This window comes from Crocodylus siamensis, chromosome 14 (assembly GCF_052110815.1).
Source record: "Crocodylus siamensis isolate JL-2025a chromosome 14, ASM5211081v1, whole genome shotgun sequence".
Taxonomy (NCBI): domain Eukaryota; kingdom Metazoa; phylum Chordata; order Crocodylia; family Crocodylidae; genus Crocodylus; species Crocodylus siamensis.
Window position 1 is genome coordinate 2,542,381 of NC_143408.1, and position 548,416 is coordinate 3,090,796.

Consider the following 548,416-nt stretch of genomic DNA (forward strand, 5'->3'; position numbering starts at 1 on the left):
GTGAAAGGCACCTGGCCCAGCCCACGGTCTGGATGTCACCAGAAGACATACCCAGCCTGGCACCGCACGGAGGGCCCCAGAGCAGGCATCCCCCTGTCCGATGACGGAAGAACACGTGTAGGGGAAGCCGGTGGGGCAGGGCTCGGTTCAGCTCTCATCCTGAGCTAAGCCCTAGTGTGAGCAAGGATGAACGCCGGCCATGAAACTGCTGGGAGCTCAGAGCCCCGCTCCTGCTCCCCATCCTGTAGCGAACCTGATGCAACCCCCACCCACAAAGGGCACACGCCTCAACAGCAGAGCAATACTTGCCCCTACAGCCCCAAGGCAGGAAGGGACAAAGGGGGGTGGGGGGGATGACACCCAAAGTCAGCAGAGGGGTGAAATCTCCCCCTTGGTGTCACATAAGGATATTGGCTGCTACAGACCTGAGCCACCCCCTCCACCCAGGAGTAGGACCCAGCCCCTCTTGCCATAACCCCTCTGCCAGAGGCCTCCACACTCTCTCCTCCCCTTGCCAGGGCAGCAGGCAGGGCAGGAGGAAGGATAGGGACGCGGCCTCACTGGTGCTTTTTTATTTTCTTAAAAAAAAGAGAAAAAAGAGAAAAAAAAAAACCCCAAATCCCCAAACCATTATCATCGCCATCAGCTGCTGGCCGTGCTCTGCTCCTGGCCCAGCCCGGCACGCAGCTGGGACAGAGCGCCAGCGTGTCTGGATACCTGTTTCTTTGTCCTCATTGGGTTTATTTTAAACACATCACGATGTGTAGGAATCTCTAAATATACCGCAAATATAAACAAAAAAAAAAAAAAAAAAAGGAAAAAATATATATATAACAGTAGTCTAAAACATAAAGTGCACGGCCATGGCTTTGCACCAACGTCTACACAGCTGGGGCAGGGGGCCCTGGGGGATGACCTCCCCTCTCTCCCCCATGCCGGGTGGGGTGAGGACACGACACCCCCACCCTCCCCGAGCCCCTCCTTCGCTCCTCCCACCCTCTGCATTGCAACAAATTAAAAACAGAGTCGCTGTCTTGATTGGCAAAAAGACTGATGGGGGCTGGGGCATCCTCGTGGCAGCGGAGGGAGACTGGGAGGCAGGGGCTGCCCACAGTGGTGAGGTCGTGGGCTGTCCATACAGGGCGGGAAGGGAAGGAGGGTTTCTCATGTGATTTTTGGATCGCAAGCATAGTCCGCTCCAGGGAGGTGCCGAGATGGGGCGAGGATGGGGGCACAGGCTGGCCTGGGGAGAGAAAGAAAAAAAGAGGGGCATTAGGAAGAGAGAAGCAGGGCACTTGGGTACCATGCAGGGCACCCTACCCTTCCCCCTCCCTTGTTTATTCAGATTGTGGACCAAGCCCTTCTGTCCAGCACCTAAAGACCCCAATCCCGCTCTGTCGGGGTAACTGGGAACCTTTGAATTGTACTGGGAACACCGGGCAAGGCTGCCAGGTAAAGTGCCCTAGTCGGTAGCAGGGAACAGCTGAGAGGTTTGGGGCATTAGCAGGAGGAAAGTAAGGTTACAGGCAGGTGATTTCCAACCGGACAGAGTCCCTGCCCGCAAAGCATGCTGAGGTTGGACCCTGAGGAGTTAACCAGGCTGAAGAAACCTGCTCCCTCCACCCCAAACCCCAGCATCAGGGTCCCTCCGGCACTGGGACAACTAGGTAGGAGCAGAAGTCCCTGCCTGAGGCCACAACCAAGCCAGTGGCTCCCTGCTGCACTAGATCCCTGGGCAGGTGACTCACTGGCGGCCATGAATTAAACATGAAAGTAAAAAAGCCGGCCACATGGGCCTTACGTAGGCCTGACAGCTGCAAGGGGAGGAACAGGCTTTTATTCCTGGCTTTTTTCAAGCTACAAAGCTGGTCAGGATCCAAAGAGATAACAGAGCCTCAGTGCCATGGAGGAGCGCGTGATGGGAGCGAGCAGGGCCGGGGGTGGGGACGGGGGCTGGCCATGAGTCATCAGTGTACGAATCTGGGTGACGACAAAAGACCCGCAAGGGGTAGGCAAGGAGGAGGGCTCCGTGCCTCTCTGCATGCTGGAGATGGAGCCAGCCATGACAGCTGGCTAAGACCGGGGAGCGGACTGGGATGGCCCTAGCCTGCGGGCCCACCACTGAGCACTGGGACTGACCCAGCACGTAGGCAGAGGCAGCACAGCCCGGGCTGGGGGCCCTTTCCACCTGCTCCCACTGTGCTGCACATTCTCCCCAGCCCTTTAAAAGCCACCCCTGAGGAGGCGGGGAAGCAGGGCCAGGGGTACAGAGCTAGAGCCCCAGAGACACCCGAGTTGGGGAATCTGGAGGAAGAAAGTCCCTCCCTCCCTCCCACCAGCTTTCTGGAGCAGAGAGCCAGGGGCACCTCACAGAAGGACCAGCAAGGAGCTGAAGCCTTTGCTGGCATGACTCAGGCAGGCCCCTTCATGGGAGGCAGGGAGGGAGGGAGGCAGGCAGGCGGCAGTGCTGGAACAAGAGGAGGAAGCACTCAGCTCTGATGAGCTGGTTTGTGCCTCTACATCCACCACCCTGGCAGAGATGGGGCTCTGACTTAACCCCTTCCTGGAAAACAAGCGTGCGCCTTCTCCCTGGTGCCCGCTGCCCCGCAGCACCACCCTGCCCCAGGAAGCTGGCTCTCTGGACGGATGCTGTCCTCTGACCGGCTCCTGCCTGGGCATCCCAACCCGCCTGTCTGTAGCTGCCTTTGTAACTCCTTAACCTCTGATGCCGACTGCCAGGCATCGGACTGACTTGTCCTCCCTCTATTGCCCGTCAGTGGCTGCCTGGTGGGAGTGGGAAGAGGATGTGGTTTAAAGCTCCTGGGAGCCTGGTACGCATTCAGATGGGAGTCAGTGCTACAGCTCTGGCCCGAGGAACTAGCACCAGGTGACAGGGCAGTGGGGCAGGAACCAGTGGAGGCAGGTCCAGGCCTAGGCCCAGCCCTGTGGTATGCAAGCGAAGAAAGCATCCCATTCCCCCTCCCCACAGCTCAGACACCCTCAGGCAGAGAACAGTGCCCCACCTTTGGGTTTCCCAGGGCTCAGACTGATCCCAGGAAAGGTGAGGGGTCCTGGTCAGGGCAGTCAGGTTGTGTTCACTGGGGTGGGATCTCCAAGACAGGTGCACCAGCCTTAGGGCCATCCCTCCCTGCATCCACCATCACTGGGGGGTCCAGGTCCATCCTACTACCCAGAGCGCCTTGGGGTTACACAGCCAGGGTCCGCACAAAGATCCTCCCCACAGCACCCCCCACAGGGCCATGTAGCCCACGAGCCTAGGAGGTCCAGCCGCACCTGCAAGGAGAGCAGCGCTCCAGGCTCACTGCTGCTTGCAAGTGGAGAGCTTGCGGATCTTGCTGCTGGCGGAGCAGGCCTTGCGGGAAGGGTTGGAGGAGGCGCTGGCCCTCCGCTCTGCCTTCGATTTGGTGCTCAGCTGCCCTGGCTCCGTCCCATTCATACACACTGGCTTGGGCAGCCCCTTGCTGCGACTCTGCCCGTTCTGCCCGGCCTCCTCGTCAGGCACCTGTCCTGGAAGAGAAGCAGGAGGGGTGGGGGTCAGTGCAAGGTGAGAGGGTCTGGCTGCTGGTGGGGAGAAGACTGGCTCTACTTTCATTAAGGACAAGACTTGGCAGGTGTGGATCACTCTAAATTCCATGTTTGAATTTAAATTTTCTTGAAATCTGCTTTGCTGCCTGCAGGGCCAAAAGAGGGGTCATGGGTCAAGATGGGACCCATCTGAACAAGGGGTTCCCAAAATACAGCTCCCCCTTCCATTAGCCACCTACAAACGCCACGTGCTGCTTCTAGTGCCTCCTTCCCTGCCATGCACATAGGGCTGGAACACCACGTATAACGCCTACACCACAGGCTCCAGATACTCAGGACTGATCTCAGCCATCACCCTCTTGCTGTGAAAGCAAAGGCCCGGGTTTGTCGTCCCCTTGGCACACCCCAGAGGTTTTACAGAGCCCTGAAGTGCCTGGCAGAAGACACGGGATCTTTGCCCTCCACCAGTGCCAGGTAGCCCCAGGCAGCTCAGAGTGACTTGGCACGACAGGGACAAAGCCCATCGGACACGGGGTTGGAGGGGGGTAGTGACAAGAGGGCATCAGCTTGCTGGGCTCTCCTCCCTCCCCCCGCCGCCTGATCCAGCCAAGGTAATTTCCTTCTGGAAGGAACGTCACGCTCCAGGGCTCTTCAGTTCTGACTCAGAGGCTCAAACAGTAGCGGGGGCTGCACGGCGATTATGTATCCTTTTCTTGAAAGGATGCTCAGCTCCTTCCCCAAGGCCGAGCGTCACGTCATCCCAGCCGTCACCCCATCCCGGGGGGAGGGGACAACAAGGGGGACCGTGATGGTTTCTACTTGGTGGGGAGGGGAAGAGGCTGTTGAGCGCCTCCATGCTCTTGCTTCTTGGCCTGCAGAGCAGATGCCACTGCTCTTGTCGACTCCCCCACGCCTCCAGCCAAAGGCCCTGCTGCGCGTTCCCAAGCTCCCCTGTTATGGGATGCATTTAATGGGCATCCCAGAGCCAGGCACTCCCCATGCTCCTTGGTGCTGGGGGGAGCTGACACGAACAACATCTGCTAAACTTCATCAGAAACAGCATTTCGGATGCCTGGCGTGTGTGGAAACTTCCCAGTGGCAAACCGGCCGGCAGCCCCGAGGAGCGGGGAACTGGAGCCAAGGTACAGTAGTATGAAAGCTGAGAACACGAGATCGGCTGTGGCAGGCTCAAAAAGGGCACATGTTTTTTAACAGGGAGGTGAAGTAACCCCTGGAACAGCTGATGTGCCCAAGGTGGGTTCCCCACTGCTTACAAGCCTTAAGCCAAGAGGGATCTTTCCTAAGAGGTTACGCTTGGTTCAGCTGCAAACATCGCTAGCCCCCAGAAGCTGGCTTTTCTTTCAGCTTTCAGACAGACACAGAATCCTTGTGCTGCCACTGGAGGACGCAAAACACAGGGCGAAATTCTCAGGGGTACCTGTCAATTTAGGGAGCCCCCCCAAGCCACCAGGGTGAGATGCTGAGCAGCAAGAGCTTCCACCCACTTCAGCCATCAGTCCCGCATCCTCTGAAAAAACCAGGTCCTGAGCACATGATGGCAAGTGCCCAAACCAGCAAGAGCACCACAAACATCCAGGGCCATGTTCTGAGCAGGTTAGTTAAGTGACATGCTGAAGGGCCCAGAGTGAGACACTGGCAGAGCAGGGAATGAAACCCAGCAATCCCGGGCCAGTAAGTCAGGGGTCCCAACATCTGATGCCTTAAAACAGGACACATCTCCAAGAAAGTTCAGGTGTCTTCCCCCCTCCTTGCCGTGCCTGGGGAAACCCCCCCCCCGGAAGACTCCATTAAGACAGATGTCATGCTGCCATCCTCTGCCATCCCCCACCCCCAAAAAAATCACTGGCCCCTTGTTAAACTCTTGGCTCCCCCAGCCCAAAGCTGCAACTGGCAGGCAGCACATCCCAGCCACGTTTCCTCTCCAAGAATCTGGTATTTTGGTTCGCTTTGTCCCCCCAGTCTCAATGACGTGCCTCTGCAGCACCTCAAATAACCCTCCTCAAAGCAGAGCTGGGCTCCTTCCTCAGCTGAATTCCAGCCAAATCGATTAACATTGTGGATTGAAAAAGAAAATTCAAACCTGTTCATTTTTTGTTTGTGGGGTAGGCTCCCCCTCCTGCGCTCCCCCAACCCTCCCCAGCTGAATCCCAGAGACGTCAGGTGGGGCAGTGAGGGGTGGGAAGAAGACCCTGCCAAGCTAATTTCGTCTCTCCTCCTAATGACAATTGCTGACGTTCGATTAATGAAAATAAGAATTTTAAATGCTTGCTGAAGGCTGGCAGCTCTCCGCCCACGCGGAAGCTGTGACCCATCGTGCTGCGTCTATTGTTCTCCAGTCATTATGCTGCCTTACCATTATCAGCCAAGAGGCGTTAAAAATAAGAAGAAAGGGACGCCAGCCATCAAGAGCATGTGCATTTGTCCTTGCCACCCCTTGTGCCTCCCAAGTGCTCAGTCCAGTTCTTTCAGATGAGAGCGGTTTAAAATAAAGATGCAAAGAGCTGGAACAGGGGAAGTGTGTGTGTGTGTGGGGGGGGGGGGGGGGGGAGAGAAAGAGGATGGAAACATCTTTGCAAATGCTCACACTTATTTTTAGATTCAAGTCTCGGATGCTGATTCTAGCTCTGGCCTGAATGTGGAGGGTGGGATAGGGTGGGGGTGAAGGGACTGCCCCAGCTTGGTCTCTCTGTAGAAGCCCAAACTGGGGTCCAGATCAACAAGGTAGTTAATGATCGGGGGAGCAAGTTTGCAACATTTTTAAATGGAGGTTTCAGGATGAAGCCCACAAGCAAAAGTGCTTCAGCTCAGTTATATCACACAGACACGCACACCCAACCGCCACCACCACCATGGGAGCAGAAGACGACGGCCCCCTCCGGAAAAGATGGCTTTCTATGTGGCCTGACATCCTAATGTCCTCTCTTCAGCATGTGCCTCTGAAGAGCCATTTAGCACAGATCCAACCAAGGGGACGGGATGTTTCAGGCTCTCCGCAGAGTGGCACAGATCTTTCAATAACCATTTAGAAATAGAAGCGCCCTCTGAAAAGCCCCTTCCTCCTCTGAAGGATGTTTGATTTAATGAGGTCCCCTCCCCCTCCTCAATGGAACGCCCACCCTGCCAGTGATTCACAAGCCCTCCTGCTGCCCGGCAGGACTGCATCTAAACTGATCAGAGTCGTCTGCAAGGGTTTTTATTTGAACGGAATCTCAGAGTGAGCCTGGAGGGTCCCACCAGAAAGCTGCGAAGGGAAGAGGCATGTATGCTCTTTGCAAGCTGCCCCTTAATTCTGCAAACTCCGTGCAACCCCAGCAGAACTCAGATCGTACCAGACCCTGATCCCTCTTCCTGTTCCCTCAACAAATTCGCTTTCAGATTTTACTCCCTGCAATGGCATTCTAACAGGCTACAAATATCCACCCCTTTCTAGCAGCTTGCCTATCCAGACAGCTTCACTCTAGACAAATTCAATGCTTCCATTATGCTGCCTGGGTAAATGGGCTTCCCCGTTTTAAAAGGATCTCAGTTTTCATCAGCATCAAACCAAAAGCCACTGGATAATAAACTGGACAGAAGTGACCCAAGGCGAACAGATCGGCTCTCGTTAGTCAATACCCAAACTGATCAAACCAGCTTCTGGCAGCGTGGATGTACTGTGCACTCTCTCCTTAGCAGGTCACATGCACAGGATGAGTCGAGCCACAGCTCAATCTGCCTGACTTCAGGGTTCATGCTACGCTAATAATAAGAAAGAACCTAACTCTGTCCTCAATTCCAGCCAGCATAATGGAGGGCAGCAGGTGGCTTGGAGCATCCAGCTCACAACGACAGCTGAGCAGTTGGGGGAAGACACAGCAGTGGGACCTTTGCAGTGGTCTGGACAAAGCTTTTTTGTGCTAGCGAGCTGAGTGAGGCTGTGCAATTACTCTTCAGAACCTTTCAGTTACTTAATATCACCGCTCAAGTCTTAAAACACAAGACAACACGTGGAATGGCGTGCACACCCACTCACCCACCCACCCACTGCTGCTCTGGGGGGCTGCTATTAAGCAGAGTTTCATGTCTCTTTGAAGCTGCACAAAGCAGGCGGGAGAACACTGAACATCTTTCAGTAATTTGCACGCCAGCTCGCTGACTGACAGGTCCCGTTTGGGTGGAAATGCTGCTGTTTGCAGGAGTATGGAAGAACGGAGACTACTGCTCCAGCTACAGCCTCCCTTTGTCACGTGGCACCTGCCCACACTGGAGGCAAGAGCTGCCCCATGAGCAGGTAAATAATGGTGTTGCTGAGGGCTCAATCCTGCCTGGTGCAGCTGACTCTGTAAGCACAGGGGAAAGGGCAGAGTGTGAGGCACAGACCCTGCATTAATAGGTTGCTGCAGCATGGGCCCCAAGTTCCTTCTATTAATAGCAAGTAAGAAACCCAGGAAGGGAGCTCAAAAATCACATTGAACAGGAGCATCTCTCCTCAGACACCCTGCACATGGGTGTTTGGGGCTGAGCTCTGCTGGCTGCACAGAACAGTGCTTACGCTCACCTGAACTCCGGTTCTGCACATGGATGCTGAGCTGCAGTCATCCACCTGACCCTACCATGAACCACCAGGCCCAGAGCATCCCAGAGCACATGTTAATGAATGATTGGCTCAGGAGCTGCATTCCTGCACAGCTCTTCACCTTCATAACCCAGAGATGCACATAGACAAGGAACGCTAAGAAAACCAAAGCCAGAAAAAGAAAAACAAACAAACCCCAAATCAAACAATATGGGGTGGGGGGCAAGGCAAGTAGAACAGGCTGGCCTGAGTGACAGGTAACCATCTCAGTGCTCAACTCCACAGATACTTCTTTAAGACGGAGTTTCTATAGTAAAATCACCTTTAAAATTAACAATGGAAGTTTCATTGCTGCTATCTATTGAGAGAACTAACTGAAAAAGGACAAGGCTGGTTGGTTACCACATGCGACAGTCCCACCCACTTAGTGCTGGCTTTCTTCCCCTCAGATCAGCTCCACGCTGGCTTTGCCATGGCTAATTTTTGCTAAAGCAATACAACAGACCCTCTTGCAGAACACATCTATCTATTTTTCAAGTAGTACTGCCATCTTGGCAATGGGAAAGTTCCCACCAAAGTCTGGAGAAGATTCTCCATTCCCAGCCCAATGCCACTTGTTCAAGCAGCAGGAAGGGCGTCTAGGATCCCTCTGCAGTATCTCTGGAATCTAGACTACCCTTCACATTCCTCTTCTAGGATCCTGGCTGCTGGTACTCGGCTTCCTCTCCAAACAGCTCGGCAAGATCGCTCAGCTGCTCTGCTTTGTCCTCTCTAAGCCCTGCCTCAGCTTCTTCCTCTGCACCTAGGAATGCACAGGAAAGTGACAGAGCATGATTAGAGAGACAGACACAGACGCTGTCCCATGCATCCTCGGAGTCGGCTGCAGGAGGGGAAAAAATCAGGAGCACTACATCTAACAGCTCTATTGTGGATAAAATTCTGCCTGTAGCACCTCCTCAATACATGGCACCATCAACAGGGATCTGAGTGGAAGTGTTTGACCTCCATTTCCGCATCCCAAGGGTGGCTGCGGGTGAGCATGGCTATCACACATTGCTTCTTGATGTTGATCTCAAAGAGAGGATACAGGATGAGTTAAATGGTAAGGAATTTCAAACCTGGCTGCCCATAGTCTGCATTCATAAACTGTGGGCTTCAACCGGGTCTCTGCTCCCAGCAGACGCAGAAAATAACTTTGGCAAGTTCTCTTCTCTCCCAACTGCTGCTGCTGTCTTTAGAAACTCTCTAGAGAGTTGGCATTTCTTTTCAGAATTGAATGAGTTTAAAAATACAACCCAAGGAACCTCCTCTGGGGAATGTGAGCAGCTTCTGGCCAAACAAACAGTCATCCAGACTACAGGCATTGGTCAGACAGTTAGAGAGTATGAGAGCAGAGAGAAAGAACACGCCTGGTTCGGGCTTCCCAAGGGCCATCTCTCTGCAGGATGCCCAGCTGCCGCAGCGACACCAATTCTTGATGGAAACAACAGTTATTATGAATCGACACCATTGAATTGACAACAGAATTGTTCCTTTCGCTAGTTAAACGCCCTTTATCTGGGCCTGCCAGTCCTGCCTCAGTCAGTGACCCACCTACCCGTAAACCCGAATGGATGCCTACTTGGGGACTTTACAGAGATGTCACACAACATGGGGCAAAGACTTTGCTGGCTTAGTGCATTTTGCTTGCATGTCGAGACATCAGCAGAACAAGGGAATGGCTCCATTATGCTGGGACTCCACCCCAAGGTTTTCATACATAGGATACTCAAGGCCAAAAGCTGTCTGTGTTTGCTTCGTGGCCTCCAGGCTCCCCTACTGTTTCCTGACCATGTGTAATCATGTATAAATCAGGGAGTCAAGAGCCAGACAAAAGCAGAGGTGGTCTAGAGACAGCTCGTTGCACAGAAGGAGCCAGAAGGCGTGAGTTTTTACTCACACCCACTAAAGCAACTGTCCGGCTGCCTGTCAGGACAGAATGTGGTCCAGTCTGGATAATCCAACACCCACGGAGCTGGAGCTCTCCCTGGTAGCGGAGATGACTCATGCCCAGACACTTAGGGTTGCCTTGTGGTAAGGAATAAAAATCAGTTCCTCTACAAACAGTAGCAAATTCCCCCCCACCTTTAAAAATGATTGTCAAGCCATCTGTACAGGAGTGGGGGAAACTGAAAACATGGGAGTAACTGTCAAAGCAGCTTATGGAACAGGAGCTTGCAATCTAAAGCATATGAAATAACCCGAGTAGGGACAGGGAGAAAGAGCAGTGCTGCCACCTGCCACTGACATTATCCTGATAGTGACAAAGCTTTGCACGGGTGCCCACCCTCCACTTACCCTCCTACGTTTCAGGATTTAAATGTGCAGAGAGACCGAGATTTCCAGAGCTGACTAAAGGTATCAGCCACATGCAATCCCTTTTGATTAACAGGGGTTGCATGGTTACATCCACTCCCTACCTCTGAAAAATGTCAAGCTGTTTTGTTTCTTTGTGGTTAACATTTAGGATTCCCCCTCTGTCCATTTGAAAGGCAATTCTGTAGCTAGACAGTCAAAGATCAGGGCAGGAGAATGAGCCTAACAACACTGAAAATGAAGTGCAGGTCCCTGAATGCTCCCTCCTATCCCCCAGTGTGCCGTCTGCTATGAGCACAGTCACGTAAGGCTGTACTTCCACATAACCCAGATATTGTCTAGAAAAATTGGCTGTGGAATTAAGCATGCTGAGCAAAAGAATCCAGTAGGAAGAAGCTATTGGCAGATGCATCAACGGAAAATGGTGTGTAGGTAATGCACAGGAAGGGGTGCCCTATTTGAGAAAGAGAAAAACAAGCCATCTACAGCTCCAAGACTCACTCACACCCACTTCATAATCAACAGGCTTCTCTCATCTTCCGAGAGATTTAGTCTGTCAAACCTCAGGCCCTCTCTACATAACAAATAGCTCCTCTGGCCTTCAGTTCCACCACCCCTGTCTCTTACCTGGTACAGTGAAGTCCTGAGTGTAGATGATATCATCTTCAATGTCGTACAAGTCATCATCTTCTTCCTCATTGTAGCCATGCAGATCTTCCAGATAAGGCACCACCGTCATACTCCTCCACCTGTCCTTTGTCTCTGGGCTGGGAGGGATGGGGACCAGAGCCTCTGCCTGAGCGTGTTTCTTACGAAACCAACTGTAAAGAGTCCAAGGTGCAGAACGTCAGTCTGGTTTCTCTTGTTACAGCACCACAGGAAGCCCCTGGCAGTTTGAGATTTTCCACCCGCATCATATCAAAGCTATGTGAGGGTTTTTTTTGTTTATGGACGGCCTCTTGGTCTGGTTTCTGCCCTTATAGGTTTTTGAACAAGCAACACTGTGGAGATGCCAGCATCTTGGCTTCTTGTCTCCACTGTTCAGCTGTAGGAGATGGTGGAAAGCTATGAGAGCCAATGTGAATAAAAAAGGGCATCCACACTACTGGTTGCCTTTCAAGTAAGGGGAAGTTCTGATGACCTACCCTCCTTGCTCCAGAAAGCTATGTTTGGCAAAGCAAGAGACGCTTGCTGCGAGATAAACCTGACTGTGGGACAAATATCCATAACAGCATGGCTGGAAATAGGGGCTGGAGCCTTCCATCTCTAGATCACCCCTCGAGTCTGGTCAGAAGCAACACAGAAAGTGAACCACGGCCCCACCACTTATGTGCAGGGCTGATGCACCTTGGCAGAGAGCCGTGCAAGAGAAGCTTGCCCTGCAGCTGTCTGAGCTATACCCCTTCTGCAGGGAGAGGAGGGAATCCTACAACTAGGGCTGACAATCAGACACCTCCACTCAGCATTTGAGCTTCAAAACAGCACAGGAGGAAAAAAGAATTCACGGCAGAAGAGTTTAAGAACGACAGGTCTTTATCCCCAAATTGCCCTCCAGCAGGCAATTCCCTGAAGCATTGCAGCAAAGCCTCTTCATGCTTTACCTTTCCACCCCACCCTTGTCTCGGTGGAATTGAGTACCATTTAATCCCTCGCCCATGGAGCTGCTATGTTTGGCATCTGCCCAGGGAAGAAACTTGGCACTGGAGGCCATTCCTAATCAGATTAAGAGGCCAATTGTCTTGCAACGTATCTATATCACAGGAGTCAGACAGGTGGCCTTTTACATCTTGTGACAGAGGCACTCCAGAACAGCTGTTGGCGTTGGGCACTGGCATTAAGAACGGAGTTTCCTAGAAGTCCCCCAGGCCCCTGCACGCCCAAGGCGGCAGTAGAGGAATCCAGTGCTGTTCTGCTTCCACCTACTCTCAAAATTCCACACGCCTGTAACAGCTTCTGCACGCTTGCACCCAGGTGCCTCAGACGCACTCTGCCATCCCTGGCAAGCACCCAGTCCCCCAGTTATGGGTCCCAGGGCCCCGCTAATGGAATGATGTGGGTGCCGGGGGGTTAACGCTGGTCACCCAGTTGCTTCCTCCCACCTCACATAAACTGTGCTGTTGTGTGGCTTCATATCTGGTGTGCAGAGTGGCAGGCTGTCCCCAGCGCCTTTGAGTCTGTTGCATCGAAGCATTTTGTTGGCTTGCTCTAGGAGGGTTGCTCACCCCCCACCTCCATGCAGAAAATGACAGAGAGGTTTGAAGAAGATGCTGGTGAAGTGCAGCTGGGTTCCCAATTCAAACCCTGCTTTTGTACCATGGGCTGGGTGCTAATGAAACCATCAAGCCACTGCCTGAGATTGTAAGATTTCTTCACCAATTAATTGATTTTAATTTCAGGGTTCAAAGAGGTGCTGCTGTACAGGTCAGAGATGGATATCCTTTGAATCTACTCAATGGAGGGCACTAGCAACACAAGCTTCACTGCATGCTGCACCCTGCCTCAAAATCTGGCAGGGAAGGCCTGCCTGGGAGTTTGTCTTCATTCCCTATTTGGTTCTTGGCCTATTTGCGCTGCCTGCTCCAGACAGTGCTAGGTGCAATGCAAATGTTTAGTTAGTTGGCGGCGTGTGCAGGCATCAGAAACAGCTTCCAGTTTAAATCCATCACAACAGCCAGTTGACTGGGGTCAGGAGGGATGAGCTGAAGGGTCTGAACAAAGCTGTTGCAAACCTGAACCATCTGCATGCTATCACCTCCATAACAATGTGATGTTCTGGTGGAAGTATCCACTAGAATGTCTCATTCTAATTGGGATAGACCAATTAGTATTCAAAGCAGCAGTGAACCCTTGTTTAAAATCCCGCTTTGCAATTAGCAAACATGATCTGGAAATAAAAGTTATGAAGCAGTGTGAAAGGGATTAGATTCAAATTTTAATCTGAACTCCCTGGAAAGATTCTCAACTCCCTTACCCCGCGTGAGGTTTGCTCTAAAAAGACAGCAAAAGATCCATAGTAAGCAAGACCTGTGAAGCCATTTTCAAACTGAGAAGGCATGAAATTTTGCCTTTACACATTCCCTTTCATTCCCCAGTGAATTATTTCCTAGTCTCCTATTTTTCCCGGGTTCACGATGGACAGTTGGATTACAAGCACCAGAAACAGTCATCTACAACAGCTCAGCATTTTAAGTGCTCAGTCCTGGCAGTTCTTCCTGCCTGTAAGTACTCTGAAGATGGTCCTTGGAGAAACAACAGCAGATGTGGGGTTTCATGGATGGGCAGTGAAGCCAACAACACTGTGCAGCAAGAAGTACCGGCTCTGTGACCAGCTGGCAGTGCTGTGCATTCAGACTGTGCATTTCTGAACACCTGCCCCTCAGGGGGATCTAGGATGAGTTCTGGCTTTTCAGGAAAGTTTGCTAAAGAGGGTGGCCCCAAGTTGCTAGTGCATTCTGGGAAAGAATGGCTCTGCAGAGGCTGATGGAGGATTTGGGATTTTTGTGGCTGGGGAAAACCAAGTATCTGTGAGCCTGGCATTTCAGATTGTGACTAATCTAGAGAGGGACGTGGGGAAGATACCGGTTCTGAGATCTCAGAAGGGCCCAGGAAACCCACACGTCCTGTGAACATTCAGATCTCTTGTACAGTAGGAAGTCTGCTCCAAGCCTATTGTACTGGAGTCCAGGATGCAAAGACATTCTGCAATATATGCTGGCTTCTATTGGCTTGGAGCTCCTAGGCTTGAAATCAGCCTCTTGCTCTGCAATAAGAATAAGAATATGGCCACCAAGAGCTGGCCAGAGCCTTTGAAATGAAGTAGCTCCTGAGACCTAGAAGATTTATTTCAAAACACTGACAGTACCACACAGGGAATACAACTCTCTGTGCCTCAGATCTTGCAATCTGAATGGACAGACCATGCCCTACAAACCACCCAGAATGCCTGAAAAGCTACTATTCCAGCTAGAGGTTGATGTTCATCACCTGGCTTTTCTGTGTGAGGTGTAGCAGTGCCAGAAGCCTAGGGAGAAGAAGTGGGCTTTGATGAGTGGGATCAGTGTAGGCCAGGTTTGTCAGTCAGACCCATTCGAACCATTGAGCTTAGTCATCATCACTATAATGAAATGCAAGAGCATTCTGGCTATTAGGCCATCAAGGCAGGAAAGCCAGCAGGTCCAACCCACCTGGATGCTGGTCAATAATTATGCCTGCCTTTGAGATGGCCCTTTCAATGTTGTGCATGGCACACAAAGCCCTGTGATAGCTGGCTCATTTGATTTTCTTTCCTTGAGGGACTGCTTTTATCAAGGAAGTAACTGTCAGGACAATGACTTCACCCTGAGCTGATGTGTTCTGGCAAGACTGTTTAGTAGAGCTACTTTGAGACCCAACAGAGCCACCAGCTATTTTTCCTGTGGGCAATAGCACTGAAGGGAACCAAAATCTAAATGACAGGGAGAATGAAGCAAAGGGTACAGAAAAAGAGATCAAAGTGAAAACATGCTCACAGTTGTCGATAGAGGGGATTGTGAAGGGAGAAGGCCTAGAAGTCTCTAGCAGCTAGTGTTTTTGTTTTGCTGTATTTCAGCTCTGCCTCTTTCCTTCCTCCTGTCCTACTTATCAGGAGAGTAAAAATAGGTTTTATTAACAGCTGAAACCTGAATCACTGTACTGTAGTCATACTGATTTCTTCCTCTGGGAGGTGAATTCAAACATTTACATATGTATGTATGCTAATAAGATGTAGAGCAAGCAGAGAGCTGAGTTTCAATGAAGTACAAAGGAAACCAAAGACCTGTTGGAAGGAGCCTCTCCAATAGCAGAGTGCTGCCTATCAAGCCTCAGAGATGGGGGCAAAACAATTCTCTGAGCTTTGAGGAAACTATAGTCTTAGCATTGGGCAAAAGGTTAGTAGTGCTAAAGTTACTGGCTGCATCAACTCTCAGTCTGGCTAAAGTGACTAGTGGTTGCTTTGTCGGACGGTGCCTGTTGTCCTAGAATGAATGAAGTCCACAGTGCAGGAACGTATGCAAGGTCAAGTCCCTTTCAGACCCCACACTGAATACTGACACCCTGAAGTATGCGACTGAATTGGGAAGCCCTTGAGAAGAGAGGTACCTGATGTCATTGCTTAGTCCCCAGTGTCATTTCATTGCTGCTTACTGGGAGAAACTCACTGGGAACAAATGCATCTGTTCACTGTGTTAAACAGACTGGTGCTGGGATGGGAGAAGGAAGGTCTCTCGCAAGTGCCGCTTGCCCAAAGCATGACTCCGGGAAGAGGCAGATTCATTTGGAGCTTCTAAAATGCTTCCTTCTCCACTCTCAGCCATTTGCACCAAAAATGTAGAGCAGCAGTGGGGAGGTGAAGGGTGGGGGTGTGGAGAAAGAGACCCTTTATTGACGTTTTTGCTTGTGGGGCGAAAGAATGAGACATGGAAACTCTGGGGTGGCTGCAGCAGTATTAGCGACAAAGCCACCAGTTCAAAGCGATGTCTGGCGGGGTTAGCTGTAAATCGACAGGGAGCGACAGAGGGCGGGGGTCAGAGACTAAGACTCGCGGCCTGAATGAAAAGAAATGCGAACGGAAAGGCAAATGAGTGCGTCATGCTCAGAGTCACAATTCCATGCTCCTTTCAAGTCATACTTCAGCTTCGCCTCCTCCATGACTCACTAGGCAGGGCTACAGCTTTGCAAGTGTTCCCAGCTAATTCGCTTCCCATTCTGGGTCACTGATTTTAAACTGGCTTATTTCAGATAAGGACGGACCTCTCCAGTACCAGGCAGGAAGCTCTTCAAAGCCATATACTGCCCACCAGTCACAGGCCATGTGCAGGCACTGTCTTAGGCAGTCCTGCTACTGCACAGGACTACCAGCAACATCCTGATTTATTCAACAGATCTCATGCAGGAAATTAATGGAAAAAGCAGCTGCACAGCCACAAAGTCAGTGCCTGTTAGTAGCAACAGGTGGGTGCCCTGGTGCTATACTGCTCTTCAGCGGCTGTTGCTGCTATAGGAAGTATTATTTGAATACCTGGCAAGGAAAGCTGTTTCCAGGTGTAATGCTACTGTTGCTGTTACCAGGTGCTGCTGCAAATGGACACAGACTTGTACCCACTGGGAAAAGCGAGGTGGGTGTTCTGATGCAGTGCACCAGCCACACTGACTCATGACATCCAGAGGTTGAAAGGGTCAAAATTCCCATTTCTCCAGTCTCAAGAAGTGGTTCAGCAAGACCCGGAGATAATTAGTGTGAGCCATCTCTGCAGCTGTTACTAACCACAAAGATTGTAGTTCGGGCTTATACAAGAGAAGAGCAGGAGCAAGAATGGCGCTCAGAGCACAGATGGAGGTGTTCGTTCCTTTAACATGTCATATATACTCACATTAAGAAACTCATCCGTACAGGGTGGGTAGCAGAATTAAAAATTCCAACCTTGTGCCTGGGGAATAAGCAAGACTGAGCAGGGAAAGGGCTTGTGCTTTCTGTGATAGACCCTCACATCTACAGCAGAATTTGCAATCTGTCACCAAGAAGCAAGACAGATGGAAAAGGCCTATTAGGTCACAAGGTGCCACCCAAAATACCTGGAATATGGGCATGAGCGTGCACAAAACCTTCAAAGGGAAGTATCATAGCACTGTAAAAACAGGTTACTTGCGTTTTAGTGCCTGAATCTCAGTGCCAAGAAAAGGCATCTGCTGAAGAGGACTTTCAGGAAAGCAAGAAGAGAGGGTGGCACAATAGCCTCCAGGACATCAGGATTCATAGACTGTAAGGCTGGAAGGGACCTCAGAAGATCATCGGGCCCAGCCCCCTGCACCAAGCAGGAAAGATAACTGGGGGTCAGATGACCCCAGCAAGGTGACTGTCCAGTCTGCTCTTGAGGCTTTCCAGGGTAGGTCATTGCACCACCTCTAGAGGGAGCTTATTCCACAATCTGGACACCCTGACTGGGAAGAAGTTTTTCCTAATGTTGAGCCTGAAACGGGCTTCCAGGGGTTCATAGCTTACTCCTGGTTTTCCTCCGAAGGGAGCCCTGGTGAACAGCTGTTCACTGAGCCCTTGATGTACTCCCCTGATATAGCAGTAAGCTGTTACCAAGTCCCCTCTCAGCATTCTCTTTTCCAAGCTGAAGAGTCCCAGGTCCCTCAGCCTTTCCCCATACGGCTTGCCATGCAAGTCCCTGATTATAGAGGTAGGCCCTTCTCTGGACTCTCTCAAGATATGCCATGTCCTTGTTGAAGTGCAGTGCCCAGAACTGGACGCAGCCCTCCAGCTGTGGCCTCACCAATGCTGAGTAGAGCGGAAGAATCACTTCCTTGGTTTTGCTGGAGATGCATCAGTTGATGCATGCCAGGGTATTGTTACCCCTGCTGGCTGCAACATTGCACTGCCAGCTCATGTTTATACTGTGGTTTATTAATACCCCCAGGTCCCTTTTGTTCGTGGTGCTGGTCAGTTTGGCAGTAAGCCTGTAGGTGTGTAGGGGGTTGTTCATCCCCAGGTGGAGCGCTTTACATTTCTCAATGTTGAACTTCATCTGGTTCCAACCTGCCCACCTTGCCAGCCTGTCTAGATCCGCCTGTATCAGTAGCCTATTTTTAAGCATGACCATACTTCCCGATAACTTGGCGTTGTTGGTGAACTTGGCCAGTAAGCTCTTTACCCCCATATCCAAATCACTGATAAAGATATTGAAAAGTACTAGACCAAGCACTGACCCCTGTGGAATGCCTCCGGCCACTTCTTGCCAGGACAACACAGATCCAGCCATTAGGACTCTCGGGTCCTACCCCACAGCCAGCTTCCTACCCACCTGACTGTCTCGCAGCTACGCCCACAATCCTCCAATTTTCTCAGAAGAACATTGTGGGATACCAAATCAAAGGCTTTCTGGAAATCAGGATCGGGCGCTGGTCTTGCCAGTGACCTTGTACTTCTGTTGATAAAAGCCGAGGTGCTCCCTTTCATTATTAACTGCTGCAATCGTATCTATGACCGAACAAATTGAGTGCGACACTTCTGGGGAAGAAGGCAAGATGGTTGCCCTGGTAACAAGAGACAGAGGTAGGATTCTGCATCCACTTCATCACTTTCGATTTTCTTTTTAAGTGCTGCAGCAGGGTCATTGAATTAAAGTTACAACACGCCGTTTACGAGCATTAAGCCCTTCCATAACAGTGCAAAGCACAGAGGAGATGATGAGCGATCCACTGGGAACTGAGAGGAGGTCTCTGGCTCTCGGCAGCATCTCTGTGCTGTCATCTCTGAGGTGCTTACAAGGCAGTGGAAAAAAAAATCATGAATTGAACTATCAAGGCTGGTTGCTCCAAGCAGCTGGTTGGAGGGAGCAGGCTCCAAGACCTTTCATTATCACTCATGGGTCAGGCTGTAATCAGCTTGTAAATGAATAATTTGCTCTTGCATGGTGGGCTGGGAGAGGTTTAATTCATTCCATTTCAGCTGATCCTTAGTGCGACTGTGCAGCTGGCTCTGAAGGAGCTGCATGGACATGGAAGAGGCGGGGTAAGGCTAGCACATCTCTTGACCTAGAACTAAAATAATACCAAAAAATCTCCTTAATCACATATGTAATACTAGAGGATTTAGTTTTATGGATGAGGAGCTGCAGAGGAAGGCACCTGACAGAAGCCAAAGCACTGCAGGCAGGCTTTTTTTCCTCCATCATCCAGAATCCATAGGGCTTGTCACCTCTCCTATTTCATGCTGGGGAGTGGAGCTGATGCGCTATGAAGAAAGCAGCTCAAAACAGAACAGAAAAGAAAAACAACTAAAAAAATCAAAGACTTGGGAAAACCATGGGAAGCAACAGGCAATCCACAAGTAATAATGAAAGGACGTTGGACCCTGCCCCTTCCAACCAGAACTAGTTGGGTGCTGCTTGGAAAAAATGAGCCATGGTAGCTCAATTTGCAGTGTTCAACTAGGGCACAATGAGCATGCATTCACTTGGTCAGGCCTTTCTGACCTTCATCCGCTCTGGCGTTCACTAGGCACTTTTATAGCATCACTGTCCAAGCACTGGGGAGCAAGTAATGCCCCCATTTTATAGATAAGGGCAACAGAGTGCAAAGAGGGACCTGCTGTCTGTGTGGCCAGTGTAGAGGTGTCTGTACTACTGCAGGCAGAGCACATTTCCTTGAAGGCCTCAGCGTTTTAGAAAGAATAACCATAGGCTTGGGTCAGTGGCCAAGACTCAGCCAGGTTATTAGCTACAAAGCTACACTCGTGGCCAGCGGGCTGCAATGCGTCAGCCCTTAGGTTGTGGTAGGGTTCTGGCACAACTTGCATGTAGGGTTCCCCAGGCCAGCAGTTTTCTAACTTCTACAGGTCCCAGGATGCAGAGTCTGCCCTGTGTCCCTGGATCAAAACTGTTCATCTTCATAGTGTCTCTGAGAATGACTTTTCACCATCTGCTGGAGGACAACCCCCTGCTCGACTCTGCTTGCTCCATTCAATTTTTACCTGAATGGGGCTCGTCTAAAATTGAGGCCCAGCTCTGCCCATGTCATTTTTTAAGGAGTGCCAAGAGGACAGAAACTGTTGGGTCCTTTGCTGCAAGGCAAGCTTCCCTCTGAGACAGCAATGGACAGACCTGTCTATAGCCCAAGGATAGGCAGCAGCACTGCAGTGCTTGATGTAATTATTGGGATGCCACAGCAGGAGAATTGAGGCAATTACTAATAGGGGAGAAAAGCCTGTTAAGAGACACTAGCTAAGCTCACAGAGAACTAATGAGAGATTAATCCCTGGAAATGCTAACCTACCCTATTTGCAGAAAGGAAGTCTCCACACCTCTCTCAGTACTGGGAGGACAGGAGCTGGCCCCTAGAAGAAGGGAAACTTTGTCCTTGATGCATGAAAATTTGCAACTGCCCTTTGGGTCAGGAGACTGCTCTATTTTTTCCTGCTCTCCGACTACGTTCAGGGTCTCTGGAGAGACCTCTTTGTTTCCAGCCGGGAGACGCTGATGCAAAAATCTCAGTGCTACAGAGAAGAAAGCATACAAAGCGCTGGATAACCACCTCAGGCACCTGGCAACTAGAAATACACTGCAGCCCTGACTTCCCCATCTTTGAGGGCCCCCTTGCAGCAGTTCCTGCAGAGTGGAGGTAGAGATGGTGGGGGCAGAATTTTGTGCTTTCAACATCTATTAGCCCATTTCACAGACTTAATTCCTGACATGTTTAGATGCAGCACTAACCTAGTTGGGCAGTAAGCGAAGCACCACCTTACTGAGGCTGTGGTGAACAGGAGGGTTATTAGCTAGCAAGAAGGTACAATGGAAGGTTCCCAAGGTGGGCCAAGCAAAAACATTTGGCAGTAGTACTCGGGGGGGGGGGGGGGGGGGGGGGTCCAGAATCAGCCTTCACATGGGCCTATAAAGGCCAGGTAGCCAGAAGCTTAAATGCTGCATAAGCAGGAACCCCCTCCTCCACTGAGGTTCCACCATTGCAAGCACATACTCCATCTCTCTGCCCAGCCAGCACATGGAGGCCTTGAAAAGATGAGACAGTATGTCACTACTAAAAGGGTTAGGATGGCAGTTTAACTAACCCAGCAGCTATATTTTAAAAGGAGTCATCTTCAAAAGAGGGCAGAGCAAAGGTCTTGATCTTTGCTGGTACTGAAGCTTTACCTCCATAGGGTACCAGTGCAGTTAAACCTCCCTGGTTATGATCCAGTGGTTATTCAGACACCTCCCATGCCATGATATTCACCAGGGATCCCAGAGCATGTGGGCTACAATTCTCTCTTCTGTGAAAATGCTACAAGGGGAAGCAGTGCTGTTCCTGCCTGCAGGCACTGGAAGCCAAGCGTGTCCATTACCTTCCCGGACCTGAGCCTCATTTTGACTCGATTCCCAAAAAAGCTTTCTGGGCAAGCTTGTGGACAGGAGCTCTGCTGAGCAGCTGCAGTCCAGCAGGCAGCTCTGCATGTCCTCAGAAGCACTTCCTATTCAAACACGAGATAAGCTAATGCAGCCTCCGTGCAGAAGCATCCTCATGATGCTTTTTGTTCTTGTACTTTTATCCGCCCAGGAAATCTCTGCTCAGAGGCAGCATGTTCAAACAGAGCCTTAAAAAACCTCCGAGATAACGGGGACTTTTTTTCTTCCCTTTTGACAATGGCAGAGATGAAGGGTGAGGGTGCGGGGGAGGGAGGAGAATGACATGTTAGAAAGGAGGAGAGAGAAATACTCTCATTGCACTGGAACCTCATGGAGAGCAGATACTGGAGGGTCACCTCTGCCATTAGACTGAGCATCCAGAAGGAGAAAGAACACACTAGTGACAATCCATCCTTTCATAGCCTCGGCTTCAAGATACCCCCACCCCACTCCCATATATTACTGGACCATCAATCTCATTATCCATAACCAGTCACGCTCAGAACACATTCCCAAGCCCATTCATTATTTACCCGTTGGCAATTCAAATGCTCCAGCCGGATGCTTAAAAGAAAAGAAAAATAAATAAATAAAAGAGCCACCTAGATTTGCATTCAGGCTGCCCGAGTTCCAGCAGAGCTGGAGGAAGAAGAGCTAGCGTTTTCCATGTGTCTGCTGTCAAAAGGAAAAACAAGTTCAGAGCAATAGTACAGGTACATTAGCATAAGGGGCAGAAAAAGAATGACTAATAGGAAGAAGCTGAACACTCACTTGTGCTGCCTTATCTGCTGTATTGAAAATCTCTTGGCTGGGTCATATTCAAGCATCCCTGAAAAAGGAGGAAAAAAAATCCAGGTGTGATTCACAGGCACTCAACCAAGGTGGAGACAGGAAGCGCCAAGCCCTTCCCAGCCCCAGCCCCTCCATTACAGGAGACCCTCTGGCAGTAAGGCCTCCCTGAGTTCCTCATCTCAAAATAAGCAGCTTGGATCAACCAAGTCAGAAAATTTAGGGTCAAACACCCCAGCTCTGACACTAACTGGTAGAAAGACTCACACAAGCCTGTTCCTCAAGTCTCCCCAACTGCTGAGTTGGGGAGATAAGTCTTTCCTTCTTTCACACCATAAACCAGCACTGGCTCATAAACCCAAACACTCACCCCCATATCCCCAGCCAAAACACCAGGAGACATCTCATTTCACAGAGAATAGTATTCAGCCCATACCCCAGGGAGGCACAGCTTTTTCTGTGGTGTATACACATTGGCACAGCACACCAGGAGCTGCAATCTAGGCACAGGCTTCCTTCCCTGAAGTACATCTAGGGCATAGTTATATATAGTGGCAGGCTGTTAAACACAGCCCTGTTCTCTTAGCTGGAACACCTGTATTCACCTGTCAGCTACTGAAATATTGAGGCGTGAGGGGGTGTGTGTGCACGTGTGTGGGGGGGTGCTTACACCACTACTTTTTGCTTAGACTATCTAGCAAGGAAGGGAATGGATCTCTCAAAGACAGACCCCCACACCCTTATCCTCTGAAGACTAAACTACAAATTCCATCTCTCATTCTTAGGAAAGTACCATTGCTCAACAGAAGGAGAAACAGTGAGTTGATGCAAAGCTGGCTGAAGAGGAACTAATGAATTCACTGTTTCAGCACCTATTTCAGCAGCCTGCAAGATAAAGGCACTCCTCAAAAAACCTTGCAGAAATGACAGACCTGCTAAACACCAGTGTGCTTGGTGCTGTACAGAGATTGGGACGTAAGAAGATTACACTCAACCCCAGGATGCTCAAATCAGCATTTCAGGCACCCAATAGAGATGCAGCTGGTGCTACCCCAGGGCTTTTAGTGGGTGAAGGATTCTAAGCAGGTTTGTAAAAGTCCAAACAGCAGAGGCCAGAACTGACAAGCCTTGCAGTAGTGCATAGAGGAGGTAGGACTGGAGAGGACACTGAATTCAAGCACTAAGAGGATGAGAGGGAGAAGGGAGTGGGGTAGGAGAACAGAGCAGAAGGGGTAAGGAGGGAATTTGCAGTAATATCAGATCACAACATCCAAGAATCAAGACTAGGAGGAACTGGATGCAGAAGTCAAACAGGAATCAGCAGAGGGATAAAATAAGGGGAGAGGAAACAGTTGTGGCAAGTGCCTTTTGGAAGGAAAAGAAAAGGCAAGAAAAAGGTTGCCATGGCTGAGAAAATGGGTTTCCTTAGTATGACTGGAAGCACTGATTGTCTTCTCTCAAAAGTCCAAGGGAAAGAAATGTGAGCAGAGAATGAGAAGATCCAGAATGATGTATTATTATAGGCCTGGTTATCAGGAGGATATCAGCAGTCACGGGTATGGGACCTGTAATGGTCTTCCCTTTGCTCATTATTAAGGCTTTGCAGGTAAAACTGCAGAAATGGTCCTTTACAATTATAGGGGTATAGGTTATATTTGTGTTGGTCTAAGCATGTAGGCAGACAAGGTTCTTTGGGTAAATCTGATATCTTTTATTAAACCAACTCATAGTTGGAAAAATTGGAGTTGGTTTAATAAAAGATATTAGATTTACCCAAAGAACCTTGTCTGCCTTTACAATTATAGCCTTTCAGAGCCACAAGAAGGGAGCCAGCAAGAGTCTTGGCAATTGCAACACAGCCTCTGAAGAGGTCCAAGCTCTCAGCTCAACAGCACTGTGGATAGCTCTCAGCAGAAAGCCAGAAGCTGTCAAGCAGCACCAGGACAGTGATGGGTAAGGGTTGAGAGCAGAGAGAATTGAGGGAGCAGAGTAGCAGTGGGCTGAGGGCACCACTGAATGCAGGGGGGCCAGCCTGGAGCCCCCAGTCAGTGCTATGGTGGGGGAGAGGTAAAGGACTTTTCAAGTACAACACAGAGCACGTGACACTGTTGCGGCACTGTGGATAGGACATGAGTGTGGCCAACTGCTACAGTCCAGGTGAAGAACAGGAGACCAGCCTACAGGACTGCTGGGGGGACACAGAGGGACACAATAGCCTTCAGCTGTCACATCCCAGAGCAAGTTCCTTCACACACATGAAGCAACCCAGCACACATCTGCTGCAAAAAATCCCTTGCAAAAGAGATTTTCCAGCTACTTTAAGCCACAGAAAGCCTGACCAGGGAAGAGACGTTAAGGGATAAAGAATTCTGGCTCAGAACACAGTCTGAAAGGCATCGACACCTTAGCAGCTCCTGCCAGCCCTACAAATGCTAGCCTCTCAGTTCTCCAGAGGTGGGCAAGATGTATTGTGAAAACCTACTCTACTGCCTCCTAGTCAGCTAACAGGATTTTAAACAATGTTCTGATGGGTGGCCAATCCCATTACAATTTTTGCTATGCCCAGGAAGGGCTCTCTGATCAAAAAGAGCACTGTATACAGAGAACAGGCAAAGGGTGGGTGGGCGGATGGGGGAACCTGGAATTACTTTCCCTTTGGAAATTGCAAGGTAGCTTGCTTACCAAGGTGATTTAAAAAGGCCCAGTGAGGCTGACGACAGCGCTCTGCTAATGGTAAAGGCAACGTAGGATGTCAGAGCCACTCTGCATCGTTAACAAGAGCTTGCTCCAAGACGTTGAGAGAACCCCTGCAGCTAAAAGGTGCCTCAGTACCTGCTGCCAATATCTGCATGCACAAATCAAAGCAGCCAACGCCATGAAGGCTCAAGGGTTAAGACAAAGCAAACCAGGATTTTACGTTGGTTCTCCTGAGACTAGAAAGCCACAATTAACCTGTGGCTCCCCTACAGTCACTAGGACTAACTACAGCTGGGAATGCCTTTGTCACCATTAAAGAGAGACCTCAAAGGTCAGTTCCTGCTGGACAGGGGCACGTGCAAGAGGCTGGATGGAGTTGCTGGGAATATATTTCTGTCACCACAGGCTGACTCCATGCGTGCACATGCCCTAAAATCCACCTCCAAAGCACCGCCTCATGGCAAAGGACTCTTGCCCCCTTCATTGAGGCATGAAGTTCCCAGTGACACAGTCATTCCTGCCCCAGAAGAGAACAGCGATAGGTCTCTCCCCTGCTCAGAAACAATTAACACAGCTGTCATGCTGCTCCAAGAACCCACAGGCTTGTTCCAGTCTTGATGTGCACCCCTCCTGCCCCGACCAGAGGCTTAATAGTCAGGTTTTGCTTTCCCCATAACCAATTAAAAGCTCCTTTGGGGTCTGAGCCAGTGGCACATGCTTGTTTCCTGTGGGTGAAGGAAGGGCTTTTAACCAAGCCATCAGAGTCTACATGTGCAAAAGGAGGTGGACAGGGTTTAGGGGCCCGGCGCGATGAATCCTGAGTGAAGACAGGTGCCCAAGCCCCAAAGAAGAGCAAGATTTAAGATGCGGCCTTGGCTTCAGCTCTGCCTCCTGGGCTCTGTGCTGGCTGTTGAGATGCACGACTCTTCCCATACGTTATATGTGAAGCCAGAACACCTACTGCAGGGCTGTGGGCTCCACTGTGGGCCAGGCTCCTAAAATATAAACACTGCAATACTGAACATCACAATGCTCAAGGCCCTTTGAGGATCTAGCCCACAGCCGGTTACTGCATCTTAGTCATTGCTATTCCAGGAAGCAATGAAGCTGGCAAACTGCTTTCCCCAATGGATGCCATAACACAGGGAAGGCTCAGCTACAACCAAATATTTTATCAGACTGATACTGAACGCAGCCTTTAGGGGATTTTCTTCACCCCTGGGTTGCTTCCAGTGGGTATTTTCTCTTCTGTATTCCAACATGTGTACGTCAGAGCCCAGCAGCCTCCTCCCTCCCTATTTATCTTGCAGGAGAAATAATTGGAAGATGGGATGAGAAAGAGGTTCAAAGGAAAAAAAAAATCCCACACCTAATTAAATATCCTATTAGTAAGATTATTAGACAGTCACTTCACAGCTGAGCTGCTCAAGCTGTTTTATTTTTAAAGAGACAGTACCAGAGCGGTGGGAGATGATTTTACACGAGGTCAATAGACATGGAAAGCTGATGCTGGTTGGGTTATTTTTAATGTTGTCAGAAATGAATAAATCAGGCAAGTCTCCCTCTAAAAATCAGAGGCTTTAAAAAAAATCCCACTTCAGGAGGATGTCTCTGAAGCGTAGCCTGTCATCAATTCTAGCTGAATTTTCTGCCAACTGAAGCACACAAAACTGCACAGGCCAGTTCATCTTGGCTTTCCTAAACATGGCAGGTTTGTCTCAAAGCTGCTGCACTTTTTCAGAGCATGTCTCCATCTAGAATATTTTGTTGGGGTGTTACATAGGAGTTAAGGTACATTCCTCACTTGGTTGCTCTGACCCTCTCAGTTGAGGCTTACGCATCAAAATGCAGCTTAAGAAATGGCAGTGCTTGCAAAGAAATTTACAGCAATTACTAGATAGAGCAGGTAGAGGCAGAGAATTGAGGTAACAAAGAAGGAAGTGTCTAAGGGAGGTTATAAAAATGGGAATAATAGCACTGATTAGTAGTGACTATGGCACAATGGAGACATGCATTGTTCTCAGACAAGGTACAGCAATTAAAGAAGCAATGAAGATAGCTAAAACCAAAAAAAGTCTTCAGTTTAAAGGCAAAGAACTGTTTTTGGGCAATTCTTGAAAGAAACAAGAAAATGTAATCAGTGTAAACGTAAGTCCATGGATTCAATGGGATGAGTCACTTATAGCAGTTCTGTGGCTAGAGCCCTGTATTGAAAGAGAGACTTCATAAAGACAAAAACATCATGTACTATTCACCCATCAAATCATCTAAGAGTGTCTGCCCACAATAACCACACATTCTCTACCATTTACGGTAAAGATTTCTATGCAGCTTATTTGGGAGTAGAAATGAGACGCACTGGAACCGAGATTCTTCAGCAGGATGCCTCGCTCTCAGACCTCTGCTCCCATAGGTTCAGTGTAGCCACACATGGGTCATCTTAGATCCTACACCCAACGCAAAATGCTGACAGCATGAATCTCCTTTCTAACATCAGGAACAATCACAGAACTCAAGCCCTTAAATCTCTCCTGCTTCCTCCTCACGAACAACAAATGCAGTCTTGGCCAAGCAGAAAGGCACAGCAAGTACAGGCTTAAGTATCTAACTTCTGGCAGCCAGTAACCTGGTCAGATAGACACTAATGCTACTAGGAATGCAGTTGGAAGGGAATTCAGGACTCCTGGGTTCCTGCCCAGAGTGCCACTGACTTGATGCAGCACCTTGGACAAATCATTTCTCTGTGCCTCAATTGCTCTCTTTCTGAGCAATGGGAATAACACCTCCTGCAAACACGCTGATAAGGAGCATAGGCAAGGCCCTCCACTTGTGCTGGCTGGAAGGATTCTCTGACACCATGGCAACAAGCAATTAAATATTTAAAAGCATTTTTTTGTGGAGAGTGTGGAAGAGAGTTCAGATTTTCCCCCCCTTCACATGCCATGGGATTGACAGACAGGCTTCTGAATGACAGACACAGGTATCTGAAACAACAGTCAGTCAACTACATACTAGTACAGCCCCCCTTACCTGAATACCTGAACTCCTCATACCCTCTACTGTATTTATCCTCCCAACAGACCCTATGAGATAGGGAAGTGCAAAGTTCACTTTACAAGAGCATGATAGATAGAGCTTGATTCCCCATTTAAGGGGACAAGCACATTAGCAGCATCCCAAGTAGTCTGTGCTAAAATACTGTAATAACGAGTCTTCTTGTGGGCTTGGAGAGGACTAGAAGGCCTGGGAATGATAATGTAGAATGATGGACAAGACTGGTATTGAGCTCAGGGAGAAAAAAAAAAGAAACAGCTTGAGCAGCTGCAGAAAGAGTAGTCAACAGAAAAACAGAAAGCTTTAAAAAGCCTCCTCTGGTATCTGCTTCCCAACCAAGCTGGCACCCTGCTCAACACCACTTGCAGCCAGAGGAAACAAACACTTCGCAACATACTGTAGCCTTATTTACAATGAAAGCAGGAGTGCTCATGGCTCAGGGACGTGCCATGAGAGTCCTCTCAAGGCAATGAGGAGGAGTGAGTCTCCTGGGACAGGAAGCTGAGCTGTGTCTGCACTGTCCGTCTCAAAGCCATTTGATATCCACTGACAAGTCCACAATCTGCAGGCACTTGAGTCAGCTTCACCTCCTGCAGAAGAAAGGTGAATGGCAAGAAATGCAAATGCACTGGATAGAAAAGGGAGGCAACACAGCAAAGCTGTCTGCCTTTTGTCACCACTGCTGCTCCCCAGGGAGCTCGGGAAGTGCTGAATGCTGGGAACCTTACAAGATGGCTTTCATTTCACATCTTATTAACACAGCTTGTGGTGGCCAAGGTAGCTCCATGGCAAAATGACTCTCCCCAATGGGGGGAGACACCACAGAATGAAATCAGCCTGCATCTGTTTAGTACTTTGATCCCTATGAAAAGAGAGAAGCCTAAAACCAAATGAAGAGCAATAGCACAAAGATTCCCTCTTATGGGCCCATATCTGGGATGGGGGAAAGAGGGCACACATGGGCATGTGTGTTGGAAGAGGAAGATAACTGAAGAGTTCACAGGACTCCATCCAAAGGGGCCCAGGGTCCTAGGAGAAGAAAAAAGCCATGTGTGTGTGCACCAGACAATCTGCCTTACTGGCTGGATGCCAGGCAGTGTACAACTGCCAGTAACAAACAGAAGACAGGACCACACATGGCAGAGAGGATGAAGGGAGGCTAGAATGAAGGCTGCACAGTAAAACAAGTCTTCTGCGGCCAGGGACGCAGGCTCCTTTGTTTAAAAATAGCATAAAAGCAGGCAGGAGATCCCACCTCCAGGGCCCCAGATCGTTTATTTAAGGAAAAGAGTTAACGAGGAAAAGCATTTAAGAGGACCTGCGATTGACAGGAGTTATTCAAACCACATGCATCCCAGCTATCATCACCTAGAGGGCAGAGAGGAAATGCCACACATTTTGCTGTGATCTGGTACCCAGTGCACTGGAGAGGCTTATCACCAGCCTCTAAAGCATTCAGCAGAAACCATTCCCGAGACCAGATTCCAGGCTGGAGGGGCCAGTGGGCTTGTTCCAGCTGGGCAACTCCCAAGTTCTTGAGAGAGAAGCTGCTTTTCTGAGCTGGTATCTACAAACCAGCCACCACATGCAGATCAGGACATTGCTAACTGGGACATAGGAATACAACACAGGGCACACGTCAATCACGAGCCCTGGGCCTTAAGCAGCAGCTACATTAGTCTCACCAGAATAGCTGAGATGACAGCTGTGCTGAGTGCAATTTCTAGCTATGCCTTACGTAACCGTTTGAAAGCTATTAAGTCTGATTAATGCGTTGCAAAATACATGGAAATAACTTCTTTCCTAATCGGTATGGGGCCAGATAAGTTAAAATAATCTCAGATGACTTGGATAGTGGGGGGTCAGCTGCATCCTATGAGAAAAGATAACAGGGGCTGTTTGAAAGCAGCAAAAAATCCTTTCTTCAAAAAAAATGCAGAGCTATAACCTGTGCAGATAGCACCCTCTACTGCACTGCCAGGAAAACACAGTCAAGAGGGAGGGGGGAAAAAAAAAGAAGCCAAACATGGTTAGTATCTAGGAAACTGCAATAGGATTTTGCTGCATTTCATAGTAAAACCCTCAGTCCCTACCAGTGGTTAAGAGGTAACTTCGACAATACAAGAGATCCAACTTTGGTTTGTAGCTCCAGCTTTTGCAGCAATAGGTCCCATCCACAGGACAGATAACAGCCAAATCCAGGAACTGAATTACAACATAAATGTGCTCCACAGTGCTGTGACATGACTGCAGTTTGTAGTATAAGAAAGAGTCACGAGACACTTCAGAATGCAGTCAAAGTTTCATCTGACCATGAACTGTGACAGTACTGCAACCACGTTTGAGGGGAATGGTGCTGTAACCCAGCCCCCTGGCTCTGCCCTCTAGTTACAGTGGGCAAATGCAATGGCCTGTTAACAAGGAAGTATTTCCTCATGGTGCTCAACAGCTACTGATGCCTCCCTGATAGCACTTTCTGGGTGCCTGCACCAGAGAAGAGCAATTGTCCAAACTCAAACTAGGGCTATGATCACACTTGATTTCTAAGTTGTTGTAACTGTCTTTACTATTTGAAGATAGGAAACTATAAGTCTACCCTATGGATCAAGTAGCACTCAGGACCTATCTTGTGCTAGATAAACTATCAAGACTGCTTCTTGATTTGGCAGCTAAATAAATACATGAAACTGCTTCCCAAACTATTATGACTTTGAGCAGGGGTGAAACTATCATTCATCCCAATGCCTCAAAACATTAATTGCAGAAAATGATCAGCGAAGTGGGAGAAGAACGAGAGTTCTGCCCCTGGCTGTGCCCTTCACAATCAGGCTGAGCTAGTTGGTTTCTCTCATTATATTTTTGATGGGGAAACTAAGGCAAAGTGGCTTGCAAACTTTTACTGAACCTCAGGGACCCAAGTGGAAACAGATCTCAGAAGTCCTATAGGCAGCACTGAAAGGATAAAATTATGATAAGAAGATTCCCACTATTGATACGTGTTTTACAGCAGGGCCACAAGAGACCAAGTCTCTGTCCTGAAGAGCTTACAGTCCAATGGAGAAGACAAGGGACAAGGGGGTGAAGGTGACAGTAAGCAACTTGCTCAGAGTTACAAAGCAGGTTAGGGGCAAGGTTGAAATGCAAGCATGGTTTTCCCAATTCCCAGAAAATAGGCTGGGCTCCCCTCTACATTCCCAGTCTTTGGGACAGAAAGCTCAGCTGAGCTCTTCTCCAAGGCTGAGCTAGGGCAACAAGCAGATTTGCTCTCCAGACAGGCACCCAGTAGGTGCTAGAGGGGTCCAACCCAAAAGGAGCACAGCAGGCTGCAGCTCTGCAGAATGGGTGCACTTAATGCCAACTGAAGCAAGCATTTCATGCGTTAACCACAGCAATCTATTATTAACGCTCTGTCTCAAGCCACCCAAGCAAGGAGATTCAGAGCACAGGCTGAAAAGGAACCAGAACAGCTGCCCAGTCCTCAACACGCATCATTCCACTTACAGCTCGCTTTCCATAAGGCTTGGGCAAGAGGCTTCACTCTGAATGACCTTGCTTGGGATGCTCCCCTCTGAGCTCTGGGTCTGCCCTGAAAGCCAGACCACCTGTGGTGGGTTAACTCCCAAAGTTTATGAAATTGGAGATGTAGGAGTAGATTGGACTAGCAAAGGAGATTATGGCCTACTTCACTGGGTTGCTATATAGCACTGATTCTCATTCTTTTTAGACTCAAGGCACCCCTCCCAAACTTTTTAGAAGGTAGTGGCACCCCTTTTGAAAAAAACCCTAATATAATTATATTATGAATATAATAACCATTATTACTTTACTATACTAAAATATGTTATTAACACTGAGCCCTGGAATTGTACAGGACAGCACTCGGGTATGACTAGCTCCAGGGACAAGGTGCTGGGCTGCACACAAAGAAGCAATGAAGGGGTGGGACAGGCTGGAGGAGGCCTGGGTAGGGGTAGGCTAAGGTGCTTCTGTGGCCAGGAGGAATTGCACACAGCTTGGAGACGGATGAGGCTGCCTCAGGTAGAACTGCCCTGGGTGCCTCTTTTCACAGGCTTGTTGAAAACCAACTGAAAAGGTACAGATGAAGTGGTGCACCTGCCTGCATGATGCCTCCTGAAAAATGGAAGGACATGGGGTAGATGGAAGTAGCAGCAGTGCCAGCATCACAGCACCCTGACAGGCTCTCACAGCACCCCAGCTGAGAACTACTGCTATACAGCATAGAGGCATCACCACCCATGAAAGACTTCAAGTGGGGATGCTCCCTTAGTAGGCATGCATTGCATATCTGTTGCATCCACAGGCTTTGCCCATGTGTATTCAGGTTACTTGAAAGAGGGACTCACCTCTAAGTAGGTCTGAGAGCGGAGGACCACAATCTTCTGGAATTGTATAGTCCCCTTTCCCGATGTTTTCAAATAACTTATAGATATTATCCCCCTCAAAGGGGTATAGACCCGTTGTAATGTTGTATCTGTGGATACAGATGGAACACAGTATAAGACAATATACAGCACTTGAGGTCTAGCTCTTAACACAGGCTGACAAGCCAGAAGAGTGCTCAGGAGAAGCAGCAGCAAAGGCTCATCTGATTCCATTTGGGCAAAGCGATGCTGATAAGTGGCTGGTGTGGAGAACCTGAGTTCTAATTTTTCTAGAACTTCAAACTTCTGCTCTACCGTTCAGTTCTAATAGTGGAATGGACCCAAATATGAATGAACGCAGTGCCCTCTCCTGCAACACCTAGAAACAGCACTGACTAAATCTGATCAGCCTGGGGAGCAGTGCACTATAAACAGATCTCTTTTTTCGATAGTCTGTAAGAGGTGCATATCTACCCTGCCTTTGGGCAGTGCACAACCATCTCACAGAAGCTGGAGATTATCACAGGTGGATGATGGGAGGGGACATGAGGTACATTAACACCCACCAATCACAATGGCACCCCTGCTTGACTACTGTGCAGGTACTTACAGCGTGACCCCTGCTGACCAGATATCCACTTTAAAGCCTGAAAAGGTATCCAGGCCATTGGCAATTTCTGGCGGCTGGAATGCTGGCGACCCTTGGCTCGTTCTGCATGTATCATCCTCTGCGAACGCATGCAGTGCCTGCAGCAGAAGACAAGGAATTTTTTGTTACTCTTGTATTACTCGGACTATCTAGAAATGATCAAGGATAAAAGCTTTATCCCCATGTACTCTCCAAGGGGATTTGTCACTGTAGATCTAGGTACATGGATATACACAACCATTGGTATCAACTGTATCACAGCAAGAGTTGGTGGTACTACCTGCGGTTAAGGTGCCCTGATGCTGCCTATTTTAAGGCTTTTCCATTAATTAAACTTGGGCAAGCTGCCTGGGCTGAAATTTTCCATGCCAGTGTCTTCCGGTCTGATTTTTCTGGGAAAGCTTTGGGTAAACAGTCCACTAGCTTCCAAGGGTAAGCTATGCCAGCTTGCTCATGTTCAAACAACACTTCCAATTGTTTAATTGAAAAGTTTTAGAACACTGTGCTTAGGAGCCTGGTCTTGGATTTGTCAGTGATGAAAAAGATGCATCTTTGCTACCCTGTCAAAATCTACCTGAATTCAGCCTAGTTATAAGCTGCTGAAAAACTTGTTTGTGCATGCTGTGCTATATGAAAGTGTAATTAGACAGTCTTAAAACTATTGGAGCTCACCCCTTTACACATATACATTAAGGCTGCAGAGGCAGCCTTAATTCTGGCATTTCCTTATGTCTGAATGCTTGACTTAGCAATATTAATATTCTTTCAACATAGTTAATGCTTCACACTTGTCTCCCCAAGTCCTTAGCATATGTCTACCACTGGTACATTAGAGAAGATGGGTTCCACATGTAATTTCTACATACCTCTGCTACTCCTAAATCAGATATTTTTAGTGTCCCATTGGTTGTTAGAAGGAGGTTTCCTGGTTTTATATCCTTGTGAACAATCCCTTGGCTGTGCAAGTATTCTAAGCCATCTATGAGCTGGCAAAAGTACCTGCAAGAGAGTCAAGACAGAAAAAATTGGTGTTTCAAGGGACTGGGGTGTCATATGAGCTACTGCAGATAAGTACAGAGAGGGAGGAGAGCAGTGTTCCAGGAGCATATGGGCTGGGATTACAGCAGCTTTCACTGCTGGGGCAATAGAGATTTAAGTCTGGTGTATGTTTTAACACAACAGCACCCAAGGCAGTCGGAAGCGGTTGCTTGCTCGTGTTTTGCATCAGGGCACAAACCACTTGGGACATTAAGCTACTCCACATCAAAGACAGGCTCCCACTCTGTATATTTAGTAAGTTCAAGCACTCGGCTGGCTTGGATTGATAGCACAGTGCTGGCACCAAGGAATTATTTGCTTTGAAGTAATGCCGCAGGGATTTAAACATATAGTTTCACGTAGTGCAAGATGTGCTAGCTTCCTACCTCTCTTGCACACTCTTCACAAATAGAGCACTGCAGGCCTTATACCAGTGGGCCTTGTTACAACCCAATACAGCAGTGCTCACTGCACTATGAGGCACTGGGTTATCATTGGCAGGTTACCCAAGCAGTTGCCCCTTATCTGACATCCAGTGATGTTTGCTTACAATACTTAAAAAATGATAGAATGAAGTCTCCATAGCTCAGAGGGATGAAGTGCCAGGATTCCCAGTGCCTAGTGGTAGGCAGAGTCATGCTGGATAGTAGTATGGCTCCTTTTGCTGGGGAGGGGTTTGGGAGGTACAATTTTGCTGTACCAGGACAAAGGGCTACGTGTATCCATGGGAGAAGCTCTTTGCCGGCACAGTATTTTTGCAAAACCCTCCTAATGAAGGTTCAAGTATTGAGGTTCCTGCAGTCCGAGTCTCCAAGTGGCATGGAGGTCTTTTGCCCAGGGTGCCTTTCCAATGGGCAGCAGGTAAGGCTGGATATTTCTGACCCATCAGCACTTGTAACCTCTCCTCTGGTGATTAATGCCACAGTACTCTCAATTCAGAAGGGGACAGGTGCATTCATAAAATGTCCCCTGCTCCCTATCTCAGCTGGATGGCTTGAAGGTTCCTTTCCTCTTTGCTCCCTTCCATTTCCACACCCAGCCTGAGAGGAGAGTACTGTACATGCTTTCCAAATGTCCCACTCCAGCTGTGGAAGTCAAACAGCTGCTCTCTGGTTACTGTCACACTCTTAATCCCTCCAACCCCTTTTCCAGGCACCACGCAGACAGTGGGACATGTTAGCTGCTCCCAAACCTGGATCCTGTTCTAATCCACTGGCAAAATCCACATTTAGTTCTGTACCACTCGCTCAGCAATGAGATGATGATATCCTTCTCTCAGCCAGAATCTCATTTCAGAAGATGACACGAGGAAGCATTCCACATGGGTCACGCTCTCCCAGACCACAGAGGTGTGACAGGAAATTCCAACAGATGCAGTTGGGCGCTTAAGACTCTCTCAACTTCCTTTTTGTTGCTGCCAAGGCACATACATGGCTGAGCTGTGGGACAGGGGTTAACAAGGCTTTCTAGGCCTCAGACATCAAAGCAAAAGCAATAGAAAATAATTCAATAGGAATAATAAGCTTTGCTTCCCAGAATCCCTCACCAGCTTTTAATTTTCTCCATGGATGTATGCCCTCTTTATTCATAACAAGTTTTGCTTTAAAGAGCAGTCAGCAGCCTTAGTGTCAGTGTGGAAGAACGAACACACGAATTCAAGAGATGTAGCATGGGTGGAGAAGGCTGATACTCTCAATGTGGTTTAAGAACAGAAGCTGCACTTACCCGTGAGCCTGAAAGACTGGAAACCTTTTTTCTGGGACACTGTCCAGCATCTCCTGCATCCCACACACGCAATACTCCATCACCATATACGTGAAGACAGAGTTAAGGAAGCACCAAGGTTATTCAACTGGCCAGGCAAGTGCTGTGTGGCGACTGCAGTCCTGTTCCTGTGCTATTGGCTAGCAGTAGCAGAGACCATATTTATGCATTGTACACACACAGTTTACAGTACCACAGAGCCTGGATTTGGTTGGCCCTGCCTGTTCCATCTTTGTCAGGCCAGCATTAAGGAGAGGATCTCAAAGGTCTAGTTTTGAAGTGGGAAGTATGTGGCAGGGTGCCTCTCCAGGGGTGGCCATCAAGCCCCTGGTGTACCTGCACCCTTCGCTTCATGGGTAATCACCCCTTCAGTTGGCCACCATGCTTTGATATCTTATTACTTTTGAGGGAGACTGCCCCAGGGCTTCCCAAATTCCTCTCTCAGATGACCACCAGGTGCCCATCATCACTGCCTTATGGGCGATAGCTCCATTCATTCCCTACACCATGCCCCATGCCTCGTAGAGGGCATCCTTGCTGCTGTTCACTTCCACTTCACCTCTCCTCTTGGGTTCCCTGGACCCTTTCTGGTTCTATACTCTCAGCCTCTCAATAGGCTCCCGGACCCTCACTGGTCCCATACTCTCAGCCCCTTAATCTGGGCTTCGGACCTCTCCTAGGGACCCAGGGAACCTTGCCCCTTTCAAATCTCCACACTGCTTTAGGTGTTACCCTTCCATGTTGACCTCCTGGAACTGTAACCATCCTGCTGAGGTGGGGTGCTCTCAGAAGGTTCCAACATGTTACTAATGGCTTATCTCAGGGCCTGGGCTTTTATCTTCCTCCTAAGTCAGATGACTGCAATCAGCCCAGCAGGCAGCTTCAGCCTCAACCTGCTTACCCCTAAAGTGTCAGGAGCACCAAGCCTCCTCCCACAAAGTAGTCCTTTGTGCTGAAGAGAAGGCTCACATCAGACGCTAACTCCACAGAGCAGTAACTTTCCTTAGTACAGTCTTGAAGCAATTCCAGAAAAACTGCCTCACCTTTGTTCCCCTTTTTCTACCCATCCACTTCTGGGCTGGAGCAAAGGGGAAGGAGGATGTAGAGGTGGGGTAACAGCCTACCTCTAACACTGTTTATTCCTGATTCTAGCTCCTCTCTCCTCGGAGCACTGCTTTGGATAGGGACCTATTTTTAAAGAACCTCCAAGATCTCCGAGAACAGTTTTGAAAAGGATGGTGCCAATTCAGGTCAAACAAGTCAATAAGCATCTCTGCTTTTGGTGCAATTAACCAATCCCCATTAAATTTCCAAGGCCAGATGGACTGGACTGTCTCACTGGGAAGTCCAGAAGAGCCCTTGTAGGCTCTTGGGTGCCCAGGAAGTTAGCCTTGAGGGCCCCTTACCACTGCCTCCACCATCCATTAGAACTTTGTCTGGCTCTCTGTACACCTTCAGCAACCTGGCACTAGGAAGAAAGCGGGGGGGGACGGACACTGCTGGTAATTGCATCAACAGCAGAGGGCAATGAAACAGGATTGGATGGCTCAAGTGAACACCCTGGAGGATTGGCCTCTCTTCCCAACAGAGGGAAGAGAGATTATATTTGGTATTTCCCTGAAAGGATACCCTGTCTCTTGAGCCAACGTTGCTTTCTAATGGCTTCAGCTGTATAATTCCTGGGCTGGGAAGTGATATATGGGGCAGACAGAGGACTTCTAGCTTTAAAACAAGTTGATCTTGTTATCCAGAATGAGCAGAGAAAAGCAGCTTTTTCCATACTGGCTTCTCTCGTTGTCCATCTGCCACATGACAGCCACAGAGGGACACATGCTGCTATACTGCTTCAGGAAGAAAGAGAAGCCAAGAATCAAAAAGTTCAGTTCCAGAAGCCAGCCATCAAGTGTGGTCAGGATCCAGGCAAACTGAAAACCAAGGTGCATGTCCCAAACCACTGACAGAGGGGCCGAGATCTACTCCTAAGAACTAAGTTCAAGCATCCCTGTAGGCACTGTGGACCTTTGCGATGTTGAAGATATCAGACTCCATTGCAATTTTAATAAGGCTAGGGGTATTAATTCCAGTGTCCTGCACATATGCCCACTTAGACTAGCAGCAAGTCAAGATCACTGATCTCACTTCCTGTCTTAAAACTTCCCTGGCGGTGTTATGTATCACTTAATAGTTGCAGTTTCTTACCCCAGCAGTTTAGTGGTGGGAGAAAGGAATCCTACATAGTTATAAAACTGTGTTGGGATCCTCTTGGATAAAAGGTGCTAGAAAAAGGAATGCCAGGAATTATAAGCTGGTTTTCAGCAAATGGGGAAGCACTTTTGGCAACGGTATTCCTCTAGCACAAAAAAACCCTAACAACAACAAAACAAATTTTTCATTTGTGAGTTATCTAGGGAACTAGCACCGAAGAGATTTGACTGCCTCAAGCAAGCTTTGCCTTTGCTTTTCTGCTCTCACTGCATTCACAAGGAGCAGACTGCAAAACCTGCAGGAGCTTGCCTTATATAAGCCCACAAGCAGCCCAAGACATCTGGTGGTTATGCCAAGGCATTTCATCTTCAAGATACAGAAAAGGGAGCAATGCGACTCAAGAAGAGCCCATGGTCTTTGGGAGAAGAAAGCTTTAGTTCAGTCCCTTTTAATCATTCCTGGCAGATATCCATCTTCTCAGGCTCAGCCCAAAATAGCTTCAGGTCTAAGGAGATGAGCAACTTAACTCTTGAGGGCCTATAGCGATTGGGGGGCAGGCGGGGGCACAAAGAAGAGAGACTGCTATCATTTTAAAATGGAATACGTGTTTCACTCCTAAAGCACTCTCCATCTCTGGCTCTCAAGGCACTCTGCAAACCCATTAGATTAGCAATAATACATATGGCTCAGACCTTCTTTTCAGAGATGGATACAGTGACATGTTGAAGACAGGTCATGGGGCCAAGGCCACCAGGCAAATCAGGGGCAAAGGTGAGAAGCCAAGACTAACTTTCTAGCTCTGGGAGAGACAAGAGGGCCATATGTAGGACAGTGCAACACTTCTCCCCTTTAAAAGAGCAGCATTAAAAGTGGCCAACCAGGTGAGCTCCCAGTTTACGGGAATCTTGGAGTGAAATTCAGCTTCTATAAAGGACAATCTGATTCTGGTTTAATTAGCTGCTGGACTCTGCATTTTTACCCCTTTTGGCAGCCTATGCCTCTCTGGCTGACTGACTAGAGTACAGGCATCATCACTTTTAGGCTAAAAGGTTTTTACTGAATAGATCCATTAGCAGACACCCTGAGAAGGCAGAGGCTCTCATTTCTTGCAGTCAATAGGGCTCTCCTCCCACACACAGTTACATTTAATGGTATCAGAAACTGTCAAGAGAAGGTGTCAGCCAGAATGCTGCTCATTAAACTGGGTTTATTTTCTGCCTGGATTGGTTCTCCAGGCATTTCCAGAGCTCCATTCCCAGCCACGGCAAGTCTGCTCAATGGCCCGCTAAATGCCAAAGGGCTTCTTACTTTTTAATCCATTCATCATAGGTTTCCCTTTACCAAAATCAACGAAGCCTGTGACCAGACAAGCAACTTGTTAACACTATGCTCAAGCATGGTTGAAGCGTGCAATTCACTTAGGTGACTCCAAATGTGGGCAACGCTGGCTAAATATCTTCAGTGTAGATAAAACACTGATTGCATTTGCTGCAGGTGCACTACCTCCACCCAAGGCTGGCCTGGCAGTAAAACTGAAGTGTCTGACTACCTACTGCTTTTTTTCTTGTTTTGCAGTTGGAGACAAATCTCAGCTAGGAGGCCATGGTTTAAAACATACTGAAAGCTATGTCTTCACTGACAGAAGTTTTGTTCTCCAGTGAAACAGATCTCGCAACAGCAACATGAGCTTGCCCAACAGCTACCTTCCCTCTCAATCAGTTATCTGTACCCGTTTAATCTGCAAGAACAGAACAACTGCTAAAGATAAAGAGCAAGTCAAGTAGACTCAACAGTTACTGACGAGAATAGCGGCAGTTGGGTAATATTAGAGATAGATGACCATGCCAGGAAGTGATGAGATACCAGGAAGAATGCAAAATGGAGACCACTCCTAGGCTTTGCTCATGTCAAAAAACATTTTTGAATGACCACTTCAAGTTGTCATCACCTTTTACTAACACATGAGGTCTCTCTTGGGCTCTTTTTTTCCTCACTTCTCATTTAAAACCTTAGTTTATTAAATCAATGGCAGCTTTTTATGGGTAGTAATTGAATTATCTAGTAGTAACTGACCAACAGGATCAAAGTAAAGGCAAAAGTTCTGTGATACAGTTTTTAATACTAACAATTTGGTTGCAGAGGCCTTGATCTAATTAAGTGCAGAATTAAATTAGCTGGTCTCTGAAGTACGGCAAGTAGAACACTTTGTATTTAGAAGTCACTGTTAAAAATAAAAGCAACCATTTAACATGGAACATAACAATAGGCCAACTCTATCAGATCACAAACTGGTTTAGGTCAAAAGGCACTTTGCTGGAGTGTGGCAGCCTTATTAGGAGCAGTCCATCTGGCTCGGCACTTTTGTGATCTTCCTTTCAAAGCAAAGCAGAAAAGTGAATTTAATTAATGTCTGTGCCATGCTTGGAGCATACAGCACACTGTGGAAGTGCTGAGTATCATTTATTTTGAGCTGGGGTACATCTTTTGGATCTTCCCACCGAGATCTCCATTTCAAAATAAGAATTTAGTTTCGAGAAGGTGGCTTGCACATTCCACGGCAGTGACAAGCTTCTGATCTCATGTCTATTATAAGCCTCGGGCGGTTTAAAGCAGTGTTGCAGGGCGCATTCAAGGTTCCAATCCCCTTCTCCCCTCTTGCCCTTGCCTCTCCTCCACACACACACACACACACCAGGAGTCTTTGGTTAGCTCAGAAGCTGTTTCAGACTTGTTACAGGTAATGAGGAGCAGTGTGCTAACTGCCTATAGATGAAATCACAGCAGGGCCCAGCCCCTCCGAGCAGAAGGAAGAAAAGTTGGCCGACATCCACAGTTCAGAGAACAAGTGGACTTAAGGGAAAGAACATCACACCTAGAGTGCTGCCAAGGTCTTAGAGAAAACTATTACAAAAAGAAGTCACTGGATTTTACATAGCACTCAATCATGGACCTGTTTACCAAGAGGAAAGCATCAATATTTAGCAGTCGGGACAGGAGATGGGGGTGGGGGGACACCAATTTATTCCTAGGTTCTATTTCCAGATCTGAGTTACTGTGTGACCTTCACCAAGTTACAATATGTTTATCTCAATTCACTCCCCTCACCCCCAACTAAGCATTTATGAACTAGGATCAATACTTCCCTTCTTAATATTCCTTGGGGAGAAAATATTCCAAGCATGCAGCACAGTGTCAATGCTGGTGAAAATGTCAAGCCCTGACTACAAGGGAGAAACAGATCCTTTTGGCTTTTGTATCCTAGAACTTGAAAGGATTCAGAAACAATGCAACAGAAGTAACAAGAATCCAAACCTTCATAGCAACACCTAAGTGAAAAAGGATATATTTTCTGCTTCTCTTCATTATATAACACATCTACCAACTGGATGACATTTTTGTGTCGTAATTGTCGCAGGAGCTGAATTTCCCTGGAGGAAGAGAGAAAAAAAAAAAGAGTATTTCTTTACTACTGATTTTTCTTTTAAGAGCCATTTGACTTGTAAAGACATTTTAGACTGTGCTAATCCCAGCTGCTTCAGCCAAGATTAGCTATAAATTCTGTTCAAGTGACACAGCTTTAAGCTTATTTCTGAGTCTATTAGACCAAGGTCAGACCCTAAAAAACTTACCTGTTAGTTAACTAGGACTGAAAGCAGGTGTGCTCTGCAGGGTTGCATTAGCTAAAATAGGTGCTCATGAAAAGGAAAATACACTGACAATGGGAGAACTGTACAACCTAGGTTAAAATAAATGTATGTTATCCCTACCAGAGATCATTAAAATTGTGTAAAAAAAAAATAATTCTTTACTTCTGGTTTTAAACACGAGGGATTCTGGGCTTGGTTTGAAGTGTTTTGCTGCATTTAAAATTATGGTTATTTTTGCACTCTGCTCAGCTGAGGCACAGTCAAGCACAACGATGGCAGTTGTGAGAGCTAGGTCTTGTTTCCAACTCAGAGATCCTGGGCAAAATCTCTCTTTCCCTCTCTCTCAAAGATGCAGCTGCCCACAGTCTTAAAAGACTAATATTATAGTGACATTTATGTAAGCATTCAGAACATTTCCATTATTATCTGTAGGCAGCATCTCACATTTCACGTACACCAAGTCAAAACTTGAATTTAGGTTCCAGGATGTTGTAGAGCACACAAACACGTTTAGACCTCCTGTGCTGATATTGCAGTCTAACTTAATGCCATGTGTCTATCAACTCCACAGCTTTGTTTTCCATTGTGTTTTTCTTCCTAGGTTCTGTATCAAGGCTAGCAAGTGCCCACCTCTAAGCTTGCTTCACTCCTTGAATAGCAGTAAACCACTCCTACTTGTCAAGCAGGACAGAGCTGGACAACGGCAAGTTCAAAAACAAGAGCAGCAATCTACAGCTGTGTTGCCCTAAAGAGGGAACAGCTGATTTAGGATTTCTTCCATGGCCACCCTTAGAGAACACACTGCTTGCTTTCAAATGAAGTAAGCACACACAGGGACATGCCACACACTACAGTCTGCCTACCTATGCAGGGTATGCCTTTCTCCAATAAGAGACTATAGCTGGAATCTGGCTCTAGCCCAGACAACAGCTCCAAGGAAAAGCTGCCAAGAACTACCCCAAATGCTATCACAGACAGAAGCACAGCTTCAGCAGCTGCCCCCAAATCAAGCTATTTTGCCAGAAAAGCTGTAGGTGTACGAGACTGGAGCTCACAAGTGACTTCAGCAGCTGAACCCTAGCCTGAAAGACACACCTTGAGTTTTCTATAATATTTGCCAGCTCCAAGGCAAACCTTTTATCTCTGCACTTTGGGATTCTGCCTGCATGCACCTCATCTACAGTTACAGAAACTAGGATAAATTCAATCAGGATATCAGCCCCACCTCATGCTCCAGGACATGTGCTTATCAGCAGCAGGAGAAACAAAAACTATCCTCCTGTCCATCACAGTATACCATACCATTGCACAAGTAGGTACATTACTTCTCTTTATATATGCGGCATCAGGCGCCATCTCAGACTACATCCTGTTAAAGGATACTAGTTCCTATTTAACAGGAATAACAATATGAAGGTTAGTCGGTTTCCAGAGGGAGTTTAAAAATAATTCCAAGTACTTAAAATTTACTCCACACCTCTTCCTGCCAGCATTGTTGTTTTATAGTCACTTATTAAAATGACTTTCTGGTTTAGCATAAATCATGAGCAGATGACTAATTAACTCCAGAGAAAAAAAAATAGCGGAACTGTCCACGTATGGAGAGACAAATCTGGGCGCATCTACAAGTTCGTTAATGTGCTTAAAATACTGCGCATTTCGTTGAATACTTGCTTAATAAAGTACTAAATTAAATGCACAGTAACTTGCACTGGCACATGGTTATTTTGTAATGCTTACCATACATTAGCCTAATAACACCATGCAGTAAGCTATTAGCACATTTTTAACTGCCATGCTCCTGTGTGGTGTTACTAGGCTAATGCACAGTAAGCATCTCACGTAGACGCGCCCCCCGTTAAAGAAATTTAAAGACCCTTAGAGCCAGAAAAGACCATAAAATCAAATTTGACTTCAACATCAAGCTAGAGTAAGGTACTTCCTCCGGTAATCTTACTTCTAAGTAACATCTGAAACTGCATCTAAAATTGCTATGTAGTAAAACACAACACCTTTGAGAACTGGAGGAGGATGAAGCGTTTCAACTAAAACACTAAAAAAAGGGAATACTTTAGTGGAAAAAAAATAGCAGAAAGGTTAACAGCTGAATCAGTTTAGTATTAAATATCATGTATTTCAGAAAAAATTTGGGGCATTCTCCAATGTTCCCTCTAAGGAGTAGGTGCCACACCTCCCTTAGCACCCTTCTTGGTGAATAAGGATGGCATAGTTGCACTGACAACGTAAAGGGCAGGGAAGAGACTAGACTTCAACTACTTCAAATCAAGTTTTCCTCAGTTACTACTCTAGGCAGGAATTAAATGAAGGAATAACAGACTCGCTGAGAGAAAGTTTACATGTGTGACAGCTGGGTTTCAAAGAGAGATGCAAAGCATTGCTATGGGTGAGAAAGTCTACGGTTTTAATGCATGACTAACCCACTCCCCTTCCCCTCAACCCCTTTTGAAGCTGCATAGTTAATCATCATCACTGCTGTCCAAAAGTGTTACATCTTACACGACGCATTACATCCATCACCATAAGAGGGAAACGGATAATATCTAGGAGAGACTGCCAAAAGCATGGTGAATCACTGCATCAGTACAGAAGCACAGCCAGAGACATTCAGTACTTGGCCATTTGCAGAGGTCTCTGTTGGCCTGGAACCCTATCCATTAACTCTTACTACAGAGGGACTAAAAACGCAGATGCCAAAATTAGGTACAGGTGAATCATGCTCAACAACAATTCAAATTCCTCTTATGCAACAACCAATGATCTAGGCAGGTCTGTAGTGCCCTCTACTGATGCTCTTTTTTTCTTTTTTTTTTTTTTTTTGCAAATTATTCTCAGACATTCAAAAAGTTTTAAGAAGGATCTGCAAAAAGATGCCTTTCAACAAGATAGTGGCATTTGGGTCCCAAACTGCAAAGACAACAGTCTAGAAAATCTTATCTGACTGGCTTTGAATTTTTAGTTTTTAAATAAACCCTGTTTAAAAGTCAAATATTGTCCCACCGCATTTTAAGCCTGACAACCATGGATCAAACACGAAGGTATGAAATGATGAGTGACTGTGAATATAACTTGTCTCTTTTCAGTAGAAAGCAACAGTCTCTGATCTTTTTGGGCTGCATCTACACTTTAAGGCACACACAACCCAGCTCTGGGTTGGCTGATGACTGCATACATGCTGGTTCAAGCAGTGAATGCCTGTTGGGCTCACAACTCCCCTCTGATGAGCCACAACACTGACTATGGGAACAGCCAAATCGAAGAATGTCAAAAAAGCAGAAATGTATGATTTCTTGATGTAGATAGTGGGAGGGATACAGAGCAGAGAGTTGGATTGTGACAGAATTTAAGTGCTTGTTTCTATGGGGCTAGGGAAGAAGTAAAACACTTTAGCATCCTTTAAAATAAGTTTTCAAACAAAATGGTTTTCACCGAGTTAAAATATAGTTCGTTGGACTTGACTCTCGTAAGCGTGTACTGGCCGTACATCATCTACATCACATTAAGGCAAATCCAGATGCAAGTCACTGGTTCCCTCATTTATGCTGGGAGGTTATAAGACAGGCAATGTTCTTATTAGAGGTGGCATGCCAGCAGTGTTCAAGGACATCAGCTGCTTACTGGCCAGAGGTTCAATGCTTCTGAATGCTGCTAACTGCAGAGGAGAGCATGAGTTTTCTTAGGAGCGGGAGACATACCGTCAGCAGCCAGTCTGGGCAGCAGGACCACCTCCCTTGCCCCATCAAATAGGGACCACTCACACATGGAGCCACCCGGGCTGCCCCAAGGGATCTAGAGCAGAATGATTAACTATAAGGCATGGAAACCAAGGGAAAAAACAAGGCCTTTAAAGCCTAGAAGTTGGCCTGTGTTCTAGCTGCAAACAGCATTCATTCTTAATCCATGGTGACTAGAAAGTCACTCCAGTTTACATTCTCAAGTCTCACACAGCATGTCCCTCTCTAGTAAGGAGAGCTCTTCACTCATGCTCCTAGTACTCCACTGTGTAACTGTAGTTTACAAAATGGATCTGTGCTGAAAAACTGCACATAGAAAAGACTTAAGAAAACGCACAATTTAGGGAAGCCTGTTTTAACAAGATCTCAATCCTGTGGGAAGCGGAAGCAGTCACAATCATGCCTTTCCTGTACTTTCAGTGGACTCCAGAGACTCTCGGAAGGATACTCCAAAGTAGCTTAGGGTCCCAGTGGCAATTTGCTAAGAGACAATATCCAACCTGCAGTCAGAACAGCTTGCAGCCATGCCACTTTCAGATGGACTGCTCAAGAGGACTGAAATGCCACTTTAGTTCAATACGGCACTGTACACAGGGACTTCTCTTTGTAGGGCACATCCACAGTCCAGATTTCCCTGGTCCGTTTTTAAAATAGGCAGATTTCACTCCAATCATGCACAATCCAGGGGAGCTATCAATTGAACATGAGTTGTCCTACAGAGATGGTAAAAATTTATTGTCAAAAATTGTGGAGAGAGTCAGCGAAGCCACCAGTGACCTAAACAAGCTCCATCTCCAACAAAAGAATTGACAGCCTGGGCAGCTAGTTTATGATGTGTATTCAGGAAGACTTACCCAAAGCAAATAAAAAAGCCTAAACATATTAAGTTTCTTTCCTAAATGAAAATGAGCTTTTTCAGTTTTGGAAACCCTGCTCCAATGTGCTGCCAAACATTTCTGACGGACATACATAAAGGCCCGAGATGCACCACAAAAGCTAACAGGGAAATTGAATCTGCAACAAAATTGGAACCGACGCAAAGATGACACTTCCCTTTCCCTCTGCTGACTGCATTAAGCTACTTGAAAAGCTTTGGCTAAATCACAGAGACAATGCCCTCAAGTGGGGGGTAGAAGCTCACAAAACAGGGTTTTTTAAATTTAATTTAATTTATTTTTTCAAGATAGTCTACACCATCTTTCCAAGCCTGCAGTCAATAATAAGAATCTAAAGCAAGACATCCCAAGGCTGAAAATTGGCAGGACAAGACAGTTTGGGCACCTAGTTTCACTTGCTGCAAGGGAAGTTGGGTGGAATCATTAAACATGTGACAGTTCACCAAACAACTAAAACCATTTTAACCAAGATTTCCCACCCTCAATGGAATGGGCATCTTTTTCACCCCACCCCACTAGTGTTGTGCCCATCAACCTCATTAAAGTGGCCTAGAGCTAAGTCACTTGGTTTCGATTCTGTCAGATGAAAGATGCCAATAAAAACTGGATTGACATATGGATGGGAGGGATCAAGAATCAGAATAAGGCAGCAGTTCCCAAACTCTGACAGATTGCACATTGCCAATTTAAAATGATACAACCTTAAGTACCACCAGCAAACTTTTGTCATAAACTAATTATAATAAATCTGTTAACACGTACCACTAACATGTTGTCTGTCTACCGCTGGCCTGGTGGTACCCATACCACAGATTGAGAACCACTGGAATAAGGGCTTGCAGAAGGTGTCTAACAGCTTTCAACTCTCTCCTGCTGAAGCCATACCCCCAGGTAGTGCTCAGGAAGCAGCAAGTGGGGAAGGGGCATCATGCCAGTTAGGAATCCAGACAAACTGGCACACTCCAGGGTGCAAAGGTCAGCTGCTAAACTCATATTTGGGAGTCTGAGTAAACAGGTTTCATAGTCTGAAGATCTTCACAGCCACAACCCCACCATCTTTTAGATGAGACAAAAAATTGCTTGTCACCCAACCTACAACTGGCACAGGGTCTGCCTAGGTGGAGGTGTTTGCAGGAACCAAGTCTATATGTCCTTAAGAAAACCATTTGGAAGAGGTTATCGTCATTTGTACTACTTGTTTGTCATACATTGCTTTTCTTGAGATGGGAACAAGTGTTAGCCACTGCGTATTAGCCAAGACTACCTTGATCAGTGCATCCTACTCATAATCCCCATGGTATTACAAACATTGTTACCTCCTGTCCTAAATGGTTGCTCTTTGCTACTGTGCTCTGTTAAACCATTGATGTGCTCAGCCTCCATGGAAGCTGCACACTATTAGAGAAGGTGCAATTTCTTATGTTTCCTCATTTTTATAGTGCTTTGAAATCCTTTCAGAAAAGCCATGGTTCTGAACAAGGTTCTGAACAAAAGTGTCTCTTTTTATTAAAGCTCTACCTAGGCTCTTCATTTAAATCTGAATCCAGAATTAGACATCCATCCCTTAGCTATCATTCAGAAGCTTATCCACAGCCTTGAAGCAAAAAGCTACTGCCAAGGTACATTTAAAACCAGGTAGCAATAAGACTTTGTCTTGGATCCACATAGTTTCTCTCCCTGGCAGAATGTATTATTGTAGGGTTTTTTCCATCTTGCTCCCCACTTCCCGGTCTCAGTATCTGACAAAACAGACCTTTCCAAGAACTAGCAGCAAACAGCTTTCCATACCCACATGCTACTTTTTCCCACAGCAAGTTTCCAGTGTGACCCGACTGGTTAAACTGCAAAACAATGCTACAGTCTTACTGTGAGAGCTTATTGCCATCCTACATTTTGTACAGCACACATTAATTTACCAGGTTTATTGCTTCAATTCTTTATACTTGGCCAAAATGCAACTGGCATTTATAGAAAATCAGGGTCCCATAACCATCTTTAAACAGTCTTACCAGACCCAAAATAGCCAATTTATCAAGACTGATGTCAAATTAAGATTAGAAGTTGAAGTCAAACTAAGAAAAGAACAGCACTAGATTGCAACTGAGCTGCCTTAAAAATAAAAACTCAAAGCTTCCTCAATACCTATCCAGATATGCAATTCAATGTTAATGACCAAAGCAATCCTAAAAATCCCTCAAGAACTTGACTCAACACATGTAGAGTATTTGCAGCTCTTGCGCTGCAGATGTTAAGAAAAGGGAGAAGCGGTTTCCTATGAGGGGTTAAATCAGTGCTTAGCAGACCTCCCATTGCTGCAGTTAAATTCTCTTTCGTGAAAATACGTAAGCATTGTGAAGAATGAGATGCTTCAATGGCATGAGTGTGCACAGAGGCAATACACAATGTCAGAGCCTGTCACATTCTTTACATTCCAGCTACCTGGAGACTGCTCAAGAGTCATTGTGGAAAAAAAAAAAAATCTCATTATTCTTTGACATGATAACACTGGTAATTGCACAGCCTTAAACTCTGCTTCCAGTGGCTGCTGCCGATCCAGGGGACTAGTGTAGCACAGAGTTAAGAGAATCTTTGCCTAAATGGTTCTACAGGTTGTGGGCAAGTTTCTCTGCTCAGCTTTGACAAGCCAATTGTACAATACCCTGAAGGAGCACAGGAGTGGCTTGTCACCCCACCCAAAAAGCACAGCAAAGAACCAGGTCTTTGGGGCTGTGCTGCTGCCTTGAGAACTAAGTGTGCAACAATGAAGGAGGTTTGTCCTGAATGCCCTTCAGGGTGAAAAAGTAATTGGAGTACAAACCCAGCAAGCCACAGTTCATTTGCTTTCATTGCTAATGATGCATTAGTGAGAATGTAGGACAACAAACGAGAACCCCAGCAGCCAACAGTTATTTTATACCCTACATGAACTCCCTCCGTTAGAGGTTAATGATGAGTAACAAGCAATGCTGGTTACCCATGACTATTTATGTGCAGTACCCAGCGTAATGGGGGCTTAATCTTGGTTGGAGCTTTTAGATAACACTGCAATAGAAACAATTCTATTGAAATTACATCTTGTTTTCTTCCAACAGGAAATTATAGACCCTGCTTTTATAAACACCTAATTGTGTTTTTAAAATTTAAAAATGTCAGCACAGAAAACAAACCAGTGAAAGGATCCTGGCCTTGGCAGGACAGAATGAGACTGCCCGGGTGCAGGTGCAAATATTTGATTGCCTGCATTGTGTTTTTACCCCAGAGGTCTTTGCTTTGATTGCCAAGTGCAGGAATTAGAACCTTCCTTAAAGCTGCTTAGCAAGGTCTGTTGCCTGAAGACACCTGTTACCACCATCAGGACATGAGACATGGGCATAATCCCTTGGGCAGAGAGGCAGGCCGGCCACACCATGCCGGAAGTGCCAGGAACAGCCATGCTGGAGAAAAAACTTTGGGTGAGACTTCTGTTATTTGATTTACCAAAGTCAAACTCCAGTCTCCCAAACATCCCACACAAGTATGTGTAGACTTCAGAGCAGGGCAGGAACTAACTGTTCACAGACTCTCTGCTTCCTTCACATTGTTAGCATTAGGGGCTATAGGCTTTACAGGCAGGATAGAGAAGGAAGGAAAGAAAGGCAGGGGTGTAGCGCTCTATGTCAAAGAGGAACACACATCCTCCAGCAGCAAAATGGGGTCAGAGGGGCAAGCAGGAGTGCTCTGGGTCAAGATACAAAGGGGGCCTTGGGGAGAGGGATCTAATGGTGGGGGTCTACTACAGACCCCCCCCAACCAAGGGGAGCTGGATTGGGAATTTTTGGGCCAGCTTTCAGAGACACTTAAGGCAAGGGATGTAGTTGTCATGGGTGATTTAAATTACCCAGACATCTGCTGGGAGGAATAGCCAGCCAGGTCGGACCATTCCAGGAGGTTCCTGGCCGAGATATGGGACCTCCACTTAATTCAGGAGGTGCACAGTCCCACCAGAGGAAGTGCCCTGTTGGACCTGGTCCTGGCCACAGGCAACAACCTGGTAAGGGGCCTCCAGGTCCTTGACCACCTGGGCGATAGCGATCACTTGCTGAAATTCGCCATCCAGCGCAGGGTGTCAAAGGCCTGCAGCAAGGTGGTAGCCCTAGACTTCAAGAGGGCCAACTTCAATGAGTTGAGATTAGTGGGAGAGGCGCTGGGGTTCTCAGTGCCCAAGATGAGTGGTTGTTCCTTAAGGAGACGATACTCAGGGCCAAGGGGTGATGATCCCAACAAGAAGCAAGGGGGGCAGGAGTGCCCAAAAGCCCCCCTGGCTCACCAGAGGTGTACAGGAACGCCCGATTGCCAAAAAAGCGGCATACAACCAGTGGAAGGGGGGTGCTAGCTCCAAAGAGGCGTATACCTGCTCTGCTCGGGCCTGTAGGGTGGCTGTCAGGAAAGCTAAGGTGGACATAGAGCTAGGACTTGTGTCCAAAATCAAAGATAATAAAAAGTCCTTTTTCAAATATATAGGGAGGATGAAGAAAGCACCGGGAAATGTGGGGCCCTTGCAAGATCCTCTGGGCAATCTGGTGGTTGCGTCAGAGGAGAAAGCAGACCTCTTTAACCAATTCTTCACCTCTGTTTTCTTGGGCAGGGACTGGGACTTCCCCACCGTGATGCAAGACAGACTTGAGGGGAACGCCTCTAGACCTCAGGTTGGAGAGGACGGGGTTAGAGAGCTTCTGGAGAGGCTGAACATGTTCATATCAGTGGGTCCAGATGCTCTCCACCCCAGGGTGTTGAGGGAGCTAGCAGGGGTTATTGCAGGGCCCTTGGCACGGCTTTACAAGCGCTCGGGCCAGGTGCCATCTTTAAAAAAGGGAGGACCTGGGCAACTATAGGCCCATCAGCCTTACCTAAATCCTAAGGAAACTCTTTGAGAAGATCATCATGGAGCACATCTGCGATGGGCCGACCTCAGAGATGATGCTCAAGGGCAACCAGCACGGTTTCATTACAGGCAGGTCATGTCAGACCAACCTCACTGCCTTTTACGATCAGGTCACAAAAGCACTGGATGCGGGTGTTGCCGTGGATGTAGTCTTTCTGGACTTCAGCAAGGTCTTTGACACCGTCTCCCACCCCATCCTCATTAAAAAATTGGGTGACTGTGGCATTGATGCCTACACAGTCAGATGGATTGCAGATTGGCTCAAGGGTCGTACTCAGAGGGTAGTGGTGGACGGGTCATATTTGACCTGGGGGAAAGTGGGCAGCGGAGTCCCTCAGGGCTCGGTCCTTGGGCCCGTGCTGTTCAATTTCTTCATCAGCTATTTGGACAACAGGGTGAAACGCAACCTGTTTAAATTCGCTGATGATACCAAAATTTGGGGTGAGGTGAGCACGCTAGTATGGAGGGAAAGACTGCAGGCAAGACCTGGATAGGTTACAGGGGTGGGTTAGCAAAAACACGATGCGCTTCGATACTGACAAGTGCAGGGTGCTGCACTTGGGCAGTAGTAACCAGCAGCACACTTATAAGATGGGAAACTCCCTTCTTGAGAGCACGGAGGCAGAAAGGGATCTAGGAGTCATTACTGACTCCAAGATGAACATGGGCCGACAATGCGAGATCACGGTTGGCAGGGCTAACCGCACCTTGTCGTGCATCCACAGGTGCATCTCAAGCAGGGCCAAGGAGGTGATCCTCCCCCTCTATGCAACACTGGTCAGTCCAAAGCTGTAGTACTGTGTCCAGCTCTGTGCGCCCCATTTCAGGAGGGATGTGGACAACATGGAGAGGGTCCAGAGGAGGGCCACCAACATGATCCAGGGACAACAGGACAGACCCTACAATGAGAGACTGCAGGACCTGAACCTGTTCAGACTTCACAAGAGAAGGCTGAGGGGGGGATCTGGTGACCATCTATAAACTCACTAGGGGGGGGACCAGAAGGGTTTGGGAGAGACCTTGTTTCCCCTAGTGCCCCCTGGCATAACAAGGAATAATGGCCACAAGTTGTTGGAGAGGAGGTTTAGATTAGACATCCATAAGAACTACTTCACAGTTAGGGCGGCTAGGATCTGGAACCAACTTCCAAAGGAAGTGGTGCTGGCTCCTACCCTAGAGGTCTTTAACAGGAGGCTTGATGCCTACCCAGCTGGGATCATTTAAGCCCAGTTTTTTCTCCTGCCCAGGCAGGGGGTCAGACTTGAAGATCTACAAGGTCCCTTCTGACCCTACTTCTATGAGTCTATGATAAAAGCAAGTACATGGTAGTTACAAGAGAGATACTGAGGTACAGTTTGACTGGGCTAGTGCATGGGAGATTTCTATCTGTGTTTTTGTTGCAAGAACTATAACAGAGTTTAGTTGCCCTCTCAACTATTACTGCTTCCTCCTCTACTCACGGACAGGAGTTGATTACTAATAAGGAAAAAACAGATTAAAAAGAAGTTTAGTCTCCTTTAGTTTCTGTATAAGGATGGGAGACCAGTTGAGTGTTTAGAACAAAGGGGAAGGGAGCGAACACCCAGGCACTTTTATTTAAAAAGACAGCTGGCTGGAAACATGAAAGGAAGCTAGCTAAATTAGAAAGGCACTTAGATACCCAACTGGTGCACCTCTGTCCCTTGTAACAGCATTTCAGAGCACAAAAGTATCCTTCTGCTTCCATCAGGTTAATAAATATTTTAAACTTCCAGAGTGCTTTATGTCCTGAAGCACTCTGCAAACTGCAAATATACAATCCCACTGAAACGCAGCCACCTCTGGGGCAAAAGTCAAATCAGCCCATGTCCCAGAGGAAGGATTATTTTAAAATTTTGAAACAAAAATATTGCTATGAGAAGTAAGGAAAAGGTCATGGCCAGACTGGTCACCTCCAATACCGCCTCTTATTTTCAAACGTCACAGCAGAAAGGGCCATAAATTCAGGCACCTGCCAACAGGACAGGAAACAGCTTCACTTCAAAGTAATAATAATGTGGATCAGACATCCTAGTCTGCTCTATCACTGCTTGTGTAGTTTACAGAGACAATGGTGGAGAGAACTGCAAGATTTCTGCAGCTAGAACTCCTAAGCCTGTCTCTCCATTTTATTTCCCTAATGCTTTTAGTCCCTTTCCTTTGTTCTGCCTCCATCTCCTTTACTTGCCACCATTAAAAAGATATTAACATACAACTTAAATGGGCCACATATTTTAAGCAGAGGCTGGAATCCTCACTGTCTGAAGGGGGCAGATTTCCCAACTACAAGATAGCGAGTTAATCCTGACCTAGGCTAATAAAAGCCGGAGAAATTTTTACTTCTGCATGCCACAAGTGCCATCTGGTTTTCAAAGTACTACACCCCTGTTTTCTACTTGCATGCATCACTGGAGTTAGACCACCTCCAGAACACAGAGATCTCCCTGTACCTATTTTATTTATTCCCATTCTCTGGGCACCATGGTTTGCATCACATTGTTTTTTCCTTAATAACTGCTTTGCTGATCTAGTTTATCTGAACCAGGTTCCTAAAGTTGTGAACTGTTTTCAGTGTTCAAAGATATCATGTGTGTAAATGTCTATACTACCTCTGCTTACTGTCACCATGACAAGGTAGGCTGCAAGAAGTTGGGCTTATGCCAAAAACCACTAGTTAGCAGAAACACAGAAGAAGGGAAAGACACTGCTCTAAAGGGAAGGTTTTTGTTGTCTCCCATCAGACCCATTGCTATAGCCCAGATGGATAGGAACACCAACCCCACTGGTTGGGAATCTTGCTTCCAGCTATGACAAATAACTGAACAGTAGGAAACCTTCTAACATAGTTAGCAAGACTCTGCTAGCAAACAGGATGGACCTTTAAGCCTAGGATCCTCAGAGACCCTCATTAACAAATTACAACCAACCACTCATGTTTTTTTCTTTAAAATCATGCATCTTTGCTCATGCTAATAACAAAGCCATGCTTGACATGCTCTAAAAATCAGGATACCTTTTCCCAGTATAAACAAGACTTTCTGAAGAATTAGATCTGGGTTGAATGCTTCCTACGCTGAGGATACGAGCTCTTAAAGAGTTTCACAGTGCAGCTCTGAAATAACAGTTTGTCAAATAACTACGCCCTAAACAATCCATGGTTTTAAAGATAATGGGGCAAGACCTTATAACAGACCTGTTGCTGGATAGGGAAAAAGTGTGGTGTACCCAAAGCCTGTGGTATCTCAGCATAATGGCCTACCCCACCTAGCAGGTCAGCCACACACTATGTAAATCCACCAGTTTCCAGATGACCAGGGTTAGCCCAAAGAGGAAGCTGCAACAGTACATCACCCAACTATACTGCAGACACTGCCCTCAAGAACAGCTTTCAGCCCTCTCTCCCTTCCCTTGAAGAGGTGGGAGGCTGCTCAACTTTAGCTTATCAAGCTGAAACTTAAAACTTCCTGGAAAGCCTAGCTTTCAAGCTACAGTAGAAAGCAGTAGTGCAGCAAACATTTCCAGTATCTGGTCTACAGGTCCTTCCGTTAGTTGGACAGGTTTAAGCCTGCCAGGATTTTGTTCTATGGGGTTACTCTACTGATAGGAAAGTATGCTTCATTCACTCATTTCCCTCAATATTGCACTACAACGCTTGGGATTTATCTGCATGGATAGTATGACCCCGTATAACCAAGCAGTATTTGCTTAAGTTCAAACCGACTGTTCATTTCCCCCAACAAAATGAACAGTAGGAGTTTATTCACAACTACTATGAGGTTTTAACCACAAGACCAAAAAGAGTCTTGCTGCCTGCACAAACACAAGAAGTTTTTGTTCATTTCCTTAAGGAGCCAGCCTAAACACCTGCATCTCTCTCTTCAAAACATGCTACAAGTTCAGGTAGTGTAAAAATGATGTTGTAGCCATGATGGTCCAGAAATTATGCAAGAGGCAAGGATTTCTTAGGGTGATATCTTTTACTGGACCATCTATGCAGTTGGGATACAGTTGAGGATCTGAGAAAGAATGTCTTGCATTTGAAGGCTTGTCTAACTTTATCCCAAAGTATTTATTTTTCCTCCCAAATGTATTTAATATTAATAAAGGTATCTGAGTACAGGATGAGATGCTGGTGTTAAACTGATAATCATTTTTGGCCAAGACCTTTTCTCCCTCTCTCCTCTTTGAAGTTTTATTTCTCTATTCTCTTTGAAATTAAGACCTCTGCTAACACACAAATTCATTCATAGTTAGTGAGTGTGCAATACACATACTTACAATGAATCCGTATACATATCTATATATTGAACAGGCCTGCAACCATACTTAAACTTTAAGAGCCTGGTTAAAAAAAGAAAAAAAAGCTACTGAAATAATTAAAAGATGACACATTTTGGATCAGCCTTCATAAAAATAACTTGGCCTAGTCCTAACGGAATAAAGATTGAATCACTCTAGGAATACACTTGCAAAACTATTCTCTAAGAAGAGAGAAAGGAAAATGCACCAGCTACCTAGACATGCTAAAGCAGAAGGGTCTGGATACAAACATACTAAAAGTATTTCTTAGAAAATTCAAAGAAAAATATAAAATTTTGGCAAACATATTGAATGAGGTTAGGAAGAGAGAAAGCAACTGCAAGTAGCATGTCCATATTTATCAGTATTACATGAAGAACAATTAAAGAAGCCAAAGTTAGAAATTTCTAAGCTATTCCCAATTTCTCTCACTGTTTTCTTTATATTTTTTCCTTGCTACTTCTGGTCTTGGGCATGACTGTAAACTGCATGTGACCGCAGGACTTGGTGGTAATGTGGTGGGGCTACTCATGGCAGGGCAGCTCCTATAAGATATCACAATGTTGCAACCTCCAGAGAAAGGCAAATTTAGGGTGCCTCAAAACCCCAATGCCTGTGGGTATGCCCACTACTATTTCCACGTCCCCCCCCCATTGGTAGAGAAAGAAATTACTTCAAAGATGTGGACTGCCACAGATGCATAAAATGATCATTTCTGAGGTTAAAAGATTGACAGAGTCTACCAATCTTTTAAAGCCTTGCACAGATGTCAGGGAGTCAAACTGCAGTTGTACCTGGACCCACAACAGTCTCAGTTGTCAGATACTTGCCACATCTAGTAGTAAGCAAAACTGGAAACAGTACCCTTAAAACAATGCTAGCTTTCACTACCTTTTTACTAGTTGTTTGTGAAGATCACACACCTGCTACTTTACTGCTGAGGATCCCAGAGCCCTGCTACTGAACAGCCTACCCAATGCAGTACTGAAAATAAGCATATTGACTTCTTAAGGCAAGCAGCCTGTGTGTGTGGCATCTGGCTGATCAGGGAGGGAGCAGGGAAAACAGAGCAATAGGTAGGTCTGAAAGCAAAGCAGCAGAACAAGCAGGGAGCACAAAGAGCAGCAGACTGGGCAGGAGAAAGGGATCAGAGTGGCAGAGGAGAGTGCAGGGCTAATTTTGGCACACTTACCAAAGAGGTTGAACTCCAGTGCCTTAAGGTATACAAGCACCTCTTTCTTTTGATCATATATTGGGGTCAGACAGAGAGGACTTCCCCAATCTTGAGAAGGGTACACCCTTCTCCTAACATATATCGCAATTCTACCAAGCTGTTCCAACTAATCCTTCCGTCATGCAGTAGGGCTACACTTAGTATTGTAAGTAGCTGCATCTGCACTACTAAATTCCTATTGGCTACTGCCAGCTCCAGAAGGGGCAGAGTTAAGTTTGTGTGGGAAAATACTTCAGCTCCTCATCTCCAAAGATCTGAGGTTTAATGGAATCAGTCTGGCAAGGCACAAGATAACACAGAGCTACAGCTGTCTCATGGTAAAGATTTCCACCACTGAATTAAATATAAGGACACACTTCCTCCCATTGCAGGAGATTTAAGAAAAAGAACAGTGCAATCTGCCAGGCTGCAGACCACCAGCAAGGCAGGATCAGTCACTTCATGACATTTTATTTAAAAAGTGAAAGCTAAGTTTTGTAAACTGTTTTTAGCTGGGCAACCAGACACAATCAGCTATATCATGCAATGAATTTCCCCTCCAAACAGAAGCAAGTACTTCTGCTGAAAACCACTTTTACTTATCACTGAAAACATCACCACTAAGGAAAGATAGCGTGCAAAAGCCTTGTAGATCTGGGCATTCACAATCTTTTCCTATAGCTGTCTGCAGACCCTGTTATCAATGCAAGACAGACAGTGAGCCTTGAGAAGTCTCCTCCTAGCCTCAAGCCCCCTCAGACTTTTTTCACTACAGCTCACCTGTCCCCTTGCTGCCCTTCCCCCCTGTGTATGTTGCAAAGGACAGAACTGAAGGCACGATAGTTTGGTATCTGCACAGCTCAGGCTGGGGACAACAGCAAAGAATACCACTGCTTGCAACAGCTGAGGCTCAGAGCTCTGCAGAAACAGGCACCCTTAACCTTCAGGAAGCTCAGAGGAGCATCTACTCCAGGGTGGGCAAAATGCAGCCCGCCAAGTCATTCTATTTGGCCCGTGGGGCGCCAAAAAATTTTAGAAAATTAATATTAATCTGCCCTAGGCTACCTGTCATGCAGCCCTCAAAGGCTTGTCAAAACTCAGTAAGTGGCCCTCCGCCCAATATAATTACCCGCCTCTGATCTACTCCATGACTAGTGAGGAGCATAGACCTCAAGAGCAGAGCCATCGCCTTTTAAGCCCCTGGAATAGTCTGCAGTACAACTGCTGATTCATGAAGGGGAGGGGAGACGGCAAGAGGGACAAAGGCAGATCAGAAGCACATCTGTGACCCAAGAACACTGCACTGGCTGAAGAGGTTTTCATCATATGCTCCACTTTGGAACTGGAAATCTCTTAACATGCAGGTTTAAGAGAGTCCTGACCCTACTAAAGTGAACATAAATTGAGAGAGGTGGATGCTGTGTTAAGCGGTAGGTAGATGCTGATTTACTATCTTCCCATATGTCAGCACTTAGCATGCTTCCTCTCTGCCCATCCTCCATGGTCACCTTGCTAGCACTGAACCCTCTTTCATCCTGCCCGTCCCCAAAGTGTCACACCAAATACAATGAACAGCTATTACACACACCTTCCCTCGTGTACATTCAGTTGCCCCGAGGGGTTAATACTGGAAATGCAGGCACACAGTGTTCTCACTCCCACTACTGAATGCAACAATCAGATCCCTGATAGCTCTTACCTCCCTAGGAGTTTAAAGCACCCAGAACTCATTAGCAGGGTCAGCTACTCCTTAAGCGCTCCCATTTTTGTCTGCATGTGCCTAAAAAGCTGGGACAGAGGGATTCGTTTTCAACTTGCTAGTTCCGGGGACTGATATGCACTGTACCTCCCTCCTCCATTCAATGCCAGATACTACAAGTGCTACGCTTGCTGAACTATTATACTGACCTGAGCTCTTCTGTAGCTATGTTGAAGTCCCTACAACTTTGCTCCAAGACCAAACACCTGACTTCAAACAGCTTGGCACAGAAAGTAACACGCAAGCAGGTCCCAACCTGAAGTCCTTCCAGATTCACAGACTCACTGCTGGATGGGCAATTAAAACCCAACTTTAGATGGACACCTGTTCAACGCATGACCTTCAGCAGGGTTGTCAAGTGCCTCTTCTGCTAGGTTGCCCATGATACGGTTCCAATGACTCTTGATTTGCAAGAGCAAACAGTAAATGGTCAAATCACTTGTCTGTCCATTCCAATCCTTCACAAAGGTATTCAAGTCAGGGAGTGAGTGCTGAGCATGGTAAGTACAGCACAGGACACCTGGGACAGGCCGAGTCCCACAGACTTAATTAAATGAGAGACTATTAGCATTTAGTTTCATTAAACTTGTGCTATCAGAGAGAGACACAAGTAGGTTCCTAGTATTCTTTCACCTGTTTTGACATCTGTGCTAAACTCTTTTTCTATTAACTAGGGCAGTAGCTAACCACAAAGTGTCTGACTGAAAAAGCCACCCCCACACTTTTCCAACATTAGATGAGTGGTTCTCAACCTTTTCTGGACTCAAGGCTGCTCCGTAAAACACATTTTTGATTTGAGCGACACCCAGTTTCAAAACCTAATATATAACAGTGCTTGCCTCCTTGTGGAAAGGCTAGGCAGGGAGAGTAGGGGAATCACTGAGGCAGGGACAAGCCCCAGCCAGCATCTTTCTACTTAATCTGCTTACCTCCTCAGCCCTGCCTCACCTTTCAAAGGATTTGGTGGCACCCTGATTGAGAATCACTGCCTTGGATGAAGACAAGAGATTTCCTACAATTATTTCAAAGAAACAGTTATTGTATGTAGGAGTTCAAACGCCCAAATCAACACCAAGATCCAGTCTTCTTAGAGATTATTTACTGTGAGCAGACCAGTCAGCCAGAACAGGCAGATAAGAACTTAACCTCATGGGCCAAAAGGCTGAAACATTCTAGTCACAGTTTCTTGGTCCTATTAAACTACTTTGCAGGGAGAGGCAGGATTGAAACAAAATCATTTTGTAGTGTAAATCGGCTGAGAAACATATTAACCATGCCACCATCAGCAAGCGAGCAACAGCTGACAATTGGGTTTCCTTAGAAGGCTAGTGGAGTAAAAGCTCAGCCAGATCTCACCTGGCACAGCAGGCTGACTGCCTTACAGACAGAGCCAAACCAGGAGCCTCACCAGGTAAATGCTCAAAAATCATCTAGACATTTGAAATTTTTCACCCCCAACCCAAGATGAAAAAGCAGCTATGTGAGATGAAGTGAGAAAGAAAACCCTGAGCTCAATGAGGCCCACATGTCTCTCATTATGAGAAGTGCAAGAGAAATCACAAGCAAGTTAATTTTAGACTTTGGGATTAGCAGGTCACCAGCTTCTTGAGCTTATGGGGTCAAATGCTCCAGCTGCCGTTGACATCAGCCTTTTAAGGATTATTTCTGATGCTCTTTGACATCCTAGAAAACCTGTCTTGGACACAGGGAGAATCAGTGCCCTCCCACAGCTCTTTGTTGGGAACACTTAATTGGATTACATGAGAAATAATAAAGAATTTAAAGTGTGAACTTTCATGAACAAAATCCTGGCCCAACAGCCAAGGAGATCAACACTTATTCCTGCAGCAGGTAAAGGAGCCATGTACTTCTACACTATTGCATATACACAGGCAATTACATGTCTGGACCCTGCCTGGAATGGACTATACTGCTACGGATGAGAAGGGAGCTCAGTCTGCGGCCCATTCTATCCTTGGCCTCTCTGGTGAGGCCGACAGGAAGACTGCTAAATGCCAGCATTGGGAGCAACTTTTGCCATGCAGACACTTGTCAAATGAGAACAAGACCAAGTTTACAACACATCCAGGCCACTGAAAAGTGTTCAGACCATACCATATTTCAGGTAGCAAAGTAAACTCCATGCAGACCTAACTTGTAGTGGTTCTGTGCCCTAAATTCATCCCTAAACTAGTCATCATTCTTTTCAAGGTAGGACAATCAAATAGTAAGAGAGGCATACATCTAAAGGGGGACACACTTTTCAACTCACAACAGCAATGGGATCCCCCCACATTCACTATGGGTAGGGACTTACCAAATTTATGGCGGAAGTGGAGTGTCCGGCAGCTCCTTTAATCTTTCATGTTCTCCCCTGCCGTTAATTGGCCAAGAGGCCCCACCACTCCCTCCTGGCAAGGAAGTAAAAACCAGGGTTTTAAACACGGCATGGTTTTTGCCTCCCTGTCAGTCAGAAGCAAGCAGTGGTGCAGCCAAGGCTCCTCAGCCAATCAGCAGAGGGAGGCAAAAAACGGTGCCATATTTAAAACCACAGTTTTTGCCTCCCTGCTGATCAGGAGCAAGCCGCAAGCGGGGTCCCTTCACCAATCAGCGGTGGGGGGATGGGTGGGGAAGCATAAAAGATTAAAGGAGCTGCCGTGCACCCCACTTGTCATGAAGTTTCTGCAAACTATTCCAACCACATCAACACAAGATCTAAGCATCACATGCTAATTTAGAGGCAGAATTAGGAATAAACCTCAGTGTACCAAAGGTTACAATTCAAATTGCAGTATATTTACGTATTACTTCACTTGCTAAATCACTCTAGGGCAAGGAAGTAGAATCTTGTCAGGCTGGGGCAGAAAGCCTAATTTCAATCCAGAATGGGATATTCCACTATTCTATGGCACGTGAACAGCTCACTGTGCACATGCCACATTTAAGCAAGGCCATGCAAAGTTGACTGCAGCCAAGTGATGTTTTACTGGAGTCTGGCCAGGCTGCAAAACTGGAACTGAACTATGTTAAAACACTGTTCAAAAACAATGCTACCTAGAAATAGGTCCTTACAGGGTGAGAGTTATATATTTTTACTATTCAGTCCCTATCCACACTGCCCAGTCAAACAGGAAGACCTATAGGCTCTGTCAGATCAGATGCAAGCACTGTGTTTAAATTGGTAGCAACTTATCCATTTCATATTGCATTAGTACCTAATTACTTCAGCTAAGTTCAGACTCCACTACACCAGGCACTGTACAAACCTAAGACACCACGCTCTAAAGTGACAATCTAAAAAAAGTGGTGTTACATGTGGATGGAGGAAGGGAAGAGAAAGGTGACAAGGATAACAGGTATTAATTCTGTACCTGTGCTAAAATAGACCACTGCTAGAAGGCTGAAGCAAAAGCCTGTTTCAAATACTGCAGCCACAGATCCAAAGAACTCTAATAATCAGGTACACCTGAATAAGCAACCCAGCTTGATCACAGAAATTAAATATCTTCTGGTTCAACTGCTGTGGTAATTAAATGAGGTGAGACACATCTACAGGATAGCTAAGGACAGTAAAATTAAGAGGATACAGATGATATTTCTACACAGTTTATTTCAGGACACAGGACCACTTCATGCTTTCTGCATCACAAAGCTGACAGGTTAATTCCACGAATTCTGTTTCACTGGGAAGGGGGGAGCTTTTAGGGGAACAATTCAGGGGAAAGCAGCTTTCCCTTTACTTGGGGAAGCCCTGGGTGTCACTGGAGACCAGAGAAGGGAACAAAGTGACACACAAACCAGCAGTCTGCTTTTATAAAAATCAGGGCCAGCACTAGAGAGACAAGATTCCCTGTCATGATTTTGTTGCAACACTGGAGCAAAGCCTGTCCATCCTGCACTCTCAAGGTTAGAAGGTAAACTTGAAAAGCTAACCAACGGAAGGCCCCAGCACAGGATACAAAGCACTGGACAGCTGACCTCAACAACCCAAACCAAAACAGAAAAACAGAAACAAGAGCCCACAAGAGGTCAGGGCTCTGCACTCAGCATGTTGCAGGCAAAGAGGCAACTCCAGAAACATCTCCTAAGTTTTCCTCCTGCCATGAGATAAGCTGCTGAAAACTATTTGTTTTGGCAGCAAAAGTGTCCCCTTCACATCAGATAAACAACCCAATCTCACATGGCTTGCTGTGGCAAATGCAGTTGCCTGTAGAGCCCCTGCACATGTAACATCAAGGAAAGGGAATGTCAAAAACGAACCATACTTCTGACCGAAGCACAGAACCAGTGTATCCCAATATGGCATTTGAATCAGGAGTTATCTGGATGCGAAACTTGTTTACCAATACATGACTTAGCACTCAGAGCACTCTTCAACCACAAATTCACTTCCCCAAGAGAAAAGCATCATTACCTCCACTTCACAACTGAGAAAAAATTGACCAAGGCAGATTAAGGGACTTCCCAAGGTCACACTGGTCAATAGCACGACTAGAAATAGAGCCCAAGTCTCCCAACGCACTGGCTCACGCTCCAATCCATGTAATAAATGCCTGGAATGCAAGAGTTTCCAGCAGAGGCCCGTGAAGTATCACATGCACAGCGGCAATGCAAAGTTTATACTTCTTCTGCAGCAGGCAACCTTTCACCCTGCCTTGTTAGGGCAACTAAGCACAACACTGTTTACTGTGTGCCTCTTGGATGAAATTGCAGAAAGAGGGGTTCTCCCGACTTTGCAGCAATGCCCGACAGCGCCCAGAACATTGTGCTGCTTGTAGAAGTGGATATATTTGCACCCTATGCCCTTGGGAATAAAACGTTTCCTTTTCCTGCCCCCTCCACTGTTCAGCAGTATTTAAAGAGAGTTACCCTCTAACTCAGAATTGGCTGCATTTCAGAGGTGAAGCAATTCCTGCATGTATGTGGCTTGTAAAGTCTTTTCAAAACATATGGCTACATGCAGTGTTGAATAAAACAATACGGACTCTCAGCCAGAAAACACTGACCGGATTTAACCCTGTTGCAAATAGCCGCAGGAACCCATACTCACTTTTTAACATTTGCCTCCCCATTAGGGATCCTGCGTAGCTTCTTCTTCTTCAGGATTTTGACAGCCCTTCTACAGAGGGTTTCAGAGTCCAACATCTCCTTGACTTTGCCGTAAGACCCTTCTCCGAGTAAGTCCCCCATCAGGTACTTGCCAATAAGCTTAGCCCTTTTGCGCCGTGGCTGGTAAATGACCTCGGTGGAATCAATGCGATGGATAAAAGCATCCATCCCCACAGACATCAGCTCACTGTCTGCAAACATACTCAGCTGTTGGGGCTCTTGCATATCCATCCTGGATTCAGTTCTGTAACCCACTTGCCTCAGCCCTTAAGATTTTAATCCAGTTCTTTTTAGCTCCCGACACTCCCTTTGACTCCTCGAAAAAAATTATCCATAAGATTGTACGAACATTAATTTAAAAAAAAAACAAACAAAACAACCCAACTACAAAAACAAAAAACAACCAACAAACAAAACAAAAAAAGAACCACCAGCTGCTCGTAGCTTGATAGGGTCCGATAAGATCCAGAGTCTGGCCCCAACAACGCGATCTCTTTCTTCCTGTTTTGTTTATTTTTTTCAATGTCTGAATTTTTCAGTTCGGGATTTATTGATTTTACCTTTTGACCCGGTCCCACTACTGGGGCTCAATCAGGTCAACTCCTGGCCTTCAATTTGGCCCAGTTTTAATGCTTAAGTGCTAGGTCATCCTCTGGGATCCCAGACGTCAAACCCACCAGAAGACAGACGAGTCTCTTTCATGACTTTCCATTACTGGCTGGTCATGGCCCCCGTGGGGCTTGTGTCTGCTCCCCTGCTGGCACCCCTCAGCCGTTGGGCAGCTGGAACCAGGTTTCCTCAAAGGCGTTTTCGAGACCGATCCTCGCCGCGTTGCGGTCCTTCCTGGCGAACGCTGGAGGCCTCCCGGGCCTACCGAGAGCTCCCGGGGGCATCCTTCAGCCACTCCGATGCCGCCTGACACATGATGCGTCGCCGCCGCGGCTCCAGGGCTCGGTGACCTGGGAGACACGGAACCAGCTCACACCGCGGCCGGACCCCAAAACGGGGGCCAGGGGTGGGGGGGTCATGACCCCTCATGAGGCAGCCCCTCACCCAAGCCGCTGAGGGGCCGCCCTTCACACGAAGCTGACCCCTTGCCCCCCTCAGCAATGCCAGCACAGAGGACCCCCACCCCATTGCCCTGCCCCCACACCCTGCCGGGGGGGGGGTTCGCGCTCCCCGGCCCCTCCTCACTTCTGAGCTCCCCGCGCCGCCTCGCCCCCGCCGCCGCTAGCACGCCGCCGCCATTTTGTTTACCTCCCTCCCCCCAGCGCCCGCCGCCCTCCCCTCTCCAGGGCCTCACGCCTCCCTAGCGACCGACGTGCGCTCCCATTGGCCGCCGCGGCGTCCCCGCCCTCGAGGATTGGCCCGCCGGCAGATGGTAAAGGGCGGGCAAGTAGGATTGCCGGCTGCCCATTGGCGGGTTGTATTTAGAGCCCACCCCTCTCCGGCGGCAGCGGGGGGAAGTCTGGTGCGGGGGTGGGGCTTGCGCTGGGGGGGGGGGGGGGTGAAAGGGTAGAGGTTAAAGGGCAGAAGGCAAAGGGGAGGGGGTTGTGGGGCTTAGCTGAGCGAGGTGTAAATAGGGGGTCCTCAGCCGCGTGTGTCCTTCAGGGGAAGTGGCTTTTTGTCCAGGAAGACACACACACACTCTCTCTCTCTCTAGCCCCAGACCTCTGGCCTAGGTTGGAGGTGGAATATTATTTTACATATTAGTTAGTAAATATGCATAGCTAATGAACTGCTCATTGTTTAGGATGTGTAATTCATTAATAGCAAGCTTTTAGTGGGTCTAGATTAGTTTTGGAAAAGGAACTAGGAATAAGCAACCAAGTTCAGCCTCTTAGGCTGGGGTTGCTCCTTGTCTGTCTGCCCCCAGCCTTGGGGTGGAGGTGGGGGTGTCTTCCTGGGCAAGAAGCCCCCACCCCTCCATCTTGATTGTAGCAGGGCTCCTCTACCAGGCAGGGGGAAGCGCTTCCAGAGGTGGGTTTGATCCAGCACAGCTGCTGGTAGTGGAAAGCAGCTGCCTGCTGTGGGGCCACTTAGCTTGTGGGCTTGGAGAGCTCTTGGTGTGGGTGAGACTTTCTCTTCAAGTCCTGCTTTCTGATGACTGGGTCTGGGTTAGGCAGACGTTGGTCACCTGCATGCTCCCATCTGGACGACAGCTGTGCACTTGACCTTGGCAGGAAGACATCTGCCTTCAGGAAATGCCAGCTAGTCCAGCGTACCATGGAGCATCTGCTGAGGAGTGTGGACTATGGGGAGCTCCTCTTGCTCGTGCTCCCTTCTGCTTTCTGCAGTGGCTTCCTTTACAAGTATTGAGCCGCCTTCAGGGTTTTCAGCAGCCTAAGTGCAGCAAGTCTTAATGTTTCCTGGAAACTTCAGGATGGAGACTAGTTAATGGTCCTCTTTCTCCAGCATAATGGATCTTTCTGCTGCAAGGATAAAACATCTCTGGAGACTCGAGCTTTCTTAGGGGCTGCTTAGGGACTGTGGATCCAATTCCTTGAGGAAAAAACAAGGACCATCCCAATCCACTTGGATGTAAAAGGTGCAATTTTTGATCTGCCTTCTTTTAATAGGAATGCTGAGCAATTACAAACATCTAATAAACCCACACAAGCTCCTGCATGTTTCATGCCACAGATGAGTCCTGTTCCTTCCTGTACAACAAGTTGCTCGGATGCTGTGTGATGAGGGTGCTGGTATAAGACTCTATACTTCCAAGGATAAGGGTAAAGACATTTATGTAGACTGCAAAAAGCACTTGCTTAGGGATAAGAAAGTTACTTGGCAGAAGCCTCATGACACTACCTTAATCCCTGTTCAAATACTGCATGTGCTGGTTGTCAGCCATTTGGTACGTGGGGAACAGGTCCCATCAGGCAGTGTTGCTTCTGTGCAGGATACAGGCTATTATTGCTACTTTGAGGTTTTTACCTCAAGTGTTGTGCTGAATTTGGTTCTTTTCTCAGAGCTTTGCCTCTTAGAGTCTTGCTGAGTGTGGTTCCACACATGTGGGGCACTATCTTATTTTTAAATGCAGTCCTAGAAGGAACCTAAAATATCTTTGGGACCAGCATGACATCAGTTTATGATGTTTAAATGGGATTGCCAGCTGGCTGGTATTTCACTGGCACAGTCAGTGTTTGTACCCTCAGGCCTGTGTTGAAATCCTCATGGCCTTATGCTGTTTCTGCGCAAGAAGAGCCTTACTTGAGTCAGGTGTAAAGGCATGATTCTCCTGTTGCCTTGTTGCTGAAAGTCAGGACGATCTCAGCTGAAATCGTATAATTCCTTCGGTATTAGCTTGTTCATAGTGGAACCAGGTCTGCAGGGCTTCAGAGTTCATAAGGTAATCTGAATAGCTGCCATTTCCTTGCCCCGTACCCTGCTTTTTCCCCCTTACATATGCAGATGTCACTAATAGATGAGCTTGGACCTGTAGGTGGGAAACCAGCCCAAGGGCAGTGCAGTGAACCAGGCTGTTCAGAGTGTTTACTCTGTCCTGGCTCAGCAGCCAGCAGATTGTACGGTGCACTGCCAAGAGAGAGCACTGGTGTTCGGCCTTCCTGTGGAGGGCAGGGGCAGTAGTGCTCAGCCCCTTGGATCACATTGTGTTATTTCAACAGTATCCCTAGCCAGTTGTCCAGGAGCAAGGTGAGATCACCGTGGAGCTCCTGAATGAGGAGACAGGCATTCTGCAGCGAGATGCTTTTGGAGGTTGTGGGGAGCAAGCGGGTGCAGAGAAGGGTGGAGCTGGGAATTGGCTGGTGCCATGGGTAGACTCCACCCAGATCTCAGTTCACCCCATGTCTCATTGTGGAAGTCTATACCTTTTTTGGCTGCCAAGTCACTCTGGCAAGAGTGTCTGACCAGGTATAGAATTTTGTGGGGAAAAGACAAGTCGCATCCCCTGTCCCCCTGTGACGAGCATTATAACCCTTTCCTTTTACCAAACCCTAACCTCCTCTCTCCTGGCGAAGAGGGCTCTGATCTTCCCCTCCAGCACCCCAGTTGGCTACTTTGGTCCCCACCCTATGTCACACCCAACCCTGCTTTGGACTCGAGCTGTGACACTTGACTGCGTGACCCTCAGAGAAAGTCCCTGTCCTTGCAGATGTGTTATGTTTGGGCTCGGCAGCAGTTGACATCAGCCCCCATCAGGCCCAGTGACACAGACCATACAACGTGTCTGGCATGGCAGTTCCCCTGATCAGCACCAGTCAGACCACATGGGTGTCACCTGGCCCATTTCTCTTCCTCCTAGTAGATCTTTTGATCATCTGCCAGTGGGGAAGCTGCTGTCTCGCTCTTGGGGGCCAGGTCCAGTCTGGGAGAGAAGAGCCAGTAAGAAGACTGCTCCCCTGCCGCGCCCCCGGTCGGCATGGCTAGCCACTTGGCTCTGCCTGTTTTAAGCATGATGCAACCTCCCTTGAGTCCAACTGCATCTCCTCTGGGAACCTGTTCTGCTGATCAGGGTGTTTGGTACTAAATTTAACGTGTGTAAAACCTCAGCGATGTGCCCCAGGGTCTGGTTACAGACACTTGCCTGAGCAGGACGTGCTTTCTCTCCTCTCCTTTCCAGCTCTTGACCTATTGCCTCCTTTCTGCTTTTCACCAGTTCCTGCCCTCCTTTCCTTCTCTCCCTCCTTTGCTCCACACATACACCTTTCCCCCAGCTCCCTTCTGTGCTAAACACTTCTTCTGGGCTCAGGACTCCATGGTACCTGGCTCTGTACAAGCAATACTATTTTGAAGGAGGTAACCATTTAAAACAATGAAGTATCTTACACTGTGAGCTCTTTGGGGCTCTTTTTCCAGCTATGTTTTTACTTTGATTATGGACTGGTTCCCAGGCTAATTAGCAGAGGGCAGATAATAATAGGGAATTATAATACAAAAACTTAATATATGGAGGAAACAGAGCATTTTCTTAAATCTTATCTCTACTTCATTTCCTCTGCAATAGTTAACTCTGGCTTGGAGACTGTTACTGAGAGCTGGAAGTTCTTAAGAATCAGAAGACCCATGGAGGGACACAGCACAGCTGAAAGAGGCTGGTACTAGGATAGAGAGACTTGCACCTCCAGCTTCCAGCTCAGCCTGTCCCCTTTCAGCATTGGCCTAAAGTTACTGCCATCTGCTTGAGGAAATTCCAGGCCGTTATCTGCATCTTATTTATATTGATCAGCTTCTGTTACAATAGGAACATCAGCTTAGATGTCATTGGAGCCTCTTTAGCTGCTTCATGTGGGTCAATGGAGGCCAGTTTGGATGGTGACTCAAATGACATTTCAAAACTTTCCTAGGTTGACAAAATGTAGGCAGAATCCAGGATGCTGTTCAGACTCGACCCACAGACAGATTGACTTTACATCATCTTGGAAGACGGATGGATTTTGTTTCAAACTGATTTACAGTGACAGCTATACTCATGTGTCAAGAGTCCCTCCAGGTACTACTTTGCTTTGAAAATGTCTTATTCAGCAGGATCATAACATGCGGATTTGCTTCTTGCCACTGTAATAGATAACATGGCATTCATGTAGGTTAAAGGTACGTAGCTGAGAGGGAAAAATGCTTGTTGGCAGTGTTCTTAATAACACCGGAGATTATTAATGCAAATGTTAAAAAAAATCGCATCCCATTTCCTTTCTTGATACCATTTGTTTGTTACTGATATAATGTTTCCAGCTTCCTCATCCATTTTTTTCAGCATGTCGCACAAATACCAGGTTGCCTTATATATTAGGCTTAATAGTGCTGTTACCATGTTCCCAGGCCAGTCTCTCTTTCCTAGATGAAACAAATTCAGTTTCTTTAGTGTTTCCACTAAGCTGCATACTCTAAACACCGCAGCATTCTTTCTGCTCTGGTCTCTTTAAATGTCTGTGTCATAAAGTGTAGTGGCAATGTGGTGATGGCAAATGCCATGCTTGTATAACCCAGCTCACTACACATGGTGTATATATAGCCTTTTCCACCTCTCTCAATAGGCCTCACCAGTTTATATTTAAGTCTGCCTAAAGGCCTGCTTCAGCCAGGTGTATTTGCTTGTCTATAACTTGCCTGTTCTTTTTCCTCTTCCCCTCTAACGGTGGTCTGTTTGTCCTTAGACAGTGAGGTCCTTCAAGCAGGGCTGAAGGATTTGAAGATCTCCTGGCCATCACAGATGCTGAGTAATAGTAATTAATATCTTGCTCTTATCTGGTGCTTTTCATGCATAAATCTCAAAGCACTATTGCAAGGTAGGGCAGTAACATTAGCCTCAGTGTACAGAGGATGAGAAGCCACTCAGCCTGGATAGCAGTAACAGAAATAAGCCCATTTAATTTTGAGCCTAGTCATGTTCTCTCCTCCTTTCCTCATAGTAGCCTGCTGGTGGGCTGTTTATATTGACAGCAAAGCAGGGAAGTTTTCAATAACAACAGGGATTTCCTTTGTATTTAAGCAAGTGTTTGGAAAACATTCCTGTTGGGTCTTTGTAAACTGATTCCTTCCTCTTCCCCATAACAGCAGGGACAATACCCTGTGATTTCAGGTGTGGGGTCAGGCCCAGATTCAGCAACAAATGTTCACATTTAATCATGGAAGTTGGCAGGACTTGGGCATAGATTAAATGCCTTGCAGGATCAGGGCCTGTGGGGACTGCATCTTGGGTTCTGGTAAAGTCAGATCCTGGGAGGGGACAGTTTGTTTGGAAGACTGTTCTGTACATCCTAGTGTTAATAGTTCTCCAAATGAGAATGGGGTAAAGTTTTTATGAGTATATAGGAGAGACAGTGCTGATCTGGTGCAGGTATTTAGACTTCTGGAGATGCAGAAAGACACCAGGGGGGTCCAGCCTGGTCTCTGCTGACTGTTTTTGGAAGGGTCAATCCTGCCTGGATTGGTGGGAGTGTCAATCCTGCTTACCCAGCCTTGTAAACCCCACTAAGCATCTTCATGCCTCTTCAATACCTAAGTGCCTTTAAAAACCTGATCTTATGCATGGATCTGAACTGACCATGTAGACAACTAAACAGGATCTAGGTGGAATTTAGGCACCTGAGTCACAAAGAGCAATCCAGATCACCCCTGTTCAGTGGCTGCAAAACCCCAGAGGCCTAGGTTCAGTAGCTGCTTCCATTTGGGCCTGACAAGGTCCTATATACCTGGAGCTGGGCTCCTGCACATGCTTAGAGGATATCCAGATTAGACCAGAAGGGAGGGATTAGGCTGGGCTGCCCTCAATCCCTTCAGTTGAAGCTGGCCCACTGAGCAGCCAAGGATGCCAGTTTCCTGGACCCAGATGGAGAGCAAGGAAGATGGAGTTGAGACTCTGTCTAACTTAATGGTTCTGACCCTGCCCATACGGGGGCAGGCCTGGGTTCTGTTGTCTGCTGTCTGAACTGCTTAGGCATTTTATATTGGACAGTCACTTATCAAGACACAATTAGCACAGGCAAGTGTGTCCCTGCAGAGGCGGGGAGGTACAAAGGCAGATGTGCAGTCTCTAGGCCTCCAAAGGCTTTCTAAACATTTTGCCCCTTTGGTTTCTATTGTCATAAATGGATTTGCACCCAGGCAAACTGTTGTTTGAGAGGGAAAGGAAGTAGGCTGGTGGGACAGAGTCTTCAGGGCATAATTCCATTCACTTCAGCAGAGCTGCCCCAGGAGTGAATGGATCTGATGTGTTACTGTGTAAGGATCTGTTCCTCCTTCCACATTCTTTCCAGCTGTTGTCATGTGTTTCTGGTCAGTGGTTTACAAAATGAGAGAAAAAAGAATGGTAAATTCTGCCCTTGGTTGACACGCACAGTGGTTTTAGTTGAACGAATAAAAAGCTATTTTAGGTTTTGATGAGCCTGTTCTCTTTAAATCACAAGTAGGGTTCACACCAGGGTTTCTTCTGATCACATAGGCAATACTGGTGGCTCTGGCCTATCTGCGTTATAAAAAAAAATGGATGGTCTGGGGCAATCCATACCTTCCGTACCTGGAAGTTCACGCACCTTCTAGCTAACCTCCTGGATGAGGTCTTTCATGAAAGTGGGGTGGGGGAAGAGGGGCTCTGTTCATTTAAATCCTGGAGTCCACAGCTATTCTGCTTTGCCAGTCACCACGCAGTCTGCCCAACTGAACTTTCCACAGCAGGTGTTGCATCAAGGGTTTCCTGCTGGAGCCTGAGGGACGGCAGGGCCTCAGCCATCCTAAGGCCTTATGCTCCTTCCATTCTTCTGGTAGCAGCTGGCATGTGATCCTGGTTCCTGGCAGCATTGGTGTTCCTCCGCTAGGCGGCAGTGCAGGCATATGAACAGGCCCCTCAGCTGGTGGGCCTGCATGGTCAACATGTTCAGAAGTGGCTACTGATTTCAGAGTGGCTCATATTTTGGGTGCCCTGGGGTTGGATCTTGAAGGAGCCAAGCAACCACAGCTCCTGTGGACTCTACCTGGCACCCTGGAGACTCGGTGCTTCTGAAGGCCAGGCCCTGACCACATGCCTCAGATTGCCCAGGCACAAATCTGGCTTTGTAGTTATCAGGGATATAGGTTGTAGCTGTCTTGGTCTAAAGGCAAAAGCAGTCAGAACTTTTGTGGTAGGGGCGATACATTTTATTAGATCAACTAGGTAGTTGCAAAAAAATAAATCTTTATGCAAATTATAGTTACCAAAAAAATTCTTTATTTGCATAAAGATTTATTTTTTTGCAACTACCTAGTTGGTCTAATAAAATATATTGCCTCTACCACAAGAGTTCTGACTGCTTTGTAGCCATCACATTTCTGGATCCAGAGTCAATGCAGGAGGCAGAAATCAGCTGTGCTGCTGTCCATTGGGTGCAGTGAAAGACTTTGGGAATTGGAAGCTACATACATGGCATTACAAACCACCTGGTTGAATTTCAGTCCAGGTCACTGTAATGGGCACTCCCACCAAACCTTTGCCAGATTTGGTGGAGAAATCTGCTTGTTGGCCAAGAGACTGGTCAGTCCAAGGCACCAGTGAAATATGCAGCCAGGCCAGCTTTTTGAAATCATGCAGCAGCTAAGGGAGCTCTGGCTAGTTGCGATCAGTGAGTCGGAGAAGGGTCTTGCTGCAGGCAAGTATCAGAGGTGAGCAGAAGCCTATGTGGGAACGAGGCTTAGCTAAGAGGTCTTGGCTCCAAAGAATTCATTGCCATTGCTGTTCCAGGGAGCAGCCCAAGTCAGATCTGTCAATGTATGGAGTTGTTGATGCAGTTTATCCTCAGCAGTACTGCTGTGACAAGACTTCTGGGTTTCACTCCCAGGCTTGTGGTGCTGTTGCTAAGTCCAAGACAGTTCTTCTCTCTGCACCTTGCTGTCCTGATGTACTGATATGGTTAATGCAGCCTGCAAAGGGGAGAATGCAGGGACTTGCAGAGGTCTGGAAAGAGCATGGAGTTCCTGGATGGGCATGGAATGCAGAGGGACAAAGCCCCCTGCCGAAGTGTGGGGCAATGCCTGCTTGCCTTGCGTCCCCTGCTGCTGTCTGCAGGACACTCTCCTGACAGTGCAGAGCTGCCTCTGATTTACTCCTGCTCTGGCATTGACTCCAGCATACTGGAAAGTGATCACCCAAATTCTGGTAAGTGCTGTGATTCCCCTTCCTGAGGGACTGCCTGGTTCCCAGAAGCAGGAGGGCAGGATTGATTGGATGCCGTCCATGGTAAAGAAACCCGAGCAGGGGGATGGGGAGGGTCTCCAATGCCTCTGGCCACTGGTTGATAGTGGTTCCATATCTGGGTTACATCAGCTGCACTCTGCTCCTTGGCAGGCTCTCAGGCTCTCTCTTCCTCTTTCCAGAAGATGGCAGGGAAACGACCTCCACCTTTGTGCACACTGAGCAGGCCCTCCCTGTTGTCCTTCCAGGAAAGAGAAGAGCATCAGGTGCTGCGTATCAGCTTGTGGTACAAATGTGCTGCAGGTCAGGTCTGGTGCTGGGTCTGCATGCCAGGCAGTCATAGAAAAATGTCAAGTCAGCACTAACCTCCATGGGGCTGGTGTGGCTGGCTGGCTGCATCAAAGGGCTAGCTCATAGCCTGGTCTGCCTGGCTAATGGCCACATGAGGGATCCACTGCGCATGAAGGAACTGGGGGTTGGCATTAAAGGCTTCACCTGACACCAGGAGTCAGGCTGGGCAATGTCTTTGCTCCCAATGCTTGGCTGTTTCCGAGGTTCCTGCTCTTGGGCTGGCCTCTGGCTTGCTCCTGTCCAGACCTGGGTCCTAATCACATTGCCCAGTCCTGGCCATCGCACTGTGAGAGTGAAGGAATCCGTTTATCCACAGGTCAGCATAGGAGTCTCTGCAAATCATCCCTCTTAAGTGCCTTTGTGCCAGATACATGGAGTTTGGCTCTTACCCTTCTAGCTGAGGAGATGTCAGCCTGCTTAGCCCACTCAGATTACCAGGAAGGAACCCGTGGCCCTGTGAAATGGAACCTGGGGAAAGGACAGAGAACCCACTTTGCCTGTTTAGGCTGGCCATGGAACAGCCATCCAGTGGGACCAGTGTTACCTTGCTGCTGGCTAGGGCAGGGATTGCAGCTGGTCCCACTGCCCACAGCACATATCCACTTTGGTGGTGCACGGATTAGTTGCCACACCAGAGTCCCCAAACCAGCTGGGGTGGTTGTTGGAGTGCAGCATGCAGCCAGCCCTACTAACCTAAGCAATGGTCTGTCTCCCCCATATTTCAGATAAATTCTCCTTGCATGTTTGAAAGTGCCTAGCAGAGGGAAGTCTGAGGCAGTGTTCTCCCCTCCTGTGAACGCTACAGCTAGCTCTTATGTCCATGGTTGGAGGGAAGAGGGATCTAGGGAGCTGGTTTGATGTGACCCTCACCTTTCCCTGCCCCCGTCAACAACCTAAGTTATCCCAGATCACTTCTCCTCCCTCCCTCCAAGCTCCATGCATCTGGCAGGAAAGGCTGAGAAAACAGCCTATCTGCTGTGAGGACTCTTCCCACCCACCTGCATTGCCACAGGCCCTGGGTCAGAGCTATCCCTGCAGATGCCTCCTTTCCACCCAGAGGGAGAAGGGCAGGAGAGGATTACAGTCAGCTAGGCCCAAAGCTTCTCACTTTGACGGAAAGTCAGGGAATTTCCAGGCTGTGGAAAAACAGGAACTGGCTATGTATGACAGACAAGGCCAAGCTCTGACGTGGCAGCCCTGTGCTAAGGCCCTGTTCCTGCCTGCAGAGGGGAGGGCTCTCCAGAGTAAGAACCATGGGGTCAGCAGTAGTCAGGGCAAGCAGTTTAACCTCCTTGCTGAAAGTCACTGGGCTATGCCCATTTGCTGCAGCTTGCCATGTTAGGAGGGTCTTTCCACATGCCTGTGTTTGGGGTATGAAGGAGGTGGGTGGAGAGAACCTTGCATGATGGAGCCCAAATGTGTCCTTCAGCATTTAACCCCATCTCAGATGTCTCCAGCAATGGGGTCCCTTTGAGCTTCCTCCTGAGGAAAATCCCACCCCCATCTCTGAGATCACAGGACTCCTCTGCCATTACCTCCATTTCAACCCTCTGCTCCTAATTGTACCATCCTGCTGCTGGGCTCCTCTCACCCTTTCTGGTACCAATCAGAAGCCAAGCTGGTCCCTCAAGACCAAACTTTATTGGATTACTGGTTTGCACTGAGCTGTTTCATGGCTCGAAAGTCTTGAGGGTTTTGAAGATTTTATTCCACGCCCATCTGCTGTCACAGTGCACAGCCATGGCAGGCTCTGGTGATAGTTGGTTCTGCCCTGTGTAACAAGGTCCCACTCTAGCACTGAGGAGAAGAAATGCAGCTTCTTCCTGCTCCCCATTCCAGTGGCTCCAAAACAAGACCAGGCTCACAACCCCCTGGGACATGGGGACTGCCTCCTTGGATCAAACCCATGGTGCATCTCACTCAGCATCCTGCTCTTGCCAGTGGCTGGGATCAGATGCTGCTGTGAACAGAGTGCAGGAACTCACAGAGGGCAGATGTGGCAAATACACTCCTCATGCAAATCTCAGCAGGTTGCTGTGCTCTCTCCTCTGGTTCATTCCCTCCTAAGCCACTCTGATGTAGATCCCTGGCCCTCAAGGAACCCAGGGCCTGCTGCCAGCCCTGCTCATTAGCATTCCTGCCAAAGTACCTGCTAATCCAGCCCTTCTTATTAGCAGGTGAGAATTAAGGGAGAGGTTTGAATTTCATCCTTGCCTAAGGATCCCCTCCTACAGGAGAGCAGATAAACCCTGGCCTCCCAGAGCTAAGCAGGGAGTAAAGGGCTGGGGTTGAAAGAAGACCCTTGCTGGAGGTGCAGTGTTGAGATGTTTCAGCTTGTGGAAGGGGTGAGGTTTGGAAAGGCTTTGTATACACATGTGCTGTCAAATCCAACTCTAGCTTGCAGCATGTGCACAGTGGAAAGAGGAGGAAAGGGAATGACCTCTCCTACTCTGAACCAGGGGTGGGATGAATGAGGAAGGAGCCAGCATGGGGGGAGAATGAAGTGAATCCAGAGCCTGTTTCTGGCCCTCCCAGTCCCTTGCCGAGAGGAGGCAGGGGTGAAGGCCTGGGTTTGCAGTTTCTCCCTGTGCTGGATACCACGAATGTGTTATTGGCATGTGGGGTTTGCGGTGAGCTTCACAGGCAATGTGAAGGCATGGCTGCAGGGTCATGTGTGAACCATATCCTGGTCATGCTCTCGAGCATCAGGGAGACCAAACAGGTTTCCTCTTTCAAGTCCTCCCTCTGCTTACTTCTCTTCGTAAGGTGGGAGAAAGTGCTACCCATCTTGGCTGTACCCATCTGACTCTGCTACCAGGTGTCCTGGTGGCAGTCGGCAACTGCAACTGCCAAGCTACCAGACCACAGGCACATGCACACACCTCTGGCACCTCTGTGTGTCTTTGCTCAGTGGTTGTGTTGGCAAGGCATGGAGTACACTCTGGGAAACCACAGCTACTCAAGGAGCTGCAGCAGCCAGCAGAAGGTGAAGGGGAATCTGCATGTTCTCCTACCAGCTAGCTACAGACTGGTGGCAGAAACTTTTTGCATTTAATTAGTGGGGCTAACTGCAGAGGTGGACTAACTCTGCTGCATTGAAATTTGGGGTGTGGATGAGGCCTGGGACAAGAGAGGAGAGAGGGTTCACTCTGAGGAGGAGACAAATTAATTGCAGAACAAAGACTTGTACTTCCAGTGCAAGTGTTCAGCTACATTGTACAAAACAAAAGAGCTCTGAGCATCTTGAAACCCTTAGAAATATACCTGCTTAAAGAGACTCTAGCAATTGCTTCCAGATAACACTGCTGGCATGCTTAAAAGCAGAGACAGGGTGGCTTTCACTGCCTGTGCTAGGTACTTAAGAAGAAAAATGTATAAGCAAGCAGGGAAAACCATACAGTTTTGAATGCTGAATTACCACAGCATTGGCTTCAGAATAGAACAATATATTCAAGCAATATGACTGAGCCAGTCCCCTGCTTGTTTGGTTCCGGAAGGAAAAGTGTTGATAATACAGATAAAGTAGATATATTTTATCTGATTCTTATGAAATTGCACCCAGAAATTAAACAGGTCAGGAGAAATAAGAATCCACCTGCAGTGTTAACAGTGGCAATCTCTGGGCCAGGGTCTGAATAGCAGAAAGTGAAACTGTCTGGAGAGTGACAAAATGTTGAGACATAGAAACAGAAAGTGAAAGCCACCAGGTTGGATTGTTTATTGCACTTGGGAGGACTGGAGTTGGAGGTGAAAGAAGTGAATCATCTGAAGTGGCGTTCCAGAGAGGTAAGGAAATGGGGTCTTTTCTCCATTGTAATCTCAAAGGGGGTTTGTCTTGTCGTCAGACTTGCCAGATTTCTAAACTCCCACTGGAGGGTGGGGACAGAACCAGGGAAGGGGGGTGTTGGTACTGTTTTGCATCATCATGCTTAGTGCTTGAGCTGTTTCACTACTTGTTTTCTTTTCTTTCCCAGGCCCAGTTTGAAGGCTAAGGGTTAGTGTCACAACCTTTTTTCCTCTGGGGATTGAGTTGCATGTGTCTGGTCAAAAGGGGAGGGTAGGAAGAATCATAGAAGCTGTCTCCTCCTCAGTGTGAAGGGCTACAGTGGGATAGGGTGGAGGAAGCTGTTGGTGACAGTGTGAAACTAGCTGGGTACTGCATGCTGTGGGGAGAAGACTGGTTTCTGGACTTGGCTGGCAACTGCATTGGGCATTAAAAAATGCCTTGCAGTTCTTTTGCTCATATGACCCCAGCACTTTTTCCTGCCATGGGCAGGGGGTCAGACTCGATGATTCATTGAGGTCCCTTCTGACCCTAGCATTTATGAATCTATGAACCAGTGAGTAGGGGAAATGCCCCATTTCTCACTTCCTAGATTGGCAGAGGGAAGGATCCAGGCAGGGCTTATGCTGTCTTTGCAACAGGAGAGGACTGTGCATGTGGTTGAACAGAACATGCAGCCAGTGAGGAAGCAGAGCTGATGGGATCCCACTTGGGCTCCTAGGTCAGCAGGACAGCGATTTGTAACAAGGTCCCAAGAGGGTGGTCTTTGGGTTCATACAGAGACTGCATGGTAGAGGCAACAGCCAACTGGGGCTGGGAGAAGCCAGGAAGCAGAGAAGGTTCAATTATCTTTTGTTGTTGCTCACTTTGAACAAAATCCAGCCTCACAGAATTAGGGTGCAGAGCCCTCAAAGATGCTGAATGGCAACAGCTGATGAGGAAGTTGCCCACACAGATACTGTGTGCGCCTAATTAAACACATGCCTGGGACCATGGCTGGGTGCTGAGTGGGAGGCAGACTGGCTTCCTCAAGGCCTGCTATAATAAATCCTTTTGTTCTCTTTATCTCCTTTGAAGTTAATTTCTTTGATGGGGCTGAAGTAGGTGTTGGCTGGCGCTTCTTGGCTGTTCTCTGTGACGAGAAAAGGGAACAGCCAAGAGAACATTCCTGCTGGGATCCTCTCTTATCCTGAGTGGGTTTAGGTTCTCTCCAGCTTTATTTTGGCATTTCCTGTGTGCAAAGATTGAGAATGCAAGACTCCCTGATAGTCCCAGTGACAGCATCCTTGAACCTGGTTGTGGGCCTCCACGGTGACCCAGCTGGCTAATGTATGGGCTGAAGCCTCTCACTAATCCCTAGCATCTCATCAAATGCGATGAGTCTTAGGGATCCCAAATTCAGTGACCCTAGGTTTGAGGTGGGCCCCATTACAGCTCCCTGCATTGGGGTTTTATTGTAATCAGAACATTTAGTGGCATTTCCTCCAAGTGAACAGCTTCCTTTGTTAATTGGTGTTGGCCACCATCTCAGCTAGCATGCCAGGGATCTCCGGAGCTGAGAGCATGAGCTGTTACAACTTGAGCTAAAGAACCAGGTGTCTGTAGCTGAGTCCGGAAGAGACTCGTATCTGCTGTGTATTGGGCAGAGTGGGAATATGGCAAACAGGCTCAACGTTTTACAGAAGCAGGACATTAGCTGCCATGGTTTATCTGTGGCAGGTTAGGGTGTTAGGTCTGGTTTGTCAGGCTTGACGGTAGTCTTATATAGAGTTTAGATTATGGTTTGTATGGGATTGTTTGGATAGGATGATCCTGCTTCAGACAGGAGACTGGACTAGATGACTCTTCAAGGTCCCTTCAAGCTCTGCTTGTCTTATGACAGGCTCCCAATCCAGTCTCAGTGTGCCTATACCAGCTGTGCACTGCTCTGACCTGCTGCCAAAAAATAAGCCCTAGCCACCCATTCTACACGCTTCAAGCTGAATAGAGGTGGCAGGATTTTTTTGTGGGGGATGCCTGCTGCTGTCAATCTTGCCACAGCAGCTACCTAGCTGTTGCTAGAACTGCCTCAATGTTGTTTAATTTGGAGCAAAAGTGGGTGGGTGGGACTTGCATCCTGGCAGAAGCCTTGAGTGACATGGAGTCAGTACAGATGTACCCCGGACTTGCTCTGCATCCCTGTGACCTCCCACCCCATCACTGGTGGTATGTAGTATCCCCAGCCAGCAAACATTGAGAAAAGATAGGCTGTGAGCCAAAGAGAAAGGGGTTTCTGTGTTAATACAGAGCATGAACATGGCAACTAGCACACGTTGGCTCTGCTGGGCAAGAAAGCCTTTTCATTCTACCATAATGGCAAGTAAAAGTAATACCCAACTGAGCCTACAACACTTACTCACAGTGCTTCTTATTTTACACTACCAGAGAGCCCTCCTGTTTTATTCATGATCCCAGCCTTTCTTCTATTCAGCTGGACACTGATATTTTAGAGACCAAGTAGTACAGGGTGGTTCTGGACTACTGGCTGTTTCCAGCTCTGGAAACAAAGCAAAATGGGGCTGTCTGCATTGTTGATATTGGACTGGAGCGGCCAGCAGAAAGTGAGATCCATCTGGAACGCAACTTTTATATCATCTCATCTGGGCTTTTGTTTTTCAATGCCCAGAGAGTTCAAATGGCAAAGATCCAGCACAAAGGACAGGAAAGACATTTTAAAGAGGAGAAAAAAAGAAAAGCAGCTGCATTAATTTTTCAGCAGAATGTTGTATTACATTAGTTCTGCGATTCAGCTTTTCTGCTAATTTACAGTAAAACAGAACAAAAGCATTGCACCTGCCTGGAAGGGCAGCAAACTGAGTTCTGATCCAGGGACTCCCGTTGGAGTCAGGGCCAAGCTTTAACAGTTAGTGCAAGCTCACCAAGTAGTTTCCTGTTGCAAGAGGAGGCACAGAACTATTGTTACCATTTGGCAGGTGGGAAAACTGAGGCACAGACAAGGCTTCATCCCTAGTCACACGTGAACCAGTGGCAGGGAGAGCAGCAGAACCCAGGAGCAGTGACCCAGGCTCACTGCATAGCCCTGGAGGGAGGCAGGCTTTCCCTCGTCAGGCCTGTTTCCTTGGGGAAACCCCACCAGCTTTCTGGCCCCAGATGCCACAGCTGAGTCTGTGTGGAAGGGAAGGCTACTAATGTGGGGAGTGGGTGGACTTTGCAGCATTGCTGCCCTCTCCCCCTCTTCCTCGCAGCCCCATCCACGTGCCCTCCCCCGCCATCCTCCTCTCCACCTCCTCCTTCACCTAACAGCCACCTCACTTCAAGCCCTTTCCAGCTTTTTGCCTAGGCCTCCCCATGGCCTCTACCCCCCACCCTAACCTCAGTGCAATCTGCCCCCCTTACCCAATTACCGCAGTGCAATCTGTGCCCTCTTACCCCATTCTCCCCAGCCCCAGTGTATTCTTCCCCACTCTCCCCAACCCCGGCGCAATGTCCCCCAGCCCCCCCCGTGTTCCTCCCCTCCCCCCAGTTCCGGCATCCGGGGCCGGTCGCCGGAAGTTCGTGTACCACAACCAAGATGGCGGCGCTGAACCCGGAAGTGAGGCGGAGCGGCCGCCAGGAGGGCTGTTGAGTGCGGGGCCCCCCGGGAGCCAGGTAAGGGCCGCCCCGCGCGCTCCGCCGCCGCCTCCCCTCCACTCCCCGGCGCTCCCGCCCCGGCGGGGCACCTACCCGCGGCCCGGAGCCTGCAGGCGCCCGATACCCCCCTCCCCCCACTCTGGGGCAGGGTCTCTGGGCAGCCGCGGGGGTCAGTCGTGGGGGGGGTGACCTTTCACCTTTCACCGCGGCCGGGGGCGCTCGGGAGTGTCCGGGGAGCCCCGTGGAGCCGGTCGCGCTCCCTATCGTGGCTGGGCCGGGGCAGGCCCCTCGCACGTGTCAGTGTGTCCCCCCCCGAGGTCCCCCTCCCCCCGTCCCCGTCCCCCCCCGAGTTGAGGTGATTCCTTCTGCAGGTATTTTCTGAGTCACCGCCAGTGCCATCGCGGCTTGAGTCACTTCCTGAGGCGGGGGCCAGCCCTGCCCGCCCGCCCGCAGCCCCCCATGCCCTCGCCCGGACTTCATTTCCTTCCCCCCCTCCCCGCGCCCGGACCTGTGTCCGGAGAGCGGAGCCCCGCCGGCGACGGGTTGGGGCATGCGGCGAGGGGTCCTGCCCGCTGACGCCGCCTTCTCCAAGCCCTAAACGCAGCCCCTTGAATCCTGGTCTGAGCTCCGGGGGGGCAGGGGAGCATGTCCAGATGACCCCGGGGCTTTGCTCGTACAGCCGAGCAGTGCTAGTTGTGGGGCGGGGGCGGCTCTCTGGCTGCTTCAGCCCCAGGTTAAATAAGAAGAGTTTCCTTTTTAAAAAGTCAGTCTTCGTTTGTGGCGGGGGAAGGGAGGACCTACGCTTTGCGGCTTTTTTTTGCTTAGAAGTTAGGGCTGGAAAAGACCTATTGGGTTATCACTGAATTGCGATGGACAGCGGACCGCGCAGGCTTGATCTTGAGAGGGTGTTCTTCGGGGGGCTTTTTTCAATTAACCGTTTAAATGGCTTGCGTGGTGTGGCATCCGCCAAATCCTTTGGGAGACTGTTCCTCATACTGATATGTCTGGTTGTTTAATTCACCCTGGTTTATTTTTTGATACTATTGAAGCGGAAGAAGGAAATGCCTCATGGATGTAGAGTAGCTGTAATGTATATTAGTAATGAATGTACTTCTCCCCCCCCCCCCCCAAAAAAAAAAAAAAATATTATGCAGCTAGACTTGCTGGCTCTTTTCTTTACAAGCAGACTCCTAAACCAGCACGAGGTTATCTGGGGAATACAGGTGCTGTTTGGTGCAAGTCAGGAACAGATCCCGAGACTCTTTCTGATGTGCAATGAAGTAATGGCATTGCTCTACGCATGTCACTTGTTTTAGCCTGAAGAAAGTTATTTTAAAAACTCGGTAAAGGTTATTTTGCATTTGAGCAGCTTTTTCCAGTATTTTCTCCTAATCTGAAGCAAAGACTTAAGCTTTTTTTGGTTGCATTAATCCCCGAAAGGAAACTGTGTACTAAGGAAATGGCCTGCAGTTGCAGACACCAGTCAGCCTCTGGCTTTTCTGCAGGCTTGATTTAAAAGCACCTGAATGGAGTGCCATAAAATATAGGTAGAAATCCACCCTGGGCAGAGACCTTGAATGCCAAGTTCCTACCCACAGTGGTGCTGATTTTAATGGCCCAATTAAGAGCCTCTGAATAATTGAGCTTATGTTAACAGATTCTTAATTCTGGGGCTGTTAGTGGTCACCTATATACTTGGTTTTAACATAATTAAATACTAATGCAGTGTTTAAAGCAGGGTTACACTTGGAAAAGTGATTGTAAAAGTGGTATCAAGATGATCTACTGTTATTGTGACTTCATAGCAAATGGGGTTGGTTCAACAGTTAAAATGACCCTGCCCTATTTTATTTTTATTTTTTTGGCTCTTGTATTGTTACCAATTTTAAGGCCTCCAGGCGAAGACTTACCTGTTTACTGCATCCCTGCTGGCCTGTTGTCTCCTGCATGGTTTTGCAGGCTTTAAGTGAGGCAGAATTTAGGTCTGAAGTTGGCACTTTGTTAACGATTCCGTGGGAGATGAAAAGGTAGATTTCTTCTCTGCTTCCTATAGCTGTGTTAGTTTTGCAGGGTGGATTTATTTAATGGAAGAGTGGATAGTAATGTTGGCACTATGCGCAGCGTGCAGCGTTTACCCCATTTAAAAAAAACAGGTTTTCCAGTAGGGTACAAGTCTGACAATTGGTGCTTTTGGGTTTTCATCTGATCTCTGCTACTTGTTCTTCAGATGCTCAGAGGCAATTCTCTTAGCTTCTGTGCCTGAATTTTGCTGTTGAACTCTCAGTACTTGCTACCTATTCAGGCAGACCAAATCCCAGCAAAAGCTGCATTGCTGAAATTGTGCTCTCCTCCTGTATTTACTTACCACTGAGAGGAAAATGCTGTTACCTGGTCTAATGTCTGTGCCAGAGAAGCAGTCTAAAATCCTCTGGAGTCTTGACATTGGCTTTATTGTGGAGTGCCCATGCCCTCATTTGCCTCAGCATTAGGCATGGCTATTTGAAGGGTACAGGGTTGGGGGGCTAGAATCACATTAAAAAGAATTAATCGAGTGTAAAAAGTGAGTACTGTGCCTGGATTTGTCCTTTACCTCATGTTTCTACACAGTAACATTTGAGGTGAATGGCTAAAGGTTAGAGAGGAAGAAATATTTTCCTTGGTTTATTTACATTGACGGTACTTTGCCTCGTCAGTATTTGGGGCTTTTGGGGAAGGATTTGTGTGTGTGAGAGTTTTTATTTATTTATTTATTGGACTAACTGCATGGCTGGGATGGTCAGACAAGCTCTTGAATGCAAGGTGTTCTTTGGGGCTTTCATGCAGCAGAGGGAGGAAGGAAAAACTTTGTTGTAAACTCACAAAAGCTGGCAAGACAGCCCCAGTGGCATGGTACCTGAAAGTCCTCTTAGCTGTTTGCTCATGTCTCTTTCAGACTGCTTTGGAAGGGCTTGCTGTGCTGCCATGGCTGGGATTTTTTTTTCTTTTACCTCTTGACTTGCCCTTCATTCCCCCAGGTGTCCTTAAGGTCCTGTCAGATCTCTTGATTCTTCCTCTCTTCCACCTTTTCTCTCATGTTGGGCCTGTCAGCTCTGAAGTATAAGACTGTGATTCTAAGACTCCCTTTGAAATGAGCCAGCATCACCCCTGTGATTGTCCACACGAGTTGCTGCTGTATTCTGGACACTGCTTTTTGCACACACTAAGCATGTCACTCAGTGGAGCTGCCTGCCAGTTCCTGCTGATTTGGAAGAGGTGACTCTCAGGCCCAGTGCCTAGCATGATGCCACCACCATGATAATGTTGGCACCAGACAGGATGCTTGCTCTAAAACACTGGAGCTACTTTCAGTTTGCTTCAGTGATACATTTCTTTAAGCAAATCTATAGGGGACAGAAAACATTTAAAAAAAATGATGTAAGATGGTGCCCACGCACCATGCGGGGATCATGTAAACCAAACTTTAATCTGGTGTGTCCTTTTCTAATATCCAAGTTAGACCCCTGCAGTCATGGGCTTATAATGGAAATGCTGACACAACTTCATAGCTTTCAGAACAGTGACACAGTAATAAAGAGCTAACTGTGTAGCTGCTGAATACTGAGCTGTGATTTTCATTTATTTTTTAATCACTGGAGTCAGAATCTCTCAGGAAAGCCTTGGAGTCTTAATTAAGAGTGGTTTTATATTCTCCTTGAAGCATTTTTCAAATGTAAAAGTCTCCCTTCCTTTTGGTAACTCGATGCAGAACTGTAAACACGTGACTGAAAAAGACTGACATGGCAAAATATGTGTTGAGCCAGCCTGCTGGTTCAAAGTGATGTGTTTATGGCTAGCAAAGAGTCAAGCTTGGATGTCCTCGAACAGCTTTTTCCACTGTGAGCAAAGATGTGGTTAAAACAGTGTGTTCATCTGCTCTCTGGGAGGGCTGCGCATGGGATCAGGAATTTCAGGACTACTGAGAAGCCTTTTGCTCCTTCTAAGCCCACCCTCTTCTTCCTAACTCATGGTTGGATCCTGAAGGTGGGGAAAGGGGCTTGTGGCTAGAGCAGCGCATAGCATCTGGAGACCTGAATGGTTCTTCTGCCTCTGCCATTGGCCTGCTATGTGACCACAGTCAAGTCACTTCTCTTTTTCTGGTCTGTTCCCTCATGAAATGGACCAGAGTGATGGAAGGTGGTGCCTACCTCACTGTTGTGGTTTGAGGCTTGACTTATTAATGCTTGCCTTGCACTTGGAGCTCTTTTGATGGAAGCAGTCATGTTACAGGACTGCCCAGGGGCCCCAGTAGAAGTGAGCTGTCATCCTGCTGGGGGCTGAGCAGTTGTATCAGTGCTAGCTATTATTTCATTACCTTATTTTCCTTTCCAGGACTAAGGTCATGGTTAGCAGAGGGAGCTGCAGCTCCCTGGAGGTGATGGGGGCAGTATTTCTTCTTTCAGTTTTACTTGATTCGATGCCTCTTTTTGGCCAGCGCGACTCTGACTCAGATGTGCAGCTGAACACGCTTGGCTTTTATGAAACCTGTTTAACACACCAGTTACCTGAATCGTCAGGTTGCTTGAGCTTGTCTTTGTGCCTTCTCACGCAACCTTTCTGTCTTTGACCTTTCAGAGTGCAGCTGTCTGTGCTGCTCTGTAGATTTCCATGAAAATGTGCTGTATTCTTGGTATTGGAGGAGAGTGGTATTTTTCTGATTGCTGTACTTTGAAATGGATGAATTTGTCTTTTTTCCCCAGGTAAAAATGTGCTGATTTGAATTCTGCCTCTTCTGTCCCCGTATGTTGCTTCACCTGCAATATTCCACCCTGAGACTGTGCTTCAGGCCTAGTTTGTCATGTTTCCTTACTGAAAAAGCAGTGTTTTATTTTTGAGACCAGACCATTGAAGTCAAAGCAGCCTACCAGCGGAGGGAGGGGCTCTGCCTGACAGCGACTTCATTGTGGGAAAGAAATACGAAACTCAGAGCTGTGAATTGGTGCTCTGACAGTTGTGCTGATGGAGAGCTGGAGTCCAGGGGAGCATGAAAGATAATGTCTCAGTGTTATTCTGGGAGCTGAATGAATGAAAAATGAGGTCAGAATTGCAGGTAACTTGCCAGCTGTAAAGTTTTATCATGCTGTCTTGAAACAAAAGTAGCTATGGGAGATTTAATGGAAAATATGTCAAGCGTGTAGGTTAATGAACATTCCTCTGTGATGTGTTGTCACTGACACTGCCATGCCTTTTATCTGCATTATCTTTTTAGAGATTCAGTTTGTTTAAGCTTATAGAGCTGAAGTGGAAGGGTTCTTGCCTTTCATTGGAAATGCAGGAAATATTTTTTTTTTTTTTGGGAATGATATAAGAACAAGACTCAATGCAGGTTTTTCAGATACTCTAGAAAGACTAGGATAAATACTGGTATCTTTTACCTGGGGATCTCGCCATTACGAATATTGCTGAGGGGTCACAGGAGCATTCGTGACATACAGTCCATATTATGGTGGGGAACAGAGGGACTCAGGCCTTGCCTGCTTTGGGAAGCTGGACTGCTTTAGCTAGTGCTAGTTCAGCTACAGTGGTGCAGCTGCTCCCAGCAAGGGTGCGATGATGCAGATTTAGCCCTTCGCATACAGGATGGAGCACCAGTGTAGTGGGATAAGGCAGTTTTTTTTTTTATACTGCTGTGACCACATCCACATTAGCCACTTATGGTGTGAATGTCCCAGTTAAAAAAAAACAAACAACAAAAAACTCCTTCCTGCTCTGATTATATGTGTGTGACTTGCACATGTACACAGGAGTTAGTGACAAATCAAGACAAAAGAATTTAGGAGCTCTGGCTTCTCACACCCTGTTCTAACCACTAGATTTAAAATGGATTTTTGCTAACTTTGCAAAGGTTTCTCATTGATACCCCTTCTCTGGGACATTTCACCAGCGACGGAAGAAGTAAACATAGCTGGAGTCTATTGTGCTGGTTGGTTTCATAGTTGGTAGGGTCAGAAGGGACCTGAGCAGATCATCAAGTCCGACCCCTGCCATGGCAGGAAAGAGTGCTGGGGTCAAACGACCCCGACAAGGTGTCTATCTAGCCTCCTTTTGAAGATGCCCAGGGTAGGAGCGAGCACCACTTCCTTTGGAAGTAAGTGGTCTTACTGCCTGCTTTTGAGGACTCTTCAAATAATTGCTCCATGGCTTTGTACTGACTGGTCTTTGGGGAATGGGGGGTGTTTACTGAACTATATGGTCCCTTATTTCACCATTTAAAAAAAAAAAATTAAATAGAAGGAAAGCAGTTAATCCTGGGTCAGAGAATGTGCGAAGGAGGGCATTTAGATATCCCAGGGCAACTGTAATTTGTCTGATTTGCCCAGGGTGGACAAAGACATTTTTATGGCATGTGCAGTAATAGATAGTGCCAGCCATGTGGAAAGGAGCTTGTGAGAACCATATGCTTGGATTTCCTGACTCTTGTGCATGTAAATTCCCACCCACGGGGCTGCATTCACGCTGCTTTTTGTATTGAAGTAGAACAACAGGGCGTGATTTCTTCATTGTCCTCCAGCAGGTTCAGCTTTGCTGTGACTTAGTCAAACAGAGCTCATTGTTTGTACTTCTTTCTCCTCCTTTTCTCTGTAATTTAAGCAACCTGTTCTGGGCATGTTTTTTCCCCCGACTTTGAGCCTTTTTCTGGCACTTGTAATTAAGGCTCTTATGCTGCTAATTTAAACCCACCTGACTTTATCTTTGGCCATGGCTGACTTGCAGGATATGCTCATATAAAGAAGACGTTTCCTGCCCAACAACCAGCCTTTGATTGTGCCTTATGGTCTGAGCCTCAAATAGGTGGGGTGGGTGCTGCTTCAAAGCTCTTCCTCTTCATGCCTTAGACACCTATGTCTTGAAAGGACAAGTTTGATCTTTTTCCCTCACCACCTGAGACTACTTCTGTAGATCTGGCAGGAAACTTGGAAGTGATCTCAACTTTTTCTCCCCTCTGTTTACAGAGTATATGGTTCCAGCAGTTAATCTGCCAAAGAGATTGTTTGCAGTCCTGCTGCAACTCTGTAAAAACTTGCATAGCGAAGGAAAGAATGAGGAGGATTCTCCCCAATTTTTTTCTCTGTCCTGGGCACAGTGAATGCAAAAGTATAATCTGGATGCTCATACATAAATGTATTTTGCATGCATTGTAATTTGCCCGTGAGTTTTTCAGAGATCAAGATAGTTTAAACAACTCAGTACAGAATGCCCTAAAGTGACTCCATTTTAGTCACAGATACTTAATATCTTTCCCATTGAGACTTCTGTTGCCTGTCATAACTCGACTAGCCTGTACTCCCTGCTGGTTTGGGGTTTAACTTCTCTTTCTTTTTTTTTCCCCCTCTGGTAATCTCTCTCTTAATGTTAATTTCAGACTGGCTGAGTTGATTACAGATGTTCCCTGCTTTGCTTTGCTTAGGTTCAAAAACTGATTCTTTGCTTCTAATATTTAAGCACCGTATTGGCAGGAGAGCAGGTTTTAGATTCAAAACGCTTGACCTTCAGATAAAAATCCAGCAGTCTCTTTCTTAGGAATGGCAAAAAGCTGCTATAACTGACCCTATAGTTACTTTGCTCTGCTTCTGCATAATCGGATCCCCTTTTAGCAGAGATTGCATAAATCAGCTGGGAAGCCCTATTCTAAGGGTAGCTGCTTCAGGTACACCAAGGAAGGCTATAAACCAGTGGTGCTCAACCCATGGGCCAGGTGAGGGTCGTGGGGCCAGTCCGCAGGCTGGATTGGGCCCCCGTGCACCAGGATCGGATCCTGGGGCCCCATGCCACCTCTGCCCAGACCCACGTGCCAGGATCAGGCCTGGTGCCATCCTGCACATTTGAGCTAATGCTCAGGTCCACAGCCCCACATGGCTCCCCATGGGCCAGATGCCAGGCCCCCAGGGATTGAGCAGCCCTGGTGTAAACAGGGCAGCATCATACTGAGTTCAGACCTGCAAGAAATCTAACAAAAAGGAACTTGCAAATGCTGGAGAGAATCAGAAAAAAATGGTACTTTCCATTCAGTTTTTGACTTGCTTCCAAAGCGGGTGAGCACTTACCCATATTGAACCCATTCAACTTTTGTACTCCAACAATACCCTTTCTCTGACGTACTTAGTGGCTTTCCAAGAATAGCGAAGCCTTGCAGAACCCCCTATGGGTTATAAGATGTGTTTTACCCCTGGGTAAACTGAGGAACAGAGAAGGTGCTGGCTTCCCCATGCTCAGAAAGCAAGTCATCCACAGAGCAGATGAATTGCAGTTCAGGTTCTCAGCTGCCTCCTTTCCTCACTCAGATTGCTGCTGATGCACGTTCTGTTCAAAACAAGGCCCAGTGAAAATGCTGAAGGGGAACTTGATGCTGACTTGGCCCCTGAGATGTAGAAATCTTTGTCAGTTTTCAAAGTTCCTTAGTCTTCAGTTCCTATTTCTGAGTGATTATATTTTTCTTCTTTAAGTTCATTTAAATGTGGCCCTTGTGGTTTATCCAACACTTATGATGGCCTCTCAAGTTGCATGCTCCGGAGACTGCTGCTGTTGGGTTTTGCAAGAAGTTCACAAGAGTGGTGGGTATAGCAATCCCCTGGATTTCATTTGTGTCCAGTTGTCTTGTGTGGAGGTGGCAAATGGGAGAAGAATACTTGCCATGTGGTATCTGTAGGCAGAAGAAGGAGTTAGCTCAAGTTCCAGAAGGCTTCTTCATCATCGGGCCCATGGAAATTCCACAACAGCAAATTTGGCCTGGACGTTGTGTGTCTGTGACTTACTTGCTAACTTCCTGTTATCACAGTAATTCTCAACTGATATGGACTTGGGTCAACCTCGGTAACTTTTGTGAATGGAGTGGTACTCAGTTTCAAAAAACTATTTATATATATTCCAGTGCTTATCTCCTTGCAGAGGAGCTGGACAGTGAGGGTAGGGAGATGGCAAGACTGAGCCTGTGCTTATCTGCTTAATTTATCTGCTTGTATCCTTGCATGTCTCTGCAGGGGCACCCTTCAAAGGATCTGGCGGCACCCCAGGGTTTCCTGGCACCCTGCTTAAGAATTATTGTATTAATGGAAGTAATTTTAAAATGACCTTATTGAGCCTGATTATAACCAAGTAGTTTACTGAGCATCCAAAACAGCGGTCAAGGTAAGTGCAGGCCAGACTGTCCTATAGGTTGTGGCCACCCTCCAGAAAAAGCTGAAGCCATTTTTGAGTCACCTCCAAGTGTCGTGTTCCGTAGCATCAAATGAAAGCTGCCCCATTCAGAGCCCAGCACAGAGAGGGAAGGTCTGTCATAATGAACTGTTTAAGTGAAAGTCTATTGATATTGAAACTATTCATATATCTCAATCAGAATGACTCCTGATATAATTAGATTACTTATAAAGCTTTATCGTGCTGCTTAGGAAAACAGTTTCATTATTAAGCATAGACTGCCCAGCCATTAAAGAGCAAGTCTTATGGTTTTTTCATGAGTGTGTGTAATCCATCACTTGAGTGCCTTCGCTCTAAATCATGTTGAAAGATTGCTTCATTATTTCCTCGTGGTCCTTACAGAGGGAAATTACTGTTCTAGGGATTATATATATTTGCTCTATGCCATCAGAGTCCCTCTTTAGCACCTGTTGGCAACAGTCCTCCTTACCTTCTAGCTTGCAGCTCTTGGTTGTGTCCAGGCCTGGGTCCACAGGAGGCACCTCTTCCTAGCTAGTGTCTAGTTTATGCCCTGAAACATGAGAGTTTGTATTCCTTAAATACATGTCCTGTTTACTGGGACGGTGCTTATTATATGTGTTTAATCCTTCTTGATCCTAATAAACCCTTCTGCTAAATGTTATTTTGTAGCAGTGAGCACCACAAGTTATATTTGCAGGTTAAAAAAACCAAGTTAATCGAGTATTTATCTTTTTTTTGGGATGGGGTGACCAGAAATGAATGGATTGTTTGAGGCCAGGATTATATCTGTGACTTCTTTTAATAACCTGTTTTCAAAATCTTTTCTTGCATTCCTTTGTGCATCCCAACAACATGTAACCCCCCACCTTTCAGCAGCAATGCCCAGGACTGTCTGTCTAATGTGGTTAGAGTTGAACACTTCTTTAGGCTGGGTTTACCCATCTCTAAAATTAGCTTGCTTACTTCACAGTTGTGTTCTGAGGCATAATCAGGTTGGAAAATGTTTGAGATCTCTCAGTGCGTGCCGACACTTTCTTCAGTATTATGACAATAAGTTCCTTTCTTTTATGGCTTATGAAAAAAAGTATTGCCTGAGAGCGGCAGGTTTCAGCATCCAGTTTCTGAAACTTTACAGGTGAAAGGTTGGTTTGATATGCACTTACAAGGTTTGCTGAATGGGCTGCGTAAGGGAGGAGTGGGAGAAAATTACACCTTAAACTGACACAGCTATGCCAGTAAAAATCAAGAGTTATAACAGCAGAAAAAGTCTTTCTGTTGCTAGGTTATCGTGTTGGAGGAAGCTAGTCTAAGGTACACTGGTAACACCTAGCATTACTGGCAACTGCTTTTAAACACAAGCAAGCCCTAAAACTAGAATAGAATTTAGATCATTGCTTTTCTTTTGATAATTCTCTCTCTCTAGGGTGGCTGGTCTCTGAAGGATAGATGACTAGCAGCTGAGAGTAAATGTCAAGGCTGGGAACTGGCATATGTCAGCTGCATGTGCTCGCTGCTTCCTGATGATGTGCTCAAATAGTTTCATGGTTTCTAGGGTTGGAAGGGACCTGAATAGATCATCTAGTCCGACCCCCTGCCATGGCAGGAAAGAGTACTGGGGTCAAACGACCCCAGCAAGGTATTTGTTAGATCAGCAGTGTTCAAACTTTTAGCCCAGTGGGCCAGATGAGTGGCACAGGGCTGGTCTATGGGCTGGATCAGGCCTTGGCTTGCCCCCATGATGGGATTGGGCCCTACAGTGCCTCCACACTGGATCAGACCCCATACTCCCCTTTGCACCGAATCCAGCATGAAAGGGCCCTTCTCTCCAGCCCATGGGGCTCCCCATGGATCTGGAAATTTGGCAGCAGGGTAGCAGTGCCACACTCCTCATTACCCTGCAAGCCGGATGACATGGCGCCGTAGTCTGGATCTGGCCCATGGAGTTAGATGACTCCTGCTGTCAAAAGCATGTTTCTTTTCATGGAGCTGCATTTCAGATTTTCCAGCACTCTCTGAAAAAGGCAAGTAGGTCTCCAACTCTTGGACTCCAAGGGACTGTCACGGGCATAGTTCGTTCAAGCCTCTCAAATTCTGTTTTGGAAAAAAACAATCACAAGATGTGAGGAGGTTGGGTGTGTATCCTTTAAAAGGTTCTCCTGCTATGACTCTTCTTCGGAGCTTAGTTCTACTGACTGGTTCTTTGGAGGTGGCTTCTAACAATGTCTGACTTGGGGAAACCAGCTCATTTTAGTCTACTTTGTGAAAGTGTGATAACGCCCAATACTGAGGTCAGAAGTTTACATCTCTAACCAAATTGTCTTTGTTCATCACTGCCTTAGAGTTGCCTGATAGTCCCAAGCAGACCTGCCATCTACTAGGTTTTTTGGGTGGGCAAAAAGAAGAATCTGTTTTTTGCAGTGGGTGGTTCTTGTTATAAGTGATCTTGAGTTTGGAAGCTCTTTACTTGCCCCCTCAAATAGAGACAAGGATTTTTGTGGGTGATATATTTTTTTTATTGGACCAGCTGCCTAGCTGGGATAGACTTAGACCAGCTTTCAAAGGTAGTGCATCACTCCAGCACCCCCATATAGAAGTTTTTTTTACTGTTAGTTTAGGATATGTGCAGCAAAGGAGTGTGAGGAAAGGATTTTGAGTGTACATTTGCTATAGAATTTGGTTTAGGGGTTTGGGCTTCCACTGGGTCTGTCTTTAGTTACTTGAAGGCTAGAGAAGTAGCCCAGTGCATAGAGTGAGACACCTTGCAGGAGGTTTGTTCTCACTCTCTGGTTTGTTGGGATAAGCAAGATGCCAAAACAAGCTGGTGCTTGGGGGAGAAGTTTGTCTTCCCGTCTGCCTCTAGGATGGATATTGCTAGGCATTCGCACAGTATTGCTACGGATGGTTTTCAGATCTTGGAGTATAAATGTCAGCGAACCAGCACATGCATCTTATGAGACTAGTTTACAGCAAAAGCTATTAAAAATTTGCCATTGGTCCTGTTGAAAACCAGATGGACCTCCTGTGTCCTCTTGCATTTAGAATGAGAAATACTTTGTAGCCCTGAAGTTTTGGCAGAACAAAACTGAGAGTTGTTAGCACTTCCGGTTGTGCATTCTGCTGTCAGGGTCACTGGGACAGTCATGGTCAGAAAATAAGTGGCCTTCAATGAGAGAGGCTGATGGGTGCTGAGGCAGTAAATCTAAAAAGCATATGATGTGTCAGGGCAAAAAAAATGAGTCATCTTCACATCTAAACTTTTGGGGGGTTTTGATCTCCTGCCATCATAATACTTGAACTAGAGGCCCCCAAAAAACCACAACGTTGTGTTAGTCGAGCTTGCACTTAACTGCACACCTACAAAGACTACATTCTGCTTACTACCAAACAACTTTGAGGTAAACAGACTATTCCAACTTTTCTCTGAGCCTAAACAGCATATAAAATGAACTGTTTCAAACAGGCGATTTTACCACACCTTCATCTCTCCTATGAAATGTGCACTTTCATTTCTACCCAGGAGAACTTTTACAATCTTTTCTCCTATGCGTGACGAAGCATGCTTGTGCCTAAAAGCTTGCAATGTAAAGATTTTTTTTTTTTTTTTGCAAAAAACCTAGTTGGTCTAATAAGATATCACCTCTACCATGAGTTCTGATTCCTTTTGCCTCTGGACCAATATGGCTACAACCTGGATGCATGACACCTACAAAGAAGTTTTCCATCAAATCAAAATGACAGAAAATTGCACTTGCACCTGTGCCTTCATCCAAGCCAGCATGGCATGCACACGTGCAGACAAGTGTTCGCCATTGTCTCTCTCGTTCATTATGGTAGTGTTTCTTTAGCAACGTACATTATCGCTGATGTGTTTTGGGTAATTGGGTAGTGTCAGGGGGATGAATTTTGATTTCATTGTGGAAGCATTTATAGGGAAGTGCGGTGTAATGATTACAGCGCAGGCCAGGCAGTGCAGGACATCTGGAGTCTATTCTCAACCCTGTTGTTTTGATGAGCGTCTGAACAAATCCTCCCCATGTATCTGTTTCCCCATTTACGAAACGGGGCTGGCCATGCATCTCGAGTTCCTTTGAAAAAACGCACCGAATGCTGAGTGATGTTTACAGTCAGAACAGATTTCGGCACCCCTTGAGCTCTGAAGTTTTACAGATTTGAAGCTGTTTCTCTTCATTTTGCGAATTGACTTCTAAGCTATTTTGTAAGTTTTTTTTGTTATTTTTTAGGGTTGTTTTTTTTTTTCTGGGGACCAAAGTCCATTTTTCGAGAGATGCACTGTACTCGGTAGAGAACCCATCAAGTGAAATCTAATGTTGCCAAGAACCAAGATGCAAGATAATGTAGAACGGGCAGGGAGAGTTTCTGATATTGATTTTTTTTTAGCCTTCATAAGTTACTTTGGATGTATAAGTGAAGCTGTATATTTGCTACAGCTGTTACGGGAATCGCTGCTTCTGATTTCCTATCAAAAGCTGTTACCAACTTTCTTTTTTTTTTTAAATCACTACGGAAAAGAACAGACACTATTTTAAAGGCTCCAGAGTATATTGATATCTCTAAAACAGTCTGACTTTAACCCCAGGGCAGCACACCTCTACCATTGCTGGCCAGTAACTGCTCAGTTTTATTTAAAGGTGATCTCTAAAGCAAAACCTATTTATGCCATTTGCTACTCCCTCGTGGTTTATAAAGATGGCCCTGTAAGGCTTTATGTAAGGCATTTTTTTCCTGCTTTGGCCATACAAGCTTGTGGCTAATCTCTCTGGGTAGAGGGCTTGAGGGTTTGGGGGGCACCTCTGTGGAGATACTAGAGTAGGAGAAAATGTGAGGTTTGGCTCTTAGCTCCCCCGTGCTTCATTCAAGGGCTTTGCAGCTCAGGCTGCTTTATCCTCTGATAGTGTGACATATGTCACCCTGGTCATATCCCCAAATTTAAAGGAGAAAAGCCAAGAAATTATACGAGCGACCTGGAAGGGGGGAGAAGCAAGGGAAGAAATCACCTCAGGTGTTACAAAGCCACCCTTATGTGACATAAAGGTAAGTCAGGAGTGGGGGCAAAGCTTTCTTCTGCTTTGCGTTTCAGCTGTAAACCTTCATTCCTTTATTCTCTTTAGATGTGACTTGTACTTTTATGTGGTGCCACTGCTGGGCTGCCAAGTCATGTCAGGAGGAGAAGATAGGGTTAAAAAGGAACAAGACGACAACCCTAGAAACACCCCCCCCCAATAAAAATAAAATAAAAAAGTAAGCAGCTGATGATCATGTCAAGTTTGGTGTCTGGAGCTGTGGCTGCTTCCTTTTGGAGCTGAAGTGGTTCTCAGATGCTTCAAACTGTTATCTCGGGCTCCCACTTTCTGGATGTGGATTTGCACAGCCTGTTCTTTGTCCGTCTTGCAAATTCCATTGCAGTGAAAACATGCGTGTGGCGTATTTTGAGGAGGGTGAAGCCTTTCAATACGTCCTAGAGCTGCGAGGGAGCTTGGCTAATAAATCAGGGGGACTGAGGTCTATGTAATGACATGCATTAGCATGCTGGGTATTAGCTAAACATTTTTAGCTGTTTGCACTCCTGGACTTACTGACTGTGAAACCCGAGTGCAGATTTTACAGCGCAATAAAAAGAAACATTTCTGCACGTGGAATAAGAAGGCTGGTGTACAGCTCTGTCTGAAAGCAGGCAAGTGCAGAGCTCTCCAAGTGATGCTGAGCCCCAGCAAAAAGGTGTTACTTTTGTTGGCTGTGATGATTGGAGTTAACTAAGTGAGGTTTGATCACCGTTTCAGATAACTTGAGGTTATTGTGCCACTCTGCAAACACTGTGCTTTTAAGGCCAGGTTCCATGAGCCTCTTCCAAGGAGATGATCTGTTTTTGTTTTTTTTAAAGTATGTTGATCACTTTGAAGTTGTTTTTGGGTTTTTTTTAATGATTTTTCTTAGAGAAAATGGGAAATAACTAATGTTTGTCATTTGTTAGGCAGGTTTGATGGACAAAGCTGGACCCGACTGTCAGGTTGAGGGAGTTCTGATTTCTGGAATTGGTTTAAGGGGCCGCCCCGAAAAGTTCTTTTGGAATTAGCTGCCGTGTGCTAGGAGCATAATGGATCAGTCTTACTCAACAGAAATTGCAATGTGCTGCACAGCCACACCCTGCCGAGTCTGCTGCTTCTGCCCATCCTGTGTCCCCAACAGCTTCTTTAACCATGCAAGAAAAGGCTTTTTAAAGCACCATGGAACAAGCCTCCGGCAAAGGATTTTATTTCCGGGTGGAGACCCCAGTCATGCTGAGGGCCTTTAATCACACACTCTCAATTTTTACAGGAATATAGGTTGTGTACCTATGTTGGTCTAAGGACATAGGCAGACAAAATTATTTGGGTAAATCCTGGTATCTTTTATTAGACCAACTCAAGTAGTTGGAAAAATTCTTCTTTGCAAGCTTTTGGGCATAAATACACTTTGTCAGGCTGAGGGAGCATCTCCATTTGGTGTGTGCTCTTCCTGGATGGAATGAATAGTAAAGAAGACTCAATTTTTGGCATTTAAAAAACTGATATTTCTGTCCCTCTAATGTTTAATATGGTCTTGTTTTCAAAAGGTTTATAGATCTCTTGCAAGCTAGCACTGCAGTGACAACCATCCTGAAATCCCTTTGAACAGGGTAGAGCTCATGCTGCCATGAAAGAGCAGGGGAAGAGTCTCTGACCAGGTTTGGGTGCTCAAGTCCTGGGGCAGAACTTACCTCTCACCGAAGTTCTGCTTACCTTTTTTATTGTGTGCGTTTGTGCACAGATATCTTATTTAAATAGTCTTAAAGACCCAATCTTACAATCAATGAGATGGTTTGCTTAAGTAGCAACTTCAGGATCCAACACTAGAATGCTGTCTCCTGAATTTACCTCTCTAGTGAACCCTCTCATTGATTGCAGGATAGGGTCTTCAGTGCATTTAAATTAAACATGCACTGTCTGAAAGAACTCCTTGCAGGGTTTGATCAGGTTGCAGCAAAAATGTAATGTTGTCCTCAGCAGGATGCTTCACTGTTTTTTAATATTTGCATTCTCTAGTGCCTCCAGCCTCCAACCTGGTTTTGTGTTCCCTTTGTGCTGGAAGTGAGGACACGCTCTGCTTCAAAGAGCTTGCAATCTAAGCAGTGCTATAAAAACATACCTTAATTAAATTTTTTCCCCCTTTCCAGCCAATCAAATCTCAGCTGTTTCACCAAGCGTTATAAATTTCTCTGACATCTTGGCCCAAAAGTATATGTTAAAACAACATTAGCTGTTTCTCCAGAAAACAGATTGCATATTTAGCAATGGAATTTCTATGTGGAAATTGAAGATTCAGCAGGTTTGTTTCGGGAGATGAAATGCAACCTGATAAATGAGCTGTTACAATTCCGAATCCCACAAGTTTGCCTGGGTGGTGATATTCAGAGCGAGACTTTTCACAAAACACAAACTCAAAGTAATTTCATGTTGTTCAGCTCCCTTTGCTAATCTTTGCAGGCTTACAGTCATATTTTTCCTATCATTTTGAAGTCTTTTTTTTTTCCCTCTGCCATTGTGCAAAACACCCACACAAACACAGTAAATGAAGTGGGCATGGCGTATTTCCTGAGACTTTCAAATGGACAGATTTGCAATGGTAAAGGTGGGGGGAGGCAGCCCTCCTCTTGTAGTTCAGCCCTGTTGTCCTTTATCTGTAAGGTCCAGTGGGGCTACGATTAATGTTTAAGACGGATGAGTGTTCATAGATTCATAGACTTTAGGACTGGAAGGGACCTCGCAAGATCATCAGGTCCAGCCCCCTGCCCACAGGGCAGGAAGTCATTTTTAAAACCATATTGTGTGACTTCTAATGCTTGCGGAAGGTAGTCGAATTGATGTCTCTCAGTATTGATGCTCTCTGAGCTGTTTTCCCACAAACCGGTTGCTGACACTGCCAGCTGCCCACCCATATACTTTTTTGGAGAAACCTGTGGGATAGTGCACTTTCTGTAACCTTTGGTCTCTGGGTGCAAGGAGGCAGACTGTTCTGGCTAATTGTGGTGGGTGGTCATAGTGAGATGGGGCAAAGTGGAAGACACCTGTTTTATTTCATAATGAGCACAGCAGTTTCTTATCGCAACCAATCTTGGCTGGATTTAGACTAATGGCCTGGAAATATGTGTGTGTGTCCCTCCTCTTCCCCTTAGTCATCCAGCACTCTGATCTAGGCTTTTAACAAACGTGTTGGAGAAAAGGCATCGAACCCAGTTGGGGTATAGATTTTAGTCCTGAAATTGTAATGGTCCCCAGAGTCATTTGTGTCCACAGTAGATGTGTGATTGACTTGTAACTTTGAACTAAGGTTAAGCAAGTGTCAGCCCCTTCACCCCTGGGCTCCGGAGAACCAGTTTTCTCTCTGTGATGACTTTGTAGCCGTTGACTAATTAGCCCTGCTTCAAGAGCTGTCCTGACAGGGTGTACATACGCAAACGAAGGAGAAAAATACGGTCATTTTTATTTTCATTTTCCATTACAAACACTGGAATGATTTTGTCAGCTGAGAGGTCATGATTTTTTTTAAGAGGCTCTGAGTCAGAAATGGATTCGTTTAAAAAAAATAAAATCTTACATTAGAAACGGCATCTTTTAAAATGATCGAACCCCAACATTTGAAAGATAATGATATCTATATCTGTATCTCATTTACTCCCTGTGCTGTTTTAGTTTATCTACTGTACCAGCTTGAACAGTGAAGATGCACTGCTTAGTTTCACTTCGGTTCTCTGTGCTAACCCACTGGAGGGATCGGGGTCATGTTTTGGGGGTGGGGAAAGAAAGAGGGGAGGTTAGATTGGATTTGAAAAGAAATCATAGAAACATTCTTGTCCCTAAGGTGTGTGTTTAGAGTTTTTTTTGTTTGTTTTACTATTAATATATAAATGTTTGCTTTAACTATAACAGTAGCTATAACTATAACCATCCCTCTGAGCTTTAAAGAGCATTACGGAGAGTCTAGCAAAGAATAAGTGCAGTTGATAGTGTCCTTTCCGCTCATTTACAAGTGCTGAAAGCCATTTAGATTCTGCCTAGCTGTTTGGGATTAATTCTTATAATTGAGCTGGAGGTCAAAGCATAGGCACATTTGTAGCTCTGAGTCGGTGACAGCAAGAGACAGTGCATCTTTAGTATTTCAGTGCATTTAAGAAGAAATGGAGTCTTGGGGGTTCAATATTTTCTGTCCCAAACATTGATCAGGACAAACTTAAGAGGAAGGAAACTTCAAGTATATACTTCTGGCTTTAGCTCTGGGTGCCCAGAGGAAAGGGACCTGTGGGCTCTTGAAGCTGCTTTGCTGAACTGTTTCTCACCAACTGAGTAGTTGGAAAGGAAATCTCCGCTTGTTATTTCTGAAGTTAGCTAATGTGTGACAGTAAAACAACTGCTTTTAGCATCCAGTGAGTCGATTTATTTATGAAAGAGGAGCTGAATTGGGTTGAGGTACTGGAAGTGCGGGTAACAGGTTAAAGTGAGTCTTACTGTGACTCAGGTTGGCCAGTCAGTTTACAGTAAATTGGCTGTAGTGGTTAATGGTACAGGGGATGGTGCATCCTGTGGTATTCTGCTTAGCTGGGGTCCCGGATGTCAGTGTAGATTAGTGAGAGGTGGTGGACAGTTAGAAACGGCTGGGGATCTAGAGTAGCAGAGGCTACCTGGCTATCAAAGGGCCCCCAGCAGTAGAATTTTTTTTTTTGTGGGGGGGGAGCTAAAAGAAAGGCAGAAGTGGGGTTATTAATGGGTACATTCGGTAATAGAGAGCTGGGAGAGATGAAGCCACACTTAGGGGTGGGGTGTGAAGTTATCCTAGATAGTACATTTACAGTCTTTTTTACCCTTTTCTGCTTGCTCCATCTTGCTCTGATTCCAGTGGGGCAATACAAGTGAAACCAGAGGAGGCCGGTGTGGGTGGGAAACTAAGACCATATACCAGATGTAGACATGGCCCTTAATTGGTACCAAACCTGTGCTAACCAGGAATTCTGTTTAGTTCAGTGTCCAAGAGGCCTTTACAAGCCCTTAGAGAGCCAGGCAAGCTGTTTCCCTCTCCAATCAAACTGGAGAATAAGTTCAGTTCAGATGTTCAGGCTTTGTAACATCTTTTATAAAGTTCCTTTTCATTCCCTGCCTTCAAGTCTTTTCTCTCACCACCCCCCCAACCCTGCCTGAAATATTCAGTGAGGTGAGTCATGGGAGATTGTCCTGCCTTAAAGCATCACTCAGGTTCCTCGATGCTCTCATACCAAATTGAGTATTGTTTGAATGTCGAGGTAGGCGACGAATGTTAGGTTCAGTCCACTAGGCCTAGCACAGAGATGTCTGGGGAAGAGTTGGGCTCGTGCCTATGTGTAGCGGTATCACACTTGCATCTTTTTCTCTGACTTGCCATCACCATCATTTTCTTTCCTTCATAAGATGAAGGCCTTGTCAGCTCTGTCCCTTTGTACTGCTCCTGGCTGCTGGCTTCCATATAAAGGTATGAGCCAAGTTAGGATTTAGCAGTTAGAGCAAAGAGCTGAATGTTCAGACTCCTCCAGAGTTCAATTTCTCTCTCTACTCAAGACTCATGGTGTGACTTTGTTTCCTACCTCTAAAGTGGAGTGCAATATCCAGCACATGCGGATTGTGCGTCTTAATGGTGCAAATCAAAAATGCTTTGAAATCCCTGGCTGAGAGATTGTGCAAAAGGGTATAGTCTGTCATAATCATGAGGGTAAAATCCAGTAAGACCAATAATATTGCTTTAGGCTCTGGGAAGACTGAAACTGGCTCAAATCCAGAAGCCAGACTTCTGAGAATCCAGCATGTGCGCTCATAGTGAAAATGAAAGCCAAGTTGATTGAGGTAGCAGGCACTTCGGCCTTACCTCCATGTACTGGTGAAGTTGCAGCAAGGGAGGTTTAAGTTGGATATTAGGAAAAATTTTCTCACTGGGGGATGGTGAAGCGCTGGAGCAGGTTACCCAGAGGTAGTGGCATCTCCATTCTTGGAGGCTTTTAAAGACCTGACTAGACAAAGCCTTGGCTGGGATGATGTAGTTGGGGCTGGTCCTGCTTTGAGCAGGGGATTGGAGTAGATGTGACCTCCTGAGGTCCCTTCCAGCCCTCGTTTTCTGTGATTCTACTGGTCTCCCAGAAAGACTGGAGTTGGAAGTCTTTTTTTCTCCCTCTCTCCATAAATTGAAGACATGTAATTTCTTTTTTGTCCCAGGACATGGTGCAGAGTGAAGAGCACAGATAAAGAACCTTCCATCAGTCTACAAGACTACCCCACCTGGCCTGACAACTTCATGCAGCTGGACAAAGCCTGATGCCCTCAGCGCATCCTGCCATGGACGGGGGGAACAGCTATCCACAGCATGAGCACCAGCAGTCAGGCAATACCTTATACAGTGTGCCTAATCTCCAGGCCCAGCTCGGTGTACCTGCCATGGAGGTGAGAGAGTTGTTATGGAAGCTAGGGATAGATGGGTTGTCAATAGAGGGCTGATGGCATTATAACACGATGGTAAAACTTTGGGAAACAGTGTTGGTGTTTACAAGAGTTTCATAGATTCATAGCTGTTAGGGACTGGAAGGGACCTTACAAGATAAATTGACTTTCTGGGGTTCCTGTCAAAGGGTGGGGTGAAATATTGGTTCCTGGTCCTAGAGCTTGGTGGCAAGTGGCCAGTTTGAATCAGGGGAGAAAAAGCAAGGTTGCAATTGGAGTGATTGTAAATTTTAAAGACTGTTGCATTGCAGCCTGCTAAGGCAGGAGAGGAGGAATTTACACTGATTGCCAGCTTTCTGTTTGCTTCTATCCCTGCTGGCCCATAAAGCTGGCGCTCATTCTAACTTTGCCTTTTTGGGCCCTGCTGGAGGACTTAGTTGTATTGTATTTGTAGTTTTGAGCCCTATGCAGGATTGTGTCCCTGTTGTGACATGGTGCAAACACACAACAAAATAATTTATTGTTAATAGCTTGGATTCGAGAGAGCACCTGTCTTGGACTATTGTTTGCTGGTTTTTGATTGTAAGGAATCTCTGCCATTTTCCTTAAGGTTGTGTCCCCCCGCTAACCTGGTTGCTGGGAGATGGGTCAGCCCCTCTTGTTGCAGCCCAAAAAGTTGGGTGGAAACAATTGCAAGGGTTTCAACTTGGGTTGTTATGGAGCCCCTGAAAATCAGGTCCCTGCCATGGGGCTTCCCAAAGCTGAAGCAGCCAACTTGCTCCTCATTTCTGAAAAAATGTGGCTTTTGTTTTCAGTGGCCTTCAAACATTTTTTTAATTTCCCACCCCCCCACCTCCCAGTTCTACATGCCTCAGCTGAAATGAGGTGCTTTTCTTACCACTCCAGTCACCTTTATCTCAGACCCAGGCTTCAGTCCCTCCCTTCACTTCCTGCCTCCTTCCCCCTCGTGTTTACCAATCTGTAGCCAGGCAATTACAGGTTGAGATCTGCATTTTGCCTTAATTAAAAGAAGAAAAAGCCCAGCTCTCCCCATTTCATCATGTAAGTCCGCATCCCTTTGGACAGCAAAATGACTGACAAAAGAGCCTTCTGTTGGGAGCTGAGAGAGGATGTTGCATCTTGTTCAGTAAGCACGGCCAGTGGAAACTAGCACTTGCAGCCTGGAATAGCAATATGCACAGGTCCTTGGCATTTCCCTGTACAGGCTAACTCCAGGTTAGAAGATGTAGTATCCAGTTTCCATAAAGTTTTGAGATTAGGAATAATCTCTAAGGATAATGACCCCAAGACACTTTGTGGAGTGAATGAAAACCCATCAGGGCCTTCAAGTCAGAAGTGGTGTGTGATCCATGACTACTACTTCTCTGCAAGATGACGAAAAGCCACTTTTTTATGTGGTAAGGGTAGGGAGGTCATAAGATAAGGCTCGAATTCCCAGCTACCAAAGTGCATTATCAAAGTTGTGGTTCTGTGCCAGTGTCATTCTTTTAATGGTGTTGTGTTTTCAGAACTCGATGCTGGGTTCCGACTGGTGGAGTAACGTCTGTTTTCCTGCCCCTTACTCGACTCCATCTTTCTCAAGTGAAACCCAGTGAGTATTGCTCTGCTTTCTGTTATTCTCCATAGACACGACCCCAGTGATTCAACTGTTTCTTCAGTGCTTTGCTCGTTTCATGCAGTAATGGGGAAATAATTGCATCATGCTGTTCCTGTGGCATTTCGCAAACTGCTGCATCTTGGAAAAGCAGCAAACAGCTTCTGTGAAAATATGGGAAACTTTGATTTCATGTGAACTTTGATTTAGGGGGAGAAAAGGCCTTGGGCTAGTCTAGATTTGTTACACTAATGGAGTTCATAAAATGTACCATTAGTACAATCTAGCTGTACTAATACATCATGCAGCATGTAGTTTTATATGGACGGTGCAGGGAAAAAGGGAAGGTATTACTGCTCTGGGGAAGGTAAGTGGCACGTTTATGGGTGAAGTGGTATTAAAAGCTATGGCCATGTAGATGATCGGAAGCTAATCATACTTAATAGAATCACCCCTGCTAAATCGAACTCTCATTTTGAATTGTGAGCACATTTATTTCCAATATGTGCATGCCCTTAGCTGTGCAAGCTGTAATGTGTTAGGATCAGTATATTTTTCTCTGGTTGTAATTAAACTTGTTGCTAGTCCTGCCAGGTCTGAGGTGGTGAGAGGTACAGGCTGGTGTGAGAAATTGTCACTTCCTTCTAAGTAAACGCTTGCATCCTGTATAGTTAAATCTTGTAAATGGTACACCTCTAACGGGTTTCAGTGAACTCTGCCTAAGAGCACTTGATAAGAATTGTGGCTTACGTTTTTCCCTTGTAGAGTCAGTGTAAAAGCTTCTGCATGATGTCTTTGTCCAGTGACATTTGGGTGGTTCTTTGTGTACAGTACATTCTGCCTAAGCCTTTGTGAATGCCAGTCCCATGTCCCCTCACTTCCCCCAGCCCCATGGCCCTGGTTGGGTCAGAAAGACACAGCTTCTTTGGCTTTTCTCCATTTGGGGGAAACTGGTAGCTAGGTGACATGGTTAATAGCTGTTCAGTGTGCTGCCGAAGAATGGAGGCTGATATCGGGGGTACCAAAGGCTAAATGCTGGGGAGACGCACAAATGGATGTCTTGTCACTTTGTCAGGGAAGTAACATCCATTCTAGGCTTCTGGGCAAAGGGGGAGCTGGTGGAAGAATAACAAAAAGTGTCCAAATAGTTAGGCAAAACTGAGCCAAAGGTGTTTGCTTCTGGTTGAGTCCCTTTTGGTGCCATCCAGGGGTGCAAGGCTTTTAGCTCAACCTCTCGCCTAAAGGAATTTGGTGTCTAAAGAAAGCAGAGAGTTTCATTCTGATGGCCTCTCTTGGTTTTAGGCTGCGATTCCCAATCCAATAGTCAGTTTTGAAAATCTAGCTTGCTTCGTTTGGCTAAAACCAGTGCTTTCTCTCTGTTTTCTTCTCCCCTCCTCGTTCCACCTCAGGGTGGGGGGCAGGTTAGCTAGCAATTAAAGGCTGGACAGAATCACAAAGCAGACTTTGCCAGGAGATTACCAGAACCCTGTTGCATGTGTGGCAGACGGCGTCAGGCCTCCTTAGTTACGCTGCACCTTGCCAACATGAACAGGAGTTATTGAATAAGTTGAGTCCCCCTGCCCGGAGCTGGTATGTCAGTGCTTGGAAGAGGGTGTGCTTTTGAAGCTGATTCTTGTAAATTAGACTTTCTGACTCCTCCAGGGAGCTGTAACTGAATTTCTGTGCTGCTGTATTGAACCACAAGGTTAGCTGGGATTTATCTGTCGGGTTTTTTTTTTCCTCTGCTGTTTGACCACTTGCTTTATTTCTATCCTTCACTTTCTCTCTGTCTTAGTGCTAGTCTTAGCATCCATTGTGCTGGCGATGTTATTTATTACACCACTGGCCCTGCCAAGACTCAAGCACTTACATCACTTGATGTGCATGGATTAGACCCATTGACTTCACTGGCACTGCACATATATGCAAAGTTATACATACATGCATCTTTTCAGGATTGAAGCCTATCATAGCACTTACTTGCTAGGGGAGACTCTGGTTATGGTTGCAGTTTTAGCTTCCTCTTTTCAGATGTTCAGAAGACACAAAAAAATCACATTACAGACAATTTTGTGTGTTTACCTTATAACTGGTGCTTTTTGGATAGCTTAAACAACAGCATCTTGATGCCCATCTTGCTGGGGTCATGTGACCCCACCAGTCTTTCCTGCTCAAGTGCACTGGGGCTGGACCCGATGATCTGTAAGGTCCCTTCCAGCCCCTAACAACTATAAAACTAAGTTGAAGTGTGGAGGGCATGCTTATTTAGGGACATTGCAATGGAAGAGTGACATTGACTCCAAGATAATTTCTCTTCTGAACCTTTCCCCTCAATTATTATGGCACTAGTTTAAAAAAAAACCCAACCTATTTCTGCTCTCCCATTTATTTGGGAAAGGTGTTGGATGGAGCTGAGAGCAGATATGCTTTTCTTTTTTTCTCCTGCCTGTCTGTCTTCTCAGTACACTTCTGTTCGCTGCATGCTTATCTTGAGTTTCAGCTCAATAGCTGGTATCACTGCTAAAAAGCATGGAAGGTTTGGAGAGAAAGCTTGGCAGCCTCAGCAAAGCTGCACAAAAAGTACTGTTCAGTGCTTAAAGAAAGCTAGCTGGAAGAGGGGAAGAAAATAGAAAGTTTCCTCTGATCCATCGGTTACAGAATCCTTTGAGAGATTACTTGTAACCCTCGTAGGTACACCAAAGCCTGCTATCTCATAGTAACGCTGACCTAATTTTAGTGCTCCAGGTGGAAGACACCTTGTGAAACAAGTAAAAATACAGCAAGGCCAGCCTTGGGGAGGGACTGAATCTGAACCAGCTCTGCCCTTGTGCGGGGTCCTCTAGAAGCAGTCTTGTTTGCAAGTGGCTATATTTGGACATGGCTTATTCTCCCAGCAACAGCTTTGTCCTGAAGCAGGTTTTTCCTGTTTACTTACCAGCTTTCAGGCTGCAGAGAATGTGGTTCAACAAAGATACCAAAGTTTGCACCTTCTCAGAAGCCCTTGCAAAATGTTCCAGTGCAATAAAAGTTGCTCCAGCTAAGTCTCAGATGGGGAAGTGGAGCAGGAGGGATTTTATGTAGAAAAATGTAGTATATATTTAGTATTTTTTAAGGCAGCCATCTGTCTTGTCTCTGGGCTCTTGCTAGAATCCTAGACACGATACTTTATTCACAGCAATGCAATCTTGAGTATCTCCATTGGTGCCAGTGGTATTATGTTGGTATAGCTCCCTTGTTGTTATCCGAGTTAAACGTGCCAGACCACCAGTGTATAGTCTTTCTCAAAACTGGAAGCAATGCTTTCCTTTCTCAGTTCCCCACTCTCTTGGGATAAAAGTGGTTGTACTAATTAACTATGGAGCAGACATTGGAAGAGCATTTGGTGCTGTCTGACAGGGATGAAGGGAAGGGCTGAGTTGGGTGTCAGTTCTGGAGTGAGTTCTGTATCCAACAGCCTGTGGCTGCTGAGCCCTATTACTGCTGATCTATGGAGGGGGAATATCAAAGCATGAATGCCAGACAAAGTGCAAAGAAGCGGTCTTGGCTACAAGGAGGGCAGACACCAGTAAGGGCTTCAGATGCCAACAGGACATGCACAAGCAGCTGGGACAAGGAACATAGCGGAAGCAGAATATCAGAGTTGTTCAAACAAAGGTTGCTGCAGCCGGCTGCTAAATGACAGAGAAACCACCTGCTGGAGGGATCAGCCGTGCAGCACATGTCACCACTAATGATGCTGCTGCAACTTGGAGACTCGCTTATTGAGGACTTTGGCAGAACTGAGGACATGATCAAGAGTTTAAACTCACTTTCTTGTTGAAGAAATAAGCCTCTCCTGAGGGCAGCTGGCTGAATAGATATCAGATGATGTAGGCAAGTTGAGCTTAGATTGGTGTGTATTGCTCAGAGGCCTTGGCGTGGGTAAATAGCTTTATTCCTCGCTCTTCTCGATCAATTGGCTGCAAGACTATCTCCTTCCAGACCGTCTCTGTATCTAGCTCTTCATTCGAGTCTGTAGCCTCAATCTTCCTGGCTTGTCCAAGAGCTTGTCCATATCTTCAGTGTCCATCAAATGCAGAGAGTTTCTTATTCATCGTTTGGCAAGTCTCTGTTCAAAAAGCATCTCTTAGACCCACTTACGCTGCTCTTACAAAATGAGCTCAACACCGTTAGTACAGCCGGTGCTGCCTGGAGAGTTAGGGTGCAACAGGTCTTTGCCCTGTGCCCTGAAAGCCAACAGCGGGGGGCTCTGCCCACTAAAGAGAGAAGAGAGAAGTTCCTGAATTGACAGTGCCCTTCCTCCCTCGAACAAGCATGTTATCAGCTGGCCTGAACTCCATATAAGCAAAAGCTGCATTGAGCTTCATTCCCAGCTTCTCATATTATAGCTGTCAGAGATGAAAGGAATATTTCAGGGCCTCCGGCTTATCCTTTCAGCAAGGGCAGGATAATTCTTCACAGAAAAATAGCTAGTAGTTGGTTGTTGATTTAACACCAGCAACGTGCTTGGCTGTATCTGCTGTGTAACAATACCGTCCTTTCTCAGCTGTGGTAAAAATTGTCAGCTCCGCAGAAGATGGGCTGAAACCCCTGGAGAAGTCTAGAGCTGGGGCCTACATGGTGGGTGGAAGTCTTAGTTTGAAGGTCTCAAGTTGACCTGCTTCATCTCCACTCCCAAGATTAAATCCATCCTAGGTTTATAAATGTCCTATTTTTTTTAAGGGCCAAATTTGGAGCATGGTCTGAGTGGCTCAGTTTAGGTGAGGAATGAGGTATTTTCCTAATAGAGACCTCTTTGGAAGAACACACAGTCAGTGAGAATGAGAGTCTTTCCATTTCTCTGCTCGTTCATTTTAGATAGGATTAGCTATTTGCCAAAAAAAAAAAAGTCACATGCTTTGAAAGTGACTCCAAGTTACCTCCTTTGGTTGGAGATGAAAACTGCTTGTTTTGAAGGTGTGGATGAGTGAAGCTTGCTATCAAAAGCAGAAATGCAACCTCTTTGGTAGAGGTGCACAGCTGATCTGCTCCAGCCTGACAGTCCTTGCTCCTGTCATTCAGAATGATTCACAAGTGCACGTAGTTTAAGTGGAAAAGGCCCCTTTTTCATTAATCTGAACAGAGGCGGTATCTCTCACTTCCTGCACCCCAAAGAAGTTGTAAAGGCCGAGCAGGCTGGTCCAACTGCTCAGATGGTTAACACTTGTTGCAGCCTCACCTGAGAGCTACCTCTAACCAAATTGGCTTGTAATTAGACTGAACAATAAGCACTTGTGTCTAATTTGCAGGCTCCTAATGATTAATTGGGTCTGGGCCAGTAGCTCAAATGATTTTAAGTGGTTTCCCTGAATCTGATTTGCATACTGCAGTCCTGTTGGTTGATGCGAGTCAGATTCGGGATGTTAACGTAAAGTTCCCATTAATCCATTGCTCAAACCCAACCGCCTCCCAGTTGGCTCCAACCGTCGCTGCCTCGAAGGGTCTGAGCCGGTGGCAGGCCCCAGTGCTCCTGCTTTGATGGCATGGGGTCAGCTTCGTTGCAGGGCAAGGTGGATGCCTCCCTAGTGTTCAAGGGGCCCCCGTGGCAGGGCATGGATTTCTGGCTGCTTCATGATTCGTTCTCTTCCCTTCCTAATCAAGGTGTGATTAACACTCATGCTGGAAGATTTTAATTTGCCTTTTTGGGCATGTGGGTACGAAGCTGCTTCAGTGCCTTACCGCACTATGTGACAGTGTTGGGAGGCAGGTGGTAGCAATTCATAAGGTGGTGAGAGGAGCTTTCTGCTGCTCCTTTTGGCACTGTCTTGTCTTCACTGATGTGGCAGAAGGGGACGACGTGAAGGAGAGAATTGTGTGCTCATTTGCACATCACCATGCTGGGTGGGAAGCCAACCCTGTGTGCATGTCTTCTCGCATGGGCAAGCTATGCTAATGAACAGTTAGGTATGTGAGACTCTTTAGTAGCTTAATAGTACTTTGGCTGTTCGGTACTTCCCATTTCTTCTCTCAGATTTTTTTTAGTGGCTTGGAGCCCATTTCTATGGGTGCTGCAGGCCGGAGGTCACAAAGAACACAAACTTTCCGTAGGAGTGAGTCAGTCAGAGCATGCAAAACCTTTAAATAACTGTAACATGAAAATGTATTTAGGTGAGGATTGCCCAAGCCTTTTGAGTGAACATCTTTTACGGGAAAGATGACCGGGCACATTCCTTTGCCTTCCAGAAGCCAAAGAAAGAGTTAACATGTGCACTGTCTGTGATAACAAGTACTATAGAGGGCAGAGGCTACCCCCTGGGGAGAATGAAGGGAGTAATTCTGCTTCTCTCATTTCCTAACTCCTACCTGCCTCACATTCAAAGGAAGTGAACTCTGGGAGAGTTGGGTGCATTTTCTTCTCCAAGAGCCTGGTATCAGGAGACCTTTGCTTTGTATACGAGCTGGTGTGACCCAGAGATTGTGGGATGTCAATCAGATAATGATGATGAGGTCAGAAGTGATTCATCCCCATACAACTTCCCAGGTTAATAATTCTGTGCACAGTTGTAGGTCTCCATGTCTCTTTCTAACATCCACGTTTCCAAGCTATAGCACTCCTACCTCTGATCATAATGCGTCCGTGCTAGCTGAGAGTTGTTGTCTGTCTTTGCATTTGTTCCAAGTGCAAGGGAGGAATTTGTCTGGCTTTGTCCTGCTTTGCAAAATGGTCAGTGGTGGAGCTGCTGTGGGGGACCTGTGGGTTCTGTTGAGTGAAGGATGGTTCAGGTTTGAGATGCCCTTTGTGAGACTTACAAAAGTAGCATGTAAGGCTGGGGCTCCATTGTGCCTTGCAAGCATCACTTTGATGCCTCTCACTGTGTGGCATTGAGTTCTGAATTATGAGCCTGTGACACCTGATCTCATCATCAAAACCACAATTTATACAAGTATCTGACAGCTGAGTTCTTGGTCTCTTGATTATGGTGCAACTTGGTGGAATACTGCACTGGCTTTTGATCCGCTGGAGACGAATATCACTGGTTGGCTCTGTCTTTTTTTTTTCTGTAAATATCCATGGTGCATATGTTAAAATCAGTCTATTGCCTGAATCAGCCCTGAAGAACTAGTCTACCACACAAGGTGGATGGTGAAATGAGTTGGGGAAACTCAGGACTGTCGGGAACTAACTGCTTTTCTTATCTCTTTGCAGGCAATATTTTAATACCACTTCTGATTATTACATGAATTCCATCAGCAGACAACCTTTCCCAGAGATGAACTATGCATCTGTGGACACTGCTGACTTCTTACCAAAAAATGGTGATTTTTCTCAGGTAGGCATCTAACTTTCTGGAACTGCCTGTCTTCAGACGAATTTCCTATTATGTGATACGGGATCATCCTTCGTTATTCTTTATGCTAAAAAGGGTGGAGGAGAGACTGTGGTTCTTGCTTGCACCTTGGATTTGGGTACACGTGGAACACTGTAGGAGTGGTGCTTTAGTAGCATTTCATTGACTTGGAAGCAGCTCAGAGCAATTCAGGTCAGTGTGACAAATGCTACCTGTTGGTAAATTAATTCATCATACACACCAAAGATGGGGAAGGGAAGTGGAGGAAAAGCACAATTGCTAGGAAGGGTGTAGGAAGGTGTGGTGAAAGAAGGCCCCAATTAGTTAAGCTGTCCCTTAATTGCTTCTATTTGGGTCCTAGAATTTTCTTCACTTGTATGTGTTGCATGTTCTGTTATCTTGCAATGTAGAAGGGTCGAGTTCACAAACAGTGATGCTTTATAGGGACGTAAATCCCATAGTGTTGCACCTTTTGGGGACATTATGAAGTCCAGCCACTCTTCCCTCTGGAGCATGCTTCTGTGGGCAGGGTGCGAGAGGATCTGCAGTGCAGCTGCTGTCCTAGTTTGTTTGGTATCTGAGGACTGGTAGACTTGCTCGTCTCCCTGGGGATCTTGTTGGTATGAACTGAGCTCAATGGGAAGGGTTTGAAATGTCAGACTTGGCTCTGGCCATGTTTGCCAGGAAGGTTGGTCAGCAAAGACTGGGAAATGACTTAGTTTAGTCAGCTCTGTCACATGCTAAGGAAAAAGTGGTTAAATCCCTCCCAGGGGTTCACAGAGGCATTAGCAGTGTCTGGCTGCGGGAACTCTTTGCATGAGCTTGTCCCAGTGGACCCCACCGGGATACATGTAAGCAAAGCTAGAGTGAATTGCTGTGCTGACCCCTCAAGACAACAGCTCAACTGAGGTTAATTCCAGATGCCCAACCCCTTGGCTTGGTGTGTGCATTAAACCACCCGTTATTCAGTGGGAAGCCTGCAGCGTGCTATATTTGGTACAGCTTCCCTACCTGAATGGACATGTGCCACTGCACTCTTTCTGTGTGATCTCAAAATGCTGTATCGAGAGAATTGCAGCTCAAGGAAGATGGTGCAGACAAATCCCAGTTGGGCCCAGTTAGTGCTTCAGCTGTTCCCAGTCTGCTTGCATCCCCAGCCAGCTGGGTCTGACTCTCCTTAGTCGCCTGCTCCATTCACCGTAGCAGAATCCCAACAGTACTAGTGGAAGCAGCAATCCCTCGACTGCACAGCCTTTAGAAGTGAACATCAAGGAAAGGGTGGGATTTTGAAGTCATGGCAAAATCATGTGACCATTTGGCTGCTGCTACTGCAGGAAACTGAGTTAGGGAGCATGTCCAGATTTGGAAAAAACCACCCCTGCTGAAGACTTTTAAGAGAATTAATAATGTTTGTAGCTGTTCAGGAAAAGATGAAGGGAATCAAATCTCATGCTTCAAGATGCAAACTGTTTGAGAGGTAGGATTTCACCTGCGTTTAGCAGTATACAGTTGATTACATAATGTGCTGGGGAATTGTATGTCCAAAGGCAGGATACTTGAGCTGCCTGTATGCTCTGGTGTAGAAATGACCCATGGTACCTAAAAAATTAGCTTTTGCTACATGGGTGTTGCTTCTGTTTGTCCCAGACATTCAGAACTACCTTTTAAGCAATTTTTTGGGGGTGTTTCCCTTGAGATGCATTGAAGACACCTGGTCTCAAGCAGGGAGTGCTGAGCAGTTTCTGAAAATCGTGTTCCCTTCCAAGGTGTCCCAATGACACCAGTGCTCCAAACCCTGGTCACTCCCGAAACGTGGGTCTAATTTTTACATTTTGTTACATGTGCTACCAACCAGACCTCTGGTCTTAAAAACGCCAGCTGGCTTGCAAAGCCCCCACAGCCTCTCATGGAAATTGAGAATTGGCTTATTCTTATGTGGCTCTTGTCTTGTTCATTCTTTTGATTTTAGTTGAGAGAGAATCAGAGGGACCCAGTTCAGAACTAAGTAAATGGGTATGTTTTCTGTTTCTTCATCTGTGTGAAAACTCACATATTCATCTGGTCTCAGTAGGCCAGTGAATTCACTGTGTGCCCTCCGATACACCCATAAAACCTCCCTGGCATCAGTGTGCAGAGGAAAATGATCTCAGAATGTGGCTGAGTGCATGTGTATCATGCCATAGCCATGCTCTGCCAGTTTGAAAAACAATATTTCAGCAGACCCATTAAACTGCTATGCACTTCATCCAAGCAGCATTTTTCCCCAGTAGCTCCCAAAGACCAAGATATGTGTATAAATGGAAGCTTTCTGCTTTGTAATCAGCCTCTTTGTCTCGTGTGATTCATTCAGGGATATCTCAGCTGCTTGCTTTGTTGCAAACAGCAGTCTCACAAATGTGGGATTATGACAGTAAATAAATAGAGCAGGAAATGTTTGACCATACAAGAGGAGCCATCTATTCACCAATATCAAAGCATCAAATAAAAAACAGTGCAGTAATAAAGAGGAGAGTAAACTTGGCACTTCCTTAATCTCTCCAAAGAAGGGGACCATATCCATCCTGCAAACACAGATTCAGATGTGTTGGATTCCACCTAGCTCCGTGCTTCATTGTTGAGTTTTTTTCAGTGCATCTCTGAAGACACTAGAAGCCTGCAGAGGATTCAACTTACTGGGAGCCAGCTGCTGGTATGGCAGTGCTCAAGCGACTGCCCAAGGCAGAGCTGCTGTAGGACCCAGTTTGTACCAGTATAGTTTAGCCCTTAAACAGTAGTGGACTGCACCAAGGGGAATTGCTGTTAATAGAGGCTTGATCTATGCCGTGGTGCAGCTAACTAAGGTGGAAGCTCACCAGTGGTGGTTACTGGAACAAAACCCTGCTGTTGACTAGTACTCCATCTGATAAAATCAGCAGCTAAGTTGATTCAAAATCTGTAGAGCTTGACTTTGCACAATGTGGGAGACTTGAGACAGGACCGGAAAAAAGCTGCAGCTTGGAGGCCTTTTCAGTAAAATGCATATGGCTCTGGTGGGAATCATCTGCTGGGTTTCATGGGCAATAGCCTTTATTGTCTCTCTTATTGCTGTGTATGCAGTGTCTTCAGCCAAAGGAACTTGCCTTGGGTTGAGAAATTGGGCAGGAAGCTCAAGCAATTGGAACAGTAGATAAAAAATAAAATAAAATAAAATAAAAATACTGGCCTGTGTGTTCGTTATTTGATGTCCAGTGTATCCATAATGGGTTCCTACTTTTAATGTTGTTGTGTACAGTACAGTAACAGTTAGGACCAGGACCCTGTTTGAATAGGTGCTCTACGGGCATATCTGAAGACACCATCTCTGCCCTGCAGAGCTCACAATCGGAGAATGTAGCCTGCAGGAGAATGGAAAGCAGTGTCAGATATGTGAGCATGTGCCTGTTGCTTCTTGGGTTAGTTTTCTTGCTCACTTGTTTCCAGTTCTCCACTGTGATAGACACTGGCCTTCAAATGAAAGGGAAAAGTCTTTCTTGTTCTGACACCAGTTGAGTGTTTAGTAGATCCTTTACCTTCTAGAGATTCATACCTTCCTTGATGCTCTTTAGAAATAGTTTTCTGTGACTCTCTGGCTTTGACCTAGCTTGGCCAACAGTCCCGCTCAGCTTCATTCTCTCCTTGGGACAAGGATCTCCTGATCCTTAATTGTTTTTTATTTCACGACCTGTTTCTTTATCCAAGTATTTCTTTGCTTGACATGAGCAATCTCGATTGAGGTCTCCAACACTCATTCCATAAACTTTCGCTGTATCCTCCTCATGCCTTTCATTCAGCTGGCAAGAGAGGTCCCTATTTTAAACCTCACACTGTTTGTGCTTTATCTTACATCCCCTATGATACCTTTTTATTGCACATTTTCAGCATACTCTATACTTTACAGGCAAAGCTCACCATCCCTGTCCCAAAGTTTTCACTCTCTAAATAAAACTAATCACAGATGTGAGTAATCAAATGATAGTCCTCTCTTAAAGTTACCCAGGCACTACTTTTGCCATATTCTTCTCTCCCTCCTGTGATGTCACCTTGCTGATAGTTTTGGCAGGACTGGGTGCTAGGGATATATTGGTCAAAACACCTTCATTTATTAAACTTGCTAGCAAATCTGTTGATTCAGGAGATCTCTGGCTGTCAGGAGTAGATGGATTAGAATGTAAACCGCTTTGCTGCTTTCTAGGTAAAAGCTCAGAGGCCAATTTGGAGTAGTTGTGCTCCTGTTTCAAATGCAATATGGCGAGTCAGACGGGTTGTCCCACTTACAGAAGACCTGTCCACGCACTAAGGAAGGGTTGACTGGGGTCCTGAGCTATCCTGATGATGCTCAGTTTTATTAAGTCTCAGCCAGTTGTGCTGGCCTGGGGTAAGAGCCAAACCAAAGTTTTTTGTGGGCGACTCTGGGCTAGCAGGCAAGGTAGCCACAATGCGGCGAAGTCAGAAAAAGCACCATTGGAGATCGTCCCTTGGGCTTGAGTACGGTGTGGAGCTGATACTCGTGATGTCCAGTCTCAGTCCTGCTGTCTTCCTTGTGCTGCACAAGTCCAGATTTGTGCTTGTGGAGTTCAGCTTCTTTTCCGTGGGTGTTTCTAAACAGATGAGATGGTCTTGGCTTGGGATTCAGGCTCAAGTGTGAAGCTTGCAGATGAGGTAGGCGAGCTGTTTGCAGGGCTGTTCTTGCAGTGGACTTTGATATTCTGCATTTCCTTTATTGGCAAGAGGGCACCTTTCATGTTAGCTTCCAGATCAAAAGCACTGGTTTCTGTTAGTCTGCACCGTGTTCCTTGCTGTGGCTCTTGGAGCTCTCCCCTTGTTCATTTTTATTCTGCTTTTCTCCTTGATCCTGCCTTTGTCAAGAACGAACAGCTGATTGAAGTTCCCCTCAAATTTGTGCTGGGAGTTTGATCCCTTTCATTTTGCAGTGGTGATTTTTTTTGAAAGTTTTTCTTGCCACATCTTAGTCAATGGTTGGGGTTACTTGCCTTGTCACAAAGCTGATCTCAGTTATTTTGAATGTTTATAAATTATTAGTTATGTCCCTGGACACATGCACCTATCTGCCTCTGCCTATAACAGCTAGAGCGAGCGGATATTTTTTCCTCTAGCAATATGCAATATAACAGCAGGAATTGAAGGAATGCTTCTGCATAAGATGCCACAGAAGCTAATAAATGAGCCTTTTTATCAGTCCTCTTATTTCATGTGCTGCTTTAGCTGTGTGTGCATGATGGCCTGGGACTTTTGGGAGATTCCAGCAGATAGTGTGACTCAGTGAGGTTGCTCTGTGCAGTAAAGCAGCTCAAATGACTTTGAGCAAGACTTTTTACTACCAAATTTTGCTCTGATGTAAAAAGTTTGGCAGATCACTTGTGCCCAGGATAGTAGTCTTATCAGTCTCAAATTGGATACAGTGTGGTCTGACAACATGCAGGCTTCCCCAGTCACTCGCCTCGATGCTGACTGATGTTACAGGTGCGTATTCCTGGATATCTCTACCAATGCTTTGTCAGTCTTCAGTGTTCTCCAGAGCCGTACTGCCTATTACCCTGATTTGGGTTCGAGCTGAAGGGATTTCAAGAGTGTTTGACTGAACCAGTCAGTCTTCAGGAACCTGTCGACTGTTGGTTTCATCGATCTGTCTACACTTTCTTTGCTCTGAGGCTTTGTTAATATCTAACAGTCTCAATAATCATTGGAGATTGTGTCATAAACTTTTGCGGACAGATCCCATCTGCTCCCACAGGGTCAGTGGGTTTAATTTACTCCCTGTTTTAACAATCCTGGGGTTAAGAGCAGGGACTGGAAGTGCTGAGTAAACTGCTGCTGCTTTGAAGATGCTGAAGGAAAGGATTTGAGCCTTTCTGCTTTGCTTTTTTTCTCCCACCGTTTGCTGGTCAACTGTGGAAATGGGAGGGTGCTGGGGACATTTTACATTTGGCCAGATCCTCCCATCTAAGTGTGAACGTGAAACGTGATTACAAACACAGGCTTGGCCAAATGAGCATGGCACCCTCTGACCACTCCCTTGGAGCCAGACCTGGAGTGTGGGGTCTTTGGGAGAAACATGCTAGGCCAGGGGTGCTCAACCTCTGGCCAGTGGGCCAGATGCAGCCTGCAGAGCCTTGGCATCTGATCCGCAGGGCTCCCTACGGCTTGGGAAATTTGTGGGCAGGGAACCAGTGGCACTAATACTGCTGTCCCTCCATGCTGCCAAATTCCCAAGCCCCCGCATGGTGGATTGGAGCCAGGTCACATCCCCTTCTTGCACAGCTGGATCAGGGTTGGGCCATGCCTCTTTCCCTCCACACAGCTGCGTTGGTTCTGGGCCACCCTTCCTCCCTTCCCCCACCTTATTGACTGGGCCAAGCCCCCTTCCCCCATGCACTAGGATTGGGAACAGGCCATACCCCCCTCCCCCTGTGAGTTTGGGCCATGTCCCCTCCCACCACCTGCAGGACCAGGTGGGGGCTAAGACCAGTCCCATTGCAGGACACGGCTGGATCGGGGCCAGGCTGTCCCCCCCACCCGTCTCTGCATGGCCCCACTGCATCCACCCCAGGCACTGGATTGGGGCCACCAGCTGGATCCAGCCTGCAGACCAGACCGGGCACTGGCAGTCCAGCCCACAAGAGATAAAGGTTGCTCACCACTAGTGTCAGGCACTCCTTCAGAACCTTTTCCCCACTTTACTGATCTCACACTGTCCCAGATGCCAAGCTGTTAAACATTAACAGCCTCAGCTCTCTTCCCAGAATGTGCACTGAGAAGAGAGGATGGGAAATTCCACTCATGTCTGGATGAGTTCAGGTGGCTGATGCCTCTTTCTAGGTGACTACTTAGGAAAGTACCTGTCTTTACCACACTTGGACAGTGACCGGGGTGGTATGAAGACCTAGCTAGTCATGTTGCTATAGAACAATGCCAGGCAGATCTGTGATGCTGAAAGGAGAGCATGAGGAGCTCACTCCAGCCTTCTGTAAGCAACTCGTTCTTTTAAAATGTACGTGGATTTGGGTGGAAGGGAGGGCAGTGTGAGTGCGTGTAAGAGATCTTGTGTTACCATCACACACGTGCATGTATGGTTCACTCTTCTGTGCACAAGCACTTAGACAGGAATGCTAAATCCACCTGCATCACTGCTGGCCTCCCTGGATTCTTCTTGGACACCAGCTTTTCCATGTCATCTCCTGTGGGGACTTGCAAGAGAGATGGAAAAGCCTCTTCCCTTCGGCTGATTTGGAGCGAAGCTTAGTGGGTGTATGCAGGCATTGTCTTGATCTCATTCGATAGTGATCTGTCTGCCTCCATCCTCAGGAATCTGCAGGGCGCTGGTCTGCTGCAGAGGGATTCCAGCCTGGCCTCGGGCTGCATTAAACCTCCGGGCTGGCTGTCTCTGTAAAGGGTTTTCCAGGAACACACGTGATGGTGGAAATGGATTGACAAGGTCTAAAGAGCAAGCCCCTAATGAACCCGTTGAGGTATTTGCCCTGTAATGCTTGTTTTACTGGCGACAGAAAGCAGCTGAGGGCCTCAAGCTTGCGGCGCTTGAATTTGTCCATCTGTGGGGGAAGAGGGTGGTTCCTTCAGCCCCTTGCTTTGGATAGGTCCCTCATCTTGGCCCTCTGGCTAGATTTGCCAACGCGCCTTTGTCAGAGGAAGGGGCAGGAACGGACATGGCTATGTTCTGGGCAGTTCTGGGAATTGTTTAGATTGCATCACTAATGCAGTCAATTCAGCAAGGCCAAAAATAAGTTTTCCTGTGCATCCTAAGTGGCTTGCATGGATGGATAGAGGAGGTTGTCCCTGCATGCTCAGAACTGGTCCCATGTGAACTTGAGACTTCAGTTTGCTTCCTCACCGGTTTTGTCACTGCCTTCTGGCTGGCTGATTCATCTTTGCTGGTCTGCTGGCACCCTTTATGTAAACACGCAGATTTAAATAAGGCTCAGAAAGTAGCTGAGGCCAGTTAAGGGTTGCTGAAGCTTGGGAAATTGGAGCTAGGGGGCATTTTGGGGCCTGTGGTTCAGCTCCATGGGATAAGGATGGGACAAGGCAGGAATAGCATAGCATGTCTCTGGTGGTGGCAATGGGAATGTAGGGCTCCACAGAGACCTATCTATTTCTCTCTGTCTGAGGGCTCCTGCTGTCAGGCAGGCCTCTGCTATAGGATGGGAAGGGCATAAAAACTAAATAGAAGGTTCAGTCCTTGAGGCTGGGGGGAATGGAGAGCTGTGCAGGGTTCACTAGCAAGGAACATAAGAGAAATAAGTCTCTGTTTTGGATATACCCATCCTGTGGTCCCATTTTAGACTTGGGGGAAGCTAACATGATAAACTGCCCTTCTCTGCACCAGCTAACGCGATAGACTGCTCCAGCTGAAAGACCAAGTGCTCTACAAGCAGGGATGAATTTAGCTGTAGTCGGTGTTCTGATTGCCCTTACACAGGTTGGGAAACAGGCCCATTGCTGAGAGCCAGCAGAGGTGATGAGAGTGGAACGCAGGAGCTCCTGGTACCTGCCTGTTCTCAGTAGTTGTAAATGGAGAATCATCAAGGTGGGTGCAATTTCAGTAGGATCCTCTGGGGATCAGTCCTTGACCCTGTCCCAATTGATGTTTTTATTGATAACTTGGAAGGAAATGTAAAGTAATTACTGATAACGTTTGCAAAGGATCCAAAGATTTGAAGCATGGTAAATAATGAAGAGGACCAGTCACAGACACAGTGCCTTGGGTAGCTCAGTGAGCTGAACTCAACTGGCATACATTTCTGCAGTACAGCTGTGTATAATGTCATACATCTAAGAAAAACCTGCGTGGATTCTGCTTCCAGGATGGAGTCCTTCATCCTGTGAAACCAGGACCCTGAAAAAGGCTTGGAGGTCTTGAGGGATGTATTTGGTAGCCAGGTTGGCCTGAGACGAAAAGAAATGCAAAACTCTAGAACTCTTGGTTCAGAGATAATAGCTTTTATTAGGCCAACTAGATAATTTTTTTTGTTACTATCTTTTAGTTGATCTAATAAAAGGTATCATCTCTGAACCAAGAGTTCTGGAGTTTTGCATTTCTATTTGGAGGTCTTGATGAGCATCAGCTACATGTGAGCTCTGTGTTACTCACAGACCAAAAGATGTAGCACCCTCAATGCGATCCTTGAGTGTAGAAATGGAAGACTGTCAAGCAGGAGGGTAGGGGGGCTCTTAGCTTTGTTTGACCTGGCAGTTAAACTACAAGATGGGGATACCGTGTCCAGTCCTGGTGTCTACAATTCAGGAAGGAGGCTGCAAAACTCGAGAGGGTTCAGAGACAAGGCACAAGACTGATCAAAGGATTGCAAACAGGCCCTGCACTGAGAGGCTCCAGGGGCACAGTCTGTTCCTCTTCTCCCAGACAAGGTTCAGCGGGGGAGTGGGACACCATTTATCCAAGGATGTTGCAGATTCCCCATCATGGAAAGCTTCTGTTTAACATAGGATCTTCTTTTGAAAGAGATGCTGTAGTTTCAACAGGGCAGTCCTATGGCTTGTGGGACAAAGGAGGTCAGGCTGGAGGATCGCAATGATTCTGTCTTTGTAATATGCGAGCCGCAAGGTCCTGTTTCCTCTCTCCTTATTGCCATGCACCTTTTCATCACAATTAAAGCCACCCCCAATTGCAGCAGAAATAGGGAATAAACCCTGCATTTTTCCCTCCCTAAACGTGTGGATATTCACACATTCTCGCAAACCTTTCAGCAGCATCACTTGCAACCTCCAGTCATTGCGAACCACAGATATTGCTTTTGAAGCTGCTGTTCCCTGATGCCGTGAACTTGCATTTACCCTTGAGATCAATGACATGCTGATGGATAGTGAGCCCCAGGTTGCCTTGCACAGGATGGGGCATCTGGCTGGCCTCTGGTTGACTTGCCAGTATTTTCCTCCTTACTGCAGTGGAATAATTTAAATCTTAATTTTTGCATATGGTGGAAACTTCATTTTCTTTTTTAAGAAGCAAGCTCATGAGAGGTTTCTGGTTGGTTAATAAAACCTTCTCTTGGTTTTCAAAGGGTTGCTAAGGGAATGCATTCCACTGTGCCGAAAAGCTGAACATGATATAGGTAAGGGCAGGCAGGGGGAACCCTAGGTTATAATCATCTCTGTGTTAGAATTTGCAGGACTTGGATTTGTTTATTGTGCCTTGAAATTAAAGCAAGTCAGAGAGCAAATTAGATCAAGCAAACTCTCAATGGTCTGCTTCATGTAGAAGACCAGCAGCATTACATTTGTCCAGGGTGTGCTCCATTGGACACCAAGACTAACTCAGATTCTTCCGCCACCCGGCAGTGTGTATGGCTTGTGTGACCTCTTAAACCAGCACTTCTCTGAGGGCTTTCTTCCATATGCCACTTTGCCTGTGAGAAGACTTTTATTGCACCCTGTGTATACAGCTGACTCTCCTGGGCTTTCTGGAAAGGATCCATGGACAGTCGTTCAAGAACCAGAATGCAGCCCTGGATCTCTAACGTGAATGTCATGTGAAAGGATCCTCGTGACTGCACAAGCATCCTTTGATACCAGTGTGGCTCTGGGTGGACTGGTGGTTTTACTTGCACAGAGCTCGATACAGGGTCATCGGGTTGGGTTGCCTGGTGTTCTCTCCCTCTGCAGTTCAACACAGTTCCTTGAGACTTTAGTACAGACACCAAATTACACAGGCGGGACTTGTTCCATTGGTCAGTCTGACCTGGCCCCCAGTATTTGAGAAGTCTTGCATAATGTTTTTTATTACAACAGCACCATTGCTGTAATAGCTAGCCATTACTATTAACAGGGGCTTATTTTAAGAGATTGGCATTTATGCAATGCTATAAATCCATGCACAAAAACACAGTCCAGCAAAGCTTTGTGCACAAGGTCTTGTCACAATCTTCTGCATTTCCAGCACCGGGTGCTGGGGGTGGGGAAGTGACCCATTTGCCTGGTGCATGGTGATTGTAGCTCTTGATAACAGCACAGGTTAAGGTCTCTGTGTTTGTAAGTGGGGGTTGAGGTGTGGCCCCTTCTTCCCCCCACTTAGTTGTGGGTTTTAGATTCCCCAGGCAGCGCATCCCTCCCCAAAGCGCGCAGTCACCCACGGTTTCTTGGAGGGAGGGGGCTGACTGCACACACCATCCATCTCCCGTGTGCTTGTGCTGTGGTGAAGTGTCCACAGCTGGGGCCTCGGTTGTTCTCGATCAGAGAAATGTAAAGATCAAAGGTCTCTAGCTCTGACGTCCTGAGTGTCAGGGCTATCATCTGAGTGGCTGTCCTTGCACCTTTTGCTGGAGCAGGCTCACAGGAAATCCGGGGTGGTTGATGGTCTCTAAGGAGGTAACACTGAGGATGAAGCTGTTCTAGCTGTTTGTGGGTTAAACCTGTTGTTGTTCACCGAAAGCTGTTTGAGCCTCGCAGCAAGAAGCCGGAAGAGCAGAATCGGCTCGTTCTTGCTACTTGTGTCCGTAGTGATTAAAGGGCAAACTCCATCCTGGTCCCAGCAGTAACCTCGGCTCCCTCCAGCTGGCAGCACTGCACAGCTTGTGTCTGCTGTGAAACAGCTTCCTAAAGAGCTGGTGCATCTAAGGCTGTCTTTTTTTTAAGCATATCATGGGGCAGGAGTGGCTGATCCCTTTGAAGCAGGTTTGCACTGCAGTGACCTCCCATCTGCAAAATCATTCCTGATTTCTTGCGCACTTGGGGACTTTAACCATGGGGCTTTCCTTTTACTCTTTGAGTTCTGCGCCTGGCAAAGCCTCATCTCCAAGGGGTGTCTTTGCCTTCATTTCACTTGCTTTCACTTGCCTTCTGTAATTCCAAGGACCTGTAGCATTAAACAAAGGGATCTGCACAGAGGTGGACTCCTGTGAAGTTATTGCATGTGACTGTGTGAATGGGGGAAGTAAGGGTGTGTGTGTAAATATATTTTTAGTGTGGTGCTTTTTGTTCCAGGCCTTCCCACATCTCCTTCCTGCCCTGTCCCATACCTGGGTGTGACTGTTCTTTCATGCTTTGTCCTCCAGAAATGGGTATGGGGAGAGTGGTGAGGAACAGGTGGTAGGGATGGTAAACTGTGCATCCCACATTCAGTTTAGCTTCAAGGTGCTTCAGGGATCTGGGTTTCTAACAAGTTAGAAAGTTTGAACTCAGTTCTGCAGCTCTTTATGCGTGGTGCATCACAGGTAAGTCTGTAGGAAAATGTCAGCTAGAGGAGAGATTGCTGCTGGCTATGGGGGGCTGGCATCTGGTTCATAGCAACACCACTGCTGTGAGGAGCACAAGGTGATTCAGAAGACTTAAAATATCAGTAAATAGGTATAAAAGTGTTACCTTTTGTGAGACAGAAGTGCAGGGGGGCTGTGAATTTACTCTTCAGGAAAATGTTGATGCTTATATTGATGTCTGTCAACACTGTGCTGCATATTAATATCTGTTAGGCATCTTGATCATGAAAAGGGCTGCTCGACTGCTAATGTGTTCTGTCTTTGGATAACGTGGGCCGTGTGAATAGCGACTGACTGTCTCATAATCTTACCACAGAACCGGAGCAGGTCGGGCTGGAAAAGACTGGTCATGGAGTTTTAAAAGGCCATGCCTGCGGCCTACGCCAGGATTTTCCCCTTACAGTCCATTTTTCAGGGCTCTGTCCTGTTTTCAGTGACATGAGAAACAGGAGTGGGCCTGTGTCCTTTGTTGCTTTCGTGTTGTAGATCTTGCCTGGAAGAATGCTTTTTCTTGATAATCGGCCAAAATTTTCCCTTTCTGTAATTCCTCCCACTATGCCATGCTCGCCCCAGGCCTTTGTTCCTCCTAGGCAGGGATGGTTCCTCTTCTGATTTTTATTGTCAATTCTGCTGTGTAAAGCAAAGGGCCTGGCTTTCAGGGGTGCAAGATGCTTCTGGTGACTCTCTCTGGAGTGGCAGATACCTAGCAGCTCTCCGCCCCTGCCTGCTCATTCCTCTGTCCTTCAACAGTGAAATAGCTTGATCCATAACTTGGTCTCCCTGCTTGATCGGTCACCTTGCTAAAATGCTTGGCGGTGAAGAAAGGAGGTCAGATATGGAGTTCCTTGTCTGGGTGGCAGGTGAGGGAATTGAGAGAAGGAATGAGCTAGTTTGCAGAGTCATTTACAATAATGCCATAAAGATGCAATGACAGCCTTTTGTCTAATCTGATTTTTTTTCATACCGCTTGGAGGGGGTGTGGGGGGAGACTCTCAAACACATGCATTAATCATAACCATCCCCTCCTGCCCTTCCCCTCCCTTGCAGTTTCCTGTTGAAATCCATTTTATGTTTAGAAAAAAAGGGGGGTGGAATTTAACCACACTTTTTCAAAAAATATTAATTAAAAATTGTATCTTTGTGCATGCCAGGGCGGTAGTGATTTAAAAGAAATCAATGTACAAGTTATTAAATTATATGAAAGACTTGCCTCGGACTGAAATAAAGAGCTTCCTGGAATAAGAAACCACCTGGAATTTCCTAGCGCTGTCCTGGAGTTATAGGTCTGCAGGGGATACAGATATTAAAATCAATTTGAAGACAATTAACTGGCTCTGCTGCCTTTGAAGCATTTTGCTAACAAGAGGCTTTACCTGCGAGGGAATGGTCAGTTGCATTCAAACCCGGTTTCCAAGTGGCTTAATCGCAATGTAAAAGCACTTCCATTGGAGAGAATTCAAGATTACTTAGGCCCTGGCTTTGTGATAACCACCTTGATGTTGTTACCAGGTTGCAATGTGAGGTCTCTTACCTGGTCGCAGTGAATATGATTGAATTGTGTCCACGCAGCAGCCTTTTTTCCCACAACACAGAAAAATGTTAGCTGTTTGGACGTCCGCAGCTGTTCGCATTGCTCTCTAACCACGTTCCCATTGGCACATTCTGGGAAAAACGAAGCATTAGTCCCTTAGTGCCTCGGCAGGGGGTAGAGGTGACATATGGGACAGTGCCCATTGTGCTGGACATGAGCCCAGAAAAAGGGCCTTACCATTGCTTGGGGAACGTGACTCATGGGTCAGAATTTAGCTGGTTATAAAGCTGAGCTTGTCTGAGTCTCCACCACCACAGACTGTTCCTGCTGTTTTATTTTCACCTGCATTATTTAATTTAAACTGTGGTTCAAGCCCAGCATTTCACAAAAGAGGGAATCTACAAATGGAGGGCATCAGGAAATCAGGACATTTTCTGTTCAAACCCGTTTGATCTTCTCGGTAGCCCTGTCGTCTTTTTCTCTCCTTCCCACTCCCACCCCCTTTGCTACAGCCCACAAAAGCAGGGTAGGCTTGATCTGAAGCACACAGTGCTCTTAAAAAGTGCTGGTAATATAATTTAATAGTGGGCCATTGGGAAAGGCGTTTAAATAGCTGCTTTAATTCAAAGCAGAATGAGCCTGAGTCAGTGTGTTTTGAATGAAGTCTCCCTGCCTCTGATTACACTTCCTTCCTGTTGCACGTGGCATGACCAGGTATTCGGTGCTGCCTGGAAAAGCCACGTATGCATCTCTCCCATGCCCTCAATTCTTGTACATTGACACCAAAGCAGTGGTCCCATCTTGCTGGGTTAGCACATCAGTGAGCAGTTGTTGGTGGCTTTTTACAGTTATTCCTGGGCTTTAGACCCTTTGACGTGTGGTCACTAGGCTGTGAGCCTCCTTCCAGACCCATTCAGGTACTCCCCTGCTTCCACCCCCAAGCTGGAAGCTCTCCTTTCTTTTTACTTCCCCTCGGCCATTCACGTATGGGTCACTAGGACCCATTCCCGGCTAAGAACGGAGCTCTCTTTCTCCCCAAACCTGTTCTTAAAGTGGCCCTGCCTCCGTAGAGGATTACTGATTACCCTTGCCCTCAAAAGGCTAGACTCCAAGATTAACCTTAATTTTTAAATTATCAGGTATCTCCTAATTCTTCAGGGTTTTTAAAAATATTTTTAATAGTCTAAAATGTTTGCCACGTGTGCAGGGGGTAGGGGTAGGTCTCTACCTGAAAACAGGGCTGCCGAACAGATTGCTGGTAGGCACTTTTGTCATCTTCCCTTCCATTTGCTTTTAAAAACCAGATCAGAGCATTGTCCGCACATTTTTTTTTTCTGTGCTCATCAGCAGTGACTGACCCACAAGGCTGCCAAAAACTAAAGTAAATCCTTGCCCCAGTAAAGTCAATGATGTTATGGAAACAGGAAAAGCTGAGGCTGGTATGTACAATACGGACTACCCTACCATTCAGACCTCTGGAAAAAACAGCCTTGTGAAGAAAAGCTACCAGCTGCTCTAATTTTCAGCCTGCTTTGCTTCCCCTTAGCCAGTATTTGATCTTTTTTCCCCCAAGGCAATAAGGACCTGTTGTCCCTCTCTCACCAGCCAAGTATCTATTGAATGTGTGATGCTGCTTCTCTGATGGGGACTTGGAGCCAAATTTCCAAAGACGTGCAAGTCTAAAGATACAGAAGGGTGCCTACTTGTATGTTTAAAAGCATCTCTGCAGATGCAGCCCCTAGTGAGTTAGGCAACTAACTTTCTTAGGAGCTTTTAATAATCCTGCTAAGCACTTTCCCTGCATCCTTAGGCCCCCAGATTCCTTTGAAAGCTTGGCCTAGATCTTGTCGTTTCAGGAGATTGGCTAGTTACCAAGCCTCCCCATATTCAGTTGCTATAATCTAACGTTATTTGATGTCCTTTTTAAACGTTGGCTAAATGTCCAGCAGATAACAGCAAATGGCAGCAAATTCTATTGTGTGTTCTATAGTCTCTCAATTAAAAGGCTGATGGGAATAGTATAAAGGCTATCAAACTGAACATGCAGGCAGATGCTTGGTTTGACATCCTGTTTTTTGTTGGAACATGGTGGGTGAAACAAGTATTGAAAACAACGTGATCTTGCATTGCTTTTGAATAGTTCATCGGCAGGCGCCTTCATGAAGCAGCGGTGGGCTAGAGAATGGACTATTGCATCTTTTCTCCTGCAGGGAAACGGGCCGTTATTCCACAGTGGGTTGTCTTGCCACCCATGATTTCCTCACAAGAAAAAATTAGCCATCTGGAATGTTTTCCAAGTCCCGCATTGTCTTGTGTTGAACTTCTATGTCTCCCATTCCCCAGAGGAGGAAAAAAGAAAAGGCCACCTCATTTTTCAAGAGTTGTTTAAGTCACGCAGCCTTAAACATGCCAAGCGAGAGGTCCTGGATTCACAAAGGATGTGTAGGAATTCAGTCACCAGCAGCGAGTCGGTAATTAAGATGTTTTCCATATTTGATCTCTTTCCATTCCAGCATGTAGTCATTAAAGCTTCCTCTCCCAAGCTCAGGGGCCTTGCCACGTAGTTCATCGGAAGACGAAAACAGCTGAGGCAAAATGTCTGTCTTTCTGCACCCAAAACCAGCAGCCACAGAAACTTAACTCAGCTCCCCAGAACACATTATTTCCCCCTGCTAATACGTGCCCGGTGTCCCTCCCCAGAGCCTGGCTCCTCAGGTTTCTGCAATCATGAAATCTCCAGGTACAACATCCTTTCCTGTGCTGAGGAGCCTTCAGAAGGGTTGGCAGCTTGCTTTCTTGCTGGAACATCCCTCTTCTAGTCTTTTATCTTTCCAGCCTTCCAGTTTGAGACTCCAGCCACAGATCTTTGTACCACAGAGCATCAGTAGGAAAGCATGTGCCTTTCCTGCCTAGTCCCAGGACAGGCCTTGTTCACAACGGAGACTGAATTCCTGTCCTGGATGCAGTTCCAATGCACAGGTCACAGTTGCACACCTGAGCGCCAGTCGTAGCTTCCCTTCTGATGTTTGAGGCCTTCTGAAAAGGAAGATCCAGAGGCTGCTCTCCAGGCTCGGATCTCGACCATCTTGGTGGGGAAGGACCTGGAGTTCTGCTTGCATGAGCTTGTGACCCTCCAACAGCAGGATGTTCTGGAGCAGAAAAGACCCTGGTTAAAGCTTAAGGTACACTCTCAAAGAGGAACCTCGCCTGTGTTTTGTTTTGTTTTTTCTCTGGTTGCATTTCCTGCCCCCACCTTATGGATCCCCCTGAGACTTGACCCACTTGGACCTCTTGGCCTAGGGGAGCCCCTCATTCCAGACAAAGAAGCTCTTTGCTGTGTTGGGCTTTTGTAGCCTCCAGGCTCCTCTGCTTCTGATCTTTAGTGGAGAGGCAGGACATGTCTGGCAGGTGTTAGCCCTTCCACCTGAGATGCATGCTTAACAGTGTGGAGAGCCAGGTAACCAGGGGAAAAACCTTCCTGCCCTCCTTTGCTGGCACAACTGCTTCAGAGCACATGGGGAAGGCTGCATAGGCAGGGGTGTTGTCACTGCTGGATCTGCACACCCAGCTTTTGCCCCACCTAAGATTCAGTTTCCACATCAGGAACCAACACAACAAGGTGGCTGGGGGTGGGGCCGAGGTAATTGGGAGCGGATCTCCCAGCTGGCACACATGCAGGGGCAGGAAATGACTCCTCTTGACTTATGAGAGTACTGCAGTGAGCTGGGATGTCACAGTACACTCTGGGACATGATAGGAGCACGGCAGGATGATTAACCTCCCTGGGGAGAGCTGCAGAATTGCTTCATTGAGCTCCAAAGTGGAGCAGATAATGTTCATGCTGCAGGTTCCTCCCGAACACTGGGATATGGAGGTTCTGCTGCCTCTTTCACAGATTCACAGGTGTTTAGGGCTGGAAGGGACCTTGTGAGCTCATATGGAGCAGCTGCCTTCAATAATGGGGTAGCATCTCTAGTCCTTTTTGCCTCTTCTTCCTTCCCCCTGCTCCCACCAAGCAGTCCTGCTCATCCCACTATTCCTAGCAATGACAACGCTCCAAATGCCATGTCTGGAAAGGGAAGGAAGTCTTGGTGTACAGGCACATACATGAGTCTCCCTTCAAAGCCCACAATGAAGTAAGGAAACCCTCTTTTTCCAGAATGGATTTGGCCACAGAAACTGCAGAGGCAATGGCAGGGCTGGGGTGGGGAGGTGTCTCACAGTTGAGCTGCTTTTTTTTTCCTTTTAAAGAACTGTTTAAAACGGGTCTGAAAATCCTAGTTTTATTTCAGTCCTGCTCCTTGATTCACTGACCCCCTAAAATCACCCAAGCCAAGGAGAAAACAGACCAAAGAGGAAAGAAAAACAGAAGCATTTGTTTTGCCCATGGTAGCATTTTTCCTGAGACTTGGGGGAGAAAGGAAAGACAATCTCTGCCCTGGCTTATTGCATAGCTCAGTCCCCACACAGACTTTTTTTTTTTTTCCGTATCCCAAGAAAAACGGAGCCATCGAGGAGCTCAGCTTTGTTTACAGTGTATCTGTGGTTGGATTACACCACATACAGTAATTCTCATTGCATTGCCAGTAATTTCACTGACTTACCAAGCAGGCATCATTTCCTGAAAATCAGCTCCCGTACTTAGAGGAAGTAAGAGCACTCTCCTTCATGACTAAACACTATATGCAAATTTCTACAGGCTTAGCACAGAAGCGTTGTATGGACTGGCTTTTTTCTTCTCCATTTTTGTTCCTTGCTTTGGCATGTGAGTTTTTTTTTTTCCCCAATACCTTGATGAGATCTTTCTCTAGCCATTGCTGCTGCTGTCATGAATAAGGATTTTTCTCCATTGTGTACTGGAAAAGATTGCCTTCCTACCTGGCCTGAGTCCTACTCTTCCTGCAACGGCTTGAATGCAGTTTTAAAATGTCCCAAATGCAATTTTGGCTTAAGTTCCCTGCTCTCTACAAGGTAACATTTTTTTTTTCTCTTTTCTTCTGATAGCTTGTTTTCTGTTTGCCACAATAGGCAGCTTTAAGCTAGTGGTGTGGACACATGTACCTGTTGGTTTTAGTAGGATTTTAAAGCCACAACTTTTGATGTAGGAGAAGAAGAAAAGACTTCAGATTTTTTGTAGGGGCACTGGGTGTTGAAAGCGTCAGATTCACACAGATTGTTCTTGTCAGTCAGCAAGTCAATTATTAACTGAGAAATTTTGGGGAAGGGAAGCAGCATGGAAGGTCAGCCTCTGTTTTTGTAAGCATGAATACTGAATTATATTCCAAGTTGAGAGAATTTGAACAAAAGGGCAGAGAATCTCACTCGCTGATTGTAGCACTCGCTCCTTCGGGTTAGGAATTTATAGCCCTGTGTGTTAAAGAGCTTTGATTGTTAAGGGCTAGAAAACTTCCTTTTGCTGAGTTGTAACTTCACATACTGCTGTTAATTTTTTAACTCCTAATTCCATCTTATCTAAAATACACTTTGCTTAGTATGTGGCTCTTTTAGAAACACAATCTTTGCTGTTATTTTTTTAAAGCCCTTGTGTTCTTCTGCCTATGAGTATGTAGTGTGTGTATTTTAGTTTTTTAAGACAAGTCAACATGCTGTGCTAAATAGGAATTGATGATCACTGTAACAAAAGAAGACTGTATTTCCTCTCCCCATGGGTTGCGATTGCCAGTAAATAAACCATATGTATGTTAATGAGTTCATAGCCAAAACTATTTTTGTGCACTCTCCTTTATTTAGACTTCACCTGTTCTTCCATTTATTTTAACAAACTTTTTGCATTGACCAAAGCAGCACAGCTCTCTAAGGGGTGGGAGAAAGAGAAATAGCTGTGTTCCTTTCCCCCTTGTTCGGTCTGATCTCCTCTTCATTGAGAACAAATCAGTTCTTGCTTTTGCTAGTATTTCCATTTCGGGACAGTGTCAGAAACGAGCCTGAATATGGTGCGCTATTCCTGTTTTGCACAGCTGAACCAAGAATGAGAAAATCATCAAAACTTAGTTGACTGTCTGGTACTGATAAATCACTTTTTACAGCACCTTTTGATCTCAAAATCTCAAAGCTCCTTTCGAGCATTAGTAGAAGAGTGGGCTGAACCGACCATCCTCTGAGCTTTGATGTGAATATAGAGCAGGTTGGAGAGATCCCAGAGCCAGCAGCCATATAATTGCTCCCCATTGACTTGATGTTCACCCTGTATAAAACTCTCTATTAAGTGGTCATCCCGCTATAAAGGAACTGCCCTTAGGCTGCCTGTTCTGTAATGTACTCCTATAAATGTCCATGTCCTGCTGTGACATGGAGATTTGTTAGTTTTCAGCTCTTATTTTCACTCGAGAAGAATAAAAGCCTTGTGTGTGTGTTTGTTTCTTCCAGCCAAGGTAATGGGAGAAATCCCTGCCCTGGGAGGGGGGTGGTTATTGAGAATTTAGACTTGGCCAGATGTTCCCTATCCTTGCCCCGCATGAGCTGATGAGCTTAAAGCTGCGGTGTGGGTCAGGAAGCAGCAGCCCCACTTGCTTCCTCTTTCAGGCTTCTGGTGCACACCTCGCATCAGTGGTGCAAACCAGATTCTGGAAGTGGGCTCAGCAAAACTGGAAAAAAGCAGTCCATTCCAGAGACGTGCCCACGAGAGGAGTTATTCTGGAGTAGCCGTAGCACTTGGGCTTGACAGCCTGACTTGTTTCAGAGAAACTCCCCTGTTAGAAGTCCTCAGAGCTTTGGCCTCTCCCTCTGAAGCACAGAGAGTAACCACCATCGCTGGAAACACTTCTGTGGCACTGACCATTAACCAGTCTTTACAGGACATTGCGGACATCCTCGAGTCCTGGGGACTTAAGTAACTGTTCTCTCTTGTAGCACCTTGTCACTAGTGATGCTATAACGGGGGTGGGCAAAATACAGCCCACAGGCTAGATCCTGCCTGCCAAATGATTCTGTCTGGTCTCTCACTGCTGTCCGGCCCAGGCAGCGGGGACAACCTGGGCCATGGTGTGTATAGTCAGTCCTGCAGCCTGTGGGTGAAGAAGTGCTGTCTGGCGTGCAGTGCAGCGTGCCCTATCCCTGCGCACAGCTCTCAGACATGCCGGGAGCTGTAGTCTGCAGGGTGGGGGTGGCACAGAGGCTAGACTTGGCTTCCTGGCAGCCCCTGTGATGGCAGTTCACCCTGCCCTGATGCTTCTGGCTGCTGCTGCCAGTGTCTCCCCTGCTGCTGGACTTGGCCCTGCTGCCTGGGCACCCCAGCCCATCTGCCCCGTACCCATCATGGGGGGCGATGGACAGAGTGGGTGGGCAGGGTCTTCCTGGAGACTGGCCCAGGACTCCTGTGGGCAGGGTGTGCTTGGCTGGGCAGATGGCAGCGGGATGAGCAGCCGGGGCTGGGATCACAGGGTGATGACAGCATGGAGCCAGGGCGAGGGGCAGAAGCCTCAGCCTGCTCCCCATCCATCTAACTGAGTGCACCCTGCCTGCGGGGAAAGCTAAGGCCAGATCAGCACCCTCATCCCTCCCCACTCTCGACAGCTCACGAAAACTCAAGTGGCCAAATAATGTGCTATAAAGAGCTGGATAATTTCAAAAGCAAAAAGGTTTACCATGCAGCACCTTTGGGCACAGAGCAGAAGGCTGCAGAGCCCACGGCAGTTCCTTCCCAAAGCAAGCTCTTGTGTCAGAGGCCAGGAATCGGCTCCCCTTTCCAGTCCTGCGTGTGCTGTTAGCCCTTTGACTTCCCTGCCTTCCCCGGTTTCCTACGCCAGCCGCTTCTTTCCTTCTCTGCTCTCATTTTTCTTTTTTTTTTCCCTGACTCCCTTCACCTTATCCCGGACTTAGCACCTCTTCACCTGGCCAGCACCAGTTTCACCCGCTGTCATCAGTGTGGGGTAACATGGACTGTTCCCCAGGTATAATTACTCTGCTGCAGAAGTGGGGGATGCTTTGCAGTCTTCACTCCCTGACTTCTCTTCTCTGCATTTCACAAGCTGTTCTTTTCTTTCCCTTTTTGTCTCTGGAAACTCAGAGAGCTTCCACCTGCTCTGCATGAGACCATGAAGCACTGAGCTAAGGCCAGTTGTGGAATGACCATGACTGTAGATGTGCAAAGCAAGCATACATGTCCCTGAGCATTTAAACAGATTAGTATAGTCTACCAGCCCGTATTGTATTGTAAGCTGCTTGGTGTAGAGATCTAGTGTCAGCATCCTGAGTAATGTAATCAGGCAGAGGAGGACTTGAGCTGCTGGGAAAATCTTGACTGCCAGGTAGACGGACAAGGGGACAGGCCAGGGGAGCTGAGAGGCAATCCTCAATGCTTGGATTTTTCCCCCTCACTCTGGGGTTAATTAACTTCCTATTTGCTGTCACAGCCCGGCATGTCCAGCAAAGAGGCAAGGCCATGATCAGTAGAGCGGGGCCTCCCTTAGCTGAACAGAGGGGGTTGCTGGCAGGAAGACCAAGTAAGCTCACTCTTCTGGGAGTGCACAGCCAGGAGGCAGTGCCTTCAGCAGATCCCGGGGGACTGCGCTTTGTCACTGCATCCCTCTGAAAGGGCCCTTCTCGCATTCTTCCCAGCCCCAGCTGTCCTCGGCCCTCACAGGCACTTCCTTCTGCCTCATGCCTGTTTGCGAAATTTTGCTGTTGAGCTTATCTCCTTTGAAGGTGAAAGCACACATGATGGTTCCTCAGTTCTGGCTAATGCTCTCATCTGATCATGGCATTTGCTGCCACGTCCCACGAGACTTACGTAGATGATGACTGCTTCTCACAGTGCTCCCTGGATATGAGTAGGTGGGTGAGTTGGTCGTGTCCCTGCATTTCACAGGTGAGGAGGAGGAGGAATTGGACACCGCAGTGACTGGCCCCAGGCCAAACCGAGTCTAACATAAGAATCCAAGACTTCCCCATTCCCAGTCTTAGACTCGTTTCTCAAGACCAGAGTGTGGTTGTCCCCAGACTGGGGGAACCAGCAATGAGATCTTAGTTTGCAGTGAGCACTGTGATGGGCTCAGCTCTGAATGAAAGTATCCAAGAACCACTGTGTTAACCCAGGCTGTTCTCGTAGCCACCTCCTAGCAGCCCCTGCCACTTTGGCTTAGCTTTGTTCCACGTGAAGCGAGGCATCACCCGTGCACACTCCTCTCCTGAGAACAAAGGCACTTATCTGCCTCTGCAGCTTTCAGTCAATCCCTTTCATCTCCTAGATTCAGCACACAGCAGGGCGGGGGGGATTATAATGTTGATCTTTGCCTCCCATTCTGAATTGTGACTATGAGCTCCTCTTTTTCATCCCTTTGCCTCAGCTGAGCTTTGGGAGATGAAAAGGAGCAGGCATTTGCTTTTCTGGCAGTCAGACTCTGCGATTTGCATGACTCAAGTGACCCAACCTGAACTAGACTTTTTTGGCTGGACATTCAGGATCGTTTTAAGAACCTGAATTGTTGCTGAGAGCAGCAACCTGCTGCCTCATCAGCAAGTGACTTGAGGGAAGGGCATGTTTGTCATTTCCCCAACCATATAGTTGGCCCACCAAAAGATACAGTACCAAAAAAATTCTGTGCTCATATGTTCCCTGGACCATCTGGCTACTACACAGTCCCACTCTGCAGACAGAGTGAAGCCAATGCAGCCACCGTGAATTGTGAGCAGGATGGTTCTAGGAGGAAAAAAATCTGTCCCTTGACTTGCGCTGCCAGTCTACTTCTGTAGCTGACCAGGTAGAGGAGCAGTTTCTCCCACTGAACAGCTGCACTGGGTGTTTGTCCTCTCTGCAGACTGAATTCCAGGTGTTTCCAAGGATGCAGCTTTCATGCAGGAGACTGGCTTGTGTCAGCCACTCAAAGGAGTAGGAGTAGCCAGCCATTAGACTGCAGTGGCATTTGTTCTTGCAAGCGAGAGTTGAGAAAAGAGGCAGGGAGCGAGATGGTGAGATGACCTCCGGGGCCTGTTTCAGCAACACGGTAGGTTGTGATGATCAGTAGGTATCATTGAACCTTCCACAGAATTCAGTCAATGCAAAGATGACAGCTCTTAGGGGTTAATTAAAAAAACCTCTGAAACCCTCTTATTGGATGAATAGCTCTGGCTTCAATAGAACATCTGTTTTTGCAGGTCTCAGGTCCAGCTGTATTGCGGAGAGACCCAGGCTTTCTCCTACTGCACATCCTTGACCCTGGCATTTTGCTCTTTCGCTGGCCTGGGGCTGGCAGTGGCAATGTCTTTCACTGCTCAGTTAATTCCCTTCATTTTGGTGGCAGAGCTGAGTTGTGCTGAATGGCCCTGCTCTCAGTCCACAGATAAAGGTCCGTTCTGTGTAGTGATGGGGCAGCTCTTTGTTTAGTCTGCAGAAGAGAAGACTGAGAGGGATTTGATAACGGTCTGCAAATACCTGAAGGGTGGTTACAGGGAGGATGGAGAAGGGCCTTTCTCTGTGGGGACAGAACTAGGACTAGGAGCAATGGCCTCAAGTCACAACGGAGGAAGCATAGGTTGGAGATTAGGAAGAACTTTTTGACACCAAGGGTGGTCGAGCGTTGGAGCAGGCTGCCCGGAGCAGTGGATTCTCCATCGCTGGAAGTTTTCAAGAGAAGGTTGGACAGATACTTGACTGGGGTGGTTTAGTGAGAGATGATCTTGCCCTGAGCAGGGGACTGGGTGGATATGAACTTGTGAGGTCCCTTCCGGCCCTGCTTTCCTGTGATCCAGTCTAGGAGGAGCTTGCATCTAGGGGTTCACTCAAATGTCTTCCTCCTAGTCTTGAGTTTGAGGCGGGAGCCCTGTTTACTTAGGTTGCTTAATCCCCATGTGATAAACCTTGCGATGATTTTAGATCAAGAGCTAAAACAGCAGGCAGGCTTCTGAGCCTCTGACACGGCCAGCAAGGTGGAGAATGGAGCTGTGCACTAACCCAAGCCCTGCATGCTAATGTGAGGGCTGTGGTCCATCCAGCCTGGGAGCTCCAGTGGAGTGGCCACCCCCAGTTGCTCAGGTCAGGAGGGTCCCCAGTCAGTGCTTTGCTAATCGGCAGCTCACTCACCGTTCCCACTGCCTCTCTTCTGGCGCCGAGCTCCGTGTGTCAGTCCTCTCTCAGAGCTGCTGGCTACTGCATGTAGGGCTTCAGTGAAGCTACTGTTGTTCGAGGTGCCAAATCAGACCTCATCTGGGCGCAGGCTGCTTGGGGTCTGTCCTGATGGTTTTATACACTGCAAACGTCTTGTTTTGTACAGCAGGTGGGAGGGGGCCCAGCCTCAGTTGTTGGCCAGAAGCCCTCAGAAATAACCCATAGAAACCCAGCTGTTCCTGATGGTGTGTTGGGGCTAAATGCCTTTTCAGCTCCTTTGGCCGCCTTCCTGATCTGTAGCAGAAACTTGGCCTCTGCCTGGAAATGAGCAGTAAAGCCACCTCCTATCAGAGGCTGTGACTGGCCGGTAGTTGCAATGGAGCACTCTTGCAAACATGTGGTTATCGGGGCTGCCATTTACAGCACAGCTCCCAAATGTAGCTCCTCTCTCCAGAACCAGCAAGTTGTTCACATTGGCAGAATCCCAGTGAGGATCTGGGTTCATGCTGGGATCTGCTGGTTCATGCCCTGATCCCTGCAGATCATGCGTCCTCTTCCACCCAAGCACCTAAAATCAGTTGTGCAATAGTAAATGAAAGGCCAGCTGTCCTCTCTATGTAAAAATAAGGCGTATTAGTAAAAGCAGCAGACTGAAATCTCTGGGCTGGTAGACCCAGGGCAGGGTGGGCTCTGGGTGAACTTTTCAGAGAGCTCTCTGATGCTTGCATTTTGCGCTGTGGGTTTTCATTCTTATTTAAAGATGGGGCTGGAGGGGAGCATAAAAGAAGCAAAGGATCATGAGTGGCATTCTGGTTCTTAGGAAATGGGTACCCAGACGTCCAAAACCACTATTGACACTGGACTGGCACAAAACTGAAGGGCGGGCTGCAGGCTTCTTCCTCAGACACTCGGGGAAGGATTATTGGAAGGCTCTCTCTTGTCTAGGATGAGGCATGTTGGTAGAGGAAAGAGCAACTTTCCAGCTAAGACACCTGGACTCAGGAGACCCATATTAAAGTCTCCTAGCTCTAGCCCTGACTCCCATCCTCAGTCTATACAGACAGTTGTTTGGGGCAGGCACGGTCCTTTGCATTGTGTTTGTACAGCACCTGGCAAGAGTCTTTATCTTGGCTGTGTCCATTGTTATATAAATACAAATGGCTGGGAGGCGTCATGGGGATTATTAGTACCGTCTGTGCATTGTGGTCAGATAGAGCATTGGAGTCTTTCGGCTGCTGTTGCAGCACTCACTGATTGTTGACTGAAACGTGGCATATGGGGAACACGTCACCCTGTTGTCTGAGCCTGCCTCTGGCCTGCACCCGCAGGGCTGGAAACTAAAACTGCGTTTAAAGAGTGTTAATTTGGCCCTTGCCTATTGCACTGGCCTAGGCATGTCTGCCTAGTTGGTGCTTACTCCCCTTGGGTCACGAAGCTGTGTTAGAAGCTTTAGGGTAAGTCGCTGAGTAACAGTTGACTTGCTTAACTGTAAATGTCTGAGCATCCTGGAGCCGGGTGCAGAAGAGCTGTGCATTGAATAGGAGGAAATAAAAGGTTTCCCTTTGTGAAAAGGCCTGGAGGCTGCTTCCTACCCTGTCCTGTAACTAAGGTGTCTCCTTCATTTCAGGACACTTACATCGATGACTCCATCTTCTCCTCCCCCGCGGACTCCCTCTCCAGCATCGCTGATTCTAAGGATTTCCTGCCTGCTGACAGCCTGAACCAAGTGCCAACGCTATGGGATGTTAACACAACGCCACAGAACCAAATAGAGGTAAGTGGCAATGCCCCATGGCTTCCTCCTCACTCAGCCATGACAAAATCTTTCAGTCCTTAGCAAAGACCTGCCAAGGGGATGAGGAAGTCAGCCCTGGTACCTGTCAATGGTGATGCCACCCTTTCATCAGACCCAGAGGGAGTGCTGCTTCCAGTAAGGTTGACTCAGCTTGGGTGGGGCAAGGTTTTACATATCTCAGCTTATGACCCACTGTATTGTATTTTCAAAGAGCTTTTCCTCAAAATAGCATTGCTGCAGGCCATTGAAGGAGCAGAGCATCAAGATGTGCTAGTAATGCAACCTTGCAAAGTGTTGCATGAGTGATAGCTAATCCTCCCTGGGGCACCGTGAGGTGGTTTCATAGTTTCATGGTGCTTGGGGTCAGAAGGGACCTAAACAGATCATCAGGTCTGACCCCCTTCCCTTGGCAGGAACGAGTGCTGGGGTCATAACACCCCAGCCAAAGGTGTCCAAGGTAGGGACACTCATCATCACAGTGAAGGTGCACACCCAAAACAGGCAGCATTTAGGTGTCCATGCAGTGGCTGACTGCAGCACACTGTTGGGCTGTGTTCCCTAGAAGCCTGCTAGCTCCATGGTTGAGCCATGCTGCTAGCTGCATCCATCGCGTGTTTGTTTTCCATTGCAAATATTTCTTTTTTATAACAGCAGCCAAATCCAAACCCTTGGCAGGTTTGGAGCAGCTCCCATGTGCTCCCTGTGTTTGTCATGTAGATACACGCTAACATACTTGTGTTCAGCCCTGCACCTCCTCTCCCCCCACATTTGCTTAATGCTACTCCTTTATCATAGGACTATGGTAAGAGCAGCCATGGCCAGCGAGTTTTCCAGAGTATAGAGTTGTGCCAAAACCCTAGGGTTGTTTTCAGCGGGGTGCCCTCTCCCACCATACGCTCATCCTTTGTTTCCTGGCTGGCTGTTGTCCTTGGATCACTGACAGGGATTACTGTGGAAAGCTTTAATCAGTCCTGTCTGGAAAGCAACATATAGAGCCTCTGGATGGCAATCTCACATAAAGGTTGGGTGGGGTTGTTGGTTGTAGCTGTGTTGGTCTAAGGACGTAGTTAGGCAAGCTTCTTTGGGTAGATGTGATATCTTGTATTAGACCAACTAAATAGTGGGGAAAAAAGTTCTTTGAAAGCTTTTGGGCCCAAACGCCCTTCTTCAGGCATTGGAGGACTGCTTCTCCCTGGAGAACACATAGCAACAGCAGAGTCTCCCTATGCCTGAAGAAAAGGTTTGTGCCTGAAAGCTTGCAAAGAATGTTTTTTCCAACTATTTAGTTAGTCTAATAAAAAATACCACATCTAACCAAAGAACCTTACATGCCTATGAAGGTTGGGTGGCATTTTCAGATGCTGTGCTTTGTTTTGGCTCCCTTAGGAGGTTCTTTGTGAGAGCGGTTCTCCGTTAGTCACCGATAGCTTCACATCTGTAAATAGTCTTGGTGGAAAGATGGGTGTTTGTTGTAGCTCAGCAGTAAGAGGATCTAGTAGTGATCTCTGACTGTTGCTTTGTAACTTCACATTGAGCCAGCGTGGGACTTGAATTGGGCTCTTTGCTCTGCCACACGCTTTTTGGAACACCTCAGGCACATCACTCAGACCCAGTCCCTCAAAGGTATTCAGGCACCTGGGTGTTGCTCCAGATCAGTGAGTCTCAGGTGTATAACACCTGAGTCTCTTTTGCTCTCTGTATCCTACCTGTGGAATGAGGAAAAACTGCATTGTCCTGCCTCTCAGCATGGTTGTAAGCCACTAGGATACTGTGGTTATGAGGCCATTTAAGTACAGCGGTTGATAACTTGGAGTTTGAATTTGGAACTCAAGATATCTGAGGGGAAGGAAAAGGCACAAAGTGTTTGGACTGCAGAAATACAAGGGTCACAGCCTCTAGTCTGGGTGCCTTGGAAAACCGGGGCACAACTTCATGCCATGAAAGCAGTGGAGCTGCTAACGCCTTATTACATCCGTTCTTTCTTTACAGTGATTTAGGTTTCTGTGTAAAAATGAATCTTGCCTCCAAGTTAAATCCTCTTCTAAATCCAGCAGCCAAAAAGGGAGAGAGAACTGTGTAACGCAGCACGGGATACCAGTTCACGTTAGCAGTATAATAAAACAAGAGCTTCTGCTAGCCTTAGCATTGCATGGTGTTGTTTGTCACCTCGCCCACTGCCCTTCCCTTCTTGCAAACTGATTGGGTTCAAACCAGGCCAGCTCCATCCATGAAATTCCATTTATAAATGACTTCCTTCTGGGAACAAGAAATGTTTATTTTGAACATAGTCTCTGCATTGCACTCTGTGAATTCAAGTTTTTGTTATCAGCATTTCCTGATGAGGCAGATGAATTTAACGCCTGCAACCTTGAAATTTCAGTTTCATTTTTTCCATGGGCAGCTGTGATATTGCACTGGCTCACCTTAGAGTGTACTGAGTGATACAGTTTTATTACCTACTTTTTCACGCCATGGTTTTCTCTATATTCACAAAAGCAAAGATCACCAAAGCAGTCTGTTGGGAGGCTTTGAGACCGGGTAGGAGCAAAAGATTGTCTTAACGTGCAGGGCGTCTTAACACAGGGTGGGGACTCTGCTTATATGTTGCTGCAAGGTATCAGCAGTGTGAGTGAGATCTGTCTAGATCATCTTCTCCCAGCAGTGCTAATATTCCATTACTTTTGGACAGTCACAACATTGCTTTGGTGCTGCGGTGGTAAAATGAGCTATTAGGTGGGTGATATCAGGAATAACTCAGCCTGACGTCATCCTAATCCGTTTTGTTACAGGAATGTCACTGTTTTTTGTATGGTTAGACAGCTGTTTCCATGGAAATTAACATGTGCCAAGAAACATTATTATACAAGAACACTTGAAGATGTCGTAGTCTGTAACCTCAGAGCCGTCAGCACCGTTTATCCAATAGCTCTTCAGCAGTGACGCGTAAACTTGGGAAATCTTTCTGTAATAACTAATGCATCCTGTGATGAGCACCCCTGCTGAGAGCAATTGTCTCACAGCTCCTTCTGGTCCCCTCTCTTATCTCTGACAGCAGCTGGTACTAGGTGCTGCAGAGGAAGAGGCAGGAAAAGCTGTGACAGACAGTTCTGAAATTCTCATCTCATGCAGAAACTTTTTAAATGATCAATGTGCATTTAGCTTAGGGCATAAGATTTTGACCTTTCTTGCACTAGTCACACAAGGCGAGGTCTCCTTAAGTTTATTCCTCTTTAAAATCATACTGAGCTCTCTGCCATAATTCATAGTTTTCATAGACATAAGAGCTGTAAGGGACCTCGTGAGATCATCGGGTCCAGCACCCTGCCCACGAGGCAGGAAGTTAGCTGTGGTCAGATCACCCCAGCAAGATAAGCATCCAAGCATTTGGTTTTGGTAGCAGGGGCCAGCAAGTTCCACTATAGATTATATGAAAAAAGATTTCCTTATTTCAATTTTATACTTGCTATCCTTCCATCGTTACTGCTGTTAGGGGCATGGCTTTGCTTTGTGTAGGTAGGAGAAAACTTAGGAAAAATTTCACAATTCATTTCCATGCTTTTAGGCATTTCAGCTTCACAAACATGCTCCTATTCCCTAAACCAGACTTACATCCTCTGGAGAAAAGTGCGTGACAAAACCCTTGGAGAGGGAATAGCCAGAACCCTGATGTGCTTATTTGCCCCTCCTATCTGTGTAAAAACTCGAAGAGGGGGAAGATGTTTATAGCATGCAAGTTCCTTGTTGTCATTTCAGGAACAGGGACAACAGGAAAGAAAACCATCCAGCAATCATTTAGGTATTCAGCTGACAAAACAGGGCTTGCATAATTTGAAATACCATTGCGAAATATCCATTAAAAATACTTATTGCAGCTTAGTCTGTTTTCTTGTGGCCATCTCCAAAGAACCCCAGCGCGTCTGAAATGAAAGAAGTCGGGAGCAAACACTTTCCAAGCCTGCAGCCGGACATTTCTGGACCTATCAATGAATTCTATTAACATAAATCATTTCAGACACTTACCTTTTTTTTTTTTTTTTTTTTTTTAAGTTGAACCCCCGCTTCCCAGAAGGCTTTGAATGATTTTTATATAGGAAGTGCCAGCTTGTCATCTTAGTTGGACATTTTCCTGTTTCCATGCGGTGTTAGTGGGGTGGGCACAAAAAAAAAGAAAAGAAACGAAGGCAAAGAGGGGCAAAATGCAAGTAAAATAAAGGTTTGATCTTGCAGTATATTGCCTGCGCTTGGTTCTCCTTTCCTTCCTGTGAAGTTCCCATGTTTGGAGTGTGTCCGAGGCAATAAGGTAATATGTCACGTGTAATGCAAGCTAAGGAGAGGAGTGAATTAGCCATCAGACAGGAATAGAGAAGGGAAGGAAGTGTTTGAATTCGAGTTGGAGTTTATCATCCAGTCTAGCTCCTGGCCACAGCAGGGTTATTCGCAAGGATCTGTTTTCTCATGCGTTGCCCAGATACTTTTTCTTGAGTCCCTGCAAGACACAGAGTTGAAGGGCCAGGGGTGTGAGAGGTGCATGCAAGAGCCTCCTCAACAGCCATGCTAGTACATCACAGCTGTGAATCAAAGAACAACCTGGATTCTCTTTTCAGTGAAGGATACTCTTCCCTCAAGCTCAGTCTCATGTGCCCTTCAAGAGCTGGGCCTGAATAAAAACGCTTGTATTGAATACAAATGCTTGTATTGAGTTCAGATTTGAGGTGGAGACATTTCACCTGCTCTCCAGATCTGCTGGCACTGAAAATAAGTCTTCTGTCCAGCTTCCTTCTCGTAATTCTGACTCAGGCTTCCAGTAATTGGGGATGGCTGAAAAAAAAAAAAAGGAAATAATAGCCATGTGGTTGTGTCTGTCGCCTTCCCATCTTTCACTTCTGTCTTTGGAGCAGGCCTCTCTCTGTAGGCCTGGCAGCCTTCTCAAATGTTCAATTGAAGTAACGCCGCTCGTGCAATCGTTGATTACTTTTGGGCTCGGGGCTTTGCTAGCTTGACCTTAGTCTCTCTGTAGGAAATTCCAGTGTACTGTTGATTGCATGGAGCCAGACCAAGGATCTCATCAACTGCGTCTCCCAGCAGGAGCATCTCAGGAACCCTCTTAACTGGTTGTGGTGTCGTGGCTGGATACATGCTGTAATGATAATTAGCTCTGACACGGCACTTCTCATCCAGAGATATCCAGCCCACCCCTACAATCCTGTTGGACCAGGCTCCCAGTAGCAGTGGCTGACAGGAGTCTGTGTGCCTCTTACTGCCTAGTTAGGGCCCCTGTAGTAGTTTGCCTGAACCTGAATATTGCTTACCTGCATTCAGTCCCAGGCAGTCACTGCCTGTTGTGCTAAGCGATGGACTCCTGCGCCCAGCGCAGCCCAGAGGGCTTCTCTTTCAGCGTCACTGCATGGTCCATCCTTTTATTGCCATTGTGAAAAGGGTGCTTTTCAAAATGGCGTGTTGAGTTTCGTTAGGTTGAACCAGTTGCCTTCAAGGCAGTCTTTTGCAGGGCTGTGAAATATGTGTTCTTTCATTAACATTCAGTCCCTTCCTGTGATGATTTTGCTGGGGTCTCCTCCTGTGGCCTCAAACCTGTGCTCTTTCTTTTCCGCTGAATGACTTGCTGCAGAATTCCTGGTCGAGTCCCCCAGCACAGTGTGAAACTGCTGATCCCACTGTACCAGTAACACTAGGGAAGCCTCCAGCATCCCATTGAAGTCCTAAACTTGTCTGTGGGGCTGGGCACCAGTTTTCTGCAGAGCTGCTTTGGGGAGAGATGAGGAAACAGCACTCAGATCATGAAGGCCAGCTAGTCTTAATTGTTCCCAGTGCAGTGAAAACCTATTGTGCCCCCGATCGCTTTGGTCAGGTGTTGAAAGGGACTATTGACTTAACAGAGTTAGAAGCGCCCTGAGAGTGGCAGGATGTATGCAAGCAATTCATTGCCATTACTGAAAATCAGGCAGATAAATGCTGTGCGTCTAGGGGGAGGCAATGAGTGCAGTGTTCTTGGCTTGCAAGCCAAAGCGCAGAGGTTTGGTTTTAACTCGAGTGCTGTTATCATGCCTCTGCTGGAGAGTGAAGTCCCAGTGAGCAGGCATGTCCACACCCAGGAAGGAAGTGCACCCGCAGGTGTACACTGTAGTAGTACAAACAGTCCCATGTCCCGTTGGTAGGTAGGTGTTCATCTGAGCTCACTTTCCAATGGGTTCTTGTCAAACAGCTCCACAATTGCCTGCAGGGCATTTGAAGGATCTTAGGCCCCGGGCCTTGTCACTCTAGCACCTTTGCAAACACTGAAGTCCCCCTGTCAGGCAGGTGTATCAGCCCTAAGCACAGGGCAGAAGTGAATCCTCAGAGATGTCACAGTTTTGTGCTTGTCTCCGATCTGTCCTGCTGGGGTTTGGATGGCAGAGAAGCCAGGCTGCATTCTCACCTGTGTGTGTTCTGTTCCAGCTGTACTCTCCCGGCAGACCGTTTGTGGGCTTAGACAGCTTGAATGACCAAGTTCCTGCTGTCCCGAACACCCCGCTCCTTGTAAGCTATCAGGTGAGAATGAGCATCTGCTGCTGCAGGTTTGGGTACAAGGCTTTTACTGTAACGTTAGAACCTGAAACAGGAAATCTGGGATCTGGGGATTGGTGAATGAGTAGCACTGAGAGGCCGTTTTGGCTAAAACAAATCGGATCTCGCTCCCTAGCGTGGATGGTGCTGTGCTGTGTTTGAGCCTGTGTAGCAGAGGTCAGCATACAGGTGGGCCCTGCTCACATTGGCCAGCTGAAGACTTGTTCAGAACAATATAGTCTGGCCTGGCCTGTGAAGGTGGCTTCCAGCAAACCGTTGGACTCTGACGGGCTCCACTGCTTATTGCTCTGCTGCATTCTGTAAGGAGAGGAGGGGAAGGTTGAGGGGTATGCCCCAGTGCTGGATGATTTAAATGCGAGGGTCTTTGACTTGTACTCAGTGCTGCTCGTGTATTTGATTCACGTTATGTTTACCTTCAGTCGCAGACTCAAGCAGAGGAGGATGATGAAGGGGAAGAGGAAGAAGCAGAGGAGCTGGGGCACACGGAAACCTACGCAGATTACATCCCTTCAAAGTGTGAGTCCCAGCACTGCCTTGTCCTGTGCCGTGCTCTCTCTAGGTGTGGGGATCTGGGGTTGGTGCTGCCACTTCTGTGTCCAGCAGGCAGGGTAGCAGGGTTTGCATTGCTACCTCTCCTATGCACGTCTTTGGATGTGGGCTTCGCAGGCCTGTTCAGATGCTGCTCTGCTTTCTGTTCCCTGTTTTAGCGGCAGGCAGGGCTTGGCTGATCCAGGGGGTGACTCAGCAGCCCAGGCCCTCTCCAGAGGGAAAGGCAGCATCATGTTGGGTTTTCCCAAAAACTCCTAAAGTAGAAGCAGTGATTAGAAGCATAGTCCTGCCCTTTCAGTTCCCAATTCTTCTGCTGCTCGCTCTCTCACTGTGGCCTTGGGCCAGTCACTCAGCCACCCTCAGCCTTCCCAGTAAAAACACAAGGATGATAGCAAGCCTGCTATGGTTCCGGGAGGCTTCAAGCTTTCAGTGAAGTGCCTTGAGGTCTGCAGGTGAAATGTTGTGGCCAAGCACAGCAGGTTTGTTTGGTGACAGTTTTTCGTGTCCTTCCTCCTAGCCAAGCTCGGGAAACACCATCCCGACCGGGTGGTGGAGACAAGCACGCTGTCCAGCGTCCCCCCGCCTGATATCACCTATGCCCTTTCCCTTCCGAGCTCAGTTGCCGAAGATGGGTCCCTCTCTGCACTACAGCTGGAGGCGATTGTGTATGCTTGCCAGGTAGGCCGGCTTCCCCTTACACATGCAGGAATTAAATGTAACCAGAGCTTTCATGAGCATGATGGTCATAAGCAGAAAATACAGCAGCCTGGGAGCATTGGAGCCCAGTGCAGGTATTAGATGCTGTTAAGTGAGTGTTGTATAACACTGGGTGCCAGGAAAAGCAGAACTGATGGAGCTTGAGTTCAAAGAGACTGAATTCTCAGCTCATGGGACCTGGTGAGGCTGAGGCTTTCTGACTTGGCCCCTGTATCCTATCTGACTCATGCCCAGTCGCTCAGCTCTGTGCGCATCCCTTTACCTGTGTGGAGCCCCCTGCTACCAGCAAGCTGGGGTTGGTCACTGGTGGCAGACTGGGGTGCTCTGACACACATGTGAGAGTTGGCAGCAAAGGGCAGGTCTGTGGTAACTCCCAACTCTGGTTTGGACTTTGCAGCAACATGAAGTTTTATTACCCAATGGGCAGCGAGCTGGATTTCTCATCGGGGATGGGGCTGGAGTTGGAAAGGGCAGAACAGTTGCCGGGATCATCTTCGAAAATTATCTGAAGGGGAGGAAGAAGTCCCTGTGGTAAGCATCCTCTGAGAGCTAGCATGTCAGGAATTCCCAAAGGCAGATGTGGGCTCTGGAGCCAACTCATTCCATGGCCTTGGGTGAATCATTTCTATCTCTTGGGACCCATTTGCCTGTCACCTGCAGGGGTGATGGGAGGATGAATTACTGTTAATACAGCACTTTGCAGTGGCAGATCATATATGTGCAGAGGGGAGTCTCAGCTGCTTCCATCAAAGCCAGCGGGAGCTACCCATAGAATTCACAGGCTGAGTGGATGGGTGTTTATTGCAGAAACATTGCACAACGCTCCAGGCAAGTTCTGCTTAGGGCTTGAGGCCACTGTCAGATCTTGCACAGGGGTGTAGGGAGCCTGAGAAGTGTCTGGTTTTGTTCCACCTGCAGCATCTAGTCGCTGCACTTCATTGAATCTGCCCCAACGTGCTGTCTCCTTCAATAGATAACCAGATCCGTGCTTTCCTGTAGGTTCAGTGTCTCCAACGATCTCAAGTATGATGCGGAGAGAGACCTGAAGGACATTAATGCCCCCAACATTCCGGTGCATGCTTTAAACAAGGTAAGGAGGGGAATCCAAGGCTGCCGTCCAGGTGCAGTTGATAGGCAGCATCTTTCCCAGCAGGTTATGCAGTGCCTTTTGGCATGTTCAGGGGAGAGAGGAGCAGTTGGGAGCCTGGGGGTGGTTATCCTCATTGCAGAATGTTCTTTCTGGTCTGGGCTCTGTTACTGGAGTTGCACAGACTTGTTTCCCAGTTGCAGTACACATCTGTAGCAACTGCAGGTCCTTTGATTTCTGCAAAAGTAAAAGATGTCTCGGAGCAGGGTCACACAGCATGCTAGTTTTTCCTAGAGCGTGTGTGCAAGTGTTGTACATACTACAGCAGCAAGACCTCTGCTCATTCAGAGACACGGTGTGAAGTGGCCTGAATGTGCATGTTCCTCAGGGTCCCTTTTTCTGTTCCTGTTAGTAACAGGACCTGAGGGGTGAGATATATCTATGAACTCCTGATGCTGGGCCTGGCAAAAACCCAACACAGTGGGTTCTGAACATGTATCCCCTTTAAGGTCACTTGAGTGAGTCTGTGCCTGCCTGACTTCCTCACTTGCAGTGCTAAGTAGATGTTAGCACTGCATTGCAGTTCCTTCCAGAGGAATCTTCCTGTACTCAGTAGCAGTTGTTTAAAGTTTTTCTTGCCTTGTGCGTGTCTAGCTCCTGCCTAGCTCACCAAAACGCCTACCATTTCACTTTGCGTGCTGTTGAGCATCCACAATTTCCACCAAAGTCTGTGGGAACTGCATGTGTTCAGCATCTCTGAAATCAGGCCTTCGGTGGACTGAAACAGCTGTTTGCCCTTAAAACCAAGAGGGCTTTGAATGGCATCTTCTGCAACTCATTGTATGCTTTGTTTTTCCTTTGTACAATGAAGTCAGGTACAGTTGAACCATAACGGTATTGTACAATAAACAGGAAGCCATCTTCTGCAAGGAGGTAAACAACCAGTGGGGAGAGGCTTTTAATTATACATGCAAAGCTGTTGCTTAAAAAAAGAAATAAGTGACTCCAGCCAGCCAAGAACTTGCCTCCAAGTCAGGATTCTGTGTTCATTAAATAGATCCAGATGTGCCAGCATGCTGACAGTGAGAGACATTCATCTAAGTGCTAAAGGTCTCTGTCATCATGAAACCTCTGTGCCAAATACAAGCTTTAAAGAAGTTAGTGAGCCTTCATGTCTCTTCTCCCCATACTGGTTGCACGATATGAGTATAACAGATCCTTAAATGCAACGCAGCGTGTTGCATACGCCCTGTATCTGCTGTCTTCCAAGCTGTTTTGGTTTCAGGCAGGCGATGAAGTGAAATGTGCTATACATAAGCATTTTGAGTGCCTGGTCTTTTCTTACTCTTTCCCTATAGATTAAATACGGTGACACAGCTACCTCAGAGGGAGTCCTATTTGCCACTTACCCTGCTTTGATTGGTGAAAGCCAAGCGGGCGGACAGCACAGAACACGATTAAAGCAGATTATGGACTGGTGCGGGGAGAACTTCGACGGAGTTGTATCCTAGAAAGATAACCGATATCTGTCTCCAGGGAGCTGAGCTCAGTAAAGCCACTAGTATCAGCTGTCCCAGATGAGAGTGAGCTCATTCTGGTCATGAAATGGGATTTTGAAAATGCCCCATGTGACTTTTTTGGGCAAATGGCTGGAATTTGTGCTACCGGGTCCCTTCAATCCCATTTGAAAATCTTCCCATTAGAGCATCTGTGGGAATAGAGGCTGGGTGGATATGTGACTAATATTTTCAGCATTCTTCCCCTCTGCGTGACAGTGGGACGTAATTCAATAGGGAACAACAGAGGAAGGGTGAAGAATTGCTGCAGCCTTTGAGGAGCAGGGGGCCCAGGGAGCCTGGAGTGAGAGATTCTGGGTGGGTGGGATTCAGTTTGAAGGGGATTCAGCTATGCTGGAGGGAGTTGGCTTGGGATTTCCTTCACTTCCCTCAATGAAGACCATGCATCTCGTTCTCCTTAACTAACATTCCCCCGTAGATCGTATTTGATGAATGCCACAAAGCCAAAAATGCTAGTTCCACTAAAATTGGCAAAGCGGTGTTGGACCTTCAAAACAAACTGCCTCTGTCCAGGGTCGTCTATGCCAGTGCCACAGGTAAGAGTCTGTGCTGGGGGATTCCGTAGTCCCAGTCAGCTAATAAGGTGTCGGCTGAAAAAATACAGTTGCATGTGACCATCCTTTTATACAGGGGACTTGCAAGTCAGGATTTGTGGCTTTCTTCCTAGCTGGGCAACTTGTCTTGTGACCTTTGGGCAAGTCTTCTTAACCCCTTGCCTGCTGGCTGGTCAGTCTGTATAGCGCTGCTTCCCTGACCAGCGTACAGTGGAGGCAGGGTTTTGCAAAGTTCTCTGAAAGGCCCCACAGAAGCAAGAAAAGTAACTCCTTGTTGGAAAATGCAGTCAGAATTTATTGTGAGCTTTCAAAAGGGCTGCCTCACGCGAGGCCTGCCTAGGGCAAAGCTATTTGCAGCTGCTGTGGTTTTGTTAACAGTGCGTTCCTTGCAAACAGGTGCCTCCGAGCCAAAAAACATGATATACATGAGCCGCCTGGGGATCTGGGGAGAGGGCACCCCCTTCCGTTCGTTTGATGAGTTCCTGCATGCAATTGAAAAGAGGTAGGTCCTGGGAGTCCTGTCTGGCTTCTCTTTTACCAGTCCTGGCTTTAGTTTGGGTCAGGGAGAAACCCATTGCTTGGCGGCACTGCTCTTTGCCACTGGTTCCCTGGCTGTGCCCTTTTCCTTCCTTCCCGACTCCCCATCTGTTTGGCTATTAAGTACTGAGCCGTCCTGTCAGTGATGGAGCAGAACACTGTGTCCTCCTTAGCAATGAGTGTTAAATGAAGGCAGCTGCCAGTGTCTGTTCAGAATAAGAGCAGACATGGCTTGTACTGGAGCTCTTCTGGAGGAGCAGGGGAGAAGATGAGGCTGTTGCACAGTTCCAGCTGGTCAGACAGCCTCACCTCTCATTTTGGTTTCACCATCGGCTCCATTGGGATTAGAGAGAAAGAGGAGTAGAGATTCGCTCACCCAGGAAATGTGGAATGGGACCTGCAGTGTAGGGACAGAGGGCAGGGTTTGTTACTGCCCAAAGAGAACTTGACAAAAATGCCAAACCCTAGCCTCAGGCCTTAGTTCTCCAGCTGGGCCTGCTCCTCATTTCTACTGTTCAGAGCAAAGGGATTTCCCTAATGGCCTGTATCCATCTTTCCTCCTCAGGGGCGTTGGTGCAATGGAAATCGTGGCAATGGACATGAAAGTGAGTGGAATGTACATTGCCAGGCAGCTCAGTTTCTCTGGAGTCACTTTCAGGATAGAGGAAATCCCGCTGGATCAGCAGTACAAGCTTGTCTACAACAAAGCAGCACAGCTGGTGAGCCGGGTCCCCACCATCCCTCAGCTCTCTCCAGAGAGCCGTGACAACAGTTCTGACATCCCAACAATGTGAATATCAATGACACAAATGGGTTACTGACCTGCTTCTCTTGTTGATGCTTTCAGTGGGCAGAGGCATTGATGGTGTTCCAGCAGGCTGCTGACTGGATTGGCCTGGAGTCTCGGAAGTCCTTGTGGGGTCAGTTCTGGTCTGCTCACCAGCGTTTCTTCAAGTATCTCTGTATTGCTGCTAAAGTCCGGCGCCTTGTCGAGCTCGCCAAGGAGGAGCTGGCAAAGGACAAGGTATGGCACCTGAGCGCGGCTGTGGATGTTCAGTAAGCACATCTCCTGGCAGGACGTGGGCATTCAAGGGAGGTCTCACAAATGCTGTTCTGTAGCAGTGAAGCTGATTGTTCTTGCAGCATGGCTGGAAGACGATGGTGAAGCCTTTTGACATCACTGAGATGTTTACAAGGATCACTGGAGCCAAACAGGGTTGCCTGGTTCCAGATAACACACACAGTCTAAGTCCCACAGCCCTGCTGGCCCCTCTATGTTGCTTGAGACCTGTGTCATAACTGAGGTGAATGAGCATTGACTCATCTTTCATGTCACTGGTCTCCCCTCAGCATAAACCTGTTGCATACTGAAGCCCAGCCATGCATTGCTTAGTACATACTTCTCTGTCACCTGGGTGGGATGGGGGGAGGAAGAAAGTTTTTTTCACAGAAGTTAATCCATGATTGTTCCCAATGAAGAGGCCACATGTTGCTTAGGGTATCAGTGACTTGAAGGTATCTAGCGCCTGTTGGTGAAATCAGGTCTTCAGGGGTTTCATTTCCAGTTGTTCAGGATGAATTCAGGATCATCCTTAGCACCGTTTTACAGAAAACCTGATGCCATGCTTTTGGGAGAATGCTTTGAGTTGACTTAGAGCTGACAGATATACCCAATTTTTCAGCTCTGGCGTGTCTTGGATTTGCAGTCCCTTGGAACTGGGAAATTTGAGTCAGGAACAATGTAGAGCAATTGGCAAGTTTGTTATCAGGAAGGAAAAATAGTGCTGCCTGCTAATACTGGCAGGCTGCGAGGGCTGTCTTACAGTGTAGCATGACACCAGTTCGCTAACACGGGGCTGTGCTGCCCTTTGCCTCTCTCCCCAGTGCATCGTCATTGGGCTGCAGTCCACCGGCGAAGCACGCACCAGGGAAGTCTTGGACGAGAACGATGGGCACCTAAACTGCTTTGTGTCTGCTGCAGAGTGAGTTCAGATCCTTGTGCTCTTGGGGCTGAGGAGGGAAAGTGGGAAGGCTTTAGCATGGTGGGCCGACTGCCAGGGTAGCTTATGTACTGCAGTTCTGCACAGGCAATGCCTTCCACCTCGAGCCCTGAAAAGGCGTCGCTGGGACGTTCAAGATGCCGCATTTCCCAGGCCCAAGCTTCTCATGCACCCAGAGGAGCCACATGTACAGCTACCTGGGTTGGGTACCCAGAAGTGGGGCGGGGGGTGTGAGACAGAGAAAGAGAGAGAGAAAGGAAGAGACACGCCTTTGATTTTTGCTGGGTATTTCATTGAACTTATCTGGGTAACATGGCCCTCAACACTGAGATACCGCAGAGTATTTTTAAGCGTACAGTATTAAAAACCAACAAACAACACAGCCCTACTTGGTGAGGGGTATTAAGACCCTACAGGTATCTTGACACGGGATGGTACAATCAGATTTACTGTCCTGCTGCAAAGTTGGGATTCCAAACGATCACCTTTCGACATCAGTACAAAGCAGCAGATGGTTCTCCCTGCTTTATCCCAGAAAAGCGCTAGCATGGGATGGACTGATGCATGGGCTCCTTTCTTCATGACTGGGATAGCTCACTGTATTCAGCACAGGGTCAGCCATGTTCTCACAACTGCCTAAGTGAACTCAATCCATATTCAAAAGCAACTCAGACCCAGTGGAGCCTCAGGCCCTGTGTTCTGTCCCCTCAAAGGAATAGTATGATATCTGTCTCCCTGCAGCACCTCCAGGCAGTCTAAGTAGATTGGTCTGGCTTTATCCCCTGCCCTAGTTCCCTCTGTCTCACAGTGGGCAAGTATCACATCCATGCCTCGCCACTGTTGCTTTCAGCATTTGTTTCAGCCAGAGCTCATTAAAGGCTCATCCACCGTCCCAGGGGCTTGACTCCCTCCCTGTGCAGTCAGCATCAAAGCATAATCTCTTATTTGCAGAACAGCCCACAGATGCATCCTTTTGATTTCAACTCTTCTGATTGTTTTTTTTTCCCTCCTCCCCATTCACTGAGACCCGCTACGTAGCCCATGTTTGCGTATCAGTGTCCTTTACCTGGAGGCCCAGCAATTCCCAGTTAGGCTCAGAAGAGTGTGCTTGCCAGAGACAAGTGAGCTGAACTCCTCTGCCATTTCTGGCAAACCCAGTACCTGGCAGGGCAGTGGACACATTAGGCTGTGCAAAGCACTGAGATCTTTGGGAACGTCGGGACTTACCAGATTTTTCGCTCCTGATGTAACGGCTTCTAAATCTAGAGTGTCCCACTTCAGACCTGCTATATAAAGATCTGATAGCTTTGGTGTGTCACGTGGCAGCACCACGCCCGTGATTGTCTGTGCTTATGTTGCTGTAGCTTCCCAGAACAGTTTTGCTCCCGGGTCTGGTAGAAGCAGGTGGAAATCTAAAAGAGAGAGCGTTGTCCCTTGTATTGCATGCGTGGCATTCACCCAAAGTCCCTGTTCCAAGGCTGCAGCTTTGCAGCCGCAACCCAAGCTATCTCACGTCGCTTCCCATCAGGGCCTTCCGGTGAAACAGCCACAACCTCTCCACACGAGTCCCTGTTAGTCCGTAGATCTGAAGCGTACTGGCTCAGACTTGCTTGCAGGGAGGTAATGCTGGATTTACTCCCTTTCTCTCTAGCACAGAGCGCCCTCACAGGTACATGCTGATACAGTATAACCAGCAGCTGTTCCTATTCTGGGTAGCTAGAATAAATTTTGCATCTTACTTTCAGAGGCGTCTTTCTATCACTAATTCAGAAGCACTTTCCTTCAACCAAAAGAAAGAGAGAAAAAGGAACTGGCATTAAAAGAAAACGTAAGACCACCCTCCTCCGCCCAGCATCTGACCTCCCGCCTTGCCGCTGCACCCCAGCCACTCGGCTTTCTGTGTCTCCTCCTTCCTTCCCCCACTTCATGCTTTTGCTATTTTGCCCTGGTTTTGGTTTGCCCCCTCTCAGTTGCCTGCAACAGTCTCATCCTAGGCATGTAGCTAGTTGCCCTCCAGGTCATTTCCCCACCTTCAAAACCTCTCTCGTTTCCCCCAAAGTGGTTACTAGCCCCTGTGACTTGCCTGGTAGCCATGCCCCCTTCCCTCTCCTCCTGCCACACAGGTTACTCCTGCTCTCTCTAGACTGATGGGCAGAGTCCCAGCTGCACGTGCAAGCCCTCTTGCTGCCAAAGAGTTTTTCTGTCCCGCACCCCTAACCCTATAGCATGGCAGGTGCCCTGGAAAACATCCAGTCACCTAGCAAATCCCCAGCCACCACTGCAGGTAAGAACAGTCTCCTGTGTGACCTGGGGTTCTCTGCAAGTGGGATGGGCAAAAGTGGGAAAAGGACAGAGTGGTGCTGATGGCTCGATGGAAGCAACCCTAGCAGGCTGCCACGCAGGTCCAGTCATAAGCAGGGGCCCGTCTTGCTGCACTTGGGAGTCAGTGATTGCTCTCCTGCCAACGCTAACACACCAGCCTTTCCTCTAGTGACAGTTAAGTCTGCACCCTCTCCACAGAGGTGGAGGGGCGGGACACACTGCCTTGCTAACACAGCACCCAGCTAGAACCAGGCTCAGCCATGCTCAGGAGATCGTGACCAGCCTCAGCCCTGATGAAAGTGGCTTGTTCTTCCTTCCTTTCTCTCTCTCTCTTTCTTTCTCTTTCTCTCTCTGCCTCTCTCTTTCCCTTCCGAGTTGTCCCTGTCTCAGATCTGCCTTTTGCTGGGGCAGCCTGTGCTCCCTTGTGCCTCCTCTCTGCGAGCCAGTGCTTGCTGCTGCGCGCTGCCCCACGAGGACGGGGCCCCCACTCTCACACCGCTCGCTGTCCCTCGCAGGGAAGCAGAGAGGCCGCTGTGCTAAGGCCCTGCGGGGCAGCTACGATCCCTCCAGTGTGATCAAGATCAGCGATGACAGCAGCACTGACTCAGATGTGGGGCTGGACAGTGACTTCAACTCCTCCCCGGAGTCCGTGGTTGACAATGACGATGTCATCTTTGTCGAGCATACCTACAATGGCTTTGCCTCCGAGGACAGAGGTGAGCCATGCTGGGGTCAATGCCTCTCCAATGCAGGGACAGACTACAGGGGAGATACCAGCCCCCAAACTAGTGCTCTTATGTATATTGAGGTATACATCACTTGGCTTCCCAGTAGGGTTGGAGAGCTGATGCAGAGCTGGTGTTCTTGGTGTCCTGGGGCCCTCCATGGAAGCAGCTCTGCCATCACAGCTGGGTTTGATCCATTGAGTCGGTCTGTGCATCTGCTAGGGACTGGGCAAGAAGAGTTATGGATAACCCAGGCTTCTTGGGCCTGTTAGACCACCCATGTTATCAGAGGCCTGAGTCACATGCCAAAAGCAAACAAATGGCTTGCAGGCCTTGTTCTAATTGGAATTGGCAGTGGGGTGTGGGTGTGCACATGTACACGAAATGTTAGCCCTCAGGAGAAAGCTCTCCCACACATGGTGTGTGAGAGTGACAGCAGCTGGCTCCTCTGCTAGGTCCATAGGGGTCACCCAGCAATTGTGCCTCTTGCTGCTCCCACTTCCTGGCTGGCCTCTGAGCCCGTGCTTTTCACCCCTACAGGCAGTTTGTACTTGCCAACTTCCCAAAAGGACCTGCACAGCCTGGGAGTGATCGAGCACGTGGAGAAGATGAAGCAGGACCTCCTAGCAAAAGTAAAAGCACTGGGCAAAGAGCTACCTCTCAATACCTTGGACGAATTGATCAATCACTTTGGAGGCCCAGACCACGTGGCTGAGGTATGGCAGCCCAGGCAGGGGAACTGTCTCTGTGGGGCAGGGGCAGCCAGACTGGCTGTCCCTCATGTCACCTTGAGTGGGCAGTGCCATGCCAGCTCTGGAAGGGGTGTACCCATGCCCCCAGCGTCATGTGCCCCCTCTTGATTGGCTGCACAGGCTGAGTTTGTAGCTGCTGGTGATTGCTGTGACCTGAACTGTTAGAGCTTCCCTGAAATACACTTTCTGGGGATGGTGGGGAGGGTGTGTACGGGTGTGTTTCATTAACATCCTGTCTCTCCCATGCTGGGCCATGCAGATGACGGGCAGGAAGGGCCGGGTGGTGTGTAGGTCGGACGGCTCAGTCGTGTTCGAGTCTCGGGCAGAGCAGGGCCTCTCCATAGACCACGTCAATCTGAAGGAGAAGGAGCGTTTTATGAATGGGGACAAGGTGAGCAGGGCCCAGCGTCTGCCTGGGAGCAGGTGTGGTGAGATGGAGCAAGAGGGGACCTGCCAATTGTTCCCTCTCCCTTCCTCTATGCCTCCCCTTTGCACCCTTCTACCAGCTAGAGTTTCCTTGCTCCTGAAGGCTGTCACTTGTTCCCTCTCCTGCTGGCAGAGGGAGCTGAGCTGGAGCCTCGAGCCTAGAAGCTGTGCTCCTATTAGCCAGAAGTGGGTGCTGCACAGTGTTGTGGGGGGGGCATTTCAGACTCTACACACACCCAGCAGCTCACTGCCAGCCCTTGGGCCTGGAAAACCAATATGAACCAGACCCTACTTGGAATCAGCAAGGGATCCCATGGATGGGACTGACCCTGCAGCCTGGGATTGCTCAGCTGTTTCCCCTGCAGCCACATCCCAGGTCTCTGGGGACTCTAGTGCAACTCCTCACTCTGGTTGTGTCTCTTGCAGCTTGTAGCAATAATCTCTGAGGCCTCCAGCTCAGGTATCTCCCTCCAAGCAGACAGGCGGGTGAAGAACCAGAAGCGTCGGGTCCACATGACGCTGGAATTGCCCTGGAGTGCAGATCGGGCCATCCAGCAATTCGGTAAGAATCTGGTGCTCTCCATCACTTCCCTTCCACTCATTAGCTGTAGAACATGGGTCAGGCCTTTGGTTCATGCACAGCCTTTGCCTGACATCCCAGACTGTTTTGGGAGCCCAGTAGCACAGTGGGGCAGTCCTGGAACGTGTCCAGCCTGGAGACAAGTCCAGATGTGAAGCAGCTGGCATTGAGCTGGGGGAAAGTCCACATGGGCTTGGGGCTGGAGGATTTCTGAGATGAGAAGGGGAAGCACTTGTGTGGACAGGGTGGACTGCCTGTAACTCATGCAGAGGAGTAAGGGGCTGGACTGCAATAGCAGGTTGTGGTACAGCAGACTGAGCTGGTGGTGCTGTGTGTGCAAAGCCAGCACTGCACCCGATCACTAGCCAGTTCCCAGGGTTAAGCAAGCCCCTTGTTCCTGGAGCATAAAAGGAGTGCATGTACAGCCCAGTTTTACACAGGGACTCTATGGATGGCATATTCACATGCCCTGGTCCATGGTAAGCCAGGGCAGCAGGCTCAGAGAAAGGTAGAGGGGATGGGGTGGAGCTTAGCAGCACCAAGGTGGGGAAAGACCCCAAGAAGCTGTGGATGGATTCAGTTTCCAAACCACTGCTCTTGGTCACTGGCAGAGTAGCTCCTTCCCCACTAGGCAGGCCAGGCTAGGCTCATCCCCCTTATTCACCCCTTTGCACTGGCAGGTCGAACACACCGATCGAACCAGGTCTCTTCCCCGGAGTATGTTTTCCTGATCTCCGAGCTGGCAGGGGAAAGGAGGTTTGCGTCCATCGTTGCCAAGCGCTTGGAGAGCCTAGTAAGTGCCGGGATGGGCGGCAGCGGAAGACTCAGAACCTCCCAAAGCAGCTCATTTGCCAAGCGCCCGGGTCCCACAAACATCCCTCGTGCAAGGGATTATGTTACCTCTCCCTGAAACGCATCTCTGTGGTGCAAGGAGGAAGCTTTCCAGCAGGCTGGTAGCTGAGAACAGGAAGACAAGCCAAATGCAGTCTATAATGGAGATGGCAGGAAGGATTTGGGGAAGCAGGCTGTAAACCAGCTGCTGGAATTTCCCCATCATGTCACACCCATTCTCTTCTGAAAGGCAGATGGGCTCTTTAGTGACTTACACGCCAGGCAGCACCTTGGACTCAGGTATTACCGTTTCTGGCAAATGCAGAATACGTTTGTATCCCATCAGATTGGTGCCTGCCTGTAGCATTGCTGAGCCGTGCTTGCTTTGATCATCCTTCCCCTGTTGGTTCACAGCAGCTCAGGGAATTAAAAACACCCGTGGACATAGGCAACCTACCTGCCATATGGAGGCTGCACAGCCACGTAGTATGTGATGCATTAGGAGGCTGTAGGAGAATGTCCTGGATGTGTCCAGGGAGGATGGAAGAACTAATCCCTAACAGTCCCATTCAGTCCCGGGAATAGTGGTGAGGTTGATCTGATACAACCTGTTGATGTGGCCAGAAAAATGTGACCTAAGGAATCAGTTCATTACATGAGGCTTAACTGATCTTCGTTAACGACGGAGCTCTTCCTCCTCCCCAGCCTTTCTGAAAAGTTTCCTGCTTGCTGTCTCTTTCTAGGGTGCCTTAACTCATGGAGACCGAAGAGCCACTGAATCCAGGGACCTCAGCAAGTACAACTTTGAGAACAAGGTGCCTTATAGCAGCTCCGCGTGGTATCATAGCTAGTCCATTTGAGAGCAGTTGGCGCACCCCTCTGGTAGGATGAAATCAGTGCTGGCTCCACCAGGACTTAGTCCCGCCTTGTGAGAGCTGGGACCAGAGTTTCCCGCATGGGTGCAGAATGCCAGCACCGGGAGTATGTAATAGCTCTTGAGAGCACCTCGTTCTTCCCGTCAGGGAGGGGAGACTGTTCCTCTTTGTCCTACTGGAAAGCAGGGGAGAGATTGCCTATCTAGAGAGGGCATTGGTGTCTGAGCCAGGGTGAGAACATGCAGGCTGCTTTGCTCAGGCATCACTTCTGCAGCCTGCATTGTTTTAGAGGAGCCCCCTTGACCCCTGATTGTGTCAGGTTCCAAAGCTTCCCCTCAGGCCCCCAAGGCCCATGCTCTGGGGGCTGCATTTACTACAGTAGCATCTGGTGGGAGGTTCTTCCTGCTCCCCTCCTGCTGCTGGGCAGGACCTTGTCCCTAGGGCCTCTCCACCCTGCGAAGGAGGGAGTTCAGTTAGATCCACCTGTGTGACCATGCTCTCCTTGCTGCAGTACGGGGCAAGAGCACTGGACAGAGTCCTCACCACCATCCTCACCCATGGCGAGAGCAAGGTGCCCGTGCCCAAGTACTATCCCGGTGGAGAGGCTGCATTTTTCCATGGTGAGGATGGCTTTGCCTGAAGGGTTTCTATCTGGAGACGCTGCCTGCTGCCTTAGCTGTTTGGGGCCAGAGTATGGGTCATGGGAATGGCTCTGGGAGCAATTCATTGTTGTCTGGTGGGTGGGGAAGACCAAAGGAAGGGGCCAGGCAGCAGGACTGAAGCTGAGAATGCAGCAGTATCAGGACACGAGTCAGATGGTGCCGGCTCAGGGAGGTGGGTTTGCCTGCTGGCGGAGTGGCGGACTCATCAGGGCTGCTCCGTGCTGGGAAGAAAGTCCATGATACAGCTCACGAGCGCCCCCCACTGTCATTGCAGAAATGAAGCAAGGTCTCGTCTCTGTTGGGATCTGCTGCAGGGAGATGAAGTATGGCTCCATTTCCGTGGAGAAGGGTGAGTGTCATCCCGTGCACAAGGGCCACAGATACTCGGCCTGCAGGGCAGAGCCAGGTACCAGCTATGACCTAGGGAGCACTGAGGATGGAGGGGGTGTGAGACCACACTGAGAGGTGGGGGGCACGAAGGGGCCATTGCTTACTGGCCTGTTGCCCTCCCCCCCACCTCACCACACTCTTCCCCACCACTGCAGACTGCTCCATCACCAAGTTCCTGAACCGCATCCTGGGCCTGGAGGTGCACAAGCAGAACATGCTCTTCCAGTACTTCTCCGATACCTTCGACTACTTGATCGAGAAGGACAAGAAGGAAGGCAGATACGACATGGGCATCCTCGGTAGGGAGGGGAGAGGGGCCCAGACCCCTCCAACCGGGTGTAGGTCCAACCCCCACCCTTCCTGCCCGCTTCCTCTGTGGCCAGTAGCTCTCCACAATGTCTGTCTGCCACCTCCAGCCACTGTTAGCTGCGACTGGCCCGTCAGTGTTCAGCACAGTTACACTCATGTCCAGCTTATGCTGCTTCTGGCAGCTCTGTTGACCCTGTGACAATGGATGTCCTGTCCTGGAAGCATTAATGTCCTTTCTGCCTTAGTCTCCCCCTGTCAAACCCAGCTTCTTTTGCCCTCCCCGGGCTCTCCAGTGCTGGGAATGTAGTGGGGTAGGGGGCAGGGCTCTGTGTGCAGAATCTGGGCATGAGGTGGGGCAGGGAGGGCACTTGACTCTGGGTTTGGACCCAAGTGAAGGGGCTGGCATAGGGAACAACACCACGAGGACCATGGTGATTCCTCCAGAACAGGACGGGTCCCTGGTACAGCTACTTAGAGCTCTGGGGGCTCCTCTGGGACAACGGGGTTTGTTCAGCACCCACCCATAGCTCTGCCCAGCCCCTGACCACGGGATCCCTGCTAGTGAATGCAAAGAACCCTCTTGCTTGGGAATCACCTGCCAAGGGATCAGTTACCCTGGCTGGGTGCCTTGGCAGTTGCCAGACAGAGCTGACCTGCAGGGCGCTGGCATGGGGAATCCCTGGGGAGGGGTTGAACCATGGCCAGAAGCCACTTCCCTCCACCCACGCTCTGCCTTCCAGATCTGAGAGGGATGTGCATATTCTTTTCCTGCCTCCTCCACAGACTTGGCCCCGGGAGTGGATGAGATCTACGAGGAGAGTAAGGAGATGTTCCTGACCCCCGGGCACCCCCAGGACGGCCAAGTCGTGTTGTACAAGGTAAACAGGAGTGCAGGGAAGAGCCTGCCCAGCAGCCCTGGCTGTGACTGCTTGGCCCCACAGCTGTCCAGCAGGCCACCCTAGCTTGAGCTGCTGGTGTAGGGCTGTACAGCAGCTGGAAGGAGCCATTCCCCTGTGCCCTGTAGAGCTAAAGCCCTGTCACAAATCAGGGTGCCTGGTAATAGGTGCTGTATGGAGGGGCCAGGTTGGTGTCCCTGCCACAGGGAGCTAAGACAGAATGATAAAGGGGAGGGGATGAGATCCCAGGAAAGACCCCTGCCCCAGGCATTCGGCTCACCCTGGTTTTCCCCCCACCCTTTCCAAGGATTAGTGTATTCAGCAGTAGAAGTGTGCTGTGCTGCCTCTGAGCATCAGGAAGGCATTATGCTCAGCTCTGCTTTCCTGAGCCAGGTGAGGGTCTGGGTACCATGGCTGGGCAGAGATTCCTGCAGCAGTGAGAGCCTGGATTTCCTTGGGCCAGTCCCATGGGCGTTTTTAGTGTAGTTCAGTGGCTGGCTCTGGCTTGGGCTTCCATCCCTTGGAAGCCCGCTGTCTCGGGGCTCAGGGGCCTTGCAGCATGTTGAGGACGGCTGGGCTGAGGGGAGACCCTGATGCCCCCCACCCCGAATAATGCCACGTATTTGTCCTGATCAGATCAGCGTCGACAGGGGCATGAAGTGGGAGGACGCATATGAGAAATCTCTCAAACTGACAGGAACCGACGATGGCTTCTACCTCTCCTATAAGGTGAGCTTGCTGCCAGGGCCATGGGCCATGGGCCATAGGTTTGGGGTGATGCCAGCTCAGGAAGGGTTGGTTTGGCAGGCACCAGCCAGGGGCTGGTGGAAGCAGTTGGCTGATCTCTGCCTGGTCATGGGGGCCCCAGGAGAGCCTCTGGGCCATACCCATGTGGGTAATAGAAGCCGCCTTGGATCCAGGTGTGCCGGCAGGTCAGTGGAGGAGGGAGCTGGCTGGAAATTCCTTGCCCCCTGTACACAGGCACTCCCTGTCCTGCCTGCTGTGGCAGCAACCCCTGCACTGCTTACCTGCCTCAAAGCAGGCCAGGCCAGAGGTCCCAAGGAGGCTGCAGGGCCAGGGAAGGCTGTGCTAGGGCTTGGTCTGTTGTGTGCATCCTGCCACTCACAGCAAGGCCCCAAGAGAAAGGCCTGGCAAAAGCGGATGCTTAGTGGTGCCAGTACCTGGGGAACCTGGACCCCTCCGTGCCAGTGACACATGTGAGCATAGCTGTGCACCTTGCACCCGCAGGCCCGGGTCTCCAAGTACACCTGTCTGCTGGCGGAGCAGAACCGTGGCAAGAACTTCCTCCTCTACAAGCCCAACATCGGGAAGCAGAGCCAGGCCGAAAGCCTCGACAGCCTCCTCAAGAAGTACCGGCGGGTAGGTGGGGGGCTGGCACCCAGCTGCTGCCCTCGCTCATTCAGTCACTGCAGGGCTGAGCCCTGTTCTCGCACGGGCACCTCTGCTCCAGCCCTGGCATGAGACTGAGCCACTTATGTTCCTCTGGGGTTCCCAGCAGGTCCCTGCTCTGTTACAGCCCTGCAACTCAGGCCCCTGGCAGGCGCCAGGGGAGATGGGCAGGGGGCATCTGGGAAGATGCTGGCCATCTGCACCCTGCACTGCAGAAGGCGTCCTGGCCGAAAGCCTGGACTGTGGCCCCTGCCTGTGCCACTTGCTCCCATTTGCTCAGGCTCTAGCACTGCAGTTGGTGCTTGGGAGATGTGCGGGTGACAGCAGCCCTGCCACGTGCTCCTCCCTTCCCAGGCTGGCATTGCTCCAAACACTGTCCTCCCTGGTTAACGGGGAAGCTGAGGCCTGCGTTGACATGACAGGCTCGGGGTCACTCCCAGCCGTGACAAAATGGGGGTAGAACCCAGGTGTCCTGATGTGCAGCCCCGGGCTGCCGACTTCCTGCGCCAGGAGAGCAGGAGAGTCTGAGCTGCTCCGGCTGCTTCTTTTGCAGGTGTCACCCGAGGAGGCCAAGGAGTACTGGGAGAGCAACTACCTGTTCTCCCTCACCAAGTGCAACCACGCTGTCTGGTGAGTGAGGCCTGGCCGGGGCCTGGGCCTGGCTGTGGGGGAGCAGTGCTTTCCCTCCCCAGACAGAGCCCCCTCTCTGGGGTTGCAGCTGCCTGCCCAGGTTGGCTTGATGCCTGTGTTAGCTCCTCACGCTGGGCCATGGGCTGCGAGGGAAGCCCCAGCCCCAGCCTGGCCCTGCTCAGGTGGGCTCTGAGGAGCTGTCAGAGGAACTCCTCCCAACATCACGGGCTTTGCTCTGACACCACAAGGCCTTGCAGTGTTGGGGGTGGGCAGGGGGCAGTTCCTGCCAGCCAGGTCTTACTTCCGAGGGGCCCACAAGCTTTGGGAAATGGGGCAGGGGCAGGAGCTAGCAATAATCCCCCTGCTCTTCTACCTGTGTGATGGTAAAGGAATCGCAGCTGCAAACTGATCCAGGAGGGCAAGGAGTGCTTCCAGGGCATGCGTCTTCGCCACTATTACATGCTGTGCGGTGCCCTGCTGCGGGTCTGGAGCAAGATCGCCAGCATCATGGCAGACATCACCAACACCAGCTACCTGCAAATCGTCCGCCTTAAGACCAAGGAGAAGAAGAAGCAAGTGGGTGAGTGATGGGGTTGGTACTGCAAGCCTGGGTATGGGCAAAAGGGCCATGTAGGGTGGCAGTGTGGAAGGACATGCCCTATTCTCTTGTCCTGAGGACAGATAAAACTCAGCACAAGGGTGTGTGATCCAGGCAGGGGCCCCCGAGGTTTCAGGATGTGAGGGCACCCCAGTCGCTGCCTGATGAACCGCAGTGACTTCCAGTCCAGTGCCAGCACTCAGCAGGGCGGTGTTGCAGGCTGGGACCTGGCTCAGTGCAGGGACCCTAGGCTTGTGCCCCTCCTGGATGTCTGGGCCTGAGCAAGCAGCAGGGGCGTGTTTGCAGGGAGGCAGGGAGCTGCCCCCTCAGATTGGCACGGATGTGCAGGGGATGGAGCTCCCTTAGCTTAGACGTGGGGACTTGGGCACTGAGGAGACTGACTGGTGCCTCCTGTCATGTCTGCCCCACAGGGATAAAGATCCCCGAGAGCTGCGTATACAAGGTGCGGGAGGAACTGAAGCAGATGCACAAGAACGTGAAGCAGAAGCAGGACCAGCGGCTGCTGCTGGCGCAGGACAGGAGGCTGCCCTATGGCCTGCCCCAGCACTTCCTATCCCCGCTGCTGGACCTCACCCAGGTCCCGCCCCCCCTGCCCAGACACTCCGTCAGCCAGAGCGAGATCCTGGACTTGACCTACAGCCCCCCCAGCGACAGCCTTCCTGACGTGGCGCCGAGCCTGGAGCCAGGCACCCTGCACTTCTCTGCTGGGCCGGGCCTGACACCACCCCAGCAGCACAGGGTGCCCTTAGGCTACGGCCTGGCCCCAGCCTACGAGAGCCCTGTCATGCCCATGCTGCCAGGGGGCCCTGGGCCCCTCCACCCCGCCCTGCACGAACACTTGCCCCTGGCTGCCCCAGACCACCTGCAGGCCCCACCACTGCCACAGGACGACTTCACCCAGCAGGAAGCCAACATCAACTTCAAGGAGATCCTGGAGGAGATGCTGCGGACGCTGTCGGTGGCTCCCCAGGATGGCTCACTCCCCCAGGAGCGCCAGAGTGTTATCCAGTTCAGCGGGCCCTATGGTGACCCTTGAGCCACCGGTGCCTGGCGCCTGCACATCCAGTATCCTTTGCTGGGAGTGGGGGGAGCCCCGGCCTCAGCCTGGAATGCCCCACAGGCAGGAGTGGGGCGGGAGGCTCTGGCTCTACAGAGCAGTTTGTTTATGCATGAGGCAGCCACCTGTATGGGGACGGACAGAGGGAGCGAGCAGAGGAGCCCGGCCTCACGGTCATTCTGCTCCAGCAGTCCTGCTCAGGCACGACCCAGGAGGGCCACTGACAGACCCCCCCCACCTTCCCACAGACTACTGACCTGCTGTCACCCCACTCACCAGGCAGGGAAGCAAGCCAGTGACCAGCCCCTGTTGCCAGCCATGCCAGGCAGGTTCTGTCGGTCAGCTGGAGTCAGCCTTTATTTCAGGCATTTGCTGCAGAGCTCAGGTCCAAGCACTCAGCTCTGGAGGGGACAGGGCAGGCACTGGGCCCAGCCCAGAGGCAGGGACGGGGAAGGTCGAGACCCCCGAGTGTGCCTGTCTGCAGAGGGCTGCAGGGGGGACATGTTAAACTGATGACTCCTAGTGCGCGCTCCCCCCAGCCCAGTCTGACAGCCCCTCACCGGCAGGGACCTGACACCCGCTAGGGCTGCAGCCAGTGTCCCAGCCCAGTGGGGCGCCCCCATTCTTTACTGCTGGGACCCTGTTATCAGTCTTCTGCCGGCCAGCAGCAGAGGGGCTGCAGGTCCCATCCCTGTCCCTACCCATGGGCACACTGAGGGCTCGGCAAGGTCACATTCCCCTGGACCCTTGTTATTTGTACAGCCTGTCACCCACCAGCTCAAGCATCCCATCCTGCCAGACAAGCAGGGAGAGCAGCCCCAACTCCAGGAGCACAAGGAGAGGCCCAGGCTCCATGTCTGGATTTCCCTTTTCCAGCATGGCCTATCCTGGATGTGCCTGGGAGAAGTCAGGGGCCAGCAAGGCAGGGCCAGGCAGCAGCACCGTCCATGCTGAGTGGCTACAGCAGGTGCCATCTTCAGTACCAAAGAGCAAACTCCTGCTTAGCAGAGAGTATCCGTCCCCATTCCCATCCGCCCCCTTCCTCCCAGACCTGCGGGTGCCTCAGTTTCCCATCTTGTCCCATGGGGATAACACTCCCCACCTGCACCAAACGTTTTGGAACGCGTCTCACTGCAGTGTTGCTGCTTCCTGCCTAGGGCAGGGGAGCTGCCTTCTCCCTTTCCTTCCCCCAGCACATGCAGCCCTTCCAGAGAGATCCCTGGGGCAGCTCCATGCCCACCTTGGCCTGTACCGTCCCTCCCCCAGGCCCCAGTGCTGGCCAGGAAGGGGGAAGGGCTGTTTCTCCTGATCCGCTCAAGGCAGCCTCTGGGCTTTGCTGTGCTGGGCAGGCTGGTCGGCCTTGCTGACACCCCTTTCCCTGGGGCTGGGGGCTTTGATCAGAACTGCAGGCAGCCTCCTTACCTTGCATGAGCACCAAAGATGGGAAACACTGTCCCCCTCCTCCCCCGCCCCCCAAGCAGAAGCCCAAAGCGTGACATACGATGGGCGAGGGGGACTTCTGCCCAACCCTCCCACCGTCTCCTGCCTGGCGTTTGAATGCTTCTCTGTTCCCAAGGACATGGTGACTCCTGACCCCTTTCCCAGGAGGAGAAGAGCCTTTCCCAGGCCTCCCTGGAGCCAGGACCTGCCGGTTCACTGGGGCTGTGTTTACAACCCTGCCTCCACCCGCGCCCATTTAGGAGGTGCCCTAGATTTGCAACACTCAGCCACAGCTTTGAAAAGCCCTTTTTCCCTCCAAGCTTCTGGGCCCTTATTTAATGTTTCGTCTCATCCATTTGGGCACTTGTCAAACCCTCAGCAAAAGGATAACACCCCCCTACCCCCAAAAGACCCATTTCAAAGAGGCTTATCTCAGGAATAACCACCAGGTGCTCTGGTTCTGGTCACGCCTTCCCGGGGGATCCCCTGAAACCCATTCCCTGGAGTTGTATGTGGTGGTTTTGTTGCTGTTTTTAATTTTAAGATATATGCAATTCTCCCCACCCCATCTCTGGAAACGACAGAGCACCTTCAGGCAAATTCAACCCCTCGCCCCCAATCCTGTGTTTGCGTCAGGGTTTAATAATATGTAACGATATCTTTTAACTAAATTATTATGCTGTCGTCCTACTGATTGTATGTATTTTTTTAAATAAGTCCCTTTACCTCTCCCCCCTTCCTTTTTTGTTAGCACTTTTTAATCTGCTTGTTGTTTGCCTTTGTTTTTTTTTCTATGTGTATTTATAATTAATTGAGATGTATATATGTACAAAGATTTTTTTAGAATATGTGCCTTTGACTAATAATTCCTAAATTTTCTACTTGCCTCAGAAGGATAATTTTTTCATTCTGCTCAGTAAAGATGGAAAGGAAGCCACGTGTGAGAGTTCTGTAAGTCCCAGCTCCGTGTCTGTCCATCTGTCTAGGCTTAGTGTCTGCCTGTCTGTCGGTCGAGGCTTATAGGTTCCCATAAATCACCTCTGGGCATTGAAACGGGATCAGACACATAAATACTGCAGTGATGGGGCCAGCAGCCCTGGAAAAGCCCAGCGGAGATGTTTAAAATGTCCCAGGTCTCCTGCAAGTCGCTTGCCTTGGTAAACCCCGGGGCAGATCGGCGCTAGGTTATTGCCACTGGCCATCCTTGGGCTGTTCAGGTCTATCATGGACAGGTCTCCACCCTGCCCAAGCCTTTGTGGTCAGACATCACCTTGCCAGAGCTGATGCAGCTCAGAAGTGAACCCCTGCTTGGGGCAGGCAGCAGATGGGAAGGGGGATAGGCAAGTCCTTCACTTCTCAAATTGTCCCTGCCCCTGCTGATAGGCACTACATTCCTCTCCCTTTGCCACAGCAGGACTGCCCTGGGCATTAGGGACACATTTTTCTGAGTCAGGCTCCATCCAAGCTGCTTAGGGCAGTCCTTAACTTTATCAGACTCAAAGGTCCCCCTGGGAAAAGGGCAGCTCCTAATTTTCACCATTTTTTGAGTGCAGAAGTATTAGAGAGCAATTGTGTTGTTGCAAAGAACACAGCAGGCCCACGGCACGTCAGTATTTGTGACACTCTGGGGTCCTACCTGGCATCTCTGGGTTTTACCTGCAAATCCTGTTTGCACACCTGGCAGGACCTCATGACACTCTGGTTGAGAATCACTGTCTTAGGGAACCTAACACAACTCTGACCCTGGGCAGGGACACCAGGTACTGGGGGATGGCAGCTGCTTGCTTGGCTTTGCAAGGGACAGGGTAGGAACCTTGCTTCAGTGCCCTACCCAGGCCTCTAAATGCTGCTCCCAGAGTCTGCAAAGCTTGAAGAACCATCTTATCTGCCCATCCCAGAGAGGTGGATGCAGCCCTGGAAAGAAGGTAGCAAAGTCCTCTTGGGCTGCAGTGCTGTTTAGTTGTGGTGGCTCAGCCTGGTGCCTGCCCCACAGCTCCTCCCCCTGGACTTCGCCAGGGACAACACAGGACGGTACAGGAGTCAAAGGTGCACTGGCCCTGTGGCACAAACAGCTCCCACTCAGAGCAGAACAGCTTGTCCTGTGTGCTGGTCTGGAGGCCCCTGTGGTTCAGTGGTAGAATCCTTGTCTGCCTCGCAGGAGACCTGGGCTCAATTTCCAGACGCTTATACAACTCTAGCCATGAAGGCGCCAGATGTCTGGACCTTGGGTTTTGTCTCACTGAAAAAGAGTGGGGTGAGGGGTGGAAGGTCTGGGCAGACTCTACTCCTCCAAACTCCTGCCTAGGCACATGTGTGGGTGACCTCTCGGGCATATACCCTGATCCAAAAGGATCAACAGCTGACAACAAGTAAGGTGTATTTGTCTCTATCCTTGTGGGGAAATAACCTGACAGCTGTAAGGGCTCCACCTGAAAGCACTTCTCACAGGGAGGAAAGAGGATTCTACCTTCACATTTCTAGAAGGAGCCTGGACTAACGGAGGCTGCAAAAATCAGCATATGGGCAACAGGGCACCTGTTGGCTGGATCATGGCACAACAACATATAGCCTGCACATACCCCAGCCTCAGCCCCTGCTTTGGGCCAGTGCCAAGGTGTCTGATGCAAGACCCAGTGAGGATTATTGCTCCAGGGAAGGCCCAAGAGCTGCTGCCTGCAGGGGATTATGCACATGATTCCTAGGGCTGCTAAATCAGATTAGCCCTGCACTAAGCTGCTGTCTGCCAGGGTACAAATGAGAGGAATGCAGTCATAGCAGCTTTCCTCTGCATGACTGCGGCCTGGAGCTAGCCTAGTTTTGGCTCCTTCATGCACATGGAGCAGGGTACACTTCCTCCTGCACAACTCCCAGCAAGACTATACAGGCATTACTTTTAACACTTTTATTGCAATAAGGCAACAGATCCCAGGTTGTGAACACACAACAGCAGCTCTTATCCCGCACCGGCCACCAGCCCAGTGAAGATTCCTCCCGCAAGTGTACGCCAGGCTTTCAGGTCTGCCTCACCAGCAGGCTGGCTTGAAGACAGGCCGTCATGGGGGCTGGGTAGGAAGGCTCCACAGGGAGCAGGTGAGCCAGTGCAGAGCAGAGGGGGTAGTGCAGCTAAGTAAGCAGCTTTACAGGTAGTGGGGCAGGTCCTTCTCGATCACCTGTGCAGAGAGGAGGGGTAGAGTCAAGCTGGGCTGGCCCCTGCTAGAGGCATTAACACTGATTAGGATCAGACACTGCCCCAAACTACTGCCAGCTGCTTCAATCCCACCCTGCAGCCAGAAACATGCACTCTGCTGAGGACCCTGAAAGCTCCCAGCCATGAGGGGCATGGGGAGCATGGATTCCTTCAGCACAATGGTAGGAAGGAGATACAGCCACGTCCCAGAGGAAGACTCACAGCAGGCTGAAGGTGGCCCAGTGTGCAACTAGTCTGGATAATGCGAGCAGCCCAAGCTGGGACTAGTGAACTGCCGAACTGCCAAACTCCCTCCCTCTCCCCATGGAAGCTGTGCCTGGGCATCAGCATCTCATCCTCCTCCCCCACCCCCCTACAAGGCAGACTTACACTGGGATCGTCCATCGGGCTGTACCTCTTCACCACCTGGCCCTGCTGGTCAATAAGGAACTGTGGGGTCAGAGAAGACACATGAGCCAGTGTGCAGGGCCAGAAGCGCCTGTAGCCCTAGTGCACAGGTCCCCAAGCTGGAGCCCATGGCTGTGGCCAGACCAGGGCAACAACTTCTCTCCCTTTGCCCAAGAGCAAGGCTCACTACATCCCACACCTTTTGCAGCTCTCTGCTGCTCTCCCCCAGCTCATCTCCTGGGATCCCGCAGGATCACACTGATTGAGACTTTCCCAAGCCGAACCCCCATGAGAAGAGAGCCAAGTCCTACCTTTGTGAAGTTCCACTTTATTGCACTAGGAGAAAGAGAGAACGTCAGTGAGATGGCAGCTGGCACAGCCATTCCCATTGCTACAGACATTGCTCAGCCCCACCGCCAGCCCTGGCACTGCCTGGGAACTTCCTGCAACCCAGCTGGGGCAAGCACACCCCCTCCCCTCGCAGCCCTGGTGCTGGATCAGCTGCACTGCTGGCAGCGAGAGGCAGGTGCCCCCATTTTATCCAGGGGTCTGTCTGCTCCCTCTCTAACCCCACCAGGGCTGGGCTGCTCTGCTCCACACTCACTTCCCCAGGGTGCCCCTGCCTTTGGGCTGGTCCTTCAGCCACTTCCACAGAGGCAGGGCGTCATCTCCGTTGACGTCGATCTTGCTGAACATGTCAAACTTCACTCCATACCTTTCAGCAAAGGCTTTGATCTGGGCGTTGTCTCCCGGTTCCTGCAGGAGGGAACGGCAGTGAGAGGCGAGTGGTTTAGGAGCAGGAGTCGTGCATCCAGCCAAGACAGGAAAGTGTTTTCCTTTCAGAGGGCAGCAGCTGTTCCTCAGTCCCACTTACCGCTGGGATAGGATGGCTGGGAGCAAGGGCAGGCAGGTAAGGCTGGGCTCAGAGCTTTACAGGAGGCCATGGATGTACTGAAAGGCTTGGCAGATCTATGTTTTGCATTCTTATGCTCAGAGCCACCCCCAGCTCTCCTGTGCCTGGCTGCAGCCTGCAGAGAGCCCAGACCAGCTTGGCAAGCTGGGACTTTACTGCATGGTAGGGATGGCGGTCCAGCTCCCTGCAGGTGTGTATGTGGACTTGCCATGAGCGGTGTCACAAGAGGCACCAAGGCCAGAACAAGCCAGAGCCTGACCTCCTCTAAGCCTGAGCAGCAGCCCCCCTAGCACCTGTCCGCTGGGGCCATACTGTAGCAGTGCCATTTCCCCAGGGGTTTAGTGTTCCAAGACAGACTTGTGAGGGATGGGGGCTCACCATAGTCCTCAGAGCCTGCCCCCCACAGCGCACTGCAGTAGGCAGGCACCACCTACCTGTTTCCCGAACTGGTTGCAGGGGAAGGCCAGGATGCGTAAACCTCTCTCAGCGTATCTGGCGTACATATCGACAAACTGAGTGTAGTTTACGTCTGTTTTGCCTCATTTCGAAGCCACGTTGGTGATGATGCAGACATGGCCCCTGGGGAGAGACAGGGAGCAGTGGCAGTTAGTGCAGCAGAGGCAGGGTAGGGTGAGACGCTGGTGGCGGCACAGGGGGCCCCTACGAGGTCGGTTGCACAGAGGGGAAGTGCCCTGCAAACTAGCTCTTTGCTCACCCCTGTTCCTAGGGCTCCTGCACGCAAGGTCATGCCCCCACCCCCCAGCCTGGCAGGGAAGGTCCCTCTGTGGCAATGCCACCACTTCGTTGCTAAGAGCTGTCCCTCCTCCCCAGAGCCTAAAGGTGCTGCTCCCTCCCCAACCCCGTTCCCCAGGCTGCAGGCACCAAGTCTCCCAGCGTCATTACTGTGTGAGCTTGGAGAGAGCAAGGCAACGCCCACCGGACCAGGCTCAGCTGCATAAGCCCCTTGCTGCTTACCGGTACTTTTCCAGGGAAACTTCGTTGCCATCAATGTCCTTGGCATGGAAGTAGTAGATGGATTTGGCAGAGCGCCAATCTTCATCCACCTGGGCACACTGCAAAACAGCCAAGACCCAAGGTCAGGCTCCCAGCACAGGCATCACCCCAGCCTGGGTGCAAACCCACCAGACAGCAGCAGCACGGCGAGGCTGCTGTATTTCCAGCGCCAGTCAAGTCCCTCCCTCCTCTGGCTCAGAGGATCTGGATCCACACAGCACTCCCTTGCCCCGGGACCTGCTTGTCTCCCTCCCAGGAACAACCCTCTACTAACCACCACCAAGCATTTTGCAACCCAGTCCTTGAATAACACCAGCCACCCAGTCCGGTGTCTATGCCAGACTCGGGTGTTCATTTGCTGGGGCAGGGAGATTGACACAGATGTTGGCTGCTTCTCCCCATTTCATGGCTTGATGTTCCTGGCACAGGAACTCCAACCCTGGTTGCGCAAGCTAGGACAACCTGAGGCCTGCACAGGGCGGCTCCTTTAGTCTTTGGGGTTTCACTAGTGCTGGAAGGGCAGAGAAGAGGCATTTCATGGGAACTCCGTGTGCCCAGGTGCCAGGATTAACAATTGAGCACCGGTTGGAAAAGTATCAGAACAGCTGGGCCAGAGAAAGCGCTTGATGAGGAGTCATGCCAAAAACCTGGCTGGGAGCTCAAGGAGGGAGATGGCTGGGCCATGTGTGCAGGTACAGCTCGGAGGTGGACGCCAACAGGGAAAGGGGAAGCCAAAGAAACATTGACAATATAAGTTACAGCTGGAGCTGCATCAGGACCCTGCTTTGGACCCTCCTGCCCAGGCCTGGCAGGCTGCTAGCACCAGGGCTGACAGTGTCATCATCTCTAGTCACCAGATCCTGCCTCAAGCATCCAGCTGCCTGTGCGGGAAACTCAGCTGCAGGACCTGGCTCCACTGGGCCCAATAGAGCTTGCCATGAGCGGACTCATCAGGCACCCCAGCGTGACAAGCCAGCCCTGTGTGTCCTGCCAACAGTAAGGCGTCTCCCATCCTTCCAGCAGGCGGGCCGGGCCCGCTTTCCATCCGCCTGCTTGCTATCACAGGGTGTGACACGCAGGAGCGCTGGGTGTGGGGCCACCGGAGCACAGGAGGTGGGCTGCTGGCATGCACCAGTGGGCGTGGGGCCTACGAGCGATGCTATTTCTAGGAAGATGTAGCACAGCTCTGTGCCACGGCCAGCTCCCTGAGGCTCGCCCAGTCCCCGCACGGTTCCGGGTTAATCTAGGCAAATTACAGGTTTCCCTCCAGAAAATGGTGAAATGGCAGCATCAGTTGTGGGAAGGGGCCTGTGCTGACTCGGCAGCTGCTCTTCGGAGCTTCCCATGAGGTGGCTCCTGGAAACATGTTCCTGCTCCTGGGACCGCCCCAACAATCCCAGAGGGCGAGGGCCCCACCAGGCCCCATTCCAGCCTCTCCTCTTGGTGCAGCCAAGCTGAGCTGGCATCCTGCATGGCACAGCCTGCCCCCCACCCTTTCCCACCGGGGTGCAGGGACTTTGCAGAGACAGACCAAATGTTCCAGAGCGGCTTCGTTCCTCCATCTCCGAGCAGGAAGTCGCTGCAGCAGGGGAGGGCAGTTGCACTTTGTTCACCAGCTGGGAAGGCAGAGCCCTGGCCCCAGGAAAGCTGCTGTACGCTGCCCCGACTTTCCACCCTGTGTTGAGTGACCCTCAAGGACCCCCCAACAGCTCTCAGAGGAAAGGGGATGTGAGCTGCAGAACACCCACCACAGCAGTGACCTTTCCAGGCCTTGGCTTTCCTGCCTAGGCAGGGGGTCGGACTTGATGATATGTTGAGGTCCCTTCCGACCCTAGCATCTACGAATCTGTCCGGCTTAATAGTGCTAAACCCAACCCACCGGCTACAGGCCTGCTGTGAAGGGCAGCATTCAGGAAAAAAAAAACCCATTTCTTGAAGCCACAGACTTGCGCACATTCATCTCCGAGGTCAAACCAATGCTGGTTGCTTTAAAGCAGCACCATAAGCCTTGTCCTAAAATCCACCAGATTTTCATACCAATCGAACTGAGAGTTGTTGTGGTTTTTTTCTCTTTAAAAAAAGGCGGAAAGTTGTGAGCAGACAACTGCTCCCAAAGCCACCACCAGTCCCATGGGTGGCCAGGAACGCAACCAGCCGCTCTTTGGTGATGCAATTCAGCTAAGCCGGGGCATGTTGCAGGCCTGGCCCCCAGGGCAAGAACAGCTCGACTTGACATTCAAAAAACAAGAAAGAGAAAAGGGGATGGCTGCGGTTGGAGCTTTCACAACACCTGTGCTGGGATTAGCGGTGAAAGGCCGGGCAGACTTGAAGAAGAGATTTGAGAGAAGGTTAAGCCGCAATATTCAGTGAAGGGAAACAACTGCACCACCGGCGCAATAAGGAGATGACAAAGGGCCGAGGCAAAGGGTGCGGGGGGAGGGGGGGGGGGCTGACGCAGCAATCCAGAGCTGCAGGACCGTGAGCAAGGGCACAGCCTGCACTAATCCACCCTTTGTGGGCAGAGTCCGGCGTCCTCAGGCCAGGAAGGCCTGACTCAGGATTTCGAGGCAGCTGGGAGAGGAGCCCTGGGGCGCCCAGCCACTTCAGCTGCGGGGACACGGGGCTTTGGTCGGGTTTCTTCCAGCAGACGCTGCGCCGGGCCGGGCAGGGCAAGGCTGCGTCACGCGCGCAGCTCGTGTTTGGGGGCGATCAGCCCCGCGCCCGCCCCCGCCTCCTGCTCCGGCGCTGGGCCGGGGACGCATCCCCACCTGGCTGCACAGTTCCATGGTCCTTCAAGGCCGCTCTAGCCCCCGGAGACGACGAGAGCCGGAAGCCGCTCCAGCCCCCGGGGCCCACCGAGGGCCCCTCTAGCCCCCGAGGCCCACCGACTCTATGATGGCACCGCCGAGACTGGCAGTAAGGAGGCACCCCCCCAGTAGCTGGCCCAGCTCGGGCTGGGCTGGGCTGACTTGACCCGACCCGGCCGCACTCACCATGCTCCTGCTGAGACCCCGCGCCGCGACAGCTCCGCACAGCAATGCCCGCTTCCCCAGGCGTCCCCAGTTCATCCTGCCGCCGCCTCGGCCCCGCCTCGGCTGGATCCCCCCGACCAATCAGCGCCGCCCGTTCCGCCCCCCCGGCGGGCCGAGCAACGCGCGCCTAAGGCGGCGCTAACCGCCCCTCTCAACCGACTCCTCAGGAGCGTTGCTGTTCGACCCCGCCTCCACCGCGCTCTCCCCTATTGGCGGCTTCTGACTAGGACTGACAGCACGCGAGCCAATCATAGTTTCATAGTTTGTAGGGTCGGGAGGGGATCAGCCCTGGCAGCCTGGAGGGGGTGGGGGGGCAGACCATAGTGTGGGAAGTAGAGGTGGGGGGAAGAGGGCGTTCAGCGCACAGTCTGGGGGGGGCCAGTCCATAGTGGGGGGGGGTCAGTCCACAGTCTGAGGGGGAAGAGGGGGAGACAGGCCATAGTGGGGGGTCAGCCTACAGCCTGGGGGGTCAGTCCACAGTCTGGGGGTAGGGGGGCAGCCCATAGTGTGTGGGGGGGGTCAGTCCACAGTCTGAGGGGGAAGAGGGGGGGCAGCCCATAGTGGGGGGGTCAGCCTACAGCCTGGGGGGTCAGTCCACAGTCTGGGGGTAGGGGGGCAGCCCATAGTGTGTGGGGGGGGTCAGTCCACAGTCTGAGGGGGAAGAGGGGGGGCAGCCCATAGTGGGGGGGTCAGCCTACAGCCTGGGGGGTCAGTCCACAGTCTGGGGGTAGGGGGGCAGCCCATAGTGTGTGGGGGGGGTCAGTCCACAGTCTGAGGGGGAAGAGGGGGGGCAGCCCATAGTGGGGGGGTCAGCCTACAGCCTGGGGGGTCAGTCCACAGTCTGGGGGTAGGGGGGCAGCCCATAGTGTGTGGGGGGGGTCAGTCCACAGTCTGAGGGGGAAGAGGGGGGGCAGCCCATAGTGGGGGGGTCAGCCTACAGCCTGGGGGGTCAGTCCACAGTCTGGGGGTAGGGGGGCAGCCCATAGTGTGTGTGTGGGGGTCAGTCCACAGTCTGGGGGGTAGAAGGGGGGCAGCCCACAGTCTGGGGGGGTCACTCTCCCAGCAGGCTTTGCGGTAAAGGCACCAGCCTGGGCCTGGCAAGACCCGGGGGGGTCCTGTGCGACGGGTCCAGGTGCCTTGTGGTGCGGCCCCAGCCCCGGGGCCCGGCTGCACGGTGGTCAGCACCAGCCTGCGTGCGGTCGTGGCAGCCAGGCGCCCGGGACGGAGCGGGGCCACGTGGCCCCTGAGGGCGTCTCTGCTCTTCCGCCGTGTTAGACACGCTCATGTGCAGCCCGTGTCTCTGCCGCATGCCACCAACTGCGCCAGGTGCCGTGGACCTTGCCGTCGGCTGATTCGCGAGCTGGTTTCATGGCGTTCTCATCTGTATTCCCAGGTGTGCTCCGGGTTTTCATCAGACTGGCCAATCTGGCAGCGGTCCTGATCCCGGGGTCCCAGCGTTCTTGACCAGGTGCCAGGCGGCACAGGTGCTGGCCACAGGGCTTGGGACTTGCAGGTGCTCTTACTGCCCTTGACCTGGCCTCCGACCTACACATAGGGCTCCCAGGCTGCAGCCACTTCTTTGGGACTGGGTGAGGCATGTGAGGACTCGGACCATGTGTGCCCTTCGCCTCTCTGGGCCTCTCTTCCCCAGTTGGGGAGGAAAGTCTTTTCCCACTTCTTGTCTGTGTTAAATCAGGTCCCTACAAGGAAATCTCTTCGGGGCAAAGATGACCCATGTAGGGTCCCTGTCTGTGTACAGGTTTCCCTTGATTTATGTGGTGTGTGCGTTCCTGGAGAATGCTGCCTAAATCAAATTCACATAAAGCAAACCCACTTTATAGGGAAAGAAATAGGGATCGGTTCCTGTGTCGGCTGCTCCAGCATGGGCTGGGGTGAGTGGGCGGTGCAGGGCACAGCACTCACCCCAGCCCAGGCTGCAGCTGCCCCGGGAATGGCCAATGCCAGCTGCCGTGCCCCTGAACCCCCTGGGGCTCCGCTTGTCCCCACTCTCCCCAGCTCCTGCTGCAGCTGTCCTGGGAGTGGCTGATGCCAGCTCCCTGTAGCCGCTGGGCAGGCAGCTGATACCAGCAGCTCCTGGGGCGGCTGCAGCTGGGGCTGGGATGGGTACTGTGCCCTGCACAGCCCAGCCCTCCGCTTGTCCGCACGCACCCCAGCCCCGGCTGCAGCGGCCCCAGGAGCTGCCAGCACCAGCTGCCTGCACCAGGGCACGGTACAGCCCAGCGGCTACAGGGAGCTGGCAACGGCCACTTCCGGGACAGCTGCAGCAGGAGCTGGGGTGAGTGAGGGCAGGCAGAACCCCGCGGGGTTATGGGCATGGTGCAGCCCTTGCCGGGGGTGGAGGTGAGGTGCTCTATGCTGATCAGAGAAGAGCAAATTTGCCTTGCATATAACGTATTATGGGTCTAAATATTCTCATCACATAAGAGCGAATTCGCATATAAAGAACCCATATAAATTGAGGGAAACCTGTACTTTTACAGCACACGGAGCCCTGACCTCAGCTGGAGGCACAACTGCACAAAGCAACAACAGTGGGGGCTGTTTGCTAGGATGCAAGTATACTGACTGTAGCACTACTTGGTTGGGTGTTGCTGGGGACCAGGGAGGCTTCAAAACCATTGAATCCATGCTGCAACTTGTGTCCATCTCCAGCAAAAGGAAACTGGGTGGCAAAGGAGCTGTTATCCTTCCTTACTGACCCCAGCCCACTAGAGCACCCATTTGGGGTGCTAATGAGAGTATCTTGTCCCCTTGATACTTGAGGGAAACCAGTGCATTAGGAATAGTTGTGGGCAGGGTGAACACAACGTTATTTTGGTGCATTGTGCGTCTTTCTGAGATCAGCTGTAGCGGTGGAGGGGGGGTGAGAAAGAAAAGAAAATACACTACAGCTGGGCGAAGAAAGGAAAAGGCAAGATAAAAGGGGGGAGAGCGTTCATAACTGCTGGTTTGTATCTTTTCTTGGTATGTAGTTAGGGAGGGAGAATTAATGGTAGCTTCAGGTTACAGAATGAAAGGAAAATGGAAAGGAGCCTCCACAGCCTGGGCTGTTTGTTGAGGGTCTTATTTCTGTCTCTGTCCGTTGATCTCTTATCTCCAAATCTCCCATCAGAGGGGCTTTTTATTAGAGCCCTGTGAGAAATTGCAGACTTGGTGCTTGCCAGGGCATGGTCCTTTGATCAAATCCCCGGAGCTGGGATGCTCCAAACTGTAATGAAAACAAACCAGTCCACACTTAAAACACTGGCCTCATCCTCCCCCGCCATGAAGGAGAAGTGCTAGCCGGTTCAAATTGCCACATGGACTAGAGGTGCTTTTACGTTTAGATCATGCAAAGCTTTTCCTTTGATCACAAAATCGTCAGAGCTGGGCTTAAGTGGAGTCATTCCTGTGCAGTGACATATGTCAAGGAGCAGGAATTTAGATCATCGTGTGCAATGGGATGGTGCAATGGGCTAATCATGTCTGATCCGTTCAGGATAGCTTCCTGGCACAGTAGTTTGCATGCGTCTTCCTTCCCGCAGTACCTGAAGTAACCTGACTGATGATGACATGAGCTTGGGCTCGCGCAAGAGTATGCATCTCTGATTCAGCTAGTCTGTAAAGTGCATCTCTACCCTTCCTTCTAGCTAGGTTCAGACTAACATGGTTAACTACCTGTCTCTTGACTAGTATCTGCCATGTACGGGCCACGTGCTCCAGGGAGTGTGTGGAGTCCTTTGGTAGGCGTTTGTACCTCTTTGCAAAGGCAGGTTGGAGACGGGTACCTTTTTGTTTGGTGTGATGTTCGTGACGGCTCTTGGTTATCCCAGAGCTTCAGATCAGTCTCCAGGAGAGCTGTTTCCTATGCAGGCAATCTCTAGCCATAGGCTGATAAAATCTTACATAATAAATCAGATTTTCTGTGGTTAAAAAATATCTCCATGCTGCAGCACAGTGAGTCTAACTTTGTGGTAAAATGTTAACACAATGTCTAAGATTATGATCAAGTGTTGTTGTGACACAGGGGCTTTGTGAAACATCACATTGCTAAAATCCTACATGATGGCACCTGTGTTACAACAGGCTGTTGCAACACCAGCGCAGCTTGTGGAGGCACTATTTCATACAGGCAGCGTTGCTGCATGCTGTCACTGCTCTTATTTGCCTAACCACAGGTTTTATTTAGCTTGAAGCTTCTGGGCAGGTTTTTCAGGCCCTAAGCCAGGGGTGGGCAATTATTTTGGGCGGAGGGCCACTCACTGAGTTTTAGTAAGCCATTGAGGGCCGTGTGGCAGGCAGCCAGGAACAGATAAATATTAATTTTCTAAATTTTTAGGGACCCCACAGGCCAGATAGAATAGCCTGGTGAGCCACATTTTGCCCACCCCTGCCCTAGGAATGTCCCTTGAGATATCACATCTTTTGCTGGCTCCATGTGCCACAGGCTTAATTAAGCCTGTGGGTGTCCTGCCAGTGAATGAGACAATGGGACAGAATGGAAGGAACAACGGTGTAGATAAGACAGGTGTTATGTCCTAGCGTTGCACTTGAACCATGGGGAATAGCCCTGATTTTCCAGCAAGAGTGTGTGCACTGGGGTTGATGTGGGGGCAGGGGTGAATCCAGGGGGATGTAACTTGCACCCCACTTTGATTCCTGCAGTTTAAAACCAGCTGCCTGGCTGTAGCAGCGGCATTTCTTTTCAGGCAGTGGTGAGGGCGTCACTTTGTGGCGCGTTATAATCTACCTGTTCCCTTCTCAGCTCTTCATTCCCAAGTGTTAACGACCCTCTCTTCTTTGTCTTGCCATTCACAGAATCATGGAAAATGAGGGCTGGAAGGGACCTTGGGCGGTCGCATGTAACCCAACCCCCTGCTCCAAGCAGGGTCATCCCCAGCTCCATCCTTCGGTGCAGTCGTATTCAGTACGTACCGAGAAAAGGCTGTTCTACCAGTCAAGCTCACTTTTGTTCTGCCGTTCGGCTCTGTTCCCTGCTCCTGGTAAGGAAGCTCATTTCACAGCTCAGTGGGCTATTTGTAACTCCTTCCAACGAAGTTATGTGTTTAAGCTCCCAACTTAAACTGAACAACACAGCCCAAGGCCCCTGGCATATCTGTAGATCTAGGGGATTTTTAACTGGAGAAAAAGATGAGGTGTGGTCTCTGGCAGCATGTCTCAACCCATGGTCATGACCCAAAAGCGGGTTGCAAGAATACATGAAAGGGTTGCAAACAAACTTTCAAAATGGATTCTCCTTTGAAGGAGGAAAACGTGGGTTTTCCCTTGCAGGCTGACAGAGCTCCAGCCTGCGAGGGGCTGCTTGGGACCCCCCCAGACCTCCCACACGCCCCCCTGCCCTGCATACCCACCCTCTTTCCCACATGCTGGGAGCTGGGGTTGGGGGGTAGTGGGTTGGGAGTGAGGGGCACTGGGTTGGGACTAGCCATCAATATGTAGAAACGAGTGGTATGAAGAAGGTGGAGAACCGCTGGTCTATGGGACAATGCATCTCCCCATGTGCAACCCCCTTTCCAGAATCTCAGATCCATCCATGCCGGGGTGTTTATCCAGCTGACACGAGGACGCAGGAGTTGGGACGGGGTGGGGGCCGTGTGCTTAGGGAACCCCCCTGGCTCTACAACTGCTGGAGCCCAGAGGACCTTGGCAACACTTTATGTACATGATGCAATTCTCCAGTGATTTGTGCAATACTTTTTGACCAGCCCTGCATGCAAAGTAATGACTGCAGGATAAAAATGACTCCCCCCGGCAAAAGGAGGCAGCCAGCTCCCAAGGCAGTGCTGGAAGAGGTGAAACCACCGGTCTCCTTCTGTATCCACCCCTCACTGGGCCGTCCAGGCAGCCCCAGGGCTTGCTCCAAAGGCCGCCGGCAGAGGACGGCAGAGACCTCTGCTACGGGAGAACTACATCTCCCAGGAGCCTGTGTTCCTCAGGACCCGCACAGCCGCGGGCTGATGTAGGCGTCCGTCGCGCCGCCTGTCATCCACGCGCCATAAATGGAGCGGCCTGGGACGTCTCCCCGCGGGCGTCGCGGCCGTTGTAGGCGATTAGCGCGGACACCGACCGCGGGAGTCCGGGCGTGCGCCTGCGTAGTGGGGCCGGAGCGCGGCACGGACGATCCGGAGCGGCCGTGGCGGGACTCGGCCCTGGGTTCGCTTGAGCCCTTTCTCCTCGCCCTGCCTCAGTTTCCCCGTCTTCCTCTTCCTCGCCCTGCTTCAGTTCCCCCCCCCCCCCTTTGCTTGGCTGGGCGATGTTCTCACTCTACAGGTCAAGGTTCAGCGTTGCTTTTTTTCCCTTCTTAAGGCGTGAAATGTTCTAAAATCCACCTGCTCGCCGTGCTTTGTGAGCCCAGGGTGCGATGTCAGAGGCTGGCGGTCGCAGTTGTTTGAGGAAGGGGCTCCCTCCAATCTGCTTCCAGAAAGAAAGAGCAGCGCCTTGTGTGGCTGTGGAGGGGCCGTGCAGCCCGTGATGTCCTGGCCCTAGGGCAGTTCAGGGGAGCGTGCAGTGGGGATGGGACCCTGTCCGGCTGGTCCCTACCCTGGCGCTGGAGTGGGAGTGGGCCAGTTTGCCCTATGCTGATGTCCAGGCCTGTTTTCAGGCCCTGGTAGACGGGGCTCCCAACTACACCCTGGAGGAGGTGTTTTTGGTTTTTTTTTTTTTGAGGAAGACCTGCTGAATAACATCGCTGAGCACTTGGCGAGTCCAGTGCCTGGGTACATTGGAGTGAGCTGGGCATGGTCAGCTGTGTCCTGGAGCTGTCTGGGGCTCCAGCCCCTTGGCACAGTGTGCTCTTGGTGCCAGCGCTGCATTTACAGCTGCTCCAGTCTTGTGCCCGTGTGGCAGGAAGCAGTAGTTTTGCACTCACTTGCATGTGCACTCTCTGTCTCTGTTTCTCTCTCTGATCCTGGATCATTGAGATCTCACTGCTTCTCTATTTCCAGCTGGTTCCAGAGCATGAGATCCATTGATGGAGACAGAAATAAGATCCTCAAGAAACAGTCTGGGCTGTGGAGGTTTCTTTCCATCCTCCTCTCATCTTGGAACCTGAAGCTACCACCGGTTCTCCCTCCCTGACTGCAAGCCAATAGTCAAGAATGCTCTCCCCTTTAATCTCGCCTTTCGTCTCCCAGCTGTAGCGCATGTTCTTTCCCCCCGCTCCACCACTACGGCAGCGCTCATGATGATGCTTGTGGAAACCCTGCGTTTTTATGTACCAAAATGATGTTCTTTCCACGCTCTCAATGGCCTTTGCTAATGCACTGGCTTCCCTCAAGGATCAAGGTGACAAGATACTCTCGTTAGCACCGGGATTAGGTGCTCTAGTAGTCTGAGGTCAGTAAAGAAGGGTAACAGCCCCCTTTCCACCCACTTTCTTTCTTCTTTTAGGAGATGGGCATCCTTTCAATAAAGTGATATTTCTTTTTATCTTCATCTTAAACCAAATGAACATAGCCCACGGTCTCTGGAGTTTTCCTGAATCTTCTGGTGTATATTTTTAAAGGAGAGAGAAGATTGGTGCGCCTCCCCAGAGGCAGCCCCCTTCCCAAAACCCTCAAGCTGCGCTGGTGGGGTTGCTTATCCAGCTGAAGGGAGGATGGAGGAGCTGGGCTGGAGAATCCCCCAGGTCTGACAGCTGCCGCGAGGGACCCCAGGCCCTGGCGACATGTTACAGATATGATGCACTTAGCGGGTGACTCGCGCATTCAGATTCGAGCAGCCCCGGATGCAAGGGATAAAACTGACCCGGCTGTAGAAAGGGGCGCTCCGCAGGGATTATTTCAAGGGGCTTCTGCAAGGCGCGGTGGAGAGCTCTGTTATGGGAGAACTACATCTCCCAGGAGCCTTTGTTCCTAAGGACCCCTCAGACGCTGGCGTAGGTGTCCATCCGGCGCGCCATCAATGCCGCCTGGCGTGAGCCGAGAGGCCTAGGGTTCCCCGCGGTCTCGGGCAGGCGACAACGCGGGGGCCTGAGCGGCGGCGCCTGCGCAGTGCGGCCCGCGGGGCAGCATGGACGACGAGGAGGAGACGTACCGCTTGTGGAAGATCCGCAAGACCATCATGCAGGTGGGCCGGGCCTGCCGCCGCCGTCGCCTCCTCGTGCCTCGGTTTCCCCTACCATCCCTGTGCCTGTTTCCCGACCTGCTCCTTGTGCCTCAGTTTCCCTTACGCCTGCCATCCCTGTGCCTCAGTTTCCCTGTCGTTCCCTCCCCCCCTTTTCGAGCTCATGGTGCCCACTCCCCGCAGCTCTGCCACGACCGTGGCTACCTGGTGACCCAGGACGAGTTGGACCAGACGCTGGACGAGTTCAAAGGGCAGTATGGCGACAAGCCCAGCGAGGGGAGGCCGAGGCGCGCTGACCTGACGGTGCTGGTGGCGCACAACGACGATCCCACGGATCAGATGTTCGTCTTCTTCCCCGGTGAGTTGGGTCGGGTCCAGGCCTGTCGCTTCTTTGGAGAAAGCTTTTAGAAACCTAACAGAGGGATGTGCGCTCTCGTAAAGGACACGGGCCTTTCTCTTAAATGCTTCCTTGCCCGATTTTTTTTCCTCAGAGGAGCCCAAGGTCGGGATAAAAACCATCAAGTTGTACTGCCAGAGGATGCAGGAAGAGAACATCACCAGAGCCCTGATCGTGGTGCAGCAGGGCATGACGCCGTCCGCAAAGCAGGTGCACGACTGCCCCGTGGGCCGGCAGTATTCGGGCTCTTGGTGGCTAGTGCACCGGGGTCAGGGCTCCTTTGCGTTGACCTCTCGGAGCTCGTCAGCTGCCGTAAAAGCGGCGACTGTTACTTGAGAGGCCTAGATCGGAGTCTGATACGCAGGCTGTAGCAGGGCGCGGTTGCAAGAGGGTAGTGCTGGAAGGCATTTTGCTTGGCCTCTGGGTGGACGGTGGGCAAGGGGCTGGGGCTACATGGCAACAGCAAGGATTGGGCCCCTTGTAGCTCCCCTGCCATCCGCCCCGGCACACCAGCATCTTACAAGTTGGAAGTCGGGGGTGTTTTCAGCACTGCCCAAAAATGTTGCCAATCTCTGCCCTACGGGGTAGGGTTGAGCTTTGCTTTTTTTGTTTTTAAAGCCTGCGTGTTCTGAAAGGCACTTGCTGCACCACGGCCTCACCACACATAACAAGCATCAGAGGCTGGGGTTTGCAGTTGTCTGAGGAAGTGGCTCCTGTGAATTTCCTTTTAAGAAGCAAACAAACAAAGAAGCACCTTCTTCTGGGTGTGGAGGAGTCCATGCAAACATATATGATATCCTGGCCCCAGAGGAGTTTAGGGGAGTGTGCAGTAGAGATGGACTCCTGTCACACGGCTGTGCTCTGGTCTGGTCCTTGGAAGAGCCCTGCTGGGCACAAATACCCTTTGGATTCAGTGTAGGCTGCTCGACTGTATCGGCAGTTACTGCAGTGCTCTCCATGGGTCTTGCTTAGTGTGCTGCAGAGATGATCTTGGTGTTACAGATCAGCTGTGTGAGGAGTTCTTGATTCAGCTCGCTAGAAATACTTAGGGAACATGCCAAGGTTGTACTCCTGCAACTCAGTCTCTTTCCTACCCCTCGGGAGTTTGACTTGAACAAACTTTGTATTCTGGAAGGTACAAGATACTGCTCTTAACTTCGTGTCAGTGAAGCTGTAGGCAATGAAGTGCGTTATTGCCCAGATACCGCAGTAGTGGGCCCAGGAAGATTTGAGAGAGAATGAGACTCATTCCCTTATCCCGGCATTGCAGCCCAAGAGGGACGGAAGAAGTGAGGAGGGTAGGAGTGATTCAAGGAGTGAATAGAGTAGTAGGGAGGAGAAGGCTATAGCAAGGGAAGAAGTGGGCAAATGTCAGGCTGTGATGGGGGAAGTGGTGCTTACCTGTGTGCTGCTGGTGGGGTGGTCTGTTATCCATACCTGTGCATGCCCTTGAAGTAGCGAAGGCAATATGGTGGGAATGGCATACTCTTGCCCCAGTCTGAATAAAGCCAGGACCAGCTCAGTCTGGTGTGCTGGACTTGCTGGCCCATGCTGATGTTCGGTCTCTCTCTTCTTCTCTTTTTTAGTCCCTGGTAGACATGGCCCCCAAGTACATCTTGGAGCAGTTCCTCCAGCAAGAGCTGCTGATTAACATCACTGAACATGAGGTGAGTCCAGTGCCTGGGTACATCAGTGTGAGCTGGGCATGGTGAGTCACATCCTGGAGCTGTCTGGGTCGTCAGTCCCTTGGAGCAGCGTGCTTTTGTGCTGTTGGGTGCTGGCATTGCATTTAATAGCTATTCTAGTCTGTTCCTAACACTGGTCACTACACGAAACAATGGTTCTTGCACTCGCTTGCATGTGTTCGTTCTCTCTTTCCCCCCCTTGGGTTATTGAGATTGCCCTGCTTCTGTACTTGCAGCTGGTTCCAGAGCATGTGGTCATGACAAAGGAAGAAGTCACTGAGCTGCTAGCCAGATAGTATCCTTTTGTTTCTGAGCCTCCCTGAACCCCTGCCAGCACAGATGTGCTTTGTGCTGGAAACAGTCAGACTCATGGTATATACAGTAGTGCTTTTATTTGCTCTGGGCCTGCAGAGCAGGCAGCAGGCCCAGCTGGTTTACCCAACTGGTGATCTTTCCTTCACTGTGTTGCTCAGTAAGCTGAGAGAGAACCAGCTCCCAAGGATACAGGCTGGAGATCCTGTGGCCAGATACTTTGGGATAAAGCGAGGGCAGGTAAGGATTTTGAGGTAGGGTGGTACCAGGGGATGGTAGGTAGGCAAAGCCCCTGAAGTCCTACCTAGTGAAATTTGGTGCTGGCCTTCTCTGCCCATTGGTTGCTTTCATTTCCTTCATAGGTGGTCAAGATCATACGGCCTAGTGAGACAGCAGGTCGATACATCACCTACCGACTGGTGCAGTAGCGTGCAGGGTGTCAGGTAAGATGAAACTGCATCTCTGCTTACAGAGGGGCTGGCTACATGCCCATCTCAGACCATGTTGTACATCCATGCTGTAACTCCTCTGAGGTACCCCTGTGCTAACCTCCCTAGGAAGTGATGTGGGAAGCCTGGACAAAACCCTGAACAATACACTGCATCAGGGAGGTCAGACATATGGCTGTGGGCTGGATCTGACCTGCAGAGCTGTTCCTTCAGGCTCACTGGGCTCCCTGGCAGGAGTGGGGCCTGAGCCCCACTAGGTACTATCCTTGGCAGCAGGAGGGTGAGCAAAGGCTGTTGACACTGTCCTTGCTTGTCCAATGGGGACTTGGCTCTGCTGCCACTGAACCCCTGCCACTACCCAATTTGAGCCCTGTGGTCTGGATCCAGCCTGGGGCAAAGATGGCGACCCTGCACTATATGGAACAATTCTGCAGTGACAAGGATGGACCAGATGGGACCTGATTGGTCTTGTCCTCCATCTTACAATGGGAAGTTTAACAGGTTGTGGATATTGAGGGACAAGTGTGAGGTGCCTTGGGCTGGGTATAGAGCACCAAGTGTCTGCCGAAGCTGAACGGAGGCAGGAGTGAGATGTTCCAAATGCTGCTGTTTCTCTTGAGAGAAATGCCAGATTCTCTTTCTTCCAGGCTTGGAAGAAGAATGCAGTGGCATCCAGCAAACACCTTCTCCAGCGCCGCTTTACAGATGTATGTAAAAGGGACAGACAAGCCCAAGCAAGTCCTTGAACTTGTCAAAATACACACATAAGAGTTCTCTGGTGGAAATCTGGGCTTTTTTTAGCTCTTCCCTTGCTCTCATCTGACTGTCCTGGAAGTTGCCTGGTTGGATCAAAGGTCAGATAACCATGACTATTTAATTTAGTAGGATTTTAATAAAGGCTTTCACTGTGGGCATGTCTCTCTGGTACTGTTTCTTTCCAATCAGCCCTACAGAAGAGTTGCTTGGGGTCACTCTCCGTGTTTCTCCCTTTCTATCTCGGAAACAACTACTGAGGACTGCAGTGAAATCTTGTCCCGCAGCGCTGAGCTGTAGAGCCTCCCTGTTGTCATCACCCACATGGTGGTCTCTTTATTTGTGGCAACACCCCTCAGACCTACTGTTGGAGTGGGATGCCTCTCTGCAGCAGAGATTGGGAGCAGGTTAATATCCAAGCTGTGCTAAGCACACTGCTTGATATGTGCTGCTGGGGAGCTGATGGCCTGCCTTGCTGGATGGGATCTCCATCTTTTTCCAGCCTCTGATGTAGAAATGGTCTGTCCCTCTTCCCTCTCGGGGTGGTGAACTTGCTTTGTGTTGCAGTTAGATTTGGCAGTGGGATGAGGATTGGACACATGGGGCATTTGTACACATGCTTGTGCTGCAGCACTGGGTGCTTTTAAAAGTGCCTGGCACTGTGCCGCAGCTAGTTGTATAAGTGGCGAAATGCACGTCAGCGCTGAGAAAATGGCAGCATGCTTTTGAACTAAAGCAAATCGAAGGTATTTTAGTTCAGAAGAGCACCATCACCACTTTCTGTGCACTGAAGCGTATTCTGCTGCTTGTACAACTGTACATGCTGCAGCACAGTGCACATCAGCTTGTGTGTGGAGCAGGCTCAATTAATCAAGTCTGCTCCAGTGCGCCGGATATCTGGTGCATTGGAGAACGAAAATGGATGCATATAAATGCCTGTGAATGCTGTTAAGAATCTAAAACTATTCCAAATTACTTTGAACCCCCTCTCTAAAAGTTTCTATCCCTGTAAATCTAAGGCGGGGCAGGTAGTTACTTTTGGTGGAGGGCCGCTTACTGAGTTTTGGCAAGCCAGCAAGGGCCATGTGACAGGCAGCCAGGGGCAGGTGAATACAAATTTTCTAAATTTTTTTAGGGGCCCTGTGGCCCAGGTAGAATGGCCTGGCAGGCCACATCTGGCCCACGGGCTGCATTTTTGCCCACCCCTGATCTAAGCCACCTCTCCCACTGATTGATGTGCTGCTGCCCTTCCTTTTGTGTCCTTTATAGCCAGGTGGGGACTGATGTGTGATGGAGAAACCTGGTTAAGGTCCCGCAGGAGGCTGGTGTAGTTTTGGGCCATGCGGTTCAGGAGCTGTGGCTCCTAGTTCTTTTGTAACCAGTGGACCCTGACTACTCCCGACTGAAAGGGGCCATCCCACTGCCTTGCTACAAGGTGGGTGCTGGGATTCTGCTGCCTAACAGGACTGCCTTGGAGGAGGGCAGCGCTTGTCTCTCCTTGGCCCTGCAGCAGCATGAGGTTAAAAAAGGGAGGCTGAGACTTTTGGTGCATACACTCATTCAAACACTTTATTTCACTGAAGCAGGTGACTTGGTAGAAAGCACAAGCCACACGATGCTGCTCTGTGCTGGGCTAAACCTATATACAAACAAGGGTGATGGTTTTTAATACCAAGCACAAGCAGAGCCCTCAGAACAGAAGACCTGGGCATCGCGGCCCATCCACTCCCTCTCGCATTCACCCATTCATCCTTGCAGACACGCACGGTACCGCCACTGTTACTGGTAGCACAGCGAGCTGGTGAATAGTCCTGACTTCTGCTATGGAAACAACCTGTTTTAAATTCAGCTCTCCTGTTGATGAAATATGCGGCAAGGATTCTTGCTCATCTTTCCAGCTCCATCTCTTCTATGTGCTGTATTCTGTGTACCTCTTTACCTGCACCTCCTGTCATTAAAGAGCTGCATTATCCTGCTGGGCTTTGCTCAAACAAGTCAGAGAGCTCTGGCTGTCACATCCATGAGCTCTTTCTACTTGTCTGGATCTCTTCTCTGCCCTCCACAACATAGAAGTATTTATCCCACCCCAAACCCCTGAGGTAGCTGTTCCTTCAGTACATCTTCAGCCTGCTGCTGCTGTAGCGTAGCCGGCCCAAGGATGACTTGGACTGGCCATTTCTTTCCAGTGAAGGGACAGAGTTCACATGCTGAGCTTGACTGGCTTCAGAATGGGTCAAACTCCTTTCTCTTTCCAGCTGTGCTCTCTACCTAATGCATTTAGCAGCGTGTAGTGACCTCTAATGGCAAAGCCTGTTCTGCATGAAGGGGCAGGAGTTATCTTTGCTAACCCCGTTGGCTGCTGAAGGGGTGTGTCTGGTTGAGTTTCAAAACGGCTTTGCATGGGTATGTCTCCTAACTAGCCTTGGGCTGTGGCCTGTTATCAACAGGGGCAGACAGACAAGCTGATGAAGACCCGGTCAGCCTGTTGGCTTCAAACTGACAGGAGGCAAAATTGCAGCAGGGGGCTCTGCTTGAAGCTAGCGTGCAGCAGACGGAAAGGCTGCAGGGGCGACCTCCGTTCTCTGGTTTCCCACATCATACACTGGCCTATTGCTTTGAGAGGGCTCTGAGGCTGGGTAGCAGACTCCCTGCTCCCTTGCCTGTGCTGTGCTACTCCCCGTGCTTGCCAGAAGAAAGCAGAAGCCATTGGTGCAGCAACTCAAAGGAAACTGCTTTCAGCTCTGTTGTTTAGAGCTCATCCCATTCTGGTTTCTGCTGCTCCTTCCCTGCAGAGCCGTCTTTGGGCTGTGTTTTAACATGAGCAGCGGTGTTGGACGCTCCAGTGTCTTCTCTGCTGGAAGGTGCCAGTGCTCCCTGCCAGCTGTGGCAGCCCTAGGCTTAGGACAAGAGAGCAAGTTGCCCAACTTCAGTGCAGGGTCCTGCAGGAGTGGCAGTGCCCACGTCTGGGATTTTCGCAGAGCTGTAGCCACCCTTTCTTCCATAGCGAAGCCACACTTCAAGTCTCTTTTGGACCATTTGAGATTAGAAGAAACTATGCAAAGGACTAAACAGTGCCTGGGCGCTCTCAGAAACTGCCCCACGGACCGTGTGACTGGCAGTGACCCCCTCGGGTAACTCCCAGCTCTGAGTTATGAACAGCTTACAGCTCCTGTGCTCTGGACAGGCAGAGAATGCCCATAAATAGAAGCAATGGGCAAACTTTTCAGTGGAGAGCAAAAAGGCACGTTGGTGTTTATCTCCTGTGTTGCAAGGAAGTGCCAGGATTCCTGCAGTTCACTTGTAGCTGAGATGTGGATGTCTGCTCCAGTTGGTCCCACAGTCCATGTCCTGCCAAAGCCAGGCAAGAGGGGACGTGGCACTTCTACCAAGCCAGCCTGAGGCCGGATAGTTTCTGGGACCTCGATTGCTTTTGAGTGGACCAACTTCGGAGGCTTGGAAGTCCTCTCCAAGAAGCTGGAGTAGAAGTTTGTCCAGAGCTGTCTCTGCTCCTCATGGTGCTGTGTGGCCTGGTGTCTGTCCTCTGCCACCTTGCCTGGTGCACAGGGCTGCTGTACTGAATGATGAAGGATCCTAGATGCTGCATACATACAAAATGCTAACTCTTGTTGTCTTGGTGAGTGGGAAGGAGGCAGTGGTCCCTCCCAGCAGGTTGTCCCTTCAGCTTCTTCCTTTGCAGTCTGGTCGGCTGTGTTATTGGCAGTCTCTCCCAGCGCCTCCTGTGGCAACTGCAGTGATGTAGGTGGGTCAGGTACTTGAATAGCTCTTTCCTCACAGAGCAGTTTAAATAAAGGCATGGGGTTGGGGAACGGGAAGACAAGAAACCCCCTCTGGCAGTCCAGATGGGTACAGCCAAGTCACGATCTCTTTGCGGTCCAGTGTAGCAAGATAATATAAACCTCCGCGGGGCTCCTTGCAAGAGGATATCCTGCTTGGATGCAGTTGTCCACCTGCAGCTCTGGCAAAGTCCTGCAGAAAGTCAAGTGCCTCGGGGGTTTTGTATGGACGTTTCAGTCATTTGGTCTGCAGCCAGCATACAAAACCCTTGTGAGCTGCCTGAGGCACAGCTCTGCCGTAGCCCCTTCTCTTCCCTGACTGTACGCAGCCATGCCTGTGGCTTAGCTGCCGGTGGGGAGCTCCTGCTCATCTGCCCTCCCCCGGTGTCTATCGCATGGCTTTAGCTTGGCGGCCTAGACAAATCTGGGCTGCCGCTCGCTGGCCGACCTCACAACCAGCTTGCCGTCCCGTAGCCGAATGGTGGGCAGGAGCCCGTGCCCCAGGCTGCAACGGGCCGGCGGCTTGTTGTTGGACTGGTTTGTGTTATAGTCAGAGAGCGGTCTCGCGCCACCCTCCCTCTCCGGCCCGGAGTCCTCTTCCGGGTCGCTCTGCTCTTCCCCCGGTGAGCCGCGCTGGCGAGAGGCAGCACAATCTGCGTCCCACTGGCCCGTGCTACAGGTCCTGCTCCGCTGCCCCTCGCTCAGGTCGTCGCAGGAGTGAGCCTCGTCCGCGCTCGTCTCGCTACCTTGCGTCGCCAGCAGGTGCTGGGGGGCGTCCTCACCCGGGGCCAGCGGCTCCCCGCCCTCTTCCAGCTCGGAGTCGGAGTCTAGGGAGCGATCGGCGGTTTCTAGGGGACACACACAATTGATCATGCCCCTGCCCAAGGCTGTGGGAGTAGCAAGACCTTGGTGCAATGGAGCCTCTCCCTGCCTGTGGATTTCTGTTTTTCCGCCCATAAAGGTGAGCCTTTGGCCCTGGGCCCCGTTGGCTACAGTGGGTCCTAGTGAGGTTTTTCCCCGTAACATCAAAAGCATGCAGCTCAAACGAGTGATAGAAGTGAGAGCCCAGCTGAGCCTGTGCCTGGGAGAACTGGGGTGAGGGGTCAAGCCAAGACCAGTGATGGCACGTCTGTGCTGGGCAATGTAACAAGCCCACCTCCACCAATGAAAGATGCAGATCGGTGGGATTGGGGACTTACGGCAGGACAGATATAGCACAGGCTGAAGCAGCATGAGCTGCTTCTGTATGCGGGGGTTGCAGGACCGGGGCTGCCTATGGCTTGCACTCACCTCCGTACAAGTCCGCGTTGTAATCAGAATCCCCCTTCTCCGAGGGCAGTTCGAGGTAGGGGCTGCTGCCTTGCGGAGCTGCAGCCAGTGAAACTGCATCGTCCTGGGAGGCAAGGAAAGGGTAAATGGTGGGAGGTAAGAAGGGGCAGTTTAAGTAGGGCAGGTCATGTGTGTAGGGGGGAAGTCTCCTGCCTCTGTGCGAAATGGCTCCCAAACTCCCATTCAGAGGAAGAAAAGATATTTGTCTCTCTGCGCCTCGCCGTCCTTATGGGCTTATTGATTTGGACTGCATGGCCGCTGCAACAAGGAACCCATCTAAGCTGAGCATGGCTGCCACGAGGCTGCTCAGGGAAAGGGGCAGGTTTCAGTAGCCCTGTGAAGGCGGCACATTTGGGAGGTGCCTGGCCTGCGTTCCCCAATACTGGCTGGGGCCTGTGCATGCTGCTGCGATGGAAATAACCCTCCCAGTGGTACTTTTCAATGCTGAAGGGAGCAGCTTGCATCGACACCGGGGCCGCGAGAGACCAAATGAGGCAGCTGGTTGGATCCTGGATCCAAGTCTGATATTCAAGGTACGGCTGGTCCCAAGCCGGACGCCAGATGCACGTTCAAGGCCCAGTTATTCTGGCCTCCTTCCCTTAAGCCCTGGTATATCTCCCTCTAGGGACTCTTACCTTGGCCCCGTCCTCTTTGGCAGCCTCGGCCCTTTCGCTGGAATCAGGCAGCAGCTTGGCGTCTGTGGTCTCAAAGATGGTTGTGTAGAAGATGATGAGGGCCTCGATGATGCGGGCTTGGTGGGGGTAATCGACCAGCGAGGACAGGGAAATGGTGGCCTCGGTGGGCCTTGGGCGCATAAGCGTGGGCCCAAAGACAATGCCCAGGTTGCCTGAGGTCATCTTGTTGTCCTGCTCCACTTCCACAATCCTGAAGCAGACAGAGAAGACAAAAAGGGGCTTGTTCATGATGTAATGGTGTGGGGAGTGGGGCTGGAGGACACAGATGGGCACACTGAGCTTGCACATCCAGAGGACTCGGGGAGGAGATGCTCTGCTGATACTACAGGAATCCACATCCTTGGGGGACAGAAGTCGCCAGAATCATGCCTCCCCCCACAAATCATCCTGTCCTACTAAGAGAGGCTGAGGGAACTGGACTGATTTGGCCAGTGGAGAGAAGACCGAGGGGGATTGAAGAGCAGCCTTCACCTCTCTGCAGCAGGTTTGCAAAGAGGATGGAGCTGGGCTGGTCTCAGTGGGGGCAGATGACAGAAGGAGCAATGGGCTCAAGCTGCAACAAGGGAGGCTGAGGTCGGATATTAGGAAAAACTCTCCCAAGGATGGTGGGGAAGCATGGGACCAGGCTCCCCAGCGAGGTGGTGCAGTCTCCATCCTTGGAGGTTTTTAAGACCCGGCTAGACCAAGCCCTGGCTGGGAAGATGTAGTCAGGGCTGGTCCTGCTTGGAGCAGGGGGTGGACTATGTGTGACCCCGTTTGGTCCCTCTGACACTAATTTTCTGTGATTCTATGTAACGCCCACCTTCTGCCCTGGGGAGAGGCTGGCCTGAACCCTCCCACGATAGGGACGGGGAACCGGGGCCTGGCACGTTGTGCCCCGTCCCCGCTGCCCTCCCGGCGGCCCCCCACCCCCGCACCTGCACAGGTGTTTCATGATGTACTGCAGCGTGACCATGTTCTCCCAGGGAAGCTCCTTCAGCAACTCCTTCAGTTTTAGCACCAGGGTGATGACCACCTTGTCGGTGTCGGCGCCTTTGTCCACCAGCTCGGGCCCCCCCTTCCCGCTTTTGCCCTTGGCCTCACCCCCGCCTTGCAGGCTTTCCTTGGCCAGCCCCATGAGCGCATTGTACAGGCGGAAGGGCATGACGGGCTCCGGCAGCTGCAAAAAGAGCAGAAGGGAGATGGCTTCGTCAAAGCGTATGGGCTGCGCAGCCAGCTGAAGCTGTCGTGTAGGGTTGGTATCGCAAGAGGCGCCTGATCTCAGAAACCCCAGCTTGGGCCTGAGCATCCAAACCCTTCCACCTTCCTCACCCAAGGCGTATTCACTTCTATGGCTAGCAAGCATCCCAGATCCCACCGGAGAGGCGAAGGAAAGAAAAAGGCCTCCCTGCCTGCATCCCGCTATGCTGAGCCCTCTCTTATTCCAGAGCCCAACTTTCAGTGGCGTGCTGCAAAGCTCAGCTTCATCTTGCCGTTTGGTCTTACGCCAGGATCTTTCCATTCAACCCGCACCTTCCTCCCGCCAGCCATAGCCATCTCTGAGGCTGGGTGGGCAACGTGCTGCACAGCGGGGATGCCAAGGCCCTCTTGTCCCCGTGAAGCAGACAGGTTCTCAGTTTGCAAATTGCTCCCCCGCCCCCGTTATTTGTGGATGACCTCCAGCTCAGAAGCACGTTGGACAACAGAATTCAAAATGATCTCGATAAGTGGGAGAAACAGTCTAAAATCAACAAGAGGACATTTAAAAAACACAAGTGCAGCATACACCACAAAAGGGGAAATCAGCTGCTCTCATACAAAAAATGGGAAGCAACTGGCTGCACAGCTGTACCACAGGAAAGATCCGCGAGTTTTCCAGGGGACCACAGGCTGAACAAGTCCCTAATGTGATGCCGTTGCCAAAAGGACGGATCTCGTTCTGGGTTGTGTTCGGAGGAGGGTCGCTGGCAGGAGGTGGGACTTGGGGCTGCCGAAGGACCTGGCTGAGCAGGAGCACCGCGCTCCGTGACACGGGAAGAAGAAACTGGGGCAAGTCCAGACAAAAGCACCGAGAACACAAAGGACTTGGAAAACATGACGTGTGTGGCAAGTCTGAAGGAACTGAATGGGCTTTCTCTAGAAAAAAGGCCAAGGGGAATCACCATAGGTCTGCAAATCTGTAAGAGGGTGGTACAAAGAGGAAGCGAGCTGTTGTTCTCCATCTTGGCCGCGGGTAGGACCAGAAATCCTCAGCTTCATTTGAAGCAAAGATCATTTCAGTTAGTAGGACAAGGTTGCTAACTCTGAGGCTCATGAAGCATTACAAAGGGCTAGGTATGGTGGACCCCGTCAATGGGGGGGTCCAAGAGCAGGCCAAGCAAAGATCGAGGTAGCCTTGGTTCTGGCTCAGGGCAGGGGACAGACTGCGTCCTTTGCAGGCTGACATTTCCATAACTAGTTTGGGGGCATCAGTAGCCAGGTGCTCGGGGCCTGGCTCTGCTCTGCTCCTTTCTTGCTGCTGTGCGTGGCTGCCCTGCCTTGCCGTGGAGATCACAGGCCAGATTCTCAGCCCACGCGAATCCGTCACTTTCCTGCCGCGCAAGGACCCCAGCCGAGTCGGCACCGTGGCCCTTTTTGTGACGGTCCTTGAAGAGACGAGTCGTGAAAGAGTTAAGGTGCAGGGCAGCAAAGCCCAGCTTAAAAAACAAACGAGAAGCTGCTTCCTCTTTTCCTGCCCTGCGGTGTGTGTTCGGGCACGTGGGCCGCAGTTTGCAGTGCTGGTTTCACTCGCTAGCACCTGGGCTGTAGGGTGCTGCATGGTGCAGACCTCTGCTAGCGCCAAGATACCAGCAGCAGCCGTTTCCGCCAGGGCTGCCGTGAAGCGGTGCCCCTGGCCAGGAGAATTGGGTTCGACTCCCTGGCTCTGCAGCCGCCGCTGCACCCAACCGCTGCAGAACGGGGGTCCTACTTCCCCGCCTCACCGGGGGGATGGGAGGAGAAATGCCTCGGAAGAACAAAGGAACTACAGCACCGGGCGCAGGAGCGAGATGCAAAGCACTTCCCTAGCCAGACTGCCCGGGTGCCGTCCGCACTGGGTTCACAGGCCCGGACGAGAACAAAACCTGCGATTCCCGCAGGGGAAGAACACCCCCCCCCCCCCCCCATGCGTCTAACTGCACCCCACGCCCGATCCGGAGGGACGCCGTCGAGGCCTGAGGATTTTGCAGCCGCAGGTGAAGCTTTGCTCGGGTGCCCATTTCTTCAGGAAGAGCAACACCCGCAAAGCTGCCCGCAACCCACTGGCCAGACAAGCTGGGGCCCCTCTTCTGGGCTCTTCTCAGCAGCCGACAAGGCTCGATTCTTGCCTTTCCTAACAAGGCTGAGATTCCAGGGTCGTCTCCTTTTTCAGGAGCTGAAAAACCACGATAACAGCCTAAGAGTTGTCCACGCTGCTTTAAGTCACCAATCTCGAGCAGGCCAGTGGAGACCTAAGGTCAATGCCACTGCCCTGAGCCGTCCAGCTCGTGGATTTGAACGCCAGCATTCGTCCGAGCTCCTCCTGCCACAGGTCGCCCGGTGGGGCTTGGTGCGAGAGAGCTTCTTGGGAGGTCTCCCCCATCTCCTCCTCTGCGGAGGGGATCCCCAGCAGCCGCTGGCTGCTTACCTGTCGCAGGTAGAGCTTCAGGACATTGCTGATGTCATGCGGGGAGGCTTGGGACAGCTCCACCAGCTCCTTCCCATTCTCAAATGCCTGGCAAAGCTTCTCCACGCGTGTCTTCACGCCATTGACCCGGTAGATGCCCTGCAAGGAGGAGATAACAGGGGTAAAAGACTGGGAGGGATGTTGCTTCACTGGGTGATATAAAGCAGCAGTTTTGTGGCCTCATATTTAGGTACAGTGGTGCCAAATGATTGCAGTCGCCTGCCGCCGCCATTACTCCTTCAGAGAGGGGAAACTGAGGCAGGGAGGGGAAGTGACTTGTGTGGGACTACAGGTAGGCATTGTCGGAGCCAAGGTGACTCGTCAATCAAGTATTCCTGGCTCCCGGGCCACCAGGAAGAGACTGCTAGCTCTGCTGTGACATGCAGACTTCCCCCCCCCCGTTACGGAGAGAGAGAGGAGCTCCGTGTAATGACCCCAAGGCACTGGCCACCCACGCGTGGAGTTACCCAGCTCAGCCCAGGAGACGGGAATCGAGCACGGTTCAGACGACGGGCAGAGAAGAGGCGCCCACCTTGGTCTTCAGAGCCCGCTTCTCAATCTCGGCGATGCACTTCTTGATGATGAAGGGGATGCCATCCGAGCTGCTGCGCAGAGCCTGCGTGAAGTCCTGGCCGAAGAGCTGCAGCTTCCCCTGGAGTTTCTTGTGTCCACACTGGATGGCCAAGGTCTCCAGGCACTTCTTGTGGCAAGCCAGATAGCACTGGAGTGGGCAGGAAGGTGGTTGGAGAAAGACAGGAAGACATCCCCCCCCACACACACACGCCCTGAGAGAAAAAGCTTCAGGCAATGGGGCTGGCTTTGGCGTTGAAGAAGTGCTGCGCTTGGGAGCTGTGCACGTGGCCAGACAGAAGTCTCCACCTTGGGGACATCAGAACGACCTTCCCAAAGAGACGCGTGCCAGCTGTCGTGAGAGGAGCCGTCATGCAAGAGCAAGAGCAAGAGCGTGTGGACCTGAAGCACTCCCCCAGGTTTTCCATAAGAACCCAGCAAACCTCTACGGGGCATTGCCCCCAAACCCGCCCCTGCACCAGGGAACCGGCCACGCGACAGCTCTCCAGCAGGGCTTCCTCGGACACCCGTTTTTTGCAGGCTCAACCTGCATTTGTGCTTTTCCCTTGCATGGCCGTGCGCCTCGGGCGCATAAAAGCGACATCAACTGCAGAGGCGCAGCGGCTCCTCCTAGTCTGCAGAGCTGCAAAGCCAGAGGCTGATGACGGAGTGGGATGGAGGGCTGGTGCCACCTCTGCCATGCACGGATTTGGCTGCAGCCCCCCTCTCTTCGCCCTCCTTACCTCCTCACACTCTGCCCCCTGGAAGTACACGTAGCTGTTGCATTCCCGGCATTTGGACGGGGTGCGGAGCTTTCTCAGCCGATGAGTCTGGGCAGCCTTGGATAAGCCCATGTTTCGGAAGGGGCCCGTGGGAGCCGTCATTTCCGGGGTGATCCCGTTGATGCCTGGAAGCAGAACAGAAACAGGTCCCTCCAAATCTGGCCTCACCCCAAGAAGCGAAGGCAGCGAGAGCGGGCAACCCCCAGCCATGACCAGGTCCCTCAGTGATGCTACAAGCCAGCCGTGCCTTTCATTTGGGTGCAGGGACTTTCACATCTCTGTGGCGTGATGCTAGGAGATTCCTGAAAGCAAACAGCTGGGGCTGCTCAGGGGAGTTCCCATCAGTTCCACGTTACTGGGGCCCTCGTTCACGTTCATTATCGTCCTAGCTGGGGAGACGGCGTGCACGGCAAAGCCCAGCGTCCTTCTAGGTCTGCTCGGCACTGGATTTTTCTGGAGATAGCCTTAAAGCTATCTGTCTGAGCATTAAACAGTCCCGAGAGACTGACGGGCTTGGGCTCAGCACGCTCAGCCAACCCTCCTCCCCTGCTCTCCAGTGCGACGGACCAGCTGCCACAGCCGGTCACTCACGGGGCACTGCATTTTAGCCAAGCTTGTTTTCCATAGCTTGGGAGCATTTTGAGACGGGAGACGTTGCATTAAGATAAAATAATATTGTGTTTGCTTTTTAACTTCACCCCTCGGTCTCAGCTTCTCAGAGCTCAATAGCGCGTGCCCTAGTTAATTGAAGGTTGCCAGTTTTCCCTCGCCTGAGTTGAGCGATTACATTTTACATTAAAAACGGAGTGCTTTGGCTTCCTCGTGCTGAGGGCTCTGGCAATGGAGTGTGTTTGCGCTTCTGCTGGGTCAGACAACCTGCTGCTTCCTCCACTGGAAATTCATGATCCCCTGAGTGGTTTCCCATGCGTAAGGACACATGGAGACTCCTAGCTGCAAAGAAGCCCTTGCTCAAGTTCTCTGTGCTCCCCTCCAACTTCAGGAGGGGGAGGAAAAAGGTGCCCCCAGGTTGTCTCATAGCCAACTCTCTACTGACTTAATGGCCAACAGCACCGCGTGCAGGCTTATCTGTAGGGCAGGCCGGCCAGGGTTTCCGCAAGGTAATCAGGAAAGAGGAAGCAGCTCTGGAAGAGCTCCCACCAGCCGACTTCAGCGCCACGCTGCGTGCCAGCTCCTGGGTTTGGAAGCGGGGGGGGATTTGTTTGCCTCTCCCGCCCCATCACCCACTCTGTTCAAACGAGGCTGCGTTCTCGTCCTTCTCTTCCAGCTCTTCGCTGGAGGACATGGTGCCGTTGGAAGACAACCGCTGCAACTTCCGGCTGAATTCACCTGCAGAACATGACCCGCAAGACGGAGAGGGATGATTAGGCAAGCCGGCTCTCTTCAAGGGAGATGGGTGCATTTCCCACACCCAAACGCCGTGCCCCATTCACCGCTCCCTAGCTGCCAGGATACTCTACCTGAGCTTGAATCCAGGCCGCTTTCGGTTTCAATGGCGGACGTTGGCCAAGATTTATGGACCTGGTGCCCCCGTCCACCTGCAAAGCAAACCACTTCATACATTAGATGCCGTTTGCTGGATTCATGGAAACAACCCATAGGAGCCCAGGACCAGGCTGAGTATTGCCATGCACGAGAGCGCATTCTCGAGTCCTAGGTGCAGAAGGGGCAAACCGGCTGTCGGCCAACCCCTTTCCGAGCAACTGGATCAAGAAATGGCCCCGATAGCAAAGTCCGCGTGGTTCTGCATTGACACTCGTTCACAAGATGCACAAGAGCTCCTAGTCCTTCAGGGCAGCAGTTTGCCAGGGTAAGGAAGACCTATTCCTATCTGACAGCACCAATACCATAGGGTAGATGGAGGGATGGTGATGCCGCCTCCAACCCACGCATTGTGTGCTACACGTGGAGACCCAAGATTGGGCTAGGAGGACCACAGGTCTGCTGGACATGAACAAACAGAGGGATGACAGACCAAAACGCCTGTACCCTTTAGGAAATGAGGTTGGCAACATCTCCTCCCCAGCTCCTCCACAATATGTATCACACTTGGCCTTGGACCCATTCCTGCGTGGCGATCGCTTGGGATCTTGCTTTCCATTCCTCTGCCTTAGTCGGGGGGCTGCAATAGAGTGACCGTGCTCAGCTCCAGCCCGCTGGAGACCCCTGCCAGCAGCTCACCTCTCCGCTCGACGTGCACCGCCCCGCTGTGCTGCTCCTTGGCCGCTGCACCTCCCTCGGGGATGCCCGCCTCTTTGGAGGGAGAAGCCCCATCCACGCTGCTGCTTGCAAAGTCGTTGGCACTGAAGCTGCCTTTCCGCGCCCGAGCAAAGGGCGACCTAAGGGGCAGGAAGAAGACAAAAGGAATCATTCCAGTAAAGGGGAGAGGAAAGAGGCACTTGGGAAGGACTCACTAGTCTGCCCTCTATCCTGGATACCCAATAGCCTGCCTCAGCAGTTGGCTTCACCATCCCCAAGCCACGGTGAACCTGGGATGAGCAGGTATATCGGAGCGGGGGAACTGAAGGGGTCGGGGCAACACTGGGAGCTTCCAGATAGTCCTGTCCTGGGCTTCCCCAGCAGGAGTTTCTGCAAGGGGCAGGTGTGGATGCCGGCTTGGAGAGGGGGAATCCTGTTACCCAGCTTGTGTTTCCCAGTAGGACACATCGTAAGCTCTCTCCAGGTTGAGCTGCTTAGTACCCCTGCCCAGGAGAGAGGGTCCCGGGCGGTGGCGGAGGCTCTCTGACGCAGACCCTGTGCTAAGGCTCTGGCTGTCCTACCAGGCGATCTGTGACACGTAGGGCTCGAAGTCATACTGGGTCTCAGGCTCGTCTCCCCGCTGCAGCTGCTTGACGTGGGAGGCGTACTGCTGCCCGGGGTCATACAGCTTGCTGCTCTCGCACAGTGTCTGGAAGTAGACGGGTAGGGCAGCCGTCTGCATGTGCATGATCTGGTAGAAGGAGATGGTGGCCTGAAAGGGACACAGATGGAGGGAGGGTCAGAGAGGGGCTCAGGAGCAATTCTGGGCAGAGCAGCCCCGAGACCCTGCCTGCTAGAGCTGGGGAGACCTGAAACAAGAAACCTGGGGCACCGCTTGCCGCGTTGCATCTCGAGTTGAGGCCTGGCTTGTAAGAGCCAGAGGGACCGGAAGCAGCTCTTCCTCCATGCTAACCTCAGAAGCAGCCGCCGCCGGCCCAGCTGTGGACAGCTGGGAAGATCTTGACCTCCCAGAGCCCCGTGCGCGGCAGGGGCTTGCCCCGAGCCCCAGGTGCCCCGCCGAGCCAGCAAGCCCTGCTCACCGATTTGATGACCTGGTCGCTCTGCTTAATGACTTCGTGGATCTGCCGCAGCACGTTCACCTTGGTGTCCTCCAGTTCCTGCTTCTGCGTGTTGGCGTCAGCGATGCAGGTCCGGTACGTGGCCTGCGCCTCCTCGGCCTGAAAGCCCCAGGGACAGCGGGAGGTGAGACCTGCTCCGTGGGACGGCCCGGCAGAGGACAGGGCCTCTAGATACGACCTGCCTTCCTCTGCCCCTCGAGCGAGACGAGAGGGGCCCTCCATCCCAGGACAGCGAGAGACATCTTCCGAGCGCCCCTCACCTTGTTCTTGGCCTCCTCCTCCAGCCGCCTCTTCTTGTCCAGGGTCTTGGTGGCCGTGCTGCTGCTGGTGCTCTGCTGCTCCTCCTCAGCCTTCACTGTCACGTGCTTGGCCTTGTCGTGCTCCTCGCAGCGCTGATTGTACATCTGCTTGGCCTTGCGCAGGTTGGCTTCTGCCTCTTGCTGCCCGGCGAAAAACGGAAGCCGTGAAGCCCTCCCGCTTCCTCACCCTCATGTGGTCCAGCTGGGCAGAGAGACCCCCCCACCCCCCGAGAACCACCGCAGAGCTGAGTACTCCCACGCTCCTCGCAGGCACGGCTAGGAGCCAGCAAGCAGAGGAGGAGACTCAGACCACCAGCTCGTCGGGGCAGAGCCTGTCTCTCTGTGCACACGGGTCCGGGGCCAGCAGCGTGTGCTTGCTGAGTGCTAAGGACTCAGGAGTCTGACAGCACGGTTAGAGGGCGGCTGCCACCGCGACACAGCCCCTGGCGCAGCCCGGCTCTGTAGCACCTACCAGCTTTCTCTGAGCCCGATGCCACTGCTCCTTAATGTCCTTCCGTCGTTTCTCATGTTCAAGGCGCCTCATGCTTAGCGGCTGGAGGAAGAAGGAGGAACCCCGAAGTGGTTTGCAGTTAACGTTATTAGGGGTCAGAGCAAGGGGATGCTTCTCTCTTTTGTAGAAGGGCTTGGACATGGACCGCTGAGCAGTGCTGTCAAGTCACTAATGCCAGTCATGCCCAGCTACGGGGTGGGGCTGCGCTCTGGACAAAGAGTCGCAAGTTCAGTGGATGCCAAATGCGGTTTCACTTAGGACGGCTCTAAGCGAGTGCATCAGTTCACTGGAGCTGGTGCACAGCCTCGGCTGGGCAGCTTTCTGCGGGTGATCAATGTGTGAAACTGTGTCTAAATGAAAGGGAAAATATTCAGGCTCTGAGTGGGGCTGGAGGATGGTGATTGGTTTTCCTGAACCTTGGATGGTATCATCCAAGAGCCAGACCCTTTATCCAAACACCCCAGAACCCAGGACGTTGGATGAGTTGCTCTGGCTCCAGCTCACGTCCAATTCAGTGCAGTAAGCCAAATGTATCCTGAGGCCTCTGAAACATGCTACATTTGAGACACTATTTTTGTCCCTTAACTAGTAACCCAGCCACATGGGTAGTCAAACTTAGGGCATGATAATATAGTAAACAAGCCACATAGTAGTTCCACATATAACGTGTAATAACTTTGTGGCTAGTTTATATCAGCCCAGCTGGGCAGCACACATGGTTTTACAAGTCCTGGGGAGGGGGCTGCTGCAGGTTCCCCATGCTGGGGATAAGTGAAAACCCTGTGTCAGCACCTGGGGTTTGGATGGGTCCCTGCGCATGGGGACCCCCGCACCAGGGACAAAGCTGCATTTCTACTGCAACAGACTTGGGGCGGGGAGGGCCTGTACTCAAATAGCGCTTCCTCTTTCTAAGTCAGGAACACGAATGTACCATGTGTCCTGTGCAGACCTAAGAGCAAAACCAAGGGCTTTCTCTGCCTCTTTGCACCAAGGTGGGGGTACATGCGCATTCCTCTCACCTGCAAGAAGGTATGGTTTTGCAAGGTGGCCGCAGCTTGCACTGTTGAGATGCCATACTCCATGTCCTGCTCCAGAGCCAGCGAGTAGATGGACAGGAACGGCATATACGACTAGAAAAGGAATGCAGGGTCAGCACAACAGCAGCTGGGCAGAGCCCTCGGTCAGGCAAGCGCTTGCAGCTGTGTGTGGGTGAAGGAGAGTGGGAGGCACACACCACTTGGGTGCTGTGGGCTGAAGCCTGGAGCTAGATTTAAGTATCGATGCATCATCCCCTGTGAGCTGAAACAGCTGGGAAAGTCAGAAGATCTAAGCTTGACGTGCCAGACCTCGCAAGCTGAAGCATCGGTGGGGACAGCATTGTGGGTTTGCTGCATTACATAACCATGGGCAGTAACCTCTTCCCCTGCACATTGACACTGCTGCATGTCTGTCCGGGGGTGCTGGAGTGGGGCATTGGAGTTTGCCAGTGGGGGAGGATGCTCAGACATTAAGAGGGGTGCGGGACTTTTCTGGGAGGGCTCAGTGTTGATCTCTGGGTTCAGCTCAGTTGGTGGCTTGGCCTAACTCCACGCCTGCTTCTGAAAAACCCACCCCAGCTGGTAATCGAGCCCTCCGGAGGCTGCAGACCCGTGCAGGAGGGGAAGGGAGATGTTTCTGGCTGCTGATGTGGCCTTGGTGGGCATGGGTGGCATGGGAACACCTACCTCCTGAGCGATGGTTTGCTTACAGCTGTTGACTATCTTCTGCAGCCCTTTGGCAAACTCCAGTTCTGGAAGAGAAAGGAAGGAAGCAACAATGGCTGTGAAACCAAGGCACGCACCCTGCCGCAGCACTGCTTTGGGGAAGACGGTACATCAGTTCTTGAAGCACTACCCAGAAATGGCAGCATGCACAGAGCCCTGCACCTGCCTTCTGTGGGCAGCTCTTTTCTAGGACCCAGCCCCAAGCCCCTAGGAGCATGCAGAAGGACTGGCATTACAGCCCATGACAATGTCTGGGGCCTCGGCATGTCGGCTACCCACTCACCCAGCGTGGTCCGCTTCTCTAGGTAGTACATGAGGTCCTTCATATACTTGGAGATGTTTTTGGCATACTGGAGGGCAGCTTCAACTCCGCCCTCGCACCTCTGGAGTATGACGTCCACCTCCTCTGCAGACAGACGGCCTGTGACCCAGGGAGAAAGAGGATGATGGGACTGGAGGAGGAACTCACTAGGGATGGCGACTGGGCTGTGCCAATGCTGGGACTTAAAGCCAGAGGTTCCTGGCTCCTCTGCTCAGGGTCAGAGCGATTGCCACATTCGGGGTCAGGAAGGAATTTTACCCCCTGGTCAGATTGGGAAGGACTGGGGGTTGCCTTCCTCTGGAGCAGGGGCACTGCCTCTACTGGGGGTCTCATGCATGTATATTAGCCATCTTTTAGAGAAGCAGGCTCTTGGCTGCCGTGGTCCCGTGGCTTTAGCAGTGGCAGGTTCGGGTGTGATGTCTTGTGTTGTGTCAGGGTTGGTGGTAGTTTTAACAAGAGGCTGGATGATGGATTTGTCTGGGATGGTTTGCACAGAGCTGATCGGGTTGGACTAGGTATGACCGCTGCAGGTCCCTTCCAGCCCCACTGCTCGGTGATTGCGTGAGCATGTTGGTGCCATTTGAAACAAGCACGTTGTCCAGCGGGCACGGAGGATGCTCGCAGGGTGCCTGGGCTTCACTGCATATTGCACGCTTGACCTCTGCAGCCAGCTGTGGCAGATGAGGGGGCATCTGCTTACCTGAGTCATAGTTTCCAGTGCCAGGGAGCGTGTCCTCTCCCCTGTGCCCAGGGATCCCGTAGAGGTTCTCTATAGACTGTCAGAAAATGAGCCCATTGGAGAAGGAGAAGAGGGGACAACCAGGAACAGGCTTGGAGGAGGGCCCCATGGGGAGTTCAGAGGGAAGCAGATGTCTGCCCAGCTACAGCTCGAGGCCCACATGAGAGCATCACTCACCTGGTTCTGGTCCCAAGGAGGTATGGAGAGGAGGGTGCTGCTGTCCACCTCCCCCATGAGAAACTCCGACACCCTGGAGGGACAGGGAAGAGACCGTGAGTCAGTACCGCTGGCTACAGAGCAGAAGGCAATCCCATAGCGGTCCACGGTGCCGGCAGGGACCCGGACCCGGAGCCTGCGTCTGCCTATCGGCTGGAGCTTCAGTGAGGAGGGGATCAGCCCTGGGGGATTTAGCCCCAACGGTGAGGATGAGGATGAACGACGGATGAACGACTCAGCCAGCTGGACAGGGCTGTGGGGGATAACAGCAGACAGCGATACCTTATAGGTCCTGCCCGATGGGGCTGGCCCAGCTCATTTCAGTGGCATCTCGACTGCCCCAAGGGAAGGAAAAAATCGAAATCCCTGCTGGGCGATACCTAGGAGCTTGTAACTGTGTGTGTGTGTGTATGTGTGTGTGTGCACGTGTGCACGTCTCTCTCGGGTCCTAGTACATGCCAGTTGGGAGCTGCCGTTTGTGCATGGGAGGCGAGTGGAAGGACGCGAGGTCTGTCTCAAAACGGGGAAGGTAAGATTTGGGGAAAGCGGGGACGGAGATCTCCTCCCGCCCGCAGGGGCCTGGGGTTCACCTACGTGCTGCTGAAGGAGACGGCGATGGTCTCCACGGCTTTCTCGAACTCCCGCTTGTCCGTCTCGTTGTTGGTTTCAAAGTGGAAGCCTGGAGATGGAAGCAAGAAAACCCCCGTGGAGCCAGAGCCTCTGGGTCTAGCGGAGGCTAGCGAGGGTCTCGGACTGACGCTGGCTTTGCCGAGACTCACCGCCTGGTTTGGATGCTCTGGCTCCCAGGCCCACTTCCACCTTGTTCCCCTGGGCAAGCAGGTGCTGCCCACAGCAGTCTTAGGTCTGGGCACTGCTTCGGCTTGGCTGAGCTGGGGCATGATCTGGGGACCCTTTGAAATGCTCCTAGATGCCCTTGTCCCAGAGCCCAGGGAGCCGCGTAGTGGGGAAGGGAAGGGCCTGGTGGGGGATGTGCATGGGGCCAGGGGAAGAGGGGATCCAGGATTGTCCTCAGTGTAGTGATCCCCCAGGGTTTATCCGGTCTAGCTGCAAATGTCTCCACTGATGGGGCTTTTACTGCTCCCCAGAGGGGCTGATTCCCCATTCAGCACCAGCCAGGACCCCCTCGTACACAGCCCCTGTTTCTCCCAAGGTGAGCTGCACTATTACTCTCCCATGGGCCTCACCACAGGTAATAACCCTGTTGACTTGTAGCCCTGTTTTAATGCCACGTGTTTCCTGTCTTGGGCTGCCTTGAGCACCTGTAGCTTTGCAATGGAAAGGGCCACGCCAAGGCCACCACCAACCTAGGCCAGGGAGGCTGCTTTGGGCAAGGCCAGGCAGGTGGAGCGAGCCCTTCTCTCCCGCCCCAGACTTTGAAGTTTAACTCCAAACGTTGAATGCGGGCCTGATCCCCCCCAATTATTCATCATCCTGCCTCTTGCGTCACGTGGCAGCGAAACACAACCCCGCCGCTCCAGTGGCACAAGTGCAGGCAGCCGCGCGGGGTGCAAAGGATGGAGACTCAAGTCTCCCGGTCCAAGACTGGGAATCTGCCTCCGCGCCCCTGGACTCGGCCAGTTTAGCTGCCGCGTGACCTCTGGGCTCTCGACATCGCCCACGTCAGCGCTTGCCGCGGTCGTGCTTGCGCAGACCCTGGCCCGCGCCGGGGCCCCCGAAACAAGCTGATCATCAGATCTGGTTCCACCCTGCTACGGAGGTGCTTCCTGTGCCCTGCGGTTACGGTGTCCAGGAAGCGAGGGCAGTGACGCAGGGTGTTGTGCTTGCTTCTGTGGTTAAGGCAGCCTTCCCTTCCCCCTCTGCGACGGCTCTCCAAAGGCTCGGGCCCTGCCGAGGATTGCAGCCTGACACAACCGCCTCTCATAAACACGAGGACCTGCCAGCGCTCGGGGGGAGGACTGATTTCTTGGCAGTGGCACCCAGGAGCTCCCTCCATGCTCTTCGCTGGGCTTGGGATGAGGCCTGACGTGGCCCCGGTGACAGCCGAACAGGTGAACCCCTGTTGAACGTGCCCCACAAGGGCCCCTCCATCCTGACGGGCCCACAGCAGCCGGGAGCTGCTCCAGCTCCCAGCCAGGAAGCTTCGAGTCTGGAGCTCCTGCTGCAGGAACCGCTGCTTTTATCTTGAGCCCCCCAGGGCAGTCCCAGCTGCGTCTGAGATGGCAGCTCTTCGAAATCATGCGTTTTTCTCCCCTGCTTTCTGCACTGAACCAGCCCGAGCAGACCCAGCCATGCATTTCAATGGCCCCAGCTTGACTGTGAGCTCTCGCACCTGTTGCACCCTCTGTGAGCAGTGCGTGCAGCCCTGTGGCATTTAGCAAGCTTCCCAAGCCCCAGCCCCTACCCATAAAACAGACGTTAGAATAACAATAGCACATCCTTCGCGCTCCCCGCGCAGACTTCAGGGCCTGTAACCTCTGGGTCCTGCAGGGATCTGGCTCCCTGGGTCCCATCCTCTGCTGCCTCACAGGCTGAGCCCTCCCCTGCTCACATCTACCAGGGAACGAGCACAGGAGATCGCCACCGCCCTGAACCTTTCAGCTACCGAGGGACCAATTCATCCCTGGGGGACAAACTAGGACCACTTCGGGGCTGCTCTACGCGGGGGCCTTCACAGCCGGTCCCCGGAGAGCTCTGCCGGGTGGGCGCCGGTGGTGGATCCCATGCGCCTGGGTAATCAGCTGCTCACTGCGGATCCGTCCTGTTTTCATGTTAATCAGCATCTCGTTTCCCTAATTGTGTGGACTTGCCAGCGTGGCTACTCTTCATCATAGCCAGTGGGACATCTCTTAAGCCACGCTGGCGTTTCCCCTTGAAAGCACTAAGACAGCAGCAAGGGCAGAGGGTCTGAGGGTCCTGATTTTCAGACCTGGTTTAGGTACCTCCATCACACCAGAGAGGCAGGCCAGGCAGGTGGAGTGAGCCCTTCTCCCGCACCCCGGGCTTTGAAGTTTAACCCTAAATGTTGAACACGGGCCTGATCCCCCCACTCCTTGAGGGTGGGGCCTCGAGGACCGGAGCTGAAGCCAGCTAAAGCAAACTGAACGGTTTCCGTCCTTGCAGAAAGTCATGCTGAAACGCCTGCACTGGGACCTCTGCATCGCGGCCTAGTCCGGCGTCGCGGGTAATGACTCCAGGGCCCCCGGAGCTGGGCAAGGCTGACAAGCTGGGGGAGCTGGCCTTTGAGAGCAGCCTGCAGGCTCGTAGCCTGCCACGCCGGGCTGCGGCGTGTGGAAGATGAATTGTGCTGGGAAGGGAATCCCAGGCATGTATTTGTGCCCTAGCCCCTCAAGCGCTTTCCTAGATGCCTCCCTAGAAGGAGTTGGCTCTGGCCGTATCTCTTGGCTCAGCACAACAGGCAAGCTGAGGGCGTCGTGTCCCGAGGCTTTCCTAGCTCTAGTGATCGCAACCATGCAGGCGAGAGTCTCCAAGCCCCGCGGACTGTCCCTGAGAGCAGGGCCTCTGCCCACGTCCTGAGCATTTCCCACTCCACGCTGAGCTAAATCTCATCTCACTTCTTTATATTGCAGGGATGCCCCCTCCTCGCAGGCCACGACCCCCCGCCCCGGTGCCAGGCGCTGTACAACACAGCAAAGAGATGGGCCCTGCCTGAAGGAGCTTGCATTGCCCCCAGCCACGTGTGAGCAGCTCCGTGCCATTCGCTGCTCGGGATTCACGCCAACGTGAGTGAGGGGCTACCCGGGCCTCTATAAGGGCTGCTGATCAGAGATGGGGCTGTGCCGTCTCCCCGGGCGAGTCGCTTGACCAGGCATCTCCAGGTCATTTGGAGGGGAGCTGATTATCTGCTGCTGTGGCAAGTCATCTGCTTTGGGTCAAAGCAGGTGCCGCGGCAGGAGCGAGCGCGGCATCCTCCCGGGTTTGGCAGTGCCTCCTGCGTGCGTGAGCGCTCCCACCAAGCGGGGGGCAACGGGGAGCTGTGTTCGGAGGGGCCAGGGGTTGTAATCCGAAGGGACCTGGAGTTGCAGCAGAGATGCAGGGGCAGTGAGGAGGCTCCAGGCCTGTGTCTTGCTCTTGCAGGGGCCGGAGAGAGGAGCTAGCTGTCGCTTTGGTCTCTAAGCATGGTGGTCCCCTTGGATCGGTGAGGAGGGCGTGCAGCATTTTTGCTACCCTTTGCTGGACAACCGGTCCCCCAGGGGAGAGGAGTGGGAGCTGGGGAAGCCCTGTCACACCGAGGAGGGGCTGGGACTCTAGGAGCCTAGACCTCCAGGCTCCTGTCAGCCCAGAGCTGGGGCTGAGCTCTCCAGAGAAAGCCTCATGGCAGACGCTGGCCTGACCCCAGCCAAGCGGGGGAAATTCAATCACGGGGAAGGTTACCAGCCCTTTCCCCGATGAAGTGGCAATTGCAGCAGGGTGAGGCCTGCCCAGCTGACAAGGTCAGGGCTGGTTTTGCAGCCCAGAGGGTCACCTCCCCTGCCCAGACCTTGACGCCCGGCTGGAGCTCCTTTGTCAGGGATGGCCCCCCCAGCCCTGACCCAGCCTCTCCCAGCAGCTGCCCTGGGGCTGGATCTTGACAACTGTGGCTAATCAATGCTGCATCCTCCAGAAAGCCCAGCCGGCTCTGGCCCCCCCAGGAGAGATGCAAAGGATGGACCTGTCCCTGCTCTAACTCCACCGACTGCAATGGGGTCCCTAACTAAATTCAGTGCAGTGGCTAATGAGTGCGCTAACGAGCAGCAAAGGGGGCATGTGACCTTGAGGAGCGGGTGACACAGCATGTGAGAACAAGCAGGTTGTGGGGGCCAAGGACAGCAGAGGGATCCCAATAACGGGATGAACTAGGCGCTGGGCTGCAGGGACCCTGCAGAATAGATTGTGGGGAGGAAGCTGGGCAGAAAAGCGGTCTTGGGGGCTGGAGGGATGGTCGTCCCCCCCCAGCACTGCCACTGCACCAGGCAGCCAGGCCAGCGTGAAGGGCACCACTCTGCCACGGCCCCTCTGGAGCTGGGAGTTGAGCCCCGGACCTCTTTGCCTACTGCTCCTTCCTCCCGGAGGCAAACGAGCTGTTGCCATTATGGTTTGGATCAAGGAAATCTTTGCAAAGCAAGGGCCAGACTGGGCTCTGCTGCTGGCCCCGGTGCCAGCCTCCCTCCCTTGCTGCCCCGAGCGGGATTTGAATACCCAGCATGCCCAGGAGTCCAGGCAGCCACACCAGCAGGGGCCAGCTGAGCCGGTCAGGTACTGGCCACCCCTGGCCTGGGACCCGCCATGAGCAAGTCCTGGCGGCCATCTCACCTTTGATCCTGGAGATGAGGGTCCCGGCAGCCGTGAGGGTCTCCAGCGTGTTGAGCAGCGGGTACTTGTTGATCACCTGGCGCAGGATGCGCAGGGCTTCCCCGAGGCACTCGTGCGCGATGGGCCGCTGCGGCTCCACATGGTCTGCGGCAGAGAGGTCAGAGCGGTCACCGCGGCCCACCGTGCCCCTCCGGCAGCAGCCGCAGCAGGGCCTGGCCCCCCACCCGCCCAGCCCCAGGAGCGGCACCGACTCACCGCGGGAGCCCAGCAGCAGGCAGAAAGCCGGGGGCTGCCCGCCCTCCAGGAGGGCACGCAGGTTCCCACACAGACACATGCTGAGCCCCGCCACGCACCAGCTCCCTGGGCTCAGGGGCCGGGAGAGCCAGCTGATTAGAAAGCCAAGCTGCCTTCACCCCAGCCCGGGAGCAGAGCCCTGGCCTTCCTGATCCCATCAGTCCCCCGCAGCCACTGACTGGGGTGGGCGTTTGCATACCAGCCCCTGCAAGGCCTCCCCCTCCTCTCCCTGTCTCCGTGCGCATCAGGGCAGCCTCCTGACCCTGGCTCACACCTCCCCAAACCTGTCCAGCGCCCGCTGCCCTTTGCTCTCTCCCCTCCTCCCTGGGAAAGGGCTCGCCGCATTCCAGCCTGGCTGGGTCCGAGCCCCCGAGGCGGGAGCAGCCTCCCAAGGGTAGTGGCAGGGTGGCCCGGGGCGATGGGCCTCAGGCAGGGAGCGGGAGCGTGGGCTGGGGTAGCACTAGGAGACCTGGCAGGAGGGCCCGGAGACCTCGCTGAGCGCCCTCGGCAAACCGCTGAGCTTCCTGCACCGGGCGGCAGCGTGGCCTAGTGGCTGGAGCACAGCACAGGGCATGGGGGGCAGTGAGGCAGGGCTTCGCTAGCACGGCGGCGACAAGAACGAGGTAGCAGAGATCGCTTTCCCCGGGCAGCACAGGATGCACCGGCACGGGGGACTTGGGCCCTGAATGCCGGGACTGACTCTGGGTGGCTGCGAGCCCATCAGGGCTCTGCGCCTCAGTTTCCCCATCCCGGAAAACCCAGGGACTGTGCCTCCTTGTGGGCAGTGCCTCAAGGGGAGCCCAGAGGGAAGCTGTCTGGGTACTACCCCCTGCTCTGGGGTGTTGCTCGTCTTCCCAGCAGCTCAGCAGCATCGCCAGCGGGGTCTGGGGGCTCCTCGCTGGGCTCTCGCGTGATACCCACAGAGGTAAGGCGGCCGTGCCTTCCTGAGACAGGGCTTGGAGGGGGAGGCAAAGTCCTGGGCTGAGCTCGGTCTTTCCCCGGTAGCTGAGCTCCCCTTGAAAGCAAGTCTGGAATTTCCTCCCTGCTTCCTTCCCCTGCCCTCCCTGCCCGGAGGCGACCCCCCCGGCTGCCACCGCCCCGGCGCGCAGGAGGCCTGGCTGCTCCTCTCACCCCCCAGCCCCTGCCGTGAGCGCAAGGGGCTCCGGGGCCTGGGAAGTCTGTTTACTGGCAGGAAGGGAAGCTGGATGTTGGGAGCTTCCCCAGGAAGCCAGTCCCTTCTGCAGCTCTCCAGATAAAGCTGCCCCGATCCTCCCCCCCGAGCCGCCCTGAGCGGCCGCGCTGGGATTTGGGCCCCAGGGAGGCCGGTAGAAACGGCTCCCCGAAGGGAACCAGAGGTGCTCCTCGTCCGACCGAGCGCACGGCAGCGTGCGCTGGCGGGCAGAGCCAGCACCTGTGAGCCGGGGCTCCTGGGTGCTTTCCCCAGCCCCCATGGGAAGGCTGTGATGTCACGATTAAAGAAGGGACTCAGGCCCCCGGGACTCCCTGGTCACAGCCTGGGCTTGATTTGGGGTGAGAAGAGCAGGGGTGGGCGTTAGGACTCCGGGGTGCTTTCCCCAGCTCTGCCACTGATACACAGCCCGGCCTTGGGCAAATCTGTGTCCTGCTCCGTGCCTCAGTTTCCCCTCCTGCCCCGTGGGGCTCAGACAGCGCCCCTGCCCCAGCCTCGTGAACGGTGCTGCGGGGTGCTGAGCGAGCAGTGTTGTCACCGTTACCCGTGCGACGGCAGCACGGCGGGGGGGGCTCCACGATCTCTGGGGCGTCTGATTGACCCAGGGACACCCGAGAGCGCAGTCCGGCCCCTGGAGGGCCACGTGGGACAGACGCCACGCCGCCGTGGGGTCAGGGTGGCTGCGTTTCACGCCGACAGCTCTGCAAGGGGCAGGGGCAGGGAGAGGGGCTCTGGAGCTGCCCCGTGGACAGCCCTGGAAGAGGGGGTGCTGCCGCCTTCTTGGGGGCCGCGGCAAAGTGCCTGGGCCTGTCAAACACAGGGCAGGGGAGGGATTTCCTCTGCGTTCTCCCTCTCCGTGGGCGCTTTCGGAGGGGCAGGCAGAGATCGGAGGGGCTGGGAGCAGGGAGCGGTGTCTCTGCCAGGCCAGGATGCAGCCCCCACGGCTCTGAGGAGCCCCCCCAGGCCCAAACTCCTGCCGGCCCCGCTCATGCGGGCTCACAGCTGCTCACCCGGTCCCTACTGGCGGCTGCATCCACACCTGCTCTCCAGGCCCAGCAGCCCTAGTGTTGAGGAGAAACCCGGGGCGTCGCAGCCTGCTGAGATGCAGCTTCCTGCCGCTTTGCACTACCTCTGCCCAGCCCCGCTCAACCTGGCGCTCCACGGGCTTTAGCCTTGGGGTTTTCTGCTGACCGAAGGCAGCCCCAGCCTCCCCCCCAGCTCCCACGTGCCCAGCACGGCCATCTAGCAAGGGACACGCCGCCACGTGGAAGCTGGACGCCCAGATCTGGTCTTGCTGGGAGGCTGCCAGGAGAGCCCTGTGCCACTGTGCCCCCTCCCTTGGGGGCCGCCTCTGCCCTCCGGGGTCCAGCCCTGCCGTTTCCACTGCCAAGGGGAGCATCAATGCGTCTGTAGGACCGGGAGTGAAAAACAGGGCATCATGTGACCCCCGCTGCCAGCCCCACCCTGGCTACGGAAAAAGAAAGATATGCCGTTTCCTTTGTCTTCCAGCGAAGAAGCCACTTAAAGGGGGCAGGGCAGAAACTGGGGGACCCCCCCCCCCCCAGCTTCCACAGGCCCTGCAGCGAGAGCTCGGCCCCATCGCCTCCTGCGCTCTGCCCTGCCAGGCGAGGCCTCAAGCCAGGGCGGCGCTGGGGGCAGAGAACGGGGCCGGGGGCTCGCGCCGGGTGCCACCCGCCAGCGGCCGCGTAAACAGGAAAGGCAGGCAGATGAAAATAGCTCGTGGGTAGGAAGTCGCACTGTCCTGGCCCAGCTCCCCCTCCCCACCGTGGTTCCCGGCCCATCTCCCTGCCTGCACCCTGCCCTGCGGGAGGGCAGGAGGAACCACCCCCCTCCCACCAGCCCCAAGTGTCTTTGCAGCATCCACCGTTTGCGGCCTGCAGCTTGCGTGGTCGCCCGCTGCATCCCAAGACCCCCGCGTCGGAGCCACCCCCGGCGCCGGGCGTGCCGGGCTCCCATCACGGGCTCCCCTGTGCGGCTGTCCCGGGCAGACGGGGTGGTAGGGGGTGGCCCACGTCTGTGAGCCCACAGGAAAGCTGCCTGGGCCCACGTGTGGCCGCCTTGCAGGGCTCATCCCCATGGCCTCCTCCTCTGGGAACAAGAGCTGGGTTCAGCTCAAAGGCGCCGCAAGGCGCCTGTCTCCTTCCACCTCCGGAGCCCTCTTTCTCCCTCGTCCCAGGGTTTAGGCGCGAGAGCGGAGCTGCCAGGTCTGGGCCCAGCCGGGTTTTTCCACTGCCCCAGCCACAGGCAGCAGCGCCCCGTGATTCACAGTGGTGTGACCAGCGCTGGGAGGAGCGGACCACAAGTCCCATGCTGACATCAAGCCCTGGAGGCTAACGCCTGGCACAGATCACACCGCACGCCAAGCCCTGAACCACGTGCCTCTCGGCAGGGAATAGGGAAGTGCAGACCCCGGGATCAGCTGTCCTGGGCACAGCTGCCCACATCTGCACCCCCGCTCCACCCCCAGGGCCAAGCTCTTGGGAGATGTAGGGAAGGGGAGCGATTTTGGGGCTCCCACTGGCCTGAGCACAGCGTGAGTGGGAGTGCAGGGTGCCAGGACCCCGTGCACGGCTGGGGAGCCCACCTGGACCCCTTCCTTCACGTCCCCCTCTTCCCCCGGCATCTCCAACACGAAGCAGCCCCTTGACCTTTTCAGCTCAGCGTGTCCCCATGAGACCATCCCCAGCCCTCGCACCCGGGACTCACCGTCTCTGAGAACCACATCCCTCAGCTTCTCCAAGGCCTCAGCGAAGAGGGCCACGTAGGTCAGGAGCTGCGGGATGTCCTCTACCTCGATGAACGGCGCTTCGGCACTGTCAACGGGGCTGTAGCTGGTGGGGGTCTTGTGGCCCTTGGCGATGCCCCGGGTGCCCGCCGAGGCCAGGGGGAAGCCGGCGGCGCTGGCATGCCGGCTCAGGCTGGTGGGCCGCTTGAGCGTGCCCATGGCACTGGGGCTGCTGCTGAGCTTGGGGCTGGACAGACCCTGGTCGGCCAGGCTGGAGGGAGGTGCTTCAAGGCAGTCCTTCCGCGGCAGGTCCTGGAAGGGAAGGAACAGCCATGAGAGGATGAAGGGGCTGGGGAAGCGGGGGCTGCCGGCGCACGCGGAGGAACCCGATGGGACGGAGATTGTCTGCACGCTCATCAGCCTTCATCCGAGCGAGGGGAAGGAGCATCACGGTGAGAGCAGGGGACCGCACGTCCGGACTCCATCTCCGGCTCCGAAGAAGAGCGGGGGCTAACTGGGCAAAGCGAGGCACCTGGAAGAGGAGCGTGGCTGCTTGTCGCAGCCAGTGACCTGGGCCCAGGGGTGCCTGGCTCAGCTAACAGGGTTGTGCAAGGCGACACTAAGTTTGCATGCCTCGGTTTCCCTATTTGCCGCCTTTTCCAGGGAGGTGCTGAGGTCTAATGGATCCCTGTGCTGCTGGGACCAGAATCTGGCCCAGTGTCCTTCCTGCAGTTAAGTCAGTGAGGGTGCCCTGCGTTTCCCCCGGGATCACGGGGATCTTTTAGTGGTGAAAGGCCAATGCCTCCTGATCAGCAAGGCTGCCTGCACCGTTTGCATGCAGCAACCAGCAAAAGCATTTTGGAGGAGGAGTGAGACTGTCTTTTGGTAATCAAGAGACTCTCCAAGGGCAAGGATGGTGAGGGAGCCTCCCAGTGCAAGGGGAGCAACTGAGCAGCTCGTAAACGCCGGCCAGCTATAAATGATTCATCGCCCAGGGCTGTAAAGTGGCGTTCTTTGCCCTGCATGTGGAGCCCCTGCTGACATCAAGGGAGAGGCCCCGAGTGATTCAGAAGTGACTGTGCCAAGATGGACCATGATGTTGATACCAGAAAATGATGCCCTGCCGCTTCATGCAATGGGACACGGCTGGAGCGGAGCTGGCGGCTGCTCCTCGTCCACCGCTGCCCGCAGGAGACGCCGCAAGGACCAGAGCGGCCCCCGCCTGCCTGTCCCACCCAAGGCCTGGCGGGGCTGTTGGACAGTTCCTGTCTCTTCTCCTCCTGCGGCTTTGGCGACTCCTCTATTGGGAGCCAGAGGCAAACTTCAGGCCTGGGATTTTCCAGCGGGAGACTGGAAGCACAAGCCCCCGGCTCTGAGTCCCATCTTCTCCTTTCTGGAGGCGCTGTCTGGAGAGGGACAAGGCGCCAAAGCCTTTTGCAGAGCCCAGAACCGAGCAAAGCAGAGCGCGGAGCTGGGCGGCCCCAGCCCCGGCACAGGGAGCGAAGTGAGAGCTTCACGCGGCCTCAGCGATCGGGATTGCTCAAGGCTTCCCACCAGCCTTGCACAAGTAAACAGCCCCCAGCCCTGGGCCTTGCACAAGCGGCAGAAACCGCCGGCTCCTCTCTCTGGACACGGCTGGCTTCTTCCCTCTTCTCTTCCAGGCCCTGTGGTATCAAGCGCTGGTCATCCCTGAAGGAGGCGTGACCAGTCCTCTTGCCACACAGGACGGTAGCGGCGCCGCCATGTCCTGTTCCCCCGGATAGGCCTGTACCCAGGCAGCTTGGCAATTTTGGGAGGTGCATTAGGGCGGACTGGCGCGGGTGCCTTTTCTTAGGAAACATGCAGGATCTCACCGTGTTCGAGAAGAGCACTGTGGCGAGACGAGGCACGGTCACACCCTGAGGTCGCCCGAGGATGGCCCACCATCTAGCCCATTCCCAAGCCAAAGGAGCCGTGACTTCCTGCAGAGGATTTCCTGGCAGATTCAGCTCTGAGTTACTCCCCAGCCTCGGGGACAGCAGCGTGGTCCCCTCCCTCTGATCCCGCAACTTGGGGCCCGCAAAATGGCCTGCCCCACCTCTGAATGGGGAAGGCGGCGGGTCTCTTAAAACCTGTCCTAAACAAAGAAGCCCTGGGAAGGTCTCCTCCTCGCCTGGACACTCATGAGTCACTCCCTCCCCACCGTGCCTCGCCTGGGGGTTGAGTTGCATCAGAAACTAGGTCTGATAACAGCAACCGTTTCCGTTAGAAAAGAGAAAGCCGGGCTGGCTTTTCTGAGGGCTCAGCAAGCAGAGATGCCCACCTGCGGCGCATCGGTTTGCACGGCGCGGAAGGCAGGAGCAAACCCGGAGATCCTCTACCTGCTTGCAAGTGGTGCCCTGCAGTCTTCCACCCTGGAGCCAGTGTTCAACCTGCTGTTATTGCCCCTGTCAGACAGCTCTTTGGTGGCTCACGTCAGAAGGGCATTTGCCAGGTCGCAGTCCAGTTTTCAGGCCCCGTCACAAAAGTGCAACATGGCTGGCAGGGACGGGCCCCGTATCTACTGCCTTTGGAGAGCCTGCAGAGTGCCACCCCCCCGATTTCTTCCTGGGCGAGACCCTGCCTGCATCACCCCTGCTTCCTTGCGACACCTGGCCCCTGCCTGCAGCTCTCTTAATGAAAGACGGCAACCTCACCCCAGGAGGCTGCTAGTGACCGCTGTCCAGGAAGGAAAAGTGAGGCCATCCGAAAGGCCTGGCTGCAGGCGACCCCCAAGCCAGGAGACCCAAGAAGACCCTTTCTGAGCCCTAGATCCAGCCCTGAAACCACTTCAGGGGTCCCGGGGGCCTTGACTGCTGTTGCAGCCCTGCAGGCTGGGAGGCAGCGAGTTCCTCTCTGCAGCGGTGGGTTGAACTCGGCAGCGAGATGCTGCCCCTGCAGCCCCAGGCACCCCCGAAGGAGCAGCAGGGAGAGGAACAAGCAGAGCCCAGCCCGTGGGTCGCACCCTCGGCTCCCACCTACCTTCACCCACGCGTTGGGTCTGTAGGAGACTGGAACCAGCGTGCTCCTGTGGGAGCCGGAGTTTGTGGCCATCTGCCTGAGCCCCACCGAGTAGGGGCTGTAGCTGTTCTTCCTCACCGAATGTCTGTTCAGCATCCCTCTGAGCGCTCGGACTGCGGCCAGGCCCACCCATCCACCCCACGTGCCAGCCGAGGAGCGGGGCGCCCGGGGCCGCCGGACGGCTCTGCGCAGCCTCGGGGCCCGCGCCCTTCCCGGGACAAGAGTCTGGGTTCAGGATGGGCTCCGGCTGCACGTGGGCATGGGTGTGGAAAGTGCAGCTTTTTCCAAGCCGGGAGGAGGACGAAGCTGGGAACGTCCCTTTTTCTTTGCCTGTTGAACTGTCCCCCCCGGGGCTGTTCTGGAGGGGCCGTGCCCGTCCCTTTGTCTGCTAGAGCCCGGGGGCCTCACCCAGCTCCACTGGGATGTGACCACATCCGTCTGCCCCTACAGCCCTGTCCCCCAGTGCACCCCTTGGTCCTCACACCCTTGGCTTCGCCCTCTGCTTCGACGCCCGCCGCCAGCCACTTCCCCTTCCCTCCATTGCGGCGTCTCTCCCCCTTGGCTGGTCACGGACGGAGCTTTCCTGGGATCTTTTCCCCCTGGCGACTCCGCGCTGCCCTCCAGCCCCACGCAGCCGCCCTGCGCATTTGCATCGAGCGCCTCGAGAGGATGCAGCGCTACTCACCGCCAGCACTTGCGGTATGGGGCTTCCTGCCCTGCTCTTCTTTGAGATGGACGGCGTCTTCATCAGCTCCCGCTTCTTCCTTGAAAACATCTTCCCCGCAAGCCGAGATGGCCTCGCCCCAGAGCAGCCCTCCGCAGCGTCTCAGGCCTGGGGTCCTGTCCGGCGTGGCTTCCCTATTTCCATCCGCCAGGCTTGGCTCCAGCCACGTCGAGGGCCGGCGGAGGTGTCCCGCGCAGCTGCAGCCCTCACAGCTCGGGAGCGACTCCCTTAGCAGTTCAACCACATTCACTGACTTGACTGTCAGGGCTGGAGCATGTGATGCAGCGTTTTTTCCTGATTGGTCTGTCACGCTAACCTGAAAACAGTGCACAGGAAAAGGCAAACGCGCAGGGAGAGAGAGCAGGCGGAGTCGCGTCTTGGGGTCGGGAGTCTGGGCTGTTTTGTTTCTCCAGCCGAGCCAGGAGAGTTTCGAGGGCACGGTGGCTCTTCCCTGCCCTTTCGTGTGTCCCACCAGCCCATTTCACAGAGGGAACGTGGGGCCCAGGGAGGGTGGAGGCTTTCAGAGGCCCCCACCCTGGTCAGGAGAGGTGCCCTCTGCCCCCCATACACAGCAGCTCCCGTCCCTACCAAAGCAGGGCACCTCCCAGGCTGGGTAGGTAGGAAGCGGGCTCTACCTGTGTTACAGAGGGAGACTGAGACAGGGAGGGAACAGCGACCCAGGCAGTCTGCAGCAGAGGGGACTGGACCCTGGTATCCTGAGAGCTGGCCCAGCCTCTCATACCCCATTAAGTGACTTGCCCAGGGTCCCCCAGACAGCCAGTGGTGGAGCTGGGAACCGAGTCCAGATCCTTCAAACCCCATTCCAGTGCCTGCCCGTGACCCTGCGGCCCCTCCGCTGCCCTGTGAGACGTATCCCTCCCATTAGAGGCTCAGTAGCACTCGGCAAAGTCTTCCTCTGCCTGTGCTTGGAGCGGTGCTGAGCCCCTGAGCCCTGGCCCTCGCTGGCGGGCCGCTGGCTTCCATCCAGCTGCCACGCTCGGTGCCACGACATGCTGCAAGAGCCAGGAGCTTAGCAGGCTTCAGTCGTGGCGGCGGGGAGCCCCTCGTATGATAATGAGACTATTCGGGACAGGAATAGACGATTACAGGACCCATGGGGGGGGTCTAAACCCTTAGGCTTCAGGGCCTCTGATATGGGGGACGAGAAGGGGCCCTCCTGCATGCAGGCCCCCCCCTCAGCTCCAGACCCATCCTGTTGTGCCCCTCCTGTATAGTAGGGCAGCCTTAGGGCGACCAGACCCGACGCTTTACTTCCAGGGGATTTGGGGGAACACAGAAGAGGCGGTGCCCCCCAGGGTGGGCACAGCCCGTCCTTCCCCTGAGCTCCACCACCACCTCCTGGCGAAGCGCGATAGCGATGCCCTGGCTGAGCACCGTGTCACTGGAGTTCCCCACCGGGCTGGGCAGGGACGCGCTCTCGCCATTGACGTCTTTGGGCCGAAACCGTCCACCACTTCCCAGCTTCAGTTCCTGAATGAACAGCAGCCCCCTCCCTCGGGGTGCTGGTAGCCGGGCAGCCTCCAGGCCCAGCTGAGGTGGGACCTCACTGTGCTAGGCGCTGTATGAACAAGCATCGAGAAAGTCCCTGCCTGAAAGCGCTTCCAGGCAAACCAGAGCAAGGGCGACGGGGGAAAGGAGGAGACGGACCCTGCGGTTAGTGAAGACCGCGGAGGGGAGGGAGCCGTGCGGTGAGCTTGAACAGCAGCATTAGGGAGCACGCAGCACAGCCTGCTCTGCCCTCCTGCAGTAACCTCTGGCTCCAGCTCCCTGCCCTGCAGTAGCCTTCCTGTAGGACTTTGATCACGTCACTCGTTGCTGTCATCCACCTGCTTCCTTAGCTGCAGCCACAAATGCTTGCATGTCTGGCCCTGTCACGTGCATGTGGCTTGCTCAGGAAGCACGCTCGCAACTTCTCGACGGCCTTTGCTTAACTGGCGCTTGCTCTACACTGCAGTAGAAAAGGCAGCTACACGCCCAGCCTCCTCTCCTGCGTCGGCGTGGGGCCGGTGCAGAGCAGAGACCTGCCCAGCAAGCAACACGCACACGCAAAGCACGTCCCCAAAAGCAGAGCGGCGGCAGATGGGAGCAGCCCCCAGGGCTTTCAGATCAGCGCTGAGTGGTGGGTTTGAGTTCCTGGCCTCTATGCCCACAGCCCGCCCCCATGGCAGCAGGCTGCCCATGCCTGTTCAAACAACCAGGTCTGTAGCATGGAGCTTGGCCAACGTCTGTGAGGAAGTCACATCCCCAGTGGCTTGCTCTGCTTCGCTTTTGTACAGCACCTTGCACCTGGAGATGCCGGCACAGTCCCGGCTATAGGTGCAGAGGGCTGCCTGCTGCACGGCTGTTTGTAGGGGAGCTGGTGGGGCAGAGGGGGGCCTCCCTGCTAAGGAGGTGCCAGCAGGGGCAGAGATTTCCAGCACAGCCGTGCAACGTGGGATGCGGGCAGCCCGTGCCAACCCTGACAGCGAACTCCTCATCCGCACTGCCCCAGTGGGCTGCGGGAGCCATGTGCTCCCCGAGAGAGGGGCTGCGGAGCGGGGACTGCTCGGGAAGGAGCAGATGGGAGCTGCCCTGCAGGCATCGGCCAAGCCACCGGGACTGGCTTAAAGGGAGCGGTCTCACAGGGACCGCTTTCTCAAGTGCCCCAGACAGGCCCACTGAGCACTCAGAAGCGCCCTGCTTGAAACAGCAAGGACTTCTCCACCTTGCCAGGTGCTCTGCTGGGAGCCGACCCCTCTGGGAAGTGCCAAGGAAAGAGGCCGAGGTCCCTTGGCAAGGCTGCCGTCGCCTCCCACTTGCCCTGGGTCCCTTCCCAGGCAGGAGCGGGGCCTTCGGAGGCGCAGCCGCTAGAGGTCACCCTTGGAGCAGAGTTTGGCCCATCCCAGGCCAATGCCCGCGAAGGCTTCCCTGGCTCCTGCAATGTTCAAGCTGCCTCCGCCTTTTTGCCTGGGTGGTGCATGACGCAGGGTGTCTTCCCCGGTGCACGCTTGTCTGACTCTGCACCTTCCTCTCTCATCCCCTCACCCCAGGGATCGCCCCTCTTCTATGGATGGACTTACAGGGCCCCCATCACAGCCTGGCTGCAGCCCCGTGCACTAGGGCTTTATCTTTCCCATTTTACAGGGAAAGTGGTGTGAGTGGCTTAGGGGCACATGGCAAATCTGTGGCAGTGCCAGGGCCTGGGACCCCCCGCCCCCCCCCCAAGCCCTGGACTGTAACCATGCAGTGAACCCCTCCTGACTGCGCTTGCCAGCTGAAGGGTGCGGCGAGCAGAAGGAGCAGAGTTGGAGAGCTGGAGCCGTCCCTTCGTTCTGTATTTGTACAGTACCTTGCGCAGTGGGGTCTTGCTCCGCGCCTGGAGCTCCCCGGTGCTTTCTCAATAGGTCAAAATGGAAAGAGGAGGAGTGAATATAATGGTGTTACTGGTTTAGCTTCTGACCTGTGAGCCTGTTCAGCCTGCATCGCCTGGCCCATGGTGTGAGCAGTGGGGACAGAACCGTGGTACTGAAAGGGGGAAAGGAGTCAGGAAATCCTGAAGAAACTGTGCTGGGAACAGGACCACAGCCACAGCGCATGGCACGGGTGCATCTTTTGTATGACAGCAGAAACACAGCCATGCTGACCCCAAACCTCCCGTGATCACACGTGTCTGGCTCCACGCCCCTTCACAGACCCGTGGAGATTAAAATGGAATGGGTATTAACTCAGCAAAGGGACGCGAAGTGGCAGGTCCCCAACATCACAGGACTCCAGCACCTGGTGCACGAAAATAAACCCTCACCAGAGTCGGCAACCCTGGCAGCTTCATAGCAGCCGCTTGCGTGTGGTCTAAAACCCACCCGAATTGGAGCGCGGGGCCCGAGCCAGAGCTGCAAATAGCATCTAAGCCTTTGCGACGGACCCGTTTTCCCAGTGGGGGCCCCGATCGCAGGGCCGGGCCCCCGGAATGGGTCCCGAGGGGCTGGAGCGGCACGGGGTCAGTGGGTCTGGGGTGCACGCGGGGCCGTGTGCGTGCTCTGCCTGGAGGTCGTGCTGCCTGGAAACGAGGATGCAGCGCAGGCGGGAGGAGGATTCTTGGCCTCCGCTTTCCACAGACATTCCTTAGCGCCGGGGCTTTTCCAGCAGCGTGGGCAACATTGCTCAGCTCGCGCTGCGGGTAACCAGGGGATGCCCTCTCTGCCTTCAGAAACCTTTTATATGCCGCTGAACTTCCCAGGCTGAGCTTCTGCCCCTTTACAGACACCCAGTCGCTGCAGCGAACGAGCTGCGATAGCTGACTCCATTCTCCGGTGGAAATGCATCCTGGGCCACGCTTTGGTTTTGCTTTTCAGGGAGATGCTGTGTGCAAGGGATCTGCCGACTGGTGCTGGCTCCGGCACCGGATTGTGTTATGTGCTGGCCTGTACGTCAGGGGGACGAACATTGAGGAAGGAAGAGAGCTATGGAAGCTGATGGGCAATTTGGCACAGGGACCGAGAGAGATAAGTGGGCCAGGAATTCATGCTGAAGGTTATTCTCTTCCATAATTGGTCTGTGTGTTTTTGGGCTGTCAAGGCTTGATCAAAAACCCAGCAAAACTAGTGGAAAGGTTTCTACTTGGCAGAGCAGCAGGGTGTGGAAGGGCTTCCTGACATGGAGCCGGTCCAGATGGACCGGAGTCGGCTTCCGAGAGAGGCCGCACCACAGGGTTGTCCGCACTAGCTCCGATCCGGAGTCAGGGGCCCAGCGGCCCTTCCCGCCCTCTTCCTCCCTCTCCTCCCCCTCTTCGATGGAGACCTCTGGTCCCCCCCGCCTAGCAGCAGATCCTGCTCCCAGCCGACCCTCGGAGGGCTCGGGTTCCTGAACCCGCTGTTCCCCCGGGCAGCGCTGCGTACTGCTTCTTCCAAGCCTCACGTCTGCCTGGGCCTGGGGCTCTGCTGGGAGGGGGCCTGCAGGCTCAGATCTGCATGGAGAAACTCCACAGGGCATCGTAGGGATGGACGGATGAATTGATCTATCAGTGGATGGATGCATGGATAGGAGTGTATAGATGCACAGGGATGGATCTATCAAGGGATGCACGAGATGGATGGATGGGGATGGGTAGATGAAGGGATGCATGGATAGCGATGGATAGATGGACAGGGATGGATCTATCAAGGGATGCACGAGATGGATGGATGGGGATGGGTAGATGGAGGGATGCATGGATAGCGATGGATAGATGGACAGGGATGGATCTATCAGAGATGGATGGATGGGGAAGGGTAGATGGAGGGATGCATGGATAGCGATGGATAGATGGACAGGGATGGATCTATCAAGGGATGCACGAGATGGATGGATGGGGATGGGTAGATGGAGGGATGCATGGATAGCGATGGATAGATGGACAGGGATGGATCTATCAGAGATGGATGGATGGGGAAGGGTAGATGGAGGGATGCATGGATAGCGATGGATAGATGGACAGGGATGGATCTATCAAGGGATGCACGAGATGGATGGATGGGGATGGGTAGATGGAGGGATGCATGGATAGCGATGGATAGATGGACAGGGATGGATCTATCAGAGATGGATGGATGGGGAAGGGTAGATGGAGGGATGCATGGATAGCGATGGATAGATGGACAGGGATGGATCTATCAAGGGATGCACGAGATGGATGGATAGACTGATGGATGGATCTGTGAAGAGATGGCTGGGTGGGATGGCTAGATGGAGGGATGCATGCATGGGGTGGATCTCTCAGTGGAGGGATGCATGGATAGGGACGGGTGAAGATGGCCGGGTGGATGGATCCGGGGCGGAGATGGACTGACCGGTGGACGGACGGGCGGGCGGGCGGGCGGGGCGGGGCGGGGGCGGGGCAGAGGCGCCTTCGCATCAGCCGGGCGGTGACACGGCCCCGGGCAGCGCGCGCGCGCGTGGGGCGGGGGGGGGGGGGCTCCGCACGGGGGCCGCAGGGATGATGTCAGTGCCTGGGGGCGGGGCGGGCGCGCGTGGCGGGTCGGCGCGATCTGCCCTTATAAGGTCATTTCCACTCGCAGCCAATCGGCGGCGGCAGGCGGCGCCCGCCCGGCCAAAACTCGCGCGGAGCCGCCGCGCCCGCCCCGCCCCGCCCCGTCCCGCTCCGCTCCGCTCCGCTCGCTCGCTCGCGGCCGGCCGGCATGAGCTGCTCGCAGTTCAACAAGGGCCCGTCCTACGGCCTGTCCGCCGAGGTCAAGAACAGGGTGAGCGCCCGGGCGGCCCGCGCGTGCGCAGCTGCGCCCCCAGCCCGCGGCGCGCCCCTCGGGCCGGGCTGGGGGCTCCGCCTCGGGGGCAGCCCCGGCCCGCGGCATGCGCCCCCCCGTGCTGCGGGCGATGCCCCGCGCGGCGCCTGGCTGGGGGCAGCCCGGTCCCGTCGCCGGCGGCAGAGCGGGCGCCCCGGGCTCCCCGTCCGTCTCCTCCCGGGGCTGCGGCCCGGCCCGGCCCGGCCCGCCCTCCTGGGAGCGGGGGCCCGCGGCCGCCCGGCTTCCCCGCCCCGTGCCCCCGGCTGGGTCGGGGGGCGCGGGGTCAGAGCGGCCGGGGCCTGGGGAGGGGGGCTGCGGCCGGGGGCAGAGCTGTCCTCTTCCTCCGATGGCCCCCGGGCAGGGCAGGGCGCGGGCCGAGAAGCCGTCGGTGCGGTAGATGCGGTTTCTTCTCCGGAGCTATTCGTGTTATCCGCCCCTGTAATCCTCAGCTCGCAGCCTGTAATTTAAGGGCTGGCCGGCCTGTGTTCCCAGGGCGGGTTCAAAGCGGCGAGGTGTGGCGCCAGGAGAGCGGTCTTGCCCCTCGGTTGTTCCCCCGCAGCTCTCCTTGCGCTGGCGCAGCCCGCGTCACGGCGCGAACCCCGCGGCTGGCCCTCTGCGCCGGCGCTGCCGCAACCCCTGAGAAATCGGCCGAGGCTTTGGCGGCCCGGCTCGCTGCCCCCGGGCAGGCGCCTCTCCCGGGTTGCGTCGAAACGGCCGCGCTAGAGCAGCGCTCGCCCCTCCTGACGCCTGGCCCGGGAAGGGCCGTGGGTCGGGGGCTGCAGCCCGGGGCGATGCTGGAACCGCGGCGGAGGCTCTGCCGCCTCTCGTCGGTGGCTCTCGCCAGACGCCGTCGTGGCTGGGCTCTGCTTGCCTTGCCCTGGGTCATCTGCGGGCCTGAGGCCACGAGCCGGCCCTGGTCTCGCCTAAGTCCGGGTGCGTTTCCTGTTGCTCTTTCGTCTTCCCAGGAGCAGGGAGCGGGGTCCTGTTCCCAGCTGTGACATTGACTCTCGCTCTGGCCTCGGTCTTGATGGCTGCAAACTGGGACCGTTCCAGCCCAACTCGCCCATGCCCATTTGCACAGCATGAGAGGATCTGGCTGGCACTGCTCAGGGACCTGGGAGCCGTGCCAGCTGGGGCCACTGCCAGGCAGGACAAAGGAGGATGGCGGGTTTGGGACCCTCCTTCTTTGTCACGCCCGCCTGTTGTATCCTGACCCACTGGGGCATCGTCACCTGCCTGGTACCCAGCGTGCCGGGGCGCTGAGTCCTGCCCAGGCTCTGGAGTACTGCTGACACGACAAGTTGTGTGTGCAAGTCGGAAAGCTTTCTGTAGCGGGAGAGAGCCATTGGCAAAGCTGCAGTCGGCCCTCGCGGGAAGAGCCTCGGCCCAGCAGCAGGCCCAGAGCCCGGGCTCTTGCAGAGGTGCCAGCTTGCTCTGCCCCACGCCAGCGCGCCAGGCTCAAGCTCCAGCGAAGCCCCTGAGATCCTGGGCCGGCTCCTGTGGAGCCAGCGCTGCCTGGAGCAGGCGTGGAGCGTTTGCCTTCTCCTGCCCCGTGGCCGTCGCCTGGCGCCGCGCCGAGCCCTGTGCCTTGCAGTTGGGGTGCGGGAGTCTCACGTGTGGCACATGTTGAAAGCCCAGGTCAGGCAGCGAGGGCTCATCCTGCCAGCCAGAGGACTGCGCTTGCCCAGTTCCAGGGGGTTAATAGCTCCCATAGGAGCCGTGCAAACACCAGCAGCTCGTCCTCGCCTCCAGAGGAAGGAGATTCTGTTGGCAGAGGCCCTCCTGGGTTTCCTAAACCCGACTGGGATTCAGCCGGCCAAGATGAAGTGAAATGGAGGAGCCCCCGCCTGGCCGTGGTCCCTCACGGCCGTGATGCCCCGGTGCAGGCCTGGGGAAGCTGCAGAGCGGTTCTGGGCCCGTTGAAGGGGGGCAACGAGCCTAAGAGAGGGGGCAGGCACAGAGCTCGACTGAAACATTAAGCACTTCTCCCTTTGGTACAGCCGAGTCCTCCGCGTTTTGCCTGGCAAGACGGACCCCCGTCAGCAGTGCCAGTCCCTAGGCAGATGCCCATGACCCTGCACCCGCCCTGGCTCCGCTGGGTAAGGTTGGGGAGGGGGGAGTTGGAGAACGGGGCCGAGCCTGGAGCAGCCTCGTCGGTGAAGGATGGGGGTCCCTGCACCCCAGTGCTGATGCTGAGCCCCTGCAGTCTCTAGGGGTGATGCTGAAAGGAGCGCTGGGGGGTTCGTGCCCCCCTAGGCCGGCAAGGGGGTGCCGCGACCAGCACGGTTCCCCCCACGCTCTGATGTGCGCTAGCCCCTTGTGCCCTTGCTCCGAGCTCCCCCCGAGACGCTCCCGCGTGTCGGCTCTGCCTGGGCGTAAAGCCCTCGGTGCCTGCGTCTGCCTGGGCCGGGCTGTGGCGGGACACGTCCGGGATCCTCCTGGGAGCGGAGTCCTTGTGGATTCCTCCCTGGTGAGCCAGCCACCCTCCACCCCCTTGCTGCCGTCAGCAGGAGGATCTGGCTCCTCTTTCCCCACCTCTCCTGCTCCGTCACCTTCTTGCCTGTTGCAGGGATGGGCCGGGAGGAAGCTGTTGCAACACCGGAGCTGAACCAGGCCCAGCTCTGAGCCTGCTGGAGCCTCGCCCTGGGCTGGGACAGCAGCCTCCCCCGGCAGCCCGGCTCTGTCCTGGCTGGATGCAGCCCCTTGGTTCCCTGTGCACCCTGCCTCCTTCCAGCCCCGCCTGGGGGTGGGGGGTCTCCTGACTTCTTGCAGACACTGAGGCGGAGCAGCTCCAAAGGCGGGGAGGGATCAGGGGAGGGTCCCTGCTCCCAGCTCAGGCTTGGCTGAGCAGAGGGGCCAGCGCTGGCCCCCCGGGACCGGTGCAGGTCTGCATTCCTGAGGGGCTAAGCGCAGCAGGGAGGGAGGGCAAAGGAGCCGTGGCCAACATCTTAACCCTGTGACCTCCCCTGCCCGTGAGCTGCATGAGGGTGGGTTGCTCGGCCTGCTCCAAGCAGGCTGGGACCATGCACACAGCTCTGCATCACTGGAAAGCAGCCACCTCTGGGGTGGAGCAGCCATGCTGGGGTGGGGAGGGGCTTCCTCTGTGTACGGGGAAGGGTGGCGCTTGCCTTGTGGGATTTGCTCCTGGGGACTAATGCACCGGGTTCAGTGTGTCTGGGGGTGGGTCCCTTCTGCGGGAGGACGGGGGGCAGCAGGGTGGGAGGCTTGGGGCAGGTGACTGCAGCTGGTCAGGTCTGGATTTGGGCTGGATCAGGGGAGGTTCAACTTGTGCCAGGGCCCTGTAGTGAGAGAAGAGCCTACTACTGCTGCTGCTCTCTGGGCAGCAGGGTGAGGCTGGGCTGCTGGCCTGGTGCCCTGGAGCTAAGGGGTGGGGGTGGCACTTAGGCGGCCTAACCAGCCGCCAGCCCCTTCCCTCGGCCGTGCGGGCGGGCGCTGGAGTGGTCCCTGCCCGCAGGGGCCCTGGCATCTCCCCGGTGCCAGGGACGGGCTCTGGCATACCCGCTCGCCCTGCTCTGGCGGAGCAGGGGCTGTGGAGCCAGCATGGGCAGCTGCTCTTGATTTAGAGGTGGGCCTCGCATTCCTGGCATAGCCGCGGCCACGAGGAATCTGCCTGGATGCCTGCCCCGCGGGGAGGGGACGCCCGCGCTGACCCGGGCGGGGCCGCTGGGGGTGCAGCAGGGAGGCCGGGCAGGGGCTGCGCGGGGATCGCCTGCCCCGCGCCCCAGTATGCCCAGAGGCTCCCCGCCCTCGGGGCAGGCATGGGTCCCCCCGCGACTGTCCCGGGTCTTCCCTGTAAGCCTAGTCTGAGCCAGGCCCTGGGGACAGAGGCGCTAGCAGCCTCCCCCTCGTGTGACTCGTCCCTTTGTGACACTTCCTGTGGCTCAACCCTGGGCTGGGGGGCAGGGCAGAGCTGTGCCGATAGCACAAGAGCCTGGCTCGCCCATAGCCCGGGTCCGAGCAAGCGTCGGCTGGGGGGCAGCTGGGGGAGGAGACCACTGGAGCCTCTTGCTTTTGTGGCTTCTCCCTTGGGAGCCAGGCCACGGCCCCTTGCGAACACCGCTGCTCCAAGCGCTGGGCCGGAGCCTCCTTTCTGCTGGGGTCTTCCTGGAGGAGCCTGTCCCCGACAGAGGGGCTGCTCTTGGCCTTTAGCGCCAAGGGGCAGAGCATTTAACAAAGAGCTCTTTTCTCCCCCTTGCATGCAGTCATTTGAGCCGTCCGCCCTCCTCCAGTCCCTGTGGGCTCCGGAGTCTGGTGTTAAAAGCCAGCCGGGGAGAGAGGGGAGCTTCTTTTGCTGCACCAAAAAGAGAGTGCCTTGGTGCAAATGCCCCCAGCGAAGTTCGGTAGCATCCAGGCTGGGGGGAGGAGGTGTTATTCTGCACCTGGCAGGATGCACTGGTGTCCTGGTCTCTGAACCACTTCTCACACCCACCTCCCCACATCCTGCCCCAGGGGTTTTATCTTGCACTGGGGGTGCCTGGGCTGCAGGGCAGTGGCAGGATGGAGGGGTGGGATCCAGCAAGGTGGGCTGGGCAGGGGAATCTCCGTCTCCCTGGGCATCACCTGGTTGTGCCCTTGCCCTGTTCGCTTGGCACAGCATCATCCCGGCTGCCCCCCCCCCCCCCGCCTGGCACCAGCTCAGGGGTTTTCTGTCGTCCAGCGACACTGAGACTGCAGCCCGCTGCGGCTTCCCCTTCCAGCAGCCCAACTTCTCCCCCCTTGCCCGCCTGGCTCCGTCTTGTCCTGCGTCTCAGGAAATTGTAGCTGCTCCAGCAACCCCAAACCGCCCCTTCCTGGTTCCCGATGACTTCGCTCCTGGGTCGGGCGCCGTGCTGGGAGCCCAGCAGAGATGCCTCATTCTCATGCTACAGGAAGCTCTGGGCTGGGCTTTTGGCAACAGATCCCCTCATCTCCATTGCTTCCCTAGGGGAGAGGAGGGAGTGCCCGCTTGGAGCGAGCAAAGGGAAGTGCCCACGGCAAGCAGTGACTTTTTTTTAAGGCATCACAGCCCCCAGGGATAGGAGGCTCTGCAGAATACCCCCCTGGAGCCCAGGGGCAGCAAAGGGGTTAATGGCCGTCACAAGCCACTTCCAGGCTGTGGAGGCCGGAGAGCGTCGGCCTCAGCAAGTGCAGGCAGGCCTGGCCCTGCTAGGGGAAGCTCCTGTGGGGCTGGGCTGCCCCGGGCATGAGCTCACTGCTGCAATCTGCTGCTGCTCTTGGCAGAGGGCGAAGAAGTGATGGAGGGGGAGGGCAGAGGCCAAGGGGCTCACGGTGTGCTGGGTCAGAGAGGGACCTGCCAAGGCCCCTGATCCTGGCACTGACCCTGCCTTGTCGACATCCTCCTGGCCAGGGCCCCACAAAACCTCCCAGCCCAGCTAGGAAGCCCGGTGTCGGGCGCGGGGAGCCACGTTGGGTCAGCGTGAGTAGAGCAGAGTAGCACTAACCTTCCCACCCTGCTTTCCGCCAGCTCGCCCAGAAGTATGACCCGCAGAAGGAGGCCGAGCTGAGGACATGGATCGAGAACATCACCGGGCAGCAAATCGGCCCCGACTTCCAGAAGGGGCTGAAGGACGGCGTCCTCCTCTGCGAGTGAGTCTGCTGGGGCCGGCGATGCTGCGGGGGGCGATTCCAGGGGATCGTGTCCGTCTGGGGGAGCTGCAGGCTCCTTGGGCTGGCCTCCTGCTGCCCCCTTCTCCAGCCCCTGCAGCATCTGAGAGCCGCAGTGTGAGCTACAGATGAGCTCGGAGGCCGGAAGCCCTTCTCAGACCTAGCTCGGCCTGGCTTGGAGTTCATCGGCAAGAGGCCTGTGCTTGGAGCCTGCGAACGGGGCAGAGGCACTGCCTGCTCACAGCTTGGCACGGCCCTTGTGCTCCGTGATGTGATGCCAAGCTCCAGCTCGTGGTCAGACACGGAGCGCTCTCCTGCCTTGCCCCAGCCATCTAAAGGAATGGGCTCCAGATGCATCGGTCTGGGGGCAAGGACCCTGCTACCACCCAGGCCTGTGCATGTCTCGTGCTGCTGTAGTGGCTGGCAGGCACCCTGGCCTGGCTAGTGATGCCTCTGCCCTCCCCGAGGGGCTGGGAGAGCAGGCCGTCTAAGGGACCCCAAGCCCCCTGGGGAGGCTGCACCTGGTAGAGAGGGCGTGCGATCCCAGGAAGGCGCCCTGCAACCCGGGGGCCATCCAGCCCTTCGATCTGCCTGCACAAAGGAGCACAGCGGGTCCAGGCTGTTCCCAGGCCTGGGGCAATTCCTGGCATGGGCTTGGCTCGACAGGATGTTGCTTGAGGTTCCTCCACACTCTCTGCCTTGGCTCTGAAAACAAACACAATCTCCTTCCCACAAGCGGCTGCAGCTCAGATTCATAGGGAGCAAAAACCTGAGCCTGTCCTGGCTGGAGCCGATCTCCACCCAGGGGAAGCCGCTCTGTCCTGCTCCGTCGAAGAGGCCCTTCCCAATGCCATGGGGCATGGCCACCTCACTCAGGGGAGTTGCCTCTTGCAGTGAGGGGCTTCTTCAGGGCTGCATAGCACCGACATGGCGATGCCAATGCTTTCCTGGAAATAGAGAGGAGGGATTCGTTAGCTCCTGTCTGCTGACTGCACCAGTGGTCAAGGTGGCACGGTGGGGTGGATAAGCCCATGGGCACCAAACTCCTGCTGTGCTACCTTCGCACTGCAAGGGACAGCAGGACACGGAGCTGGTGCAGGTGGACGCAGCCTCCTTGCTCTGGTGCTAATGGCACCATCTCTCTGCAGGCTCATGAACAAGCTGAAGCCCGGCTCGGTGAGGAAGATCAACCGCTCGGCTCAAAACTGGCACCAGGTGGGTGCCTGGGCCTTGTGTCCCTGGAGCAGGCAGCCTGGCAGGTTGCTGGCCCCAGCATCGCCGCTCTGGGAGCCGCGTCTCCAACAGGCTCCTGGCTCCTCACCCTTCTCTCATGTGTCCTTGTCCATGTTCCTCCCCAGCTGGAGAACCTCTCCAACTTCATCAAGGCCATGACCAGCTACGGCATGAACCCTGTCGACCTCTTTGAAGCCAACGACCTCTTCGAGAGTGGGAACATGACCCAGGTGCAGGTCTCCCTGCTGGCTCTGGCAGGCATGGTGAGTGCTAGGGAGGAGCCCGGCAGCTTTGTGGCTGCAGGAGACGTGGCTGTTCCTCTCCATCATTTGTAGGCCATCACACACCTTGCACCCACCCCGGACACCCCCAAGGGACCCTAGGGGTAGAATCTCCCTCTGCCTGGTTCCCTCTGGTCTGCTTTGTGGGAGACTACAGCCAAGGACTGACCCAGCCAGGCCCTGTCTGTGCCTCCATGGATGCTCTCAAAGGATGGCATTGGCCCCAGCCAGGTCCCCACTGGAGCAAGGACATTGCCTTGAGCTCATACAGACCGTCTGCAGTGCCTTGAGCCCCCCTACAGCACTCCCTGTCCCAGGCTGAGGCTCTCCCCCCTACTGTCCCTTTGAGGCAGGTGTTTAATAGCACTGAGCCACCCCAGAGACAGCTGCATCCTTGAAGTGGAGAACGGATGGAGGCTTGAGGTGCCCTGAGGCTTGTCACAGATGACCTGAGGGCAGGGCTGATGAGCTGACCCACATGAGTTTCCAGTCTCTGTACAAACCCCAGCACCGGAGGTTTTGTGCTTTGGGCCAGTCCCTGTCGGGCAGGAGATAATGGATGTGGCTGCCCCTGCACCTTGCTCCTGGGTGGGTTGGGAGCCAGGGGGTGCTGGGGACAATTTCTGAGGCTCTCACCCTTTCTGGCAGGCCAAGACCAAGGGGATCCAGAGCGGGGTGGACATCGGGGTGAAGTACTCGGAGAGGCAGCAAAGGAACTTCGACGAGGCCAAGATGAAAGCCGGGCAGTGCGTGATCGGGCTCCAGGTGAGTGGATGCCCATGTCTCCTACTGCAGGGTCCTGTGGGGCACCAGGGAGAGAGAGCTTCTTAACCCTTTAGCACCTGAGTTCCCTGCCCCCAGGCACAAGGGGGTCGAACCCTGCGGGAGTCCTCTAGTTACTAGCGGGGCCGTAACCCTCTGGCACCCTTCATCCTCCCCAGCTGCCCAGGCTGTGCTGGCATTGCCTGTTCTGCTCCCCAGGGGCCAGGGACTGTCACAGCTGCTCTGCTCTGTTCCTCGGACAAGCCTGGAGCTGGGGGCTGGCTTCTCAGGGAGGCGTGTTGGGGGAGGAGACGGGCTGGGACAGTCTGGACTCGGGGACCAACTTACTGCCACCTTGCAGTGCACAGCCAAGGGGCTTGAAAGCCCATCTTTGGGCTGGGGCTAGGACTCCCCATCTGGGGGACCTCCTACCCAGCTCTGAATGGGGAAGGTGTGGGACATGGTGGGGAGAGAAGGAGGGTCTGGCATGGTGGTAGCCCTTGCTCTGTGCCCTGTGGAGCGGGGGGCTCCCATTACTTCCAGGTTCTCACAGGCTCTCCTTGACTTCTTCAGATGGGCACAAACAAGTGCGCCAGCCAGTCGGGCATGACGGCCTATGGCACCAGGAGGCACCTCTATGACCCGAAAAACCAGATCCTGGCCCCCATGGACCATTCCACTATCAGTCTTCAGATGGGTACCAACAAGTGCGCCAGCCAGGTAGGCAGGTGGGAGCAGACTGGTGGGGGGACCGGAGCCTCCACCATACGTCTGGGGGTGCGTGGGGCAGGAAAGGCTGGATTCATCTGGGATCAATCCAGTCCACAAACTAGATCCAGTTCTGGGGGAGGTCTTGTGCCCTGTTTCCTGCCTGTAAAACAGGATCTGTGCTTTGTACCTCCCCCCTGTAGCCCTTGGGCCCACATAAATGGTAAAATCATGGGGGTTTCTTTGCTCGAGCGTGCCCAGCACCCGGTGCAGAGGGCGCCTACCTGCCCTCCAGCCAGTTTGTGGGCGCAGTGGTGTGACGCGTGGTCTGGTTTCCCAGGTGGGCATGACGGCCCCCGGCACGAGGAGGCACATCTACGACACCAAGATGGGCACGGAGAAGTGCGACAACTCTTCCATGTCCCTCCAGATGGGCTACAACCAAGGAGCCAACCAGAGCGGCCAGGTCTTCGGCTTGGGCCGCCAGATCTACGACCCCAAGTACTGCCCCCAGGGCAACCCGGGCGACGCGGCCAACGCCGCCTGCGACGAGAGCATGGACCCACCCGAGTACCACTACTACCGAGAGGAGGAAGAGAGTTACTGAGGGGGGGCCCTACCTAACCCCATCCCGTCCCACCCTAGCTCACTCACAGATCCTAGTTGCCGGCAACATCCCAGCATCTCCCCTCTCTCTCTCTCTCTTTAAAACTCTTTTTATACTGAATCTTTTTCTAAGCAAGGAAACACTCCTCTATGTAGAGAGAAGAGTTGGCTGTTTAGCCCCTTGGGAGCTGTCCCAAAGGGCAGTGCCCCCAAATTCAGCCCGGTAGTCTTCTATTAGGCAGGATTTTAGATGCCCATAAGTGCCCCGTCTCTAGCTCTCCAGGACTGTGTGCGCCAGGGAAGCGTTAGCAGAGCAGGTCATGCAATGGATTGCAGCCTCCCAGCATTGCAGGCCTGTGTTGCAAACGTGCGGCTGCTCCTTCACGCTCTGAAGGTGTCTTTGGAGGCTGCCTAGCCAGGGCTGGGTGGCAGCTGGGGATTGAGGGCATCTGATAAACAGGATGCAATTGGGAAGAGCAGGCCAGGCCAGGGAACTTCAAAGGATGGGAGGCAAATCCTGCTGTGTCGGCTCTGTTAACTTCTGCGTCTCTTCCAAGCTCTCATGGGGACCAATGAAAATATATATCTTTCTATACATATATATATATTTTTATCGAGGCCAAAAGCAGAGCCCAAAGGCTGTGCTCTCCTGTGTATGTGTTTTTTGGTTGGTTTGTTTTTTGGTTTTTTTTTTTTTTTGTTTGTTTTTTTTGAAGGGAAGCAGACTAGCAAGGCATTGTGAAGATAAGGACCAAGTTTATCTGCTCTTCATCTCTATTCCAAAAAGTCCAGTGCTCCCTGAAGAAGAGAGAAGGAGAAATTTTAACTGCCCCCTGACACTGGAGTGGGGGTCTGAGTCTGCTGTATTATTCACGGCAGGGTCGGGCCTCAGGAGACCAGATCTGTTCACCCATATAGGATGGATATGGGTGAATGGATATGGATGACCCAACGGATGGATATGTTGCAATGGCAATGGTTTTTTACAGATGTTTTTTAATACAGCTGCTCTTCCGGCTGAGACTCGCTCTATTTAAACCTCCAGGAAATGTCTTGCGCGCGTCTGGCCTTGCTGGCACTCTCATAAATTCATAGAAGTAGGGTCGGAAGGGACCTTGCAGATCTTCTAGTCTGACCCCTGCCCTGGGCAGGAGAGAAAACTGGGCTCAAATGACCCCAGCTAGGTAATCGTCAAGCCTCCTCTCTTGGGGCACCAGCTCCCCATGCTGCCTTCTAGGTTAGGCTTGTCCAAACCAGCCCCCCGGTGCTGGGAGGCTGGGAGCCCCTAAGAACTGGATGGGACATCTGCTTCAGTGGCAGCCAGGAGCCTGGTGATGGAGACTCCCTGGGCTCCTGGAAGGTCAAGTGCCATGCGTTTCTCCAGAGGCAGTGGTGCCTTTGGATGTGGTGCCTTGGAATTTTTTTTTTATTTTTTAATGAAATGTGAAATGTAATATTTGAACATGGGCAATAAACGCTGTAGAAAGGATGGGCCGGGCTGCCAGTTGTGTGTACAGGATGACTGGGGAAGGGGCCTGGCTCAGCTGCTTCACTATAGTAGCGGGTGGGGGTGCCCCGTGGGTTGTTGGAAGAATGGCGTTCCTCTTGCTGGCTGTTGCCACTTGATAGGTGACTGGCAGGAAAGCTGTTAAGTGTCTATTTTGGCTCCCAACTTGATCCTGACATTAAATGCTCTGCTGATTCCAGACCGGATGATGGCTTGAAAGGGAATAGCTGTATTGCAAGGAAAGCCCTATTCCTACTGGGAGGTCGGGAACGCCAGACCTAGAAACCCATGCTGCTGGGGGTAAGGCCCCTTTAAGACTCAGCATGCCTTCTTCTGGCCCCGCCCCTTTGAAGTATATAAGGCGAGAGCCAGGGATCAGCTCAGATGGTGTCTGGGCAGCCAAGCTGGTTTTGGGGGCCGTGGAGGGTCACTGCTTAGGTCTCGGGCAGTAATTCTCAACCGGGGTGCTGCCAGATCCTTTCAAGGGTGCTGCACAATGTTATCCCCATTCGGTTTGCAAACCTGACAAGCAGGGATCCTGGTTTTCTCTGATTTAAAAAAAAAAAAAATCAATCCCAACTTTTCAGTTAAAAAAAAGAGTAACCCCAAATTCACATTTTTCTGTAATTAAAATGAAACGCCGCTAATCCATAGCCGAAACACCGCCATAGCTATATCTGTGTATTAGCGGTGTTTCAGCAAACACATCGGTGTATCTATAGCGGTGTTTCACTTTAATCACGGAAAAATGTGGATTTGGGGCTTTAAACCCAAAATTGGGGATCCCGGCCAGGTCGTGACACCCATGCGGCGGGCGATGGTGCAAAGACGGCCCTGGGATGGGGCCGGGACCCCTCGCAGGGGGTTGCCCTTGGCGCCCATGCCCTGCCAGTCTGCAGGGGGTGATCCATGCTTTGCCCACGCAGGGGGCCTGGCTCCAGCTCCCCTTTTCCTGCGGGCCCTTTAAGAAGCACCCTGTGACGTCTGCTGGCCGGCTGTAGCCCCGCCCCCGGCAGCACGAGGCTACTTTGTAACAACGCGCCTGTGACGTAAGCTTGGGGCGGGGCTTGCGGAATGATCAGATCACCCGGCCGGCAGGGTTGCGGGGGCTGCTCTTAAAGGGGCCGCGTCGGAGCAGGTAAAGGGGTGGGGAGCAGGGGAGATGCGGGGGCACAGACAAGCGGTGCCCTCCGAGGTGCCCGGGCAGGGAGGTGGCGGCGGCTGCAGCGGCCGGAGGGCAGAGCATCCTGCCAGCTCGCGGGGGGTGGGGGGCAGCTGGGCAGGGCTCTTGCCTCTGCACCTTGGCTGCCCACCAGCCCTGCCCGGGGGGGCAGAGCTGGGCATCCCCCCACGGCAGAGATGCGGCCTTGGCATCCCTGGGCTGGAGCCAGGCCAAGCCATCCCTGGGGCCTGGGTTCTGCAGTTCAGCTCCTGGGATGCCCCTGGGGGCATTGGGAGAAGGGGGCATCAGCACCCTTGGCGCCCATCAGCCTCAAGCCAGAGGAGGAGGGTGATCGTGCTGGTCCGGGTGGCAAAGAGGGCTCCAAGGGGAGTGGGAGGAAGGCCTTGGGGGGTCCTTGCTGCACAGGGGGCTGAGCCCCACCATTCCCAGCCACCTGCTCCCTTGCGTGGGCATGGGCACAAGCCCCCTTCCGCGACCTCTACCCGAAGCCCCTCGCTGCCCTGGGCTTCACGGGGCGCGAGCGAGTGTAGAGCAGGCGGCTGGTCCGGTGGTGTAAGCAGCCCTTGCGGAGAGCTGCGGGTTGATTGCAAGCCGGCAGGAGGGGGGGCTGCGGAAGGAAGGCAGCCTAGCTGAACACAGCAGCTCTTGTGTTTTGCTGCGTCCTGCGTTGGGTTCCAGTGCTCGCACGATTTGGGGCTGCTCGTTATTTCTTGCTAAGCCTCCCTGGCGGCTGCGAGCGGGCCACAGCCGGCTTTCCAGCGGAGCGGCCTGGGTGCAGGGGATGCCCTGGGGTGGAGTCACAAAAGACATTGATAAACTGAGAGTCCAGCAGAGAATGACACTAATGAACCAAGGTTTAGGCAACGGGCCTGGGGGGACGGGGCTGGAGGAGCAGGGCGGTTTAGTCCAGGGAAGAGAAGACTGCGGGGGTGGGAGCTGATACCCCTTCCCACACCTGAAGGGTTGTTACAAAGCGGACGGCGACAGGCTGTTAAGGGACGGGGCAAGGAGCCATGCTTTAAATTGCAGCAAGGGATAAGTTTGAAAGCCCATTGCTTGCAAACACAAACCTCACGTGCCAAAATAAACACGTTGACAAATTTGAATGCTCATTAAGTTAATGAGGATGAAATGATGTGGCATGTCCAAGCAACCCTGGGGGCGGTTCAGCACTGGAACAGGGACACGTGGGGTCTCCATCCTAGGAGGCTTCTCACAGCAGGTTGGGCAGGGTTGCCCTGCTTTGAGCAGGGTGTCCGAGACTGCAACCTCCCATCAGCCCAACTTGGCTATGACCGCACATGCTCCTCGCCCTGGATCTTCCCGCCTGCTTTTGGCAGGCTGCTTAGGAGCGAGGAGAGCACTGACATCCGTGCTCGGGGCCAACGACATAGATCAAACATCTAAGGGCCGCTTGGCTGGGAAATAACCCTTATTATAGCTGGGCCTCTTTTCAAGCCCAGCTGCTGGGATCTGGGCTTCTGGTGACTCCCAGTTTGCATCTTTTCCTGTAAATAATTGATGGCTCAGTGGTCAGCGAGTAGCTCAAAACCGCGACCCAGGCAAACCCCAGAAGCGAAGAGCAGGGAGAGGTAATGAAAAGAAGCTTCTGGGGTATTCCTGGAACAGAGAGGATGAAGCCACGGGTCCGGTTGCGAACGGCACGGGATATTTGGCTTCTATCTTACTCCGTGCTGCAGAGGCCAAAAGAGTCCACGAGCTCCCTGGTACCTAGCACAGGGGAGGTGTGCGTGGGGGGGGTGCACCCATGTGTGTGCATGCATGCGTGTGAGCCCCTTGAACTGTGGCTAACTTGTGTCCTGTGCTGCTGCTTGCTTCCCATCTGTGCTCTGACCCCCGGGTTCGGGGACAGGTGCCCGGTCTCCCGGGTCCTTTGCTCTGCTCTGTCACCGCCTCCCTGGGCCCAGGTCCCGGGCCCTTCTGGGGCCTCTGAAACGGGATCTCAAAGCTCGCTTTGTGCTGGGCTGTGCCATGTGATTAGAGAGATTTCCTAGCGCCATAATCCTGCCCTGCCGAGGTACCTGCTTATCCCCTTGGCAGCGAGCCACCGACTAAGCCTGGGAAGCAGGGCAGTGCCGTTGTTGAGCACGGGGTACCGTACCTGGCCGGCAGCCTCCCAGTCTGGGAACTGGGGGCTGCTGAGCCGCGAAGGGCCGGGCACCGAGCTCACCTGGGAAGCCAGCGGCTACTTGACGGGCGAGGGTGCCCACACGCCAGCTTTGCATGTGACGCCGAGGGCAAAGGTGTCGACATCTTTCCACAAAGGGAGGCGAGGGGGAGAGGTGAGTTTGCTGCTTGGGGTGACACAATGGTGGTGGTGAAACCGGGCAGAGCCGGCGTGAACGCAACCAGCTGTTTGGCGGGGACCCAGGAGTCCTCGTAGCTCTTCAGAGAGGAGCTGGGCTCGCGCTGCGTGCTTATGCGCCTCTGGTTTCTGCCAGGGGCTTTAGGCTCCGGTCCTCTTCAAACCCCACCTGCAAACCCACAGGAAACACTCCTCCCCGCCCCGTGCAACTGTAACAAGCTGCTGTCTTTGGGTTCCCAACTCCAATTATTTCATAAAACCATCAAAAAAAGAGGGTTGGAAGGGAGGTCGCATCAATCCAACCCCCTGCTCCAAGCGGGACCAGCCGCAGCTACATCATCCCAGCTAAGGCTTTGTCTAGCCGGGTCTTAAACACCCCCAAGGATGGGGACCCCACCACCTCTCTGGGTGTACCAGTGCTTCACCACCCTCCGAGTAAGAGAGTTTTTCCTAATATCCAACCTCAACTTCCTTTGCTGCAACTTGAGCCCATTTGTTGCGATGTGCTGGCTTCCACCCCAGAGGTGGCTGCATTTCAGTGGCGGGTCAAACAGTCAGCACTGGCAAAAGGACCCTGGCTTGCTTTGCGAGCTTATCGGCGCAACTAGGCCCTGCAGAAGGCAGATCTTTTAGGAAGCTGGATGTTATCTAGGGAGAATAAGGTATCACTGTGGGCTTGATTCACAGCCCGTCGAGGTCTGCGAGAGCCTTTCTATTGATTTCCCTCAGCCGGGGCTGTGCAATAGATTTTTTTTGCCCCCCTCCCTATAATAAGCTCTTTTCTGTAATGTCTCCAGCGCCGTCTTGTCCTTCCCTGAGCCTTTGCCTGTAGAGCGGGGAGGGGAGGATCAGCCGGACTTGCTCCGAGAATGAACTTTTCCGCCGACTCGGCCGTCCGCGATGATGCTGCGCCGCAAGCAGCTCCGCCAGCCGCCCGCGTTCGGGTGCCTGGAAGCTCTGAGCCCGATCTGTGCTCGCCTCTCACCAGGCCGCGGTTCTTATCCCAGCCAGGGGCTCCTAGGGGCTGAGCAGTGGTGAGGGCCCGTCGCTAAGATGCAGCCACCTCTGGGGTGGAAGCCAGCGCATCACAACAAACGGTGCTTGGCGCCAGGGTCTCGGTGTCTGCCTCGGGGGCTGGCAGGGGAGGCGCTGGGGCTTCCCCACGGTCACCCCTGGCGGGGTTAGGGAGCCGGTCTGGGCAGCCCAGCCAGCCCAGGCGGGGTAGGGAGCGGTCTCTAAAAGCAGAGCTCTCGGGTGAGCTGAGCTGAGCTGGCAAGGTCTCGGCGGGCCAGTCTCGGCCGGTACCTGGCTGAGGCCTTCGGTGCAGGGGGCGAGGAAAGGCGGCTTTGCGGCTAGCACCCGCTTGTGCCCCAGACTCCCCGAGCAACTTCAGCCCAGTTGGTTCATTGCCTCCAGCCTCAGTTTCCCCACCCGCCAGGCTCCCCCTCACTCCACAAGTGGACCTCCCCTCCCCCAGGTCAGGCCAGGGTAGAGACCCCCTTGCCCTTGGCTGGCAGAGATGTCCCTGGCTCGGGGTCCCGCTCTGTGCCGCCCTCCTGGCCTGTTCCCAGCGGGCTGCAGAGAGCTCAGCCGGCTGGGGCTCCCGGCGCTGAACCGAGGCGCTGTCCCGTCGGAGCGGAAGAGCCAGCTCTGTTCTCCCTTGGCCGGGGGCTCCCCGGGGTCAGGGTGAGACGCGGGCTGGGGGCTGCTTGCCAGCTGGATGCTCATGCCCGGGGCATCTGGCGCGGCCCCGGGGTGGCAGGGCAGGGACAAAGCCGCTCTGTGCGCTGGGTGCTGGCAGGGCTCCCGTGCTGGGGGTCACGTTACCAGCCCGGGAGCAGGTCGGCTCCCCCGGGCCCTTTTGCTCCCCTCCGCGTTCCTCGGCATCACCCTGCCGTTTCCACGGCAGCCCCCACCCTCTCATTAAAGATGCCCGGCTCCGTGTCCTCGTTTAGCCCGCGTGGGAGTGGCAGGCAGGGGCCACGTGAGGCCAGCTCGTGGCATGGGAGGGTGGGGGGATCGCAATGCGGCCAGGGGGTCTCCCCACCCACCGTCAGCTGCTAGCGACCCCCAGACTGGGGCAGTGTCCCCCAGTGCTCCTGCTCTTGCCCCGCTCCCCTGTTGAGTCAGGCGGGGACCGGCGCGGTTGCCTGGCACCTTCATGCCCGCCTTTTCCTGACCGGCTCCTTGCCCCCAGCGCTGCCCGGCGGCCCCGGCCATGGGCCTCGGGACGCAGCTGGGCCTGCTGCTCTGGAAGAACTTCACCTACCGGCGCAGGCAGACGGTGAGTCCCCTGGGCAGGCGGCTGCAGCCCTTGGTACCCGGGCCGGGGGAATGGCCCTTCACCCACCCCCAGCTGCCAAGCAGCATCACCCGCCAGGCTCCTGGACCTCCCACCCTGAGCAGCCCAGTGACCCTGGGAGAGCAGGGAGGCCACACCGGTGCCCTTGGGAAAGCCTGGGCAGAGAGGAGCCCTGTGCCACCTACTAGGCATCTACACTGCCTTGGAGACCACCAAAGCAATGGTGTCCGTGCCCCCCCCCAGTGGGCACAGCGGTGGCGCGCAGCAGTGCCCTGGGCTGGGGCGGAGTTGCACTGAGATGCCCAGGGCCGGGGGCATGGGCTAGCAGGGCCCCAGCTGGTACCACGCGGCCAGGGCATCTCTCCCCAGGTCCAGCTGGCCATCGAGCTCCTGTGGCCGCTCTTCCTGTTCTTCATCCTCATCTCCGTGCGCCGGTCGCACCCGCCTTTCGAGCAGCATGAATGTGAGTGCCCCCGGCCCCGGTTCGGCCGCCGAGCTCGGCTGGAGTCCAGGGCGGAGGGTCCCAGCGGGTCCCTCGGGGGTGAGATCCGCCCCGTGCCGCGGGGCCAGCTGCGCTGTTGTGGGTGCTAATGTCTGGGCTGGAGCTGGGAAGGGGGGGGGAGAGAGACACGGCTCCCACCCGCCCTCCTGCCCCTGCGCTGCATCCCCCCTCTCCGGCAGGTCACTTCCCCAGCAAGGCGCTGCCCTCGGCTGGGACCCTGCCCTGGATTCAGGGCATCATCTGCAATGCCAACAACCCCTGCTTCCAGTACCCGACAGCTGGCGAGATGCCGGGCACGGTGGGGAACTTTAACGAGTCCATGTGAGTGCCCACACCCTGCCTGGCCTGGGAGGGGGGCGGGTACCAGCTGGTGAGCAGGGGCTGCCCCTGTCTCCTTGGGGGTGCCTTGCTATGCCGTGCCCTGGTGGGAGGGGGTGGCAGGATGGGGGCACCCCCTGGGGCTCAGCAGACCCCTCCTCCTTGACGCTTACGGGGGGGCGGGTATTTGCAAGGCCGCACCCCTGGATGCCGTGGCTCCCAGGCTCCTGCTTGCTCTGAGCCTGTGCCACCCATGCAATGCTCCTGGAGGAGTCGGCTGGGGTGCAGGGGCTCCCTGGGCTGCGTTGGGCATGGGGGAGTCCAGTGCGAGTGGGGGGTCTCCACCCCAAGCCAGCCAGGGCGTCCCAGCCTCTCTGCGGTGGTGCAGGGTTCATGGGGAGAGTTGGAGCCTAGGTGTGGAGCCCCTGGATCCGGGGGTCTGCAGAGGGACCCAGCCCGTTTCCTCCCCGTCTCTCCACCCAGCATCTTCCGCCTCTTCGCCGATGCCCGGCGGGTGCTGCTCCACGCCGGCAGCCGGCAGGCCCTCAGCGCCCTGGCCCGGCTCCTGCCCGCCCTGCGCCGGCTCCGAGGGGACGGGGCGCGCTGGACAGGTGAGGCTGTGGCCGCCCCGGGCATCCGTGCCCGCGGTGCTGAACCGGGCTGGGGGCAGAGCCCAATGCAGCAGGCGCCCGGCTCGTCCCTGGCCAGGGCCAAAGCTTGCCTACAGCTTTGCGCCGGCCAGCCAGATCCCAGGAGGGGCTCGGGCCTAGCTGAGGACAGCCCAGGAGAGACCTTGGCTGCCGCTCCCTTCCCAGCCCCCGCCTGACCCTGCCCCTGCACCCCCAGCCCTGCCGGTCCGGGACTACCTGAAAGCAAACGAGACCTTCTCCGAGTTCCTCCGTGTCAACGCCTCTGCGCCCCCCGGCCTGGCCGCCCAGCTGCTGGGGGCCCGGCTCAGCCCGCGTATTGTGAGTGCGGCCCTTGAGCGGCGCGCCCGGGCCCTGACCCTCCATGAGGATGCTGTTGCTGGGGGGTTCAGCCCTGCACCGCCGCCCGCAGGCCGAGGCTGGCCGGGGGCTGCATCGGCCGCAGCTAACGGTGTCCTCCCCTCCCCAGCTGTCCCTGGCCGCCTCCGGCTTGTCGCTGCGGGATGTCGTCTGCAACGCCTCGGTGCTGGCACGGGCGCTGGCGGGGCCGGGGGCCGGTGCCCGGGACACCCTGCAGCCCTGGCTCTGCTCCCTGCCGGCCCCCAGGCTCCAGGCCCTGGAGCGCAGCTTCCTCTCGCAGGTGGACGTGGGCCGAGGCCTCGCGGTAGGTGGGCGCGGGGCGGGGGCGTCTGCAGGCTGCCGGGAAGGGGCTGCCTCGGTGCCCGGGGGAGCGGGACCGAGCCCCTGGCCCTGCACGGCCAGCCTCGGCGGAGAGCAGAGCACCCGCCGCCGCCGCCGCCCCCGGGGACCCTCGCCAGCTGGGGCAGAGGAGGAGGCTGCGACAGGGGCCGAGGTCCCCGTCGCCCACGGGCGCTTCTCCCCCGCAGGAGCGGCTGGGCGCCGGGGCGGGCGACGCGGCCGGCGCCGTGGAAGCCCTGGCGGCTGTCCTGCGTGGGGCCGAGGCCCTGGCCGAGGAGGTAACGCGGCGCCAGCTCCGGAGGGCGGAGGGGAGCAGGGGGTGGGGGTGGGGAGCTCTGGGAGGGGTCCCCCTGCCCTTGGGGGTCTCAGGGTGCCGCAAGAAGAGGGCCCCTGTCCTGCCCCCCCCCTTCTCCCCTCCCGGGCAGCGCAGACCCAGCTGCTGCCCTCTGAGCCGGCCAGGGTCCCCCACCGGTCAGTGCCCCCCCCCCCAGGTCTCGGCCATGCGCAGCTTTGCGGACCTCCGGCGGGAGCTGGGGGCGCTGGGCGGCAGCACGACCCCGCGGGCCGCCTTCGCGGCCCTGTCCCGCCTCGCCTGCGGCCACGCCAACAGCACCGGGCTCCGCGTCCCCTCCCTCAACTGGTACGAGGACAGCGACGTGCGCGCCTTCCTCGGCCGCAACAGCTCCGAGCCCCGGGCCGTCGCCTTGGACAGCGGCACCAGTGAGTTGGGGGGGGAGGGCTCCCCTCCCCTCCAGGCCTGGGTGGGGGGATGCAGCGGTCGGAGCCCAGGCGGGGTCACGGACCCCGCTCCAGCAGCTGCAGGAGACAGTGCCCCCCCCCCCGCGGGTAACCTGGCTTAGGCTCAGGTTGGGGGCTGGGGGAGCAGGTTGTGTCCAGTGGTGGAAGAGGCCTTGAATTTGGGGGGATTAGGGGGCTGGGGTGCAGAGGAGGAAAGAGCTGGAGCTGGGGGGTTAGCATGGCTTGGGCAGGGGAGCGCTGGTCGGGGGGGCCGCTGCGTGCAGCTCCGTGACGGGGACGAGGGGTGCCAGCCACCCGGGCACGCCAGGCCAGCATCCCCCCCGCTCCGCAGACCCCTACTGCGAGGAGCTGATCCGCAGCCTGGAGTCGAGCCCGCTGTCGCGCATCCTTTGGCGCAGCATCAAGCCCCTCTTCGTCGGCAAGATCCTCTACACGCCGCCCGGCCCCGGCGCCCGCAGGATCATGGCCGAGGTGGGGGGGCCCGGGGGCAGCAGAGCCCAGCTCTAAGCACCGCCAGCCTCCGGGATCGGGGCCTCCGGGGACCTCCCGCTCTGCCCTGCGGGGCCCGGGGGGAAGCCTCCGAGCGGCGGGTGGGGGGCTTGGGCGGGCACGGCCCCACCGAGCCCTTCGTCCCTCCTGGCCCAGGTGAACCGGACCTTCGAGGAGCTGGCCGTGCTGCGGGAGGTGGGAGCCGCCTGGCAGGAGCTGGGGCCCCGGCTTTACGCCTTCCTCAACAGCAGCCTGGAGATCCAAGCCCTGCAGGTCCGTCCTCGCCCCGCAGCCCCGCTTCGGCGCGGTGCCCCCCGCACCGGGTACCCGGGATGGGGCTCGCGAACTGCGGGAGGTGGGAGCGCCGGGGGTGCAGGGGCATCCATGGGGAGGGTCTGGAGGTGGAGACCCAGGGAAGGCGTGCGCGGGCAGGGCCGGGGCCCCCCCCTGAACCGCGGTGTGTCTGCAGGAGCTGCTGGGGGCACCTGCCACCGCCCCCCTCCTGGCCCGGCGCCTGGCGGGCACCTCCTGGAGCCTGTCGAGCGTGCGGGACTACCTGGCGGGGCCGCGGGGCTGGCGGGACACCTACGCGGAGCTCGACCAGGTCCTGGGCGCCCTCGGCCGGTTCATCGAGGTGCGCCCCCCCGCCCCTGCCCCCGCGGGGTCCTCCTCGCGCCCCCGGCTGAGGCGCTGCCCCTCTTGCCCGCAGTGCGTCTCCCTGGACAAGATCGAGGCGGCGGGCTCCGAGGAGGAGCTGGTGTCGCGGGCGCTGGAGCTGCTGGAGGCGCGCCGGTTCTGGGCCGGCGTGGTCTTCCTGCCGCCCGCTGGCGATGCCGCGGGGGACCCGGGCCCCCACGTCCGCTACAAGATCCGCATGGACATCGACGGCGTCACGCGCACCAACAAGATCAAGGACCGGTGCGTGCTGCCCCCTGCGCGGGGAGGGGGGGCGGTCGGGCAGCCCCCCATTCGTGCTCCCCGCTCCCCAGGTTCTGGGACCCCGGCCCGGCCGCCGACCCCTTCAGCGACCTGCGCTACGTGTGGGGGGGCTTCGTGTACGTGCAGGACCTGGTGGAGCGAGCCGTCACGCGGGTGCTGACCGGCCCGGCCCGGCGCACGGGGCTGTACGTGCAGCAGATGCCCTACCCCTGCTACGTGGACGATGTGTGAGTAGCCGCAGGCTTCCCCGCGGGAGCCAGTGGATGCCCCCGTGTTTAATCCCGCTGCAGGGGGGGCAGAGTTGGGGCCCGAGCATCGGCTGCAGGGTGGGCCCGCGTCTCACCCCAGGTTCCTGCGGGTGCTGAACCGGTCGCTGCCCCTGTTCATGGTGCTGGCCTGGATCTACTCGGTGGCCATGATGGTCAAGGGCGTCGTGCACGAGAAGGAGGCGCGCCTGAAGGAGACCATGCGGATCATGGGGCTCAGCCGCGGCACCCTCTGGCTCAGCTGGTTCCTCAGCAGCTTGCTCCCCTTCCTGCTCAGCTCCGGCCTCCTCGTCCTCATCCTCAAGGTGCCCCGCAGGGTGGGGGGTCCAGGCGTTGCTTGTGGGGAGCTCTGCACGGGGCTGGGAGGGGCTCAGGCCGGGGTGAGCTGGGGGCTGGCACTGCCGGGCGTGGGCGCAGGAGGGCTGGCGCAGGCTCTGACCTGCCCCGCCGCCTGCCGCCCGCAGCTGGGGGACATCCTGCCCTACAGCGACCCCGCCGTGGTCTTCCTCTTCCTGGCGGCCTTCGCGGTGGCCACCATCGCCCAGTGCTTCCTCCTCAGCACCTTCTTCTCCCGCGCCAACCTGGCCTCGGCGTGCGGCGGCATCATCTACTTCTCGTGCTACCTGCCCTACGTGCTGTGCGTGGCCTGGCGCGACCGCGTCACCTTCCCGCTCCGCGTCCTCGTGGTAAGGGGGCTCTGGCGTGACCTCCCTCCATCCTCCCGAGCCCCAGCGTTAATGGGACCCCCGCCGAGGACCCCCCGCTGCCTGCACACGGCCCTGCTGGCCCCAGCGCTAGCAACCCTGAGGCCCGGGGGGGTGGTTCTGTGCCAGCGCTGAGCCCAGAGCCCCGAGTGCCCTGAACTGGGGTCCTGGCACTGGGCGATGGATGCCAGGGAGATGCTGGGATGGCACAGCTGTCTCAGGTGTCCCAGGCGGGTGGTCTGCGGTAGAGGGGTGGAGTGGGGGGCACCTCTGCCTGGTGCTGGGCTGTGTCTTGTAGCTGCATCCTTAGGGTCTCTGAGATGGGCAGGTGCCGGCGGCTGAGTCTGGGGTGTGCCCGGCTGCTGTTCCACCTCCCGTTCCCCCCGTCAGAGCCTCCTGTCCCCGGTGGCCTTCGGGTTCGGCTGCGAGTACTTCTCCCTCTACGAGGAGCAGGGCGTGGGCATCCAGTGGTACAACCTCAATGCCAGCCCCGTGCAGGGTGACCCGTACAACTTTGCCACCTCCGTGGTGCTGCTGCTCGCGGACGCGTGTCTGTATGGCCTGGCCACCTGGTACATCGAGGCCGTCTTCCCAGGTCCGTGTGTCAGGGCTGGGAAGGGATCTGCAGGCTCGGGGGCTCCCAAGCTCTGTAATAAATCCCTTTCCTTGGTTTCCGGCATACGTGGCTCGTGGATGAAAGGGTGGTGGTTGTCAGTAGGGTTCAGAGTTAACAGGGCACCGTGGAACGAGTGGGAGCAGCTCCCGTCTTCCAGAGCACACCACTCCTTGCCCTCGGCGCCCTTGAGCACGGTGCCCAATGCACAAAGGGAGCAGGGGGGCGAGAGCCGGCGCCCAGCCCCCTCCCCTTATTCCCTCACCTGCCCATTTTACTGACCCCATCTCCGCTCTCCCCCAGGCCAGTACGGGATTCCCAAGCCCTGGAACTTCCCCTTCCTGCGGAGCTACTGGTTTGGCGAGTCTTCCCTGGAGGGGCAGGTGCCCTACCCCACCGGTGCCCCCAGCTCTGCCAAAGGTACCGTTCCCCACCCCCCTCTGCCCCAAGAGGCTCTGTCCTGGCCCCTGCACTGGCAGCATCCCTTAGTGGCTGGAGCGCTGGGGCTGCGGGCGGGAGAGCTGTGCTCCAGCCCCCCCGGGGAGGGCAGTGGGGTCTTGGGGTCAGGGGCAGCTGCAGTGTCACGATGCCGAGCAGGCCAGCAAGGAGGGGTCTAGGGTAGCCCCCCTGTACAGCCTCCAGAGACGAGCCCCAGCCTGAGCCCAAGGTGGCAACCCCAGCACCAGTCAAGGGGGCACTGCGCTGCGGGCTGAAGGGCTGGAGCCACCTGGGTGCCTGGGACCCCCTCGATCAAGGAGGGTCTGGGGGGGGTTGGCGTCCTGCCCTGCCCTGCCCCGTGCCCGCTGATCCTGCCCCTCCTTGCAGTGCTGGTGGAGGAGCCGCCCGCGGGGCTGGCGCCCGGGGTCTCCATCTGCAACCTGGTGAAGATTTACCGCGGCAGCAGCCGAGCGGCCGTCAACGGGCTGAGCCTCGACTTCTTCGAAGGCCAGATCACCTCCTTCCTGGGCCACAACGGAGCGGGCAAGACCACCACCATGTGAGCTGGGCAGGGGCCTGGGGAGGGGGCGGGACTGGGCCCGGCCCCTGCCACTGCATATGTGCAGCCAGCTCTGCAACTGAGCCGCCCTGCGCCCATGGGCACTGTGGTTTGTTCATGCCAAAACCTACTGGCAAGTGCCTGGTTTCGTGCCTCAGTTTGCCCACCTGTGATATGGGCACAAGAAGCTGAAGCTGGCTCTGGGGAGTGCTCTGAGCTCTGCATGGAGTGGCTGGGGTTTGGGAGGGTCTCATGAAGTGCTAGGAGCTGCACAGCCAGAATCAGATGAGGAAGGTCCCCTAATGGGGCTGGCCCTATCTTGCCATGATCTGGTCCCTGTTGGCCTGGCACTTTGTGGATTTGGGTGCGGGGAGCTGACTCTTCCCTTGCTTATCCCCCTGCACCCTCCTCTCCCCTCCCAGGTCCATCCTGACCGGCCTCCTGCCCCCCAGCGCGGGCACGGCCTACATCCTGGGCCAGGACGTGCGCTCGGAGATGGACGCCATCCGGAGTACCATGGGCGTGTGCCCGCAGCACAACGTCCTGTTTGACATGTAGGTGTGCGGAGACGGGAAGGCAGGGCAGTGCAAGGGTCACAGTCCCTAAATTGGGGGGCTTTTGGGGCTCGTGGGGCCCCTTCCCAGCCCTGGGAGGAGCGTGGACGTCAGTGCCCGCTGTCCCCCGTCTCCGCAGCCTGACGGTGGAGGAGCACGTCTGGTTCTACGGGCGCCTGAAGGGGCTGTCGGGGCGGCAGGTGGCGGCCGAGACGGAGCAGCTCCTCCGGGACGTGGGGCTGCCCCACAAGCGGCGCGAGCCGACCCGCTGCCTCTCGGGCGGCATGCAGCGGAAGCTCTCCGTGGCCATCGCCTTCGTGGGCGGCTCCAGGGTGGTCGTGCTGGACGAGCCCACGGCCGGCGTCGACCCCTACTCCCGGCGCGGCATCTGGGACCTGCTGCTCAAGTACCGCCAAGGTCTGAGCTGGCCGCGCGCGTGGTGGGGCGGGGGCTTTCCCCCTCCGTGCCCAGGGAAACTGGGGCAGGGCCCGGAGAAAGGCCAGAGGGAAGCGGAGCAGGTGTGAGACGCCGTAATGGGGGTGGTCCCGATCCTGATCCGTGCCCCGGGGGTTCATGCTCGCTAAAGGCAAGGGGCTTGGCGCTGGGCCCCGGGGGCAGGATGGCGCGGCTCCCAGATTGCTGTTTGCTTGCTGGGGGGGCACAAGATGTCACGGCCGCAATGGCAGGAGGGGCTTGCAGCCACGCGGGGCGTCTCGTGCCTCCGATCTGTCCTGCGGGCTGCAGTCAGCCTGCGCTTGCTTCTGGGCCCCCGTGGGAGTCGGGGCCCCCGTGGGAGTCACCTCTGCCCTGCCCCAGCCCTGCAGGTGGCACGGACGGAGCCATGGGGGTCCCTGCGTGCCCGGGTCCAGCAGCCCCCAGCTGCTGAGTGGGGCCAGAGGCTGCCCACCCCCGCAAATGCTCATGCCCCCGCTGCCCCCCCCAGGACGCACCATCGTCCTCTCCACCCACTACATGGACGAGGCAGAGCTGCTGGGCGACCGCATCGCCATCATCGCGCAGGGCCAGCTCTGCTGCTGCGGCTCCCCGCTCTTCCTCAAGACCCACCTGGGCACTGGCTACCACCTCACCCTGGTCAAGCGGGAGCCCGGGGCCCGGGAGCAGCCGGCCCCCCAGGCCAGCTCCGGCGGCATCGCCGTCGCTGGCAAGAAGGTAATGCTGGAGCCGAGCCAGGCTGACCTCAGGCCTGGCCGGCGACCCCCTCCCCAGGCCCTGACCCCCCACCGTGCCTCCTGTGTGGGCACAGCCCTAGCACCCCTGGCATGCATGGGGGGATCCCTGCAGCTCAGTGCGGGGGGGCGCCTCCGAAGCAGGCACCCCGGGTGGCCAGCACAGGCGACCAGTTCCTCCCCCCGCTTGCCGTTCAGTCCGAGGGTCAGGTCGGGGCTGCGTCCCTTACCCCTTCCCCCCCCCCCAGGGCGACAGCGATTCAGAGCACAGCTGTGACACCGGCCTGTGCAGCGAGCAGTGCAGCGAGTCCAGCACCGTGGGTGAGTGGCATCTTGCGGGGCAGAGACAACGCGGGGGCACTGGGAGAGAAAGAGTTAAATGCCCCCCCCACCCCAGAGCTGGGTCTGGGGGCAGGGGTGTGCTGCTCTGTCGGAGGGCGCCCCCTGGTGGTTGCTCCATGGGGTGCCTCCTCCCTGGCCCAGGGCTTGGGTGGGGGCTTGGTCTGGGGGGTGGGATGCCGGCTCCTGGCCAGCTGCTTATGGGGCCTTTCCCTGGGGTCCTCCCAGGTGCCAGGCCCCCTGGGGAAGGTTGCCCCCACCCCTTCGTCTATCTCAAGTCTTCTGCCCCTGCTGGGATTCCCCCCACAGCCCCACTCGGGCCACCCCTAGACCCCCCTGCCAGCCAGGGCTCACCCCCCCACCTCCTCGTGCATCTCCAGATGTGCCGCAGCTGTCGGCCCTGGTGCAGAAGCTGGTGCCCGGCTCCCGGCTGGTGGAGGACATTGGGCACGAGCTGCTCTACGTCCTGCCGTCCAGCGGCGCCAAAGACGGGTCCTTCGGGGAGCTCTTCCGGGAGCTGGACGCCCGCCTGGGCGAGCTGGGCGTCTCCGGCTACGGGGTCTCGGACACCACCTTGGAGGAGGTACCGTACTGCAGCGCTGGCCCCTGCTCTGCCGCTAAACCTGCAGCTCGGGCCTTGTCTCCGGCTGGGCCGGATGCTCCAGAAGAGCCGGGGCGCTGGGACTGGGGGGCTCCGGCGTGTCGGGGGAACCGCCCGGGGGTGTCTGTGCAGCAGAAGCCGGCGGGGTCCCCGTGCAGGGTCCGAGCTGGGGGGCGAGGGCAGCGGGGCACGAGCTGGGGGAGCAGCTCCGGGCCGGCCCCGTGGGGGAAGGAGGCACCAGCCAGCGGAGCATCAGCTTTGCTGCTGCCTGCACAACGCACCCGGCTCCACGGGGGAGACCCTCACGGAAAGCCCTGGGGCTGGCCTGGCACATCCATGTCAGCGTGACGGACTGCTGTTCTGGGAACGGGCTCGTTTGGGGCACAGGGGGCTGTAGGAGCCCCCCAGCCATGAGGCACTGAGTCTCAGGGTGTGCATGCATGTGCACGTGCATGCACGTGCGTGGTATTTGCACACACATCGCTCTCCATCCCTTCCCCCCCGCAGATCTTTCTGAAGGTGGCCGAGGACACTGGCCCTGACACCAGCAGGTCAGGTAATGCCCTGCTCTCCCTTCCCCCTCCGCGGGAAAGGCTTTGGGCCTGGACTGCAGAGGGGATAAGGGACCTACTTCTGCTGCCTGCTCAGGGAGCTCCTGCTCCAGGCAAGGGGCTTCAGGGGGAGCGTTCCAGCCCTGGCTCCAAGGCACGTGTCCCACGTAGGGGTTGGTTTGCTCCAGGCTGGATCACGAGGCTTCACATCCATCTCCCCGCCCCTCCAGGGCCTCTGGGGTGGCGGGCGGGGGGAGGATGGACAAGGAGGCTGCTCCACCCCTGCCCTGCTGCGTCTCCTGCCCACAGCCTCAGCCTTGTCCTTCTGCGCGCAGGCCCCCCAGGAGCCCCCCGGCGTGTGAGAGCCACCCCTGCCTCGGCCGACACCCTCCGGGCGCTGAGTGAAGACGGGGACCTGGAGGCAGCAGAGGCTGATCTGGGTGAGAGCCTGCGGGGCTGACCTGGCGCCCACCTCCCGGGCTGGGCTGGGGCGCGGGGGGAGCGCCTGAGCCCCTCCCCAGCCCCATGCCCAGCGTGGGGCTTACGGGTACCTGCGGTGCCCTGTGGGCTGGGATTGGGCCAGTGCCCCGTGGATGATCCAGGCAGCCTGGAGCCACGAGGCTTGGCGCCCACTGGGCTCAACTGGTGCCAGCTCCGGGTGGCACTGGTTTTGCAGTGCAGACGCAGCGGGCTCTGCCTCCCAGCCCCCCGGGGCTCAGCCAGCTCTAATCACTTCTCTCCTCTTCCCCTCTCTCTTTGCATTGAGCCAAAGGACCCAGGAAAGGTAGGCGGCCAGGGCACGGGAGGGCCCCAGAGCTGCCTTTGCTCCCCCCTGCTTGGAGCCCAGCCCCACGCGGGCTCCGTCTGGCTCCTGGGGTCTCTTCGGAGCCAGCCTGAGGGCACATGTCTGTCAGGGACCTGCCGGCACCCCTGCTCCCACCCCTGCCCGTGTGCTGAGAGCGTGGCCCCTCTCCCACGCAGCCCCCCGTGCATGGGGCAGCCCTCCCCGAGGGGCTGCCTGGCCCTCGGCTGTGCCAGGTGCCTGAGGTCGGGCGGAAAGGACTGGTCTCTCCCCCCCCTGCAGCGGAGGAGCCCCAGGAGACGGATGCCCTGCGGGGCCCAGAGGATGGAGGCTCCCGCCGGCTCACGGGCTGGGCCCTCACCCGCCAGCAGCTCCGCGCCCTCTTCCTCAAGAGGCTGCTCTATGCCCGCCGCAGCACCCGTGGCCTCTTGGCGCAGGTACCGCCGGCCCCCACCACTTCCCTTGCCCGGAGAGTGGCTGGCGGGAGCACGTGAATGGGGGGCATGCCCGCTTAGGCAGACCCAGCCTTTGGCAGTGCGGGGGGTGGAGAGGATTTTCGGGGTCCTGGAGAAGCGGCTGCCCCCCGGACCCGTGGTGCAGATGTCTCTCCCACTCCCTCTGGATGCAGGGTCTGACCCAGCTCCAGGCCCCCGCCATGCCCACTGTAACCCCCGCCCCGCTCGCAGATCATCCTGCCGGCCGTCTTTGTGTGCATGGCCCTCCTCTTCAGCCTGCTGGTGCCGCCTTTCGGGGAGTACCCCCCGCTGCGCCTCGAGCCCTGGATGTACGAGCAGCAGTTCACCTTCTTCAGGTAGGCTGATCAGGGCAGAGCGGGGCGGCCGGCCCAAGCCAGCCCCTCGGGCGGGCATCATTCCCCACCCCTCTCTCCGTCCGCCCAGCAACGATGCCCCGGGGGACCCTGACTCCGTGCGTCTCCTGGGAGCCCTCCTGGCCGAGCCGGGCTTTGGGACCAAGTGCATGAAGGACGCGTCGGAGCCGTGAGTGCCCCCCTGCAACCTTGGGCGGTGCGTCCGAGCCCCGTGGGGGGAGGCAGCCTCACGTGGGGTCCTGGCACCTAGAGGCATTTGCCCTTGACCCTGCCAGTGCCAGTGGGTGGTTGTGCTGGGCTCCCAGCCGGGGATCTCCCGGGGACAGAGCCGTCCGCCAGAAGGAGCCTTACCCCGCATTACCCGTCCCCCTTCTCATCAAGCCTCAGCCCGAGAGCCGTCCTCCCCGCAGCCCTGGCTGCCTGGGTGATGCTCTCCCATCTCTGCCCCTCCCCATCTCATCATCCCTGGACTGGGGGTACCAGGTCGTTGCCCCTCTTGCAACCCGGTCACCCCCCCACCCCGTAGCAGGGATCTACCAGCCCCTCCCGGCGCTGTGGCTGGGGTCTCCTCCAGCACCCGGCAATCACAGGGACCTGATGGCCGGGGGCTTTCTCTTCTCTTCTCCCCCCGCTTGGCTCGGCCCGCGGGGGCAGGAGGGAGCTGTGCCCGCCAGCACTGCAAGGAGACGGTTTCCGCACCCCCGCGGTGCCCCCAGCCCTGGCGGAGGTTTTCCGAAGCGGGAACTGGACGCCGGATGATCCCTCCCCGCCCTGCAAGTGCAGCTCCCCGCAGTCCCGCAAGATGCTGCCTGAGTGTCCCGAAGCAGCTGGGGGGCTGCCCCCTCCACAGGTAACCCCCTGCCCGGGGGCAGGGATCGGGGCCGGAAGGGGCAGCTGGAGCATGAATGAGAGCGGCTGTGGGCCGCCTGGATCTGGACGCTGGCTTGGGATGGCATGGGACAGACTGGGCAGCACCCCCCCAGCTCAGTACCAGCTGGGGGCTGTGCTCGGCTCTGCCTGGGATGATGCCGTAGCCCCCCCTGCTCCCCATCAGGTGCAGCGAGGCACCGGCGACATCCTCCAGAACCTCACGGGCAGGAACGTCTCCGACTACCTGGTGAAAACCTACCCCAAGATCATCCGCCAGGGGTGAGCGCCGAGGGGCCGCAGCAGAGCCGGGCTGGAAGGGACCCTGCCTCTGCCCCGGGAGCATCTGGTCCAGCCACCCTCCCAGCCAAGCCGCTTGGCAGTTGCCAGGATGGCGATTCCCCGGGCGCTCTGGGCAGCCCGTCCCAACGCTTGGCTGCCCTCCTAGCCGGGCATTTCCAACCTCAGTTTCTTCTGCTGCAGCTTGAGGCCATTGCTCCGGGGGCATCCTGGCCCTGCAGCCCTGCCTGCCCCCTGGGAGAGGGGGGGGTGGTCTGGGACCCCTGGGCCAGCAGACGGACGCACAGACACGCTCGCTCTTTTAACGCCTCCGTAGTGATTCTCCTCTTGTTCCTTCCAGGCTGCGAAACAAGAAGTGGGTCAATGAGCAGAGGTAAGAAGCTGGGAGGGACCTGGTGCCTTGAGACTGGGGACCAGGGCGCCCGGGCTCTTGTCCCCGGCTGCGGGGATGGCGGCTCGGTTTGAAGTTCAAGGGGAATCTGCAGGGGAAGGTAGCAGCACGGCCCATCTCTGGGTTTAGACCCATGCTTCATTAGCACGCCCATCACCTTGGCATCCGGGTGCTCCAGTGGTCCTGTCGTAGTTTCATAGTTTCATAGTTTCTAGGGTCGGAAGGGACCCGAGCAGATCATCTAGTCCGACCCCCTGCCATGGCAGGAAAGAGTACTGGGGTCAAACGACCCCAACAAGATGTTCCTCCAACCTCCTCTTAAAAACCCACTGTCGTGCTGCAGTGCCAAGGGGGATGGGGTACGGGTGCCCGTGGGGCCTGGCTCCACATCCGCGACCCTTCCTGTGCCCCCCCAGGTATGGTGGCATCTCGCTGGGGGCCCGTAGCCCGCAGGGCCTGCCGTCAGCGGAGGAGGTGACCGACGCCGTGCGGGAGATCCGGGCGGCGCTGAATGTCACCGAGGTACCGCCGGGCGGGCAGGGGGCTGGAGCAGGGCAGGTCTCTTGTGACACTAGGTCTGATCAGGACATGCTGGACACCCACAGTGGGGCGTCAGTGGAAGGACTCAGGCCCTGGACAAACAGTGCAACCTCCACTGGTTTTACACCTCCACGCCCGTTGCACTGGAGCAGGACCGGACATGCACACGCTTGTCCCAGGGTAGCTGCAGGCAGCTGGACCCACATCTCTCCTCCAGGACTTGGAGAGAAGCAGGCATAGCCCGTTTGCCTTTAGCAAGCCGCTATCCTGGGGTGGGGGCAGACAGACAACACCTCCCCTGGGGAAGCTGTAGTCCTCTGGGGGCAAGTCTGGTGGGCAGGGAGCTGTTCTGTCTGTCTGCTCCTCTTTACACCTGCGTAAGGATGTCTGACTGGCCCACTCCCAATTGCTCTTTGCCCCCCACAGGGCAGCCCCCTGGACAGGCTGCTGGGAAACCTGAGCAGCTTCATTGCCGGGCTGGACACGCACGATAATGTCAAGGTCAGTGCTGGCGCCGCGCCGGCGCTCCCAGGCTGGTTCCCAGGTCTGTGAGGGCAGCGGGATCTCGCGTGCAGCCGCCGGGGCTGCGGGCAGCCCGGGCTCCCGGGTCGCATTCCCGCTGTGCCGCGGCGGCTGCTGGGCTGGCGTCGCAGGGGGCCGGCGGGAGCGTGCCCAGCCCCGAGCACTGTGCTTGCAGGTGTGGTTCAACAACAAGGGCTGGCACGCCATGGTGTCCTTCCTCAACGTGGTGAGCAATGGGCTGCTGCGCGCCAGCCTGCCCCCGGGCGCCGACCCCACGCGCTACGGCATCACGGCCATCAACCACCCCCTCAACTTCACCAAGGAGCAGCTCTCGGAGGCTGCCCTGTGAGTAGGGGGAGCCAGAAAAGATGGGGTCCCGGGGTCTCTGCCTAGCTGGGGATGGGTGGGCAGGGTCCTGGGGGTCTCTGCCGGCCTGGCCCGCTCATGGTTCTCTCCCCCGCGCCCGGCAGGATGGCAACGTCGGTGGATGTGCTGGTCTCCATCTGCGTGATGTTTGCCATGTCCTTCGTCCCCGCCAGCTTCGTCCTCTTCCTCATCGAGGAGCGAGTCAGCCAGGCCAAGCACCTGCAGTTCGTCAGCGGCATGACGCCCGGCGTCTACTGGCTGGGCAACTTCGCCTGGGACATGGTGCGGGGCTGGGCGGCTGACAAGGAGGCCGAGGAGGGTGGGGGTCCCCAGGGGCCAAGGCATGGGGGGTCTGGGGCAGGAGCAGCATGGAGCACAGCATCCCGGGGGGGTTCTCGGTGGCAGCCCCCGGGGGTCGTGCCGATCGCTGTGGGGGCAGGTGCTGGGGTGTGCGAGCCCCGCGTACCCCGCAGCCCGGGTCCCAGCCCCTGCCTCCTCCGCAGTGCAACTACCTGGTGCCCGCCGCGCTGGTCGTCCTCATCTTCCTCGGCTTCCAGCAGAAGTCCTACGTGTCCGCGGCCAACCTGCCCTCCCTGGTGCTGCTGCTGCTGCTCTACGGGTGAGGGGCCCGGGGGGCGGATGCGGGGCAGCCGGGGCATCAGCACGCCTCTTGCCCTGGGTCTGGTGGGGGCAGGGCCGGGGGTGAAGAAGACGGCCGTGCCCCGGGGGCCCTCGGGCTGGCTTCATCTCCACGTTCTCTGCCTCGCCCAGCTGGTCCATCACGCCGCTGATGTACCCGGCCTCCTTCCTCTTCAGCGTCCCCAGCACGGCCTACGTGGCCCTGACCTGCATCAACCTCTTCATTGGCATCAACGGCAGCATGGCCACCTTCGTGCTGGAGCTCTTCACCGACCAAGTGGGCTCCGGGGCAGGGACGGGGAGGGGGCTTCAGCCCGGCCGGCGGGGCTGACCGAGGGGGAACCCCAGACACCTGTGTGGGAGAAGGGGGGGACGGCGGGGCCGAGCCCTGCTGCCGGCCCCGGGGCTTCCCCTCACCCGCCGCCTCTCGTGTCCCGTGGGCAGAAGCTGAACGACATCAACCGCGTCCTGAAGAAGGTCTTCCTCGTCTTCCCCCACTTCTGCCTGGGCCGCGGCCTCGTCGACATGGTGAAGAACCAGGCTATGGCGGACGCCTTCGAGCGCTTTGGTGAGTTGCCGGAGGGACCGGGCGCCGCCTGGAAGTCCCGGACCCCCTCGCCGGGGCTGCGCTCCGCGCCTGCCCCCTCGGTCAAGCCCCGGCCCCTGTCCTCGTCAGGAGACCAGCGGTTCGTGTCCCCGCTGTGCTGGGACCTGGCCGGGAAGAACATGTTCGCCATGGCCCTGCAGGGCATCGTCTTCTTCCTCTTCACCCTCCTGTTGCAGCACAGCTTCTTCCTCACGCTCAGGTGGGAGCTCGCCCCGCGCGTGGGGCCGGGGGCCTTTGGCTGCGGAGCCCGGCTGCGCGTCTCCGTCCGCCCGCCCGCCCGCCCGGTGTGGCACGGCTGCCTGGCTGATGCTGCTTGGACAGCCGCAGGGGGTCGTAGGAAGCTGCCCCCCTGCCCCGGGAGCCGCCCCCGCCGCGGGGCTCTGGCTGGCACGTCGTTGCCCAGCGTGAGGCTCCGGGGGCAGCCTCCGTCGCAGGCAGCGACCGTCCCAGGGTAGCTGCTCTCTCGGGGTGTCTTTTCCTTGGCCGAATAGTTTGATCGTCTCCCTTTCCCCCTCGTGCCGGGCAGGCCCTTTGCCGTCAAGCTACCCGCTCTGGGCGAGGAGGATGAGGATGTGGCCAGGGAGCGGGAGAAGGTGCTGAGCGGCGCGCGGCAGGGCGACGTCCTGGTGCTGGAGAACCTGACCAAGGTGAGGGTCTCTGCCCCAGCCCCTCTCCCCCGGCTGCAAGCCGCTGTCCCTTGTGCTGTGCATGTGACTCAGGACCCATGCCAGTCTCCTCCTGCTCCAGCTCCGGGGGAAATTTGGGGGTTTCTGTACCCCGGTAAGTCAAGCATTGACATGGAAACCTGGCTTTGGGGCCATGCCCCCGCTCTGTTTCTTATGGGCTGAGCTCCGGGTCCCCGGGGTCTCAGGCTCTCCCTTCCCCCCACCTCCCAGGTGTACGGGAGGAGGAAGATGCCAGCCGTGGACCGCCTGTGCTTGGGGATCCCCCCGGGGGAGGTAAGGCAGCAGCGTGGGGCTCAGGGCTGGGCCCACGGCGCACCTGTAGCACCGTGGGTGATGGAGCGAGCGGTGGAGAGATCAGTCGCACGGGGGCTGGGGTTGGGGTTGGCCAGGATGGGATCCAGGCTGGCTCGACCCATGGAGCCGTGTCCGGCAGGTGTCTGGAGTGGGGCATGGGGCAGTGCCCCTACTGAGGGCCTGGCTCAGGGAACGGCCTGCTTGCAACCCCATGCTTGATTCCCCGCTAGTGCTTCGGTCTCCTGGGGGTCAACGGTGCTGGGAAGACGTCCACCTTCAAAATGCTGACGGGGGACACCGAAGTGACGCTGGGGGACGCCCGGCTGAAGGGGCAGAGGTGGGCGTGGGGGCCTCAAGGGGAGGGCTGTTGGTGGGGGGGGATGAAGGGGGCAGGCTGGCACGGGGGATCCAGGCGTTGGAGCGAGGGGAGGGCCCCGCGCTGCTCTGACGGCCCCGTCGCTGTTGCCCCGCAGCGTGCTGTGTGACTTGCAGGCCGTGCACCGCAGCATGGGCTACTGCCCCCAGTTCGACGCCATCAACGACCTGCTGACGGGCCGGGAGCACCTGGAGTTTTACAGCCGCCTGCGGGGGGTCCCGGAGGACGAGGCCCCCAGGGTAACGGCTCGCCCCACCCCGTCGTGGCCTGCGGGGGCTGGCGGAGCTCCCGCCCTAGCCCCGGTGCCTCTCGCCCCACAGGTGGCCCAGTGGGGCATCTCCAAGCTGGGGCTGGCGCCCTACGCGGACAGACCAGCCGGCGGGTACAGCGGGGGCAACAAGCGCAAGCTGTCCACGGCCATCGCCCTCATCGGCTCCCCGCCCATCATCTTCCTGGTCCGTGGTGCTGGGGTCGAGGGGCTGCTCCAAATCACCCCAGGCATCTTGGGGGAAGTGAGGGGCGATGCGTGTGCAAATAAGCAGATTAATCGTTTGCACTGGCGTTTGCACGTGGTTGCTTGCATAGGGGAACTCCCCCCCGCTTCAACCAGAGCCCGAGGGAGGTTGCAGGGCAGGGTCCGTGATACGTGCCCCGGGCTCCCTCGGCCACGGATGACGCCCGGCTGCTCTGTGGCCCAACTGCAGGATGAGCCGACCACCGGGATGGACCCCGGAGCCCGGAGGTTCCTGTGGAACTGTGTCCTCAGCATGATCAAGGAGGGCAGGTCCGTGGTGCTCACCTCCCACAGGTGAGGAGGACGGCGGGTGTGCGACAGTGCCCAGATGGCAGCCGGGTAGTGTGCGGTGGGGCACGGCCAAGATGACGCACACCCTTGAGCTTTAAAACCTCTTGGGGTCATGCATAAACCAGCTCATCCCCTGAGTGAGCTGCCCTGTTCCCAGCTGGCTTCGTGCCGTGCCGGATGCCGGGCAGTGCCCCCCAGGCCACCGCAAACCACCCCAGCTCTGTGGGAACTGCTGGGGCTCCATCCGAGGGCCCGGTCCAGGTTCTCTGCCAGTGCCTTCTGCCCCTGAAAGGAGCTGGGGGGCTGGAAGTGGGGGCAGGGGGTCCAGCTGAGGGGGGCTCACTTTGTCTCTCCCTGGCGGGCAGCATGGAGGAGTGTGAAGCCCTGTGCACCCGCATGGCCATCATGGTGAACGGCCGGTTCCGGTGCCTGGGGAGCGGGCAGCACCTGAAGAACAGGTGAGTGGGGGATAGGGGTGGGGGGCAGCCCTCCAGAGACCCCCCACAAACCCACCCGCGCCACAGAGGCAACCTGTTGGGAAGGGGCCATCAAGCACAGCCACGAGCTGCTTGGGCAGCACTGTCTGGCGTGCGTGGGATCCAGCTCGGGGCAGTAGGGTTTAGTAGCTACTGCCCCTGGAAGCCAGTTGGCCCCTGGGTTGTGCTCTAGTCCTCCAGTGGCAAAATGCCTCATTCCCGAGGCCCCAGGGGTCCCTCCACCCCCAGGGGCTCCCCCCAGAGCCCTCCTTCCCCATGCACAGAGCAGAGCACCTGGTGCCTGCGAACCCCTACTGTTGGCGGCAGGTTTGGAGATGGCTACACCATCGTGCTGCGGGTGGGGGGCTCCAGCCCGGACCTGCAGCCGCTGGAGCAGTTCATGCAGGAGGCCTTCCCCACCATCGCCCTCCGGGAGCGGCACCGCGGCACGCTGCAGTACCAGCTGCCCACCTGCCGCAACTCGCTGGCCCATGTCTTCAGCACCCTGGCAGCTCAGCGCGGCCGCTACTGCCTCGAGGACTACTCCGTGTCCCAGACCACACTTGACCAGGTGGGACCCCTTCCAGCCCGGGGAGGGTCTCCCAGCCTATGGGGGTTTCATGGGAGGCTCTCGCGGGATAGGGGTCAAACAGGTGCTGACTGAAAGCTCAGGGGTAGCATCCTCTGCTTGCCCCTTGTATGCCACCAAGGATGGCTACTTGCCGTGGAGCCCCACGAATGCCTGCGGGGAGCTCTCCACCCAGCTCTGCCTCCTCCATGCCCTCCCGGGGGGTCCCTGACCCTGTGGACGCCTCGGCCGCATTTGGCCCCATTGCTCTGGGCACTGTACAGCCCCGGGGTGGGTCCGCGCTGCAGTTGGTGTGACCCAGTGGACGTGCTGGGCCAGCGGGCACCGTGGAGAGGCAGCCGCAGGGGCTCATCTCCCAAGGGTGTCCCTAGGAGGCCTGGCAACCTGGCACCATCTGAGGCTCCCGTCTCATTAGGGGTGCCAGCCTGTACTGTGGGCACCCCCATGTTGGGCTGTAGAGCAAGGGACAGCCGCTCCCTGCCCCAGAGGGCTGGAGGGGGTCCCTGGGCTGCCCGTCTGTGCTGACCCCCGTGTCCTCCCCCACCAGGTGTTCCTGCATTTTGCCAAGGACCAAAGTGACGAGGACGCTGCCCCGCAGGGCTCCCCCGTGCCCGGCTCCGTGAGCCCCGGCCCCTGGTCCCGGATCACCCGCTTCCTGCAGGACGAGCGCTACCAGGAGAGCAGGGTCTGAGCAAAGGGGATGGAGCCAGGACAGCCGTGCCCGCCCTTGAGCCCATCGATTAAACCCCCAGAGAGGGGCACAGGGCGGGTGGCTCCTTCCTGAGTCCTCCTAGGGCCAGGGGCAATACTGAACCCCCCCCAACCCCCTAGAGCAGGGGTCCTGCCTGACCCACTGGGCCCTCCAGTGCCCCCCACACTGGGTGCCCAGTGCTTGGCCCAGGGAGCAGGCCCTGCCCTGGGAGGGTGGGGACCTGGTGGGCTTTTTTCTGCCTTAATCAGTAAAGGTCCAGTGGGGCTGGCGCCTGTGTCTGAAACCCCGCTGGCCCGCCCGCAGCCCCGGACCAGGCTGGGGACGTCTCTTGGCCTCAGAGACGTCCTGCAGGCGTCTTTTGCTGCTGTAGGTGCAGGTGGGGGGGATCTCACCCCAATTCGAGCGCTGGGCAGAGCCCGGAGCCCTATCTGCCTTTGAGCCAGCCGCTCACACGCACAAGGACGGGGGGAGAGGGCTAGCCTGGGTCTTTCAGGGTCCTACCCCGCCCCCCATCCCACCCCCACGATGCCCTGGTGTGACCTGGGGTTGGAGCCGGTTATGAACAGGCCACTGCCTGCCCCCTCCCGATCTCAGGGACCCTTTGTCCTGCAGCGGGTGCCCATCTCCATCGCATTTCCAGCCAAAGGACCTCCCCCCCGCGCTCCTCCTTCGGGCTGGGATGGGCCCCGCAGGAGCCGGCAGAGCTGCCCCTGCCCATCGACTGTCTCAGCCTGGCCTGGTACGAGGGCGGTGGTTTAGGTACCAGACTCTCGGAGTAGGCTGAGCAGGGCTGAGCCCTCCCAAGGGCTTTGCCGAGCCCTTGACTTTCCCGTGCCCCGAGCCCCCCAGGCCCAGCCACCCCAGCCCCTCCTAAGGGCTGACCGCACGCTGGAGCCTGGCCATGCTCGCCTGGGGGCACCAGGGCCGGTTCTGCTTGCAGCTCCCTGGTCTCTGGCACTGGTAAAGCAGAGACCGCTTGGACGTGCTAATTTAATTAAAGATGCACATGATAACTCAGAGCCTGTCTGGGAAGGTTTATTAGGGGCGTTGGGGTCACTCCAACGGACTCCGTCCCTTTCCCCAGTCCATGGACCTGGGGTCCCTCACCCCAGCCCCTCGGGGGGACCAGGAGATGCTGCTGTTCCCTGTTTTATAGCTGGGAAGGACGTGGGCTGGGGAGCCAGAGCTGCCTCGGTGCCGGTCAGCGATGGGTCCTGGGGCTGCAGAAGAGGGGGGGAGTGAAAGGGACCCCCAAACAGGCGGCCCCCAAGGGTGCGATGGGGCTCCAGATGCTGCCGGGAAGACTCACCGGACCACGGCCCAGGTGCGGGCGACCAGGCTCCTGTGCCGGGCAGCTGGGAGCAGTCCCCGGGGCCTCCTGGTGTCTCCCTGCCGGCTCCTGGCCAGGGCGTGGGGCAGGCGCCATCCCTCCGGCCTGAAACCAGACAGGTTGGGGGGTCTCCAGCATCCCATCAGGCCCAGGGCAGGTGACGACACCAGCTCCTGAGCACCTCCAACCCCCCCTTGCTCCTGCTCGGCTCCCAGATCTGGTCCTCTGGGCATGCACATGGCAGGGGGCAGCGTGGTCCAGTGGTTAGGGCTAGGCCTCCTGCCTCCTATTCCTGGACTTGCTGAATGAGCTCGGGGGTCATGGGCCCTCTGGGTGCTAGAGGCTCCCAGGGGCCTGCAGCCAGGGAGGGGCTAAGGGCTCCTGCCTCAGTTTCCCCTCCTAGTGCCCTTTAGCGAGTCTCCGCCTTGCCTGAGCCCTGTGCCCTGCTGCTCCACTGCCCTGCCCCGCCAAGGCGGGTCGTGCCAGCCTGGGGAGAGCCTCGGCTCATCCCTGCCTGTGCTCTGCTCCCCCGGGGGCACTCACTCGCTGCCCAGGCCGGCGTCGGCGTCCTGCAGCTCTGTGCGCAGAGCCCTCAAGGTCTGGGCGATGAGCCGGTGGTGCCCACTGGACGTGGTCTCCTGCAGCCGCCACAGAAGCAGGCGCGTGGGGAGCTGGACGTCCGGGGAGCGTGGGGGCCACAGGGCGTCCAGCACATTGGCCTGGGGCAGAGGAACAGCATCGCCCCCCCCGCAGCCGCCAGCGGGGCCCCGGGCCGGCCCGTCCCAGGCAGGGACTGTGGGGGCGTAGGAGTGGGGGACTCCTGCCGGACCCAAGTTTTCCCTGCCCTCCTGCAGTGGAGCGGGGCCCATGTCGCACCAGGCCCCTCGGGATCTGCCGGGCTGGGACCCGAGGGGAGCACCCACTGTCTCCGCGGCGCTGCGCTGCTTGGAGGCTGATGCCTTAGCCGCCACGACCAGCAGCGGTAAAGAAACGGGGGGCCCCGGCTCCCGCCCCAGCACCAGTGGGGTGCCTGCCAGCCCCCATGCCCGGCTCTCGGGCTGCCCGGAGGTTACTGCTTCTTGCTGGCGCTCCTGGGGCCATGGTGCTATGGGGGGCAGCGGGGTGCCCCTGCCAGCCTGATCCACTCTGGGGGCTGGGCTGGAGGTCTGCCCATCGCTGCCTCCGTGCCCATCGGCTCCCTGTGCCCCGCGGCTGGGCACACGCCTCGGCTCGGGGCTCTCCACGACGCTGTCCAGGATGGGGCGAAGGTCAACCAGGATCTTCTTGGTCCGGGGGGCAGCGGCAGGCGGCTGCGAGGGGCAGCAGCTGAGCGGAGAAGAGGCCATCTCCTCTTTCGGTGCGGAGGCCTTGGCAATGGCAGTCTTCTTCCTCCTTTCCCTCCGCCGGCCGGCCCTGGGCCCCCACCGGGACCCAGCCAGATCCTGCCCCGGGCTCCCCGCCAGGCACCGCGTCATTGCCGTGGGGGCATCTGGAATGAGAGAGGCCCCTGAGCACAGCCCGGCTCCGGCCAGGCCCCTGCAACACCCAGGCCAGGCTGGACTGAGCGCTGAGCGCTGAAGGTAGGGCCTGCCCCTCTGCTCCGAATCCAAGCCCTGTCCGTGTCCCTCCGCTCTGCCCAGGCAGCGCCTCGTGCCACCCACCCCCACCCCACTCCTTCACGTGCGTGCACTGCTCTTTACTCCTCCATACTGAGCGGCCGCCACATCCCACCCCAGAGGTGGCCGCATTTCAGCCTCCAGGGAAGGGCTCCGTGCCTGGAAAGCCCCTGGGAAGCCATCAGGCTGTGCCGGGCTGGGCGCAGGGTTACGGCTGAGCCCTACCTTCCCCGGGGTGCTGCGGCAGTGGGAGGCGGAAGATCAGGTCTGCCCAGACGATGGGGGGCAGGCGCCGCGGCCAGCTCCTCGGCTTCGGGGGCTGCAAGCCCATGCCTGTCGGCTGTGGCTGGCTCCCGGGATCTGCCTGGAAGGTGCTGGTGGGGCAGCCGCGTGGGCAGGGGTGCTAGGCTACAGCGAGCCTGGAGGGACTGGACCCAGGCGGGCCACAGGTCCCCACCGTGCCCCCGTGCAAGGCCCTGTCCCATGCGCAGCCTGCTCCGCCCGGACCTGGAGGTAACCACAGCACAGCCAAGAAAACCAGAGGAGCAAGGCGGCTTCACCAGCTCCAACAATGGCCCTGCGTGCCTGCCATGGGGTGGGGCCCGCCTGCCCGCTCTTAAGGTGGACTCAGGGCCTGGCTCCCTGCCCCCCTGGGGTGCTGGCCCCTCCATATACCCCCCAGCCCCTGCTCCCCCATCAGTGATGCTACCGCTCTGCCCCCTGCTCCCTTGTGGTGTGCGCCAGGGAGGCTATGGCCATGCCCAGGTACTGGGGCCCTTTGCGCCTGGTGCTGTATGTGCCCCGAAGTGCATCAGATCTGGTGGGTAGAGGTGGGAACAAGGTGGGGCGCAGCCTGCCAGCGGCTTGGCTAAGGGGGCAGATTGCAAGCTGGGAGGGACTGGGTGGGACCCCAGAATATCCTGGGGGCATCTCAGCTGCCTGGGCCCCGTGTGTTGGCAGCAAGTGGGCAGGAATTCAGTGCCCCTTGTTGCAGCCCCCGTGTCCGCATGGCTGGGTGGGAGGCATGTTCACATGCGTGTTGATGCGTGGGGCTCCCTTCCTACTTCTTTTTTGCAGGTGCCAGGAAGCCCCGTGCCAACCCCGCTGCTGTCTCCTGCCCTGCTCCACCTTAGTGGCACTGCCAGAGGCTTCCCGGGCGCTTGGTAGCAACGCAAACAGTGCTGTCAACAGACCGGACCCATGCTTCAGCCGCTCCCGGGCCAGGGATGCCAGCAACCCATCCTGGCATGACCTGGGCACCCGCAGGGCCAGGCAGCCATGGGTCTGCCACCCCTGGACAGGGCACAGCCACCCAAGCTGATGAGGCCGAGCAAATACAGGGGCCAGGCCAAACTAAATCAAGGCCCAGCCCAGGCACCGTCTCCCTGGCTGGCTCAGAGCAAACACAGCGCTGTCTGCCCTTGGTGTGGGCAGAGCTTGGCTGGGTCAGGGCAACAAAACAAAGAAGCTGGCAGGGGCTGGAGCTCCGTCTGCACTAGGGCTGTGGGGGCAAGGCCTGGCGGGGAGCCCCTGGCAGCCCCAAGGTGGCAGGGAAGGAGGAAGAGCCGGGGTGGGGATTTGGGAGCCGGGCCTGGGCACCAAAATGGGCGAGGTTCATCAAAGGAGGGCAAAATATGACCCCGAGGGAGCAAAATATGGAACGCTTCACGAATTTGCGTGTCATCCTTGCGCAGGGGCCATGCTAATCTTCTCTGTATCGTTCCAATTTTAGTATATGTGCTGCCGAAGCGAGCACGAACAGTGCACCCAGTATGACCTTATTTAAAGCTCAAGATGCTGGGAAATATACAGGTTACGGAGAATTTTGGTGTTTTTAAATCCTATCTCATTGAAATGCAGATATAGTGCTTAATAAGGATGTGCAGCTCTGCATGCGGGTAGCGTCCTTTTTCATTCGTGATTCTAATGTTTTTCGGACTCGGAGGCATTTTTCGCTCGCGCAGGGTGTGACGGGATTGGCGTGGCTCTCCCGCCCCCCGCGGGCTATGTAAAATAGGGGCGGGGCGTCGCGCTGCTCAGCCGCCGGCGTCCCAGGGTGCTTTGCGGGCGGCGTCGCTCTTGCGCCGACGTCGTTGTCGTCCGCGTCCGGGCCGCAGCTGGAAGATGGCGGCGGCGGGGCTGTGAGGGGCGGCAGCGGCGGCGCAGCGCGGGAAGCGGCCGGGCCGGGCCGCCAAGGAGGAGTAGGCGGCGGACGCGGTCCCCATGGCCCCGAAGCCGCGTCTGCCCCGGGCCCGCGCCGCCCTCAGCCCCCCCTAGAGCCCGGGACACCCCCAGGGGCTGCGGCCCCTCCCGGGAGAGACCCCCCGACTGCCACAGCCCCCCCCCACCCGGGGAGAGACCCCCCTTAAAGAGCCAGGATCCCCCACAAGGGAAAGACTCCCCCCCCGAAGGGCCAGACTTCCCCGCCTGGGGAGAGACCCCCCCGCAAGGAGAGAGGCGACTCCCCCGACGCTGAGGAGTCAGGTTCCTGACCTGGGGAGAGACCCTCAGCCCCGAAAGAGCTAGGAACCCCCCCCACACACACACGCACCTGGGGAGAGACCCCTCCTGGGGTGTTCAGGACCCCCCACTGCCCAGAGGAGAGACCCACCCCCCGAAGGGACAGGCTCCTGACCAGGGGGGAGACCCCTCCAGGAGCTAGACGCACCCCCTGCCTGGGGAGAGATCCCTCCCACTCCCAGGGGGCCAGGATCCCCCCCTTCCCAGGGGAGAGACCCCCACCAGGAACCAGGCTCCCTTGCCCCCACCCAGGTCTGTTCTGCAGAGCCCAAGGGGCCCCCCAATCCACAGGAGACAGAGGAGTCTCTCTCAGAGCCCCCTCCCCCCTGCATTGCCATTCAAGACCCCTGGGGCTGCCCCTTGCACCCTACCAGGGACACTTGCCCTCCCTGCCAGATGCCCCCGGGGCAGGTCCCAGGCTCCCTCCCCTGGCCACCCCTCAGCCACGGGGGTTGATCTGTGACCCCTCGAGAGGTCCCAGGGGGGCCCAGCAGCCCACTTCTCCTCCCCTGCCCCAGCCACGGTGGACGTTCCTGGGCTGCGGATCCTCCCCCAGTTTCTCTTCCCTGTTTTTCCTTCCTGAGTTTCTGCTTTCTCGGCGTGGGGGTGTGCAGCCAGGCCCCCTCCTCCGTGGTCCTCCCACCCCTCCCCTCCCTTCCCCCCCGGTTCCCAGCACCCACATTGCCACCAGCCAGGATGTCGGAGAACCAGGCACATGCCCACACGAACCACCTCCCGGGGGCTAACAACGCTGGGGGCGGCGCGGCAGCCGGCGGAAACAACCGGGGTGTGCGCAACCCCAACCTCAACCAGAACCCGTTGATCAACGTGCGCGACCGCCTTTTCCACGCCCTCTTCTTCAAGATGGCAGTCACCTACGCCCGCCTCTTCCCGCCCTCTTTCCGCCGCATCTTTGAGTTCTTCGTCCTGCTCAAGGTGAGGGGCAGCCCTGCGGCGTGGGCAGCTGTCCCCGGGTGGGCACCCCGCTCCAGGCAAGGGGGAAGCTGCTTGTTGCCACTGCATCACTCTCAAACCCTGGAGAGCTTTGCCATTCGTCTGGTGTTTTGCCACACGTGAATTTCTCTCCGGCCGTGGTGCTTTATATCTGTTCCTGTGAATCGTCACTCAGGCATTTGGTATCAAACTGGAAGGTGTGTTAGGGCACATCTAAATTCAGAGGCTGCAGTTGCCTGGATCTGCAGTGTCCTGTGCATCCTACGCCCCTCTCCTGATGAGGTGATTCCAGTCCTTTACCTCTGGAGCCGGCTTAGCGGATGTTCTTTTTACCTCCCAGTGTGAAAATGGAGGAGGAAGAGCAGGTGCCTCAGTAGCACTGAACAAAATGTTCCCCAAAATAACCCCGTATTGGCCTCATAGTTTCTAGGGTCAGAAGGGACCTGAGCAGATCATCAAGTCTGACCCCCTGCCATGGGCAGGAAAGAATGCTGGGGCCTCTTCGGGCCATAGCTCAAGTGGGTATTACAGACATTTCATAGATTTCATAGACATTAGGGCTGGAAGAGATCTTGCGAGATCATCGGGTCCAGCCCCCAAATGTTCCTGCAAGATCTTTGTTGTTTCGGATGCTGCTCTTACAGTGATGAGTCTGTTGCATGTCCTCAGATGTGAATGTCAGGCCAGCGCTCTAACGCAGCGGCTTCTTGTAGCTGAGTGGGTGGGAAGTTGTGAATGTGGCTGAATCTCGGTGCTTGGCGTCGGTGCTCTGGATGGTTTCTGTGCCTGGCAGCGAGGCGATAAAGCTTTCGTATCCTGGTGACTGATTCTAGCCGGTTCTGGATGGATTGCCCGTCCGCTTAGGTTGATAGCCTGTCAGTCTGGATTGAATTGGAACCAGTGACCTGGGTGGAAAGGTTTATGATTCCGTTACCCAGCAATTGCTACTATCTGATGGATGTAGGGTTTACTTGAGTTGGTTTGGCAGCTTCAGTCTATTTTCAGGAAAGATGCTTGACACTTTCCTTGAGCCTTGCCTTTATGGAGGAGGGGGGGAAGAAAGTTTTGCTGTGTGTTTGCCAGTACTGACTATCCTGACTATGATGGTCTTGTGCCTGCTGGGATCTTTCCGTGCTAGTGAGCGTGGGAGAACCTGCCCTTCTACCTTGCTTTGCGAGTGCAATCTTGTTCTTGTTGGCGGTCCTGACTGAGGGTAGGAGTCTCAGCTCTAGAAGCTAGTCACCGAGGAAGTGCGGTGATGGGCCTTGGCAGAGGAGTGTGCCAACACAGTCCACGCTGTAACTGTGTGGGTGAAACCCACTGGCTTCTGTGCTCAGGCTGGTATTTAAATATGGAAATTAAAAATAATAAGATGGTGATTACAGTGTGCTGATCATAATTATTGACAAAGTCAGGAGAGGAGTAGCTCAGCCTATTTCCTGCTGCCTACGTAGCAAATGCGGTGTTATTAAAGACCAAGCAGTGGCTTTGTCATCACAGCGTCATGACCTTGCTATGACAATAGTGCCTTGTCACTCAGCCGATTTGGGAGTCCTTGGACTTGCCCCTTTTTTGCCCCCCCTGCCTCTTGTGTTGCTGAGAAGGGACATGCTGATCTTGAAGCAGAGTGGGGACTCATGACTGTGGAGCTCTGCCCCATTCCTGGCAAGCCTGGAGCTAAGGCTGTTCACGAGATGGTCCTGCTTTGAACAGGGGGTTGGACTAGAGATCCCTTACAGCCCTCATTTTCTATGATTCTGTTGCAACTATACAATCCTAGCTTTCTGCATACAGTAGCTGAGCACCCTGTAACCCATTGTGTGCGTGAATCCCTGTGCTTGTCACCCCTGTGCTTAGCTTTTCGCACAGTGAAGTTGCAGTGCAGCTGTGAAGTTTGGCCAGTCTGGTAACTTGTAGCAAAGAAATCTAGGATGAAGAATCATTGTGACCCACTAGATTACCCAATGATCAGGCACTTTAAGGCAGGTGGAGAGCAACCAACTCCACACCTTGGCTGCGGGGAGGATTGCTGCGTTCTAGGTGTTCTGTACTCAGGGGAGAGGACTACGGCACAAGCGGTTGCAGGTATCGGGTAACATCACCCTACAGTCATCCAGGACATTGGTGTTGAAATCCTGTCCCTGGTCCACTTTGTTCTGCTGTGACTCTTCCTCTGATTCAAAAGCATCTTTCCATTACTTTCTGAAACCAGAGACCTGGGGGTGAAGTGTCCTTTATGTGGGTGGTGACTTACTAAACTGACTGACTCATTAGAGAGCTGGTTTGTTTGAGGTGGAGTTAAAAACCCTAATTACCCTCTGTAGTGGAGCAAATTATTTTTTAATAGCCACAACAATGAGCCCTCTGATAGGTCTGTGTAAAATGTTGAGCTGTGGCTTTGAGTCCTAGGCTCCAGTCACCAGGATTGACTTGAAATCCTGCCAGCGGACCAAGGCACTTAAGGGGGCACTTAAGGGAGCTCACCCCTGCCCCAGCCCTGGCACAATCTGTGGGCAAGGCAAGAGCCCCCAAGGGCACACTTGCCTGCCTGTACACTAATGCCAGGAGCCTGGGCAACAAGCAGGACGAGCTCGTCCTCCTGCTCAGTGCAAAGAAATATGATGTCATTGGGATAACGGAGACCTGGTGGGACTCCACCCATGACTGGACCACGGGTATAGAGGGCTGTACCCTGTACAGGAGGGATCGTGTTGACAAAAGGGGCGGGGGTGTAGCTCTCTATGTGAAGGAAAGCTACATGTCCCTGCAAGCTGATGTTGGCGACCGGCATGGACAGCTAGAGACCCTCTGGGTAAAAATTCGTGGGGAATTCGGCACAGGGGACACAACGGTGGGAGTCTACTACAGACCTCCCACTCAAAGTCCCGAGCTTGACCAGGAGTTCGCCCGGGAACTGACTGAGGCCGCTTGCTCCAGGACCTTGGTTGTCATGGGTGACTTCAATTACCTGGACATCTCGTGGGAAGATCACTCAGCTAAATCTGAGCGGGCGCAAAGCTCTCTCTCATGCGTGGATGACCTCTACCTGACCCAAGAGGTCCATGGGCCAACGAGAGGCAAAGCGCTGCTTGACCTGGTACTGGCTACGGGGGATGACCTAATCGGCGACCTAGTGATCGATGGGAAGCTGGGTGACAGCGACCACGAGCTGATCACCTTCACCATCCGCCGTAAAGCTGGCAAGTCAGTCAGCAACACAGAAGTCCTTGACTTCAGAAAAGCCGACTTTGACAAGCTCAAGAGGCTTGTCGGTCAGGCCCTCAGGGACCGTGACCCCAGGGAGATGGGAGTTCAAGAAGAGTGGTTGCTTCTCAAGGAAGCGATCCTCAGTGCACAAGCTAAATCTATTCCAACACGGAGGAAAGGCAGCAAGAAGGCACAGCAGCCCCCCTGGCTCTCCAGAGACCTAGCGGACCTACTGTGGCTAAAAAGGAAAGCCTACAAAGGATGGAGGACGGGATTCACCTCCAAGGAGGATTACTCCGCGCTGGTCCGGTCCTGCAGGGAGCAAACCAGGAAAGCCAAGGCTGCAACTGAACTCCAACTAGCTTCAGGCATCAAGGACAACAAAAAGTCCTTTTTCAGGTATGTGGGGAGCCGGAGGAAAAGCAAGGGCAATGTTGGACCCCTGCTAAACCAGATGGGGCAACTGACAACTGACGCCCAGGAAAAAGCCAACCTATTAAATAGGTACTTTGCGTCAGTCTTTCATCAGTCACATGGGATGCCCATGCCTGCTATGGGACAGGGAAATCTGGGTGAGGGGGATCCCCTACCCTCCATCAATGCTGACCTCGTGAAGGAACACCTTGAGAAGCTGGATACCTTCAAGTCAGCTGGCCCTGACAACCTGCACCCCAGGGTACTCAAGGAGCTGGTGAGCGTCATAGCCCAGCCCCTGGCACGGGTCTTTGAAAACTCCTGGCGCTCTGGTGTAGTGCCCGAAGACCGGAAGAAGGCCAACATGGTGCCGATCTTCAAGAAAGGGAGGAGAGTGGATCCGGCTAACTACAGGCCCATTAGCCTGACTTCTATCCTGGGGAAGATCTTAGAAAAGTTTATTAAGGAGGCCATCCTTGAGGGACTGGCCCAGGCTAACATCCTAAGGGAGAGCCAGCACGGGTTGGTTGCGGGTAGGTCTTGTTTGACCAATCTCATTTCCTTCTATGACCAGGTGACCTATCACCTGGACAAGGGAGAAGAGATTGATGTCATATATCTTGACTTCAAAAAAGCTTTTGATTTGGTATCCCATGATCACCTCTTGGCCAAACTGCCCAGTTGTGGCCTTGGCTCCACCACGATTCGCTGGCTGGGAAATTGGCTTCGTGGTCGGACCCAGAAGGTTGTGATTGATGGCAGTCACTCATCGTGGTGCCCTGTAACCAGTGGGGTCCCTCAAGGCTCTGTCCTGGGACCCATACTGTTCAACATCTTCATTAATGATGTGGACATTGGAGTTAGGAGTGGACTGGCCAAGTTTGCCGATGACACCAAACTTTGGGGCAAAGCATCCACGCCAGAAGATAGGCGGGTGATCCAGGCTGACCTGGACAAGCTCAGCAAATGGGCAGATGAGAACCTCATGGTGTTTAACACCGAAAAATGCAAGGTTCTCCACCTTGGGAGGAAAAACCTGCAGCACCCTTATAGGCTCAGCAGTGCTACGTTGGACAGCACTACAGAAGAAAAAGACTTGGGGGTCATCATTGACCACAAGATGAACATGAGCCTGCAATGCGATGCTGCGGCTAGTAAAGCGACCAAAATGCTGGCGTGCATCCATAGATGCTTCTCGAGCAAATCCCGGGACGTCATTCTCCCCTTGTACTCGGCCTTGGTGAGGCCGCAGCTGGAGTACTGCGTCCAGTTTCGGGCTCCACAATTCAAAAAGGATGTGGAGAAGCTTGAGAGAGTCCAGAGGAGAGCCACGCGCATGATCAGAGGTCAGGAAAACAGATCTTACGATGACAGGCTGAGAGCCACGGGACTCTAGCCTGGAAAAGCGCAGGCTCAGGGGTGATCTGATGGCCACCTATAAGTTTGTCAGGGGTGACCACCAGGATCTGGGGGAACATCTGTTCACCAGAGCGCCCCAAGGGATGACGAGGTTGAACGGTCACAAACTCCTGCAAGACCATTTCAGGCTGGACATAAGGAAGAATTTCTTTACTGTCCGAGCCCCCAAGGTCTGGAACAGTCTGCCATTGGAGGTGGTTCAAGCACCTACATTGAACACCTTCAAGAGTAAATTGGATGCTTATCTTGCTGGGATCCTATGACCCCAGCTGACTTCCTGCCCTTTGGGCAGGGGGCTGGACTCGATGATCTCCCGAGGTCCCTTCCAGCCCTAATGTCTATGAAATCTATGAAATGACTGAACTCTTTGACACAGAGAGCCAGGACAGGAAATAATGGCAAATTGGTAACTAGAATCGAGGCTTGTCCTCTGGTTTGAGAAATGAAGCCTGGTGCAGTTTTTCAGTCCTCTGCGTACCTCATTGAGAATGGTACTCCAGTATTAATTCACAGTGAACACGCACGTTGTAACAGGATTTTGGGAATGAGGGAGTTCTTGTGCATCTGCTGCACACTGGAACATAAAATGATCCAACCAGAAGTGTCCTTGGCAATTAGGGGCTGGAGTCCGTCACCATGCTTGCTCTTGGATGTTTGGGGGATTAAAGTTTGTGTCTTCTGAGAGGCGTATTGGCAGCTAAGTTGTAAAGCCAATTGCTGAAGGTTTTAAGAGGTCATGGGGGGGGCGGTGTGTGAAAGGGATTTGTGCTCTGTCCCGTGTTGGAACTAGGAAGGCCAGTAGCTTGACTGGCACAATGCAATATCAAAGATTATATTGAGTACTGAGGACTTGACCATAGTGTAGGAGGGTTTGTACCATTTCCTGCAAGGCTGTTTGTGCTTCTCAGTCCTAGAGTTATACAATCTCTCTTCCCCTAGCTTCCGGAAGAGAAGTGGTCGCACCCTTTTGGAGTATAAGGAAGTATCTTGTTCTGTGAAAAGTTGTTTCTCAATTTCTGCTGTAGCAGAATGATGGCAGGCAAGGTCCTGCTTCAGTTTTCTGGTGTGCTGTTGGTCTTATTAGCGATCCAACCAGAAGGTATTTGAGAAGGCGGGGGTGCCTGCAATTGAGTGTTAGCTGTAGTGTGCAGGATGCATTCCAGGATCTCTACCGCACGCTTCACACCAGTGTTGATGTCTGGACCCACACTCCATGGTGTGAGTTGCACCTTTGATGCGGGAGGGGGGAAGCTGTCCTATGAGCATTAGGGGTTCCCCCCCTATTACTATTGTAGTTCCTTAATCTCTGGTCTGCAATCCCAGCCCATTGTGAGCAGATCCCTGCCCCATTCAGTTTAATCCTGGTTCAGGAATGCCGCCTCCATTCTGCTGCTAACTTCTGCCCAAGCGAGCGCAGACTGTATGTATGTTGGCCCCTGTGACATTTTGTAACCCTTCCTACCTGAGCTCAAGTTGTGTTTCCAGTTTGTTGACTTGGCTCGGCTGCTAATCAAAGGCAGGGTCCTGCAGAGCAAACTTTGGCAGCTTTCCTCTGCTCCTACCAAAGGCAGCCTGCTGGCTTGCAAAACTAAGAGGAAGGTGATCTGGAAACGCTTTGTATAGCAGACCTTGACATGTTGACCTTCTAACATGACGGGTCCTGATAATGAACTAGGTTCACTCACCTAAATGCTGGGGCCTTGAGAACAAACCTGATGGCTGTTAGAGAAATATTAGAGGCTTCCAGCTGCAGGTGAGCTGCTAGTGAGGGACCTACTCCTTCCTCAGTACTGCTGGTTTAATGTATGTGGCTTTCCTGTCAGGTCATTGATGCTCTTCTCAGTGCTCATCTGTCCCTCTCAAACCCTGCACCCTCTCAAGTACCGCCAGGTGGCAAGAACGCAGTGACAGGGCATGAAACATTTGGGGCTGGAGGGCTGCACCGTAAGATAGCAGTTTTCATTAGCAAGTCCAGTCCTTATATGCACCCCATGCTGTCCATCTGGGCTCCCTGTATGAGCCAGTACCTTTCATGGCCCCATGGGAGCGTGGGTTTTTAATGTAGTAGCTTGTTTATGCATTAATTTGCATTTAATTTGTCACCAGGTCTTGCTGGCTCTATTACACTGCCCAAAAGGGTAGGGAGCATTTGCTTATAACTTGATTCAGCTGACAGAGGAGGTGCCTAGGAAGTGCTCAGCATTGTTTTCCCCTTCCTGTCCCCAAGAGAACCATCCTGAGGATGAATTGCAATTCTCTGGCATGAGAGAACAAGGAGGATAACAATTGCCTCTGGGAATTGGGCTGAGGATGGGTTCATGGAGACCATGAGAAAAAATGGACCATTAGTTTCTAGCCTTCTGTGTTGCAGCAAAGCTGCGAAGTGTGACCTGAGCATGCCCAACAGGCTCAGAAACCAGGAGGCTAAGGGAGAACCTGTTATGTTTGGGGGCCTGGACTCCTAACTCTTAAATGTGTATTGCTAACCAGCCCTGACACAGCTAGCTAAGTTGTTTCCTCTACAAAATCTTGCTCTCCATTCTAATAAAGGAGACAGCTGGGCAGTGAGCTGACACTGGGGTTAAACAGCACCCAGCAGAGCCTGTTCCAGGAAACCTGGGGATGGAGTTCAATGTTCTGCCTGTAAGACACCGTGGAAGCAGTTCCACTTGGCAGGAGAGCCACCAGTAGTCGAAGGTGTATTTAGTCCGATAGTTGTGCTTGGTTCCCATTGCATTCCTAGACTGCTCGCTCCAGAGATACCAGCCCTGTTCATTTCATTACCTTGTGTCTAATAATAAAAGTGTGAACATTTAGCACTGACTAAGAAGGATGGCGTCCTAGTGGAACTGGACCCATCAGCTCACTGTATTCATCAGGACAAATCATGGAACTTTCCAGTTAATGGGAGTATTTTTAGATTTAAAAAAAAAAATTATAGTTTAAAGAATAGAATAGCATATCCTTCTCTGCACATGGTAAAACCTTAGGGTATTAAAGATGAAAGTAATTTAATAACTTCTGCTACATTTTTTATTTTATGTTTCATTTTGAGTTCCAGGAAACGTCAACCATGAAGTAGAGGAGTCAGTTCCACTCTAAGGTTACATGCAACACAATTAATTGCATGTTCTGAGCGTGGAATGGGAACTTCCCAGTTCAGTCTGTGCTTCCAGACACAGAAGGAGCATAAGATCTCTCTCGGGTCAGGTGAAGGGCTCTGAAATAAGAACTAAAACTGCCTGGCTCTCCCTTTAAAAGTTTTTCATTGACAGGCTCTCAACTTGTACTCTGCTGAGCAAAGGTCATATGTTGGCACCATATCCTGTCAATATTAAACTGAATGCTGAAGGGTTAGCAAATAAATACAACGAGGCCCATTTCCTTGGGGGTGTTCCAAGGATTGCATTGGTGCACATGCAGTATAATCCTTTCCCTGGGCAGGAGTTTCTGGGTCAAAAGGAGAAGCCTGATAAGATGAAGTGGTTTGGTTTGCTAACCACTGAGCTCTTGAAAATAGCCCAAGCCAGCAAAAATCAACTAGGTGGGGCCACTTTTTGTAAGCCAGCACAACTCTGTGGCGAACCAGGAAACCCAGCTGATAGACAAATCAGTAAATTGATAGGATAAGAGCTGCTGCCCTAGGTCAGTACTGCATTCACTTCCCAGAGGCCTGTGGCGCTATGTTATCTGGAGCTGAGGTCTGCCACTGTGTTGGAGCTATTGAAGTCCAATAACTGCCATATGCTGCTGCCAGACTAGCAGAACTGGTATCTTGCTTCTAGACTGGAAAGCATTTCACACCCACCTTGTACAGGTGTGGATGGACACTTTAGAAATCAGCTCTGGGGTTTTAACCCAGGTGGCTGGGGAGAGGGGCAATCATCCATCATCGTGCAGTGTGTGTATGAACAGGGGAGGTTGGGGCAAGGATGCCAGAGCTGGCCTCTGCTCCCATGCAAGTACAAAGAGATCTCTTTAATGTCCAGCCAGGGCATTGCTTGGTTACTGGAGGCTTATCAGGAAGGCTAGCTAAGATAAATGGCATGACCCTTCTTGTACAGCTGAAGAGCAGAGCAGATTCTGAGACATCTGTGTGCTAATGTCTTGATGCTCAGACTAGGGAGTGTGAAAGGTCTGGATTATTCTTGGGGCCTTGGGCCCAGCCTGCTTTAGATGTCCATCTGCTTATCAGAAAACGGTATATAAAATGTGAGCTTTGTAAACAAAGCAGGTTTGGATAGTGCTGGCCTGGGCTGATGGTCTCTCTCTCTCTCATTTCCTGCTGTATCCAGGCCCTCTTTGTGCTCTTCATCTTGGCTTACATTCACATTGCCTTCTCCCGCTCACCCATCAACTGCTTGGAACATGTGCGGGACAAGTGGCCACGCGATGGCATCCTGCGAGTGGAGATCCAGCGCAACTCCAGCCGGGCCCCCATCTTCCTGCAGTTCTGTGAGGCGGAGAAGTTCCCTGGGATGGTGATCGAGTCAGTGGGGGACGATGAGGATGAGGACGAGGAGGAAATGACTGTGGAGATGTTCGAGAATAGCTCTGTAAAGGTAAAAAGCTGCCACGTGCTTGGAAGGGATGGGGGGAGGGTGTCTTGCAGTGAACAGTGAGCAGTGACTTTGATGGGTGCCTTTTGTGCCAGTAAAATATTCCTGCCTCCACTTTTTCTAGTTCACATTATAATGAATCTTGGTCTGCTCCCCATATCTGCTCATTGGCATAGATGGGCTCCCAGGAGACCAGAAAACTAGCTGTTGACCTAGGTGGACATCTTATTTCTACAACCAAGGGTCCCTCCCTGAAAATGCAACCCCTTCTGCAGTTGTACATCTGTTGGATTGCCCAAGTTGCAGCACTGCTTTTTTTAGCAGTAGCATGGGGTGGGGAGGATAGGACGTGTTCTGTACACAGGGCCTGTTTCAGCATTCTGGGCTTCCCCCGGGGCTGTGCTCCTGCCCTTGTCTGTTGCTTGACATCCAACCCTGCTTGGAGAGTAGATGCTTTCTTCTCCTTGCATCCTAGCAGTGCCCTTTGCATGCACTTCCCCTTGGAGTGATGTGCGCTTCTGTTCACCATCTGTGTGGTCCTCAAGGATGTCGTTGGCACTAAGCTAGTGTGTCTGCACGTGTGAGTAATGTGATTGTTCCAAGCCCAAGCCGGTCGAACCTTTGTGGCAGGCCATCATGCGTTCCCCTATGTCCTACATTACAGAACAACTATTATAAGGGCTTTAGGGAGTTGTGAAAAATTAAACCACTATGCCGGGGTATTTCTTCTATCCCTTCCCTGTAAAGCCAGGTGACTCAGTGCCCTTGAGGTTAGCTGTGTGAGGCCTAATGGGGCAGAGCATTTATGTTAATATATCCCCCCAAAATCTCACTGTTGGAGGCCACAAATTGTGTTCCTTTTCCAAGGTAAAAATGTGTTTGGTCCTGCGAGAGAGCTTTGGGCCCTCAAATGTTGCTGCCAGTTGCACACCTGTTCCTCTTCATGTCTTGCATGCAGTTGCATACCAGGGTTTCTGCCTTTTAGGTAGGGGAGCAGATGAGATGCTTGGGGGCTCTGTGCTCCTGGCAGGCAGAAGAAGTTCGAGTGGAACACACCTGCTGGAAATAGAAACCAAATGAGCAACAGCTTTGGTCCATCAGTCCTGTGAAGGAGTTAGGAGGGCACAGGCAGGACCAAAATATCTAAGAATAAGGGAGAGAGTTGTGAGCAAATTTTGCTGTTCAGAGAACTGGAACTGTGCCATAGTTGAGAGCATGGCTTTGCTCTCCCTGCCTGCTGGATCAGCACACCAGCTTCCTGGAGACAGGGAAGCTTTGTGGGGCTACAGCACATCCAGCCAGAAATCAGGGCCCTTTACAGGCATAGAAAAGCCATTGTTAGCTGGGGCCTGAATCTTGCCATCCTGGACCTTGAGCAGAGGTACTTTTGGAAGGGGAGACATCCAGTTCTGAGGAGACTAAAGAATTAGTGAACACCTTTCTGGCAATTTGTGCTGCTGTACCAACCACTTGTCTGTTTGTTTCTCTGTGATCCAGCAGGTTGTTAACATAATGCAGCTTTTCTGTCCTTGCAGTCCACTGGGACACCATCAGTCTTCAGAGGGTAATTACCCTGAACACCCTTGGCTGGCTCAGTCCCTCTAGAAACCTTCAGCCAGTTTCAAACAAAGCAAATCTCTCTCCAGCTGCTTCCTTGCAATTCAAAGCCCCCCTGGATTAATGACGTGAATAAAATGTTTGTAGGTTTTTGTCTGTCCTTCCTCAGCGCTACTTGTGTCTCGGGTTCATTAACCGCTCAGAAACCAGATTGTGGTTGGTTTCATTTTATTGCTCTTTCAACAGTTTGAGCTGGACATCGAGCCCAAGGTGTTCCTCAAGCCGTCACGGGTGAGCAGCACGGAGGCGCTGACCCAGGCCTCCCACAACGAAAGCCAGGAGTTCTCCTTTAGCGAGGCGCCCACTAAAGGTATGCAGCCGCTGAGTGAGACCGTGTCCGAGTTTGAGATGCTAGCAAGAGCAGGTAAAGACCACTTCTGCTGTTCTCCACGCTCCCTCCTTGCCTGGTGCCTGTGCCTCCTCTGTCTACCTCTACCTTTCCTACCTACCCCTCGCCTGCTCCAGCTCCTTGCATAGCCTCTTGACTCATTTTCCAGGTGTTCCTGTGGCTTTCAAATGGGGTTTCAAGCACTTACTTTGGGACCTGCAGAACTTTCTCTTTGCTGGAGGGATGGGGGGAAGGGGCTGATAAAGGGAAGCAGTGTGGGGGCCTCTACTTATGTCTGTTGTTACCATAATGAACAGGTCTCGATTCTGGTATGTGAACTGTGGCAGGCATCACTGATAAAACTTGATAGCTTAACAGGCCATTTGGTTATCCTGTCTCTGCTAGCAGCTGGGGTAGAAATCATAGAAAATGAGGGTGGAAAGGGACTTCAGGAGGTCACAGCTAGTCCAACCTTCTGCTCCAAGCAGGACCAGCCCCGACTAGATCATCCCAGCCTTAAAAACCTCTAAGGATGGAGATTCTACCCTTCCTAGTGCTTTACCACCCTCCAAGTGAGAGTTTTTCCTAATACCCAATCTAAACTTCCCCTGCTGCAACTTGAGGTGAATCAGTGATTCCTTTTCCACAAGCTGCATGGCCCCATTTTTGATTCTTCTCTAGAAGAGCTGCTAGAAAGTCCAGTGGTTCCGATATTCTCAGTAGCATTTGCAGGGGTTTTCTGACCCGTCATCCAGAAACAGCTCTTAAGATAACAAATTGGTCCTGCAGACATCTTTAGTGCCGTATCCGTGATGGACTGGAGGCACTGATATTACTCAAGATGTACAACCTGATTTGAGATGCTAATATATAACAGACCTCAAGGAAAAGAATAATGGTTGCTTGTCTCTTACATTGTGACCTGGGCTTATAGAGAGCATAACATTGGTGTCTGCTGTGTTGGATTTCAAGGTTTAATATCGTCTGTGGGTTAAAACAGGAGCATATGAATTGTCCTGTAGTTTTATTTTAAGTTTTCACTTTTTAGCTAAAGCAAGTGCATTGTTAGAGAACTCAGGACTTGTGCTAGAGGTGGTATCTTTTATTAAACCAACTAGATTTTTGCAAAAAAAAAAAAAAAATTCTTTCGTTGCAAGCTTTTGGGCAGAAACACCGTTCATTGCCTCACAAAGGGTGTTTGTGCCAGAAAGCTTGCGATTAGAGACCATTTTTTTTGCAAAAATCTAGTTGATCTAATAAAAGGTATCACCTCTAACATGAGTCTTGATTGCTTTTGCCACTAGACCAATATGGCTACAACCTGGACACCTGACACCTATTAAAGAACTGGAATTTTTTTTTTCATCCAGCAGTATGAAAGGTTATTTCTAGCTGTAGGGTGAGCTCTAACATCAATATGTTCATTGTTCCCTAGATCTTGTAGTGTTTTTTTGTGAATTCAGGACTAATTACTCCCAGACCAAGTGGCAAACTAATGAATAGTTCCATCGGTGATCGGGATCATGACCTTACTTGAAACTCTGGAATACATGTAAACATGTTCTGGCATTGGTAGAAAGGACTGCACAGAAGTCCTTTGAAAGATCTTTTGTACATTGAATGCGTCTTGCTGAGTCATAAGTGGAAATGATCCAGCGAGACGGGGCGGGGGGGGAGAGCATTTAGTGGGTTGTCCTATTCATCTCTTTGCAATGTCATAATAAAGTGCATCATTTCAAGCAGGCTTATAGGGATGTAGCTAGAAGCAGTCTTCCTTGCCTGTTTACCTTCTTTGGTGGAGGGCCACAGCTTAGACTGCACATTTGGTCTTTGGATAAAATGCATTTTAAAAATGTGTTCACGGTCAAGCAACTCTTGGGTTGGGATTGAAGTGCTCTGTCAGCCTTTATGAACTGAAAGCTGTCGTGCTAGTGAATGGGAACGAATGTGAAAACTCTGGCCGGTCTGCTTTTCTTACCCCGTACAACAGAGAGAGGGAGCTGTACATTTTCTATTGAAAAGTCTTTTATTCATGCATCGCTTATAAGAAAGCTGCATTTCTTATACATGATTTATGGCTTGTGTCATTTTAAAATATTTTCGTTGTGGGAAGCATAACTCTCTCTTTTCCTGTACCCTCTGGGAAGAAACGGTGTGACAGTTTGAAAGATCTCAGATTAAATTGATTGGCTACTACTTAGCAGGGGATTTTTCTTGTCTTGGGGCCATCACAGCAGACGGTGTCGACTTCAAACCTTCATTTAAAAAAAAAACCCAACAACACTTGAGGCAGGCAGAGCAGTGATGTCGAAGCTTTTTTTAAATGCCCTAATTGCTCCAGTCTTTGGCTTTGGCATATGTGGAAGCAGCAGCAGCTCCTGTCTCCCGAGAACTAACTCCAGAGATGTGAGCTGATTGTGGCAAAAACCAGCAGGCCTGACTGAAGCAGTGAGACCTGGGGAAGCTTCAAAACTGAAAAATCAACTTTGAAGAAGGCAGCTTTGAACCAAGTATTTAAGCTTTTTGGGGGCTCCAAAATATACATTTATAATGAGGTTAATGCAGTGTTTGAACTTAAAACAACACTTTAGCATAAACTGTGGAGTCAGATGTAGTTTGCATGGGTCGATGCCTTCTGATGTGCTAAACTCTGCCCTGGGAGAAGAAGCTGGCAGCTCTGTGTATACCTGTCAGTCTGAGAGAAGAGTTGCTCCTCCCGTGTGGGAAGCCTGCTGCAGTCGGAGGCAAAAGGATACTTTGACAGTGTTCCTAAGACATGCAGTTTCATCCACAGTTGCCTTGGAGTATGTACAAGCACACGGGGACGTCTGAGCAGGATCCTTTGTACGTGTTCAGGGCTTTGAAGCATCAGACCCTGAAACAGAATCCCCACTGCACTGTCTGCAGAGACCTCAAGGACCAAATGGGCAAGAGGAACCATTTGAATGTGATGCGTATCGCAATGAGAGAGGCTCGCCTGTTCCCTGCCGCATGGAAGCAAGTTTTCAGAGTTTGGCGCTTGTGTGAAATGCACAGCTTAATGGCTCTATCTGTGACTTAAAGCTAGCCAACATCACTTCCTTACCTCTCCAGAAAGGCCCTTGCTGCTGTGCTGCTTCAGACCATTGCAGAGCTATGCATTTCCTTTTGATCATTGATTTTTAAGCTGGTTTTACCAGGAAAGTTCTTTTTGTGGTGATATAGTACTTAATTGTAGCCAAAGACCATATGAAGAGGCAAGAAACTTGTTGCTGTTGTAACAAGGGGGGAAAATAGCTTTTAAAGTAAAAGGCATACAGACCAAAAACCTTTCACTTGGGCAGTGTTTGAAGGGACCAGTGCCCTCGTCGCTCTGCTGTGAAGTCTCATTAAGGACTTTGTTGTCATGGGCTTTGGGTGGTCTGCCAGGAAAACTTGAACGGCTTGAGAGGGGCTGCAGCAAGAGGTCACTTGAGGACTGAGCAGTGAGCGGCTCAGCGACTGAGCGGCTTCCAGCCTCGTGGGCACAGGGCCAGGAGAGCAATGAAACTTTCCAGAGCCAGTGTGTAAAGCGTAGCAAATTCCTACCATTGTAAATGGCTAGCTTGTCAGAATAGACACCGATTGTCCTGTACCAGCAATCAGCAGTCTTCCCCGGCCCAGGCATCCCCTGGGTCCAGCTGTGCTCCTGATAGGAAACCTTTTAAGCTCTTGCCATTCAGTCTTTTAAAAACCTCGCTGTCTAATCTGCAGAAGGCAATCCTGTAAGCAGCCTCACTTCTAAATAGAATCTCTTTGGAGCTTTTCCTGCAGGCGCCAATGGTCTGTTAAATGGCTAATGCTGATCTGTCACTTCCTATTACTAGAGAATTTGAATGGAAACAGGGTCTTGGCGGGGGTTGAGTTTCTGTTCCTTGCTTTCTGGCTGAAGCCGTAAGCTGGCTGCTTCTGAAGCTGATGTCTCTATAGGCTCATAGATTTTGCCCTTCTGCTGCTTCTTCCTTCATGGTTTTTAAGGCTCTTTGGAAAGAGGAATGGATTCAACCTTGCAGCCCTCCTGGGACCCAGGGTTAGTTACTCCCAGTTTTCAGTAGAGGCATGGAGGTGAAGTGAAGGTGGCAGAGTGAGTAACGGACCTTGAGTTATGCATCCTGGTCAGCTCTAAAGAACTGCAGACAGATTCCTTGCCAATGGAAACCAAACAAAGGACAGTGTGTGGTTCAGCACTCATCCAGTCTTCATGCACTTACCCCACATCCAGCAGTTGCAGCGGGAGAAAAAAAGAGACCAGGAATGTTGCTTTCCTGTGAGGGTCAGAATAGCATCTTGGAGCCATTATTTAAATGTTGTGGTTAGCTTCCTGTCAGGTGAGAACAGCTCCATACTTGTATCTGCTGCAGGCTGCTTGGTTGCCAGATGAAGCGAGTGAATGGGCAGCTGGTGGGTTCATAAGCAGCATATCCACCCAGCTGGGGGGGTGGGGGGGATCTTTGTGCAGAGATGCCAGTAAACCTGACATTGCTCCCTCCAGCAAGGAGATGAGGCAGACTGGTCCAGTCATGTTGGGGGTACCACTCTGGCCTCTGTACGGCTGTCTTGGCTGGGATCTTCAGTGGGGAGCCTATGGATATTAGGTACATACTTCCCTCAGGCATCTTAGAAAATTTCAGGCCTTGTAGAAAGGACTGTAGGTACCAGGACTGTAAATACGGCATCTTTCAATGCCTTCAATTCAAAGCAAGCATGCAGGTCTGTGGCTGTTGTACCATTCTGAAGCAGGCAAGTGGATTTCCCCAAAACCTGTGATTGCTACAAACTGAAGCATGTATACCATGCTGAACGGTGCTGGGAAAGGTAGTAAAGAGTTTGCATCGTTGTGGTTAGAGAAATATTTGGGAAAACGAGAACAACCAAAGCTTTACGTTGATAAAAAGCAGGTTGGGGCGAGGTCTGTTTTTTTTGGTGAGGGTGTCAAAGGAAGGACTTTGTATGTGGGGGCTGGGGCATATTGTGGGTTTTTGTGGTAATAGTTGCCAAGCCCTGCTGCTGAGCTTTCGCATCCTCTCTTGCAGTGTGGCCACAGGAAGAGTACATTGTGGAGTATTCGTTGGAGTACGGGTTCTTACGCCTGTCTCAGAGCACCCGTCAGCGCCTGAGCATCCCGGTCATGGTGGTGACGCTAGGTAAGTACAGGAGGAGCCTGGGTGATTGCAGAAAGGCTTTACAGTGATGGAAGGTGCACTTCTTCAGAGTAGAAAACAGTCTCTAGAAGAAGTGCCTGTCCAGTGCGATGCTGGGGCAGTGCATCAGCATGAGGCTAAGCAGTCCTAATGTTATTTCCCAGCATAGTTTTCCCCCCTATTCCCTTTACAGGAAGAAAATCTCAAGGTATCAACTGCTAAGTCAATCTGAACATCTCTTCTGCAGGTTTACCTACGTTACTCTGAATTTCAGAGGCTGGGGCCAAGATGGCCTGCAGCCCCGAGACACGTATGATACAGTATACATCTGCACCATCACAGCTGCAGTGCCTCTTGTTGAGAGTGGTTACATCCGTGTTGGAGACCATGCTGAGCACATTTGCTCAGTATCAGTATTCGTCTCTGAGCAGTTTTGCACGCCACTTAGTAGCAGTCTTTTTTTTCCTTTCTCTTGTGGCCTCATTTTCTTCTGACTTACTGTCAAGTAAAAAGTTCCCACGTAAGAAACATTGTGCCAAAAATCATAACTAATCAGATGCCAGATGATAGGAAGTAATGAAACTAGCCTGATCAGAATCATGTCATGAAAGCAGTAGGATGGTTCTGCTGTATAATTTTAAGTGACCACTGGGTGGTTTATACATGGCTTCTGTGTTAAAAGCTGGGGGTGGTTGTTTTTTTTTTCTCAACCTTCAGGTTCAGCTCAGATTCCTACCTAAGCATTCTAGCTGCCTTACAAAATATGGCCTGTATTTGTATTGTGCTTTTTTGTATAGCTGGAATCTGGGTGCCTGGTAACCTGGTTCCATATATTTATCTAGTTTCTTTGCATTTTTATGCGGCAGTGTCCTGTCATTTGTGTCGATCTCATCATTAGCTGCTTGTGCGGTGGAATTGTGAAACTTTTAATAGTGCCTGGAGGAACAAAGGGGCACAAAGGGATAGTCGCTGTCATTCATAGTGTAAGCCTGGGTGCATTAATTCCAAATCTCATTGCTGCTAATAGGATAGGCATCCAATTTTGTGATTTCTTCTGCCTCATCGAAGAGCTGCTAAAATCACCTGTTCCCCTCTCCCCAAGCTATTGTTTCCTCAGTACTGTCCCAGCCACATGGCCAAACCTGTCCCAGGCTTAATAAGAGCAAATCCATCTCTCTCTTGGCTGAAGGAGGCAGAGACAAAGCTTGAGAACAGAATCCTTTGTCTATATTGCAGCATGGAGCAACTGACAGGGCTCGGTGTAAATGTTGAAGCCTGATCTATGCTGAAGTGTTGCCCATATAACTGTCACTTGAGAAGGTTGTCACTCTGTCCCCTTTCCATTTCGCCACACCCCAACAGATGCAGGTAATCTGGCAAAAAGATCCTTTTGCTGGTACCACTCATTTTGCTTGAGAAACTGGTGTGAGCTGCATCTCCACAAGGGACTTGACCACATAGCTGCACTAGCAAACCTTTTAAATCACCCAGGAATGAATGGTGGCATTTCCCACTCGGTGCTTTGACCTCTGAACAGAACAAATGTTCTTTGTCTTCTGTCCAGATCCCACCAGGGACCAGTGCTTCGGAGACAGATTCAGTCGCCTGTTGCTGGATGAGTTCCTGGGCTATGACGACATTCTGATGTCCAGTGTGAAAGCGTTGGCTGAAAACGAAGAGAATAAAGGTAAAAGCACTGGGGACTCGAACGTTTGTACCCGTTCAAGGGAACTGCTTGTTCTGTGGGGGCACGAATGGCATTCTCTGGCTGTTTACTGGAACAGCTCCTCTGCCCCTGGGTGCACTAGCATGAGGTAGGTAAAAAGAAACAAGGGGAAGGCAGAGAGGACAACCACACATCTATTTCCCAATGTTTTATTGTCCAGGATGGAGTGAAAGCAGTGGCAGGGAGCAGGCATTGTGGTTTCTTTCTTTGAGTCTTCCTTGGACCTTGGAAGCTCAGCTGATCCCGTAGTGTTCATCACACTGACTTCCACATCCTTTCAGGTTTCCTTCGCAACGTGGTGTCTGGGGAGCATTACCGCTTTGTCAGCATGTGGATGGCCAGGACATCGTACCTGGCAGCCTTCGTCATCATGGTCATTTTCGTAAGTAGGGAGAAATATAAGCATTGCCTCAGTATCTGGGCTGAAACTTCTCAGCACTGATGTAAGGGCTGAAATGTGCTGGACTGTAGTATGCCTCCTAAACGTGTGTGAGCACAAGATGCCGCAGCTGCTTTTGAAGCCCAACTAACTGAAGACATGACCGCACTTGGAATCTTTTTGCAAATGCAAGAATTTGTTGAGGTGAAACCAGTGTACAAACGAGGCTGAAACACAGAAAAAAGAGCCAAGTGTATAGTAAATGAGCTGAGACCTGCACACCAACAATACCACGCATTCTTCTTAACAGATGTGTGTGTTTTAAGGTCTGTTATAATTGTCTAGTCATCTCCTGCACAGCTTATGCCAAAACATCGTGAGGCCATTTTAAGCCAGTAAAGTCCATCCTCCTTAACTCATTGCCCTGTCACAACTCTGTGGGAAGGCCAAACATCTTGGAACAATCTAGAGCTAATGCTGACTTCTGTTCTGTCGTTTCAGACTCTGTCCGTCTCCATGCTGTTGCGCTACTCTCACCATCAGATCTTTGTCTTCATTGGTAAGTGTTTCCATATCTCTGTTTCCATGATGGGTTTTGTGCTTCAGAGAAAGTCCATTGCTTTTGGAGAGCAAGGGAATACCTTGATGTCTTTACTGGAGTGATGCTACTTGAGATGGCAGATAGGAGAAGGGAATCTGCTCTCCAGAGCTGGGACAATACATGGCATGGCCTGGCATGGCAAAACTACCATCTGGAGTGAGATGCTTCTTAACCAGGGCCAGGATCAGGCTTAATGTAAACACAGGGCCATTGATTTCTAGCATTCTTTCCATTTACACTCAAGAGCTTGGCCCTAAATCTTCTGACAGATAGACTGTCTTCAAGGGCCCTGTTCTGACTCTGAATAATGTCTGAATAATGGACTGGACCAGAGCCAGTCACCATTCCCCTCTTGTCTCTCTGACTCTGGGGTTGGTAAGGCACATCCACAAGCTGAATGCATCAGATACAGAGCTGCCATGTGCTCAGCACTGCTCCCTGGTGCTTTATGAAGGAATCTCATGTCCTGTGAAGCAATGGGTATTGGCCAGGATCAGGGCAGGGCTTGCTAGACCTGTCGGCAGCTCCAATTCGGCCACAGTGTACTGTAAACTGCGAGCTGGAAGTACCTTGTGCCTGTATAATCCCTCATATGAATTTCTGCATACAGCCCCACTGGAAAAATACTGTAATCCTCCCTCGTGGGACATGCCCAGCCCCTCTCTGGAAAATCTGGTGTGCTGAACTAAAGACAGCAGAGTTTATGGCATGTTACTACTATGCTCTGAGCTTCTGGGAGAGACGGAGAGCCCATCAGTCACCTGGTATCATATTTGCCTTTCTTCCTGCAGTGGACCTGTTGCAGATGCTGGAAATGAACATGACCATTGCATTCCCCGCTGCTCCCTTACTCACTGTCATTTTGGCTCTAGTAGGTAAGAACTGGGCTTTATTCCTTGTGTTATTAAAAGGGAACCGCCAGTAGGTCTGGAAAGTACCCTTAAGTGTTACTCAGACTCGCAGCATAGTGTCTTAGCTTGTTTGCTGTGGGGTGATGTTCTGTCTGCTCACTGCAGAGTGTAGAGTCAGTGGAACGTGGTAACTGCTCCCCCCCACAAAACTATACCTGGGTGGTTTGGTCTTGTCTGCCAGTAACACATGCTCCCTCAGTTAAGATTACTCTAGCAAGGGGGTTTGGAGGTCAAGATTAACATGCACTGCCTGAGCTGTGCACACTAGGGATGGCGCCGTCTTAGAGTCAGTATGCAGTACAAACAGATCCAATCCACTTCAATATCTCACTTCTCTGAGCTTTGTCCTGAACCTGCAAAACTGTATTTAATATCCTGTGCCATGCTCAAAGCCAGCAAATCCTCCACTCTAAGGAAAGAGTGCAGTCAGCAGTCAGGCCTGGACAGCTGTGCCCTGGGGCCTTGGCTTTGCCATCCAGCAAGCATAGCCCCAGCCCTTGTTAGGTAGCCTGCTCCGGGTACCCCCTTAATGCTGGAGAAAGGCCAGCAGGGCTTATTTTGTGTCTGCTTGCTGATGTTGGGGTTCTTTGCCTCTCGCAGGCATGGAGGCCATCATGTCGGAGTTCTTCAACGACACCACCACTGCATTTTACATCATCCTCATTGTGTGGCTGGCTGATCAGTACGACGCCATCTGTTGCCACACTAACACTAGCAAGAGGCACTGGCTCAGGTAAGAGATACTCATTCTCCCCCTTGTAACATGCCTGTTGCCATCGCCTTGCTGTGCACATTGTACTGGTGCAACATGCTGCTCTCTTCTGTAGTAGGGGGACGTTGTTAGGATCCTCACTCAAGCGCTAGTCTATAACCCAGTTGCTTTACCGTATTGCTGTTTTGTCACTCGCAGAAAATCTGCTTCAAAAACCGCATCCTTCAACTGCTTGCCCAGTCCTCACCTGTTCTGTTTGCACTGAGCACCAGTTCAGACTGGGAGAGCCTGGCTGCTCTTTTAAAGGAGGTGTCACACTTGTTCCCTAGGCAGTACCCCTCCCCAGGGTGGAGACACGTATGGGATCTCTTGGTGGAGTCCACTCTTCCTCACTGTCTCCTTTCTTCCCAGGTTCTTCTACTTGTACCATTTTGCCTTCTATGCCTATCATTACCGCTTCAACGGACAGTACAGCAGCCTGGCTCTGGTCACCTCCTGGCTTTTCATCCAGGTAAGCAGCAGCCTTGCTCTGCTGATCATGAGAGCATGTTCGATGGTGTACGGCTAATTCCACCTCTAGTCGTGTCACATGTGTAAGAGGGGCTGGTTGGCACTTAAACCATCTAGTCAGCAGCTGGTCAATTGGCTCATACAGTACATAGATAAAATGAACTGCTTGTAAGTGACTGTTGATTACAATTTAGGCTTTCTAAACTGACACAACCCAGTTTGAACAAAACCTTTGTTTAAACAACTGCTGCACATGTTCCCCTTAGTAGGGGAGGTAAAGGGTAGGCAACGTTCTCCAACCCACCAAGATGCAGTGAGATTTCCAGGTCACTGATTTCCATCCACCTGTGACTTAGTCTTGGTATAAAACCTGCTTTGACAGCTGCCAAGTAGAGGGAGTGAGACATAGGGCTCACAGAAGATCCCGTGGGCGGATCTAGGATTTTGAAAAGGGGGTTGTATGTGGTGAGGCGCATCATCCCATATAACAAAGCGCACATTTTCTTCAAGTAAAAAGAAACTAGAAGCTTTACTCATGTTAGGGGCCCAGTGCTGTATTATTTAGTTTGATGGAAGCAAAAACAAATGCAGTGTTGTTGGAATGAGTGTGCATGGCTGTGACATAGGAGCTACATTACCAGAAGCAGTTAGCAGAATTGCAGGAGAAAGGTTAGCTTGGTTGGTGGAACAGCAAGACAGTGAAAAAGGAGAAGGTCGTGAACACCTGGAGCAAAGAAATCGGGTAGATTTTAATGAGCCATGAATTCAGTTGATGCTCTCACTGCTGCCTGAACAGAGATGCTGCTGCCCCGGCTAGGTCATTGATTTTAAACTTTGGGTGGAGCAGGAGTGAAAGTGGGTGCAATAGCACCGGTGCACGCCATCCCCCTCGGATCCACCCCTGGTCTGTAAGCAGAACCTAAACCAACTTCTCCAGGGACATCCTGGGGAGGAAGATATGATGTGGAGGTCAGGGATGGGAGGGGCAAATGCAGGTGCATCCATCCCCCCACTCCTCCCCCAGTGAGACCTGCGGGTCATGGCGGGGGAAGCTTGTGTTGCTGCTGTCTCTGTGGTTCCTCTTGGGGGTTGGTAAAGTCTTTCCCTCTGGGTCCCCAGCATTCCATGATCTACTTCTTCCACCACTATGAGCTGCCGGCGATCCTCCAGCAAATCCGCATCCAGGAGATGTTGCTGCAGAACCAGCAGGTGGGTCAGGGCACCCAGACCACGCTGCAGGACAACCTCAACAACAACACCACAGCCGCACCCGTTGACGTGGGCACCAGGCGGCCCCACCTGCCCACCAGTCCCTCTGCTGAAAGCAGCAGCCCCATCTCTCTGGCCCCTGGTGAGGGCCCGGGGGCTGGCGCCGCTGCGACCGCCTCTGCCATAGCGAGTGATCTGAACTGGGTAGCCGAGACGGCCGCCATCATTACGGAAGCCTCATTCCTGTCCGACCTGAGCCTCTTGGAGCCGAACATGGTGCACGAAGTCATGGCCAATGGGAGCCCGCAGGATGCAGCTGCTGCTGCTTCGAGCTTGCTAGCCCGAATTCGAGTCAGCAGCGACCGTCCAGAGGCTGCTGGTGGCTCTATCACGATTGAGGTCACTTCGACTCCTCCAGTGGTGACTGCGCCAGCCGTGCCTGCTGCTGCAGAAGACACACCGGCTCCCCCTCTTGCCGCTGCTCCCCCTACCCCAGTGCAAGAGGATGGAGCCCCTGTCCCCAGTCCTGCCCTCCCCAAGCAAACTGAGGCTGCAGAGGGGTCTCTCAGCCAAGCAGAGCAGAGTGGCAAGGACTGCATTGCAAGCAGCACCTGGGCAGAGACATTGGGGGCCTCTGTGCCAGGTACTGAAATGCTCCAGCATTTGGATGTGAGTAGTGGGGACCCTGGGGAAACCAGCACGTGCCCTGCAGCAGCTGGTGGGACAGCCTGCTCTGACCCAGACCGTGGGAGCCTGTCTTGAGTCCTCTCCTTCAGGGACTCCTGGCAGGCTGGAAGGGATTTCTTTTGTTGTTTCTCATCTCACCATCCCAACCCGTAATTCCTCTCAGTGGAAGCACAGCCTCTGGGGCAGAGCAATGGTGCAGGAAATTTCCCCCCAGAAAGTAAATGTGTGAGAACAGAAGGGACTGATAAGCCTGGGGTCTTTTGTTCTCCAGCATCCCCTGCAGCAAGGGAGAAGCCAGCCATCCAGAGAAGCCATTCTTCAGAGCAAGCCCTGCTTCTCTTGCACTGTGGGCAGACAGCTCCAGCGCTGGTCATTTTGCCTCTCTGGTGTCACACTACAGGTCTCCCTGCTCAAACCCCAGGAGGGTGGGCAGCTCTCAGGAGGGAGGGCTCCCTATGGTACTCTCCAGCCCTGTTTGCCTTTGCCAGTGTCCTCCAGTTTGCGATAGAATTACTCTTTTTTTTTTTTTTTTTTTTTTCCTTCTGGGTTTCAACCAAAAACAAGCAGGCGTCACATCAGACGCAGCCCTTTTGGAGATGGGCGTAGAGGCTTACTGGCAGGAGTGGAAAACCAGACCTCGGCGGTCTTCTGAAGCCACTCACTGAAACCAAGAGCAGTTTCCTTCCATTGCAAGAGCTTCTAAGAAGCTGGGTGGATGCTACATCTGTACTCTGGCAGTGTTTGACAGGGCCTGGGTGACTTTGTCATGTGGATGTGGGGTGTGTGTGGGAGGTTGACACCTTTAGCGGTGGTGTACGTTGGCTGCCACAAAGGCAGAGTCTTCCCCAATTTTTAGAAAGCTGTGGCAGTTGTAAGGGCTGATTCTGCTGCCCATTCAGTTGAGCCACAGTCATCTGACAACAGGCTGTGGGTAAGGTTTCCTCTAGAGATCCACTCAAGGCGGAGGGGACCGTGTCAGCAAGATTTTCCCTTCCCCTGTACCAGATTTAATTATGCTAGTGAGAAGCTGGGCTCAACCTGATCTGTTTCTGAGGATCATTTTGTGGCCTCTTCCCTCTGCAGTTGCCTGGCTTATTTTTGGAGGGGTGAGAGCAGAGGTAAAGGGAAAAAAAAAAACACCCAACAAACCAAATAATGAGGTTACTTTCCTGGCACTGTCTGGTTTTTGAGTGCAAGAGAGTGGTGTCTCAGCTAGAGCTTCCTCCCTGTATTAGATACACGTGCCTGGGGGCATGTTTGGAAGAGTCTGCCCAAACCCAGCTCTTTTCTCACAGCAAGGGCTCTAGGAACCCAGCCTCAACAATGTGCAGAGCTGCTAGTGCCAGGCGGGTGATAGCTAGAAACCAGTGTGCAGCTTCACAAGCGCAAGACAGCCATCCAGCAAGCTGGTGCACCGCAGTCTTGCTGCCCGGTACCCCTTGACACTCAGCTGCTGCTTCAGTGGCTTCGCTTGTTTTTCAGTGCCTTGTCCTGTAAGCGGGACGCCATCGCATCCTTAGATCGGTCCCTTCCCTGAGCCTAGGAACCCTCTTGCTGCGAGGCCGGCAGGAGGGAGGGAGTAATTGCAGGTCAAGAACCCTTGTTCTGCATGGGTCAGTGGGAGCGGGACGAGCCATAACACTAAAGCTTAGAACAAATTTCAGGCAAACCTCCCCCAGTCCTGCCTTGGTGGTGGGGAGCTGGGACAGGAGCAGGCAGAGGTGGCTCCAAAGGCTGGCTGGCACCCTGGTGCTGATGGGTTGGAGGAGGTGACATGGTACATGAGGCCTGACTCGAGCCATGTGCATGTGATCAAGTGGGTTCTGCTTCACAGGAACATCTCCCCCAGCAAGGCACCAAGAGCGCAAGAGAGTGCATGGAAAGGCCCCGGCGGCAGGACTATGGTGGGGCTCTAGCCCCACTCTTAGGAGGGGCAGAGGCAGCTCAGACATGGGGACGATGCTGTGGGAATGCCCGGTAGCTGTAGCCTCATCCACAGGAACACAGCTACATTCGTGCAGGTGAGGGCAGACCTCTTCTCCCCTCCTGATGCTTATGCACCAAGACAGAGGTGGGCTATAGCACCGGGGGCTGCAGGAAACCTAGCCCACTGCTAGGGATTTTGACCAGAGACCTTCATTTTCGTGGTGTTTCCCACCCAGGAAGCCTGTCTTTAGGTGTCCATCAGTGCCAAGGAGCTGGGGAAAAGGGTGCATTAGTGACCTGCGCGTCCCCAGGGGCAAACCCATATACCTTCCCCCTCCGCCGATGCAGCTAAACTCTGCCTAAGAGCTTCAGAAGTGTCAGCACAAGGCGGCAGAAAGAGCTGTAGGGTTTTTCACAGAGGGCACGCGTCGGGGAGAGTGGGGAAAGGAACCGAATCATTTGCTGAATGAAGAGTAGAGTTCATTCTATTTAATTAATGTACAAAAGGTGTTTGTATATATAATAAATACTATATCTAACAGCTGCAGCAGTGCTGCTGGGCCTGGTTGCCTTGCTATCAGTCATGCTGGGGTCCGGCCGGCAGTCGGCAATCACCTCGTGGGTCTAGTGCGGGTTTGAACGTATTTAGCTGGCAGCGTCTTTATCTGAGTGAGCCACTGCTGCGTCTCTACCGCATGAGGGTCTCACAGCACTCCCACGAGGTAGGGGAAGGGTCTGTCCCCCTGCTGCGGAGGGGGAAGCTGAGGTGCAGAGACAAGGGGTCCTGCCCAGGGCAGAGCTGAGGCTCAACTCCAGTGGGGGAGTATTGCCCCTCCACTTCTGCAAAGAGGGACCCCTCTGTGGAAGACTCAGCCCCTGGCTTGAGGCTGTTTGTATGTATGTCCTCAGTTGCACTTTCTCCTGATCCACTAATTTTAAGTCTCGAGCGACTGCTAAGTGTGCTAGCAGCTGATTGCCCCATTACTTGCATGGCCTGACAAGTGCTAGTACCTACCTGAGCCCTCCATTGAGGCAGAGCCAGGGCTTTTCTGGCGCCTGCAATGAAGGGATGGAGGTAAGAACCATCTCTCACAGCGGCTTGTTACTGTGTGCAGGGAGCCTCCGCTGCAGGGAGGGGACAGGGATGCTCCTGCTTTCCAGGCTGGAGCTGGAAGGAAAGAGACCTATTGGTTTCTCTGATGCTTTTCCAAGCAGGGCCTAAAAATGGAAGACCTGTGGTTTGGACCTGGGGGAAATGGGTCCTCATTGAAAATTGACAGCTGCTATCCCAAGTACCTGGCTTGGGGGAAAGAAGGGGAGGAGGAGTGCATTTGCAGAAGGCCCAGGACCTCTCCCCAAACCGGGATGGGACAAGGGGCTCGTTGTGAATGGAGGCCTGCTTTGCTCTGCGTGCTTACTCTTGAGGGGGGGGGGGTTAACAGCCAAAAGCGGCTGCTTGCCCGTAACACAGCGGGGCAGGATGTGGGTCCCACGTGCTTTGCAAAGAGTAAAGCAAGGCGAGTGAGCAAGCTGCAGGTGGGTCTGTGCTACCTGCCTCCTCCCGGCCAGGGTAGGAGGCAAGAAGGTTGCTTGTGCCTGGTGGGAGTCGGTGCCAAGGACGCCGCAGGCCCACACCATTACCTGTCCGTGCTCTTCTTGGTGATGGCCCTGATGGGCAGCATGTGGTGGCTTGGAGCAGGCCCCAGCGCCACGACCAGCTCGCTCTTCCTCACCAGTGCTGCCCGCAGCTGGTCCCTCATGTCCTTGATCCTCTCCTCCAGCTCCCTGAGCTCGGCCGCCTCGGCCTCCCTGTCCCCCGCCTCCTGCTGCGGGGCCCGGCCGTTCATGCAGTGCCACACGGGCGCCTCCTGCTCCGGGCCTGGCTCTGCCTCCGCGGGCTCCTTCGCCAGGTTGAAGTGCACCCGCTTCTCTTCCTTCCCCGCTGCCTTCCGGAGGTTGTTCCAGCTGGGCTGGCTGGGGGGGCACACCGGGGGCTCCTGGCTCTTCTGGACGTTGCAGCTGCAGGGGAAGATGGAAAGAGGTCGGGTCCTGTGCCCTTGACCACTGCCCTGCAAGAAAGAAGCTGCCTCGTCCCCTGGGCCCAGACTCTGGGTTCCCTTTCAGAAAGCAATGCCCCCAGCTACAGGCACGCGGACAGCCTTCCACCCCTGAAGGACGGCTTTAAGGAAGGCGGCGATGAGCTATCGCCAAGACCAGGAGTGATGGGCTCAAAATGCAGCAAAGGAAACGGACTGGAGAGGAGTCAGGCTGGAACAGGTTGCCTGGAGCAGCGGGGAAGTGCCAGCCTTGGCTGTCCTTTGATGCTTGCCTGGGCTGAAGCCCTGAGCAGAGGGCTGGATGAGATGGGACCCTGACTCTAAGCCACGGGTTTTTTTTGTTTTTGTTTTTGTTTTGTTTTGTTTTGTTTTGTTTTGTTTTTCCCTGTTTTTTTGCACCGGTCCTGGAAGCACTGGACTACCAGGTCAATGCATGGAGTGGATGGAGCACGCTCCGGTTCCACCACCCAATACCAAAAAGAATCTGCTCAATATAGACCTCCTATGGAGGACATAGAGACAATTACCCTGGGGAGCTCGCCTACGTGGTCACGCTGCTGCCAGCCACTCACACTCTAAGCCACGGTCCTCAAGGGAAGACAAGGAGGCTGGGCATTGGGCTCCCACTCCTCGTGGTGTCTACTGAGACCCTACTAGAAGGATCCAGCCCCCCAGTACAGTGAGCAAGGCAGAAGTCACCCCTGTGCTGCCCTGCAGTGCCCCAAAGCTGTGGCAGGGCCAGCCGGCTGCATCCATGACCAGTACCTTTTCTCCAGGCTCAGCTTTTGGTTCTTCTGCTCCTCCAAGCCCATGTTCAGCGCCCGGTGGATTTTCTGTGCCGCACAAGTGGGGAGAGAAGCCAAACCTCGGTCACTGGACAAGCAGGAGCCATAGGGATGGGGGCAATGATGGGCTTCGGGGCAGGTCTTCCCTCTTTGGTGGCCGTGCCTTCAGCCTTGGGGGTTTGCTGGAAGGAGCCACCCCAGCCACGACAGCCCATGGGGTGGGATGGGAGGGTGAAGGAGTCCTCCAGAGAAGGTTTCCCCAACTTTAGACCTTGCGTTGGCCAACGACCATCCCCAAGGGGCTGGTAGGAAGGGTACCGCAGAGCAACGGGCACTGCAGCAGGGCAGGTGGAGGGGGAAGCTGGGGCCGGCTGCACTCACCTGGCTGGTATGCAGCCAGTAGTTGAACTTCTTCTTCCTCTTGATGCGGGGCAGGATGAGACGGTAGAAGATGTGCTCGCCCAGGGAGGTGAGCAGGGACCCGCAGAGCCCAATGCACAGCAGCACGAAGAGCCCCGAGAAGTGGTAGATGCCCATCTGCAGGGTCTGGGCAGGAGACAGGACAGTAGGGTCATGGGGGTGCATGGGGGGGGCAGGTGAGCATCACCCCCAAGGATCTACCCTGGCCCCCCAGGACCGCCCACACCCCTACCTCGGTGACGGCAAAGACGCGTTTGCCGCAGGGCACCATCTTGTACCACTTGTCGTGCAGCAGGTCCATGAAGCCGGCTGACTTGTAGCGGCTGATGAACTCGGAGATGTTGGAGGTCAGCGGCGAGTTCTGGGGCAGCCCGATGCCGTAGCCTGGCAGGGATGGGGGAGAGGGGTCACGGTCGCAGTGGCAGGGACCAAGCATCCCCCCTTCCCATTTGAAATCGCCCGTCTCCTGGGGAAGCCGAGGGGGTGGCCTGGAGCCCCACTGCCTGGGGCTGGTGCTGCCCTTGCCAGTGGGCATGCGGTCCAGCCAGGCGCATGCAAAGCTGGGAGCCCTCCCCGTGAGACCACAGGGCATCTCCGGCTGGCTGGTAGACTTGGGAGCTTGCTCCGAGGGTGTGGGCACAGCTCCACCGGCTTCTCAGCCCCCTGCCAGCCCAGGATGAGCGCGAGGGGGGAGCGTGCCGCTCTCCAAGCCTGGGGGAGGACGGCAGAAGGAGAGCTGCTGCTGCAGGCAGTGGGGCCTGGCAGTGCAGGGAGGGGACAGGGTCCATCAGACCGTACCCTGCTCCAAAGGAGGCCCTGCCCCAAAGTCCTCACGGCTGCACCGGCGTATCGTTTGCTGCTAAGGTTAAAATCCAGCCATGCCCTGACGTTGGGTCCAGCGAAGAGCTGAACTCCTGGGTGACATGAGCTGGGCAGTTCTCGGCCATCACTGGCTGCTTTGCTGGGCGGAGATGTCCAGGCTGGCGTGGCTTTCCCGCCAGGCCCGTGCAGCCTGCTGTGGGCACCTACATGCAGCAGCCCAGTTGCCCCCCTCGGACTCCCCCAAATCTCTCACCTTCGATGGCAAAGGGCTTCCCCACTGTCAGGAGCTTGCAGTCGGAGTCGATGGAGACCTCGTACTCCAGCAGGGACTTGTCCATGATGAAGGCGTTGAGCTTGGCAGGCTCTGTCCTGGTGACCAGAGCACAGGAGGGGTGTAAGGGGGGGTCTAGCTGCAGGGGCTGCCCTCCTCACTGTCCCCCACCCTCACCAAGGCCTTGGGCAGTGGGCAGCCTCCCCCACAGCCACTGCAGCCCCAGGGATGGAGGCATTAGCACCGACTCTGGGGGGTGGTCCAGGGGGAGCTGGGCATGGGGTGCCAGCTGGGTCCTATTACCCCACCCCAGCCCTAGCCTCCGTAGGCCTAATGTAACCCATGGAGTGGGGTGAACATGAGCAAACGGGGGCGTCTGTGCAGCGCGGGCGCATGCACAGCCCCTCCCCGGGCCCCTTACTTGAGCATGGTGACGCCGTCGGTCGTGGCGGGCACGTTGTAGCGCCGCATGTACCCGTGCATCTCGGGGAAGCTCTTCTTGATGTACTCCTCTGCGCTGCTCTCCCACACGGTGCCGAAGCGGAAGCCCTGCGAGGGGTGGTGCAGCTGCAACGAGGGCGACCGCACCTGGTGAGCACCACGGGCCAGGCCGGCTGGGCCCCCCCCGGCCCCTTGCAAACCCCCACGGCCCATACACACCCCTACGCTGGGGGTGCCCTGCCGTCTCCTCCCGGGGTCCTTGCTAAGTGCAGCGCCCCCACTAACTGTGCTGCAGGGGGCAAAGGGGTAGCCCCCCCATTCCCCGCCCCAATACCCCGTGGGGCATTGCTGCTTGAAACACGCTACAGGGGCAGCCCCCCACCCCCTACCTTGGGGTCGTGGATGCCCGAGAGCTCCTCGAAGGTCTTCTCGCCCACCATGACGGCGGCCAGGTTGGCCGTGTAGCTGGAGAGCACGAGGAGGCAGAAGATGGCCCAGAGGTTCATGAGGAAGCGGCCGGTCCAGCACTTGGGCGTCTTGCTGGAGACGGTGCGGCCGAAGAGGATGGCGTAGCAGAGGTTGAGGGCGGAGGAGTAGGAGAAGACCTTCCTGCGGTTGCGGCCGTGGGGCGTCATGCCGTAGGGGCTCTTCCACTCGTAGAGCGTGAGGAAGAGCGCCGTCACGTGCAGCGCCACGAAGATGCCCACCCACATGGTCCAGTGCAGGGGCCACATGAAGGCGCCGATGGGCGAGGCCGTGTCCTTGGTCCGCACGAGGATGCCCAGGCTGGTGGAGAAGAAGGGGCTGGTGAAGTCGATGACCGTGCTCCGGGCCGAGTTGATGGAGAAGGAGGTGACAGCCATGTGGGCCGTGCCGCTCAGCAGGTCGCCCACCAGCCCGGTCCAGCGCCCGTTCTTCCAGGCGCCGTACTTGCCGTCGCCCACGATGTACAGCTCGAAGTCGAAGGGCAGGTCCTCGGCCAGCTTCTCCAGCAAGTCGATGCAGTAGCCGTAGCAGCACTTCGTGAGGCCCCGGGGCAGCGAGCCGTTCTTGGAGCCCAGTGCCTCAAAGAGGACGTCCAGCACGGCCGACTCGTTGGTGTGGGGGTCCAGGCAGAGCTGCCCAGCCGGGCAGCTCCCGTCCTCGTCCACCCCCCGCGTGAAGACGAAGGGGTGCTCCACCAGCGTCACCACCCGCAGCTTGGGGCGGGAGAAGCCGTCCCCGTTGCCCGGGCTGCTGCGCTGCAGGTGGCTCTGCCAGGTGCCCTCCTCCAGCGCCAGCTTGCCCTCATGCCAGCTGCCCACGGTCACCCAGGTGGGCCGGCCCAGCGAGTCCTGCAGCAGGCTCCAGAGGCGGTAGCGCCGGGCTGTGTGCACCGCCGACGTGTCGTGCACCGACACGGGGCCCGTCTGCCCCTGGAACGACGTGTTGGCCAAGAACCTGGCGGGGGAGAGGAAGAACCCGTGAGCATCTGGCACGCACGTGTGCCCAGGCATGCAGCACTACGGCTCAGATCGGACACGTGTGCCCATGGCAGGGTGCTGGTGCACGACCACGCGCGGCTGCATGGGCAGCGGGGTGAGGGCATGCGATATAAAGGGACGGGCAAAGCGTCCCAGGCAAGGCCACACAGCCAGGCAGTGGTGAGGCTGAAAGCAAGCCAGGGAAACCGAGGCACCGAATGGGTGCCCTCGCTCCTGGTCCCCCGAGCTATGGGAGGCCAGGACTCGGGTGCCCAGGGCCAAGGCGACGCGTGCCCCCTTACCGGGAGAGGTACTCCCCCGAGGACGGGCCAGTGTCCGTGTGCCGGTCGTTGCAGTTGACCATGGTGTGCAGCAGCGCCAGGTCAGGCCGCACGCGCACGGCGCTGCCAATGGCCCTCGCCACCAGCTGCACGGCGTCCTGCACGAAGAGCTCCAGCGCCGGCCGGTCCACCTCCCCGTAGGCCAGCAGCCCCAGGGGCAGCCCCTCGGTCTGCAGCTCCGCGGCGCTGAGCGGCTGGCCCAGCACCCAGTGCAGCTCCTGCGGCCCCACGCCCGCCTCCCGGGCCGCCTGGAAGAGCTGGCGGGAGCGCCGGGCGTCACAGCCGAACAGCAGCACCGGGCCCGGCAGGTCCCGCAGCTCCTCCAGCGCCCGGGCCGCACCCGCCTCGTCCAGGGCGCTCAGGTCCAGCAGGGCCTGCGGGCGCAGGTGGGTGCGGCTGATCCAGACGTCGAGGAAGCCGGGCACGTCCCAGGCCGGGCAGAGCACCAGGGCGACGTCGTGCCAGTCGTTGGCTTGCAGGACGGCGGCCAGCACGTCCACCAGCGTTTCCAGGGGGCTGTGGAGGTCCATGCGCAGGTGGAAGGGGTTCTGCGGGCAGAGAGAGGGCGTGAGGGCCCCACCGCGCTCGGAGCTGCACGGCGCCGGCTTGCGGGCAGGCTGCCCAAGCCCCCCAGCCCCGTCTTCCCTGCCCTAGGGACCTCCCCCACCCAGGAGAGGATGCTCCCAGCCGCAGCACCCTGCCAGGGCTGGTGCCGTCCTTGCAGCCAGGGCTGGCTTTTGGGACAGGCAGTGGCAGGCCAGGGATGCGGGAGACTCAAGGGAGGAAGCCAAGCTGGTGCGCAGCCAGGGGCTTGCTAAGCAGGAGCAGCCGCATGGCGCTAGGGTGGAGCAGGGGGCCCTGCTGAGTCACCCTGGCTGGCCCCCACCCCTAGTGCCACCGGGGGGGCACTGCCAGCCCCGCGCCTGCAGGCTCCTGATCCGCAGGGCTGAGGCAGGGGGAGAAGCAAGGGGCAGTGCGGCAGCGACCCCCCAAGCGTCGGAGAACCTGGAGGGCGCAGATAAGTCCGTCTCCCGCTGCCGGGGGGAGGGCACCGAGGCGGGGGGGGCTGTGCCTGGGCTCCCCCGCGGCCAGCAGAGCGGTGCTTGAAGCCACGGGGGTGAAAAGGCCCCGTTGCTGCCATCTGCAGCCGTGCCCTCCCAGGGCGCTGGGGGGGCCCCATGGGCTGCCCCTGCCTGCAGGGTGCCAGCGTGGGGCCCCCGGGGATGCCCCCGCCCCTGCCGCTGCGCCCGTCAGATCTGGGACTAGAGCTCAGCTCAGAGCGGGGGACTCTGCGGGGCAGAAGTGGGGGGTGTTTTGCCCTGTGGCTGGCCCCAGGCCCCAGGCGGGCACCGCACCGTGCCCCCGAGCCGCGCCAGCCTGCACAAAGCCGCCGACACGGCTCCGCGGGACAAGGGGCATCCAGCACCCGCTCCGGAGAGCCTGTCTGTCCGGGGCGGCCGTGGAGTCCCCGAGCCCCGCACTGCCCACCCCGGCGGGGTGCCAGCGGCCCGCACAGGGCACCGCGGGCCCGGGGTGCGGGGAAGCAAGAAGCCAGACAGGAGGGGATCGCGGGGGGCTGAATGTCCGGAGGTGCGGCCCCCCGCGCTTGCTCTCTGGCCGGGCTCCGCGGCCGGCCGGCGGGGCAGCCCCGCCACCGACTCTCCCCGCGCCTGTTTCACCTCCTGCCTCGCACCCCTTCACCTGCCGGCCCGCAGGCCGCTCTCCCCGGGCGCGCCAGCGCCTGCCCCGCAGCAGCGCCCACGCAGCGTCACGACAGCGGGAGGCGGGAAGCGGGGCGGCGTGGGAGCTGGCGCAGGCCCCGATCCCTTCACCTGCCCTGCCGGCCTGGGGGCCGCAGAGCCCCACTCGGACTCGCCCAGCCGGGGCTGCAGCAGCCCCTTGCCCCGCCCGCGCCGGGCGGCCCTGGGGGGGCCCGGGCCGGAGTTCCCCGCCGTTCTGGCGGAGGGACAGGGCCTGCGCGCCCCGGGGTGGGGGGGGGGCTCGGGGAAGATGACGCCTTCTGAAAGCATCTCAGCCTGACCCCCCCCGCCTTGAATCACGGCTTTGACTTCAGAGGGCTGGGGGCCAGGGGCGCCCGTGGGGGCCGCAGGGGGCACGGCCACCTCCGCTGCGCCACCGCCAGCCCCCCGCCCCGGCCGCCGGGTGCGGGGCAACAGCCCCGGGGGCGATCAGGCGCGCTGCCCGGCCCCTCGCCCCAAGCCCGGCGAGACCCCGGCACTGCCTGCCCCAGCTGCCAGGGCACGGGAGCGGTGCCGCGCACCCGAGGGCTCCACCGGCTCAGGAGGTGCAGCCACCTCTGGGGTGGGAAGGAGCGAGAGGCGCCCGGCCCGGGGGAGACGGCCTGGGCCTGCGCAGCCGCAGGGGGGGGTCTCTCCTGGGAAAGCCAGAGGCCGCGATCCCGTCAGCACTGGGGGGGTTAGACCCCCCTGCATTTCTGACTGCTCGTTGTGCCCGGCTCCGCCACGCCGCCTCGGCCAGGATCGGGCCCTGCGTGTCGCCTTCCAGCAGCTCCCGCGGGGGGGCGCGGGCACCCAGCGCCGGCCCCCCCTCGCCCCCATCCAGCCCTCCGGGGGCAGGGCAGGGGGACACCGACCCCCCCAGGGACACCCGTGGGTCAGGGCTGAGCCCTGCTGGGACTGGCCAACTCCTCCCCACTCCTGCTGAGCCACCCCAGCCCCGGGGGGTGCCGCGGGGGTCCCCCCTCTCCCCCCCGGGGCGGCGGGGCGCGCACTCCCGCAGGCCGGCCCTTACCCGAGGCGGCGCGGGCGCGGGGCGCGCCAGGTCCGGCAGGCTGAGCACGGGGATGCCGAGGAAGGCGGCGAGGAAGTCGAGCTGCAGCAGCTCGCGGCGGCTCTGCGGGAAGGCGAGCACGGCCGCCACGCCGCGCCCCGCCAGCGCCCCGCACAGCCAGGCGGGCAGCGAGGCGGGGTCGCGGGCCGGGGGCGCGCCGGCCACCAGCTCCACGCTCAGGTTGAAGGGCAGCCCCGCCGCCCGGCCCGCCGCCGCCAGCGCGCCCCGCACCCGGCCCCGCGCCGCGCCCCGCGGCAGCACCGCGCCCAGCCGCACCGCGCCGCCCGCCCGCGCCAGCACCCGGCACGGCTGCGGGTGCGCCCCGCTCAGCGCCAGCCACAGCCCCAGCGCCAGCCACGGCCCCGGCCACGGCCACGGCGCCATGCGGCCGCGCCCGCGCTCCGCGCCGCCATGGGCCGGCACCGCCGCTCGCCCGCCCGCACCCGCGTGCACCCCGCACCCCTGCGCACGCGCGCCGCGCCCCGCCGCGCCGACACGCGTCCGCACCACAACACAGCGATGCACACACGCACGTGCGCACCACAACACAGACACGGGCGCGCACGTGCGCACCACAACACAGGGATGCGCGCGCACGTGCGCACGACAACACAGGGATGCGCGCACACGCACACGACAAGAGATGCGCGCGCACAACACAGATGCGCGCACACATGCACACGACAACACAGATGCGCGCGCACGTGCCCCGGCCCCCGCAGTTACAGGGCAGCTGCCGCCTCCTCTGCGGAGCAGCCCCCTCCTCACCCTGCACTGCGGGACCTCGAAGCCCGCGGGGGCGGGCAGAAGGGAAGGGGCGGCGGGGCCCAGTGGCCAGAGCCAAGCAGGGCACCAGCTGGACCCCAGTGACCTGCCGCAGTGTTTGCCTCCTCCTCTGCCTCAGTTTCCCCTTCTGCCAAACGAGGCCCGCGGTATGACCCGGGGTCCGCCCCGCGCTGCTCTAGGTGGGTGGCCTAGCTGCGTCTCCGAGTGTCTGCTAGCGTGCGTGCGTGTGTGCGGACACGCACCCCGGGTACCTAAAGCCCTTTGCAGCAGCCGCCACGGCACGCAGGCCCAAGCACAACCCGGGGTGCCCCCCCGCCCCATCAAACCGCACAACCCCGCCCCGTGCAGACGCGGCGCACAGCTCACAGCTTGCTCCGGGCCCCGGCGGCGTGCGCACACACGCACACAACACCCCGGCGTCTGGGCTGGTGCGCAGCACACGCGGGACATCGCCGCGGACACACGTCTCAGCACCGCCGGTCCCCCCCGCACACGCGGACACAAGTCTTGCACGGCTCCCAACACGCGTTGCCCCCGCCCCGCCCCGCCCCCACCCACTGAACACTCCCCGCAGCCCACCCCGCACCACCCCGTGTGGGCCTGCCCGCGCCCCCGCCCGCGGCCGCGACCCCCGCGCCTGCCCCGCAAATGCCGACGGGCCGCAGTGCAATGCGGGCGCGGGCCCTGCCAGCTCCGCAGCGTCACTCCAGGGGAGTCCTGCCCCCCGCCCCCCCGCGTGTGCGCGGGAGGAGAAGCGGGGCCGGGGCGGCACGGGCTTATCTTCACCCCCGGACGCGGCCCGCTCAGCTGGCGCCCGCCGCGCTGGGCCTCTTCCTCGGACCCGCAAAGAAGCGGCGCGGGCGCACCGGGGAGCGGGGGCAGCCGGGAGCCGCCCCAGCAACGCCGCGGCCTCGCCCGCCCCGCGCCCGCGCCCGCGGCCGGCGTCGCTGGCTCAGTCGCGGGAGCCCGCCCCGCGTGGGGCCGCCGCAGCCCGGCCCGCACGAAACGCCTCCACGCGCTCCCTCCGCCTCGGGACGCGAGCGGCGGCTCCACGCGTCCCGCGCCCGCCTCCAGCTGCCAGGAGGGATCCGGTTTAAAATCAAGGCACCTTTATATATATATACGTATACATTTATACATACGCATACACATACTTACATACATATATCTCCACATACACGCACACATATATAAAAACATATATACACATATATAAAAATACATATATATATCAAGACATAGATATAAACATATATAAAAACATATACATATATACACAGATACATAAACATGTATATAAATATATATACGCATTTGGGGGGTTTTGGCTTATGTGTTTTTAAGCCTGGCACCGGCGCGGCGCCTGAGCAGCCAGGACAGCCGGGCTCGGGCAGAGCAGCGCACTTCGGCGTCTCGGGGCGCGGTGGGAGAGAGCGGGGAGAGCGCCGGCCGGAGCGGCGGGCGAGGGGCCTGGGCAGCAGCGAGGCTCCCCTCGGGGCTCCGGCGAGCCCGGGCTGATTTCGCTGCCCGGGAGCGGAGCGGCTGCGGGAGGAGGGGGCGCATCTCGTCGCCCCGTGGGGTTTTCTTGCCTCTGCTGGGTAGCGCCGGCAGCACTCCGCTGTGTGTCATAAGCCCTGTAATGTCCCTGGGGAGTCTCAAGTGGCCTCTGCCTTTTCCTGCGGGGCGGGCAGGGGCTCGGGGGTCCAGCTTCAGCGCTGCCGGGACTTGCTGATCACCCCCCCCCGGGGCTCTGGGTTTGCAGGGTGGCGTGCCACGGGCCCGTCGGCGGGACCCAGGGGGCCCGGCGGAGGCCCTGAACAAGACCATTTCCAGCTCCCCCCCAGGCTCTGCTCTTCGCGCCCCCAGCACCGCACCCCACGGACACAGGGAAGCCGTGCCTGTCCCGCGCCGGCCCGGGCCGTGGCAGCCCCCGGCGTCCTGCTCCCTGGATTCGCCCCTCGGCCAGGACACGACGGAGGCGGAGGCGGAGGCGGAGGTGCATCAAGCCTGGGCTGGGCCCCCGGCTCCGCGGCCCCGGCCCCGCGCGGGGCTGCGGGCGGGACACCGCGCTGCGGGGGCACCCAGCGCGGGAAGCATCGGGGAACCGGCACAACAGCCTCCACCCACCGGGCCTGGGGGTCAGGATGCCTCCCCCTGGGCCTTAGCAAAGCAATTATTAACCTTTGGGGTGCGGGGAAATGGCTCTATTAACCCTTTAGGTGCCAGGGGTGCAGGAGACCAGCCTCTCTAACCCAACCCCGGATGACTAGAGTGGGGTGTGGGGGGTCTCACTCCCCTCCTACCAGATGCTTTTGAAAGCCAGGGCCAACTCCTGGAAAGAAAAACCAGAGTGGGGGGAAGAAGAGGGATCCCATACCCAGCCCTGTGTGCTGGGAGGGGAGGGGGGCAGAGAAGCCACCTGTAGCAGGACGGGGTCTTGCGGGTTCCCCAGCCCCCCGACCCCCCTGCTGCCAGGGGAAGAATGGGAGAGAGGGAAACCTATTACATTAATAACCAGCAAGAAAAATAGAGTCATGCACCAGTTGGCAAAACTATCGATCAGCCGCCAGATTTAATGAGGAAACGCTATCGGATGCCCAGGGCGGAGATGGCCCTGCCAAGGAGAAAGGACTTTGCGGCACCGTGTTGCTTTGCTTTGCCAAGCTGGACTAGCCCCCGCCCCCCATGCTCCTAATGGGCTCAGTAGCGGGCGGGGGGCGCTGGCTGGGACGGGGCAGGTGGAGCAGGGCGGAGGGCTGTGATTTGGGGTAAGTGCCCCCCCACCTCCACAGGGGCTGTGGCTTGGGGAGGGGAGATGGCACTGGCTGCTGGGCCCGGATCCCATCCGGCCCCCAGGATGTAGCAGAGCCAGACGCCCATGCTTTCATTACCCGATCCAGGAGCTGTGGGCGCCCTTGGCACTGGGGGTCCCGGGCCCGGCCCGGCCTTTCCGGCGTACCGCGGTGCTGCAGCCCAGAAGCAGCTGCATTTGGAGCGTGCTGCACGCAGCCAGCAAGGGGAGGCCCGTGGGCATGGGGAGAGGCACCAGCAACGCGGCGAAGCTCCTCGGGGGACGGAGCCGGCCCCGAGGGCCTAGTGGGGCTTCCCAGGACACCCAGGAGGAGGGGAAGGGAGCAGGGGGATGGCTCCGACCCGGGCCTGAGGGAACGTGGCTTGGCTCCTGGGGTCTCTGCTGCTCACCCGGATCCTTCCCGCACTTGCTGTCTCGGGGAGGCTTCACAGCTGGACGAGCCGCGACCCCAGGGAGCGCCGAGCTGCAAGGAGGCAGACAGCCATCGAGATCCACTGTCCGGCCGCATCCCGCGGCCCCGCTTTGCCCCAGGGAGGAGACCAGAGGCTGCACGGCCACCCCTAGCACGTCCCTCTGCCTCAGGCTGCTGGGATGGGCCGGGGGGCGAGACCCCTCAGTGGGGCCTGGAGCCCTCTGCACCCCCGGCCTGCAAGCACCGCTGCGGGGAGCAGCACGGGGCTCATGACACACGCCAGAGCAGTCCTGATTCCCTGCGGGCCAGAAGAGGGGAGCGTGCACTCGCACTCGCACCCCCTTCTTGGTCTTTAGTGATTTCCAGGATCTCCCCTCGCATTAACCAGAGCCTTGTCTTCCTGGCACCGGGTCGCTCCTCCTGGCGGCCCCTCTCCCTTTACCCCGCGTACCCTGCGGGTGGGTGGATTTTGGCTGCTTTGCTTGCTGGAGCACCTGGCAGCTGAGTGGCTCTCTGCTCCACCCAGCCTCGCAGGGCAGCGGCTGTAAACCCGGGGGCAGATGGGGGAGCGGGCACGGTGCCCGCAAGGGCGATGCGGACACCTGCCATCGATGCACGCCTGCAATAGGAGCCCAGCAGGCCAGAGAGGCCCCAAACCCACGCACCGGGGAGGAGAACAAGGTGAGGTCCTTTAGCAAAGCCCTGAACAAAGCTTCAGGGAGGTTTTCGGTTGCAAAAAATAGCTGGAAACCTCCCCCCCCAGCCCCTCCAGAGCCCCATCTGGCCTTGCTGCTGGAGAAAAATTAGCAGTGGGGCCCAAGGGGCGATTAAGCCTATCCTTCATGCTGCAAGCTTATTACCCGCGAGCTGGCAGCTAACTACAGAGATGAATTGCAAGCAGGTAGCTTGGGGACCACCCACCCCGCCCTGGTCCCCCCCACGTCCGTGGGGTGCCCTGTAAGGAGGGGGGCAGGTCGGAGCTGTGGGGGCTGTGGAGTTTGGGGAGGCGTGGGGGTTCGTGTGAACTGGGGGGTTGCCCCCCCTCTGGTGTAGACTGCTGGGGGACGGCTCCCCGACCTTGGGGGCAAGGACTCTGCCGCCTGGCACGCTCCCCCCCAAGCAGGGCACACCGTGAGGCTGAGTGCAAGGGCTTCCTGGAGGAAGCAGGGCCCTGTCGAACGTATCGGCCTGCATGGCAGCCAGGAGGCAGGACAGGACCCCCCCCCAGAGGGGAAACTGAGGCACCTGCTAGTACCAAGAGAACGGGGGGACTGGGCCCGTCTCCCAAGAGCCAGGCCGGCCCCAGCCCACCACCCAACCCTTCTTTCCCCCGCACGCAGCTTACCGCAGGGCTGTCGCACGACTCCAGGGGCTGCGGGGCACGTCTGCCTGCCCTCCCGGGCCCGCGCTGCCCCAGCCCCTTTGCTCTCATCTCGACTGCTCAGGGCACCGCTCCTGGGCAGCTCACAGCAGGATCCTCCTTGGCCTGCGGGCACCTCTATTCCAGTCAGGATCAGGGCCGGGCCGAAAGGACAAGAAGGGGCAAGATGGAGGCAGGAGCTCCAGCACCTGCTCTGGGAACTGGCCTCGGGGAACCGGCCACCGGATGCTGCTGGGGTCCTGGGGGCCATTTGCAAAGGTTCCCCGTGGCCTCTACCCACCCCTCCAAGGGAGGTGGGTTTTGCTGCAGATGGAAGAGCCCAGTCCTGGGCTGCGGGATCTTGCTGCTTTTGGCTTGAAAGCTGAAGCTCCAAGGAGGGGGAGTGGGGTGGCAGGGAAGGGCTACAGGTATCCCTCGTCCTTGCAGACCTGATCCTTGCTTGCAGAAAAGGCCCAGCTCACGCGGTCCCTCCCCGGGCAGCCCAGGGCACAGGCAGCCTGGAGAGTCCCGACACCTCCCCAGTCACCGTGGCATCTGGGTGCTGGGGACAGCCGGAGCCGTGCAGGGCTCGCTGGCACTTCGGCGCAGCCTCTAGCGCCAATCCAGCACATCAGGGACGTGAAGCAGAAGGAAGAGGAGAGGGAAAGGCCCCCCGGGGCTGAAAGCCTGATCTCGGCCCACTGCCGTCAGCTGGATGCACTCGTGATCGTCTGTGGGTTCTTCTGCTTCGTTACAAGCGGAGTCTGCCGAGGGGGCACGGGTGGCTCCGGGGGCAGGGTCCCCAGGGGTCTGGCCCCTCCCTGCCCCCAAACGTCCCCCTCGATCAATGCCACTGTGGCCCCCTGTACGGCCCTCTAGCTCACAGACTGCACCGATGGCGTCTCCCCCAACGCTGTGCCCACCCGCGCCCACTGCTCAGCATGGGAACACCAAGCTGTGAGCTCCGGAAAGCAAGGACACCTTGGCTTGCAGAACCTGCCTGGCTCATCTGATGCCCCTGTTGGGCTCCATGCAGGGAACCAGGCTTTCCCCCAGCTGCAGAGCCTCCAAACACCCCTGCCCCAGCTCCCGGCTCACCCCAGGAAGGGAGAGGAGCTAGAGCCGGTGCTGAAGGAGGGGCTCCAGGGGCAGAAGGGGGTGCAAGCGCCTTGCTGTTGGGTGGGCCATGGGCTGCTTGGCTTCTACCCAGACCTGGAGCTGACAGGTGCCTGCTTCAAGCTGGGGAGAGGAAGCCAGAGAGCAGGGCCTCAACCCAGAGCTCCTGAGGGAGCGACTGCCTGCTCCCTCGTGCACCCAGGCAGGGAGGGCAGTCTGCGCGGCAGGGTAATGGAGGTGACGGACACCAACAGCATTCCCCCCGCAGGGACCAGACAAGCCCTGCCAGCCCTCCCTGCCACCTCCAGCTGCTGCAGTCACCTGGCAGCACAGGTGCTGCAGAAAGCTGATGCCCTCGGTGCCTCCCCAGGGGATCACGGGGAGGCCTTGGAGGATGCAGCAGCACTTGTGCCCTTCCTTACAAAGGAGGTAGTGGGTGGAGTGAGTGATCTCCGAGTGCCAGCCCAGAGCCCGACCCGGGGCAGCTGATTTGTTGGAGGCAGCACCCACTCAGGTGAGACACGGACACGCGGGTGTGGACAAAGGCAGGGAAGCAGGGGGGATAAGGAAGTCCCCAGCAGGCACTTGGACGAAGCCTGTCCCTGTTAGTCAAACATTTCAGCCCAGCACAGCACAGCTCCAGAGTCACTGGGGAAGGGAGCTGGGGACGAGCTGCTGATCGATCCCTGGCAGAGGAGATGGACAAAGAGACAAGCCACCAAGGGCAGTCCAGGGAGGACAGATCCAAGGACTACAGGGTGGGGTGACAATGACTGGGGGTCCTACACCACGTGACAGAAGAGACCCAGGTGGCCAGCCAGGGACGGGCAGAGGGATCAGAGCCAGCTCATGCTCCGCAAGGTCCCCTGAGATGCTCCCCTCCCCTATCCCCGAAGCGGGGACAGCGCTGCAGTGCCCCTACCTGCAGCAGCACGAGGGAGGCGCCGAGGTGGCTGTGCCAAGGCAGAGAGCAGGACAGCAAGGAAACCCCCAGCACATCGCGCTACAAAACCCGTCATTTATGAAACCCACCAGGCTACAGCATACAAAAGGGAACAGCGGCAGATCTGCCACCAACACGGAAACCAAATTACTGGACCTGGGGCAGGGGAAAGAAGGAGATGGAGAGAGCAGGCTGGGGTTTGCCTGCCTCTGCCAGTCAGATAGCCCCTCACTGCCCTCCCCCATGAAGTTACCTGCGCACCCTGGAATAACCTGCTCCCGGACCCTCAAAGCACCTTGGGGAGGGCGCGGGGCGCAGCCACGTCCCTCCATCCTGCCCGAGCTGTGGGGGGCTTGCACCTCAGCAGCTTTGTCCGGCTGTTGCTGACAGGAGTCCAACCCTACTTCCTGGCAGCGCTGGATTCAGTGTCACAAGGCAGCATCAACTGGATGGCAGTGGGGGTGTCCTCTCCTGCCGCCCCATTGCCAGGACCCCGTGGGGCATCTGCAGAGGGTGGGGTGAGCCCACAGGCCTGTGCACACAGCATGTTCGAGGAGGAGTCCAGGGGAGCCCAGGTCCTGTGCCTCTGGTCCTGGCTGCTCAAGCCTCGTGCCCTGCGGCATGGTTCCACGTGGTCCCTGCGCTCCCCCGACACACCCAGATGGAGCCACGTGCAAGCAGGTACATGCGACGGCCTGGGCAGCGCGTGTCCAAGGACCTGCGTGCTCCGGAGCATGCCGTCTTTGGCAGAGGGCTGCTCGGACACAGGCACCACGTGTGCTCACATGCCTGTGGGCGGGCAGGAAGGCGAGCAGGGCTGGGCGTGGGGTGGGCTCTTACTTGGCCGATTTGGTGAGGAAACGGGCAGAGAATTCAAACAGGTTCTTGTTGATTTTCCTCAGGGTCCGCACTTCCTCCTCCAGGTCCGTCACCTGGATCTTCAGCTGCTCCTGGTCTCCCATCAGGTTCTGTTGCAGGGGGGGAGGTGACACCAGGGGTTGGGGGCCAAACTCCTGGCCCTCAGCAGACCCAGGCAGGAGCTTCTGGGGTTCAGACAGCACGACCCTCCCAAAGCCAGGCTGTACCACACCAACCCCCTGCCCCACTTGGTCCCGGTCAGATGTCTGGTTTCAGGGAGCATGTTGTTAGTTCACCCCTCTGGGCCCTACCCTTTGGGGACGTGTTCAGGAGGCTCGTGGGGGGGGAGGGACCCCCACTACCGCCCAGCCTTCCCTGCCCAGCCCCTCTCCCCAGTGTGGCCTCACCTTTTCCCGTGTGGAGCACATCTGCGAGTACAGCCGCTCGGCCCTCTCCAGGTAGCTCTCCCCAGAGCCCTGCAAGGAAGAGGAGCAGAGAGTCACCCAAAGAGCCAGGCTCTCCCCACCGGGGGCACGTGGAGGCCTGAAGGGAGGGTGCCCAGCCCAGCACTGTCCCCCTGCCCCAAGATCTCCCTGGGCCGGTCCTAAGATGCCCTATCCCTGCTTTACCAGACTGTGGCCCTCCCTGCCCAGAGAACACCTGCTAGACAGAAAAAGGCAGTCACTTCCACCCCAGCCGCATCCAGCCAAGGCAAGATGAACTGCTATTTGGCCCCTCAGCACAAAGCCAGGAAGTCAAAGCGCTTTGCTCCAAAGCCACCGGTCAGGCCTCAAGCACTGCTCCCTTGTCCAGCCAAAGAATCGCTCCTCCCACGCCACCGAGGGCCGGAGGGAGCTTGCAACTTGCAGGAGGTGAAGAGCCTGGCTGCGGACGGGGGGTTTCCATGAAGCAGGATGAGCCCCCAGCAATGACCAACACGAGTCTCTCTCCATGCGTGCCAGTCCCCGGCCCTACGGACAGCCCCCAATGGCAGGGGTCATGTCTGGGGTGGAAGGCAGCAGCTGTTCAGTGGCACAGAGCAGCAGGCAGGGAGGAAAAATGATTGCACCAAATTGGGCTGCCCGGAGCCAGGGGGAGGATTTTGCTGCAGAGATTTGGCCGGGGGAAGCAGGCGCTGGCAGGGAGCGCCGGGGCCTCAGCTCACAGGGAACGCACGCCTGGCACCTCCTGACCTCAGGCTGGAGCCACCAGAAAGCCCTCGTGCCCCAGGGGAGGGTGCTCCTGGCATACCAGCCCCCCCCCGGGTAAATGCCAAGGAATTAGAAGGCAGCACTGATGCCAAGGGGGTGCTATATTACTCAGAGCAGACAGCCCCCCGCCCCATAACTTGCCAGGGCAGGGGCCAGCATGGACAGAGGAACCCACCCCCAACCTACTGGCCCCCTCCTGATCTCCAACCCGCACCCACACTGGCTTCTGACACCAGATCCCCCACCAGCAAGGCTCCAGCAGGGTCCTGGAACCAGCCCAAGAGCTCTGGTGGTCCCAGAGCTGTGACTGCCCACTGCGGAGGGGTGGCAGGATGTCCAGGCACCTTCCTTTGCCCTGGAAGCCCAGGAGGGCAGCTCAGGCTGCTTCTCTATTGTGCAGAGAGGCTGCAGGTGAGAGCTGTGAGAACCCTTTAGCAGGTGATGGATGGGAGGGCAAAGAGGACACAGAGGATTCCCGGCCTCCTAGGGTCAGGGCAGCCCCCTGCTCCAGCCCTCACTCGCTCCCACTGGCATGTCGAGCACCTCTCCAGCCTCAGGATCACTCAGAGGCAATATGGAAGCCAGTCGCTGGCGCAGAGCTGAGAGAGAAGGGTTTCCAGCTCCCCCTCCCCCTCAGAGCCGGAGCTCAGCTCGCCGCCACAATCAGCTCATCAGAATCCGCCTTAAAAACCAGCCATTAGGTAAACCTTACACGTGGCCTCCAGGTACCTGGGGAGGGCCTTCAGCCAAGGTCAGTGGTGGGGAGAGGCGGGTGGGCGAGCTGCTGGGCTCTGCCTGCGGGAGGCGGGGTGGATGCTGCACAGAGTAGGGGCTGCAGCAGGAAACCCACCTCCTCTCCCTTGAGCTACTGGATCCATGGGCAGGTCCCTCCCCTCCCCAGGCCCCACTTTCTCCTCCACCTCCCACTTGAGGAGCTCACTGTAAGTACCCAAGTGGCTGAGGGCAGCACTTGCCTCCCTGGGGGTTTATTCATGGGGAAACTGAGGCACATAGGAACAGAATGCGGCTCTGCTACAACACATTCCCAGCCAAAGGCGGCTCTCCTGCTCTAAAAAATGAGACCATGCTGCTCCCTCTGGAGCCAAGAGAACCACCCAGGAATCATGCTCCCCATCCCACCCCACCCTTGCTCTACCCTGCTATGTCCAGCCCCTCCAGGACAATGCACAGCAGCCGGTTATTCCATAACCTCCGTGTCCTTCCACCCCCTCCTCTCCTCTCCCCTGCCCCCAAGGGGCTCCTGTGCTAGGACAGACTGTGAAGCTGCTGCCTGTCAGCATCACATCAGGAGGAACCAGCCATCTGCTTCTGCTCAGGCAGGCAGGAGGGATCACTCACTCATACGCGCGTGGGACAAGCAAGTACCTGCTGATGCAGCCCAAGCAGCAGAGTCACCCCCTCACCACCCTGCGCATCGCTGCTCTCGGTGCCATGCAGGTGCTTGCTGAACTTGGGCAGAGGCACGTTGGGCTTGCTGTCTGGGTGCAACATGTTGGCTGGGGCCAGCACGATGAAGGCGTTGGTCACCGGGCCTGGGGACAGACAGATGCGGTGTGGATGTTTGAGGGCTAGCGTTGGCTTTGGGCAGCCCTGGAAACAGCAAGTGGGGGCTCTTGTGAGGACGACTGGGTTTTCCTCCTGCATCTAGGAGCCTGTCTGCAGAGCAGGGGGGAGCAAGAGTCACAACTCCTGAGGGCTGGGAGCAGGGCACCTGGGTTCCTAACCCAGGGCACTGCAGTGTGGAATAATCCTGCCGACCCAAGGGCTTGAGCCACAGGTCTCAGCAGACTGAGTCAAGATGCCCAAGCAAGTTCGGATGAAGAGAGTCTGAATATGGGAAGTGGGGCAGGTAGGTATGGTGGTGGTAAGAGCTGATGATGTCCCAGACACCCTGTGATGCCGGGGGCGTGTGAGGGAGGTCTGGATCTTGCCAGGAGGATCTGTCCATGTGTGGAGCTGGGGTGGCAGCAGCTGGAAGGAGCAGGGCTGCAGTGGGCACAGCAGAGGCTCTGCTGAGCAGCAGTGAGTAAGGGCCAGGGGGAAGCCCTGGTTTTCTGCAGGGAGCTTGGTCATGCTAGCTTCACCCTGAGGAAGTTGGGGTCCCCAGCCCAGAGGTAACAAGCACCCAGGAGCCTCCCCGCAGGTCAAGTCCACCCCTCCCCAGAGGCTGAGTCGGGACTCCTTCCTTCCACCCCACAAGTCTGCTTGGAAGAGGAAGACCCCTCTGCAAGCAGGACTAGGGACCATCTCTCTGCTCTTAAAGCCTCACGCACATGGGCCCCACATCAATGCAGGCAGGAGACAGCTCACTCCATGCCCGCACGGCAGCCTGGCTGTCCTCTGCAGAGCAAGCCATCCATCATGGGGCTGTGCCTCAGCCAGCTGTCACTGGGAACCACCTAGCACCCACGTGGCACAGTTAATGAGCACTCTTAACTATTGCATTTGCCCACGCAGGCAGCTGCTGCCCATCACTGCTCCTGGCCTATCTCCCCCACCCCGCAATGCTAGAGAGCCACCGCAGCACCCTCTGGGCCCCACAAGCCCCGTTCTCAGGGGCAGGGGACTCAACTGCGTTTATCCTGGAGCGACTGGGGGGTGGGTACATGTGTGCCTGCGGAAAAGAGCGCTGCTGAAGCTCAGACCAGAGGATGTCGATCTCCCTGCACTGTCCTCTCTCCCTCCCCCTCCAGCTTCATACAGGGGTAGAAAAGTAGTGAGGATAGAGACATTTCCAGGGGAACTGGGGGAGCAGGGGAAGGGACGAAGGACAGCTTTGAAGTGGGTTTGGGAGGGAAGGAGCACCTGCTGCTGGGACTTGGGGGCTTGCTGGCCCCACCCCACAGCTGATGGGAGCCTGCCCAGACCCTGCTCCTGCCAGCAGGGCGGGATAGCTTGGATCCTCTCTCCGTACTTCCCATGGCAGCCAGGATGGTGAAATCAAGGCAGCAGGAGACCGGCTGGATGCAAGGGGTGGGGAGGGGGTACCAGCCCCATGCTCAAACCCTGCTGTCTTTCCTCTGTCTCAAGGACTGCTCTTCTCTGAGCAGAGGATGCTCCATCACTGATGTAAGAGCCTGGCACCTCAGAGGCATTGGCAGCTGCACCCTGCAAACATTAGCAGCTGGCGCTCAGGGCCTTGCTCACCTCCGTCCTCCAGCAGGTCACTGGTACAATGAGTGTGGCCATTAGCACAGCAATGGCTCCTAGGGGGAGACAGGATGGGGAACTCTATGTGGCAGATGCACGAGGGCTGGAGGCATTACCGAGGAGCAGCCAGTGCCAGCTCCTCTTATCGGGGCCGCACAGAGCTCTGCAGATAATGGCTGCAATATCTCCCTCAGGCAATGACAAGGGGAAAGGATTGCAGCTAGGACAGGCACAAGGAAGGGATTAGACACTTGGAGGAGGAAGAGAAAGGACACTGGAGCAGCTCAGGGGGTCTTGGGGGACATACGGCAGCCCTGACTGCATACTAGGGGCAGTGATAAACCCTGCTGCAAGGAGCTTTGCTGGCTCTGCAGGGGCTCAGCCAGGGGCCAAGGGCCAGCCCTACCTTTGTGGGTGACTGTTCTCAGGCACTGCTTGCTCTGGATCTCCCACAGCCGGACCGTCTCATCGTGCGAGCCAGAGAGCAGGAGGCTACCATCCGTAGAGACAGACAGACAGGTCACCTGGTTCCTGTGGATGGAGGGACGGGATGGTGAGAGGAGCGATGCCATGTGCTCCTGGAGACAGGCAGAGGGGAAGAGGGGGAACCAGGCATGGGGACCAGTCTGGAGGCTCAGCAATGGCCCTAGCTCCTCTCTCCCTCCCTGGGAAGCAGATGGGTGAATCTATTGCTGCCTCTGCCACTGCCCTTTGGCCCCCTAGTTCCCTACACCAGGCACTGCCCAAGGGCCAAGGCCAAGCCCTCCATGAGGGTCAGTTCTGCAGCCTCTGCCTGCCCCTCTGCACCACAAACAAGCAGCAGCCAAAAGCACAGAGCTAACCAGGCACAGCAGAAGCCAAATGGAGGCCCTGTTTCCTGTTCCCCCCATGCTAACCACTGGCCCAAACTCCCCTCCCAGATCCCAGAGGCTTGGATTCCAATTCTCTCACTACACCCTTTACACCACACTCCCAGATCTGGGAGCTGAACCCAGGCTTTGTGCTCTCTGGTCTAGCCTCTGAATCACCCTCCCCTGCAGGGAGCAGAAACCCAATGTCCTGCCCCTCGGGGCTCTCCCTCTGCCTGGCCAAAGTTTGCTTCTAGCCTACAATTTGCCTCCACACTCAAGTCTCCCACTCCCAGAAAGGCTGGGGCTACTGCCATGAGCCACCCGGGGCAGGAAAGGAAGGAGTCTGCCCTTGCCAGAGTGCAGCCTAGCACGCAGAAGGAGACTGAGGTCTCTGTGTGCACGTGTGAGCACAGCAGGGCAGACAGGGCTCAGGGCAGCTGAGGGACACCTCACCTGTGTCCCTTGAAGGTCTTCCCATTCTCCCGCTCCGTCTGGAAGTTCCGGTCCCTCTGAACAGGCTGCACAAGACAGAGAGAGAAAAGGGCTGAATTAGGGTGCTGCTCTCTGGGCGGCTCTGCCCAACCGCCCTCATACCCTGCACTGCAGCGAAAGCAGCGAGCAGGCCAGGCCGAGACGGGCTGCCACGGGGGCCCCGATCCAGCGCCACCAAGGCCCCACATGCATCCAGCCTTCTTCCCGGTGGCAAATCTCCCCCAGGCGACATGGTACTACAAAGCTCAGACCCCAGCACAAAGGGGCAGGAGAGGGGACGGAGCAGACTGAGCCCTCAGCCCACGATCCAGGAGGGGTCAGATGGGAAGATGAGGAGCAGAGATGGACGCACAGCAGGACACAGCCCCCTGAGGCAGGGAGCCAGCGCACAGAGGGCATTCGCAGGAGCATTCCCAGGACCCTTAAAGGGTCCCCATGTGCGCAACATTTATATGGCCCCAGGTGCTACAGGCCTCAGCTCCTGTGCACGACGATCAGATGTGAACCAGGCTCAAAGACCCACTCTGTGCCTGCCTCCAGTCCTCCGGCTGCCAAGGAGTTAGGGTTCACACCACCCCCTCACCACTGCCTCCTGCCCTGAGGCTTGAGCTGATTCCTCTGGGGGTGCAACATGCAGCTCCCTGGGCTCTGAACAATCCAGCAGCTTGGCAGCTCCCCCAGGTGAGGGGCTGAGCAAGGCTCTGATCATGGGGAGAAGAGCTTGGTGCCCAAGCAGTCGCCTATCAGCCCTGCGGAGGGTAGAGGTATAGGTGGCAGCACAGCCAAGGGCACCTCCAGCCCAGCACAGGGTGGCTGGTTGCCCTGTGAGCACCACCACCCACCAGGAGACTCACCCAGGCACACAGTTCAACCTGGAAGACAGAGCCGTCCATACCACCGCAGAACAGGTGGTACTCAGCAGGGTCCAGGGTCACCGCCGTTATGCCCACGTCGAAGAGGACGGAGAGCAAGAGCTCACCGGAGGAGATCTCCCAGAGCTGGGGGTGGGACATTGGGGACACAAAGGGCACAACGGTTAACCACCATATTAGAACAGGGTTAGCACCTTTCAGGAAAGACTCTCAAACCACAGAGATCATCTCCAGAGCATGACTGAGAGCTGGGACTCCTGACTGCATCACACTGAGCCTGGGTCGGTCCCTGGGGCAACTCCTGGTCTGAGATTCCCACTGAAATAGCTTGTGCATGTGAGCCAGCCTTACAGGTGATATCCTGGATGACTGTCTCCTGTCTTGGGGAGGGGAGGCCAGCTGGGCTCTAGTCAGTGCCCAGGAGGCTGCAGTACACCCGGAGACCCTGGTCTGATAGCTGATGCTTGGAGGGCAGGAACCTCATCAGAGCTGGCAGGGCTGAGTCACTGCAGAGGCAGCTGCAGCTCGCCCGAGGGAGGCTGCACTTTATCCCTTTGGAGCCCTCACATGTCCTGTGGGGACTCGCTGCTCCGGCCAGCAGCAGGGACCCCTGAGTGGCTGACCCCAACCCTTACCTTCACCGTCTGGTCGAGGGATGCGGTGGCAGCTCGTGCCAGGGGCCCCCCAAAGCCACAGCATAGGTCTGTGATGGGGAGGGTGTGCCGGGACCACACATGGCGGGGGTCGGGGATCTGGGTGCTCTCCACCTGCAGCACACTGCAAAGGGGGGAGGACAGAACAAGGTGGTGGTGGGGGTCAGACACCTGCAGGTTGCCACAGCAAGGTTCAGCCATGACAGCTGACTTGCCATCCCCCATGTCACTGCCTGAAAGACGGAGCCATCCACGCCAGTGCAGGGCAGCAAAGAGGATGCAGTAGTAGGGAGATCAGAGGCTGAGCTCTGGGAGACTGGGTCAGAGAGCGATGCAGGAAGTCCTGGAGAGGGTGGACTGGGCAGCGCCACTCACACTGGAGCTCCCTGCTGTTCCCCTTCTCTCTGTGCCATGCCATGGGATGGGCCACTGGGCTCTGGGATGGACTCAAGAGCCCCCCTGAGCTCAGGGCATGCCTCCCAGTGTGGATCCCTTCTGGGCTGGCTGGAGCTCCTAGGTGCCCTTGGATGGGATCAGGTTTGGATACTGATGGTGGCAGCTGTGACTCCCCCTGCCCAGTCCTACCGCACCCCACTCAATCCACACACAGAGGTCAAGGCACTCAAGGAACAGCTGTTATCTAACCAGCTACTGCCCAGAAGCAAGAATCTGCATATTAATTACCTGCACACCTGCCCAAAGAGGCTCGCGGCTGCCAAGTGCCAAGCGCCTCCAGAGCATGAGACCTTGGCATGGAGATGCAGCTGACTCAGCCAGCTACCTGTCTCCTGGCAGGCTGGAAACAGGGTGCAAGTGACAGCTCCCACAGCTGCAGTGATGGGGAGAGGGGTGGGATCCTGCCAACAGTCAGAACAGGGCCAGGCCACTCCCCAGCCCAGCCAGAATCGCCAAGACATCAGACAGAGATCAGTGCGTTCTGCCCCTCTTCCAGCCTGGGTACCTTGTTCTCTGCTGGGAAGAGTCCTCTCCTGCCCAGTTTCCCAGTACCTCTCCCCCACTTTAACCACGAGAACAAGCTCCTTTCCCAGAGCTCCGCATAGAACCCGGGAGTCCCTGATGCCTCCGAAAGCTGGACACAGAAGCCAGGAGTCCTGGCTCCCACACCCCAGCTCAACCTACTTATACCGTAGTAGGTGAAGGATGCAAAAGCCCCGATGTGAGCAATACAATGACACCAGCCTGCGAGGGAAAGCAAGCGTATGGCTGCCCACAGAGCGCTCCCTCCTGAAGCAACCCAGGGGCGGGGGGGAGATGGCAGGTTGCTCTGAATGCTGCCAGGAAGGGGCCATCCATCACCTGTTTATGGGGCTGGCTCATCTCTTCTTCTCCTTGGTCTCTGTCCATTTGCGGCAAAGGACAGAGCATCCCTGGTGGTGCAGTGGGTGGAACCTTCCACTGGGGAGGAGCCAGGCAGCTACTGCTCCCCCACTCCTCGGCAGTCAACAAATCCCCAAGCCAATTCCTCCATTATGGCACCACGCTTCATAGAGCTCGGGAATGGAGACCCCCAGATGCATACAGAGACCCCCCAGCCTTGTGATGCAAAGTTACCTGTACAGGTTCCACACCAGGGCCAGGCAGTCCTTGGCTCCCGAGAGGAAGTGGCTGCTGTCATCGGTAAAGCAGAGGCACGTGAGGTCTTGGTAGTGGCGGTTCAGGATGGCGAGGAGGTTCCCGCTGGAGACCTGGCATGAAGGGACAGCAAGAGGAAATGCAGGAGTGAAGGCACAGAGATGCCCAGGCCCTGCTTCTGATTCATTACGGGTGGTGGACCCCCTTGTCCTAGGTGCTGTACCCAGAGCAAAGAGCTTGGGGATGGAACGCAGCAGGTGAACAAAATAACCTGAGTGAGGTAGGAAAGCTGCCTCTGATCTGCCTCAGGATGCTCAGGGCATATAACTGGACCCGGCCCCTGACAGCAAAGGCAGGTATTTATTCCCCCTGACACCTCTGGGGTATTTATTTCCAGAGGCTTCTTCACAATCAGTTTCAAAGACACGTGTCGGCTCTCACAGTGGTGGAGATGGCCTTCAAAGTATAAACAGGGTGCAAACAGTGTAGCTTGAGTCTGCAGAGAGCCTGAAACAACGCCTCCTGTGAGGTAGCAAGTCTCAAGTCGTCATCGCTAGGTGCCAGGGTTAACGCCGACTAATACAGCGACACAATTAAGCGTGGCACTACACAAACATGACGAAGACTGGTTCAATCCACTGTCAACCGAATCATGTCAATGTGACAAGGGGACCAAGCGCACTTGTTGCCACCCTCTGAAGTTCCTCCAGCATTTGCTTTTCCCCCCACACTGTCCACCTGAAGTCCAATTAAGCTGGAATTTTAGGGCTGGAAGAGTCGCAACCAAAAAACAGCTGGTGCTCTACCAATAGGTGGGTTCTCTGCTCTCCCATGTAAACCCCAGTGCAGCTGGGCACCACAGTGTTTTCTGAGCAAGAACGTGCTACTTTCACTGCCTGGAAACCAGCAGGCGGATGGAGGCAGGGTCTCCCTCTGACCCTCAGAGCTGGGTTCCCCATGGAACAAGCTGACCTGGCTCTTCCCACAATTGAAGCAAGCAGGGTGGGGAGTTGCAGAGAAGAAACCCCTTTTGTTCTGGTCCTCTCTGCACTTACCCAGGCACAGCTTATTCCCCTGAAGGTTGGGGAAGCTGCTGTCCGGCAAGAGGACACTGCACCAATGCCGCTGCGGGGACATAAACATGACAGCGGCTGGGCTGAAATATTCCACTCCCTCCTGCGCGCTCATTAAGCCCGGGTGAAAGGTTGCTGAGAGAGGAGCCCTGGCTGGCACTTGCAGTACACAGGCCTGCAAGGAGCCCGGGAGTCAGCAGTTTGGGGATGAATGATTTAGGTCTCTGCAGAGAGGGAAGGAGGGGACGGCCAGCCTGAGCCACAGGTCCGAGTGGGGAGGAGAAGCAGAACAGCCAGGCAGGGCTGGGGAGGATTTTGATTACCACCTCTGGGGTATCTGATTGCCTGCCTGGAATGCAGGTATCCGCAGCACAGCCCCACGGCCCAGATGGGAACCGAGTGATTTAACAGGGAGCCAGACCCTGGTTACCCAGGACCCAGGCTGGACTGGGATGGCTCTGACTGCCTCGCACTGCTCAGTGGAAGCAGAGGTGCCACACCTAGCTCAATCAACACAGCCTTCCCAGGTGGGTTAGGCAAGCCCCCCAGCCCACTGTGCTCTTGTTCTTCCAACGAGCCCTGACTCATGAGGGTCTGATGAGTGCATCTACCCAGCCATCCTCCAAGTGCCTGGGGAACTCGAAGCTCAGCCCCTGCCCCCTTGCGGCCACTTTGGGACCGCACAGAAATGACTTGGAAAACCCATGGTCACAAGAAATTATGAAGAAACTGCCCTAGAGCTGTGGTTTTCAGCCTGCGGTCCATGGACCCCTGGGGCCACAGACTCTAAAGGGTCCATGAAAAATGACTATGATCAATCAAAAGCTCATGAATATCCACGCTTACAATTCAGAGAGGTCTGCACCTCCATTCAGAACTTCCAGAGGGGTCTGAAATGAAAAAAAGTTTAAAAACCACTGGCCTAGACAGTCTTCAGCCAGTCGCAGAGGAGTGATGACTGATGCCTGATGGGACGGGAGCTCTCACCAATGGCACAGGATGCAGATCTCTGCATACACCGTGGCAGCTGCCCAAGACTCACATCCACCTGATGCAGAAGCATGTCTCAGTTTCCCTCTCCAGGGACTGCCAAGGCTCAGGTTTTCATGGGACTCAAATGTATTTGAACCTAGCCAGGTCTTCAAAACCATTTGTGGGAACTTTCAAACCACCTCTCCTATGCCCAGGATAAAGGGCTCCCCAGGTTCTGCCCTTGTGGTGAAGGTCCAGGGAAAAGAGGTGGATGAGTCTGAAGGGGTGAGGCTGCTGCCAAGGAAGCAGGGGCCTGGCAAACTCCCAGGATGCTGCACACTGCCATTCATCATTTCCTGTGCTAACACAGTCCCCGACTTTTCGAGTCAGGAGACAGAAGTGCTGAGTTTTCTTCCAGATCCTACCATGGCTTTACCCCAAGCAAGTCACCAACTCTCAGCTTACAAGCAGGTGTAATACAACAAGGTCTCAGGAGAGGTGGGGAGCTTCGTTAATGGAGGGCTTGATGGTTTCAGAATGGGAGGCATAAAAATCCTCCAGTTCTGCTCATTTTGCCTACGGTGCGGTTTTACTTCCCTCAAGCTGCCATCTAAACACCCAGCGCAACGGTGAGAATTCATCACTGTTATTAAGTGCCAAAGCACTCGGTGCTGGGTCAACCCCGGGCACAGAGGCTGGAAAAGACACATTTGTGTGAGTCACAGCAAAGCCATTTCATTACCCCAACCTCTGCTGTTTTGCAGCTGCGCTGGGAGTGCATCAGCTATATACAGAGGGGTCTTTGCTGACGTGAGGTCTCATTTCTAACTCACCTAACTTTGAACATCACCTCCAATGCTGCTCTTACCTCCCACAGATAGATGCTCTCAGCGATGCCTGCCAGGATGTACAGACCATTGGGAGAAGCGGTCAGGCAACTCACAAGCCCAGGGCATATGATCTTCTGCTGGAGCTGGTCCTAGAAGCAGAGAACATCAGTCAGAAAATGGGCAGAGATGCACTGGGGACAGAGTCAGTAAAGGGAGACAAGTGAGGACGCAGGTTTAATTCCAGACCGGACCACAGGAAGGAAGCCCTTACTGACAGCACTTAACGAGCAGCCTTAATTCATGCTTGGTGTCTCTGCCTGGGCCACAAGGGTCTGGAGGTGAATTGTGGAAAAATATAGAGTGGGAGATGATGGACAGGTACATGCTGGAGAGACACCTGCCCACCCTAAGGAACAAAGCTGCCAGGGTGTTTGTTGGCTTGGCCGCAGTCACCACGTGGATGGGACCACACAAGCACGAGATTTAGCTAAGAGAAATGCTCTTTTCCCCCTTCCTTCCCTGCACTGTTTCAGCCCCTGGAAGCAAACCAAGGGGGTGACAGGCAATCCTGCCTATTCCACGGTGGGGGAAACCCTGGAGACTCAGCACAAAGCAGCCTGGGGGTTAAGGAGGTTACGGTGACACAACGCAACACCCGAGCCTGCAAATCTGGGGCAGAAGTTAGAGGAGAGGCCCGGGGGGAGAAAGGGATGGGGGGAGGAGGGATGCAGGGGGAAGGGGCTGCCCCTGGGCAAGCAGGCTGGAGGGTAAAAGGGTCGCGGGGGGGGGAAGGCACCTTCCGCTGCAGCTCCCAGACGCTGATGTAGCTCTTGCCGAGCTGCGCGCCCAGCAGGTGGTCGGTGCCCAGCAGGGCCAGGCCGCGGGCCCCGCAGTTGCCGCCGCGGTAGCCGGGCAGCGCGGCGCCCGAGTGCAACTCCCACGCCGCGCAGTTGCAGAGCGGCCCGGCCGCGTCCGTGGCCAGCACCACCTCGGTGGGCGCCGCCATCTTGCCCGGTCCGCCCGGGCCAGCGAGCGCGGCGCCGCGCGGCCTAGAGCGCCCCCCTGCCCACAGCCGCCTGACGACGGCGCGCGCCGGCCGCCACGAGGGGGGGCGCCAGGCGGCGCGCGGAAGCTAAGCAGGACCCGGCGCGTCCCCGGGGCAGATGGGAGACCTCAGGGAGCGCCTGGAGGCGGCGCCCTGCTCTGCTGTCCCAGCGGGCTGCGCTGGGGAGGGGCCAGGCTTCACCCAGGGGTGGGGGCTGTGTGCTGGAGCGGGGGTGCTCTGAACATGCAGTCCCCCCGCCTGGTGCAGACCAGCCTGGCTGGGCCGGAGAGGTGGGGCAGTCTTGTCTGCACTGGGGAGCTTGTGCAGCCTGGATGGTGGAGAAGCCTGGTGGGGTGGTTCTCCAGCCTGGCTCGCGGGGGCTTATAGCACCCACGGGGACCAGGGGGCAACAGTGACCTTAAGGCCAGGGGGGTCCCAGAGGCATTTGGGGCCCCTTAGAGGGATCACGTTGACAACCTAGAAGCATTTCTGATTTCAATTTCACTTTGCCCTGTCCATGAAAAGTATCAAATATTCCCTGCCATTCATTTTTATTTTTATAAATACAAAATTCGCCCCCCGCGGCTGCACGAGTGCAACCAACCGGCCTCCCCAAACTGATGGCCGCCGTCTCGTCCAGCGCTTGTTCTCAGTTTTGCACCAGGATCCATTAGTTCACGTGGATGGTCAGTCCTGACCCCGTTCCCCCTTGCTCCCGACCGGCTGCCCGCGGCGCGTGGTGCGGCGGTGGGTGTGGGGCCTGGGATCGCCCTGGGACTAGGCAGCACGGGCTAGTGGTGGGGGCAGGGGACTCCTGGCTTCCCCTTCCAGCTCGGGCAGCGCCGTCTGCTGCGCAGGGGCCTGTTTGGGAGGGCTTGAATAGGCGTGATCCTACCCGCAGCAGCGGGGTGGACCGGTTCGCTCCGGAGGTTTGCTTCCAGCCCTGCTTTTCTATGACTCCGGAGCTGGGGTGGGAGCCAGGGGGCAAGTCCATGCAGCTCTGCCTCGCTCCCTGCCAGCGCAACGTGGGCTGGTGCTACGAGCCTGGGGGGGAGCGGGGCGGTAACAGGGCGCCTGCCACAATCCGGATTAACGCCTAGGCAAACCAGGCCCGAAGTGAGGAAGGGGCCCAGCTGTGCCCGCGTTGCATACGATCGTTACTGAGCAGGAAAAAAAAAAAATAGCACTAATATACTGCATTAAGTAGAGCCCGCAAGTTTGTTTGCCTGGGGCCCACGAAAGGGTTAATCCGGCCCTGGCCGCGATCAGGAAACCGGCACAGCCGGTATGGGTATCGCCCTTTTTATTCTGGCATGAATAACAGATGGGGCTCGCCTCCAGGGCAGCTCCTGCAACCTCCCCCGGGGCAGGGCCGAGGGAAGGGGGGGGGGACCTCCCAGGGGGCTGCTGCAAAAAAAAAGCGGGGCAAAAAAAACCCGGGGCAAAGCAAACGCAAGTGGCATGCGCCGGAGCAAACCGAGGCTCGGCGCTCCGGGGAGACGCTCTGGCTGCCGGCCAGCGCGTCTCTATGCTCCGTTTGTGCCGCTGCTGCTCCGGCACGCTGCGTGGCGTGCTGGAGCAATCAGAAGTGCAGCAGAGCTCGCAGCTTCCTGCCGCCGAGTCTGCCTGGCAGCCGGGGCCTGGCTCGGGCCTGCACGGGAGCCCGGGGCCGGCGGTGCAGCCGGGCACGTGGGGCAGCCGCGCCCGCAGCCTGAGCCAGCTGCAGGCAGCCGGAGCGGCAGGAGGCCCCGTGGTTTGCTGCGGGGACCATGCCTGACTCCGGGGAAGGGAGCCAGGCGCAGGGCTCGGCCCAGGCCCGGCACCGGGGACCGGGGTGGCGGCACGAGGAGGTGATCGACCTCCTGGCTATCTGGGGCCAGGAGACCACGCTGCGGCAGTTCGCGCAGGGACAGCAGCGCAACGAGCACATCTACCGGGCGATCGCCACGCAGATGGCTGCGCGGGGGCACAGCAAGACGTGGCAGCAGTGCCGCACCAAAGCCAAGGGGTTGCGGCAGGAGTTTTACGCCGCGCGCGGGGCCAGCCGGCGCTCGAGGACGCAGCGGTTCCCCATGCCCTACTACCAGGAGCTGGCCCGCATCCTTGGCCTCACGGCCACCAAGCCCCCCGGCTACCCCAGTGCCAGCAGGGGAGGAGCGGAGCCGGTGGCAGCCGGCCCAGCGCTCCGGCCCGAGTCCCCGGGAGCGGGGCCCTCTGCCAGGCCGGCCGCCCCTCCGCCGCCCAGCCATGCCGGGAGCAACAGCGAGGAGGGACGTGCGCCACAAGTGAGAACCGCTGCCGTGGCCAGCCCTGAGGCCAGACCAGAGCCGCAGGTCCCCCAGGTCCTGCAGGACGGTGACAGGAGTGGGGAGGATCTGCCCGCGGCGTCGCGCTGGTCGGCAGAGGCCTCGCCCCCATCGGAGGTCACCTCTGGCTCCAGCTCCCCGCAGCCACCCGGGGACCAGGACCCACCGTCTCCCAGCCGAGGTGACTGCCTCTCCCCGAGGCCCGGTAAGTCCCGCACACGGCGTGGGGACGTGGGAGCCTCTCCCCACCCCCCTGCCCTTCCCTTCTTCCCCGGGGGTCGTGCCCTGCGTGTGCCCCAAGCTCGCCTCCCTCCCTCCCCCTCCGAGCCCCGCTCCTCCGCCGGGCAGGGGCAGGACTCTCACGAACGGGGGGAGGTGGCCTCACCACCGGGGCCACGTGCCCGTCGGGTTGAACTCTGCACTTGCTGGAGCCCGGGGCTCATGGCAATGCTGCATCTATCCTGGGAGGGGGAGAAGCTGGGTGCTGCAGGCTGGGGCGGCTCTGACGCTCGTCCCCAGGAGGATCCCTCCGGGCAGGACCCTGGGCAAGCGGGGGGCACCCTTTGAGCAGCAGGATGCCCGCGCACATGGTGGGAGGGGACAGCTGCATTGCTCCAGCTCCCCTGCGCCCGAGCGCGAGGCTGCTCCCCCGTTCTCGCCCCGTGCCCCGTTGCTGCGGCTGACGACGACCCCGCGTTTGCTCTCTCTACAGACACCCCTTCTGCCCGGGGAGGGCCCGCCGCGCAGAGCCGGGGAGCCGCCCGCCCGCTCTCACGCACGCCGGGGGCCATCCGGATGCGCCGCCTGCGCCGGGAGCAGGACGCGCGGCGGGACCGCATCCAGGAGGAGCTGCTGCGGGCGGAGCGGGCGCGCCTCCGCGAGGCCCAGGCCTTCCGCCAGCAGGTCCTGGCCGAGCTCCGCCACTTCCGCCGCGACCAGGCCCTTGCCCAGGAGGAGGCACAGGCCGGCAGGGCGGCCCTGCAGCAGCTCGTGGCGGAGATAAGGCAGGAGCAGCAGCTGGCCCAAGACAGCTACGAGGAGCTGCGGCAACTGCGGGCCTCCATCAGCTCAGCCGTGCAGGAGGAGCGCAGGGTGTCGCAGCAGCTCCTGGCCGCCATCCCTGCCCCGGCCGCTCCTGCCGCTGTGCCCCAGCCTGCCCCAGCCCCAGCTCCAGCTCCAGCTCTGGTGCAGGCTCCTGCGCCCCCCCCAGCAGGGGCAGGGCCCGTCTGGGAGCATTTTGCCTGGCTGGTGGCTCAGCTGGCACCCCAGCAAGCCCCACGGGCCCGCCGCAGCCGTCGAGGGGCACCTCTCCTGCCTTCCCCTTCCCGGTCCTGGGCCTAGCTGCAGCATGTGCTTCTGAGAAGGAGCGCCCATCCTCCTCCCTGGCCAAGCTGGCACGGCCCCCGCACACAGGGCGGTGGCACGCAGGGCCAGGGCTCCGGGCCGAGGGGCTGCCAACCTGCTTCCCTCCTCCCCTGGTGTTCCCCCCTAAGGACCCTCTCTCCTCCCCCTGGTTCTTTAGTAACGAGTTGCAGTTTAATTCCGGTTTTGAATGGGTTTGTGCAGGGGAAGGGGGGTGGGGGGGTGAATGGTCTCACGTGGGTACTGCTGCAATGCTGAGCTGTTGGCGTTGGGGAAGTTTTGGGGAAACGGAAAGGCAATAAAGTTGCTTTTGTTTTCACAACAGCCACACTACCTGCGTTGTTGCGGTCCTGGCAGTGGGTGGAGTTGGAGGCCCCTGGGTGGGCAGTGGGCAAGCTGGTGCCCTACTCAGCAGGGTGGACCTGCAAGCGGGCGGCAATGGCCTCACGCCCTCTGCCACCATCATGGGGGGTGGTCCTCACCTGCGACAAGGCTCCTGGCTGGCTGGCTCTGCCGCCCCGGATGCACCGGGAGACGCGCGTGGCTGGATGCAGCCCTGGGGCTGCAGGTCCGAGTCGGGGAGGATGCTGGAGCAGGTAGCAGCACATCTCAGCAAGGTGGCAGTGCCCGTGGTGGGTACAGGGGACACTAGGTCAGGGCTGCTGCAGCAGTCCAGCTGGCACAGGGAGCTAGTGTCCCCCGACTCCAACTGGCCCGGCTCGAGAAGCTCCTGGGGGCAAGTAGCCGTGAGCTGCTTGTGAAACCACTGGTTCATACAGCACAGGCGCAAGGAGCCGGGCAAGGGCAGATTGCCTAAAGTGGCACAACTTGTCCCACAACAAACTGCATGTTCAGGCACATGCGCGGAGGCACAAATTCGTGCCACTACAAGTGCACGTCCCTGCACGTGTGGACGTAACTCTATAGGATAGTTTAGATAGGGCTGATCCCACCTTGAGCAGGGGGCGACCGCCTGGGATCCCTTCCAGGTGTACTTTTCTTATGAATTTACGATCTGTGTTGTGTGCCATTATCGGAGGGGCTTCCCGATGAGGAGAGGCTACAGAGGCTTATTCAGCTTAGAAAGGAGACGCTTGCAGGGGGGTCATGATAATAGCTTACAAAAACTATATGGCGACAAGTAGATAGGGTTTTAATATTTACTCTAAGAATTAGGGGTCATAAAATAGGCAGTAAGGTTAAAGCTAACCAAAGGCAAGTTCTTTGTCACCCAGTATGTCGTTGAAGTGTGGAACGCATTGCCACAAGATGTGGAAGTTGACAGTCTTCAGGGGCGGGCTATTATTTCGGGCGGAGGGCCGCTCACTGAGTTTCGGCAAGCCATCGAGGGCTGCACGACAGGCAGCCCTGGGCAAATTAATATTAATTTCTAAATTTTTCAGGGGCCCTGTGGGCCGGACAGAATGGCCTGGCTGGCCACATCCGGCCCACAGGCTGCATTTTGCCCACCCCTGGTCTAGCTGGATTCAAAAACGGGACTGGACACGTACTCAGCAGAAAGGGAGGTCTCCTATGGCCCAGCCTGACCCAGTAAATGGCAGGTTTTATGTTCTGCATTGCGTCAATCTGTGTTTTGTGTTTGTGCAGCACTTTGTACCACGGGCACATGGATCCCACTGTACAATCGTCTTCCAGGGAACAGAGTCGAGGACCCAGCCGATGAAGATGAGATGCCCGAAGAGAGAGAGAGAGAGAGAGATCAGACCACAACTTTAAAAGTCAGAACTTTTTTTTTCTTTTTTTTTCTTTTTTTAATATGTCATCAACTTTACAGGGTTACAATTGTCTTAAATATTCTGAAGTTTAAATACAATCTGTATAATAATGTTATTATAAAATGTAAACTTTCAGTGTTTTTATTTTATTTTTTTCTTTTTTTTCTTTTAATAATCAAAGTTCCAACACCTGAATGTTTGCAAAACTGAAATATTTCACTGCAGGAACCTGGCAACAGTGAAGTCCGGGTCCCGCCGCTATCAGAGGTAGAATGTGGTTTTTATTTTTTTATTTTTTGTTTTTTATATATATATTCTTTTTTTTTTTCCTGAGTTAAGATATGCACACTGTATAAATGCATCGGCAAGCTGTGTTCATTCCTTTTTTTTTTTCCTTTTCTAACCCCAGAGAAACTGATTTTTAATCGATATGCAAGAGAGAGAGAGAGAGAGAGAAATAAAAGCTGAATGTAATACGCTCTCAAAAAAAAAACCCAACAAAAAACAAAAAAACAAGGGGAGGGGGGAAAAAAACCCCAACAGTGACTGTACAAATGCAAAACTACTATAGATCTAAACGCGCCCCCCCTCCCCACCCCCAGCACAAGAACAAATGACAGGAAGAGTATCTGGTCAAGGTAGTCGGGCCAGCCCTGAAAGTGGCATCTGATAGTCCTAGCAGCAAAAAGCCCCGTGCCATCTTTCCAGACAGGCTTTCAGAAGCAGGTGGATGGGATCAGACGACCCCTGGGCTGGAGATCTGGGGGGGGGGGTCGGCCAGGCAAGGGAAGGAGCTTTCCGTCTGGGGCTGCGTGGCCTGTCCCTGCCGGATCCCACCCTCCTCCACCCAGCCTGCGAGGGGGCGAGGGGCAGCAGCAAGAAGCAGCGGCAGTGACGGTCCCTCCGCGATGGAGAGGCCAGCGGTGCCCTCGCTGACCCCCCCAGATCCGTGGCATGGGGTGCGGGCAGCCCCACGCCCCAGCCCAGCATCTCAGTAGTGCTCAGGGCAAGGCATCCTCGTGGTGCTCCCGCGGCCCGATGGCAGGAGACCGAGGCCTTGTGCTACCCTGGCCGGAGCCCCCCGGTCCCCAGCCCAGAAGCCGGTTTTGCCCCCTCCGCGCTGGGGAACTTTAAGGCGAAAAAAATAGGGGCGAAGAACCAGGAATTCCTGCCCCCGTCCCTCTCCCGACTGGAACCTCGAAATAAATGACACAGCGAGCGCAGCACCGCCCTGCCCCGCTCCCGGCCCCCCGCCCCCCCCCCCCCCCCAGTACAATCTGAGCGGACAGCAGGTCCTCGTCCCCTGAGTTACAATCCCGGCTCTTCCCTCGAGAGCTCCGATTGCATTAGAAACACGTTTTACACTAAAAAGAGGAGGGTTTTCCTTGTTCGGCTTTGGGGGTTATTATTTTTTTTTCCTTTGCTTTATACACACACGCAAACACACACAATATATAGAATTTGATATAGAATTTCTCCCCCCCGCCCCGCCACCCGCGACCCCTTTCTAAGGCTCCTTCTTATACACAGAATAGCAACGCGCTCCCGTCTCGCTAGGATCCGTTTTGAGCGCGGGCTCGGAGGGCAGCAGCAAGGGCCGATGCCCCTGCTTGCCCAGAGGTCTGCGGAGAAGCGAGGTTGGCGCCGGCTGAGTGATTCTGCGCTAACGGCCAGCTCCCCTCCGCGACGCTGGATTTGGAGGCACCCCAGTCCGTCCCTTTCAGAGGGATCGGGGAAGAGGTTTGGGCATGGAGGCACACGGTGGGAGGATGGCTCTTGGCTTGGTCTAGATGCCCGATGGATCCAGCTGCCGGGACAGGGGCTGCGTCTAATCTCAATGGTGTGGCAGGATGATTTCGGCTGCTGGCTCCAGGCTCGGGTGAGCTTCACCGCAGCTGTTTCAGAGCAAGAAGTGACACCGGTAGGAGCCCACAGGTCCCACCGGTCAGGCTTTGCCAGCCGCCTCTCAGTACAAGTCGGAGCCTAGGAGACGCGGGCAGGTCCTGGATCAGTGCAGCGTGCCAACTGGGATGGGGGTTGCCAAAAGCCAGGTCCCGGAGCCACGAGGGTAGCGGCTGAGAAGTGCTAGGAGGTGTTTATGAGAAGAGTTGGGCGCTGTGTGGCTGTATGTCCATGGGGGTGCAGCTTGCCCCTGGCCTGGGCAAAGTCCAGGGGGGTGAAAGGAGAGGGCTGGAGGCGCATCCCGAAGTGCAGGTGGGTGCTGCTCCCTTTACCTGAACGGGCTCCCAAGATCCTCCAGCTCATCACATGGGGAGGGTCCCTCTGCCCTACAGGACCCTTGTGAGCTAGGGATCCCAAAGGCTGAATCCCAGGGCCACCGATCACCCGGCAGTGCCTGCATGTCAGGGGAGAGGCTCCTCTGGGAAAAACCCCAGGCCCTTTATATGAATCCCCTCCTTGCCACCTCCACCAGCCCGGGTACCTGCTGCCCAGTCTGATCCCTGCTCCCTGGCACCAGGGTGAGCCCAGGCTGGGTCCCTCCCTATCACCTGGCTCAGACCTGCCTCAGTGATCTTCACCTGAGCCCAGCCTGGAGGGCGCACAGCTTGTCTGGCATGGGTGGGCTTCCTTCCTCCAGCGTGACCTTTGCGAAGGGGACACCTTGGACCTCCCCCATCTCAGGCACTAACAGGAGCATCTCCCAGCTGCTGCTAAAGTGAATTCGCTCTCCCCGACCCCCCCAGCTGCAGAAAGGCAGAGACAGCCGGACACGGGACAGCTGTTGGACAGCAAACCGCAGCCCCGGCTTGGAGCAAGATCCCAGCAGCGAAGCAGCCTCTGGATGGACTCATGGCCACGGTACTGGGGCGGTGGGGAAGGGAAGTCGACCACAAATTGTCCTCGAGTTTAAAATGAACGGGTCCAGTGAGAAGCAACTGGCCAGCAGCGTGAAGGCACATAAATCTGTTGGATCCCCAGGCGAGGGGGGGGTGGACTGGTTGTGATGGGTTTGACCCCAGATCTGACAATGGGGGTGGGGGTCTTGCTGGATGAAAAGGCTCCCAGCTGCTGCTGGGGGGGCAGAGAGGTGCTGGGGCAACAAGACTGAGCAGGTAGCGCCCTTCCAGCAGGACTGTTCACAGGCTGGGGCTCTTTAGACTTGCCTGGGTGTCTCCCAGAGAGCAAGTCTTCTCCCCAGCCCCAGAAGGACACGGCTCCAGACCACCGATGAGTCAAGCCAGGACCTCCCTGATGACCGAGGGGTTACGGGCAGGGTTAGAAATTAGTCCCTGAGCTAAGCAGAGGCCCATGGCTACACGGAGGTGGGAGCGGGGCAGGCACTGCTCCCCCACCCTTCGCAGCACGTATGCTCCCAGCAGGCCCTCGTGCCGTGCGGCAGCTCAGCACCCAGCTGGGGCTCACCTAGCCTCCATCCAACACGTGAAAATCTGGCTCCTGGGCCCTGACGAGCCTGGAGGGTGGGCACAAAGTTTCCCACGCGCGTGGTCCGTCGCCCCATCGTGGCTCATCTCCCCTGTCCGCGCCCAAGACCAAAGAGCTCAGGGCTGGCTGGTGCAGCGCCCGGCCCCTGCAATCAATGCGAGCTCGTAAGACGCGACCCTGAAAGATGGGGGAGATTTTTCAAGGGGTCCCAGCACAGATTCCCCACGTTCAGATCCCAACATGGCTGCTGTGCCCTTCAGCCCTTAAAATCCAGCACGTGCCTGGGAAACCTCTCTCCCCCTTTGTGCTGCAGCTTCCCTGGTGGAAAGAAACCACCTGATTGCAATTCACTGAGTCATTCATCCGGTTCCCCTGAGTTATCTGCTCCGCTTCTTTCCCTGCCCAAAAATTCACCCACCCGCCACCCCGGCAGGCTGCTTCAGGCGCGAGTGTGGGGGCCGGCGGCCGAACACACCGAGAACGTGGCGAAGCGGGGGGGGGACGCGCGTCTACACCGTGCGCTCGGATGAAGGCAGCCGGCACGCCGCAGCACATGCCTCCGGGAAAACAAGGCAACTTGCTCCCTCGGCTTCGCACAGAGATCCCTGCCCCGTTCCAAAGTCCGGCCCACCCAGTTTTTTCCCGGGAGGGCAACGCTGGCGACCAGCGGTGTCATTTCCACTGCTATATTTCTCCCGGTACAACCGGACCTGCTCGGAGCCTCTTTGCAACGACGTGGGGTAAGAGCAGCAGCCGCTGTCGTGGTGGCCACCGGTGGGACGAGGAACCGCAGCCGCACTCAGGCGGCGGGGCGTTATTCTGCAATCCCCGTCCCAGCAGGCGCAGAGCGGCTCGAAGCCTGGGGGATCCCACCACTGATCCCGCCTGCTTCTGGATCAGATTCTCTGACTCCGGGCAGCGCAGCGGGAGCCTGAACAGAGCCTGCGGATCAAACAGCAAAGCACCAAACGCAGCAGGAAAACACGCGAGGGAAACAATTCAGCTTCCCCTCCGTGACCGACCCCTTGCACCATGAGCTGCTGGCTCTGGGCTCGCCACTGGCGGCCAAGCAGGGGGGGTTCGGGCTCCGACGTATCACTGCCTTGGCCCTTGGGCAGATGTCCGGCCCTGTGTTAGACTCACGCCCGCTCCCTATTCCAGTAGACACCCTACCTAGGACCAAGCATCACGCTGTTTGCTGCCAAGTGCTACCAGGCAGGGAGATTTCTGACCTGTCCCAGCTCAGGCAAAAAGCCCCATGTACGACAGGGCTTAGGGCCTGATCCTGAATTCGACTCCCAGCTAGGGACGCGTCAGGCTCCGCACCTCCGTTCCAGCTGGCTTCAACCAGCCTCCCCCCTCCGATTGTCTCCAAAATGGCGCTTCTTCTCTAGAGGAACCTTGTTTTTCTCCTTTGGGAGCCTTCCTGCGCCAGGCTCGTTAAAGGCTGCTCCCTGGATCTAATTACAGGGAGAGTGCTGCGCACTAGGCGCATCCGAGCACAGGTTGCCCCTCGGCTAATTTTCTCCACTGAGAAATTAAGTGACTGCGCGAAAATACAAGTGGGGAACGCGACAGGCCGGCAGGTCCCCCGGGGCGGGGGCAGGAGCAGCTCTTGCGCTGGCAAACAGGGCGCCAGCGTCGTTGTAAATCCGCCCCCCAGCCCCTTCGGAGCCGGGGGGGCGGGAGCGCAGAAGGGCCAGAGGGGCAGGCAGCCCCCAAATCCCGTCCAGATCAGGGAGACGGGGCTGGAACTGCAGGTGCTGGGCTGGGATCATGGCACTAAGGTGAAGGGGGGCATGGCTATGGCCGCGCTTCGGCTCCTAACACGCCCCAGGCCCTGCGCCGGGACTAGGGGTAACCCCATGTGCACCCCCAGGCTGAGGGTGGCAGCTGCACTCTTCCGAGCAGCCCCACGAGTTACCGGGCCCCGCGCCCACCCTGCTCCCGTCCCTTCCCTCTGCAAAGTGGCTCAGGTCTTTGCCTCGAAAGCTGAGGACCCTCGACCCAACCTTGCTGCTGGTCTCACGGACAGTCCCTGCCGGCCAGGGCAGTGGACAGCTGGAGCAAGCGACCAGCCTCACCCCCCAGCCCCCCAACTCGCAGGCAACACCCCCCTGCTCCCCCTTGCCCCAGACTGACACGCTGCTCCACCCTGAACCCCAACGCATTTGCAAACACCCGCGGGCCTCAACCGCGCGTCTGGCTGCCTCGGGGCCTCGCCAATTGTGCTTAGCCAGGACGACGGACAGTCACGCGCTAAGCTCCGAATCTCTGAAGCCCCCCACAGCCTCCCAACAAGCGCGCAGCGGCACCGTTTGCCGGATCGGGGCCGCGCACCTCCTGGGGATCCAGCATAAGCGGAGCGGGTTTAGCAGCAGAGGGGGACCCCGACCCCCCTTTCACTTTTATCCCTGAAACAAGCAGGTGCTAGGAACGCAGAATCCCCCCCACCCCATGCGAGGCAGTGCTAGAAACGAGGCTCCTAAGAAACACGGATCTGCCCCCCCCACGTCCCTCCATGACTGCCAACCCTGACTCCCCCCGCATCCCACCCCCTGCCTACAAACACCTGAGCTCATGCGCTGCCAACGGCGGCTTTCAGAAGCCCCCGGGCGTCAGCAGCGTTGGAAAGAGGGGAGCACGGACCGGAACGGGCGGGGGGTGACAGCAACGAGGGGGGGGGGGGGCGGGCAAAAGGGGTTACAAGTTTTCCCGAGTTCTGTCTCCCTGAACAAACGCGAATATATATAATTCTGTGTGTTAAGGTTCGATTCTCTTAGCAAATAAAATAGAAGCTATTTACAAGAGCAACAACGCGATCAAACGCCACCCGCCCCCCCCGGTCAAACTCCACGTCTCTCAAACAAACATCGCTCATAAAATAAAGGAATAAAACGTCACCCCAGTTTCCCGAGGCCTTCCTGCACCCCCCAACCTGAATAAAATAAAAAAAAGAAAGGATGGAAGGGGGGAAAGCTGGGGGTGGGGTGGGGGGGTTTCCATGAAAAAAAAATCGCAGGGCTCTGCCTTGGGCTGGAGGGGTCCCGGGGTCAAATCAAGGGCCACCCTCGACGAGTCGAAGTAGGAATAATGTTCATTCCTGTCCAGTGCAATGTGGCGGGTGTGTGAGGTAATCGGTTCTGGGATTACAATGCATCGCGTCACAAGCCGCCGGCTTGGGACCCGGGCAGATTCTCAATGACCCCCCCCCCAAATTAAAGCTTTTTTTTCCTTTTTGCTCATTTTCATCCCAAACCCTCTGGAGGCTGAGAGTGAACAGCCCCTGCCCTGGACAGCCAGAGGCAAGCGGCTCTTGGGTTTTCTTTCTTTTTTTTTTGGCGTTAGCTGTGATCGGAGCGCTCTGTACGGCTGGGTTTTATTAGGGTTTTGGCGAGATGAGGCGCTGCCGCGGGGCGGGGGGGAGGAAGGGGGTGGCTAAGGCGAAGAGTTATTGGAGGTCGAGGTCGGAGGGGCTGACAAACCCGCCGGGGGAGCTGCCGGAGGGGCGCTGCCTGCTCCGCTGGTGCTGCGGCTGGTGCTGGTGTTGCCTTTGTTGTAGGTGGAGGGAGGCAGCGAGGAGGACGAAGGGCCGGGGGGCTGAGCGAACAGCACACCTGGGGAGAGAGGATAAAGTAGAGGGGTGGTCGGGAAGCCTGGACCCCCCCAGCAGCGAGGAGGAGACATCTCTCCCGGAGGCCCTTGTCTGCTGGAGCTGCCTCGGGTTGTTCTCCCCTTAGGGAACTGCTAGGCTGCTCCAGAGCCTGCATGAACTGCAGCAAAGCAAGTGTTTGGTGCAGGAGGCCTGGGTCCCATCCCCTGCTCTGCCCTGTGCCTCAGTTTCTCCTTCTGGCCCACAGGGAGGTGCGCTGGGGAAGGACTCTGCGCCCAGGCTCTTGACACCACTCTTGCTCCAGCTGCGGCAGCCTGTGACCCCCCAGGGCAGCCACGTCAGGGCACCGCCCGGAGAGGAGTCCTTGCTGCCCGGGTCCCCAGATCAAAAGGGCTGGGGAAGGCTGGAGTCTGGGCAGATGCCGAGCCCAGAACCTGCTCCGATCCACACAATGCACGCGGCCGCCCCAGCCGTAGGACAGTGGCGTTGTGTCCCCGAGGGCAGGTCACCCAAGGCACCCCCACCTCTGGGTGCCTTGTAGCATCGGGCTTTGGGGCAGGAAGTGGCTGCAGAGCCGCGGGCCCCGCACTCACACAGGCCCCCTTACCTGTGTAGACGATGCCGTTGATCTCCACCGACATGCTGATGCTGTTGGTGCCGTTGCTGCCCAGGTTCAGGCTGGAATCCTGCCGGTTTTCTGCTACGGGACACATCAGGGGATGAAGAGGGTGAAGAACAAGTCACCTGGGCCCATTATGCCAACCACCCCTTTCTCCGCTCTGCTCACTGGGCCGGATGATACGGCCCCCGGACACTTACGGACACGGGGCTTTAAGAGCCTGCTCAGCTGTACGGGGCAGGCGGCACTGAGGCGAAGGAGACCGATCTCATTGAATTGGGTAGGTTTGGAGCAGGGGGTGATGGAGAAAGAGCCCTGGCATGGGCTGAACAGGCCCCAGGCAGCTCCCAATGTGACCCCCTGCCCTGCATGATGCTCCACCCTCTGCTTGGGAGGATTAGGCCCCCAGGGCTGATGTGCTTGGGCCGCCAGCAGAGACGCGGGTATCACCGATTTAGAGGCCTGGGTTCAGCTCCCCATGCAGACGTACAGCGTTAGCTCGGGTGCCCCCAACCCCTTGTGCCGCCCGCGCCGGACCCACCTGGCGAGCGGGTGCCCTGGCTGTTGATGCGGATGCTCATGGGCAGCTGAGCCGTCATGGCCAGGAGGTTCTGCTGCAGGGCGCGCTGCATCAGTCGCTGCTGTTCGTCTGTCACCAGCGCCATCTTCTTCTCGGGGGGCTCCCCGGACTCCAGCTTCTCTCGCAGCTGCTCCAGGGCGGCAGCTTGAGCGGCCACGGCGGCCTGAGCCGCGGCGGCCTGCACGGCTGCGGCCTGCGCTGCTACCACGGGGTGACCGGCCAGGGAGACAGGGAGGCGGCTGGGCACGGAGATGGGGATGGGGGTGTCCTCCTCTGCAATGGGGACAGAGCATGAGAGCCCGGTGAGGGCTGCTCCAGGCTGCAGCATGTGCCAAGTGTTGCCAAGTCTCTGCAACCTCGTGTCCTAAACTTCTACACCCCAGGCATGGGACTGGGGTCTAGCACTCGCACTTTGGGGGGTGGGCTGGGCATCAGCCTGGATCCCACACTCAGCTCCAGGAGGTGGGGAGTGAGATCTGAAGATGCAGATTCCCACCCTGATCTCAACCTGCTCCCAGGTGCTTTGCTGCACAGCATGAGACAAGCCCCTCTGCCTCAGTTTCTCCAACTCCAGAACCTTCCCCTTTTGCCAACCCCTGGGTCCTAAATCACTTTGAGATGCTGACATAAAGGGAGGCTGCATAAAGAGTTGGGCATCCAGTGCATTGAGGCCTGGATGCTGGGATACCTGGGTCCTAGGTTAGCCCAAGCTGGGGTGGGGTTGTGTGGTACAGTGGTTAGAGCAAGAAGGGCCTGCAGGAGGCACAGCCCTTGGGTTTCATTTCCAGCCAGGCTGTGAGCGCAGCACGGCACAGCTCTGTGGAGCACCTGCCTGACAAGCCCCAGGAAAGGCAACGTGAAGCCCATCCCTTGGAGATGTCGGGGGCATTCGCAGGGCCTGCCTGGCTGCTGCAGACACTGCCCAGGCCTGGGGAAAGACCGGGAGCACCGTTACCTTTCTTGATCTTCTGCACCGGGGTGATGGGGCTGCCGTTGGTGGCGCTGGCCAGCCCCAGGGCAGGCACTGACAGCTTGGGGGAGGACAGCATGCTGTGGGTGCCGCTGGGCGAGTAGGTGAAGAGGGAGCCACCAAAGCTCTGCCGCCGGCCCTCTCGCCGGTTGCTGTCGATGGCGGCCTGCAGCTCATTGGGGTTGCTCAGCCCCCGCTTCTCACATTCGTAGGGGTACAGGTACTTCATGTATCTGCAGGGGAAGCACCCGTCAGAGCTCCCGGGGCAGCCCCAACTGCACCCCGGCCCCAGCCCCGGCTCCACCAGGCCAGGCGGCAGTGTGCGAGTTGGAGTGCTTGGAGTGAAGGGGGTGGGTTCCTGGTAGCACTTGCTGGGGGGAGTGGGAAGCTGGGGGTCCCTGGTTGGGCTGGGACTTAGGGGAGGGTTACACTGAGTGCCAGCTCTCATACACACACACACATACACACATAGAGGCACGCACACACACTGAGGCACACATACATACATAGACACACACACATGCAGACAAACATTTATGCAATCACAGACACATGCAGACAGACACATACACAAAAGACACACACACAAGACACAGACAGATACACAGACACATGCAAAGACTCACATATACACAGATGCATGTAAACACAGATACACAGACACATACACAAATACAGACACTCATACATGCACACACACAGACATACACCTACACACAAGACACACATAGATAGAGATGCCCACACAGAGAGACACACACATATATGCAGACATAGGCACATTCATACATGCACATACACCTACACATGTAGACACAGAGATGTATGCAAACACAGATACACACAGACACATATGCAAAGACACAGACACACTCATACATGCACACACACACCTACACACACACAGAGACACATGCAGACACAGATACACACACAGACAAATACACGCACATATGCAAAGAAGACACGCAGACACCCCCGCACATACATGGACACACACACACAAACACCTATGCAAACACAAGACACATGCAGACACAGACAGATACACACACACATGCAAAGATGACACACATGCAGACACACGCACCTCCCTGCCTACCCGGGGCTCTGTGCCCAGGGTTCATTCCCCCATGCCAGGAGGTGAGGCCAGGGCCGGGAGGGGCAGTGGTGCACGGGGCTGGAAGGAAGTGGAGATCTGAGGAAGCCCAACCTCTTCATGTTCCCCTGCCCCAGCTCAGGTCCCACAGCCACATGCAGGGCACGCTGCGGACATGCATTTGTTGGCCACAACCACGTTCTCCCCAGACAGGACTCCTTCCTCATTCCTGCCCTGCTGCAACACAGCAAACACACAGCCCCTCTCTTTTCCTCCAAGCTGGAGCAGAGTACCAGACCAAGAGAGGAAGCTGAATGCCTTGGAAGGGAGGCAGCCACCCAACACCCAGGGGATTGGGGATCTTTCTCCCACCATGCTGGGGTGGATACTGGCCTGCAGCCGATCAGCTGGGTGAGATGGGTGTGGGGGGGCAACACTCACTGGGTCCGCAGCGTGAAGGCAGCGCTAGTGATGGACGTGGGCAGGTTGAGCCCCTTGGTGATCTCCCGCCACAGCTTCTTGTTGATCACTTCCACGAGGCCGCCCTTCTCGGTCACCAGCATGTAGAGCATGTACAGGTCCAGCACCTGCTTGGCCATGATGGGGATCCGGTTCACGGGGGTCCCTGCAGGATGGAAAAGGGGAACACAGATGAGCTGGAGAGAGCTGGGCTGCGGACAGCTGGGGTCAACACCCGTCCTGGGCACAGGACCTCAGGCAAGACTTCCCTGCTTTGTGCCTTGGTTTCCGCCCCAAGGCAAGGCCCTGCCCATACACCCACAATGGGGCCTCGATCTTTGTCGTGGTTCCCAGGAACCCACTGGGAGTCGGAGCAGGGGACCTGCCAGCGAACGACCACTTCTGAGCCGCCCCGGGCAGGAAGGCCCCTCGAATGCCAGGGGCCGGAAGGCAGGAACCGAGCTGCCTTCCCCGAGCACGCAGGGAATGCAATGAGGGGGCACATGCATGGGGCTGTTCAAAGATTTCCATTCACAGCTCTGCTCCCCTGCTGCTCGGGCGGGCGGGAGCTGGAGCCGGGAGCACGGGACGAGGTTTGGATACAGAACCAGCCGCCTGCTCTGTGGCACAGTCATAGTCGGGGTGGATCCCTGGGAGGCTCCAGGCAGCCAGGGAGGGACCAGACGGCCCCTGGGAACGCAGCGGGGTGGAGGCCGACCCATCCACCCAGTATCGGCTCCTCTGGCATCTTCGCTTCCAGCATCAGACGCACCCCCCACCTCCTACCCCTGGGCTTCACCCTCCATGGCAGTCACTCTCCTGCCTGGCTGATGGCATTTTGGAGGTAGGGACGGGTGCTCGTTAGCCCAGGTCCTACCCCTGAAAGCCGCGGGCAGCTGTAAGCATGGCCCATGGAGGGGCTTTTACCAGGAAGAGGCAGAGGAAGAGATGGTCTCCCATATCTGCTTTAGCCATGTTCCCCCACCCCGCACCTGCCCCAATCTGCGCCAGGCCCTGCTCCTCCGGAGGGATAAGATTTACCCCAGCCCGCTGGGCAATCAGGGGCTAAAGAGGGGCATTTATGATCCATTGCACTCTGTGCCGGGGAGCCAGACCACATGCCACTAAAGCTGGCAGGCATCTGGGGTCTCAGAGGCCTCGGTGCCAAGCGAGATCAAACCAGGCAGGTTGCCTGCCCCGATGGCGTTGGACCTGCCCCCAAAGGAGAAGACATGGGGGCGATGCGCGTGACTAGCGAGCTCCGAATCACCTGGGCAAGCAACATGGGGATGCACAGCGAGCAGGCGTGCAACCAGCCGCCCCGATCCGGGTGTGCACGTGGAGGAAAGGGCGAAACCCCGAGGCTGGATCCCCCGTGCGGGGAGCAGGCAGCTGGGTAGCGAGGCCCCGCCGGGACCATCTTATCACAGAGCTGGGGCGGGGGCGGATGGGAAGGGAGGGGGAGAGGATGTTTATGCAAGGAGGCAGAGAGCCCATCTGCGATCTGCTCTGGGCTGGGTTATAATCCCTCCATTCATCACTCGCAGCACTTCATGCTTATGCCCCTGACTCAAGGGCCAGACAGGAGAGCTGGGGAGCTGGAGCGGGGCCTGGGTTGGTTTACTGTGGAGGGGAAAAGGGCAAAGCGGAAGTCCACTCGGGCCATTACACAAGGGGTGGGGGTGGGCAGGGGATGGCGGAAGCAGAGGAGGGTTTCCCCTCCCTCCTGCTCCTTCCGGCATTGATTTATTGCCTTCTTCAAACCCAGGAACCAAAGCTCCCCCCACCATTGTGAGGCTGCTAATTGCAGCTCCCACCCAGAGGAAGGGAAGGGGCTGGGGGCGCTGCCGAAGGGGGCTGTCCTCGTTAAAACCTTTCTTGGCTGAGGGCAGCGGCAGCAGCAGGAGCGCTGCGTGTTATGGGAGCACCAGGGTGGAAAGGGATTGGGGCCCCATTGCATCAGGGGCCGGCCCCCAGGGCAGAGGAGGAGAAGGAAGGCTTCGCTTGGCCTCTCTCCAGCAGGGAGAGGTCGAGGGTCTTGCCCAAGGTCACTCCGCAAAGCGGTGCCAGGGAGGAGAACTGGCTGAGGGTCTTCCCCAGCCCCAGGCAGACCCTGGCGTATTGGCACTGCCAGCCTTACCCGACTTCCCTGGGAAGCATGGCCTTCAATTGAGGCAAATATCCTCCCCCTGGAAACAGAGGCAGTGCCTGGCCCCTTCCTGCCCCCCACCGCTCAACTGCAAGAAGCAAGAGCTGGAGGGCTTGAAGCCTGCCAGCATAAATCCCCCTCCTGCCCCAAGCTTCGGGCCTGCGCCGGGCATTGGCTGCCACCCCGCACCATGGGCAGCTCTAGCCCTGTCCCCTCAAGCGTCCTCTTCCACCACGTGCCACTTTGGGCCCACACCAAGGATGCAATGGGGGTCCTTGGGCTCCTGCCCCTGGAGCTGGCGGGGACCCTCCCCCAGACCCTGTGCCCGGGCAGTGCAGGATCCATTCGGCAGGGGCAGTAGGCGACGTCTCTGCTCGCCGAGGGGAGTCACCGGCTCGCGGGGCTGAGTCACACGGCCTGGTGACCACATGCTCATGACTGGCCCTGGCACGGCCGGCTGGGAACAGGCCTCCCTTTATCTGCAGAAAAAATTCCTGCTGGGCTTTCTCCTCCCACCTTGTGGGGGGCGGGGGCTGCCTGCTTTGTCTTGTACTGCTCACCTCCTCGCTGACCCCCACCCTGTACTGGGCACACACCCGCTTGCACTTTTCTGCATGCTCCCAGCACCAAGAGCAATTTTGCATTTGTGCCTGTGGAAGCTCACCTCCAAAGCCCCCCACCCCATGCCCCCAACCAGATCCTGGCTCCAAGGAAAACCTGGACTTCCTATCCCCAAGGCTCTCCCCTCATGCACTGCTGGATGTTTTAGCGTGGAGGGCACAAGGTTGGATTGGCCTTCAAGGAGGTTTTTGCTGCAGCACAGATGAGGCTCAGGGGTCCTATGTCCTCCCAGCTGCACCCCACTTGCTTTCCTCCACCATAGAAGTTTCTGTGGCTCAGATCCCTAGTTGGTAGGAATCCACGAGGTCCTTGGGGTGATCCTGGCTGCAGACCCGAGTCCTCAGAGCCACGCTTCTCGACCAGGGTGCCACAGGGCCCCACGAGATCCTAGCCTCAATATTAGCACAGTCAGGTGTGCAAGCGCTTACATACGATTCCCTAGATACACCGAGAGACTGCCAACAGGAACCCGTACGGCAAAACTGTCCTACCCTGGCTGAACTGTCCGGACGAGAAGAATTGCTCTAGGAGCTTTCAGTCGTCAAAAAGACGAGTGAAAGCTCAGAGCCGGCATTTTCTGAGTGGGGCTCCGGGGGTCTAGGAAGGTCGAGAGCCACTGCCCTATGGCTTAGAGGGATCTTCTACAGTGCAAGTACCTTGCGCGAGTCCTTTTGTGCAGCTTTCATCCCCAGGCAGAGACGCCAAAGAACTGGATTTGAACCAACAGTCCAGCAATTTAAGGCCAACTATTTTCCCCGCAAAAGACAGCAGTCTAATGGGGCGGTGCTGAGAACTGCCAGCCTCCAGCGCTGGCTTAGCAGGAGGGATCCGGAGAGAAGAAACTCACTGGACATGGAGGGGAAGGAAAGAGAAGCTGACTCCTCTACTCCCATCGTCCCCGCTACGAGCACCGCAGCTGGTGAACAAAGTGAGCAGGAACGGGGCCGAGGTCTTGGCACGGATGGAGCCCTTTCAGCCTAATGCAAGGCAGTGGTGCTCAACCTCCCACCTGTGGGCTGGATCCACAGCGGTGGCAATTCAGGCCGCCACTGCTCCCCCGGGGTCAAATTTCTAGACCCATGGAGAGCCCCGTGGGCTGGATGACACGATCTGGCTTGCCTGTGTACAGCGTGGCTCTGTGGACTAATTCAGCATGCAGGGTGCACTCACCCCACGCTGGATCCGGCCCCACGGACAGATCCTGCCTACGGGATCCAGCCCACAGAGCAGCCCCGGTCCCCTCATGCAGCCCACAGGGGCGGAGGTGTGAGTGGCACCGATCTACGGGGCTTGCATGGCCACGAAAGGACTCAAAAACACATGCCCTGAACCTGTCGGCACTCTGTTAACAGCCCAGGCATTTTTTTTCCCTACAAGTCGCTAGCCTCAGAGCAGGGTTGGCTAAGAGGACACATCTCTACACAGAGCTCATTTCCACCTTTGGAAAGCTGGGCCCAAGCTTTTTGGTTCACTCCAAGCTACCTGGCCAGGGAGACGGGGACTTTCCTACATCTGCAGCGATCGCATCACGTTATGACAGTGGTGACTTCTGCTTGGAGCATACGAGGTGCCAGGAAGGCGCGCTGGAGGCGAGACTAGATTTGGCCGATGGAGCATTGGGAGGAAGGAGCCTGGGGTTTGTATCCAGGCGCAGGGTGAGGCCGCGTCCAGCCGCTTAGGTGTGAGCAGATGCACAGCGGGGAGGTGGGCAGAGCAGCCGGGGGAACCCGAGTCTGGCTCGATGAGGGATTCTGCTGCTGAGCCTCGCAGAGAGGGTCTATCCGGAGCAAAGGAAAGCGGGGGGGCTCAAGCAAAGCTTGGGACCCGCCAGAGGAAAGAAACCCGGCGGCTCCCCGAATGCTGCCGGACCCCGCGAGGGGGGGAGAGGGAGCCGACACGCATGCACACGCGTGCCAGGACGGCGCAGCGTGCCTCACCTCGCTTCTGCATGAAGCTGAAGAGGTCGTCCAGGAACTCTTTCCTCTTGGGGTCGCTGTCCAGCTCGTACAGCTGCGCAGAGAAAGGAGAGAGAGGATCAGTCGCGAGGCACCCGTGGAGATATTCACTCCAGCCCCCCTTCACCCCCAGCCCCATGTCAGAGGGGGCTGATCCTGCGGGACAGAGCGGATCCTTTGGAACAAAGCACCATTTCCACGGTGGCAGGAGCTTGGGGGAACACGGATGCCCGATACGTGGCCCGGCCTGCGCCTCTGGAAATCTAGACCCCAGCTTTTCGGCTCAGCCTTATTGGGGAGAGCGGGGGCTTTGCTCCAACCGCAGTAACTTAGCAAAGCCACCCTCTTCCCAAGCACGGGGGCCGTGTGATGCAGCACTCACTGGTTTCCCCAGGGAGGGGATGAGACAAGAGCAACAGGCCAAGTGCCCCCACCTGGAAGCTTAGTTATAGGGCTCGTGCCCAGGTCTTGGGAGAGGGGTGGCCTCGGCACTGGAGGGGGGATGCAGCCGAATGCACGAGAGGCTATGAGCCGTGTTGACGCTGCGGTCGCAGGGGCCAACCCAAGCCCCAGATCGAGTCCAGATCGCTCCGGGGACTCCCGGAGACCTGACACGCGGGGCGCCTTGCTGTCCCCAGCTCCCCAACCAGGGCTGACGCCAGCCGAGACCGGCATGAGCCCCGTCCCCTTGAACGACGACTCGGTGACGTGGGCTGCTCTGATCCTCTGGAGAGCGTTCAAGGGCAACCCAAGGGAGCTAGGCATCGGATGGGAATGCATGCACACTAGGAGCCAGGTGCCTAAATCCCCCAGGGCCCTTGGCTTGAAAATCTCAACCTTATGCCCGGGCAGGGCAGCAAGACGCTAGTCCCGGGGACTGTGGGTGCTTGTCAGGACTGAGGCTAGTCCTCCTGGATCCAACCTTTATCTAGGAGGCGGCGAAAGCTGCTGTTAGTACCCGGCTTGGGGGAGATGCCCCCCGTGGTCCTCCCAAGGAGTGATGCTTGAGGGGCTTCGCCAGCCCAGCTGATCTGTACTGCTGATGCTCTGCTGCCGTGACCCGCACCACTTGAGCTGAAGGGGCAGCCCCAGTCTCTGGCAACAGTAGTAGGATCGCTGGGAAGTCGGGAAGCAGCGATGTTTCCTCCCTGAGAAGAGGCACCACTTGTGGCAGCGCTGGGGTTCAGAGACAGCACGAGAAGATCGGAGCAGGGGGTTCGACGGCCAGATCCTAGAGCCGGCAAAGGGAGCCCAGCTAGAATAGCCCCTCTCGGTGCCCACTCGCTAAAGAGAAACCCCGTGGCCGAGACGAGGGGGTTGCCATCCCTGTGCCCTTTGTTACATGTACGCGCACACGTGGGTCCTGATCCCACCTGGAGGCCCTAAGGGACTACGCAACACTAGCAGCAACAATGACGGGACCACACAGGATGCCCCCCACCATGCATGTCCCAGCGGGGTCCTGTGGATACGGAGGCCACAAGCCATTATGAGAAAATCCTTTGCCAAGGGCGCGCTCTCTCCTGGGTGACGTGGCAGCCGGCAGGATCAAGCAGGCAGGGCACGAGGAGGGAGGAGAGGTAGCTGCATGTTGAAGCCCGAGCCGCTCCTGTCGCAAGCATTTCTGAGCGATCTTTTGCACCGAAGGGTGGCCCAGATCACCCATTCCCTGCTCAGAGCACAGCCCTGACCTTCTTGGACACGTACCCAGGAGCAGTGCAAAACCCCGGCCCCCAATAGCCCGGGCCTCAGATCCCTTGCAGCTATTTTTAGCTTCATCTGCGTTCTCGGTCCAGCACGTGACACACTCAACGAGCTGGCCCCTCTGCGCCACAGGCCTCCGACCGCCCAGCCAGGGCCATGCAGAGAGGCCCGCAGGAAGCTCACAGCAGCAGGCCTGGAAGTTTTTCGCAGCAGCGGCCACCTACCTGCTCCACCAACATCCTACCGCCTGCCCCAGGAGCCCCTGGACCTGGACGCTATCGTGTAAGGGGCTGTACAAGCAATAGCAGAGACTGTAATGGCCAGTGGCAGGACGTGCGCTGCAGCTGGTCCATTAGAGGATCCCAGTCTATCACCAGTCAACAGGCTGCCTAGAGAAGTTATGGGCTCTCTGTCCCTGGACATTTCCAAGAGCAGGAGGCTTGGCTGGGCTGGTTTAGTCCGAGCGGACCCTGCTTGGACTAGATGTGACCTCGTGAGGTCCCTTCTGGCCCGACTTCCCAACGATCCTACTACTGCCGCCAGAGACTGGGGCTGCCCCTTCAACTCAAGCGGTGCAGGTGCATTTGGGGGCCTCTGAGCTGACCCCTGGGCTCTCCCATCCCAAATGGGCTGGCATCAAACGATGCCAACTCCTGCCAGCTTGCATCAGCCTCCTAATGACGTGGTAATGTTGCCGCGGCTGCTGCGCTTCTACGCTAGGACCCAGCTCATCCCAGTAGGTCAGAATCTGTCCTGACCTACTTGCAAGTGCCACCTTTCTGCATCCGCAAGAGCTGGGTTCCCTCCCTGCCAGCTGCATGTTAGGATACCCAAGGCGCGAGCCCCAGGCCAGTTAGATGAAGCAAATGCAGGGCGACCAGCCCTGCACTGAGCCTTCACCGTGTGCAGCTGGGAGATGTTTCTAAGAGCCCCAACAGGGAGATCTCCTGATGCACGAGAGACTCATCCTAGCTGTCGAGCCCTGGCCCCACCTCTTGTTTTGACAGCAGATCACATTCCAGGTGTGATTTACGGGAGCAAGCGTTGCTGGCTTAAGAGGAGAAGGTGGTGGGGGCAAAAAAAAAAGATCTCGATACGTGTGGATAAAGCTGTGCTGGAAGCAGGATCCCCGAGTCTCTGCACAGGGGACATTGGTAAGGCTGCTCATCTCTTTGATGAGCAGCCCAATGAATGAGCAAGCAGGGCGCCTGGATGAGGACAAAAGCCAGCACCCAAGCAACGGCAGCTTGGTACAGTAAACGAGAATGCAAACTGCACGGTCCTATTGCTGATGCATCATCCGAGAGAGAAAGCGTCTGTCTGTCCGTCTCCATCTCCCCCATAACTGGCCCATGTAGGGCTCCGAGAGGTTGATTTTTGCAGCTGTGGAAAGTACCAACTCAATGCTTGCTTCTCTTCTTGCTGAAGCTTTTCCACTGCGCAACTCCAATCCGGGCAGGTGCTTTTTGCAACAACAATAAAAAAGTCTGCAGAAAATTTGACTGCCCCAGATAACTGCTTCCTACCGCTACCAGGCAGGAGCTAACGTGCTGCACCGCTATAGCCTCACGTACATCCTTCCCCTTCTCTTGCCCTATCTTCATCTCCAGCATCCTTAGCGGAAGGCAACTGCTGTAGATCAAGGACTATTCTCCTTGCCTGGTCCACGCACACCGCACACACCCAGCTCACCCTACGGTACTTGAGTTAATATTTGCAGAGTCCACCCTGGGAAAAGCCTGGGGAGATGGGAAGGCCTGACCGGGGTGGATGGAGAGCGAACGTGCTGCATTAGTCATGATGTGCACAGTTCAAAAGCCACCGGCGGCTCATGGTTGGTGTCCCCATGAGAGGCCTCTGGGGCCGTGTCTGCACCCCTGCCCGGGCAGCACCAGGAAGGATGACCCAACCGAGCAGCAAGCAGGCTAGACCCAGGGCTGAAGGTCCAGAGTGCCATGGCGAAGAGGCTTTGGCACTCGGCTCTGTGCAGGTCAGCAGGATCGGGCCCCTGGGGAGGGCATGCATCCTCTGTATGGGGCGGGGGGAAGCCCACAATCATTCATAGAGGGGCTGGCTGAATCCCTGCAGCTCTTTGCGGGGAGGGACCACGTCTATGAAAGGACACGTCTCTCCCAGCAACACGGATCCAAGCCCCCTCCACCAGTGCTGACTCCGCTGCAGCCCCCCGAGCTGGCATACGCAGCCCTTCCCCTGCCCGCCAGCCCGTCTCCGCGCCAAGCACCGCTCGCTTTTCTCAATGATGATCTTGAACGCCTGCCAGCGGAGCTGGGGCCTCGGGGGCTGCCGTGCCACAGCTATATATACCAATGCATCACCCAGCAGGCGCGTCCCACGGGCCACGCACCGCACCGTCGCAGATCAGCACCGGGGAACCCAGACGCGATTCCTGCTGCTCCCTGCTTGCCCAGAGCCGCGTGGACTGTTATGGCACTGTCCTCACCTGGATCCCACCCCTCTGCCCCTGCCCCCCCGCCGTGACTATCGGTTTACCTGCTTCTGCTATCTGTATCAGGGGGTTTCAAGCCTTCCTGGGGGCTGCAGCCCAGGCTGGGGACGGTGACCGAGCTGTGCCGATGCTCCTGCTCCAGGGTCAGCCCTGATCACCACATCTGGGGTCAGGAGGGATTTTACCCCATGGTCAGACAGGCATGGATGTGAGCAGTCATGGGGGGGTTGGGGGGGGAGTCGCCTTTCTCTGTATCAGGGGCTCAGCCTATCTGGGATCCCCAATTGTACATTAACAACCTGGTGGCAGGAGCGGACCTGAGCCTTGCAATTCCTCTCCAAGAGATGGCACCAATAATGGGGATGCCCCGGGTAAACCATAACCTGGAAGTCACCAAGCCACTCTGCCAGCCCCGATGCAGAAGCTGCCTGCATCACAGCCCCTACCTGCAAGCCCAACTTCTTTTAAAGCTCTCCCCAAAAGCCGCGTCAGTCTAGGGACCCTGGGAATGCCAGTCTGGCAAGAAGGGGCTCTCCCCCTGCGCAGAAAGGTGGGAGACGGGCAACCTTACAGCCCTCGGGTCCTCAGGACGAAGAAGTCTGGGGGCAAGAGCAAAGAGCCACAGGACAATCCTGACACAGGGAGTGGGGCAGCAAGAGGAGTAACAGGGCACGGGGACGCAGATCGCTCTGGGAGCCCCGGACGCCCTCCCCGGAGCACGAGAGCTGCCAGGGGCGGCTTGCAAGGGAAGGGCTTTGCCGCGGCTCCCCTCCCCCTCCCCAGCTGTCGCGCCCTGTGGGGCTCATAACCTGTAAAAAGGGGCTGTCAAGGGGCCAGGGCAGAGGGACGGGCGCTCCCTGCTGCCCCCAGCTCCCTGCAGCCACCCCCACCCCGTCGCACCCTGACCCCCCAACCCCGTTGCTGCGTGGAGGAAACCGGGGGACACTCCTGAGCCGGGAAACCTCACGTTCAAATCCTTCCCTGGTGGCGTCTCAGCCACGTCCGTTTCCTGGCCCAGCCTGGCACGGTGGGGCTAGCTGCCACGCCGACCCCAACCCCCGCGCTCCCCTCCCCTCCTCCAGGATGGGGCGCCAGGCCACGGCTGCCTTCCCCCGGGGGCTCGGGGGGAATTCCCCTGCCCCGTGTCCGCTCCCGCCCTGGCGCAAAGCCATGCAGCCCCCACTTCTAGAGCGGCCTGGAGGAAGGGGAATGCGACGCTGAAGGGGGGGCGCACCCCGCTCCTCTGGCCCTGGGAACAGCTGGCGGGGCCGAGACTCCCCCCCGAGGGCGACGAGGAGGGAGCAGCCCGGGCCGTGGGAGCGGGGCTCTGATGCGAGCTGACAGACGAAGGCCGCCAGAGCCGATTCCCCCTAACAAGATTCGCTTGCCGGCAGATGCCAGCACATAATTAGGGATCGGGCTTTCCCCTGCTCGTTCCTTATGCTCCAGCAGCTCCCAGATGGCCACCCCGGCCCTGCTGCGCTAGGCGCTGGACTTACATGCTGCTTCCGCAAGGCAGGGGAGGGGACGTGACCCCTTATGCGGTAAAGGAGTAGGGGGGACGTGCCCCCCCCACTCCCTGAATGCGAAATCAGGCACTGAAGCCACTAAGTCCACCGGAGACGAGGATCTGGGGGGCAGCTGGGGTCCACACCCATGCCGGTTGGGGGAAAGGCCGTGCGAGATCACAGCCCCCCTAATCTCCCCCGGATGAGAGCACGGGGCGCAGGGAAGGGCGGGCAGGAAGCATTAGGCAGGCAGGGGAGCAGGGCAGGGTTGAGGCCAGCTCCCCGGCCCCTCAAACCCGCCGGATCACACAGAGCCGCTTGTTCTGGGCGGGGAGGACGGCTGAATGGCTGCTTTGTTCTCCCTCCAAGCAGGGTGGCCATGCAGCAGGTAGCGCGTGGCAGAGGCATGGGCAGCCGATGGGCAGCCAGGGAGGAAGGGCAAGGCCATCTAGTACCCGCGGGACCAGCTTGGAGAAACTGGGGGGGAGAGTCCTCTCGGCCCATGTAACCTTGGCCCTGTCACTTTGCCTCCCCGGGGCACCGATCCTCCCTGGTGCAAAGCCACAAACACTGGGGTGAAGAAAGGAACAACTCGACTGACAGCCTGGATGCAATTGCAGGGAGGAGACCTTTGTAAAGGGGTCGTTACTACAGGGGACACTGCACTGGGTGCCAGAGGAGACCCTACAAGCGGAGGACAGAGGTTTCAGATGGTCACGAGCCACCTGTTAACCTGGGTAGCACCCAGAACGGGTCGCCCGCTTACTGAGCCTGTTTATGAACCACTTGGAAACGTGTCCTGGGTGCAGAGCCGGCCACTCGGGGACCCTGCCGAGACATCTGTACTCCCGGAGGGCTGCAGTAGGGGCAGAGATGAATGACAGCGGAGCTGGGAGAAGCTTCATCTCCATCTTCAGGGACCTGAATCTGGTCCAATTACCAAACCAGTGGATACCGTAAAAGACCCTCCCCTGGAGCAGAGTCTGCTGCACGCAGCCCGATGCAAGCAAGTCCCTTTGCAGCCAAGCCAACAAACACTGATCCACCCATCCCCAGTAACCCCTGGGTACGGGGCACTGGCAGAGCCGAGGCCCGATGCTCAGCAGCCTCTACCGAGAATGACGGGGAACTTGGCCTCCCGCTCCCACCCGGGGTGGGGAACAACTGGCGGCGACCGTATCCCAGAGGGGAGTTTTTCACGCTGTAGAAACATGGGCCAGGGGATCTGGGGCTCAGATCCGGAAGGAGAAGTAATCCTGTGAGCGGCGCGTGCCTCTCCCTGCCTCCCACCCTTCACCAAGGCCAGGCAGAAAATGCTGACTTGCCCTGAGGATTGCAAGCAAATGAAACAAGGCGCGCGGCCAGGCCGAAGTCCATTGATCCAGCAGCTCGGAGCCCCTTGGTGCAGAAAGAGGGCCGCGGGGGGCTGGTTTTCCAAGGCAGGGAGCCCCGTGCTCGGTGGAAGCCAGGTCCCTTTGCCAGCATGTCGGGCGAGGCAGCTCAAAATGCAGAGGGAGCAGACGCTTTGCCGAACGCAGGATGGGAGATAAGCAGCACATCCTGGGTTTATTAGGGCCCCCCCTCCCCTCGCTATACAAATAGCAAGAATGTTTTCCATACCCTGAAGGAGGCTGAGCGGCTCAGCCCTGGAGATGATGCTTCCCGAAGACACTACCAATGGCAGAGGCGGCCTTTTGGCCTGGGCTAGGTCGGGGAGAAGTCTGCCCTGGCCCTTGAAAGGGGGCTGGGGCTCTGTGTCACCCCCCCCGAGTCCACAGTGTGACCCCAGGACTAGTGGCAGGTGTGGCTGACCACTGGCTTTAGCAGGCCAGCGCGCTGTGTCTTCATTAGGACACCAGATGCAGGCTCGGGTTTGCTAAGGCCAGGTGACGAAATCGAATTTTTGTAGCATCTCACGAGTTTAACAGGCCGACGGGAAGCGTTCCCACCTAGCGGAGCACCCCAAGTTGCAAACGCAGCTTTTTTCTTTTTCTTAGCACAGTCACCTCCTGGGGAAAGAAAGAACCCCCACAAACCTTTCGGGCGTCCATTCACAATATTTCCCCCTCTGAAACGCCTTTAAAAGATGGCACTTGGTCAAGCCACTAAGCTTTCGTTGCTCCACTGGCTTTACGTGCGCAAGGGCAGAGACGAGCAAAAGCAAAGAAATCAGGACGAGTGACTTCCATAAATCCTGCACAGGATTTCCTTGCATTGATGACATCCTTGTTGTGCATTTAGCACCTCATTTCCCACGTAGATGTCTCCGTGCCACGTAGGGTTTTTTCCCCCTCCACCCCCTTCAGCTGAAAGGAGGAGGGTGGCAGGCGCAAAAATAAATGCGAAATCCCAAAGTGCTTTTTTTTGGCCTTTTACGGCCCACGAAACTTGCAAGGGCTCAGGGCAGACAGCTTCGAGACGGGCTCTTTCTTGATGATAACTGAGGAACTGAAATTGGTTTGAGCAAGATGTGAAACTGGCCCAGCCGTCAGCGAGGCTCCAGCTGGATGGCAGCTACCTGTTACGCCACCGCACTGAAATTAGCAGGTGCAGGAGAGCAGAGTGTGGGTTTGGGCAGATTTTCACACACTGCGAAGCAGTGCTATTAAAAGCCCCCAACCAGGGAGGCGATTCAAGGTTGCGAGGGGCTGTGCAAATGGATTGAAGGGCTCTGTGCGGCGTGAGGGTGCAGGGAAAGCCAGCCCTGCACTTGCAAGACCTGCGACGATCAGGCAAATTGCAATCGTACCGCAGCGGTACCTACACGCTTCTGCTGAGATGAGGCCTGGCTAGGGTAGGAAGGCATCAGGCCCAAAGAGCGTGCAGCCAAAACGGGACACATGGAAGGCAATGGATTTGCTTTGGTTCATGCAAATCCTCCAGAAAACTCCTCTGGGCTGGGCTCCCCCGGCAGAGACCGTCTCCAGCTTGTCCCATGCCTGTACAGCGCCTAGCACATGTGTAGGGGGGGCCGAGTCCCTCTCTCTAGGTACAAGCCACTATCAACCTCCTCCATAACACACTTTGCTTCTAGCTGCCAGGGTTTGGATCCTGGAGACAGGCAAGGAGGGGGAAATGGGGCTCGGAAACAAATCCGTAAACCCGAAGCCTCCGCAAAGAGCTCATTGGGGGACATTTAAGAGGAGGTTGGTGCCCGGTGACAAGATTAGCTGGGGGCTCGCGGTGTAATTTCAAAGCGTGCCAGACCTGGGTACCAAAGTGGGTCTGCCCATGCGGGTGGAGAGAGGGAAGATGCCCAAGAGCTGGGTAGCAGGGGGAGCCTGGAGCGAAGCTGCCGGGTGCCACGGTGAGAACGGGCCTTACGCCACGTCCGGTTCTTCTCCATCCCCCACTACGTGGGAGATGGCACACCGGGGCTTGAGGAGCCCACTGCGTGCGGAGAACATGCCTTAGGCTGACACGGCGCCGGCAAAAAGCCCCCAGTGCCCCTGCTGCTACTGGCTAACGGAGCTGCAAGCGGTGGAGCCAGAGGCTACCGCCCTGAGATGACCACCCAGGAGAGCAGCCCTCTCTGCTAATACAGGGGCCAGGATGGCTGCCTGCACGCGGCAGAATTTCCATCCTCTTCCGCTTCCACTCTGCCGAGATCTCGACCCCGATCTAAAAGTCTCCGGACAGTCGCCACCCCGTAAAGGAGACCGCAGCAGTGGACAAGGCAGGCCGGCAGCAGCCACGGGAGATCGGCGGACACAATAGTGAGAGCCAGCCCATCCTCCCTGGTAGCTTTCCAGCCCAGGCATTTAGTGCACATTCTTATGCCATTAGCCGACGAGTGGATTAACGTTTCAAGGCAGATTACGCTCAAATCCCAGCCGGTTGACTTTAAATGGGCTTGGGGAGAACACTTCCCCCGTCTCAACAATGCCAGGAATGCCGGAGCCAGCGCAGCACACGCCAGACCCACCGGGTCCCCTGCCCCCCTCGGGGGAACGCGCATCAGGCAGATCTGCGTAGGAAAGACGGAGCGGGATCCGCGGAGCAAAATGGACGTGGGGTGGGGAAGACGAGCTGCGCTTTCCGCTCCCACCCAGTCCCTCATCGGCAGGGGAAAGCTCAGGTCGGATAAACCCAGCCCCACCATTCAAAGTGCAAACTGGAATTAAAATAGGCAGAGGAAAGCTCTGACGTGAGGCCGCCTTTTAATAAAGCAGACACCCTGCAACTTCAGGGCTTTACGCTGGAGCCAGACAAATCTTTTAATCAAACCACCCGGCTGCCAATTCACCTCTGAGAGCTTTCGGCCCCGCCGCCCTGCCAGGGCTTTATATAGAGCAGTGAGTTTGCAAACTGAGGCCCGGCTCGTTTGAGCCAAGGTCCCCGTCGGAAGGTGCCGGCTCTGGGCTTTCACTCATTTTCTGACTCGGGGGTGGGGGGGGAAACCCCTACTAGAGCAATTCTTCTGTTGCAAAGATCTCAGATGGGGACGAACGGCGAGGGCTCTCCGGATTCCTACAGGAAGCCTCTGGATTTCTCTTGTGAAACGTGCAGAGGTGCCTGCGCGCTTGACGGCACAAATACTGCTCAGCGCATCACTGCACTCTTAAAAGGGTCTCGAGGCACCCCAGGATGCTGGGGAGAAACCCCAATATAGTCTCCTATCCTCTCAAGGAAGAGCTACTCTAAAAGGTTTGATCCTGAAATGATTCAGTGAAGTCAAACCTACCCCGGCTCCCAGTCCTGCTGATGCCAAAAAGCAGTGCACCCTCCTGCAAAAAGCAGAGATGATTTTTAATGAACAGAACGCCCCACAAAACGAACAGGTCTTTTCTTCTTCTTTTTTTTAAATTTACCTTCTGGTTCCCGGCTTACTGGGGGGGGGATAAAAAAAAGTCAGCCTGTTGAGCTCTCATCTCCGAAGCAAGATTAGGGTTATATCAGGCACGACAAGCAGGGCCTGCCCTGGGCCAGGGCTGATCCCATCTCTCTGCTTTCTCCACCAGTCCCGACCCCTTTGGTAGCAGGGAGGTCACCCCGATTTTCCACTCCTCTCCATCCACGTGGCATCTCTAAGAGACAGGGCGTGCTGAATCGGGGGGTGAGTCCCCCACCCAGAGCCAGCCACAGCTGAGCTGGGCGCTCCTCCGCCCTGCCTGGGTGAGGGCAGGGACCACAGGGAAAGAAGCCTCACCCATGTGTAACAAGGGCATGTCGCCTTTTGTCGCCCCATTGTTAGGCCGCTGTGTGCACTGGAGTCCTTGGCCCGGCCCAGCCCCGCAGGGGGGCTTATCGCTTCAGCACCCGGCTGGGAAAGACCCCCAGTAGGGAACAGCCCAGGGAGGAATTGGAAGAGCAGCAGAGGACCCAGCGGCGCCAGGACGCTGCACGATGCCCAGATCCCGGATATGTCTGCTATGTGCGCGAGTGTCCTGCAGCCCTTCGAGACCCTCGCCAAGGTCTCGGGGTAGGAGGGCATCTCCTGGGACTGGGTCTGCACATGCCAGCTCGCTGCCACCTCCAATGCTCACATCCTCGTGTTCAAGCTATGAACAGGGGAACGGGACAATGTTCCTGATCTGCCTTCTCCAACTCACCCCGCTTTCTACTTTCTCACCCACAGTGCTGGCCGGAGACCTGGGAGCCAATCTCCTACTCTGCCACTGATTCCCTATGTTGCCTTGGCCAAGTCACTTGACCCATCTGCACCCCTCCACCCTACCAAGGAAAAATAATCAATCTGCTATCACTCTGTCTGTTTAGACCACCCGTTCTCACTTTCTGCACATATACAGCACCTAGCACGCCAGGGCCCATTGCAACCATGCAAGGAGGCCAGACTGTGAGGCTCTAAACGGTGCAAAGCACAGGACCCTAGAAGTGGGGCGGATGCCTTCCACAAGCAGCTCCGCAAAAAAGAGCAGGAGAGGGGCTCCGTTCGTGCCTGGAGAGAGGTTCACTTTCCTCGAAGGCGGAGAAGCAGGTACATAAAAATAACTATTTGGAAAGAAATGGGGATGAAATTAAGGGTCTGTGGGAAAGTGGGGATGTTTAGTTCAGAAGGAACAAGAGACAGGGGGCACTGATAACGCTTTCTGAACAGCTGAAAGGCTGCCACGAAGATGGGGAAGCCTCGTTCTCCCTTTGCACAGAGAGCGGGTGGCATCCAGAGCGCAGGGAAAAGTTCCCAGCTGCAAGAAGGGCACAGCCGTGGGAGCCCCAGCCGGGGAAAGGGTGCAATCCCTGCACTGGAGACTCAAGAGGCTAGACGGGCGTCTGCCTCAGATGCTGCAGAGCCAACAGGCCCTGCCTTGGCACGGGGGGGATGACCTTTGAGATCCGCTCCAGGATGCTGGACTTCCCAATTGTCCTCCCGGCCCTAGGATGGGAGCCAGACACGGCCTAGCTAGGGATGTACCTGTTGCACCCTTTCATTAAAGTCTAGGCTTTGTAATGACTCCCGACTGCACGGTCTCAGCCTTTGTCTCCCGGCAAAGCAGGGAGGGGCCTGCCCACACCGAGATGCTGGCATCCATGCCAGGAGAGGGGCGCGTTGCATAGACGTTAGGACGCAACGGCGCTCTGATCCTTGCAGAGCCGTCACGGAGCCGGTGCGCGTTGCGGGGGCGACCCCGGGGAGCCCTGTCCGGCTGCCTTCCTCCCTGCTCCAAGGCTTGGAAAGCCACCTTCACGGGGAGGCTTTGCCGGGAGAGGCCGCGGGGGCCCCCGGATGCTTTTAAGTGCAAGCTGGACAGGCCCCCTGCCTGGGCTGGTTTCGCCCGAGCAGATGCTGCCTGGAGCCGGGGGTGGGGGGCCGCGCTCGCTGACCCGAGGGCCCTGCCAGCTCACGCCGGCTACCGTTTCGTGGTTATTTATGGCCGAGCAAAGAGGATGTAAAGAGCAAACCCGCCACGCCCCATGCAGCGGGAACGGGCCCCTGCCTTCATGCGGGGAGGGATGGAGAAGCAGCCCGGCTCCCCCTGTTCAATGGGGGGGAAGAGCTTACAATCCCCGCGGGCTGAGGCCATCCCAGCAACGTGGCCTTATAAGGAAGCGGAACGGCTCCGAACCAGGCGGCCAGAAGGGGCTGCGGTCAGGCCCCCGAGTTTCGGGAGCGCTCGCGGGCCGCCCCCTCCTCCCCCTTGGGAAGCGGTGGGGGTGGGGGCCGGCCCTGCCCAGATCTGTCCGAGCCTGCGCCCCGGTGCTGGAATGCGGCTCCGTGCCCCTCGGAGCCGCATTCCAGAGCCAGCCACGGCCCCGCCAACGCCCCGGCGGTCGCCGGGCCAAGGGGCAGAGTGAAGCAAGCGGCCGGCTGGAGGCACGGGACCAGAACCAGCCGCCTGCAACCTCTTCCCCGGCTGCAGAGGCAAACACACACTTTGCCCTTTGGGCCTCCTGCCCCCCCAGGCTTCAGGCACAGCCCCTCCGCCACGCTAGCCCTTCTTAGCGAGCCCGCACAGGGAGGGCTGCACAGGGAGGGCACGGGGCGCTTGGGGGTGACGCCAACGCGCGGTTTGCGATGAAGTCAGGCGAGGGGGGGAGGACCCGGGGGTCCTGGCTCCCCGTCTCGCCCCCAAGCTGCTCCGCACAATGTCTGATGGCCAGCAGGTGCCAACTGCAACGCCCGCAAGATTTAAGCCAGGAGGCAGTGCCCCGATGCATGCTAGTGGGCTGGGACAGCGAGGTCCCTCTGGGGGAAGGCGGCTGCCACACGGCCAGCCGCAACCTGGGAAGCCGAAAGGATTTTTTTGGGAGCAGCTGGCGGGAGCTCGGCTTTAAAGACCCCCTCCACTGGTACGCCCGGAAGAGCCTAATGCAAGAAGCGGGCAACATGCGTGTAGAGCTGGGCATCTCTGCCCAGAGGCTGGGGCGCTGTTGGGTGCAGCACCCCTGGGGAGAGCAGAAAGCCCTGCCAGGTGCCCGGCAGCACCACAGGAGTGGCATCGCTCCCCGCCCGGCCGCTCCCGGCTGGGGGCCAGTGTCAGCGGCCAACAATGCGGGTGTCACCCTGGCCCAGGAGGCCATTCACCGGGAGAATTAGTGCCTGTTTAACCTCGTGACCCCCATTGTCCTCGTTTTGTAGCTGCCTTCCCCTCTGCTACCTCGAGGGGAAAGCCTGCATGGCCTGGAAGGGGGGCAGGGGACACGGCGGGAGGAGAGGGCAGGGAGCGCGCCCTCCGGCTCACTGGCTCTGGTGGAAGCGAGCGATCCCATCGCGGCCTAATCCTGCCAAGCCCTGCAAGGGGGTGGGGGGAGTCGTGCTGGATCGGGCCCATGTTGCTTTGCTGCCCAGCAGGATGTGGGGTTTGCAAAGCCCGGCAGGGCAGATCTCAAAGGGCAGTGCCAAGCGCGCATCCTTCACTAGCGCAAGACAGTGCAACTCTGCTGGAATCGGCTCTGCTGACACCGGCAGCCCCCGCGGGAGACAGGGCCATGCCACTGCCCTCCCCCGTGGGGGTGGGGGGGTCCTTCAGGGGATTGAGGTGCCAACACCCAACTCCAAAGGGAACTAAGAGCCTGGCCCAAAGTCATGCAGGGACCTAGCCGGGTCACCAGCCCTGAACGGAGCTTTTCCCCCCTGGAGACATCTCTGGAGCTCGCAAACCCACGAGATCGCCACAGCACGGGAAAGTTGCAGAGCTCAAACAAACAGGCGCCTCGGCTGGGGCCGGGGAGCGCAGAGCTGTGCTCTCAGCTGCATTTCAAAGAACCTGGCGATGAAGGGGGCTGAGCAGCTGGACATCAGGGGCCTTACTGTGACTTAAAGCAGAGGCTGGGATTTTCCTTGCACGAGCCAGCAGGCATGGGTCTCGCTCGGACCCGAAAGGCAATGGGATTCGGGCTCCTCGCCCTGCCTGGCAATCCCTCGCGCCTCTCCTCTTCGCCCGACCAGCTGCACAGGCCGCGGCCGATGGCTCCCGACCCATCCTGTCGAACAGGAAGGCAGGCGGGGAGGAGAGGCCTTAATATCTGAACAGACTCCGTGCGGCTTAACGTCTGGCAGATAATGTCAGGCAGGGGAGCCAACGGCACGGATGGAGCCCAGCGCTGGCGCCCGTAGCAGCACCCAAGTGCCCGGCTTTCTTACTGGGGGAAGCAGACACGCGGCCTTGGTGAACAGGGCTCTGCAAGGAAGGGGGAGACTTGGGGAAAGGGGCACGGACCCAAGCAGGAGACTTTGGCTTCCCGGGCACTTTCCCAAACAGTTTGCATGACCCCCGTGGCCTTTCAAGACATCTGCTTTGATATAACACTGGGGCTGGGGGGTTTTCTTGGGAGACCTACGTTTCTAAATGCTTCCCCCATGAGAACGGCCAACAGCCCAGGGATCAGGGGACCTGAGCCCAGGACGCTTGGGTGCTCTCTGGGTAGCTCCCTGGCCTGAGCTTGGTTTGCTTCAATTCAAGTGGGTGGCAGCTGCAGAAAAGGCCCCGGGTGCCTACCACAGGGGCCAGGAAACCCTCGCCGGCCTGCAACACACAAGACCCTGGCTCCAGACACTGGTCTGCTCCAAGCCTTGTCCCTGGATCTCCCCATGGCTCATAGGGGGCACCCCCACCTCAGCCAAGCTGGGGGGCTCCATCCCTCTCCAGAGCTGCCGCCCGCACCCCAGGGAAAACAGATTTGCATTTGGAAACCAGACACCAACCACCTCAAACCTTTCTCCAGCAGCTGCAAGGGTGCATGAGCGTGTGTGCACACCCCTGACGCACCCTCCCTATCATCCCCTGCCTTCTACAAATATTAATTCAGCCAAGGCGGGCACCAGCCTGGCTGGGAAGAGAGACGGCTGCGGCTCCCCACCCCCCGGCTCTCCCTGGGGGAGTTGGGTCTGCTCCGGGTGGCTGCAGCAATGGCTGATCTTATCCCTTAGAGATGGGCATCCCTCCCTTAGAGACAGGGAAACCGAGGCATGAGAGCAGGTGAGCCGATCTTAAAAAAACAACACAGCATCAAAAACAACTCCGCGCCCTCCTTATTGCTCTGCCCTAGATCTATATGTGCCCATCGCAACAGCCGAGCCCTTTCGGTAGCATCAGCCGTGGCCTTGTTGGCGGGGGGGGGGGGGGGGGGGGGGTGCTCCACCAAACACCTGGGGAGAAGCTAGCGAGATACAGGCAAGCGCCCGTTTCATACCGAAAACGAGTGGGGGAGGACGGGGGGGGTGGGGATGCCTAGGAAAGACCTGCTCTGAAAATAGCAGCAAGGTGCCAAGGTGGGCGGCTGCTGGGCTGAAATCCCACTGTAGGCAAATGCTCTGTTGCCTGAACCGGTGCAATGAATCACCAGGGTTTTCACCGGGGCTCGTGCGCGCCGGTCTGGGGCGAGCCGGTTCCTGGAGCGTGCGGCCTCACGCCCCTGCCATGGGTTCCCGCGTGCTGGGGATGCCACGGGGTGAGGCCACGCCATGCCCCGGCGCGGGAAACCCGCCCAGCCCCAGCCCCACGGCGGAGAGCTCGGGAGCTGGAAGGCAGCCAGCAGCCGCAGCGGGTTTTGACAGGCGGCCAGCTGTGGGCCGGCGGCCCTGGGAGCCAGCGCCGCAAAGCTCTGCAGGCGTGCGGCGAGACGGAGCTGCTTTCGAGGAGGAGGGAAGCAGGCGGGCCTGCCAGCTTTGGGGTGGCACGGCGCCAGGCCTCTTGCCCGCAGGGAGTGGGAGACATCGAGGGCTGTGTCAACGTGCCGTGGGGGACACGGCCTTGGCTACGTGCCCCCAATGCACGTGCCCGCCTACCTCTGCCTCCGTCCCGAGACCACGGGCTGGGCCCAACCTTCCCACGGCAGCTCGCAGACCCCAAGACCAACCCTTCGAGGGGACCGTTTGTTGTATCCAGGCAAGCCAGGGAGCTCCTGCGTGCACCAAGCGGATCTCCATTTTGGCCCCCGTCTGCTCCATCGCTTCCAAGAGAGGCAACCACCCTCTAAGTGCAGAAGGGGACCCAGGGCAGCTCCCCCAACAGCCCCTTCCCCCCTCTCTAGGATGATACAAGCAGCGACTAAGCCATCTATCCAGCTGCGGTCAAGGAGGTGGGGTGATGCTGCCTGGCACTGCTTCGCGGACACAGAACGGGGCCTGGGGGGATGGAGCAATCAATGCAAAGGCCACGCAGTAAGGTGGTGGCACGGCACAGCTCAGCTCCATCCCCTACGGCCACCCCTTCCCCTCCGCGCTCGGTAGCAGCAATCCTCCCAGGGTCCCCAAAAGTCACGGGCCCACGGCAGGGGTGCCAGGGGCAGGCATGTGTGCGTGCCAAGGGCCGCCGCCATGAACAAACCACCTCCTTCCTCTTCAGCTCCCCTGTCTCCGCTCTGCCCAGCGGGGAGGAAATTACACCATCGCTGGCCAGGGCTGGAGCCTGACACCCTTCCCAGTGCGGTTGTGGGCGGAGGAGGGACGATGGGGCAATGGCCCTCCTTGCTCAACAGTTCCTCCGTTGCACGGCCGCGGCCTTGGCTGTTGACTTCCCTGACAAAGCAGCTGCTCGGTTTTCCTGCCCCCACCCCCTGCAACGCTGTATTCCCGTCAGCCCCAGCCCACGAGGAGGCAGGGTCTCCGACGGCCTGAGGGTGGCAGGGAGGCAGGGAGACAAGGCGCCGCGCAGAGGGCACCCAGATCCTGGGGAGGCAGAAACCATTCAATCGTGTTATTATGGTGACTCAAAGCACCCTGAGACAGAGCCAAGGAGAGGAAAAGAGGTTGCAAAGGCACTGGACTGAGTCCGACGGCCGCAACCGTTCTGCAGACAGGAGCGTGTCCATGCTCAGAGCCGCTCGGTGATGGCTCCTCACCCCGCCAAGCCTGCTGCCAGGCCTCTGGCACGGTCCCCTTGCTAGCTGGCACCTTCGAGACCCACCCAGCGCAGCGGCCGCACGGAGCTGGCTTTGGCGACGTGCGTGCAGACGCACTCCGACTGCTTTGCTGGGGCAGCTGCCGGCTGGCGGGGCAGAGGCACCCGGTGTGGACAAGGCTGCAGGCTCCACAAGCTCTGGAAGGAGCCTGCAGCAGCCTGGCTGCTGGGGAAAGAGGGGTGATAAGGAAGAGCCCTCAGGGTTTCGTTGGGCTTGGGATATTCGTGGCTCTGCTCGAGGATTCGGGAGTCAGGTGACAGCAGACAAAAGCTCAAATCGGATGCTACCGCAGGCTCCCAGCCCTCCTGCTTGGGGAGTGGCGGGATGTGGCGAGGCCCAGGGGCTGGGACAGCGGAGCCTGGTTTTTGAGCCAGCGTTGCAGCCTCCAAGTGCCTGGGGGTAGCAAGAAGGGAGCCATCCTCTCTAGGCAAGGGGTTTGCATGACACCCAAGCTCCTCAGCTCCGTTGCACAGACAGGGACCCGAGGCCTGGGATCCCTCCAAGGGCACGCAGGAGACCAGTGGTGGCGTAGGCAACAACAGCTGGGTCAGCCCAACCCCGACATCTGGGACTGTCCCTCCTGTGCGCGGGGTCCGAATGCCCATCCGGCTTTGGCAGGCGAGGCGAGGCGAGGCGAGGCAAGAGCGGAGCCAGCACCCTCTCCCCCCTCCCGCCCCACTTTTGCAATGCCCCACGGCGTTTCCCCTTTACGCCCTCTTATCTGCCCCCGGGGCCTGGGGAGAGGCGGCAATCGCGCTAGCAGCTCGGAGGCCCCTCCAAGTGACGCAAGTCCCTGCGGGTTTATCAGCTCGACCCCTGCGTTACGGCTGCGCTGACAAGAGCCAAAGGCGCTTGGGGGTGGGGGTGAGGAGGAAAGAGCCGCTTCGCGGAGCATGTCCCCTCCGCCCCAAGAGCTGCCTCGGTGGCGCTCCGGCCAAGGCAAAGGTCTTTTACTGGGCAGCGGGAGGGAAGAGGAAGGACAAGCAGAACCTGCTGCCCCTGCAGCCCCTTACAACCACCTTCCCCAGGCCCTCTGCCATGCAGCCACGGTGGCTCCCCTCTTCTTGACCAGCTCCGTGCAGCTTATCTGCTCCCAGCTGACAGAGCAAACCTCTAATCAATATTTTAAAAGGACGTAAATTGACCCTTCTGCCATGACTAAGAAATTCCCAGCCATTCCCCTCTGCCCTCCCCGTGCCAGGGCTGACCATCAGCCTACGCTGCTCCCAAGCAAAGCCACCCACAACACCCTGGCACCGCTGCGGCGGGTGCCCAAGAGACTTCTCTGCAGGATAGACATGCTCAGCCCCATCGCAGGTGCCAGGCATGAGTATAAAGAGCATTACGTGGGGTCCCATCCCCAGAGGACAGAAAGCTCAGTCCAAGCTGTCCCACTCCCAACTGAAATGAATGAGTTTCCATGGGGGGCAGGAGGGGAGAGCCCCTTTGTGCAGAAAGTGCAACACTAAACATGCAAATAAGTTGGGGGCTGGATCAATCCTTTCAATTTACACCAAAAAAAACCCAGCAGTTTTCCGTGGGCGGGGTGGAGGGAAAACACCCCACATTTGTCCTTGATGCCCAGAAGATGGCACTCCCAGGGCATGTTACCACAGCACTGTACTGGGGACGTCCTCACGGGCCTGAGAGTCGAGTGCTCCAAGATCTGCTTGAGCAAACCCATTTTCCTTTGCCCTCCTCGCCCCCGCCCCCCAGCTGGGAGATGGGCTTGGGAGCATTAGGAAATAATTATGGGAGTCTGGACGCGGTAGATAAGCCATCTAGTCCAGGCTACGTAAACAGGAGGCAGGCCCGTGCACGGGGCTGGCATTCAACCGCCCTGTTCTGCAACGCAGCGCAACGTTTGGCGGCTTTGTGGATGAAGAAGCTGAGGAGGGCAGAGGAAGGGGAAAAACAGCCCTCTGTAACAATAAGCAACACCCCCTCCCCCTGGCCCAAACAGAGGGGTGGGCAGAGGTCAGAAAACCAGGGGCTCAGGGAAGCCAGGGTGTGGGAGCTAGGCCCTGCCTGCCGCGGCTTTCTTTGAATCCCAGAACCACATTCATGCAAAATCCCAGACGCCACGCAGGGAAGGGCCTGGGAGATGGCAGGGGCCATCGCTGGGCTCCAAGGCAGGATCAAGGCTGCCCAGCCCAGCCCTGTTCGATCCAGGTCGAGCTGTTCTTGCCCCCCCTCCTTGCTCCAATGGCAGCTGCCCCTTCCAGCATGAAGCCGAGTTAAAGTTTTTCCAAGATCTAATCTAAATCACCAGTGCTGTTGCTTAAGCGGATTACCCCTTGTCCTACCTTAGGTGGGCAATCGACCCCTGTCCTCTCTGGAAAGAGCAGAAGGCCGGGGGGGATTTGTACCTTATAGGTTACCTAAACAGACTTTTCCACAGCTAGAGACTGTGAGGCTCTTGCAGATGCCCCCAGTTAATGGAGGGCCCAAGCTCTGTATCTCTCAGCACATCCAGTGCCGTTACCTGCAGGGACTAAGAAACCAAGTGCCCCCCAGTCCATAAACAGCCAGATGCTCACCTCCCCTGGAAGGATTCTGGTTAAAAGGCAAGGCTGATTTTGTCTTTTAGGAGTTGCTTGAAGCTTTTTGCCCTTAAAACCCAATAAACTTCCCCTCCCCTCAACAGAAGCTGCGACTCCCCCTTATTCCCACAACTCCAAGAGCCGGGGCTTTGCAAGGATGCAAGTCGTGCCCACACACCTGAACGATGGAGAGCCTCATGCATCTACAGCACTGAGATCCAAACGCCGATTAAAAATTCAGCTCGGAATTGCTTTTCCTGCCACTCCCCCCCTCCCCAGCAATTTTGCACTAAAACCCATTACTGAAGTCTCCCGCTCCCTAACAAAAGTATCATCCAACACCCAGCCATATCCTGAGGAGCAATAGAGCAATAGAGAGAGAGGAGCTCTTTTCAAAGGGCCCCTTTGAAGGCGAAATCACCATTTCCTCCACCTCCCCAGACCCCTCCTGCATTTCCCCCTTTTCAGTTTTAATTGCTGGCTGAGTCATGTGAACAGCATGGAGCTCTTTACAGCACCTGCCCCTAAGGGCAGCAAGCTCCAGGATCTCTGTGCAGGGCCTGGCCTGGGAAGTTATAGAGGCATTTTAGAGCTCAAGTTTGTGTGTGTATATATATTATATATATATATATATATATCTCTCAAGACATTCATGCACACGGTTTCCCAAAAGGAAATTGCACTAGAAACTAAAGTCCCCCCCCCTCACCGCCATCCTCTTTCAGATCAAGAGGTGCCAGCACCGACCAGCCCTGCCTTGCCTTTTACAGGGCCGGCCCCTCATTTACTGAATTACCCCATCATTCAGAGGAAAACAACAACAAAAAAAAGCTGAGTCTTCAGACACGGCTTGTTTTTTCTCGGAGTTAAATAGCAGCCCGAGTTAAGGGCAGAGTCTAGACTGGTCTATAAACTGGGGGGGGAGAAAAGAAGGTGGGGGAGAAGAATGAGCTGCTCTCTTTGTCCCTCTGCTGATGCACATCGCGCGGAAGTTGCAAAGTTTTTTTTATTTTCTAGGAAAGAAAAGGGGGAGAGCTTTAAAAGAGAGAGATAAAGGGAGCGGGGGACATTGGGGTGGGGGGAGGAAAGCCAGTGGAGATGCAAAAAAGTCCCATTTTAAAAGGGTCACCCCGTTCTGCTCTCGACAAACCAGGTCCTCAGGGTGGCATGAAATAAAAAGGTCTAGATTCTTTTTCCCCCCACCCTCGGACTGGGTTTGGGCTGTGCAAAAAGCTTTGTAAATGCTGCACGGCCAGCCGTGAAAAGAACAGAGTCAGCATGCAAGGCTGAGGCTTTCCCGCCAAGCACCCTACCCCCAGAAGGCCATGGGGGAGCAGGACTAGAGAAGCACCCAACTGGAGGCCCCGTTCCTCCCCTTCCAGCAGCCTGACATCAAACTTCGAGCTCTTTAAATGCAAAAGGCTCCAAGCAGCGGGCAACATTACTGCCACCCTGGCATGCCAGGCTGGCGGGAACGAGGCACGGGCACGCCACCGACTGCTGCTCCTGCAAGCGGGGGGGCCCTATGCTGCAGCCGGGCGCGCCAGGCCCCGAGGAAGCCATGCTCCCGCGTGCCGGGGCGGGGGATTCTGCTCAGCCCGAGGTTGCGGAGTGCACTGCCTGGCCCGGCTGCTGAATCAAATCTGTGCTGGCCCCAGGCCACGTTCCGGGACGGGCGCGCACACAAAGCAGAAAGCAGCTGCTTTTCGCATTCACGCACAGGAAACTCCGAAAGGGGCAGCGGCAGGAAGCCCCGATGCCGCGTGCTGCGAACTCGCTTCAGTTCAGTACTCCTGATATCAGTACACTGCGGTCAGAGAATTCAACCTGGAACAGAAAGGTCAGGGGCTGGGTTCTTCCCCGGATCGCCACGCCGAGGGGAATCGTTTCTGGTTAAATCCCTCCGAGACGGATGGGCCCTGCACGTCCTGAGCCCCCCCACCCCCCAAGCACGTGAGCCACGAAAAGCAGGTGTTGCCCAGGACGGTTGAGATGCTGACTAAATACAGATGCGGCTTGCTTATGCAGAACCTCGCGGGGCCGGGGCAAGGGCGTTACACAGCAGACTGCAGCAATGTGGGGCACCATGATCTGCAAGGTCCCTTCCAGCCCCTAACAACCTGTGAATCTCTCCCTCCACAGCCCTCCATCGTCACGGAAAGCAAGGCTCCTAGACGGTAACCCCGTTGCCCTACGCTATACCCGGCCTCCCCCGCCCAAAATGCCATGCCTACTTGGCACGGCACGCACCGAGGCTTGCAACCGCTCTGTGAGCCAACCCGAGCTGCCTGCCTGCGGGAGCATACAGAGCTGCTGGGCCCCCTCGTCTGAAGGCAAAAAAGGGGCATTTTCACCGATCCACAGGAGCCCGATGATGTCTGGGCATCACTTTCATCCTCTCCAAGCTCGCAAGGCGTAGGGAGCTCCACGATCCTTGCAGAAAGCAGGAAGGGAGATCATGAAAAGAGAGGTGCAGGCCGAGGCCAGGGGACGCTTTGCGATGAGCATACCCCAAGGGCCATGGTGGTGGGGACAAAATCAGGTGGCAGCACCATCAGACGCAAAAGGACAGTGTCTACAGTCAGATTTTTAAGGCCAGGAAGAACAAGCTTCTGCCTCGAGCCGCCACATCAGAGCCCCAAAAACTCAGCAATTCCTGGAAGCACAGCCCGGGCGCATCTGAGCTGCGGTTAAAGAGGTGTCTGACACCAATTTAAAGATGACCACGTGATGGACGACTGCGGTGGCCTGGTGAGGGGCAGCCAGCGAGTGTGGCCCTTCAGCTGGGATAAATTTCTTGCCTGCTTTCCTCACCCCAGCTTCAGCCCCCGATTTCTGCTATGCCTCTTGCAGCAACTGATCCGATCGGAAAATCTTCCCCCCCACACCCACCACGCACGTCACGTGGGCGAGATATGAAAGGGAGACGACCTGCCTCCGGCTCTTGCAGCCAAGAGGACATTTTGCTGGTGGGGAAGTGGAGCTCACCCTTAATCCCCCTTCCCGGGCCAGCAGAGAAAGGCGCCGAGCTGATACGTTATCAGCCGGGTAGACGGTTGCTGGGGTAAAAACTGGCGTTGAGAGAGAGACGCGGGGCAGGGCTGGACTTGCGGGCACCTCCGCGCGGGTCGGTGCCTGGCCGGTTCCAAAACGGGAATCGCCGGTAGCACCAGCTAGGATTTCCATGGGGTTAAAAACATTTTTAAAAAATAAATAAATAAAGGAGGTGCCTCACTCCCAAAGCTCCTGGGGTGCGACGTGCACTCCCCAACCCCCTAGGCTGATCTTTGTACTTTGGGGTCATTTCTTCCCCGGGGGCTGCTTGAAGGGACCGCGCCGACTTGTAACACGTGCCGGGAAACTCTAGGAACAAGGCCACAAAACTGATGACGGTGGTTAGATCGGGGGAGAAAGGGGTGGGGGGAGGATTTTATACCCTTTTCTTTGAAACGGCGCAGTTCTGCCTTCCTCCGCTCCCCGCCCACTTCCCCGAGTAGCCCTGGCCAAACGGCACTGACTGCTACGAAAGGCACAAAGTAAAAATGAAAGATCTCTCTTCTGGCTCCTTTCGGTTCGCATCAGCTGTGCGCACGGCTCCCGGCGTTCGGGCAGCCACGTGTTTGCGGATGGGTCCTCCCTGCACGTGCTGCAAGGCCATGGGGCTGCGAGCCAGGACACCTAGGCTCTCTTTCCAGCTGTGCTACCGGCTGGGCGTGTGAGCCTGGGCTGCCCACGTAGCCTGGTGCACCTCAGCTTCCCTTCCTTGAATCTACACAGCAAACGTGGGAGGCAGGGGCTCTCCTAAAAGGTGCCCGAGCCCCAGCTCAGCCAGGGAGGCACGGTACAAATCGGAGAGCCAAGGCTCAGTCCTGTCAACACCCTCCCTGCCTTTTTAATCCACCAAGTTAGTTCAGGAGAGGACAAAGGGACTAGCCAGATGAGCAAAGAGTCGGTCCTTCATTAGCAGCCGTGTCCTCTCTTGGACCATCCTGCCTGGCCTAAAATCGCACCGAAATCTCCAGATGCAGGGGGCGACAGACAGCTTTCCGCGGAGAGAATTAGGCCCGTAAGGCTGTTTCTGCTACAATCCGATTTGCTCCCTTAGCTATCGGCTACACAAAATTCACTCCACCCCCAAATTTCACCTCCTAGCCACCGCCTTGAACGCTGCGAACCGCGATTCACCTGCTCCTTTGCTCAAGCCTCCTCCTGCATGAAAGCCACCCAAGCCAGATACTGGCAGGACCTCCCGAGAAGCAAGGTCCAAGACCTCGATTCTCCTCCCCTTTCACACCGTGGTAAAAAAAAAAAAAAAATCAGAAGTGGCTCCACCGACAGCTTTTGCTTATAGTTTCATAGTGACCCTATCCATTATATGCTCCAAGCCATCTCCATTTCGATTTTTTCCTGCCATACATTGGTTAAACGTGTACTGACATAATCATCGCGGGTGGGGCTTCAATAACACGCGTGCACACATGTACTAGCATTATAACAGCACAAGCTGTAGCGTGGAGGCAATGATACCTGTGTAAAAAGAGCCTTGAAAATAAGACAGCCATTCCTCCTCCTATACAAAAATAGCACTTTGGTATCTACCATTGTAACTGGATCCACAATCAGGGGCTGGGTAGGAGGTTGTACTGCTCTTATTATAGCAGGATGGCCCATGCGGTACCTTTGACTAGTGCAGTGGTTCCCAGCTCCTCAAGGCTCAAGACAACACTTGCTAGGCTCCCGGCCCCTCGGAAAAAATCCCAGCTTCTGGTTTTCACTCATTTCTTTTGTCTATAGGGAAAAATACTAGAGTAATTTTCCAAGCCCTCTGCAAACAGAAGGGGCTGCACCAGGGCTGTGGGTTGTTAACACTATGAATTCCCAGCTGATTGGCAAGATAAATCCAGAGATTTCATGTTAGCACTCTTAGGTACCCAAACATTACAAAGGATCTCAAGGCATCCCTAGGCACCGCGTCGCTCTGGTCGGGGATCATTGGATTAGCATGAAGGAGACTTCATTTGTGTTGTCAGCGGGTGTCACAGGCATGTGGCCTTCCACAAAGGCTTTAAGAGAAGTCATAGCACAAGGCCACTGGGATCACGTGCCCAAAATGCCAGGAAGCAGCAAATTGAAAGGAGTGTTCCCTTTAATATGACGACGTGCTTTGGGGGTCTGGAGGGGGTGAAGGAGTGTCAGCGTTTCCAGGAGGCTCAGAGCTACGACCCCTGCCACGCCGGGAGGGCACCGAGGCAGTTATGGGGACGCCCTTTGGGGTGCTCAGTGCAAAGACACCACTTCGGAGCTCGCAAGCAGGGCTCCTGGCGCCCGGTCCATCGTTACGGCTTAAACAAGGCAGGGAGAATCACGGATCGCAGCGTCCGGCAACTTCAACGCGGTGGCTAAGAGTGAGGACACCTCAGCCACGCCGCCAGCAACCCCGCGGGAGGCAAGTCAGAGCTGCAACTCCTACGTGGCAGATGGCGAAACAGGGCCGGTGACAGGGAAGTGAACCAACCCCAGGCGGTGGGACAGACACACAGATAAGTGAACCCTGGAGAAGACGGGGCCAGGCGCTTGGGGAATATTCCTATGGGCAAAGCTGACTTGTAGGGTCCCGTCACCGCGCTGGCACCGACATGGCAGGGACCAGGGAGGAGGCAGAATCAACCACATCCTGCGCAGCCGCAGCATCACCTCCGTCCCCACCTGCCCTCATGCATATGGCCCATCCCAGCTCCATCCCCAAGCCTCCCTGACACGCTGCTGGTGCCTCCTTTGTTCTGTTCCCCTGGAAGCTGTTAGCGTGCGGGAGGTCACCGGCTGCCCTGACCTCCGCTTGTTCAGTAGCGCTCTCAAGGGACGGGGGGTGGCCCCGTGCCGGCTTCCTCACCTCCTGTCTTCCCGGCTCATGCCCTCAGAGATGGCTTTGAAAAGCAAGTCCCCCACCGCCCCCAACACCAGTCCAGTAGGGAACAGCAGGTTGCTCCTCCCAGGGCCAGACCCAGCAGGAGGGGTTGGCGGAGAAGTATGCCTCCCAGTCAGGCCAAGTCAAACCTGGCTGCACCCTGGGAGCAGAGGCAGCGACAGGTCCTGTTCTGGGAGGGCAGAGCCCAGAAGGCTGGCTGTCGTGTCCCAAACCCTCCGCTGAGCCAGCAAATGCACCGGACCAAGTGTGTCCTCAGCTTTCATGTGGCTCGAGGGATGCCTCGCACCCCAGCCTCTTTGCACAGATTCCCCCCCACCTTCAGGAAATAGGCCCCATCTCTGCATGAGAGACACCGAAAGCCAAGCAAGCCAGAGGCTAATGGGAGACCCCCACCCCAAAACCAGTGCATTTCCCCAGCACTTGGTGGCATCGGGTCTAAGCCCCACACAGCAGCCACAGACCAAAGCACCTTTCCAAGTCACAGGTCCAGGCTCGACGGATGGTGCAGACCGGGCACCAGAAGCCCCCAAGCAGGCCCCAGCTTGCCCCAAGCTGCACGGCACAGAGAGGAGCAGCATACCGACGGCACACCGGCTCGGCCACCCCAATGCAGACAGCGAAAGACTCTGCACTAACGAGGGGCAAGTCAAACAGCCAGCCTCCATCTGGCTGCAGCAATATGGGTATTAAAGAGAGTACAAGCCCCCTCCATGGGGGAGCACACCCCCTTTCACTGGGGCAGGGGACTTTTCACATCCTCCGCTCCACTCTCCCTTGGCTCTCCAACGTGCATTTTAATAACCTGGGTAGCACCAGGAAACTGGCCATCATGGTCCCCCTCCTTTACCTGTGAGGTTATCCCAGGCGGTTGTCAGGGTTGGGTGTGTAATTTTGCTAATAGGTTAAACAATGGATTTGGACGGGGCAGTTTGTGTAGGGGTGACCCTGTCTCTGGCAGGGGGGTTGGACTTGATGACCTCTGGAGGTCCCTTCCAGCCCAGACTTCTATGACTTAGTGACGGGGGCAAAAGGCAGAGAGCTCCTCGCCCTGTGCAGGTGGGCCAGATGACAGAATAAGCATAAAGGAGATGTGTATGGGACTATGTAGGAAGCTGGTGGCTAATTCCCAAGGATTTCAGTGGAAAAAACAGAGCATCTCAATGCCTTAGCAGATTCGGGCCTGGAGGCAATGGCCCTACAAGGATCCTGTGGCTGCATCCAGCAGACGATGGCCTTGGAGTCGTAACTGAGTGTTACCTCCTCTCCCCAAGTAGCCAAACCCTGCTCCTAGACAAACTGAACTTGCTTTCAGGCACCTAAAAGCCAAAGAGCCGTACAGCTATTAAATGGGGCCACAGTGACGGGTCCACTGACCTCCATGTGCATCCACTGCAGGCCAGATCCGGTGCATCGTCTATTTTTATGTGACACACCCTGCCCCCCCCACCCCAACCAAGCACAGCTTAGGTTTCTCCATGGGTGTTTAATGCCCCGTCCCCCCACCCACTCCTCCAAGACAGGAAGTCAGCAGAGGAGGTAATTGCTTCATCAATATTAACATGACACCGAACGCGGCTGAGCACAGCTACTCCCACCAGAGCCCTGCAAGCACCTCCTTGACAGGGAAGGAGGAGCTGAAGAATAGCATCTCGTGTGCAATTAACAGTCAGGAGACAAACAGCCGTATCCCCCAGGCTTCATCACCAGGCTTCATCACGCTCCGCAGAGCGCAGGCCGCCGCAGCCCGGAACAGGCAGCATGTGCTGCTCGACTGGGATGCGATAGCAAGAGGAAGAGATACCGGTCCCACCTGGAGCGGCGCAAACGCAGAGACGGACTCTACCTGCATTGCTGCGTGCTGCAGCCGATTCTCCAGTGCCCACAACCTTGCTAGATCCATCTCTCTGAGCCAAAAAAATTGGGGAGTAGTATTTACTTGAATGCCATAAACTAGGACTATTATTGCTGTGCAACACCCCGGAGCTTCCCTGCCCCAAGGAGCTCGAGAGAGACGGACCTCTGTGTGGGTGTCACGCGTAACACAGCAAGGGGGTAAGGCATCTTCCTGGGAGAAGCTGAGGTCTGCATCTCCAGGGAGGAGAGCTTGCCGTCACGCTGTGTCGGAAACAAGTGCCAGCTCCACAAGGCATGAGGCAGTCTGTTCCCCTCCGGTGCCAGTCCTGCCTGGCATGGGAGCTGCAGCTGGCTGCGTGCCGTGCCCCACGCCCTGCCGTTCTTGACGTGAGCCCACCTGCCCTGGAAAACTAATGAGGTTTGGCTGCCAAATGGTTTGAACTACCTTGAAAACCCAGAGGGCCGTGGCGCCCCTGAACTAGCCCTGTAGGTACCAGGGGGGTAACGTGCCCTCAGGAGTCGGTAGCAGGCCAGAAGAGCCCGCAAAAGGCCAGCCTTGGGCATCAGACGCCGATTAACCCCACACCCCACTGTCCGTGCACACACGTGGTCCCCTTCCCCCACCCGCACACAGGCAAACAAGAGTCAGACGGGGCTGAGAAAATTAAGTCATTGCACAAGGGAAAAAGATAAGAGTCAATTTTGTCCTTGGCTGATGTGACCTGGCTGAAGGGAAGGCCCTGAGCAATAAGGGCCCCCCGGCACATACTGCTGCTATTCGAGCCCTGTGCAGAGATGCCCGTTGCTGTACAGAAGAGACGGCTGCTGACAGAGAGCTGGCAATGGCACCAGCGCCGTCGCCAGCACAGCCCAGGATTCTGCAAATCGGGTCAGATATACTCGCCCAGAAATGGCACAGACCCGACCGCATGGGGAAACAGGACCTGGCCGAGAATAGGCCACTGACCGCTGCAGCCTCCCCGCCTTGCTGCAGCGAGGACGGCCTTTTTGTACCGCGCCTAGCGCGCTGGGGGCCCCGGGAAACTCCAGCCATACGAAGCCACCCTTCGCTCCCCACTGGCGATGCTGTTGCTGCCTGCAAAAAAAATAAAATAAATCGAGAGTCTCTAGATTGCTACGTGCTCTGCACTTTCTTAACTGCATCCGAAGGGGAAAGCAAAACCCTGCGAGCTGGATCGCAGCCACTGAACGTGGGGGGTGAGGAAGTGCTATCGCCTCCCCTGCCAAGGCCTGCTGGGGAACAGCCCCGACGGTAGCTGACGGGAGCCGGCTGCACGCATCCTGCTCGCCAGCTTTGTTTACATTCCTGCTGCTGCTTCCCAGCAATACCAGGGCTGCTCCCTGCAGAGGCCGTGCCCAACCAGCTGGGGCTGGAGAGCATTCGAAAGCACGCGCTGGAGGGCGGCCAACTGGAGCTCCTGGCCAAATGTTTCGCTGAGCAAGCGGCTGGCGGGGATCCAGAGGCCGCAGGCTCGGTGCCGGGGAAGAGGCTTTCCCCAGACCCAGCAGGTCGGCAGCGTGCGCTCCTCTGCCCGCAGCGGACGCTCCGGGCGGGGATTGTCAGCAGCTGGGTGGCTCTGGGGGCGACGTGTCTATACCACGGGGAGAGCCTGCCGGGCTTGGGTCCAGGCTGGAAAACAGACCCACAGCACGGGGAGGGCCTGGCTGGGATGATCGAGTGACCCAAGGGATTGCAGGGAGTGGGGACTCAAGGAGCCTCTGGGATTTGGATCCACTGGGTGCACTGACATCCCCGCTAGCTCCAGCCCTGCTACATCAAAACTTGGCAGCATCTCCTGCACTCCCCCGCTCAAGGTCTCCCCTGGAGCTGGGGCAGCGGGGAGAGGAGTCAGCTGGGCATGAACAGCGCGTCTCCACTACCCCCGAGCCCTGCTCAGGGTGGTACGGCACGTCACAGACCCCAGGGTTAGCCTGGCCAGCTCAGGTGGAGCCGATCGCTGGGACAACAGTGCAGCCTCGGCCCATTCCCCTCCCCTGGCCTCAAAATCCAATTGGCTTGCTAAAACACTCAGGATTTCACAGGAGAGGGCTCCTAAATTGTCGTTTACCTGCTTGCTGCAAAAGAGGACCTGCAAAACCCAAGCTAAACCCCACTTTCATGCCCCTTAAAATGCAACCCGGGTCTTGTGCAAAGCTGCAGTGGCAGGAATCGCGCAACGAAGAGAAACAGCAAGCGCCCTGAGGCTTGCATCAGCCGGCACAGGCTGGTCGCGCTGTGGCTACCCAGGCAGTGTCACCACTTGCAATCGAGTTACGCTAGCTTTGCACAACGGCCTCACGTGGGGCTGCAGTGCTGCAGCCGGCGACGTGCCCCTGGGAAAAACAAAATCAAGCCGCAAACCTGCTGCATCAGCCCGTTTCAGGCTCCCGGGAGTATAGGGTCCTGTTTTGGAGCGGGGATCTAACAGGTCGGGGGCGAAGGCTGCAATGTCCCGAGAACCCGGAGGGAGCAAGGTCTGGAAGTGACATCGCCATGGTGACAAGACAGGAAGATCACAGCCGGCGAGCTAAGAGCTTTTTCACAGATTAGGAGGAGAGATTACAGCCGCCACTATTTACAGGAAGTACACAACCACATTAAAAAAAAAAGAAAAAAAAGACAGAGACACAGCAAGAGGTGGATGTAAATAAGAGTGAACACAGGAAGGATTCATGTATTTTTAAACCCCAGCTTGTAACCGGTGTGGGAGGATCTGCAGAGTTTCTGGAAAGCAAGCGTGTAGGGGAGCTACTCCCACCTGCAACATTAGGGCCAGACCCATCACAAGGGCTCCAGGTGGGCTGGGACTTGGTGACGGGGGCGCTTCCGACCCCTGCCACTGAATGGCATCAACCTGAAGCCAGGTCTCTTCCCCTCGGTGCAGTCCCTCCCACCCCATCCTTTCGGGCCACAAGCTCAAAGCCAAAGATACCCAAAGCCTTCGATTCCCTGCAGGGTGATGCCCGAGAGGATGGAGCTGGGCTGTTCCCAGTGGGGATGGCAGAACAAGGAGCGATGGGCTCAAGTTGCAGCAAAGGGAAGTTGAGGTTGGATATTAGGAAAAGCTCTCACGAGAAAGGTAGTAAAACACTGGAACGGGTTACCCAGAGCGGTGGTGGTGTCTCCATCCTTGGAGGTTTTGAAGGCCTGGCTCAACAAAGCCTTGGCAGGGGTGATCTAGATGGGGATGGTCCAGCTTTGAGCAAACCCTCATTTTCTACAATTCGATGATACTGTTTTTGGGGCGGTCTGGGACATAGCACAGATCGGAGAGGCAGCCCTGAGCCAGCTGGAAATGCACTCAGCTCTTGTACTGCGAGATCCCATCTCCGGGTATCTGCCCAGCTTCCTGACTCGCAGTCACACCTTTGCCTACAGCCACCCCCTTATTTACATGCTTTTACACCTAGCAAAACCACACCGTGCCTTTCCCTTCCTGCAACTCATCCGAGCCGAATTATTTGCATGCCAGCATCTAGGAAGCCTGCTTTAGTCCGGAAGGCAGGAGCGCAGCCCTCAGGATAGCTGTTCCTCGCCCATCACTGCTTGGACCGGATCACGCGGATGCCACCTGGATCGCGTGCCCGCCAGCTCGGCTCGGGGCACCACTCTCGCTACCCGCCGCGCCAAGGAGCCGTTGTCTCTCGGGCAGGCACTTTCCCTGTTCGAACCGAGCTCTTCCCTCTCCCAGCACCCTGGGCGGATCGCCCCGGGCAGCCGTTCTGCTGGGATCCCAGCTCTCCTCCTTGTGACGAACCCTAAATAAATGGGAATTAAAAGTCCCCCCCGAAAAGCAACGCACAACCCTACCCCCACCCCCCCCATCTGGACCCCATCTGCTGCTGCTGTTTGCTCCCCATCCCCTCCCCCAGCCTAAACTCTGATGTACTTAAACACATACATCAAAGGCGCCTGGCTGTGCCCCTGGGGAGTCCTGCTTTAAGCACATTTCCTTCTATTAGCCAGCAGCTTACTGATTCAATGCGCAGGGCGGCCCAATCAGCGGGAGAGGGGGAGAAAGGCAAGGAGAGAGCAAGGCTCGGCAAACACAGAGCCAGAAGGGAGAGGAAGAGGGGTGGGGGGCAGGGGTTAGACTCGCTTTCTCCTGGGTTTCACTCTCCAGGAGCCTCCAGCCTCGGTTCTGGAGGCAAACGGCGGCTCTGGGCTGCTCTCTCTCCGCCCGGCCATCGAAGCTCCGGTTTGTCCCAGACCAGGCGGTCTGCGGGGCCTGGCCGCAGTCAGAAAGTCTCATTTCACCAGGCGAGTCTGCGCCGTTTAGCTGTCACCGCAAAACCCCTCAAATGCAGCAAGCCGGGCTGTGGTCAGAGGTCCGTGCTCATACAAGCAGGAAGGGAAGGCAGGCCAAGAGGCAGGGAGACTTGGCAATGAGGATCCCCTCGCTCTCAGACCGAGGAAGACAGACTTGAACCCCAAGTGAATAGATAGATTTCAAACAACCAGGACTGCCAGGTCCTGCGCTGCTGAAAGGGCAGGGCGCACAGACCTGTTTCCTTCCAGGTTTGCAAAGCAAGCATTGCACAGAGGGGGGCCAGACCAATGCATGATGTTAGAAGCTCAATGACCTCAGCAATGCAGGTAAAGACATATTGATCCGGAAATGAGAGGCCACAAGACCCCTCCCCTGCTCTTTGTGCAATCGAGGCAAAACCAGGCCCCTCTGAGACCCATTTAGCCCCAGGAGGGCAGCTGTCCATGCAGGGTGAGGGATCCACATACTATACACCTCCAGGGGCATCACCATGCCCATGCAACGCTGTCCCCAACATGGTGCCCAGCCTCTCCTGTGCCAGGAGCCAGCCCAGAGCCTGCAGGCACAGTCACCACAAAGACAAAACCCTGCTTCCAACCCACGGCACAACTCCCAGCAGAGCAGCCAAAAATCAAAGGACGCAAGAGAGCAACAGGGCAGGGAAGGACAGGGCCCCCTAACCGATCTGGGCACCTGTCAATGCGTCTCAGAGCTTCTGCCCCTCTGCAGCATCGGATCCACCCTGCCCCAGCTTCACTGCCGGCACGCGCAAGGACGAGGACATTGTGGCCTCTTGCCTGGAGCAGCTTTGGATGCAGTGATGCCCGGGGCTTAGCCAGCGACGCAACCCCGTGCCCAGCGCCTCCGGAGACATCTCAGTTCAGAACACCCAGGAGAACTGCCTCCTCCCAGGGGCGCGGATGAGCGACGGACCCGCCTCGACGACCCCGGAGGATTAGACCCCGGAGGCGGCAGGGGCATTCAGAGCAACCAGCGGGTGACCAAAGGACCGCGCGTCTCTCCGGGCACCTACTTGCTTGAACTGCTCCTCGTAGGTCCAGTCTCCGTGGTCTGGCGCCTGCTGCTGCAGCTGCGAGTGCCCCTGATGGCTCAATCCCGACGAGAGGCGGTCCTGCCCCCCAGGCAACCTCTGTGGCTCTCCCCGGTACTGCTGAGGGGCCTGCGGCTTGCGGAGGAGCAGGGAGCCCTGCCCCGCTCTCACCGCCTCGGCTGAGCCGAGCCCTTCTTCCCCCATCTCTTCATCCTCCTCGTAGTCATCTTCCTCCTCCTCCTCCTCCTCTTCCTCCTCGTCCTCTTCCTCCCCCAGGTCCTCCTCAAAGTCGCCTTCATCCCATTTGTGCTTCCTAAAAGGAAGGGGACAGAATCCATCATGATCTGGGCAGCTCGTAGCAAGCCTGCCAAGAACCCTGCCCCCCGATTTAGTGATCCCAACCCCGCGAACCCCCTCCAACAGCGCCTGGCAGGACCCGAAGGAGACACCAGAAGGAGGTAGATCTGCAGCAGGCAGGAGGAAATCCCATTTGCACGAGGCGCCAGCGGCCTGCAGGGCCCCAATTCACAGTGAGGAGAGTGGGAGACAATTCCTCCCAATTTCCCCAGAGGTAGCTATGCCCTCCAGATGAAGCAGCTAGCACTGGCCTAGAGGCAAGAGGAGCTACAGGGGCTAGCTGGACCCCAGCTGCTGATGCCAGCGCTCCTTACTATTTCAGGGCACCAGCTTTTCGTACGTTGGTTGGAGACGGGCTGGGAAGCATGCGTGTCCGTCCTGTCTTCCCGACATACCGCAGGGTCAGGAGGTTGCTCAGCTCCGTTCCCCCCACCCCAGGCCTTCTGCCAAACCTCCACCATCCATCAAAGCCTGCCAGCAAGCTTCCTCCTGGCTACCTGATACCGGACTGGAGAGAGATGGCTCCTGTCTGGGGGAAAGCCAGGGACAGGGGCAGGAAGGAGCTTTCCCAGGCTCAAAGCCATTTCCAAGAAGAGCCGTCTCCCCAGGCAGTGCTCTGCTGTGGGGTCGCCTCTTCGAGGGGCTAGAAGAAGACCCCAGTGTTGGTCCTGACAACCGAAGAGGTTTAATGCTAAGCCACCCAACACTTGTAGGAGACACGGGCGTCCTTGGGGGCGAGCAAGGGAGCTCGATAGCATGGGGGACCTGCTTTATCGCCAGCAAGTACCTGGAGGAACAGCCACCAAGAGCGGCAGCATTCAACCATTGCCTTGATCTTGTGAATCACACGTCAGCTCCAAGCTCTGGGTAGCAACAAGGCACATTCCCAGTCTGCATGGGACTGATGATTCCCTGCTTAGCACCTCAGGGCAGGGATGGGCTCCGATTCTGCACTAAGGGCAGGACACAGTGGGGCACTGATCTGCACTGGGTGTGTGTTTGGGGTGGGAGCTCTTAGCCACCTGCATTGCAACATTGGGACTCAACAGGTCTCATGCTACAAGCTCTCAGTTCCATCATACAGGAGCACCAGGAAGGTTGCAGCTTCCAGATGCTCCAACAGAGCCCGTTACAACAGCTAACCTTGTCTGGGACTTAGGGGATGGCCAGAGAGAAGTGAGCAGCAGACAAGACCCCTACCATTAGTTAGTATGCTAACTGTCATAGTTCTCATGCATCTGCAAAATAAATATATTCCTCACCTCAACTTCTGAGCAGGCAAACACCACCCACCCAGACCAGGTTTGTCATTGGAGTCAGGGATCACTGGCAGGAGCAGCTCCTTTGGAGCACCTGAAGCCATCTCAAGTCAGAGCCAAACGCCTGCTTGGTCTGAGAAGAGTTTCCCTGGGGACAGCCGCAAAACCTCCAGCCAGAAGCCAGCCCTGGGTTTTGAATGGGGTGTTAAAATCTCCCCAGAGCAAACTGGCCTCCAGAGATACCATAATGAATCCAACTGGCCTGCGCTGTAGCACAGATGTAATTCTAGGCAGGTATGGAAATCTAGCCCCTTGAGAGCCCCTCTAGCGATGGGCTGGACAGTCCTGAACTCAAGTCCACCAGGCAAAGTGTTGAAGTGACAAACGCTTTCCGCTTTAGGATGGCAATGAACAATTTGGTCAACTGAGGAATATGGGTTTCATTGGAAGAGAGGTTTAATCACCATGAGGGGCCTTACTGCTCTCCAAGGGCAAGGCAGCGGCATCCCAGGGTTACAGAGGTGTTCAGGGACAACTCCTGCCTCTCTCCAGCTGTTGCGTACACTGTGAGCGCGGACAGGCAGCTGCCAGCGGGAGAGGCAATAGGGCAGCTTGCTCCTTGAGCAGTTTAAGGCCAAGCTGAGCCTGGACCCTACCTCAACTCCCAGAGTGGAAAATGTAGCACTATGCCCTGCTCTGATGCAGCTGGTACCCCTGGGTGCTCTGGTCCTGCACTGGACCCAGTATAGGGCTCAAGCAGAGTTCCCCACCAGGCTTCAGTCCCACACAGAGATCATCCCAAATGTGTTATCCAAACAAAGCCCCCCTCGGTGGGGAAGTCCTGCCTCTGGGCTGGGGTCCCAGCAACAGCCGAGACCACAGTGCTGCACTGCAACACCCATCGGTGAACAGGCAGGAGCTGGAAAAGACTCTCTACCCCAATGGGTTGAAAACACAGCAGGGCCCCAGGAGCATATGCTCCGGTTCATCCTCTCTCATGTGGGATCAGGCCACCACAATCAGACAGGCTGGAGGCTGCAGCACCCCGTTCATGCCCCTGCCGTCCCAGCGATCCCTACAGAGAGCTCAGGGCACAGATCCCTGCCCCCAGTGCCAGGCAGTGCATTTCAAGGAGACGACGACTTTAAAAATATCCACTCATTTAAATGCAAGCGAGATAGTTTCCATTCATGCAAAAACTGTGTCGGAGGCCCAGCTCTGAGCGCCCAAACCAAGAACGAGTTTGTGCTCGTTTGCATTGCCAGGGTCAAGCTGTAGGCAAAGCAGCTGTATTTAAGCAGTGTTATTCTCCCCTCAGCCCACGCTCCACGTAGTCTCCTGGCCTCGTCCTTATCCTGGGGCTGGTACCGAAGATAAGAGCCTACTACTGCTACAAGTTAAGGATTGCCAAGAATTAGCCCCATACTCCAAGTCCCACTCAGATCCCCTTCCTGATCTGCTGCTCTGCTTCCTGTCCCCTCCACGATCTGCCACGTGACACTGAGGCTGCCCACACCTGTATTAGCCTATGCCCTGCTGCATTAGCCTCTGATGCCAGTCCCGTGAGAGCCATCAGTTCACGCCCCGTACTCACAGGTCATCATCATCCTCAGAGCCCATGTCCTGCTGGTACCCGCCGTCACCGTCCTCCTCGCCCCGCTCCTCCTCATCCTCCTCTTCCTCCTCGGCTTGGCTCTCGTCCGACGCGCCCGGGCTGGACGAGTGGCTGAGGCCGGCGGCTGCAGCCCGCATGGCAGCCAGGGCGGCCATCTGTGCCCGCTGCATCCGGGCACTCTCCAGCTCCGTGCTTTCCTCAGCGAGGGCTGGGTCCTGGCTGCGGCTCCGTGCCAGCGGCGAGGCCCCTGCAGCAAGGGCGGCGTTGTGCCCGGGGACTGGTGGCGGGGGCTGCACCGGTGGCGGGGGTGTGGAGCGTGGCCGTGGCGGCTGCTCCTGTTGCTGCCGTGCCTCCAGCTCCTGCTGCAGCCGGGCTCGCTGTTGCCGCTGCAGGTTCTCCATCACGGCCTGCAGCTTCATGGCTCTGCCAGCCGGAGGCAGCTCCCTGGGGAAGGGGGCGGGCAACGCACCCGGGGTGCAATGCCCTGGAGCAGAGGGAGAGCTGGGGCACGATGCCCGGCAGGGTGCAGCAGGAGGGGGGGATGGAGAGCAGGGCCCTACCAGGGAGCAAGGCCCTGGAGGGGCAGCGGTGGAGGGCCGGGGCTCCAGGAGGGGATCCAGTCTGGGGGAGTCAATGTCCTTGGTTGGGGGCGTTGCTGTGCTGACTAGTGCTTTACACAAAGCCTTGCTCTGCCACAAGGCGCCAGATGTCCCAAGAGGTTTCGCTAGTGCAGGCAGGGGGAGAGGCTGGGCCCTTCTTCCCTTCTCCAGGGACCCGGCAGCGAGTCCCCTTCCTGCAACCCAGGCCCCCGTTGGGCTGCCTCAGGCTGCAGCCCTGCACATCGCAGGCTCTTTGGCTGGACAGGCACTTCCCAAGCTGCGCTGCAAGCTCCAGCTTCCGCCAGCGGCCGGCTGCCTGCCTTTCTCCCGCGGGGCTGCGGCCGGTCGGGGGTCACTGCTCTTGGGCCGCTTCTGCTTCATCCAGGTGCCCGCGCAAACCTGCCGGGGGGGGAAAGAGAAGAGAAAGCGTGGGTCAGCGCGGTCCCTGCGACCCACCTTCTCAAGGCTGCAGGGAGCCAAGGGTTAAACCAGGAGCCTCATTAATCCCGAGTTAATGCAGGAGGCAGGCTGGGCCCTGCCGGGCTGGGGGTGGGGGCAGCCTGTTCTGCAAGCCTCCAGCCTGCCTGGGTTGAAGCCTGTGCAATCCGAGAGCCTCGATCAGGACGGACTGGTCCCTGCACGGCCCCACCCCCAGCCCCATGCCGCTGACCCACAGATAATGGACTCCCTCCTCCCCTCTGACACACACACACACACCTACAACATGACCCTTTCCCCAGGCCCCTGCAGCTCCTCCCAGCCGAAGGCACGCACATGCAGGGCAGAAGGGGCTGCTGGAAAAGCCAGTCACCCCCTCCGCCCTGTTACAAACCCAGCCCTGCGGCACGGCGCAGAGGCCGGCCGGTCTGACTTAGCTGCAAGTCGGCGGCAGAAAGTGAGAAGTTAGAAACCTGAAAGCCCCAAGGTTGCTGGCTTGGAGCCGGCCAGGCCACATCCAGAGCCGGAGATATGGGATCTTACGGGATCCTGGCAGCATCCCTGCCGAGCTGCTAGAGGGAAGCTTAAGCAAAAGCAATGGCCCATGTCTAGTAAGAGACCCCTGCCACCTGCCTGACAAGGCTGTGACCCCAGGCACCCGATCCAGACCTGCAAACCAACACTGAGGGCCCAGCTGGGCTGAGGTTTAACAAGGGAGAAGGAGATGGATCCAGAGCAGGAAAGTGGCATGCCACTGTCCAGAGATGTGGAGGAGGGCACTGGACTGGGCACAAGGTGACCTAGGTCTCCTGCATCCTCGGTGGGGTGGAGAGGATGCCCTTGGGCAAAGCCTCGCTGGCTCCAGCAGCAGAGGTGATGCTGTTTATGCTTTCAGAGGGATCTCACAGGACGGGGGCCCTGCTCTGGGAAAAGCATTAACCTGCTCCCCCCACCCAGTCAGGCTGCGTGACCGGGGCTCGGAGCCAGCCTGGCTTTGCACCTGCCTCCCCGCGCAGCCTCCGGGCTCGGCTTTCAGCAATCCTCCCAGCCCCAGCCACACCCTGCAGGCTCTCTTGCAGCGTGGGCTTTCCAAATTTACATGCACCCGGCGCGGGGAAGAAAGGAGGTTGGGACAAGGATGAAGCCACGCTGCTTTAAACTGCACTTGTAGGGCAGGCGAGAGCCAGGGAATGGGGGTGGAGGTGGAACAAGGAACCTCATTCCAGCCCCTTCTGCATTCACGACAGTGCAACACGAGCACTTTCACTCCTGGCAGCGAGAAGCACAGCTTCCGTGCAAAGGAAGCCATCGCCTTATGACTGACTGATCTCTGTAAGGGGACAGGAATTAGTGGAATCGGGCCTCAGGCCCAGGCCAGCGTTCAAGGGGTGCTAAATCCGGTTTATTAAAGCCCCTTGAAGACCCTCTCCGTTGGCTTAAGGCCAGATGTACATGAGAAATGCTCTGGGGATGTACCCATGTTACGCTGCATCTTGACAGGCAGGGGAATACCGGTACATCCTACCGGCCCAAACAGCTTAGTGTGGATGTAGCTCGTGTCACCCGAGCTGTACTTTGCTTGTCGAATAAGGCCACGTACCTCGTCCCCATCCCCTCGCCCCACCTTTGCAAAGGAGCCAGGTCACTGAACGTACGGCTGTGCCAGGATAACCAACTTCTGGAAGAGATACAGCGCTCCAGGACTGCACCCCTCATTGCCGAGGTGCGTAGTTGCGGGAGCCGAAGTCCCTGGGATAGGCCACAGCTGCAATTTGTAGAAGCATAAACCCATACAGAGAGTTTTTAACAACCAACAGGTCTTGTCCACACATGGGGTCTTGGCCAAGGGCATGCATACACTTGAAGGTCCAAGTGTGTGCATGGAGCTGTTCGTGATAACCCACGCGGTTCGCAGGAGACCTTCCCCAAGCTGGGGGGTGCTGCTGAACTTTGCACGGTCCAGATGAAGGGCAAAGCTCTCCCGCGTGCACAGCCTGGCTTTTGTGCTAAGTGCTCAGAAGCCGGCCCCGTGGCTAATGCGACACGGCCCCCCCACGGGGATGCCGCCCTATCAATACAGTGGTGCGGTGAGGTATGGAGAAATAAGCCATGCCGACATAAGCATCTCTAAAACTGCATCGTGCTGATCCAACTAGACCACTAAGCAGTCTAACTAGGTGCCGGGGGGAGGCTAGCCCTAACCTGGTATCAGCAGGAGCAAGAAGCCCTGAGTCCTTGCCTGCTCGAGCCTGTGGCCTGAACAGAGATGCGTCCAGACCCAATTGCCCGGATTACTGGAAGAACTGAAGCCTCCTTGCGCAACGGACGCGATGTTGGTGGCAAAGAGAACAAAGTTAAAAACCTGAAAGCCTCAAACCTTGTTCCCGGAGCCAGACCGCAGGGGCTTGTCCAGAGCTGGAGATCCGGGATCTTACAGGACCCCGGCAGCAGGCAGCGTCTCAGCTGAGCTGCTAGACAGTGCAAAGCGATGAGAGCAAGAGGACAGGGGAGGCAGACCCGTGAAAGGGCTGAGCCACCGGCTTGGCTGGGAAAGTCCTTGAGGCCGTGCCTGACACTGGGACGTTTGCTCTTTAACGATGCTGTAGGCTAGGCAGAGGGGAAGACGGGAGACAAAAGCAGGTTTCTGAGGGCCAGTCGTTCCCTGGGAGAGACAATGGCAGCTCTTCCTCTTCCTCCTTCCCTCAAAGGGCCGGGGAAAGCCTGGAAAGCAGAGCGGGGCCCAGGGACACCTGTGCAAGCCCTCCGAGATGCCTTCCACCAACAGGCTGGCTTATTCCTCCTCCCTTCTGGGCAAAAAGCACCTGTACGGCTTTCCAGCGGCACAGGGCCCCCACTGCTATAGCTACATCTGTGGAAAGCCCCTGCCCCAAACGCACCCAAGACAAGCTACACCAGTCCATGCGTCTGTCTATCGGACCAACTGTGTGACTGAGATAAGGGGCGGCCTGCCCAAATCCCAGCTTCTCGCACGTTTTCTGAACCACTGTGGCTACGACCTCCCTCCAACAGCGCAGGTGCCGTTTACGCCTGGCCCTTCTCCATTTGCATGCACGCAGAGGGTCGTCTTATGCCGAGAGCGTACGCGCTTTGGGGCAGCGACCATCTCACTGGCCCATGTTCAGGCCTGACACGTTTGCAGCTGGGACGCAGCAGCCAAGACCCCAGCGGCACTGGCCCACGCTAGCCCCGCTCGCCAGGATCCGGCCAACAGAGAGATTCACAAGACCTGGGCTCTCTCTTCTCATCGCTGCCCCGACCGGCGGAGGGGTCTTGGGTGCACCCCCCTGCCCTCTGCTCCGTCCCCTTGTTAACCTCCTTGTCTAGTTTGCTCAGAAGCTCTTTGGACGCAGGGATGGGCCTCTTATCGGCGTGTGCAGGGCCCGACGCACTGGGGCCCCCACTCCCGGCAAAGGCTTCCAGGCGCAAGGTTAGGACAGCGCCGCGTGCTACCGGCTGCAACTGAATTGACTGTGGCAAGGGCGCGAACGCTTTCTGACAGATCCTCCCAGCATATGCAAGCATGGGCTCCGTGCACCCATCCACCCCCTCCCTTTACAAGCAGCAGTGAGATTCATTCATAGACAGAGAGGAACCGGAGCACGCGTCACTCAGCTCGCCGCAAGCTTGCGAGTCACTTCTCTGGTGGTTGGCTCCGTCTTGCTATGAGTCCCCAAACTGGCCCATGAACCAATCAGAAACTGGCACTGTTTTTTGTTTTTTTTTTTCTGCAAGACGAGTTTCAGCTTAACACTTTCTGGCAATGCAAAGAAGGCTGAATTAAGCCATCGCTCACCAGGGGCTGGGTCAGCAAGAGGTGGGGACAACTCCTGATACAACAAATGCCTTCTAATAAAGAGCGAGCGCAGCTGGGGTTTAGGCTGGCGTGGGCCAAGAGGTGTCTGGAGTCGGCGCGAGCAAGCGCTCTCACACGTGGGTTTGGGTGGCTGTGCTATTGTTTCAAGTGCCTCGCTCGCCTGAACCCCGAGAAGCTCTGGGGTGGACCAGGCGGCTCCCCCAGGCTGCTCGAGTCTACCTGGCAGCCAGGCTGGTGGTCCCCTTCCCCACCCCAACACTGAAGAGACAAGGGTGTCGGCGGCAGCTGCCCACTGACCTCTACAGATGGATTATTTCCTCTGTGGACACACGGGAACAAGCCCTGTGCAAAGATCAGGGGGCTGCCCTGCCCCAACCGATCCAAAGAGCGGGTCTTAAAGCAGATCAGGACCAGGGGGTTGCTTGCAAGAAGCCTTCCCCATGTTATGCAGGGTGAGAAGCAGAAGCCTAATTAGCTTCCTTGGGAGCCAATTAAAAACCACAGGGTCTAGCATTTTGAATCAGTGAGCTGGGACTCCGATGGCTTCGCTACTGACTCACTGTGTGACCTCAGCCACTTCTCTTGCACACTCCTGGGGAGGTGGCGAGATAGAGAAACCGGCCCCCTCTATCCCACTACCACGGGAGCCAGCACCCGAGGGATTTTGTGCTGGGTGCAGCCTACTTTCAACATAGGGCGAGAAGTGCTACAGGAAGAGCACGCCAAGCCTTCACCATCCACCTCCCATGAGGACAGGTGCTCGGAAGAGAGTGACTGTTAAAAAAAAAAAAAAAAGGGGGGGGGCTAAAAATAAGCTAGGTTTGGTGACGTGTCCAGGGATGGGCAGAGATGACGTGTCGCGTGCACATCTGTAACTGGACCCAACAAAAAACAGGCTTCAGTTTACCCTGCTCACATTCAGAGAAGAAGCAGAAGGTCAACAATGCTCGAAACAAGCCTGGGGAAGTGGGGGTGGAGGGTGCTGCCGTTGAAGAAGAAAAAAAAAATTAAAATAAGGCAAAAGTCAGAGGGGCCAGGCCAGGGGGGAGCCGGCCTCCCACCACCCCCGATGCAGCAGGGAAAGCTCAGCGGCACAGTTGCATGTTTAAATGCACGTGCCCATCGCTTTCCCGGCAGGGCCTTCCACCTGCCGGCTCCATTTCCTCCCTTCCAGAACCTGTTATCATCAGAGGCTGAACCAGAGCAGAGACAACAGCCGCGATCTCCGGCTTGGAGCAGCAGCCCAAAGTGCTCAGAACCAGAGGCATTCGATCCCTGCTACCCCTAAAATCCTGGGATTTGCAAGCACTTGGGGATCCCCCACCCACCTTTACACTTCCAGTTTTACCCTCCTCAAGGGCAAGGGGAAAACCAGCTGAGATTTACACAGGACACTTGTGCAAGACCTGCCCGGGACACTGGGAGTGTCACAGCTTGGGGTACTTGCTAACTAAGAAGCAGCACAGAGCTGGGATGCACAAGGCGGGGAAGGGGGTTGCACACAGGTCGCTGCTGCCCTGTGTCCTTGGTCATCACTGCCCTTATGCCCCCCCCAGCCTTCCCTCTGCACCAGATAGGACTGTCAAGCATTTTACAAAAATTAAGGCTGACAACCCACTTATGAGACTAGCTCCGAGTCCCGGGCAGGGAGCAGGGGTCTCTGTCAATACAGCCTGGTCCCCAGAGAGGTTATAAAACTAACCAGCTGCCCAGCTAGCGAGACATTATCTCCATTTCCCAGATATGGAAACCAAGGTAGAAAGGGAGCACATGCCGCCCCACCCCCGCTCAAGGGGGCGGAGGGCTGGCCGGAGGGCAAACCTGGGAGTCCAGCCCTCGGGGCCCGCTCGTGCCCGCTGCACGGGCACCCACCGCCCCTGCCTTTCAAAAGAAAGCCCCGCCGTCGTCTGCCCAGCTCTGCTGGCAGAGTCATAAAAATTAGGTCCTTGTGAGCCAGCAAGGAGTCACCCACATTATAAAGCAAACTAATTACATGATGAAGTGGATAATCAGTTTGCAGTTAAAGCCAATGAGTTCAGAGGGAAAAGTCCACATTACTGAGCATTTTGAGTGGAGGGAAAGAAGACGAAAAACAACAACAACAAAAAATTGTGCCTGACTACGAAAAAGCGACCAAACCACAGAAGTGAGAAATACGAAACAAAGATTGATATCGCCACTTTAACTGCTGCTATTAAAAGTCTCGCAAGCTTTTTAAATACCCCCCCGGAGTATCACACAGGCACATCGCAGCACTCCCGCGTGTCGCTCTAAAGGCAGCCACTTCTGGGGCAGGCCGCAGTCCTGTACTCACCGCGTACAGCGATGCAAAGGGACGGTGGAGGAAGGGGGGGAAAAAAAAAGAAAAAAAAAAAGTCATATTCATTTGACTTGCTAACGCCTCCTGGCTTCTTTTCATCTTGGGCAGTGAATTATTTATATTCTAGTAACGCTCATGTGCCTAAAAGGGGATCAGGGCCCCATGGAAGAAGCCGGTCCCAGCCGATCGCTGCCATGTCAGTCTTGCTACATGTTTTTTTTGCGGGGGCGCTAAAGCCACTAATTAAATTAAACCTTCAGCAGAGGGGTCCCATGTCAAGAAGCAACCCGCTAGCTGAGCAAGGGCTTATCGCTTGCTGGGAGCTGGAAGATGGTCTTAAGCGAGCAATTGAGTCAGCCGGAGCCAGGAGCCCGGCGGTGGCGGCACGAGCACGCCGCAGCCAGCCGGGCGGGTTTACCGACACGCCAGACACGCGGAGAGGCAGTGTGAGCTAGTGGTGACAAGGCACCAGACGGGCTCTCCAGGAACCCGGCCCTTGCGGGCCACCTTGGGCAAGCCGCTTCGCTCCTCCCGCCCTGGCCTGCCTCCTCTTAGCTCTCGCAGGCACCAACCCGCGGGCACACAAGGCCCCCGGCTCCTGCAAACAAGGCCGTGAAGACGGAAGGAGCAAAGATAAAAGGTTGCAAGTCAAGCATGCTGTGCCCCCCCACCCCGCTTACACACCCCACCTTCCTGCCAGCCAAGTTGTCAAAAAAGAAAAAAGAAAATGTCGAGTCAGACGCTTGCCAGCTTGCAAAACGTGCGCGACCAGTTGCACAACTGGACAGAGCGGGTGCAGGAGAGGAGGCCGAGTGTGGGGGCAGCCACGCCGGGAGCCAGAAGTACCAAAGGTTAAGAAGTGGAGGGATGGGGAAGAAAGGGACCGAGCACGAAGGGCAGCGCAGGGCAGGCCCCGAGCGTGCCGCGGATGCCCGGCTCCCGGGACGCTCGCCCCAACTTGATTTTACTTGCCGTCGCCCGCCATGCAGGCCGCTCGGTGGGACGGGAAGGGCGAACAGCACACGGGTGCGCGCACAGAAAAGCATCCCACGGTCACCAGGAGCCATTTCACCCAGCTCCCGCTTGCTCCTGGGCTCCCTGCACGGCGGGGGGCTGCCCACCCCCTGGCAACCCAGCAGGGCATTTCAGCGGGGGGTGCCCAGGACCACCCGAGCCCCTCCGGCTTCGGCAGGGGACAGGCAGGGGGACGCGAGGGGCGCCGGGCCATACCCAGGCGGGTCAGCAGGCAGAGGCTCCATCTTTCTTGCGCCAGCAGCGAGCGGTGCAAAAATAGAGCCGGGCTGCGCTTTAAAAATAAAACAGGCAGCCGGGCTGCGTTCAACCCCCCCGGCCCTCCCCTCGCACCCCCCCGCTCGCCCGGGGAGGGGGAGGGGGAGGGGGACGCTCTGCTCCCACCTGGGTGGTGAAAGCAAGGGTGGGGGGTAAAAAGCCCCTTCCCCCACCCCCAGCTACCAAGGGGGGGGGGATTTCCGCCTGCCTGGAAACAACCCACCCGGGGGCTGCCCTAGCTGCCCCCCACCAAGGCATGCACCAGGGTGCAAAACAAGGGGGCTCGGCGCAGGCACGGAAAGGGGGACACACGGAGAGCGTCGGGGGGGGGCATGGCTGCAGCCTGCCTTGCAAAGGGGGCTACCCTCCCCCTTCTGGTGCAAGGGGGGGACCCACCCCCTTCGGGCACGGGGGGCCCTCCGGGGAGGGGGTGCCGAGGGGGCCCCCGACCCACCGCCTGTGGGGAAAGGGGTGCAGCGGCCCCCCAGCCCGCCCCGGGCACGGGGCCGGGAGCTGCCCTTACCCGCGCTGGGGCGCCTCACCGCCGCCGCCCGGCCGGGCCCGCCCCGGCTCCGGGCTCGCGCCGCGCTCGGCTCGGATGCAAATTCCAAACCCGTGAATCAGGCGGCGGCGGCGGCGGCGGCGGCGCGGGGGCAGCCGGGGGCCGTCTGCCGTGTGCCCGCCGCGCACAAAGCGTGCACTGCGACCGGGCGCGGGGGGGCTCTTCCCCTGCCGGCTGCTTCACACCCCTGCGGGGCTGGCATGTCGCCCCCCCGGGCATGGATTTGCATTGGGAGTCGGATTGGGAGGGTGCAAACGTGCTGGCGGCGGGGGGGGGGGGCGTGCCTCAGTTTCCCCGCTTGCATGCGAGTGGCGGTGACCCACTCCAAAAAATAATAATCCCCTCCCTCCCTCCCTCCCTCTGGCCAGTGACCTCCCCTCTAGGAAGAAGCGCGGAGCAGCGCCGATAGCCCCCGCAGGCAGTGCCTAGATGTGGACGCGGCTCCTTTAAATCCCCCCCCCTCCAGCCGGGCTGTGCAGCGGCCCCAGGCTGCCGCGGCGCCTAAGGGAGCGTCTGCAAAGTGACACGAACGTCGGATTTAAAGGGCCAGCGCCCGCCTGGCTCCTTCCCCTCCCTGCTCGTGCCAGTGGCCCAGGCGGCCTCTGGCTGCAGCCGCGAGCCCCGGTGTCTTTCCTCCTCCAAACCTGGCTCCGGGTTTTTAATGGGGGCTTAAACCCCTTGACATGGGGAGGGCTTGCACTTTGGAGCCAGCTGACCCCATTAGCCAGGGGCGAGGGGCAACTTGCTTCGGGGGTGCTTAGAAAGATCTTGATCCCCCCACCCGTGTATCTCATGGGGGTGGGGGAATAAAGACTGCAATAAACCTGGCAGCCAACATGAGGGGTGGCACGCCAGGCATCCCCTCTCCTCCAAGCCTGGTGGGTTTCACCCGCGCATCTCCGAGCACTTGCAGAAGACGCAGTTTTTGAATTTCCCCCAGGCAGGGCGGCTGGACAGAGGAGGGTTTCAAAGCCGAACGCGCCCGCTGCTCTGGGCCTGTAGCAGGCACAAGATCGCCGTACGAATCAGAGACCCAGGGGTGCAGAGAACCGGGTCCCCCAGGCTGCGGGGTGCTCAGCACCTCTGAAAGGCAAGGCCCGGCGTGCCCGAGAAACCATGTAGAAATGACAAGGCTTCAAAATTGGGCAGTATTTTCGCTAGGCAGAGAGGGCTGTGTCAAACCCCTTTGCCCGAACAAAGCCGCTGCAGTGTTAAGACATGTTAATTGGTCACCTACCTCCAGGACAAGCAGGGCCAGGCCCCTGAATCCTATTACAAGCCTCCAGCGATTTCATATTCTGGAGACTGGAAACACAGTCCTGAGATTCCCTCCAAGTTGAGAAAGAGAGGGGGACATCACGCCCGTGGAGGACACCGGAGAAGCACGTTCATTAAAAAAAACATCCTTTTTTGCAAAAAATCTGCTCGGTTTAATCAAAGATCTCACCTCTCCCACGAGATCTGATTGCTTTGTCATGCAACAGGCATTTTTCTAGGCGCGCCACTGCGTTTTGTACAGCTCCATGCGTGGTGCTCCGCTAACCGAGCAAATCCATCCTTCTTTCCAAGCTGCTGCCGCAGTTCCTAGAAGCCCGCGGCCTCCTTGAGCCGGGCCGCGGACATCATTGTCTGGGTTCCCCTGCGGATGTGATGCTCGCCACTGTTTAATGTCTTGCAGGAAATCAGTTTATTGCAAATAAACATGTCAATACCGGGGGACCTGAATTTCAGCTGCTTTTTTTTTTGGTGAACACAAGCAATTTCCTGCTGCATGTTGCTTAATACCGGGTTAGGCCGTGTACAAGTGTGTCACAGGCGCGTGTAAATGCAAGCAGGCTCTCTTGGAGCAGTGATTGCCAATCCTTGGCTTCAGCCCCTTTCTCTTGACAGCAATTTCTGCCTTCCTCAGATGCCGTTTCCTTGTGAAGAATGAGGGATGGACGTTGCCTCCGCCGTGGCACTTCCTCGGTATTGTTGCCCGTGGTTGAGGACCAGGAAAAGAGCCGCTTTTATCCCCCACCTACTCCAATGGCCCTCTCTTGGGCTGTTATCTGGTACCCCGCACCGTACCTAGACTCCTGGTGGCTCCGGGTGAACTTTTAGTATTCACCTGAAGGCCAGGAGGTCCAGAGCTCAGTGCTAATTGTAGGGGCCCAACCTGCTAGCCAGCGGGCAAGGTTTTGAAAGATGTTGAGCACCCAGCTCCTTGCAAAATTAGGCTCAAGCTGATCCCCTCAAATCTGCCGCTCAGATAAAGCTGGGCCTTAGCGGCAGGTCCAAGGAAGGTGAACCCGAGGCCCTGGTGTCCAGAACTGATGCTGAAAACCCCTGTGCAGCCCAGCCTAACTCTGGGGGTGTCCAAACCCCACAGGCTCCTCTGCCCATCTGTGACCTTGAGTGACTAAGCTACAGCTGCGGAAACGGGAGCAGCAGAGATACGGCGGCAGGTCTTGGCTTCCTGACCTGTGCTTGGGCCTCTCTTGCAGGGTGCTCTGCCCAGCAGCTCCCATGTTTGCAGCGCTGTATGCCATGGGGCACATGTGGGGTCCAGCAAAGAGAGGACAAGGCCTACTGGTCTTCGCTGGCGAGATCTTGGGAAAAGATCTCAAGAAGATCCGCACGCTGCTCAGTGGTTGCACACCCTCTATTTATGATGCCTGCCCTCTGCGTGCTTTGCGACCAAGAGAAGAGGGAAGAGAGACAGCTGCCTGAAAACGTCCCCGTTGCTGAATGCACTGCTGAGCATTCAGAAATGCTGCTGGTCCCTCGGCAGCTGCTTTTTCTGCCATTCAAGGGACTTCGGTGGCCTCAGAAAAGACAGGGAAAGGGGTGGTTTCCCTGCTGACATCTCAGCAGAAGAGACCCCCATCCATGGGGCTTTCTGCAGAGGACACTACAGCAGGCGACAGGCTCCAGAGAGAGCCTGGATCAAACCAAGCCGTGCATCCGGCCAGTCCGGTGTCCTGCCTCCAGGACGGGTAGCCTACCCTTTCCACCGGCCTGCTCCAGCCTCCTGCCCAACAGAGGCCAAAGGATCTCACTCAGCACCTCCAGTCTCAAACAGGTTCCCAGCACGGCAGAATCGTGGGATGGATCTTTTCGGCACAGAAGTCCAGGCTTGATGGGGACAGCAAATCCCCTGTGTCCCTCGGTAAGTCATTCTGCTGGGTAACTACCCTCCTGATTAAAACGTGGTCTCAGGCTTGCATTTATGTAGCTTCAGCTCCCAGCCTTTGCAACTGGGCGTCAAGGCAGGCTAGAAGCTAATGCAGAAGCGGCAAGCTAGATGCTAGGGCCTGGCACCTGTCTGGCTGCCAGAGAATGGCTCTTGCGCTTTGGGGAAGGGCAGGGGCGCCGTGACCCAGAGCATTGTGCAATGTGGGACATGGGTGGGGAAGAATGCCTTCCTCTTCCCTGCAGGCCTGGCACTCCCACCCCACAGCCTGACATTCAGCCCTCGGTGCAAGTGTGCATAATTACAGGTGCTATTTTGGACTGCGCCGCCCTCCGCCCTTTCCTGGTGGCTCCTGCCGGGGTGAGCAATGCAGGGCCAGAGGTGCAGCCTGCAGGAGGAAAGCCTGATTGTCAAGTGAGTTTGACTTTGGGAGGAGGTCACGGCGATGATGCAAGGAGCAAGGCTTGGGGAACCCGCACGTTCTGCTGGGGGGCTGGGCCAGGCGACAGCCCCTCTAGGCTGCTTCTAGGCTTGCTCAGGCCACAGATCCGAATGGTGAGGATCCATGTCAGTGGTTCATGAGGCTCTGCTTCTGCACACGGACATGTGCATCCAGGCACACGCATGCACATGGAGTTAGGAAGCTAAACCTGATCATCGAATCATTAGAAAATGAGGGTGTGAAGGGACCTCAGGAGGTCACATGTAGTCCAACGCCCTGCTCCAAGCAGGACCAGCCCCAACTACATCATCGCAGCCAAGGCTTGGTCTAGCCAGGTCTTATCAACCTCCAAGGATGGAGAATCCACCACTTCCCTGGGTAACCCCTTCCAGTGCTTCACCACCCTCCTCATGAGAACATTTTCTCTAATATCCAACCTCAGCTTCCCTTGCTGCAACTGGAGCCCATTGCTCCTTCTGTTGTTTGCCCCCACTGAGAACAGCCCAGCTCCATCCTCTGCGTAACCCCTCTGCAGGGAGCTGAAGGCCGCTATTCAATCCCCCTCGGTCTGCTCTTCTCCAGACTAAGTAAGTCCAGTTCCCTCCGCCTCTCCTCACCAGTCATGGGCCCCAGCTCCCAAATTATTTTGCCCACCACTGGACTCTCTCCAATTTGTCCACATCCTTTCTGTAGTGGAGGGCCCAAAACTGGACGCAGTGCTCCAGATGTGGCTTCCCCAGTGCAGAACAGAGGGGAAGAATCACTGACCTCGATCTGCCAGCAACGCTCCTGCCGACGCAGTCCAGGATGCCGGTAGCCTTCTTGGCACCAAGGGCACACGGCTGGCTCCTGCTCAGCTTCCTGTCCCCTGCCACCCCCAGGTCCTTTCCTGCAGAGCTGCTGCCCAGCCCGTCACCCCCAGCTTGCACTGGTGCACGGGATTATTTTGTTTTAAATTGCAGGACTTTGCACTTCCCCTTATTGAACCTCATGAGATTTCTGGTGGCCCAAACCCCTAATTTGTCGGGGTCACTCTGAATCCTAGCCCTGCCCTCTTGCCCATCTACTACTCCCCCCAGCTTGGTGTCATGTGCAGACTTGCTGAGGGTGCACCGCATCCCATCTTCCAGGCCGCTGATGAAGACATTGAACAAAACTGCCCCCAGGACCGACCCCTGGAGCACCCCACTTGATACCGGCTGCCAACCAGACATCGAGCCATTGGTGACCACCCTTTGAGCGGGGCGACCCAACTGGTTTTCTGTCCGCCCTACTGTCCATTCATCCAACCCGCGCTTCCTTCATCCCAAACTACCGGAGCCTGCTGAGTTACACACCTGAGCAGAAAACCTCCCTAGGAGATGGATGGAGAAGGCTCCTGCTATCAGCCCTTCACAGCCTGGAGCCTGCAGGTTAAAGGTGAAGGGGGCTCCATGCCGGGAAAGCTGTCCCCCGGGCTCGGATGGAAGAAAGGGGCTGCCTGTCGGGATGCTCCCCGCAGCGGATCCGGTTGGTAGTAAACAAACCAGAGTGGCTGTAACTGGATCCTCCCGCCCGGCAGGGCAGTAGCAGGGAGGCCTCCTGTGGGAGGGTAGAATTACAGGCAAGAGGAGCGGCTACCAAAGGGGCTGCCAGGCAAATAAAAGGGAACTGCCCAAAGCAGGCTGGTGGGGCTGGCGGACCCCCTCCTCCCACCCACACACCCAGTATAACGTGCTCAGAAGGCAGATTGGGCCTGCGGCATCCTCCCCGCAGCTGGGATGTACTGGCCAAAGCATCTGGGGTTTCACTTCTTGTGCAGCATGCAGAGGGGAAACTGAGGCACGGGTTGGCTGCCTTGCTGAGAGGTTGGGCCTCGGGGTGGTTTGGATAAGGATGATCCTGCCTCAGGCAGGGGGGTGGACTAGATGTGACCTCCGGAGATCCCTTCCAGCCCCACTTCTCTGCGAGTCTATGAGGAGTCCCACCCCGATGCCCTGCCCTAGGAAGGGATCGGATTTGGGAGGGCTTGGCAGACAGAGCTCCCTGAGGCCGCATCCACAAGGACAGGGATTCCAGCAGGGGCTAGTGCCCCTTCCTGTGCCCACCGAAAAGCAAAGCAATGCGGCATCCCCAAGGGGACCAGAGACTGACGCCACTGGTAGCCAAGGGGTACACGACTCTGAGCGATCGCAGGGGTGCTGGAGCTGCCCACTGTCTCCTCTGCAGCCGTGGCTGCACTGGGATTTGCTAGAGTCATTGCCCCCTTGTGCTGGGCACTGCCCAGATGCCTGGGAAAAGGCAGTGCCTTCCCCAAAAACCACAGACAAGGCGGGACTGGTGTTGCTGTATTACACAGCCCAGAAACTCCCCGTGAGCCCCGGCTGTCTCCGCAGTATCACACGGCAGCCTGGGGACCCACTGCCTTCCAGCCAGCACCAAATCCCTGACATCCCTGGCACCCGATGACCTCTCCATGCCACTGCCGGAGGCTTTTCCGCCTCCCTGTAATGGCTTGGGCTCAGAGCAGCCCTGCCAGTGCCCTGGGCTGGAGAGTTCAGCCTGGTGAGGCAGTGTCTGAGCTCTCCGGTGGCTGCAAAGGGTCTTAACGGCATTGCACAGACCTGTTCCCTGCTCACTCTGTGCAGCAGGATGAGGGCCAGGCTCCAGGGCTGGGCAGTGGCTCCCACGTGCTGGGGTCAAAGTGATGCACTGAGTGGCAGGGGCTGAGGTTTCAACCCGTGCCTCAGTTTCCCTTCACCGTCACATGCAAGAGAAGGGAGCCCAGGCTTTGTCGGCGGGGGCTGAGAGGGGGAAAGGTGCAGGATCGGGGCCTGACATTGCAAGGGCCCTGTCATCATCTCCAGTCTGTTCTCCACGTGCAGCCCTGGGGTCCCGGTTTGGCGGGGACCAGGTGCCACCTAGCGGAGAGAGGGGCAAAGACTGCATGGGGACCTCTGAGCACCCAGGCCGGGACCCAGAGCTGGCAGCCCAGTTTGGCTGAGGCTTAAAAGGGGGAGCTGGGAGCCTGCTTGTCCAGAGGGGCCTTGGAGCAGTTTTAGCTTGGAAGAGGCAGAACAGCTGGGGCAGCTGATGGGGACTCCCAGGACTCCTGGTTTTTCCCCAGCTGCAAGCAGCACGTCCCAGCGGTCAGCAGCCAGGCCGATCCAGGGCTGCTGGGGTCCAGTCCCTGCTCCGATGTAGAGCGGGGTTCACTGGCTAAAGCAGAGGGGCTGGGAATCACCAGTGGGTGCAGATGCTTCTGTGCCCCCCTCCAGCGCCAAACCTGCAGCCAGGATGGACTCACCCTCGCTACCAGCCCTCAGCTTAGCCTGAAAGTCCCCCATCCACAGCAGTACCACAGAGAGTCCACGGTCCACCTCTCGGCGCCCCAGAGCCAGGCCTCCCTTGCTCCCACCCGCACGGTCGAGCTGCCCTCCAGCTGGGAGAGCCAGGACCCTGCCTCAGCTCCTGGTAATCACCAAACCAAGCAAAACGCCAGAGCAATGAGACATGCACGACTCCCTTGGGAAAGGAGGGGCAGAATCGAGACTGGCTCCAGCCCAGCCGCCGCCAGCCTTCATGATCCAGGGACAAGCCCCCTTGGAGACCAATGCCCGCATGGTGGTGGGGTCCCTTGGGGGAAGGAGAGGTGGCTGGGAGTGCTCCTCTGGGCTCACCGGGCATCAAACAAGAGGCTAACAAGCATCTTGCTAACGAGTCCCCCCCGTGGCTGGCCTGGGAGCAGGGATTGTGGGGCGAGTCCAAATGATGGAAAAACTTGGCCCTTCCAATGACTGACTCCCCCTTGCTTAAATTTACACTTTTAAGCCAACCTCCTCATGCGGTTGCCATGTCTCGAGGCACCGTGGGAACAGGGGAGGGTGTGCGGGGACTGGGGATAATCTGGGGCTCGGTGTGGGGGGGATGCAGGATCCTGAGAAAGAGCTGGGGGGGTAGCATCGGTGCTGGGGTCGATCTGCTCACAAGTCAGTCTCCTCGCCCGCCTACCTGCCGGTTCTGGAGGGGGCGGAAACAGCGCCGCCAGTGCCAGGTGCCACCCCGAGCTGCCACCACTGCTGTCCACGCTACGTGGGAGATAGCCAGAGGCCAGGGATGCTACCGGTCACCGTGGTACCCAGCAGCCCTTGTTGCTAGGCAACCCAGCACTGGCAGTTCTGTCTCCTAGGCAATGCTAGTGCCAACTGCCCGGTGCCCCCTGCCCGCCTGGGGAGTGGTGGGGGCAGCAACAGCACCCCAGCAGCATGAGAGGAACAAGTGCAAGGCGGGGGAAGGCCAGAGCCCCCAGCAATGCTGGGCTCAGAGGGCTTTGTCCTGTTATGAGCATGTCTCCAGTGAGCAAAGGTTTGGTGCAGGAGGCCATTGGCCCTTCCTCTCCTACCCCAGTCCAAGCAGAGCAGTGAGCAGCTGGTTCCAGGTGCGCTCCAGTGATGGCTCCAGCCAGCCGGCCAGGGAGTGTTCAGGGATCACTCTGAGCCCAGTGCACGAAAGGCAGGGCTGGATGCACATGACCTCACTCACTCCCCGATCACCTGGACTCGCCCTCTCCCAGGAGACACCAGCATGACTGTAGTTAGGAGACGGCAAGTCCAGCCAGTCTGGTGGCACTACACCCTGGGGCTTACCCTGCCGGGCTGTTGCTTAACTGAGACCTGCTCAGGCAAAACAGCCTGTTACAGCCCTGCCACGTGGCTTTGGGTGGATGACTCCAGGGCTCCTTCACCAGACACTGCTGCTATTTGCAACCATTGATTTCTGTCCCAGATGCCCACCCTGCTTGTGAGGCACCAGCTGCTCCCAGGACCTGGTTCAAAATCCGCACGTCCCGTCGCCTAGCACCTCCCACGGGAGGCAGGCGGCTTCTCAGTGTTTTGCCACCCACGAGGCCTGAGCCACGTTCTACGCACGCCTCAAAGCTTGGCCCTACGCCCCTTATTATCTGAAGGCCGTCTTCCACCAGCCCGACAGGTGCGGGAGAATGGATAGCGGCAGTCACGCGTCACAGCCCCCATGTCGCTGTGAGCGGCGTGAACCCGCCTCTCTGAAATCCCGTCCACATCCAGACAGCACGAGCTTTGTTCGGTCAAACTGCATTAAACCTGCACAATGAGCTGTTTAGTGGCAGTAACTTCAATAGAAAGCGCTCTCCGGGAAGCGAGAAGAATAACCTGGAACGAGCCCATGGGGAGGGGGGGTTCAAGGCAGCATAAACAAATCCATTCCTACATTGTTGCGGGAGGTAGTTTTTTTCCTGTACTACTGTCACGGGCTCTTTCGCTGCATTTGGCCTGTGTCCCTGGTATACACAGCAAGCACTGATAGCTCCATCATTGTCCCCCTTCGCCTGAAACTGCTGTAAGCCATCACCAGCTCTTCTGTCCCCATCCTTGTGTGACTTCCAAGTATCCTATTTAATATGTTCTTTCTATGGATCGGTGTCCTGATGTATTAAAAAAAACAAAAAAACCCTCCCCATCCAGCACCAAGAACTCTCCCCCGAATCGGTGCCAGGGGATGGGAACAGAGGCGCGGTGCTAATGGCTTCAATCACTTCTTGGAGGTTCTTGTCTTGAGCAATTGGCAGGTGTTGCCTCGCCGCGTGGGAGGCAGACCAGTGATGTGCTCTGCACTTCCCCATGCTGTCAGAGGGCAAACTCCTCACTTCAGCTCCTGGGCCCAAGCTGACACCAACCAGATAGATCCAGCCCGTGCATCATCCGAGAGGAGCCCAGATGCGGTTGCTCCTCCTTGGCATAGGTAGCTGCAGCTTGCAGGTGCAGTCAAGCACCGTGCAAATCTCCCCCATGCACCCCGGGAGCTCCCGTATGGGGCCAGGTTTCGGCTCCAAACACTGCTCCTAATTTTTCCCTTTAACTCCCGTGAGCTCCCAGCACCGGGCATTGCTCCTGAATCACCCTGCACACAACACAGTTGCAACTGCCTCTGTTTAGCCCCAGCTGGGCTCCTGCAGTCCCTCCCTGCCAGCCCTCCTGTGCCCAAAAAGCCAAGCCATTTAAAGGTACCATTCCCAATGCCCTACAACTGTGGACCAAAGACGGCGGGTGGTTTTACCTCCTTCCTTTCTCTTGCAGTTTGCTTACAAGCCAGGCCAATCTCCTGCTCTCGGCTGCACCCTGTTTGGGCAGGAATCAGCTTCCTGACAACACGGAGGGACTCATGTGTGATAAGCAGAGGAGACTTGGAGGATCCTGGAACAGATGGGAAGCGACACGGGCCCACAGGCAGCAGCAGATTTGGCTTTATTCTACTTACGAAGAAGCAGCAGGTTCTTGATGGGGGCTTGGATCAAAGCTGCCATGGGCGTTTGCATGGGCTGCCTCTGCAGAGGCACCTCATGGTACCTCCTTTGCACCAGGGGAGCAGAGCTTCACCAGCCCCCCCTCTTTGGGCTGAACGGGTAGCAGGTGTCATGAGTTGGGGCAGACTCAGCCCCCCTTGCCCCCAACCACCCCTGGAACAAAAGCAGCCTCCCCCCCTGCAGAGGGGAGGCGTGGAGAGCATTGCACAGAGGCCTGTGACAGCTGAGCTGCTGCAGACCTGGGACACTCTCTGCCTCGGCAGGCCCGGCTGGGATAACCGGGTCGGGTGCTTCCCAAGCCACAGTCACTGTAGCTGGCTGCCTTAGAGCTGCTGCAAGCCACGGCCCGTCAGGATCCCAGCACCAAGAGCAGCCAATATCGGATGCTTCTGAGGATGGTACCCAGCAGAAACACCCTGGAGAGAGTGGGTCTAGTCTCTGCTCTGCCACTGATCCCCTGTGTGGCCTCAGCCAAGTCCCTTAGCCCCAAACATCCAGTGGGGAGAATCATTCCCTGCCTGATGGGGGGTGGGGCACATGAGAGGCGGAGGGAACCGGGCTTATTTAGTCTAGAGAAAGACAACAGAGGGGATTTAATAGCAGCCTTCAACTCCTTGAAAAGAGATTCAAAAGAGGATGGTGCTGGACTGCTCTCAGTGGGGGCAGACAACAGGACAAGGAGGAATGTGCTCAAGCTGCAGCAAGGGAAGTTGAGCTTGGCTATTAGGAAAAAAATTCTCACGAGAAGGGTGTAAAACACTGGAGCAGGCTCCCCAGAGGTGTGGTGGACTCTCCATCCTTGGAGGTTTTCAAGACCCAGGTAGACAAAGCTCTGGCTGGGAGGATGTAGTTGGGGCTGACCCTGCTTGGAGCAGGGGGCTGGACTGGATGTGACCCCCTGAGATCCCTTCCACCCTCATTTTCTACAATTCTGTGATGCAGAGGCGGTGTCAGGAGGATGAGTGCTCTAAAGAGAGGAGGGTGAGGGTCCTTCATCTCCCTTTCCCCAGGCTCAGCTTTCCCTGGGGAGCCCCAGTCTTAGTGCCTGTGCTGTGGTGGACATGGAGGGAGGCAGCTGGGCTTTCCCTGCCCTCAAGCAAAAGTGCCTCTCATGAGCCAGGATGGGAAGTGGCACAAAGCTGTGTCAGGACAGGAGCTGCTCTCTGCAGCAGAGATGGGGATGTTGCGATGAGCGGCTTTTTCCCCTGGGGCTGGGGTGCAGAGGGGCTCAGATGGTTCGTAGCAGGGGGAGAGACCTGTGGTGTGAATCCCAAGGCCCAGAAGGGACGCCCCCACTCTGAGCTTGTGCCAGGAGCTGGACGGTGCAGCCTCTTTCAGAAAAGCAGACGTCCTGGCACGGAGGTGGCTAGATGACCTGGGCAGCGGCTAGCAGAGGTGGTCGGCCTGGGTGAGCCTGCTCATCTCACCCTCAGCACAGAGCGTTCTCCGCTTCCTGCCCTCACCTGGCATGGAGCGTAGCTCTGGGTCACGCCAGCAACCATTGCCTCCCCACCCCAGAAGTGGCTGCAGGACTGGGGTGGACAAGACAGACCATGGGGCACATGGGGGGGGGGGTTCAGGTCCCTTCTCCCACCCCCTGCTCAGGGCACCTCCACCCGCTACTTGCCGGAGGAGACAAAGTGCATCTCGGTGTTGACGTTGGCGCTGCCCGCGCCGGTGCTGCCTACCCGCTGCTTGAAGGCAAAGGGGAAGACTTTCCTGAAGGCCTTCCTGAAGTTGGCGCCCATGAAGGCATAGACGAGGGGGTTGACCGAGGAGTTGGCATAGGACATGCAGTGGGCCCAGATCTTCACCTTGTAGGTGTAGTAGTTGCGCTGGAAGCCGGGCCCGAAGGCCTGCAGGAGGATGAGGAACTGCATGGGCCCCCAGCATATGGTGAAGAGCACCACGATGATGGCCACCATGCGGGAGATCCGGGCGCGCAAGGCCTCCGAGCGCTCTGCCAGCTGCTGCACCTGCAATCGGCCAGACCCCGGGGGTTGGCAGGGTGGGAGGAGGGAGCCGGTCACTGGTGGGGAGGCGTGCAAAGGTGTGCATGCATAAATGGCAACGTGGGTGACAGGGCAGCAGGCAGTGGGGACTGGCCTGATGTGTGCTGGGCGTGGAGGCAGGAGTCTCTCCTGATGGGACTGGCTCAGCCTTGCACAGGGTGAGTTACATGTGGATCATCTGCGTATGTGTCCCCATGCCATCAGTGCTGAAGATGCATGCAGGATGCAATGTGGGCACCCGGGGTGTGTGGGCACGGGTCTTATGTACACGCATGCAGCATGGAGATGTGTGCATGCCAGGGATGTGGGGGCATAGGTCTTGTGGGCATGGCTCTTGTGCACCTGCATGTAGCATGGAGGCATGTGTGTGCACCAGGGAGGCACAGGCATGGGTCCTGTAGCATGGAGATGCGTGCATGCACGCCCATGTCCTTGTGTCTTGATGGGGAAGACCAGTCTGGTTCGATGGCCAAGAAGCCGGAAGCACCATCAGCTCCAGCTGCCACCGCTGGAAGCACGCAGCCCTCTGGATGGCACCTGCCGGTGGAGGGGATACGCGGGCCCGTGCAGGGGCAGGAGGCTGGTACCTGGTAGCCATTCTCGGCCGGCTCCACGGCAGGACGCCCCATCTGATGGAGCATGGCAGTGTAGCAGACGCAGATGGTCAGCAGAGGCAGCAGGTACACAGCCAGGAAGTTGTAGAGGATGAAGGCCTTCTCGTGAGCCGCCGAGGGGAAGGACTCGCTGCAGTAGGTCTGGGGCCCGAACCAGTAGCCCTCCGTCAGCTGGTGGTACGTCAGCACCGGGATGGAGACGACGAAGGAACCTGTGAGGGGCGGCAGGTGCTAGAGCCAGCGACCAGCACCGGGCTGGTTAGGAGAGGGTTAAGAGGCAGGGGCAAAGGTAGGAGGGGAGGGTTACCAGGATGGCAGGAGGGCACTAGCAGAACCAGGAGCACGGGTCAGGGCCAGGGGATGGGAACTGGGACCACAGTCGAGGACACGCAGACGCGTGGAAGGCACCAGGTTCAAGGACTCCCGGCTGCAATGCGAGGCCGGCCCCAGGCCAGGGGTGGGGGTCAGCTCACCGCTCCAGATGCCCAGGCTGACGGTGACGGCGACGCGGGGGGTGCGCTGGCGCAGGGAGCGCAGTGGGAACACGGTCACGTACCAGCGGTCCACGCTCATGGCCGTCAGCGTCATGCAGGTGGCCTGCACGGAGACCTGGGGGAGGAGGTGGGCATGGGACATGGCCAGACCGCGTCCCCGCTGGGTTTGGACCAGCGCGGAGCAGAGGGGCCCTTGGGGAGCTGTAGCTATAGGGAAATGAAAGCCATCATCCACTGCAGCTGAGATGGTCTGAAAGCACAGACCCCATGAGCCCTTCTCCTTAAATGACTTGTCCTCCCTCCCTCCCTTGGCCTGAGCTCCGGGGTGCAGGCAGGACTCTGGGGATCAGCTCTTGGCAGCTACATCTCTGTCTAGGAAGGTGATGGGAGAGCCCAGATCCAGGCAGATCCAGGCTTTGCCCACCTGCAGGTAGATCAGGGACCACTGCCAGGTCCCATCTGTGACGTGGGGAAGATATTTCCCCTCCAGGCCTGGACCTTGAGCCCAACCTGAATGGAGAGCAATGGGGAGCCTGCTCCCATCACCAGGTGTTTGATGCAATGAGTTTGGTGGCTCTCAGTCCTCTTTCTATGGCTGCACTGCCCCTGAAGCCGGAGCAGCTACTGCAGACGGGGTGCAGCACCCCCCACTCCAGTGAGGATCCAGTGGCACCCTCAGCGGAGAAGCTGATGGTCTCAACCTGCCTCTGTCCGGGGCTGGGGGAGCCCGGGGCAGTCCCCTCACCTGCTGGATGTAGTTAACGAACTTGCACATGAACTCCCCGAAGATCCAGCCGGGCAGCGGGTACAGCATGGCAGTGAAGGGCACGCAGCAGACCAGGAAGATGATGTCGGTGGCGGCCAGGTTGGCTGTAAAAAGGCAGAGGTGGGGGGGTGAAGGTTAGCACGAGTTCCCAGGATGTGGGTTGAAGGCTGGGGACCGGTGAACAGGCCCAGCCAGAGTGCCCGAGCCACTCTGCGTGCATGTTTTTGGGCTTACTCACCCAGGGAAGGAAAAAAAGAAGAGCCAGGATGAGTCACTGTTTAATAATGAAGCCTCGGAAGCCAAGATATGCTCACATGCCAGGCATCTGCCCCTCCTTTCTCTCCCCATCCCCATGGAGCCTCAGCATGGCCAAGGAGCAGCAACTGGGCTCCCAAGGCAGAAGGCACGGAGAGGGTGCCGAGCGCCCTGTGGGCATTGCTCAGCTCCTAACAGGATCAGATCCTGAGAGGAGACTACGCCTGGCGTAGGACACACCTGGCACAGAGAGTGTCTAGCAACTGCGTGAAGAGGCTGGGAGGCTGCGGGCTCCCACCCCGGGGCTGGAGCCAGGCACTTCCAAGGGCCAAACTTGGCTCTCGCGTTTGACTCCCTGGGCAGCATCGGACCAGTCACCCTAACCCTAACCCTGCGCCTGTTTCCCCATCTGTACAAAGGGGATTGGCTCCACTTTCCTCCGCTGGCAGGATGGAGAAGAACCAGGTGGGTGCAGCCATTTGCGCTTCCTCAACCTGGTGAAGGGCGCTTGTGCCTAAAAGCTCACTGAGAAGAATTTTTCCAACTATTTGAGTTGGCCTAAGAAAAGATATCAGAAGTACCCAAAGACCCTGTCTGCCTGTGCTCTGCTAATGAGCTCGTTAGCACTGGAGCACAGCAGAGGGGAAGGCAAAGGGGACACAGAATCCACCCTCCCCATACCAGTCCCTGCCCTCTCCCCCGGCAGGAAATGGGAAGAGATTTCCCTGCCCTCCGCTTTCCTCCCTGGGTTGCCTTATCCTCAGCTCAATCCATCAGGCTACCTACTTCCGAAAGCTCATTGTGGCTTCCCCAGTTTCCCCCCTGGGACTAATCCCTAGTAAATGGCTGAGAATGGAGGGGGGGGGAGCTTGGCACCTGGACAAGCCACGAGTGAATAACGAATCACTCTGTAATGTGCAGCTGCTGATCCGGTATTTACCTGCACGCTCAAGAGGACCTAATTACTCAGGCCTGATGAATGATGTGCCGCCTTCGCTGGGCCCTGTGCCAGGGACCAGCTCGGGCACTGCAGTGACTCCAGACAGCAGAGCACATGGAGGAGGGGGCGCATCTTATTTTACACTGCCCCCAGGCACGACACCCCGTGGACCCAAAGCATTTAATCTGTGGAGCAAGGGCCTCTGGGGTAGAGCACGGCACATATTTGTTCTACAAGGCGTAGGAAGAAAACACCCCAAGGAAATCTGGTATCAATCCTTGTGCTGCTCAGCAGGGTACAGTGATGTAACAGAGTGTGGGGTTCGGAGGTGCTATGCACCTACGTGGTTGTGCACTTAACCAAGAGGCAGGTAACCAGGGCTTGTTACAGCGGGAGCACCGGGCTAGTATTTGGACTGAGTTTTAAACCCCGTATTCATGCACGAGACTAAAGGGCAAGGGGTGAAGGAGATGATGCCTTGTGGACAGGTGCGCAGGAGCACCGTTCTGCGGGTGCGAGCGTTGGAACGGGGGCGCAGGTTCCTATGGTAGGTTAAGTAAGCAATGATCAGTGACTAGAAGCTGTCTGTCTGTTTATCCATCAATAGATATATGTATCTAGATATCTGTATCTAAATATAGCTCTATCTATATCTAGATATAGCTCTATCTATAGGTAGATATCTAAATACATATATCTACTGATAGATAAAGACATATATTTTAACAAAAAAACCAAACCCATCAGGCTAGTTTTTGGACTACGCTTTATAGCTGATAATAGCCAGGTCACTGTGTTACGCAGTTAAGCACGTCAGGCCTTTATCTGGTGTTCTGGCAAGAGGATGATGTTTGTATTTTTAAAGTAATTATTTATGGAAATGTGTAGCCACAGAAACTGCCGCTCTTTAAATGATGGGGCAATGGCTCGACTCATGCCTTTGTTTCCGCTGCAGCTGCTGATTAGACCCTGCGTGCCGAGCTGTGGCAGTAGTTGGGTAAATGTCAGTGGATCATATCAGATTTACCCAAAGAAACTTGTCAGGGGATCATCCTTCCTTTCATCAGGGATGTGCTGGGCAGATAGGGCAGCACGGGAGGTGTGTGGAGTTACTATAAGAGCGCACCATGGGTTGTTAAGAGTCTTTCTGGACGGGTCTTTAGGGCAGCCGAAGATGAGCTCCACCCTGGGAAATCTAGCTCACGTCTTCTGCTCCTGGAGCCGAGTTATTTGCTTCCTTCTCACATCTCAGGGGTCTGGTGCCACCCGCAGTGAAACCAATAGCAACACATGAATAGGCGCCGACTTTTATTTTTGCCAGAAGGGGCCTAAGATGATGGACAAGTGGAAAGCTTTATGCTTTTCACGTGGCAGCCCTCTTCCCGAGAGGGGCCAGGGCCCTAGGGCCCCATGTACTTGGCATCTCTGAACACATGCAGGGGCTGGATTGTCCCCTGCCTTGCATTTTGAGTGCTTCTGCTGGGGTAAGTCAGCCTGATTTCCAGGAGAGGGGAAAGGGGAGCAGGTAGACTCTGAATGCTCTGAATTGTACCCATTTACCTGGAGGGTAACTGAGGACAAAGGCACAGGGCAGAGAAGGATCAGGTCCCTATTCACTTGAATGGTATAAGATTGGGACCCTTCAGTGCTCTCCATCACCTGGGTTACTGCACACAGAGGCAGGAAATTCTTGCAGTTCCTAAAACGAGCTGTTTGAAGCCTGGCCCTGTAATCATTTTAAAAGCAGCTGCTGCTACGCTGGGGAGGGAGGAAGCAGCGGCAGCTAGCTGTAGACCTTTATTTTCTTCCATTAGGCCACAGGTGAGGTTTCGCAACAGCAACAAAATACAGAGAGAGGACTAAAAATCACTTCACTGCGAGGCTGGAATTGGGCTAGGAAGAGCCCAGGCTGCCTCTGCCCGGCGCGGCACCCAGCCTGGCGAGCTCTGCCCTGCTGCACAGCACGGAAGTGGACGCATGAGCTGGGGCTGGCAGTGCTGTTGCTTGCGTGTCCTGCGTGGTTGGTCCCTTGACCCGGAGTTCGGCTCAGCCGGGCAGAAATGTTGAAGGTAAGTGGCAGCCGCTGCCAGACCCAGCGTGGTGCGAGCCTCAGAGAGCCGCCGAGCGAGTCTTGGTCCAGAAGCCTCAGATCCCCTTTATCGGAGCTACTGCAGCCCCCGTGCCCGTGATCACAGCTGGGCTGGTGGTAGGTAATACCTAGGATCGAGGACTAATCCACCTGCACAGGCTCCAGGGAGCTTTCCCTGAGTGACACTGGCAGGATCAGGCCCAACAGCTTCAAAGCACCGAGGGAGTTAATAACAGCGATGGATTTGCACTGGAAGTGCCCAGGAGGGGCAGCCATGGGGTGGATGCCCACAGTGCTGAGCTGAGGAGCCACCCTTGCCCCCGAGGGCAGGATGCGAGGGACAAGGAGACAGTTTCTAGCACTCCCCCAGTGCGAAGCTCATGTCAAACGCCCTGGGGGTACAGCAGCAGGGCTCAAACATTTGCAATCAGCAGATCGGAGTCAGATCTCGGGTATCGTCACAGCCCCTCACCACCCTTCTCAAGGGTTTAATGGGAAAGAAGGTGCTGGACCCCTCACCCTGGCTCTGTGTGCGTGTCTGTGTGTGTCCCTTGGAGCAAGGCATGTGCATCACCGTATCTGCACGCTTACATGCCTTCCAGCACGGGTGCTGTGTCTGCGCACATGGGTGCAGCTCTTGCGTGTGACTGCGTGCATGGATGCGCATGCCCCTTGGAGCAAGAACTTGTGTGCGTGTGTGTGTTTGTGGTCTCCATCGCCGAGCGAGCACAGCAGGGCTGTCCAAGAAGGGCGCAGCAAAGCTTATCTGAGAGTACCAGGGCTGGGGTACACAGAGCAGGGGAGAGGTAAAAGGAGATGGATGGGTATGAAATGAAGGGTCTCGCAGCCTCCCTAGATGAGCCTGGTCCCAAGGCAGCAGCACACCCAGGGCTCCAGGGGCAAAGGACAGCTCGGCCCCCTCCCATCCCACCCCACTGCACCCCCCCCAGCCTTGCTCAAATGTCTGGACACAAACCCAGCTCCATGCATCACCTGCACACTTACCTGGCAAGCCACACACAGTGCATCCCACCCCGCACCCCTCCATGCCCCCAGCATGGGACTCAGCCTGGCGTTCCCAACAGCTGGCAGCCAGCACCATCCCTGCCTGCCTGGCTCCTGAATGCCCAGGGCTCCCAATCCAGCTGAGAGGCACCTGCGTGGGGATACCTCCAGCTCAGTCCAGCTCTGGGATTCTAGGATGCTGCATGCCCCTTGCACCCCCGCCCGGTCCAGCTCTGGGATGCCCTGTGCCACCGCCCTAGGATGCTGCACGCCCCTTCCAGCGCCCAGCCCAGGCATAGCCCTATGCCCCTTCCAGCTTATGACAAGTACCCAGCCTCAGGGGGGACCTGTGGCTCCCTCCAGCCTCAGGGCCCCCCTGGCTGGGCATTCCCAGTGCCCCTCACCCTGTGCCCAGCCCAGACTCACCGATGTAGAAGTTGGTGACTGTCCTCATTGGCTGGTGCCTGGAGATCACGTAGATGACCAGGGAGTTGCCCGCCAGCCCCAGCACCAGCAGCACTGCAAAGCAGAGGGGCACCAGCCAGGCATCCACCAGGCGTGGGGGGCCGGGGGGCCCCGAGCTGTTTCCGCACAGCAGCCCCCCAGCCCCACACGACCCGTTGGGGGGCAGCAGCGATGCATTGTTCCCGGCGCTGCCCACTGTGTCCATCCCCACTGCCCGCATGGCTGGTGGGGTGGGGGGCAGCCGGACCCCTGGGTTTTCTCTCCACTAAGGGGGGTGGTCCTTGTAGCCCCCAGCCCAGGCTCCTTGAAGACCCCAGGCGTCCCAGATCCAGCCACCCAGGGGCTGTCCTGGCTCCCGGAGTGTCTGTCTGCTTGCTTCGGATCAACTGCAGGAGAGCCTGGGGCGTTGTGCTGCCAGAGGGAGGGGACCGAGGGGCTGGCACTGAGCATTGCCCACCCCCAGGGACGGGCTGGTCCTGTGGGAACTGTGCCTGTGCCACCCCCCAGCTCTGCTGCGGACAGCTGGGTCCAAAGCCAAGCTCAGCCCTGTGCCAGCACAACCACCCTGCAGGGCAGGACTCCTGGGTCCTCCCCCCAGCCTGGGCTGGGGCAGGGCCAGGGCCAGGAGCCTCTTAGAAAGAGAAATGAGGGTTGGGAGGAACCTCAGGAGGTGACATCCAGTGCAACCCTCCTGCTTCGCTGGACTAGAGGTCATCCCAGCCCCCTTGGCTACTAAAAGCAGGGACCATCCACTGGTCCTGTAGGCTGGAAAACGCCCCGCAGAGCAGCTCTGGCTTGCCCAGTGCCTCGTTGCAAGGTTTGACTTGGAACACAACATTTTTTTTCCTTAAATAAATAAGCAAATAAATAAAATTCTTCCTAGGAGAACAGGTTGGAGCATTTTGACTCACAGCGACCCAGTGGGATGCCTGCTGAAATCACCAGGCACCCTCCGGGATCCAGCTCTGGGGCACGGATCTCCAGCACATTTGGTCCAAAATCTCACGTTTTGCATTTTGCCACCATCACCGGTGTAACGGATCCAGGGGCTGATTGCATTTGGCAGCGAAGAGCATGAAGGGACAGGCTGCAGGTCTGAGCGTGAAACCGGATGCTGGCATGGGTTAGAACAGCCTCAGGGCGGCTTTGATCCATGCCAGTGGTGCCTGGGTACAGGTAATGCCCCAGCATCAGCAGCCCTGCTACCAACAACACCTAAGCTGCCTGACCCCCGAAGGTGCTGGCAGTGTGCCTATTTCCTTGCCATGAGCTCCCTTCCCTTCACAGCATCCATGTACCCTGTAGCATCAATTTCTCCCCGGATTAAAAGCCCCTTTGCAAACACCCCCACACGTAAGATTTTCACCCTATTTGGATGAATCCATGCTGCACTTACATTTCTGATTCTCCTTCCTGGAGCTTGATGGATTTAGAGAGCATCACACCACTATCCAGAGCCAGGAAACCATTTTACCAGTGGGTTGGGTTTTTTTGGTCTAAAAAAGAGTGCTAAGTCCATTAAGGACAATCTATTAATTAAGGAGAAAGAATAGGAGAGCAGATGGAAGACGGGGGAAAAAAACAAAGCCCTTGTAATTATTGGAACTAGCTGGGAACATTGGGTCTCTCAAGGATAAATCATCTGGTTTTGTGCAGGTTTAATTAACACTCCTTCCTGCTACTTGTTTGCTCAGTTAGGTTTGCCGGCTTTGAGGTGGCGTGGCTGCCTCTTGCCCCGGCAGGCCTGCCTTTCCAGATGCTTGGTTGGGTTTGTACTTGCTTCCTTGGAGGTTTACAGGAGAAAGGAAGAGACAGCAGGGAAGTCCTGAAGGGAATGCACTTTTCTGATGCTTTCCATATGCCACGAAAGCTCTGGTGTCATGCCATACGGGTTGAATCAGAGACTCTCAAGCTTGGATGGGCTCTTGTAGGCCACCTAACCTGCCTGCCCTGCACAGATGCAGCCTCCTGCTCCCAAAACATCCCAGACAGATGCCCCTCCGGCCTCTGCCTGCAAACCTCCCAGGAGGGGGATCCCACAGCATCTCTGGGCAGCTTGTCCCACTGTTTTGCCGCTCTATCAGGGAGGACGTTTCCCTGAGATCGTCTCCATCTGCGTTGCGGCACTTTAGACTCACGTCCTGTTCCCTGAAGCAAGGGAGAATGGGCCTTCTTCTTTATAGCAGCCCCTTGAGCACCAGAAAGCAGCTCGGGCCCCTTTTCATCTCCTTTTCCAGGCTAACCATCCCACGGTCGGACTTGATCTGTTCAGGTCCCTTCCGACCCTAGAAACTATGACATCATGCTTGGTTCTCTGTGTTTTTCCTCATGTGGCTGTATCCCAAGATGAGCTGTCCTCTTACCATGTTTATTGTTGAAATCCTCACACCAGGGCTGGTGCCTGAAGTTGATGGAGGCTAAGTGACTTGCCCATGGCTACAAGGTAAGGCAGTAGCAGGGAAGGCATCACTATTAGGGTCTCTGAAGTCCTGATCTAATGACCCTAGTGACTGGGTGATCACCACTAGGTGGGAGCTTCCCCAGGGGTGTGGACCCCTACCCCCCTCTAGACAGTGCAGTCAGGCCCTAGGGCGATGGGCAATCGAGGCAGCTGTGAGACAGGAGTGTCACTGCTGCTATGACAGGTGGAGGCTGCTTTGGGAAGCTGGGTTCCCCCTTTGAGCCCTTACCCACCACCATATGGCTTCAGGGAGGAAAGGCGAGAGATCAGGGGCTATTACCAGCGCAAGCGATGCTGGAAAATGAGTCTCTGGCTGGACTGAACCCAGCCTGCTCGGAGTTGGCTACGGAGGCTTCAGCCCTGCCCCGTTTGCTCAGCTTCGTGTGCCTCATCCGGAGGAGAGACCCCCCATCTTACTGTTGCTGCCTCGTGTTATTTGCTGGTTTGGGAACTGGGGACAGTTCAGCTTTCTCATATGCGGAAATAAGGGAGGGAGATGGAGAAAGCTTCCCAAGCCCGAGAGGGCTCACCTGCTTGGAAATGCAGCCGTCTGACGCAGCGGAGCTACGCCAAGGAGCAGAGGAGGGGGCAGCTGTCCCAGGTGGGCAGAGCTGCAGGTTAACCGCTCATTTCCATTAGCTTCCGGTTTCGCGGTGTCTTGTTCAAGGGTGAAAAGCCAACCTAAATTAGATTCCCACCAGACACAATCATGGGTGAACCGGGCAGCCTCCAAAATGGGGACCTGAAAAAGAAGAAAAAAGAAAGACAATTGCAAAAAAAAAAAAAAAAGCTGTAATATTGCACATACAGGACTGGCAATGTTATCACTTGAGAATGGACCATTTAAAGACATTGATACCACAGATGTGATAAAGACTTTTGCAACAAAAATATCATTATCTCTGGTGGAGGGGGGCCTGATACTAAAAGTTTACCAGGAGCCTAGGTGCGACACTGATTCCCACACACGGCACCCCCGTTCCATCCAATACTCGGGCCCTGATTCAGGAAACCCCTTAACACATTTCAGCGCTTTCTTGAATAGGGAAGTTTGCTCTTGATCAGGTTCCCCGATGCCCTCAGATCCACCCACAATCTGGTGCAGCGAGGTCACTGTGGGGCAGCAGTGACACGTCAGCGAGCAGGGGCAGGGTGCCGCAAACCCGCATTGCTGTCCCCTGTCCAGTTAGCTGCCCCCCCATGCGTCCCTCACCCTCGCTGGGACTCAGTGGGGCTAACCTGGGGGCAAAGCGGAAGGGAGGGGTGAATCCTACATTGGGAAGAGGCTGGAGATAGTCACTGCAGACACCAGACCACGGAGCCAGGAGGCATCGTCCCCAGTAACACCCATCACTTCATCTTACAGCAAAACCTCCTTTTTAGCTCCTTTTTCCCCATTTCCTTTGGACCAGACTGGGCCTGCCTGTGACAAATGCAAAAAGGAACAGAGTCCTATCACTCCGAGTACAGGAAAAAAGAAGCCTTTCTTTCCTCTGAAGGCAATTTTCTCCGCAGACTGCTCTGTGACACCGTCCTTGGACTTAAAAAAAAAAAAAAAAAGGAGCCAGTCTATAGAGCTGCTCAAAAGAATGGTAATTATCTTCTAAACCACTTGCAGATCTCTGCTATAGCAAGTTTTGCTGTGGGATCCACTTATAAGCTGGCTCCAAAAAAAAATCTGTGTTAGACCCCCACCAGTGGTGCTGGGACTGGACAAACCGGGTTTGTTTGCAAGGGCTGGCATGTGCCTTTCCCAACCAGCTCCAGGATCATTCCTTGCAGTTTATAGGATCCAGAAGGCATCCCCTTCCTCACCTTTATTCACACCTGCATTTATGGCACGGAATAAATCCAGCTGGCCCCCCTCGATCCCCTTTTCCCAGACAGTCGCTTCCCTCCCTTATACCCGGGTCCATCTCAGCCCCTCTGCTCTGCTCACCCCGCCCTTCCCCTGAAGGGCCGAGGCACACAGGCAGGGGCATGCTGCTGGCTCAGCGGCCTGAAAACTCAGCCCTGCTTTCTGTCTGCTCCCCTCGCCCCCGCCGCCTCCTGCAAGCAGGCGGTACAGGGCAAGCTGGCCGCAGGCGAGCAGGCTCCCGGCGGGCTCCGGCGTTTCACCGGAAGCGGGGCTAGGATGCATCTCCGCGGCTCTCCGGCAAGGACACCCCGCTGCTCCTCTCGTGTTTCCTGGGCCGGGTCCTACAGACCCCCGCGGGCCGGGGGGAGCCCCCTGTCTGCAGGCGGGATGCCGCCCGCTTGCTGACGTCCTTGCTGTGCCTCGGCGCAGCCTCCGGCTGCCGGGCTCTGCGGGGGCCGCCGGAGCGAGGGAGGGGGAGCGACGGGCTCAGAGCCCTCAGCCTGGAATTCAGCTCTCACTTCCGCGGATAAACCAGGCCCCCGCAGCCCGGTACGAGCTGCCCGAGCCCCACTGAGCCCCACGGACTCGCGGGCTGCTTTGGGGCCCTCTATTTCTGGCCCGGCGCCCGCATCGCCGAGCCACCCCGCGCGTGCGCCCGCAAGTGTCACCGGCATTAGCAGCGGCCCCGCGGGGGCTCCAGTGCACCCGTCCCAGGACCTCGGCCCAGCCCCGGGGGCCCGCACCCAGGAGCTATCGTACCCCGAGGGACGGGGGGGGGCACCCTGCCCAACGGCACGGCCCCCATGGCAACCCCCCACCGCTCCTCGTTTCCATAGCAACCCCGCTCCCAGACCACCCCCCACTACTCCCCTCCACCCCCCAGCTCGGGCAGCCGAGGGTTAACGCCCGCCCCCGAGTGTTACGCCACTTCCGGCAGGGCGCGGGTGCCGCGGCCCCTTTAAGGCCGGAGCCGCCCAGGGCTGCGCCGAGCCGGGCCGGGGGCCGGGCCGGGCCCCGTCATGGTGGTGCTGAAGGGCCGCGAGGCCCGGGCCGGGGAGGCGGCGGAGCCGTTCCTGTGAGTGCCCGGGGCATCCCGCCGCTCTGGGGGGCGCCCTGCTACGTCACGGGGATTCCCCACCCGCGGGGGTTCTGTCGCTTACGTCACGGGGTTCCCTCCCCCTGTGTCCCGCAGGGTTATGCCATGCTGCCTGCTTCGCTCCCCTTGGGGGGTGCTAATTACCCCCTGGGCGCAGAGTGGGGCGGATCGGCCCAGTGCTGGGGGCGGTGACTGGACTGACCCTTGCAGCCCTGCGGCCCTCCGCTCCTCGGTGCCCTTGGAGCACTAGCCTGGCTCGGCGGGGCAAACCTGCCCGGGCTGCCCTGGACCCTTTGCCCAGCCTGGGCCGGCCTGCTTGGAGCTGCCGAGCCCCCTGCGAGCTCTCGGCCCGCGGCTGACATAGCGGGTGCTCAGACCCCGCGCAGCCTCCTTACGGAGGGAGGCCTGTGGGCTTCTGCGGCTAGCTTTCCCCACCCCTGCTGCGGGTCGGGGCTGCAGCCCCGGGTCCGCAGGCTCCTCTACTGCGTGTTCGGGTCCGAGGGAACGGGCGCGCTTTCCCCAGACCCCGGCCCTGCTGGAGCGGGGTCCCCCGAAGCTGGCTAATGCCCAAAGCCTGGGAGACCGGGGGAGTCTTGTCCATGTCAGGGCTGCCAGGCGGGAGCAGCACCACAACTGACTGGCTCCATCGCTCCTAGTAGCATCCCTCTGGCAAAGGCTTCCCCTCTGCTGGCTCCAGCTCCCTGCAAGGGAGTAAATCTACTTGCAAAGTAGATGGGCAGTGGGGTGGAAAGGGGCTGTGCGTGGAGATCTGCTTATAAGCAGGATGTTGGGACCTGCGTGGCTACCTGCAGCTTAAATAAAACCAATGCTCTTACGCTACGTGTGACGTGCATCTGAGTCCTGGGCCAGCCCTTCTGTCCGTGGCATCTCCGGCATGGGAGAAGCAGACTTGATGGCTGCTCAGTAGAGCAGCTGGGGGGTGGGTCTCAAACTGGGAGCCCCGAAATGATCTATAGGGGGTTAACTATCAACTTCATGACTAGTTGGGAGTGCTGTAACTTGGTATCACGGGCACGGAAGAGACCGAACCTGAGCGGGGTGACTCAACCGGTGCTTCTTCTGTGAGACCTTCCGCCTTTTGTTTCCTGTTGGCATCGGGCTGGGAGGTGTTGGGTGTCCACGGGCGAGGGGGTTGGGGCTGGGATAAGTGGGTAATGATTCTTTGCACAGAGCATGCATCACGAGTCCTGTCATCCAAAGTCAGCGAGTGCTTGATGGAGCTAAGGTCATGTCATTAGCCCTGCTGGGTAGATGGGCAAGCTTGGGGAGGGCACAGTGGCTGGGCAACTTCGATACTGGGGGAGTTGCCATGTCACACCACACGTGCGGTCAACTTGCAGGTTACGGGTTGCTTGCAGGCTGTGGGCTGGGGACCCCATGCAAAAGGTACCTTACCGTGGTATCTCTCTGGGACTTGTGCTTTAAAACCTTGTGGTCCTTTGGCTCCCAAAGAGCAGGATTCCCGTGCGTTTCAAACGGCCGCAGCCCTGCCGGTGTGCCTGTTGCGGTAGCATGGCTGAGGGCTTTCTCCAGAGCTGCTGTGGGAAGCCTAACTCTGCAAAGCCAGCTGCTAATCTTCGGGGGGATTCCTGCCACTCACTGGCATGTCCCGTTGATGAAGTGGCAAATGCTAGAAGTGGTTTAGAGATCTCTGTAGGAAAACTGGCTGAGCTGTTAGTTTGTTTGGGGCCTGGAGAGGAGGGGGAGGCACTTTATTTGTTGCAATGATGCAGAAATCTGCCAAGTGCAGATCACAAGGCGTGTGGCTTGCTTACCTGTGGGCTCTAGCTGTTTTTTTATTTTAGGTGGCTGGAGAGGGTTGGGCTGCTCATTGCATTGCTGGATAGGAGCTTCAGAGCAGCAACTTCAATGCACGTGCTTTAACTTTGTCTCTGCTTCCAGAGGATATTGGTAATAACCGGGGAGGCAGTGAAGGGAGCCTGAATTGCTGTTGGAGCAAAAAGCAGGTTAGGGGGAGAGCTTGCGTTCCCCAGGGAGCATGCTGGGATTCAGCCCTGAGCAGTGAAGACCTTCCCTGGGGCATACTGACGGCATTGAAGCTGTGCCTGTAGACAAGAGCTTCCAAGCCGAGGCTGTTCTGTCCCTGGCTGCACGCGCTGTGTGACTGAGCTCCTTGTGGGTGTGGGTAGCCGGGTGGGGGAGAACTGGCCAGGCTGGAAAGCCAGTGGCCCAGGAAAGCCCAGCTCAGCTGTTGCCAGGAAGAGCATAACCTTGCTCCAAGGAACCTGCCAGCAGTTGCACCCCGGCCTGTGCTGCTAGTTGAGCGCCACGCTGAACTAGCTGCACAGCCTGTAAGGGGATCTGGCCTGCCTGGCATGATTTGCACAGAGCTGTCTGGGACTTGACCTTCAGTGCCTGGATGGGTGCCAAGCCTCGGTGCTCTTTACAGATAGGCACGGTTCTGAGGTCACCACATCTTGTGAGTCTCCAAGATTGTGAAACACAACCCTTGCCCTGCCAGCTCTCAACCCGCAGGGGAGGAACCCAGATCTCGCTAGGCGTCCTGGGACCCAGCAGGATTTCGGCAAGGCATCAGGCCTGCAGCCTGCTTCAGCTGTAATGTAACTAGTATCCATGCTGTTTGGTGGGATGCTTTACGCTGTCTATCACACCACAAGCCCGTAGTGGAGGGGCTGTGGCTTGTAGGTGGGGAAACTGAGGCACTGGAAGAGAGATGAGGTGCACCAAGTCAGCCAGCGAGTTGTTGGCAGAGCTGCAATCGGAGCTCGCGCCTCCCAAGTCCCAGTCCAGTGTCTTGGCCGCTGGAGAAACCGAGTGGGTACAAACTCGAGTACCTGATGCATCCCATGCCCTTCTGGGCTGACGCCTCGTGTCTCCCTTGCCTTGGACTCGAGTGCATCACAACCTGTCTGGTGATCCACTCTCTAAGTGCCTTCCCCGAGAAGGCTGCTCTGAGTACTGGGATCCAGGAGTGCCAGTGCACGTGTGATCTGCTCATCCCAGCTTCAGGAAAGATGACAAATGGATAGTCTCCACCGGCACCGTGGTTAGCGTACAGACACGGGATGATAAATTCAGGGTTAAGGTCATGGCGCAAGATGGATCAAATGCAGCAGCGTCTGGGAGCGCTCCCTGGCTGGTGAAACCTGCCTGCTGGTTTAATAGCCCTCTTTGCAGCAGAGGCTAGACAGGGAAACGTCCTTCCCATCATCTTCACCACCCTGCTGTACTCTGGGGAGCTGTGACTGCCTGGAAATCCCTTTGGGTCAGAATCATTTAATGCATACATTGCCTTGCCTTCCTCCCCTTTCCCGTCGGATGAATCCATGCCAATACAATGGGCCCCTTGGCTACCAGGATGGGTTTAGGAAGCCAGCTGTCCATCGTGAACCTGCAGCTGGCTGAGACATCGGGATGAAGCCAGTGACCTCCGCACGCTTCTACACCAGATGCCCAAGTGATGTGAAGTGGAAAAGGCACCAGGGGGCTGGTTTCTAACCACCCTTGAACCCAAACTGGGCTCCGTGCTGTTCTCCCACGCATGCCTTCTTGTGGGGCCGCCTCTGCCAGCCCCCTCCCCGGCTGGGAGGCTTTGGCCACAGAAGCTCTATCCCTGCTGCTGCCTATTTCAGCTGGGTGGGTGGAAATGCGGCACTGAAGCAAAACAATAATCTGTCTGATGCCCCGTGTGGGTGTGCTGCCATCTCACGGCGTGGCCCTACTGTCTTCCAGATGCTGGGGACAGCTGTGCCAGTGCTCCTCCCTACATGGGGTCTAGTGGGCTGCAGGGGGGCGCAGGGTGGGCGGGCAGGTTTCTGTGGCTATGGGTTGGGGATGGTGTGACCCAGCTCTGTGCTGGAGCAGGGGGGTGCGCCGTGCATGTCTCTTGGGCAGCTGTCTCCTTGCTGTCTCCTATCACTGCTGAGTCTCGCGGACACCGTGCGCTAGTCAGGAGGGGAGATTGATGACCTGGGTGGATGCACTGGGGCTGGCTGGCCAGCTCGGGGGGGCAAGGGCAGTGAAGACTGGCTCTGGAAGCTGGCAACTGAAGCCGAAGCCCAGGAGACTTCTGATTAGCACGTTGTGCCGCTTTCTTTCTTAATACCAAATGGAAAATTGAGCGAAGCTCCCTGGTGTCTGCAGGGACTGCCCATCAAACCAGCCCCTTGTTCCTGTCGCTAACCAGGCTCCAGCTGTGCGGATCCTGACACGGCGCTGCAAGGGGAAGCGCGGATGGATGAGACGCTTTGGGAGAGTGAGTCTTGCCCTCTGGAAAAGAAGCGATCGAAGGTTCGGTGCATTCCTCTAAGGGCTCGCCAGGTTTAGCTTAGGAGGCAGCTGCGCCAGGCCTGCCTTGTTTCTCATGTCGGACTCCGAATAGATGCTATTAAGATGCAGCAAAGGAGCTGCAGTCTGGGTATGCGCGCAGGCCGTAGGTTATCTTCCATGGGTGCCTTCACCAAGGCAGTGCTGTTCATCGGTGCGCGGCCCGGAGGATTGTACGTCCAGCCGGGCACAAGCAGCAAGTGAATAGGTCGTTTATATTAGCCAGCAGACTTGCTCTGATGATCAAGGCTGGTGAAATGAGCCCATCGGGCATCTCGGCCTGGCTTGCAGCTCGAGTGGTGCTTGCAAGTAATGCCACTTATGTAACGGCGGGGGGGTGGGAGGTTTCTGAACCTGTGAAATGAAGGCTGCGCTTGGGCAGTGATTGAGGTTATCAACTCTGGCTGCTGCCTCGTGGGCGGCTGATGGACGAAGGAGTGCAGGGTAGCCCGGCAGGCGTGTCGCTCCATGTCTGGCTCTCCAGATGTCTCAGAGCCAGGGTTGGGCTTTGGAGGGCAGTTGGAGATAACCACCTGTCCGCACCAGGCATGTGGTTATCCTGGCTCCTGTGCCCCCCCACAGAGCCCAGCTGATCTGCTCGGTCCTGATCTGCTCCCCCGCTGGGCCTGTCCAGCTTCCCTGGGGCATCGCGGCCCTGACTTATCCTCCCCGCTCCTTTGCTCTTCCAGCCGTAGCCCCCCAGAACCTCCCAGCTGCGCCAGGCCCGGGTACAGCCGGGGTCCCAGAGCTGGCGCTCCCCCATCAGCGCATTGTGTGTGTGTGTCCCCCGCAGACGGATCGAGGACTGCCTGCCCCCGCTGGAGAGCTTGCCCGCCAAGAGGTTCTCCCCCTCCAAGCGCAAGCAGCACTACATCAACCAGGCCATCCGCAACTCCGACCTCATCCCCAAGGCCAAGGGGCGTAAGAGCCTCCAGCGTCTGGAGAACAGTAAGGAGACGGCACGCGCGGGCACCGCTTCCCTCAGCCCCCCGGGGCCTGGCCACGCCGCTCGCCGGGGCAGCGTTGCCCAGGAGAGCCGGGCTGCTGGCACCTGGCCCCGAGCTCGCCCGTGCTGCGTAGCCGGGTGTTGATAAAGCAGCTGGAAGAGAGGCCACGTCACGGTGACTGTGCAGAGCTCTCTGCAGAGTGGCCCAGACAATGTTTTAAAGGCCCGGGTGGCTCTCCCCCGGGGCGCCTGACTCCAGTCCTCCAAAGCTTGCCCACGGAGGCTTGGGTTGAGTCTTGAAGGAGGGAATTGGGATGTCTGGGCTATAAACGGGGGATGGGGGAGCTCCCTATGTGACCCAGGCTGCCCTGTGAGATGCCCGTGAGAGCAGGGGGACGGAGAAATCCCCGCTCGACTCCAGTGCAGGGCCTGGCTCCTGGCTGCCCCGTCCCTGCTGTCTCCCCTGTATCGCAGCCCCTGCAGGCCTGGCCCCGCGCCCCTCACAGGCTTGGCTTTCTCCCAGCCCGGTACCTGATGACCCTTCTGGAGCGAGACGAGTGTGGCACCGACGAGGGGGACCTGGCTTACCCGGCCGCCCCCAGCATCTTCACCGAGGCCTGCAACAATGAGACCTACGTGGAGGTAGGGGGCTCGGCCTCGCCGATGGCCTGGGGCCACTGCTTGCTGCAGGCTCACTCCGTTTTTGGCAGAAGGGCTCCCGTTCTGGTCCTGCTCCGTACCGGCAGCTCTGTCCTTCGGCCAAAGGGCTCTAGGACCTTGACTGATCTCATGGGGAGGAAGTGATGTGATTAATCCTGGCGGGGGTCCACTCCATAGGGCAAGAGTCAGAGCCTCCAACTTGCTTTGTGGGGGGATCCTTTTTAAACCATCCAGCCCTAGCACAACTGGGGGGACACGGCACCGATATCAAAGTGCCTGATCCTACAGCGTCTTGCTTCTTGCCTCTTCTCTCGGTGGGGAGACTGGGTCTGTACTGGAGTCGATGTGGGTGTTCATAGGTGTTGATCAACCCATGCCGAGCCGGCCTGGTCCCCTCCGTTCCCAGCTCTGGGGTGTCTGGGCTGCTGGGGCCAGCTTGTCCCATGTAGGAGGCTCCAGGGATGGAGCAGGGAGGCACTGATTGAGCCACGTTGGGAGCGGAGGCTGAGCAGGGTCCCAAGAATTGACAGGGCCCAGGGCTGGCACGCAGCGGCTGCAGCTACATGATGCTTCCTTTGTCAGATCTGGAACGACTTCATGAACCGGTCGGGCGAGGAGCAGGAGAGGGTCCTGCTCTACCTGGAGGGAGAGGCCAAGAAGAAGCACAAGAGGAAGCTGCCCATTAAAGCGGAGGATGAGTGGAAAGGTACGGGGCTGGGGGAAGCCTGCCAGGACCCTCTGGGGTCAGGCTAGGAGCTACCTGCTCTAGCCTGACCTGGCCACGAGGGAGATCGGGGGGGTTCCCCATCTGCTGTGGGTCCCCCAGTGAGCCGAGGTCCGTGCCGGCGGCCTGTAGGGAGGACTTGGGGATAAGGCTGCCGCTTCTGCTGCAGCGGTAGAAGGAAGCCAGCTCCGATCTCCCCTGCTCTGGGCAGAGGGCAACTATCATGGCAGTGCCCTCTGGGGGGGACACTTCATGCCCTCTGCATGTGAAGAAGGGGAAACAGCTGAGCCAGACGGAAGTGTCTGGGTCTGAGACACGGTCTCTGCTGCTCGGTTTTTTTTGGATGGAGACGTCAGTCTCGTCCACGGGCGTGATGTGCCCGAGACGCAGCTGTGGTGGGGCAGGCTGCTCCCGGAGCTCTGACATGCACGTCCTGCCCCGTCTGCGTTGCAGAGCACCCCGCCTACACGCCCCAGGAGTGCTTCCAGCGCATCAGCCGCCGGCTCCGCTCCACGCTGAAGCGAGGCAGGATCCCGCTGGTGAGAGCCCAGGCGGCGGGGGGCTGGGGACCGTTCCTGGGCTGAGCAGTGGCTCTGACTTGCTGGGGAGCCGGGGCTCCTGCCTTTTCACCAGCCCCCCCCGACCCTTAAGGTACCTGCCTCTCTTCTGCAGGGGACCCTGGAGGGCCTGGAGGAGGAGCTCCTGGGTTTTTTCTCTGTCACCCCCCAATCCGTGTACACCGCGATGATGGACAACAGGTAGATGGTGCTGGGAGGCTGCTCTTGTTCTGGAGGACGGAGAGAGCTGTGCAGGGGGTTTTGCAGGTGGCTTCTTTCAGGCTGGGTGTTCCTGACCCATCAAAGGCCCCGGGGAGACGGGCCAAAGGGCTGCAGTGGGGAGCGGGCCGTGTCTATCTGGCCCACTCCTGGCACCTTCTGGACTGGAGGGGGCTGGCTCTGCCCTGCTGCTGGCTAGAGAGCATCGCCCCAGGGCCCCAAGAGCAACAGGAACCGGCTGCCCCCGTGGCTTGTCCACCCTGCTGGGTGCCACATGCCATGAAGTTTCTCCCCCGGGGCTCGCAGCGGTGGAAGGAGGGAGGCGCAGGGGCCTGGGGAAGAGGCAGAGCTAGAAAACCTCCTGTGATCTCACCCCACTACTTCTGGATCTCTCTCTTTCTCTCCACCCTCCAGCTTTGAGCGGCTGCTGCTCCACGCGCTCTGCCAGTACATGGACCTCGTCTCTGCCAGTGAGAGCCCGCAGATTTATTTATCTTTCTTCCTCCCCATTCCCAGCTTTCCTCCTCTTCCGCAGCCCTTGGCCTCGGGTGCTGGGCCATGTAGCCAAGCAAGGCTTCAAATCCAGGCGGCCTCGGCCCCTGGCTGCGCTGGGGGCAGCGACGGGCCTTGGGGGGGCTGTGTCTGTTGGCTCCAGGGCTTCGTTGCCTCCCGTCACGTGGTGTGTGCAGGCCCTGGTTTGTATTGGGCTGCCTCCGTCCTGCGCTTCCAGACATCCAGCCCCTGACACGAGCAGGCGGGTTCAGCAGGGAGCCTGCAGTCGTGCCTTGGTGCTCCCTGCCTTGCTCTGAGCTGTGCGTCCCCGTCAGCTCCACTCCCACCCCTCTCCTTACTGCAGTGTGATGCAGAGGCAGGGAAATGATGCAGTGCAGTGCAGTGCAGCTGGGCTGGAGACCACAGCTTTCCAGGGAGGCGGGTGGCAAGTCTGGGGAGGAATCTGTGCGCCAGCGTGCTATAGCCAGGAGGCTGCCAGCTCTGCTGTGTGCGTAGCTTGGTCCTTTCTGCCTGCTGGTTCATTAGCAGGTGGGTGTGAAAATGCCAGTGAAGCGTTAATGGCTCAGGGCTGGGCAGCGGGGAGCTGGCAGGGGCCCAGAGCAGGAGAGGAGGGCACATGGAGCGTGCTGTCTGCTGTCAGCGCCGGCTCCAGCAGATCTCATGGATGGAGGACTGTATCTTAGCGGGCGTGAGCCCCTGGAAGATGGCAGCCCGGAGGTGGGGGCAGCTGTGGCCCAGAGCAGCGGGTCTTGGCTTGTCTAGGCGTGGATGTCACTTCTGGTCCAAACCCGACCTTTCATTTGGACGCCTTTTTCTCCCTGCATAGCCTCTCCTTCCCCACGCCCTGATGAGCTCCACGCTGCCTCTGTCCGCGTCCCTGCAGGGTTTGGCTGCGTTTCTTTGGGGCACGGGCGGTGACGGCAGCACGGCCTGGCTCTAACCGCAGCTCTCCTCCTCCGTCTCAGGTTCTGACTTCAAGGGGAAACGCCAAATGAAAGTGAGCAACAAGCACCGTGTCTTCCTGCCGCCAGAGCTCCTGCTCTCGGCCTACCTGGAGCAGATGAGCTGATACGCCGCGGGCCCCCCGCCCCTCCTGCTCCGCGTGCCGACGGCTGCTCCGACCCCGCTGCCTGCCCCCCTTGTGCGGTGGCCCAGCCAGTGGGCGGCTTTGCGTGGAGCGGGGTTCAGTCTGCAACGTGTGCCCTGCTTCAAGGCATGAAATCTCTTCCCTCCCCCATCCCTGGAGCTCTGCAGGGATCTCCCAAAACTCCTGTCTCTCCCCCGGGCGGCACAAACTTCCCCCAGGGTCTCTAGCTGGCTCTTTCCTCCCTTCCGGGACAGAGCCTGTCCCTTCTTGGTCTGCATTAAGGAAGGCACCAGCTCCTTTCTTTGCGAAAGCCCTGACATCTCTGTCCCCGTGGTGGGGCCGCCTCCCAGCTGTGTGCAGGTACCAGCCCCTGTGGGCTGCAACCTCTCCTGATGTCTAGGCTGGGGGGAGCAGGGAGAGGTGCTGTCTTGTGGGTCAGTCTCGTTCACGCCAGTGCTTCATTTCTGGGGCTCATTTGGGCTGTTAAAAGCCCCTTGGAGGCTGCAGCAGCCTTACTCTGGCTTAGCCCCCTGCACCAGCTGCCCTAAGTGCTTTAGGTATTTAAAGTGATCTCCATAGGATACAAAACTCCTGGGCTCTTCTCTTCTCTGCCCAGGAGAGGCCAGATCGCTGTCCTGTAGTGGAGGTGAGCCGCAAAGGCCGGATAATTCTACCTTTAGATCATCCCCCTTGTGATCACGGGGACTCCAGGGCCTTGACCTGCTGTGCAGACCTCGCCGCACGCATATGGCCAGCCCCTGCACCTGCTGTGGATGCTCCCCATCGTCCTGGCTAGGTGGAAGCATTTCTATGTATAGCCCAGCTGGCTCTAAAAATAGGCACGGCGATTCCAGGCCCCTGCTCGTGCCAGGGGAGCTGCTGCCAGGGGGAATCTGCCCCGGTAACTCTTAACGCCCATCACGCAGCTCCTCTTGCCTCTCCGCCCCGCCGAGCTCTGCAGCTGCAGCTGGGCAGCTCGGGGCCCAAAACCTAAGCCCATGCTTGAAGCTTCAAACCTGGGCTTAAGTGCTGGGCTGCAGCTGTGGGGTGGTTCTTCTCCAAGGATTTCTCTCCTACATTTACATTTTGCAAATACTGAGGGGATGTCCCTGCATCCATGATGCTGTCTGGGACGGGGCAGCTTTGAGACCCTGTGATTTTATTTTTTTGTGCCTCTTTTCCCTATCCCAGGGCAAGCACTTCTAAAGCCAGAACAGCCCTGGGGACCATCTCTGCCGGGTGGGGGCCCTGTAGGAAACCTGTGCCCCGGCATTTGCCTCCCCGTGCCCGTCCAGAGCCAAACACTTGCCTCTTAAGGGTCTGGGTCTTGCTGTAGCCAAATGGCCCCGAGCACTGCCTTCATCCAGCTAAAGGCTCCTCTCTGGGGTAGGTCCCAAGGGAAGGGGGTCTGTTTTAGCTCTCGTGGCAGCTCTGAGGGGACAGGCTGGGTGTTGGCACCAGCCCTGTCCTGTAGCTTCTCCCTGCAGCCTGGCACCGAAGCTGGGCTGCAGCAGCTGAAGCTTCAACACAGAGAGCAGCAAGATCTAATGCCAAGGCCTGGCGTTCTCCGCAGGGCAGGGCTCCAACCCTTTTTAAATGTAAGATAGCGTGTCCTTTTTTTATACATATTTGTGTGTGTGTGTGTGTGTGTGTGTGATTTAACTCAGGCCCCCGGCTGCCCCGCTGCTCCCAAGGTGGCTGGAGCTCAATGTTGAACTTTCCCACCCTGGGCAGCCAGGAGTGCCAGGGCAGGGGGAGTGTTTCGTGCCGTGGCGCTGTGTGAAATGGGCTTGGTTTCCAGTGCCGTAGGGCCACAGTCTGTGCTGCCTGTGGGTTTTAACACATACGCTCTATGGGGTTTTTTTGTGTGTGTCTGTATCTGCCATGTATCAAGGGCTTCTCTTCCGTGTATATAGCAGCTGGTTTTGAAAGGGACTCGCGGGGTTCGGGGTGCTGCTGCCTTGCACTTGTGTGTGTCACTGCTCACAGCTGTACAAAAGCCTCGTGCATGCCTGGGCCGGGGGGAGCTGGGGTGGGTTGAGGAGGGGGTTCGTGGTGCTTCTCAGGCTGGGTGACCGGTGGGGTTTGCTGCTCTGCCTTTGCTAGGCTCACTCCTGATTCACCCTAGTTGTGAGCAGGAGGGGGGAGAGCAGTGTCACACTTAACCACCACGGCCTCGAGGGCCGGGGGCAAGGAGGAGCTGCTCCTCCAGCGGTGGGGAGCAAATCGGGCCCTTTTATAGCATCTTCTGCTCCGATCTAATCCTCCTGAAGGCCCAGCTCCCCCATGGGTCCCCATCACTGGTGCCTCCGCCTTCCACCTCTGCCAAGTGACCTGTGTGGCCCCACCAGCGTCCCGTGCAGCCGAGCGCGCGCTGGGGCCTGCAGCCTGCGGCCGGCGGTTGTGTCGTTGCTTCAGGAGCGTGTCGTAAAGATTTCCTTCCTCTTAAATGTGTTCAATGCCCCGACTCCAGCCCTGGCTCTTGCCTCTGCTCCTTGTGATGGTTGCTGTGGGGGCTGGTCTTGGGAAGGCGAGGACACGTACAGAGGTGGAAGGCGTCTGCACGAGAACAATAAACCATGGTGCTCCGGCCTGCCTGTGTCCGCGTCTCTTTTGGGGGCAAAGCTCTCGGTGTCTGTCTGCGGGGGGCTTCCAGCAGGAGGCTTTGGGGGGCGATGGGGGCAGTCCAGCGGTGCAGCCCTCACTCGAAGCACCGCATTGAAGCATCTCCTCCCTTGCAGGTCCGCATCCCAAATGCTGCCATGGCCTGATTCTTCCTCCTCTTTTTTTAAAAAAAAGACAAGACAAGGACTCTGCTCCTGAATTTCAGGGCAATATTTCCTTGTTTTTTTTCTTCCTCCAAGCAGTTGAGCTAAGGTGCCACTCTTAGGACCTTGCTGCTTGAACGCTGCACGTGGGGGGGGGAAGAAACAGCAGCAAAGTGGGCTTCTCAGCTGGGCAGGGGCCGTGCACTGCTCTCCCTGCTGCTAGGCCTGCTTTGGGGGGCAGGAGCGCGGTTCGGTTTCCAATGAGGAGTGAGGCCACCTGGGTGCAGCGCTGAGGCTCGGAGGCAGGGAGAGCTTGGGGTGGAGGAGAGGGGCCCCGCTCCTCGCAGCCCTGGACCCCAGTTCTTGCCTTGTCCGCTGGCCGCTCTCCTGCCTCCCAAACTCCGGATGCTTCAGACACTCCCAGATCCAAGCCCTGCAGACCTTGGAGGTCAGATGTCCCCTTGTCTTGTTTGCCACCAGCCAAAAGGCCCACAGAGCAAGCTGGGAAACCCAAAAGTGATCCTGCCCCACCTCGTGAACTGCATCGCTGAGACCCTTGCGGCTGGAGGCAGCCAGAGACTCTCGCGGGGACGGGCAAGGGCCAGGCCTCACCGCTGCCTGCACCAGGGCGCTCGAAACCAAGGGGAAGGGGAAGTAAGTGCCACCGGGGCTGGCAGCATCTCCCCTGCCAGGGCCGGGGGTCTGCGGGAGGCTTCCCGCCCTGCAATTATTTTTCAGTAAGAGGCTGCGCGAGAGCCGGGTGCGCGTGGGCAGGAGACGGCCGCTCTCCAGCACATCTTAAGGGGCACTTGAGACCGCAATGAGCATTTTGGTGCCCGACCGCCTCTCCAGCTTCAGCCTGTGCCAACGGGAAACCTCATGTGGAAGAGGCAGGACGCAGATGTGGAGGGGACAGGGGGCTGTGGGTGGGGGGTGCCTAATGCCCCCAGGCTCCAGCCGGCTTGGATGGGAGACCCCCAAGCAAACAGACGTGATGCAGGGGGCAGCGCCCTGGGCCTGCCAGCTGCACCCGCGAGCATGCCAGGCGCCTGCTGGGCTGAGATGGGCACAGCGGCACGTACCCTTCCTCTGTGAGGGCCTCCAGGGGAGAAGAAACGGAGCTCTCCATGCCCTCCACCTGTTTTCCCCGCGGGTGGTACGGCTCCGGGCCTCGCAAAGGCGCGCACAGGAGCCCCTGCCCCGTGCCCCTTCCTGCCAGCCGGGGCAGGGGCTGGGTGGACTTGCCCTCCCAGGGGGGCCGTGGGAAGCCCAGGGCAGTTTGCTAGGCTGTGCACTGGACGGGGCTACTGGGGTTTGCTGGGAGGGGGCGTGTCCTTCCAGCCCCCAAATGGCCAAGGGGCTCCGGCTGAGGGTCCCGCAGCGGCTGCAAGGCGGCAAAACTGTGGGCCCGAGGGAGCAAAATATGGAACGCTTCACGAATTTGCGTGTCATCCTTGCGCAGGGGCCATGCTAATCTTCTCTGTATCGTTCCAATTTTAGTATATGTGCTGCCGAAGCGAGCACGAATGCGCTTTTCCTCAGATTACTATTTATACCTCATAGATATTAAATTCTTTCAGGTCAGGGCGATTAATTATAGCTCTTTACGGAGTATGACTAGTTGAATTATTACTGAGAAACATTGTTCGATGCATACATATTTTTAGTTTTTAAGTTATTTTTGGTAAAAAATTAGGAAACCTCCTCTTTTCCAGGGCCTGCGACGCCAGGGATTCTGGGAGGGGGAGGATATATGCAAATCGACAGCGGCTCGGAGCACTGCATGGCGTGGAAGGACCCCGCTGTGGGGGTGCCCGTGGTGCTGCCTGCACGCACGGCTCCGAAACCGCCTGCGGCTTGAGCCGAAGCGCCCACACGTCAGGAAGCCTGCCGCTCCCCCTCTCCCCACCCCGAGGGCTCCGGCTCGGCCCTGAGTTGCGCGTTTCGTTCAGGCGCGGCGCGGGCAGCCCTGGCGGGGGCCTTCTTCAGCCAGCGGCGAAGGAGCGGTGGGGTGGGGGGGTGAGTCCTGCGTGGGGGAAGAGGAAACGAGGGGGATCTGGGGGCTCCAGTCACCCCTGGGGGAGGGGAGGGGGCTTTGGCTACCCTGGGGGCAGCTCCAGTTGCCCCGAGTGGGGGGCTCTGGTTGCCCCCTGGAGGAGTGGAGGATGGGCTTCTGGCTGCCCTGGGTGGGGGGGGCGAGGGCTGTAGTTGGCCCAAGAGGAGGGGGGAGGGGGGAACTCCCTTTGCCTCCTGGGGGGTTGGGGGGCACCCCTGGCTGCACGTGGGCGGGGGGGCGCTTTGGCTGCCCCGGGTTGGGGGGGCGTCAATGCCAGGGGGTGCTGGCAGGGGCAATGCTGACTGTGTTTACTGAGGCAGCGAGCCCGCCTTCCACCTCTCAGGGTGAGGGTGGGGGCTGCTGAGCCCCATGGCTGTTTTTGTCTGGAGCTGAAACAACAGCCTGAAAAGCCTCCGTGAGCCCTCAGCCCCGATGCCTGCCTGCGGCGGGGGGGATCCAGGCCGTCCCCGTTTCCAAGCTGGGCTGGGTGGGAGACCCCCACCCTGCTCGAGGGGCAACGGGGGGCCTACCTGGCACATGGTGCCCGGGGCAGGAAGAGGAGCTGCCGTCCGTGAGCTCCGAGGGAGCTGCGTGCCGTGCAGCAGGCTTCTCGCGGAGCCCCCCAGACAAGGAAGCGATCCTCCAACTCTCTGCGTTAAGTCTGCATTCATCTCGCTGTCCTCGTCCAGACCAGAGCCAGGACCCCCCTTGCCACGTGCTTCCCACGGAGGCCCGGTTCTGTGCCACTGTGGAAGAAGTGAGGCCATGAATAAACCACGTGGTCTGATCCTCCTTGCTTGAGCTGAAAAACAGCTGTAAAGCAGAGGCCTGTGGCTGTCGAGACTGGGCGCTCCCTGCGCTTTCCTCTGGTCCTAGATGCTGCGAGATGTGACAGTTGATACTAAGAAAAAGCCCCGGATTCACGGAGCTCTTGATCCATCCAGTGACACACAACCAGATGGGGATGAGCAGACAGACAGGGGCTCTTGCGTGAAGCATAGCATAGCAGAGGCAGGAATGAGAACGGGAGAAATGTAAAGCAAATGGGAGCAAAGAGGTTAAAGACAGGTATTCACTGAGGTCTTGGGGTGGTACCTGAAGTATTTTTAAGGATTCCTGAGTAGTGCGAGATGCAAAAAGCTAGAATGCTTGGTTCAGAGATGACACCTTTTATTAGACCAACTGAGACATTGCAAAAAAAAAAAAAAAAAAAATGTAAACAGTGTGAGGTGCTTCACACTGGGCATTCGCCCCTCCATTGGCCCTGCCTAGTGTTAACCCTCTCATTATTTGGGGACCCTTGCTCAGTGCAGTGCATTTCCTTTGGAAAGCAGCTGCTACTTTATAAAGAAGCTTTCTAGCAATGGAGCCGGGGTCTCCTGAGTGGGGTGAAACGAGAGGAGAGAGTCCGACAGCAGAGAATAGCAATTCTCTTCCATAGGCACCAAAGTCCATGAATAGACGTTGCAAAGGCAAGCTGTGCTTTGGACGCCTTCCCAAGGCAGCATGGACTTGGCTTACATCTGTGAGTGGGAGAAAAGGCCCAAAAGCAACCACTGCCCTTCAATCCCACTGGTTTGTGCTTGGTCCTGCAGGAACCTGATTGCATTCACGACAGACCTCAAAAATGAAGAGGAAAAAGGTAGGGCAAAATTGTGTGTTTTTTTTTTTTTTTTTAATTTTCCTGAATGATGTCTTAATAATGGGAATTTTCCACGAAGAAGAGTGGTGTCCTATTGTAGTCACCCCCTAGCATTGCTTCTAGCTGGGAATAAAGCATTCAGAAAGGCGCTTTGCTTTAGTGAATCCCAAATTGATTTAAGAGCATAAGTCTCGTTGGCTTTGATTGCCCGGTGGTTGCGTGAGAGGGTTGTTTGCACATCTTATTTATTCTCCTTGCTGGTTGTAGACAAGGTTCTTTGGGTCGATGCACTATCTAAACAAAATAGCTGGGAGAGTTGTTCTTTGCAAGCTTTGGGGCACAAACGCCGTTTTTCAGGCATAGGGTGTTTTGCGTGCTCCTCTGGGTAAATGACATGCTTGTTGTCAAAAGTTGGGAAAAGCAGGTGGCTGCTGCAGTAGCAATATTTCATCCTAGCACAGTGAATAAAAATGACTTTGGCATTTGCTGTTTAGGCTTCTCTATGGCACGGGTCTCTTGTTTCTGCTGCCTTCCGATTCAGCCAGGAAGAACCTTGCTTCAGTGACAACTTTTCCCTTTTTCTGTGGTTCAACAGGCAGGAGCAAATGCAGCAGAAGGGACTGGGGATCCATCTCCAGGCACCGTTGATTTATTGTTTGTGACCTTAATTCTGTTTTTGGATCCACGTGGATGGAACTGGGTGCCATTGGTTTCAGGGAGCTGAGAGGTCTGACTGCAAATGTTCAGTGCAGGGTCAGAGCCTGCTTAAATTGTTGTCAATAGGACATGTTATCCTGTTGTTTTGGGGAACAACCAAGCCTCTCACCTTGTGAGACTCACATGCTGGGCTTCTTGACAAGCAGGCTGCAGCCAGAAAACTTAGGCAGAGAAGTTTTCTAGGGCAGTGGTGGATTTCCTGTCTCTTGATCACTCAAGGTCAAAATCAATGCCTTTCTAGAGGCTGTGCCTTAGTTGCCTGGAATTGTGCTCAATACAAGGGGAACCGGGCAAAGTTCTGTGGCCAGGCAGCTAGAATGTGTGGGGTCATGGGCCCTGCTGGCTCTGACATCAATGAATCCTAGTGCAAACAGTGTGGGAGATTTAGGTTCTCTCTCTTTTCCTCTCCACAACACATCATGGACATTTCATACACCAGGGCAATGACTCTCAGCCTCTTTTATAAACAGGGGCTCCTTTTCCCAGGCTGGAATTGCCTTGCTCCTTCAGGTGGTTTTATTAAAGATACTGCTTGCAGAATGGAAGGTGGTTTGGATTTCCACCCCTCCAACACTTTCACAGTCCTGAGATTGAGAATCCCCAGCTAAGGAGCTGTTTGTGATTAGACAGTTAATTCTTTGGAGCAGTGAGTGGCTCGTTTGATATGTCAGGTAAGGAAGCCTGTGTATATATGTTGCTGTAGAAATGAGGGAGGCTGTTGTTGATGTCCTGCTCTGAGAGTTTTCACAGTTTAAAAACCTGCAGTGGAGGTTACCTGGAACTGACCTTGTGTCTTTTCTTCCTAGATCTCACCCACATGGTCCATATCATCGACACAGAGCATCCGTGGGACGTTTATTCCATTAACTCTGGGCATGTTGAAATCATTACCTGCTTAGAATGGGATCAGTCAGGTAGGTAAGCGCTGCTCAAATAGTGTTTATTTCCCTGGCTTCACAAAATTGCAGGGTATGATGAGATGCAGGGAGGAGGGTTTGGACAGACTTCTCCTTTGCCTCCCACTCTCTGTGGCCCTGTGCATGGATCTGGTCAAGTGGGTCTGCACTGACTGCTGTGCTTCTCACACCTTCCAGATTCAAAGGACTTATGGTTTTATTTTAACTATCAGTGATTAGCTGTACAGCTGCCAGCAAGCAGCTCACTCTTGCAGTCATTCTTATTTCAGTCTTTCTGTAATCTCTGTAGAAATAGGAGGTTGAATAGCAGGGTGTACATTTGCTCTATTGTAGCTGCAGGTGCTGGAGAAAGGACAGTTAGAGTCTCCCCTGCAGAGTTAAACGCTGAACACTCAGCAGTCTCCTTGGCTTTTGATGGGAGCCAGTAGTTGATGTTAAACCACAGCCTGAATCTCGAGTCCCTTGCTTACGTTTGCAATGTCACCCAGCCCTTTTGTCTTGCACTGAATGTGCCCGCCTTCCTGCTGGGCTCCTGTTGAATGAGAGGCCCTTGGCTGGCATCCTGATGGTTTCTGTGAGCACTTGTGTTACATTAGGCTCCAGGCTCCTGTCAGCAGATGCAGATGGACACATCAAGTGTTGGAGCATGACGGATCACCTGGCCAACAGCTGGGAGAACACGGTGGGCAGCATGGTAGAAGGAGATCCGGTCGTGGCCCTTTCGTGGTTGCACAATGGGGTGAAGCTGGCCCTGCATGTGGAAAAGGTTTGTCCCAGTTCAGTACAGGGAGCTGGAGAGGGAGGACGGTGTAGTGGTTAGGGCTTTAGCCAAGGATTTGGGACACAGTCCCTGCCCTGCCTTCTTGTGTGACCTTGTGTAAGGCACTTGGAGTGGTTTTCAAGTGATGTGTCCGACTGGCACTGAATGCTGAGGGCCCCTCTGCATCAGTTCCTCAGCTCTGAAATGAGAGTACTGACCCTGACTTCACTGAAGGGGGTGCTGGGAGGTCAAAGCCCTTGACCGCAATGAGTCATGGTCTGGTTATGCGAGTCGTAAATGTGCTGAGGATAATCTGCTTGATACAAAATACCTGGCTGATGCCAGAGATGCTTTGGCAGACTTCCTCTTCCCACCAGGACTCACTTTCAGTGGTTTATAAGCCTTGACTCTTGCAAGGCCTGAGGTTACCTATTTTCTGCCTAGGGATCTCAGGCAGAAGGAGAGGAAGCATGTTGCCTAATGTTGTGTAGCAAGACCGTGTCCAGCTGGAAGTAGAGTTCAAGTGCATGCACACCTTACAGGCTCCTCACCCACCTGCCAGCACTTCCTTTAGTCTGATGTGGGTTTTTTTGGTGGTGTGCTCCATCCGCCTTTGGAAGATCTTAGTAGTTAAGCTTTTCTGAAGGGTAAAAAAAAAGAGGCCTGTAACCTGAGTTTGCACACACAAAATACAGATCCTCTGCATTTTGTATCATCTGTCACTGGAGGAGCTCTAGGAACTTTAAAAAGGTGCTGCCTGTACACCAAGCACATCTCTGGTAGCAGGAGGCAAAGGGACATACCCAGGGTTACCCAGTAAGTAAGTGTCAGAGTGAGAGATAAGGGCTCAGTGCTGATTTCTAGCCCCAAAACCAGGTTGCCATGATGAACAGTAGTAGAGCCCTTCAGCCTTGAGGTCAGACTGCTTTACATATGGTAATCGCTCTGCATGTGCTAATCTCTTCTGTTTGCAGTCCGGAGCATCCAACTTTGGAGAGAAGTTCTCTCGAGTCAAGTTCTCCCCGTCGCTGACGCTGTTCGGGGGGAAGCCCATGGAAGGCTGGATCGCTGTGACTATCAGCGGCCTGGTGACAGTCTCCCTCCTGAAGCCCAATGGGCAGGTGCTGACGTCCACAGAGAGCCTGTGCCGTCTACGATGCCGTGTGGCCCTGGCGGACATTGCCTTCACGGGTGGGGGGAACATCGTGGTGGCCACATCAGATGGGAGCAGCACCTCCCCTGTGCAGTTCTACAAGGTGTGTGTCAGCGTGGTGAACGAGAAGTGCAAGATCGACACCGAGATCCTGCCCTCCCTCTTCATGCGCTGCACCACCAACCCTGCCCGCAAGGACAAGTATCCGGCCATCACACACCTCAAATTCCTGGCCCGGGACATGTCGGAGCAGGTTAGCTCTTCCTGTGTTCCACCACCAGGCAAAGGGGGGACTTGGCTTCACCCTACAGCTGTGACACTGAGCTGTTACCCTCTGGCTGCTTCCATACCAGAGCTCCCCACATGGTTCTGCCAGGGTACCATAATCTCCTCCAACAGTCAGGCCTTCCGCCTGTGATGAGCAGCACATTTTGCACCAGACATTAGACTGAGGTTTCAGCCTTTTTAGAGTCAAGGTACCTCTCATTAGATCAAACCTTCTCTTGGAAAATGCCACCCATTAGCACTCACTTTTTTCTTGACTATGGGAAAAAATTAAGCAATTCTTTTTTGCCTGCTGGAAACTCTTTTTGGGTTTCTTTGTTGCAAAGAACTGAGGCAAACGATGGGAGGTCTGACACTGTGGATTCCCATTTGAAATCTCTGGGTTTCTTTCATGAATCAGGTCTGTGTACCCAGCAGTGCTAATGTTGCGTGGCACCCAGTAGCACCCTTGAAAGACTCTCGAGGCACCCCAGGGTGCCCCAGTTGAGAATTACTGTTCGAGGTAGCACAGCCAGGCTTTTGCTGATCTCAGTCATTGTTGTCTTTGCTGGGAGATGGGCAAACCTGTGGAATAAATCACTGATTGCTGTTGCATGTTGGCTGTTCAGGGAATGATGGCGGGGGGATAGGATCTCTCACCTCCAGCTCACTGCTTCAGAGCTACACTGGCTTCCCAGCAGTGAATGTGTCTGAAATAGGTTGGGGATAGAAGCCTTCTTGCCTAGGAGACTGTTTGCCCTAATTGATACAAATCATCCAGGATTTGAGAGAGCCGACTGGTGAGGAAAGCTGAGCTCCCCACTGCTGGCTGTTTTCTCCAGTTCAGGGTTGAGCAGCATCTGTAACCTCTGGTCAGGCAGAGGATTTGGGATTCTGTTACCAGTGTTAAGGTCAAGCTCACTTCCTGCCTTGTTCTTGATTCCTGGTGCTATGGATGTTTTCCTCCTGCATGAAGGGGACCTGAGCCCTGGGTGAGGGAGGAAAGGCCCCTACAAGTGTTCACAGTCTCAAGGATAGAGGCTGTGATTGCAGACAGTTGCAGTAACAAGATCCCTGCCTTTGGTCTGGAGAACAGGCCCAGCCTTGCACCTGAGGTGTGATGATGCCTTTCTGCTTTTAAAAGGTACTGCTTTGTGCCTCCAACCAAAACACCAGCATCGTGGAGTGCTGGTCTCTGCGGAAAGAGGGCTTACCAGTCAATAACATCTTCCAGCAGATCTCTCCTGTGGGTGAGTTTTGGTGCCTGAAGCTGCCTCAAAAGCAGAGCAGAGCCCATGATATAATCAGACCTCAGTGCAGCCTCTTAAATCCATTGTAATTCCTCATCCCGCCTTTGTCCTTTGGCACATTCTCTCCGGCGCCCTTCTCCATCTGTTTGTTTGCGTCTCACTTCCGTTGCGCATGTCTCCAGGAAAAAGATGGGAAATGTAATTGTTGCTTTCGCTGGGTAGAAATGGATGGTCTCTGTTTTTTGCTGCTTCCAGCAAAACTTTTCTTTTTATTTATTCCCCCCCCTGCTGAGAACAGGGTGATCTGCATCTCCCAAAGCAAAACACTTATGCAAGAGGCAAACAGCTTAATCAAGCTGCGTAGGCTGCAGATTTCCACTTGATTTCAGAGACAGCGCAAACAAATTGGTGAAGCAGGCCCATCACTGAGTTTAATGCACCGTGATTTGTTAATCACCACGAGAAGAGCCCTCCATCAAGATAGATTTGGCAAGGCTCATTATTTTTGTATAATGAATCATTGCAAGGGTGGGGGGGGAAAGAAAGGCTTTTTCTGAGAGAACACAGTACTCTGAACGAACAAACATCAAACAGTGATTATTCCAAGAAAAGGGGGAGGTAATTGTTCCAATCTGAGGTCTGAGGGACAGTTTTGACGCTTTTTGGGTGACATTTTGTCCTTTGTTTCTTTTTCTTTTGAAGTCGGTGACAAGCAGCCCATGATCCTGAAATGGCGGATTCTGTCGGCCACCAATGATTTGGACCGCGTTTCTGCAGTGGCTCTCCCTAAACTGCCCATCTCTTTAACCAACACTGATCTGAAAGTGGCCAATGACACTAAATTCTTCCCTGGATTGGGTAAGGAGGCTCTTCTAGCCATAGTCTGGAGCTTGGCTGTTTCTGGTAAACAAGGAGAGCCAGGCTAATTCAGAGCCTGGGTAGGTCTTGGTAGAAGGCAGCCTGTAGGAGTGAAGAAGTCCTTGAAAGGCAAGCAGTTCTTTACTCCCTGTGCAGTGGGGTACATCCCCTGGGTGGAAGGACCAGCTATGTAGGTAGTAGACCGTTGTGATGATGCCCACTGGGTTGCTGGAGGTCTCCTGTCATTGCACCACAACTCAAGAGAACTGTGGATGTCTGCAAGTGGGCACAGAGAGGCAGGAGAGAATGGCAGGGGTCCCGTGTACTTGTTTACATGCCTGCCAGCAGCTTGGTGCTGAGAAGGGAGTTCAAGGTAATGGTCACAGTGGGAGGTGGAGGGTCAAGATCTTGGCCTTCTCCTGGCTCTGCTGCCATCTTGACCTTGCACAACTCGTGAAGGTGTTCATGTGCCAGTGGCAGATGCAGCATAAGTGCCTGACAAGAGGAGTGTTTGTCTGTAAGGGGAGGTGGTGGGTGCCTTGCAGCCCTGTCAATTGGAACGTCAGTCTTTCCTACCTCCACTTGATGACCCAGTCTCAGACTGAGCTTTGGGAAAGGCATCATCTTGACTTCCAGCCTTGGGGCTGAGCATGTTAGAACGTGACTAGTAATTTATGAGATCTCCAACAGCAGACACTAAAAGGGTCTGTTAACGTCTGGGGCTTGGGGCAGAAGTCTGTGGTAGGCTGCAGCCTGTTGGGTTACCAGCAGAGATGCTGCCTGGCTCTGGTGAGATGTGATGGTTTATACCAAGATCAGTCTCCTGATAAACCCCAGGCATCTCTTGCCTTTAGGGCTCGCATTGGCCTTCCACGATGGCAGCGTCCACATCGTGCATCGCCTGTCCCTGCAGACCATGGCCGTGTTCTACGGGTCCTCCTCCCAGCGCCCAGTGGATGAGCAGACGATCAAAAGGCAGCGGACGGCCAGTCCTTTGGTCCACTTCAAAGCCATGCAGCTCTCATGGACTTCCCTGGCTCTGGTTGGCATTGACAATCATGGCAAGGTATGTGCCTGGGTAGGCGAGGTGTGAGAAAAGCCCTCCTCGTTCCTCTAGGCCGGACTAAGATCCCTATGACTCCAGGACTGGGCTCCATCTGCTTGGAAACAGCTCATGCAGCAGTTGTTTTGGGACCTTATTCCAGTCCACTTGGTCCCCCACTTAAGGAGTCTCTTCTGAGAGTCAAATCAGTGGTAGGTGATAGGGTATGGATCACTAGATGTGCCCTGTTCACATACGCTCCCTTTGCTACTTTCCACTGTGGGAGGCAGGCTACCAAGCTAAGTGGACCATTGGTCTGCTCCAGTATGGCACTGCTTATATTCTTATCCTGCCTACATTTCCCCTTGTTTAACCTGAGAAACATATCTCTTTGTCAGTAGTGACCAGACTCTACTACTGCCAGTAGCTTGTGTGCTTCCCTTGCTATAGGTGGATCCTCTTGATGCGCATTTCCTTCCTGTTCTTTCCTCAGCTGAGCATGCTCCGGATCATTCCCTCCATGGGCCACGCGCTGGACATGAACATGTCCCTCCGGCACCTGCTCTTCCTGCTGGAGTACTGCATGGTGACGGGCTATGACTGGTGGGACATCCTGCTTCATGTGCAGCCCAACATGGTGCAGAACCTGGTGGAGAAGTTACATGAGGAGTACATGCGCCAGAATGCCGCCCTGCAGCAGGTGGGGGACATGTGAGGAGGGGCGGGGGGCAACGCCAGGCTTGGCCTAGAACGTGCGCCCTTGGGGGCATCAAGGGCAGGAGCAGATCGGGAGGCCTGAATGCCCAGGCTGCTCTGCTTGTCTGGATTCCCTGCTCTACTCTGAGACTTGAAGTGGTGGTTACTCGCACCTTGCTTCACCCAGCGCAAATCCCATATAAATACTCCTTGTGTCCTAGCGTCCCAGTGTTGCAGGTCTGGAAACCTGCCCGTGAGCTGGCACTGATTGCATGGACCGAGGCTGGGGCTTTACTTAAGCAGGCTTGTTCCGACTCCACTATTGCTCCCCTCCCCACCACATCTCTGCTCCACAGGTCCTCTCCACACGGATTGTTGCCATGAAGGCCTCTCTCTGCAAGCTGTCTTCCAGCACGGTGGCTCGCGTGTGTGACTACCACGCTAAGCTTTTCCTTATTGCCATCAGCTGCACCTTGAAGTCACTGCTGCGCCCGCACTTCCTGAACACTCCTGACAAGAGCCCTGGGGACAGGCTCACCGAGATCTGCTCCAAGATCACAGACATAGGTAGAGATTTGCATCCTCTGGAATAGCAGGTGGCTTTCTTATCATCTTGCTTTCCTGTCTACCTGAATAAGTCTTTTGGGGGTGCACTTTGATTCAAGCAAATGCCTTGGGTAGGAGCGTTGGGTTTTTTTCCCCCCCCTCACCTTTATCAGCCAGCCCTGGCAAAGCTCTGCTTGCTTGTGGGTCTGAGGCAGGAGGTTGCAGCCCAGAAGTTTGAAGTATCCCCAGCTACACACCTGCCTCAATCAGGATAGTGTGGCAGCACTGTGTTAGTCATTGCATTTGCCAGGCTTGCAGGTTCCAGTGACTGTGTTGTATTATCTATGTGGGCCCTGGCTAAAGCCCCCTGGGTGCCATGCAGGCACAAGTGGCAGAGCTGGTGTCTGAAGAGAATAAGGACTAATTAACCAGATAGACTTGGGGGGGAGGGGGAGCAGTAGTAGAACAGGAGCTGAGTTCATTCCAGATGTCACAGCAGGTTAGCAGCAAAAGTAGAGTCCAGGTGTCCTGAGGCTCAGTCCAGCAGGACCATGGGGCCTCTCGCAGGTTGTACCATGGGGTTGGGCATCAAGTGGTCTGGATTTATAGCTGTCAGTTTGGCCTGACAGAGAGGAGAGAGACCTCCACCCCCCCAGATGGAAACCCCAGAACCTGTCTCTTCCTGGTGCTAGGAGCTGTCTTTCTCCCCTTGCAGACATTGACAAAGTGATGATTAACCTGAAGACGGAGGAGTTTGTGCTGGAGATGACCACACTGCAGTCCCTGCAGCAGCTCATCCAGTGGGTGGGAGACTTTGTGCTCTACCTGCTAGCTAGCCTTCCTAACCAGGTGAGGGCTGCCATCTACCCCCGGCTTGGGATCAGAGGCATAGGTATGCCCATATAAAAACATGGTGTTAAGGGCCTTTTCCTCCTGCAGTATCCTTATGGTAGGATGACACGATCAGTACCTCACAGCTGTGCTGGGGTCTTCACTCGCTTCCCAGCCAGATCTTTTTTCCAGTGTAGCTCTCCATCTGGCAATGAGTGGAAGGAAATGGAGGGTGTATGAATAGCTCAGAGCAACAACTAACCCTTCACAGTGTTCTTCCCAGCCTAGTTCCAGTCTTGCTATACGCTGGTTTCTTCACTGACTTCACAGTTACTCCTGGTTTCTATTCTTGCTGTTTTTGGTGTAAATCAGGAGCGTCTGAAGAAACCAGCACATAATGAGATTGGAGTCAGGGCTCCCGGGGCCTACCCAGTGCCTGTGACACCGTACTAGCCTCACTGATACTGGAGAAAAGAGCAGCAGATGATCATAGGGATTTGGGGGACTGTAGATCACCCCCCTCCCCCCCCCCCCCAGGAGTAGAGGCTAGGGCTGCAGTATCCATCAGCCCTGGACAAATGGATTTCCTTTCTCCTGCCCCCCTGCAGGGCTCCCCGGTGCGCCCAGGGCACAGCTTTCTGCGGGATGGTGCAGCATTGGGTATGCTCCGAGAACTCATGGTGGTGATCCGCATCTGGGGCCTGCTGAAACCAAGCTGCCTCCCTGTCTACACAGCGACCTCGGACACCCAGGACAGCATGTCCCTCCTCTTCAGGCTGCTGACCAAGCTCTGGCTCTGCTGTAAGGGCTTCAAGCTTCCCAGAACCTTGCCCATCCCCTTGGAGAGCAGGGGATGCTCTCTCTTCATTATTAAGACTGCAAGGCAGTGCAATAGATGCTTGGGGAAGGTGGAGACACTCTTCATTACTGGAGAAGTCTTCAGTAAGAGGCTAGACAGCTACTTCTCAGGGATGATCTGCGTGTAGCGATCTCTGTGTTCTCCTTTGGGGGTTTCCCAAGCTTCTGGGCTTCGCTGGTTGCTCCTCTGCCCTTTCTGCTACACATGTCATGATGTTTTTAAACTTTCCCTAGAGGCATTGGGTGTTGACTGCAGCCCAGGCTGAGGATCTTGGCTGGGCTGTGCCTGTGCTTCTGTTTGGACCAAAGCCTGAGGTTCCTGGCTAGAGGCTCTTGTCCCTCTGCTCGGGGTCAGACTGATCTCCACATTTGGGGTCAGGAAGGAATTTGACCACCCTGTCAAATTGGTAGACAGGTGTTTTTTGCCTTCCTCTGTAGTGGGGGGCATGGTGCTCTACTTTGGATCTTTTAAGCATATGTTAACAACCTGTTATAGGAGCAGGCTGTTGACTGGTACGGTCCCCCTGCTTCACCTGTGGCAGGTTTGGGTATGATATCTTGTGCTGCATCAGGGTTGATGGCAGTTTTATGAAGAGTTTAGATGATGGATGCTTGTATTGGACAGGGATGATCTAATCCAACTCCCTGCCTGAAGCCAGATGTGACCTCTGCCGGTCCCTTCCAGCCCTGCTCCTCTGACTTCTATGAAGGTGCACAGACAAAAACCAGCTGGCAGAACAATGCTAGGTGCCCAAGAGCAATTAGAAAGGGACAGCGAGACTGCAGAGCAAAGTTTCCTGAGCTTTGTTATCAGATAGGGAAGCGGGGAAAACACAGGCAGCAGCTTACTTTCTCCATTAAGCAAGGAGTGGGTTGGAGCAGGTTCTCTCTGCTTTGTCCTCTGTGTAGGCCGTGATGAAAATCACCCAACCGAGCCGGACGATACCTTGATTGATGAGTGTTGCCTGCTTCCCAGCCAGTTGCTCATCCCCAATATTGACTGGCTGCCCATCAATGACGGCATCATCAGCAAGCTGCAGAACAAGCAGCTGGTCAGGCTACAGTTTGGGAAAGCCCCTGGGCTCATCGGCTACACAGTGTCTTCACAGTTCGATGCCTTTGTCAGGTACAGCACGGAGCCGGGCGCTCTCTGGGCTTTGCTCCCAGCTCTGGGAGTAGCCGCTTGGACCATCAGGTGCCTTGAGCTAGGACCTCTGGGTTCTATTTCTAGTCCTGGCTGGGTGGCAGGACCTTGCAGATTCAGAGATGCTCGGGTCGGAAGGGACCTCAACAGATCATCAAGTCTGACCCCCTGCCTAGGCAGGAAAGAGTGCTGGGGTCAGATGACCCCAGCCAGATACCTATCCAGTTAGTACTGGGATTAAATTAGGACCCCTTGTTAGCCCCCAGCTATGCCACAGATTTGCTCTCTCAGAGCCACCGCTTGCTTTCTCTGTGCTTCATTTTTTCTGAAGATGATACAAATCCTTTACCTGCTGTTTGTATCTGCTGAGGAGTCTGAGGTGGGAATTCAAAGCCTAAAAGGCCTGAAGGAAAGGCCTGAGAAGCTGAGGGAACTGGGATGATTTACTTTGGAGAAGAGAAGACCAAGGGGGATTGAATAGCAGCCTCCACCTCCCTGCAGGGGGCTGCAAAGAGGATGGAGCTGGACTGGTCTCAGTGGGGCAGACGACAGGACAAGGAGCAATGGGCTCCAGTTGCAGCAAGGGAAGCCTAGGTTGGATATTGGGGAAAAAAATTCTCGCTAGAGAGGTAGTAGAGCATGGGAACAGGTTACTCAGAGAGCTGGTGGAGTCTCCATCCTTGGAGGTTTTTAAGACCTGGGTAAACAAAGCCTTGGCTGGGATGCTGGAGTTGAGGCTGGTCCTGCTTGGAGCAGGGGGTTGGACTAGATGGGACCTCCTGAGGCCCCTTCCACCCTCACTTTGTGGGAGAAGGGAGGAAAGTGTCCTGTATTTGTTGCATGTCTCTTTCTGTATACTCTGGCTGCACTCTTATAAGCTGCATGGGTGGGGACTATGTCATCTCGTGCTGAAGTGCAGCTGCTTCTGGGGTGGAATGTGGCAGGCATTCTGTAGTAAACTCAACATACCAGGCTTTCGACAAGAATTAGGAGGGAACAATGCTGTATTGGGTTGCAACTATAGGGAAATTTATATAGGCTGAGATTTACCAGGCTGTTCGGTACCAGGTGCCCCTTTCCAGGCAGTAGGAGCTCCCTTGCAACAGGAAGGTAAAAAAAAACCATTGTGGGACTGTAATACAGTGGATCTTGGTGGATAACCCCTCCAGCCAGTTTACTTTTTCTGTCAGAGGGCCCCTCATGCTGTGCATGCAATGCATCAGCCCTGGCAGCTGGAGTCTGAAACCCTTTCTCCTACCCAGGGCACCAGGGCAACCCAAAATCGACCACCTGCGCCAGCTGCACTTGGGGGCATATCCCACCGAGGAGTGCAAGTCCTGCACCCGGTAAGCAATGCAGACTCGGTCCGTTCCTGATGGGAAAGCTGGGGTTCACAGCTGGCTTTTACTCCATCCTTGCTTCAAAGCGGTACCAGCTTTTACAGCAACAGGTCTGAGTTCTTATCTGTCCTTCCCTCCGTAGTTCATTCCACATTAATGACTCTGAATGAGGAACGCTCCCTGTCAGACCTGGCTCTTAGCTTATGTTAAAGCCCCTTGCATTAGAAATGGGCTGCATCCATCATTGTTACGCTCTTCCCTCCACCTGTCCTAAGCTGCTCTACCCTGGTCGTCTTAAATCTTTTGTGTGCTTATAGCATGGCCCCAGCCTTATTCTACATGCCTGCTCCAGGGGTGTCCTCACACTCTTGCCTGTCTTTAGCAGCTTGCTAAGGGCCACAAAGCCAGCCCAGCGCTCTAGAGACTTTTATCCTGCCTGTCAGCAGAGTTTAACTTTATGATTTGCAAGACTGAGCTCTGCTCTCAGTTCCACGTGCAGAATATTGCCTTAAGAGCAGCGGGGTGTATTGCACTGATATAAAAGAGCAAAATTTAGATGCTTTATTAGTAGCAATTGTGTACGAAAGGGAAGATCCCCAGCTGGCTCCACAGACCTGCTGGTTAGAAAGCCTGCCCTGCATGCTTCCCCCGGAGCCGAGGAGAAGGGTTCACAGCAAAACCCCATTGTCGGTATTTCTTTTCAGAGAGGGGCCCGTATGTTTGAAGCGCTGTGCTGTAGCCACCTCTCTCCCATTCCTAAAAACCAGCCTAGCATATGCGAGAGGTGCCAACCTTCCATCTGATTGAATCAGTCTTAATTGTGGGCCTCAATAGAAAGCCTCCATACCAGATCGTTCGCATCTGCTGCTCTTCATATGGGCAGTCACTGGGAGCTGTTCCCTTCTGCTCCCTCCCCCAGTCAGCGTTGCTTCCACACGGCTCCATGCAGGCAAGGCAGAGAAATCAAAGCCGAATAAGACAAAAAGTTGCTTCCCTCCTGGTGCTTTGCTTGTAAGAGAGCTCCAGTCATGCTGACTTGCACCCCGAATTATCTGTGCTGAATTAACTGACCCTTTGTCTGTTCATCTCTCCCCGAGGTGCGGCTGCGTGACCATGCTGAAATCGCCCAACAAAACCACAGCGGTGAAACAGTGGGAACAACGATGGATCAAAAACTGTCTGTGCGGGGGGCTGTGGAGGCGGATGCCCCTCAGCTATTTCTGACACCACCTCCTGCAAGGGAGCAGCATACACTCGGAAGGGGAAAGGCAGCTAAGAGCAGGCTCAGAAACTTCTCAGGGCTGGGGCTGGAAGAGATCTCTGGAACCTGGAGATCACATGCGTTGCCCTTCATTATCAGCTGAAGAGATGAGACGCAGCTTTTAGGCCCCCCTTTGTTTTCCTTGAATTGATTTTACTTTCCCCTACTTCTGTGCTCCAAGATGAAAGGAAGTGAGGATTTTGAATGGGACAAGCAGTCTTGCCAGAAGGTTTTTTTGCTGCCATCAAGACCAGACAAGGTATTGGAGAGCGCGGGAAGCCAGCCACCGGGGAATCCAGCAGCTCCTTTGTACATAGCTTCTCTTAAATTTTGTACCAAAAGCCTCAGTAAACGCCTTTGCAAAAGCTTGTGAGCCCTTGTTTCCTTCTCTTAATTGGCTTGATTTCATGGGGGTGAGAAGGGCAGGCCTTAAAAGGCGTCACAGAAAAAGAAATCTAATGAAAGTGCAGGGTTAGCACTTCAAGCCAGACAGACTCAAATTAGATGCGTTTTTTATCAGGGAGGACGATTTATTATCTGAACAAATGGCTGAGGCTCGGATGGATTTTCCATCTCCTGGTATGTTGCAATCAGCATCTATACGCCTGCCTGGGAAGATAAGCTATTGATGAACAAGCTGTGGAGCTCCAGATAGGGGGAAACTGGATGAAGGTTTGGGGGCCTGAGTTATCCTGGAGATGAGGATTTTAAGGCTCTCTTCTGGGTCTTAAGAATGATTTTGTTTTTATATGGAAAACAGCTTCTGGTCCCTGCCCCAAAAGCTTACAGCAGAGATAAACCCTGGACACGCCCCATGGGTGCAGCAGCCACTGATTTAATTAACTCCTGGCAGCTGCTGTCTGAAAGGAGCCCATTTGCCAGTGCTCGATATCACTGTGAGGCTTGTCTCAGTAATGACTCTTATAATCTCCTGCCAACCCTAGCACGGAAGCAAGCTGCTGCACCCCGTCCACCCGGGACGCAAGCAGGCAGCAGAGCTGGAAAGCTGCAGTCATTTGTGCTTGGTTCCACAGAGGCAAAAATCACTGCTGATATCCAAAGGGGAATAAATGTTTCCTGGCTTCTGCCGGGTATTACAAGCCCGGGCAAGAGCAGCAGCTGTAGTATGCAGTCTGCTCTGCCCTCCCTGCCTCTGTGCCAGTACCCCCCACCCCAAGGTCATGTGCACATAGTTTCATCTTAATGGGAGGAGGGGGGGAAGCAGGCTACAAGTGGGCCAGACTGTTGCCCTTGTTCGATAGCATTCCCCTGCTGTTTCCCTTCGTGCACTCCATCACCCACAATCACACGTTAATTATGTCTGGATTGTAGCATCTGCTGCACAGCGTTGCCCTGGGGTTTTTGCAGTGCAGACGGCTGGTCCTTTGGAGGCTCTTTTTTCTGTTCAGGCTGCTCCGCTGGCTTTTTTTTTATTGCAGGTTAGGGTGTAAAGAGGGTTCTTCACTAGGAGAAGAGTCAGGTCCCTTGGCAATGGGGCTGCAGCAGGAAACATGTTTCTCCCCTCCCCTCCATGTATGCAGGTGAATGCAACCATGCTCGAGACTGGGCAGGCTTCCTGTGGATGGAAGGAGGCATCTCCTGCTTGGTTTTCAGTCTGCAGGACTGCTGGGGCCACGTGAATCTGAAACCATGGTGTGCATCGTGATGCAAGGGAGCCAAGGTCTCACTCAACCCTTCCAGCTGCAGGCTTGCCTAGGCATCGGATCTGATGCTCTCAGTGACACCCTAAAGCCTTCAAGTGGGCAGAAGTGGCATTTTCTGGGCAATCCCCCTGGCCTTGTCAGCTACTGAAGCAACCATCGAGGCTTTCCACAGCTGCTGGCTCTGAGGCACTGCCACGATTCCCTGGTCTCTGCTGCTGAGGACCGTAGCAAGCGGTGTTAAACCAGGGCCACACAGCTTAACCAGCACGGCTGCATCGGCCTGGAGCGCAAACCCCTCCCACCCCCTTAGTCACGTAATGTTGCCTAGAAAGCTGAGGCAGATGTGTGCAGTATCGCCATCCCCACCAGGTCAAAAATCATGAGACCCGCTTATAAATAAATACATACATACAAGTCAAGAGATTTAAGATGCAAATCACGAGATGCTACTTTTGAAGCAGGTGTGCAATTCCCAGGGCTAAGGCAGCAGGGCGCAGAGCCCCAGCCCACAGTGGGCAGTCCGCCCCTGCCCCACTCACAGATCTTGGGGGGGGGGGGGCACGTGCCCCCCATGCTTCCATTCACCCCTGCCCCACTCCCTCCTTCACTGTGGGGGGCCTTGATCTGCCCCCCTTGCCCCTTCCCTTAATCAGCTTGGCACTCCACGCATGCCAGAAGACAAAACCCCAAGATCTGATCTCTCTGTCAGAAGTCAGAGTTCATTTGACTTGGAAATCAGGGGTCTTGCGATTTTTTTTTCCCCCCCCGCATGAGACTTGGCATCACTGTATGTGCTAGCAGGAGAATTCAGGCAGGGGGCAGGAAAACTCTGGCCCTCCCTTGCGGGTTGGTGCTGGGCTGGTTATACCCCCAGCTGCTGTTGTGGGCTGCGCGCAAAGGGCCTGAATCAAAAGCCTGCGTGTCCTGGGAATGCAGAGGTCCACACTCCCATGCCCAATTGCCCATGGACATTGCCTCCAGCCCCACATCCATTTGAATTGCCCTGCCCGTGGCAGTACATTGGCCAGTGGTACCTGCAGGGCAGAGAGCAGAGGCCCCTGCGCTCTCTTCCTTACGGCGGCTGATTATTGCAGAAGGGAAATCTTTGTTGTGCAGCAGCTCAGAGTAATCCGGGGCTCGGAGTGAAGCTACTGGGAGCTGAGAGTCCTGACTCCTGCTTTAAATTGCTCGTTAGCCGTCCTCCTCCCATGGCTGGGGGGTGAATTGCAGCAAAGCTGTTTTACCTGGGCCAGGAGCTAAGGAGTTTAAGGAGGGCACGAGCCACAGCTGTGTCCTAGTGGGCCTCTGTGGGGCTGGGTTGGGGGGAGATGAGCTGGCTGGGACGCCAAGGAGGGGGTCTGGGGTACCTGAATACCTGGTGACCTTGTGATGTTCAGGCCCTTTCAGAATCGGGCCCCTTGGCTGACCCAGCTCACTAGCCCCGCTCTCTCCAGGCCTCATTTCACAAAATGAACAAGACTTTTTTTTCCCTCCCCCTTCTCCTGGGAAGCCACTTTCATTTAAAATTCAAAGCGCTTATGGAGCACCCGGCCCCCTCGCTCCTCCGTTCGGCGCTGGGCTGTCAGCGCCTGGGCGTTGCTTGTAGTATAATTAAGGGAAACCAAATGGCTAATTAGGGAACTGTAGCTTCTCCCAAAAGTTTTTATCTTCTAGTGTGACATGGCAACCCATTGCAACCTCATTTCATTTTCTTGCCCCGTAGCTGCCGTCCGGTGTGTGAGACCCGGCCCCTGGGGCCTCCTGGGTTGAGCTGGGCACCGGCGCTGAATCGCAGCCAGGCCCTTCTCCGGTGACCATCTCTCCAAGGGTCCACGGAGCTGGTCCCACCGCTCCTATGGCATGCTGGCCCTAGAGTAGGAGTGCTTCATCAGGACCAGCGCTTTGCTGGTAAGTGATGGGCCCAAGTCTGCTGCAGGCAGGTGTGGGGCTCAAGCCAGTGCCCTAACCTTTGACGCCAGCCTAACGGCCCTCTCCTCCCCAGCGGGCTTCCTTGCATCACTAACAACTCCCATAAAGCAAAACCTGGGATCTACCGTCCCTAAACCGAGTGGGCAGAGCGATTCAGCCTGCGCTCTACCCAGCTGGGCAGGGTTGGGCCGGGCGAGCATGTGTCTGCCCCCTTTATAACAGTCCCCCTGCGACTGCACGAGGTCTTGGCCTGGCGAGACCCCCTCGGGGGTTCGTGAGCTGCTGTCGTCCCCCAGCACACAACGCACAAGCAGGCCTGGCCTGAGAGCAATGCCGTGACAGTCTAGGGAAGGATGCAAGAGGCAAGGGTTTTTTGGGGGGTGATCTCTTCCTGCTATGCTGTAGTTGGCATAGAGTTAGACAAGCTGTTGGTGCCAGGAGACCTTCCTAGGGCCCGGATTTCTTTTTTTAAATGAGGGATGAGGGCGCTCTCTTGTGCTGGCTCCGTGAAACGCCGCGTGTCCTGTGCGGTCGAACTCTACAGCTGGGTGGACGGGTTGGGAGCCATCCCCGTGACTTGCTAGAGGTGCAAGTGGGGTCCTGGCTAGGACAGGTCCCAGCATCTCCTTCCCTCCCTCCAGTGATGCATGCTCCCTTTCCTGACCTCTCTCCAGTCATGCTGACCCTGGAAGCAGAGGCAGGGTGGATAACGGGTTGTCCTGATCTTTGTATGACCTGGGTTATAGCCTAAATCTGCCCCCCCCCATAGACTTACCTGCAGGCAGTTGGGGGAGCTGCTCTCTCTGGGGCTGTGTTGCCGGTACATGCACGCAGTCCCCCTGCGGCCCACACCCCCAGCCCCTGGAGGGCTGAAACGCTGCCAGCCTGCCAGGGGAAACCCACCCTTTCCTGCGTCGCTCTGCAGCAAAAGGAAAACTCGGATCCCAGCATCTTCCTGGGAATCTGGGACAAATGCTGTCCCGGCATCATGCAGCCTGGGACTGGGACTTGGTGTTCCCATTTCAGGACTGTCTCGCCCAGTCAGAGATGGGCGGGCACCCTTCCCTTTTCCCGAGGGGGCTCACACGTGCTCGGTGCTGATGCTGGCCCTGTTTCGAAGGAGGCAGGGCCAGTGGCCCGCTCGGGTCTCCCTGCAGAGCCACAGCCCGGGCCATGAGGTAGCACCCACAGGGCTTCTCTGACGCCCCTCCTGTTAGTGCGAGTCCCCCCCGCTCCATGCAAAGACAGTCTTTAGAGATGCGGTGACATGACTGTGGTCATAGGGTCACCCAGTGGCAGAGCACAGCTTGGAAACCCGCGTCCCCAGCCACGCTATCAGGGCAGCGAAGGGCCAACCGCTTCCCTAGATGGACCCTGGGGAGTCATTCTCCCCAGTTCCTGGGGTAACCGTGGCCCTGGCAACCATCTCCTTGGCGCCAGCCCATGAGCGCCGTGCAGCCCTGAGCAACGGGCACAGAGGTAGCTGGCAGGCGCCGTGCTCCCCCTCCCCAGCGCACGCCATGCGTAGACCTGGGGACCGGGGTCCCGTTCCCCTCCGGCGGGCTCACCCGGGTTTGCGCCTGCATCCTTGCGGTGGGGCACACGGGAGCTCGTTGCTCTGCTCTTTGCCAACAGGAGAGACCCGAGCCCTTGGTTTCTGCACGTGGTAGTTTTATTGGTCCGGCTGATTGCAGGCCCCTCTCCCTGTCCGGAGCTGGTGGAAGCAAGGTGGGCACTAGGCAAGCAAAGCTACCGAGGGCAAGCCTGGGGGGGCTCCATGCACCGAGCCGCCGTGTGCCCCAGGTGCTAGGGGCTTGGTGAGGCTGATCCCTCGCCCACTGCAGCCATGACGCCGTCGATCCAGTCGACGTAAGCGGCGATGCGGGTGTAGATGCCAGGCTTCTTGAAGTTCCCGCAGACCCGGGCGCCGGCGGTCACCACCCCCTCAGCCACCCCGTTACAGATGAGCGGTCCGCCAGAATCCCCCTGTGGAAGCAAGCCAGGGGCGGGCTAGGAGGCTGGAGCGACCTGCCAGGTAGGGCCACGCGGGGGGCACTGCCATCTCTGGAAGATCTTCGCTCCATACCCGGGGAGGTGGCTGGGGTTGAGTGATTGCAGCTACCCCGGGCTGGGAGGGCTGGGCTCATCACTATCACCGTAACCGGGGCCTGCAGCAAGGGGAGACTGGGGCAGGGGCAGCACAAGCTCCTACAGAGCCATCGATTCAAAACCTGCGGATCACGGGGTGCCTGAGCCCGGCCCCGCGAAGATGTGGCGTGTCCGGCCTGTAGTCGCGTGGCTCCGTGCACCGGGATGCATTTGGGACGGGGAAAAGCCAGCGCAGGGTTAGGGGCAAGACCGGCCGCACCCCCCCAGGGCACGGCTGCGGCTGGCCCAGATGGCGCTTTTGCGGCTCACCGTGCGTCGTGGGGCTGAATGGGGAGCGCAGCAGGAGCGGCGTCACCCCGGGGGGGCTGCCGACACAGCCAGGGCACCAGCTGCTGGCTCCTAGCTGGGGGGCACGGTGTCCAAAACAGCCCGGGTGCAGACTCCAGAGCGGGGGGAGAACTCCTGGCCCTGGGGACGCAGCCTGCTTGGGCTTCTGCTCTCCTGCTGCCATTGGGGCCGGGCCTCAGTTTCCCTATCTAGAAAGCGGGCCTAACAACGCATCTTAGGGTTGCACGCATACCGGATGCCAACCTGCCAGCCACGTATCTCCTCTTTTTGCGCGCTGCACGGGGCTGGGCATGAATCGGCGCGGGGCATTAGACCTCCATGCCGGGAGGACAAGTCTTGGGGGGGGTGAGGGGAGAGCGTGGGGCTGCACGTGCCCCCTGCAGCAGGACAGGTCGAGGTATCGTGGCCCCGGGGCCCCGGCTCCCTGGTACCTTGCAGGTGTCCTTCTTTCGGGAGTCGGTGCACAGCATCTTGTCCGTGATGGTGTTGTCGTGGTAGGGCCGCTTGTTGCACTCCTCCCGGCTTTTCACCGGCCGCTCCACCTGCTGCAGCACGTCCGGCTTCCGCCCGCTGTGGCTGGTGAAGCCCCAGCCGGCCGCCTCGCACAGGGTCCCGGGCGGGACATCCACGTCCTGCCGCTGGAAGGGCAGGATCTTCACGTGCTCGCTGAGGGTCGCCTTCTCCTCCAGCTGTTGTGGGAGGCAAAGGGGCAGAGGTCACGGCCGGCGCAGGGACCCGCCGGGCCGCGTCCGGCGTGGGCAGAGGGGCAGCGCTCACCTGGAGGAGCAGGAGGTCGTCGTCGTTGGTCTCGGTGTTGCTGCCGGGGTGGCGCACCGCGGCGCGCACCGCGTACAAGCGCTTGTGCGGCTCCGGCTGCGAGAGCGAGTGGGCTCCCAGGAGCACCTGGAAGGCCTTGCCCTTCCTGCCGGAGATGGAGAGGGAGGCTGCCGCGCACGGGGCTGGGAGGAGGGTGCCCTCCTGCCCCCCCCCCCGGTGCAGCCCAGAGACCCTCCCTCCTGGCCCCTGTGGGTCAGCCCGGAGGCCCGATGGGCCCTTGGTGGGGCTGAAGGCGACCCCGGCACTCACATGTCCTCCATGCAGTGTGCGGCGCTCAGCACCCACTGCTCGGCGATGAGGAGCCCGCCGCACACGTGCTGCCCGTCCACCTGCAGCGAGGCCATGTAGGGCCTCTGGTGGGGCCCGGCGCTGGAGCCCCCCAGGATGCGGCCCCGGGGCCTGGACGCAACTGGGGGGAGAACAGGGGTTAGCGAGATGCCCCCCGGCCCGGCAAGCCCCTGGGGGGGGGCACGGCCAGGCACTTCAGGTCCTGCCCTGTCCTGCCCGCCGGTGTCCAGCACGGGGGAGCCGCCAGGAGCCGCGGCTGGGAGCCGGGGGGCAGGGGAAGCGGCGGGGAGGCGGGTGCTGAGCCCGACAGCGGGGGAGCGGGGCCCCGGGCTCCCGCTCTAGCGCCCGCACCCGCACCCGCTTGCGGCCACAGCGCCCCTCGCCTCGGCTTCCCTGTCTGCGGGACGGACCGGCAGGCTGTCACTGCGGGAAGGGCAGGGCTGACTTGTGCCAAGGGAGCCGCGGCGATTCTTGGAAAAGCGCCCGGGGGCGGTAGAAAGAGGGGGACCGTGTCTAGTTTCCCCGTCCCGGTACAGCCCCTGCCTAGCTCCCCGCTGCTCGCCCCCAGAGCCGTCCGGGACGGGTGCGGGGAGAGGCAGGAGGGCGCCCGGGACTCACCGCACAGCAAGGCGCCCAGCAGCAGAGCCGGTGCCAGGAGGGCAGCGGGCCGCGCCATGCCGGCCGCGGGGCTCGGGGTCCGGGCTGGCGGCGGCTCTGGCGGGAGCGGGGCAGAGCCTCCCTTTTATCCGCGCACCGGGGGCGGGGACGTCCCGGAGAGCCGAGGGCGGCAGGAAGCCGTGGCCGGCTGCTGGCTGCCCCGGTGGGCCGGGCCGGGTCGGGTCGGGTCGGGCGTCCGGCGTCCGGCTGCCAGCCGCCGCGGGAGGAGGATGCGGCCTCTCCCCGCACCGGCGGGGGCGTGGGACTCGGCTTCCCTCCAACCGGGGCCGCGCACCGGGGCTGTGTGGCCGCCCTCCCTTATCGCACTCCTGCCCGGGCTCCGCGCAAGCAGCACAGCTGCGGGGTGCCGCTGGGGCCAAGCCCGGTGGGGCACCCCCCCGAGCCCGCGGCAGGCGCCTGCTCCCCGTGCAAGGCCTTCAGGGCCCATCTGTAGGCTGAGGGCTCGAGGGAAAGGCGACCCGCACCAGCGAAACGGCGGGAGGCCGCCGCTGCCCCCGCCCGGCCGGGGGGGTAAGCGGGGCGCAGGCGCGCACAGGAAGCGGGGGTGCAGCACCCGCGGGCGCCCGGGGCAGGGTGAAGCCCACGGCCCCGCCCGACTGCGCCGCCGCGCCGGCACCCGCCGCTAGAAGGAGCCCGGAGCCCAGGCTCGCGGCCGCCTTCCAGCCGGGAGCTCTGCCCTCCCTCCCGGGGCCGGAAGAGGGACGGCGGCTGGGCTGCCGCGACGTCTCTCCAGCTCACAGCGCGGGGAAAGACCCGGGCACCCTGCCCGGGTACCGGCCCTCCAGCGCCGCGCTCCGGCCCTGCGTGGCGCCGGCTGCCGCCCCTCCCTGCCTGGGAGCAGGGTCCGCGCCGCCGGGGAGCCCCGGCCCCCTCCCTTGCAGGGCCGCGGTGGCTCTGTGTCCGCGAAGCGGAGCTGGGAGGCTCCTGCTTGCTTCCAGCCTGGGCGCGCTCCCCGCCAGCTCCTCCTTCACGCCCCCGGCATCTAGCCCAGTTGCTGCAGTGGCACCGCACGCTCTCCCCCGTGGCCGTTGTGCCCTGCGCCTGACTCGCACGCCCCCGAGGCTGAGGGGGCATAAGGGAAGCGGGGGGGGGGGGCGTGTGAGAGGAGGACAGAGAGCACTGGCACACGGGAGTGACCCAGGTGGTGTCCAGGATTCCTCTGGCCTGTGTGCGGGCCTGTGTGCGGGTGTATGCGTGTGTCTGTGCATGTGTGCAGGTGGTGTCCAGGATTACTCTGGCCTGTGTGCGGGCCTGTGTGCAGGTGTATGCGTGTGTCTGTGCATGTGTGCAGGTGCATGTGTGCAGGTGGTGTCCAGGATTACTCTGGCCTGTGTGCGGGCCTGTGTGCGGGTGTATGCGTGTGTCTGTGCATGTGTGCAGGTGGTGTCCAGGATTCCTCTGGCCTATGTGCGTGCCTGTGTGCGGGTGTATGCGTGTGTCTGTGCATGTGTGCAGGTGCATGTGTGCAGGTGGTGTCCAGGATTACTCTGGCTTGTGTGCGTGCCTGTGTGCGGGTGTATGCGTGTGTCTGTGCATGTGTGCAGGTGGTGTCCAGGATTACTCTGGCCTGTGTGCGGGCCTGTGTGCGGGTGTATGCGTGTGTCTGTGCATGTGTGCAGGTGCATGTGTGCAGGTGGTGTCCAGGATTACTCTGGCCTGTGTGCGTGCCTGTGTGCGGGTGTATGCGTGTGTCTGTGCATGTGTGCAGGTGGTGTCCAGGATTACTCTGGCCTGTGTGCGTGCCTGTGTGCGGGTGTATGCGTGTGTCTGTGCATGTGTGCAGGTGCATGTGTGCAGGTGGTGTCCAGGATTACTCTGGCCTGTGTGCGTGCCTGTGTGCGGGTGTATGCGTGTGTCTGTGCATGTGTGCAGGTGCATGTGTGCAGGTGGTGTCCAGGATTACTCTGGCCTGTGTGCGTGCCTGTGTGCGGGTGTATGCGTGTGTCTGTGCATGTGTGCAGGTGGTGTCCAGGATTCCTCTGGCCTGTGTGCGTGCCTGTGTGCGGGTGTATGCGTGTGTCTGTGCATGTGTGCAGGTGGTGTCCAGGATTACTCTGGCCTGTGTGCGGGCCTGTGTGCGGGTGTATGCGTGTGTCTGTGCATGTGTGCAGGTGCATGTGTGCAGGTGGTGTCCAGGATTACTCTGGCCTGTGTGCGTGCCTGTGTGCGGGTGTATGCGTGTGTCTGTGCATGTGTGCAGGTGGTGTCCAGGATTCCTCTGGCCTGTGTGCGTGCCTGTGTGCGGGTGTATGCGTGTGTCTGTGCATGTGTGCAGGTGCATGTGTGCAGGTGGTGTCCAGGATTACTCTGGCCTGTGTGCGTGCCTGTGTGCGGGTGTATGCGTGTGTCTGTGCATGTGTGCAGGTGGTGTCCAGGATTACTCTGGCCTGTGTGCGGGCCTGTGTGCGGGTGTATGCGTGTGTCTGTGCATGTGTGCAGGTGCATGTGTGCAGGTGGTGTCCAGGATTACTCTGGCCTGTGTGCGTGCCTGTGTGCGGGTGTATGCGTGTGTCTGTGCATGTGTGCAGGTGGTGTCCAGGATTACTCTGGCCTGTGTGCGTGCCTGTGTGCGGGTGTATGCGTGTGTCTGTGCATGTGTGCAGGTGCATGTGTGCAGGTGGTGTCCAGGATTACTCTGGCCTGTGTGCGTGCCTGTGTGCGGGTGTATGCGTGTGTCTGTGCATGTGTGCAGGTGCATGTGTGCAGGTGGTGTCCAGGATTACTCTGGCCTGTGTGCGTGCCTGTGTGCGGGTGTATGCGTGTGTCTGTGCATGTGTGCAGGTGGTGTCCAGGATTACTCTGGCCTGGCCTGTGTGCGTGTGCCTGTGTGCGGGTGTATGCGTGTGTCTGTGCATGTGTGCAGGTGCATGTGTGCAGGTGGTGTCCAGGATTATGCTCTGGCCTGTGTGCGTGCCTGTGTGCGGGTGTATGCGTGTGTCTGTGCATGTGTGCAGGTGCATGTGTGCAGGTGGTGTCCAGGATTACTCTGGCCTGTGTGCGTGCCTGTGTGCGGGTGTATGCGTGTGTCTGTGCATGTGTGCAGGTGGTGTCCAGGTGGCCTGTGTGCGTGCCTGTGTGCGGGTGTATGCGTGTGTCTGTGCATGTGTGCAGGTGCATGTGTGCAGGTGGTGTCCAGGATTACTCTGGCCTGTGTGCGTGCCTGTGTGCGGGTGTATGCGTGTGTCTGTGCATGTGTGCAGGTGCATGTGTGCAGGTGGTGTCCAGGATTACTCTGGCCTGTGTGCGTGCCTGTGTGCGGGTGTATGCGTGTGTCTGTGCATGTGTGCAGGTGGTGTCCAGGATTACTCTGGCCTGTGTGCGTGCCTGTGTGCGGGTGTATGCGTGTGTCTGTGCATGTGTGCAGGTGCATGTGTGCAGGTGGTGTCCAGGATTCCTCTGGCCTGTGTGCGTGCCTGTGTGCGGGTGTATGCGTGTGTCTGTGCATGTGTGCAGGTGCATGTGTGCAGGTGGTGTCCAGGATTACTCTGGCCTGTGTGCGTGCCTGTGTGCGGGTGTATGCGTGTGTCTGTGCATGTGTGCAGGTGGTGTCCAGGATTACTCTGGCCTGTGTGCGGGCCTGTGTGCGGGTGTATGCGTGTGTCTGTGCATGTGTGCAGGTGCATGTGTGCAGGTGGTGTCCAGGATTACTCTGGCCTGTGTGCGTGCCTGTGTGCGGGTGTATGCGTGTGTCTGTGCATGTGTGCAGGTGCATGTGTGCAGGTGGTGTCCAGGATTACTCTGGCCTGTGTGCGTGCCTGTGTGCGGGTGTATGCGTGTGTCTGTGCATGTGTGCAGGTGGTGTCCAGGATTACTCTGGCCTGTGTGCGTGCCTGTGTGCAGGTGTATGCGTGTGTCTGTGCATGTGTGCAGGTGCATGTGTGCAGGTGGTGTCCAGGATTACTCTGGCCTGTGTGCGTGCCTGTGTGCGGGTGTATGCGTGTGTCTGTGCATGTGTGCAGGTGGTGTCCAGGATTACTCTGGCCTGTGTGCGTGCCTGTGCGTGTGTGTGGGTGTATGCGTGTGTCTGTGCATGTGTGCAGGTGCATGTGTGCAGGTGGTGTCCAGGATTACTCTGGCCTGTGTGCGTGCCTGTGTGCGGGTGTATGCGTGTGTCTGTGCATGTGTGCAGGTGCATGTGTGCAGGTGGTGTCCAGGATTACTCTGGCCTGTGTGCGTGCCTGTGTGCGGGTGTATGCGTGTGTCTGTGCATGTGTGCAGGTGCATGTGTGCAGGTGGTGTCCAGGATTACTCTGGCCTGTGTGCGTGCCTGTGTGCGGGTGTATGCGTGTGTCTGTGCATGTGTGCAGGTGCATGTGTGCAGGTGGTGTCCAGGATTACTCTGGCCTGTGTGCGTGCCTGTGTGCGGGTGTATGCGTGTGTCTGTGCATGTGTGCAGGTGGTGTCCAGGATTACTCTGGCCTGTGTGCGTGCCTGTGTGCGGGTGTATGCGTGTGTCTGTGCATGTGTGCAGGTGGTGTCCAGGATTACTCTGGCCTGTGTGCGTGCCTGTGTGCGGGTGTATGCGTGTGTCTGTGCATGTGTGCAGGTGGTGTCCAGGATTACTCTGGCCTGTGTGCGTGCCTGTGTGCGGGTGTATGCGTGTGTCTGTGCATGTGTGCAGGTGGTGTCCAGGATTACTCTGGCCTGTGTGCGTGCCTGTGTGCGGGTGTATGCGTGTGTCTGTGCATGTGTGCAGGTGCATGTGTGCAGGTGGTGTCCAGGATTACTCTGGCCTGTGTGCGTGCCTGTGTGCGGGTGTATGCGTGTGTCTGTGCATGTGTGCAGGTGGTGTCCAGGATTACTCTGGCCTGTGTGCGTGCCTGTGTGCGGGTGTATGCGTGTGTCTGTGCATGTGTGCAGGTGCATGTGTGCAGGTGGTGTCCAGGATTACTCTGGCCTGTGTGCGTGCATGTGTGTGGGTGTATGCGTGTGTCTGTGTGTATGCAGGTGGTGTCCAGGATTACTCTGGCCTGTGTGTGCATGTGTGCGGGTGTATGCGTGTGTCTGTGCATGTGTGCAGGTGGTGTCCAGGATTACTCTGGCCTGTGTGCGTGCCTGTGTGCGGGTGTATGCGTGTGTCTGTGCATGTGTGCAGGTGCATGTGTGCAGGTGGTGTCCAGGATTACTCTGGCCTGTGTGCGTGCCTGTGTGCGGGTGTATGCGTGTGTCTGTGCATGTGTGCAGGTGCATGTGTGCAGGTGGTGTCCAGGATTACTCTGGCCTGTGTGCGTGCCTGTGTGCGGGTGTATGCGTGTGTCTGTGCATGTGTGCAGGTGCATGTGTGCAGGTGGTGTCCAGGATTACTCTGGCCTGTGTGCGTGCCTGTGTGCGGGTGTATGCGTGTGTCTGTGCATGTGTGCAGGTGCATGTGTGCAGGTGGTGTCCAGGATTACTCTGGCCTGTGTGCGTGCCTGTGTGCGGGTGTATGCGTGTGTCTGTGCATGCGTGTGTCTGTGCATGTGTGCAGGTGGTGTCCAGGATTACTCTGGCCTGTGTGCGTGCCTGTGTGCGGGTGTATGCGTGTGTCTGTGCATGTGTGCAGGTGCATGTGTGCAGGTGGTGTCCAGGATTACTCTGGCCTGTGTGCGTGCCTGTGTGCGGGTGTATGCGTGTGTCTGTGCATGTGTGCAGGTGCATGTGTGCAGGTGGTGTCCAGGATTACTCTGGCCTGTGTGCGTGCCTGTGTGCGGGTGTATGCGTGTGTCTGTGCATGTGTGCAGGTGCATGTGTGCAGGTGGTGTCCAGGATTACTCTGGCCTGTGTGCATGCCTGTGTGCGGGTGTATGCGTGTGTCTGTGCATGTGTGCAGGTGGTGTCCAGGATTACTCTGGCCTGTGTGCGTGCTGTGTGGGTGTATGCGTGTGTCTGTGCATGTGTGCAGGTGCATGTGTGCAGGTGGTGTCCAGGATTACTCTGGCCTGTGTGCGTGCCTGTGTGCGGGTGTATGCGTGTGTCTGTGCATGTGTGCAGGTGCATGTGTGCAGGTGGTGTCCAGGATTACTCTGGCCTGTGTGCGTGCCTGTGTGCGGGTGTATGCGTGTGTCTGTGCATGTGTGCAGGTGCATGTGTGCAGGTGGTGTCCAGGATTACTCTGGCCTGTGTGCGTGCATGTGTGTGGGTGTATGCGTGTGTCTGTGCATGTGTGCAGGTGGTGTCCAGGATTACTCTGGCCTGTGTGCATGCCTGTGTGCGGGTGTATGCGTGTGTGTGTCTGTGCATGTGTGCAGGTGGTGTCCAGGATTACTCTGGCCTGTGTGCGTGCCTGTGTGCGGGTGTATGCGTGTGTCTGTGCATGTGTGCAGGTGGTGTCCAGGATTACTCTGGCCTGTGTGCGTGCCTGTGTGCGGGTGTATGTGTGCTGTGCATGTGTGCAGGTGGTGTCCAGGATTACTCTGGCCTGTGTGCGTGCCTGTGTGCGGGTGTATGCGTGTGTCTGTGCATGTGTGCAGGTGGTGTCCAGGATTACTCTGGCCTGTGTGCGTGCCTGTGTGCGGGTGTATGCTGTGTGTGTCTGTGCATGTGTGCAGGTGCATGTGTGCAGGTGGTGTCCAGGATTACTCTGGCCTGTGTGCGTGCCTGTGTGCGGGTGTATGCGTGTGTCTGTGCATGTGTGCAGGTGGTGTCCAGGATTACTCTGGCCTGTGTGCGGGCCTGTGTGCGGGTGTATGCGTGTGTCTGTGCATGTGTGCAGGTGGTGTCCAGGATTACTCTGGCCTGTGTGCGGGCCTGTGTGCGGGTGTATGCGTGTGTCTGTGCATGTGTGCAGGTGCATGTGTGCAGGTGGTGTCCAGGATTACTCTGGCCTGTGTGCGTGCCTGTGTGCGGGTGTATGCGTGTGTCTGTGCATGTGTGCAAGTGTATACACGAGACAAAGGCCTGGCCTGCCCTGCAGGTGCCCATTGTGCGGGCAGGGTGAGGACACAAGCCCCTGGACTTTCCTCTCCTCTTCAGCTCCTTCCGGCAGGCCCGAGGCCTCCGGATGGTCCTGTCCGTGCTGGGCACGGGCCAGACTCGGGAGATCCCCGCTGGGAGAGCCAGGGCAAAAGCTGAAGGCGCCGTGGGAGGCTCCCCGGGGCAGAGAGTTCCTGGTCTGCGCCTTTTCCCGCCCCGAGCTGCACGAAAAGGCTGAGACGCGTCCAATTCCGCCGTCATCTTCCCTCCGGAGAGGCCGAACTGGTTTGCCATCGCTCATCCCGGCTCCCGGGTTGCATTCATCACAGGGTTGCGGGGCGCTCCGGCCGCAAGACGACAGCGAGGCCAGGTACGGCGGAGCGAGCGGGGACCGGCGCGGGAGGGGAGACGGGCCTTTCCGGCGGGCAGCGGGCGGCGTCTGCGGATGGAGCTGCTGGATTTCTTTTCCTGGATGAAAAGACAACGGGGGAAAGAGATGCTTTACCCCGGCCCCAACAAGGTTGATTAGGAACCTTCAGGGTTTTCCGCCCCGCAAGAGTTTGGGTGGAAAGCTGTCTCCTCCCCGCCGCCCCCGGGGGGTGACGAATAAGGCTCTCTCGTCTTTAATGCAGGACTTGGAGGCAGGGGCTGCTCGTCTGCCACTTCCAAACGCAGCGGCAGTGTCAGGCTGGCATTACCCGCCGCCTCCGCCTGCATCTGTGCCAAGAGGCGCGGGCAGGGGTTGAGCAGGGCCCGGCCTCCACGCCCGGGTTTAGGAGTGGCGTCAGGCCGAGCGACCGGAGGGCAGGCCACGAGCCGCTCGGAGGCTGGACGGGAGCCCAAGCCAGGCCCCGGGGCAGACGCCGCTGGGCCCTTGCGGGCGCAGCCGGGGCACGTGCCATGGGAGCGGAGCCCGGTGCAGCCTCTCCCTGGCTCCGGCGCCCCGATGAGCGCCGGTGGGCGGAGGGGCCACGCGGAGCGGGCACAGGCGTGGCCAGCTGGGTTGCGTGGCACCTGCCTGGGAGGCGGCTCGGCTGCCCGGGGCAGGAGCAGGGGGGAGGCTCCTGCCCACCCCCGGGGGCGGCACAGGGCCCCAGGGCCCGGCTCCCTTGGAGCCGCGTGGGTGCGGCGGGGGTCACGCAGTGGCTGGATGTCGGGGGACCTGGGGCTGAGGACGCCCCGGCTCCGCTCCTAGCTGCAGGAGGGGGTGCGGGGCCAGGGCCCCGGGAGGCTGCAGCGTGGCACTCCCCGCTGCCGGGAGCCCCAGATGCAGGCGCAGGCAGGCAGCCTCCGTGTTGCTAGGTTACCGGCCTGAGGATTTTGCTATGCGAGTCACATTCGCACACCCCCCGCCCGCCCCCGGGGACGCTGCCTTTCCCCCCTCCCGCCATCCTCCAGGCAGGCCCCTGCCCGGGCACCAGAAGCGGCTCGGCCCCAGGCCCCTGGGGTAGCTGGCGGGGGGTGGGGGCATCGAGGGCCTGGCTGCAGGCCTTCCTCCTGCCCAGCCGGCAGCGCCCTGCCCGCCCCCCTGCTCCCTCCCGGGCCCCCGCTGATGCCCCTGGGCGGCCCTTGCGCCAGGTGGGGCAGGGGCGCCCCTTGCAAAGGACTCTGGCGTAGCTCGGCGGGAGGGGGCACCGGGTCTGCAGAGGACGTGCAAGCTCGCTGCAGTGGGGGGATCCCGGGGGGGTCCGCGAGCAATAGGAAGCGATGCTGCTGAAGGGACCCTGTTGCTACCCACAGCCCTGGCACCCAGCCGCAGCCCCGCAGGCGCCCGGCTTCAGCTCCCAGGGCCTCGGCAGCCCTGGCCGACGCCGTGCTTCCCTCCTCACTGGGCTGCAAGCTTGCGGGGGTGCTCCGGGGGACCCTGCCGCTACCTGCAGCCCCCCGGTGCAGGGGAAGCAAGTGAGCAGCCGCCCTGGGGGACTCGGCAGCCCGGCAGTCCCCCTTTAAACGGGCCGTGGCGCTTCTGGGGGTGCAGAGGGCACGCTGTGGCTGCCCGCGGCCCCTTGGCTAGGGAGGGGCGCAGTGCCCACCCCGGGGTCTCGGCAGCCCTGGGGGAAGAGCCGCGCTTCCCTTTAAGTGGGCTGCAAGCCTGGTGGGGCGCTGCCGGGGGCCTGGCTCGGGCAGGGGTGCGGGGCAGCCCGTCGGGTGGGGCGCGCGGGGCACGCAGGAGCCCGCAGGGTGTCGGGGCACGGGCCGGGCTGGGCAGGGGAGGGGGCGTCGCGATCCCACCCCCCGCCCGCCCCGCGCGGCGCGGCGCAGCGCAGCCCGGCGGCGGCGGCTGCAGCAGGCGGGCGCGGCGCGGGGCGGTGCGGTGCGGTGCGGTGCGGTGCGGCGCGGGCCCGGCCGCAGCCCGGGGGTCCCTTTGTCTCGGCTCCGCAGAGCGCCCGGACCCCCGCCCCGCCCCGCCCCCCCCCGCGGCCGGGGGCGGAGGCAGCGCCGCGATCGCCCCCCGCCCGCGCGGCTCGGCGCCCGCAGCCGCAGAGGTGAGTGGGGGGCGCGCGGGGGGGGGTAGGATCGGCCCCTTCCCCTCCTGGGGGCACTCGGGTGGGGACTCAGCCCCCACTTGTTAGACCCCGCGGGTGGGGGCCCCGCCCCGCCCCGCCCCCCCGCCGGCCGGCGCCTTTGTCCCGGCCCCCGGGGTGCTGCACCGGGGGCGCCCCCCCGGCGCCCACTGACCCCGTTGCCGTGCGCAGGCTGACACCATGATCTCCCCGAAGGAGAAGCCCAAGGCCCCCAAGGACAGCATGACCCTCCTGCCCTGCTTCTACTTCGTGGAGGTGAGCGGGCGCGGGCGGGGGCTGCGGGACCTCTCGGCCCTCCCCGCCCCGGGCCCGCGGGGCGCGGGGCTGGGCGCCGGCGAGCCCGGGTGCAGCGTGGGCTAGTGGTTAGAGCAAAGGGGGCTGGGAGCCCCGGGGCGGCGGCGGGAGCCCCCGGGCGCCCGGCCCCGGTTCGGGGGGCAGCGCGGCGCAGCGGGAAGAGCAGGGGCTGAGCTGGGGGGCTCTGACCGGCGGCCACGTCCCGCCGGCCTCAGCTGCCCATCGTGGCCTCCTCCATCGTGAGCCTGTACTTCCTGGAGCTGACGGACCTCTTCAAGCCGGCCAAGGTGGGCTTCCAGTGCCACGACCGGGCCCTCTCCATGCCCTACGTGGAGACCAACGAGGAGATGATCCCTCTGCTCATGCTGCTCAGCCTGGCCTTCGCGGCGCCGGCCGCCTCGGTGAGTGCGGCCCCGGGGGGCAGCTGGCGCCACGGGCCGCTCCGGGCAGTGCCCAGCCGCGAGGGCGCGGGGTCGGTGCCCGGGCCCTGCTCCTCGCTGAGGCCTGCCCCCTCCTCCTCCCTGCCGGCAGATCATGGTGGGCGAGGGCATCGTGTACTGCCTGCAGTCCAAGCTGAAGGGGCGCGGCGGGGCCGAGGGCAGCATCAACGCCGGCGGCTGCAACTTCAACTCCTTCCTGCGCAGGACGGTCAGGTTTGTGGGTAGGTTTGGCTGCGGCACCTTTGCCCTTTCTGGGGGAGCCGGGAGGAGCACAGGCACCTCCAAGGCCTCAGCTCATGACCCCTGGCAATGCAGAGCTCCCTGCTTTGCCCCTGCCTGAGGACACCTCGGCTTTTCTTCCCCGCCGGGGAAGGAGTCTTCGGCCTTCTCTGCTGCTGCGGGCTCTGCCTCACCCCCCAGAAGTGGCTGCATTTCACCAGGGAAGGAAGGAAGGAAGGGGTGGATCTGGAGCATGCCCTTGCCCTTCGCCCCCCCAAAAGCCCCAGCGAGGCGGGAAGGGGGCAGGGTGTGGGGGAGGCGCCTGCAACCCCCTCCTGGTTCCCCAGGCGTGCACGTGTTCGGCCTCTGCGCCACAGCCCTGGTGACCGATGTGATCCAGCTGGCCACGGGCTACCACGCTCCCTTCTTCCTCACCGTCTGCAAGCCCAACTACACGCTGCTGGGCATCTCCTGCGACTCCAACCCCTACATCACCCAGGACATCTGCTCGGGCCCTGACCAGCACGCCATCCTCTCTGCCAGGTAAAGACTGAGGCAGGCAGGGCTGGGCAGTTCCCTTGCTGGGGTACCGGGGCCTTCCTCATGCCCTGGCACCCCCAGTGCTGGAGCCGTGGACCCCTGGGCAGGGGCAGGGGCTGGAGCAGGCTCTTCTAGCTCAGCTCCGTTCTCTCCTCGCAGGAAGACTTTCCCGTCTCAACACGCAACGCTCTCAGCCTTCGCCGCCGTCTACGTGTCGGTGAGTTTGCCCTGCGCTCGTCTAGGGTGTCCACTTACACACGTCTGTGCAGACATGCTGCGTGTACCGGTACTTGAGCCTGGGCTGAAATTTCACCAAGGCTGAGCAAGCACAGCCGGCACCCTCAGAAATCTTGTGTCCCCCGCACGCCTACCGGGCCGCACGGAAACAACACGGGTGGGGCAGTGCGTGATCCTGCCCGTGAGAGCCTCCTGTGCACATGGACACATGTGTGATTTCTTTCTAGGCTGGCCTGCATGGTTTCCACCCCCACTGGCCTCCAACACGCACGCACGCACGGGCAAGCTTGCAAGTGATGCTCTCACACACACGGGTAAACTTGCATGTGATGCTCTCACGTGCACGCACACACACGGATAAAATGCATGTGATGCTCGCATGCATGCACACACGGGTAAACATACATGCATGTGTGCGCGAGCGTGCGCGCACACACACGCGTGCACTGCCCCACCAGGGAAATGCAAATGCCCCTCTGACACATTCATGAAGTGAAAGCACACGGAGTGCTTTGCCCATACAGGTACCCGGGGTTTTCCTTACACGTATGCACACACAAGTGCCCACACCTGCACAGCTTTCCCTACGCACGTGTGCAAAACCCCTTAAAGCACAGGTGTGCCTCCAACCCTGGGGAACAGAGGTGTTCCTGGGAGAGGAAGGGGCTGGCTTGCCTGGCCACGGAGGCTGCCTGCCCTGCACCCCCTTGGCTTCCAGGCACTCGGTGCACCAGCACCCCCGGCCCGCGGCTCTGACCGGCGGCTCCTGCCTTGCTCTGCCCCCTTCCAGATGTACTTCAACTCCATCATCTCGGACAGCACCAAGCTCCTGAAGCCCATCCTGGTCTTTGCCTTTGCCATCGCCGCCGGCGTCTGCGGCCTCACCCAGATCACCCAGTACCGCAGCCACCCCATCGATGTCTACGTGGGCTTCCTCATCGGCTCTGGCATTGCTGCCTACCTGGTGAGTGCCCCTGCCCGGGCTGGGAGCCGGACGCTGGGAGCAGAGCCCCTTTGGCAGCTGGCCCAGGCCGGGCATGAAGGGCTGGGGCAGGGAGCGCCCTCAGCCCCCCCTCCAGGAGCATCTCAATGCCTCCTGCAGCAGGGCAGGAGAGAGGCTCGCTCCCAGCCCCTCGTTAGCGGGGAGGCCAATGCCCCTCGACCCCTGTCCTTGCAGGCCTATCACGCAGTGGGCAACTTCCGCGCGCCCACGGAGAAGGCCCCGGCTCAGGCGCCGGCCAAGGACGCGCTGCGGGCGCTGACGCAGCGGGGCCACGACTCGGTGTACCACCAGAACAAGTCGGTGAGCACGGACGAGCTCAACCCCCAGACCCGGCTGGACGAGGTGAACCGCCAGGTCCAGCGGGAGAAGAACTCCCTGGGCAGCCTGAAGCGGGCCAGCGTGGACGTGGACCTGCTGGCCCCCCGCAGCCCCATGGGCAAGGAGAACATGGTGACGTTCAGCAACACGCTGCCCCGCGTCAACACGCCCTCGCTGGACGACCCGGCGCGGCGCCACATGACCATCCACGTCCCCGTGGACGCCTCCCGCTCCAAGCAGCTCATCACCGAGTGGAAGCAGAAGTCGCTGGAGGGCCGCAGCATGACGCTGGCGGAGGAGGCCGGGAGGGCGGGCGCCGAGGGCCCGGGCGGGGAGGACGACGACCACATCCCGCCCTCGCTCTACCCCACGGTGCAGGCGCGCCCGGCCGAGCGGGCCGCGATGGGGCCCCGGGTCCTCATCCAGCCCCGGCCGGGCGCCTCGCAGCTGGTGCACATCCCCGAGGAGAGCCAGGGCAACGTCAACCTGTCGCCCAACAGCAGCTCGGCCGTGAGGGCCAAGTGGATGATGATGGCGGAGAAGGGGGCGTCCCAGCGCGTGGCCAACCCGCCCCGGCTCATGCAGGTCATCGCCATGTCCAAGCAGCAGGGCCTGGTGACGGTGACGCCCAAGCACTCGGAGACGTCCTCGTCTTCCACCAGCTCCGACTCCTCCCAGTACCGCTCCCCGTCGGAGCGGGACAGCTCCAGCATCGTCACCATCGACGCCCACGCCCCCCACCACCCCGTCGTCCACCTCTCCTCCGGCAACGGGCCCTGGGAGTGGAAGGCGGCTTCCAAGGGAGCGGACGGGCCGGACGCCTACGAGCTGAACGAGATGGGCAAGGATTACCGCGGCTTCCGGCCCACCAAGAGCGCCGGCGTGTCCCCGGGCTCCTCCGTCAGCGACATCGAGCAGGACGAGCCGCGCTACGGCAGCGTGGCCACCATCAACGTGGCGGCGGGCGGCGGCGAGGACAGCCTGCTGGGCACGGCCAGCCGGGAGTCCACGTTGCGGAGGAAGCCGGCCAGCCTGGCGGGCGGAGAGAAGGACGGGCAGGCGGACAGCGAGACGGACAACTACTACAAGAAGATCCAAGCCAACCGGAGGTTTAAGGAGTAACCCACGGTCCCGGCCCCCAGCCTCCCCCAGCTGCAGGGAGCGGGGAGCTTTGTAAATACCTGCTTCCTCGGGCGTCTCATCATCACGCGGCCCGAGACGCCCGGGGAGGGGCGCGGAGCAGCACTGAGGGGCTGGGGTGTTTGCCAGGGACTCGATGGCGTGGGAGAGGACTGCACGTTGGGGGGGAAACTGCTGGGGGGACGCGGCTGCTCCCGGGACCCTGCCCCAATCGGCACTCCCCTTGGGGGCTGAATTCCCCAGGGACGAGGCTAATTTATTCTGACTTGGCGACTGTGCCTGGGTGCGGAGAAGGGCGATGGCAATGCCCAGAGGCACCTGAACCCTGGTGGGCTGTTAGGCACTGGACGGAGGCACAGCTGGGGGACACCGGCTCTGCGATGCCGCGTGGATGGAGAGCGTCCGTCCAGTGGCTGAACTCTGGGCCCTCTAAATATGGCATTGGTTGGAGATGGGGGTGGAGGGGGCCACCACAGAGACCCCTGCCACACCTCTCCAAGGGGCTGGATTGCTGCAGCAGGGGGTCCAAGCCTGGCTGTGGCCCACAGAGGCACCCAGCAGTTGCTTGCGGGCCTGGGGGAGCATGGGGGGCTGCGGGACCTTGCTGTGGTCTCAGTAACCCAGTTGGGGTCATTGGAAAAGGGGTTTTGGGCAGGTACCAGAGCTGCCCTGCGTCTGCTGGCACCATCGAGGGGCTCGGGATCCCAGCCCAGGAGGATGGAGCGAGTGCGCAGGACAGTCCCACCCTCTGCCACGGGTGCAGCCGTGGTCTGGACTTGGGCTTTGGGGGGTCTCGCGGCTGGGCAGGGCCGGAGACAGCGGCGGGCAAATATGAGCATGCATGTGGGAGTGGGGGGGGGGGGGGGGGCTGTATTGTGGGAGAAGTACCCCCTCCAGGACAGGGTGGGAGCCCAGCAGGGCTCTCGATCGGTGCTGGGGGAAGGAGGTCATGGTAGGTTGTAACACTGGGGACCGGGAGAGGGGGAGCCTGTGCCGGGTGACCAGGGCCGAGTTTTCTTACGTTTCACCCAGACCAGGTGCTATAACTCGGCCTCCAACGGTCGGCTAGAGGCTCTGGGGTTACGGGGGCGGGGGGCGATTAGGGGGTGCTGCTCTGATCCTCCTTCCCAGCCATTGCTGGGAGGCTTCGTGGGACAGGTAAGAGGTTGGGATGTACCCCGATCCGGCGGTCGCACCCTACGGCACTCGGTGCCACGCTGGGGTGGGAGGGAGGGGGGTTTCTGCGGTCAGAGACGCCGCGCTCTTGGCAGGGCGGGCGCCCTGCCGCCAGGAGCCCCGGGGCTCCTGGGGGGATCCAGGCAGGGCTGGGGGGCTTGCCCCCCACTTTGTAAAGGTGTCTATCAGCCACCGCCTGAACTTGCTGGGATTTTAAAGAAATAAAGACCTGAACCTTTGGTGCCTGCGTGTTGGGAAGCGGGGAGCAGCCGGGGACTGGAGACCCCCATTCAAACCCCCGCACGCCAATTCTCTCCTGTCTCCCCATCCCGGTGCCCGAGCAGCACCGTGACGCAGCCCTGGGCCCCAGGGAAACGTGCTGGAGCGGAGGGAATCTGGCCCCCCCCGGGCCACACGTGTCCAGAGCAGCCGTGGGCCGTGGGCCGGCTCCGCGCCTGGCGCAGTTCCCTTGGGTCGGCTCCCCCGGGGCCGTCGCGCGGGAGGTGCTGCTTGCCGGCACGCTCCCCTGACGCAGGGAGAGGACCCTGGTGTCCCGACTGCCCCCAAGCCCCTTTTCCTATCCTCCCCCACCCCGTGCAGCGGCCAAGGGGCCCATGCACCCATTCCCCAGGCTCCCCCGACCCTCGCGGGGCCTTGCCCCTGGCCTGCCCGCATCGGAGCTGAGCCCCCTGCGTCTATCCAGCGTGGGGAAGGGAAGGAAAGGGGGCTGCCACTCTCAGCTCTATGGGTGGGCGTACCATCCCCTGCTTGCTCGCTGCTTTCCCTCCATTTGCTCCATCTGCCGCACTGTTTATTTTTAACCCGATTCTCACAGCCCGGGCCCTGACGCGTGGGGATGGGCACGCCGCTCTCACAGCCCCAGCACCGTCTCACCGCCACCCAGGGCCTCTGGCAGTGACCCCCAGGGCCTTAGAGCCGCAGGGCTGCTCCAGCCCCTCTGGCTCAGCGCAAGAACTGCTCAGGGTCACAGCCTCTGATTTATGAGCGGGGAAACTGAGACACGCAGGAGTCCGGCCGCCCTCTCCTTCCCTACCTGGGGCGGCTCATCTCCCCTCCCCCAGGCGTGGTGCGGCACACTGGATGCACAAGGCTGGGCACGACTGATGAGCAGCAACAGGAGGCTGGAGCACCACAACAGGTGGAGAGCCCGGTTCAGGCCAGGAGTCAGACCCAGGCGCACGCTCGGGGTGGACGGACGGACGGACGGATACACAGGCACGCAGGGGGTCCGGCGAGGAGGCTAACGGGGCCCCGTGGAGTTGCTGGCACTCTGGTTCCCCACCTGGCCTTGGAGCACGTGTGGGCACGACCGCGGCAGAGAAAGGCGAGGGACAGAAGTTGCACAGAAACCGGTTTACGTGATCAGAAACTGATGTAAACAGGTAACAGAACAGAAGTTCGGTTCAAAACGTCTGAAAACGGTTTAAGATAAGCCTGGTTGAACACAGCACCAGACTTGACTGGTTTAGGTCATGGCTTAGGAAACTTCTGTCCCAGTCCAGAGAGCAAGCACGAGGGGTGCGCACTGGGCATCTAGCCCCTGTGCGCCTCCCAGGCCTCCGGCCCGTTTCAGATGCACGCACAACAGCTGCTCCCAGAGATGCTGCACGCCGAGGGCTGTGCACAAGTACTTGTGCAAAGGCACCGCCTTCCTCCCACTGGGCGCAGACACCTTCGTTCCTGCGGTGCCAATGCCCCTGACTGGACCAACCAGAGGGCCCCCCCCAGCCCCACCCTGGCATGGCTCCCTGTGCCCCTGGCCAGGGCGTGGGAGAAGCCCACCCCACCGCCAGCAGAAAAGTGCCGACCCCGGCAGGTTTTTGCTGCGTTGCCATAACAACGGCGAGGCGCCGTGAGCTGGAGCCCAGCTCCGGGAATACATGCAAGGCGGGGGCGAGGCGCAGCGCCCGCTGCCAGGACATCGATCGCCAGGGCTGTGGGGGGTCTCTGCTGCACTCAGCAAAGCTCCCCGCCCGCCGCGCCCCCGTGGGACAGCCATGGGCGCCAACCCCCCCACTCCGCTCCCAACCATCTCCCTCCCATCCATCGTCCCTCCTATCCATCTCCCACTTCCCTTCTCCCCCCAGTTGCTTTCAGGTGCTCAGAGGATGCTGACCCTCTGCTCCAGCCTGGGGCAGAGGGGAGGCAGGGTCCAGCCAGGTGCCTGCGGTCAGGAGCAGGTCCGCCCAGGTGCAGCTGGGGCACATCAGGCCGTGACCTCGCGCTGGCTGGGAAGCCCCTGATGGAGCCCACCGGCAGCAAAGTGCTGCAGGGGCTTGCTTTGCCCTCGGACGCTGCCCCGATTCCCCGACCCTGGGGCTGACTTGCAACTGGGCTCCCTGGCACCACACCCCAGCTCTCCGCACTGGCGGCGTAACGTTGCCCCTGCGACGTCCCCATTAGCAGCAGGGTGAGAGAAGTGCCTATCCCCACCGCTGTTGCAATCAAGGCCTTCTTCTCCTGGGCACTGCCCAGGGCTTTGGAGCCCCCCCCAGGGGCTCAGCCACTGAAGAGGTGGTATCCTCTCTGACACCTCACAGAGGTGCATCAGCCCACTCCCAGGCATCCCCACCTCTGCCCCCCTCCTTAGGCACCGGCTCTGCCATTCCCATCAGCTCCCCGGTAGCTGGGCCCAGCGGAGGAATGCGCCGGAGGCTGGCTGGATTCCTGCCGGTCTCCTTCCCTGCTCCCCATCTCCAGACAAGCGAGACCCCAGCCCCAGCGCAGCGAAGCATCTGCTGTCATTTGTCACAGCTTGTAAATCAGGCTGGAGGGAACAGGCGGGCAGGCTCCGTATCCGATGGGCCCCGTGGGGCCTCAACAGCGAGAAGCTGGAGGAGCTGGGGCGGAGTTCGCTCCGGGTGCAAATTCATGTCGGATCAGATCGCAAGGGCAGGGTCTGAGCAGGGGTCTTGCAAAGCAGCCCTGTGCTTAAAAATAGCTGTGCGAGAGAGAGATGGCAAAGAACGTGTCTTCCGAGCTCAGCTCGACTAACCCAGGTTAAAGCCCAGCTAGGACCAGTACCTGATCTGTGCCTTGCATGGCCCATGTGGGATAAGCTCAGGAGCAAACTGCTTGCCAAGTCTCACCCACGCACTCAGCACACACCCAGCCCAGCACTCAGCTCTGCAGCGTGATGCTGGAGCCGAGGCACCTTTGTGTTGCGGCGGGTGCATACAGGGATGCAGAAATGCAACCCCTGGGACATCGAGGAGAGGAGCGGGGGGAGAGCTCAGCAGTCTGCACAGAGTGCCTTGCACGGTGGCTGTTCCTATTTTTTGCAGAGCGTAAGTTAGAGCAGCCTCGCGGCTGCTCTGGCTGACACCAGAGATGCAGCAGATTTCTAGACGCAGCGGCAGCGCGCAGGGAGGGGGAAGGCAATTTACAGGTAGCAGTAAATCAAAGCCACGATTCCCACAGGCCATGCACCAGGTGGTCCAGCCCCTCCAAGACGGACGGCGCGTCCCACTGTCCCCACACCTGTGCCAGGCCCACAGCCCGCTGGGGACCCACCAAAGATCGCGGTAAACTGCTCTCACCAATTGGATTAGCAGTGACTCTCCGAAAGCCTGGGGCTTGCAAACATATGGATTATCGTGACTGCAATGGAAAAGCCATCTGGGGATTAGGGCCAGGATTGTTTACAGCTGCTGGTGATGGGTGTGGGGGGCTGTGACCAAGTCGGGGTGGGGGGCGTTGATCTTTCCTTGCTTGGTGGGCAGCGTTTGTGGCCTGGGGGTCTTGGTAGGTGGGTGCTCACCGGCTGGATGGCTGCACGCTGGACTGCTGGACCGTCAGCGGAAGGGCAGTAGATAAGGTCCAGAATTGGCTCCACTGGTTTCTAGCTATTCAGGCCTGAATTTTCTGGCTGCTCCTCCTGGGTGCCCTGGGGCCCGGCCTCATGAAGAGCTCAGACTCTGGCAGTGTCTGGGGGATGCTTGACTCACAGCAGCAAGGCCCATGCTTGGATCTGTGCAAGCATGGGGGTGCCTCACTTTCACAAATGCATTGGTGCTCACCTCCCCGTGAGACCTGCGGACGCATCGCCTTCTTGCGCAGGGACAGAGCTCCGATTTCTGCCCTGTAACGATGCCGATGACAACCCCTGCCTTCTGCAGAGCCCGTCCCACACGGGAGAGTATCAGCTGTTTTGGCGGAGGCAAAAAGGCATGGGGGGGCTTGCCCGAGGGCCTGAGATGCAACTGCAATAAAGCTTAGTTAGCTAGGGGGCTAGATGAGCAACCCACATGGGAAGCATCACCTTGAGCTGCAGCAACCCACACCCCACTGGGTGGGATGGGGGCAGCCTTTAGCTTGGGCCTGGAATGAGGCACAAACCCAAGCTCCTGGATCCCTAGCAAGGCACCTTATCCCTCTGCTACCCGCCCCCAGCATCTCCTTTTGCCTCCTGCTGTCCAGCCCACAGGGGCAGGCGCTCGCGTGCTAATGGACCCGGTCACTGCCCATGTGTGGCCATCTGGAGGGGCAGAACGATGCTCTCGGAGGCTCTCCACCCTGCTTTGCAGCTGGAAATTGCTTTACAGCCGCACTGCCAGGGTCCAGGAGTGGAACAAAGGGAGGCCAGGCCCAGGGCTGAGCGCTCCCAGGACCACAGGTTGGTGATGGAGAAAGATGCAATATCCACCCCCTGCCCCCATCCTTCTAGATGGGGCCGGGGGTGTGTGAGTGTGTGTGTGTGTGTGTGTGTGTGAGTGACAGGGAGGCAATTGGGTTGTAAGAGGCGCTGGTGTCCTGGGTGCTGGGGGGAGGGGAAGCTGCCTGCCTTCCCGCCCCCTCCACATAACACAGTTCTCACAGCTCATTAAAATGATTAATGGCTTCACACTCTGCTTCATGCTTTCTCTGACCCAGCAGTTTCCATAGCAACAGCCATCCCCTGCTATCGTTCTCCATCTCCCCCTACCACCGGCATCCCGGTCCCCTCTGCATGGCTGGGGAGGGGGCCAGGGCTGCAGGGCCGCATCCTGCTGTCTCCAGGGTGCTGGTGCTGACCCCCTGGAGTGCCGCTGACCCCCCCCGCCCGGGGGTAGCTTCTGGGAGAAGGAAAAGGAGGGAGGGGAGGGGAGCGACCTGGCTAGGGTGACTCTGCAAGGGGTGCCCTGACCACCAAGACCCTGCTCCAGCCCCTCAACTGTGCTGCCATGATGAGCTGGGCAAAGAACCGAGGCGTCCCAGCGCGGGCACACCGCTCTCCTGGAGCTGGGGAAGAAGTCCCCTGACTTAACAGGCCGCTGATCTACACGCACACACAGGCCATCAGGGCTGGGAAAGGGCACGGCCTTCCTTTACATCCAGGGAAGGCTACAGGTGGGCCATGGGGCGGCCTACACACCGCAGAGACAAGGATCCCCCCCACTTGCCTCTTCTCTGTTGCTTCCAGCCCGAATCCCATGGTCTGATCCCCCGGCCGCGGTCCCGTTTCTCCTCTGCCACCCAGGCGAGGTGTCCCTCCAAGGAGCTCCGCGTCGCTCGGCCATCTGGGGACACACGTTGGCTGCATCAGTCAGGGAAGGGCAGCCCCCTGCAACTCAGCCCTGGCGGGGAGGCAATGAAGACGACCTCCTGGGGGGCACCGATCAAACTTGGCATGCTTCTTAACCCCAGGAACCTGCTCCTGCTGCCAGCCTGATGGGAGCTGACAGGGCTCCATGCTGGGAGACAGGACTCTGCCGGGCTGTCACGGGAAGATGGCACTGTGACCTCGCCCGCGCTTTGTAAATAGAGCTCTGACTGAGATGCCAAGAGCCTGGAGGGGTTTTCAAAGCACCTGCGTTGGCAGCAGGAGGAGGCATCATCTGATCCCACCCTGTGCCATTGTGGAGCATCACTGATCCCACCCTGTGCAGGGGAGAAGGCTGCTCTGGGAGAAGCTGGCAGGGATGCCAAGCAGACTTCCTCTCCCCTGCAATGCCCAAACCCCTCCAGTGGGCATCTGAGACCTGGGGGACACGTTGCCACGACAGAAGCTTTTATCCCGTGGGCTGGACAGGGCTATGAGTTCCCCGACACTTGCCACTGTCTTGACTGGGACTTAGCTGGAGTTGGGTTAGGTCCAAGCTCAGCTCTGGCCTGCTGGGCGACATGGGCAACCCTCTTGTGCCTCAGTTTCCCCGTAGGTGAGCAATGATACTGACCTCCTTCATGTGGGGCCTTGAGAGCAAAGGAGAGGCACTGGTCCCAGCTTTGGAAAGCATCTTCAGCCAAATCAAATGGAGACACCTGGCATTGGAAATAGAAGTGTCCATGCACAGGTTAACTGCAGACCAAGGAGCCCACTTTACCTTCCCACCTGCAGGTCATTCTGAATCTCCCGTCTGAGCTGCCTACTCCTGGACAAACCCTGAAGGACTCAGGTGCGTGATGCCCATGCGTGGGACCAGCCTTCGCTACTTGAAAATGAAACCAGCTAAGAGGCCACAAACCCCAAGGTAGATCACCTGGCTTCAACTTCAGGCCTGTTTGGATTTGGGATAGCTCATCTGTACATGGTATCTTGAGGTTAAAAACCTCTGCTAGCTTAACCCTGCAGATAAGCTTAACAGGAAGGGCTTGGCTAGTTTGCTAGCAGGCAGCATTACATGGGAAAGAAAGATGCCTCACGTGTGGGTGTTTATTGATATGATGGTAGTACCTAGAGGTCATCGGCAAAGGTCAAGTCCCTGTGCATTAGGAGCCGCACGTTCGCACTGCAAGACAGCTCCTGCTGAGGACATTAGGGCCTCGTTGGACAGAACAGATAGAAGGCAGGCAAGGAAATGACTTGCCCCCAGTCACATGGTTGGGAGTAGAAGCAAAGTGGCATGGAGGCCCATCTTCTGTGTCTGTGCTCTCTGCTGTCAGACTCTGCTCAGGGACTCCTGGTCGCAGGTGTGACTCCTGCCAGCATGATCCTATGCAGCGTCACCACCTCTGCTGCCTGAGCTGGCAGCCAGGAGCTGTCAGGGCTGCCATGTCCTCCTGCGCGCTTCCCACTAGAGCTAAAAACAGCAGGCAGAAACCACCTTGCTATTCCAGCTCACCTGGCCCGACCCTGGGAACAGGTGCAGGACTCGGGACAAAGGTGTAGGCATGACTTCCCACGCGAGTCTCAACGGGGATAACACAGGCTAGGGTCTCTTGGCAATGGGAGCCCGTCACTCTTACTGAAATTCTAGGAGAGGAGAACGCCTAATTCCCTTGGGGTGTGAAAACCCCTGCCCACAGCAGGATGTGCCATGCCTGTCCCCCTCTCTATGGTTTCAACTTCACCTTCAGAGCAAGAGAAAAAGCCGTAAGACCTGGCGTCCCACTTTAGGAGCTGCAGGAACAGGGCATTCCTACCTGTTCAATGAGTCCTTCTGCCGAGTGCTTTTCAAAGGGAGTTGGTCTCACACGCAGCCAAGTCTAGAAAGAACAACTGATCCTATCATCTAACAGCCTGTTTAACCAGGGAATTAGTTGCCCTCTGATGTCTGGATGTTTTTAGCTTCCTCTGTTGACACCCCTCTCTTTCCCTTCTATTTCCAACTGCAGTTAGACATATGCTTTTGATAACTTCCCTTCCTGGGGGCCTCGATGTCAACCCCCAAATCGTCCCTTCCTGCTGCAGAACCGGCATCCTCTCTCTTTGCCGGGACAGCTCTCTTTAATGGCTCAGACTAATGGCTGCAGCTCTCTCGAATCCCACCTTACAAAATCAGCTCAAGATGGAAAGCCCTTATTGATTCAGTTCAGGTCCCTGTTAAGGCACATGGTTTGCTACACTACATTTCCTAGGCTTTTATCCAGCGTTGTTTTAATCAAATGCACTGTACCACCATGATTTTTAATTTAAGGGGGGGGGTGCAGTTTTCTGACTTGCTTATCTACAGAGCTTTCCAACCTGTATAGTAACAACTCGCTAGTGGGAGGCGATTACTGGAAAGTTACCCTCTTCTCTCAATTATCAGCCTTCTTTAAAGCGGCAGTAAGGGAGTAACTAAAGACCAAAGCTGACAAGCAAACAGTAGAGCAGAGCTATTAAGGAGGGAGCTTGCAGGGGGACAGCACTGAAAGATAGAGGACGATTGTAGGAGGTAACCTGTGCCATCCAGCACCACTGCAATACATGTAGAAACAAGAGGAGGGAGGGGGTTTAAAGCATGAAAGTTACCTTGTGCTTCAGTCTCCAAAAGGATAAAAATGTGGAAAGGTTCATCAGAGCATGCTGAGCAAGCCTTGCCGAGGCCCTTAGGGGCGCTAGGACAGGAAGGAAAGGTTATGCTTCCTAGCAAGGACTGAGGTTTCTTCTCACTGGTGCTGTGCCAAGGACTTTTGCCTGCGTAGCAGAGCCCGACAAGACACAAATGTGCATCTGGCTCAGGGGATTGTGATCTGTACAATCTACACAACAAGCTACATCATTCAGGCACACCTGCATTTAACCACCTCTGAAGCCATGGCTCAGTGACTTGGATGCAGACAGGCTTATTTTTGTGCAATAGGTGCTAGTGGGGGGTGGAAAGATCTGGTCTTGGGAGGCTGTAGCCTCTGCACCTTTGTGCTCCGTGCAGTTAGATGAAGGCAACACCACAGAGGAGTTTCCTACAAGCAAAGTCCTGGCTGCTATAGGGAAACTTAACAATAGCCCCCACTGTTGTTACATCTGCCAAAAAGGTTTTAAGGAAAAAACCCCCAAAAGATTGCTTATAGAACAGAGATTCCAGTCTTATCATGGCTTGAGGTGCCAGGTAAGATGCAGTCTTGAGCTTTTTATGCTGCCTTATTCTTTGGTTTTATCATAAAGGCTACAGGAGCTCTCACTTGCCACTAAAAAGGGGGAGCTTTTCTGAGAGTCCCCTCGGTCACAGCATTGCTGCTTTTAAGGGTCCCAAGATGATCTGTTAAAGTAACAGAAAAAACAAGTGCCATTGGCAACAGCTGGTTGGACCCCGAATAGTGCTGTTTGGAGGAGATTCGGGGCAAGTGATTGCAGCACATTCATACCACAAATCCCAGGGCAAGGTCTTTTGCAGTGACCAGAGCTCCTAATCTCCTGTCAACATGTTGAAGGAGCATTTGATTTTCTTTACAGGGGTGTAGCTTGTAGCCGTGTTGGTCTAAGGACAGGGGCAGACAAGGTTCTCTGGGTGAATCTGAGCTCTTTTATTAGACCAACTTAAGCGCGTTGATTTTTCTTGATGTTTGTGTGTCCTTCATGTGTCAGCCTGGGAACGAAGGGAGTCCAGATGTGTGTCCCGACTGCTTTTTCCTCTAGACCAATACGGCTACATCCTGGATACCTGACACATGGAAGATATCGAATTTTAGCCAATTTTTTAAAGAGAAACCTTCCTATTTTTCCCTAGGAGGAAGCGACTTTGACCACCTGACACCTGAGATACTGGTCCTGTTTTTGTTCCAGCCAATTTGCATCATTAGAGCCTCAGAAGACAGGTAAGAGACTCTTTACTAGCTAAGAATGGCCTGCCCAGAGCAGTTTTCCATCTATTGACTCCTAAATGAAATCCTATGAAACATGCACTTTCATTTCTATGCAGGAGAACTTTTACAATCCTTTCTCTAATGCCTGATAAGGGTGCATGTGCCTGAAAGCTTGCAAATAAAGATTTTTTTTTTTTTTAATTTATTTGGTCTAATAAAAGATATCACCTCTCCCGTGGGCCCTGATTGTCTTTTCCTCTAGACCAATATGGCTACAACCTAGATGCCTGTCTTACTAATCAGCATATAGATTCTGCATGCTAGATTAAACAAGTTGCGAAATGGTTGACCTAGACAGACAGGCTCTGTGAATAGACTGATTGTTTGAAGCAATTGCATCTGGCGAGGTCCCTACCCCGAGCTGGGGGGGTTGCTTTGAGAGCAGGGTTAAGGTCCCTCTGAACTGCACAATGGAAGGGCAGCGAGGGGAAGAACCAGAGTCGCTGGTGCTCTGACCTGGTGGCTTGCGTCTTTGCAGAGAAGGACATTGAATCAGGGTCTAAAAAGGTGAAGTTACATGTATTTTGGTGGTAGGTAACAGGAGATCATGGTGTTTGGAGCCTGGCTTGGGTCCCTGAAATTGAATTCCTGGAAACCCTGTGCGTGTGTACTGCCAGAATGGCTGACTGGGCAAAAATGATCATTGACAGATGAAAGGGACAAATCTCAAATTTACTGTAGGCTTCCAAAGACAGCAGTGAAAGGGAGATACATTAGAGATTCAGGAAAATAGCAAAAACTTCCCCAAAGCAGCAGATCAAGAGCAAGAGATGTAGCTGCTGTAATGTTGGACACAAAGTTCAGCCTCTTCAGCAGACCCTGGAAGGCTGAGATAAGGCTGTCCTGGAAGCTGCCCAGTCATCTTGTGCATGGAGAGCAGCTAAGTGGGATGAGGAGCACATGGGAAGCAGTAAGACTTCAAAGGGAGGAAAGATTATTAACAGAAAAGGTTGGATTTCTAGAGCAGAACTGCAGCCCTGAGCCTAATAAGACATGAGCAGCAGTGGGCAGGACAGGTTAATTAAAGGAAAGATTTGAGCCTAACTCAAAGTTAAAATGACTGGGAAGGTTTTGGCAAGCACAACAGTTGTGATAGCAGAGAATACCGATAGACCCCAGCCTCCCAGGTGCAGTGGCTGCTACCAAGGGAAACTACAAGCATCCATTAAGTTGTCAAAGCAGCACAAGTTAATACATCTTCCCCCAGGAGTGACTTGCTAAACCCTGCACCTGATTCCACCAGAAACCTTGCTCAGTGATTTGTCTGTGCAGCTGGAGAGGCAGAGACCCTCTTCTCTTGGGGAGCTTCCCCTGTTCCTACTCTACGAGGCAACAGCAAATGTAAGCAGCAGGGAAACGGAGTAGCAACGGTGGAAATGATAGTTATAGAGCAGGCAGTAGCATTTCAAAGTACTGGGTCCCTTAAGTCCTGCTTTGAGGAAAACCTGGTTTAAATGGGCAAAGTTTTCTTATTGGAGGTAACAAATGCCTGAGGAAGACTTTCACATCAGTGCTCAAATAGACTGGGAAATTCAACACAAGACGACAGGAGAAATTGTACAAGAGGAAAGGAGTCGGTTTTGAGTAGTGCAAGTCAAAGGATTACCTGAACCTAGCAGTTCACTGGGGCAGCATGGCGAAGAGATGCCAGTTTCCATAGCCAGGGGTATGAAGCTGGGCAGGATGCTCAACAGCTGGTCAGGATGCTAACAAACCAAAAGACAAGGTGAAAACTCCAGCAGACAGCAAGAGCAGTTGCATAAGGAAAGTCCCCACGCCTGCCCATTTCCACCCTCATCTTGCAGTGAACTTTCCACCCCCATCTTTCATGCTCTGTAAAGGAATGAAACAGCTTACAAATTTTTTCATGGAAGAACTAAATAGTACCTCACCTCAAGTCAAGCCAGAGCAGGGACTGGAATATGCCTTTTCCCCCTTGCGGGTAGGGCACACATCTTCAAGGCATTAGTTATGCTGAGATATGCCCCCTTTTTTTTTTTTTTGCTTTGGCAGAAAGGAGTCAAAAAGCTTTTTATCTAACAGGTCTAGTTGAGATGCATGCAGTCCTGCAAAAGTGTTTCAGTTTTAAGGTGACAAGGTTCGTTGGATAAATGTGATTGATACTTTTATTAGATCAAGTTGGAAAAATGGTTCTTTGCAAGCTCTCGGGGCACAAACACCTTTCTTCAGGCACAGGGAGTGTCTGCAGGTGTTTGCACACTTTCCTGAAGCTTAAGACAAAATGGAAAGTGCGGGTCTGCTTTAAACTGGCATTTTTCAACAACCATTCGGTTGAAACAAAACCATCTCCAAAACTCACAGCACGTGGCTAACAGAGGTGGTACATATAAGAGCACAGAGAAGGGAAGAATAGGTAGCTCCGGTATCTGAAGATGGCAAACTAAGAGCAACATATACTCTGACCCCCTTCTCTCCCGCTCCCATGCTTTCATCTAACACACGCTTGGAACCGATGACAGGTCAGACTGCACATGTGTTTGCGTGTTTTCTCCCCTTTTGCTCATCCCAGCCCACTAGATCAGTATGTGGGAAGGAGCCAGTTTAGAGAACAAAGCCGGAGCCATTGCCAACTGGCAGCACTGAGTGGGATGAATGCCAGAAAAATAGCCCTTTCAATTTGCAGAGAGAGTGTCCTCCCTCCGGTCTCTGCATTGTGAAATTGCAGCCCACAAATGCGCATGCATACATTCACACACACACGTGCACACAGGGACCCACTGAGGAGTTCCCATGGCAATGAGCCAGGGCACTCAACTGCATGTGTGGCAATAGAGCAAGTGCGTGGGGCTAGGGGGAAGGGAGGGGGAAAAGATGTGGTTGCCAACAGGAGTCACTGCACTTAATTCACATCTTCTGACAGCCACAACCGTTTCCATGGAGATCCGGCCCCAAGTGCATGCTTCTGCCCATCCCCTCAATCGATATTTGCTTTGCCTGGAGGGGCAGAGCTGGGAGGGCATAATTACTGCACCAGACAGCTGATAATTAGCAATTCATTACTGGCCAGAGGGGAGCGGAACAGCCTGGATGCCTTGCGCCTCCTAGGCGGCTCAGTGCTTCCGCTTCCAGGCAGGATTTTACAGCGCTGTGCACTCACCTGCTGCAGTGCTGGCTAAAGGGACATGCTACTCACCTGTTTGTCAGCTACGAATTATTTGAGATAAAATGACCTCTTGGTTGTTCTGTATTTGTTCATTCCTCTTTGACAGAAGAGATTAGGTTGCAACAGACTTCCTGCCAGCAACCAGCACAGACAAGATTTGCTCTTCTGGAGAGGGGCAAAGGGTCCATTTTCCCTACTATTCCTTTCACTCCCTAAACCGTTAACATGCAGCATTGGGCTTTGTAGCCTTGTCACCCTCTCCTGCAGAAGAATCGCTCTTGTACACACCCATCATGTATAGCAATTAGCTTCGCCCCTTCTTGTGGGCGATGAGGCTCATGGGACCCATGACATTTTCAGAGCAGCGCAGGTGAGGGAAGAGACAGCCACTACAAATCCTAGCACCCCTCTGAGACAAATCCTATTAAAAGGTTAATGCCTGAAAATGCCAGCTTGGTAAATGCTGGAAGATGAAGTCGTACATGGTCCACCTCACTGTGAGGGAGGCAGGCAGGCATGGGAAATACTAGTCTTGGCAAAAAGGAAATGCAGCCAATGCTTAGAAAAAAAGTAGACCTGAAGTTTATTCAACACAATTTCAATTATCACTTGCTTAGACATTGAGAGATCCTTGCATCTTGCATGTCAAGCTGCTATTTTCCTTTGGAGTGTAGGACTTGAAAGGATATTGCAAAAAAAAACAAAACCAAAAAACAAAAAACAACCCCCCCCCAAAAAAAACTAAAAAAAAAACTGCACAGGTGGGCACAGCACGTTAGATATGCAACCAGCATGTGTCAGAGATGGGAGTATATTCCTTAAATCATCCTGACCATGCTGGCTTTGTTCAGCGCAGTCTAGTTTTACACATCTAGTTTTCCCTTCAAAACATTCAGTCTTAACAGATGTTTGCAGCGGCATGAAAAGAATGAAAGGCTCAGTACCTTGACTGCGTAGACACGTGTTGTAGTCAGTTGCAAAGGACATCTCTCTACCCGTGGTTTGCCTGCTGTTCCAATACAACACTTCCTAATTTCACCTGGAACCCAGATTATGGATCACTCAACACTACATCCAGCTGGTCACAAGCTTTTCACACATGTTTAGAGCACAGTACTGCAGAGGGTATTATGTTTAACTTGAAGGTTAGGTTATTCCATGAATATTAGCTAGAGTATATGGAAAGTTTAGGAACGCAAGGTAAGAAATACTGGAATGTGACAAAGGCAGAGGATCAGTTAAGGACCCTGTAACTTCATACCTCTGAACTTCACCTCTCAAACATGGAAGGGCTGGAGTGTGAAGAGTTTGGAGTAAATCAGTGATAAAAACAGCTATATTTGTCCTTTCTGGTTGTCTCATTACCACCCTTTACACAGCGGAGTCAAAGATGCTAATGTTAACAACACTCCACCAGCCCAGAGGTATGTGAAAGTCAGTTATATAAAATAAGGCAGCTGAAATTACATTAGAAGGAAAAAATCAGAAGCAAAAAAAAAAAAAAAAAAAAAATGTTTGAAAAGGGCACAATAAAAAGATAGGAAAATCAGAAGCAAAGAATACAGAAGAAATTTATTGAAAGCACAAGTACAGACTGGCCAATAACTGCTTTCTACAATTGGAACAGTAAATAATAGAGCTACAGAAAGGTACAAAGGTTGTTATAAAATAGTTTTAATTTCAATTCTTTTTTGCATTACAAACATTCTTTGAAAGAGGCAATGGAATTCTGATGTTGTGTATGGTCACCCTCCCACCCCGCTTTCCACAATACTGAACCTGTAATAGCTGTTATCAAAATATACAATACATCTGTTCACCATAAAAAAACTGGGTTTTGCTGCCCCCTCATGTCTTACAACAGGTATAAAAAAATTATAAATATGTACACCCTTTTGTTACTCACATTCTTTACATGCAAACACAGGGATCCAAAGGAGAAAACCCATAATTGTCTGGGTTCTGGGGTCACCTCAATTTATTTGCTTGCATCTTGCAAAATACATAAGTCTGTTTGCTGACCAAACCAGCAGAGGCTGGCAGACAGATTTCATTCCAATAAGCCTCTTCCCAGTTTCTTGGGTGAGGTTGATTGAATGCATTTAAGAATTAAACAGCTGTTCCACTTGGGTTGCGCATAGATCTCTAAGTCAAGGTAGAGTGCTGCCTGTAGTAGATTCAAGTGTACCCATTTAGTAGCCAATGTCCCCATTTAGTAGCCAATGTCCCCTGGCTGTAAGGGGAACTGATTTACTGTTTTTAATTTGGGGAGGGAGGGAGGGAGAAGAGCAAATGAATCCTCGCTGGTGATTGGAATTTTCCCTACTGAGTGTAAGATGCCGGCCAGGGAAACCGGGAGCTTTCAGATAAACAGATTGAGACTTTTCAGGAACCAGCTTATTTGGATGTGCAGTAAATGGAACCTACACGTACTTGTCACATGAGGCTTTTCAACTCTGAACTGCGGGCAATGCTGCTGATTCACGGTAACTTCCAACTCCTTTCAGCCACAGGCAAGGAAAGAAAAAGATGGCAATAAGACAGGCCAGTACTACCACATCACTCATGCCAGCAACCCAAGCAGAACCTTCCACTCAAGACTTCACACATTTCTCCAGCATAGTTCACATCCACAAGAGTTCAGGGAGGAACTAAGACAAGTTAAGACTTTTCCACCTGCTTTAGTGTCAGGCAAGTCAGGAGATCTCATGCTAGACAAGGGAACCCGTGACTTGCAAACACTGAGAGACAGACAATTAAAAAACAAACTTTGGTCCACAATTTGCAGAAAAACCCTGAAAAAAAGTATAAGATTCTTGTTACTTTGCATCCAAAACAGGTTGCAGGTTACAGGGAAATGTAAGGCAACAATGGATTATACAAGAGAGAGAAGGCAGAACGGCATGGGAAAGTTGTAAGCCAGAGGAATGATATTTCAGTTCAATTAGGTTTGTGTTACCGAGGGGGGAAAAAATGACCTGCTGCTTTCTAATTCTTTTAATATATTCCCTTCCTATAACTTAAAATATATGGGCTTAGAGATTAAAAATGTAAAAACTTGAGCCTGGGTCCACTTAACTGAATTCAAAGGCCACAGGGTGTCTGCTACTTCAAACACCTTTTGCTTTTAAAAAATAAAAAATAAAAAAATAAAGGAGAAAAAAACGGGCCTGCTTAGCTTAACATGTTTGAACAGTTTCATTACATTACTCATCCTCAGTCATGACCTCAGCCTGAAACTAAATTCCTGCCCTACAGTTTTAATTACAACAAAAAAAATAAAATAAAATAAGAAGTACAGTATACAAGGGTAATACCACAAAAGAAGTAAATTTAGATTACGTTTATACCATCTTATCGTTCTATAAAAAGGTACTTAAACTATTTCTTTTGCATATAAAGAGATTAGAATATTTGGTCAACTGGAAATATTGCTAGGCACAGATGACAGCAACTGCATCAAAAGTATAATACAAGGATTAAAACAAAAGCTCAAATGCTGAAGACATGCTATAAGAACGATGGCGGAGCTACGCTGGTCTTGTTAATTTCTCAAATTAGGGGCACGAAGGTGACAGATAAGCACCTTTCTAATGTGGGATATCCAATAATTCTTCAAATCCTAGCCAAGTATTTAGATGTATGTACAATTTAGACAAGCTCATACTGATTTGTTTTCTTCACAAGTGTCCAACAGTGGTTAATTTTCATAGCTTGATCAAGGCTCTAATGAAAGGAGAGCCTGTCAACTTGCTATAGTTGCTGGAATGTAAATGGGTCGTGGGAGCGTTTTCCTCACCCAGACCTTTCTGCTCAGTTTGAATGTTATAAAACAAAGCATCTTAACGCCCACCTGAAAGAATGCACAGATGGAAATCAAACCACACGCAGATTGGAAAAGTGGCAAGATTACACATGATACTATGCAGACTGAGATGTTTCATGGACAGTGGGACACTCATTAACTGCCTAAGGAGTCAAAGCCCAATATTTTCTTTATCCACTTTGCCAGCTTCACTTGTCCTTCGTTACAATGAGCTGATCCAATAACTAGAACTAATTTCCCTCAACATTCCCAAGCCAATCCCAACATTTCAGGTAATATTTCCCCCCTCCCAATAAGAAGAAAAAGTTTAAGGCACAGGATAGCAGATGCATGGCTTAGGGGCTAGGCCCTTTGCACTGGGTGAGTTGGGAACTCCCACACACCATGCACGTTGCAAGATCCTGACTCAAAGGCGCTAAAGTGAATTTGCACAGTGGTTTTGGGTCTTCCAAGGCTTGAATGGGTAAAGAAAATAAAGAAGGCATCAATGTGAAACCTGATAAGCTTGTTAGGATCGTTTTTTGGGGGGGGGGGCAAGGGAAATTTCCCAGAGTAGTTTCCAAAGTGTAAACTTTAACTTGTGATTTATTTGTTGTTGTTTGAACAGTCATCGAGATTGTTATCCCATCACCACAAGGTTAGCAATAGGAATTAGATTTAATTTTTTTAAAAACCGGTAAACTGATTTCTCTTTAAAAAAATAAAATCTCTGGTCTTTAAGGTCACTTCAGCTGCATTTTTAAAGTGGCTTTTTTTTCTGGAATGATGGAAGTTGTCCCATAGCGTTCAACCATGTAAGGTCAAGGCTGAACCCATGAGGTTTTAAGTCAGGTCCATTCGGTCTCACACCTTCCAAAGTTCTAAATGGTGGACTTTGAGAAGGACACACGCAGGTGGTGATTCTCACCAAGATCATGATTATGGAGGTCAATAAGCGACTGAATGGCTTCTTCCACAGAGCCCATCTGGATCAGAGCCATCTTACGGTCCTTCCTGGCAAGACAAAAAAATCCAAAAAATCGAGTTGGCTCTCATGGTCTGTAAAGGCTCTTTCTGATGCCATTCAAGCAGAAAGCAGGGCAGAGCTGCACCTTTTAGTTTAGATAAGGTAGTGGTGCTTATGTTTGTGCATGCAACAGTTCACTGGAGATACGCTGCCGTTTATGAAAGCTTATGCATCACTCAATTAAGTCTCAAAAGGTGCAACTCTGCCTTGCCTTCTGCCTGATTTCAGACTACCTCTCTGACTCTGTTCAAATTTACCGTCCAAAGCTCAAGGGAGCCAGAGATTTCAGCAAGAATGGCTCACATTATTGAAGTTTATCCTGTTCCTCTTACTGGGCTGAGCTAGTCTTCACAATGAAAATACACCTCTCAGCCATTAACCCACTCAGTCCAACTGTAATACCAGGTCATTGTGCTGTCCATGCACTTACTACAAGGGGGTGGCCCCCACTTCTTTACCCAGATGAGGCAAGCAGTGTAAACACCTTTTAATACAGGTATTTGCTCTGTGGCAGTTATTACCCAACACTTCAAACTGTGGAGAACTCACTGTTTTTTAACAGCTTCATCAAAACAGAACACTTAAGACCTCAGACTTACTGGAAGAATTTGAATCCCTTGACCATGCCACCATTGCTTGAGAACAGCATCTTGAGGTCTTCTTCAGTTATTGAAGGTCTGATTTAAAACAAAAACACACAAACAAAAAAACAAACAAAAAAGGGAAAAAAAAGTCAGATTTAGGCTGGCATGGATTAGAAGTTTAACTCTCAAAAACATCATCTTTTGCCATTTCATTTTCTAAGATCCCTTAACAATAGACAAGTCTTTTCTCCTGCCAGTAATGGAGGAATATAATTTCCTATATTCTGACTGGACAAAGTTATTGCTTTGTACTTTAGAGATGTCTTCTTTATAGATTTGCAGTATGTTCGTGTTTAACTACTGTTTTTTCCAGAGACAAAACACTGCTGCCGTGTGGCAAAACTATGCATTTCTTCCCTCTGGAAACATTTTACATGAGCTGCTACAAATATCCTGAATTGCAGGATCTTGGGGGAAAAAAACAGCCCGAAAATGAAAGCAGAAAGAAATCTGTCAAACTGACAAAGCATTGCCAGCCAGTGGAACTCCCTCCTACCTGCTCACACAGAGATTTTCATTCACTTTCTTTTTTGCCTCGATATTTCCACAAGTTACTTTACAGGCGCACTGAGCTGCAAGTAACATTCTTTAAAAAGTAGCAGCAACAAAAGATACACATACTTTAGACATGATGAGTGGAGGGATGAATTTGGAAAGCTGGCACCTTAACATTCCTGAGAGAAATGGATTGTACACAACCAAACCTGCTGAAGGGAGAACCTAAAACCATGCCATAATGCACACTGGTAGATGACAGCTGATATCCCATTTCTTTTAAAAATGAGCAGTGCCCAGAACTTCCCAGGTCCTAGTGAATGCAGATCTGAATATCAAGCGCCACCAAACCTAGTACCTTATTCAGTTTACAAAGCTAGTCCTTCCCCACAGCATTCTCACTTGGCCAGTTGGGAACGCTCATGTGATTACTTACGGGATATTTGAGAGGTGAAGAGTAGCAGAAGGTGGGAAGATATTTTGGAAGTTTTTAGAGCCAGGTTTCTTGAAACGATGGAGAGGAGAATTCCCATAGTCCTTAGTCAACCCTTGATCTTCCTGTCCCTCGCGGGGAAGCTGTACTGTCTGATGCTTGGAGAGTGTGATACGGATAGGCTTCCCATGAAGCTTCTGACCATTTAAATGACTCATGGCTGCAACAGTTGAACAGCACATTGAACATTTCACCCAAAATTACAACTCCTTCCCCACCCCACAAAAAAAAAAATCCCCCAGCACCAAGACTGCCAACAATATCATTATTTTGAACATTTTCAGTACTGCCCACCCCTTTGCCATTAGCAAGATACCTAACAATATATTATCTGTTTCCATGTAACACCAAAATCGCAGCCTGCAGACAAGCAATTCAGTGCAAGGACGCTTATTTTGTACCTCGTGGACAATGAGAATATTGACTATTTCCCTTCCCCACAGAGGTGTTATTAAGCTATTCTGTTATAACCTGACAGCCATAAAAGCACAATCCCAACTGCAGCTACCACAGCAGTGTTTTCTAGCACTGCTATTCTGCTCCCTCTACAGGTAAGCTTACCAAGCTGAGCCTGGTTTCCATCTGCCATTTGAACTAGGGCATTCTCCTTCTTATTAAATAAGATCTTCACCCTTTGTACATCACCATAGACGCCTTCAGAAAGTGAGGAAACAAGAAAATAGTCTTTAGGCAGGAAACGTAAAGCCTCATCCAATTCTACATTAATCAATCAATCCAACAGCAAAAACATCCACAACCAGATTGATCTCATTCCAACCATTTTTGTTTATTCTGCTCTACTGAGGGGAACTGATATATAGCAGAATAATAATGGAACAATACATTAAAGAAACAGATACTGGATTTTAGCAAAAAGAAAAAAAAAAGAAAAGTCTAACTGCCAGAGGACTGAACTAGACAATTTAGCATGCTACCACAATTTTAAACTTCTATAAAAAGACATGCAAAGCAATAAACCATGCATAACTGAACTTCAAAATAAGGGCAAACTAAAATTAAACGGAAAACTATGTAAACAATGTAAAAACAAAATGAAATTATGCATTCAAAAACATGGCAAACTGCAAACTGTACATTTCTGAAGTATCAAAAGTAAAATCTCAAATGAAAAACAAGGTAATAAAAAGTGTGAATAATAACATACCGAAAAGAATAAAGAGGCATTGGGGTGTAACTCTCTTTAGAGAACAGCAGAGCAAGGCAGCGGAGGGACAGGGAAGAGGTAAGGAATCGAAGGGGAGAGCGAGGTTGCACAAATCGTCCACAACGAGGAAGGGCAGAGTCCCCGCAGGAAATGGCGAAATTGGTTGATGGATGATGAAGTTTTCAAGATGGTTAATATTGAAGGGCAGGTTGGTTTCCGAAGAGCAGGGTTTTTTTTTTTTGTTTTTTTTTGGAAAGGGAATTTTTATTGTGTTTTTTTTTTTTTGTGGTTTTTTTTGTTTTGTTTTGTTTCAAGCAACAACAGGAAGCAGAAGTACCGTGCAGTCAGTTGGCAAAGAAATTCCGGATCAGGGGAAGAAAAAAAATATTCAGGGATGGGGAGAAAAGAAAAAAGTAGCAAAAAACACAGGTCAGTAAATACATAAGGAAATATGTAGTGTTCCATCAGTCAGATTTATAGATTTCTACATACAATACTTGTTTACAGGAATAGTTAATAAGGTTTTACCTAGTGGAACACAATGATAAAAGAAAAGCATTTTTACTTAAGATATATAAAGAAGGTAAGAGACAGTATCACAGTAGAGTGACTTCTGGAACTATTAATATTAAAATTAAGCCCAAACTATCCTGGCCTCTTGAAGAAAAAAAAAAAAGTCACCACCTAATAAAAAAAGGAGGCCTAATGGTTCAAACAAAATACAGCATGACATTCAAGCTGCTGTTTAAGGCAGGAATGTCTTTCGGATAGTTATCTATCTCACTGTAGCTCAGAGGAGTAGTCTGGATGGGAATCACTGCCTCCACAGCAAAAATATTAACTGGGTGCATTGCTGAATTACTGCAAAATACCCATCAGAAGGGACTACTGAAGAACTGTCTGCTATAAGAGGACTTGGTACCATTAATGTGGGAGGGAAGCTCACACTCGGTTAATGCATGCAGTGTGCTGGGTCTGCCAGAGCAGGGGAGCAGACTGATAGGAGTCAGCAGGAATATCAAGTGGAAGAAGCCATTCTTCCCAGAACACTGTATTAGCTTAACATGCAGACCTGTTCTGGCACAGAGTCCGTGATCTAAATAAATCCCAAGTCAAGCAGAAGAAAATCTAGGCTTTCCACCCTCCTCAGAAGTTTTTTCCTTCAGAGTTTAAAAACTTTCAAGAGTTAGAAAGAAGGCTTGTGTATTGCTAGAGTCATTCCAGAGAAATACTGTCTCTTAACCAACCAGTTGTGGCATAGGTAAGTTTCTAAAACATTGATTACACAAGCAATGAAAAAGTTTAAGTCTGTTAGTTCACAGCTTCACTACAAGTATCAAAGTCTCTCTAGCCCAAAGACAAGCTGGATGGGAGAGTGAAGAGTTCATAAAAAAAATGCAAGGCATGAAATAATTGCTTAACTACTACTCTGACAAAACAGCTGTGCACACTGTTCAGAAACTGCTGCTTGAAAGTAGAGTCAAACTTACAAGACTGAAGCAAAAACCCAATTTAAATATCCACATAGAAAAAGTACCACGCCGTGCCCCTCACCAACAGGCACACAATGGATCCAAAACCTGCAAGTGTCAGGCTTCTGTCAGTTAAGGGGCTTGCAATCTGTTTTGCACAGGAAGTCACTACGATTAAGTAACTGCCAACAGCTCCTGAAACAGGATGACAGGAGTTTTTAAGAGCAGGGCCAGGATCTAGTCTAACCAGAGCTCCTTGGGAGTACCACTGATATTATTTCATGCCCTGTAGAAACAGTAATGATAGTCAGACAGGTGAAAAGAACAGTCTGAAATACTGACTGAATTTTGTTAATCCTATCAAGGAGTTAAATATTTTTATTATATTCCTCATCTCATCCAGGCTTCCCCTTTGATGCAAAGAGGTTTAATGGTTACTCTGACATGACTGATAAGTTTTATAATTACATGGAGTAGAGATTATATTTTATGTGCAGTCCTACCAGTTACAGTTAAGCATTATTTTTCAAGCAGCAAAGACTCGCCATCCTCTACTGCACACAAACTGGAACATGGTCTACACTTTCAATCCAACAAAGTCAAAAGTTGACTCAGAAATCCATTTCATTCTTATTGAATGATCTCTCATAATCCTTTTAATAAAAAGGTTGCAGTTTGTTTCCAAATTTTACTTGCTTCATTCAAAACAGAGTAAATATTTCAACTCAATGAGATAAATGGAATTGAAAATGTAAATGGTGAGTTGTTAAGGTCTATAACTAAGAAATATCTTCAAGGAATCTTGGAAAGGAAAAATAAATGTGCGAGCACATGGCAGAGGAAACACTGCACAGGTACAATGAAGACAAGCTGGCAGGGGCCGAGACATTAAAACAGAAAGAGTAGAGGGTAGAATGAACTCTCTCTGTAGTTCTGAATTAATGTATTGAAAACCAGAACATGCCAAGGAAGGAAGGGAAGGATTTTAGCTATACTGTGACCCAAATGGCACTAGATCCATGGGAGTAGGTGGTTTCAAATAAGGGAAGAAGGGACAGGCTTTGTAGTTTTATGGGACCAGAGCAGACAGGCAACACCCTTGGCTTTCAACCAAGGAAGAGCAAAGATTTCAATTTAAGATTGACTTTCCCATTTTCCTTCAGTGACTAGAGTACTGATTTGCTTTTGAGGTTTAGGACCGGCAGAGCCCATTTTGTCTGCTTTGCTAGTTTTGCCGTTTCCTTTAGGACATAGTAAGATTTCACTTTCAATGACTTTCAGCACAATCTTAGTGTTGAGAAAGTGAAAGAAGAAGTAACTGGAAGAAGAAAAGAGTAAAATTACAACTCCACTAACCTCAGGGTTCAGATTGCTAACCAGCAGAACGGAGTTCCCAGCCCCAGTAAGGCCGGGAATGGCAATCCGTCCTGCTGCAGCCGCTGCTGCTGCTGCTGATGGGATAGCCAAAGGAGCAAGTGCTCCGTGAACATTTGGAACTGACAAGCCTGGAAATTAAAGAATATTAACCAGTAAAGAAATTAACAGCATGTACTCTAGTGTAATCAGCCGCACCAGGAGGGAGAACTTCAAACCCCACCTTTCTTAAAACATGCATGTCTCCATTTAAAAACAACCATTTACTCTAAGAGGGACAGGTGCCTCCAATTCTGGTGCTGCTATGCAGGAAGCAATTCTCAGTTTTAACAGTTTATCTGCTCTCTTGTGGTGCCTGGTGCATACCAGATGCCTCTGGAGGCAAACTGGTTGGGATTAGTATTTGCTGTACTTCATAGGCTGCAGAACTGTCTCAATGCAAAGCCTTGATTTTGTGGGTGCAGGAAAGGTACTACAAGCAGTGCATTTTTGTAAGATTTTTTTCCAACCAATGCATGCCACAAGTGCTTCACTCTTTGACCATGCATCTGATGAAATGAGACATTGTACATTCCTGTCCATTATTCACTGCTCCATTTGAGAAGGATTATTTTATGTACAGGCATTTCCAGGGTGCTTACTGCAGCATCTGACACCTTGCAATGTTAAGCACATCACACAACCTCTACAAGATATAGCTTTAAATCCCTTTAGGTGACAGAGATACTAGTCTAATTAAACACTGTTCATAAACAGTATATACCCATCTAGGTGGCCTATGCATAACCCTGCAAAATGCAACATCAACAAAGAATTAAGAGCCAAACAGCTTGGTTTGTACCCACGTTAACCCACTGACATCTAAATTCTGTTTGGTTGCACTGCCTTCTTAGCTTTATGACTTAGTCCAGAGCTTATAATAAGTAAAAGCCCAAAGTGCTTAGAACTTGAAGCTCAGAACAAGGCACCTACTACCTAAAAACTGACACGTTTGAGAACAAATGGTTGATTAGGCTTTTTCCTTATTATAGCACATGGATCATTCTGATATCTGCAACAGAAGAGCAACAAAGTTGAGTACCCTGCACTGATTTATCATATTAACTTTATTCAGCTGAAATATTTAAAACACAAAATGGAAAAGTAGTTTCCTGTTTCTGATTAAACTTTCAGACAGGTGCTATAAAGCTGAAATTTGAGCGTCGATGAACTACCAAACGTGATACTTTTTTTTTTTTTTTTTTAAATCAATTGTAATTGGCAGTTTTGGCATATGTGACATTTGTCCTGCCCTTTCCTTCCCCCTATCTAAATAGCCTTATTTACTGCAGCTACAACTGTCTAGACAGATTACTTCAAGGACCTTCCATTCCCAGTCAAGTACCATTTTTTGCAGATCATCCCATTCTATGTTCTAGGATCAATACTCAAAATATTCATCTCCTCTAAAATGTTCTCTAGCCCAATTACTCCAAGAGATGCTTACTGAACTGGCTGCTTGGTAGAAGTCAGAGCTCTGTAAAGGGATTGTTTTTAAAGCAGCCAGCCAGTGACATGGACTAGCTAAATAATTTAAGTTTATTACTAAATACAGTACCTGCAGCTTGAGGAATTGCAAAGGTAGGAGGAAAACCAGCTCCTGCATATGGAGAAGCAGAGATTATTCCTGGAGCACCTGGTAAAGAGAGTAAGATATTAAGTCAGTGAATCTTGTGCCAGACAGTTTCACTTCAGAGAAAACCAATACACGTCTCCTCTGAGATATCTGCACTTCAAGATAAGCACTCACTTAACGGAGGCCAGAATGGAAAACCATCACTTTTGGACATAACAGGAAATTAAGAACTGCTTCTAACCTAATACCATTCACAAGTTTTTTTCTAGTAGTCTCACCACTGAATGATTAATGGTGTATTCGGGGTTTAGTTTGGAAGGCTCCCCCCACTTTGAAACAGCAATTAAAAATTAACTGTTCACCGCTCTACACACTTTTCAAAAGGCTGCTGTTTTTATCTATGTTGTATCAACCTCAAAACCATTTATTAAAAAAGCCTATAGTATAACCAGGTCTCAGGCACTCAATATCAGTGAGAGAACAGCAGGTGGCACTAACAATACAGAAAGCAGAAAAACATCTGCAAAGGCCGTCTGCGAAAGAATAAGGCAGGGATCACATATGCAGAGCACTTGTCTTCCAAACACAAATACCTTTAGTGTTCCCTACTAACTCAAGCCTTTTCACACCTCAAAAACACTAAAGGGTAAAGTTGTTTAACAGACTCTCTGTTGGATCAAATGGAAAAATCCATCTTTGAGTACAAGAAACCTGGCTGTTAAGCAAGACAACCTGCAGATAGCACATGGATATGGAAGCTCCCTAACTATGTAGGATTCTGTGAAACTCATCATATTCCATAGGATTTCTCACCAAAAGCAGCTGCCATAGTCTGATCAATAGAGGGCTGGCTATCCCCAGAAGGTAGATCTGGCCGTGTGTAATCTCTGCTCTTATCGTTGTTGTATTTAACATTGAGGCTTGTGAGTTTTGAGAAGTCAATACGCAGTGTGCAACAGGCATTGTAGATATTTTGTCCATCTAAAGACTGCAAGAAAAGCCAGGGAACATTTACCTTGTTGGAGATGCATTTATGCTGAAGAACATATATGAATATATGTAGAGTTTAGATTATGGTTTGTATGAGATGGTTTGGATAAGGATGGTCCTGCCTCAGCCCGGGGTTTGGACTAGATCAGAGTTTCTCAACCCATGGGTTGTAAGAATATATGAAAGGGGTGCAAACAAACTTTAAAAATGGATTCTCCTTTAAAGGAAAAAACCATGGGAAACTGTGGCTTTTCCTTTGCAGGCTGTCAGAGCTCCCATCTGACACACACGCACACACACACATGCACGCACACACACGCACAGGCTGGGACTGGCCGTTGATGTTAACACATGGGTCCCAGTACAAAAATGGACTAGATGACCTCTGGAAGACCATCCCAGTGCTACGTCCCTTCGATTCTATGACTAACCTGAAGCAAAATGCCAAGTCTTAGACCATGCCATATAAACCAAAGCTAAGTAGCACACTTAAATAACACATGCTACAAAGCTATTTAACTGCATCCTATCACAATTAGTTTAGTCATATTTAAATGCAACTTTCATGGTTGAAGTGTATCAACTGTAAACAAATGCCCACTAAAGTCAAAGGCTGAACATGTATAATCAAGGGCAGAATATGACTTGGGAATATCGTACTCTGTATCCAGCATAACAACAGGCGTCTCCTGTTCCAACATGAAGCACTCTGATTTACAAAACTGTCCTTAAGAAGCTCAATGCATGTGAAATCTGTAAACAAACTCACCAGTTTGGCATGCTGTGCACTCATAGGGTCAGCATATTGCAACAGGGCCTGGAACTGGTTGTTCTTGGTGAATGTAATTATTTTCAGCACTGTTCCAAACTTAGAAAAAATCTGCAAGATAAAGAGTTTGCATGCATTACTTCTAATAGCTGGATCTCTTACAAATTTAAACAACTCAATTTCTCAAAAATGAGGAACTGCAGACAAAAGCAACTATTAGCTTTAGTTTAATTTATATGCAATGGGAATTACATAAACTCCTTAAGACTAGTTCAGTAATTCGGTTCTCTTTCATCACAAAACTTGATTATGTTTTTTCAATCAGACTGCAGGCACCATTTAGAGTACTCGTACATTATAAAATTAAAATGAGAACAGAAGAGCAATGTACAAAATTAGGATTTCATTAAAATATGGGGTTTCAATTATATTCTGATTGTGTTAAAGTGGTGGATTCCTAAAATGGCTTTGCAAATTCAAGAAGTTCATCATTTTATCCCTTCTCTTGCTTAAAGCAAACTGAAGCCACGTTAAGAGGAATGCTTTAGCAATTTCCTTGAATAGTTATTTCCTTAACCAGTGGGATGGGAATAAAATCTGTCATGCTTTTATTATGTTAAAGACCTGTCAACTTGAAACAGAGGCAACTAACACCCTTATGGCAAACATTGTGAAACTGGATTCTTCACAAGAGATCCATCCAAACCATTCTTTCAATAGCACGTAAATCAATGCAGATAGTTAATGCTAGAACTATTATGCTTTGCCCCACTCACATTGCAGACTTATCAAATCCCCTGTTTTTGCTCCAGACTAAATATCCCTAGCCTTTCCTCATAAATCATGGTTTCCAGGTCTCTAATAATTATTGTTGTTCTCTACTGGACTCTTTCCCCAATCTGTACACATTGTTTTTGCAATGTGGGGCTTGAAATTGGGCACACGATTCCTGGTGAGGCCTCACCATTACTGAATAGAATGACAGAATTATATCCCTTTAATTTGCAAGTAACATACTTATTAACACAACCCTGTACACACCTTTGGCCTATATTCCTATACCTATAACTTTACATGTACTTTCAAGTGCAAACAGAAACACTGACCTTAACCTGGGACAAAAACATAACTGCCTCCCCAAAAATGACAAATTCCAAAGGGGGCTTGGACAAAGCAGCACTACCCCATAAAATTATAGCAGTCACTTCTTCTATACTGTTCTGCAAGGGGCAGTTAGACACCTCATTTTACCTGATGCAGGACATCCAGAGTGACAGGATAGAAAAGGTTTTCTACAATGATCCTCAAGACAGGACTCTGACCAGCCATTGCCATTCCTGCATCCACTGCTGCAGCAGAGGCCGAAAGTGCCAGGTTTCCAGACTGGACAGAGTTCACTGCTTGCAGAGCTGCCTGGGCACGCTGTGGAACCAAACATCCTGTTAGGTTAAGTCTCTTGCTGATAGAAGTACAAGTTTACCAAGCTTCCTACATGCACACTACTATAAAAACAGGAGAATTGCAGACTAGAAATCAGTCACAAGTTTCCTTACACACAGCCTGTTAACATAATACTATGTTATAAAGTTTGACAATACTTGTACACTACTAAGCCAATAAAAGCACTGCAACATAAAAATCCACAAACTGAAAATGTACATGCAAAATGTGAATTGCTTAAATGGAAAGACAGCTAGCGTTTATGCATGCTGTGTTTCAGTTACTGCTCTCTTTTCAGTCTTAACTACAATCTTATTCAACATTTGCTAGTGCAAGGTTTGATAAAGCATCAAGACTAAGCACCACACCCTAGGATACAAAGTGTGGATCATTAGAAATATTACTTGTGCCTGTGCAAAACAAGTGGAATTCATACAGTTATAAACTATAATTGTTACTGTTATACTGGAAATGCAGAGATCAGGTTGGCAAGGAAGACTATAATACAACATGGAGAGAGAAGAGAACTTTCCTATGGGAGTATAGACCTCTACCTACGTGGAACAACACACCCAGTCCCCAAGGACACGCTGAATTAAGCCAGAATCAAGACGTTTGTTATGGTACTTTCAAGTGCTCTGTTTGAAAGTATGGCAAATACTGGCACTTTAGGACTACTAACAAAATGCTGAACTTTAGATAAGCTACAGAACCTGACAGAACAGAAGCATTGACTGGTTTAAGGCTTACTATTTTTAAATTTAAATTTAATACTTAAAAAAAAAAGTCCATAAAATGGATAGTAGAGCCTACCCCCTTTTCACAGATTTTTTTTTTACCCTATTGATAGAACTGGACTGATATCAGAACATGCTCACTATTATTGTGTCAAACCCCTGTTTTGTCACGTACGCCAAGTACCAGCAATCGATTTGTGGATTATTAAAGGGTATGCTCCTGATGAAAACCTGGATTGCAAAAAGGAGAGGAGGTAAAAATGCATTAGACCTGATAAGCAGGTACAGTTTACCTAAAGTCACTGACATTAATTAAGACAAGTGCATTCTGAAGGGAGAGCAGTCTGCCAAAAAAGGGATGGTGTGGAAAGAAATGGACTCTTCGTAGAGTAACGCTTGAAGAGAAATACTGAATTTGAGCATTCAAAATAAGTGATGTCTACCCTGCATCAAAAGGTGAATACTGCTGCTAACATACTGCACTCTGATGTAAACAGTACTATTTCCTCCTCAGTGTGGTTAAGTTTCTTCTGTTCAAAGTCTCAAAACATATGGCTGGTTATAAAGTATCTTTTCCATACCCACAGAAAGTTAAAGCTTACTCAAGGTCTTTGGGTATTTTTTCTGGAGGTGTAATTGAGACTTTGACTCCAATTTTACCTGGGGATTTAAAGTGCAATCACTAGTTCTCAACCTAAAAAAAAGTTAGGGTTTCCATTTATATTCACTTTATACCATACCCCTACTACTTCAGCTGATAGAGTAGGTCATCTCTCCTGGCCTGCTTGAGGTTATAGTGGAAAGTACTACTTACTTGAGAGCTGCACCTTAAGCTTTTCAATAGTTCTACCGGTTCAGACAAGAACCGAAAGTTATGAACAAAGGAAGGAAGCAAGATCAGAACCATGAGATTCTAAGGCCCAATTTTCTGTGTACTAATAGGACTGGAAGTAATTAAATTCTTAAGTTATCATGCCATAGAAGCTGTCACACGTGCTCCCAATTGGCACCTTAAGATCTTAGGCTAGACAAGAGGCTATATTAGCATGTCAGTACACAGAGCATAAGTAGTGCTTTGGCAGCTGTTTAGATGGACTGTTGTCACACAGCCCAAGACCAGTGTATCCCCATTTCATAAAAAGTGCGATATACAACAGAGCATAAATTTAACCACTTGAATCCTTTCAGTTACAAGACTAGCGGGCCACTAGCACCAAAACTGAAACCAAGTAATAGCTAATGAAATACCTAGGCAGTTGTATTAAATGTGACAACATAAAAAATAATGACTAACTGCTTGGTTTGGAGAGTTGTCCGTTTTGAGCTCCTTGTGGTTGGAGAACTGAATGTAGATGGGCTGGCTTCGAAGGACTGGAGTGACTGTAGTATAGTAATTTACCATGGTGTTGGCTGCTTCCTCTGTGTTCATTTCTATAAAAGCCTGCAAGTACACACAAGTACAACATGTCTAGGTTATTACCAGAGCAGCTTACACTAGGTGGTAATTCAAAAAGCTGGATGGTGCCATGATGCAACTGTAATGAAAGGATCTTCACTTTGAGAAAATATAGCTGCAGTTTAACAAGAGGTAGTAGTGGGTTCCAAGTCTACTGTATTTACATAGTTTTCAGAGCCATTTGCTTTTACAAAATGCCAAAGATTTGACTCTAAAAGGCTTGTTTTTTCGAGGAGACTAATCCCATTAAAAACATGCGAGTTTTCATAGTGCAAACTCAGCTGGGCATCGTGGGGAGGAGGGGTGAAGGAAGGAGAGAAGAGGGTAATTATGAAACTCATTTGCAAGGGTGACAGTGACATGAGCTCAGGCCAAAATGCTATCCTAAATTTCAGCCTCCTTTTAAAATTGTTTTCTTTTGCAAAGCCAAATCAAGACCTAATTTTTTATATTTTAACCTCAGCAGCTGAATCCCCCCACTAAAAGCTGCACACAATGACAGTGTTAGATGAAACCATGTGGGTTCTCCAGAAGTGTTATGCTAGCGTAAAGCTATGGAATTGTGCATTATTACATGTAATGTAGACCATTCCTACTTCACTACTAACCTGTAAACCTACTTATTCTTTTGAAAAGCCTTACGATTTTGCTCTACTTCCAAACCAGGATGCGAGTGTGTAGCAACAAGTCATTACTTTATGGTAAGTATGTTTGATGCATTTTTTTTTTAGTGCACCAACTAAAAGAGATGAATTAATATTTATCTAGTGTTTAGACTATATAATCTACATTCTATATTTCATGGAATATTTATTTAACATTCTATGTTTAACATGATTTGCTTCTTTGCTTCTTAACTTGTAATCCATAATGCATTCCTTAGCCCCTCTGTATTACTGCATACTTTCTATATTGATCAATGGGGTCTTGGCACCATTTGGCCTTGTTACGTTCAGCAATAATACCCTTTAACTGCAAAAATTAGATATCAGACAAAACCAGAGGGCAAGCACAAGGCCAGAGTGTGCCAATTCATACCATTCTTCCTTAAACTACTTACCTGCTTTTTACAACTTAAAGCCAATTATAAAGTAAATTATAGATGATGACATGCAAGTAAACAGCACTCAAATGCCTCACAGATCTGAAAAATACTACTCTGTATAGCTCATATGATCTCAAAGAGCAAAAGTTGCATCAAGGAGTTAATGGCTCCCAATATGGCAGCTGCTTATACTATATAAGCACCCCGTGCCTTGTTTACTCATACTGTGACAACAATTTCCACCAAACCTCCCATATAACCCCAGTATTCAGTTGCTGGGACAGTACCTGATTTTTTCCTTTCAACATGAGAAGATTGGTGACTTTGCCAAAAGGTAAGCCCAGAGAAATTACTTCTGCCTCTGTGACGTCACTGGGGAGTTTGCGGACATGGATTACTCGTGATGGGACCCCAGCACTTCTACTGTCACCTTTGAATTTTTTGCTGTCATTTCCATTAGCTGAAAGAGTGAACAACACATTTTAACAACAGCATCACAGCATTTTTCACAACCACTTTGCATTCATCTTGCCTTGCTCACTTAGCTTTCATTTATCGGGTAATTTAAATTCTAGGGTCAAAGGTAACCAAATTAGGAATACATTATTTTGCCCATTTTTCAAAGCTATATCCAGGATCTGAGCGACACAGCTGAATGCCTAAACTCTGGAATCACAATTTAACTCTACTCTTTTAAAGACTGGTATAAACAAAGATTTATTTGTGCTCTGTAGAGTTTAAGTCACTTCTGTTATTTTTCACTTTGAGCACCATATTCAATGGTGAAGCTGCTTTTGAGGTGATGTCTTAAAAGGGTAGTAGCAAACAGCAAGCATATGGCCCCATATTTCATTGCGAGACTCCATTTGTTTAAGTGCAAACGTTTCTAGCATAAACTGTGGGGTCTAATTTCTCGCAGGAACATCTTAGCAACTGCCCTGTGATACCCATCATATTCATGCTGCTAGCCCTCAAGGACATAGGGCAGCAGCTTCTCACATTCAGCATGGTCTTAAAATCTGGTCAGAACAAGCACTGAAATGAAAGCAGAGACTATGAGCCAAGAGCAAGTCAAATAAAGCAGCCCATCTAATTGTACACTCAGTACTCAAGGTGGACTGCTACTTTCAAAAAAAGTGATTTTACCTGCAGAAGCAGAGTTGCTGCTCATGATAAAGGGTCCGTTAGTAACACAAGTAGAGAAGAGTTCGTCAGATCCCCGCTAGAAAAGAAAAAAGAAATAGGGTAAGTTGACAGCATTTTACTGTTTAGGTATTTTGAGAAATGAAGCACAATTCAGATATTAGGTTGGCAGGCAAACTGAGCAGAAAGGTAAAAGGTTAAAAACCTGAAAGCAGCTCTATTATTCATGTGCTCATATGAAGTGTTAAAACAAAATGGTGTGTCACATCCAATCAGTCCAATATACAGACCTTTATACTGCCCTGTTTAAGCCAACTATGAAGACCCAAGGAGAAGCACTGCTCAACTGTGCATCTATACCTGAAGTACGTGCCAAACCTAGATTTGTGGACACTGATGAGGAGGCAAATTTTTCATCCCATCTTAAGTTTAAGCAACAAAGCAAAACTGAAGTCATATTGGTAACAGCATCAAAATAACCCACCCTTCCCAGCATTCATTAATAGAAAAGTAGATCAAGATTTTGTCTTAGATTATGAAGAACATGCCAAAAACCTCAATGTTACTGGTAGTTTATGCCTTGCTTATTAAGCTGATTAGGACCATAATATCCAATAATATCACTGTATGGTATCAAGTAATACACAAAAGGATTGTGAGGCACCATTAAACAAGATGTGATGCATGTTTTCCAGTGACAAGGAGATATAGGTTAGAGATAGATTAGGAACTGAAAAAGCTAAATAAAGTATAGTTTTTCCAGTCATTTGATATTCCCACGCTATAACCTTAAGGAAATTCCCACGTTATTTTATTAAAGTAAAAGTCCTGCCACATACTCTATCTAGCAAGAGGGTATACCTTCAGCATACATTACTGCAGCCACTTGCCTGACATCTTATTTTCAGCCTAAGAATATGCACCTTAGGTGCAAGGGTAAAATAGAAGTGCCAAATAGCACCTAAATCTACATAAAGTAAATGCAATGGAGAGTTGTACACTATCGGTGTTTAGGTCTAAGAACAGTGAACTCGGACAAGACTATTCTTAAATACAGATGATATTTCTTAAAAGAAATGAGTGGAGAGTGGTCTCCTGTTCAATCTAGGTGGTACCATACACCATAAATGTAATCACATCCAAATTAACAGGACTGAGTGTGGAACAACCCGTTTAAAAGATAAGACAATCTGCACAGATTAACTCAATGCTAAGATTTAAAATAAACAAACTGCATAGATCTATAGAGATAACAGAGATATAAATATATCTATATTATTATATATTACATAGGAAGGATCCAGACTTCCTTCAGTGGCTTTAAAAAGAAACAAACAATTTGGACACAGCTTCATGCAAGTTGCTTTAAGACAAACAATTTCTAATAGGAATGGCATTACTGACAAATTTAGAGGAAGCTTTTTATAATGCCACTTTCAGTAACTACGGCTATTCACACAAAGGGAATGAGAAGAGCTTGGTAATTCTTGCCCATCCTGGGTCACCAAAACAGGTGGCAATGAATAATGTTAAGTATTCATTTGATGTAACAATTCCCTGGGTTATGATAGGGAAGGTAAAACCATACAATATATTATTTCTGCTCAAGTCCACATTACTTAAGCAGCATTTGAAATTAAGAATGTATTCTGAAGGCAAAAAAGCCCAAACAAAACTTCACATAGCCTCCAGTTGCCAGCCTCTCCTATACCCATATTAGTGCATGTAAGTTTAAAAAATAATTAAATGTTTTTAAACGTAAAGTTAAATGGGCTTTGGTAGCTTTAATTTTATTAATGCTAAAACTGTAGCATAAGAAGAGTTTCAACACTAAAAATCTTTAAAAATTATGCTAAAGGCTTGAAAACCCATGGTGAATAAACTGGCTAATATAAAGACATTTCTTTAGCTGCAGTTCCATTTTTTACTTGCCCTACACCTGAAATTTCACTCAATAGAGACTTCCTCAAATAGCTCAGAACCTGAGGCAGAGACTAAAGAAAGAGAGAAGCAAATGAGAAGATTGTCCTGTTTTCAAAAACCTTGATGAAACCATACCTTCTGCTTTGTTACACTCTCAGATGACTAGAAATGCTCTCTCTTACCATGTGCTATCTAGTGACAATTGAGGTAACATTATCAGTTTAAAGGACAAAAGCTCCCCACTCACTGCATCAATGAGCAAGTTAAAAAAAGTAGGTCACAAAAAGCTCTGAAGTCATTCAACATAATTTTACAGCTGCTTGGATCCTGAATTACTTGTTAGTTCACTTGGTACCAAGTTTTAAAGACAAATGCAATACTTGCATGTACCAGACAAAATAAAAGTAGGGCAGGCTCCCAAATTGTGGTCTTTAGGCCACTGGTCACCTGTAAAGTATGTGAGAGGTCTGTAGAGTTCACTGATCACCTGGTGCCGTCACCTTGCTCCCAGCCAATCAGCAATGCTAGAAAAGATCTTTAGAAAAGATTTTCAGAAGTCTTCCTAATAAGTATTTGCCCACATAGGCAAGTACTGTATTTACTACCAAGATGCTATGATTACAAGAGACCAACTAAACTGCAATACTCTTCAGATATAGCACACCCTGTGAAAGTTAGAGCATCTGAACCACAGTAATTGAAAAGGAAAAAAAAGTTAAATTCAGAAAAGCGTGAAAATATGCATGCTGCCTTTAACTTAAAAAACTGCATTTAAAATAACTATGTGATTTGCATGAGAACCTAAGAAGTTCAGCTGTACATCAAATAGCTATTGCTACTTGAGCTTTTCATTTTTTTAAAAGAAGTTGGGTTATGTTGATTGATTCCCTAAGGTACTTTCAAATGCCCATTTTAATTCAAATATGCTTTTTAAGAGAGAAACCACTTTAATGACAATCAATTGGTCTATGGAGATGCACTGCTCATACTGTAAACCCTCATCATCTTACTTATAGAAATGGCAGAATGAGCCACTTATCTGCCCACTGTGGGGGACAAGGAGAGAAAACCAGAAACTGAAAACACAAACATTTGTACCATGATGGAAAGAATTTAGGTTCCCCTAAACTGCCAGCTTGAATTAAGTTTCCCTAATGCTTTTAAAAGTTGCATTATTTTCTCCTTACACATTTAACAATTCATTGAGTTCACTTAAACTAGGAATGTTTATTGCTGCTACTTTTCCACCACAATTCAGTTTTGTTTTGTTTTTTTAAATCAAAGAACGTAACCTCACAAATCCACTCCCCTGTTATCCTCAAGACAGTCTCAGTTGCCTGCTGTGACCAGAGCCAGGAAGCAGAAAGGGAAGATTGTTTTACAACAAAAGCAGCAGCAGTTAATTTATAAGCTTCCCAGCTGGAAATGTGTGGAAAAAGAGAGGGAGTACTGATGAGATTGCAATAACAACAATTATGCTCAAGACTCATGGATAGAGGGAAGCTTTACTGTATTAATATATTACTATACTATTTTATAACTCCTCTCATGGACACTCAGAGCAAGAGTGACCTTGTCAAAGAAGTTACAGTAGTACGAACTATGGCTATATTGCACAGAAACACTGGTAAAATTTCCTTGAGCAAAAATAACTAAAGTCATATAAAGCTGCATTCAGAAATACTGATAAGGATCATCTGTAACTGTTACCCCTGGCAGAGCATAACCAGTAAGAAAAAAAACTGATAAATTTTACAACTAGATTTTTTAAAGTGGTTTCCTTTCTTAAGCATAATCTTAAAAAAATTAACAAAAATTAGTAGTTAATCCACTTTTGCTAGTGGCAACTCCAACAGAAGCCTGTATCATTTGCCTGTTAATTGCACTATGCCTTCCTTGCAGCCTTTAATCAGCCCTTTTCTGCATGTGTTATGGAGGCATGATAGGCCTGATGCTGCACCACTTGCCTAAAAGTGGTGCATCTAGAGTTGAACTGAGATTTGTATTCTGTAAAAATCATCAAAAGAAACCAGGCAAACCAGTTTAGTTCACTTCGAAGTTTCCTCTATTAAAAGAGTGAAAGGCAAGATGTATCCAAAGCCCTGAAGTTTTAGATCCAAGGAATGCAGATTATTTTTAAAAAGATAAGTGACAATGGTGGACTACTGAGTTATCTGAAGGTTCAGGAAATGCATTTACATTTTACTTTTAGAAGTCATTAGAAAGCAGAGGAAGCTGATTCTCTGCTTCTTGTAGGTCTTATATTACAGTCCATTCTTCCACCACTAATTACAGCACCATTAATTTTTATACTGCAGTTCTCTCCCTGGATTACTACTGCAAAACAAAAAAACCCTCAGAACTATACTCTAGTTAAACACAAAGAGATCTTCACGCCGAGGTTCTTGTCCCTGCTGACAGTCAACAATGTCACTGTGAGATTTAATAAATCATGGTCTTTATCTACCTGATATTTTTTTTTATGACAAGTAGTGTCTATTTTTATAGGAGACTGCCCGTCTGAAAACATTTTCCCATTACAGCTGCTGGCATCATAGTTCTGCTTTTCGTGACTGCAGAAAACACAACGACTGTATTTCAATGCAACGTTGACAAATTCCAACCAGAATAACCTTGTTTTTGTAGCCCAGAATCACTGGTGATTAACAGCATCATAAATTATTAACAGGTAAAACATAGACTGTGGCTGTTGCTATGGCAGCAGCCTGCTTTTTGTCTACTACACCCAGAGCTACAGGTCTGTTGCTCTAGTAGTTGCATTAATTCTCATATACGCTCATGTTCCAAGCAGCCTAGTTATAAAATACTAACTTCAGAAAATCTCATCCTCAAAACATCCACAGAAAGGAGAAGTTACTGCATGAAAAATATAAATTCACATTTGCAGAAGTAAAGATCCACAATTCTTCAATTCTTCCTTCCCCAACCCAGAAAAAAATGACTCAAAGGCCTCATCTTCACCAAGGAAAAAAAGCGCTGAAGAATCTAGCAAATAGTCCAGTTTGTAGTTTTTCCCCCAATTTCGCAAGTCAAACAACAGGTTCCTGAAGTCATGTCAAAAATAGGGACCACCTTGCCGGCTAGCTTGACTTTGATTGAAAGCACACCCTGGAGATGACATGCACGAAGGGGCCTCCTTTGTCCTAAAGCACAACTACAGAGCCTCAGTTGTTCCTATTTCTCATCTACTTTAAATCTAGTCATCCATTAAAAATTAATGTATCAGATGCACTCTGCCTGTGGAAAGAACATGAAAGCAATCTGGCCCAGGCAGACTGTTTCCAGGTTCACATCAAGACTAAAGCCTGGTGATGTTCAAGAGGGGCAGCTAATGGAAGCTCCAAGTACCATGTCCTGCAAAGCTACTGGAGAGGACGCCTACAGTACAGCTTTGGTAAGCATTTAAACAGCATATGAAATGCACAACCCCATTAATTTCAAGTTATTACACATAATTAAACTTGTACTTCTACCATATTGTGCAATCTGATTTTGAAAGGAGAGACGCAGTTTAAATGATGGCAAAGGATGAAACAAATATAGAAAAGGCTGTCCTGCAGCTTAGTGCAAGTGAGAAATTGAGGTGTCCTTTTAGTGTTCAGAGTCACCAAAAGATGGGCACTTCATTTAGGCTTGAAAACCTCCCCCTCTTCCTTATGAGCTTACTTGAGGAAAAAACAACAGACATTACAAACTTTTTTTTATTCCATAAAATGTAAAAGATTTCCTACCTCTACCAGCAACTAAATGTTACAAAAAGGGAGCTGGGCACCCTACTCTGCCATCCCTATCAACAGGTTTGAAAACCTGGATATCTATAGTACAAGCTAAACAGCTTTCAACACTAATTGACTGGGTCCCTGGGGAGATTGTGGCTGACGGCCATTGTCAACAGGTCATTTTTCTACTAGATAGGAATTTTGTCCACAATCCTGGAGAAGTGAGCTGACCATTTTGACTTTTTGGTGACTCAGCTCAACATTCAACATAACATAGTTTATTTAAAAGGGATCAATAAAAGGATCTATATCAGTTAAGTAAGAAATTTAAATTATAATAGCTCCCCTGAGAGCTTCAGGTGGTCTTTTACACAATACAGGAAACGCTGTAAGCTTTTCAGAACAGTTACTTGTTATCACTGTGAGAACTCAAACAAGTCTGTGCCAGAACACAATTCTTACAAGTATACTGTGCTGGACCTACATGCCATTTAATGGAGATTTGGAGGCTTTCTTTGGGGTTTGAGGGAAAATTCTGGAGAGGTGTCAAATAGCTAGATTTTCTTTTAAGAATAGGAAAGCTTTACCTCTCACCTCCTCCTCAGCTACTTTAGACTACATTATTCCCCCAGCTCTTTCATAAGAAGATTCGACCAAAGGTCCAAGACTGGGATTCACATGACACCTATCCAGGCACTTTCCATTTTCAGCTATGTAGCATGTGTGCAATTTAAGATGCCCTTGGATTAGGGGTGCATCAATAGAGATTTCCAGGCTGATACCGATAGCTGGTTTTTAAGGAGTCGTATCAGCCAATGTCAATCCAATATGCAGCTGGGAAGCTTGGAGACCAGCGTTAGGCTGGCAAGTCTGCTGTGGGGGAAGGGGCAGATCAAGGCACCCATGGTGAGGGAGGGAATGGGGCTGGGGCAGGCGCTGCCCAACTGGGGTAGGGGGGAGGACAGAGCCACAGGAAGGGGGTGGCGGTTCCCACCACTGTGCACACCTCGGGAAAACACAGGGAGCAGGTGCCCCCCATATCTGCATGCAGGGTGAGGTCAGGCTTCTGCTGCGGGCCGAGGCTGCACCAGGCTCTTTCTGGTGGGGGCTATGCGCATGTACAGAGCATTTATCAGTCACACATCAGGCAAAAAAAGCCAATTGCTGATGCTCTCAATTTGCCCTATGTCGGAGTTGATCCAATATGGGACTGATGCCAGATCGAAAGCCAAAATCCACACACAGAAGTGTCTGAATTACTAGTGCACATGCAAGACCTCTCCCCCTGCATACATTTTCTTGATATTAAATAGGAAATTGCTGTTAAGAGATGCTTGCTTCTATCAGTAACCTGGAGGCAGGCTGATCAATGTCACAAGAAAAACAAACATTTTAAATGATACCAAGGAAGAAAATGTTAATTGTGATGCTTGTGAAAAATGTCCCAGAAGAACAGCTGGAGTATACAACTGCTTCCTTGTTAGGTTAAAATTTAAAGAGAAAAGCAGAACTTATTCCTATTCAAAACGCATGCAAAGAGTGGAGTCTCCAGGTTGATGGTGTGCCTCAGTGTAGCACTTGAAAGAACTCACATGACAAAACAAAACATTTATCCTTTGTTTTTTTAATGCTTTATTTGAACACAAGCTCTCACTGAGTTGCAGCCAGGATCATGAACCATCTGTTGGTCCTGACAATCAAACCAGACGCTTTCTGCTTCATCTGAACTCAAGAAAATAAGTTTCTGTTCTCTGCATAGTTACTTACACTGTAGTTTGCCATTTACCAAATCAAATTTGAGAGTCTCTCTACAGTTCCTCAAAGCAAGCTTAATCTAACAGTGGGAGCAATGCCTCTGTACAGTTGGTAGCAGGCGTGTAGATCTAGGGAGTTACTGGAGTGCACCAGGATCTTCCCTAGGCTGGAAAAACATGTTTAGGATGGGTTTCAACACAGACAAGTGCAAGGTGATGCACCTCAGGAGGAAAAACTGGCACCATACCTACAGGTTAGGGAACTCCCCTCTTGTCAGCACGGAGGCAGAAAGGGATCTGGGGGTCATCACTGACTCCAAGATGAAACATGGGCTGGCAGCGTGGAGAGGCAGTTAGGAAGGCCAACCGCACCTTGGCATGCATCCACAGATGCATCTCGAGCAGGTCCAAGAGGTGATCCTCCCCCTCTATGCGGCACTGCTCAGGCCGCAGCTGGAGCACTGCATCCAGTTCTGGGCGCCACACTACAAGAGGGATGTCGACAGCATGGAGAGGGTCCAGAGGAGGGCCACTCGTATGATATGGGGACAACAGGGCAGGCCCTATGAAGACAGGCTACAGGACCTGAACCTGTTCAGCCTCCAAAAGAGAAGGCTGAGGGCGGATCTTGTGGCCTGTTATAAACTAGTCAGGGGGGATCAGCAGGCATTGGGGGAGTCACTGTTCCCCCGAGCACCGCCAGGAGCGACCAGGAATAATGGTCACAAGCTGGCAGAGGGCAGGTTTAGGTTAGATATCAGGAGGCATGACTTCACGGTCAGGGTGGCTAGGGTCTGGAACCAACTTCCAAGAGAAGTGGTGCAGGCTCCTACCCTGGGGGTGTTTAAGAGGAGGTTAGATGAACATCTTGCTGGGGTCGTTTGACCCCAGTATTCTTTCCTGCCATGGCAGGGGGTCGGACTAGATGATCTGCTCAGGTCTCTTCCGACCCTAGAAACTATGAAACTAGTGTTTGTTAGCCTCATTTGAAACAACACTCAGGACCAAGTGCCAATATTGACCAGAATGATTTTATGTTGCTGAAATATTAATGCAATTTAAACTGTATACTTGTCTGGAATTTCCAGTAGGGGCCTGTCAGTTTCATGCTTTATTTAAAAACTTGATCAATGCTAGGGTCCTCATTATGGTCAACCATGAACCTAAATTTAGAGACTGAACTGCATCCACAGTAGGCTGTCAAAGTATTTACCAGAATCTAAGAAAACGGTTGGGAAGGACCTCGGGGTGGGGGTGGGGGTCATCTAGTCCAATGGTTTTAAACGTTTTTTTCCCCCCACTTGTGAACCCCCCAAAAAATTCAAACGGAGTTGCTGACCCCTTGAATGGTAAGTGTGGGTATTTGTATACTTCTCATTGATCACAGTAATCTTTCATAGGCCCCTTAGACAGTCTGTGGACCCCCAAGAGTTTGTGAACCACAGGCTGAAAACCACTGATCTTAACCATCTTATACCATGGGTTTGGACAAGGCAACCATCTTAAACAAGTGAATGTGTAATCCATCCTTAAAACTGTACAAACAACCCTCTGGGCACAACTACCAGGAATACCTGAAAAAAGTTACCTAAGCTAGACAAAGCTGCAGCGGTCAGCATATTAAAGTACTTTATTGGAAAACTTGAAGGTGTTTTGTGCAAGCTTCTATTTTTTCAGTATTAAAAAAAAAAACAAAAAAAACAACCAGAATTGTTCAAAAGTGAATGTTGGGCCCCTAGCATAAAGCAGCCTGTAGTGAATAGAAGTCTGTAATGTGACTGCTGCTTGAATTCTGTTAGGGGTACAGAAAATAACTTGCTCCCCAACGTCTTACTGTAGAAGCCTATTCTTTGCCACCTCTTTTAGCAACACCATGGCTGTTCACTGCCTCTGTCCCTCTATAAAACCTGAGATCCCTACTCTATTTTTGGCTCCTTGCAGAGAAAGACCTTTATCACTGGGTTTACAAGGAACCCACTGAACCTCTGCACTTTTTTAACCTGCCCATCTCTGACCTTCACACTCAGAAAAAACTAGACGCAGCTACTATGGAAGCACCTTGTAAAACAAACCTGCCCTTTGAATGAATAAAAGGTGTGGCCATTTTAAACAGCACAAAACACTTGAGCTGAAAGTAATCAAGTAATGCAGCCATTCTGGCTCCACAGGGCAGCACACACCCAAGCTTTATGATATGCTGTTCCCAACTCCCAAGCTAATTAACCACTTTGTGACCAATACAACAATGTTAGAGTGCTCCAACAGCAAAGCTATGCTTTTACAGCCTCTGATACACCCTGTATAAAAATACTGCTTTTCTCTGGGTCATTTAATTTGATACAGTGACTTGCCTTGCTTTTCCAAATAAGGAAATACCTTCAAGGTATAGTCTTAAGAAGCTGAACTAGAATGTGCATTTAACACAGTAGTAAAAAGGCAAGTCACATCTGCTTTGCCAAGTTGCAGAAATCCTTAGGAAAGGATTTCTAAAAATGAAACATCTGCTATGTGAAAGGAAAGACCAACTTCAAATTATAATCAGCTAAAAGACAGGTCACAAAGGATACCTGTGAACTTGGAACTAGATAAAGTCACCTTTATACGCTAGTTTATGCAGATGCATGATAGAACCAGGAGCTAGGAAAACCCTCAACCTCAAATTTAGCCATGGACACACTCTGATGCCATGTGACCAAGGCGAACTCTTACAAGTGTTCCTGTATGAACAGGGTTTACATGACAGGAATGAGGATCTATTTAATAACTGTGAAACATTTTACTTTGAATGCAATAGCTGATGAATAAAGAAGTCCAGCTTTCAAACTTCAAAACAAATATTTTCATTTATCCATTTCACCAAGTGGACATCTTAATTGGATTTCCTGCAAATCCCATCCAGGGGAAAAAGTTACAGTAGAGTTCAGAGCACAGATTAAGAAAGAATGACTAGATTCACACAGCTTATTTGCTTGCACATAAAAGTAAAATAGCAATTTTTAGTTTAAGCAAAGGTTTAGAAGTGATTTGAGGTATGCCTGCACAATTCCCCCAATGACAGGTGAGTTTATTCTATTAAGACTCTTAGTTACAACCTATACTGTGAGGTGCTGAAGGGATAATACTATAGTAGTATTATTCACTTCATTGCAAAAAAAGAGAGAAAAAAAGAAAAATCAAAGAATATTCAGTGCCTGCTCTCACATGGGTGGGTGGTGGTGGTGGTGGGGGTCTTCCATTCCCTAAAAACTGATAACCTACTCCTCAGTTGAAGACATGGGAACATTAAAAAGTGAGGGGTTGGGAAAGGGATGGATGCAGGGAAAAGTCAACTGAAAAATTTAATTACACCCAATCACTAACATGTATTCCTGGTGTACCTACTGTAAGACATGTTACCACTCCTATTGCACATACTTATTTGCCTTGGGTTCTGACTGCTAATGTGGATACTTGAAAGGCAGCATAAACGCATGTGGCCTACATGTGTGATCATGCCTGTAACAGAAAATCCACAAGAGCCAGCTTGTTGCAGCCTTTGAACTAAAGCCATAGGAGGGACTGGAATTTCCTCACCACATTCTTGGCCTGCTGCCTGAAGCCATAATTACTGTTCCCATGGCAAAGATCCTGGCTTGGCCACAAAACCACTTCTATGCAGTCAGCCTGTAAGACACTCCAAAAAAACTTCTTAATGTTTGAAAAAAGCAAAGTTAACTTTTCAAGTGCCACACTTTTCAGCCACCAAACTATACATTCCCCTCCATTTTACTTTATGGAGCTGTCTGCTTAGGCCTATGCTACAGAATTCCCTAATGTTAGACATCTGTACAGGAATTAATTGAGAATGAGATGTAACAGCATGTTCTTTGCTCAAAGAACAGCACTTTAGTATAAAATATGAACTATCATATATTAGTCTTTATTACAGTAGGGTCTAGAGGTGCCAACTGAGATTCAAGGTCCCAGTGTATATCCCTGACAAAATACAGTTCCTAGTCCTTAAGAAGAAACAAGGCACAGAGAAATTAAGGGACTGACGCACGATCACAAGTCCAAATTCAGAGCCCCAGCACCAAAGCTATCTACCCTTCCTTTTTAGATAGGAAAAGTCAGTTAAAGAAGAGGGAAGTTGTAAGGGAATCATATGTTTGGGTTGCAGCATTATTTCCAGCAGGGTCTCCTGTGACTGGAAGGCTCTGTACATGAATTAATGAGTTTCCCAAGATAATCTTTTTAGAATGGCAGAATTTGAAATTCAGTTGCATTTCATACATGTTTGAAGCCCTACAATACCTACTGAGATTATCAAAGAATATAAAAAAAATAAATAGGCACTACACCATTCAGAATGAATAAATGAAAAACAGTTCATGTGCAAATATACCAGAAAAACAACTGGAGGTCAAGCAAATTATTGTGTTCTGCCTATGGGGCTGGATGAAGTACAGCGCACCATTCCAATCCAATTACTGACTTAATCACTTAAAATAAATGGTTTAAAATCCAGGATTGCTATATATGAACTTGGACAGCTTTAGGTTTAAGATTTAAAAGGAAACCTCAGAAAAGTATTCCATAACCCTTCTTTCCACTTATGTTTTATGTAATTTTTTCATTTAAATACTCCTCCCCCCGCCAGCATACTAGTGTTTGCCATTATGGCCATTTAAGTGGTGGGAGGGGTTAATCTACAACACATAGGCCAAGCTAGCACACAACCCCACCCCACCTGGCCCCCTGCTGCTAAATTGGACAGCCTTGTTTTAAATTTAGGCATTTCCTACTGTACTAACAAAATGGTACATCTTTGTTTCTTGAGCTGAAGATCATTTAAGCTTATATAAAACAGAAAGAAAACCATTACTACTACTGTCTGCTTGTGCATATTCTGAACGAATAAGGTGGGGAAGGAGAATCAAATTTTAAAAAGTTACAATACTGATTTCCAGCCTTCAATGTCTCAGTGTCTACAATTTAGGGTCCAAGTCCATAAGCTTCCTTTAGAGCACAGCTTTCTGGCATGGATGCTACTGTTGGCACTTATTTTATCTCCAAAGGAATCCAATTCACATTTTTCACCGTTTAACCTATAAAATACATAAATCACAGTTCAATTGCACTGCTAGAAGAACAACTGTTTCAGAAAGAAAAGAAAAAAATCAGTTAATTTATAAAGTGATTTCAGTGATGCCCAAAGGATCAGATTTAAAATGCTGCTGCAAAGAATCACTGAAAATTCTTTCAAGAAAGACATTCAAACTGAAATGCTTCCAGGACCTTACAGAAACTTTCCTCTGCATTTCACTTAACCCAATTACTGGGAAAAAACATAGGAAGTTAGCACGAAGTGAAGGCAATTAGTAAGAGCAACTGCAAAAAATACAGTTCAAGACTGCCGCCAGTCAACTTACTTACCTTTGAGAAAGTAAATTTTCAACTTAAAACCATTCATACAACATATGACTGAATGGTTTTTAAGACTTAATGGAAGTACACATTAGCAAGGAATCAGAAGGCTCTCAGTGATGCAGTAAGATCAGTAAAGGATTAAAAAACAGCAGTAGTCATAGAATACCACCTTCTCCCTTGCCCAAAATGGACTTTAGAAGTTATTTCAGCACTGTATAACCAAGTACTTATCCTAAAATGAAATCCATGACCATTCAGGTCTATTAAGGTGCACTATTACAGAACATACATGAAGTTCTATTATGTAGCCTGGAGTGGAATGTACATTTCAAGCGCAAAATACTAATGAGTGCCCAGGTACAAAACTATTTTCAAAATATATTTAAGCAAAAAAAAAAAAAAAAAATCTTACCCTTTTAGGTTATTTCAACACCCCCACCCTGTTTTGCTCTTGCCACTTTTTAATACTTCACTTGGCTTCCCCTAAAACATTTGCCTGAGCTGACAGGAGGTACCTGTTTCTAACATATGCACTTCCTCCTCTTGTTCTATTCTACCTTTTCTGATGTACTCTTTGTTCAATTTGAAGAAGTTGCCAAAGTGCAACTTCCTCCAGTCCCCATTTTAGACAACACAACATGCTCTCTTAAAGAATTAAAAGACATGAAAAGAGGTAAGAGGTATGCATCTCATATGTAATACCATATCCTGATTTCTTCCATTTTTCACAAAGACTGATGGATCTTCATGCAGCTTTGCTTTTATCTACCTAGGAATCTTCTTATGGCTTCAGAATCTCAAAGCATTTAGCGCTACTGAGGAGTCAAAGAATTTTAACTGAACATGTGAAATAATGAGACTGCACTGCTCAGAACAATCCTACACCAGTAAGGTGATGGATGGACTCTATTCAAGACCATTTTCTATGATTCAGTTTATACTATATAAACCCATCCCCATTAATTGTCAAAACCCAAGTTTCTCCTTCCTTCCCTATTAAGCAGCCAGGCCACTCATTCAAAGGCAGTCCTAATTGCAGACAAAGTACTCCAGCAGAAACATCACCAAACACTTCAGTGCTTTTGTAGCAAAAGCTCTTAATACATTGCCATTAGGAATACGCCAGTTATAGCTTTCCCATACAGATATTAAAGAGAACACACATCTCTATCTGTCTGCTGCTGGTCACAAGTTTCAAAAGACTTTAAGAAGACTGCTTACAGTCAAAGCATTACCAATGTCCAGTTCTGCACCTTTGACATAAAAGAAACCATGTTTATTGTGAAGGCATAGCTTCCCCGCTAAGTTTTTTTGATTTGATGAAGTAAAAATTAGCAGTAGTATATCTATAACTAAGCAAAGCAGCATACTTTAAGCCTGTCTCACCAAGACTACCTTAATCCTTATTCAATACTTAAATAATAAGCTAGGCAATTTGGCAAAGAGTTAAATTTATCTTCAACTCTTTTGAAGGGTGTACGGGTCTGTGTGTACATGTACATGTGTGGCATATCCTACCTCCAGAACATTACCTAAAATATTCACAATAAACTAATGGGCTAGCAGTTTTCAAAAATGAGCTTTGCAGTATTGATAGGGAGGCTCCTGCCAGCACTTTGAGTTTCAGGGCTAGGTCTGGCATTATCAAAACTAAAAACTAGTAGGGTAAAGATCATATTTATTATAGCTCTAAGAGATAAGAATCAACAGGCGAAATGTTCTTTTTTTTAGTGGCAAAGGAAGTATTGCAACATCTAGCTGGACAGGGAATCCACAGAAACACAAAGGAGGTTTAAAATTATCAAATAAATTGACCACCAGTTTTTTTTTTCTTCAAGAAGCACTGTCTATTATATGGATACAAAAAACAAGCTTATTTGGATACAACTTGGTTTTGGTGGGGAAATTTTGCTTTTAACATAATATAATTTTGTCTAGCACTTGCAAGTCTCTTCATGCAGCAGGGTAAAAATTGAGTTATAAACTTAAGTCTAAGCATGATAAGTTTTCAAAAAAAAAAAGTCTTTTGACTAAAAGCAACTGATATACAGTACCAGAAATAGACTGTTTAAGACTGAATGGCTAATCCTAGTAAGCAAGCAGCTCGCACTAAAACTAGGTCAGATGCTGAGCAAGTGTAAAAAGAGAGAAAAAGTGAGAAGTGCCTACCTTTGTACCAACTGTTATATCTTGGACAATGCTGTAGAAAAAAAGAAAGAAAGGGATTAAAAAGTTAGATAGGTTTGCCACAAATATCCAGCATAGTTTACAGCAGTAAGAAAAAAAGCTAGTTAAAGTGCAGTTGTCTTTGCAAGTGAGCCAAGGACAGTTTATACAAGGGGAAAAATATATTAGATGGTGGTGGAGACCCAAGACCCAGCAGTGCTAGAAAACTGCAGCTCTTCCACCTTCTACAAGGGAGCTTTCCCTCCTTCACCAGTGAACCAAAGAAAGGAGCATACAAGGAACAGTCTAGTATTTAATGTAACCAGCACAGAACCGAGTTCCAAGTCAGTACAAGGACAGAAGTGTCAAAGTAAGCTCACTCATCCCTTTTCAGCACTGTTGTCAGCCTCACAATATTGCACAATATTCAGCAAAAGGATTTATAAAGGGGACACGCTCAGCAGCAAGGACTCATTCATGCTTCCCCCACTGGTTGCACACTGGTGGAACTTCAGTGGTGCCAAAAAAAAGTGGAAGTGCTACCACAGCCTCGCCAGGCATTTTATTCTTATCTCAACGAAATGTGCTGGGGAAAAAAAAAAAGCTTGTCCCTGGTAAACAGAACTTCCAGCCTTGCTGGCATAAATAGGTCTAACAGTCAGAGTAACTGTGGGAAGACTGCTCCTGGATCCAGTGAGGGTAAGACCCAAATGACTCCAGGTGCCCATGAAAGACAGCCTAAACTTGACACTTCCTAAGCCATGAGTTACTGCCACATACTAACACACCAAAAATAAGTGGATACCAAGAATATCCAGAAAAGTTTATGGAAGCAATGAAAATTCTTAAACGGTCCTTAAGCTAGTCTCCATCAAAAACCAGAATAAGCACGGGCTGGATGCAGCCACCTCCTACAAGGTTTGATAAACCTGCCTTTGAAGCATCTTGTACTAGGCATTACTGGAAATAGTAGTACTGAACTCAAAGGACCTCAGGGCTGGTCTAATATAGCACTTTCCATTATCAAGTCTCACTGCTCTGCCAACACGGGGACTGTAGTTTGAGATCATTAAATACTCACTGGAACAGCACCAACGTATATACCTTTTTGTAATGAGATGCAAAAGGAGAAAGAGTTCTTTAGCTCTGTGGACAAGGCTTTTTGGGTAAATCTGGTATCTTTTATTAGACCAACTCAAATAGTTGAAACAATTCTCCTTTGCAAGCTTTCGGGTATAAATACCCTTAGGCTGAGGAATGTGGGGAATTCTGCAGCTATATCAGGAGTATTGGTCAGAGTCTAAAAACATAGTAAAGCAGTTGTACAAGACAGAGGAGAGGCCGAATGGCTTTCCAGCCCTTTAAAGGTACACACTAGGCTACATACTTTGAATCGTCACATCATCCTGTTGCAATATTTATACAAATACTCAAATGAAAACGAATCCAACAGTCAGAAAAATCAACAGGGCTGCAGCAAACCCTTAAGGAAACACAGCAGGCAGTTAAGAAGTAGGCTCAGCTCCCTCGTGTAGGGCAGTATGAAAACAGATGTTCCCATGCTTGTATCAAGAGCCATTTTACAAGTCAAAAAGATTTAACACTACTAATACCTACATCTGCTAGGCTTTTCCCCTTGCATTTCAGTATTTTTAAGGGAATTAATACTAGTCAAATGTTTTAAAAAGCCATTCATGCTTTGACAACTTAACAAATAAGCCTAAGTAGCAGTACAAGTCAGTTCAGCATCTCACACTTCCTCCTCAAAAACCAAGCTGCCATGTCACCATAACCCAGCAACTTCCAGCTGCAGTTACGATCTAATCCAGTGGTTGATGCCAGGAAGCTATACTATCTTCTCCTGCTCAGACTATTACTGAAAAAGCCTGGTATGAGAATGCAACATTTTACAATACCACTGTGTTCAGTCTCTGATGAAGACAGATGGGTTTTGTTGCATCGGGAGGGTCACCTCTAGTGAAGTAATTAAACCCATCTGGCACATCAGTTGAAAAATCCAGCCCAATGTTGTTGCATATAAACATTCCAACACTTAAAAAAAAAAAAAAAAAAAAGCATGTGTTTCTACAAATTAAGCTATGTAATTTCTGCCAAAGTGCTTTTTGTACCCTTAATCAAAAGGTGGAGAGTTGGGGAAAATCCTTCTAGAGAAGCAGAAACAGTGAGGGGCATCTCAAGTTTCCAGAGCTCTCGGAGCTACCCCCAAGCAATTTATCTGACTTCCTGTTCCTCTAAGAGGGCCTCACATAGAGGAAATGTTTTACATAAAGTAGCCTTAACAGTGGATGGTATTTACAATTATCCAGCAGGAATGGTATTTAAAAGTATCTAATATGAAAACTTTTTTTTATTTGCCAATAAAATTAAGTTCTGGACTATCTTGCTAATTCACTGGATAGCTAATAACCATATGGAAAAAAAAATCCCAACACTCCTGTACAATATGTCAACAGCATTTAGACATAACATGATTTTGTTTTAAAACTACATGTTTTCCCAATGTGTACATCTTTGCTAGAGGAGCAGTAATTTGCAATTTCCACTTGTCCTAGCAACCTTACTTCTTAAAAACCTTAAGTCTCCCACTTCTGAAGAGAATGCCCCACCAAATCTTTTAAAGTCTACTTTTACACAAAATGAAATGTCTTTCTTTTGCAATAAAAGAAGAGAAAAGTGGAACTGTAGAGACAGGCCAGAACAGTCCTTTAGGCTGTTTTCCATTTTGACTCCATCCATACCCAGTTCCTTGAACCTTTAATAAGGCAAGTAATACAAGTAATGCAAAAATAAAGCAACTTAGTAGTATTGTAAGTGATGCTATGGTGAAGTACAGGTTAAAGATCCCAGAGGTCACAGACAGGGGGTTGAGAGATGTGGAACAATTTCTAGAAGGAACTCTTATTCCAACATAAGCACGGCTGCCAGTGACTACCTTTTGAAAGGAACGTGAACCATGACTTGAGACCTGTAATTAGCCAGGAATAATTAAAATTGCAGGACTCATATCTTTCCCCCCTTCATTTTCTGCTGTACTGCATGGAATGTGAACTATTTTAACTTTCTTAACAAGCCTTCTTTCCTAAAAGTAAACCTAAATAGTTGGCAGGATATACAGTAAAAGCACTTCCCTTGAATTTTAAACCGATAGCACATGCTGCTTTTATTCAACTTTGTATGTTGAGCAATTTATCTGTTAAGGGAAGAGCAGTTAAACCCTGAACTTAAACCCTGAACTATCTTAACCACAAAAATATTGCTTTGCTAAATAAACCAAAGTATGGTTCAGACAAGCAGCTAGACCATGCTCCCTTTTAGAAAGAAACATGAATGTTCTGCTTTAGCGGGAAAAAGTGAGGCACCATTTTATTTTAAATAGTCACACTGGAGGAACCACTGATAATCAACATCTTTTTTCATCAGGAAATAGTTAAGAAAACTAGATGTTCACAGGGTTAGAAGTCAGGGATCAGCAGAGAAAAAAGATAGTTTAGGGGATACAGAAACCCCTCTGTTAGGCAGTATTAAAATAATGTTTCATTTTAACTTAATAATATTTTTCTCTCCAGGAGCCAGCAAGCTAAAAAACACCACGATCTGAAATAAACAAATCATTTCCTTCCAAGAGCTGCCTTTATTACACAGGGGATTTTTTACACAAGTGCCTCTAAATCCAGGCATCAAAGGGGTGGTGACTAAAGAAAAAAAATGCTACCTAACATACAAAACAGGGCGACACTGCTCTACATTGGTGAGGAAGGTTAAAGTTGATGGCTAGGGAGCACACAAAATGGCCAGGGAACACTAGGCTCAAGCCTGCTCTACTGTGAAAGCTTTAACCGGGGCTTTCCAGGTAATCTGTACACTGTACATGGCTTTTCACTCCTACTCTTGCCAAATGTATGAGAATTATCACATTGGTACAATAATTCTAACTCCTGTACAATACATGATCAATAATGGTAAGTGTTCAAGATGTGCAATAAATTTGGAGGCAACTAACTGATGCAGCATATGCAAAACCCAAGCCACTACCAGCGCTGCCAACTCTCATGATTTTTGGCATTGTTCTTAGAAGTTTATGCTTTGGGAATCTGAAAAATGTAGCAATATACACATACACCTATATACACACAGAGAGCATACATACATATATAAATTTAGTTCTTTTGTTTGTATATGTGTATGTATGTGCATGTGTATGTGGGCACGTGTGCATGAGCATGTGTAAAAAGGAAGAGCTAAGTTTTTCAGATTCCTAAAGCGTAGACTTCAAGAACAACAGCAAAAATCATGGGAGTTGGCAACACTGCACTCCCACGGAGTCTCAACTAACTTTGGGGTTTGCTATCAGGACTTTATCACGCTTCAAAAATAAAGAAATGCTTCAACTCGAATGACCCAGTTCTCACTCACGCACTGGTGAGCAACGAAAAAATTAAAGAAAATGTATTTGCACACATCTTTGCATACTTGTTTGTATATTTTTTTCAGTGAACACAATCCTTATGAGAGGAGAGCCTTGGACGCTCAAATTTAAGACTTGGTCACGTTGTTTCCTTCCAACAAGCAGGCAAGTGCTTTGCAGCATGGTAGAAATTATGCATACATCCCCCCTTTACACACACACACGTGCACATGCATATGAGCTTTGGAACATGGCAGAAGTTGTGTGTAACTCCCCCTTTACACACACCCGAGTGCTTTGGAGCATATCACCCCCTTTACACACGCGTGTGCTTTGCAGTGCTGCACAAGTTGTGCATACACCCCCCTTTACACACACACAAGCGCTCTGCACCGTGGCACAAGTTGTGTGTACAACCCCTTTTACACACACACACCCGGCTGAGACAATAGCGCCCCGCCCCGCTCCGGGCGCTGCCCCCTCCCCGCCGAGCCGGGCGGGCCCCGCACCCACGCACGCCTCTTGCACAAGCCCCGGGCGGGTCCCACGGGGGAGGCCGGATTCTCTGGCACGCACACACGGGGGGGGGGGGAAGCACGCGGCAGGGGGAGGGGGGGTCTCGCGCGGCTGCGCGCGCTGCTCCGAACGCGGCGGCGCCAGGGCCTCGCCTCGCCTCAGTCGCGGGGCCCGGGCGGCTCTTCCCGCGGGGGCCGGGCGGCGGTCGGAGCGCAGCGGCGGTGCCCCCCTCGTCGCTCTGTCTCAGGTAACTCGCACTTCACCTCAGCCGCGGCCCCGCAGGGACCGCCACCCCTCCGCCCCTCACCTCACCCCACCCCCCTCCAGTGGCCTCCTGCTCCCCTGAGGCCTGTCCGCGGGCAGCGGGGAACTCACCCGTCCATTGCACACGGAGGAGACCCGCAGGGAACGGAGCGAAGGCGCCGGAATAGCAGGAACGAACCCAACGGCTCCGTGTTATAGACTCACAAAATGGCGGCGGCGCCCGGCCCGCCTCACCCGCGCCGCCCCCCATTGGCTCCCAGGGTTGTCACCCTGACGAGCGAGGCGGGCATCCCCCGCCACCGGGGGAGGGCTCCGGGGCTCCTTCTGTGAAGCTCATTGGTTGCCGGAGAGTTTCGGGGCAGGGCAAAGGGGGGGCGTGCGGTGCCATTGGAGAGGCGTCGGGGGAGGCCTCTTCAGGGGCGCCATCTTGAGAGCGGGAAAGAAGCCCATGCGCCACACTGGGGCGCCATCTTGGATGGGGGCAGAAAAAAACGGAATCAGGCTACTGGGAAGCCATCTTGAATGCGGGCGAGAGCGCCAACGTGCACATGGAGTCGCCATCTTTAGGATGGGTCAGAGACTCACGGAGGGAGCCATGTTGAATGTGGGTACACTGGTGAAAATGTTTGCCGGCCCTACTGAGCATGGGCAATGAAGCCGAAGGCGCCATTCCGCAGCCATCTTGAGTAGGGGCACAAAGCAAAGGGGCCTATGCCAGGTACAAGTTACTGTGCAGCATGGGGGATTCCTAAAAGGCAGTGATCTAACGTGCACTTGGCTTGTTCCTTTTAAAATTACACTCATTAAAAATGAACCCATCCAAATCAGTTTGCATGGAGAGGATGAGACTTTTTTCAGATGCCGGAGCAGAACCAAGACGTGCAAAACACTTATCTGCTCCACCCAGGTGACAGGATGCTTACCAGAAGGACTGATGTTTACACCCAAAATCTCCCTGCCTCCATCTGTCCTAACAAGTACCCAATAGTTCATTCCTTCCTCTTTGCTGCATGTGTATAGGCCACGATTCTGCAACAATTCACGTCCCTGTGCCCAGGTGGAGTCCCTCTATAAGCTCCTCCAATAGGGACTTTATTAGTATTTTGTCTCTACGCCACACAAAGCCCCCATAAGGCCCCGATTCTGATCCGCCTTTGCACATCCGTTAATATATGTCTAGTATTGGAAATATCTATATGTCCAGCATTGCCAGCTCATGATTTTTGGCATTGTTCTTAAAGTCTATACTTCAGGAATGGGAACAATTTAGCTCTTTCTTTTCTACATATCTATAACTATAAATATAGATCAAAGAAAGAGCTAAGTTATTCCCATTCCCGAAGCACAGACTTTGAGAACAAGCCCAACAATCATGAGAGTTGGCAACGCTGCGTGTCTCCTCTAGCAATTACAAAACAGGAGCACTAGAATAGACCAGGGCCAGCGACAGAAAAATCTGACCTGGCTACGGCAGCACGACAGCAACTATTGCTAGTGGTATGAGGTTAAAAAAGAAAAAGAAGAAGGGTCTAATATAAATGAAGCTTAGGGGCATATATGTGCCTTATAGACTGTGCTTCCAAGGTGTCTCGGGCATGTTGGGCAAGTACAGACATGGAACTATGCACATTTCTTAATGCTGCCAGATAACAGAGGGCAGGCAAAATAAAGGTAGACAAGCTATAAAAATTCTGGAACAAATCACTGCTTCCTCTTACACACAGATCACTCTGTTGGTGGTTGCTGCCAAGGTCTCAGTGTCCCACAACCATCTAGGGGAAAGAAAGTAAGTTCTTACCTGTTATTACTTCCTTGTATCACAACAGTGTCCAAAGGTCCCAACTGAAATCAAAGCTCTACTGCTGGATAAGTAAAGATACAGGCCTGCAAGAGCTTGAAATTCAGATGAAATGGATAGAGGATGGGAAGAAGGATGTGTCTGCCACAGAGTTGAGGCCCAAGGAGATCAAGTGACTTGATCCTGCCTAGAGCGGGGGGGCTCAACCCGATGATCTGCAAGGTCCCTTCCAGCCCCTAACAACTATGAATCTATGATCAAGGAAGCAGATGGGAAAGCCCAAATCCTACTCCTTGAAGTCCAATCCTGCTCCTTGAAGTATCCCCCAGCCAAGACTTACTGCCGGAGGCAAGTTTTTCAGCTGAGTCTTACAGTTAGTTTATGCCAGGGTCATTGTTAAGGGAAGACCTATAAGATATTGGAAAACCCCCATTATGGGTGAGAGAGAACTGGCTTTTTGTTAAAATGCATGTCTTTACCTGCTGGTAATGAAAGTTACCTAGGCCAGTATGGAAAAACTTGAAGAAAACGCATTCATAAGTTTCATTATTAAATTTACTAAAAACTAATATGAATGAAAACCATTTTATCAGCAGTTATTAACACAAAAGTGGTCCACAGCATATGCAGCCATCCCCGACTACTGATCACCTGCACTTAAAGCATAAGCGAACACAGATACGTGTGTGCACCATCAATGAACTGATTATTTTTTCTAAGCCGTCGTTTGTGTTGTCATGGTGCAGTTTCTAAAAGAAACAGGAAAAAGTGAATGCTGTAAATGGGACCTACTATTTTGACTCAAGCAATCTCAGCTTTCCCATGAACCTGTTAGATAAAACGTTGCACAACCGAAAATCAGTTTATCAGATTTCTTCCTATAGCATCCAGTTCCAAGCAGGCGCCTCTTCTGACTGTTAGCCTTTAACTGAAAAGGTCTGATATGTTCTTGGCGTCTTGAACTACCCATTTGTTCACTCCTCCTAAGGGTGTTGCTCAGGTAATAAACTTACTGAGCAACTTTTTAATCCTTTCATCCTTTTCACAGACAGCAAATATGCCTCCTGGTAACAAACAGGGAAGCATTTGAAAGAAAAATCACTCCCTAGGAAACTTGCTGGAAACAGGAATTGCCTCTCTTTACAACCCCAACAGCCAAAAACCTGAAAATGACTACAAAGAAATGAAAAAAAATTGAGCGTGAATTAACTTTCTTCCTTAGCAGGAGACAGCAGGGAGTTCTGGTTGCATAAAAGGCTTCTCCCTGCCCTCCAGCCCCTGTGGTTACTCATCTCATCTCTCAGTCGAAGCCCTTTGAGAGACACACCCAAATTTTCTTTCTTTTTGAACCTTCCTGTTAGCTATCTTGTATAGAGATTAGCACACTGTGCCAGGAAACCTTCCCTGCCCCTCTTTTCTTACCTTTTACAGGAAGATTTTCAAGCTGATAATGCTTTTTCTTGTGGGAGACTTTTCCATGCAACTCTCTTCCTTAGCAAATCAGCAGCCCCCACAACTTGGCTTTTCTGACAGCTGCTCCTCTTTTCCAGATAAAATAATCTGAGAAAAATTTTTAAAATTGTTCGTTCTCTAGATTAATTAATAGATTAATAGATATGAGGAGCTGTAAGGGACCTTGCAGATCATTGGGTCCAGTCCCCCTGCATTAGGCACTAGAAAGATATTCTGTGTTCAAACATAATGAGTGGACTGTACACAATACATGCTCACGGTGGGTATAATCTAAAGATCACCTCCATGCCCTTTCATTTCTACCCAGGAGGACTTTTACAATCCTTTCTCCTATGCCTGAAGAAGGGTGCTTGTACCTGAAAGCTTGCAATTAAAGAATATTTTTTGCAAAGATCTAGTTGGTCTAATAAAAGATATCACCTCTCCCACAAGCTCTGATTCCATATACTTTCGATTGTTCTGTACTCATCAGTTTTTTTATCATACCCAATCCTACAAACAAGTACACACGTGTCACTTTACTACCACGAAGAGTTCCAGTGAACTCCACTGCTTCTCCTTTTCCTCCTTGTCAAACACGATCCCCTCCCCCCCCCCCCTTTTTTTTTTTTACATAAGTGGTCTTCAGTTAAAAGAGCTGTTTTGTTTAAACTAGTATCTGCTATACCATAAGGTACCAGAAAATTTTCTGGCACATCATTCACAATGCCACATTGCAGCTCTGGAAACAGTCGGTCTAGAATGAACAGAGAAAGAGAACACACTCGCTTGCATTTCTTGCACTCTTAAAAATAATACCACTCATTAAGGGTGATTTTTTTTCTTTACATAATTCTCAGCCATGCATTTTTTTAATTGAGAAGCAATCTCCAGTGTTAGAGACCACAGGATTATTTTTCCCATCAGCCTGTCGCATTTTGAGTGTACAAGAACCACTACAAAATAAAAATGAAACCAATGAGCTGGCATTCTGTAACCATATCCAACAAGTAATATAACCTTATATTACTGAACAAATTGGACTTGGAATTGAGACCCTAATATATTTTAAGTTAGAATTGCTCCTGGTTAGAAAGATTTCAGGAGCAATTCTTTCTAACCAAGTCATGAAACCCCTAAAATAAAATTCCCCAAATGGAATTGCTTTGGTGGCCAGGCTACAGTCTGGTCCATCCTTTTGGGGAACAGTTTTTAGCATTGTACCAGAAAGCTCTGCTTGCAACTTCCACTGGGGTTTTCGTTTTAAATTTTGATTTCCGTGTTTCAGTCTGATATGACAGACATAGCAAGATGCCATTTTTCTGTGCATAAACCAAGTTGTTTTTTGGACCTCGTGAAAGTCCTTTAGAAGCCAGTGCTGTTTTTCTTCCCCCAGCCCCTCATCCCAAGCTTCCTAATCTAGTACAAAATGAGACTTCTCTCTGTGTGGTTCCAGTGTTATCTGCCCGTGTTATTTCAGCACTTTTATGTCTTGTCTTCTCTTCTTAGATGCTTTAAGATGACTCATTTCCTGTGTAGGATGAACCAGCCATTTCCTGGCTATTGAGTTGAGGACTTTTTTTTCTATCAGGCAGTCCTAACTTTGAGTTAGTCAATGTATTTTCTGGTCCTCTCTCCCCACCGGTCACACCAATCTTGCTTTCAGTTTTATATAAGGATAAAAACAACAAACCATGTTAGCAAAAGTTGCTTTGATATCATTCAGATACTCCCTACAGCCTGGGCTTAGACCCTCAATTTTTGGGCTATGGAATTACACTCCTGCCAAATTTAACAGTTCCAAATGTAGCAGAGCTATGCATCAGTTCACTAGAGCCAACATCTTGTCTTAATTTAAACAAGTCAGTTTCAAAGCATGAAACCAGAAATTTAAAAAGATAATTTGAGTGCTAGCATTAAATAAGTGCATTACAGTAAGTTACTATTCTAATGACGTTCTCATGATTCAGCTAAGCGCCAGCCATGCCGTGTGTTGGAACTGAACTTTGTCTAGTTCCTATCAAAGAAATTAAATATGGAGCAGAGCACTAGCTCTCTGATATCGCTCTAGTTTTTCCTTATTAATTTTGTTCTCGTACCTTGAGCTCCTATTTCTACCCTATGCCCCCACCTTCTTGAACGACTACTACTTAATACTTCTTCACAACATGGCCACATACCTGCTATGCAAATCTACCTCCATCAAACCCTCCTACTTACAAAGAATTGGCCATTGCATAATGACCCATGGTACAGCAGTGTTATTCCCATCCCATTATCTCATATCTTTCAAATAATTTATTGCTTAACATATACTAAAAGAAAGGCTTTCTCCTTTTAAATATCTTTTCCATGATATTTAGATTTATTATCCAGCCATGCCTCTACTGTAATGTGCTGAAGCAGGTAAATGGAAAAAAAATGGTTGGATTAGGGATACTGTCTCTTGACTGAATATAGCACAGGGTTGTGTGGATCATCACTGAATAATTCATACTCTTAATGATTTATTCATGCACCAGAGCTGGATACCTCCTCTGTGACTTTCCATTATCTCAGATAGAATGAAAGTCCCTATTAAACTGAGCGGAGTTGAAAAGTGCCTACAGCAGCATTTGTTTTCTAGCCATTAGCACTGCAGACTTTCATATCATTTAACTGAACTTCAGATGAACAGAGCAGGTGTGCAGACAAAGCCAGTCCCTTGTGGTGGGTTGCAGATAGTTGGGCACGACAGTCAAGATGAAGCTCTTGCAGAACCAATGCCAGATCTAACTAGTATCAGTCTGGGTACAGGGAACTATATTTTCTTTTACAGTAACTCCTTGGGGGGTTAAAAAAAAAAGTGGGGCCAGGGGGATGACATCTGTAATTCTTCAGTAGTGTGTAAGAGGCACCCTTAACAAAGATAAGTTCGAAGTAAATGTGGCTCCTGGGATTTAAAATTGTGGGAATGCCCTGTGGCAGAATGGGATGTTATTTGGTAGCTGTGTTGGTCTGAGACAAAAATAAATGCAAAACTCTAGAACTCTTGGTTCAGAAATGGTACCTTTTATTAGGCCAACTATGAAATTGCAAAAAAAAAGAAATCTTTTTCTGCAGACAGGGCTCTTTGGGTGAATCTGATATTTTTTATTAGACCAAATTAAATAGCTGGAAATATTTTTCTTTGCAAGCTTTCAGGTTTAAAAACCCTTCATCACGCTGATGAAGCATCTGCAGTTGGTGTGTGTGCTCTTCCTGGATGGAAGGAATAGCAAAGAAGACAGAGGCTGGTCTGCATGCAAGAAAGGCCATCAGTGAAGATGTAAATTGAGGAGTCAGTGAGTGAGAGGCCGGCTTTTTCTTTTATCTTTATCTTTTTCTGCAGGCTTTCAGGCAAACACACCATTCTTCAGGTACAGGGAAAATTAAAGATGGCATAAAGTCCCCATAGGTAGAAGATAGACACTCTCATGGACCCAGAGGAACAGAATTCCACTTTCCACTTCAGCTTCTTCCATGCAAAAATAAAGTTTATTTTCTACCTATGGGGACTTTTTACCATCTTTCATTTTCCCTGAGCCTGAGGAAGGGTGTGTGTGCCCAAAAGCTAACAGAAAAAGATATTTTTTTTGTAATTTATTAGTTGGTCTAATAAAAGGTATCATCTCTGAACCACAACTTCTAGATTTTTGCAGTTCTTTCTGGGGCAGAATCACATCTTTGTCTGAAGGCAGACAAGATTTTTTGGTATCTTGTATTAATAATAATTTTTTAATAATATCTTCTAGTATTAATAGTCTTTAATAATATTTCAATTACTACTGTTTTATTAATAATAATTAGACCAACTAAATAGTTGGAAAAATTGTTCTTTGCAAGCTTTCAGGCACAAACACCCTTCTTCAGGCATAGGGAGAGCCTGAAGAAGGGTATAGGTGCCCAAAGGCTTTCAAAGAATAATTTTTCCAACTATTTAGTTGATCCAATAATACATATCACATCTACCCAAAAAACCTTGTCTGCCTATGTCCTTAGACCAACATGGCTACAACCAACAACCCTAAATTTTTGTCTTAAGACATTTCAGTTTCTCTTGTTTCCCCCTGTAGAGCTACAGGTCCTAAATCAGCCTGGGTAAACAGCCACAGTGCACAGCTTCCCAGCCTCACAGGAAGCTGATCAAATAGCAACGGCATGAAGTCATCCTTTCCTTAGACTATTCCTGGTAGTAGGTACTACCCTTGCAGGAACGTTTTGCAGGATTGGGACTTAACGCATATCCCAAGCACATAATCTGCATCGCACATATCAGTTCCCTTTGTCTGGGACGCAGGAGACAGGACACTGTGTGCAGCAGCCGGCCTCCTATTCCACAATGGGAAGAGCTGGCACGGAGGGTTTTTTCCCTTAATTATTTCCCACTAAACATTTGGAAAAGTCCTGATTTTTGTTCTCAACAGCATTCTCATCAGCGTAATGAGAAATGCCAGAGGAAAAAAAAGCTTGAGAAACTCCCCAAGTTGCTAAAATGAATGTGAATTTCTTCCCTACAACCTCCCTGCCTCTCCCTTTCCCTGGCCTCAGCTTTACAAAGTGGTCCGTTTCCAGCCCTACAGCATAGTTTGCATTCCACAGTCAAGAATGAGCATTTATTTATACAAACGACCATCCTTGCTTGCACATCTCAGGGCTATATCCCTAGCAAAGAAATAAACTTTCTTTTTTTGTTTTTGTTTTTGTTTTCCCCTTCTGATCTCCTCTACATTGCTGCATTTCCAGACCTTTAATCAGGAGGGACTTTTGCAGGGAAAGATTAGTGCACTTTGATCATTTCTCCGTCCGGCAGATCTGCTCAGACATGGACTGAAATACTCTTTCATTTCCCTACAACAGTAACATTTCATTACCCTCCAAAGATCTTGCCACAGTTCCCTCAAATGGGATTTGTGGGGGAAGGGGGCTCACCAGGCAGGATTTAAAAGCATTCCAGTTCAGTGGAACTTGCAGAAATTCAAGCCCTGAAACCCAAAAGCCTGACTTTCCTCAAAAGCATTCTGCAAATCATTTTTTTCTCCCAAGTTCCTTAGCCCCGCCACAGAGATGTATTAGTTCTTGCAACAATCAAATGCAGAAGCCGACATGAAAGCAAGCAGCATGGTAGATGAAACTTCAGCCACCAGGCAAGTGCTACTGAGAAGGGAAAGGCAATTTGGGAGCACAAAAGCTCATCCATTATTTCTTAGGGTTCTCCATCTCTCACCTGTCGCACTGCAGTATCGCTCACAGAAACAGTAGCTCATCACCTGTGTCTTCTGCTTGGCAGGTCACCTCCCATTGCATCTGGTGTTTAATTGGGGATTGCACAGATGCTAGATGGCAACGAACCTGGGCATTTGTGTTCTGCAGCTTGAGACAAGGGACCTGGGGCACTATAAAAAAAAACCTGCAGAAAATTCTCCACGCTGGTAGCGAGCAGCTTGCAGACAAGAGCTATCTACATCTAAACACAATCCATTTTTCTGCTGAGCAAGAGCCAAATTCTGCTCTCAGTGGATGCAACCAAATGGGCGCGTAACAAGAGCGGAGTTCAGCCCAATTCATTTAAAATTTAATCCACTGGTGAATTTGATTAGTCATGAACTGGGGTGCAGGGGGTTGCTTTCTAGTGTTCTTATTTATGAAGCAGCTTGTATAGACAAGACTTGTTTTGTAGAACAGTTTCTGAATCATCGAAGGGGAATATGACAAAAAAAAAAAAAACCAACAAAAAAACAACCCCCACACACAAACAAGAAGGAAGTAAAATTGGTTTTCAGCTATGTTCTTGCTGCTGCCTTTTCAGAAAGAAAACACAGGCAGCTTTTGTAACACTCACAACCAGGGAATCAATGAACTAGTCTAATGAATGAACTTGGAGCCTAAATTTCCTCAGCAACTATATTTGCTGAATCATTATTGATCTTTTTGTGGCTCTTATTTTATTACATTCTCCATAAATACACCGCTGGAAGCCTTGCAAGTGCCCATTCCATCATGCTGCTGTTTAAGGGCAAAGTCCTACCCCCGACGCATGAGGTTACAGATAAGGGGCTATCATAATACTGCGGTAAAGCATCGCCTGTGCAGTGCGGGGTAAAGGGGGGCTGCGCTCGGGAGCCCCTTCCGCCCGCGTCCCCACAGTACCCACCCATGTTTATCTTGGCATCAATGATAACTCCAAGATCCTTTTCTGCCTCTGCACTGACGAGAAGGGAGTTCCCCAGCCTGTAGGGATGGTGCTGGCTCTTCCTCCCCAGGTGCAGCACCTTGCACTTGTCAGTGCTGAATCCCATCCTGTTCTCATCCGCCCACCCCTGTAACCTGTCTGGGTCCAATTGCAGCCTGTTCCTCCCTTCTAGTGTGCCCACATCCCCCCACATCTTAGTGTCATCAGCAAATTTGAACAGGTGCTTTTTACCCCCTTGTCCAAGTCGCTGATGAAGATGTTGAACAGTGCGGGCCCAAGGACCGAGCCCTGGGGGACCCCACTACCCACATCCCTCCAGGTCGAAAATGACCTGTCCACCACTGCTGTCTGGGTGCGGCCCTCCAGCCAGCTGGCGACACATCTGACTGTGTGGGTGTCGACACCACAGCCCCCAGTTTCTTAATGAGAACGGGGTGAGAGACAGTGTCGAAGGCCTTCCGGAAGTCCAGGAAGACGATGTCCACTGCTACCCCTGCGTCTAAGGATTTGGTGACCTGGACGTAGAAGGCCATCAGGTTGGTCTGACAGGACCTGCCTCTAATGAACCCGTGTTGGTTGCCCCTAAGCATGATCTCTCCCCCCGGCCCTTGTGGACATGCGCCAGAATAATTCTCTCAAAAAGCTTCCCCAGGATCGAGGTAAGACTAACTGGCCTATCGAGTGAGACTAACTGGCCTATAGCTCTAAGCTATAGTTAGCTCTGAGCTTGCAAATTTTAATCCGTGGTCCTGGAGCAGGCTGCGGCACACCTGTGCTAGGTTACATGCGCTGCATTTTAACCTTTGCCAGGACTTTATAACAAAACCTCTGGCAGACATGAAGCCATACCACCTTCAACATAAGTGAAACGTGTGTATTCAGCCCCTGGCTACCATAGGATCCATGTGCCTCATCAATTATTACTCATCTGGCATAATGCAGTACACTGAAGAGCGGTATGTGTGAAAAGAAGTCCTGCTAGAACGAAGCAGCAATCCCCTTTCTCTCCGGGACATGACCTGCCAGTACCTTTTTCAGGGAGAGATCTGCCTCGCTCCCCATGTGCTGCCATGAGTCATTCTGAGAATGGCTAAACAGGGCCTGGAGCAGATCTGTCATCTGCTGGACCTAAGCCTTGGACCTGATGATCTTATAAGGTCCATTCCAACCCTAATGTCTATGAAATCCTGATTTACTGTAGGCACCCTCTTGCCTCCCTGTAGCAATCTCTGGAAGGGTGTTTGGAGCCTGCAGCTGCAAAGAGTCAGGGAGGGAAAAGAAGGGGACAGTACGGCAATCGTTAGATGGGAGGCTATGATCTCCACCTCTTCCTCCCACCTATGGGATGGGCAGATGACCATATTATACCGGGTCACGTAAGCAAGGGGGACTTCTGTCATTGTCAGCTGCTCCTCAGTAGCCATTTCATATATCTGCTTCTATTCCCTGGTCAGTCAAATCTAACCTGAGGCAGTTTACCCCTGAGTGAAACATGGCTCAACTGTAGACTCTTCCTCTGTCTGAAAGATGTTTGTACCTGAAAGCTTGCAAAGAACAATGTTTCTAACTATCTACTTGGTCTAATAAAAGATATCACATTTACCCTAACAGCCTTGTCTGCCTATGGCTAAATGACAGTGGTTTATCTTCCACATGCTGTAGGATAAGGGCAGCCATGGTTACTGCTTGTTACAGTGAACTCCATTTCTTTTAAACCCAGCATAATTTATTCCTCTGTCTGTTTGCCCCAACTCATTCCTTGCCCCATTCAAGCATCTTCTCAGAGTTGGGGATGCTCTGCGTGTGCTACAGCAGCACAAAATATTTTTGCTGTTGCTTCTCTACAGATCCTGCATGCCCAAATCTTTCTGCAAAAGCAGTAAGGCTCAGACAGCAAGCCCTTGTGAGTACCATGCCTGCCATGAGTCCTGCATTGTCATGCCGGCTGATAAAGACATCATTTTCCCAGGCCTTCAGCTCTATTAAACATGAAGCTCCAAACGATTTCCTTCTTGGATCAAAGATGCGTTTGTTCCAGTGCCACTTAAGTTTAAAAGGCAAGAATACCGGGAATGAATGAAACCTCCCTAGTGGCAGCTGCTGAGGTTCAATTGGTTTGTCAGTACCATAATTATGCAGCGGATGCCTCCCATTTGCTGGCCTATATGTTCCTGAAGGATGTTATGTAATGGAAAAAGCACAGTGGCATTTCTCTCTCGCAGCTACCAGGTTTTTTCTTTCGTGGCATGAAGACTTGCTTATGTTTCAGGTCGTTAAAAACACTGAGAACCAAGTGCCCATTTTGGCTCCTGCTGAAGACTAACATTGCTCTTATTTTAGCTATCGAGATGGAAGAGCATGAACAGCCGTGGCCTGGCGCCAGCCTGCAAGACCTGTTTATTTTCCTACAACGGAGGCCGGCCACATTTTCACATGATTTTCATACTTCCAGCTAGTCTGCAAGAGTCAGCGCAGCTGCTGAAATAATGCTAGGAATCCTTGCCACCGCGTAGTTTAGGTGATTCTGTGGCTCAGCAAAAATTGACGCATGACAAATATTTCCAATTCCGTGGCTGATTAAAATATCGTGGACTGTCAAAGGAGCACAGAGGCCTGATCTTACAAGAGGTGAGAGGCAGTGGGAACGGAGGGCACCCAGCTCTCACAAGCCAAAGGAACAAAAGAAACACTATCTGTTAGCACGTTTAATATTTAATTTAAGACTGATCCTGGGGCAGTGAGCATGCAGGAAGCAAAGGCAGATAGCAGTATGCAGGAGAGCTTAGTCCTTTATAGGACTGGGGCCTGAACTATTGCTTGTAGAGGTTTAATCCGTGCACCCAGTTTTTTCACATGCAGCTGTGTCCCTTGCATGCCCGACACAGGTTCTCTAGATCAGCGTTTCCCAACCCATGGGTTGCAAGAATATATGAAAGTGTCACAAACAATCTTTAAAAATGGATTCTCCTTTGAAGAAGAAGAAGAATGTGGGAAATGTTTACAACGGGGTTCTGGTACAAAAAAAGGTCGAGAACCACTGATCCAGATGGGCTCTGAGCAACTATGGCCCAGCCAAACAACAGCTCTGAAAAAATTCTTCCTTGAGCAAGACCTCCTCGAACCCTCAGGCTGGAGTCCCAGCTGATAGCTTGGAAACTCTTGAAAGCACATTGGCTATAATACAGAGAAACCGCTCCCGGATCATCTTCCCATCCCGCTCTTGCAACATGCAAGCAGCCGAGGCTTTAATGTCACTTCTATAAACCAGTGACCCATTGCTCCTCTCTCTCCCCATCCATGACCAAGCTTTTCCTATTGCTCCAGGTGCTCGTCTCCAAAGGCATCACAGCCTGATCTTGGCACAGCAAGGGGCAGAAGCAGCAGGTGTTAGAAACAGGTAGAGCAGCACAGGGCCCTTGTGCAGTGAGCCCTCCCCAAGCTTGCAAGGGTACTGCACATCTCTTATGCCTCTAGAAGCAATTTGGGGAAGTGGGGGGGGGGGAATAGTGTCTCTTCCTGAGCATCAGGGGACCCTGAATCATGCAGGAGGCTTTTTCTCCTTGGCTTTTTGTGCTGCCATACTGCTGGCCCCAGAGTCTGGGCAGCATGGAGGAGAAGGCTGCAGTGGGTAAAATAAGCCCTGTGCCCTGCCAGCACCCAGATCCCATGATGTGTCCCATAGTCTCTTCCTCTTATGCCAGGCTGCCTCAAGCCCTTCCATTTGGGGTGCAAACGAGGTCCTTGACCCCCATCCCCGTACTGAGTCACCTGTGATAAAACAGATTTCAAGTGTTCCTGGCGGGAGCAGATGCCTGAAGACTCAAAGAGACAGCTGAAAATTTAGGTTGCAAAGTCTCACTGGTATCCACGGTGCATCTTCACTCATCACTCAGTGTTTCAGCAAGGACATCTCCTCCCCCTGTTTGTTGATGGGGGGGAAAGCAATGCACAGAGTAGAGGGAGCACTTTGCCCTCAGTCACAGGACATGTCCTTGGGAGTCAAAACAGAGCCACTGGACCGTGCTGCCTCCTGCGCCGTTTCATTCCTTTGTTAATAGATTAGCAGAAAATGGCCTTTGTTACTTCACTATCTTAGATGAACTGGAGAAAGAATCGCCGAGTAATATCAGAAATCATACCGGTTTTTTAGCCACCATAAAATAAGACAACTCAATTATGGGTGGATTGTTTCTGATTTGGGATGGGCAGTTCCAGACAGGAATTTTTAGGCCAAGTGTCAGGCAGATAAGAGACAGACACACAAGCTATGAACCACTCTCATCCCCGGCTTATAAACAGCAATGTTTCTGTGCTCTGCTAAAACTGAACACTGAACTGTACTTTTAGCTTCCTGCGGAGTAAGCATCTTGGCAGGCCAGGAGACCTTGGTCTAGAACTTTGCACTAATTATTGCCATTTCCAGGCTGGTTGCAGGTCCTTGTTGTTTTACAACACTGGAGGCAATGCACAGGGATGGTATTTTTACCCCTGCAGCATGTAAATTTAGGAGAAGATGAATCTCTGCATTCAAAGCAAGCTTTTCTCTGCTGCATTGTTGAGGTCATGGCCAGCACCACGACCGGCATGGGCTTGACCAGGGGTGAGGTAGGGGGATGGATGTGTAAATCCTGTTGCCAACCTGGCCCACACAAAGGGCATGCTTTCGATATCTGGGTTGGGTGTACGCCTAAAATACGACTGGAATCAAGCTGCTCTTCTTGTCCGAGTCCCAGCATTATTAGCAGTTTAGCACCCTCTGGTGGAAAACCTGTTTGAAGTCTCTCTTCTGGACACTATTTAAAATTCAAGTTATGGGATCGTGTTCTTAGCAGGCCAGTTGCTGCTGTAGGCTGGCCAGCCCTGAGTGTTCACAAGTCAAGCACTGAAGCCATGAAACTCTCCCAAAGAGCCTCAGGTTTTTGAATCAACTGGGTCTTAAACACCTCCAAGGATGGAGAGTCCACCACCTCTCTGGGTAGCTTGTTCAACATGTCTAGGCACTCTTCTGACATCCTGCATCCTCTTCCTGCTCTTTTACTATTTGCATGTAGGAGAACAGAGTTGGGCCGCGGCACTGCTGCCTGCATTGCAGTTTGCACACGCAGAGCGGCACGCAGGATTGGATCTTCGCATTCACCCCGTGCAGAGTAAGGATCTGATCCCACAAAGGACGTGACTTTCAAATGCAGGATCTAACCCTGCAACTTTCTGGGTAATGGGCAACTAGGCCCCACGCGGCAGGAATTTGGAGGGTCAGAATCAGTTGTCTCCCTTTTAGATTTTTTTAAGCATGTGCTCCATAACTAATTTCCTTTTCATTTCAATTCCTTGTTATTCCTCCCCTGTGGGGGTTAAATATTAGGTTCTATTTACATCATTCAATGTTTTTAAATTATTTTTCTCCTTTATTACATTTGTTTTTAGTGGCTCATTACCGACTGTCGGATCCAGGCTCTCCTCTGCCAACTGGCTGCAGATTTCCATTAGATTTGTCTAAATACAGTTTACCCCAGTGCTTAAGATCACATTGCAAGGATCTTGGCTTTGGAATGAAGACCCTTAGGAGAGGAGACATAATGCAGAGGAATGGTGGGGAAGAGGATGGGGTCACCGATGAAAAATAGGTTTTAGGGCCCTGTTCTTTGGGAATATGTTTGGACTCCTCAACAAAGAATATATGTGAGGTCTCTGTGAACTAGCATTAGCTGACAGTTTGGTCTGTGTCTGTCTCTAAGCTGGCACGTGCAAAGGGAACTGGTCCTCCCTCACTGGGCTTGGCTGGATGGTGAACGGTTTCCTGTTTTTCCAACTCGAATTGTTCCCGTTTCCCGTGTCATCTCGTCAGGAGGTTGACATGCTCCCAGCTCGTGCATTTGCTGGTATTGTGCCTGACAGCTGAACTTTTAGTCTGCAAAATAGGCAAAAGAAACAGAACAAGATTATCAGGAGTAGGAGGGGAAAGGAACTAAACTGAAGACAAGGTCACTGATGGGCCTTTTGTACATCTATACAAAGAGTCCTTTTTCCGTTTATGCTGCTGGCATAAGTCTACGTGCATTATAGCAGATTTAAGGGTCTTCAGCATACTGTGAACAAAAGGCCTCCCCTTCCACTTATAACAGTAAATTACATAGGCTCACATTTTCAAAAGTGTTTTTGGGTGTCTTGGGTCCCCCACACCTTGCAAGAAAACCATCTTCAGAATGCGCTGAATGCCTGCCCTGTAAAAACCAGGTCCCTTTGAACCATCTAAAATTGGATGCACAAAAGGAGAAACGGTGATATGATATCCTGAATTACTAGTAGCTTTTGAAAATTTAGGCAGAGAGAGATTTGAGAGCGGGATCACTGTATACTGATGTCCTAGTGGCATTGAAAAGCCATAAGAGATAGGTGTTCCTTTGAAAATACCAGGCTAAATTCTCTAGGATACAGGGATTAATGAGTCATCAAATCAGCAGCTGACATTGTGTCAGTTTGATTATGCAGATTAAGCTGGTCAAAAGGCACAATCCAGCAGCTGGGAGGTCCATTTTTATTTAACTGAGGGTAGGGGTCATTTAACTATAGTGGGTTACCAAGAACACTTTGGGATGCCCGGACAAAGATGTCAGTTCTGTTCAGAGCCCATCACCGGATTGGAGAGCTTCCTGGAAAGATCGTTAAAATGCCACATCATCACTAGCAGTTGCAGTGCTGCTAAAACAGCCACAAAATCTGCATAGGGCCTTACCTTCATCTGCACGTGGCTATATTGACTATGCTGAAGGAGTAATGCTGATTTGTACTAGCTGAGAATGTCATGTATTTAAGGCAAATGCATCCTTTCAGTTAACAGTGGTATAAATACAGAGTAACTCCATTGACTGGCTTCTCTGATGCTACTCCCCATGCAAGAGCAGGCATGGGCTGGAAAGTTATTTTAGTGGGTCACTGGACTTTCATTAAAAGCCTTTTTAGAAGAAAGATCCGGAAAGGGAAAGTATGTGTTTCGAGATAAAAGGAGATGAAAGGGTCCCATTTAGGAAGCTTACGATAGAAATCAAGAAGTTCAGCTGCCAAGTCAGAAATTTCACGGCCTTATGACCAGGCAAAATTTCTTTTTATTATCTTCTTCCCACAGTACAGTAGCTGTAAATGCCAGAGCATTGGCACAAGAGTTCCCTTTTCTCTGTCCAGACAATCCAACCCTTTTGGGAAAAAACTACTCGGGCGGAAGGAAGTCAGAGGCCTGGCTTGCCTGGGCGTCACAAGAGAACAGGAGCAGGCCAACGGGCAAGAATGGATGCAGAAGCAGGGTGGATTCAGACCTAGACTTGTAGACAGCCAGATCCTACACTCAAAATACATTTGCTGAACTGGTATAAAACTCAGGTTTCAACATGATTTTTACTACCATATAAGCATAGCCTTTTTCAAAAGGAGCCACTGGTTTTCGCTGAGAAGCGCCTTCACAGATCCCAGTCTTACGTGTGGTTCAACCACCCAGCTTGCACAGAACATGTCAAACAGCCTTCTAAGCTAAAATTATCCCTCCCGGCCTTAGAAGAAACCATAAATAGGAACATCTGGGGAGGCAGTAGCAAAAGACATTGGAACAGGAGAGCTTTGCAGAGGAATGGGGACACGGGCTTTGCTAATGCACAACACTTTGTGCTCCAAAACAGGAACAGTTCTCATGACTGTTATCCCTTTCCTGCTGGGAGGTAAAATAAACTCAGTGAGAGAGAATTCCCACCCCCCGCCCGAAGCCTCTCCCTTGACTGGAGATAACCGGTGATCTGGCTTGGGGGCTGAGGTTTCATTTGCGGGTTTTTTTGGTTTCCCTGTTGGCTGCTGCTTTGCTGAGCAGTTGGAAATTCATTTGTTTTTCCACTCGGCTATCTGTCATTGAATTGGTGGCTTTTGTCCCTAGCTGAGCCACTGCTCCTTGCATTTAGCTGTCCCTGGAGGACAATGCAATGGGGACATTTCTGCCCTAAGCACTCAGCTACTGGGGCTAAAACACAGCAGAAAGAGGCTGCTCCATCTGTCATTCAATGACATGCAGCACCCTCCATGCCTGATGCCCCATGCCACCCACAGCAATTGCCCCTGCAGTTCTGCCTCCTGGCCACCAAGGGTGGCCGAGCTGCTCTCCCCCATTGCACCTGCCCCGGACAGAGGAGCCAGAGTAAACTAATTAAATCCACTGTACTGGCCAACTCAAGTACTATCCTACAGTGGAGTTATTTACTCTGCTGCAACACACGTGTAGATGATGACTGGGGCAGGCTGGGGCACGAGGGTACTACTGTGCGTGGGCTACCTGCCTGCTAGCCCCACGCAGTAGCACCCTTGTGCCCCAGCCAGCCCCTCTGCAGCACGCTGAGCTGGGGTGGAGCAGCTCCGGGCTGGCAGACTGACTCCCTGGGCCCCCTGCCAGCCAGGGCTGCGGCACCCGAGCTCAATGTGCTGCGGTCCCAGGCACATGTGTAAACGTGATACCAGGGAGCATAGTCAATATAGCCACGTGCAGATGAAGGCTTGACCTATTCAGCCCTCTCTCCCTGCTGGCATGTTTGAGTCGATAACCCCACAGACTAACAGAGGCTTCATTTTCATCCAGGCAGCAGTCCTATGTCTCCTCTTCCTGAATATTTTGGCCAAAACCAGCCTGGTGAGCTCATCAGGGGGTCAAGGGCAGAACATCAAGGCAAATGACCCTTGCATTGTCCCTTAGGTGCTGAGAGATGAACGGCCATCCAAAACCATTGTACTCTTTCCTGCTTGTATGCAGGCAGGCTTTTCCTGAATTCAGCTGGTGTATCCATGCCATAAACCTCCTTAGACACTATATTCATAATAAACAGATGCTCCATTTCCATCAGCCAAGGGAATAAATTCCTTCCTTTCTGCACACTTGCCCTTGTTCAGAGAGCAAAGGATGCAACATGCATCCTTTGCAAAGCAAATACAGGCTTTTTTCTCACCAGAGTGAAATGTCACCCTGGGGACAGCGATCAACTTGACAGCTGGATGAGTAGACAGCGTATTTCTTTCTCCAACGCTTTCAGTCTAGTACCTTTTACCAGCATTAAATGCGTAAGGTACGGGACAGATTGCAAGCTCTGTGATGCAGGGATCTCAGTCATAACCTGCAACTTTCTACAGCAGCAAGCACGGGCCGGCCCTTCTGTGCTGATGCCTCTTGGCATCACTCCATCACAGTAACTTATTTGAGTTAATTCACCAGCTCTCCATGCAAGGATAGAGAACATGCTTCTGTTTATCAAGCTTAGGATTTTCAAAGAAGCTTTATGTAGACTGAAGGTTTTTCCCCCCGAAACACGAGCTTAAATACATAGAGAGAAATAGACAATACCTTGAAGTATCTCCACCATCAAATTTCCCTTTAAAAAAGTTAAATAATAAGGCAAGTCTATTTTGCTTCTAATTACTTATATTCCTATTTCTGCTTGGAGAATTAAAGACTACAGTGCTGTTCTGTTTGGACTTTAGGTAGTGCAGAGAAGCATTTTAAATATTCCATATGTATAATTCATGCTTTATTTTGATTTTGATTGCAGGATCAGGTCCCTAGAGTGTACCAGAGATTTACATGAGTAGCTTCTCCTCTGTTTAGTCCCACTCAACCTAATGGAATTATTCCCATTAGTAAGTCCATCTCTATACAGCTAGTCCCGTTAAAGGTACCACCTAAATCCAAAAAAACCTTTGCTTCTCACATTAGTAGAGTATTTGCAGGAGTGAAACCACTCAATCTTTGCTCAATGAGACGTTTGTTGGGAGCTGCCACTCAAAATAGAAAAATGAAATATATATGCTGCTCATTCTAGGTTCTGTGAAGGGAAGGAGGAGTATTTAAGCGACAGACAGTGTTTTCTACCAGAATAGCATATTCCACAGCAGCATGGTGAGTACACTGTCAAGTTTAGTATAGCTCATTGGACATTGTTAATTAGCTTTGCATATGTTATTGAACTTGACTTTAATTCTTTTAGAGACCATTTCATCTTTTCCCATAGGTAGAATGTAAAATGTGCTGCTTGTGAGTAGTTTTACAAAATTGTTCCAACAAATACAATCTTGTACACGATGAAAAAGTACCTCACTGCAAGGGGGATTCTTTATAAAAGGAAATTATTTTTAGTTACAAAGATCATAGAATCATAGGAAATGAGGGCGGGAAGGGACCTCAGGATGTCACTTCTAGTCCAGCCCCCTGCTCAAAGCAGGACTATCCTCAACTACATCATCCCAGCCAAGGCTGCGTCTAGCTGGGTCTTAAAAACCTCCAAGGATGGAGAGTCCACCACCTCCCCGGGTTACCTGTTCCAGTGCTTCACCACCCTGCTAGTGAAAAAGTTTTTTCCTAACATCCAACTTAAACCTCCTTTGTTGCAATGTGAACCCATCGCTCCTTGTCCTGTCATCTGTCCCCACTGAGAACAGCCCAGCTCCATCCTCTTTGCAACCCCCCTGCAGGGAGCTGAAGGCTGCTATTCAATCCCCTTTCAGGCTTCTTTTTTCCAGACTGATTCCCTTAGCCGCTTCTCAGAAGAACCAGTTTTGCTGCCCTCTGCTGAACGCTCTGATTTGTCCGCATCCTTTCTACAGTGGGGAGGAGGCAGGCAAAACTGGACACAGTCCTCCAGATGTGGCCTCACCAGTGCAGAATAGAGGAGAAGAATCACTTCCCTCGATCTGCTGGCAAAGCTCCTACCAATGCAGCCCAGGATGCAATCAGCCTTCTGGCTCATATCCAGCTTATTGTCCACTGTCACCCCCAGGACATTTTCTGCACAGATGCTTCTTAGCCAACCAGTCCTCGTCTATACTGGTGCATGGGATTGTTCCATCCCAAGTACAGGATTTTACATTTGTCCTTATTGTACCTTGTGGGATTTCTTTTGGCCCAATCCTCCAACATGTCTAGGTCACTCTGAATCCTAGCCCTGCCCTCCATCATATCTATTACTCCCCTCCACCTCAGTGTCAACTGCACACTCGCTGATAGGTGCACAGCATCCTATCTTCCAGATCATTGATGAAGATATTGTTTTCGGGGGAGCAAATTGGTTGAATATTGACCTGGATGGTTATACCTTATACTTAAGTTTTTTGACAAATAGCTTGAAAAAAAGCCATCAAATCAAGTATTCGGTTAAAGTGATTAAAATGAGCAAGATGCTAGACAGCAGCTCCTATTGCCCCATTATAACGAACATCCCATTTTAAAGCCAGTTTTAAACACCTTTGCAGGACGAGAACCTTGAAGATACAACCTGCAGCAACATCAGATCAATTGCCAAGGATCTGACCAACTTAGTGACTTGGGCGCACACTCATGGAACGATATGCAATCAAATCCCAGCCTTGGAAATTGTACAGGGCATGGACCGGCCCACCAGGGACAATTCTGTTCTATGGATATGTGTCACCGGACATGCCTATCACTGGCGCTGCGGTGGGGCACTGTACTTCAGAAGCAGGGAGGAAAGCGTAGAACAGAAGAAGAGGCCCCAAACCTCTGATTCCTGCTCAGCAGACCACAATTTAAGCGAAAAGAGATACAGGGTAAGCTCACTGAAAGCTGATTCTGAGAGCACAGGATGCCACAGCAGATCTCCAGGGATAGCTCAAAAGAAAGAAGCCAATATGTGCTTCATAGCATGCGATATAGCAGTGCCACCAGAAAACCAGAGTGGACTTATTCCTCTGAAAGACAGCAACTCCACAAGACTGTGCTGCGCCGCAGAGCAGAACATGCTACTAACAACGGCTAGCTGTGCCACAACCAACCAAGGTACCGGGCCGACGAAAAGCATGGAGGACCTGCAAGACATCTCTGATGAGGAACAGTTTGAAGCAGAGGAAGGACCCAAAATAAATTGGAATATTCTTTCAGACTCACAGAATAAAGAAGTCTTGGCTGAGTATGAACTGCAAGTGCAAGGCGATAGGAACAGAGGGACTAGCCAGGATACGGCCACCCAGACATCTATTTCTGTCTGCAAAGGGAAGGCGGTGACGACCCCCTTTTTACAAGAGATTTTAGAACGCAGCAGTCCAGAGAGCCTGGAAAACCACTGCTTGAATTTAATTGCTCCTCCTCCTGCTAAGTCCAGAAGCAAAACCTCTGGAGCAGGGAATCCCTCTGAATCAGCAGTGTCTAAAGAGCAGTTAACAGCAACTCCCATCCCCAGCATGGAAACCAGGGCCCCGTTTGAGCCCCCTGTATTTAGAGCTTTCCACGACTCCGCACCACTTGGCGTGGTCCACCAGCTGTGCCCTTCTGAGCACGTCACGTCGGGGACGGGGTTAGTCAGGAACGCTGCCGAAACACCTGGCGAGGAAAGCAAACAGTCAGGATCCCAGACCGCAGCAAGTGCTTTAGCTTCACCTGCTCCAGGGAACGAAAGCGCCAAGGATGGCCTGCCTGCACCTTCAAACAAAAGTAAGAGTGCCTGGAGTTTTATTCCTACATGGGTGGTTTTAAGCTCTTCAGCTGCCATATTCAACCTTGCGTGGCTTCGTTCAGCCACCCATATCTGTATTTGGATACCTAACAGTGCCTGACGTTCAGAGGTGCTGAGCACCTCGGGTGCTACTAGGCACTTCAAACAAGCCTCGCTTCAGAAGACAGGTCCGCACGTTTGGGTGACCAAACATAGATTTAGCTGGCTAGTATTAGCACCTGTGTTTGAACATTTTGGCCTTTACATTTTACTACAGTATGCTTTAGGGGGATGTGTCGCAGAGTGGTCAAGGAGTCTTACTAGGGCTCTGGGGTATGCTACTGAGGGCTATTCTGGACTCTCTAGTGAACCAAGCTGTAAAATGGGCACCTCCTCAGTAGGGCTGTGGTCAAAAGCAGCAAGCCACATCACTCCCTCATGTGCTGTTGGCTACAGAAACAGGCATGCCTTCGCCACGCTAGCTCCATGGGCCTTTGATCACATGCATAGTACCAGCTGCACATCAAACTACAGTCCTTGCAGTCCTTAATGGCACCCAGGAGCATGAACTCTGGTCTCAGAAGGAAAATGAAAGACAAAGTGATTTTTAAAAACAAACCGAGTTTAGACATCACAGGTGCAACTTTGCCTCCACTGAAGTCAGTGGCAAATTTCCCATAAACTTCCATGAGACCAGAGATTCATCACATGTCTTGGAGCCCAAAAGGTATAGATGCAGTTTAATAAAGAGATTTAAAATGTGTTCTAGCCAGGATGTGGGTTTAGCTATTGTTTCTGGTAGTCAAACAACACTCAAGCATTTTTCATTTGTAAAATTCACTCCTTGGTAGAGGCCACTCAGACCCGCTTTTCATCAGATATTTTTACGTGACACGGTGTCACAAGACTCTTGGTAAGACTATGCTCTTGGATGAAGAACTGAGAACCCTGCCTTGTGGCTGTTTGAAACCCTCCTATGAACAATCACCGTCTGTACAAAAAGACATAATAATTATACCCTGTGCATGTCTAACAAGCAGATGCCACTTTTTGCCAAATATTGGGAAGTCCATTAGTGAAATGATGCACTTCCTTTCCTAAATGATCAGGTTTTTTGCTACCTGTGGCTAATCCACTGGCATACTGGAATCAGTGGTCCATTAAAAACACGTTGCTTCAACTTCAGCGATTAGTGCACATTAAATAAGCGAATATTTAACAATGCTATAAAAAGAGCCAAAACATTTGAACCTGTAATTGTCAGTGTGCTTGCAAACTGTTTCACACAATTACAGAGTAGCTGAACATCTCCCTGATTTGAATGTGGGTCAATATTTGCAGACAACTCTGAAAAAAAAATTGGGGAAACAGTTTTGGAAGTCAGAGCTCATGGGTTCATCATCCCCTGCTCCATCCAGCTGCTTAGCACTGTGACTCCATTGAACTGCGGCCTGCCTACCAAGAGCAACCTGAATATTAATTCAAAGGGATGTTTACTAGAAACGCACATGGATTTTGAAGCAAACTTGTAGCGTCTAGGACTTAATTTCTGGCAGTAAATAGCATATTTGGGCCATTGCTTGCTGCTATGGTGAAGCCTCGTTCATTGGATTTGTATAATTCTTGAGGCCAGCACCTACAACATGAGCTAAAGGAAAAATCATTGTAGACTTTTGCTGTGTTAGGGCTTGTAACACTGTTGGGAAGTTTGCACGTTTCAGTAAAGAAAAACAGAGCATATAGTTAAGTCAGGTGGTACTTTCAATAGAGTAAAACTGCCATAGGTTTGACATTGTTTTGAAGAAAAGAAATTAAATGCTGAAGTAGCACTCCAGGGCTCATCTCCACTTGGAAGTTTATTCAGACTGAGATAGGATGTGAATTTAAAACACAGTAGGTCTCCCTGAGTACTTCCATATGTGGACTCACTCATTCTAGGTGTAGCTAAAGCCTTACAAACAATAAAAAACCCTGACGCACGACTACAGTTTGCATGCATATTGCTGAAATTGAAAAAAAACCCATCTCTCATCAGACGCCACTGCGAAGTCCTCCGAGAGGATCTTTGCAATGATCATTTCTTCCAGACAGCAAGATAAATGGCTTGTGGCTCAATACAGAGCTCAGCTTCCAGTCTCTGCATTTATTGATTCACATGCCATTTCTGTCTTTGCATATACCACTCAGTAGCTTTAGCTACCAACCCCCGACATCCCCAGCCATCAGCTGCAGGACCCCACACCGCGCCCACCTCTATTGCACAGACTCTGGCGTGGTGGGGGGAATAAGAAGAGACAAAGATCTATGCAGACCTGGATACCCAAATTTGGGTTGTGTAGTATGTGCCGGGAAGTGAGATCATGCAGACATGCAGCAAAGGCAAAAGGCCTTGAAAAATGCCTTATAATAGATGGTATGCTACCTTTTGCACTTGTGACTTACCAAATGGATGTATAGTTATCATCCCTTAGTTCACATTACAACCATGCACCTATAAGGTGGCTAACATAAGATGGACCACAACAAGACCTTGCATCATGAAAAGAAAAGGCAAAAAACAGGATACGTGCACCCTCAACAATTGCCACTACCAAGAACCCCACTACCAAGCTGCTGCCGTATGCATTAAGACCCCCAAGATACATGCCTATGCCTAGCGCACTTTCTGCGATGGGTTTCTCCCTACTCTTTAGGGCATCTGCATTATGCAGCAAGGCTTAGATCGTATTCTGACCCTCTGCAAAAGGAGTGAATTTTTACCCTAAGCAATTTGCTTCTTAGACAACACCGAACTAGAACGATATGGATGTGCTACTGCCATGACAACCTAAGAAAGAAACTCAGGTGGAATCCTGGCAGCCCTGTTTTAAAAGATGTTTTTATTCACTTTTTCCTACTAGAGACAGGCCCTTTTTTTACTTGCAGGCCCTCCGGCTAGCTTTTAGCTAACATTTTCTGCTTCATGAACAGAGCTGTATTTCCTTCCTCTTCTGAAGCAGCTTCCATTCTGGCTCACACCGTGAAATATAGTCTATATGATGATTAGCATGACACTGTGAACATGCAAGTCGGATCCTGAGGCCTGCTGTATGCTTGTCCTTTCACAGCATCTGATGAAGTGAGCTTGAGTGCACAACAGTTTATGCTCTCTCTCCATATATATTTTATTTGGTTAATTAGATGCATATAGACATTGCCTTATACCTTCACCTTTATGCAGGCCAGCTCCCATTGCCTTCAGTGATCCAAATTTACACGATAAAATATACATCTGCATGTTTGCAAGTGGAGAAGAAAGTTCACCTGCTGCTTCTGGGATAGCTAAGGTTTGGAATTCGAGGCGCAGCCTTGCAGGCCTTAGTTAGATGACTGGACCCATAAGGAAGTGGAGTCTGGGTGTGCCTTCAATGAATCATAATTAGGCTGGGTAAAAATCACCCCATTCCCAACACGCAGGCAATTCAGGTTCCACCTTAAATCCTATTCTAAAGGGCTGAGGGTGGGTTGAACTTATTGCTGTGCTGGGATGCATTTTACAAGCCACTGAGTGGCATGAATTCACACCTGGCTTAACACTGCTCCCATAGAATAAAACAAGCTCAAAACAATATGACCGGGTATAGGAACTCCACTGAGTGATGCAGGGCTCCTGGTCTTCTCCAATTAAAAAAAAAAAAATCCCCAATTTTCAGTTAAAAAAAAAAATGTAATTCCAAATCCACATTTTTCCACAATTAAAATGAGATGCTGCTATATACATATCTATATATTAGTTGCATTTCCTTTAAATCACAAAAAATTGTGGATTCGGGATTACTTTTTTTTTTTTAACTGAAAATTGGGGATTTGTTTAAATCGGAGAAAACCAGGCTCCCTGGTGACAAGGACACCGCATTACCTACCACCCATAGAAGAACAGCCCAGCAGCAAAGGCAGAAATTCCAGCATAGGTGTCAAAGTACAGGCAGGGGTAAAACAGCTGGAGAAGAGGCAGGCAGGAGGACAAGAACCCCAACTTAATGGGATCCTGCTCCCTTTAATTCTTTAGAGGTACATGAACACAACTCTGCATTACCCTTACTCTCTAGAGTTGTTTCTTATCTTTTAGAGGTAGTGAGGAAGTCAGAGAGCAAGAGAATCCGTAACATCAGCGACATAAAAATGTTCAGAGACTGGCTGGCATTACATTACCCGTCTGAAAAGCGGGAGATCTTCACGCTGCCACCAGAAGCCCTCGATAATTACCTAGCCTCATTCTACACTAACGTCAGGAAGCAGAACGGTGCCGAGTTCTCGGCCAGCTCCTTATTCTTCTTCCAGAGCAGTATAGAGAGGTACCTCAAGGAACACAAGTACGAGTATAGCGTGGTGAAAGGCTTCGAATTCGCAGCATCTCAAGAAGCCTTAAAAGTGAAAGGCCAACAACTATCACAAAAAGAGAGGGAGAGAGACTGGAGTATCCTGGAAAACCTGACAGATAGAGACGTTGAGGATCTTCGCAAGAAAGGCATACTCAGCCGAATGCATCCCGAAGGATTCCTGCACTTAATGCTTGTAAACATTGTTAGAGGTTTCGGGGCAAATACGCACCACCAGACCCAGAATCTGTGGTGGGGGCAGGTTTTATTGAAAAAGAATGAGGAGGGGGTAGAGTACTTGGAGTGGAAAGAAAATCTGAATGCAAAGGCAAATCCAGAGGAGTCAGGTCTATGCATATATGCCAAGCCTGATAATCCAGGCAGCTGTCCTGTCTGGGACTATAAGGAGTATGCTAGGAGGAGGCCTTTGGATATGTTTCACGATCACGATCCATTTTACCTCTCTCCTAAACCTTTGTGCTCTATATGGGACCAAATCTGGTACTGTAGAAAATCACTGACCAAAACCAAAATGGAAAAAATGATGAAAGTCATCATCCAGCAAGTTAAAGGATCTGAAAAGAGGTCCACTAAGTAAGAGGGTCAGTTTGATTTCTGCATCCCTATTTTGGGAGAATTTTTTTTGGTCCAGTAATTTTAGAATCGTTTAACATAGCAGCACTTAGTATAGGTAGACAGAAACAGCTCCTTTCCTCGGAGTTTGGCATAATGACTTTAAATGGGCTTTAAAATTACCATCACCTTCATTTTCCGATGAAGTGTAGGGCTTTCATCAATAGCAAGAGCCAGAGCAGAATGCATTATTCAACACACAATGCAAGCATGAAACATAATCCCAGATTTAAACCATTAATGTTCTGCTGAATTATTAGCTCAGTGCTTCAGAGAGCTAACATTAATGTTAACAGGGCCCATATTTGAATAATATTGCTAAGAATTACAGGTATGTGCGGTTTAGGGAGGGCTGGAACTGACCTGATTATAAACTGTATTTAGCAGCAGTCTTGTGTAACATCTCCTTTTATAAGGAAAAGCTAAGTAGGAGGAGTTGGCTTGGGGAAGGAGGGGAAGTGATGGAATACCATCAATGGTTGCCACATACTATTCAGAGTTGCCACTATAGCTATTCAGAGTGTTTTAAACAGTGTTCAAATTAATTCTCTCTCTCTTTTCCTTTTCTAAGAGGGGGAAGGAATCTTAGATTTACTTCGTTCTGTGTTTTAGGAAGTTACCAAAGCCAGCAACATGTTTTCTAACAAAGCTATTTCCTTCAGTATACCAGTTCTTGTTTTAGGAGATTATAGCCAATGCTTTGATTTATTCAGAGTTCTTCAATGTCTATATTTTCTTAAAGTCCGGTTACAATTGTTGGATTGCGGGCATCTCTTAATAAATTCAGTTTGACTTGATCAGCATCGGTCTCCCCTGAGAAGGTGAAATCAGTAGCCCAGAGCTGGCAATCAGGTGGACCAAAAGACTTGCCTGTTCACTCCTGCTGCTCCCATCACATTTCCACTAGAATGATCAACCACAGACTTGTCTTTAAGTGGGTCCCATTTGCACCACAGAGCAGATCATGCAGCTGGATCCCTTTGTGGGAAGCCCTCCTGAGACTCCAGAAACCTAAGATCTCTGTGGGTCACTCCCTTCGTAGGGTCCAGTCCCCTCCATAGCAGCATTTAAACTGTAGATCTCAAGAATCCTTTACAAAGGATAAGTGAGCATTGCTCTCCCCATCAACAAGGCACAGAGAGCTGAACTTCCTCAGCTAAGTGCCTAGAAGATAGCTTGCCTTTCCTGCACTTTATGGCATTATCGCAAAAGCCTGAATCGGAGCAATCTGTCACCAGTTTGGGGCACTGTGGGTGTCCCAATGATGCACGGACACACATGCACATATAGGTTCTGGGTAAGAGGGAGCATGAGCAGGGACCGTTGCCAAACTGATCTGCAAACCACATGAAATCCAGAAGTCAACCCTTTCCCTGGGGGATTGGGTTTTATTAATAAAGAACAAAACAACGTGATAATAATCAGCCTTAACCCCTTTTTTCAGGCCTGGCTGCTTAGTGCACACCCTAGGACAGTGATTCTCAGCCCTTGAGATCCCATAAAGGGTGTCAAGAAGCCCGAGAAGATAAGCAGAAAAGCTAAGCAGATAGGCACAGGCTCAGACTTGTCCCTGCCTGGCACATCCCCTACCTCCACTGTCTGACCCCTCTGCAAACAGGCCAGCATTGCACTATATAAAATTAGCATTTGAAATGGGGTGCCACTCCACTCACACATGGTCAAAGACCCATTCCCTTAGAACCTCCCCTCCTAAAGATCACCTCTTGCCTCCTTATAGTCAGATAAAGTAGGCAGCAGAGCCCAGTTAACCTCTTAGGAGCCAAAACCACGGCTACAAAAAACAGATCTCTGAAATATCAGTATGGGTTGTTATAAGAGGAACCTGCTCAGCAGACAGTTAACAGACAACTTTGAGCAAGGCCTCTAGAAAGACCAGCCCACAGGCCAGGAAAAGAAGTGCCTCAGGCAAGATGCACTTCAACCTTGCTTTCCCAAACTAAAGGCACAGCAGCCTCTACATATTAACCCACCCAAGGGCTCTAGTCCAGTTTCACTCCTGGGCACAGGTTGGAAGAAAATGATGCATACCTGATGGGTTAACACCCTGCTGCTAGGTGCTCAGGTATCATGGCAATAAAGGTGATGTAAATGCTTCTATAACCTAAGGAGAAGTCTAGAAGTACAAAAGATAAGGAGAGCAGCACCAGTTCCTCTAACAAGCTTTGTGCCTCATTCCCTAGCCTGCTTGGACTGAGGGCTCAGGTGCAGCCTGTTTGTATGGGACTTGTCAGCGCATTGCATTTTTTCACATCCCGTGGTGCTCCTAAGCTAAAAATCTAGTTAAGTGTACTTTGCCTGCCTGGGTAGCATTCTGCTAGATTTCCTAAATGAGATATCTTCAAGGGTTTCATTGCTACTTGGCACGGAGCAAATAAACGGGAGAGCCATTTCATGTGCAGAAGCAGCAAGACACTCAACACCAGCAGTGAAGCAGCGCTAGCAGTCCTGCAGCTTTTCATAGCTCAAATTGGACCAGTAGCTACAAGCTGCTCCTTAGCCTGGCTAAGTGCAGACGGGCCCTTCCAGGGATGCAGCTGGCCACCGAGCCGGCGTGGTCAGAAGTATTCAGCACACGTTCTCACACTGAAATACAACCAGAGGAAAAGTGTCCAATGTAATTGCGTCTCAAACAGGCTCGGCATCAATATAAAGAGACCCCTCAACTGCCAGCCTTTCCTCTGCAAGATGAGATCCAGCAACCAAGCTGGACTTTTTCCTTCTCTTTTATTACCCTAACGGTTCTCCAAGCCTTACTTCTCCAGGACCTACACCAACCCTGTGCTACTCCATTGTCTTGCAGCTGAAGCCCCTTAGCCCTCCTGCAGTCTCCTGATTGCCACTTAGCAGACAGCTGGGTGAAAGGCAGGGCCTCCGACCTCCCTCTGCTGTCAGCTTTGGGGTGCTCAGGGGATAGAGAGTTGGGCAGACTTGCTCCTTTTCCTGCTGTTTGAAAGAGATGTATTTACATACCCAGCGAGTAGAATATATTCGTTTCTCTGCAGCGTTCTGCATAGATGTTCTCCACAGCTTCTCACACCTTAGAGCAAGCTGGATGCTAAGTACACCTACCTCTTCTACCTCAGAGACCATCTTTTACTTCCAGGCTTTCCATCACTTTACTAAGAGAAATTGGAGCTCTACTTTGACCTCAGTCTATTGAAATGGTTGAGACTGTCAGGTGCACAGGATGAAACGTTTAACCCTTACCTGCATTTGAAAAAAAAAGTCACACCCTTTGTCCTCCTAGGTGATTTCCAAATGCTTTTTTTGGAGGGCAGGAAGTCTAAAGAGGAAGTCTAAACTGCACTATATGCTAGGTGAGGGCACCTGCTCTCCCTGCAAGGATTAGATGGCTTAAAAATGGTTTGAGGGTAATCTTTTCAACTGCCTTCTTGTCTAGAGGGATCCTAGCAGGAGATATATAGCTGAAAGAAAAGCATGGGGATTCTCTCCCCCTGTTGCATGGCTGATCTCAGAGCTCATGTCTTCAGAGGGAACGAGGAGAATGGAGGTTTAGAGAGACTCAGACTAGACTCCTCTCTTCCACCCATAGGCACTGACTTATATATTTTGCCGGGGGGGCCCTAAGGCGTGGATATGTCCAGCACATTTCAGCTGACGGCCCTTGTCCCGAGGGGGGCCAGGGCCCTCCGGCCTCCGCTATTCTCGGGGCCTCTGCTTCCACCTGTAATTTTGCAAAACTCCTTGCCTTCTGTCTTCTGGTACGTGTCGATTGAAACACAGCAGAACCCTTCACCTGAATTTGAAAGGATTCAATGAGAGCTTGAAGGCCAGGTCTCAGCCAGCTGCAAAGGAAAATGGCCAAATTACAAACTTCTCAAAAGTTGAAATGCCCCTGAACATCACCTTCCTTACAGACAGCAGTGCTGGCTATATCTCTAGCATAATCCCATTTTACCTGCTGCTTTTCCTCTCTAGGCAGTGGCTCCAAACAGAAACTTCAGAACTGTGTTGGCTTTTGCTTTCCAGTATTTCTATATTGGATCTAGCCAGATGTCTGCATAATACAGGGCTGTGATATGGTCATCCCCCCATGGGGATATACCATGACCCCCAAGCTGTATAGATGCCCGTTCTTCATCCTGAAGGGAAGAGATTACAGCCATCCCAGTAGCAGACTTTTCTGGGAAATGTTCGGTATGGTTGGCATCTGCTTAATAACACCATGTAGCTAAAAGGAAATGGGTAACATGTGTGGGAAGTGGAAATCCCTTCCCTTGACAATCCTTAGCACTTGGAAATCTTTTATGCTCTGAATCGGGAGGAAAAATTCAATCTCAGATATGTTTTGCAGGGAAGGACAGAAAGGACTGTGCCCATGAACCAGAGTTTTCTGGCTTCATTGGCCACCTGTAGCACCAGAGCTGGTGGCTCCCCAGGTGCACAGCCAGTGAACCCCAGCCCCTTGGGGGTCCTCTGCTGAGCTCCGGGAGCCCCAGCAGGGAGGTCTGCTTTTTGCTGGAGCTTTCCATGGAAACAGCACGCCCCCATAGAACATTTTATTTCAGCTCTGTGATATACTGTTTGGGAAGCCAGTGTTATGGGGAATTAGCATCTCCATGGGTGCTTTTCACCCCTGGATCTCAACACACATTGCAAACGAAAAAATTGTTCTCCCCATTTTGCCGGAAACTGCAGCACTGAGGAAGAAAAGCAAGTTTCCCAAGGTGACACAGTAAATCAGTGGCAGAGCTGAGACTAGCCCCCTCCCCCCAAGTCTCCTAATTCCCCAACCGGTTCCCTCACTGCTTGGCTTTCCATGACCCCTCAATCAGCCCAGGGACTGGATGGAGAAGAAACCCTGATGCTGCACAACTGCGTACATGGAGGAACAGGACTCGCCCTGCTGCCCTGCCGAGACCAGGGGGTATTAAATAGGGCTTGGCACCTCATAATCACAAGCCCCTTGCCTATTCCCTGCTCACCAGAGAAGGGAAGTGCTGGGAGGGTTTGTTGTACGTGAGAGGGAAGTGAACACCCAGGACACGGCTCTCTTCCCTTTTCTCACGCAGGCGGTTCTTAATGTGGTGCCTCCCTGCGGCCAGTGTTAAGACTAGAAAAGCAGAAGAGGAAGTGAAAGGAAAGCCCGTTCCCCGATGCCTCCCAGAGTAAACCCAGCCCGTGCGCCCGCTACACGCTTCCAGTTGCATTGCAAGCTGAGGATGGTCGGCCTGCTAGGCAAGGCCCTTGCATGCAGTGGGCTGACACTTGGCTGGCTTTCCACTGCTATTCTGCATGGAGTCACAACACCTTTTCCAATGATTTAGTCAGTCTAATAAAAGAGATCGCATCTACCCAAAGAACCTTGGCAGAAGCTGCTTAAGCATCTAGGAACCGAGAGCTCAGCAAAAGGCAATGGGAATAAAGCTAAATCACTCCTGCTTTAGGGGTGCTGGTTGCAGCTGTGCTGGTCTAAGGACACAGGCAGACAAGGCTCTTTGGGTAGATGTGATATTTTTTAGTAGAACAACTAATTTAGTTGGTTTATTAAACTAACTAAATTGGTTGCTCTAATAAAGGCTATCACA

The 548,416-nt window shown here is 53.8% G+C and overlaps 21 protein-coding genes and 2 non-coding genes across 53 annotated transcripts; 10 read left to right on the top strand and 13 right to left on the bottom strand.

Moving 5' to 3' along the window:
- Positions 1 to 557: 557 nt before the first annotated feature.
- On the bottom strand, positions 558 to 64,859 carry STK11 (serine/threonine kinase 11). The gene is made up of 11 exons (XM_090027367.1): positions 64,783 to 64,859; positions 63,530 to 64,547; positions 41,319 to 41,402; positions 35,731 to 35,820; positions 33,834 to 33,966; positions 32,929 to 33,065; positions 32,301 to 32,428; positions 22,168 to 22,225; positions 11,105 to 11,298; positions 3,295 to 3,528; positions 558 to 1,243 (listed from the first exon to the last, which is right to left on the bottom strand). Exons 2-10 carry the CDS (start codon positions 63,817 to 63,819, stop codon positions 3,320 to 3,322), a joined length of 1,323 nt encoding a protein of 440 aa, XP_089883493.1. The 5' UTR covers positions 63,820 to 64,547; positions 64,783 to 64,859; the 3' UTR covers positions 558 to 1,243; positions 3,295 to 3,319.
- Positions 64,860 to 80,891: 16,032 nt separating this feature from the next.
- Positions 80,892 to 165,659, top strand: SBNO2 (strawberry notch homolog 2). 3 transcript variants are annotated; one of them, XM_090026814.1, is made up of 33 exons: positions 85,160 to 86,064; positions 89,993 to 90,140; positions 101,438 to 101,662; positions 103,189 to 103,271; positions 110,461 to 110,584; positions 137,086 to 137,232; positions 143,707 to 143,799; positions 144,255 to 144,351; positions 144,902 to 145,062; positions 145,499 to 145,632; positions 146,101 to 146,191; positions 147,547 to 147,690; positions 148,184 to 148,301; positions 148,716 to 148,821; positions 149,422 to 149,575; positions 149,704 to 149,880; positions 150,741 to 150,838; positions 152,602 to 152,684; positions 153,694 to 153,894; positions 154,444 to 154,619; positions 154,915 to 155,046; positions 155,508 to 155,643; positions 156,342 to 156,454; positions 157,236 to 157,307; positions 157,879 to 157,987; positions 158,304 to 158,378; positions 158,575 to 158,718; positions 159,512 to 159,606; positions 160,261 to 160,353; positions 160,873 to 161,004; positions 161,588 to 161,664; positions 162,054 to 162,244; positions 162,694 to 165,659. In XM_090026814.1, the coding sequence occupies exons 3-33, from the start codon at positions 101,537 to 101,539 to the stop codon at positions 163,317 to 163,319; spliced, it is 4,308 nt and encodes a 1,435-aa protein (XP_089882940.1). In that variant the 5' UTR covers positions 85,160 to 86,064; positions 89,993 to 90,140; positions 101,438 to 101,536; the 3' UTR covers positions 163,320 to 165,659. The 3 variants fall into 3 exon arrangements, with proteins under 3 accessions (XP_089882939.1, XP_089882940.1, XP_089882941.1); XM_090026813.1 differs by lacking the exons at positions 85,160 to 86,064; positions 89,993 to 90,140 and adding an exon at positions 80,892 to 80,996; XM_090026815.1 differs by lacking the exons at positions 85,160 to 86,064; positions 89,993 to 90,140; positions 101,438 to 101,662; positions 103,189 to 103,271; positions 110,461 to 110,584 and adding an exon at positions 129,005 to 129,367.
- A 2,008-nt stretch (positions 165,660 to 167,667) lies between these two features.
- GPX4 (glutathione peroxidase 4) lies at positions 167,668 to 173,450 on the bottom strand. 2 transcript variants are annotated; one of them, XM_090027764.1, is made up of 7 exons: positions 173,296 to 173,450; positions 170,264 to 170,361; positions 169,723 to 169,867; positions 168,980 to 169,131; positions 168,687 to 168,711; positions 168,358 to 168,417; positions 167,668 to 167,950 (listed from the first exon to the last, which is right to left on the bottom strand). In XM_090027764.1, exons 1-7 carry the CDS (start codon positions 173,368 to 173,370, stop codon positions 167,918 to 167,920), a joined length of 588 nt encoding a protein of 195 aa, XP_089883890.1. In that variant the 5' UTR covers positions 173,371 to 173,450; the 3' UTR covers positions 167,668 to 167,917. The 2 variants fall into 2 exon arrangements, with proteins under 2 accessions (XP_089883890.1, XP_089883891.1); XM_090027765.1 differs by lacking the exon at positions 173,296 to 173,450 and adding an exon at positions 173,071 to 173,103.
- Positions 173,451 to 180,035: 6,585 nt separating this feature from the next.
- POLR2E (RNA polymerase II, I and III subunit E) lies at positions 180,036 to 185,172 on the top strand. The gene is made up of 8 exons (XM_090026816.1): positions 180,036 to 181,422; positions 181,603 to 181,777; positions 181,911 to 182,026; positions 183,403 to 183,483; positions 183,738 to 183,796; positions 183,975 to 184,053; positions 184,176 to 184,256; positions 184,910 to 185,172. The coding sequence occupies exons 1-7, from the start codon at positions 181,366 to 181,368 to the stop codon at positions 184,239 to 184,241; spliced, it is 633 nt and encodes a 210-aa protein (XP_089882942.1). The 5' UTR covers positions 180,036 to 181,365; the 3' UTR covers positions 184,242 to 184,256; positions 184,910 to 185,172.
- A 1,395-nt stretch (positions 185,173 to 186,567) lies between these two features.
- Positions 186,568 to 221,045, bottom strand: ARHGAP45 (Rho GTPase activating protein 45). 4 transcript variants are annotated; one of them, XM_090027248.1, is made up of 23 exons: positions 216,319 to 221,045; positions 212,576 to 212,906; positions 208,366 to 208,509; positions 203,668 to 203,752; positions 203,035 to 203,107; positions 202,819 to 202,894; positions 202,080 to 202,217; positions 201,758 to 201,822; positions 201,053 to 201,163; positions 199,995 to 200,075; positions 199,484 to 199,663; positions 199,185 to 199,322; positions 198,666 to 198,856; positions 198,067 to 198,224; positions 197,346 to 197,423; positions 197,113 to 197,214; positions 195,829 to 195,992; positions 195,048 to 195,236; positions 194,477 to 194,614; positions 191,751 to 191,992; positions 190,774 to 191,023; positions 190,100 to 190,202; positions 186,568 to 189,657 (listed from the first exon to the last, which is right to left on the bottom strand). In XM_090027248.1, exons 1-23 carry the CDS (start codon positions 216,406 to 216,408, stop codon positions 189,224 to 189,226), a joined length of 3,561 nt encoding a protein of 1,186 aa, XP_089883374.1. In that variant the 5' UTR covers positions 216,409 to 221,045; the 3' UTR covers positions 186,568 to 189,223. The 4 variants fall into 4 exon arrangements, with proteins under 4 accessions (XP_089883374.1, XP_089883373.1, XP_089883372.1 ...); XM_090027247.1 differs by lacking the exon at positions 216,319 to 221,045 and adding an exon at positions 215,595 to 216,271 and having other exon boundaries at positions 198,702 to 198,856; XM_090027246.1 differs by lacking the exon at positions 216,319 to 221,045 and adding an exon at positions 215,595 to 216,269.
- Positions 221,046 to 222,434: 1,389 nt separating this feature from the next.
- CNN2 (calponin 2) lies at positions 222,435 to 233,336 on the top strand. The gene is made up of 7 exons (XM_090027486.1): positions 222,435 to 222,593; positions 228,118 to 228,239; positions 229,406 to 229,472; positions 229,616 to 229,753; positions 230,420 to 230,536; positions 231,107 to 231,253; positions 231,582 to 233,336. Exons 1-7 carry the CDS (start codon positions 222,531 to 222,533, stop codon positions 231,846 to 231,848), a joined length of 921 nt encoding a protein of 306 aa, XP_089883612.1. The 5' UTR covers positions 222,435 to 222,530; the 3' UTR covers positions 231,849 to 233,336.
- A 1,075-nt stretch (positions 233,337 to 234,411) lies between these two features.
- ABCA7 (ATP binding cassette subfamily A member 7) lies at positions 234,412 to 260,143 on the top strand. Of its 7 annotated transcripts, none has more exons than XM_090027141.1 (50): positions 234,412 to 234,492; positions 239,061 to 239,147; positions 239,535 to 239,628; positions 239,847 to 239,988; positions 240,469 to 240,596; positions 240,832 to 240,953; positions 241,102 to 241,296; positions 241,520 to 241,609; positions 241,823 to 242,051; positions 242,422 to 242,561; positions 242,736 to 242,852; positions 243,049 to 243,213; positions 243,289 to 243,497; positions 243,569 to 243,745; positions 243,867 to 244,089; positions 244,249 to 244,470; positions 244,879 to 245,083; positions 245,405 to 245,521; positions 245,927 to 246,098; positions 246,521 to 246,652; positions 246,792 to 247,069; positions 247,596 to 247,822; positions 248,088 to 248,160; positions 248,559 to 248,761; positions 249,287 to 249,335; positions 249,666 to 249,770; positions 250,415 to 250,569; positions 250,819 to 250,943; positions 251,032 to 251,130; positions 251,616 to 251,811; positions 252,016 to 252,110; positions 252,469 to 252,501; positions 252,936 to 253,041; positions 253,486 to 253,560; positions 253,757 to 253,926; positions 254,052 to 254,229; positions 254,451 to 254,566; positions 254,719 to 254,863; positions 255,031 to 255,154; positions 255,263 to 255,392; positions 255,720 to 255,840; positions 256,090 to 256,152; positions 256,404 to 256,510; positions 256,647 to 256,788; positions 256,870 to 257,004; positions 257,254 to 257,357; positions 257,720 to 257,812; positions 258,158 to 258,401; positions 258,967 to 259,104; positions 259,744 to 260,143. In XM_090027141.1, exons 2-50 carry the CDS (start codon positions 239,082 to 239,084, stop codon positions 259,888 to 259,890), a joined length of 6,921 nt encoding a protein of 2,306 aa, XP_089883267.1. In that variant the 5' UTR covers positions 234,412 to 234,492; positions 239,061 to 239,081; the 3' UTR covers positions 259,891 to 260,143. The 7 variants fall into 7 exon arrangements, 6 of the variants coding, with proteins under 6 accessions (XP_089883267.1, XP_089883269.1, XP_089883265.1 ...); XM_090027143.1 differs by having other exon boundaries at positions 243,049 to 243,183; XR_016439133.1 differs by having other exon boundaries at positions 241,102 to 241,609; positions 243,645 to 243,745; positions 258,967 to 259,497; positions 259,744 to 259,882.
- Positions 260,144 to 260,265: 122 nt separating this feature from the next.
- Positions 260,266 to 262,408, bottom strand: LOC149853153 (uncharacterized). The gene is made up of 4 exons (XM_090027907.1): positions 262,303 to 262,408; positions 261,005 to 261,950; positions 260,441 to 260,566; positions 260,266 to 260,351 (listed from the first exon to the last, which is right to left on the bottom strand). Exons 1-4 carry the CDS (start codon positions 262,406 to 262,408, stop codon positions 260,333 to 260,335), a joined length of 1,197 nt encoding a protein of 398 aa, XP_089884033.1. The 3' UTR covers positions 260,266 to 260,332.
- A 1,318-nt stretch (positions 262,409 to 263,726) lies between these two features.
- On the bottom strand, positions 263,727 to 263,833 carry LOC149853154 (U6 spliceosomal RNA). The gene has a single exon (XR_016439224.1). It is a non-coding gene; the product is annotated as a U6 spliceosomal RNA (small nuclear RNA).
- Positions 263,834 to 264,149: 316 nt separating this feature from the next.
- On the top strand, positions 264,150 to 291,456 carry TMEM259 (transmembrane protein 259). 2 transcript variants are annotated; one of them, XM_090027155.1, is made up of 11 exons: positions 264,150 to 265,533; positions 274,887 to 275,153; positions 276,954 to 277,131; positions 282,147 to 282,257; positions 283,819 to 283,941; positions 284,262 to 284,362; positions 284,861 to 284,918; positions 285,752 to 285,835; positions 286,472 to 286,604; positions 286,995 to 287,094; positions 288,213 to 291,456. In XM_090027155.1, exons 1-11 carry the CDS (start codon positions 265,294 to 265,296, stop codon positions 289,062 to 289,064), a joined length of 2,247 nt encoding a protein of 748 aa, XP_089883281.1. In that variant the 5' UTR covers positions 264,150 to 265,293; the 3' UTR covers positions 289,065 to 291,456. The 2 variants fall into 2 exon arrangements, with proteins under 2 accessions (XP_089883281.1, XP_089883282.1); XM_090027156.1 differs by having other exon boundaries at positions 276,954 to 277,077.
- Positions 291,457 to 291,507: 51 nt separating this feature from the next.
- On the bottom strand, positions 291,508 to 300,877 carry GRIN3B (glutamate ionotropic receptor NMDA type subunit 3B). Its single transcript, XM_090027154.1, has 10 exons — positions 300,288 to 300,877; positions 297,477 to 298,063; positions 296,101 to 297,151; positions 295,692 to 295,837; positions 295,253 to 295,368; positions 294,410 to 294,561; positions 294,139 to 294,303; positions 293,738 to 293,805; positions 292,557 to 292,934; positions 291,508 to 292,083 (listed from the first exon to the last, which is right to left on the bottom strand). Exons 1-10 carry the CDS (start codon positions 300,708 to 300,710, stop codon positions 292,005 to 292,007), a joined length of 3,165 nt encoding a protein of 1,054 aa, XP_089883280.1. The 5' UTR covers positions 300,711 to 300,877; the 3' UTR covers positions 291,508 to 292,004.
- Positions 300,878 to 307,810: 6,933 nt separating this feature from the next.
- Positions 307,811 to 321,456, bottom strand: WDR18 (WD repeat domain 18). Its single transcript, XM_090028104.1, has 10 exons — positions 321,128 to 321,456; positions 320,370 to 320,480; positions 317,436 to 317,569; positions 315,846 to 315,987; positions 315,193 to 315,336; positions 314,300 to 314,364; positions 313,402 to 313,526; positions 311,211 to 311,377; positions 309,021 to 309,089; positions 307,811 to 308,723 (listed from the first exon to the last, which is right to left on the bottom strand). Exons 1-10 carry the CDS (start codon positions 321,335 to 321,337, stop codon positions 308,592 to 308,594), a joined length of 1,299 nt encoding a protein of 432 aa, XP_089884230.1. The 5' UTR covers positions 321,338 to 321,456; the 3' UTR covers positions 307,811 to 308,591.
- Positions 321,457 to 322,670: 1,214 nt separating this feature from the next.
- Positions 322,671 to 327,179, top strand: LOC149853158 (uncharacterized). Its single transcript, XM_090028103.1, has 2 exons — positions 322,671 to 323,887; positions 324,395 to 327,179. Exons 1-2 carry the CDS (start codon positions 323,146 to 323,148, stop codon positions 325,021 to 325,023), a joined length of 1,371 nt encoding a protein of 456 aa, XP_089884229.1. The 5' UTR covers positions 322,671 to 323,145; the 3' UTR covers positions 325,024 to 327,179.
- Positions 327,180 to 327,529: 350 nt separating this feature from the next.
- ARID3A (AT-rich interaction domain 3A) lies at positions 327,530 to 392,797 on the bottom strand. Of its 6 annotated transcripts, none has more exons than XM_090028099.1 (9): positions 392,627 to 392,797; positions 378,608 to 379,626; positions 375,380 to 375,710; positions 342,233 to 342,305; positions 337,508 to 337,691; positions 335,953 to 336,200; positions 334,959 to 335,270; positions 334,406 to 334,498; positions 327,530 to 333,802 (listed from the first exon to the last, which is right to left on the bottom strand). In XM_090028099.1, exons 2-9 carry the CDS (start codon positions 379,045 to 379,047, stop codon positions 333,624 to 333,626), a joined length of 1,860 nt encoding a protein of 619 aa, XP_089884225.1. In that variant the 5' UTR covers positions 379,048 to 379,626; positions 392,627 to 392,797; the 3' UTR covers positions 327,530 to 333,623. The 6 variants fall into 6 exon arrangements, with proteins under 6 accessions (XP_089884225.1, XP_089884226.1, XP_089884228.1 ...); XM_090028100.1 differs by lacking the exon at positions 392,627 to 392,797 and adding an exon at positions 388,910 to 389,032; XM_090028102.1 differs by lacking the exon at positions 392,627 to 392,797 and adding an exon at positions 387,634 to 387,887 and having other exon boundaries at positions 334,406 to 334,495.
- Positions 392,798 to 397,581: 4,784 nt separating this feature from the next.
- Positions 397,582 to 411,411, bottom strand: KISS1R (KISS1 receptor). 9 transcript variants are annotated; one of them, XM_090027676.1, is made up of 9 exons: positions 409,949 to 411,411; positions 409,240 to 409,451; positions 408,612 to 408,684; positions 407,645 to 407,744; positions 406,210 to 406,247; positions 401,474 to 401,598; positions 400,708 to 400,843; positions 400,208 to 400,446; positions 397,582 to 399,584 (listed from the first exon to the last, which is right to left on the bottom strand). In XM_090027676.1, the coding sequence occupies exons 4-9, from the start codon at positions 407,686 to 407,688 to the stop codon at positions 399,228 to 399,230; spliced, it is 939 nt and encodes a 312-aa protein (XP_089883802.1). In that variant the 5' UTR covers positions 407,689 to 407,744; positions 408,612 to 408,684; positions 409,240 to 409,451; positions 409,949 to 411,411; the 3' UTR covers positions 397,582 to 399,227. The 9 variants fall into 9 exon arrangements, with proteins under 9 accessions (XP_089883802.1, XP_089883803.1, XP_089883800.1 ...); XM_090027677.1 differs by lacking the exon at positions 408,612 to 408,684; XM_090027674.1 differs by having other exon boundaries at positions 406,210 to 407,744.
- A 90-nt stretch (positions 411,412 to 411,501) lies between these two features.
- On the top strand, positions 411,502 to 420,820 carry R3HDM4 (R3H domain containing 4). 2 transcript variants are annotated; one of them, XM_090027656.1, is made up of 9 exons: positions 411,513 to 411,642; positions 415,853 to 415,956; positions 416,786 to 416,940; positions 417,462 to 417,580; positions 418,181 to 418,304; positions 418,776 to 418,861; positions 418,995 to 419,080; positions 419,513 to 419,568; positions 420,577 to 420,820. In XM_090027656.1, exons 2-9 carry the CDS (start codon positions 415,904 to 415,906, stop codon positions 420,678 to 420,680), a joined length of 783 nt encoding a protein of 260 aa, XP_089883782.1. In that variant the 5' UTR covers positions 411,513 to 411,642; positions 415,853 to 415,903; the 3' UTR covers positions 420,681 to 420,820. The 2 variants fall into 2 exon arrangements, with proteins under 2 accessions (XP_089883781.1, XP_089883782.1); XM_090027655.1 differs by lacking the exon at positions 415,853 to 415,956 and having other exon boundaries at positions 411,502 to 411,642.
- Positions 420,821 to 424,883: 4,063 nt separating this feature from the next.
- LOC149853162 (U6 spliceosomal RNA) lies at positions 424,884 to 424,990 on the bottom strand. Its single transcript, XR_016439225.1, has one exon. It is a non-coding gene; the product is annotated as a U6 spliceosomal RNA (small nuclear RNA).
- A 342-nt stretch (positions 424,991 to 425,332) lies between these two features.
- MED16 (mediator complex subunit 16) lies at positions 425,333 to 441,174 on the top strand. The gene is made up of 15 exons (XM_090027349.1): positions 425,333 to 425,485; positions 426,964 to 427,164; positions 428,688 to 428,795; positions 429,395 to 429,564; positions 430,533 to 430,964; positions 432,120 to 432,225; positions 432,928 to 433,083; positions 433,938 to 434,149; positions 434,619 to 434,825; positions 435,178 to 435,388; positions 436,083 to 436,216; positions 436,807 to 436,999; positions 437,966 to 438,182; positions 439,463 to 439,546; positions 440,638 to 441,174. The coding sequence occupies exons 2-15, from the start codon at positions 427,029 to 427,031 to the stop codon at positions 440,762 to 440,764; spliced, it is 2,493 nt and encodes an 830-aa protein (XP_089883475.1). The 5' UTR covers positions 425,333 to 425,485; positions 426,964 to 427,028; the 3' UTR covers positions 440,765 to 441,174.
- A 4,874-nt stretch (positions 441,175 to 446,048) lies between these two features.
- On the bottom strand, positions 446,049 to 449,985 carry LOC149853164 (complement factor D-like). Its single transcript, XM_090027799.1, has 5 exons — positions 448,595 to 449,985; positions 447,938 to 448,097; positions 447,629 to 447,773; positions 447,283 to 447,540; positions 446,049 to 446,380 (listed from the first exon to the last, which is right to left on the bottom strand). Exons 1-5 carry the CDS (start codon positions 448,650 to 448,652, stop codon positions 446,201 to 446,203), a joined length of 801 nt encoding a protein of 266 aa, XP_089883925.1. The 5' UTR covers positions 448,653 to 449,985; the 3' UTR covers positions 446,049 to 446,200.
- Positions 449,986 to 455,229: 5,244 nt separating this feature from the next.
- On the bottom strand, positions 455,230 to 471,278 carry LOC149853165 (uncharacterized). Its single transcript, XM_090027908.1, has 5 exons — positions 471,273 to 471,278; positions 470,800 to 470,862; positions 469,614 to 469,698; positions 468,840 to 468,956; positions 455,230 to 456,013 (listed from the first exon to the last, which is right to left on the bottom strand). The coding sequence occupies exons 1-5, from the start codon at positions 471,276 to 471,278 to the stop codon at positions 455,448 to 455,450; spliced, it is 837 nt and encodes a 278-aa protein (XP_089884034.1). The 3' UTR covers positions 455,230 to 455,447.
- PLPPR3 (phospholipid phosphatase related 3) lies at positions 457,001 to 463,674 on the top strand. Of its 2 annotated transcripts, none has more exons than XM_090027829.1 (8): positions 457,001 to 457,447; positions 458,266 to 458,325; positions 458,580 to 458,765; positions 458,896 to 459,025; positions 459,371 to 459,566; positions 459,723 to 459,780; positions 460,591 to 460,764; positions 460,978 to 463,674. In XM_090027829.1, exons 1-8 carry the CDS (start codon positions 457,253 to 457,255, stop codon positions 462,241 to 462,243), a joined length of 2,265 nt encoding a protein of 754 aa, XP_089883955.1. In that variant the 5' UTR covers positions 457,001 to 457,252; the 3' UTR covers positions 462,244 to 463,674. The 2 variants fall into 2 exon arrangements, with proteins under 2 accessions (XP_089883955.1, XP_089883956.1); XM_090027830.1 differs by lacking the exon at positions 457,001 to 457,447 and adding an exon at positions 457,804 to 458,031 and having other exon boundaries at positions 458,242 to 458,325.
- A 6,445-nt stretch (positions 471,279 to 477,723) lies between the features above and the next one.
- Positions 477,724 to 516,172, bottom strand: PTBP1 (polypyrimidine tract binding protein 1). Of its 2 annotated transcripts, XM_090027834.1 has the most exons (15): positions 516,045 to 516,172; positions 510,731 to 510,761; positions 495,739 to 495,814; positions 494,880 to 495,052; positions 493,386 to 493,532; positions 491,166 to 491,336; positions 489,915 to 490,025; positions 488,969 to 489,143; positions 488,138 to 488,215; positions 486,523 to 486,671; positions 483,695 to 483,728; positions 483,091 to 483,183; positions 482,473 to 482,689; positions 481,497 to 481,574; positions 477,724 to 480,884 (listed from the first exon to the last, which is right to left on the bottom strand). In XM_090027834.1, the coding sequence occupies exons 1-15, from the start codon at positions 516,050 to 516,052 to the stop codon at positions 480,752 to 480,754; spliced, it is 1,674 nt and encodes a 557-aa protein (XP_089883960.1). In that variant the 5' UTR covers positions 516,053 to 516,172; the 3' UTR covers positions 477,724 to 480,751. The 2 variants fall into 2 exon arrangements, with proteins under 2 accessions (XP_089883960.1, XP_089883961.1); XM_090027835.1 differs by lacking the exon at positions 510,731 to 510,761 and having other exon boundaries at positions 516,045 to 516,126.
- Positions 515,804 to 544,162, top strand: LOC149853168 (uncharacterized protein KIAA1958 homolog). 2 transcript variants are annotated; one of them, XM_090027832.1, is made up of 5 exons: positions 515,849 to 515,916; positions 517,658 to 517,719; positions 535,234 to 535,310; positions 536,660 to 537,854; positions 541,964 to 544,162. In XM_090027832.1, exons 3-5 carry the CDS (start codon positions 535,308 to 535,310, stop codon positions 542,809 to 542,811), a joined length of 2,046 nt encoding a protein of 681 aa, XP_089883958.1. In that variant the 5' UTR covers positions 515,849 to 515,916; positions 517,658 to 517,719; positions 535,234 to 535,307; the 3' UTR covers positions 542,812 to 544,162. The 2 variants fall into 2 exon arrangements, with proteins under 2 accessions (XP_089883959.1, XP_089883958.1); XM_090027833.1 differs by lacking the exon at positions 517,658 to 517,719 and having other exon boundaries at positions 515,804 to 515,916.
- The last annotated feature ends 4,254 nt before the right edge of the window (positions 544,163 to 548,416 follow it).

Excerpts from the sequence above, each read along its gene's own strand:
- STK11 (XM_090027367.1), bottom strand. The coding sequence starts at position 63,819 with ATGGATATGCAAGAGCCCCAACAGCTGAGTATGTTTGCAGACAGTGAG. Across the intron at positions 41,403-63,529 it reads GGGGAGGCAAATGTTAAAAA|GGAAATTCAGCTCCTGCGAC; the intron begins GTGAGTATGGGT and ends CTCTTCCTCCAG. Across the intron at positions 3,529-11,104 it reads TCAGGACTTCACTGTACCAG|GACAGGTGCCTGACGAGGAG; the intron begins GTAAGAGACAGG and ends CTTCTCTTCCAG.
- SBNO2 (XM_090026813.1), top strand. The coding sequence starts at position 101,537 with ATGCCCTCAGCGCATCCTGCCATGGACGGGGGGAACAGCTATCCACAG. Across the intron at positions 143,800-144,254 it reads CGCTCCTTGTAAGCTATCAG|TCGCAGACTCAAGCAGAGGA; the intron begins GTGAGAATGAGC and ends GTTTACCTTCAG. Across the intron at positions 149,576-149,703 it reads ACAACAAAGCAGCACAGCTG|TGGGCAGAGGCATTGATGGT; the intron begins GTGAGCCGGGTC and ends TGATGCTTTCAG.
- POLR2E (XM_090026816.1), top strand. The coding sequence starts at position 181,366 with ATGGACGACGAGGAGGAGACGTACCGCTTGTGGAAGATCCGCAAGACC. Across the intron at positions 182,027-183,402 it reads TGACGCCGTCCGCAAAGCAG|TCCCTGGTAGACATGGCCCC; the intron begins GTGCACGACTGC and ends TCTCTTTTTTAG. Across the intron at positions 183,484-183,737 it reads TTAACATCACTGAACATGAG|CTGGTTCCAGAGCATGTGGT; the intron begins GTGAGTCCAGTG and ends CTGTACTTGCAG.
- ARHGAP45 (XM_090027246.1), bottom strand. The coding sequence starts at position 215,729 with ATGCTGAACAGACATTCGGTGAGGAAGAACAGCTACAGCCCCTACTCG. Across the intron at positions 202,218-202,818 it reads CACTGGAAACTATGACTCAG|GCCGTCTGTCTGCAGAGGAG; the intron begins GTAAGCAGATGC and ends CCTGGGTCACAG. Across the intron at positions 195,993-197,112 it reads CGCAGCCTCGTTTGAACAGA|GCATCAACGGGATCACCCCG; the intron begins GTGGGTGATGGG and ends TTCTGCTTCCAG.
- CNN2 (XM_090027486.1), top strand. The coding sequence starts at position 222,531 with ATGAGCTGCTCGCAGTTCAACAAGGGCCCGTCCTACGGCCTGTCCGCC. Across the intron at positions 222,594-228,117 it reads CCGCCGAGGTCAAGAACAGG|CTCGCCCAGAAGTATGACCC; the intron begins GTGAGCGCCCGG and ends GCTTTCCGCCAG. Across the intron at positions 228,240-229,405 it reads GACGGCGTCCTCCTCTGCGA|GCTCATGAACAAGCTGAAGC; the intron begins GTGAGTCTGCTG and ends ATCTCTCTGCAG.
- ABCA7 (XM_090027139.1), top strand. The coding sequence starts at position 239,082 with ATGGGCCTCGGGACGCAGCTGGGCCTGCTGCTCTGGAAGAACTTCACC. Across the intron at positions 239,629-239,846 it reads GCCTTTCGAGCAGCATGAAT|GTCACTTCCCCAGCAAGGCG; the intron begins GTGAGTGCCCCC and ends CCTCTCCGGCAG. Across the intron at positions 250,570-250,818 it reads CCCGTGGCCTCTTGGCGCAG|ATCATCCTGCCGGCCGTCTT; the intron begins GTACCGCCGGCC and ends CCCCGCTCGCAG.
- LOC149853153 (XM_090027907.1), bottom strand. The coding sequence starts at position 262,408 with ATGGGCTTGCAGCCCCCGAAGCCGAGGAGCTGGCCGCGGCGCCTGCCC. Across the intron at positions 261,951-262,302 it reads GCCGCAGCACCCCGGGGAAG|ATGCCCCCACGGCAATGACG; the intron begins GTAGGGCTCAGC and ends CTCTCATTCCAG. Across the intron at positions 260,567-261,004 it reads GACGCCGGCCTGGGCAGCGA|GCCGGAGGGATGGCGCCTGC; the intron begins GTGAGTGCCCCC and ends GTCTGGTTTCAG.
- TMEM259 (XM_090027155.1), top strand. The coding sequence starts at position 265,294 with ATGTCGGAGAACCAGGCACATGCCCACACGAACCACCTCCCGGGGGCT. Across the intron at positions 282,258-283,818 it reads GGTCATGGTGGTGACGCTAG|ATCCCACCAGGGACCAGTGC; the intron begins GTAAGTACAGGA and ends TCTTCTGTCCAG. Across the intron at positions 284,363-284,860 it reads TCGTCATCATGGTCATTTTC|ACTCTGTCCGTCTCCATGCT; the intron begins GTAAGTAGGGAG and ends CTGTCGTTTCAG.
- GRIN3B (XM_090027154.1), bottom strand. The coding sequence starts at position 300,710 with ATGGCGCCGTGGCCGTGGCCGGGGCCGTGGCTGGCGCTGGGGCTGTGG. Across the intron at positions 295,838-296,100 it reads CGGGCATCCACGACCCCAAG|CTGCACCACCCCTCGCAGGG; the intron begins GTAGGGGGTGGG and ends CCCTCGTTGCAG. Across the intron at positions 294,304-294,409 it reads GCGTCTTTGCCGTCACCGAG|ACCCTGCAGATGGGCATCTA; the intron begins GTAGGGGTGTGG and ends TCTCCTGCCCAG.
- WDR18 (XM_090028104.1), bottom strand. The coding sequence starts at position 321,337 with ATGGCGGCGCCCACCGAGGTGGTGCTGGCCACGGACGCGGCCGGGCCG. Across the intron at positions 315,337-315,845 it reads CCCTCGACCAGACGGTGAAG|CTCTGGGAGATCTCCTCCGG; the intron begins GTAAGGGTTGGG and ends TCCCACCCCCAG. Across the intron at positions 313,527-314,299 it reads AAGACCTTCAAGGGACACAG|GAACCAGGTGACCTGTCTGT; the intron begins GTGAGGTGTCCC and ends CTCCATCCACAG.
- LOC149853158 (XM_090028103.1), top strand. The coding sequence starts at position 323,146 with ATGCCTGACTCCGGGGAAGGGAGCCAGGCGCAGGGCTCGGCCCAGGCC. Across the intron at positions 323,888-324,394 it reads CTGCCTCTCCCCGAGGCCCG|ACACCCCTTCTGCCCGGGGA; the intron begins GTAAGTCCCGCA and ends CTCTCTCTACAG.
- ARID3A (XM_090028099.1), bottom strand. The coding sequence starts at position 379,047 with ATGAAGCTGCAGGCCGTGATGGAGAACCTGCAGCGGCAACAGCGAGCC. Across the intron at positions 337,692-342,232 it reads CAGCTTCATGCAGAAGCGAG|GGACCCCCGTGAACCGGATC; the intron begins GTGAGGCACGCT and ends TCCATCCTGCAG. Across the intron at positions 336,201-337,507 it reads GCCTTCACGCTGCGGACCCA|ATACATGAAGTACCTGTACC; the intron begins GTGAGTGTTGCC and ends CTTCCCCTGCAG.
- KISS1R (XM_090027673.1), bottom strand. The coding sequence starts at position 406,468 with ATGCGGGCAGTGGGGATGGACACAGTGGGCAGCGCCGGGAACAATGCA. Across the intron at positions 400,844-401,473 it reads TCGTTAACTACATCCAGCAG|GTCTCCGTGCAGGCCACCTG; the intron begins GTGAGGGGACTG and ends CTCCTCCCCCAG. Across the intron at positions 400,447-400,707 it reads CAGCCTGGGCATCTGGAGCG|GTTCCTTCGTCGTCTCCATC; the intron begins GTGAGCTGACCC and ends CGCCCCTCACAG.
- R3HDM4 (XM_090027655.1), top strand. The coding sequence starts at position 411,587 with ATGGTGGTGCTGAAGGGCCGCGAGGCCCGGGCCGGGGAGGCGGCGGAG. Across the intron at positions 411,643-416,785 it reads GAGGCGGCGGAGCCGTTCCT|ACGGATCGAGGACTGCCTGC; the intron begins GTGAGTGCCCGG and ends TGTCCCCCGCAG. Across the intron at positions 417,581-418,180 it reads ACAATGAGACCTACGTGGAG|ATCTGGAACGACTTCATGAA; the intron begins GTAGGGGGCTCG and ends TTCCTTTGTCAG.
- MED16 (XM_090027349.1), top strand. The coding sequence starts at position 427,029 with ATGGACTTGGCTTACATCTGTGAGTGGGAGAAAAGGCCCAAAAGCAAC. Across the intron at positions 429,565-430,532 it reads TGGCCCTGCATGTGGAAAAG|TCCGGAGCATCCAACTTTGG; the intron begins GTTTGTCCCAGT and ends TTCTGTTTGCAG. Across the intron at positions 437,000-437,965 it reads GACCAAGCTCTGGCTCTGCT|GCCGTGATGAAAATCACCCA; the intron begins GTAAGGGCTTCA and ends TCCTCTGTGTAG.
- LOC149853164 (XM_090027799.1), bottom strand. The coding sequence starts at position 448,652 with ATGGCGCGGCCCGCTGCCCTCCTGGCACCGGCTCTGCTGCTGGGCGCC. Across the intron at positions 447,541-447,628 it reads ACGACCTCCTGCTCCTCCAG|CTGGAGGAGAAGGCGACCCT; the intron begins GTGAGCGCTGCC and ends CTCCCACAACAG. Across the intron at positions 446,381-447,282 it reads GAAAGAAGGACACCTGCAAG|GGGGATTCTGGCGGACCGCT; the intron begins GTACCAGGGAGC and ends TTGCTTCCACAG.
- PLPPR3 (XM_090027829.1), top strand. The coding sequence starts at position 457,253 with ATGCTGCTGAAGGGACCCTGTTGCTACCCACAGCCCTGGCACCCAGCC. Across the intron at positions 459,567-459,722 it reads CACGCCATCCTCTCTGCCAG|GAAGACTTTCCCGTCTCAAC; the intron begins GTAAAGACTGAG and ends CTCTCCTCGCAG. Across the intron at positions 459,781-460,590 it reads TCGCCGCCGTCTACGTGTCG|ATGTACTTCAACTCCATCAT; the intron begins GTGAGTTTGCCC and ends GCCCCCTTCCAG.
- LOC149853165 (XM_090027908.1), bottom strand. Across the intron at positions 468,957-469,613 it reads CAAGGCCCCACATGAAGGAG|ATGGCCGAGCGACGCGGAGC; the intron begins GTCAGTATCATT and ends GTGTGTCCCCAG. Across the intron at positions 456,014-468,839 it reads CTGGAAGCAACAGAGAAGAG|GAAAAGAAATCCAGCAGCTC; the intron begins GCAAGTGGGGGG and ends CTTTTCATCCAG.
- PTBP1 (XM_090027834.1), bottom strand. Across the intron at positions 488,216-488,968 it reads GACTATGGCAGCTGCTTTTG|GTGCTCCAGGAATAATCTCT; the intron begins GTGAGAAATCCT and ends TCTCTTTACCAG. Across the intron at positions 482,690-483,090 it reads TGGAAACCAGGCTCAGCTTG|CCATGAGTCATTTAAATGGT; the intron begins GTAAGCTTACCT and ends CAACTGTTGCAG.
- LOC149853168 (XM_090027833.1), top strand. Across the intron at positions 537,855-541,963 it reads GCCTGCACCTTCAAACAAAA|AGGTAGTGAGGAAGTCAGAG; the intron begins GTAAGAGTGCCT and ends CTTATCTTTTAG.